A 533,738-nucleotide genomic window follows, 5' to 3' on the forward strand; every position below is an offset into this window, starting at 1 on the left:
TGCCTGCAGCCCACCCCAGCTCCCAAATGGGGCTGTGCCCACGCCGAACCCATTTAGGGGGCCCTTGGCTCATGGTTTAGGGGCTGTAGTGATGTCCATATGGATGAGGCTCCAGTGGCAGTGGAAAGAGCCCCAGGGGAGCCCAGGATGGAGAGCGGAGCCCACCGAGGCAGGGAGCGGGTCGGCGGGGAGCCAGCTGGATGCCCGGCCATCGAGCGAGCGCGCTCGGAAAACAGAGGCGGCGAAGCCAAAGAATGCGGAGAATTTTACGGGCTGATGCTTCCTGCTCCCGGCAGCTTCCAGCACTGCCTGGGTGCCGCGGGGCTGCCCCCGTGGCTGGCTGTGATGGTGGGACACGGGACGGGGCACCCGGCCCTATGGGGACACGGCTGCTCGGGGGGTCCCGGGGGCTCCTGCCCCAGCTCCAGGACCCTGCGTGGGCATTCCCAAACCCTGTGCAAGTCGTTCAGCCTCAATAAGCCCTGATCGCACATTTTTTTATTATTATTATTACCTCGAGGAGCAAACAGGAGCCGCGTCTTTTTGCCATTTTCACCTTTTTCTATCAATTTCTCCGCTTCCAACCCCCCATACCCGAGCGCTGCCTGCGCGGAGCCGCGGAGCTGAGCCCGGCCAACTCGTGCCAGCGATGTCCGGGGGCTGCAGTGCCCACGGGCGGCGCTAGGCGGAGCGGGACCGGGTCGAGCCGTGCCGGGCCGAGCCGTGCCGTGCCGGGCCAGCCCGCCGAGGGGGCCGGGCGGCGCCGCTTTATAAAGGCTGCGGGCGCGGGGCGGGGGAAGCGCGGCCGCTCGCAGCGCTCCGGGACCGGCCACCGGGGCCCTGCCCAGCCCCTGCGGGGCGGAACGGCACGGCTCGGCCCGGCACGGCTCGGCACGGCTCGGCACGGCATGGGCCGTCCCGCAGCCCCCTGAAGCCATGGAGCGGCGGGCGCTGTGCGCGGGGCTCTACTGGCTGCTGCTGCCGCTCGCCCTGCTCGCCGGTGAGTGCACGTGCGCCGCCCTCCGCGCTTCATATTTTTTTGGGGAGGGGGCTCCCCAGCTGATATGGGGTGCCCCGATAAAGGGGGAGCTCCGGGGGGGGTCCCTATCCAGGCTGGGTGCCGCGCGCGGGGGCTGCGCTGTGCCTGGATGTGCGCCCCCCCCCCCCCGAGGGGTGCATGGCTTATAGGGGGGGGCGGGTGGTGGTGCCCCCCCCCTTTGCCCCTCGTTTTAACGCCTCGTTTTAACCCCCTCCGGTGCGGTTCCCACGAGCAGCCCCCGGGGGAAGCGGGGCCGGGACGCTCCGGGGTTGGGTTGGGTTTTGGGGGGGGGGTGGGCAGCACGTAGGGGTCCCCTCGGAGCGGGGGGAGCCCAGCGGCAGCCCCGATCCCCTTCCCCATAACTTTTTTTCCCCCCCCCCTCGGGACTCCAAGAGCCGCGCTCGGTTGCGCGCAGCCCCGGGGGCGCGCCCGCTGCTGCCGGCCCAAGGGGGGGGGCGGAGGTTGGAGCGGCCTCCGCGGAGGGGCGAGGATGGAACCGGGCACCGGGGACCCCCCCCGTGTACCCCCCCCTCTTGTGCATCCCCTCGTGGGTTTGGCAAAAACCGGGACCTTTTGGCAGGGCGGGGGCCGGGTGCGCCACCGCCCCCCCCTAGGGCCGGGCAGGGGGCGCGCACCTCGGCTGCAGCCCCCGGCGGTGCGGAGCCGGGAGCCGCCTGGCTGCTGGCCTGGAAAATGCCCGTGTGCCGGCCCTCCCCCGGCAAAAATCGTCCCTTTGAACCTGGGAAGCGTCTTCGGGGCTCTCCGTTTACCTTCACGTAGGCGCAAAGGAAAAATAAAAACCTCGCCGGGCTCCGTAAACAGGATTGTGCCACGGCCTCCTGGTGCCCGTGCCACCCGGAGAGCTGCGAGGAGCTTTTTTGGGGGTGTCACCCTCTGCAGGGACCCCGGGATGAGTGTCCCACCGGGGTCACCTGCAGCCGTGCAGCTCCCGTCCCACCCCGGCTGCGTTTTGGGGAGCCCGGTGAGGGCGCACGGGGTCTCGCCGTCTCGGGGCGAGCCTCGCTGGCAGAGGAAGTCGGCGAGCGTTGAAAAAAGCTTCTGTATTTGCTCTCCCTCGCGAGTGACTCAGTGCATCGTGCAGGATGTGAGGAGGTTAATTATAACCCTGCCTGCAAACCGGGCTGGGAAGGTGGCCGGGCGCTGCTTGCACAAGGCCCTTCCAGCCGGGCGCATCCCCGGGGGGGTGACACGTGTCCTCCTGGGTGCCACCCCGGCGCCGATGGCCCTCGTGCCGTGCTTCTGCCCCGTGCTTGTCACCCTGCTCCCTCGTGGCACACCGCACCGGGGCCGACCAGCTCCTGCAGCCACCGGGGGCTTGGCACGCTCCGAAGGGGGTCTCGGTTAAATTTGGGGCCCCGCTCGGGCAGCGGCTGTCCTGGGAGGTGAAACCCGCCCTGCTCGAGGCGCGAGTGACTCAGCGGGCGCCGGGGAAGCGGCCGTGTCCCAACGGGTCCCATGCCGCAGGGGAAACTGAGGCACGGGGCTGGGGCCGCTGCCCCCCGGCTGGGAGGAGAGCCCGGAGGCTGCCCTGCCTCCGGCCCTGCTGCCTTCCTTCCCCTGCAATTAGGCTTTTCCCCAGCGTCCGGAGGATGTTTGCTGGCGGCTCCCAGCCAGCTCTGTGCGGGTGGAGGCGCCGGAGCCGGGCCCCCGCGGCACAGCTCGGGGCACCCCCCAGCTTCCCACGGCCCCCACCTCGCTCCCAGCTGTGCCTTGGGCTGGATCCTGCCCGGCGTGGGGACGCGATAAACCCCAGCTCCATCCTGCCTGGATGGGGTGCACGGAGTGGGTGGGTGGGGGGCACAGCCTGCTGCCCCCCCTTGCCGTTTATCCAGCTGGTGCTGCAGCGCTCACCGTGCTGGTGGGCCCTGAGGCACCTAGGGAGCACATCCCTGGGGGTGTCCCCCCAAAATTGGGGGGGCTGGGCTGGGGTGAGGCGAGGACACGGCCCCTCCTGCCCAGCTGAGCCCCCCCCCCATACCCAGCATGGGATTTTGGGGGTCCCAGCCAGCCCTGGTGCTGCAGGGAGCCGGTGCCCAGCTGGGCGCGTGGGCTGCAGCCAGCTGCCTCCTGTGGTCAGGTGCTTTTTTTAAATGAGGGGAAATAAAGGGAAGAGAGAAAAAAATAAAAATAAAATAAAAAAAACACACGCACAGGAAAAAAAAAATGCCACCGATGTCTCCAAGAGCAATAACTCCATTTCCTCCCAAGGGCAGGCCGGGGGCTGGGCTGCGCAGGGCTGGCGCGGAGCCTGTGCGGTGCCCGCGCTGCCCTGCGGCTGCGGGGTGCTTCGGGGGCTCCCGGGACCCCCCCCATGCAGCCCCCCGGGGAGCAGCACTGCGGGGCCTGCCGGTGTCCCAGATGGGCTGGGATTGCAGGGGGTTGGTGGTCCTGGGGAGCTGGGCATGGTGGGGTTAACCCATGGGGTCCTCACCGTCCCCCCACCCCAAAGCTCTTGGGATGCCCTAAAACATTTGGGATCCCCATGGGGGCTGGGGGTGTTGTTTTGGCTCCGGCATTGCCCTATGGCACATGGAAAATGTTACGGTGGCCCCACGACCCCCCCCCGTGCCACGGCAGCAGGGATTTGGGGGTCCCCATTTACAAGTGGGGTGCAACCATGAGAGCAGCGCAGGGGTCCTGGTGCTGAGCACGAGGCTCTGGGGCCCCCAGGACGGCTCCGTCCCCATCCCCTGCAGCCCTGGTGCTGCGAGACGTGTTTGGGGGGGATGAGGGCATGATTTTGGGGGCACCGTGCCTGTGTAGGGGGACAGCTGGCGCTGGGGGACCAGTGCAGCACCACAGCTGCCCGCTTAACCTCTCTGCTCTTGCTTCCTTCCGTGCAGATAAGGATTTGGGGCGGGAGGACCTGACTGTGTGTCCTGAGCCACCACCAGCAGCACTGTGGGGTCGTCAGGGCTGGCCCCATAACCCTGGTATGGGGCTGGCATCGGGCACCCACCCCGCTGGTGCTGCGCTCCCCGTGCCGCCGCGTCCCGGGGCAGCTCCCGCAGCATCCCTGGGGAGCGGGGCCGGCCTCGGCTGCGGTGCTGGCAGGACTGGGAGCTGCTTTCCACACAAACAGGATGCGGCGGGTGAAACGGCCGGGCTGGTCCCTCTTCCCGGAAAGAGGATCTGGGGTTAGGAGGGATGGGGCCAGGAACGGGAACGTGCCCACGGCCGGTTCTCACCGGGATGGGGCTGTTGCGCATGGGGAGCCGTGCGCCCGAGGGCGTCCCTGGTTCTGCAGCTGGTTTGCTGGGTGCTAGGTGACACCCTGGGGACACCGTCCTGACCCCGGGGGTATGGTGGGACCTGGCTGTGGGACACGGGGCTCAGTGGGGTCAGGGGAGCACAGCAGGGCACACAGGGAGGTCAGGAGCTTGGCTAATGAATCCTGAGTGGCCACGGGTCCCCGCAGAGAGCTGGTGGCTGCGTCGGTGCCGATCTGTGTGGCCGTAGTGCGTGGTGATGGGGGGGTCTCCATCACTGGGGGGGTCCGGGGAGCCCCCTCGCCATGAGGCTGGGGGCGTCTCCATCCCAGCTGCGCCCCTTCGACCCCTCCTGCTCTCCTCAGGTGCCTCCCTGCTGCTGAAACCCGCTGCTGCTGCAGCCCCCCCTATGGAGATCCCCTCCCTGGGGGTCCCCCAGGACCGATCCAGCCCGGGAGGGCCCCCAGGAGACCCCCAGGGGTGGCTGAAGGCCGGCGTGCATCGCACCCAGCTCCCCGGAGCTGGGATTTGTCTCCTCCTGGCACATTCCTGCCGTTAACGCTGCGAGTGCTCCCGGCTGCCAGCTCCAGCCACCGTGACGGATCAGCAGCGTGGGAGCAGGGCTGGCTGCTCCCGTGTCCCCCGGGGAAGGGGGGGGATGCTTGGGAAGAGAGGGCTGGGACCACGGAGCCAGCGTAACCCAGCTGGGGGGTGCTCAGCCAAGCCAGATCCTGCCCCGCAGAGCCAAAATCCGGTGGGCACTGGGTGCTGGGGAGCAGTGGGTGCCGTGCCCGGCTCCTCGCAGCGGGGAGGAGCAGGCTCGGTGCAGGAGCGGCCGTCCCGGTGCCGCGGGGCAGCTCGCCCTTGGCTCTCCCTGCTCTGCTCAACTGGTTTTTCCCCCCTCGCCGGCACTTTCCCCCGCACCGTCAGCACCGCAGGGAACCGGTTTCCTCCCCCGACGGAGCAGGACGGGGCTGGGAGCCACCCCGGTCCCATGGGAGCCACCCCGGCCACCCCATGGTGCCAGCTGGGTCCCGGCTGCTCCCCTGGCATTTGCTGGGTGCTTTTTTGTGCCAGCCCTTCCCGGTGCTGCAGGTGACCCCAAATCCCTGCCACCACCATGGCCAGCCCAGGAGGGATGTCCCAAGCCAGGGCTGGGATGGGATCTGGGGGTATTCCCCCCCTCAGGGTGGGCGCGCAGCGGGCGCAGCCCCGCTCGGGGTGGATCCCCGGCCCGGGGAGGGGGCTGCCTGCCCCCCACGTCAGCCCGAGCGGCAGCTCGCTCCCCGCCAGGCCAGCTCCTCTCGGCCCCATCGCCCGCTGGCGCGGGAAGAGGAATATTTGCTCCATGAGATCATGGCTTGCGAGACGCAGCGAGCAACCCTCGGCGTGCGGGGAGGTGACGCGCGCCGGGGTCACCGCCGAGAGGCGGCTGGTGGGATGCGGGGTTCCCCCCCTGGGCACGGAGACATGAGCCCACCCCGCACCCCAAAACCCTGCCCGGGGGCTGCTGGAGCCCCCTGGGATCTGGGGGGCTGGTGGAGACCCTGCGTCACCCCCAGACGGGGTGGTGGAGGAGGCTCCCGCACCGCTGCAGGATGCGCCGTCCCATTGAAACCTCGTAAACACAGGAAGGGCCGTGCCTGGCTCGCGGTGCGCAGCACGTCCCCTGGCACCCAGCCCGCCCCCCCTGGGGCTGGGGGCTGCTCGCTCTGCCCCCCCTGCGTCCCCAAGAGACCCTATACCCACAGCGGGGTCCCCCCCGGGGCTGCCCCAAAGCGGGGACACGTCCCTCGGGTTTGCAGGGGAGGGGACAGGGATGCCTTGGGATGCCCCCATAATGTCGTTCCTGGCCAACGGGGATTTGGGGGGGCATCCTACAGCCGCTGTTCCCATCACCATGGCCTCGTGGCAGCCCCTGTACCGGGATTGCTGCGTCCCCAGATCGGGGTGGAGCTGCCTCGGGGTGTCCCCAGCCTGCGCTCCCCATCCCTGGGGGTGGCAGCTCCGTGGGGCACTGGCTCAGGTGCGGGGTTGGGGCCGGCCCCGATCCCTCCCCAGCTCCTCCGATGGCTTCACGCCTGCAAGCAGGCTGTAATTTGGGTCTAAAAATAAGCCAGGGGGAAGGCGGAGAGCTGCTGGCGTGCCCGGAGCGGGGCCGGGCGCAGGTGAGAGGCTGTGGGTGGGGGTCCCAGCCCGGCCGTGCCACCTTTTTGGGGTGTCGGGGCGATGTCGCAGAGCATCCCAGGGATGCAGGGGGGGGGTCCTCGTGGGGTGGGGAGCCCCGGGTGCCGTCCCCGTGCCTCTAACCCTGCCCGTGCCTCTGTCCCCAGCCTGCCTGTTCCGCTTCAACGTCCTGTCCCTGGTGTACCTGCTCTACCTCCTGCTCCTGCCCTGGTTCCCGGGGCCCGCCGACCGCGCTGTCTCAGGTGAGGGCACCACGACCGGGGCTCGGGCAGGGGGTTTTGGGGCTATTTTTAAGGGGCAGGGAGGGGAGCTGCCCTCCAGCAGGTACCTGCCCTCATTCCTCTGTGGTTTCCTCCGGGCCAGGCGGCTCCGTGCGGCAGCCTCGTCCCGTTAATTATAGCCCGGTGCGGCTATTAATAGGCCTCCCGCTACGGAGTGGCCAATTTTGAGCCCTGGCCCTATTAACCAGAAACCTCAGGGCTGTGCCAGGCGGGCAGGGACGCACAGCACCCAGCCCTGAGCCCTGTTCCCAGGTGGAAACGAGGGGTGCGTCCCCCTCGGTGGGCGCAGGGGACGCCTCCCCCCCATGGCAGGCACCCGGAGGTGCTGTGCCTGTAGCCCTGCTGGCTCCCTGCCCTTCAGGCTGAAAGGTGGCCCTGGCTAAAAGCTCTGCCCTCTGAATATTTCATGGCTTTCCACGGCCTCCGAGCCCGGGAGCTGCTGAGCAGCAGCACGTTGGTTTATAGGAAAAAAACAAGCCAAGGGAGAGCTTGGCACGCGGCTGCGGGGTGGCCGTGGGCTGTGCGCTGCCCTTCCAGCGGCCAGGAAAAGCGCACGGGGTGGTGCCTGCTCCCCCTGCACGATGGGATGGGGATGGGATGGGATGGGATGGGATGGGTGCAGGAGCCCGGGGCGCGCCGCATCCCGGTGCCGGGGAAGCGCCTCGTGCCACTGGGGCAGCTGGGGCAAGGAGAGGGAGCGTGGCCCTGGGGTCCCAGCTCCCTGCATTGCCCCGTGCCTCAGTTTCTCCAGTATTTCAGCGGGCAGGATGCTCCTGGGGAGGCTGTGCGGGGTGCAGGGTGAGAGCTGGCATCGCTGGCACGGCGGCAGCGCGCCCTTCCCAGCTCCGGGGGTGCTTCCCGGGGACGCTGGGGGTGCTGGCAGCACCCGGGGTGGTGGGTGATGGGTGATGGAGCCCCCATGTCTCCCAGGTCACACCGGCCGCCTCCTCAAAGCTCTCCTGGGAACCAGCATCCTCTTCCTCCTCGCCCACTTCGTTTTCCAGATATGCCTCTACACGCTGCCCGCCCTGCTGGGGCCCAGCAGTGAGTACCCGTGGGTGCCGGGGGGGGGTTCCCGTGCCTCCCCCCGCCTGCTCCTGCCACCCTTGCACGGGAGCCCCCGGGGGGGTGACGGGGGGCAGGATCCCACCCTGCTGGGTGCTGAGGGGCTGCTGAGACCTGGTGGTGCTCTGGGTGCTGTGGGGCGGTCTCCTCGTGGGGGGCTGGTGCCAATCTCAACGCCTTTGTGGTTCCCTGCAGACAGCAGCTGGGAGGTCCTCGCCCAGCACATCGGGGTCACCAGGTAAGGGTTTCCCTGGTGCCAGGGGGACCGGTGACGTGGTCACTTCTAAGGGGGCCCCCCCTGACCCCTCCCCCGTGCCCATTTCTTCCCCCAGGCTGGACTTGGACGACCTCCCCAACTCGGTGCGCCTCGTGGCGCCCGACGTCGGCATCCTGCTGGTCTCGTCCCTCTGCCTCTGCCTGTGCCGCCGCCTCGTCCCCAAGGCCACCGCTGCCACCCGCTGCCGGCCACCGGAGTCCCCGGAGCCCCTTGAGCGGGTGAGCGTGACGCCAGTGAGCCCGGCACCATCCCTCCTGCCACGTCCTGCCAGCCAGTCCCTGGGGATACAGTCCCGTGGGACACGCTGGATGCTCCTGGGGACCCGGGTTTTGGGTTGGGGTTGCAGCCCGGGAGGGGACTTTTGGCTGTGAGTGGTGTCGGGGACGGACCTCAGCCATGCAGCGGGTCGTCCCCTGCGCCTCCCCCTCCCCGGGGCCGGGGTGACTCAGCGGCGGAGGAGTGCCCGTGTTTGCTCCCGCGTTACCATAGGGATCCCACAAACAGCCCGGCCCCACGGAGCTGCTTTACGTGGGGTGGCCGAGCCCCGGCTGCCCACGGGTGGGGACGGAGCCAGCGGGGTGCAGGGCTCAGGGGCAGAGCCGCTGGGTGCCGTGCCGGTGCCAGCGGGGCACCGGGGCGCCGTGCCCTGTGTGAGCAGCTCCGGTGTCACCCAGGCAGACAGCCCCGTGCCAGTGGCACCCCCAGCCCTGCTGGGACCCCACACCAGGGCTCAGCTCCATTTTTGGGGTGAATCCCACTGATTTAGGGCTGTCCGACCCCACTCCGGCCACGGCCACAGGGCCGGGCTGTAACCAGAGCCCGGGCAGCAGCGAATGCCTTTGCTGTGAGCGCGGGGCCAGCGCGGGAGGCAGCCTGGAAAAAAGCTCAGTGCTGGGAACCTGGGTGAGGGTGCCAAAAAAAACAGCCGTGTTTCAGAGGCGCTTTCCAAACAGCTAATGAGATAAACACGGCCAGGTGCAGAGCCGTGCGCCCGCGCTGCTCCGGGCAGGGCGCCCCACGCAGCGGGGAAACTGAGGCACGGCGAGCAGCGGGGTGAAATCAGAGGGGATCCAGGCTGAAATCAGAGGGAATCCGGGTCGGGCTGGGGCTCACGCCGTGTTTCCTCTCCTGGCAGGGGGGAGAGGAGGACGTGGAGCGGCACGGTGGCGTGGCCGACGGGGACACGCCGCTCAGCGCCCGGCTGCGGGTGACGGCGCACTGGCTGCTGTGGGCAGCCGGGAAGGGGCTGGCCATCCTGCTGCTGGCCTTGGCCGGTGGGTACGGGGCCTGGGGAGGGGGGCGCCCGATGGATTTGGGGGTGTCTCGGTGATTCTGCTCGGCTGGAGGACGGAGGCGCACGGGGGTGCTCGGCCGCGCACTGACCGCCCGCGGGGCGCTGCTCCCCAGGGATCACCCTGCCCTCCGCCTCCTCCAGTGTCTACTACCTGCTCTTCGTGGGGCTGTGCACGTGGTGGGCCTGCCACCTCCCGGCCAGCCGCAGGGCTTTCGACACCCTCTGCATCCTCGTCGGCGTCTACGCCGCCGTCCACCTCCTCTGCCTCTACGCCTACCAAGCGCCCTTCATCCAGGGGGTCTTCCCGCCCCCCACCATCTGGGCACGGTGAGTGGCACACGGGGTGTCCCCCCTGCGTGTCCCTGGCTGCGTGCCCACGTCCCCGGGGATGTTTCACAGCCAGCACGGCTCCTGCTTGGCACCCATCCCGCTCCTGGCTGCGGACGGTCCCCGGGGAGGGCGGCTGGAGGCTGCCCCGGTGCCGTGCCAGGGCTGCGCACGGGGACGGGGACGGCGCCGTCCCCAGGCAGGAGTTACCGCCCCCCACCTCGTCCCCGCAGGGTGTTTGGCTTCAAGGACATCATCCTGTACCGCAACGGCTCCCGGCCCAACGCCCTGGTGCTCAACACCGGCCACCCCTGGCCCGTCTACGCCAACCCCGGCATCCTGCTGCTGCTCTACTACACCGTGGCCACGCTGGTGAAGCTGCGCAGGCTGGACGCCAGGGTGAGGGGCTGCGCGTGGCCGTAAGCACCCTGCTGCTCCGGGCAGGGGGTTTCGGGGGGATATTTTGGGGGACGGGGCACGGTCCTGCTCCTGGATGCTGATTCTGGCTCCTTCCCCTCGCAGAGAGCGGCGGCGCCGGCGCAGCCGCCGGTGAGGGAGCTGGTGGAGCTGGAGAGCTGGCCCAAGGACCCCGATGGCGTGGCTGAGGACACCAAGGTGGGGCTGGGGAGGCGGTGAGGGCAGCACCCCGGTGTTCCTGGTGAGAGGGGGAGCCCCGCGTGGGCGCTCTGGGGGTGCCGCTGGGCGCTCAGCCCTCTCTGCCCCCCCCTCCCCAGCCCATGCTGTCCCCCAGCACCGGGAAGCCGGGCAGCGGCACGGAGAACTGCACCGTGCACGTCATGGGGGATGCGACGCCGCCGGGTAAGCCTGGCCCCAACGCCTCCCCCCTCCCTAAGCCTTGCCCTGCTCCCCCCTTGCCTGCAGAGGGGCTCGGGGGGTGGGGGGGGCTCACAGCTCCTGCTCCAGGCAGGAAGAGTCCGGCGGAGCGGCTGCCCCTGCAGACGCTGTGGCACGTCATCATGAAGCAGAGCTACGTCTGCGCACTCATTGCCATGATGGTAAGGGCATGGGGGGACACCCCAAGCTTTCACACCTCTCCGGGCAGCCCCGCATGCGAGCGTCCCCATCCTGCTTCACCCCTCCCAGGTGTGGAGCATCACCTACCACAGCTGGCTGACCTTCGTGCTGCTGCTCTGGTCCTGCCTCATCTGGATCGTGCGGAGCCGGCACCACTTCGCCATGCTGTGCTCGCCCTTCCTGCTGCTCTACGGCGTGGCGCTCTGCAGCCTGCAGTACGTCTGGGGCATGGACCTGGCCCCCGAGCTGCCCACCCGCATCGGCTTCATGAGCCTGGAGCAGCTGGGGCTGGTGCGCCCCAAATACCCCTGCCTGGACCTGGGGGCTAAGGTAAACCCCCCCTTTTCCATCCCCGTTCCCCTCCCCGTGGTGCCCTCCCGTCTCCTCCGCTCACCGCCTGTCCCCGCAGCTCCTGCTCACCCTCACCTTCTGGCTGCTGGTGCGGCAGTTCGTCAAGGAGAAGCTGCTAACGAGGACGTGCCCGGCCACCCCGCTGCTGGAGGTGACCGTTTCGGATACGGGTGAGGGGTCCCTCGGGGATGCTTTGCGCAGCAGGGGTGTCCCGTTTTCCCCCCCCCTAACCCCAAAGCTGAGCACCCCCGGGACGCAGTGGCCGTGCCTTGCAGAGCCCAGCCGGCAGCGGGACGTGCTGAAGGCGCTGGGTGCCCTGGTGAGGGATTTTTACGCCAAATACTGGATCTGTGTCTGCGCCGGGATGTTCATCGTGGTCAGCTTCGCCGGGCGCCTCGTGGTCTACAAGATCGTCTACATGTTCCTCTTCCTCCTCTGCCTCACCCTCTTCCAGGTCAGGGAGGGGGGACACGGGGATGCTGTCCCCAACCCCGGTGGCGCCGTGCTCACGTCCCTTGTCCCCCAGGTGTACTACAGCCTGTGGCGCAAGGTGCTGAAGGGCTTCTGGTGGCTGGTGGTGGCGTACACCATGCTGGTGCTCATCGCCGTCTACACCTTCCAGTTCGAGGACTTCCCCATGTACTGGAGGAACCTGACGGGTCTCACCAACCAGCAGTGAGTGCGCCCAGCCCGCTGCCGGCATCCAGGCACCGGGGCACGGCCAAAAGATGGGGAAACCGAGGCACGGGAGGGTTGGGTTGAACCCCCCAAACCCTTCCGAGGGGCTGCGGGGGGGGTGCACGGAGGTGTCCCCGAGCTGACCGGGTTGTCCCCTCCCTGGCCAGGCTGGGTGACCTGGGTCTGGAGCAGTTCAGCGTCTCCGAGCTCTTCTCCAGCACCCTCATCCCGGGTTTTTTCCTGCTGGCCTGCATCCTGCAGCTCCACTACTTCCACCGCCCCTTCATGCACATCACCGACCTGGAGCACGTCCCCGCTGCCGAGCCGCGGCCCCGACACATCCCCAGGTAGGGCCCCGCGCACCAGGGTGTCCCCCCCACCGTGTCCCCCGTGTCCCCAGTGCTGAGCCTTTGTACCCACAGACCCGAGGAGCTGCACGGGAGCCGCCTGCTGCGGGGCGCAGCCGTCGCCGAGAGCGCAGGGACCGAGGCGGGCGATTCCGACACCGCCTCGCAGGGTACGAGTGGGATTGGGGTGTCCTCAGGGACTGGGAGAGGGTATGGGGTGGGCTGGTGATCTCCAAGCCCAGGAGGGGCCAGGGGATGGGATGGGATGGGATGGGATGGGATGGGATGGGATGGGATGGGATGGGATGGGATGGGATGGGGATGGGATGGGGCATACTTGAGCCAAAGAGGATATGGGGATGGATTGGGGTGTCCTTGGGGCCAAGGGGGATATGGGGTTGGATTGGGGTATCCCCTGAGCCAAGGAGGATATGGGAATGGACCGGGGTGTCCTTGGAGCCAAGGGGGATATGGGGATGGATTGGGGTGTCCTTGGAGCCAAGGGGGATATGGGGTTGGATTGGGGCATCCCCTGAGTCAAGGAGAATATGGGAATGGACTGGGGTGTCCCTGAGACAAGGAAGATAAAGGGATGTGTTGGGGTGTCCCCCGAGCCAAGGAGGATATAGGAACGTGTTGGGGTGTCCTTGGAGCCAAGGGGGATATGGGGATGGATTGGGGTGTTCTCAGAATCCAGAAGGAGGATATAGGGATGTTTGGGGATGTCTTCGGAGCCAAGGGGGTTATAGGGATGTGTTGGGGTGTCCCCCGAGCCAAGGAGGGTATAGAGGTGTGTTGGGGTGTCCTTGGGGTCTAGGAGGGTACTGGGGTGGGTTTATGGCATCCTCCAAGCCATGAAGGGACCGGGTGGGCGCAGGGTCGTGTTGGGGCGTGCTCCCACCCAGGGATGGGTACGGGGGTGTCGGTGACTGTCCCCGTGTCCCCGCAGTGCCCACCAAGTGGGGGCTGGTGCTGGAGCGCCTGATCGTGCTGGGCTGGACCTTCTCGGACACGCTGACCCGCGGGCAGGTCTTCGTGGGGCGCCTGCTGGAGCTCCACGTCCTCAAGCTGGTGGCTCTCTACACCGTCTGGGTGGCTCTGCAGGAGGTAGGAGCACCGGGACCTGGGTTTTTGGGGAGCACCCCGGGGTGCTGACGGCACCTCCCTGCCCCAGGTGTCGCTGATGAACTTCTTGCTGGTGCTGCTGTGGGCTTTCGCCATGCCCTACTGCCGCTTTCGCCACATGGCCTCGTGCCTCTCCACCGTCTGGACCTGCATCATCATCGTCTGCAAGATGCTCTACCAGCTCAAAATCGTCGATCCCAGCGAGTACTCCAGCAACTGCACCCAGGTGCTGGGGCTCTGGAGGGTTCGGGGGGGTCCTTCCCGGCTCCCCAAGGTGGGTGCTGACCCCCTGTGTCCGCACCCTCGCAGCCCCACCTCAACGGCACCAACCTGAGCCCCGAGGAGCTGGGCAACTCCACGCTGTACCGCGGCCCCGTGGACCCCGCCAACTGGTTCGGCATCCGAAAAGGCTTCCCCAACCTGGGCTACATCCAGGTGGGTTGGGGCGGGGGGCGCAATAAGGGCAGGGTTTCCCCATCCCGAGCACGGCGGAGCTGAGCGCAACCTCGCCCCCCTCCCCAGAACCACCTCCTGGTGCTGCTGCTGCTGGTGTTCGAGGCCGTGGTGTACCGGCGCCAGGAGTATTACCGCAAGCAGCACCAGCTGGCGGCCCCCATCACCGAGACCGTCTTCGAGGACGTGTCCCGCGAGCACCTCGACCAGGGGCTGGGCAGCTGCGCCAAGTATTTCGTCAACTACTTCTACTACAAGTTCGGCTTGGAGGTGGGCGGCGGGGGCACGGGGCATGGGGTGGATGCGTTGGGGTGTGGGACGGGCACATGGGGTGCATGGGGGTACAGGATGGATGCATTGGGGTATGGGATGGATGCGTTGGGATATAGAATGGACACGTGGGGGTACAGGATGGATGTGTGGGGTGCGTGGGGGTACAGGATAAACATGGGGTGTGGGACAGGCATGGGATGGACGCATGGGGGTATGGGATGGGCACTTGGGGTGTATCAGGGTATGGGATGTGCACAGGATGGGTGCATCAGGGCACAGGATGGACACGTGGGGTATGGGATAGGTGCGTGGGGTGCATCAGGGTACAGGACAGACATTTGGAGTACGTGGGGGTATGGGACGGGCACATGGGGTGCACGGGGGTACGGGACGGATACGTGGGGGTACAGGATGGGCATGGGATGGATGCGTCAGGGCACGGGATGGACACGTGGGGTACGGGATGGATGTGTGGGGTGCATCAGGGTACAGGACAGATATGTGGGGTACGTGGTGGTATAGGATGGGCACGTGGGGCGCATGTGGGGTACGGGATGGACACGTGGGGTGCATGAGGGCACAGGATGTGCACAGGATGGACACGTGGAATATGGGATGGAGACGTGGGGCGCATGGGGGTACGGGACGGACACGCGGGGTACAGGACGGACACGTAGGGCTGAGCTGCCACCCTCCCGCCCTCCAGATCTGCTTCCTGATGACGGTGAACGTGATCGGGCAGCGGATGAACCTGATGGTGATCCTGCACGGCTGCTGGCTCGTCGTCATCCTGACGCGGCGGCGGCGCGCGGCCATTGCCCGCCTCTGGCCCAAATACTGCCTCTTCCTCGTGCTCTTCCTCCTCTACCAGTACCTGCTGTGCGTGGGCATGCCGCCCGCCCTCTGCGTGGGTAAGGGGCGTGCTGGGGGGGCCGGGGGATGGAATTTGGGGGTCTCGGGGGGGAGGGTGGTCACTCGGTACCCCCCCTCCCCTCTCCGCAGACTACCCGTGGCGCTGGAGCCGGTCGTTGCCCATCAACTCGGCGCTCATCAAGTGGCTCTACCTGCCCGACTTTTTCGTGGCCCCCAAATCCACCAACCTCATCAGTGAGTGCCCCCCCACCGGGGAGGGAGTCGGGGGGGGGGTCGGGAAGGGCTGTCTGACCCCGCCCACCGGTGGGAGGGGCTATAATTTGGGCGGGGCCTTGGGAGGTGCCACGCGCCTCTTGGATAACGCACGGGTCAATGGATACCCAACGGGGGAGGGGCTTGTAGCAATTTGGGGAGGGGCTTGGTTGAGGCCACGCCCGTTTTTTGGGATGGGAGGGGCTTTGCGTGACCACACCCATTTGTGGGAGGAGCCTGGTGAAAGCCACACCCCTCCAGGAGGAGGTGCTTGAGGTTGATTTTTGGACCCCCTTTTGGACGCGCAATGCGCCCAAATCCACATCCATGAAATGGGACCCCCCAAATTGGGGGGGGAGGAGCTTTCTGTGACTCTGCCCATTTATTTATCGAGGGGGCGTGGCCTCTGGAAGCCCCCCCCCACCCTCCTTTTGGCTGAGCCATGTGCCCCGCAGACGACTTCGTGCTGCTGCTGTGCGCGGCGCAGCAGTGGCGGGTGTTCGTGGCCGAGCGCACCGAGGAGTGGCTGCGGGCAGCCGGCGAGAACGCGGACAGGCTGGACCTGGGCAGGGACCCCCACAACCCCACGCCCAACTTCATCCACTGCCGGTGCGTGGGATGGGGGCCTCGAGGGCGGGGATGAGACCCGGTGGCACTGGGATGGGGACTGGGCTGGGACGGGACCCCTGCCACCAGGATGGTGCCACCAGGATGGTGCCACCAGGGTGGTGCCCCCACATCTGGGGTGGGAGCACCCCGAGGCTGTGGGGGGACCCTCTGGGGAGATCAAGTAGTCAAGGGCATGCTTGATCACGCATGGATTTTGGGATCCCCGTGGACTGGGACAAGGCACGTTGTACCCCAAGACTGGTCTGAGATGGGCACCAGGGTACCCAGGGGGTTTGGGACCCCATAACATGATCGGGACCTGCTGGTTTGGCTGGGGGTAGCACCCCAAGCTTTGGGACCCCATAACATGATCGGGACCTGCTGGTTTGGCTGGGGGTAGCACCCCAAGCTTTGGGACCCCATAACATGATCGGGACCTGCTGGTTTGGTTGGGGGTAGCACCCCAAGCTTTGGGACCCCATAAATATGATCGGGACCTGCTGGTTTGGTTGGGGGCAGCACCCCAAGCCCAGGCGGTGCCAATTTTGGTGCTGGGAGGAGACGGGGACCCTGCCCTGAGCGCCCCATCCTGCAGGTCGTACCTGGACATGGCGAAGGTGGTGGTCTTCCGCTACCTCTTCTGGTTCGTCCTGGTAGTGGTCTTCATCACCGGGGCCACCCGCATCAGCCTCTTCGGCCTCGGCTACCTGCTGGCCTGCTTCTACCTCCTGCTCTTCGGCACCGCCATGCTGCGCAAGCCGGCACGGGCGCGTCTGGTGCTCTGGGACTGCCTCATCCTCTACAACATCACCGTCATCATCTCCAAAAACATGCTGTCGGTGAGGGCACCGGCCCCCGGGGGTTGCTCCTGGGGTCACCAGGGGTGTCCCCAGGGGTCCAACCCCGTGCCGTGCCCCTTTTCCCGCAGCTCCTCTCCTGCGTCTTCGTGCAGCAGATGCAGAGCAACTTCTGCTGGGTGATCCAGCTCTTCAGCCTGGTCTGCACCGTCAAGGGCTACTACGACCGTGAGCACCGGCACGGGGGGGCGAGTTGGGGGCTGCCCTGCCCTGCCTTGATGGGGCTAGGGGGATTTTTTGGGGTGCTGCCTTACCTGCTTCCCCAAACTTCTGCCTGCTAGCCAAGGAGATGGGCAAGGACCAGGACTGCTCGCTGCCCGTGGAGGAGGCTGGCATCATCTGGGACAGCATCTGCTTCTTCTTCCTCCTGCTCCAGCGCCGCGTCTTCCTCAGCTACTACTTCTTGCACGTCATGCTGGACCTCCAAGCCTCTGCCCTGCAGGCTTCCAGGTGAGCCTGGGGGTTCCCGGGGGTCTCCAGGGGTGCCGGGTGCAGGTGTCCCCCCCTTCACCATCTCCATCCCCGCAGGGGCGTCGCGCTGTTCAAGGCCAGCATCCTGAAGAGCATGCGCTCCCACCGGCAGGCTGAGAAGAAGTCTCTGGCCCAGCTCAAACGGCAGTGAGTGGGTTTTGGGGGGGCACCCGGGAGCCCCCTGTGCCCCCCCCGAGCGCCCTGCAGCCCGGCATCGCGCTGGGGTCCCTGGGGGCTTTGGGGAGCTCTGGAGCAGCCTGTGCTGCGCCCCGCAGGATGGAGCGGATCCGAGCCAAGCAGGAGAAATACCACCAGGAGCGGCTGCCCGCCGGCGAGGGCCAGGATGAGGCCAGGCCAGGTGAGACCCTACAGGGGGCGTCCCAAGCCCCCAGCCCCTCCTGCCCCCCCCCCCGTAGGGGTGGCCTCGACCCATCGGCGACGTTTTGCCCCCCGCTTTCCTCGCTGAGCGGGGGGAGACCAGCGGAGCCTGGTGGAGCGCAGCGGTGAACACCCCCCATACACGCACAAACGCACCCCCTTACCCAAAAAACGTCCCCAGCGCCGGGACGGCTCCCTCCCCCCCCCCACCCAGCCCCGCTCAGCCCCCGCTGCCGTTCCACAGCGCCCGGTGGCCCGGCGGACCCTTCCCGGCAGAGGGAGCGGTGGTGGCGGCCGTGGTTAGACCACGCCACAGGTACTGCCCCGGCACGGGGCGCGGGCGGGCGCTGACACCGGCGGGGAGCGGCGGTGACGGTGCTTTCGGCGAGGTGACGCCCTGCATGCCCCCCCCCCAGACCCCCACGCTGGGCATTAACCGGGCCGTTCTCTGCTGCTGAGCACTAACGGGGGGCATGGATGTGGGGTGCCCGCAGGGCTCGGCGCTGGAGGGACCCCTCTTTGGGGACGTTGGTGTCCCCAGCGGGGAGCCTCGGGGGGGTGTCCGTGGCACTGAGCTGTGCCACGTGGAGGGGACGCGGTGATGGGGACACCCCGTGACCCCCCGTGCCGCCCCGATAGTGCTGCATTCGGGGGAATATTTCCTCTTCGAGTCGGACAGCGAGGAGGAGGAGGAGGCAGTGCCGGAGGAGCCGCGGCCGGGCAGGCAGAGCGCCTTCCAGGTGGGCATGGCAAGGGGCTGGGGGGGTCGGATGTGCCCGCTGGGTGCTGATGGCCCCCTCCCCAAATCAGCTCGCCTACCAGGCCTGGATGACCAACACCAGGACGGCGCTGCGGCAGCAGGAGCGGGAGCAGCAGGAGCTGCCGGGCGATGAGCTCGCTGCAGGTGCGGCTGGCGGACCCCAAAATGGGGCTGGGGGCCACAGGGGGGTACGGCTGGTGTTTGATCCTCAGGGTCCTGTAACAGGGCGGCGTCTCAACGGGGTTCCCAGTGGGTGTGTGTGGATTCTCTGATGTCTAAGATGGGGTTGGGCGCGAGCTGTGCATCCCCCTTGGTTTTTTAAAGTTGGATGGAGAGGGTGGGGGACAGGGTGATGAGCAGGAAAGCCACAAAAAGAGGTCACAAATAATGTCCCGTCCCTTTTCGTGGAGGGGCCCTGACCTGCTGCCTGCCTTGCAGGGGACAGCAGAGGAAGGGAGGAGGCGCTGGAGTCGCCTGGAGAGGCCGAAGGCCAGGAGGAGGAGGAGGAGGAGGAGGAGGAAGGATCTGGTAGGTGCTCAGCAGGGCCCTGCCAGCCCTGGTGGGGTGTCTCGGGGGGGTGCTGAGCGGGTGCGAAGCCGCGAGCCCCTCTCTCCTCGCCCCGGCAGAGCGGGGCAACGTGCTGCAGCGGGCGCTGAACACCCTGCGCTTCCTCTGGGTGCTGTGCCAGGCCATGGTGGACGGCCTGACCCAGTGGCTGGACGCCTGCACGCGGGAGCACGCCGACATGTCCACGGTGCTGCGGCTCGAGAGATACGTCCTGACGCGGCGCCTGGCCAAGGTGACCCCCCCGGGGAAGGGACAACGGGCACGGGAGGGGGGGGACGGTGGCACCGCGCCGGCGCTCACCCCGTGCCCGCCGCAGGGCGAGGACGTGCACCGAGGGGTCCTGGATGAGCTCTACCTGCTGCCCCCCGAGGAGCCCCCCGAGGAGCCGAGCCAGAGGGTGTCTGGGGGTGCGGACCCCCAAAACGGCGTCGCTTCCAGGCAGGTGCATAGATCCCCCGGGGGGTGCCCGCCCGGTGCCGTGGGGCTGGCGAGGGGCGCGCTCACCCAGCCCCGTGCCATCCCCAGCGGGCGCGACGGAGCCGAGCGTGGCCGAGGGGCTGAGCCCCCCCCTAGAAGCCAGGAGCAGGGGACGAGCTGGGGGTCGCAGGAGGACGTGGCTGGGTCTCGGGAGCTCCTGGCACTGCCGCAGAACCGGAGCCGGACGGCCAGCGAGCTGCTGCTGAGCAGGTATGGGGTGGACACGGGGACAGGGATGGGGACGCGGTGGGTCGGGGGCGCAGGCTCAGCCCCCGTGCCCCCCTCCCCCCCAGGCGGCTGTATTTCGTGGAGCTGGAGGAGTCGGAGCAATTCTACCAGTCCCACAACCGCTTCCTGAAGCTGCTGCTGGCCCTCTACCGCTGCGTGGCCGCCCACTCCGAGCTGCTCTGCTACTTCGTCATCATCCTCAACAACATGGTGACCGCCTCCGTCATCTCCCTCTTCCTCCCCATCCTCGTCTTCCTCTGGGCCATGCTCTCCATCCCCCGGCCCACCAAGCGCTTCTGGATGACCGCCATCATCTTCACCGAGGTGGGCAGGGGGTGGCCGGGGAAAGGGGGACAAGGACACGGCGGCACGACGACGACGACCCCGGATGCCACCCGGTGACCCCCCATGTCCCCGCAGGTGATGGTGGTGGTGAAATACCTCTTCCAATTCGGTTTCTTCCCCTGGAACGGCTACGCCATGCTGGTGCGCAACGAGGGCAAGCCCTTCTTCCCTCCCCGCATCCTGGGGCTGGAGAAAACCGACCGCTACATCAAGTACGACCTCGTCCAGCTCCTGGTGCTCTTCTTCCACCGCTCGCTGCTGCTGGTGAGCCCCAGGGCACCCGTTTCTGGACGGGCCCTCGCCGCGTTGGGCGCACCCCATGGTCCCAACGGGGTCTTGGAGGGCGTGCATGGGGCTGGGGGTGGCAGCAGCCACCCTGATCCCCGCCCTCCCCAGTGCTACGGGCTGTGGGACCACAAGGAGGACCCCTTCGCCAAGAAGAAGCCGGAGGCAGAGCGGGCAGAGGAGGAGGAGGAGGAGGAGGAGCGGCGGGAGGAAGCAGGACCCCCGGCGGTGGGCAAGGAGGGGACGGCGCCGCCGGCAGAGCCGGGGGCACCGGGCGCAGCCACGGGGCCGGAGGGCGATGCCGGGGGGCTGGAGGAGGGGGCTGGGGATGCGGCCACCCAGCTGCGCTTCAGGAGGAAGAGGAAGAGGAGCAAGGAGACGAAGGCTGCGCTGGAGGAAGGTGAGCGCCACGTCCCATCGCTGCGCTTCAGGGGGTGCTGAGTGCCCCGGCACAGGGCAAGGCTGGTGGCCCCCCAGGCAGGATGTGGCCCTGCAAGACCCCGAGGTCACTCGTGCTGCGTCTTGCCCACAGGGGATGGCGAGGAGGAGGAGGAGGAGGAGGAGGAGGAAGAAGAGGTGAAGCAGAGCCACTCTCAGAAGAAGCTGAAGGCGCTGGGGCTCCGGGTCAAGCTCTTCTTCCTCACCGTGTGGGTGCCCTGCGGTGCTGGTTGGGGTGGGGGCTGCGGCTCCCAGCCCCTCTGGTGACCCCCCCATCCCCTGTCCCCCCCCCCCCAGGGCGCAGAACACCTACCAGCCCGTGCGTGGCTTCTTCAGGGACATCCTGCACACCCGCTACCGGGCGGCCACCGACGTCTACGCGTTCATGTTCCTGGCCGACGTGGTCGACTTCATCATCATCATCTTCGGCTTCTGGGCCTTCGGGGTGAGCTGGGGGGGGGCTCTGCGTGGTGGCACCCGGCTGTGGGGTCAGGCCGGGCTCCGTCCTCACCTCGCCGCCGTCCCCAGAAACACTCGGCGGCCGCCGACATCACCTCCTCGCTGTCGGATGACCAAGTGCCCGAGGCTTTCCTGGTGATGCTGCTCATCCAGTTCACCACCATGGTGATCGACCGCGCGCTCTACCTCCGCAAAACGGTGCTGGGCAAGCTCATCTTCCAGGTCATCCTGGTCTTCAGCATCCACCTCTGGATGTTTTTCATCCTGCCAGCCGTCACCGAAAGGTACCGGTCCCACCGAGCAGCTCCCAGGGCGCTGCGTGCTCCTTGGGTGCTCCCTTCGTGTCCCCAGCCCCACGTGGTGGCCCCATATGGCCGGGGAAGGGCTGGGGTGGCCGGAGGGGTGACACCTCCCTCCCGCAGGTTGTTCAGCCTCAACACGGTGGCCCAGCTGTGGTACTTCGTCAAGTGCATCTACTTCTCGCTCTCAGCCTACCAGATCCGCTGCGGCTACCCCACGCGCATCCTGGGCAACTTCCTCACCAAGAAATACAACCACCTCAACCTCTTCCTCTTCCAGGGGTAGGGGACACGGGGTGGCACGGGGGGGGACACGTGGCTCCAGATGGGCGCACGGAGCCGTAGCAGCCCCCTGTCCCCATCAGGTTTCGCCTCGTGCCCTTCCTGGTGGAGCTGCGTGCCGTCATGGACTGGGTGTGGACGGACACCACGCTGTCCCTGTCCAACTGGATGTGCGTGGAAGACATCTACGCCAACATCTTCATCATCAAGTGCAGCCGCGAGACGGAGAAGGTAGGACCCCAACGCGCCCGTCCCCATCGGGGTGGCCCCGGCTGGGTGCCCCCCACTCATCCCCTTGGCACCCCCGCGCCGTGTCCCCGCAGAAATACCCGCAGCCCAAAGGGCAGAAGAAGAAGAAGATCGTCAAGTACGGCATGGGGGGGCTCATCATCCTCTTCCTGGTGGCCATCATCTGGTTCCCCCTGCTCTTCATGTCGCTGGTGCGCTCGGTGGTGGGCGTCGTCAACCACCCCATCGATGTCACCGTCACCCTCAAGCTGGGGGGGTACGAGGTGAGGACGGGGGCGGCCTCGGGGCTGGGGCTGGATGCCGGGGTCCCACACGTGTCCCCGCTGATGCCACGTGTCCCCACAGCCCCTGTTCACCATGAGCGCCCAGCAGCAGTCCATCCAGCCCTTCACCCCCCAGGACTACGAAGCGCTGACGAACCAATTTGAGAGGCAGCCGGTAAAAAAAACAAAAAAAAAAACAAAAAAAAAAACAAATCCCCTAAGCAACCCCCCTGAACCCTCCTGGTTTTGTCCCACCCGTGCCGAGCCGCGTGCCCCCGTCCCGTCTGCAGGTGGCCATGCAGTTCATCACGCTGTACGGCTACGAGGACATCGTCACGGCGCGCATCGAGGGCAGCTCGGGCTCGCTGTGGAGCATCAGCCCCCCCAGCCGGGAGCAGATGCGGCGGGAGCTGCAGAACGGCTCCTCGGACATCACCCTGCGCCTCACCTGGACCTTCCAGAGGTAACGCTGGGGTCACCGAGGGGGGGACCCAGCGGGTAGCCCCCCGAGTCTGAGCCTTTTCTGCCCACAGGGACCTGGGGAAGGGCGGCACGGTGGAGCACACCTTCGACAAGCACACCACCGACCTCCAGCCCGGTGCGCCCGAGCGCATGGAGCTGGCCCAGCTGCTGCAGGGCACCCGCGACGCCCCCGTGTGAGTGTCCCCGGGCACGGGGAGGGGGGGCTCAGGGATGGGGACGCCACCGCAGGTGGCCCCCTCCCCGCTTAATCCCCGCTTCCATTGCAGCCAAGTGCCCAAGCTCTTCCCCAAATACATCCGGGCACCCAACGGCCCCGAAGCCAACCCGGTCAAGCAGCTCCTTCCAGGTGCTTTTTTTTTTTTTCCCCTTTACGCACTGGTGGGGGGGGGTCTCAGCCACCACACCGTGCCCTGACCCCCCCCGTCCTCCCCACAGACGGAGAGGACAGCTACCTGGACGTGGAGGTGCAGCTGAAACGGGAGCGCGTGGGCTCGGGGCAGGGCAGCGACAGCTTTTTGGAGTGGTGGGTGGTGAGGCTGAAGGACGCCCCCCCTCGCGACGGCAACATCCTGCCCATGGTCATCTTCAACGACAAAGTCAGCCCCCCCAGCCTGGGCTTCCTGGCCGGCTACGGGTGCGTAAAAAGGGGGGGGCACAGAGGAGCTGGGGAGGTGGGCGAAGGGTGGCCGGGGTGCGCGGGGGCGGCGGGGGGGGGACGACACTGGTGGGATCCTCACCCCCGTCCCCTTGCAGGATCATGGGGCTGTACGTCTCCATCGTGCTGGTGATCGGGAAATTCGTGCGGGGTTTCTTCAGCGAGATCTCGCACTCCATCATGTTCGAGGAGCTGCCCTGCGTGGACCGCATCCTGAAGCTGTGCCAGGACATCTTCCTGGTGCGCGAGACGGGCGAGCTGGAGCTGGAGGAAGAGCTCTACGCCAAGCTCATCTTCCTCTACCGCTCCCCCGAGACCATGATCAAGTGGACGCGGGAGAAGGAGTAAAAAGGGGAAGGGGGGCTCCGGCCCCCTTCCCCGAGGACATCACCGCCAATGCCTTAACCAGCCCCGCGGGGGGCCGCATCCTGCCTGGGGGGGGGCACGGGATGGCGCGCTGGGCGAGCCCAGGCTCTTATTTTTAAAACGAGGAGCTTTTTGGTTTTTTTTTTTTGTTTTTTTTTGCCTTCCACGATGCTTTGAAGCCGGCTGACCGGCTGAGAGCACCTCGTGCCTTCCTTGGGGAGCAGGGGGGGGGCCTGGCCCCATGGGCACCCCGGTGTTTTTTTTTTTTTGGGGTGGGGGAGGTCCAGGAGCTGGTCCTGCACCCACAGGGCACCACAGCTGCTGGGGGGGGGCAGGAGCCGGCCCCTCCCTGCTCTCCCCCACCCCACAACCAGGTTGAACTCTAAAGCAATAGCCCCCATCCCCAGATCGGGGGGGGGCACAGGGCCACAAAGCCCCCCCAGTGGGGTGGATGGCACCCCCCCAACCGGACTGAAAACACTTGTGACTTTTTTTTTTTTTTTAATTCAAATGGTTTATTTATACAGATATCTAATAAAAACAAAGCTGAGGCCACCCCAGCTCACATGGGGGGGGGGGGGGCTTGGGGGGGGGTAGGAGCAGGGATGTGATGCCCAGGGGGTACCAGCACCCCCAAAATAGGCACCCAGGGGGTCTCCTTGCCCCCCTGCTGTTATAAAAACATTTAATTTGGGTGTAAAAACAGCATTTTGGGTGCCAGGTGTCACCATGGCTGGGCAAGGGGCTCCAGTACCCCCCCCCATGACCCCACAGGACCCCCAACCCCGGTGGCTCGGGGCTCTGCGCCCCCCCCAGCCCCATCAGCTCGTCCCGGGCTCCTCCTCGTCATCCTCCAGCAGGAATTCCTGGATCTGCTCCTTCATCCGTGCCCTGCGAGGGACCGACCCTATGTGGGGGCCCTGCAACCCCCCCGGAAAGGTGGGGAACCCCCTCCCCATCCATCCATCCCCTACCTGCAGCTCCTGTGCTGGGCTTCGGTGCGCACATAGGACGGCAGCGTGGCGGGGGGGCCCTGTGGGACAGCAGGACGATGGGGACAGGAGCCCTGTCCCCAATTTGCCCCGTCCCCAATGCGCCCCCCTGGGTCCGGGGGGGTCACCCCCGATGCCTCACCATTTCCTTGAAGGTGAGGCGGCAGCTGTAGCACAGCAGGGGGATGAAGGCAGCTCTGCTGTCAGCCCTGCGGGGAGAGGGGTGGTGAGCGGGGACGGTGGCCCCGGCACCAGCACCGTGTCCCCAGTGCCACCACCATGTCCCCAGTGCCACCACCGTGTCCCCAACCCCGGCACCATGCCCCCACAGCATCCCCAAACTCGCACTTACCCATCCCCTGTCTCCTCCGTCACCAGCGTGGGCTCCAGGGCCAGCTCCTCCTCTGCCAGAGAGCCACATGGGGACATGGTCACACACTCGGGGTGCACGGCCACCCCCCAAGTGTGTCCCCAAAAGCCCCTCACTCACCCCCATCGATGTCCAGGGCGCAGAGGCAGAGCAGGCAGCGCTGCAGCTCGCTGCTCGCCTCGGCGGGGGCTGCGCTCAGCTTCTCGCCTGTCCTGTGGCCATACAGAATGGGTGAGGGGGGGGCACCCTGCCTGTGTGTGTGTGTGTGTCCCCCACCCTAAGGTGCCGTACCTGTAGACGGTGCTGATGGTGGACGGGAAATCCGCCTGCAGCCCCAGGAGGAAGCTCTCCATCAGGCGGTGGATGCTGGTTTTCTCCCGGCGCTGGGCAAAGGGAACGGAGAGCGCACGGGTGGGATTTTGGGGATGGAGGGGGGGGATCCCACAAATCAGCCCCCTTCGCCTGCCCTATAATGCCCGGCTGGGGGTCTCAGCACCCTACCTTGGTGCTTAGGGGCGGCGTGATGACGGTGGGGACGCCGAAGAAGTGGTTGTAGAAGGCGATCTCCTTGGCCATGTACTCCCGCATGGGTCGCACCAGCGTCACGTCGCCGTGGCGGCTGTCCACGAAACCCTACAAGAAGGTGGGGGGGTGCCAAGGGGCTGCCACCAAGCCAGGGACCCCCCCAGGTGGCCGAGCAGCCCCCTGCGGGCTGTGCTCACCGTATCCACGGCGAGGAAAGCGCCGCGGCCCAGCGCCAGGTTGGTGAGGAGCTTGACGGCCACGCGGGTGCAGCTCTCGCCCGTCATCACCTTGGGGTAGCCCCGCGTGCGGGCAGTGTGCAGGATGAGGTGGCTCCTGGGGACACGGTGACACCGGCTCAGCCCCGCGGGTGCCACCAGCCCGTTAGGGCAGGAGGAAGCCCCCCTCCCCTCCCCTCCCTCACCGCAGCATCTGCAGCAGCTCCTCCTTGGCCGTCAGCGTCTCCGCCGCCTCGAAGAGCCGCAGCAGCTCTGCCGTGAGGGCGGCGGGGGGCAGGCGGGGGGCTGCCGGGTGCCCCCCGGGGCCGTGCTGGGTGCTGGACCCCCCAGATGAGGTGTCCCCGTCCCCGTCGGCCGCCTCCTGCCTCTGCTGCTGGATGAAGCCCTCCACGGCCTCCTTGTAGGAGGGACAGGGCTCGCCCGCCGCCCCCGCTCCTCGCCGCAGGACCGAGCCGGGCAGCTCCAAGGCCTGCGGGTAGGGATGGGGGGCGTTGGGTGGAGGCGGGCATGTCCCCCCCTCATTGTCCCCATTTTGTGTCCCCTCTGGTTCCCAGCATGTCCCTACCTGCTCCAGCGAGGCCAAGTAATAGGGGAAGCCGGTCTCCTGCAGCAGGGCCTCCATCCGGGCCAGGTTCTGCTCCCGCTGTGCCGGGCTCTGCCCGCACACCGCTCCCTCTGCGGGCACACCAGGCGCGGGTGGGCAACGGGGGCACCCCCACGGGGGGGCACAACCCCACAACGGGGACAGGGACAGGGATGGGACCGTGTCTTACCATCGATGTGGATGAGGCCAGGCACAAAGCGCAGCCTCTTGGCCGTCTCGCGGCTCAGCCCCTGGCACGGCAGTGGGGTCAGCGGGCTGCCCTGCGCCCCTGGCCCCCCACCCCAAGCCCCCCACCCCAAGCCCCCCACCCCGGCCCCGTTCTCACCTCCTGCACCTGCCGTAGCATGGCGCTGGATGCCGGCCCTCCCGACAGCGCCAGCAGCACCTGCGGGGACAAAAGGGACAGTCACCAGCCTGGGGGGGCCCCCCGTTGTGTCCCTCCCGTGTCCCCCCCCCGCCCCGTACCTTCTCGCCGGGGAAGATGACGCGGTTCTTGCCCAGCATGGCGCGGAACTTGTGCACGAAGTACTCGCGGAAACAGGTGCTGCGGGGACAGTGTGGCACGGCCCTGAGCACCCCTGTCCCCAAGCCCCAAAGTCCCCAGACCCTGTGTCCCCAAGCCCAATGTCCCCAAACCCCATATCTGTGAGCCCCGAAGTCCCCCAGACCCCATGTCTCCAAGCCTGATGTCCCCAAGCCTGATGACCCCCAGACCCAATGTCCCTGAGCCCTGATGTCCCCAGTCCCCATGTCTCCATACCCAGGTGTCCCCTGGTCCCCATGTCCCCAGACCCCATGTCTTCGAGCCCCATGTCCCTTAAGCCCTGATGTCCCCAGATCCCATGTCCCCCCGATCCCTGGTCCCCATGTCCCCAAGCCCAGTGTCCTCATACCCCGTGTCCCTGAGCCCTGATGACCCCAGACCCCATGTCCCTGGTCCCCATGTCTCCGAGCCCAAATGTCCCCTGGTCCCCATATCCCCAGACCCCACGTCCCCGGTCCTCATGTCCCCCGTCCCAATGACCCCAATCCCCAATGTCCCCAGCCCCCTGGTTCCCAGTCCAAGTGTCCCCTGTCCCTATGTCCCCGGTCCCCTCACCGGCAGAACCCATCCCCGACGCGGATGACGACGGCAGCAGTGTTCTCCCCACACTTCACACATGGCCGCGGCTGCCTGTGGGACACGGGGCTGGTACTGGGGGGGTACAGGGGGCAGCGACCCGGGCCCCTGGCACCAGGACCGGGAATGGGAACGGGACTGGGGCTGGGAACGGGGTGGGGACCGGGCCAGGGACTGGGAATGGGTATGGGATCGGGACTGGGACTGGGGTGGGGACTGGGACTGGGAACGGGACTGGGACTGGGAACAGGGTGGGGACTGGGACCGGGAATGGGTGTGGGATCGGGACCGGGACCGGGGTGGGGACTGGGACCGGGAACAGGGCAGGGACTGAGAATGGGAACGGGACTGGGAATAGGGACCGGGACCGGGAATAGGGACCGGGACCGGGAACAGGGCAGGGACTGGGAATGGGAATGGGACTGGGACTGGAAATGGGGTGGGGACCGGGACTGGGACCGGGACTGGGAATGGGTATGGGATTGGGACCGGGACCAGGACCGGGGTGGGGACTGGGACCGGGAACAGGGCAGGGACTGGGAACGGGACCGGGACCGGGAATAGGGACCGGGAACAGGGCAGGGACTGGGAATGGGGTGGGGACCAGGACTGGGACCGGGACTGGGAATGGGTATAGAATTGGGATTGGGACCGGGACTGGGACCAGGGTGGGGACTGGGACTAGGACTGGGACCGGGAACAGGGCAGGGACTGGGAACGGGACCGGGAATAGGGACCGGGACCAGGAACGGGACCGGGAACGGGACCGGGAACAGAACCAGGACTGGGAACAGGACAGGGACCGGGACCGGGTACGGGATCGGGGCCGGGAATGGAACCGAGAACGAGATCAGGACCGGGAACGGGACTGGGAACGGGAATGGGAACGGGATCAGGATCAGGACCAGGAACAGGGTGGGGACCGGGACCGGGTATGGGACAGGGACCAGGACCGGGAATGGGAACGGGATTGGGACCGGGACCGGGTACGGGACTGGGAACGGGTACGGGACAGGGATCGGGACCGGGACCGGGTATGGGTACGGGTATGGGTACGGGTATGGGTACGGGACCGGGTATGGGACCGGGACCGGTTCCGCAGCCGCCCCCGTCCCGCTGCCCCCCACCTGCACACCACAGCAGGACGGCGCCGAGCCGGTCCCAATCCCGGTCCCGCTCCCACGGCGCACTCCCCACACCCTCCATTCGCCTCACACATGGCTCCCCTCCCCTCCCCTCCCCTTCCTTTCCCCTTCCCTTTTCCCCTTCCCCTCCCTTCCCCTTCCCCTCCCGGCCCCTTCCCGTTGCTATGCGGTGACGTCACGCGGCCGCCATGTTCCGCAGCCTGCTGGTGGCGGCGGCGCAGCGGCCCCCGGCCCCCACCCCCCCTCCCGGCCCCCCCCGGGCTCCGCCGCCCCCGACCCCAAGCCCGACCCCAACCCCGGTGGCTCCGCTCCCCGGTGGTCCCGAGGCTCTGGAGGCTCAGTTCAGCTGCCCCATCTGCCTCGAGGTCTTCCACCGAGCCGTCGGCATCGCGGGATGCGGACACACGTGAGGAGGGGGGAACGGGGGTCGGGGGGGGGGTTGGGGGGGACCGGGGGGATTAGGGGGGACCGGGGGAATCGGGGGGTAATGGGGGGACTACCCATCCCCATCCCATATCCCCATCCCATCCCCATCCCATATCCCTATCCCCTCCCCATCCCATATCCCCATCCCATATCCCTATCCCCATCCCATATCCCCATCCCATATCCCATATCCCTATCCCATATCCCCATCCCATATCCCATATCCCCATCCCATATCCCTATCCCCTCCCCATCCCATATCCCTATCCCCATCCCATATCCCCATCCCATCCCCATCCCATATCCCCATCCCATATCCCCATCCCATATCCCCATCCCCTTCCCCATCCCCATCCCATATCCCCATCCCCATCCCATATCCCCATCCCATATCCCCATCCCCATCCCATCCCATCCCATTGTGCTGCTGTAGGGCAGGAGGGCTTGGGACACTGCGACAGGGATCTGGGGGCACCCAACGGGGATATGGGGTCACCCAACAGGGGTCTGGGGGCACCCATCACCGCAGCACACCCCTGACACCACCTCTGTGCCCTCCTCCAGCTGCTTTCTGGGCCACCCCGGCCACACATCGAGGACATGGCTTTGCTTGATGCCACATCCTGGTGTCACCCATCCTCCTCCTCAGTCCTTTTGGGGTTAGGGAGCTCAAGAAAGGGACCCCCCACTGCAATAACCCCCTAAACACACTGTGGGTGGCCCTAAATGTGTCCTCTGGAGCTCCTGGGATCCCAATCTGCCAGCCTGGGCAGTTCCTCCCCATGCAGCTACTCCTCGCTGGGTTTTGGGGTTCCCCGAGGCGTGTAGGAATCCTTGGGAGCCCCAAACCCGCCCTGCCCCAGTTCTGGGGTCTCACTCCCTGCTCACCCCATGCCCTCCAGGTTCTGCGGGGAGTGCCTGCAGCCCTGCCTCCAGGTGCCGTCCCCGCTCTGCCCGCTGTGCCGCACGCCGTTCGACCCCAAAAAGGTGGAGAAGGCATCGGGGGTGGAGAAGCAGCTCTCGTCCTACAAAGCTCCCTGCAGAGGCTGCAGCAAAAAGGTAACGCGGGCAGGGGGGCTCAGCACGGCCCCAAATTGCCCTGCAAGACCACGGGGAGAGGGCTGCTGCCCCCCGAGGTGAGCGGGGCTGTGATTTGTGGGGTTTTCCTGCACGCTGAGGTTTCCCTGCAGTGCAGGAGAGGCCGAGGATAAGGATTTGGGTTTTGCTCGGGGTACTGGGATCCCAGCAGCTGGGGCCGGCTGTAGGGCCGTGATTCACGGCGTGGCTCCGCGGGCTGGGTTTTTGCCCTTCTCTGCCTCCTCTGCTTGGGGGATTTTCCTGGAACTGCCTGGCTGGGGCCCAGAAACCTTTCCCTGGGGTGGTGCCGGAGCAGTTTGGGGTTGGCGCCTGTCAGCAGTTCCTCTTTTGGGAAGAACAGAGCTAACGCTGCAATAACGCATTTTTTTTTTGGTGTATGAACCCTGGGGACTCGTGCAGGGAGTGTGCGACCCCAAATCTTCCTGTCCTGCAAGCAAGGAGGGGCTGGGCAGCATTTCCACGCTGGTGGGGATCGTCCTCTGCAGAACAGAGTTGCTCTGATGTTGGTTGGCCAAAATGCAGCCAAAATGTGGCCAAAATGTGGCCAAAACGCTCTGGTTTGGGGGAGCGGAGGCTCTGGTGCTGTGCCTGGCAGGGGGAGGTGTTCCTATAACCCCTGAGAACGTTTCTTCTCTCCTATTTCTCCAGGTGACCCTGGCCAAAATGCGCTCTCACGTCTCGTCCTGCGCCAAGGTGCAGGAGCAGATGGCCAACTGCCCCAAATTCGTCCCCGTTGTCCCCACGTCCCAGCCCATCCCCAGGTACCATCGTAGGGAGGCGCAAACTGCACGGGCATTCCCCCCCATCCTCTCTAGAAACCCTAAAACCCAAGCGTGGGCTGGGGTGGGACTGGTCTGGCTTCTCCCATGGGCAAGGGGGACGCAGCAGGAGGGGAGCAGCATCGGGGGGGGCTGGGGGAGGTTGGATGGGGTCGATCCCGGCCCTTGGCAGGGCTCTGAGCTCGTCCTCGCTCCCCCCAGCAACATTCCCAACCGCTCCACCTTCGTGTGCCCGTACTGCGGGGCCCGCAACCTGGACCAGCAGGAGCTGGTGAAGCACTGCATGGAGAACCACCGCAACGACCCCAACAAAGTGGTGAGCGGGGCTGGGGAAAAAAGGGGTTGGGGGGGAAACCCCTGGGAATCCAAATCCACCGGGACAGATCCTGCCTCCTGCTGCTGGAGGGAAGGCACAGCCGGGTTTCAAGCTGGCTGAGTTGGTTTGAAATCTTTAAATCTTTTTTTTTTTGATGGGGTGAACCAGCTCTGGGGAGCTCGCAGCTCCGGGGTCGTGCTCCTATTCCTGCATTTAACCTAAAAGCAGCCTGGCCACGCACCCAAGGCTTTGTGCACGCGTTGTGCCCGCACCGAGAAACACCCCGGGGGGAATTGGAGGTGGCTCGGTGCCCACGGGTCACCCTTCTCCTGTCCCTGCCCTCCGCAGGTGTGCCCGGTGTGCTCGGCCATGCCCTGGGGGGACCCCAGCTACAAGAGCGCCAATTTCCTCCAGCACCTCCTCCACAGGCACAAGTTCTCCTACGACACCTTCGTGGTGAGTATGGCTGCGAGGAGGAGCAGCCGCCTTCCCCGCGTCCCACACACCTCCCCTAAAGCCCGGGAGAGCTCCCGGGTGCACAAGCTGCTCGCTAGCACACACAGACCCAAAAAAAAAACATCCCAGGAGGAGCAGAGAAATGTTCTCGCTCTCTCTAAAGATGTTTTTTTTTTTTCCATGTGCTCTGGTAAGCTCTTTCCCCAAGGAACTGTAACACAAAAGCCCTTTTCTTCGAGGCTTCACGTGGGGGGACACGAGGAAGAGGGGGGCAGGGGTCGCCCTCTGGGGGGTGCAGCCCCTCTGTGTGTGGTCGGGGTGCGACCCTGCAGCCTCGCGGGGCCCAGCGGGTGGTTTTCGTAGCCTCCTGGATTTCGTAGATAAGATTTCAGAAAAAGGAACCTCTGACTGTTTACAGAGAAGTATCCACAGCCCAGGAAGTGATTAATGCCGTGTAACCTGCCTGTGGCTCTGTGGAGAGCTCTGCCTTTGGCCCTGGTTTCTCAGACAGGCTCCTTTGATCCCTGTCCGAGAGCAGGGGCGATGTCAGGAGGTTTCACCCAGGCAGGAGAGGGACTGGGGCACAAATACGGGGTACCCCAAACAGCGTGGTGTTCCGGGACCTCGCAGCCCTGTCCTCCAGCCTGCAGCTCCTCACCAACCCTTATTTTTTTCAGGACTACAACATCGACGAGGAGGCGGCACTGCAGGCTGCTCTGGCTCTGTCTCTCTCCGAGAACTGAGGGCTGCCGCGGAGCTTCTCTTCGCTTCGGCCCCCTCCTCACGCCCCTTTTGCACACTCGACCTTCCCGCTGGGGCAGCACGGGGCTCGTGGCCCCCCGGGACCCACCACCTCTCTTCCCTCTTCTCTCCGGGCTGATCCCACCTCCGGGAAGAAGGTGGAGACCCCTCGGCCTCACGGCGGGGCGAGCGGAGACGTCGCTGCCGGGAGCAGAGAGGCGGCCGTGCCGAAGGGCTGGGATCCTTCCTCGTGTCCGTGCCCGGAGCATACGCACCTGTACCCAGAGCTATTTATCAGTAGATGCTTTTTGGCACCGTTCGTCTTCATGCTCTTTGTCGCAGTTCGATAGGCAGGTAAAAAAAAAAAAAAAACAAAAAAACGACACCAAACGAGGCGTTTCGTGCAGAAATGCCCCGGTTCTGAACCACGCCCGGCCACGGCCCTTTCTGAAAAGGAAGAAGACAGCACGGAGCGGTTTGGGTTTTTTTATAAACCCTGCAAGGCTATTTCTGGAGCCGTCGGTCTGTCCCGTCCCCCATGCCGCAGACAGGAGGGAGCTGCCTCATTTTCCTGCAGCCCGGAGCAAGACTCATGCCCTCGTGTGCCCCGTGAGAGCAGCGGGATCGGGGCTGTCCCGACGCCCAGGGGAGCTCCCCAAACTCCCACCCTCCTGGTTTTGTACCGCCTCTTGCCCTTGCGTTTTTCTATACGAACTGGCAGGCTGCCTTTTCCACGTTTTGTAGAGCGGGAGCAGGAGCTCTTTACTCTTTACGCTGCAATATCCGTCGCCGGGGACGAGAGTATTTTTATGGAACGTTATTAAGAAAGTCTATTTTTTAAGAAAAAAAAAAAAAAAAAGACTAAAAACGAAAACCAAACACGCTGTGGATTGGGAACCGGGTGGGAGGGAGGAGCTGGACCACGGCGAGCGTGCACATTTCCTCCTCCATCACCTCCGGGCTGTCCCCTTCTGCGCTCAGCTTCCCTGCTGGAGGTGTCAGCGCCTCGTCGCTCAGCCCCACGGCTCCTAGATGGGAAGAGGAGCGGGCAGCAGCGTGCTGGGAGCTGCCTGGTGGAGGACCAGCTCTCCTTTTTGGGTTCTCCGAGAGCTTCTTGCATGGCTGTGGTCCCCGAGCTGCTACCTCCTGGCTGGGCTCTGCGGGATCTCGCCGTGCTCGGCGGTTGGAGCAGCTTCTCCGAGCTGGCTCCTGGCACTGCTCCGGGCTCTGAGTGCTGGCGCAAGGCTGGGGGCTGGATTTCCTTCCTCTCTCTGTGCCCGCTGATCTCTCAGACGCTTGTAATTAAACATGAAACGCTGCTGGAGAGCCAGGACCAAGGGGTTCGTCCCGCTGGGCTCACACAAACTGCTGGGAATCGCCCGAGTTGGATTTTTTTTTCCTCCAAAATTGCAGCGCTGCTGGAAGCCGTGGCCACAGAGATGGAGCGTGGCAGGAAAGGATTTCACCCAGCAGCTTCCAGCCCCTGCAGCAGCAGCACAAACCCTTGCAGGCAGGGCTGCTCTGAGGGATGCGCCGTGGTGTCCCCGTGCCAAACGTGGCAGTCCCCGTGCGGTGCCCAGGCACCCTGCTGCCCTTTTGGGGTGGCACCGAGGGGACCGAGGCTCACGGGGACTTGCCCATAAGGCTGGGCAGTGCTCAGGAGGGCAGCAGCCCCCCACCCCGTGCGCTGAAGGGATGCTTCAGGGACCCCAAGGTGCCCGTTTGGGGCTGTGCCCCCGTGTCCTAAAGGTCAGGGTGCTGCTGCTGCTGTGCCCTGGGGCTGTGGGGTGCCCGTGCCGTTGGGGTACCCTGGGTTCTGCTGTCCCCATCCCTGCTCAAAGCATCCCTTTGTGGTTTATCCGAGTCCTGGCTCCCTCCAGCTCTGCTCTAGCAATACTGGCTTTTTCCTACAAGTAGTACCGAGTGTTTTGGGGTCCGTGGGGTCCCTTTGGGGCAGGCACGGACAGCGTCTGTTCCCCTGGCAGAGGGCAGGGAGGAACGGGGGCTTCCCTTCCCAGCACCTGCCCAGCCTGGGGGCTTCCCCTGCTCCCAGTGGGACGGAGCAGGGGGATCTGGAAGGGACCCAGCTGCATTTCCCCGTCCCCTTTTTTTGGCTGGGACTCTCAGGTTAGAGGGCTCTGGCCCGTGCCGCTCTGGAGGATCTGGGGCAGCACCGTGACCGCCTCCATCTCCCTCCTCCTCTTCCTTTTTGCCCCAAAAATGTCAGAGCAGGGGCAGCAGCGGCTGCTTTCCTAAAGCACTTTAAGGCCGTGCAGGCAGCTCCTGCCTCTCGCCCCCTTGGCATGGGGTCGGGTCCGGCCGTGCTCACAGTGCTCCCCCCGACTTTTTGCATCAGGATTAGGACTTTTACTGGGACACACCGTTTTGTTTTTTTTTTTTGAAGAAGAAAAATAATTGACGATGTATTTGTAGCAAGCCATTTTTCTCAATAAAGGCAGTTTCATCCACGGGTGCTCTGGGTGCGTGGGGCCGCTGGGACGGGGCTGGGGGTGCGCGCCACCGAGGTCCCTTCTGGGGGCTGCTCCCTCCGTTTTTATGGCCCCATCCCCTGCCTCATTAAGTGTTGCTGTTAATTACGGGGCTTGGCGATGCCATTACATGTCCCTACCGTGCTCGGTGCTGGCAGCGGGTCCTGGAGCAGGCAGGAGGTGACGTCCCCATTGCTGGCACCGTCCCCAAAGCCCCGCTGGGCGCAGGCCAGGGCAGTGCCGCGGGTGTCCCTGCTCTGGGTGTCCCGGGGGGGGGTCCTGGCTCTGCGCCCCCGCCAGCCAGCCGGGGTTCCCCAGGGCTGCAGCACGGCCCGGTGCCTCTGCCCAGTTGCTTCTTCCAACCCGGGCACCGGCTGCGTGCAGCCCTACAAGGGCTCACCCCATGCCCTGCTCGGGGCAGAGGTGTTGCTGCAACTCCTGGATGCAGGGGAGACCCCCCCCAGGTGAGCCCCGAGGGTCATTGGGGTGGCCAAGGAGGGAGCTGGACCCGGGGACTGCTCCCTGATGGGGGTGGGTTTGGGGTTTGAGCCACGCACTGGGTTTCCTGGGGGTGCTGGGGGTTAAACTGGGGTGAACTGGTCCTCGGAGAGGTGTTTGTGGGTGCCCACAAACCAAAGCTGTGCCCTAACCCAAGGGCAACACCCAGGGGGATGCTGTGGGCGGTGGGATCCCATCCAGGGATGTGTAGGGTGGCCGTGCCAGGGTGGGGGACGGGGCTGTCCCCACCACGGTCATCGTGCTGGTGGCCAAGGCCAGCCCTCGGGCAGCGGTTGGCGCCGGGGCTCCCCGGGGGGCTGCCCATGCTAATGAGCCCCGGGGGCCTCGTGGCACCTGCTGGCACCCGCGGGGACACGGCGGGGGACACGACGGGGACACCGAGCTCGCCTGCTGACCCGGCCATGCCCCGTTCCTTCCTGGTGAAGAAGAAGCCCCCCAGCACCCGCGGCCCCAACTACGGCCAGCTCCACGCCCGTGGTGAGGCTGCCCCGGGGACCCCAGATCCGAATTGGTGCCTTGGGGGGGGGGAATTCCCAGGGCTGGGGGTGTGGGACCCTCCCCGCCATCACATCCCACCCGCATGGGGGTCCCCGTGCTAATTTGGGGGGGACTGGAGGTGGTTGCAAGGTGCCACGGTGCCCCAGGGGATGCGCAGATTTTTGGTGCCTCCAGCCCCAGATGTGCTGGGGGGGGGGGGCTGTGGCATCCCCTTTCCCTTTTTGTTTTTTTTTTTTTGGGGGGAAGGACCATTTCTGCCCAGTTTTGCAGTACATGGGGGTGGGGGGTAACAACTAGGGGGGGACAACTTGGTGAGGACAAGCCCCAAGCCAAAGGCAACCCTGGGGGGGGATCTGGTGACCGGGACAGCCCCCCCTCCCCCATTTACCCCTCGCTTTCCCCCCCCAGAACCTGATGGCTCGTGCTCCTCCTGCTCCACACCCCCCCTGCCGGACCACGACCCCCTCCTCGCCCGCCTCTCCCTCCCGCCGCCCCCCTCCACCAAGAGCCCCCCGGACCCCGCAGGCACCCGCAGCCCGGGCACCCCCTTGAAGGACAACCAGACCCTCAACCGGCTGGGGGGGGCAGCCGAGCTGGGGGTCCCCAAGCCCTGCTGCCCCTTCCCGGCCCCCCCAAGGCGCTGGTTCAGCTGCGGGCGCTGCGCCAGGGCGTACGGCAGCCTGGGGGCCCTGAAGCTGCACATCCGCACCCACACCCTGCCCTGCGTCTGCAACCTCTGTGGCAAAGCCTTCTCCCGGCCCTGGCTGCTTCAGGGCCACCTCCGCACCCACACAGGTAAGGATGACCCCCCCCCGGTGCTCACTGCTTCATCCACCCCCCCTTTTTCCAGCCCCCTGCCTCAGTTTCCCCTTGCGCACAAAGCTCTCCAGTTGCGGGCACCCACCCAGCGTCCCCATGCAGCACCCTGGGGCTGCGCAGGGGGATTTGGGGTGGGATGGGGGTCCCTAAACACGTGTCCTTCCCCCCCCCCCAGGGGAGAAGCCCTACGCCTGTCCCCACTGCGGCCGTGCCTTCGCCGACCGCTCCAACCTCCGTGCCCACCTGGGGACCCATTCGGACACCAAGCGGTACCGGTGCCGTGCCTGCGCCAGGACCTTCTCCCGCATGGCACTGCTGGCACGGCACCAGGACGGGGGGTGCTGGGGGGCATCCTGAGCCCCCCCTAACCCCGGAGAGGGCCGTGGGCACTGTGCCGTGCCGTGCCACACCACGCCACACCAACACAATGCCCCAAGGAAGGACTGGAGAGCACCACGGATGTCTCCTACGGGTCACCAAAGCCGCCTTCAGCTCCCCAACGGCTCCACCGCGGCCCCCAGGGCTGGAGGAATCTCTTGGTTGTGCCCCCCCCCCCCCATGCTGTGGGCACCAGGGAGGGTTTTGGGGTTTCGTCTGCAGTCATTAAAAGCGGAGCTGGGTGCTGCGGGTGTGAGTTTCGAGGCTGTCCCTGATCGCTGCCCGGCTGGCATCGTGTCCCACCAGCACCACAGCACCCCCCAGGGACCCCAAAATTATGGGGACCACGGTGTCCCCATAAATGTGTCCCTGCCTGGCCTCGTGCCCCAAAGTCAGGGACTCGGTGGCTTTTTGGGGTGGGGTCTGTGCTGTGGAAGGGTGGGGGCCAAGCCCAGCAGCACCCCTTGGACAGTTTTTGGATGAAAGCCCTAAAAATGGGAGCAGGGAGGTTGTATTTTTCTGCTTGTGGATTTAACCCAAACATGGGGGCTCCATGTGCTCCGGGGTGCCCCTGGGGGGTGTCACCCCCAACCCCCTGTGCAGGAGGGGACTTCTGGCCTGGATGCTCATACAGTATTTTGGGGAGGGGGGGCAGGACACACTGCTGGCTTGTGCACCCCCCAGGGACCCCAAAATTGTCCCCAAGCATCCCCAGCAGGGAGCTAACTGGGCTCTGTGGGACCCCCCCACCCCATAGTGGTGGGGACAGCCCCGTCCCCCTGGTGGCTTGGGGCAGGGGAGGGGAGGAGGTGGGGGCATTTTTGGGGGGGTGCCAGCGGGAGGGAGCCGCGCATCCCCCCCTGTGCTATTTGTGGCCCAGCCTTGCTAAATCGGGCCCCCACCTGTCCCGGCGGCAGGGGAAAGAATCCCACACCCCAAAATAGCCGCGTGCCTTCCCCGTGCCCATGGAAAATGCTTAGACATCCCGGGGGGGGGCTGCTTGCACCCCGGGGTGGCCCCCGCCGCGCCTGCCAGCACCCATGGGTGCCAGCGGGGAGCCCCCGCTGTGGCAGCAAAGGGGTTCCCCAAATGCCCCCCGCTATGGGGAGGGGGGATACTGCCCCCTCTGTCCCCAGTGGGTTGTGGTTTTTATTTTTTTTTGGGGGGGGGACCCCACCAGAGCTGTCCCCACGGTGTCACCCACGTGCCAGGCCCGGGCCTGCTGTCACCTCCGGGCACGGGGACGTGCGGGATGTTTTCCACTGAGGCCCCGGGGACAAAAATACCCTACAGAGGGTGGGGGGACACCCGTGGGGCCCCGCTGGGGGATACTGGGGCCCCTGCTGCTTGCTGGCCCCATGGGGTGCGGCACTGGGAGCACTGGGAGTGCTGGAGGAGTACTGGCATGTTGAGGCACTGGGGTACTGGGAGTACTGGGGACTGTGGGGGTGCTGTAGGAACTGGGAGCACTGGGATACTGGGAGCACTGCGGGCCCTGAAAGCTCTGGGAGCACTGGTGTATTGGGTTTACTGGGAGTACTGGGGTGGTGCTGGGGTAAGTAGGAGCACTGGGGGCACTGGGAGCACTGGGACCACTGGGAGTGGTGGTGTATGGAGGTACTGGGCAATGGGGATACTGGGAGCACCTGGGGTAACACTGAAGAAGCGGGGTGTAGGAGCACAGGGAGCACAGAGCACACTGGGAGCACTGGGGACTGGTTGAACTGGGAGTACTGGGAGTGCAGCAAACTGGAAACACTGGTGGCACTGGGGTCAGGGCACTGGTGGCAACGGGGTATTGGGATAGAGCACTGGTGGCACTGGTGTATGGCACACTGGGAGCGCTGGGACAGTGTCACTGGGGGCACTGGGAGCACTGGGAAACGCTCACTGGTCGCACTGGTGCCACAGGCCGCACACACAGCCCCACCCCGCATGCGCGCCGCCCTCCCTCCCCTAAGATGGCGCCGCCCTCTCCCCGCGGCTTCACTCCGTCAGGGGGCGTGGCCTGGCGGCGAGGAGGCGGGGCTTCTCCGTGGTCCGATCGCTGCTATTGGCCGGCGGGGCCCGGCCGCTTCGACCTCAGCCAATGGCGAGCGGGGCTGCCACGCGCGAGCGGCGGTGGGCGGGGCGGTGCCGTGCCGGGCTCGGAGGCATGGCGGAGGAGCGGGGCATGGCGGTGGTCACCTGCACGGCGCCCGTCAACATCGCCGTCATCAAGTACTGTGAGTGCGGGGCGGGGGGGCCGTGCCGAGCCGGGCCGAGCCGTGTTGTGCCGTGCCAAGCCGTGCCGTGCTATATCAGGCTGTATAGCACGCTGTGCCAAGCCGTGCCATGCATTGCTGTGCTATATCAGGCTGTATAGCATGCTGTGCCAAGCTGTGCCAAGCTGTGCCAAGCTGTGCCAAGGCGTGCCAAGCCGTGCCAAGCCATGCCGAGCTGTGCCGAGCCGTGCCAAGCTGTGCCGTGCTATATCAGGCAGTATAGCACGCTGTGCCGAGCTGTGCCATGCTGTGCCGAGCCGTGCCAAGCCGTGCCAAGGCGTGCCAAGCCGTGCCGAGCCGTGCCGTGCTATATCAGGCTGTATAGCACGCTGTGCCAAGCCATGCCAAGCCGTGCCAAGTCGTGCCGAGCTGTGCCAAGCCGTGCCGTGCTATATCAGGCAATATAGCGCGCTGTGCCAAGCTGTGCCATGCTGTGCTGAGCCGTGCCGAGCCATGCCAAGCCGTGCTGAGCTGTGCCATGCTGTGCCAAGTGGTGCCATGCCGTGCCAAGCAGGGCTGAGTGGTGCCGTGGCATGCCAAGCCATACCGTGCCGTGCCGAGCTGTGCCGTGCCGTGCCGAGCAGTGCCACGCTGTGCAATGCCAAGCTGAACCGTGCCAAGCTGTGCCATGCTGTGCCAAGCTGTGCCATGCCATGCCATGCCATGCTGAACAGTGCCATGCAGTGCAATGCCATGCCATGCCATACCAAGCTGTGCCATACCAAGCCGTACCATGCCGTGCCAAGCTGTGCCACGCCGTGCCGCGCTGTGCCAAGCCGTGCCGTTCCCCACCATGCCACCTCCACCTCTCTTACAGGGGGCAAGCGCGACATGGAGCTGATCCTGCCCATCAACTCCTCGCTCAGCGTCACGCTGCACCAGGACCAGGTTGGTGCGGGGCCGTGTCCCCACCCCCAGCACCTGGGGGGGGGGCTGCTGACCCCAAACCCCCAGCAGCGGGGCTGGGTCGGCTCCCCCCGGCTCAGCCCCATCCCGTACAGCTGAGGACCACCACCACGGCCGCCGCCAGCCGGGATTTCACCGAGGACCGCCTGTGGCTGAACGGCGAGGAGGTGGACGCGGCGCAGCCCCGGCTGCAAGCCTGCCTGCGGGAGGGTGAGTTATTTGGGGAGGGGGGCACGGAGAGACGTCCCCGTGCTCCCCCTCATCCTCCTGACCCCATCCTTTTGCAGTCCGGCGCCTGGCTCGCAAACGCCGCGGTGACGATGAGCCGTCCCCCCTCAACCTCTCCTACAAAGTCCACGTCGCCTCCGAGAACAATTTCCCCACCGCCGCCGGGCTGGCGTCCTCGGCCGCCGGCTACGCTTGCTTGGGTGGGTGAGCGGGGACAACGCCGCCACCTCGTCCCCCTTTTACCGTGCCGGGGGATGGCGCGGCGTCCCCGCTGACCCCCCCCTGGGTGTCCCATCCTTGTCCCACGCAGTTTCGGCGCTGGCTCGGCTGTACGGCGTGGAGGGCGAGCTGTCGGAGGTGGCGCGGCGCGGTTCGGGCAGCGCGTGCCGCTCCATGCTGGGGGGCTTCGTGCAGTGGCACCGCGGCGAGCGGCCGGACGGCAGGGACAGCGTGGCGCAGCAGCTGGCCCCCGAGACGCACTGGCCGGAGCTGCGCGTCCTCATTTTGGTGGTGAGGGGGATATTTTGGGGACCGTAGAGGGCTGGCGGGGGGGTGCCCCCACCGTGGTGCGCCCGTGGTTCAAGGTCCCCGTCCCGGCGCAGGTCAGCGGGGAGAAGAAGGCGGTGGGCAGCACGGCGGGGATGCAGAGCAGCGTGGACACCAGCCCCTTGCTGAAGGTAGGGGATGGTGGAGCTCGCTGCAAGGTTTTGGGGTTTCGGGTGCCGTGAGGTCTGCGTGTCCCCGAGGTGACCGCGCTGTCCCCGTGTCCCCCCCCCGCAGTACCGCGCGGAGGCGGTGGTGCCGGAGCGGCTGTCCCGCATGGCTCGGCACATCCAGGAGCGGGATTTTGAGGGTTTTGGGGAGCTCACCATGCAGGACAGCAACCAGTTCCACGCCACCTGCCTCGACACCTTCCCCCCCATCTTCTACCTCAACGACATCTCGCGCGCCATCATCGCCCTGGCGCACCGCTACAACGCCCACCACGGCCGCACCAAGGTACCGGGGCGGGGGCGCACCCCAGGGGGGGCACGGCACGGCACGGTGGCTCTGACCCTGTCCCTACCGACCCCGAGGGTCCCATCCCGGCCACCGACGGTGTCCCCGTCCCCCTGGCAGGTCGCCTACACCTTCGACGCCGGCCCCAACGCCGTCATCTTCGCGCTGGAGGACACGGTGCCCGAATTCGTGGCCGTGCTGAGGCGCAGCTTCCCGCCCGCCTCCAACGGGGACCAGTAAGGGTGACCCCCCCTTTACTTTCCGGGATCGGGACTGGGCTGGGGGGTGACATTAAGCGCCCCCCCCCCCAGCCCTGGTGCTGACCCCCGGCCGTGCTGCAGGTTCCTGCGGGGGCTCCCGGTGGCCCCGGTGGCGCTGCCGGAGGAGCTGGTGGCCACCGTGGTGGCGGAGCCGGTGCCGGGAGCCGTGCGCTACGTCCTGCACACCCAGGTAGGGGCAGGATGGGGTGAAGTGGGGGGGCCAGGACCCCAACCCCATTATGGGGACCCCCCCCCCGGTGCCCTCCTCGTCCCCTGATGTCCCCCCGTTGTCCCCACAGCCTGGCCCCGGCCCCCAGCTCCTGCGGGACCCCGAGCGGCACCTCCTGGGCGCGGACGGGCTGCCCCGACGCACGGCATGAGCACCGGAGAGGGGGGGGGGACACCGGTGACACCCATGGGTGGGGGGCACCCCAATGGGGACTCCTGCAGTGGGGTGGGGGCGCACAGCCCCCTCCGGGACCTGATTTTGCCCCTTTTTAACCAAATAGAGCGTTGTCGGCTGCAGCCGTGTCCGTGTGCGGTGCTGGGGGGGGAGCGGGATGTGACCCCCCCTGGGACCCCAGGGACCCCAGTGGGGTCCTGGGGGGGGGACAAAAAGGGGCGTGGCCTATGGGAAAGGGGCGTGGTTTATCGGTAAGGGGTGGGGTTTATCAGGGAGGGGTGGGGTTTATCAGGGAGGGGTGGGGTTTATTGGGGTGGGGTGGGGTTTATTGGGGAGAGGAGGGGTTTATCGGTATGGGGTGGGGTTTATGGGGTGGGGGCGCGGTTTAGGGTCGGGGCTCGGTCCCATACGCAGCGCCGCTGCCCTTCCGCGTCCAAAACGGGCCGGGCTGAGCCGAATTGGGCCATGGGGCAGATTGAGTGGGCGATGTGGGCCAACGAGCAGGCGCTGGCGGCTGGGCTCAGTGAGTGCGGGGGGCTGCGGGGGTGGGTGGGGGGCTTTGGGGGGGGTGGGAGGCTTTGGGGGGGCTGTGGGGCACGGATCCACCACGCAGGGACCCCAGGGACCCCCGTGTTGTCCCCATAAGTGTGTCCCTGTGGTTTGTATCGGGTCGTGGCCCCCCCAGTTTTGGCCTGGTTTGGGCTGGGGATGGAGGAAGTGAGAGGCAGCGGGGACGCGGAAGCGCAGGGGGGGGGGGAGGGTGGCACCCATGGGGGTGTCACACGGGGAGGGTGGCACCCCTGGGGCACCGTGGCACCCCATGGGGCTCACCCCGCAGTGCCCAAAAAGCTGGGGTCGGGGGGGGGCTCGGGGTCCCCAAGCGCCGTCCCCCAGCCCCAATTGTGCCACCACCAAAGTGGAGGGGCTCCGAAATGTGCCCCCCAACCCCAACCCGCTCATCCCACAGCCCCCCCCAGACCCTAAATCCAGGGGGTCCCGCACACAGCATCACCCTGGCGTCCCACCCCATGGGTTCCTGAGCTGGGGGGGGGGCACACATATCCCCTTGTGGGCTGGGGGGGCCACCAGCGTCCCCACTGTCCCCCGGTGTCCCCGCAGTCATGCTGACCGGTGGCATCGTGGCGGTGGCGGGGCAGTTCAAGGGCTGGTACTTCGCCGTCTACGCCATGTATCCTTTTTTTTTTTTTGGGGGGGGGGCACAGTGGGGAGACCCCTGCCCCAATTCGGGACCAGGAGGGGGGACCACACAAATCCTCCCTGCCCAAATTTGGCCCCAAATCTCTCCATTCCTGCCCCGTTTCCCCCGGGGGCTGCACCTGGGGGGCTGATCCTGACCCACCAAGCACCATTTTTCCTTGACCCCCCCGCCCCCCCCCAGCGCTGCAGGCGTCTTCGTCTGCCTGCTCGAGTACCCCCGCAGCAAGCGCAAGAGGGGCTCCACCATGGAGCGCTGGTAAGTCACCCCCCCACCCCTTACAGCCACCCGGGGGGATTTTGGGGATCCCTTAGGGCTGGTGTGGGGGGGTCCCGTCCTTTCTGACCCCCCCAGCACCCCCCCGCAGCGGCCAGAAGTACATGACGGCGGTGGTGAAGGTGTTCGGACCCCTGACCAGGAATTACTACGTCCGAGCCGTCCTGCACGCTGCGTAAGTGGGGTGGGGTGGGGGGGTCGGGGTTGGGGTGCAGCCCCCCCTGAGCCCCCCCTTGAGCCCCCCCTGTGCCCCCAGGCTCGCCGTCCCCGCTGGCTTCCTCCTCTCCACCATCCTGGGCACCGTCTGCTTGGGCATCGCCAGCGGCATCTACCTGCTGGTGAGCGTGGGGCTGCTTCTGGGGGGGAATTTGGGGATTTTGGGATTTTTTGGGGGCTGGGGGGGCCCGGTTGGAGCAGAGGGGCTCCCAAAGACCCCCCCCAACCTTGTCTTTGCAGGCGGCGGTGCGCGGCGAGGAGTGGAGCCCCATCGAGCAGAAGCCCCGGGAGCGGCCGCGCGGGGGGGACACCATCAAGCAGCCCCCCAGCAACCCCCCGCCACGGCCCCCCGTCGATACACGCAGGAAGCAGCCGGCAGAAGAAGGGGGCCAGGTCAACCCCATCCCCGTGGAGGCCGAATAATGCCCCGGGGGGGGGCAGCTTCTGCTGCTTGTGGCCCCCTTTCCACCTCCACCCGCTTCCCTGCTGCGCCCTGGGGGCACCGTGGTGCCTGGAGGGGGTCCCCAAATCCCCGGGGGATTCTCAGGTCCTTGTGGCCCCCCCGGTGCTCCCCAAATCTCCAGGGGATGCTCAGGTCCTTGTAGCCCCCTGGGGGCTCCCCGTATCCCCATGGCAGCCCCAGCTCCCCCCCACCAGCCACGCAGCTCCGCTCGCTGCACCCGCTCCTGCCTTGGTTTCATTTTTAACGTTTTCAGCGCTTTTTTTGCAATAAAACAACCAAAAAGTCCCAGATCCTGCCTGCGTCTGGCTCCCTGGTGCTCTAGGTGTGAGCTTGGGGAGGGGGCTCAGTGCCCAAATCTTTGGCCCCAGCTGGGGGTTGGTGACAGCTTTTCCCCGGGGCGGGGGCGTGCATTGCAGTGGCACAGTGTGCCCCCAAAAAGCCCCCAGAGCCCTGTGGGACCTCCCCAACAGGGAAATTGGGGCCACAAGGGAGGTCTGGGGGTATCACGAGGGGGGGACAAGGGACACCGGTGTCCATCCTCTGCTTTGTGGGGACAAATCCTTCCTGGTTTTGGGCACCAGCGGCTGCTCCGGGGGGATCCCCAGCCCCCAGCACCCATGGGTGCCGCCAGGGCGCATGGGGTGGCCCCAGCAGGTGGCGCTGAGCCCATGGGTGCCCGGGGGCTGAGCCATGGGAAAGGAGTGGGTGGCGGGGTGCTGCGGGTGCCGGGGGGGGGACCCTGCAGTGCTGGGTGCTGTGGGGCTGAGAGATGCCCCAAAACCCAGCACCCATGGGGGCAGCTGGCGGTGGGGGCACCCGTGCACGTCCTACAACCCTGCACCAATAATTCTGCCCCCCCACCACCACGTCACCCCAGGTGGAGACGAAGCAAGCGGCGTGCCACGGAGGGTCAGGATTTATTTTTCTGCACGGTGCCGACGTTAAATAGCACACGGAGGGCTCAATAAATAGCTCTACGGGGGAATAAATAACCAGCGAGTGCCCGGGGAGCGCTCGCAGGGTCTGATGCTGGACCCCGGGGCCGCTGCCTTTATTTTTTTGGGGGGGAGGTCAGCAATAAATACGTTTTTTTTTTTAAAAAAAAGAAGCCCCCAGCAGGCGTCGGCGGCTCCTCGTCTCGGGGCAGGGCTCATAAATAACTCATAAATAAAAGGGTGGAGGTTTGGGGGTGCTCTAGAACAAGCACGGCGGGGGGAGCGGTGACACGGTCACGCTTTTGGGGGGACAGGGGGGCTCCACGGGAGCGGGGTCAGCGCCCGGTGCGGGGCAGGACGCACGTGCAGCCCACAGGCACCTTGATGTAGTCCACCTCGAAGGTGACGAGGCCGGGGCCGGAGGGGCGCGGGCAGGGTTTGCGGCGCAGCACCATCATGGTCTGGTGGATGGCCACCGAGTTGAGCGAGGTGGTCTCCCGGCCCGTCTTCACGTCCACGCAGCCGTCGCAGAGGCACTCGGCGAAGGCCAGCTTGCGGGGGTACCGGTTCTCATCCTCGTCGATGCTGCAAGCAGGGGCACCCTCAGCATCCCACCACGTTCCCCCGTAACCCCAGCACCGCACCGGTGCCCACTTCATGGTTGGATTTCCCCCTTTCCCACCCTGTTTTTCTGTTTTTATCCTCTCCGGGTACCCACCGGTAGCGCCACGGGGAGATGGAGCGCTCGTTGGGCTCGCTGCGGAGCCCGGCGCGGAGCTGCAGCGCGGGGCAGGCGCGCTCGCGGTGGTGCCGGCGACGTCTCCGGCGTCGGGCTTCGTCCTGCAGGCGTTCCAGCTGCGGCACCAGCTGCACCGGCACGTAGTGGTCCCAGCGCAGGCTGTGGCTGATGAAATGCGCGGGGGCTTCGCCGTCCTGCAGCTCGCCCGCGCTGTAGCAGTGCACGTGGGGAAGGTGCGGGTGGGCGCCGGGGCGCCGCAGGCAGCGGCACAGCGCCAGGGCGCTCAGCAGAGCCAGGGCTCCGAGCCAGCCCTGATGGAGAGATGGGGGTCAGGAGGTAAAACCATGCCCAGCACCCACCTGGTGGCACCCCAACCAGCCCACGGACCCCTCGCATCCTCTCCAAGGAAAGCTTTGGGGTGAGACTGGGTGCACTCCCCAGTCCCCCCCGAGCACCGGCACACACACACGAGTGCGCACACCACGCAAACAGCAGCCCATGCAGGCACAAGGCTGGCTGCACAATCCCAGCTCGCATCCATACCCCAAAATTGCCCTTCCATGTGCACAGCCACATGCAGAAGTACCGGCACCGAGATGTGCACGTGGATACACGCACACAAAAAAAAAACAGCTGAAGTGTGTTGGGGCACACCGAAACCCACAGCCCCTACACACACACACAGCTCCTGCCCCTCTCTGCACCCCCCTCAGCACACAAAAGACATTCTATACATATAAATATGTAAATATATATATATATAAATATGTACATGTGATATAAATATATGTCAGTACACACACATGCACATACGGTGGCACCAGCACTTGTGGCTCTCACACACAACATTTTTTATATATTATATATGTGTATTTATATAAAATGCATATGTATTATATGTATATGTGTGGCTCTCATACGCACACACGTCATTTGGCACATTATGCATGCACACACACACAATTATATATAATTTGATATATTATATGCGTATTTATATATACACACATCGATATCGTTATCCACACACTTATACGCACACGGAGCGGCACCAGCACGTGCAGCTCACACCGAGGCACCGGTGTGCACTTGCACATGCACACACACCCCCTTACACACACATTTACACATTTACACACACATTTACACACCCACACACTCAGCTGCTGCCAGCCCCTCTGTGCGCAGTGGCACACACGCATGTACCCGGTGCCACCCGTCCCCTCCACGCATCCAGCACCAGCTGCGCCCCAACGATCCCACAGTCACCCACCTGCCTACACGCCCCTGTGTGTGTGCAACACACGCACACACCCCCCCAGCTACCCCTCCACGCCCCCCCAGGTCCCTATGGATGAGCAGCACCTCCACGCACAGCAGCCACCAAGCCCCACGTGTGCACGGGGACACCCCCACGCGCACCCACGCACCTTCCTCTCCCCCTGGGTGGCCAAAGCCCAGCCTCGCACACCTCCCGTACCCCATGCGCTCCTCAAAGCGCCCCCCCCATGCCCCCTCCTGTGCCCCCCCAAGACCCCCTGGGGTTACCATGGGTGGGAGCGGGACGGGAGGCACCGAGGGCACCCTGCGAGCTGCAGCCGAGTGGCGCCGCCGCCGCCGCCTCCACCTTTATATAGGGCTCGGGCAGGTGATGTGCACACACCTGGAAACTCCAGCTCTGGCTGCCTTCCTCCTCCCCGCGGGCCGCCGCACTTCCTTCTCAGCCCGGCGTGTCCCAGCCCTGCTCCTGGGGGCCCGGAAATCGTTTGCCCCCAAAAAGGATGGATGGGGTTGGCGTGTTTTTTTTTTGGGGGGGGAATAAAGGGGTGCGCGGAGGTGTTGGGATTGGGGGGGGGAAAGGGGGTGAAGCTCGGTTTGGGTGCTTGATGGCGAGGTGCTGATGGGCACGTGGCAGCGTGGAGCATCACAGGGCACAGGGCACAGGAGGGTTGGGGTGGCTGTGGCCTGGCTGGGCACCCGGGGGCATCCAAATGGATGGTCCTTGGTCACTGCCCACCCCCCAAGACCCTCCTGGGACCCATGGGGAAGCAAAAGGCACCCTAATGATGGGACAGTCCCCGTGCCCCGTGCTGTCACAGCCCTGGCCCCATTGCGTAAGCCCGGCGGTGATATCACTGTCACGTTCCCGGGGCTGCCACAAACCCGGAGCAGAAATCCCGAATTGGGCAACCCTGGAAAAGGGCTGAAGGGCTGCGGCTCCCCGGGGCGCCCGGCAGAGAGGGCTCAGGCACGGCGGGGTCAGAAGAGGTGGCTCAGGGATGAGAGGAAGGTTTTCCCTGCCCCGTGGGGCTTTGTAGGGGCAGGCAGCAAGGGGAAGCCCCCCCGGGGTGCTGCAAGGAGCCCCTCGCACCCCATTTTGCTGCCGAAGCACGGGGAGCAGTTGGGGGTCCCTGCTCACCACCGAGGGGCTTCTATAACCATGTGTCCTGTTAGAGCAGCATTGCATGAGTCTAAAACCCTTTGGGGTGCAAAGGATGAGGGTCAGCCCCCAGCCCCTGTCCCCGCAGCACCCCAGGAAGCATCTTTATGCTGCTACACACAAGACCGAGCGCCCTGGCACCAGGCACCGCGGTTTTTGCTCCTGGAGATGGAATTTGCAGGCGTTCAGCAGCGATGTGCTGCAGTGCCACCAGCCCCGAGCAGGCAGGGATAAGGCACGCAGGGCCTCGGGGGGCAGCGTGACAGCAGGGACCCCAAAAGCCTCCCCCAAAGGGGCTGGATGAGGGGTACCCCCCTCCGCTGGGTGAAACCAGCACTGGGAGGGAACACAGGGTGGCGGCTCAGGAGGGATTTGGCTGAACAAGGTGGAAGCAGGGAGGGTGAACTGGAGGCCAGAAGGTCCCGTGGCACTTGGGGGGGGTAAAAAGGGCACTTGGGGGTTTACCTGGGGAATAAAAACCACAGAGGCTGGAGACAGGGATGGGGACAGGCCCCTTAAGGCAAGGGAGAGGGAGGAGAGGGGCACGCAGAGGACAGCGGAGAAAGGAAGAACTGGTTATCAAAATACTTTATTTCAGGGAATATCCCTCAAAAAAAAAAAGGGGGGGAGGGAAAAAAAAAAAAACAAACAACAGAAAAAGGACCCTCCTCGTTAGACAGACATCGCACAACAGCTTCAGGGCTCCTTTTAAATCAACTGCAACAATCCGCTGCTTAAAAGAAAAGACAGGTGGTTTTCCCAATCAGGCTTCAGTCAAGAATATATATATATTTTTGTTCCTGGTGGAGGAGGGCGGGGGACAAGGTGATGTTGCCAGTAGTTCACAGCAGTTTTCGGCTCTCTTGTTACACAGTATTATAGAACTGCATTGCTGAAGACACTCAACACACAGCAGGGCTAACTAGGAGAATACAACTCAAGGCTAGCAAAGAGGAGAGGGTGAAGAGAGAGAAAGAGAGAGAGATGAAGGAGTGAGAGCATCCAACAGGGCTGGAGTCCTCTGTGCATAATTTACATGGAAAAGGGGGGTGGAAGCCCCCGTCCTGGTGCCCGGCCCCACTGGGGAGCCGGGGCGCACGGTCTCAGCTGACAAACTTCGTGGGTCAGGTTTTCTTTTCTTTTTTTTTTGGGCGTTTTTTTTTTTTTTTTTTCCTTAAAAAGAATCGCGGCCAAAATAAGACAGAACTGCAAAATCCCAAAGTGGCCGCTTTTCCACTATTTATAAAAACATGAACAGTCACTAAGGGGGCACGGCCCACTATACTTTCCCGGGGATTTTGGCCCGCTTGCGAGCGATGGCATCTTCCACGGCCTTCAGCTGCTTCAGGAGCTCCTCCCGTCGCGACAGGGTGCTGGATTTGCCCGTCTTGGCACCCGTGGGGCCGGGCTCGGACGCTTTGCCCGGTACGCTCGTGACTTTGCTGGAGCTCTTGGACTGAGGAGAGAGCTGGCGCTTCCTGGCAGGGAGAGAAAGGCACAGGGCGGTGAGGAAGGCTGCAGGCAGGATGGGGACAAACCCCAGCAGGGAGCACGGCTCCAAGGAACAGGTTGGAGAGGAGAGGAGTCACTCTGGTAAACAATCTGAAGCAGGGGAAGCTCAGCTGCCCTGGGGGGATCCCTGAAATTTAAGCTCAGCTCCTCGGCCGCTGGGATGGGGTGTGCCAAACCCTGCAGGCAACACTGCCAAACCCCGACAGCAGCAGGCAGGAGAGGGGCAGAAGCAAGGATGCGGTCAGCCCCGAGTCTGGAAGGGCTGAGGTTCCTCTCCAGCACTTTAAAACAGGACCTCGGGGCCAGCAGAACGGGGCTGTGGTGGCTGGGGCCAGGCTTTGGTTTGGGAAGACACCGACACACAGGCACTGAGGCTCGCTCACGCCCCAGGCTGGGGAGAGGGGACGAGAGGAGTCCTGCGGGGGGACAGGACAGGGCTGAGCCCGTTTGCTCAGGCTGGTCCTCGGAGCTGACACCAGGGAAATGCAAAGCAGGCTACGAGGCCCGAGGAAGCTTTGGGTGAGCCGCAGGAGGTGCCCCACAACCCTCACACCACCGGGCTCGGAGCAGAGCGCAGCCCAACGCCCCTGGAGCCACACATCCAGTTCTGCACTGGGACCTTCCCAGCACCAGCAGCAGGTGCGGGCTGCCAAGAAATGGGCCGTGAGCTGGGCAGCCAGCACCAGAGGGGACGCGAGGCACGAGGCAAGCCCCTGTCACCACCCAGAGGCACCCAGGGGCCGCGTCTCAGCGTCAGCAGCACGCTGAGCAGCTCGGGGTACAAAGAAAAGGAACTGGGCACCTGAAGCACAGGGAGCTGGGCAGCAGGGGCTGCAGTTTCCCTCTCCCCAGCACCACACGCTCGCACCTAACCCACTTGGCTCCGCTTGCCGGAACCGACCTCAAGAAACCCCCCCCGGGCGCCGGTTCCTTCCCGAGCAGGAACAGCTCAGCGGTGGCTCCCGCGTGAACCCCTGAGCTCCTCTGGCTCCCGGCCAAGGAGCTTCGCGTCCTTCCTCTCCCCGTGCCTCCATGGCAACTGGAAACTCTCCGGTCAGAGTCTCAGAGCTGCCCCAAGAGGAGGAAGGGAACAGCTGGGAAAGCGGGGCAACGGGAAGCAGCACGAGCGCTTCTCCGGCACGTGTGGGTCACCAGAAGCGCTCACCTTCCCCGTGAGAGCCTCACCCCACCTGGGAAAGGCTGAAAGACAGCACAGGGCTCTGGTTTTCTCTGCAGGGCTGTTATTTTAGGGAGATGAGGGCCTCCAGTTTGGCTGTGCTGCCCCAGCCTTGTCGCTGAGACCCCCACGAGCGCAAGCGCGCACTGACCTGTCCGCCTGCGCGGGAGATGGTTTCGTGTTCTGGCCCCTCTGCCGCTCTTGTTTGGGTGAGGAGGCTCTCCCGGCTGCCTTCCTGTCACGAGAGCCTACAGGAAAATAAAAGGTGAGATGTTCTGTTTGTCACTGAGGTCATTACCTGCCCACCGTGCCACCTCGGCACGTGGGTGCCCCATTATCTGCGGGCAGCTGGTGCAGTTTGTGGCCACGAAGGTGCCCAAGGTGGCTCTGCAGCAGGCAGCTGCTGGTTTATCAGCTCAAGGAGCGCTGCGCGAGCACAGCTCTGCTGCTCCTAGAGCCAGCATCCCCCCCAAAGTGTGTTCAGCAGAGGCTGAAGGGAGCTGCCCCGTGTGGACTCGTGGGCCTCAGGGGTCCTGCTTGGCTGCAGCGGGTTCCCCAAGCACTGATATCCCGGAGCACGGGGAGGAGCTACACCTGGAAGCAGCCCGCATGCCCCCGGGGCTGTCCTGAGCCCTGAGCACTAGCCAAGCTGCACGCCCTGCTGCCAGGACAGCAATTCCCGGGGCTGCTGATCTCACTTTCATCACCGCTCCGGAGAGCAAAGGTGCTCAACGGCCCGGCTGTTTGTTGGGTCAGTGCTCTGCTCCCGACACCACGAGGCGGGCAGCGCTGCAGATTTGATCACAGCAGGGTTATAGCAGAGGGAAGTGAGACTCAGCACAGCCACCGACAGCTCCGCGCTGCGATTTTTGAGCCTGGTGCCTCCGCTCAGTCCCAATTCCATCACGCTCGCCACTGTGAGGTGAGGCCGAATTGCCTCACCGGGCTCGTGTCCCACTTACCACTGTTTACAAGTGTTTTATGGTGTACAGACAACAAATCACGTGTGTCATTACAGCTACATCCATAAAACCAGCACGGTTTGCTAGATCACCCCGTCCCTTTGTCTGCAGCTCAGCAGTCGGCGTGAACTAGGTCCCAGTGAACTTCCCCCTCGCCCCGTCCCTCTCCGCGCCGCAGCAGCTGAGAGCACGCGGGCTGTGAGCACTCAATTTTTTCTGGCGAGCGCCCAGAGTCAACAAGATACACCTACAGCTGAGACAACGGGGAAAACAACATCACGTGGCGATGCTGGCACGGGATGCCAAAAACAGAGGCACCTCTGGCCACCGACTTCCCCCCCACCCCCCTTGTTTTTCAGCAGTGGCTGGAGCATCACATTCAGGTCCCTCGCAGCTCGGTTTTCCAAGTGCTCGGAACTCCTGCCAAGGACTCGGAGGCAGAAGAACACTTGGAAAGCCTGCGTCTTTCTAATCACACAGGGCAGATCAGGTTGTGTCACACACAAGTGGGGAAATCGGCTCATTTCACAGGCTGGATGATCTAGCCAAGTACTGCACCCATCCCGGAGCCTTGGCAGCCCGTGCTCCCTTTCGAAGCACTGCCAGAAGCCTTATCAGGAGCATGCGATCCCGCAGTGATACCACCACGAGGTGAAGCCCCTGGGAAGGGAACAGCCTCATCCAGTGCCATGACAGGACACAGGGCAGCCTTCCTGGGAAGGATGGACGCGTACCTGAGGTGGAGGTGAGCGCGCCGTGCCTTCAAAGCGAGGGATTCTCCTTTTTTTTTAATTTTTTTTTTTGCAGTGGAGGTGCACAGACACGGCGGAGCCACGGCGCTGGCAAGGCACACCACAAGACAGCTCGGCACAGCCGGGCTCGGCCTGCCCAGGGCTGACCTCACCTCGCTTACTTCACAGCCAGCCCGCAGCGGCTCAGCGCCACCGCGGTGGTGCAGCACGGTGGCTAAGACGCCCGGGGATCTGGTGGCCATGGCTCGCTCCAAGGCTTTGCTCGCAGGGAAACCCCTCCAGCAAGGGGATTCCTGCAGCAGGGGCTTTTAGGAGATGTTTGCCACCCGATCTGGGGTGCCTCTGGTGGCAGGGCAGGAACCCTGCCGGGGCCAAAACCCTCCTCCGGCCGATGTCTCACCTCGGTCGGGTGACAGGTTCGCCCGTTTGGCTGCTGGAGAGCTCGGCCTGTCTTTGTCTGCTGGCTCGTATCTCTTCCTGCTTCCTTTGTCAGCTGCCTGAATGGAATGAAGCAGACAACGGAGGTGAGTGGCCATTTCCCTCCGGGGAGGAAAGCCAACAGATTATTTCCTGCGACGGCTGCCAGCGCTGCGCTGGCTCGCTGATGCAAACACAGCTCCTGTTCAACTCCTGCTGCGCTCCAGTCCCCGCCATCCCCAGCACCGTGCGATTCCCCTGCCACCATAAAATTCCCCTGCCACTGCACGGGAGCAGCAACAGCCTCTGGGGCCAACTCTGTGCTGTGTTTCGTGGCTATTTTTGTTACTGCCAGAAACGGGAGAAGAGCAGCGCTTTGGGGAGGCTTTTTTGGCAGCACCAAGGATGGCAAAGGGCAGTGAGGCTCGGGGAGCTGTGCCTTGGTCCAGCACCGATTGTGCCAGTCCCGAGTTTGGTATAATTGCCTGCTCCTCCCCGCAGAGCACGCTTCGCAGCCCCGATAAAGTTGCCTCACGTCACAGCACGGGGAAGTACGGAAAACTGCGGCCTCAGATTGCAACGGGAAAGAGACCATCAGGGAAAAAAGAAAAAAAAAAACCATTAAAACTATAAAACCAGGAACCCAGCCACGTGACGGGAGCCAACACCCTGCTGCGGCACAAAGCCCCACGAGGTCAAACTCTCGCCTGATCTGGATTGAGTCTGTGCTGCAGGCACCCCAGTGGGGCATCAGGCTCTGTTGGAAGTGGGGCGAGCACCAGGCGGGCTCCTTTTTGCCACTTTTACCTCTTACCGCAGTTAATGACCTGCCAGCAGCCGGCTCTGGAGGTGCCAGGGGGAGGCCAGCTCACTGGGAAGCGTGCTGGGAGCATGCTCTGGGTGGGCAAAGCCCCGCTGTGCCTTGGTCTGGCTGCCTGGGATGCAGCCTTGGAGAAAGCCGGGACCAGCCCTTGAAGCTGCAGCAGGAATGTGCCCCAGGGGAGCCGCCAACACAGTCCCAAGCTGAAGCCACCGCAGGGTGTGTGCTGCCAGACAGGTTCTGTGCCTCTCCAGCCCCAGCTGCAGCTACCCGCCCGAGCTCATCCCGACAGCACGGAGCCTGCAGCTCCCCTTCTGCCAGCCTGCAGCCCCACAGCACGGCCCCGTTCGCTCCACGGACCCCTGGGGTCCCTCCTCTCACCTTATTCAAGAGTGTCAGTTTGATCTCCTTGTGAGCGAAGCCTCCCTGCTGAGCCTGGGGGGCTGCGGGCTGCTGGGGCTGCAGGAGCTGCTGGGATTTGCTCCCCTGGGCGAGCTTGGCCGATTTCAGGAGCTGAGCAGAGGCGTCCCGTTTCCGCTTCTCCTCTTTAGCGCTGTCTTCTTTTTTTGATTTTCCTGTTGAAAGCAGAGCGCAGACACGTGGCTCGCCACCGATCCCTTTCGCCTGTCTGCAGGGCGAGCGGGTGCTGCCCCAAGCACTGGAAAAGCCCACACCAGCTGGCGTGGCCTCTGGCCCCAAGGTCAGGAGATCCAGGAAACCATAATTTCCGCAAAGAACACTTCACATAAAAGACAAGGAACAAAAGGCTCTTGCCGCCACCTCTGCTCCAGTCTAAAAGGGACAGAGAGGACTTACAGCCTGATACTGGAGTCATCCAGTTTTTTATTTATATATAAAGTGCCTATCACCATCACCTTGCAATGGTGAAAGAGAACAAAAATAAAGGAGCATCAGGCAAGACTCCTGGGCAGGAAAAGGCATTTTTACAGCCACATGGACAAAAGGATGAACGTGTGTTTGCCCCACAGCCTCCCTTTGCCATGGTCTCACCTGACTCTGCCAGACACTCGTGCCCTGCTGACTGATTTTCCTGGCACCCGCAGTATCATCCAGCAAGCTGCAGGCAGATCTCTGCTCCCTCCCTTTCCCCAGTACCCCGTAAAGATGAAAAAGCCAAACCAGGTACCTCTACCTTTCTTCTGCTGCGCCGGGGTTGGGGATCGGGAGCTGGCTGAGGACACGGGGCTGGCCAGGTCCGCGTACATGTCTTCGGAGTCAGCGCTGCGCACGGAGCTGCTGCTGGAGGAGGCACTAGAGACAGAAGAAACGCTGCTCACGCTCAGGGACCTGGAAAGAGCCAACAACCCGTTACAGTCGCAAACGCAACGAGAACCAGGCAGCGATGAGGCAGGCAGTTTGTCTTAACTCCCCCAGTGTACCCAAAGAGAGCGGCTGCGATGTCAGAAAGCTCCTAAGGCGGGCAACATCCAGGGGAAAGACAAAGGCTGTGTCTCCTGGGGCACAGCTAATATGAAAATCCTGAAGGAGTTAAAGCCTAGAAAGTCCTGTTTATTTATAAACAGGATTAAGGCAAAGCTCAGCAGGTCACTGTTCCCCCAGGTAAACAAAAAGTGAAAGCAGGGTGTGCGCTACCACGGACGTGTCAGCGTCATGGCTCAGGTCAAGGGTTTCCTGGCAGTGCTTTTGCTGCACGAGTTTATTCACAGACCTCGAGTCCTACAGCCCGAACCTCCTGCCCGGCTCCCCAGGGTACAGGAGAGCCCGGCTGCCTATTGGGAAGAGGCACACGCTGCCAGGAGTGGTAATGACAGGGAGGGAAGCCTCCGAGATGGCTATCTGCTAATGGATTCACAACCTTCAAACCATCAGACAGTCTAATTCATCTAAGAAAGGCTTTCTACTTCGGAGCACGCCAGACAAAAAAGCAGGGCTGTGCACAGGTGGATTTCCCTTCGGGGGCCCTGTCTCCCCTCCCCAAATCTTGCCCCAAATCCCAGCCAGCTGGGACGTGGCTTGCAGGGCTCCCAGCGCCGTGCAGGACCAGCTGTATCCTAACCGTGTGAATCTTCCCGCAGCCTCTCGAGCAGGTTCTGCAGGCCACACCGACTCCTGCAGCCCAGCTGGCAAGATCCAGGCTCGCTCGGTGAAAGCCGGGCTGTGCACAGCTGCAGGGGCTGCAGCAGCTGCAAGGCACACACCTGGAGCAAGCTGCTGCTTTGCTACCCACGGGCATCCGAAACAGGGCTAAATTTTGAGAGAAAGTCTCACTGAAAGCCACAGCGTGACTGGGTGAGCCAGAAACTCCTTTGGGAAAGCTCCTGTGGCAGCAAACCTGGTTTGGGTACAGGCTAATTCCTAAATTTCCTCCTCATCCACACGCCCAGCAGCTGGCACAGCCCGGTGCCACAGGAGCAGCCCCTGCAGCGAAGGTTTTCCCATCCTCTCCTCTCAAGCCCTGGTACAGCTGAGAGCTCTCCGAGCCTCTTGCATCACCTGCCTGATCTGAGGAAGGTGCCAAGCACGCGGTAAACAAGCTGGCATTTCTGTAAAATCACGCGGATATTGAACCTGGGAGTTTCACACGTGGGAATTAACAATGGTCGGAGCTAAAGCCTGTTTTATCCGCCGGCTTTAGGTGACAGGGCTGCTTCTAAATCCGTGCTTTACCACTGGGAAGCTTTGCGTTTCAAGGCTGCTTGGGAAGTTTTTGGGCATTCCGGGCGTATGAAGAGATGCAAAAAAAAATCTGCAGGAAGGACTTGAAAGGGGTTTACTTCACAACTCCTTCCTGGAGGGAATGAGCTGTTTACAAATCTCCCAGATTAACAGCCTTCTAACTACCCACTTGGGGCTAAATACAAAGGGAACTGGTCGTGCAACTTCACCAGCAAAGTAAAAATATCATTAGCTGGGCCTTTTAGGTCTCTTCTGACCTCCCTCTCCTGGCAGGCCGAGCACCTTCCCTAAGGACATTCGGTAACTGGAGGCTTAGAACAGCAAAACTCCCCAGCCCCAGACTGTTAATTGTAACTAAATTAATTTATGGGGTGTTGGTTCCCCCCCACAATGAGATAAAATGTTAAACTAAGACCTGGCCGTCAGGAGAAGGGGTTTGGCCATAATTTGGGTAAATGTGGACAGTTCAGCACCAATTATTTCCTTGGATAAGCCACAAGGCCCCTGTCAACACAGTAGTACCGCGATTTGGGACGAGGGATTCATAACCCCACACAAAGGGACAATCCTGGTCCATGTCCTAGTTACCTACAGCCGCTGACACCTGAAGCTGAGGGAGCTTTCACTGCGAGAACCCAAACAATTACAAGGGGTTCTCATCCAGCCCATGCTGCTCCAGCAGAGCTGACGGAGGAGCGAGGCTGTACCTGGACTTCCTGGACCCAGAAGCGGAGTGGGAGACTGAGGCAGACGACGATCTGGAATGAGATCTGGAGAGAGACCGAGACAAGGACCGAGATCGGGAGCTGGATCCGCTGTAGCTGCTGGCGCTGCCGCTGATGCTGCCGCTGATCGTCCGCCTGCAACACAGCAAACCACAGCCTCACCCCGCTGCGCTGGGCGGCCAAACGGGGCGAGAAGGAACCCTTTAGGGACAGTTCCACCCGTGTCCTGAACCCTCTGAAAGGAGGGTGCTCTGCAAATGTAATCGGTTCAGGTGGTGTTCCCAGCACTGCTTCCCCAATCTCTTTTCTGAGCTGCAGATGTTTTATGCAAGACTGAACAACGCTCATCAGAGCCAGACAAAGAGGGAGCTGAAGGCTCCTTAGTCCCCTAGTGATGCCAGGAGCAAACGGTTCCTACAAAGAATTGCTATTTTGGGACTACCTTGTATTTCAGGCTCTGTAAATAACCATATATGTTTTTTTGAGTAACACACCAGTGCTTGCAGATGGAGCTGTCTTGTCGTTTGTGTAGCAAGAACACAGGGCAGTGGAGGTGGTGTGGGTACATGCAAAAAAAATAATAAAAAAAACAAAAACCAAGGCTGGAATAAAAATATAAAGGAAAGTCACTTAAGGCATCCACCATGATTAGCTAGTTGAAGTGAAACAAGGTAGAACTGAAGGAGTTTCTATGGAGAAGAAATTCTAACTGCTCAGCCCCAGGCCTTTTCTTCAGCTACTGGGAAGAAAAAGGAGAGGTAATCCCATGCAAAATGAAGAATTGACTCCAGACGCTTCCAAAAAGCTGAACAGAAAATGGATTTACTGCCCCCTGCAAAACACACTGATAAAAAGTACCATGCAGTGCTCCATGAAAAGCAACGTATGCCCTACTGCAGGCACAAAACATCCTCAGGCTCCTCACGTGCTCATGATAAGGACACCTGCATTAAATTTGGGCTGCGTTTTACTTCGTGTCCCCCAAACTGCTGCTTCCACAGACTAGGCAAGCAGGCAGCACACCGCTATGTCAAATCCTGCAGCCTACGAAGGATGCACGAGGAGTTTCAGCTGCGTTTAGCTGACTCAGAGCCTCTCCAAGAACAGGCAACGCTACCTGCATCTTCTAAACACAGACTGGTGGCTTAAGCCCAATAACCACATTTGCATCCAGACAAGTGCTCCTTGTCTGCAAACTATCAGGAGACGCTCTCATTTCAAATGCAAAGGAACGAGAAAGAGACAACGGAAACAATTCGAGGACAGCCAGAACGAGTCTCTTGAAACGTTCAGACCAGTCGCACAGGATGAAGCCAGGAAGAGAAGCAGGGCAGGGGAGCCAGCAAGCTGCACGCCGGGCTCTGAGCACATCACAGAGCTCCTCGTCTCCTCCAGCTGCACTGCTGGAGGCCGATGAACCAGCTCCTGGACCACACAGGAGAAACAAACACCTCCTGCATCCTAGCACGTGTAAACAGGGCCCAAATCCTGACCCTCCAACACGTCTGATCTGTTCTCCAGGCCAAACACGTCTTTGCCTCCTTGCTGCTCAGCCTCCACAAGCAGCTGCTCCAAAATAAGCCTTTTTTTTTTTTCTTTTTTGCACTGCCTTTTGGTCCATTTAATGCATTCCACCTACTCCATCACCCAGCCCTTTAGAGACAGGAGCCGTTTGCTGTGGGGCAAGACGCTGTTGGTCACCCCAAACCTCCCCCTCTCTTCCCACTCCCTTCCTGCCCCAGGAAAATGACTTTAACATCACGAGTCCTTGGGACTGGTACTCCAGAGAGAAACCCAGGGCTTGCTCCATCTTCCAAAGCTCACTCCACCCCGCTGCTTTCTTACCTCCTGGGTGGAGTCCTCGTCTGACGTTCCTTCCTTCTTGCCTCTCTATTATCCCCTGGTTTGGCTGGCTCTGGTGCAGCTGTTGTAATTTTAGCGAGCGGCTGAGGGACTGGAAGGGCAGCTAGTTTCTTCACAGATTTTTCACTACAAAAAAAATCAAACATTTGCATGGGCACGATCAAATTCAGCAGATGACAGAAAAACAGGCATTGCCAAAAGCGGTAACACACACTCACACTTGGTGCTGACCCACCAGGTACAATTACTATAGCTACAGACACTTGAAAAGAAAGCTTCTGTCACAAACCACTCTGAAATAACACAGGTTCACCGAAAGGGATTTATTTCCACTATTCTAAACCAAGTCACTTCTCCAGGGACAAGTTCCTATAAAACAGCCAGTTTTGGGTAAGTTTCCTACTTGCAAATCAACTCATGAAGCAGACTGTGCAGAGCACTGTTGTTCCTAAGCCATTTGAGTCTGTACTTCTTTATCCAAAACGCATATACCTACTTAAAATCTGTCAATCAGGTCTCAAAATCAAACTGCACGTGGTTTATGCAAAAAATGCTCTCTCCCCTCACTCAGATTTGCAAGGTGCAAAGGAGCACACGTGTGGAGATGTCCCTTTGACCTGTCCCTGGCTTGCCTTACCCTGCAGGACAGCGGACGGGTGACCACTACGCAATGTTCTTGTGACTTTACACGGCACCCACCACGTGAGATGGGAATTACTGGGGAGCTGCTCACTTCTGGGCTCAGAGCACTCCAACCTCCAGTCTCCGGGCTGGTTACTGCTCAGCATTCCCTGCAGTGATGTCACACCTGCTATTAAGCGGGGAGGAGGCGGCTGTCTGCATACTAAAATAGAGACTGTTAATTCCGCCTCTCGTGTTGAAGAATATCTGGATCCATCCCCTGCAGAGCACGCGATTAAGTACACGCGATGTTACGTGGCTAAACCAAGCCCCGTGCCGGTGCAGGCTGCTGGCTGGAGCTGTGTGTTACCAAACCAGCACCGCAATGCACACTGCAAGGGTGTAAAAACATTGCTGCAGGCAGGGAGCGTGTCCTTAAAGGGTTGACCCCTCTGAGTTAAGAGGAAAAAAAAAAAAAAAAGCAGGTCAACAAGGTCCAAGAAGCCTGGCGAGGGCCATTGTCCCATATTCCAGAGAATTCAGGGGGATTCCCGTGGTGTAATTCATTTGCAGGTCACCTTAAAAACGGTGACATCACTACGGGGTTGTGACACCCTCCAACGGACCCATAACTTACCGTGCATTACAAGGGTTTGTGAAACAGCAACTTCAAGTATTTAAAAGAGCGGAGGCATAATCTGCTGAACAAACAGTCTCATGGCTACAACGCTGTTTTGATTTGTATCCAATATTAAGAGTAGAGGAGCCTGACCCACTTTGTTATTCTAAGGCTGTGCATTAACTAAAGCCAGGGTAGGTAAATGAATTAAACTGTCGCACAGCTCCTACGTAAGCGTATCTGCACACACACAAAGTGTAAATAGCAAATCGTGCGTGTATTTGAACACGCAGCTCTCCATACGCTTCCTAAGGATACTTGCACAGTTTAACTTGGTTTTAGTTAAGTGAGAGTGCCACTGTTTCATCAGCCACGCAAAGCTACACGCCACTCTACGGAGGTCACGTTTTGCATCTTCCGTTTCTTCCTTATACTCTCAGGCAGGTCAGAAGGGTCTGACTCAGGTCAGGAATTAGGCTGCCGTTTGGAGGCTTTTCTGGGCTGTGTTATCAGAACAGAAACAAAGCCTTACCCTTTACCAGCAGGTGGTAACAACTCCCCTTTAGCCTTCAGAAGCGGCTTGTGTGGAGATGGTGTTGGGGAAGGAGATGGTGAAGATGAGAAGGACCGTGACCTAGAAAGGAACGAGAGATCACTCAGCTCAGTATTTGGGGCTGCAGAAGGTTTTCGGTCTCCTCAGCAGTGCACTAAGCCCACAACTCCCTCCTTCGGCTGGTGACTGCATTTGAGGAACTAGTCCCAGTGAGCCTGAGCTTATCCTAGTTTCGTATCTGGACTCTGCTGAGAACAACAGGTTGTGTCACCAGGCTGGCGGTAGAAGCAGAAAACAAAAGGAAGAAAATACGGATGGCTGCAAGGAAGAGCCACCCTCAGATATTCCACACCAACACCTGGAGACTTTCTCCATATTCTTTCCTTGGGGGAAATACGTCTGAAGAATAGTCAGTAGGGTTTTTGACTTGCAAGTTCAGCATGATTTGCTTCAACTGAGGCTGGAGTGGGGTGGTTGGGGTAATGTCAGCCTTCTCCGCTAGAAAACCTAGGTGCATGTGTCTAGAACAATCCCCACCTGAGCCTCTCCTGGAAAAACCACCTCTCCAAATGAAGCCATGCACTCTCACCAGCTCTGAGATCCACTCTGGCTCTGTGCATTTCAACCCTTAAGAAGTGTCTCCCGTCTAGGGAGCCAGTTCTCCTACTATGCATATTCCAGACTTGGGAAACTGTCTGCAGGGGCAAGGAAGTGGCAGAGTTATAAACATGCCTGCGTTTAATCAGCATGGGACACAGGATTGTTACTTTGAAGTGTCAAGACTATCACAAGACAAAACTGCATGGACTGCTTTAATAAAGAAATGCGATTTGCCTCTTTAAACAGAAATCCCAGTGCTATAGACAAGAGATGCCAACAGCTTCTTCCAACCACCAAATGCAAATGATGGAAACGTTACGCTCAGTAACTGCTCCTTTAGCACAAGGATGGGAAACAGCCCAGCCACAGCAGCAGGGTACACGTGGGTGGGAGAGCTGGGGTGGCTGACATCTCCTTCATTCAGCGACCGAAACAACACCCTGCCTTGCAGTCTATCCTATTTAGCTCACACAGGAAAGAATTTCAAATATTTTCTCTTGAGAGCTGGCTATTTGCTTTTAAGTAGCACCAAAAGTAGGTGTTAGGAAGTGTTTGGGACACAGCGTACCGTTACCTGCACAGAGCCATTACCTGGACCTGCTGCCTGAGAAAGAGCTGTGTCGTGAGGAGCGGCTAGAGTAAGAGCTGTAAGACGATGATCTGGAACGAGATCGGGAGGAACCTGACCCCGAATAGCTGGACGACCGAGAAGAGGACCTGCAAAAGAAGTATTGAAGTTCAGTGCCTCTCAAAAAGTCCTGGGAGACCGAGGAACGCTCTTCCCAAATTCTCAGATGCTGCTCCGAAAGCTGCCCACCCTCTCCACAAAGGACTGCCAGGACTGCAGTCTTCCCTCAGTCCCCACCCCACCTTTTCTTTTAGAAATAATTCTGTTGCTGCTGGAGCCCTTTGTGTACTTGAACAGGCTTCCTTCCCTTTAGCTAATGACTTTCCATCCCTTTTTGAGACCTCCTTCCATACAATTTTATGGCTTTTCACTGGACAATCCTCCTGCTCAGCTGGGTCACACGTGTAGGAGAAAAGAGGGAAATGAAAGGTGCAGCGAGTCCAGTGAGAAAAGCTATCTGCTTCAGGAGGGCTTTGCTTTATAAGATCCGTATCTTCAATTCGCCGTGTTCCTCATTCCTCTCTGATACATTTTTTCCTCTTTGCAGGAGCTTCAAGTTCAAACGTTTACAGGAAATGGGTCCAGCTTATCACAGAATCATAGAACGATTTGGGTTGAAAGGGATCTTTAAGATCCAACCCCGTCAAGGACAGGGAAAACCTTCCACTAGACTAGGCTGCAACTCCATTCTCCTGGATTCGTGGCGCTTCCTTCTGAACAGTGGATTTTATCTCCCGTGCTCTGATTTCTGAGCCCCCCTGCAGCACTCTAGGGCTCCTGGCGAGCCTCCTTGACCCCAGTTCTCCCCCAGCAGCAGCACGCTCTTCCTGGAGCAGGCTCCCCTCCTCTCTCTAGCACTCCTGGAACGAAGACGCTCCAATTCCTACAGCTTCCACCTCCTTCTGCTCCTATAAAGCTCAGTTCTCATCTAGACGAGCTACGTGGACCTACATCTAAGTCTAATTTCCCTTAATAATTATTTTTCCAAGGACCTGCTCCACTTCTTACACCACCTGCTCACAAGAAAGAGGCACACCACGTTCCTGATGCCCTACAAGACCTGGATGTGACGTGTTCTTCACTATCACTCACCTTGAAGAGCCCGAAGCAGACGCCGACGAAGCGGAGGTTTTTCGGCGCCTGCGCGCGCGGCTGGGCGAGACGGAGAGGCCGAGCTTCTTTTTGGGGGACTTGGACCGGCGCCAGGGGTCCTTCCACTCATCCGCCCTCTTTGACTGCGCGGCGGTAATGGTGGTCGCCTCCTTCTCCTTCTTTGGTGGCTCAGGCTGGCGGCTGGAAAAGAAGAGAGGAGTTGAGATGCTGGGGTTGTTTTTTATGCCATAAGGCCAACAGGAACAGATGTCAGGAATTCACCCTGCATACTCGGACTCATTAAGGTCCACTGCGGGATATACAGCATCATTTGGGGCAGGTAAGTATTAGAACAGCTATTGTTCTATTGGTTAGAAGTGGAGCAACCTAAATCTGCCCCCCTGTGCATTGAAAATCCTGCACAGACGCAGGCTGAGGACAGCCTTGGGGCGTGCATCCGAAGCTCCATCCCAACGGAGCCAAGGTGCTGGAAAAAAGCAGCCGGCCCTAAGAGAAGAGCTTCAGCCTGAATCACTTTCCTCCAGCTCCCTTATCAGGGCACCACGTGGGGCTGTGTCACGAGCCTCACCCCGGCCAAGGCACGCCGAGCCATTTCGACCCACACGAAGGGGACACCTACCTCCCGGGGGCTGTTTTATCACCGCGTTATTTTATCATGGCTGGACACGTGCTCTCCTGCTCCTGATAACCATGTTTCTTCCTTCCCCTTCTCGGGGCTCAGGCTGTATTTAACCTGTTTCTTTAACCTTTTTTTTTTTTTTTTAAACCCATTCCTTTTATTCTCCGGGTTTCCACTGCCCCACAACCCTCCGAAAAAAAAAACCAACCAGCGCTAACTTTTCAGCATCCGCACGGGATAGTTCCTTAATGAGTTTCTTCAGGCCCGGGCTTTATCGCATCTCTTATCTACGGATGATTTAACGTGGGTTTTTTCCTCACCCTGACTCTAACCTGCATATGACTGGTCAATTACCTGCTCGTAACCTTCTTCGTCAGGTTTTAGGCAAAGTTTATGCTTGCTTAAAGGTTTATGAAGCCTATTGCGCTCATCAAATTACCCGTATAATTATGCCTTTATTCCTTTTCTCCAGCTAATGAACCCTCTCACTCGGAGGGTTTGGGGGAGGGACAGCACCTTCCAGCCCCGGGTTCAGCCAGTCCCACCCTATTAGTCACGGCACCGTGAAGCAACCACTCCCCACACGACTTCCTCTACCTTTCGAGATAAAAAAGCAACCTCCAAAGTTTTCTAATAATTCCACGGATTACGTTTCTTGCCGCAATTCGTTTTCAGCAGACGACGGGGTAATTAAAGCCCTTCATTAGCAGCCTCTTCTTCCCTTTGAAGGCTTCACCAGTCCCTAGGGAGCCTCACCACCTCCTGGTTTGGCGCTACCAAAAACTGCCTGAACTCAGTTCAACTCCTTCCACCTCTCACCCCCTGCCAAACCTGCACACGCACGGTGTCCTGCTTTTTCCCTGTCTTTCCTGATACAATTCCATCAATTTTACCATTTGTCCCACATTTATCTGCACATACAAAACGCTGGAGGGGAGAAACTCTTCTTTCATGCTCACTGGTCCCACACATCTCACTCCAGCCCCAGAAGATGCTTCTGAGGGTGACGTAGCAGCACACAAAATTGCTGACTGCCGACTAAGAGAGCCCCAAGCAGGCTTATGGCTCAGCATTATTCACCGGGATCTAGCGTTTAGCATCGTCACCCTTTCCAGAGCTGCTCCAACGCACGCCGTGTAACGCATCGCTTGCTGTGGGCTGGTCTCGTTGGCCAGGTTACATCTGCAGCTCCATCTGAGTACCTGATCACGGAGGAAGACCATGATTCCAAACACTGAGATAGACCTGACCTACTAATTAGACTCTGATAAGGCTGAATAGCCCTCGCCAGGGCTGAGAGGGGAAGATGAGGTACAGCCCCGTCACCTGGTGAGAAGCAGCAGGACAAACAGCAGCAGCAAGGAGGAGGAGAGCGCTGTGTGAGGATGCCTGCGAGTATCACTAGGCTGTGTCCCTCTCCGGTGTCCTCTCCTGGGGTTTTGGGAGATGCAGGGGGAATATTCTGCTGGCACAGAGGCAGCTCCCACCTCGAGGCATGGATAAGAATCCCGCAGCAGTTCTAGCTAGGAAAAACCTCCTACAGAATCTCTCTTTCTCTCAAAAAGAGCCCAAATCTGCCCATGTCCACAGCCTGGGTGCCGAGCCCCTGCTCAGACCCCACGTGGGAACAACTCGCGCTTAACTCTAAGGTTTGGAGCAAAGGCGACTCGGAGAGCAAACCTCATTACTCGCACCCATTACCTGGTTTGATGCAATTCTCTCCCGGTGAAGTCACTTTCTGGAGGAGAGCTTTTTTTCCCCGGGAAAACCACAACAGAAAGCCTCCTTTTCTGGATACGCTTTGCCTTTTGACTCAGCAGCAAACACGTCACCTTCCTACAGCCCCGAAAGCAAGGCGCTGCGCGTGTCAGGACATTCTCCAAGTCTTTCCCCAAGAGCTGCCCGCGTGCCCGGCATGCAGCATCACCAATAAACTTCTTCAACTTCACACAAGGGACCCGCATCCAATGCCATTTGGCTCGCCTCCTCCGGTGGAAGTCGGGAGGCAGAATTGAAAGCAAAGCTGAGCAGCTGCCAAGCTCCTCGCCATCTGCCTCCGAGTGATGTCCTGGTGACAGCCCAAACAGTCGGCGTTTCAATCACGTTCAGTGCTGCAGACCGACGGGGTGCACTCGTTGGGGTGAAAGCAGAGGCTGGGAACGGGGCTCACCGAGGAGAGGAGAGCAGGCAGGGAGGTGGCTCGAGCCCAGGGGGCTGCCCAGCATCACACCGAGCACCATCGCGGCTCCTGGTGCTGTGCTGCTGGGGGGCTTTGTGCACGGTTTGATCCCAGGGCAGGCTTCCTCCTCCTCCTCCTCGCTTTCACTCTTGCGACTGGGTCATTCCCACTTCCCGTCCTGTGCTGGATGTGGCACTGCTCAGAGCCAATTCACCTCCTTGGTTGAAGAGGGAGGAAAAATAAAAATCAAGAGCCGGTTTCCTGCTGGGTCAGCGAGTCCAAGTGGCCCACGGTGGGGACTGAACAGCTGCTGGAGCTGGCACAAGGCTAACAGGGGAGGGAAGAAGAGAAACCTTTACTGCTTTGGGGTGCTGAGCCATGAGGTCAGGTCCTGTGCTTTACGAGCTCAGCCTCAGACGAGCACACTCTGCAAACCTGCTGGCAAAGGAGCCGCATGAGACCACGGCACGCGTGCGAACCCAGGGCTCCTTTTTCACCCAATTCCAGCTTTCAGGACACGTAGGAAAATCTTTGAGAACGAACTCCCTAATTAGCTGCATGACATCAGGTTTAAGAGCTACAGAAGGAGTAAAATGGGCTGAGAGGATGGAGTGGTAGCAGCTCTGTTTCCTTGCAGCGCCCGGAGCAGCAGCACCGTGCGTCATCGGGGCACGAGCACGGTCCGCAGAGCGCAGCTATTTCCGACGCCCATTTTGACCTTAAAAGAGCTAAAAGCTTTATTTTCCAGAACGGAGACGTTAACGCAGAGTTGGCTGGGGCTCAACTACAGCAATCGAGCGGAGCGCTGGAGCCGAACGCCGCTTTGGCAGCGAGGAGGAGCAGCTCCCGACCGCCCCGTGCGCGGCGCGGCACCGAGGAGCCCGCCAGGAATTCGGAGGGGGAAGCGGAGCCGCGTGGCCGAGCCTTCCTCCTCCTGCTTTTATGCAAATGACGCCGAAGCCTTTCTAATCTCAGCCGGAAAATAGGCTTCCCAGGGAAAAGTGCTTCCTTCCTTCCCCCTCCCGGGGTGACGCCGCCACCCCGGGTAACGCAAACCTTATCGCTGACGTCGGCCTGGCTCCGGGGCTGCTGTTTTGGCCGGCAGCTCCGGCTCGATGTGCTCAGAGAGGAAAGTCCGGCCGTGCTCTCGAGCCCTTTCGTCTCTCGCAGGGAAGCGAGGGTTGTGGCACCGGCACAAGCTTTCCTTTGGTCTCGGTGGAATTTTCCAGAGGAAGTGAACTCGAGGAACGGTTGGAGGCACGGTGAGGGCTCTGTGATTGCTGCAGAATGAGCTCCAGCAGAGCACGTGCATGCGGGCAGATTTTCTGTCTCAGCACAATAAAGTCACTTATCCCCAGTGCCACGTGTCCGGAAAAATACAACAGCCCCCAAAATCACCTACAACAGGAAATCCTGACCCCTGAATCCAGTGTTCATGCCTACAGCACGGCCACTTGTCCTGGGGAGGTGTGAGCAAAGGTTTTGCTTCTCTCAAGGTGTTTCCATCTCAAGCAGGGTTATCAGTTGCTTAGGAAAAAAAAAAAAAAAAGAAAAAAAAAAGATTTCTTCAAAGCCTGATGGGGAGAGGCTTTGAAATTAAATAGTGGAGATACAATCTGGAGTATGAAATCATCACAGCGGGCAGATAAACCTATCTGGGATGCGATCTGCCCCGAGGGCTGAGCATTTGACGCCTCGAGAGCCTTCTCCCAGCGGAGGTGCCCGCATGCAGCGATTCTCCCGTCTGCTTTAATAAAACCCAGCGTGTGGGATCTCTCCGGCAGCTCCAACCCCCGAATGCCAACGAAAAACACATTCCTTGAGATCCACATCTGAGTCACTAGATGCCCTTCTTCATCTTGATGTAGGGTTACGAAACCCGGCTCCTTCTGCTGTGGCACAACCTCAGGAACCACGAAGACGAACGAAAACTCCAGGCGACAGCAACGCTCCGTGGAGACCTTCGACAAGCTTTGCTGCTTTGGTTTGTGGAACCTTTTTTATTATCGCCAGCTTCCCAAACGAGCCGGGAGAACAAATAAAAGCTGAGCTAACCAGGCTCCATCGCTCGGGCTGGAGGCTGCGCCGCAGAAAATGGGGATGTAAACAAGTTATTGCAATCCCTACCTGCACAGCATCACCTCGCAGGGGCTGCCGATCCCAAGGAGCACATGCAGCAGCACAGACACGTCCTGCAAGCGAGGAGGAGGAGGAGGGAAACCCTCGCAGCGCCGAGGAAGGCACGGCAGGGTGGCAGCGTGCAGAGCAGGAGCCCAGGTCCCGCTGCAGAGGACAAACCTCCCTCCAGCCTGGGAAACCCAACAGCCTGGGGCTGCTCGCTTTATTCTCTTACTTTGCTGCACCCCAAGAAGCCGCCCGGAGGCCCGGACAGCACTTCTGTGCCTGCTGACAAACGCCACCGTTTCCCTTCGGTAACTTCTCGGGGATTTTTGGACTTATTTGGAGAGTTCCTGGGATCCACGCCTGACCTGGAAGCAGGCAGAGCACACATCTCTCTGCCCAGTCTGCTTTTCCGCCTGTGGCAGGACAACAACTGTGAGCAAATAAAGGAGTTAAGAAGAAAGGAGCCAACATTTCTACCAGAAAACCTAAGGACCAAATCCACCAGCCGACCCACACCACATCCAGTCGGAGGAGATGCTGCTACGAAGCCCTCTGGAGACCTGCATCTGCCTGAACAACAGCGGATTTGTCCCAAATCTCTGCCAAAAGAGCTCAAAGAGCAGATCCAGTGGCTCTGATGGTGAGGGGGAAACCACCAGAAGCTATCGGGATAGGCGATAACGACCCCAGAACACCCAGAACTACAAATTCGTCCCTGAAACAAGTTCAGTCGGTTCGTGATCTCCCTCTCTCTCTCTCTCACACACTCATGAATCACTCCATTTGCATTCCCTTCTTTTTGCCACTCCTTTATCTAATCAGCCTCATTCTAACACTTTCTAACTTGCAAGCCCCGGGTAACCTGCGCTCATTGATTTGAGATTCCAGGTTCTCCTGCTCATTAAGGCGCTCACCCCGGGGACTAATAACGGCCTATTACAAAGGCAACGTGAACTAGCTTGAACAAGAAACCCAGGAGCTCTCCGAAAAGGGACCGCAGCCCTTCTGTCCCAGGGGCTGCAGCATTTGGTGGCATCTCAGGGGCTATCCCCACCTCGGGAGAAGCCGGGCAGAAGCAGAGGGCTCCTTGCTGGAAGGGTTTTCTGAAGGACTCGGGATCTGCTGCCCTTTCTGACATTGCTTTTAATTTGACAGCGTCCCTGCTTGCGAGGGTTATTTTTATTTTTGAATAGCTGCCTAAGTGCACTCCATCGACAGCCTCTAACCCAGCCGAGGCAGATTTCCTCCCGAAGGAGTCCAGGAGGCTCAGCAGGACGTGCTCCCAGGGGGATGCTGCTCCTTGCCCTGCAGCTTCACAGCTCCCCTCACCTCCTCTTCACCCTCTGGGATGTCTCTGAGCTCAACAGCCTCCTCCTCGCCCCACCTGGGACTGGCACACGGCAGATTTTGGACCCCGTATCACGCGCCCAGCCCAAGCTAGCCCACCTGGAGATGGCATTCAGGTCAGGCTGTAGGACAAACCTCCTCAAGAGCTGGACATCACCAAATTCTCACCTTAATTTGAATGAAGGCGCACTTTGTCAAGCTGCTTTTAAGCCCAGAGCACAGCACCCCACGCATGGAAAACCCAGTGCTTCTCAGAGGGGAGGAAGAAACCAAGATCTGTCTCAGCACCCTGGAGCACAGGATGCTCTCCTCTCCTTTTGCTTGGTCGACAACGACCTCGTGCTACCCACAGCAGGGCACGATCCTGCCGCCCCGGCCAGTGGGTCTGAATCCTCAGCACCCCTCGGTGCTTTGGCAACAAACCCAAGCCACACGACACCGAGTACGTTGCTTCATGCCCTGCTGAAACGCTCAGATTCACCGGGATGATGACGGGATAAAGCCCTGTGCAGCAACAGGAGGATTAAAGCTGTTATTTCTGCGGGCAGGGTCACAGCCCCAAGCCAGCAGCTCCCCAGATGCATCCAGCGCTTGGGTCAGAACACCCCGTACTGCCCCAAATCCCCTCCGACAAGGCGCTCCGTGCCAGCTCTCTGCCCCCAAAACGCTTTGCACAACAGCGAACGACAGCGGCGAGATAAAGAGGCAGAGCAGAAGTTTGGCACTCAGCAAAATCAGTCACAGCCCGGGGCACCAGAACTCGTTCTGGGGATGGGGAGCGCGGGGCCAGACAGCCGCCTTATCCCTCGGATCACAAGGTGTCCCGGCTTGTCTAAGGGTTCGATGCCTCGGGAGGGAGGAGGAGGAGGAGGAGGAGGAATGATTTTACTAGCGCTGCAATCTCGGGTTGTAAACTTCTTGGAGAGCTCGTCTTGGGAAAAAAAAATAAAACAACCCGCAAACAACAAAGCACAAAGCGGCAACTGCCTGCTCCTTGCACCAAAACCTGATCCTTTTGTGACAATCCCACTCAAAGCCCCACATCTGCAGCCTCTTCTCTTAAAGGACGGAATGAAAAACATTTGCCAGGCTTTGTGGTGTGTGTGTGTTGTTAAATCCCGATCCTCCCCACCTGAAGGAAACAGCCACGCACCAAGTCCTGTTCTCTGCTGTTCTCAGCCCTAACTCTGTTGTTTAGAGCTCCTACGCAGGCAGCCCGGTGATTAGGGCCGTGATTAGGGCCATGATTAGGGCCGTGCTCAGCTCTGTGATGCCTCCTGGTTGCAAAACCCCATGGAGCAGTGCTCCAGCAGGACAGGAAGCAGTCGGAGGAACACGAAGGGTGCTGGTGTGTGCCAGCCCCTGGCACCATAACGAGGGCACCTCGGGGGCTGAACCTGCCAAAAATTGGGATGCGGTGATTGGGGAAAGCACAGAGGCTATAAATAGAGCTGCAGGTGAGTGTTGTGCCACCGTGGTGCATCCTGCTACCTGGGGAACACAAAAACAATGGTAAATGTTTTACGCATTAAGCAAACTCGGGAACTGCTGGATGCCTGGGTGCCAGAAGTGAAGCTCTGCAGCCAGCCCCGGCAGGAAGGGGGCTGGAGGAAAGGTGAGGATGCTCCAGCACCTCGAGCACAGAGAGGTCTGCAGCCTGTCAGAAAGGTTGTGTGGGACAAAAGCACGCTGCCCAGGGAGCACTGACCCTGTAACTGTGATAAAAGCTTTGGGGGAATAGGGAAACACAAAGTGTGGGATGAGGGGATGTCTTCGCCAAGGGAAATGTCAGCTGAATTATCAGCTCCCTATTCAACATCCAGAAGTACAAGTGCTTCTCGCTGCCAGCTTTTGCAATGGCACAAAAGAAGCCAAAAGAAAGTCCTGCGTGTGCTCTGCCTCCCTCCTGGCTCTCTGCCTGGCCCTACAGGCACACCTGCTCCGGCCTTACAGCACAGGTCCTCGATGATCTGGGGAAGACCAGCAGAGTTAACGACTCAAGAAGCAAAGAGGCGTATCGAGGACTTGTTAAATTACCAAGACTTGTCTTCAGAAGGCTGTTCTGGAGAGACAAGAGGCACAAGTTCTTCCCCACAGCCCTCCCCGTGACCCAGGTGTCAGGGGGAAGGAGCAGCCCCAGCCCTGCGTGCGGCGATCCTGGGCACGGTGACGGCTTGTGACTGCCAGGCAGCTGACGTCGCTCTCCCCATCAGCATCATGCGGGTCTGGGCAGCGAAATCTCTTCCATCACCGACCCAATGAGAGCAGAAAGCCACAGTCAATGTGTAATTAAAGCGCACAAATTACGGCTGTAAGTGAAGATGGTAATTAAGTGTAGTTCCCCGTCTTACTGTAAGCATTGTGCCACGGTTACTGCACCGGAGCGCTCACGAGACACAGTCAAAGTGTTCTGAAACTGGGACTTCCTCTTGGAAAATAAGGGTCACCATCAAACACCGGTTTTCCCATGTAGGAATACAAACAAAAACCCTGTGTCAGATCCAAGACTAATCCCTTTTCCCACCTGAAACCACCCAGATCCACGTGGCATCTTGCTCCAGGCCTTCTGAGCCCTGCTCATCCTTAAACCAGGCTCTTCCTCGTGTTCCTATTTCCCACTCTCCTCCAAGCCCCGGGAAGCAAAACACATCATCCAGAAGGGAAAAAAAAAAGCATCATCCAGAAGGAAAAGCTCCAGAGTCCTGGGAAATGCCGACCCTACAGCTCCTCACCCCAACACACTTCTGTGCACACCATCAGAAGGCTCCACCTGCTTTTGGTTCCTAAGGTACCAACGTTGCTAATCAGCTTCCCAGATGTGTTTTAGCAGGGAATATGATTCTTTTCCTTGATTCTGAATCAAAAGGTGCTCAACATTAGGAATTCCCATAAGACAAGTTCCATATTCAGCTCTGGTATTTACACGATGCTTCACAACACGCCTCATGCACAGCCCATTAAGTCACTGTACTGGAGGAACCAACAAAGAAAACATGATGCGTTTTTGGAATTCCTAGGCTTTTCATCCTTTCACACAGGCCAGAACAAGGATTTTCAGAGAAACTGAACAAATTGAGGCAGTCAGAGGCAAGAAACCTAACTCCATACCCCAGTTCCACCCTAACAATGGGCAGAAATTGGTTTCAAGACAAAATCCGTTTACCTCTTCTAGTCCCATTTAGGAGTTTTATTTAATGAGACTCCAGATCCTTTTGTTATCCACAGACTCCCAAACCAGCCCTGGTTCCTGTCAAAGGGCATTTGTCAAGGCTGCAAAGAGTCAGCACCATCTGCAGGACTCCCAGCTGGGGCCTCGGCCAGCCTTCCACCATGCCCTAACCCCAAGGGATCGGGGACAGGCTGAACATCTCCGTCCCTCAGGGACTGACAGGGCCCTTTCAGCACCAGGTTACGCTCCCTGCTTCTTATCTGATGCTTTAGCTCCACTTAGTGGCCAGCAAGGCTCACGTAGAGCATCACCTTGCTCTCCAAACTACAGCTTGACTGAAGAGCTGCGGATAATTGGGGTCTTCTCCACGGATGTGCACGAACCTGGATCCGCAGCTCCATCAACACCAACCAAAATGAAGTCAGACCCGAAGCCAGCACTTACCTCGGTAGCAGCGGAGACCGGGGCTTTGGTTTTTCCTTCTCCTTGTCACGCTCCCTGTCCCTGTCCCGGTCTCGGTCTCTGTCCCGGTCCCTGTGCTGCCTGTCTTTTTCATCTCTCTTCACTCGCTCCCTCTCGCGTTCCCACTCTTCTTTCCTCCGCTGGCGCTCCTTGTCGCGCTCGCGCTCCCGTTCCCGTTCCCTCTCCCTCTGGCGCCGCTCCCGCTCCCGTTCCCTCTCCCTTTCTCGTTCCCTCTCGCGTTGTCGGTTTTCTCGTTCCCTTTCCCGTTCTCGCTCTCTTTCCTTTAAAAAGAGAAAAGGAGAAATCATTGCAGCATTGTGGTAACATCCAAAAGCGCAAGGTTTCAAAGTCACAGACTTAAAAGCAATCCCATATTCCCTCCCGCATTAGGGCACAGAGATAACCCCAGAGCTCGTTCCATCGCTGTTTCCTCAGCAGAGAGGAGCTGGGGAGGATCAAAGCACCACATCACATTCACCACAGTTATAATTTTCAAAGGCAACAACAGTCTCCAAGCCTAGTTTTGCTTCTTATGCCCGTTAAAGGAACGTGTTGATGTTTACACATATTTACCCAGAGTGTTCATCATGCTTATAACCAGCTAATTAATTTTACAAACAAGCAAGGTGACAATAATTGATATGCAGCAACGGTCAGGACAGGCTTCTGCAAACCAGCAAAGCCTTACAGCAAAAAGTCAGCCACCTTTTAGGGATGCTACTGAAGAGCTTACCAACGAGCAGGATTTATTCCTTCTGACACTGCTCTCAAGGCACAACAGCTTGCGTGAGGGCCAAAACAGAAGGGAAAGGGTTCCAAGCCCTATTTCCACGGAGCCCTGCACCTCACAGCAGTGCCTGACTGCACCTGGGATTTCGGCAGCCGGGTGCTTTCCTCGTCTGACTCAAAGCAACTCACGAGCAACTCCTCCAGCAGCAGGCAGACACACAGGAGCCTCCGCCTGTCCACGTCTAATCCCTTCCTAGGAACCACCGAGGAACCCGTTCTCCGCTCAGATCATTTCCTGGAGGCTCCCGCCCTCCCCCAAATTTCCGAGGAAGGCAGCACAACGGCCTCGTGTTCAGAGCAGCAGCCGGGGCACGTGTCACTCAAGGTTTAGCTACCTTTAGGATTTAGATTCAGCAGCTTGGACATAGGAGAAAAATCCTAATGAGCTGCACTGGAAACGGGAAGAGCACCTGGAAGAAAGCTGAAAGGGAAAGCGCGGAAGGGGTGTTATTACCTTACTTACTCTGTAGTTACGGTACGGGTCTGGGTCTGTGTACTGAACCCTGAAATTCTCATACTGCCCACCACGCCAGAACCGTTCTATGTCATAGTCATAATAGGGATCTGCATAGGGGTCAAGCCTACAAGGAAAAAGAGGGAAGGTTAGAAAGGGAAATCGACAAACGCTCCGTGTTCTAGGTCAGGCCTTAAGTCACTGCCCTGATAGGAAAACCCACGTTCGGGGGAATAGGACCATGGAAAGTGGTGCGTTCCCTACACAGCCCAAACAGACAGAAATGGTCTTTTTTTTAAATGAAACTTATCCGAGAAAAATCACAACCCTTTCTGGATAAACACAAAAAGGACTGACCAAACCCAGCCTTCAAATCAATGCGGTAAAAACGCAGAAACATCCATTGCTTTTTACCAGCTGCTTCCAACGCAACGGAACCCGTTTTGCCCCATTGATTTCGAGCTGCATTTTGTGGCCCTGCACACAGAGCTACCTCAGGCTCCCTCCCCACGGGAACAGCAGGAGCAGAACAGGGACAGCTCCTGCTCCTCTGCCACCAGAGGTGAGGGGCACGTCCCAGCGCTGGCTGGAAAGGAAACAAAAGTGCTGCTGAGCCTTCTGGTGCAAGAAGTTGGGCTTTGGGGACAGGCTTGGCCCCAAACCTGAGGTTGCTCCATGCACTGAAGGTACCTGCAGCTGATATTCTCCAGTGGAAAACAGGCTCCAGCCCCCAGCATGCACGCGACACACCCTAAGTGCACAACCCTAATTCCTCTTGGGGAGGAAGAAGGTCTAAAACCCACCCCCTAAATGTGCAACATGTCCTCCGTTTAACCCCTTCTCTTAGGGTTATTTGAGGTTTTTTAATTCACGGACCCGACAACACGCAATCCCTGCCAGCCACCTGGAGTGAAAATATCAGACCCGCTGTGAAGACGGGGAGGTGGGGACGGGGAACAAGAAACTTCCAGGGCCACAGAATGGCAGGGGCAGAACTGAGATCATAAAGCGAGCGCTCCCAGCTTGCAGATTATCTGCAACGAGGCTTGACTCGTGAGCATGGGAAATAAACGGCCTGCTTTTGCACCCTAAGTGCCAAATAGTCCAAACGAGGCCGAGATGGGAGAGCTGCCCAGCAAGTCAAGTGGCTACCCATATTCCTTTCGATGCTTTTAATGTTTCCACTTCGCTGTCTGAAGTGATAAGCCAAGGGGAAGCGTGCCAGGAACTGCGAACGCCTAATTCAGCCACAACCCCCTGATGCCAACCATGCAGCAATATAGACTCAGCGACATCAGGTGTTCAAAAAGAGAAAAAGTCTCGAGCTACACCAAAAAGGAAGCTTTTACTTTTCAACCCAGCTCAAATCCGAATCGCCCTACTCCCTTCCTCTGATGTTTGGGGACTTTCTGTTCGTTTAAACAAGCGCCCCTGCTGTGCTTTGTGACAATTACTGATAACTCGGTGCTTAAACCCTCAGGTGAGTAATTGGTGTCACCCCAAAATCAAATCCAGCCATCCTGTCAATACGCTGCCAGCCACACCTGACGGGGCAGCTGTCTGTGGCCTAGGAAGTTTTAAGAGGTGCAATGGAGAGAGGAAAGGGAACACTTTCGTACGGTTGCAACAGTACCGGAATCAAAGACCTGCTTACCCATAGTTAATGTTTTCTTTGATGTCCACCTCCCTATAGTTTTTCAAAAAAGAAAAAGGGATTTATGAACTATTCAGACATCTGCACAGGTCACAAGACAGTCCTGAAAGCATTTAATTAACATTCCAGCTCAACCACCAGTGCTTAGCTTGCTGCAAGGTGTCAACCCATGCGTAACGTGCATGAGAAAAATCACTATTTCTACAGTGTGCAGCAGTAACAGCTTTGTAACTTTTGCCTCTTTGCACAATTAATTTATTTTAATGCCACAGCCTGCTTATGCATAAAGATTCCTCAATTTTCAGAAATTCCACTTGTTTGCTTACTTCTGCTTAACACTGGCTACATGCAATATAACACTTTTTTCTGGACTGTATGAAAAAAAACAAAGCCCTAGACCTAAAAAGACAAATTGTTACGACTGTGAGGCAGTGGCATAAAACGAGCAGAAGGCTCACTGAAGATGCTGGTTTCCATACACAACTCTAAACCAGTTAATCCACGTGAGCACTGGTGATAACAAAGCCCCAGGTACAACTGAAAGCCTTCTCAGAGGAACAGAAGACCAAGGCAGAGTGATTTCTACACAGGTAAAGAACATCAGTATGGGGCAACTGCGTTGTTAGAGCTCGCAGAAGTGAGGAGATTGCTTCCTTTTTAAATCTGGGAGTGGAATTGCACTTGAGAGCAAATCAAAGCCTACTGAACAAAAAGCTTAACCTGCTCTTTTGCAGTTTTTTTTTTTTTTTCTCCTCAATTCTTTCACTCAAAAAGATGGAGCCAAGCCTTGCAGACGCTTTGCTGTGAGTGGAAATATTGCCCAAGTCTGTACGTGCAGGAGGAACAGGGGATGTGTGTGCAAGAGGGAAATGTGCATTTACCTAACTCCTGCAGAACTCAAGCCTCTCTTTTCCATCCCACTTCTTGGCTGGAGAACTACCACGTAAATCTCCCAGAGCTGCCTGATGCCTCCTTGCTCCCGTTTCAGGCCACCTGCCTGCTCTCAATCATGTCAGGAGGGTGGCTGAGGTCTCCACCATTTTATGTTTTACCTCCTCCACCCTACAACTTAAGTTTAGGACGCTTGATTTTGCCCAGGTGATGCCCTGGCAGCTAACAGCTTTGCTTTCTGACCAGTGTCTTACTGAACAGCTTATCTGGGACAGGTCAAGGTGTTTTTTAAGCCCAACTCCTGTGCCAATACCCTTGCAAATAAACATTCAGCCAGCTGCAACAGCTCTGCCCTGAAGCTCTTGGGCACTGAGCAACTTTGCAACCCCAACTTCAGCATTTGAAAACTCTCAGGGATTGGAATAAAAGCACGAAGAGGAAAAAAAAGTCTGGAGAATGTGCTGGTGTGAGGTAGGTACTATTCAAACAGTGTCCTTGAGGGGCCACTGTGCCAGTGATATTAAAGGTAGAAAGGTGTAAAGACTGCAAAGGGAAGAGAGTGTTTAAGTGGTGTGAGTGGAGGCAGCTCTGGTTTGTAATTGTGTGCAGACTGCTTAACAGGTGTTGTTTCCATTTTCTGAGCTGGGCATTCCTCTGATTTAGAGGCTCAAGTAACCTGAGGACTGCCACACTGCGCTGCACATCCCACCCGTTATCCCATGTAGCAAAAACAAAACTGGCTCTTACGCTGGATCCCTGACATCTCTGGTGATGCGGTAATTCCAGTCACGGAAAAACTCGTTCTCTTTGTCAAATTCACGCTCATCCTCTCCAATAGTCACAGTGAATCTCTTCTCCTCAAAGTCAGGCTCCTGTTCTTTTCTCATAGTAGCCTTTTTTAGTACCTGCCACAACACAGAAATGAAAGCACTGTTAAGAGAGGAGTTTTCAGAGGCACAGAAATGGACGCATTAAAAATGGGAGAAGCCTGCTCCAAATTCTTCTGCTCAGGTCTTATGAACACGCACGATAACAGAATGTTCTTGATGCAGGGAGTGTAATTCACTGTTCCGCCAGCTCAGAGCAGCAGCAGACAGGCACTAAGCTTCAAAGATGCAAACCCCACTGTAAGGATCAGACACACGGATCCCATAGGTGCAAGAAAAACGGGGGCTGAGGAAAGGGAACTTGGACCAGCCTCAGCTTTGTGGAGGGCTCGACTTCAACATCCCTGAACTATCCAAAAACCAGACCTGTGTGCCAGTTCTGTGCAATAACTGCTCCTTGCTGTTTATCACAGTAAGTTAAAAGGCAAAAGGAAGGCTCCTTAAAAAGAGGAAGACCCCACATGCTCCAAAAGGAAGCTCTGCTGGCAGTCCGTTTACCTCTTTAGCGTGCCGGAGTCCTCTCTCCCAGGCACTTTCTGTTGGAGGATCCGGAGGGGGTGGAGGTAAGATTTCATCCACGACTGGCCCTCCCTGTTAGAAGAGGAAGAAGACAGACATTCAACATCAGTCCTAAGCAAGCACACGCTTTTGTAAACACCCTGAAGTGCCTCTAGATACTTTGGAGATGCAGCAGCAGCAGGACAGAAGCTAGGACTTGCTTGGAAAATTATTCCCCTCTACTAGGGATTTCAAGATTACCTTTTAAAAATCACGTACCCAACAGATGTATTGAATTTTGCTCAAGTACCAGCCCAAACAAAGCCTTCAGCTCCTCCTCAGGAGCCAAAAGCTTCGCGCAGAAGCCAGGAATTCCCACAAGAGGGATCCATACCCAAGGGTTGGCCGGCATCAGCGGGTGAGGGCCGATAGGTGGTGCGCCGTTTGGGGAGAAGGGCTCAGGCTTGGAGATCAGGGAGTAGTTTCCTTTGTCATTCACCCCAGGGTGTATAAATCGACAGTTCATGCCCCACGTGCAATGACCTGTGGAAATACAGAGTTTGGTTAGATCCCCGTATGCCTGAACACTACAGCAAGAGTTTCTGCAGCCCCACAACCACGTAGAGCCCAAGGAATGACGCCGTTTCAGATCCCCGACCTCTCTTCTCTCTGAATTTGTTGTGAGTTATCCACTTGAATGTTCTTGCCACCCCCAACCTCTCCGAGAGGGCAGAGTCAAGAGATCCAGTCGCAAATGGATGAATGCACAAGAACCTTATTATGGCAGGGAGCAGGAGTGATGGATGCACACACACGCCATTAAGCAGACACAGTAATAAACCCGTGAGCTCTTCAGGTCGTGTTAAAGACAAACATTTTAAGTCAGAACTCCATCTTTTACAGAAAACAATGCCTCCAACCTGACAGCAAGGAAAACATCACAGCGCGTTCAGAATAAACAGCTCTCCGGTGAGGCACGAAGCACATCAAAGATTTCTCTCCAGCTGCCTCTGTGCTTGCCAGCACAACACAGGAAAGGAGACGCTGCTGAGGAGGGCAGCAGACAGAAACCTGAAGCTGCTCTGCTCGTTAGTTCAGTCACCAGCACGGCAACACTCGGGGGGGGCTCTGGCAGGAGACAAAGCTAATTCCTGATTTTAATTCAGCTCGTTTTAGAAACAAACCCTGTTTTTTAACCTGGCAATTCACTCTTCAAGCAAGAGACGTTCTGCAGATTTCACGGCAGACAGCCACACCGCAAAGGCATCGCTAACTCTCTGCTCTCTTGGGCAGTAACACATTGATTTCAGATGGAACGGAGCAGTTAACGCTGCCAAGACCCAAGGAGGAACCTCCCAGATCTCAGCTGGCAAGGCAGCACGTCAGAAACCCACGCTGCACCTGAGTAAGGAGCACTCAGTCCCTGGAAACGCTCCCCATCGGTCCCAGACGAACCACGAGCTGCTGCTCCCAATCAGAGGTGTAACACTGGCTGCTTTTGTGCTGTCAAAAATATAATAAGAGCACAAATCCCCTTGCACGGGAGCTCAGCGGCTGCCACGTCCTTTCTCAGTGACTGGCGAACGCCTGCCAGGAGAGGTCTGAGTGCTGGGGCTGTCAGACGCCTCCACCAACACCTCTCTCACCGAAATGTCAAGCTGGGGGCTCTGCTCCACGTGTCAGGGTGGCTGCACATCAAAAGCTGCCTCGCTGGAAGGCTTCCCAGCCAGTCACTCAAGCCATGGGACAGATGCAGCCACATGAGGGCTCCTCAGACACAGCAAGGATGAAAATCTTCCCTCCAGGTCGCACGTGGACGGCTTCCGAGCTCCCTGCTGGCACTGAGGCCTGCAGGGTGCACGCAGAAACGAGTGTCAACGTTATCTGAACTGATGCCAGCTCAACGAAATCCCGGGGCAGGAGATCCTGCAGCCTGACCTTTGACTCAGGCGAACGCCTTGGTGCCGTGTGTCACGCTGGGGATTGAGGAACAACCAGCTCACCTCGAGCAGGGACTTCCCTGTTCCATCCTCGCGCCAGCACGCTGGGTGTCTCAGCACAGGCAGAAAATTCAGTGCCGGAAGAGGTTCAGGAAGCCAGGTGAGTGCTATCTGATGGTCACAGCGCTGGAAACCCCCCGAGCAATTCCCTACGTTGCAAACGCTACTGACGCAAGGGATGAAGGCTCCACCCTGCTTCCCCACCCTCCTTTTAGTTTCCGATTTCAATAAATTGTTCGAGGATGATTGTAAATAAAACAAAGTAAATGAGTAAACATCCAGGGAGGTGGAGCTGGAGGAAGAACTGAGCTATAAGCAGCTCAAATAAGACAACTTTCTATAAAACCTGCTGTTTGTGCTAGAGAATTGCAAGGCATCTGTCACAGTCACACAAACTTCAGGGAACGTCTCATTAGGAAGAATCAAAACAAGTAAGAAATAGAATCGGTTGGATTTAAAAGTCTCAAATCCTTATTTAAGTCTCACGTGCAGTAAGAAATAGGTTATGTGACTTCCTGCCCCCATTTCTGCTTGGCAATCTAAATCCTATTTCAGAATCGTAGTACCTGACACAGCACAGCGCAACCTTTTGGCTTGAAAAAAGAAAATAATAATAAAAAAATAACTGGGGCCAGCACGATGCCACATTATTTCTTGCAGGGAAACTATTTCCTATGTCCAATTAAAAAAAAGTCATCAGCGAATGCCTTTTAATAACTGGGGAAGTAAGCTGGATGTAGAATTAAAAGAAACAATTACACTTTGGCAAGGCGTCAGCTTGCTAAGAAATAACAGGACTTGCCACGTTGGTTTTCCAGGGAATAACATCACAGAACCTCTTTAAGCAATGGCTGGTTATTAAATCAGCCTGAGCAGATTTATTCCACGCTGTTTTCCTTTATTTGCTTCTGCCGGGCTCACCGTACCTGGGCCTGAGTTTTTTTTTTTTGCATATTGGCTCTATGTAAATCCGGCATCTGGCCACCAAGGAACAGAAAGGTGATACCAAGGGTGCCTGGGGCAGGGATTATTGTGCGGACAGCAGCTTAGCAGCTGCAAAACCAAATGAAAAAAACCTCCAGCACCTTTGGTTTTGCTTCCAGCACCACAGCACGCCGTTACCTTTCATGAAGAACCGGCAGGTGGGACGTGGCCTCACTTTTCTGTCGCTGGGATCTTTAACTTCTCCCTCCTCCAGGTCGTCATCCTGGAACAGACAGACAGACAGGCTGACATTTCACCACACGGTCACACAGCAGTCGCTGAAAGCACACCCCGAGGCACAGCATAATGGAAATTCAGTAAAAAGCTGTGATAAACACCCCGAGCGTGCTGCTATGAACAGGAAAACGGATCAAATTCAGTGCTTCAACCAGCAGGCGTTACGAGCATCTCGGTGCCATGCACAGACCAAGGGGCATCATTTTCCCCAATCTGTGCTTCCAGGCTCAAAAATGGTGTGGTGGATTAAGATATTGACAGCCTGCAGCTGAGTAAGGCTGCCCGATGGCACGTGGAAGGCAGTCAGGGGCAGCTTCACACAAATGAGACGAATTTTGTTACCTTCCCTTCCTAGGGGTGTGCACACTGGCAGCTACAGCAGCTCAGCTGGGCGATGCTGCCGCCCTCCTGAGCCTTCAAACCGCACCGTGGCACCGCTGGTGAGCCCCAAACAATCCCTTCTCTTAATTAATTGAAAATACAGAGCCAAATTCCTGCATACGGGCACTTAATGCAACAAATTAGTACAGACAGGATGCACATATGCTAAATTCTGCTGTCACCGCAGTGAAACACGAAATGCTTCAAGGTTGAGCAGTAATAACCCCATGAGCTCTCCAGGAACAAAGTGGGATGTATTTCTTCCCTGAACCTACAAATTGGCCCTAACAAAACTCGGTGTTATCCCCGCACAACACGGAGCCAAATTCTGGAAGCTGGAGGCTTCTTCAGAGGTGAAGAACCACCGGGGATGAGCGTGGATGAACGGCCACGGGACAACTCAAGGGGAAAGAAGCTGGAAAGCACCAGCCTTTGCCTTTGTTCTCCAGGAAAAAAAGGAAAAAAAAGCCTTTGCTGCTTTTGTTAGGCCACACCTGAGAAGTCAAAAGAGCTAAAAAGAGGGAATGATGCACAGAAGCCCAAAGTGACCTGAGAGCTGTCAGAGGTGGCTGGCGTGCTCCCAAGGAAATTGGTGATTTCTCCTAAAAGGCAGCATGAAATAAGGGCTGGGGGTCTCCTTTTCACCCCCCAGAGGCCTTCCCACTGCACAGCCATCAGAACAACACCGTGGCCAGGAGAAGATTAAGAAAGTTGTGAACTTGGGTCAGTTTAACAGCTGGAAAAGAGGAAAAAAACCATTGTTTTCTCTAAAGGGTCTACGGAGAGCTGGGTTAACAGCCTCTTGTGGGGCAGCCCTTTTGGGGCGACACAAGGAGCACTCTCCTGAGCGAGAACTGATCTTACAGACACGTGGCTTCACATTAAAATCTGTATTTCTGTCCCCCCTCCAAAGACAGAAGTCTGGAAGCAGAAGAAAGCGCCGAGATTGAGGATTTTCCCCCAAAGCTGGGCTGGCATTCAGGGATGTGTGAATGGCATCAGCAGCTCGGCTCCTTTCACAAGGGCCGTGTGAAGGCTGCGCTAACAAAAGGGGAAGTATTTATTTCTGTGGGGTCTCCTTGGAATCAGGCAGCTGGGAACCCCTGTTATGAGTTAACGTATGAAAACCAGACCACGGATTCATCTCGGGCTTTGTAAGGAGAGCGCTCCTAAGAATGCCTCGGATTCGAAAGGAAAGCATTCATATTTTAATCAAGAAGCAGGCACAGAATCAGGACTCCGGGATTTTCTTTTTCCTGCTTGGACTCTCCCACAGCACGCAGAAATTCCTTCTAACTGAATCAGAAACACGCGACTTCCAGAGGCTTTCTGAAAATACCCTCACAAAACTGCCTGCAGAATGGGTACAGTGCAGAAAACCAACGTCACCTTTTAAGAAAAGCAACACAGAACTTGCCAAAGGACCATTAAAGTTAAAAAAAATAAATAAAACAACAGACAAACTTATTTTTTGGGGTCAAAGAACAGCTGATTACGGAGCAAATGGTTATCTTCTGGTCCTAAGGGAACCAGGTAACCACCCACCTGTGTGTGTGCCATGAAATATCACGCTGCCCCAGCCTGGTCTGCCTGCACGGGGGCATTTTTGGCAGGGGCAGGGAGGAGCAGAGCCAGCTGATGCTCTGGGCTGTCTCAGCGAGGGACCTACCAGCACCAGCCACTTCTCTGCGTGGTGCCCTACACTCCTGCTGTTTGGATTTAAGCACAGTGTTCACCACCAGGAAGCTACAGGAGGATTTCTACTCTCCTGCCAGTCGTTGTGTCCTGTTTGCAACAGGGACCTGGTGTTAGGCTACGTTAAATCCAGCTGCTGCACTGCAGAGCTCCTTACCCAAAGACAAACAGGGAAAAAGCACTTGATTTTTTTTTTTAAATAGCCTGACAGCTCGAATACGGAGCCACCCCACAGCTCCAGCCTCTCAAAGGAAGCTGCTGAGGCAGCTCGTGATCCCCTAACCCCTTGCTAAGCAATTTGCTGTCAGCATCATCCTGAAGTCCTCCGAGAGCCAGAGCAGAACAGTTTCTTAAAGCATTGGAGCTGCTCCATACCAGGCAGGAAAAAACTTGTTTGCAGCTGCTCCAACAACATGTGGCACAAAATTTTTTTGTAAGATGTGGCAATGGGTGCCCCAACCTCTGAGTTTAGGGCTTGGCACACAGCGTGGTCTTACCTCCAAGGAAAAAGCGTGTTAATTTGGGACCCAGCCAGCACGCTCAGGTGACAGAAGGAAAAAAGCACGGCATCCGAGAGGCAAATATTCAAACAAGGACAAGCCTTTGCCCCCCTCGGAGCAGCTCCTACTTACATCGATTTCACCGTCGTCAATCTCTCCGTCGTCTTCTTCTTTCTTCTTCTCCTTGACGGGATCCTGGCCGTCCTTCTCGTCGTCGCTTTTCCCGCTGGATTTCTTCTCGTCCTCGTGGGCGTCGTCTCCCTTCTCCTCTTCCTCGTCATCCTCACCAGCAGCTTTCTCACCATCCTCCTCGGCAGCAGCAGCGCTCGGCTCCTCGGGAACCTCCTCGTCATAGTCCAACTCGTGCTCGTCCAGCTCGCGGGTGACGGAGGACGCTTCATCCCCGAGGTCGTTGGTGCGCTCTTCCTCCTCCCCCTTGCGAGGCGGAGGGCTCTTCAGCTCCCCGCTCCGCTCGTTGTTCTCTGAGTCCTGAGACTTGGCTTCGCTCAAGCGATCCTCCTCATCCGAGTGGTTCTCCTCTTCGCCCTGACTCAGTCCCCGGGCTGTGTCTTCCTCCTCTCCCAGGACGCTGCCTCGGCCGCCCTCTCCATCGAGCTCCCTCTCCGACCCGCTCTCCTTCAGGGCTTCGTCATCGGAAAGCCGCTGGTCCTCCTCGCCGGGAGAGCAGGGGTTTCGCTCAGGGCTGTCGGAAACTTCCATCAGTACCCAATTGTCTGCAGAGGGTAAAAAAAAAACAAAAAAGAAAAACAAAACACTTGTTATGGGGAACAAGCTGGGAAACCGAGAAAGATTTCCCTTGATTCGCCTTGATTTTTGTCTCCTAAATAAAAAAACAGTTGAATCCATGAACACAGTTAATCTTACTACCTTCAAGAAGAAAACAGTATAAATTACTTAAAGAATTTATTCCAGACTAGATAAGAGACCCTTAACACACAGGGGTACAGCACGAGGCTGGGATTTCAGCTACAGGCTCTAGCAGGTGAGCCGCAGCAGCTCTCCCACCAAGCAATCCCCAGGAGTCCCACGCTGGTTTTCTCACCCCAGGCACACTCGGTGGTGGCATTTCTTTGCCACCAGGTTTCCAGACATTTTTATAACCATAAGCACACGGCGCTGCAGACAGCACAGGCTCTCCGGGAGGCAGGGACACCATTTACAAAGATTCTGGAAAAAAGAGCCTATTTTTTGTGAGTCTGTGATATACTTGCACTGGTTTTTACACTGCTCCCAGAACAGATACGAAAACGAGGATAGGATGCATTCATGAAAAATCCTGGACTTCTAATCAAGGTTAATTATTGCCAGCTAATCTCTACCTGCTTTATATAATAAGGAATCAGAACTTCTTCAAAGCAGCAGCAAACTTCTCCAACAGGTGCTTTTCCTGGGAGTCCAACAGGAACGTGTGCTTGGTATGAATACGGGTTAAAAATCTGACCTCTGCTTAGTGCAAGCATAATAAATGCAACGGACACGGACGAGATGTAAAGCAGGGAAAGCAAAAACAAAGCAGGACCCGTACATTTATTTCTTTTACTCCAGAACACATAAACTTATAGCAGGACTGTGCGACCCAGGAAGCAGCTGAGCCCCGTCTCCTCCTGGTAAGATTACAGCTCCACAGCTAGACAAAAGCTCACGGTGATGAAAACCCCTTGCCCCCTGGCTGTGGGCTGCTGCTGTAGCAAATCCTTAGCCCTACTAAGGAGACACGGCCCCAATTCCTTCCTCACCCCCTCAGCAATAACCAACAGTGCTCGGCTGCCTCAAAAACCAAACTGGGGTGGCCAGAAGAGAAAAGCTGGAGGCCAAGCAAGGCTTAGAGAAGCTAAAGAAAAGACCTGGGATTATGAACTGACAGGGTTTCTTCCCCTTACTGTGCATCACGTTTTATTTCAGCCACTCCCAGCTACAGCCTCCCCAAAAGCACGTTTACTGCTGGAGCAACAAAACCACGGCATCAGCTGCCGGGTTTTTACCCGCTATTTTTAGGATAAAAGCCACCATTCTCTGCTGTGCTCCTCTGGTTCAGCACAGGGGGGTCGCTCTTGCTATCACTTATGGCAAAAGACAGGCAGGCTGAAGGCACACCAAGGACTGTTGTATTTATGTCCTGGGCACTGTCATCGCTGCGATAACATCTCCTGCCTTCCCCACAGCGAGGACATTATCAGCTGGTATTTGCAGCAAGCTCCCCAGATGAAAGCCACGCCGGAAAATCCTGCTCCTCACACCTTGGGAGCTTTGCAGAGGGACTAGGAATGCGCCTCAAAAAAATAAAAGCACAGAAACTCTCCCCAGAGCAGTACAAGTATGTATAAATCTTAGTCCCCAGTATCTGAGCTCTCCAAGTTGTCAAAGCCTTACACAAATATCAGCCAGTTAATAAATGTGCCCACCGATGGAGCCCTGGGGAGCAGCAGGGTCACGCTGGGAGCTGCCTGCGAGCTCCTCCTGTTTCTCTGCACTCTGGAGCAAGTCGAGTTCTTCCTCAAAACCAAAGCTGTGCTTCTGCTGAAAAGTTAGAAACCCAAATTAAAAGACAGCGAGTGCCTCTGGGCACTTAAACGGGATGGAACCTGAAACAAATCCTTCCTGAGCGCAGAAAGGTCGCTGCCGAGCTCATCAACGCTTTGCACAAATTGGTGCTGGCTTCGAGAGCAATTTTATGACAGCAATTTTAATTGCCCAAGCGCCTGGGAAGTTACAACCTCGCGCATCACACGTGGAAGGTCAGCCCTGAGAGGCCAGCAGGACTGTAAAAAGCTGTCAAGCTGGGATGCGGCTCAGGAAATTTGTTTTCTGGTTTCTTCCAAACAAGCAGCACCAAAACAAAAGCTTTTAAGCAACCGAGATGCCTCCCTGCACTCGACACCGAGCCCCTCAGAGGGCTGGGAAAGAAAACAAATATGAATTTTTCACCCCCCAGCTGAGCACTCACCTCCACCGGCAGCTGTTACGGGCGTTATTGTAAGCAACTGATGCACGGAGGTTTTTTTATAATTTCCTATTCATTTCCATCAGCAGAAATGATAAGGAGCACAATCAGTGACAGCCGGTTGAAAAGAGCTCACAAAATCCAAGCAGCCTGCAAGATGCTCGATTTAACAGCCCCGCAGAGGGCTGAGCAGCTCCTCGCCAGGTCACTGCCAGGGGTGATAACGTGCCCACTGCCATTCCTCACCCTGTGCAGACCCCCAGGACTGCAAGCGAAGGTTTAGTACCACAGAAACTACCCTACCTGCATTAATTAAGTGATTAATTAAGAATATCTTATCCCTGACCTGATCGGTATTACTTGTAGCCTCTCATTCATAGAGAAAAAACATTTATCCCCAGTCTCTGGAATCCTGCAGGTTATTATTATTATTATTATTTTTTTTTTTTTTTTTTAAATTCATCTTTTCCTTTCCACTCTGCTTTAATGACACCTACAGATGAATATCAGGAAAATTTGACTATGTGGAAGTCTTTTAAACTGAGTAATTCTGACATAAATGGTAGAGCAAAAATCCATAACCTTCATAACTCACAAGTTTGGAATTTGTGTGTCTTAAAAATTTCTTGCTGTCTTCAAAACTGGCCACAGAAGCAAAAAAAAATAATTGTTAAGCTACAGGAAAGACTGTTTGACTTGTAGCTCAGGGGCTGGGTAACAAAGCAGGTGTATAACAACACTTCCCACTTGGCAGTGTTTTATCTCAGAGGAATCTTTAAAATCACAGGTAGTTCAGGCAAAGATGACTTCGGTCAAAACTGCTTTTATTGCAATACTGACTCCATCTGCTCAACTTTTAATGCTCCGCACGTCTGAAACAGACTAGTTCAGAACAGCCCACCCAAGCATTTTTCAAAGTTTGGAGAACCTTTGGCAGGCTTAAAAAGTTGGAACCGCCTTTCCACTGGGAGATTTTGGAAGGAGTGTAATGAGGGGGTGCACTTCTGGCCAAAATTGTGTCTTTTACCATCTCTAGAAGCACCCGTGGATGCCTCATTGAGTTGAAAACCCCTTAAAAGCAGCTCACATGATGTCTCAACAGAAAAATCGAGGACTTTGCAGCTGTCCCACGTGCAGTAAGCACACGCCAGCCTCCCAGCTGCCAGGTACGAGCTGGACAACGCTCACTGTCCCCACAAAAACCCCTCCGGTTGCTCCTAGGGGATCTTTGTGCCCCCACCCAGCTCCTGTCAGCTCGCAGTGGCCTGACCACAGCACCTATTTTTGGCAGAATTTCTGTTTCTTCTTGCTCTGTTTCCAACCAGAGCGAGTTAAAGCTCTGAGCCATGCCTTAAATTAAGCTGGCAAAGCTCAACTTTACACACCGCTGGCTGCCTCGCTGCTGGAGGCAGCATCCTGCGGGCACCGAAAGGCCCAACTTCCCTCTCACTCAGCACAGCACCTGTAAGATGCAGCTGGCAGCTGAGACGGGACCTGAAACCAATGACAGAAACTCCTGGGAAGCGTTCCTTTCATTCAGCACATTTCCCCCTTCGAGGTTCAGCCACAAAAAGCTTTTTCCCAACGAACACAGTGCAGGAGCCTACAGCTCAGGCGTTTCCAGAGGCACTGGGTACGCTACAGAAAACTGGATCTTGGCAGATCCATCAGCTTCAGTCTTTCAATATTATAAATCGCCAGGTGGATGGCAAGAACCAAGCTCAAACCCAACCTCCACAGCCCCCTGGGAGCTACCTCACAGCTCCCTGGGTGGCCACAGGACAGATCCCTCTGGGCAGGGGCCAAGGAAGGAGCAGCCTGATGCAAAATCAAAATATTTCCATTAATGAGACGCATGAAACCATTGGTTAATGCAGGGCAGAAAAGCTCTGGAGCAGGGGCTAGCTCTAGCCACAACTTTGAAGCTGCACAAGACACCCCAACGGCCTGGCAGCTGTCAGGAAAGCTTTTAATGCAGAAACCGAGCCGCCTTTAGTGGGAATTTAGGAGGATCGCTCGGTGACAGCCACCTGCAGCGAGCTGAGGTTTAAAGGTGAGCACAGAGAGCTCTGATCCAGAACGCTAACGCCAAGCCAAGCGGTGCCACTCTCTGCTTTGTCAGGCGGGCTCGGGGCTGGAACCCAAAGAGAAACGGAGCTGGAAGCAGCTGGAGTTTGTTTAGGGGTGGAACTGATTTTCCTACAGCTGGAGCACGCGGAGCTCTTCCTGCAGCTCCGTGCTAGGAAACGCTAATTGTGAGCGACCGGAGCCTCGGTCCCTTGATAAAAACCAAGTACAATTGCTCCTGCTTTTCTGTGGGATTTGGGAATAATCATAAAATCTAGCTCTCCTCGGAAAATTGGATCAGATGCCTTGCAGGCAGCTAATGGGATTAGATCTCGACCCTTTTCCTTAATCTGGACAAACCTTAGGAAGCAGAATTCACCCCCTGGAGGTGTTCCTACAGCCAAAGCAGCAGGCGTTGCAGGAGAGCTGAGTTACTGCCAGCAGCAAAGGGAGAAAACGTTACTGGGGGGGGGGGGCGAGAAGGGGGCTGTGAGAAGGAGCTGGCCCTGCTGGGATGCCTCACAGGGGGGATTTGAGCCCCTGCAGCAGCTTTGTGTTCCCCTGCGCCCACCACGAATCCTCCCCAAGGGGCTGCACCCCCTTTGTGGGACTGGGGAGGGGGGGGATCCGGGACCCTAACGCCTTACCTGGGGGGGGGCTCCTGCCAGGCTGGGCTGCGAGCGCTGCGCCCCGGGGCCGAGGCTCCTGCGGCTGTGCCTGCGGCCGGGGGACAGACAGACGGACACGGGGACACAGACGGACAGACGGACAGGGACAGATGGACACGGTCAGCGCCTCCTGCGGCCCCCCAACCCCCTTAGACCCCCCCCCCAACCCCCTTAAGGCCCCCCCAGCCCCCTCAGGGCCCCCCCCAACCCCTTTAGGATCCCCTAAGCCCCCTTAGGACCCCCCCAGCCCCCGCAGAGCCCCCCCAACCCCCTCAGCCCCCCCCCCCCCAGCCCCTTTAGGGCGCCCCCAACCCCCTTTAGGTCCCCCCCCATGCCCCCACCCCCTCACCCCAACCCCCCCCCACCCCCCTCCGGGCCCACCCCTCCCGAACCAGGACCGCCCCCCCCAAACCGGGCCCACCCCCCCCGACCCGGGGCCTCCCCCCTCACCCCCCCCACCCCTTCCCTTCCCCTCCCCCTCTCCTCACAGGCCGCCCCCTCCCCCCCGCCCACCCCCCGGCACTAGGCCGCAACCGGCGCCAGGGCGGGAGGCGCTGACCTGGGCGGGCCGGGCCGGGCCGGAGGGGCCGGGCAGAGCCGGGAGGAGCCGGGGGGAGCGGGGCCGGGGCCGGGGAGCTGAGGGAAGGAGGCGGCGGCGGCAGCGGGGGGGGGGCGGCGGCGGCGGCGGCGCGCTCGGGCCGGGGCCTCTACTCGCGGCGGCGCAGGGCGGCCATGGCGTGACGTCATCAAGACGCGCCGGGCCGCGCGCAAGGAGGGGGGGAGGGGAGGAGGGAAGCGGGAGAGAGGCCACGCCCCCATCCCGCTAGGCCACGCCCCCTTCAGGCTCTAACCACACCCCCTCATCGCCTGGCCACGCCCCCGTCTCGCTTGGCCACGCCCACTCACGCATGGCCACGCCCACTTATCGCACCGTCCCGCCCCGTCCCACCTGGCCACGCCCACCCCGCCCTGACCACGCCCCCTCCCCCGTATGGCCACGCCCCCTTTTAAAGGGGCACGCCCCTGGGGGTGCCCCAGTGAGCACGTGGGGGTTACTGGGAGCACTGGGATGGTGCCTGGGGGTGTGGGGAGGGGCAGTCTGGCAGGGGGCAAGGGCTGCAGGCTGGTGCCGCCTCCCCAATGTGGTCTCGCCCACCCAAACTGGTCCCACCCTGCCCCCAAACTGGTCCCACCCTCCCCAAACTGGTCCCACCCCACCCCCAAACTGGTCCCACCCCATTATTGCCATCAGTTATATAGGGTGAGTGGGGCTGGGGGGGCACTGCTGGGAGCTGGGGGGTGGAGGTGAGGGGCTACTGGGATGGGATGGGGGGCTACTGGGATGGGGGGCTACTGGGGTGGAAGCTACTGGGGATGGGATGGGGGGCTACTGGGGATGGGATGGGGGGCTACTGGGATGGGGATGGGGATGGGGGCTATGGGATTGGGTGTGGGCTATTGGGATGGGGGCTATGGGATGGGGGGCTACTGAGATGGGGGGCTACTGGGATGGAGGTGGGGGGCTACTGGGATGGAGGTGGGGGCTACTGGGATGGGATGGGGGCTATGGGATGGGGGCTATGGGATGGGGCTGGGGGGCTACTGGGATGGGGGGCTACTGGGATGGGGGGCTACTGGGGATGGGGCTGGGGGGCTACTGGGCTGGGGGGCTACTGGGCTGGGGGGCTACTGGGATGGGGGCTACTGGGATGGGGGCTATGGGATGGGGCTGGGGGGCTACTGGGATGGGGGGCTACTGGGGATGGGGCTGGGGGGCTACTGGGATGGGGGCTACTGGGATGGGGGCTACTGGGATGGGATGGGGGCTATGGGATGGGGGCTATGGGATGGGGCTGGGGGGCTACTGGGATGGGGGCTATGGGATGGGGGCTATGGGATGGGGCTGGGGGGCTACTGGGCTGGGGGCTACTGGGATGGGGGCTACTGGGATGGGGGCTACTGGGATGGGGGCTACTGGGATGGGCTGGGGGCTATGGGCTGGGGCTGGCTGTTGACCTCTCCCTGGAGCACAGGGGTTACCCTGGCCGGGTGGGTGCCCCTATATCCGTGCCCCCAGCCCCGGTGCCCCGTTGTATGGGGTCGGGGTGCGGCTGTGGCTGTGTCTCCACCTCCCCTTTGCCCCGGTGCTGACTCAGCCCCACGCGCCGCTTTGCGTAAGAGCCGCGCTGGCGGGGACGGGAACACGGAGCCAAAGGGCAGGCGCAACCCCTGCGGGGAAGGTGTGGGGCCGGAGATCCCAAACACCGCCCGGAGCTGAAACCCTTTTTCCTCCCCTCCGTACCCAGCGGGGCGCCGCGATGGATTACGCCAAATCCCTCAGCTTGCGCCTGGCCGCCCCCGTCTCCAAGTAAGCTGTGGGGTGGCACCGTCCCCGGGTCGGGGACACCTCGGTCCCTATGTGGATTTGGGGTGCTGGAGGGTGTCGGGGTCCCCCTGATGGTTTTGTCCCCCTCTCCCCAGATGCGTCTCCGCCAGCGCCTCGATGACCCAGCAGCTGCTGCTGAACCCGGCGCCGCGGCCCCGACCTTTTCGGGTTTGCAACTGGGACCGCAGCCTGCGCAAGGGCATCATGGCCCCGAGCCTCGCCGAGCTGCTGCGCCAGGTGAGCCGTCCGTCAGTCCGTCCATCCGTCCGTCCATCCATCCATCCATTTGGGGTCTGTCCCTCACCCTAACCCCCCCACCCCACCCCAAAACAGGCTCAGAGCGCCCTGCTGGCCCCCGGCCCCGTTGTGCTGGTGCTGGAGGAGGACGGCACGGCGGTGGAGACGGAGGCGTTTTTCCGCACCCTGGAGGAGGGCGCCGTGCTGATGGCGCTGGCCAAGGGGCAGACGTGGGCTGCCCCCAAGGTGAGCCCTATGGGGTGGAGAATTAGGAACCCCCCCAATTATCCCAGCTGCGTCCCCAAAACGGGATCCGTGGGGGTACCTCGGGTACCTTTGGGATCCACGGGGACCCGGCGCGATGCTGCGCCGCGAGGGTGCCTCGGATAGCTCGGGGGGGGACCCTTTGGGGACTCCCGACCCCGCTGTGCCCGTAGACCCCCGGCTACCAGCTGAGCCTTTCCCGCAAGCCCCCCCGGCGGATCGACGTCGCCTGCGTCACTTTTGACCTCTACAAAAGCAGCCCCCGGGACCTGGGCTGCCTCAACGTCAAAGCCACGCTCTACGGCACCTACAGCATGTCCTACGACCTGCGCTGCCGCGGCGCCAAGCGGCTCGTCAAGTGAGTGACCCCAAAAAGGGACCCCAAAAGGGACCCTAAAACACCAGGGGGTGCTCACCCAAATCCCCCCTTCCCCAGGGAAGCCCTGCGCTGGGTGCTCTTCGCCATGCAAGCCACCGGCCACGTGCTGCTGGGCACCTCCTGCTACATGGAGCAGCTCCTGGATGCCACCGAGGAGCCCAAGGAGGAGGAGAGGAACCCGGCGCTGCCCCGAGTCCTGCCCCGCAGCCTCCCCCCGCCGCCGCCATCCCCCAAAAAGACCCCGCAGTGAGGGCTGGGGTGTTTTGGGGGGTCCCTGGAGCTGTGCCGGGTGGATGCGGCCACGTCTCCGCGGTAGCTGTTACTCTGTAAATATATTTATTTAAGAAAATTTGGTGCTTCTCCAATTTTCGTTCTCTGCATCCTTTCCCCTCCCTGGCTGGAGGAATTGGGTTTTTTTTTTTTGGCTGCCCCCCCTGCTTGGCACAGGGCTGGGCCAGGCGGTGGTGCAAGAGGGCACTGGGGTGGGGATGCTGGTGCAAGAAGCCCCCCGGGGAGCTGCTGCTGTAGGATTGCCCCAGGCTGGGGTGCCAGGAGGGATCCTTGCATCACTCTTTTTTAGGGGAGAGGTGGCCTTTTACCCCCCTACAAGGCTGGGGGGCGCAGCTGGAGCCTCGTGCAGCCCCGTGCTGCCTCCTGGCCCCATGGGGACCCCAGATGCCCGGTGGCTCTGGAGCCACCCCCCTCAGCCACAGCACATTGGGGTGGTTTGGTGTAATTAGGGTTTAATTACAGGTAGTGGCTCAGCTGCTCGTGTCCCCAGCCCCTTGGCCAGGGGTGGCCCCAAACTGACTGCCCGGTGCCCCCCCAGCCCCTGGGGAACGGGGACGTGGCCACCTCCAGCTGGTGCCACCACAGCCACTGACCCCAAGCGCACCAGACCCCAAAACCACTCACCTGGGGCCCCCAGCCCAGTTTTGGGGCTCCGGCACAGGAACCCACAGCAGCTCCTCCCCTTCATTAAGCAGCTAATTAACCAGCTGCCCCTCCAAGGGTGGGGGCTGCACCCCGGGGCCCCCAGCCCTTCTCCCCCCCCCCAGGGAGGCGGCAGCGTGGCGGTGTTAGAGGGATTTATTTCTGTACACACGTATACACACAGCGCTCGCCTTCAGTGCTCTCCTGTCCCTGTAGTGTCTGCCCAGGGCAGAGCCCCCCCCCCCGCCCCCCCCTTGCCTCAATTTCCCTGCAGCACCGGGTGGAGGAGGGCGATGGGGCTGAGGTAGGGGGCTTTATAGGGCCGGGGGGTCCGGCCCCCCCTGCCCACACCCCGATGTCTTCAGGTCCTTGCGCCTTGGATGCGCGCAAACCCCTCCATCCGCTCATCCCCACATCAGAGGGATTCGGGGCGAGGTCTGGGGGCACCCAAGGCTACGTGGGGCCCCCCCTTAATCCTCCACCCCCCCCAAGGGTCCACACACCCCCTTTACCCCACCGCAGACCCCCCCATGCCATGGGCACGGTGCTGGGCACTGCGCCTCTATGGACACCCCTCGGTCCGCGGGGTCCCCTGGCACAGCAGGCGCCCCCCTGGCCGCTCCTTTTCCCACAGGACCCCCCCCCCAAAAAAAAAAAAAAGCTGGGGGGGGGCGGCACGCGACCCTACTTGACGTGCTCGGCCGCGTGGGACGAGCAGTAGTACTTCTTGTGCGCGATGAAGGTGGAGAGGCTGCTGAACTTGATGTTGCAGAGGCGACAGTACCTGTGGTTGCCGTTGGGCACGGGGCCGGCCCCCCCTTTTGCCGGGGGGGTCTGCACCCCCCTGTCCGTGTAGGCGGGGGGCGTGGGGGGCTGGCGGGGTGGGGGGCCCTCCCGCAGCGCCTCGGGGGCGGCGGGCGAAGCGGGGGGCCGGGGTGAGGCAGGGGGTCGGGGGCTGCCGTTGGAGGGGGGGTCCCGAACCTCCTTGCTGTTGAAGCTGTCCCGGCGGAGGCGAGGGGCGAGTGGGGGGCGAGGGGGCGAAGCGGCGGGGGGCTCGGGCGTCCTGCCGCCCCCGGGCGTCGGGGTTTCGGGGAGCCCGTGGCCGGCGGGCAGGGGTTTGGCCACGAAGAGCCCGTGGGCGTTACGGAAGTGCTCGATGAGGTCTCCCTTGACGGCCCCGTTGAGCGGGCAGTAGGGGCAGACGGAGAGGGGCACCTTGGCACCTTTGGGGTACCGCTGCAGCGAGTCCCCCCCCGACGCCCCGGGGTAGGCGGGCGGCAGAGCCAGCGCCTTGGGGGCACCCCCGGGGCTCCCCATTGGCGGTGCCACCTTGTCCCCATCACCGGTGCCGTCGTCGGGGCTGCGGCCACCCTTGAGCACGGCGGGCACGGCGCCCTTGATCTTCTGCAGGTGCTCCAGGGCGCCGGGCTGCAGCGGGGTGGCCGGGCACGAGTATTTCTTGTGGGCCAGGTAGCTGTCGAGGCTGTTGAAGCTGATTCGGCAAGCCGTGCACTCGTGGTAATCGGCCAGCGGCAGCAGCGGGGTCGCCGCCGGGGGCTCGCCTCGCCGCCGCGGCTTCTTGCTCAGGTCGATGGGGCCGTCGGCGTCGGGGCTGGAGCTGGGCGACGGGGCAGCAGCCCCCGGGGTTTTAGGGTCGGGAGCTGCCGGAGGGGCCGGTTCGGCCCCGTGGATCTCGTAGAGCTTGCGGCGTTTGCGGGTGCGGGGGGGTTGGGGTAGGAAGGGGACCTTGGTGAGGCCGGGGCGGCGCAGCGGCGGGTCGTGGCGCGAGGCGCAGTAGAAGCGCTTGTGCACCACGTAGGTCTCGTGGCGGCTGAAGCGGATGTTGCACGCCTCGCACAGCGTCTTGCTGGGGTCCTCGTCCCCCTCGTCCCCCCCCGTGCTGCCGGGGCTCTGGCTGTCCTCGCTGCACCGCCCCGACGCCGCCTCCGCCTCGGGGGACCCCGCTTTGCCCTCCTCCGGGGGGGCTGCTGGGGGTGGTGGCGGCGTGGCGGCGCGGCCCCCGTCCCCGTCTCCAGCGGGCGCCCCCTGCACCTCGCCCGACGCTGGGGCCAGCAGCGTCCCCGGGGGTGCCGCGGGACCCTTGGGTGCCCCGGGGGGGGGGGCTTTGAGCTTGCGTACGCCGGGGGGGCTGTCCTCGGCCAGGTGCCGGCTGGAGCAGTAGAGGCGCTTGTGCACGTAGTAGTTGTTGATGTTGTTGAAGGTGATTTCGCACTCGAAGCAGGTGGCCCCTTTGGGCACCGGCGTGCCAGGGAAGAGGGCGGGCGGCACGGCGCCGTGGCCCTGCTTCAGCCGGCTGTGCACCAGCTCCGACATCTTCGCCAGGATCTCCGATGCCTGCGGCACCACGGCGGCGGCGGCAGCCTCGTGGCCGAAGAGGTATTGGGGCAGGAAGACGGTGCCGCCCGCCGTGCCCGCTCCCGGCTCGCTGGGCACGGGGCTGGAGCCCGGCGTGGGGCTGGCGAGCTCCGACTTCACCTTCCCCGCGGGGAGGCTGCGGGGGGACGAGGCTCGGGAGCCGGCTTCTGGCTCCGAGCCGGGGCTGCCGGCCCCCTCCCCGCTTTTCGGCGCCTCCGCCTCGCTCAGCGGGCTGTCGGCGGGCTCCTCCTTGATGCGGACGGGCTCGCCGGAGGAAGAGGAGGAAGAGGAGGAGGAGGAGGAGGAGGATGGTCCTTCACCAGCGGGGGCTTTGGCCTCGCCGTTCTGCGCCTCGGAGGCCGGGGGCCCCGTTGCGGCGTCGGGGGGCGATGCGGGCTGCGGGGGGGCTTCGGGGCCGGGCAGGACGGCGGGCAGGGGGCCGTGCAGCACCACGTGCTGCGGCAGGGCTGGCAGCCCCTCGGGGAGGAAGGCTGGCAGGCTGCACTTCAGCACGGGCGGGTTGTTCGGCTGGCTCAGCCCTGCCAGGGGTGGGGAAAAAGGTGTTAAAAGAGCTGGTGGGGGCTCCGAGCATCCCACCCCGTGGCGACACAGCCCTTGGTGGGGGTGCTGGCATGCGTCCCCATCCCGTACTCACCGGGGGCGAGGGGTTTGGCGTTGGGCAGCGCCGGTGCCGGCGAGTACACCTCTCCCTTGGAGCCCGGCTGGCAAATCATGTGGTTGGTGACCAGGTGGCTGTAGAGGATGTCCCGCGTGGTGGAGATGAAGCCGCAGCTGTGGCACACGCCTGCGAGGGATGCAGGGGCATGGAGGGGACGTGGGGGCCCCGTCCCCGTCGCCGCCATCCCCCGGTGCCGCCGTCCCCAGGACCCGCAGGGGTTGGGTGGCCCCGTGAGGATGCCAGGTGGCCCCAACTCACCGTTGAGGGTGTCGGTGTGCACCTTGAGGTGCCGCTCGCAGTTGGCTTTGGTGGTGAAGGCGGACAGGCAGATCAGGCAGACAAACGGCCGCTCCCCTGCGGGACAGACGGGCGGACAGCTCAGCACCGAGGGACGGGGACCGCGGGGACACCCCCTGTGCCCCAACCAACACGCGGCAACCCCGCTCCGAATTTACGCTTTGCAAGCGAGCACCAGCTGCAGGGCGCTGCCCAAACCAGTGCCCCAAACTGGGGGGGTGACCCTCCTCTAACTGGTGACCGCGCAACCTCCCCGCCCCTCGGCGTCCCCGTGCCGTGCCGCACCGCTGTGGCTCCGCATGTGGATTTCCAAGGAGCTGGCGCTGGGGCAGCTCTTCTTGCACTGCGGGAAGGGGCAGACGCGCTCGTTGGGGTACGTCTCCTTGGGCTTCTCGTCCACGGCGGGCGAGCCCGAGCTCTGCCGGCTGGCGCAGTAATACATCAGGTGGGCTTGAAGGTTGCGCTCGCTCCGGTACCAGATCCCGCAGTCCTTGCACGGGAAGACGTCCTCTGCGGAGGGAAGGGACGGGCGGGAGGGGATGGAGCGAGCGCGGGGACGCTGCGCCCCGCTGGGCGGCCGGGGACCCCTCAACCAGCGTCGCCCCGAGCCCCCGCCATGCCCCCCAGCCCCGGGGACTCACTGTTGACCACGGCGGTGGCCAGGATGGCTGCCATGCCGGCCTGCTGGGGCAGCAGCTGGATGTCGGAGTGCAGTGGGGTTGTGTAGGGTGCGTCTCCAGGCTCGGTTTTCAGCGCCTGGCTGGGGATGGCCGGCGGCTCGGCCACCACGAAGGCGCACACGGGCTCGGCCTCCCGCACGGCGCGCGTGGTCCTGCACCACACGGCTTCATCTGGATATTGGGGGGGGGGGGGAGAAAAGGCGAGCGGTTAGCGGGACCCCCAGCCCCGGATCGTGGTGTCCCCAAAAGCAGCTCTGGCTGCGTTCCCCTGGCTGTGGCTAAGCCCCGGCTCGCCTGGAGGTGGCGGTGTCAGCCTGCGCCTGAGCCGCGCTGCCTGGCACAGCCCTGGTGCTGCCAAGGGTGCTCGTGCCCGGTCCTGCACCAACGCCTGCAGTACTGAACCGTGCACCGGTGCTGGCACCGAGTCCTGCAGCCGTGCTTGCACAACTGCTCGGATTTACTAGTGCACCAATTCTTGCACTGGCTGCGCCAATGTTTGCAGTAGTGCATGCATTGAGTCTTGTACCAATGCTTGCAGTACTGCTTGCGATGAGTATTGCACTGAACCTTGCACCAATGCTGGCACTGAGTCCTGCAGCAATGCTTGCACAACTGCTCGGACTTACTAGTGCACCAATTCTTGCACTGGCTGCACCAATGCTTGCACTGTGTCTTGCAGCAACTGCTCGCACTGGGTAGTGCACCAATACCTGCACCAACTGCAGCAATGCTGGCAGCAATGCATACATTGAGTCTTGCACCACTGCTTGCACTGAACATTGCACTGAATCTTGCACCAATGCTTGCACTGAGTCTTGCAGCAACGCTTGCACAACTGCTCGCACTGGATAGTGCACCACTACTTGCACTGACTGCACCAATGCTTGCAGCAATGAGTGCAGTGAGTCTTGCACCAATGCTTGCAGTACTGCTTGCACTAAATCTTGCACTAAATCTTGCACCACGCTTGCAGCAGGTCCTGCACCAATGCTTGCGTTAATCCCTGCACTAAATCTCGCACCAGTGCCTGCAGTATTCCTTGCACCGAGGTGCTCAACTGCCTGCAGAATTACTCGCACTGACTTGCAGCACTGCTGGCAGTGATTTTGCACCAACACTCGCACAGCTCTGCACCACCGCTGCCAGTAATGCCTGCGCTAAGGCTTGCAAGGTGCATGCACCGCTGCTACCAGTACTGCCTGCACTGCATCTTGCACCACCTCTCCTCACAGCACCCCTGGCTGTGCCCCCCCGGCAGGTACCCACCCTTCCTGAAGATGACGGCGTTGGCGTCGGGCTCTCCGGGCACGAGGGGCAGGCGGGACAGCCAGCAGCTCTCGTCCCCCAGCACCAGCGTCACGGGCGGGCTCTGCTGCGGGCAGGGAGAGACGTGGGTGAGCGTGGGGACAGCGTGGGGACACCGTGGGGACAGCAGGGCTGGGGGCACGGCAGCTCTGCCCATGCCAGCGCTGCGCCCGGCTTTGCCTTCCTACATCTCTAATGAATATTAATGCGTGAGGAAGGGGCGGGGGGGGGGGGGGTGGTGGTTGGAAATTAATCTGCCTGATCCTCCGATGGCTGCCGCGGTAACGATATGAAATCTAATTATTCGTCCCAATATTTCTAAACCCTCCAACTCAGGCTGACAGTCTCAGCCGGTTTGGGCCTTATCGCTGCGAGGAGCCGAGCGCTCGCAGCGCGATAAAGCGCACGCGCGCGCGCGCACACACACACAGGGGCTGGCACGCACGCGTGCACGCCGCGCTGGTGCACACGCAGCGCCCGCCCGCAGCTGCTGATGCTGCAGAAAGCGGCTCTGGAGAGCAGGGGGGGCACAGCATAGGGCCCCCCCCTGCGAGGTTTCAGCTGTTGCTTTGCAGATTTGCTCCGTGCGCGGAGGAGCCGCGGTGCCCCCGTGCAGGTGCTGCTCTCCACGGAGCCCTGCAGCACCCCAGGGTGCTCCCAGTCTCCCCGTTTCCCCTCTGTGGATGCAGGGTGGGCTGCCCGTCCCGGCCACGGCCCCCAGCCCTGAAAAACCTCCCTTGTTTTCCCTCGAACAAAGAGGTCAGTGTCTCCGCGCTGAACCGGCCCCGATAACCATCGGAAACCCTATCTGCGCCGCATCCGCCCGGGCCGGTGTTATCGGGGCAGCCCCACGCTGCCCACTGTCACCCCCCCTGCTCCATAGGGCCAGGTGGGCTCAGGGGACGTGGGACAAGCACCGAGCACTGCCCCCGTACTGCCAGAGGGTTTGGGCACCCTCCCGAGCGAGGGCATTTTGGGGAGCCCCATGGGACCTGCAGGCATCCTCCTCCTCCATCACCTCCACCCCGATCCCTACCAAGCCACGTTCCTGGCCAAAGATGCCCAGGAGCCACCCGATGTCCCCAAGTCCCCACTAAATCTCCATCTACGAGCTGGCATTTGGGGATTTGGGGACACCCCCTTCATGTCCCCCCCGCTCCTGCCTCCAGCAACAAAGGCGAAGGGACCCAAGGGCGACAGCCCCTATCAGGGACGGGGCTGCGATCCCTTCCTCGCTTCCCCCAAGCAGAGATAGGGAGGGAGGCGAGCGGTGGAGGAAAGCAGGGCTGGGAATCATCAGCCCGGCTCGATAAGGGAGCTGCTGAAATGGGAGCAAAAATATTTAGACAATAAATGAAGTATCAGAGAAAAGCCGCGCATATCTTTAAGAAATCAATCATCCTGTACCGGGTGTCTGGACACACGGCGCCAACCGGGAGATAGGGAGCCAAACTGGGCAGATAAGGGTTAATCAAGGATTTAATTCGGCAAAGATAAACGGGCCTGAGCTAAAAAAAAAATATATATAGAGAGAGAAAAGAGAGTGAGGGAGCGAGGAGGAGGAGGAGGTGGGGATGGAGCCAAGATGAGAGCCCCGCCTGCGAGGACCCTGCGCTGGAGCTGCCCTCGCACGGCTCCGGGGAGGGGGCAAAGGGGAAGGATGTGGCCGTGAGGGGCCCCAGGGCCCACAGCACACCCCTGCACACCCACACACACCCTCACACCGATTTTGGGTGAGCCCCAAATCACCCCCCCGAGCCTCATCTCCCCTGCACTGTGTTTTAACAGCCGTGGTGCAAAGGGGACGTGGGAGGGCAAGGGGACCATCCCCGGGTACCCAAAAGCAGCCGGGTGATTCCCATGGGGTCAGGGATCCCAGCGCAGGTGCAGGGAAAATCCCTCCCCAAAGATTCCTGTCCCCAAAGCGCTCACTGCTGTGGGTTTCCCCCTTTCCTCCCATCACTGCCCCTTACCGTCTCGCCGTGCCCTGGCGATGCCGGCTCGCTGTGGATGCTGCCCTGGAAGGGACCCCAGGAGAAGCCCTCGGGGAGGCTCCGTCGGGCTCGCACCCGCTGCTCCCCATCCTGCACCGCCAGCTCCAGCTCATCTGCGGAGAGAAACCCCACATCAGCCAGGCCCTGGCACCGAGGGCAGCCCTGACCCCATCCCGATCCCAATCCCCTTCCCAAATGGTGCCCAGGAGGCGTTAAGACCACGAAAGTTCCTTTCAGGCAGGTTTTGGGGAAAAACAAAGCAGGGCTGGAGTGCCCAACTGGCCGAAACCACGGCCCCAAAGCCGGGAGAGCCCCGAGGGCACCACTTGGGCCCCGCGTGCCCGCGCCGGGGGTCCGGGCTCGGTGCCGTGGCGGAGCGGAAGGAGCGCTTCCCATCCCCGCACCCAAAGTCGCAGCAGCTTCAGGCCTTAATGGCTTTGATGATCTGATAAGGCTCGGGTTTAATGGGTTAGATAACACGTTAATACACTATGAAGGCTGCTCTAAAATGTTTTAACCGTGCCTTTGTCTTTCGGAGCGCAGATAAGATGGCAGGTAACCAATACGCGGATGGGCGCGCGCTGGCTGCACCTCGCCACGCAGCGCCGCGGGACCCCAGGACAAAGAATGCTCCCCGAGGACAGCGAGACACCCACGGGTGCCACCAGCACTGCGGGGCTCCCAGGGCCGCTCTGGGGTCCCCCAAAAACCAGCCATGTGTCCCCGGGGACACTGGTGCCCAGCTCGTGCGCTCGGCCACGTCCTCCGAGGGCACCGCTGCATCGCGCGGGTCCTGTGGATGGGGAGGAGGCTGCGCTCGTTTGGAGGCAAATTGCTTTCAGGGCTGGGAACGCGGGGAGGATAAAACGATCCCATGGCTGCAGAGATTGGAATCTGATGCGTTTATTAGCCGGGCTGACATCTGGATCCTCTCTGCGCCGGGGTTATTTCAGGTGAGCCACCGGCAGCGCTGGGTGCTGAGCGTGGGGTGCAGGTGCCTGCGAGCGCCCAGCCCCGCGGTGTCACCTTGAGTCCCCTCCATCTGGGGGGTGGGCAAGGAAGCTCTGAGCACATCCGAGCACATCCCAGGGGTGCAGCTGATGCCCCTTGGGGGACAAAAAAACATGATCTGGCAGGGTTGGATGGGAGAAAAGGTCCGCAAAGTTGCCGAAGGTCCCAAAAGCTGAGGCATGCCGACGGGTACATCCCTCTCCACGACCCCACAGGGGCTGTTCCTCCCTGGCACCCTGCTGCACACCAATTTGCACTTCCAGCAAATTTGCACTTCCAGCACCTCGGCGCCCCTCCGGTGCTCCCCATGGGTTCTGCGTGGATTTAGCTCACCTCTGGCTTTTGCCTGGGTGTCCCTGGGGAACGGGTCCCTGTCCGAGCCCAACTGCCACCCCCCCACCCCCATTGCCCCCCCCCAATGCCCCCCTCCCCCCGTCTCAGTGCTAATCAGCGGCGTTTGGGTCAGGAGACCACGTCTCCGAGATAAGCGCGTTCGCCTGACACTTCCCATGTCAGAGCACTTCATCTTCTGTGTATCAATCCCCAGCAGAGAAAACACACAGGCGCTGATAAAGAGAAAACCGTTCCAGACGGGGGGACAAAAATAGAGCCGGCCCCGCCACCGGGCACGCCGCAGCGGGGCGCATCCGCCCCCGGCCCCCCAAAAATGCAGCACGGGGCTGGGCCAAAGCGGGGCTCCCGGTGGTGCTGAGCCCGGTGCTGGTGGCCGAGGGTCTCCGGATGGATTTGTGCCCGCACCCTGTGCACGATTTGGGATGCTGCTGGGAATGGCTGTGCCCCAGTTTGTGGGGACATAGGGTGACACGGGGGTGCCCAGCTGGGTTCATGTCCCCGTGCTCCTCACCAAGGTGGCCAACAACACCCGGAGTGAGGAGGAATAAAAAGGTCTTCCCCACATAAACACGCAGGGCACAGGGGAAATAACGGAACAAAAAGGGAAAACGGGTGGCCTTGGGGATGCCACCCAAGCCGAGCACACATGCAGCGTCCCCAAATGGGGACAGCCACCCACAGGTGGCCCCATCCACGCATGAAACCAGCCCCGACAGCCCCAAATTCAACCAAATCGCCCTGTCCTCAAAGCGCCGCAGCAGGGACCTGGGACGTGCCAGGGCCCAGGCGGTGCCACCCCATGGGGACGCTCGAGGTGACCGGCGCGTGGAGCCCGGCGGCCCCAGGGAGCAAAGTCCGGGTGCCCTGCGCTGCCCTCGCCACCGGCGCTCGGTGTCAGCACCCCGCGGGGTAAGAGAAGCGACCCCGTTATCTAATCTCGCCATCGGTTCCCGGCGAGGCGGTACCCCGCGGGCGGCCCCGCCGTTATCGCAGGAATTCTCATCTGCGAGATGATTAACCACGCCGGGCAGGGATGGGGCTGCTGGCTTCGAAAAGGAAAAGCAGCAAAAAGGAAGGAAGGAGGGGAAAAAAAATAACACCGAGGGGATTTTGGTCCCAATAGGGGCACCTGCTGGGCACAGCACGGGGTCCCCATGGCAAGGGGACAGCGGTGCCGCTTGGGGACAATCAATCCCCTGGGGCTGGCGCAAAAGTGGGGCTGGTCCCCTCGCCCTGGTGTTTGCCCAGGGGCCGGCAGCTCCTGCTCGCCCAGGCCCTGTGCCTTGCCTTATCTCCTCATCGAGAGATTTCAGAGAAATAGCCTGAGCTCTGCCGGGGAGCAAAGATTAATCCCGTTCCTCGCGCCGCTGCCGTCTATCGGCCGGTAAAATGAAAGAGAAAGCTCCTGGGGCACCCGGGGCAAGCTGGGGCTGGGGTCCCAGGGGGGTGAGGATGTGAGGTGCCACACGGCGGTGTCCCCATGGCCATGGCGTGGGCTGCACCAGCTTGCTTGCACAACCAAAACCACGGGCATCCTTGTGCCAAGGCGCATCCATGGCGCAAGGGCAGCAGGTGGGTGAGGACGCAGCGCCGGGACCCACGCTGGCTCCTGGGTGCTCAGGAGGTGCAAACGCACCCCCCCACGCACACGTGTGCGCACACACACGTCCGATTTTCCTCCAGGAGCGAGCAGGAGAGAAGGGCTGCGCCCATCCCAAAAGGCTCCCACGGCCCGGGGGGGACCTCCATCCCCTCGCCCCAAACGCATCGGCGATACTTGAACCAAACCCTAAAGAATCGGATCTGCCCCGGGCTGGGATCTCCGATGTGAGGACTCGGCAGTGTTTGCAGCTGCCTGGATACTATCTGGATAAATACAGCTATCAGGGAGTCATGAGACCGCTTCCCAGCACCGGCAGCACTACGCAGCAGGCCTATTAATACAGCGCCCCGGCCCCTGGGGGGCTGCCAGGCCTGGGGGCCCCCACCCCAAATGAGACACCCCCCAGTTCCATAAAAAACAGAGAATGGGGACAAAGGGGTCCCAAGCCAGCCCCTCTGCTGTCCTTAGGGTTGGGGACCCCCGGAGAGGAGGGTGAGTCCGTTCATCCATCAGTTGGTACCCGGCCTCCCAGGAGCATCCCAGCTGGGAAAATTGGGGGGGAAAAGAGAAACCCCCCGAGCCCCCAGCCCCGGCGCCGCACGCCCCCGGCTGCTGTTTTTCGATGGCTGGAAGGCGTCGGAAGGAATAAATCCTGACAACTCAACTAGCGCAATGATGTGATGGCACCGCGCCGATAAGATGGAGGGAGCCGATTGGGAAGAGTCTTAAGCCGCGAACACGCAGCATCTCCACTCTTCACCTCGGCTCACAAAGGGAAATCTCTCCAAAGGGGCTAAGGAGATTATCCCGGCTTTGCCGTCCCGGGTGCTCGAGTAATCAGGGCAGCCTTGGGAACAACAAAGGAGCGAGCGGGGCTTAAATTAGAGCAGGCGAGGACGGGCAGCTCGGGGTACCCGAGGGTGCTGATCCTGGGGGCACCGTGGGCCAGCCCCGAGCCACGGGGGGAGACCGAGCAGCCCCCCAGCTTTGGGGTCTGGTCCTCACGCACCTCCCTTCCCCCTGCCGCTGGGGTTGGGGGGGGATTTCTGCCCTTATCGCCCCGCACCATCGCTCGCCGCGTATTGATTTTTCGCCGCCCAACACCGGCGAGCCCTTATCGCGCCGAACCCTGACCCCGCTTAATGGAGGAGCTGTTACCTGCCCCCGCGGGTGCTTTACGGGACTGTTGGGGGGGGGGGGTGGTGGTGGTGAAGGAAGGGTGCTGAGCCCCGCTCGCCAGCTGGCCCGCAGCTGGCAGGCGCCGCGGCGGTGCCACGCGGTGCCCGGGTACCCCCCGCAGCCCGGGGCGCCCTGCCCCAGCAGGATGCGTCCCGATAAGGCTCCCCGAGACATTTGCCTTTGGGGTGTTGCTGCGTCCCGCAAACGCACGGGGAACTCGGGGACGAGGCTTCCCCATCCTTCAGGAAGGGGTGGCACGAGGGAGAGCTGGAGGAGAGGGATGGGGACGCAAAGGCAGAGCGGGGTCCCCCCCCTTTTCCTTTTTCCCCCCCCGCAGACAATAGCGGCTGCCCTGGCGTGAGATGCTATCGCGGCTCATTTCAGAGCTGAATGGGTGCCCTCCCAGCCAGGATATGATCGGCCCCACAGCCCCCCGGCTCTTTGTCACACTGAGCTGGGCTCTATGGGGGGGCAGAAATAATCAGAGGGACACAGAAAGCGCTCACGGAGGGCTGGGACGAGGGAAAGTTTTGGGGTGACCCCAGCGAGGGGTGGCAAGAGCCCTGGGCCAGGGTTTGGCACCTCTTGGGGCCCTCGTCCCCGCTCTGTCCCCACAACTGGGGCTACTGGAAACCCCCCGGTGCTGCCCAGACAGAGCAAATGGGAACAGGGGGGTGTTGAGGGGCAGGAAGGAAGCCCCTGGGAGATGGAAAAGGGGAGCAGAGGAACCCGGGCTGGTGGACGGGGCAGATCCACGCCCCTCCACCCAGTGGTGTCCCCAGACTGCCCTCAGCATCCCCCCCCCCAAACCGTCCTCAGCATCCCTCCTCCCTGCGGCATCCCCATCCCTGGCAGGGTGCTGCACCCCGCAGGTCCCCCTCCGTGTCCCCAAACCAGGACAAGCGTCCCCATCCCCTCTGGGACCATCCCCAGCCCTGCCACCAAATATCCCGCTGCCTTCGGTGCCGGCACGGGGCTTGGCTTTGCTTCCAGCAGGCACAGGCTGGGCAGGGGGGCTCCTCAGGACCCTAATTTCTCCCCTGCGCCCCCCTCTCTCCCCGGCAATCTACCACAACCCCGACTATCTGCCGCTCGGCCCGGCCGGGGATGATAAAGAGAAATAGCTGGAATAATTTTTCCCACCCACACATACCAGCGCGGAGGGGAAGGGGGAGCGCGGCGGGGCGCGGGGCTGTCCGTCAGGACGAGCCGTCCCCTCCTCGCCGTGCCCTGCTCGCCCCGATAATAAACCTTGAGGTTTGCACACAAGCTCCAGGCTGCGAGAGATTATTCAGACAGGAGTCACGGCGCAGATAAACACAACCGAACAAGAGAGGGAGGCGAACGGGAAAGGGGAGGGGGGGGGGGAGAGAAAGGAAAGGGGGAAAGAGGAAAAAAGTTTGCAGTTTTACTTAGATGCGGCGAAAAATAATAATAATAAAAATTCCCCCGCCCTGTGCTGGAGCTGGTACTGCACGTGGTGGGATTTGGGGTGCAGGGGGGGAGGCAGAGCTGAGCATTGCTTTGTAACGGACCCAAAATCGTTGTCGCAGCTTGGGGATGGTGAAATAAACCCCAAAAAAATGAGGCAGCAGCGGGATGCTGGGGCTCAGCCGTACCAAAACACCCACGGGGTCCCCGAGCGCTGGCACCGCGGAGAGGGCAGCGGGCACCGTACCTGGGCACCGTGGTGGCACGGGGGGGGGATGTGGGCAGGAGATAGATAAGGCCCCTTTGGTGCGGTGGCTGATCGCTATCGGCGGCGGCGTGCCAGGGAGGAGGCGGGGGCGGCTGCCCCGGGGTCGTGGTTTTTGGGGTGGGGGACACGCCGCCGGTGCCGTGAGGTTGAGGCTGTGCCGCTGTGGGGTCCCTCCCTTCCTGCAGCAAGAAGCTTCGTGCTACCTGGGCTGCCAGTGGGGATTCTCTGGTGTCTAGTATCGAGGTTGAGCTGCCCGGTGCTTGATCGTGGCTCTGCTCTCCCCGTGCCAGCGCCGGGTTTGCAGCATTTCACAGAGCATCTCGCTGTGCGCCTCCAGGACATTCAGCTGGGCTCGGGACAGGAGGGGACAGTCCCACGCCCCCAGCTCTCCCTGCTGGAGAGGAGCCGAGGCCGCAGGTGCTCCCAAAGTCCTCATCACGGGCCCAGCTCCAAGGCAAACAACGACGAGTGGGAGAGATGGAGAGCTGGGGCAGGGGAGAGCACCGATAACGGGATGGTTTGGGGGACGTCAGTGGGCGCCAAGTCCCCCCTCTGACCCCGCTCGCTGCTGGTGGGCACGGGCACCGGTGATCCCCTCCCAGCACCTCTTCAGAAAGTGTCCAAAAACGACACGAAGCCACCAAACCCGTGGCCGGGGAGCAGCCCCACTCGGGCACGGCCACCGAAACAGCCCCGCACATCTGTAAACGCTCCCAAGTTGAGGATTATAGATTATGGTATCAGCTATTTGCATATCAGAGCTGCGAGCAGCCAGCCCACCCTGGCGAACAAGGTCATTGCAAAGATAAAAAAAAAAAAAATACTCAAAAAAAATACTCCTCCTGCCCCGCGGGGCCAAGGAGACCCAGAGAGAGTCCCCACGCGGTGCTGCAGCGCGGAGGGACAGCGGCGAGGGGACAGGGGGGGACATGGGGACATCTCCAAGCTGCTGTGCCACCCTGGGGCCTCATGAACCCCTTGGAAAAATATCCCAAGCTGTTGAGCACCCGCAGGGCAGCGTGCCCACCGAGCACCCCATTACACGTGCCCGGAGGGCAGGGGGGTTGCAGACCCTAAGCACAAAACCCCCCGGCCCCCCGAGACCCCGCGGGGCGCGAACAAAGGCGCCTGGGAGCAGCCTCGCGCCCGCCCCCCCCCCACCCCCCGCCACATCTTCGCGGCTGCCATTGCTGACATACGGCGGATCCTGCCAGATAAAAAGAAAATTCAGGCTGCTCAGAGTTTCCCTTTTTGCCAGCTCCATCCCTGATAAGTGCAGAGCCTGCAGAGCGCCTGATAGACGGGCTATCGCGGCGGTTGGTGCGAAAGGAACACCCTATCGCTGCAGCATCGCCGGACCGCCATCAACTCCCAGCCACACAGAAATTAATACCACTCCAATTACCAGAATAGAGATGGGCTGGGAGAAGGCGATAATAAAATCTCTTTTACATAAAGAATGCAAATAACCCGCGCTGGTTGAGGGGGGAAGGGGGAGGCAGGGCCGGAGCGGAGGCTTCGCACCGAGCGCCGCTCGGTTTGGGGAGCCCGCGGCGAGGGGTCCGGCTGGGCAGCGCCCTCCTGAGCACCCCGCTACGACCCCACACGGTCCCACTTTTAGGAAACCCTGAGGTGGGAGAAGGGGATGGAGCTGGAGCTCGCTTTGGCCACACAGATGGGCTGGGAAGGTTTGCTTTTAGGAGAGGGAGAAGGTCCCCAGCGAGGCATCGCGCCCACGGGGATGGCAGCGCAGGAGCCCCGCGGTCACGGGGACAAAAGGCCGGGGAGCAGATAAAGAGGAGCTGGAGCCTCGCAGCTCCTTCCTGCCGGCCGTGCAGGAAGGGATGGGGATATCAGCGGGGACGGCGTGTGCTTCCCCTCGGCTGGCACGGGATGGGGAGTGGGGCCGGGCGCCCCATCGCTGTCCCCAACGCCGTGGGGATTTCGGCAGCTGCCGGCACACGTGCGCTGGCCGCCGGCCCTTCCCAGGGCTCTCCAACACCCAGCCTGCCTGGGTGCCCACGAGGACGCAGCGTGTCCCCCCCAGCCACCCCCATCACCGGGCTGGGATCAGCGGTGAAGGGCGATCGCTATCCAGCCCCGAGGTCACCCCTTCCCGTCATGTGCGGCGGGGAGGAAACGCGCCGCTGCCAAAACGGCCCCCGGGGCTGCCGAGGGGACACGGGGGCTGCGCAGCACCCGCAGCATGCCCGGGGCAGCCACCGGAGCCCAAAAGGTGGCACGTGCACCCGTCGGGCTCGCCGTGCTGCTGCCAGCCCCAACGGGCACGTGCCCGCAGCCCCACAATCTGCGGAGGAGCCCCGACCCTAAACCCATCGGCGCGGAGGTTTGGAGATAGCGGCGCGATAGGGCGCGGGGCACCCACACGGCTGGCCGGCCCCCGCGCGGAGATGCCAGCAGGGAGATAGTTGGCTCTATTCGCTGCTTGGGGTTTTGATAAGCATCACCAAACCACTCGAGCTTCACTCTTGTGGTTGCCAGGATGTGTGCGAAGTGGCCTCGGCAGCGCGTGGCGGGGCAGGACAGAGTCCTCCCCGCGCCGGGGCGCGCGATGTCCCCGCTGCCTCCAGCCCGGCTGCTCCTGGCGTGGTTTTTACAGACCCGAGGGATGTGGGAGAACATCACCACCACCTCCCGCATCTCCTGTCCCAGCAGGAGGCTCGGTGCTCGCAACGTGCCCAGGTCTCAGCCCCACGACCCTCCCTGGAGGGGAACACCCCAACGCCTCCAGCTGCTGCCCGCTCCCAGGACGCAGCACGGTGACCGGCTGGGGACTCACCTGGCCCATTCCAAGAGTTTGGCTCCTGTGGGTTTTCTCCAGGATCCGACTTCTCGGGCTCCTTCGGACTCTCCGGGACATCTTTCGACTCTGCCTCTGCAGCAGGAGAGGGGAGGCACAAGGTCACACATGGGGAACTTCAGAGGCTGCCGCGACGCACCGGGGTGAGGACGCACACGGGGCTCACACCCCAAAATCACCACACCATGGCCACAGCCAGGCCCACGTGGGGTCCCCACGGACAACCTGGGCCACCCAAAACCCCAGGTGCCCCCCATCCCACACCAAAAGGCGCCACCAAAACACCCTGCCAGCCCCGGGGGGCACCCGGCTCTGCCACCACCCCCTCGGCACCGAGCGCCCCGCGCCACCCGGACCGGGTTCGGTCCCGCTCCCGTCACGGCTCTATTTGTGGCGTACTCATAGCAACTTGATAACAATTATTTTCTCCATTAACTGCTGTTGGAGATGCAGCAGATAAGGCCTATCTGCATATGACAGTGTGGAAGATTAGCGCCCAAAGTACATGTTTGCCTTCGCGTCCCGGGCGGATAACCAGCGCGGAGCCCAATCGATAGGCGCCAGAGCGAACACCCAGGGGTGACGTCACCGGCATTGGAGATTATTAATACAGGTGATAAGCGGGATGATTAACATCAAATAAATCAATCACCGGGTATAAAAGTCCTATTATTTTTGGCTATAAATCAAAGTGCCTGGCATATTGATTTTTATCCATCTCGCTGAAAGCTTTAGTGGCCGTTATTGCTGCTCGGCGTTATCTCTGCTATCACCTCTTTATCAAGCCAGGCTAGTGCCAGGTGCAGCTCCGCGCCCGGGCTCCCAGCTCCCTCGCCCCCAGCCCCGCTCCCCCATCAGATAACGCTCCCCGTGCTGCCGAGCAAAGTTTGCCCCCGGCCACCCCTGCCCTCCTGCCCCGACCCCGGTCCCGTTGGGGCCCCGGCAGCCGCACTGACCCCGTGGCTTTTGGGGTTCGGGCGCTTCCCGGGAGCCTCGGCTCTTTCCCGGCCGGCTCCATTAGCCTTGCCCCGCCGCCGTTATCTCGCAGGGCGCTGCAAACATTAACTGATTAGGATTTGCCCCCACCTCCACAGGAAGGAACTTAAAGGATATCTGGGGACCGCGGCAGCCCGGCCCTGAAAACGCGGCCGCCCTGGGGTGGGGCGCGGAGCGGCGGCAGGCAGGCGGCGGCGGCGCGGGCAGGAAGCAGGCAGCAACGGCACCGCGGGGGCTCCGGCCCCAGCCCCACCAATGTCACATCGGATGCCAGCCTCGAGGGTCCCTCCGTGTCCCCACATCCCTCCCACGCAGCCATCCAGGGGGGTGAAAGGCGCTGGAACGGTTTTGGGGTGATGGTGCTTGGTGGTAGCCAGCAACCCAGCTCACCTTTGGCTTCCAGCAGCCCGATGTGTGACCCCCCCCAGCATGTTCCTGCCCCTGGGATGGCTGAGGTTGCTCCTGCCTGTCCCCAATTCCCCCTGCTGGGGTCCCCTCCGTGCCGGGGAAGGGCCACAGGAGCCCACCAAAGAGCATCCGTTCTCCTGGCCATCATCCCGGGACCACGCAGAGCACCAGGATGGAGCACCCAAAGCCCACCTGGGTCTTAATTACCCCCCTGCTAATGATGGGGCGGGGAATGCTTCATTAGCTAATTAACACCAAGCACCAGCAGCTGAGCCCACGCTGCGGGGAGCAAATGGAAAGCCCTGAGGTGCTGCTCACCTTCGCTGCTGGGGGGGCTGGAGGCGTCGTGCTCGGCAGAGCCCTCCTGATCCGAGGCAGCCCCTTCCCTCTCCGAGGGGCTCTTCTGCCCCGCCGGGGCGTCCTCGCCTTCCTCCATCGCTCCCAGGGAACCTGCGAAACACAGAGGGGTGGTCAGTGGGGGGCAGAGCCCTGGAGCCCCTCCCCAGGCAGGACCCTGCTCGCTTTGAGGGATGCTCACGGACAGGGACACCCTACAGCTCCGCACGGCACAGGAAGGGTGACCCCACACTGCCCAGCACATCACTGATGCCCCTTGTCCCCTTGCTAATGGGGTTTACGGAACCACTGCCTTGTTTTAGGGTGTCCCCAAGGGATGTTTGGTTCCCCCCCAGACATGGAGCTGGAGGAACGAGCCCCAGAAGCAAGTGGGGTCCCCGTTGCGCATCCCCGCACCGGGAAATGGGGAGCGCAGGGCGGGTGGGTGCGGGATGCGCCGCGGGTACCCCACAGCCCTCGGCACGCTGCCATTGCCATGGCAACTCAGCATCCCACGGGGCCGAAAAGAGGCAGGGAGGGAGGAAGGAGGCCGGCAGGCGGCTCGTGCCGGCACGAGGCGAGGCGAGCACCGGGCGGCCAAGCCCCCGGCATCGCCCCGACACCGACACCGGGGCAGGGGGAAGCGCGGCGGGCGGCTGCGCGCAGACCTCAGCCGCTCTCCGTGACTCCAGGCAGGGATATTTACACCGGGAGAACAAAGGGCCCATAATCTATACAAAGCAGACAACAATGAGCGTGAATAAAGAGGCTGCCGGAGAAGGGAAGGCAATTTATTCTAATTCTGCTAATTTCAGTTCCAGCACAATTAAAAAGACTCTGATAATATTCAGAAACAATCGCCGGCTAACAAATCGTTTCTCTCGCTGTAAATGAAACATTGTTAGGCTAATTTTTTCTTTCACGCCTTCGCGGCTCTCGGGCTCCTGATAAAGTTAACCCAACTCGTGCCTGCACTGCCGGGACGGGACGGGATGGGGACAGGGCCACGTGTGCCACTCGCCCCAGGGTACCCAACAGGGTGCCCCATGGCACCCGCCACCCTCCCCGAGAGGTGATGGGGTGGAAACTGATCCTATAAAACCTCGTTGGTGGGTAATGCACCGGCACAGGGTGCCCATGGGGATGGGGACACGGGGGGACAAGTGGCACCCGCGCCGGCCACGTGCACCCGGTCCCATGTCACCAAGGACGCGTCCCCACATCCAGCGCGCCCCTGCGAGCAGCCCTGCCCCAGCCCAACCATCCCCGGGGGAGTAAAGCACCACGGCCAGGCAGGTTAGAGGAAATACTGGCTATTTAAATAAAAAAAAAAAAAGGGAAAAAAAAAAAGGGAGAGAGGGAGAGCGAGCGGCGGAGCAGGGAGCAGAGCGTCATTTCTCCGGGATTGCTGGAAGCCCTGCGCAGTTATCACCGCACACAGCCTCCCTCGGCTTGCCTGATCTGTCTATTCTTCATTAAGCAAATACGCTGAAATGGAAATGAAAACATAATAGCTATTTGATTTTCGGCGAGATATTTTGCATATTGGTTCAGTGCTGATAGTGGAATTTCATCAACTCCCTTTTTTCATGCTTTAAAACTGAATTACTGAGGCTGGCTTTACAGAGAGGGGAAGAGCCAAAAAATGCTCTGGTCCAAGATACTCCGCTTGGCGATTAACTCTTCTTCCTCCTCCCTCCCTTCCTCTCTCTTTTTTTTTTTTCTGATAACAAGGAGGGATTTTTTTTTTTTTTAAATGACAGCAATTGGAAGAAGTGGCATTAACCACAGGCGACGCACCCAAGTCGCTCAGGTGCCAGTGGCGGGGTGGGCGCAGCGATGGGTGCCAGCACCTGGCCTGGTCCTGCTCCACCACCACTCCCCTCCCAGGATGGGGGCCAGGACCCCCATATCCCACCACCAAACCTGCACCCACGAGGCCACGTCCGGGCGCTGCGCCCCAAAATTGGTCCCCAGCAAAGCGGGGAGCAAGTGGCCGTGCGCCCCGGCGAGCGCGATGGCTCCGAGGGGCTTCTCCAGCATGGGGAAAATCACCATTGCCCAGGTAATGATTTGATCATTCCACTGCAATTAAGGTTCTCCCAGCACAGGAACAATAAACCTTTTCTCCATGCCTTGCACTTATCTGGTAAATTAAATAAAAGGGAAAAAAAAAAAAAAAAAAAAAAAAAAGGAGGGGGACTTTTCCAGGCTGCCAAGAGAGAGACCCTGGACGCTCCAAAAGCAGGCATGCAGACAAGAGCAAAGCGATAAGAGGCCTCGATAACAGATAGAAAATAGCAACAGATCCAGACTTTCCCACCAGCTCTGCGAGCGGGGAGGAGGAGGAGGAGGAAGAGGAGGAGGAGGAGTCCCGTGGAAGCAGGTCCCGGCCACCGCCCGCGCGCTGCCAGCGCTGCTGTGACCGCGCGCACGTGCGAGCTGGGGGCGACCCGCGCTCCCTTCTGCTTTTTTTTTTTTTTTTTCTCTTCTTTTTAATTTTATCAGCACGCATCAAAGTCCAGGAGCTTATTTTATTTATCTTCTTAAAATAAAACGGATCTGCCGCTGCCAAGCAGAACGACGGCGCTCGGGGAGCTGGGGACCGAAGGCTGACCACGTCCCCACGCCTCGCGGTGACCGCAGAGCCCTGGGCTGGGGGAGCACCACGGTGTCCCCTCGGTGTCCCCCCCGTGCCCATACACCCCAGGGACCTCCCCAGTGTCCCCAGCTCCCCGGTGTGAGCGCTTGGCACAGCAGGACCACGGGTGCAGCCACGGGGCGAGCTGCTGGAGAGCAGAGAGCCGCCCTGTTCTCCGTCTCCACAGCATCCTTCAAGCTCCTCCTCATCCCTACGCTGACCCCGAAGTCATCCTCAAATTAAAACCGAAACAAAAAATCCCCAATGGGCCAGCTGAGGCTCGCCACCAGGTCCAGGTGGGCCCAAAGCAGCGCTCCTGGTTTGCAAACCCTCCGGGACGCTCCCTGATCACGTCGCAAGCAGGGAGATGGGCTTGGATAGCACCTTTTTGGGGTGGCACAGCTGCCTCGAGATCCCAAAGCTCCCTCTTTACCCCCAAAACCAGCCCAAAATTCACAGACAAGAGCCAAAGGGCTGCACTGCCAGCAGGTGTGCCCTGGGAAACCGATCCTCAAAGAGGGGCACCTCCATTCCCGGCTATGGCATCGCCAACTGGAGGTGCCCAAACGGAGTTTCAGAGGTGCCCAAACCACACATCAGAGGTGCCCAAACCATATATTGTGGCTGTGACCCCCCTCCCAGCAACCCTCCCCCTAATTCTGCAGCAATTCGGCCAGGTCCGGCACAGCCCGGGGATTCCCCAGGGTCTCGTAGCAAGGTTGGGCTGCGGCCGCCCCGCAGCGAGCAACGCCCGGGGAGCAACCTGGGCTGCAGGGCGATCCAAAAACCGCCGCTATCTGATGGGCCAGCGGCCCGTGCTTCTCACCCAATTTTTTCCTGGTACTTATTAAGGTTTCTCTTCCAGCAGCCCCGATGTTCTGCGTGGCCTCGGGTGCCCCGGGCAGCACCGGAGCGGGGATGCCAAGAGCCCCAGCCGAGGGCAAACGAGGTTTTGGTGGCTGGGAAGTGACGCGAGTCCCCAAAGGTCACGCTATCCAGCGGGTTATTTTCGGCTCCCTTTGGCCGATCTTTCCCATCTCAACCTTACCAAAATTACAACCTATTCCGTGGGGAAGCCGGGGATGGAGGCAGCAGGAGGGACCTTCCCGCCCCGGGGACCCTGTTTTGGAGGAAAAACGAGCCTTGCTGAGCGCAGAGCAAAACTCTCCCCCTATCAGCCCCGGCGCAGGTTTGGAGCAGCATCCCCCCTCCGAGATATCAGCATTTTTAATATCAACCCCATGCACGGAGCTGATAATGTTGGGGCCAGCCCCAGCCGTACCTATCTCGAATTAGGAGCCCTTTTCTATCGCGCCCAGATAAACTCGCCCCGCGGCTCTTCTGTGTTAAAAGGGGAAGGAGAAGAAAAAGAGTCGGGGAGCTGCTAGGCGGAGGATTTGATAGTTTGGGATCATTTTTTAATTATAAATTATGATTTTTGCCTTAATTTACCTGGAGGGACGGATGCTGCAATGGCTCATGCCTGCGCCCCGGGGTCCGCGGGTGCCGGGTAGCGGCACCCCCATCCCGAGCATCCCTCCCCAAAAACGAGCAGCCCCCTTTTGTTGGGGGGGGGGGAAAGAAAAGCCAAGCGGAGAGGCAGAGCCTGAGAAAAACCAGCCCTGCTGATAGGGGAGAGATTGGTTTCAGCCGGAGCTGCTCCCCCTGCCAAGTCCACATCCTATCTGCGCGGGGTGCAGTTACTTAACATTCATCACCGGCTGAACTCTGTAACTTTATCAGCGCCCGAGCATGGCGCCATCGCCGGGCCCAGCCATTCCCGGCGCTCAGATAGGTCCGATAAACTGCTGATAGATTACAGGAGATTGTTTCACTTCAGGGGACGCGATTACTAATACTAATAGCGAGGGAGCCCGCATCATATCAAACAGCCGCCGAGGGGAGGGGAGGGGGGGGGGGGGGGAGCGGGCCGCGGGGGGCACGGGAAAATAATGAGAAAGAAAATCCAGGAACAATGACAATGAAGTGACTTTACGTTTCAGATGGGGCCGATAGCGCCCTGATAGATTTTAAGAGAGGAGAGCTTCTAATAGAGCCGTCCCCGGCCCCGGCGCATCAGATGGATAGGAGCAGATCGCTGCACGGAACGGGGACGCGGCTCAGCAGAGCCCTGCCTGGCTGCTGGAGGGGATTTGGGGGGGGAAAAAGTGGGGGTCCCTGCGTGGGGATGGGACCCCGGTGGCTTGGGTACAGCGGGGAAACTGAGGCAGCCCCCAGCAGGGCGCAGGAGGGGATGCGCAACCGAGGGGTGCCCGGCGCACACGGATGGGAGGGTGCAGCCATGGCAGCCCCACTGCTCCGGGGGGGGGCGAACAGGGAAGGATCCAAGAGGATCCTTGGGAAGGACCCCAAAGAATCCTTGGGAAGGACCCAAAAAATCAGGATCCGAGCGGGTGCACCCAAAGCAAGCTGCTCCTGCACCAGGTGCCTCGGCGCCTGGTGGCCAAAGGGACTTTTTCCGGGTGAAAAGCCTCAATTCCCAGATTTTTCCTCCAGCATAGGGTAACGCTGTTCCATGGGGAACAGGGACTTTTTCTGGGTGGAAAGCCTCAATTTCCATATTTTTCCTCCAGCATAGGGTAATGCTGTTCCATGGGCAGCCTGCACGGGGCCCCAGCAGGACGGGATGCTCGCCCGCCGGCACGGCCCCGAGGACACAAGGTGAGGGCGAGGCCAGAGGTCAGGCTCTGCGCTAATCCCGCGACAAATTACCCCAGAATTACCCCGGAGATCCTCACCGGAGCCGGCCCCCACCTCTGGCTGCTGCTCGTGGGAAGCGCTTTGGGTCGCCGACTGGCGGAGCTTCTACAGCCCCGTGAGCCCACCCCAAAACAAAAAGCACCAGCAATGGACACAATTTTGGACGGATTTTGCCCAGTTCTGAAGTTTCCGTGCACAACAGCACCCGGCGAGGATGCAGACAGAGGGACAGGGACACAGGCAGTGCTGGATCCATCAGGCAGTGATGCTCCAGCTGGGGCTCCCCGCTGGCTCCCAGTCCCCCCAGTGCACCCAGTGCACTGGTGCCGGGTCTGTGGCCACCAACACAGGGACGAGCAGGGATGGGGGGGCTCTGGGAGCAGAAAACACCCCTAGCAGGGCACGAGGCACTCTGTCTGCAAGCAGCAGGGCAGGCAGCCAGCACCGAGCCGCGGGACGAAGGTCACAGGAGCTGCTGGCCCCAAAAACCATCACCGGGGCTCCTGCATCCCGCTGGCAGCCCGTGCCCCGGTGGGTGCAGAGCCCCCCCACAGCCCCCCAGCTCCCGAGGGGCAGTGCTTTGTGCCCGGCTCCACCAATAACGGGGTTTGTGTCTGTGCAAACGCGCGCGCCTGGGCTGCCTTTTTTTTTTTTTTCTTTTTTTTTTTTTTTTTTTCCTGTTCTTGGCATTTTGGTGGAGCGAGATAAGAGTAAAAAACAACAGAGCTGCTCGGAGAGTGAAAAAGGGAGATAGATAACGCAGATACCGACTCCTACACAAAACAGTCCTGGCTTTATCGCTGCTTTTTATCACAGTGCCTCTAAAAAAAATAAAGAGAACAGCCCAACTGGAATGGGGCAGCACATTAAAAAATGAACTTTATACTGTTTGCTCTTTAGTTTTATATTTAGATGAAACAAACTTAGATCCTTGCGGTCGATACCTTTCCGAGCGCGAGGAACCAAAAAGTCTGGGAGCCCCATTTGCTCTGGCAGGGCTGACTGAAGAACCTCAAGGAAAATTTAGGAAAGCGCCCGAAACGGGTGATTTTCGGGGTCCTTCCTTGCCCTGCCTGCTCCCATCACCCAGCCCTGTTTGAGGCCACCGGGCACAACGGCTGGAGCCTCTGTAAGCTGGGATGGGACATTGGGAATGGTTTAATGAAGCACAGCTCGTGCCAGCAGGATGAGGCTGAGCCCAAAGCATCCCTGCAGGGCTGGGTGTCACCATCCTTGGGGCTGAGCCCGTCCTTTGCGCTCAGAGCCATGAGATGTGACTGGCACTCGCAGAAAAGAGCTTGGAGAGGCACCCTGGGGTGCAAAGCCAGCAGGCCTGAGGGTGCAAAATCAGGTTGAGAAATGCAAACACCTCCCTGAGCATCCTCATGAGTCCACGGGGGACAAGTAAGGGACAGGAGGAGGGTGCTGGGGTGGCACCGCCAGCACCAAGGTGGCACCACGAGCACCAAAGTGGCACCGCCACGTGCCACAACCCCACGGCATCACCACGGCTGGTGACACCAAACACCCCCAGGAGGTGCAGCAAAGCATGGCACGAGCAGGTCCCAGGTGGCCGAGGGTCTCCGTGCCACCGCGGGGACACAACCGCTTGTGGCTGCACCGAGTGGCCACGGTATTTTGGGAGCAGGAGGCACGGAGCGGCAGCAGGAGCAGTGGCAGCACCAGGAGGTGCACGGCCCCACGTGCTGCCAGCAAACCCAGCGCACACAAACCCACACAGCCTGGCCCCAATGCCCCAAAAATCCGCGGCACCCCTCTTTCTGGTCCGTCCCTGAGCAAGAGGGAAGGGAAAAAAAAAATAATAAAAATGGACTGGAGCTTTTTTCCCTCCCCTCGCACTCCCTTCCCTACCTTCTTTTTGAAAAACATAATTTATCTGTGTATTATCAAGAAATCCAGACACTTTAATCAGTGAGCTATGAAGTCAGTATTTCCATTCTTATCTAGCGGAGGAGTGGAAATGGAGAGCAGATAGGCAGCTCCGAGCCGGGCCGTGGTGGGGAATGTTAATGGGAGGAGCGGCAGAGCCATTGGCTACCGAGCCGCTGCTATCGCTGCCATTATCGGGGCGTTATCGAGGCAACCATCGCAGCGCAGTAATGGGGCCAGTTCAACTTTCCGCATTATCATAGGAGCTGCAAGTAGCACGAGGGGCCTCGCCTGGGAGACGGAGCAGCGCGCGAGCGGCCGAACTTCCCGGTGGAGAAGGAGAGGGGAAGGCACCCAAAGCGAAAAAAAAATTAAATAAAGCCCCAGGGCTGGGTGATGCTGTCCTATACAGGGCGCACGCCGCGTGCTGGTGGCACCAAATGTGCCACGGGGATGGCACCGCCGCTGTCCCCGTCCCACACGTCCCCAAAAACCCCGCTCGGAAGGCGAGGACAATGCGCCCACGTCTCATCAGCTGCGCACATCGCGGCGGCGCGTTTCCTCCTGAATGGGAGATGGCAAGAAAAAGATGTCGATGTGAGAAAGGGGAGATAAAGAATTATTTTGGAGGAAAAAAAGAAAAAAAAAAAGAAAAAAAAGCCGTGGAAGGCTCTTATCTGGAGTGACTCATAGGCACACACTCCTTAACCCTACTGCGGCCCAAGGTCAGCGGTTGCATTCCTTTCGGCGTTTCAGCCCTTCCAAAAAAACATGTTGCTACAGGAACAATGAGGAGCCTTCACCGCCGCGGCGATCGGAAGAGGGAACTTTATTACCCCCGAAACACTTGAACTTTTCTGATAAAAACACGAAGCAGGACATCGGCCTCGCCAAGCCGGAGCGTCCAAAAAAGCCCTGAGTCAGGCAGCAAAAAACGGTCATGGGACGGGGCACAGAAAAAAAATTAAAAAATAAAAAAAGAGCTTGGCCTTCTGCTTCCATCCGTGCTCCTCTCCGCGGGGAGGGAGGAAGCCTCCTCGTCCCCCTCCTTGGGATCAAACCCAAGGTCCTGGGTGCCCGCAGGATGCGCAGAGCTGGCCAGCAAGAGCTGCTGCTGGGTGCCGGGGGCATTTTTCACTTTTTCTTCCCAAATGCAGAAAGCCAGGAGGTTTCTCTGCTCCTGCCATCCCCCTGCAGTGCCCTGAGCCGTGCCTTTGGGCTTTCCCTTCTCACCACGTGGGCACGGGGGAAAATCCGGGCTGGTTTTATTCCACGGCACCACCAGAGCTTGTTTTCTGAGGCTGCAGTGGGAGCAGCAGCGGGCAGGGCAAGCATCCTCCTCCAAGCTCAGAAAGGGCGGATTTGACCCCAAATCCACCACCACCATGAAAAAGACGGCAGCTCCATCCCCAGGCTTCGCCAGCACCAGTTTGGGCACCTCAGGAGCATCGTCGCTGTCACGGATGGGGGTGGCACTGACCCCATGGATGGCGCAGGGCTGGGCGCACGGCTCCTGTGCGGGATGCCCCGGGGATGTCCCCATCCCCAGCAGGCACCAGAGGCAGGCAAGGGCACGGTGATTCCAGCTCCTGGTTGCCTTTGGGATGCCACCATCACACGGTGTCCCCGGGGCTGTCCCCACCTGCAGCACCCCCGGGGGAAAGCGCCGCTCCCTTCCCAGCCCCGAGCGCCGAGCTGGCCGCCTCGCAACTCGGCGAAAGGGGAAGCTGCAGCTTGCTCGGTGGCCTTGATTCACGGAGGGAAAACAGAAACCTTGCCCAACTGCACGAGTCCAAAGCCAGAGCCTTCAGCCCCAGCAGGGGCTCCCCGTGGCTCCCTGCAGCCCTTTGGGGACGTCCCCATTGGGGTGGAAGAGCAGCGGGCGCAAAGGGCAGCACCCATCCGTCTCCCCACATGCCCTCAAGCCGAGCCCATCCCGGCCAGGATGATTTTGGCAAACAGATTTTGCTGCGCTGCCACCCGGACAGCATCCCACGCGCAGCCAGACCCGCTGCTGGGGGCTTTTTGGGGAGAAACAACCCGGGGAGAAACCCCTTAACAAGGTCTGGAGATGGGCACGCGGCGAGGGGAGCGCACACGGGGCATCCCCTCCTTGGCACAGCCCGGAGCCTTCGCACCACAGGGATAAAATCGCTCAGGGGGACGCAGGGACGAGCCACCCCCTCTGCCCCCAGCCGTGGGGACAGCTCCTCTTCCACATCAGGGGTCCATCAGGACACACGTACCCAAACCCCTGGCAGATTGGTGACCCCACAGCGGCTCCGTGGGACCCCACAGCCCCTCCCCACCTTCCAGCATCACCCGCTTTTGGTTGAACCCCTCTACCCAGGGGCTCAAATGGGGGCTGTGGCCCTGCTGGATGTGTCCCACCCCCATCAGAGCATCGCCACCCCACCTTGGGGACCCCCCCACACGCCACGGGGACACCCCAAGGACCATGATGGGTCCTCCCCATCAGATTTGCATCCCAAGGAGCCGTCAGCAGCGGCTGCGGGGGCAGAGGTGCCACGGGGCTTGGCGGCCGTGCCAACACGGCTGGCACTGAGTCACGGCTGGCAAGCGCCTCCGAGGGGCTTGCACAAGAGGGGAGGGGCTGGCACGCAGGGTGGCAAGCACCCGTGGGAGCAGGACAGCCACGGGGGCCGGCCCCGGTCCCCCGGCATCGCAGAAAAGACCGGTTTTGGGAGGCCGCCCCTGTCCTCGGGTCCTCCCCGCAGACGAGGCGGGGAACCCTCCCCAGCCAGCGGAGCAGCCCAGGGGGGGAAAAAAATCCGCCACCCCAGCCAGCACAACGCCCACCCGTCCCGGAGCATCCCTCCCCGGCAGGCACCCATGGGGGAAAGCGAGGCACCACGGAGCGGCGGAGGATGGAAAAGTGCAGCAGCAGGGGAAAAAAAAATTAAAAATAAAAAAAATCTATGTAAAATAAATCAGAAAGCGGAGGGAGTTAGTCACCTGCACGCTAGCGAAAGGAAAGGAGCGCTCAGAGAGCAAACAGCAGGAGAAGAGGGCAGGAGGCGTGCCGGGAGGATCAAAAGGCACGGGGTTACCACGCCGGCACTAAAAATAGGCTCTGGGCCGGCTACTGGAAGCTTTACAAGAAATTCACTCCGGCTTTCCACAAGCACCCCGCTCCCGGGAAGGATGGCTCCCACGGCCCCGGCACGCAGCGCCCGCGGGCAGAGCTGAGCGAGGGAGGGAAATAAAAAAAAAAAAAGAAAAAAAACACACACATAAAAAAAACACAACCCAAAACACACCGCCACCCCGTCGAGGAGGAGGCAGGGTTCGAGCGGCGCAGATCTCGCCCGCTATCTGACACCATCTAATAGCAATTAAAAAAATATCCCCGCGCAAAAATGTGCCTGCGCTTTTTTTTTTTTTTTAAATAAAAAAAAAATAATAAAAAAAAAAACACAACACAGCACCCAACCACCGCCGTGTGCTCGCTGCGCCGAGCAGGACGGGGCGATAGCGATCGAAAAAGAAAGTCAGCCCTCGAACTAATGCAACATCTGTAGGTGATAAAAGGCACCGAGGAGAGCTCGGCTTCTACACCAGCACCAGCACGGGGGGGGGGTGAATAAAAACACACCCTGCGAAAGGAAAACACACAGGCAGCTGCCCCCCATCAGATAATTAGAGCGCCTGCATTAATCACATTTGCAGTGGAACAAATTGTTGGAGCCCTTTTGCCCCTTTTTTCAGGGTTTGTTGTTGTAGCGAATCCTGCTCCAGTCTGGTCGGGAGAGATAAGTGGCCCTTATCTTCCCTGGCAATCTTTATCAGGATGGAGATCGGGCCTCCGCGCTTATCGGGAGCTCAGATCTACCCTAGCTGAAAGCAGAATAGAAAGGGAAAAGAAAAAAAAATTAAAAAAAATTAAAAAAATATAAAACAACACAGGCGGGCTCCTGCAAACTGCTACAAAAACGCTCGCTCCCAGTTAATTTACGAAGTGGGGGATAAAAAAAATAAAATAAAATAAAATAACACAACACGTATGTATTAAAACCCCAGCAGCCGGCGAGAGGCACATCAGCAGCACGAGATCAATCTGCGGCTTATCAGTTCCCCCATCGGAGGAGCCGGCGCTGTGAGCGCACGCACACGCAGCTGCCAGGAGCCTCGCTCCCCAGCCCCGTGCCCGCGCTCCCCTGTTTGAAGTTAATAAATATAACGGGCTATCGGGGCGAGAGATCAGCTCCTGCTCTCTATCAGCCCCTCGCATCTATCTAGCAGCAGAACAAAAGGCAGAAGAAGAAAAAAAAATAAAAAAAAAAAAAACAAAATTAAAATAAAGCAGCAGCAGCAGCTGCAGGGAGGCTGCTGCGCTTTCGGCACCGCTGATGGAGAGGGGGGGCTGAGACGCCACCGCCCCCCCCCAGGCACGGTCTCCTGGGGCAGGTATCAGGTATTTGGGCCCCTGTAAAATGAAAAAGGTTTTGGCACCAGCTGAAAAGGCTGCGGGGAGCTGCCAGAGGTTGGCAGAGCCCTCCTGATGCCAGGGGGGATCCGGGGAGCACCCTGCATCCAGGAGGGGGGGCTCAGGACCCCCTCCCCAAAACACCCATCCCCCGGGGAAAGTCGCTGCGTCAGGAAGGTTTGGGCACAAAAAAGCTGAAGGAGAAGGTTAAAGCAGCTGGTTAAATATAGTCCAGGGGCTGATCTTTGTCTTATCGCTCTTGGCGATCGCCCGCTCTCCCTGCGATCTCCCCTCCGAGCCCTTTATCTGCGCTGCTCATCGGGCTTCAGAAAAAAAAAAAGAAAAAAAAAAAAGAAAAAAATATAATAATAAAAAAAAAAAAAGAGAGAGAGAGATGAAGACGGAGAGAGAACATAGCGTCACTGAGGAAAATAAAATAAGCAGATATGAATCTGGAGGAGGTTTTAATGCTCCAGCCGAGATGATAAAAAGGATAGACTTTGTGGAAACAGGTCCGGTCTGTACATTAGAGGAGTCTGGTTACCAGAGCCCTGATTCATGCATACTTTCCCTCCTCGGGAGAGAGCAGTCGGAGGCAGCCGAAACGCGCTCTCGCGGCGCTCCACGTCTCTAATGACTGTTTTCATGTTGACACATACAGGAAGGGTTCCAAGCTTTCAGCTTTTAATCAGTTTTGGCCATCGCTGGCGGCCTGAGATCAGCCTCCCACTTTTATCATTTCTTCACATCTCGGCAGAAAGCAGCCGGGGAAGGGAGAACCGAGCCGCCCGCGCCCCGCCAGCGCGCCCGCCGAGGCTGGGAGCCCCCCGGAGCCCTCCGGAGCCCCCCTCTCCGTGGGCTCCCTGTGGCCGTGGCACTTTGCCCACGGGCCAGCAGGATGCTATCGCCCCATCGCTGGTGTTACTGGGGCTACTGGAGAGCTTTCTCCCGTTTTTTTCCCCCCCCAGCTGGAGCTCGCGTGCTCCATCGCCACCAGGGATGGAGCCGCCCGGGCACGGGGAAGGAAACCCAAGGAAATCAGGTAAAAAAAAAAAGAATTATCCAAAAGGAAAAAAATTAAAAAAAAAATAATCAAGGAGGCAGCCGGGACTATTTTTAACTCTACCCGGGTAAAAGTCTAGCTGAGCTTTATCACCAGAACAATCACCCCAGGCAGGGAAACAGGTAGGTGCAACTCAGCCTTGCAATTATTTCAAGAGAAAGATAAAGCTGTATTATCACATGGTGGCCAGCCTTCCCTATCCTCGCATCTCGGCCTTATCGCCAGCTTCGATCGACTCAAGGGGAAAAAAAAAAAAAAAAAAAGAGAGAGAAAAGAAAACCAACAGAGAGGAAGGAGGGGGGTAAAAAAAAATAAAAGCAACCAACAGAGCCCGGCACCGAAAAAACTTCCAGCACTTTGCCCAATTTCTTGGAAAATTGCACATCGCGCCGGTGGGCACTGATAATAGGGTTTTTGGGGGGTCCCAAAGAGACACCCCCAGGATGCCAATCCCCCCCCAGCCCTAAGGAGCCTTTGGGTGCCGGGGGAGCCCCCACGGAGCTGGGGGAGCCCCATGGGGGACGGAACCCCCCCGTGGGCGGCCCCGGGGAGCCCCGGCCCCGCTGCAGCTGAGCGGCGGGCAGGGGAGATAAGATCCCAAATTTGAGGCTGTCCCGACAGAGAGATCTTTATCGGGCCGGGACTCGCGGAGCGGAATATTTGCGAGCTTTAATCGGGGGGGGGGGGGGGGGGGCCCATCGGGAACCGGGATCGGAGGAGCCACCGAGGTGGCGGGGAGGGGGAAATGGGAAAAAAGGGGAAAAAGGGGAAAAAAAGGGGGAAAAGGGGAAAAAAGGGGAAAAGGGGGAAAAAAGGGGAAAATGGGGAAAAAAAGGGGAAAATGGGGAAAAAAAGGGGAAAATGGGGAAAAAAAGGGGGAAAAGGGGAAAAAAAGGGGGAAAAGGGGAAAAAAAGGGGGAAAAGGGGAAAAAAAGGGGGAAAAGGGGAAAAAAAAGGGGGAAAAGGGGAAAAAGGGGAAAATGGGGGGGGGGCGGCGGGGACGAGCTGGGAATGGGGAAGGGGGACGGGGAACGGGGGGGGCACAACCGGGACCGGGGCTCCCGGGGGAGGACCGGGGCAGAAGGGAAGGAGCAAAGGGGGGTGGAAAAAGATAAATATAAATTAAAACCCGAGGTGAGGCAGCACCGGGGGGGGGCAAACCGGGACTCACGTTTGATCTGCCGGGGGTTGCTCTGTTTCCTCCTGGACATCGCTCGGCGGGGGGCGAGCCCGGCGCCCCGGCTGGCTGCTGGGCGGTGCTGGTGGAGGTGGGTGGGTGCCGGTGGTGGTGGTTTTTGGGGGCGGCAGCGGCAGCCCCCCCCCCACCCCCCGGGGCCGCTCGCATTTGCCCGCCCGCCCTCGCTGCCGGGGCCGGGCCGGGGCCGTGCGCGGCGGGAGCGGAGCCGCCGCCGCCGCGGGATTTTTCTCAATGGGGCGCGAGGCCGCCTCGAGCCCGCCCCAGCCCCCCGAAGGGGCGTGGCCAACCGCCTCCGAGGTTTCTGATTGGTTGGTGGCCGCTAAGCCACGCCCGGTTTTTCCCAGGAGGACACGCCCACCGGATGGCGTAGCCGGCGCGCGCGCGCGCTCGGCGCGTAAAGGGGCGGGGCGTGGGGCGCGGAGGGCGACCCCCACCCCCATAGGGGTCCCCTTTTTGGGATCCCCTTTTTGGGGTTTCTGCCCCCCCCGTAGGGTACCCAAGGTTCTGCTGTGAGGCCTCAGCCCCCTCCCCAGTTTGGGGTCCTGACCTCATTTTGGGGTCCTCGGAGCGTCCCGTAGGACCCCAGCGCCCCCAATTTGGGGTCCCAACATCTATTTTAGGGTCTTCAGAGTGTCCTGTGGGACACCAGCCCCCCAATTTGGGGTCCTGACCTCATTTTGGCATCCTCAAAGCACCCTCTGGGACCCCAGCCCCCCCAGTTTGGGGTCCCAACATCAATTTTAGGGTCCTCAGAGCATCCTGTGGGACCCCAGTGCCCCAATTTGGGGTCCCAACATCAATTTTAGGGTCCTCAGAGAGTCCTCTGGGACCCCAGCCCCCCAATTTGGGGTCCCAACATCAATTTTAGGGTCCTCAGAGCATCCTGTGAGACCCCAGTGCCCCCCATGGGATCCCAACCCCTCCCTGGTTGCCCATTTTGGGGTGCACCATGAATCCTGACCCCCTCCTTTGGGGTCTCCAGCTCCCCTTTGGAGCCACTGAACTCCCTGAGGGACCCCAAACCCACCTGGGACCCCCACCTCGGGGTGCACAGAGGGGCCCTAGCACCCAGGGGGCCCCATCCTGCCGTGCCCCGTCCCCCTCTGCATTGGGACCCTTGGGGCGCCTGCAGGGTGCTGCCCCCAAATTTCGGCACCCCGCTAGTTCCTTTCTGCCTCTCCCCCTGGCCCTTCAGATCCCACCATGCAACGCTGGGTGTGCTTTTTTTTTTTTCTTCCTTTTATTTTCTTTCTCATTTTTTTCCTCTATCATTTTTTTCCTCTATCATTTTTCCCCCTCTTTTTTTTTTTTTTTTTTTTAAAGGGTTTTTAATTAGCTTCCTGTTTCAATGGTGGGATAATGAGTTTTAAGCGGCACATGATTCCAGTAAAGAGGTCAAGCCGGCAATGAGGATGTCAAAAGAAATTAAGTTAGGAATTAAGAAGAGTTCCAGGGGTACGAGAGAAACTGGCGAGGGCGGGCGGTGCGGCGCAGGAGAAGGGTTTGCTTTGCGCCCGCTGTCAGCCCACCCCCAAAAGTCCCAGCAAGGCGTGTGGGGTGGTTTCACCTCATTTGGCCCCAAGCTGCAGACCTGGAGACCGCCAGAGCTCGGGGTTGGTGGCTCAGCTTCCAGCGCCTTGCTGCTCCCTGCCATGTGCGTAACGTCACCGAGTGCCCACAAATGTCCCTGCGGGGCCGTGGCACCGGGTGCTGCCCGTCCTCTGCTTCGGGTCTGCTCGGAGATGAACCCCTGGGGCATTGGGGGCTCCACTCCCCGAAGCCACCTTGGGGGTTTCCTTTGTTGTTTGGGGGTCAGGGCGCTGGGGGTGGCACCCTTGGGTGCGTCCCTGAGGCTTGGCACCAATATCGGGTAGCCGAGGGCGCTGGCTCGCACCGCATCCTGCTGGGGATACCCTTCAGTTCATGGGATTATCATGGGATCATAGAATATATGAGTGGGAAGGGATCCAAAAGGATCATTGAGTCCGACTCCTGGGTCCCCAAAGGACCACCAAAAATAAGAAAAATAATAAAAAAAAATCAGACCAGGTGTTACAGCGCACGCCAACAAACACACGGATCCGTGGGGGGCGAGTGGGCATAAATGGGGTTGGGCACCAAGTGGCTGCCTCTCACCCTACAACGAGCAGCCAAAAAACCCTCAAACCAGCCAAAAAGCCCTCAAACCCAACAAAAACCCCTCAAACTAGCCAAAAAAACCCTCAAACGTGCCAAAGGCTGCCTGCAGCACCAGCCCTGCCCCAGGGACGAACAGGTTGCAGTCCTCACCCTTGCGCATTCCTCGCCAGTGTCCTTTTAATTAGCTCCTTGGCACCCTCCCAAGCCCTCCGAGATCCCCCCCGAGGCCTGAGAATTTGCAGTCGCTTCAGAAACCATGGGGCTGACGGCCGGGTCTGTGCTGTGGGACCCTCCCCGAGCATCTCCCCACCCCATTACCCCGCCTGGGTCCCCATGGGTGCCCCTGCGTGGGTGCCACCCGCCGTGGCGCGGGGCCGGCTGCCGGTGACAGCACCACATCTCCTCGTGGGTGGCGTTTTTCTTCCTTCCCCCCCCCCTCCCTCCCTCCCCATCCCGTTGTGTTTGCAGAGAGATTGTTATAGGGTAACAGAATAAATAGCGTGTTTTCCCGAGGAGTGAATTACATGCCTGCAGAGCAGAGATAATGCGCCGGCAGCCGTTTCCCCCATTGTGCGCGAGGTGACATCTTTTTATGGAGCTGTGTACATTTGTATTAGTGCCAATTAATCTGGGGCGATATTATTAGAGACGCAGGGAGAGGATGTGTCGGCGGAGGAATGTAAATGGAAAAAGCTGAGGCGCTGCCTCGGCCATATTTTAGGGCCGAGGGGCGGGCGGCGGCGGCGCTGGGCACCCCGAGAGGTGCAGGGCACCCATGGGAGCTGTGCCGGTGGGTGGCACAGCAGGGCTCTGCCTGGGGCTGCGGGAACAGCTGCAAAAAGTCGTATTTTAGGCTTTTTATTTTTTGGCCTAAAAGGGAGGAATTGCATCCGGGGTGCCCCCGCAGGGCTGGGTGCCGGGCGGGCCCTGCCACCTACCGGTGCGCACCGCTGGCCCTGCTGCCACTCGTCACCTGCTGCCAGGTGGTGGCAGGGTGCAAAGAAATGGTGCCCCTTGCTCCTGGGGGGTCGTCAAAGCTCAGGGGAAATGTGCAGACAATCTTTCCCAACCCCATGCCCTGCTGGAAGCCCCAAATTCAAGGCTGGGGTTTGGGTTGGGCTCCATGATCCTTGGGGGTCCCTTCCAACTCAGGGTATTTTAGGGTTGTATCATCTCTTGGAGCTGTTTTTTTTTTTGTTTTTTTTTTTGTTTTTTTTTTTTGGTGGTGGTTTTTCTTATTTTTTTTTTTCCCTATTGGCTTCACCCCCAGGAAAATTCCCTTTGCAACCCCCCAAAGTTTCCCTGGGGGCCACATCTGCAGAGCTGGCACGAGGGGAGCACCGCGCCCCCATCCCGCTCGCTTCCACATTTTCAATTCGCACCCTTCAACTCCTGCAGGAGGCAATGGGTGCACATGTCCCTGGCAAGGGAGATGTGGGGGCCAGGATTTAAATGCTTGCTGTGCAAGGAACGGCCAGATTTGACTCAAGAGCAACAAAAAAATCTCCAGCCCCTGCTAGCAGCGTGACAACCATGGTGGATCCCGTTATCCGCCCGGCACGGCGGAGAGGCTTAAAGCACCTACAGCTCGGAAACTTGGATGCAGGGCTTAGAAGAAAAGGCAGCTGGGTTTGGGGGGGAGCTCTAAGAGCAAACAGCAGCTGGAAAAAAGCCACAGCAGCGAGGAGCAGCAGGGCTCATCCTTCCTCGCTGGCATCACGCTGGCGGGGGCCTCGCAATCCGCCAAGTGTCAACGGCGATGCGCACGGGTAAATGCAAGACTCAGCAAACTCCGGGGCTTTTGGAGCTGATGGAAGCTGGGGGGGATTTTTTTTTCCATCTCCCATCTTGGAAGGGAAAAGGAAGAATTAAATATTCCAGCTGTGGCTTTAGCAGCTCGGGGAGCTGCAGGGAGGATGCTGGGCTGGTGCTGGGGCTCGTGGCAGCGCGCAGGGGGAGCGGTGCCTGGGGTGGGCATTGCTCGGGGCACGCAGGAGGAAGGTCGGGGCTGCTTCCAAACAGCATCCCTGCACCCTGCCCGCCACAAACCTGTTGCTCCCGGTGGGATTTTATCCTCCAGGTGCCCTCGGTATGGAGCTGGGGGTGTGGGAGAGCTGCAGCAGCGAACCGGAGTGAAATATTCCTCTCCCCGCTAGGGCTGCAGCCCTGGTGAAATATAGGAGAGCGAAAACATAAAAGTCCCATTTCCAACTCCATAATATTTCCTGCCAAAACAAAGTAAAATGTGCTGCTTTAAATTTTCTGCAAAATTCTTCTGAGGTTATTTTTTTCCCTAAATTAAGCCATACTAATTATTTTCAGCCGCTTTATCTCCACTCTGCAACACACCAGGAGGGTGCAGGCGGCAAGCATTTTAAGCCTCCATAAACAAAAGAGTAGTTTGGAAAATAATTCTATCAATTAATCAAATTAATCCTGCAGTTTTCGTTACAAGCCCCAAGTGGCAAGGATTCTAGCCCGCGGTTATGAGCTATCTCTCATTGACAGCGTTTAAATGTTATGATTGCAACAGTAATTAAAGAATATAATATGCCCGGCTTTGTGTCAGCCTCCTACCTCCAGACCTCAGCGCGGCGCGGCAGAGGTCAGCTCGAGGACAAATTGGGGCTGACCAAGCTGGGGCCCCCCCTGGATAAGGCACCCGTGGGGCTGTGCCCACAGGAGGAAGGGAAATAAATGTTAGTAGGGTCTGCTGGCCACCCCGTGGATGTCCCCGTGGTGGGGACCGGGGTGTGAGGATGCTGGGGACGGGCACCGTGAGCTCCCTCACGTCCATGGGTGGTGGAAAATGGGAAGTTTTTTGTGCTGGGGGGGAATAAATGAAAGATGGAGAGGGCACCTGCAGCGTGGGCTGTGGGGAAGAGCTTGGAAATCCCCGCTGCGGCTCAGGGTCCTGCTGCAGAGCTGCTGGGAGGTGCACACTGCAAGTTGCATCTCTAAATTATTGCAATCTGGTGGCGGGGACACCAAGCCCTCCTGCAGCTGCTTCCCATGGGACACCAAAAAAATGTGCCAAGAATCCTCCTGCGGCACCATCAGCATCGTGGTCGGGGCAGGAAAGGGGCCAAGAACAGGGCTGGGGTCAGGCTGTGCCAGCACAGCCGGGGAGAAGGAGCCCACAAACGCCACACGAGACAGGGAAATTCTGTGAAAATATTGGAATATATTTGAAAAGATTAATCAGGTATGATTTTACAGTACCACCCCATATTTTCATCTCATACTTTATTTAACAATATTAAAGAGGCACTTTTAAAAGCACACATACAACATCATAAAACGGCGTTTCCTGCTCTCTCTCTGCTTCTCTGACAAAATATCAAAATAAAAACTTTTGACATAACACATTGCACCCAAGGTAAATTACCTACAATATTTTTATACAATACGAAGAATCGTAAAGGTACATATTAACAGAATAAAGCCTCTTTTTTTTTTTTCTTTTAATTTTTTTTTTAATTTTTTTCTTTTAAATCTGAAACAAAACAAAACAAAAAAAAAAATTGCAGGACAGACGCAAAGTACTCTGACTGTTCATATCACATCAGTGCATTACTTCACCTCCTTGACTTGGGAGTATTTCAATAGTATTTAGTTATCTTCCATGTCCTCGTTTGCACCTGAGATTACTTTCCGGTTCAGAAGTTCGGTTGTATAACGTGCTTGCCCAGCGTGACGTAACCCTCGCGACACTACGGAGTACCAGCATACAGGATTTTCCCTAACCTTTGATTTTCCTGCTTTGTTTTCTCTTCCAGGTAACGGCTACTTCCTAACGGTTCCCTTTTAGTTATTTTATTTCATTTTTATTTATTTATTTATTTTATTATTTTTTTTTCGATCAAGGAAGTCTGTATTCACATTACGAAATAAGAATAGCACCAGTAACTGCATAGTAAAAAGCGGATACCTATAATAGCCACTAACTCGATACAGTAAGATAGGTTTAGAAGTTATACCGTTGAGGGCACTCGGCCGGTACCGGTGCGGTGCGGTGAGTTGGCACAGTTTTGTCGTTGCGCAAAAAAAAACAAAAAAACAAAAAAACGACCCCACGTGAACAAAAACAACAACAAAAAAAGAACAAAACCCCCCGAAAAACCCTAAAACACAAGAGTTTGTCACAAGTGTCAAGGTGCAGTTTGCTAGCGGTGGCAGCTCTCCTCCGTGCACATCACCTACAGTGGTCAAAGGGCGGCGGCGGCGCTCGGGCAGCTCGCCGGCTGCTTCGGTATTCTCCTGACGACGTAGAAACAAATCCTTAGGGATGGCTGTCAGAATATGGGACACTTGATGCTTAATTTAATTTTTATTTTATTATTTTTTTTAATTGTATCATCTCTTAGGCCAGCTCCCAATTAAATGAATTGTACGGGATTATTTGTGCAAAATCTTCCAAAAAAAAAAAAAAAATTGGCTTTCTACAGTGTACTGCACCTTATGAATAAGACGTCTACGGAATGAAGTTCATCTCTTCAAGTACTCTGTACAAAGATAACACAGACACAGCCTCAAAAGGGTCTGAGATTTGCAAGTATCCTTATAACCTCAGCACTTCTGCAATAAAGCATTTGCTCTTGACGATTCAGTCTGCCCAAAGCGATTACAATTTCAGTTCATGAAAATCATCAGCAACATCAAAGTTCTAGCATTTGCATGATAAATCAGGTGAATTAAAGTAGATTAGTAGACACAAAGCAAACTATTTCACAGAGGCTGCAGTGCAAGTTCATTTAAGCTAGACAGAAAAAAATCATGCTACACAAACGAATTTAATGCTTTGATAATTTCTCCCCTCGCAAACCCCGTGAAAGCAGCTGCGGATCACCATAAGTCACTTCCATAAATTACTCTGAAGTCTCTCTCCTTAAAGGAATCTTAAAGCTGGTTAATTTCTGCCCGAAGAGTTGGCTGAGCAGGTTGTTTTGGGACTCGGCCGTGCGGTAGCTGGCCGAGCCGGCGGGCTTGGTGCCGCGCGCGGGGCGCGAGCCGTGCAAGGAGCCGCGCGGGGCCGGCGCCGTGCCCTTGGCCAGCACCTGGTGCAGGCTCTTCCCCAGAATGGCTTTCCTGCGCCGCACGTCCCCGTTGGCGTGCCGCAGCTCCCCTTTCTTCTGGTTGCAAGCGTCCAGGACCATCTTCTTCAGCTGGGTGCCCATCTTGGGCTTGGGGAGCAGCCTGTTGCCGTGAGCATCCCTCCTCCCCGGGGACAGGGCAGGAGTTTCGGCGATGCTCCAGTCGGCACGCTTCAGCTCGCCGCTGCTCTCGCTCCTGCCCGGACCCGGTGCTCGTCCTTTCTTCTTCTTCCCGTCTCCCTCCATGTTCTCCCGGGAGCCGGCGCTGCCCCGGTGGCTCAGGGATTTGTGCTCTTTCCTCCTCTTGGGGTGAAGCTTGGCGGTGTGGCCGGCAGAATCTCCTCGAGGCTGGTGGCCGGAGGATCTGCTTGGGTTGCCACCGTGGTCCCTGGTGCCGGCGCTGCTCTCCTTGGTGCCACCATCGGGCGCGGATTTGTCCTTTGCCACGCTGCCTTGCTGGCCCTCCTCGGGAGCAGCCTCACCACCAGGCTGGTTCCCCGTGGTTTTTTTCTGGGAGGCCGAATCTTTGGCAGCCCTGTTCAGTGCGGGTGATGCTGTCTTGTCCTTCAGGGGCAGGGGCTGGTGGGCAGCCTCCGGAGAAGTGGCTTTGGATGCGCCTTCCCAACAAGAGGCCTCGCTGGCGCTGGGGTTGCCCCATTGTGTCCTGTGGGTCTCCTTGGCTGGTGGAGCCTCTGCCCCTTGGGAAGGAAGCTCCGAGACCTTCTTGGCAAGCTGGAGAAATGGGATCCCATCCACGGCATCGGTGGCTGCATCAGGGTTTTCCAACCCCCCCGCTATGTATTCGTCTTTGTTGCTTGCGCTTGTTCTCTTATGGGCATCGGCGTAGCCGCGCTTCTCGGTGAGGTGTGGAGGAGACAGCTTTTGGTCTGTGGCTTGGCTGCACGCTAACCCAGCCAGGTCAAGGCTAAACCCGGGCGAGTCCAGGAAAGGAAGCGGTTTCCCATCAAACGCTCCTTTCTCCAGCTCCTCGATGGAGAGGGCAGCGATGTGGCCGAGCTCGGCACCGCCGGCCGCAGCTTGCGGCAAAGACGGAGAGAGGCAGGGTGGAGGCGGCAGGGTGTCGAACTGGGATTTCTCCATCTCCGCCAGGAGGTCGGAGAAGTCACCCACCAGGTCTTCGGTTTTCACGGGGGGTTGGGGTTGAGGTGCTGCCGGCTCCCTGGGTGCTCCAGGGAAGGGCTCAGAAGGAGGCTGGAGGCTGGGGCTCGCAGGATCCACCAGCTGCAGGTCACCAGCGTGGGCCAGGCGGTCTGTTGAGGTGCCGTGGGGAGCAACCTTCCTCTTCTTGCTCGGCGGCACGCCGTCCTCCCTCACCTTCTCCCTGCCCTCTTTGGAGGCAGCGCCGGGCCTCATGACCCCTCTGAATTTGAAGGTCCTGTTGCTGCCCGCAAGGTGCTTCTCCATGTGCCGGTCGTACTGCTCTTTCTTGGAGAAGGTGTAGTTGCACATGCTGCAGATGAAGGACTTCTTGATAACGTGCATGACGTCGGCGCAGAGCTCGCAGGCGTACAGCGTGGTGTGCTTGATCTCCTGCTCCTCCACTATCCCGTGCTCCTGGCTGAGGTGGTTTCGAAGCTCTTTGGTCTCCTGGTAGAACATGGGGCACTTGTGGCACAGGTAAATCTTCTGCAGGCTGTGCACCACCAAGTGCCGCTGCAGCTTGAAGGGCTTGGGAAACTGCTTGCCGCAGTGATGACAGTCCCTGGAAGGATCCTTGCAGTCGGGGTGCATGGGGACAGATTTCGGGGTGCCTTCGCTTTTTGCTGGGTGCTCCGGAGACGGACTGGCGGATGCTTTGGAGGAGCTGGGTGCAGGAGGCTTCACCTTGACGCTGCTGCTCTCCGAGGGCTCTTTCACCGCCTTGACCTCCTGCTCCGGAGGCAGCTCCCTGGGGCTCCTGCTCTCCCTGCTGGGCGTGTGCTTGCTGCTGGGCTCGGCGTGCCGGGAGGACCTGCTGGGCTTCCGACACATGATGGTGTTGAGGAATTGGGTGACGGCGTCGTTGTCCTCACCGAAGCAGGCCGGCAGGCCCATCACGGACTTCTGCGCTTGCCCCTTGCGAGCGAACTGGGTGGCATGCTCGCGGAGGTGCTCGTTGTACATCCAGACGTCGGAGATCTCCTTCAGGCACATCCCGCAGGCCCACAGCCCGGCCTTGTTCTTGGCGTGCTTCTCCTTCAGGTGGTCCCTCAGCTGCTCCCGTGAGCTGAACTTGCGCTGGACGCACATGTAGCAGGTGGGCGGCGGGGAGGGGTTGTGGGTGAGCTTGTGGAAATCCAGCTCGCCCAGCGTCAGGAACCACTGGAAGCAGACTTTGCACTTGTACTGCTTGTCCTTGGCCTTGATGGTGATGTCACCACGGTTTTTGCCCAGCTTCCCATCTTCTAGCTTACTTCTGCCGTGCTTGCTGTGCTGCCCCGGCTTTGGCTTGAAGCTTGAAGCGCCATCGTCCCCGCTACCGGGGAGCTCTTCGCAAGAACCGAAGAAGCACACGTCCCTCATTTTCAGCTTGGCATTCAGCATCTCGATGTCGATGGTGTGGAATTCGGGAGAGTCTGAATCTTCGCTGCTCTTGCCATTGTAGGGCTCCTCCGCCAGGTCGGGGGGCTCGGAGCTCGTTTCTCCAAGCGAGTGCTCGTTCTCCAGGCCCCCCGGAGCCTCAAACATCCCCTCGGTGGCCAGGCTCTCTCCCTCTTTCTCCAGCCCGGCCCAGATGCTCAAGCTGGGGCCGTTGTCCATGTGGCTGTTCTGGCACAAGAACGTTAGCACGTTGTCCTCCAGGTCAGTGACATCTCTCCCAGGGCTGGCCTTCTCTCCGTCCGAGCGCAGCGCCGTGCTGGCGGCTCCACCGGGACCTGCTTCCCCGCTCCTCGCCTTGCTGCCGTGACACATGTTCAGCATCAAGGCGTCGTCGATGGAGATGGTTTCGTACTCGCAGGGGTCCTCCCTGGTGACACAGAAGGAGCCGGTGTCGCTGAGGTCGGACGCCAGGCGGATGGAGAAGAGGTCGATGGCACCCGCCGGCCGCAGGCTCACTTCGGTGATGGGCTTGGGCTTTTTGCTGCGCTTCCCGTACACCCGCGTGCACTTCCTCCGGATGAGCTGCTCGTCCCGAGGGAACAGCTGGGAGAACGTGGGGTCGTCGTCAAACAAGCCCTGGAGGTCGGAGGTGGCCGCGTTGTCCCCGTGGTGCTCCCGGCTCGGGGTCAGCTCTGCCTTCGCCCAGCGCTTTGGCTCCGCGGGAGCGGGGCTGGCCGCCGGCGGGGGCTGCAGAGCTCCATGCGTGGGAGCCTTTTGGGGGGTTTCCAAATCATTTGTCTGCACATTTGGTACCCCTGGGGAAGGTGATGTGACACCCCCTGGGGCACTGCTCCATTTCCCAGTGCCGTTGCCTCCCGAACTGCCTCCTGTCTCAGCCTCCATCTCCTCTGTGCCATCACGGTGCTGCTCCTCGCCTACCTCACCCAGTCCCTCCTCCACTTGCTTCACGAACCCCCCAACCCACGCTCTGCAAGCCTGTGTGCTTTCTGCTTCACCTGGCTCTTCCCCCCCCTCGGGACAGGGAGCTGTGCCCGTTCCTGGCTCCTTGCTGACCTCCTCTGAAGGCACCACCCTGTCGCCCGGGTCCTCTGCGAGCTCGGCTGCGCACGGGGACTGCTTCGCTTTTGGAGGGGATGAGTTGGGTAAATTTTGTTCCTCTGTGGAAATGCACCCGCCCGGCTCACGCAGGCCCTCCGTGACAGCGGGCAGGCTGGGGCTGAGGGCAGCAGGGGCAGGACCTGAACTCTTCCCCAGCTCACAGGGACCATCGGGCTCATGTCTGCTGGGAAACGCCTTTGCTTTCCTCCGCCTCACTTTCCTGTTCAGCTTCTTCTCGGAATTGCCGTTTACCCCTCCGGGATCTTTGCTCTGGCTCCTCCTGCCCTTCTCCCCCTTCCTGCCCTGCCTCCCCGGGTCCTCTCCTGCCCCCGTCTCTGCGCGCTGCCCCTTGGCCTTCATCTCCCTGTGCGCAACACGCGTGCGGTGCAGCTCCTGGGACACCTCGAGGGATATCACGCTCAGGTCGCTGAGCACCCTGCTCACCACCTCCTGCATCTGCGCGCTGGGCTCCTTCTCCAGGCCCGTGCACATTTTCTTGGGCGCGTGCTCAGCAGCATTTGGCACCTGGGAGCCGCAGGTTTTCTCTCTGACAGCCTTCAGGCTCCTTCTGGGGACCTTCTGGGCTGCCCTCGATGTCTCGTCCACAGGAATCAAGGCGGACCTGGGAGTCCTGCCGGGCTTCACCTGGTGCTTGACAGCTTTGTGCCGGGTCAGGCCGGGCTTGGAGCGGAAGGAGGCTGAACAAATGTCGCAGGTGACCTGGAGCCCGTTGGGCTTCTTTTCTTTCTGCAGTTCGTTTTGGGAAGGGCTCGGGGTGCTGTGACTTGTGGTGCCCTCTCCTTGGCCCATGTTATTTAGCACGCAACTCGCAGCTTCTCCACTGTGCTCAGCCCTGTGGCTCGTGGGTTTCTCCCCTTTTAAACTCTTTTCTCCGATCTCTGTGGTTTTGGAAAGATCACCAGTTCTCACCTCTGCTGCCTCTGAAGGCTGGTGGCCATTTGATTCGGCAGGACCAAGATCTCCTGTCCTTTTAAGCCCTCTACAGACAGCAGCTGGCACCTGCTGAACAACAAAACCGTTGGACAAAGCCTCCGGTTCATTCCGATGCTTATTTCCATCATCGCAGCAGTTCTCAAGCTTTTTCTCCCGATTTAGGTTCACCTCTCTTTCTGTGAACACCAGATCTGTGGTGGGTTGCGTTGGGTAATTCTGGGTTTCCAGAGGAATGGAGTTAATGACCACGTCGGTGATGGTGCACGCTTGGTTTTCTCTAAAATGAGATCCTGGCAGCATGGCACCAGCACTTTCGGGTCCCTCTTTCCCACCCCGTTTGTGGCTGAAAGGCGAGCAGGGAGGCGAGCTGTCCTTCCTGCATGGCTCCTGGGCACCATCCACCTCCACGGCAGAGCCCACCAGGGCATCAGCGCGCAGAGGAGCGCAGGCTCTCGCCATCCCTTCTCTTTCAGGCTGCCCGTAGCTTCCCAAAACACTTTCGGGGGACTGGTGGTGACCGTCCCCACCTGCCTCTGTTGGCGTGGCCCCGCAGTGATGCAGCAGGGGAGGAAAAGCAGGGGTCCTGTTCCATGTCACTTGCTCTGATGGGCTCGGGGTGGGGTGGTGGGTGTGAGTGCCATCGGCCTCAGGAGGACATCTGGTCACAAGGAATGAGCTCGAGGCGTTCAGCGGGGACCTGCTGTATTTGTTCTCTTCCAAGAGCTGACTGCCGAAGCCGGGGGATTCTCCTCCCTCGGTCCCACCACTCTGCAAGTATTTGGGGTGAGGAAAACCCATCGGCGAGGGCAGGCTGGCCAGAGATTCACCTGCGTAATGACAGCCGTTGGGGGACTTTTTCTTACCATTTCCTTCTCTGGGAAGCTTCGCATTTACTTTTGTGTCCTGCAGCAATCGGGGATGTGTGTGGGGCTCGTTGGAGGGGCTGAGTGTGCTGGTGGGGCTGGCAGGGGCACTGCCCGTGCCCACGGAGCCTGCTGCCAGCTCGTCCCGGTCAGCTCCCCGGCACCACGCTCTGCGTTCAGCCTCGTTTGTTCCCAGCCCTGCTGATGTTGCACTGCCCAGCGTTTCTTTCTCCATAAAACCACAGCTTAAATGTGATTGCTCATGTGTTTTAAATGCCAAGGCCGCTTTGTTTTTATCTTTACGCTCCTGCTCTTCCACGAGCCGATCAGCTTTCTTTCCTTGCCCTGGCGGTGGGGTCACCGCTGCGTTTCTGAGTGGCGAGAGGTCATTTTGCTCTCGGGGAGCACCATCTGCACGGATATTAATGTCATTTGCCTCCTCGTCTTCATTTGCTAAGTGCTGCAGCTCCGCCACATTATTTTGCAGCTCCGGGCCAGCAAACGTGGATAGTTTTGCACTGTAGGAGCCCATGGCACTGAACGGCTCCAGCTGCCTGCAGGCACCGGGGAATGGCACAGCCTCTTTAGCTGGGGCAGCGACGCTTTCTGCATTGCCCACGACGGGGACGTCCCCTTCCCCTGGGGCAGGGCGATACGCCTGATTTTCACCATCACCACTCTCCTCTTTCTGCTCCTGCTGGCCCTTGCTGGCAGCAGGGGGGTGGCCGGGGGCCAGCAGCACGGGGAAGCAGGGCATCAACAGCTCCTCTTCGTTGCTCTTCACCGTCCGTGCCACGAAGAGCTGGAGCTGCTGCAGCGGGTTGGCGTCTTGGGAGGCTGATGTCCTCTGGGAGCTGCTCTCCTTGGGCAGGCTCAGCATGTGGAAGAGCAGAGCTTTGTGCTTGCTGGCTTTGTCGCCGTGCCCGGGAGCTGGCAAGGCTGCGGGGCTCTTCCTTTCCTCCGCTTCTTCCAGCAATGCAGACCCTCCGCCATCCCCCTTAAAGTCCAGGGCACTTTTCACCATCTGGGGTTCCTTGGACTTGCCAAAGGGTCTCTCTTCTGCATCTGGGACCTCTTTGATGTGAGGCGAAAAGGGGAGGTCCATGGCTGTGGCTGGACCCGGCTGGAAGCTGAGCTCAGGGTTATGGTTTGGAAGATGGGCATCGAACTTCTCCAGCTCCGTGGCATCACCGAAGCGCTCACCTGGTTTCCCTGGCACAGGGAAGCTCTCTGCACCCTGCTTGCACGGCAGGGACGGCAGGGTGTCCTTGTTGGCTTCGGTTGCCTCCCCCATCCTGGCGTTGGGGACAGCAGGAGGGCTTTTTGGAGGGGTGTCCGTGTAGATGGGCACCTCAGCCGTGTCCGGCGCGCATGGGTTGGGTGGGCTTTTGGAGGAAGGCTCATTCTCCATCCTTCTGGGGCCACTTCCCTCGGTGGCCACAGCTCCCTGCAGCTGCTCCCCGCTCTCTTTGGGGCAAAACCCATCCGAGGAGGGTGGCGTGCACATCCCGGCATCCAACGAGCCGAACGCCGCCGCGGGTCCGTGCCAGGGCTCCCTGCCTCCCTCGTAGCCACCACGGGCACCCGTGACCGCCGGCTTCTCGCCCCCCAGCCTTTCCCCAGCACAGACCTTGGTGGCCAGGAGGCTCGAGGTGCCCAGCTCATCTGCCATGAACAGCCCCTTCTGGTGGCCCTGGTCTGCAGGCAGGGGTGGGAAGGGCTCGGCTGCAGATCCCCGCAGGGGTGCAGCGTGATGCTCACCCTTTGGCAGGGCGGTGGGCGCCTCGCCGCTCAGCTTGCTGGTCTGCAGCTGGCTCTCCAGCTCTGTCACCAGCCGCTTGATCTCCAGCTCGTCGTCGGACATATTATTGATAAAAGCCACGTTGTAATCCGTCATCCTGTCCGGCAGTGGCAGAGGCAGTGGGGCAGGGGGCACGGCACCCTCCTCGGGGAATTTCTTGGTGAGTGGCTTGTCCACCGCCAGGCCGTGGAAGTGAGCCATGTCTTCTGGCAGCATCGGAGCCACCTCCTCCATCAGGGACCAGTCCTTCTCCGGCATGAACGGCGGGTATGGCTGCTCGAAGGGCAGCGTCTTGCTGGGGGCACTGCTGGGGCAGGCGAAGGCTGCCACGTAGCCGTCCTTGCCGGCGGACACGCTCTCGTACAGCGGTGAATCAAACTCAGTCACGGGAAGCTCTCCAAAAATCGAGGAGGAGTCAAAGCTGAGAGGGGAGGAGACCTTGGTCTGTGGGGTCTCTGCGTTGTAGGGGGAGATGCTGGCGTGCTTCTGCTCAAAGGAACCGGTGCCGATGTCCTCCCGGCACAGATACATCTCATCCATGTGCGAGGACCCCAGGGCCGGGGGCTTTGAGAAGAGGTTGGCATCGTAGTGAGCAGGAAGGGCTTTGGGATCGAAAAAGGCGCTGTCACTGCCCACGTACGGATCGGGAGCCTTGGCAGCCAGCATCATCCCCACCGCATCGCCCCCGAATGGGGCACCCGGTGTGGCAAAGCCCTTCCCACCATCAGCGACCCCGTGAGCCTTCCCGTACTTGCTGCCTGTTCCTGAGAAGGCAGCGGTGGCACCACTGGGGCTGGGCTCGCTCCTGGACGGAGCCATCAGCTCTTCTGCGTGGTACTTCACCGTGTCACCCGTGTAGGGGGCAAACTGCTGCCTCTGGCCGACCATCGCCAGCCCGGCCGAGTCCTGAGCCTCTGGGCTGCCTTCTCCTGCCTGGTTTGCTGCTCCTTTGGGCTCTTCTGCCTCCTTCTTATGGGGGAGCCTGATGGGGCTCCTGCCCGAGGTGGCCGTGCTGGGGAGCTGCCCCTCCTGGCTCGGTGGCAGTGGCTCCTCCTTTGCATCGTCCCCTGCAGAAGCATCGGGTGCAGTGCTTGGATGGGACCTGGGGCTTGCTAGCAAAGGTTTGGCTGAGCCAACCTGCCTGGTCCCCCGCGGGACGTCCTCCTTGCTTTTCTGGCTCTTCTTTGGGCTCCTGTCCTCGGGATGGCCCAGAGCAGCCCGTGGTGTCCGTGCCGGGCTGCCCGAGTGCCTCCTCCCCATCACGGCTGCCTTCTCCCCCACCAGGTCGGTGGGACCAGCCTCGGTGGCCACGCTCACATTGGGATTGCTGCCCGTGGATGACTGGCTGCTCCTCCTGCGGGCTCTCCCGGCACAATCCCCCTTCTTGGCAGCCTCCGGACTGGAGACCCTCCTGTGCCCCGGTGCCTCCCTTTTCTGACGGTCTCTCCTCCGGCTGTAGCTCCAGGCTGGGTCTTTCTCTTTGGCTCTCTCGCCTCTCCCCGGCCGTTTCTTGCTGAAGCTGTATTTGGCTCTCCCCATAAACGCTGCCCCTCGCTTCCTCCTCCCGCGGAGCCTGCTGCACGCTGCCCCTTCGTCCTCCGAGTCGGAGACGTAGTCGTACTCCTGGAGCCGGCCCTCCTGGCTGGGGGGCTCCAGCCTCTCGTGGTGCAGGGGGGGCTGCGCCTGCTTGCTGCTCTTCGCGTGCAGCTGGTGGAGCTTGTTCTTCTGCTGCACGATCTTGTGGATGAGCTCCTTGCTCCACGTCCCACTCCGGGGCTTCCTCTTCTTCCCTTCCTTCATGGAGAACCGAGGTGGCTTGGAGCTCTTGGTGGCAGCGCCCTGCCCGGCTTCATTTTTCATCTGAGGCTCCTGGCTGTGCTTTTTGGGCTGCTTTTGGCCGGAGGCTGACCTGGAGGACACCGGTGGGACGCTGTTCTTCCTGCCCACCCGCAGCCTGGCCGTCCTCTCCTCCGCTGCCGGCTCCGTCCGCTCAGCCTCGCGGGCCACCAGCCTCCGTGCCGCCCTCCCCTTGTGGCCGTGCTGCTTTCCTGCTCGTCTCTTCGCCCTCTCCCCCGCCGTGTGGCTGTCCTCATCACAGTAACCCTCCTTCTCCTCCGCCGCTGCGTGCCTGGGTTTGCTCTCCGAGGCCAGGGCTTCCTTCGCCTTGTGGGACGCCCCGCTGCCGGCGGCCTTCATGCCCGTCAGCTCCTCGTCGGCAAACACATCTATGAAGCTGCTGTCGATCTCTGGGTTGTCCGACTGGTAGCCCAGGCCGTTGAGGGCTTCGGTGATCAGGCTGTCCAGCTTGGCATCGTCAATATCCAGGTCGGAGGCGGTGAGAGGCAAGGAGCTGGCGGCGAGGCCGTTGAAGAGGCCACCCTTCAGAGCATCCTCCTTGCCGTCGCTCTTGCTTTCCCCATCCAGCAGAAACTCCTCACCCTTGTTCAGTGCCAGCAGATGCGCCTGGGGGTCTGGAGACAGCGGCAGGCTGGCCCCGCTGGTGGTAGGGGGCTTGGGGAGCTCGGGGGGCAGCCCTCGTCGCCCCTCGGTTACCCGAGGGGGTTCCTTGGCCTCGGCGTGGGGCGCGGGGTGGGATGCGCAGAACTGGCGGTGCTCCAGGAAGGAGGCCAGGTTGCTGTAGTTCTGGTCGCACTGCTTGCAGGTCAGCAGCACGTCCAGCTGGTCCAGGCTGGCACTGCTGAGCGAGCCGGCCAGCAGGTGATGGGATGCGTAGGGTGGCGGTGGCGGCGGCTCCCCGTCCAAGCCATCCAGGCAGCTTTTGGCCACCTCCGCGCCCGCTTTGTGGAAGGGGCTCTCCGGGGAGCACTTCAGGAGGTGGTCGTCCTTCAGGACGTCGGGAGGGAAGTGGAAGGGCTTGATGGAGTCCTGGGGGTGGTAGTGGAGCGAGCCCGAGGTCAGCACCTCGGAGGGGTGGAAGGTTTTGCCGCCCTCCTTGGGATGGCAGGGGTGGTGGAAGAAGGGCGAAGGGGCGAGCGCCGCGGATAGCTGGCCGTCTTCAAAGCTGGGGTTGAGCGGGCTGCTGGACACGGGGGACAGCGAGGAGCAGGTGCTGCCGCAGGTGGGGTTGGGGACAGGGGACGGCAGCGGGGACCCGCAGGGCGAAGCTGCCACCAAGGCTGACGGCGGCAGGACCAACGCTGAGCCCGACGAGCTCCTGGAGGGAGGAGGAGGTGGTCCCGCCTGGCCCATGCTGTAGAAGAGGGCTTTGCTTCTTGAGTCGCAAGCAGGAGAGGCTGGGTCCTTGCCATTTTCGAAGGAAAAAGCGCCCGTCAAGCCGGGGTCCCCACGCTGCGCCCCGAGGCTCTCCCCCGACAGGAGCTTTTTGCCGTGATACCCTGGGGAGCTGTTTAGGGGGGGCCCTTTGTGGGCTTTGCTGCCCGGCCACTCCGGCGTGCCGAGGGGGAAAGGGAGCTTCTGGCCGCTCATCTGCCTCGACAGCTCGATCCTGTTCTGGCCGGGCACCGCAGAAGCGAGGTGTATTTGCTGCCAAGGCATCCTGGCGTTTTTCTGCCTGTGCTGCCTCTGCTCGGGGCCAGGCTGGCACTCGAATGAGAACTGGCTTCCAACAGGGTTTGAATAAGGTGCTGAGTTCTGGTCCATGGGAGAAAATGCCTTGGCGGCGCCCTCCCAGGCTTGCACGAGCCGGGGGTGGGTGGGCGCCGTAGTGGGAACGCTTGTCTCGAAAGGCACAGGTCCTGCGCTCGCGCTGCCCGCGGGGGAGCTGCAATAGGCTTTGCTCTGAAAGTGCACTTGGGAGAGGGAGTTTGGTGGCATATTCCTTCTGAGAGGGCTGCCCGGGAGCAGCAGCCGCGGGCTGGGCACACTGTCTTTGGCTGAGGCTTGCCCCTTACCGACCGGCTTTGGCACACTAGGCGAGTGTAAACTAGACGGAAAAACAGCTTGGTTTTCTTGGAAAGTGCTTGGGTTTTGGTCGATAGCACCAGAGGACGAGAGAGCACCGCTGGGGTCGCCGGGGTGCTCGCTCCTGCCCTTGTAGCACGGCAGAGGGCCGCGGTGCGGGGCGGGCGGCGGGGCCAGCAGCGGGGTGGGCACGCCGTACAGCCGGCCCGGGGGGCATGCGCCCTCGAAGGAACCGATGCCCGGCGTCTCCTCCTGCCACTCTCGGGGGGACGCGTGGAAGCCGAAGGCGCCGTGAGCCGCCTGGCCGGCGGCGAGGGCCACGTCCAGGTACTCGGCATCGCCGCGGTACGGCTCCTTCCCCGAGTCGTGCAGCAGCTGGAAGGGGAACTGGAAGGGCAAAGCGCCCAGCGCGTGGCCGCCCGCCTTGCCGCCCTCGGGGAAAGAGCTGGGCTTGACCCCGTAGCTAGCACCTGCGAAGCTCTTCTCCGGAGAGGGCCACGAGCTCGCCCCGTTCGCCTGAAACTCTAAGTAATGTAGCTGCCCATTGGTGCCGGGGCTCTTGAGGGGGATGCCGGCGGGGGGCTGCCCTTTGGGGCCGTGGGGCGGGCGCGGGGGGCCGGCGGGTGGTGAGGTATAGTTGGCGGAGGTACGGCCGGCGGTGGCCTCGGGGAAGCAGCGGCCGAAGCTCAGCTCCTCCTCCTCGGGGACGCCGGGCACGTGGAAGCGGTAGCTGCCGGCCGCGGGAGCCCGGCTGGTTTCGGGCACTTTTGGGGGGGTCACTTTTTGCTGGGGGTAGGCGATGCCGATGGTGGGGCTGGGGCGGGCGCTGGCGATGCTGAGCCGATAGAGCTGGTGCTGGCCCCGCTCGCCCTTCCCCGCCCGGCGGCTGCGCTCGCGGGCTCTGCCCTTCCCCGGGGGGGACTGGGGGCTGCCCTTGATGCCTCCCCAGCCGCTCTCGCCCGCGAATTTGGGCTTGTTGTGGAGGGACTTGAAGTCGATCTTGCCCGCCTGCTGCGGCCGGATCACGGCTTCCCGCTGGCTGTGGGGCTCCTTGTCCTTGGTGGCGGGGAAGGGCGACGTCCCCTCGCCCCCACCGGGCGCCCTGCCATCCTTCTCGCCGCAGCCTTCGAAGCCAAAGTCCTTGTCCTGCTCTTTGGGGCCGGCCTCAGCGTCGCTGATGGTGTAAACATGCTGGGTCTCTCCGGTCATGGTAGCCGGGGAGGGGGGCTACGCAGCCCCTCTTGCCCGTCCTGCTGCCGGCTCCTGCCCGCCCGTCATGGCACGGTCCTGCGGGGCCGGGCACGGGGATGGGGATGGGGTTGTGTGGGGTCCTGGGTGGCCCCAGGGCTCTGCTGCATCCTTTCAGCCCAGACCTGGAGAAAGGAGGAGAAAAACGGCAGGGGGTGAGCAGTGCTGGGGGGCAGAGGGGGTGTGAGGTGTGGGGAGACTTTGGGACCCCTTCCCTTTGTGCCGTGATGGGGTAAAGCTTTCGGTGCTGGGGGAACATCACACCTTCACCGCGAGCTGCTGAGCCAGGCACTTTTTTCCTCCCCGGGAGGCTATTTCTGGGGACTTCTCAGCAGCATAAGCAGAAAAAAGATGACAGAAGAGCTCCACCTACGGATTACCGGGAAGGGCTGGCGGCTGGGCTGGGAGCCGTGTCCCCAGGGGGGCCCCCACGTCCCAAATCTGGCAGCCAAGGCCAGAGGGATGACGAGTGCCCTCTCGGCACCCCAAAAATCAACCCCGGACCCTCAGGGCTGGGCTCCAGCAGCGGTTCTGCTCTCTGCCCATCACCGTCTCCTGCTGGAGGATGGGGTTGTTTCCCAGCCATGCTCCCCACGGCCACAAATTATCCCTGCTCCGGATTTTAGGTGCTGTTAAGTAGCTGAGAGCGTTAGAAAATCAGTCGGGAATTTACCAGCTGGTTTTATAAGAGGGGATCTGTGGGCATTAGGCAGGAAGCAAATGTCAAGAGCAGCTTTTAAAAAGCCCCTAAATTTTAGCCCCGGACATGGGTTACATTAAGGAAAAAAAAAAAAAAAAGAAAAAAAGGAAAAAAAGGAAAGAAGGAAAAAGGCAACTCCCCTTTTTGAAGATTCTCTTTTTAAGGAAGCAAAGGGATTTTTTTCTTTTTCCCTACTAAAAACACCTCTTTAGGGTCCACAAGCCTCATGCTGCAGGGGTCGAAGCCGTGTTACCACCCTAAACTTGGGAGGGGGCGGCAGGCTGCAAATAGGGGCGAGCCGCAGCTCATTAGCGTTCTGCTGATTGCAGTTCTGTTAATTACCCAGCCCCGTTTCCACGCATGCCAGCTCTGCCTGGTGCTACACAGCCTCCCGTTCCTGCCCGGGGAAGATTGGGGCAGAAAACGAGGGTTTCTCCAAGAAAAAGCGAGCGATGTGCTCCTGCAGCTCGCGGTGCCCCAGCCCTGTCCGCGAGGATGCTGCAGGGAGGTGACAGCAGGCAAGGGGACGTTTTGGGGGACTCGGCGAAGCGAAACAAACCCCGGCGTGATGCGGGATATCGATCGCGCTGGCCAAAGCCAACAGAGCCCATCAGGACGTGGGGCTCGGGCTGGCAAAACAAGGTGCCACTTATGCGCTTCGAGCTGCAGCTGTAAAGCCCGTTTGCTGCTGCTGCTGCTGAAAATTTGCAAAGGCTCCTGGCCAAGATAACAAAACCAAGGCCAGGGCTCGCTCCCTTATCACAGTCGCGCTCTTTCAGCCGCATAAAGGAGCCATTTTTTCCCGAGGAAAGGCTCGTTTGTGTATCCGAAAAGCTGCGGCGTGGGCATGGCGAGGACTGGGGATCGCAGTTGTGATGGTGCCGAGCGCCAGGAGAAACAAACCCCGCGCTGGCAGAGGAGTTTGGAGGTGGGGAAGGTGGGGAAAGAGGAGCTGGTGGCACGCAGGAGCTGCTGGAGAGCCACGGGTGCCGTGGTGGTGGCAGAGCCTCGGCAGGGCATGGGGAGAGCTCACCCCATAGATGGTGCCCGGGATAAGGGCAAGGCGTAAATTAAGGTTTTGTGCCCCAAAACTGTGGCTGAAGCATCCGTGCAGCAGGGCTCGGGGAATCTGTCCCCACTGGTGGTGGCCCTGGTGTCCCACTGAGCGCACAAGACCAGCACTGGTCACGTTCCTCTGGCTGTTTCCTTTATATTTATATTTATATTTATATTTATATTTATATTTATATTTATATTTATATTTATATTTATATTTATATTTATATTTATATTTATATTTATTTATATTTAATTTACTCTCAGCCTGCTCCTCTGCCAGTCTCTCAGCTGGGCCCAGGCTCCTCTTTGGGTTTTAGATGTTTCAGCTCCTGGAAGAGGAGTTTGGAAGCGACAAGACGGGGGCAAAGGGAGTTTGCATATTCAAAATGACTAAATAAAAAGTGATATTTCTTAAAAGACACCTGGCTAGGGGGGAGTCTCCGCCTGCTGGTGTGTGGGCTGCCATGTGGGCTTTGGCTAAGTGTGGTGGGGATGTGGCCACCACGGCACGGAGCAGAGTCCATCCCACCACCCCTGCATCGTCCTGGTGGTTCGTGTCAGTGCCAATCCTGGTAGCTCCTTCCCTGGAGAAAAGAGCCATGGGTGCCACCAGCTCTGCTCTCAGCCAGGGACACCACGAGGGGACCACAGCGTGAGGACCGAGGTGGCCACCGCGTCCCCAGCAGCTCCCTTGGGGCTCACCTGCCCCTGCTCCAGGACACGGCGGCGAGGGAGCAAACGGTTGTGTGGAAACCCCCCCAAAAAAAGAAAAAAGGAAAAAAATAAAAACAGCAAAAAGCTGCTGAAACAAAGCAGGAGGAGAGGGCTGAAACCACAGCGCTGCCTCTGCAGAACCCCGCTGCGGCTCCAGCCTTGGGCCAGAGGGACAGGGAAGGAAAAAAATCTCGTGCCCTGCAGCGGGGTGGGAGGACGGAGCCGCTCGGGGGCTCTTGGGCAGCCCCGGGTTCAGCTCCGGGCTCGGCGTCTCCCCTGCGTGCCCTTGGGGAAGTCATTTAATCGCGGTGACTCAGCTCTCCATCTGCGCATCGCCCAGATAAAGGCTCCCCCTCGCCTATCTGCCTCTTGTATCGTCTGCTCAGATTATCGGGGCAGGAACTGTTCTTGCCATTTCGATGGACACTGCCCGGCACCGCCAAGCCCTGATAGGGCTGGGAGGTGCGTGGGGCTCGGCGCAAGGGGGTCCTGGTTAGGGTGGGGGGGGCCCGGTTGGGGTTCGCCCCCCCTGTGGGTAAGCAGCAAGCCCAGAATTTTGGGGGCTGCTACCTTGGGGGTATCGGGGCCAGAGGTGCTGTGCTTCCTGCAGCCACGGCTCCGAGCTGATGGAGATGGGTGTGGGAGCAGGTGGAAAGAGAAATTGCAAACCCAAATGGGAAAAAGGGAAAAAGGGAAAAGCCATGGGGCAGGGCGGGGGGCACAAAAAGAGCCCGTGTGTGTGCGTTTGCCCCATGTAGGGGCGTTCTAGTGCTGCATCAAGGGCACCCATCCCACCCGCACGGCTCAAGCAGCCACCTCTGACGGCGAGGCTTTTGCTGGGGCTTTGAAAAATCCCTTCCTCTTGTGAACTGGCCCCTTCTCAAAGCCGGGGCTGTTTAAACTTTCTGTCTCCTGTGGCCGGGCTGCAGTGGGGCCGCGTGGCCAGAAAAGCAGCTGGGGAGGTCACAGCCTCGGGGGCTGAGCCCCGGCATCACCACAAGCAGGGATTTGGGGGGGGTCGCGGCATCCCCCGAGCCCATCGGGGATGAGGAGCTGAGCTCCTGGCTCCCAAAAATAGCATCGGATCCTGCGCCGTCAGCTGGCCGTACCTTGGCACCCCTCCGCCGCTCCGCTACTGCCGGGACTCACTTCCACCTCCCATGAAATATGAATTTCTTGGCTGCAAAGGAAAGAGAGAACTATGTCAGGAATCCGTGTTTGGCTTGGCTGCCGGCACCGTGGCTCCGAGCGCCTGGGCTGGGCTCTGGCAGGCGGCTGTGGAAAGGAGGGGTTCCCTCCCCAAAAACGCCCTGCCACGGCCACACCGAGCTGGGTGCCCGCAGAGCGAGAAAACCAAAATGGGGATGGAAAACCAAAGGGTCTGCGTCCTCTTCTGCATCTCACCCCGTCCCCTGCATCCCACCCCATCCCCTGCATCCCACCCCATCTCCTACATCCCACCCCATCCCTCATCCCTGCTTGTCCCCAAGGAAGGAGGCTGGGGCTGGGGACCGGGGTCAGCACCACGCTGGGGAGCGAAGGAGAAGGTTTGGTGACAGATGTGCTTTAGCTGAGAAAGGCTGAGGGGTCCCGTGAGGAGAAGCCACGGGATGCTCACAGCATGGGGGGGCTGAGCACTGGTGCGGAGGCTTGAAAAGGACCTGGAGGGGCTGGAAGTGATGCTGGTGGACACACACACGGATGCTTTGGTCTGGCTCTGTCAGGGCGAGGAGCACCGCAAGAGGCCGTTTCCAGCAGATTTTTTTTTTTTTTTTCCGGCCAGATGAGGAGCTGGAAGGTTATTTCTAAAGTTAGCTTCTTGCTCACGATGGTCAAAAATTGATTTTCTGGATCCGAACAGCTTTGAATTTCCAAGCTGGTGAGAGTCCAGCTTTCAATCTGGATCCAGATTTCGTGGAGTCCTGCTCCTTCCTCGGGCTGCTCTCACACAGCCTCCTTCCAAACAAGCCGCGGGCACATCCCTGCGCCGAGCCGAGCAGCTGCCCGGGCACCCCGCGGGATGTGGGGGTGCTGCATGCCAGGGTCTCGGCACCGTGCCCAGGCTCCCTCCCAAATATCTGCGCTGCCTGAGCTGGAGGTGCTGGCAGGTCTGGAAAATGCCCCCCAGGGCACCTCGGAGGCGTCCCACGGATGGAGAGGGTGGTGGAACGAGAGGAGGCAGGGAAAAGGGCTCAGCCCTGGCTGGAGGTCACCCCAGCATGCTGGCAGAATAAGAAGGGATGGGTGGATCGAGGCAACCCAGCAAAGAAAATCCCATAACGCCCAACCCAGCGCCCACGGGAGCCTGGAGGTGCTGGGTGTGAACCAGCTGCAGCCCACCGGTCCCATCGCAAGGCTCAGCCAGCAGCTGCTGAGTCCTTCCCAAAGGCATCAAGAAGGCTGATGGCAAATAAATGGTTCGGGTCTGTTTTGGTATGGGCGAGCAGAGCCCTCCGAAGTGCCTGATTTCCTCAAGAATCCCACGGAGGAGGCACCCGAGCACCTCCTCTCGCCCTGCTCGCCAGCCCCCAGGACTGCGTGGGTTTAATCTCCTCCGGGGATCAGCAGAGGGGCTGGGACTGACAGCAGCATCTTTGTGGGCGCGGTAATAAAGAATGACTATTTTGACATTTATTTAAGAAATATTAATCTTTCATTTTCCTTCTAAATGCTCCTGTTTGCTAAGGAACTATCTGTTACCTAAGTGCTCCGATAAATCTTCTAAGGTAAAATTACATGTTAGATGCTGCCAGAAGGGTACATTTAAGAATGCTTCCCAAATTATCAGCTGCATTAATCTTAATTACTTCGGTAAAAGTAGAGTCTGGCATTAGGGTGAACTAAATTGAACGGGTGTTTGTTTGTCTTTATCATATCACATATTTGAGATCATTCAGGGCGAGCAGGAAGGGCGGAGAGCAACACCCTCCCACACGAGCACCTGTTAACGACAGTCGTTAGCAAGGTGATAATGGTCTCCACCAGGCACGGAGCGCTCTGCAGGAGGTCGGTACACACTCAGACCGACTGCCTGTTAAGGAATGCAGCGGTTCAGGTCAACGGATGCAGGGAGTGTCAGAGCCTGCTGCTGCCATCAACGGGAGGCAGAGATGCCGCGTGTGTGAGGTGTGAGCAGGTGGATGACCTGGTCCGCATGGTGGCGGAGCTCAAGGAGGAGGTGGAGAGGCTGAGGGCCATCAGGGAGTGTGAGCGGGAGATTGACTTCTGGAGCAACTCCCTGCAGGGCATCAAGGAGAGGTACCGGGGTGAGACACCCCAAACGGGGGTGGACCCCTTGCCCTGTCGCCGTCGGGCCGAGGGAGGGGATCTGGGAGCTGAGGAGGAGTGGAGACAGGTCCCTGTGCGACGTGGCAGGCGATGCCCTCCCCCTCCGGCCCCACCTTCCCAGGTGCCCTTACAAAACAGGTTTGAGGCCCTGGAGATTGAGAGACCGGTAGCTGAGGAAGAGATACAAAGTGTTCCCAGGAGGATGCCTAGGGCGAGGAGGTCGACTCCACGCATCAGAACTGCCTCCACCAAGAAAGAAAGAAGGGTGATTGTCGTGGGAGACTCTGTCCTTAGGGGGACAGAGGGCCCTATTTGTCGGCCTGACCCTACCCGTAGGGAAGTCTGCTGCCTCCCTGGGGCCAGGGTCAGGGACGTGTCCAGGAAGCTCCCCAACCTGGTGCGCCCCTCTGATTATTATCCGCTCCTGATAATCCAGGCGGGCACTGATGACATTGACAACAGAAGCCTGAAGGCTATCAAAAGAGACTTTAGGGGACTGGGACGGTTAGTGGACGGAGCAGGAGTGCAAGTAGTTTTTTCGTCCGTCCCTATGTTGACAGGGAGGGGTACGGAGAGGACAACGAAAGCCCACCTGTTAAACACGTGGCTCCGGGGCTGGTGCCTACGCAGAAATCTTGGGTTTTTCGACCATGGGGCAGTTTACTCAGCACCTGGTCTGGTGGCCGTAGACGGGTCCCTATCCTTTAGGGGAAAAAGGATCCTGGGCCAGGAGCTGGCGGGGCTCATTGATAGGGCTTTAAACTAGGTAAGAAGGGGGATGGGGCTGGAGCGAGGACTGTTGGGGCTGTACCAGGGGGAGCAGTGGCAAGGCCGGAGGATAAGGTAAAGGCCCAGCTGAAGTGCATCTACACCAATGCACGCAGCATGGGTAACAAACAGGAGGAGCTGGAAGCCATCGTGCAGCGGGCAGGCTACGACTTGGTTGCCATCACGGAAACGTGGTGGGACCAGTCTCATGACTGGAGTGCTGCGATGCCTGGCTATAGGCTCTTCAGAAGGGACAGGCAGCATGGAAGGGGTGGCGGTGTGGCTCTCTATATTAGAGAGTCTTTCGATGTTGTAGAACTCGAGGCTAGGAATGACAAGATCGAGTCCCTTTGGGTTAGGATCGGCAGGGACAACAAGGCTAGTGTCCTGGTCGGGGTCTGCTATAGACCGCCGAACCAGGATGAGGAGACGGATGAGGAGTTCTACAGGCAGCTGACAGAAGTTGAGAAATCGTCAGCGCTTGTACTCGTGGGGGACTTCAACTTCCCAGACATATCCTGGAAGCACAACACAGCCCAGAGGAAGCAGTCTAGGAGGTTTCTGGAGAAAGTGGAAGATAGCTTCCTGACGCAGCTGATTAGTGAACCTACCAGGGGTGGTGCCCTGCTAGACCTTCTCTTCACAAACAGAGAAGGACTGGTGGAGGATGTGATTGTCGGGAACAGTCTTGGGCAGAGTGACCACGAAATGGTGGAGTTCTCTATTCTTGGCGGGGCCAGGAAGGGAACCAGTAAAACCACTGTATTGGACTTTCGGAGGGCTGACTTTAGGCTGCTCAGGACACTGGTTGGTGGAGTCCCATGGGAGGCGGTTCTGAAGGGCAGAGGGGTTCAGGAAGGCTGGGTGCTATTCAAGAGGCAAATCCTAATGGCACAGGAGCGGTCTATCCCCATGTGCCCAAAGATGAGCCACCGGGGAAGACGACCAGCCTGGCTCAACAGAGAATTGTGGCTTGAGCTTAGGAGGAAAAAGAGGGTTTATAATCTTTGGAAAATTGGGCAGGCCACTAGGGAGGACTATAAGGATGTAGCGAGGCTGTGCAGGGACAAAATTAGGAAGGCCAAAGCTCATCTGGAGCTCAAGCTGGCTACTGCCGTTAAAGATAACAAAAAACGCTTTTATAAATACATCAACACAAAAAGGAGGACTAAGGAGAATCTCCATCCTTTACTGGATGCGGGGGGAAACTTAGTTACAAGAGATGAGGAAAAGGCGGAGGTGCTCAATGCCTTCTTTGCCTCAGTCTTTAGTGGTAAAACTGGTTGCTCTCTGGATACCCAGTACCCAGAACTGGTGGAAGGGGACGGGGAGCAGGATGTGGCCCTCACCATCCACGAAGAACTGGTTGGTGACCTGCTACGGCACTTGGATGTGCACAAGTCGATGGGGCCGGATGGGATCCACCCAAGGGTACTGAGAGAACTGGCAGAGGAGCTGGCCAAGCCCCTATCCATCATTTATCAGCAGTCCTGGCTATCGGGGGAGGTCCCAGCTGACTGGCGGCTAGCAAACGTGACGCCCATCTACAAGAAGGGCCGGAGGGCAGACCCGGGGAACTACAGGCCGGTCAGTTTGACCTCAGTACCAGGGAAGCTCATGGAGCAGATCCTCTTGGGAGTCATCATACGGCACTTGAAGGGCAAGCAGGCGATCAGGCCCAGTCAGCATGGGTTTATGGAAGGCAGATCCTGCTTGACGAACCTGATCTCCTTCTACGACAAAGTGACGCGCTGGGTGGACGAGGGAAAGGCTGTGGATGTGGTCTACCTTGACTTCAGCAAGGCTTTTGACACCGTTTCCCACAGCATTCTCCTCAAGAAACTGGCTGCTCTTGGCTTGGACTGGCGCACGCTTCGTTGGGTTAGAAACTGGCTGGATAGCCGGGCCCAGAGAGTTGTGGTAAATGGAGCCAAGTCCAGTTGGAGGCCAGTCACTAGTGGCGTCCCCCAGGGCTCGGTGCTGGGGCCGGTCCTCTTTAACATCTTCATCAATGATCTGGATGAGGGCATTGAGTGCACCCTCAGTAAGTTTGCAGATGACACCAAGCTAGGTGCGTGTGTCGATCTGCTCGAGGGTAGGAAGGCGCTGCAGGAGGATCTGGATAGGCTGCACCGATGGGCTGAGGTCAACTGTATGAAGTTTAACAAGGCCAAGTGCCGGGTCCTGCACCTGGGGCGCAATAACCCCAAGAAGAGCTACAGGCTGGGAGAGGAATGGCTGGAGAGCTGCCAGGCAGAGAAGGACCTGGGAGTGATGGTGGACAGTCGGCTGAATATGAGCCAGCAGTGTGCTCAGGTGGCCAAGAAGGCCAACGGCATCCTGGCTTGTATCAGAAACACTGTGACCAGCAGGGCTAGGGAGGTGATCGTCCCCCTGTACTCGGCTCTGGTGAGGCCGCACCTCGAGTACTGTGTTCAGTTCTGGGCCCCTCGCTACAAGAAGGACATCGAGGTGCTTGAGCGGGTCCAGAGAAGGGCGACGAAGCTGGTGAGGGGCCTGGAGAGCAAGTCCTATGAGGAGCGGCTGAAGGAGCTGGGCTTGTTCAGCCTAGAGAAAAGGAGGCTCAGGGGTGACCTTATCACTCTGTATAAGTATATTAAAGGAGGCTCTAGCGAGATGGGGGTTGGCCTGTTCTCCCATGTGCCTGGTGACAGGACGAGGGGGAATGGGCTAAAGTTGCGCCAGGGGAGTTTTAGGTTAGATGTTAGGAAGAATTTCTTTACTGAAAGGGTTGTTAGACATTGGAACAGGCTGCCCAGGGAGGTGGTTGAGTCACCATCCCTGGAAGTCTTCAAAAGACGTTTAGATGTAGAACTTAGGGATATGGTTTAGTGGGGACTGTTAGTGTTAGGTCAGAGGTTGGACTCGATGATCTTGAGGTCTCTTCCAACCTAGAGATTCTGTGATTCTGTGATTCTGTGATTCTGTGATTTAACAGGACGCAGATAAGAGGCGCGGGGCAGCGCGGGGCAGGGCAGCTGCCTGCTGAAACCGATGGCTCCGGGTGACAAAGAGCAGCCAGGAGGGGACCGCAGGAGCCCTGGGTCCCCGCCGCAGCAGGACCTGTCTGGGGCAGGGCAGAGGAGCAGGGAAAAAGAGATTTAATCCAAATTAACTCCTTAGGCACTGCTTGGAGTCGTTAAGGAAGAGCAGGAGGCTCAAAGCTGGCTGGTGCCCCGCCGAGCACGGAGAGCACCGGGTGGGTGCGGGGTTGTTTCTGCCTGAACCCACCTCGTTTGGATGAAGGAGGCGTGCCTGGATGGGACCAGGCTCTTGCTAAGTGCTTCGGGGCACAGACACGGAACTAAGCGTGGGATTAAGCGCTCTCCTTAGCCAGGGCCTTGGAGAGGTATCGGGTGCGGTGGCTGCGCAATCGCTGCATCTCCCCAGGTCTGCGTGACCCGGGCAGATCCGCTATCAGCACAGAGCGAGCTTGCATAAGCCAAAAGGGGCTGGGGAGGATTTTCCTCTCCCTTTTTTTTTTTTTTTTTTTTTATATTTTACAAGACCTTCTCCATCCACACCCCTGTGTAAACCATGACGAGCGCGCAGCTGCTTAAGGGGAGCCGGGGGAAGATGGTGAGAGGTGACGGCGTGCGCTCACGGAGGTGCTGGTGGGGGACCAGGTTTTGGGGAGCCCCGCTGCGACACCCAGGTGCCCCCAGCCCTCGTGGGACAGGGAATGAGGCCAATGTCACCAGGCAGGAGCTGGGCTATCGGCACGGCACGTCGGCTGCATCCCCCGTCCTGCTTTCCCGAGCTAGGGCCCCGCTCTGCACTTCCCGCCCAGCCTGTCGTGACCCAAAAAAAAAGGGGAAAAAAAAAGAAAAGAAAAAAAGAAAAGGCAATGACACCATTCCCAGGCCAATATCACGTTTCCTTCCTCCCGGCAGAGCCTGGGTCTGCTCCAAGCTGCCTTCCCCTCCGCTCCTGCTCACAGCCCTGGTCAAACAGGGACAGGAAACCCGAGAGCAGATGAGAACATCACCGTTATTTTCACCCAAGCCTCATTTATCTCTGTGTCCTTTTGGCATCCTTTTTGTCCCCTTCGCTCCACGGCACGTCTGCTGCAGTGGCTGTGCTGGGGCTTGGGGGGGCCATGGCCACGGTGCCAGTGTCACCCTGTGCCCCCTCCTGCCGTGCCCCAGCCTCTCTGCAGTGCCACCAAGGTCCCTCTTTGTGCTGGTCCCTTTATCATCAAAGGCACGCACCCGGGTGCACCCAATGAGCTAAAATCAAGCCCCCCAAAACTCTCCCAAACCCAGCCAAGCTGCCCTATATCCCTCGGCGTGTTCCTGCAGCACCAGCAGCGCCAGCTCTTCCAGCCCCTCGCCACCGGCATCGTCGCGCCTGAGCCGTGCTGGAGCCAGGTTTGCCGCGGGAGCGGGCGAGCTCCGGTGGAGCAGAGATCAGAATCTGCCCCGCGCTCATCCGGCCTGCTCTGCCTTTGCATAGGCACACACACATCCATTGCTCCGAGGGAAATTAATTGGCTCGTGGCAATTAACACAGCCACAGACTTCAGATGAGGTGGGTGCCGTCTCCGAGCTCCTGGTTCCGCCCTCGCTGGCTGCTGCAGCTCCTCAGGTGCTGGGAGTCCCCTTTCCACGGGCAAGTGGCTGGGGACAGCACTGGTCCCATCCTTCCCAAGTCTATTCTGCTGTCCTGTGCAGGACGGGTGACATCGGGTGGGTGACATTGGGTGGCAGTGGCCACCCCGGCCGTGTCCCCCCCAGCAGGGTCGCTCCCATCCAGCCCGAACTCGTTACCACAGGATCTGATAAGGAGGAGACTTCGGCTAGATTTGGGGAGCTTTTAAGCTGTCAACTTTCCTATAATTGTTAGCAATGTTTTAAATAAGCTCTCCTCTGAAATTTTTGCTTCCGAAAGACAAGATTAATGAGCATTTCCTTTGGGGGTTTATTGCGCTGTTAATTATTCTCTTCCAGAAATTTGGTTCAGAATATTATCAGCCTTTTTTTTTTTTTTTTTTTTTTCAATTAAAAGCGATAATAATTTGCCCCGTATAAAAGAAAAGCGGATTTTAAATATATACATGTGTATATATATATGTATATAACCCCTTCCTGATTAAGTCTAACAGCCGAGCAGTGAGCTGAGGGCGGCGGGGGCGCGCTGCAGTGCGCACCCGAGCCCTGCAGAGGGAAGCAGAAGCCGGCCGCAAATTGCAGCGGGGCCCCGGGGCTGCTCCGAGGAGCGGTGCTGAGACCCGGCCAGGGCCTGCGGTGCGATTCCGGTACGAATTCGGTGCGAATTCGGTGCGATTTGGGTGCGACTTCCAAGCACTGAGCTCGCCAGGAGGTGGCCGGTGGGAGGTGGGTGCCGGTGGGAGCGCGCAGGGGGGAGATGTCTGCGGAGCTGGTGCTTTGCAAACAGTGCTTGATGACCAAAAAGCCAGGATTTCACCCCAAAAAAAGCCTTTTTGCACTGGGAATGATGTGGGGCTCGCACCGGGAGGTTCCTGGAGATGGGACTGAGGTCTCCAAAGCGCAGCCTGGGCCGGGCACAAGCGTGTCGGCGGGTTCGCACGCTGCTCGCGCTCCCCAGCAGACATTCCTCGTGTGGCTCCCAAATGCAAAACATTCAGAAAATGCTCCGAATACAAATGCTTGCTTGGTGGGGGACGGATCCGATTACACCCAGGGCACAGGGGGGAGCAGGCCCACGCATGGCTTTGCTGGAAAACACCCTGCAGACTGAGCGAGAGCCCCAGACCACGTCCACTGCAAGGTTTGCTTTAACCCCAGGCTGTCCCTGCTGAAGTCGCGCAGAAAAATAGAAAGCGAACGAGGTGCTGAGCTAAACGCAAAGCTGGCTGGAGATGCCGCATCCTGGCAGGTATCTCACGGGGGTGGGCACCTCTGGCAGGCCCCCAGTGGGACACCCATGGGTGCGCTCCTATCCGCTCCCCTGGGGATGATGGAGACGTGTTTTGGAAGGCACCAGAGCGAAAGCCCTTCAGCTGTGGCTCTGAGCAGCATCGTGTACCCGTGCCCAGATACCCAGGTGAGGGGCACATCATGGATCAGGTGCGCTCAGAGACTTGGCAGGGCAGGGGCTGTGCTCCAGGAAAGGAGCAGGGCTGCACCGCCTTCTCCCCATGCTCCATCCCTCTGCCCACCCAGCACACAGGGACCTCAAAATGCCCCGCCACGCACGCTCCCCCTCCCCACGCCCCACGTGAGCTCACACCCACGCCTGCCCGTGCCACACCGCGGTGTCCCAGTGTCACTGGGGACAACCCCCAGCACGCTCCTTGCCTTACCCACGTGCCGGCGCCGTCCCTGCGCTCCTGCCAAGCCCTGAGCAGTTTTTTGCTGACCCGATAAGCCTGGAACAGAAAGCCCCACTGCATACCCAAAGCCTCCTGCTCGGGAAGCTGCTATCAGCACTGCCGGGAAAGGCGAAGCAGGGCTGTGGGGCAGGGCAGAGGCCGGTGCCTGTCCCCCCACCCCGATGCTGCCCCGTTGGATGCTCGCAGCCTCCCTCAGCTGCCCGGACCTGCAGCTGTGGCGCAGACCCCGAGACAAAACCCACGCGCGCAGCCGTCCCCATCCCCGTCCCCGCCAGCCTCCAGCGAGGGTTTTAACGCGGCTTCTGCCTGCCTGCTTAATTTACTGCCTCTTTACTCCTTTCCTCAACCGATGTCCTCTGGAAAAACCGAACGCGACCAGGTCCGCGCTGCCCAGCCCCTTGATTTATGTCTGCTCCAGAACATTTCCCCATTGTTCGGCCAACGGTGTGCGTCAGCGCCTTGCAATCCTCCGCGCGGCGAAGGAGAAGCAGATGGCTCCTGGCCTGGGGGAAGGGGAGCGCCTGCGCGAGGCAGCGGCGGCCAGGCAGCGGGGAGGGGGCTTTTTGGGGTGTCCCTCCCCAAATCCGGGTGGCTGGAGGTGCTGGGGGGGCCTCCAAGCTCCCACCTGCCCCAGGGGCTGGAGAAACGGCATCGGCGCAGGGAGCTGCACCTGATGGAGGGCACGAAGCAGGATGGGTGCCGTGGCAATTCCCTTGTCTTTTGGTGGAGAAAATCCATTTTGGCTTCCTCCACTGCTGTTGCTGAAAGACCAGCTCGCCATCACCTCCAGCATGTCGCATCTTACGTCTGCAGGACGGGAGCAAATCCACCTTCAGACAGGAGGATTCCCTCCCCTCTCGCATTTGGGGCTTTGCAGCAAACAGCCAGCACCAGAGGACGCAGCCCGGACGGAGACACCGGGGGGACGAAATGTGCTGACAGCAATTTTTGCAGCTCAGCGTGGTGGCAGCGCTGACGGTGCAAACGCCGCGTGCCACCAGCTGCCGAGGTCTGTGCCGGGCTCCCGGCACGATGCTGCCTTCACATCTGAGCTGCAAAACGCATCGGTGGAGCGGTGCCAGGCTTTCAGCCCGCAGCGGGGCACGGCTGAGATGCGAGTGCTGCGTTTTGGGGAGCTGCCTGGCACCCGCCGAGCCCCCTCCCATTTGCCTGCTCCGTCTCGCGGCGGACGCCGAGGCTGAGAAATGCCCTCTGTGTTCTCCCCGGGAGCAGAAAAGGCTCGGGGGCCAAAAAAAACGCGCGGAGCTATAAAAAGGCCGATGAACAGAGGCGCATTCATGGCGCACTTCAATCGGCTGCTTCGTAAAGATGCTGGGAACGCGCGGGCGCTTTACTGGAGCCGGCAGCCCCAGCTGGAGAGCGGCAGGACGGCAGCGCCCGGCGGCCTCTGCCTGCACCAGGGGCTGGGACGGGTTTGGGGAGGGTTTGGGGGCTGGCATTAAAGCCCTGATGCCTGCACGGAAGGCCCCAAGGCAGGCGCGCTCTGCCACGGTGCTTCGTGGGGTTTCCTCTCCCTTTTTTCCAGGTGAGACCAAGGTTTTGATGCGGTCCTCTCATGCCCACGTGTCTCCAAATCGGTGCCTGGCAGCGCAATGAAACCCCTGAGGATTTGCACATCCTGCGCCATAAAATGCCCAGGGTGGGCTGCTCGGACCAGGACTATTGCCATGAGCTCTGCACAAGCACAGAACTTCATGGAGAGAGCCACAAAAAGCATTCCGACAAAGCAAGGCACCCGCAGCCCCCCCGGGTGGCACATGGGGAGGGGGCACAGCACCAGAGGTCCTTGTGGCTCTCGTACCCTCGCCCAAACCTCAGGAAACAGATCCTGCCCTCTGACAAAGCCAAGGCATCGCGGGATGCTGCGGCGAGCCCACCGTCATCCAGGTGATAAATTTTGGTCCCAAAAGCTTTTGTAAAGTCCCTGTGCCCCCAGCGCAGCAGGAGAGGGCACAAAACACGAAATACCAAGGTGGGAAAACTTGCCGAGTCCCCATGCATTTCTTCTGCTATTTTTTTTTCCCCTTAATTTCCTTTTCTTTTTAAGCCGGCACCATCCGTGTGCAAGCGCGGCTGAATAATGCCAATATTCATCGGCGGGACAAGCCCAGGCTCTGTTTGCTTGGGAGGCAGGTTTGCTCCCGAGGCCCGCCGAGCGACAAAATCCCCTTCCTCACACTTGTGTATTTTTCTTTCATCAGCTGAGAAATTAGCGCGGGGGGTCGCGGAGGGCTGGGGGAAAGGCACGGCGCAAATATTTTCCTTTGGCTGGAGGTGAAAAAGCTGCGGGCACAGCGCCGTGCCGCGAGGGGGGACAGCGTCCCTCCTCGCCCTCAAAAGATGCAAAGTGAGGATGAGGATGGGGAATTTGCCTTCTGTTTTGGGGCATCACTTTCAGGCTGAGCAGGAAGATGCGTAAAGCACATGGGCGAAGGAAGAGCGGGTCTGAGGGAAGGATGCTGCTGCCCTTCCTGCAGAGAAAACACAGCTGCAGCTGCTCCGTGGGGTGAATCACCGTGTCGAGGTGATGCTGCAAATAAAAAGGAGCTGGAAAGCTCAGAAATAGCCCCAAAATAGGGCCTGAACCCCAGCACGGTGGCTCACTGCCCCCCACTAAAGCTCACGCACCCAGTGGGCACCTGCACGGCCTGCAGGGAGCTGAAAGGCGCTGGGAAGGAGACGGGGATGGCTCCGAGCATCCTGCGGGTTGGCCAGTCCTGCTGAGGAACTGGGAGGAACTGGGGGAACCGGGGTCAGCACCCTGAGCCCGGGGCATGTTGTGGTGTCAGGGACCCGGCTCCAAGCTTTCCAGCGTGTCTCAGCGCTCCCCTCGCCTTCAGCCTCCGGAGGATTAACGAAAAAGAACAAAAAGATCCCAACCCTCTGGGAGCCTGGAGAGAGGAAAAAATGCGTATTTTTGTGTCCTGGCTGGAAAACGGAATTCTTCCAAAGAGTGACAAGTTTTCACACACAAAAAACAAATAAATCTCACTTCTGAAAAAAGGGAAGAATCCCCCTCCTTGGGGGTTTTCTCCAGCTTTCCATCCGGGGAAGGGGCAGGGGCAGGGGCTGTGCCCCCCCCTCCCAGAGCCGCCTCAGCCCACGATCGCTTTCCTTCCCGGCACAGAGCACCCCAGACAATCCCTAATGCCACGGCCACCGGAAACTATTCGTTTCCCTCTGCTATTTAGCAACGAGCGACGCGGTGCTGCCGCAGCCTCAGCACGCCCCGCATAGCTGTGCAGTGAATTCACAGCCCGCCTGGATTTTTCCTTCACCTGGAGTTTCAATCCGGGGAGGGGGGGACCACGCAGGAGCCGCTCGCAGGAGGATCCGCGAGGGTTTTTGCGCATGCAACGGGACGAGGATGGGGCGCAAACACCCTCCATCCTCTCCTTTCCCTTGGGGACTTGTGCACCCTCCGAAAACCAGCGTGAATTTGGAGATGGATTTGTGAAAGCCACCACGGGGCCGCGGCGCAAAGAAGCGCACGCAGCGCTCGCCGCCGTGCTCTTTTTTTTTTTTTTCTTTTTCCTCCCTTTTTCCAACAAAACGGAGCGAGTAATAATTTTCGCACATGGTGCCGGGCGCGAGAGCTGCCGTAAAGTGGCTGTTTATTTCATTAGCGAGCCGCCGGCTGCTCTCGGCTTCAGGGAGAGGGGGTGTTGGAGCGGGGGCCCCCCGCGCCCCGTGGGGTATCGCTTTACCCCGCCGCTTCCTGCCCAGGTGAACCCACACAAACCCGCCTGTGTGATGGAAAACCCTTCGGCACCCCAGCCGCCTCTCCCCCGAAAACACAGCCCGCGATTCAGCTTCCCTCCCCCTGGCCTATCCAAGGCGCCCTCCTTTTAACACAGAAAGTGGCATTTATCTCGGGATTCCTCAAACCCGCAGTCCAAAAAGAAAAAAAAAAAAAAGAAGAATTAAATATCCGTCTGCGCGCCCGTCTGTGCGTCTGGCTCCACCCGCACCCAAACGGGGCTTTTCCAGGGGTTTGGGTGGCCCAGGATGGGAGCAGCCACAGCAAAGATGTGTTTTTAGCCTGGATTCCCCCAAAAGGGAGCGTGGGTGCAGGGGCTGGCTCGCGGGGTGGTGGCAGAGGTGTCACCAAAGGGAAACCAGCAGCGGCCAGCCACAGCCTGCCCCGTATGTAGTAGGGTAAAAAAACCCTCCTGCATGAGTGATCCTACAATAAAAAGCAGGGAGCGCCAAAAAAAAAGGGATTTATGGTGCTGAGTCCCCCAAAACTGAGCCGAGGCAAGGAGATGGAGGCACAGCAGGAGGACAACTCCCTCGCGCCCGCGTCCGTCCCAGCGTCCTGACACCCAGCCTCCTTCCGCTGGCCACCCTTTAATCTTCCTCGCCGCGGGTTTCTAAACTGGGAATTACAGGAGTCAACTAGAGCAGGACTTGTTTTTGTTTTTTTCTTTTAAAGCTCTTTCCCAAAAACACGCTACAAGGACAGCAAAACCCGCTGCCTGCCCCCGTGCCATCCACAACCACGGCGGGGGCCGCAGGGGGCGCGGAGGACTTTACCCGTGGTGCCAAACCCAGGGGAGCCGGGGGGTTGCTCGTCCCTTTTATCAGCTGCCAGGCTTCAGACGGGCAGATCCCAAAATCCCTGGAAGGCAGGGCTTGGCACGGGGGGGGGGAGCCCAGATGCTGCCTCTGCCCTGCTGCTGTAATTACGCCACCAAACTTAGAAAGCAGCGGAAGAGCCGCGTGTAGCGCTGCAATTAGGAGGCTGTTTAATTGCGGGGCGCTTGTGTATTGTTTCCCTCTCCGTGGCTGCAGCTGCCAACAACCAGCCCAGCACCAGCTCTGCAAACCCAGGCACCGGGGGGCTCCTCAGCTCGTGTCCCCGAGCACTGACACCGCGGAGCTGCATGGGGACGAGGGCTTGGCACCCCAAATCTGATCCGTCGCACGCGTACGGCACCAGCTGGTGCATCCATCCAGGGAAAAAGCCTCCAGAATTGTATATCTGCTGATGGAAGGTGCTTTCTTGGAGCAGCAAACATCCCTCTCTCTCCGGGACTCCCCTTCTCCTGCCCACGGCACGCTGCCTGTCCCCAGAAGCGGCGAGGAATGATTTCTCCCTGTCAGCCTGGAGATTAAAAGGGATCTCTGCGTGGGAACCGGCGGCGGCAATGGAGATGACACAGGAGAGCAGCTGATTTCTATCACGCTGCCCCTGCGCGCGCTGCGCATAAATCTGCTGCTTTTCATGGAAAAGCGTGAGTCGGAGCAGCTCCTCGCCACGCCGCTTATCTCCTCGCCGGGTGACTCAGCCCCGCAGCGCCAAGCTGGGCTCTTAGGCCTTGAAAGCGAGCAGTCACAATGACTGAACTCTCCCATTTCATTAATTTCATCCCAGAAGCAGCTGCGGCGATGCGAGTTTGGATGATGAGGAGCACCTGAGGATGCCTGCAGGCAGGGAGAAATCCCTGATTTTTCTCCATCCTGGTCCCAGCACTTTCCCCAAGAGCCAGCTTCTCCATTTGGGTCTTTTACCGGGCTTTGTGCGCAATTTTGGGCTCAACACCCATTTAAACTTTATTCTCCTCTCTGCCAGAGAATCCCTGGAAGCTGCTGCTGGCACCGGGCGTGCTGAGCTGCACCGACCTTACACCGACCTCTTCCAGCTTTAACGGGGCCGGGTGCCCTCCTCCTGCCCAGCCCCAGCTGCCCACGCAGCACCGCTCGCCCTGCGCCATCGCCTTGCTTTGCCTCCCCGTGGGCGCAGGGGCTTTGCCGGAGGAGCCGGCTGCATCTCCCTGCCCCGTGCTCCTGCTCCTCTTGTTTTCACAGCTGACGGCAGGGCTGGGAGGCTGCGCGTGGGGATGATGAGAGGAAGCTCGCCCGAGGGGCGGGCGGCAGCTGCGGCCACCGCTGCCTGCACCTGGGCTGCTCGGGGACCCGCCGCGATGGCGAGCATCACCGGGGCGGTGGCACGCGGCCAACCCGGCTGGATGGGCAAAATCTGGTTCCTCGAAGCCCGGCATCACCAGGTGATGGGTGCCCAGACCCAGCTGGGTCTTGCAAAGCGTTGAAGAAGCTGCTGCTGCTTGGCCCGAAGTGTCCCAAGGTGTCCCAACCACTCCGGGCACTTGGTGGGAGCTGGGGGAAAAGTCATGGCTGAGCCACATGGTGGGGAAAAGGTGAGAGAGCCCTTCCTTTAGCGAGCTGCCCTCTGCTCAATAATGTCCCAGGAAAAAGGAAACATATAGATACGAGCAGACCTTCTGGGAGTTCCCTCATCCCTGCTGTCGGATGCTTCCCACCAGGCTGCGGATAGCTCGGCCGCATCCAACGCATCCCGAGCATCCAGCCAGCATCCCCGCGCAACGACTGCCACCGGCGTGTCCCCCTCTGCAACAACAACAGGCGAAGAAAGAGCACTTTTGTTTCTTCCTCCTCTATTGACACAGCTGGAAGGGCTGGGGCCGGGACAGGGTTCCTCCTCCGCCCAAACGCTCGGCGCGTCGGCTTTGTGGCGCGTTGCAGTGGAAGAGAAACGTTCAGCTGCTCCCCACGGGCACCCCGTGGGCTCTCAGACCCAGGAAGGATTTGTCCTGGGAGGACGGCTGCGTGCAGCACACGAGCTGTGGATGTCGGTGCAAAAACCAAGCTGGAGGAGCCGCTGAACCCGCCCTGGGGCTTTGCACCTCGCCGTGCCGCGCTGGTGAGCCCGCAGCCAGCTGGCCCCTCGTGGTCCCATGCCACACTGCTTTTCCCATTAAGGCACGGCCCCTCTGCCTTCGCTTTCTGCAGAAAAATTCACCGTGCTGGCTTTTGATGATGTCTAACCCAAGTATTTCAGTGTCATTTCTTCGGAGCGCCCCGATCAGCGCTGTGATGGCATGTGGAGGAGATTCACCAATAAACCGCGGAGAGGAGCTGCGCATCCCCCAGGGAAGAAGCCCCCGGTGCTGCTGTGCTTGCTGGAGGCAGCGCAGCTCCTGCACCCACCTGGGGGAACGGAGCAGCCTCGAGCATCGCCTCCGAGCTGCGGGGATCGGGGATTTGGGCACTGGGACGGGGCCGGATCCGGCTGCCCAGTGGTTGCGTGTTTGGTGGGTTTGCTCCTCTTCGCCTCCGGCCTCCGAGACGAGAGACAAATGCAAAGCATTCCTTTATCTCCCTGCCTCTCCGGAATGACAGGCAAAGCAATAAAATGCATTTTTTTTTATAGAGCTGTAAATTTAATTTCCTTTTAAAGCATTTGCTTCCACTTAGAACTCGATGGAAATCCTGCGCTGCTGGCAGAGCTGCAGCTTCCCTGTCCTGCGATCGATGTATGGAAGCAGAAGGCTGCAGCTTTTGGATGAGCTTGAAAGTTTATGGAAGGGAAGATGGGCTGGGGGAAAGAGAAGAAAATTCTTGGGGCATTAAGGGCCCAGTTTCCATCTTCCTCGTGAACCTTTCTCAAGGGAAGAGCTTGAACTGCTCTGTGGTGGCCTCGGCAGCGCAATCAAAGCGGTTTCTGCCTGCAGCACAAAAGTTCAGGGCACGGCTTGCAAAGGGGAGAAAAATCACCATTTTCTGCCCTAAAACACCCACGGGGTAGTAGGATCAGTGCAAACCTAGGGGGAGCCCAGCAGGTCAAGGCGTCCAGCCGCCAGAAGCAGCACGGGCTGAGGCACGTGTCCAGCATCCTTATGCCATGGGGAAACCGGAGTGGATTTTCCCTGCTTAAAACCAAACAGCAAGGGAGGGGACGGCGCTGGGACAAGCACCCAGGGCACGGGGAGAGGAAGGTGAGCAGAGGTGTTATCCCACGGAGCAGAGCAGCAAGGAAAATGGGAAACCTCTGTGCTCCCAGCTGGATCCACGGCACTGCTTCGGACACGAGGGGTGAGGAGCAGGGTGCGTTTTGGGGGTGAAGTTGTGGACAGGTGCTGGCCACCCGGCCGGGAATCCAGGCAAATTGCCCAAGCCAAGCAGAAAGTTGGCTTCAGTTTTCCAGCGACCCAGACAAGCACAACCCTGCGAGCACCACGGCGCCGCCGTGCAGCAATTCAGGACTCAGGACGTGACCCATTTCCACCGCCCCGGGTCCCAGCGGCACGGCCAGACGCTGAAAACCACAGCCACGACTGGCAGCCGAGTGCCCGAACCCCACGGGCTCCTTGGAGCAGCAAATCTCCCGGAGCAGGGACGGGGCAGATTTGTGCCATGGGATGCTGCTCTTGTGAGCTCCTAACCCTGATGCTGCAAGGTTAGGATCCTTCGCAGCCCCAGCCCCGTGATGCGCAGCCGGGGCGATCTGTACAAAAGATGTCCCTGGTGCTGGAGGCTTCAAAACCCCAGAAGTTTAAAGCGCACCATGAAGCCCACTTCAAAGAGCTGCAGCTTCCTACTTGATAACATCAGGAGCCTGGATCAAAGGCTGCGTCCTAGGAAATCCAGCACGGGAAGGGAAAATAAAATTGCTTCCTCCAGAGCATTCCTCGCTGCTGAAAATAAGCTGCTGGTTTAGGAAAGTTAGACCGTCATGTTAAAATTATACATGATGTCAGAGCGCGCTTCTCGAATGGTTTTGTGGGGTATGGGGGTGGCTTGCCTGCGGGGTCAGGGGTCTCAGGATGCAGGTCACAGCCCACAGAAGCAGCTCTTCACTGCTGCCACGGAGCAAATCACACAAATCACTCCACAACCAGGGGATGGGCTTGTCCCTGAGAAGCCACCAGCAGGGCTGGTGCCCCGGCACTGGCTCCAGCTCAGGTTTTCCTCCTGGCTTTGGATGCCAGCACCAAGACACGGAGGAAAAGCAAACCACCTGATCCACAAAGCCAGCTCTGATCACACAGCATGGAAACAATGCCAATAAAACTCCTGGAAAAATCACCAAGACCCTGCAAGAGCACGCAAAAAAGCCTCGTGGCAGCAGATCCCCTTGCACCGGCAACCGCGTGTGGCAGCATTCGGGATGCTCAGCTGCACCCCGTGCCAAACGATGCTGCCGAGAGCACGGGGAATCACTGCTGGGACAAACCAGAGGGAGGTGTCCTACACGCACGTGCCCCTGATCATTTTTGAGAGCCCTCCTGCAAGCCTGTCCCCATCTCCATCCCAACGTGCCGGGATGCTTTTGGGAGGTCCCCATCCTGCGGGTGGGTGATGGCTCCCCACCTCCTCCTCCTCCTTCTCCTCCTTCTCCTGCCCCCAGCTCTGCATCCTGCCCTGCTCCAGCGCAGGGACAGCGGCCCCTTTCTCTGCCAGCCGCCTCCACGATGATTAGTGCCTTTCAGGAGCAGGCTGTTTTTTTATTTCTTTTTTTTTTCTTTCTTTTTTTTTTTTTTTTTTTTCGCTAGCCGGCCCCAGATGAATAGCTCTGGGCAGAAGCGAGCAGACAGCATCCCCTGTATTCCACGCTTCATATGAAAACCAGATGCCACGAGTATGGTTACAAATCAAAGCTGACAGGGGGACGAGAGGTTTACTTAGGAATTGAGAGAGGGCACGAAACCTTTCAAACGGGGCTACCGTTTGCCCCCCCCGGCACACAAACCCGTCACCGCACCGCCCCGTGCCGCGAGGGGCTCGACGCAGCCTGAGAAATGCCACCAAGCAGCCCCTCGGCCTCACCCTTGCTTCCCGTTGGACTTTATAAAAATGATAACCGGGGTAAGAAGCCGTTACCTGGGGAGCCCTTTTATTTTTGTTAGTTTTAACTTATCGCCGCCTGCATTTGGACAGCTGCTTCGGATTGCGCGAGGCGCGACCGAGCCGCGTGCGGGGCTGCGCCGGCAAAGCGGCGGGGAAAAACCTCTCCCAGCCAAGGTGGTGGCAGGATCCCGACGGGCACAGCGCCCTAATGAACCGTCAGCTCGCAGGGGGGGTGGCGCTGATGAAACAGCCGGGCTAACGTTTAGTGACAGCCGCGATTTCCTAATCCGCCCCAGAAATAAATGGGAGCCGCGTGGAAGAAAAGCGCGGAGTTCGCGCCCGGCCCTCGCCGGGGCACCAGCAATGAAACGAAACGTCAGGGTTTATAAATGAACCCTGGGGGTAATTCCCCACCGGGGTGTGGGAATATGCAGGGGGAGGCTGCTCGGGAAATGGCTTTGGATGCTGCAGGGTCGGGGTGCTGGAGATGCTGAAGGGGTGCTCTGCAGCCTGCCCGGCACGGCGCGCACCAGGGCGCACGGCACACACAGCCAAGGGAATTTTTGACACCGAGCAATACTGAAACGAGTTGCTGCTGGCCTTCAGGATCGATCCAGCCCCATTGTGAAGGTCTCCTGGCCTGGCCAGAAGGCTGATTGGAAATCTCTGTGCGCTGAACCCTTCGTGGTGCTGGTGCCACTCGTGCAGTCGGTGCCACCAGATTTCCCAGCCACAGACGAGGCCGCCCAGCAGACACGGGCGGCACGTCGGATTGCAAAACCCACCAGGACGCAGACCAGATCCGCACCACACGAGCCCTGCATCCATCCCCGGGACCTTGCTGTGAACCCAGGGTTGTGAAACCCTCCCTGGCCAACGTTCCCGTTGGGGAGCTCCGTTTGGAGGAAGGATTCCTCTCTCCTGGGAGCAGCGGCTCTGCCGAGCAACCTGGCCCAGCCTCCCGGCAGCCCCCGCTGCCGTCCCAAGCCCAGGAAACGTTTCAGCCCGGGTGGTTGAAGCGAGCACTGCGAGCAGTTGGCAGCGGAGATGGCTCGGCCTGGGGAAGTGCTCTGGGATGAGAAGTATGTGATAAATTAAGCTTACTACTATTCCCCGCGATCAGCCAGTCGCTGGCTTCCAGCGCGCCGCTGGCCAGCAACGTCTCACCGAGGGATTCTGGCCTCGCCCCGAGAGCCTGCGGTTGAATGAAAGCAGATATTTTGCACCGGCGTCCAGAGGCTGATGCAGGCTCTCTCAGTGACAGAGAATTCACCACGGCTTTCGTAATCTCTTCCAAAGTTAATTAGCCCCACTTCTAAAAGCTTTCCCGTTTGAATTGCCCAGCCTGCAGCCTCGGCAGCACAGACGGCTCAACGGGAGCCTCTGCCACCAGGTGCCTGCCATCCCTGCTGCTTTTTCCAGCCTGAAATCAAACCTCCCTGCTCTTCAACAAGCTTAGGAGATTCAATTCCTGGATTCTCCCTTCTTTTTTCATGCACTGAAGCTGTATTAAAGTTTGTCCCTAGGCCCTCTGCGGCATCGCACACTGCTCAGACTTGGGCTCACATCCCCGACCCGGCCACTTTGCTGTTGGAAATTTGCTTCTCCAGCCTCCACAGCACCTACAGGCTCCTGCAATATCCCCTGGTGCTCCTTCAAATCAGCAAACAAACACAAAAAGACCTCAAGAGCCCTCGCAGCCCACCCACCAGCACACCCTGCGCGCACGCGGTGCTCGGCGGTGCACACCCACAGCTCGCCCAGCCTGCAGCACCGCAGCCAGATTACAAACGCCTCAGAAATGATATCACAGGCAACTTGGCACAAAAACCTGCTGATTTTGTGCAAAACGCAGAGCAGCTGATCGTCACAGGCGGTGGGGCTGGCAGGAAGGGGGGGTGCAGATGGAATTAAACTGGGGAGCTGTGGCTGGGGGCACCCATCCCGGCACAGCTCAGCCACTCTCCAAAGCGCAGCTTCACCTGCTCCCACCCGCAGCTGGCTTCGAGGGAACAAGCTCACGTTTAACCCGGCCACTCGGGGTGATAGCCAGGGTGGGTTTTCATTAAAATCATCACCAGTCATCTGCACCAGTCATCTGCACAATCATTACCACCACCGCACCATCACCACGCTGTAATGTCACCAGCCAGGAGGAGCCGGGGTCGGATAAATGGCAATGAAATGCTTCTCGCCCTGGAGAGAGGCCACCAAAACACGCTCAGAAGGACTTTGCATGAAATAAACCCCCAGCCTGGGTGGAAATGCTACCGGGAAGCACGACATTTGCTGCACTGCTGGAGCTGGGGGAAATATTGTGGAGGAAAAATTACCCAAAAACACAGGTTGGAGCCACCGGAGATTAACGTCCAATGAAAAAAAGAGAGAGGCACAAAAAAGCCCAAACTTCCCATTTCAGGAACAATACTGGAGCAGTAAATATATATATTTTTTAATTTCTAAGTGGCCATCAGTCACCGTGACGACGCAGCAGGTCCTGCACACGCGGCCACCCCCCGGGCGGCCGTACAGCACCATGGTGCTGAGCGGCTTCTCCGGCAGCACGGGGGAACCCTGCTGGCTGTGACACCCTGCCACCAGCTCCCTCGCACGCCTCTGCACGCCGGCCAAGGCAAACACCATTGTGTCAGGAGCAGACAAGGGGCCGGTGCCAGCGAGGGCCGAACAGGCGGCTCTTTGTGCGCCCCGGCTGCCGGTTTAGCTCGGGGTTAGGGCAGCCGGAGCGTGCAGCTTTTTGCTCCGAGCCCTCGTTAATGGGTAGAGGAAATGAGCAGCGTTAGGCAGCGGGGCTGGGCTGCAGGGGAAGAGAATGAGGAGGAAGGCAATCCTGCGACACGGGGATCCAGAAGCAGCTCAGTGGGTCCTTGCACCCAGCCAGCGCATCCCCCGCACCCTGTCCCCTGTATTCCATCCCCTGCATCCCGTCCCCTGACACCCAGGGACACGGGGACCGTGCTGGGTAAGGACAGGGATGGTTCCCGATGTCCTCCCAGGCTGCACAAGGTGCACGAGTCCTTCTGGGCTCGTTTCATGAATGGACCGAAATGATTTCAGTTCGGTTCAGCCGCTGCAACCTCCTCCAGCAGCTCCTTCAGCTCTCCAAGCCCAGGCTGCCTCCTGGGCATTTCCTGGCCACTTTAAAAGGGTTTTGGAGAGAGAAGAGCGAGATGAGTCCTTGGCATCCTCATACCTCTCCGCTTTCAGGTTAGACACAGGGATTTTAGTGAAACCCTTGGCCCGGAGTGCCATCTCTCCCTGCCTGCGCTCGTGGAGCTGTGGGGACTCCCCGGTGGCTGCCGTGAGGTGCCCAAGTCCCCAGTTGAGTGTGAGCAGCTCCTCCTTGCAGCCCGGCCACTCACCCCATGCCCAGCACCCCAAATCTGGGCAGAGGGAATCTGATGGTGTCACAGGCACATGAAGCATCCCCTGTGCCACTGCCACGCTGCAAGGAACAGCCATCGCTCCCCGTGGCCCAGGAGCTTCACGGGCCCTTGCTTTGTTTTCAGCAGAGATAAAATGTCAACATTTTTAGGCACAGAGGGACGGCCGGAGAGCCTGACCTGTCAACATCCAGAATGGAAAACACGCTCGTCAAGTGCTCGGGATGAGGTTCTAATTACTCCCCACATACCAGCCTGCACAAATACAGCAGAGCCGTCCAAGAAAAGCACGCTTCAAGTACGGAGAGCTTTTCCCGGAGTTAAACGCGGTCTCCTTTTCCTTGGGAACCAGGTTTCCTCTCCTGCAGATAACGATCTGCTTCTGCTGGGGTTGCGGTGCTTTCTCCTGGCCCTACAAGGCGCTGGCTCCCAGGATGTTTCACCCTGGAGGAAAGGAGCAGCACCCTTGGAGGCGATGGGAGCGGTGATGCTGCAGGACACAAGCTGGGCAGGAGCGACTGAAGGGTGCTGAGGTGGTCCTGGGGGATTTGGGGACATCCAGCTGCACCGACCCCAAAGGATGCTGCTGGTATCTCAGCCGGCTCTTGTCGTGCCCTGCACCTTCCCAATGCGGGGTTCTGCACTCTTGGTGCAGTCCTGGAAAGGGGGATGTCTTTTTAAGGTGCTTGAAGAGGATGAGGAGGTTTTATAAAGTAATCCTCTGCCCCCAAAGCTCGCGTTGCTCCTCGTCCGAAGTGCCGGATTTCCTCCTGCACGACTTCACCTCCTGGGTGGCCTCGGAAAGAGGAACGGGGAAGAGACCTGAACCTTGTTTTGTGGCACAGGTCAAAGCTCTTCATCTTCAGCAGCAGCTTCCCAGCTCCCACGTGCCCACCAGGCATCGCACACGAACGGATGCATCCCTGGAGAAAGGCAAACCCGGCCACCAGCCCTGGGGTGGTGACCACGAGCAGCAGCAAGGCCGGGCTGTAGGGACAGGAGAACCTTCAGAAAGCAGGGACAACACCAGCTCTGGGCCAGCACTGCCTCAGTTTCCCCTCCAGCCTTTTCCTTGCCGTGGGCATTTCAGTTTTGACTTGCCAAGTGACCCCCAAGCAATGGGGTCTGAGCCAGGGTGGGTGCCGCTCCCCAAAACGCTCCCATCTGCCACCCTGCCACCTCCCCAGAACTTTGCAAGGAACTTTCTCAAAACCCCCCAGGGAAGGAGAGCAGAAGTGCAGCTCCGTGCATCCCTCGGGGCCGCCCCGTGGTGCTCGCTGGGCTGTTTGCAGCCCCACGTGGGGGCCCTGCCCTCTGCAATCCATTTACCGCTTGGCACCGCGCGCGGAGGGCTATTTTTAAAAGGTATGCAACTGTCCCAGAAACCCCACTTTGAAGTGTGCTTCAAGGCTTTGTTGTCGTGAAAAGAAAGGGCTTTTTTTTAAAACGTTTTGTAATTAAATGCAAACACGAGTGAGTTACTGGCCCGGGGCCGGCCAAGCAGGTCAGCTCTGCTCCAGCAGCTGGCTCTGGAAGCCGTCCACAGCTCGATGGACCTTCTCTCGGCACTGCACAATGCTGCGTTCGGCTGTCAGCTGGAAAAATTTGCTTCCTGGACACTGATAAGTACCAGGAGAGCACGGGGTTCATTCTCATTCTCTGCAGCCCGCTGCTGGTGCACGAAAACCGTTCCCAAAGCTGCCCGGGGTCAAGGCAGCCTCCAGCTGCTTGTGCCAACTGTGCCCCCCTGCTCCCAGCCTGCCTCCTCCTCCTTTTTCTCCATGAACCCCAATTTTGCAGCATCCCCACGCTGGGCTGATGGGGGCTGTGAAGCCAGGGTCAGGCTACGAGGAAAAATGAATGAATTCAGCACTGCTGGGAGAAGCGGGGGTCCCCCTGCGCTGCCTTCGCCGGGCGGTGATCCCAAGGTGTTCCTGTGCCCCGGGCTGCACGCCCGCTGTTATTGCAGCCTGGGTTTAACCCGGGCTGGGGCAGGAGGGTGCTAATTAAACACGACAGCTTGACAGGAAGGAGCGTTGGATAATTCCTGACGTCTGGGCAGCGCTGCCCAGCGCCGGGGAGGGGGCCGGCGCTTCCCCGTAATTAAAAAGCAGCAGATTCCCAACCGAAAATGGATGAGGCTCTTCTTTTCAAGGGACACCGATGCCTGCCTGCGGCTGCATTTTTCACATGCCTTCCTAAGGAGATCTCTATCGAGGCAGGGTGAGGAGGGGAGGTTTGAGGCCTGTGGTTTGCAAGCTGCTGTGCATCGCCCTGGGTGCCAGGAGCTGTCCCCGCGCGAGGGACACGGGACAACCCGCAGGCAAAGCCACAGGCTGGAGAAAGGTTTCAGAGCGCTGCCTGGAAAGCAGGTGGGCAGGCAGCAAGGGCTGCTGGCACGGGGGAGGACGGCCTTGCAAAGAGGCCAAAACGCAGAGCGAATACCTGCTGGCCTCCCTGCCAGAGCCCGGCACACGTGTGCTGCGCTCCCGGCCCCGCTCTGCGCCTGCCAGCCCAGCAGTGCTGGGAGCAGGTGCCCGTTAAATGTGTCCATAAATCAGACGGTGAGATTGCAAACCAAAAAAAAAAACACCAACAAAATCCACAGGAATAGCTCGGGGAAGCTCGGAGGCCCGTGAAGGCTGAGGGATGCTGCATCGCTGCGCTCCAGAGGGACACCACAGCTCTCGCACGCCTGCTGGGTTTTACCCCAGGAAACCCACACAGAGAGCTCCAATCCACCAAACCTGGGGTTGGAAATCACTTCTTCCAGCTCCTCTGGGGTGCGGAGAGCCCAGGACAGCAGTGGCTTTGGGATTCCTGGGGCTGGGATGCTTTTGGCCCTGGTGTCACACATCTCCTGGCTGTGCCACGACGTGGTGCTGAGGCTGCTCGCTGTAGGGGATCCAGCCAGCGAGCAGCAGGGATCTGTAGGGACGCAGACAAACCCCAAACAGCCTCCTGGAGCCTCCTGGGGTGCACAGCCGCCATCCCATGTCCTCGCCTGGCTGGAAGCAGCGGGAGCAGGCTTTGCTTGTGATAACAACAAGGCAAGAGCGGGGTGAGACTTCCCGGGAAGCTGCATCCATGCGAGTGGGCGTTCGGCCACCAGGAGCACGGCCAGCTGTCCCCTCCAGGAGCCCTCTGCCCCTCCACCCTGCTCCTTTCTGCTTTACAGAAGAGGCACGAGAGCATCGAGGTGCTGGTCCAGCAGCAACAGGGACGTGCTCATGGGGGGAGGATTCATTAATCACGAGTCCCTGGACGAAGAGCCACGGTGACAGACGAGCCGGCGGAGCGCGGCGCACAGAAGAAACCCGACCGTGGCGAGCCCACAGGGCTCCCTGCCCAAAATGTGCAGGAGAGGCCGATAACGAGGAGAAGTCCAGCTTCCAAGGCCGAGCAGACAGCAGTGCCGAAGGAGATAATGGTTTTCGACTCGGCAGGCAGGCAGACAGTCGATCCTTTTTAATAAAACTTTCGCGGTGAGGTAGCGCAAGTTTCTTGGCAAGCCACGACCACGCTCCCTGCAAGCCATTCCTTGGAAGCCCGGCCCTGAGTTCACTTTCCCCACGTGTAAACGAGGTCTAAAACCCCACTCGGTTTGCTGCTGCTCCTCCTTGGACGTTGTTATCTCTGGGTTCAGGGATTAAAAGCTGGCCTGGAGGTGAGGCTGTGCGCCGTGAATGCCCCGCAGTCAGGCAGCAGATACGCGCGGGGGCCGATTCCCAGCTACATTAAGGCCCCTTTATGCTCCTTGAGCCACGTAAAGAGGCCTCTAAGTGAGTGTAAATTAAATTTAAGTTACTTTTGCTTCCTTTTTAAGGCCCCTTTACAGTTCCAGCGTGGGGGAAAGGAGCCGGGGCGTGCTGGTGGGGGCGGGCGGGCTGCCCTCCAGGGGCGCAATGGGGACCATGGGGCACAGGGCAAAGGCACGGCGGGTCCTCAGGAGCCACATCACCAAATCCCACATCCACACATGGCCAAAACCCCCTTTGTGAGGGCGGAGAAGCTCCAGGTGTGAGTTCTGCACGTCCAGGAGGGTTTTTCCCTGACAGGTGAAGGTGTTTCCCCACGTGCCCTCACCAACCTGCGGCACAGGTGACTGCGCCCTGCTGGGGAGCACCTCCCTGCAGCGGCCCCGTTGGGGTGTCCTCAGAGCTCCCCCTCAGAAGGTGTTTGCTGGTGGTGCTCTGCAGCCAATTCTTGCTTTTTTTTCCCCAAAACATGACCATGCTTTCACGGTGCCCAAAGCAATTTCTCCCATTGTCATTTGCATGGCCACTGGCTGCGGGATCGGTGCCATAGGGCCCCGAACGGCACAGCCCAGGTGTGCTGAGACGCTGGTGCAGCAAAACGCACCCTCAGCCTCCTCTCCGGTGCACGAGGACCCCGCTCAAACCCATCCCCAACTCCCACAGCTGCACCAGGGGCTCTTTGCATTCCCCAGAGCCCCACTGAGGATGAGGACGAGCATCCTGGCTCCACCACAGAGTGTCCCAGCTCTCTCCGGGTGCCAGCATCTCTCCTCCAGCACCGGTCCCAACGGGCAGCCCCCTCCCCAAAGCTCCCGGGTGCCTCCTCCTCATCCTCCTCCTCTTCCTCCTCCTCGGCTGTGCACATTTCGGGCACGCGCCTCCATAAGGCGCTCGGCCCCGAAGGAGTTAACGGAGCAGAGCGCGCCTCGGATTCCTCCAGCGAACCCTCCCAAGTCCCCGTATAACCAGACTTGGCACTTGGAGAAAGCTCCACAAATCCAGAGGCTAAAACGCGCTGCCTTCCGTTCGTCAAGAGAAGGCAAGTCCCAGCTAATTGAGGAAACAGAGCCTCCCCCCCAGCCCCCTTCCAGCCTGCTTATTTATTTAGGGTCTTTTCTTTCTCTCTCTCTCTCTGTCTCTTTTTTTTTTTTTTAAAAAAAAGTTCTTTTTCGGCGCAAACATTAGGAAAAGAAAGTGCGAATTAATTTGGTGGGGCACGGCTGCGGATTTATGATGCTCCCCAGCTGGCGAGCGCCGTTAACCCCATCGGTGCCCGCTGCAGCCTGTGCCCAGGGGGGGCTGAGGGGGGGTCAGGGGGTTCCCTCCCTGCCACTGCCCCATTCGACCGCTCCCCACGCAGGGAAGAGGCAACGGGATTGGAAAAGCAAAGGAAAATTGTAGCAGGCGACCTTTTTATTAAAAAACCACTCATTTTTTCCCTTTCTCCCCGCATCTTGCTGCTGCTGCAGAAGGTTTCCCGAGCGTACAGTAGTTGTGTTTTTTTTTTTTTTCTTTCTTTCTTTCTTTTTTTTTTTTTAAACTCCCTCTAACTACTGCACACAATTCAAAGGAAATCTGGGAAACCAAATTCTCAGCTCTCCAAAGCAGCAAATGGAAAGTCGCTTAAAGGGACTGCTGCCTTAAAGCGGCCGCGGCGATTTTCCCCTCGGCCTCGAAGAAAAGGGGTTAACCCCCCCCCAATACCCCCCCCAGGAAAAAAAAATAAAGAAAAAGGAACTGGGACCTGGCTCGAGGCCAGCCCTAGGGACAGGCGAGGTGGGGGGGATTGGGGATTTTTGGGTAGGGGACAGTTTGCCCAGGGGGGGATGCCCGAGGGGGGCAGCTGCTCCCAGGGGGACCCCCCCAAGTCTTAAGACTGTGGCTCTGCAGGGAGAGGTTTTGGTGCTCTGAGCCCCCCCATAGAGGTGAACGACATGGGGAGAAGAGTTAAAAAGGGGAAAAAATGGGGGGGGAAAAAAAAAAAGGGAGAAAAAAATTAAAAAAGGGAGAAAAAAAAAGGGAAAAAAATAAGAAAGGGAGAAAAAAATTAAAAAGGGAGCAAAAAAAAAAAAAGGAGAAGGAGGGAAGGAAGGGCTGACATCAAAGGCAACTTCTCTGCTCAGCAGATGAGCAGATCCATCCTCACTTCATATTTTTTGCAGCTGAACTCGGGGCGGGGGGAGCGGGATTAACCCTTCGCCCGCCGGGCAGCCGCGGGGCCCCCGCCGGTGACAGGGACGGGCTGAGCCCTGGGCGCAGAGCGGGGCAGTGGCGAGGGGAACAGCCAGGCTTTTTTTTTTTTTTTTTTGCTTTTTTTTTTTCCTTTTTAAAGGTCCGGGATGACACGAATAGCCCGAATACTTTGCAGCGCGGCGGCATCATTTTTTAGCGCTGACAAGCCTTGGTTGAGTCATTGAATGAGCGAGAAACGGGGAGAAAAGTTGCATTCGGGGGACTCGGCGGGGCGAAACGCGGGACCCGCCGGCGAGGCGGACCAGGCAGGAGAACAAACCCTAGGAAATCACCGGGGCTGGGGTATTAAAAACCCAACGCTGACATGTGGCAAGCAGCACATTCGCCTTTCCCTCCCCGTCCTTCGCCCCGAACGAAAAATAATATTTATGTTCCATCGGGGAGCGAGCCCCCAAACGCCAAAAGGGTGTTCACTCACCTCATCATAAGCCAGCCGGAGGGGAGGGCTGCATTCTCCTCGGCTGGAAATTCAAAAAGTCGGGGAATTAAGAGCTGCCGTCTCAGCCCGTGCAGTTCCTCCGTAATCTGTGTATAAAAAGAGAAGTCTTCATTACTGACCACAGGCACGGAGCCGCGCTGCTCACGCCCCCTCCGAGCCGCACCAGCCAGTAGCGCACAGAAGTTGGGCTACGGGAGAAGGAGACGAGCCGAGCGGAGGCTCTAATGATTTATCTGCACCTCTGGTAGGGGAAAAAAAAAAAAAAAAAAGAGAGAGAAAAAAAATGAAAAGGGAAAAAAAAAAATAAAATAAAAAGGCTCCGCTCCGAATATGACACGGGAGGAAAAGTGACTCCGTAGTTTCGGGAGGGTGACAGACGCGAGGATGTGCCAAGTCCCTAAGGACAAGAAAATAAAAAAAAACCCCACACACCTCTCGAATCAGCCCTTTAGCCAGAGCCTTAATTAAAAAAGCTGCTCCAAAATATCAGATAATGGATTGCATTTTCAGGCCCCTCTGGAAAACCAGCTCATATGGCAATGTTTCTCAACTCCTGCCAGAGCAGGGAAAGCTGCCAGTTTTAGGTTACAATATCAAAGGCACACATCCTCCGCACCAGCAGCCTGCTCCCAGTTACACCCGAGTAAATCCAGAGCCACCCCGCTGCCCTCCCGGCGGCTGGGGCCGATTTGCGGCCGTCCCGGGGCGAGCAGGATCAGGCCCTGCCCGCCTGCGAGTTTGGCCCCTGCTCGTGTGAAAAGTTAAGAACCAAAAAAGCCAATTCCTGAGGGTGAGAGGCCGAGGGGAGCGGGCGTAAAGCCTGGAAGCCGGGCTGGGGTCGGCACCACTCTCCGTGGACTGCGTCCGCGTTGCGGCGATTATTTCCGCAGCGCCTCGAAGCGCAGAGAATCAGTTGTCATCCTCACCTCGGCCATCACGCGGAGTTTCAGCACAAACCCTCGCCTGGCCGGTGTCCAGGCAGCCCCCGGACGAGCCCGAGTTTATTTACAGCAACCTCCACGAGCAGCCTTTGAAAAGCCGGGCTGGCTCCTGCGGGTGGGAATAGCGTGGCTCCGGCAACTTTTGGACATCGTTTGCGATAAAGCGCGCACGGTTTTGAGTTACTCGTATTTAACATCTTTCTCTCGCTCTGGTTTTTCTCTTCCCCAGAAGCAAGCAAGCATTTTTCATCGTTGTAGTGAAATCTCGGCCGTGCCCTCGGACACCTTCCCGTCCACGCTGCCCGCACGAGGCTTTCGCTCCCGTTACGCCCCACGTCCCGCAGAAACCTGCTCTAGGGTAACGCGCACCGGTTTGGGCCAAAAGCTCTCCAAAGGCCTGCGCAATTTCAGCAAAGGCCTGTTTTGATAAAAACCAGAAGGAAGGGGCTGAAAAAGCTGCCTTTGCCCGGCTCGCCTCCAGCCTCTTGGCTCCAAATATGATGGGGGCGATGGGGACGGGCTCGTGCCACCATCGTGCCACCAGCCCGGCTCCCCCAGCGCCCCCAGGCTTCGGCACCACCTTGGCTATTGCCTTCAAAGGTAACCCTGTGCAAGGCTTTTTGTAGGTTTGGCTGATGTGATGCACCACTTTTGGGGGAAAAACCCTTAAAACAGCCCCTCTGTAGCCTCCATGCATCCATAGGATGCCAGATTCCAGGAAGAAGAGCACCACGACGCCAGCCTTTAACATCTATCTGGCGAGTGTCACCACGAAACACTGCACGGATGCGGTCCCCAGCACATCACCACATCCAGCAGGAGGGATGAAGGCAGAAAAAAAGCTCATTTTAGCACATGAGGTAAGTCCCGAGGAACTTCCCCAAAGCCAGCGGAGCTACTTGGGGCTGAAACCAGTCTAGCAGCGAGCTGGCTCCGGATCCGTGGCGGGGACTTTTTTAGGAGACTCATTCAGAGGCAAAACAATGAATTTTAAAATACATGCTGTATTCATAGATTTGTTTTGAATCCGCTAACATGAAACCACTTATATAATTGTCGCAGAGCAAACGTCTCATTATGCACCATAAAAGAAGACGTTCGTGTCCCCCTCCTCGCTAGGCTCTGTGCTTTTTGCTCTGGCCAAGATGTTTCTCGTGTAACATAAATCAAAGCCAGGTGCATCTTTCTACATGAAATAATTCCCTAATAAACGTTGCTGAAAATACAGATAGGGCTGGATCAAAATAAAACCCAGCCCATCGTTTGCAGGACTTGGACTTCACTTCTTGCCTAGGAGCCGTGATTTTCCCCCCAAGGTGGTGAGGACCCCAGCTTCTGTTACACAAAAGCAAATGATGTTTGCACGAATGATGGGGTGAAAAAAGGCTTTGGGCTGACCATAACATGCACCATGGATGCCTGATGTTGGTCTGAATCCGCAGCCCACGCTCACACAGATTTGGAGAGCACGGGCTGGCCGAGCAGTCCTGAGATGGCCCCGGGGCAGGTGCTGAGCACCAAAGCTCAGCACGGAGCCAGAGGCTGATTCACGGCTGGGAACGGCGCAGGCAGCACCACTCATCTTTGCCATTTGCTCGTTCTTTATTTCAGGCTTCTCAAAACCACAAGCCGAGCGACTACGGGCTCGAAGTCAGAGAGCAGGGTAAGGCAGATTGTGCCTGCGCCAAGGACATGGGGAGTGGCACCCCGGGTCCTGCTGCGAGGATTTGGGGGCGTTTTTGGACGGTGGCTCCAGACTGGGCAACACAGCCAGGTAGCAGCGAAGCCTTTGTGCAGGCTGATCAGTGAGATGAGCAGGTTAAATACCCAACAACTCTATTTATTTCAAGTCTGCAAGGGAGATTTTGAAGCCTTGGCACGCAGCAGTTACCGCCCTTGTTAAAAGCTTGTGGGGACACATCCCTGGGGGACAGAAGGAGCCCACGCCGTCCCCACCACAGCAGAGGGTGCAGGAGCCCTGCCAAGCCACGGGGAGCACCCGTGGGGTCCTGGCACCAGGTTTCACCTCTGCTGGGGAAGGGACGGAGCCTTTCCAAAGCCCCTTTACCTCCTGGGTGCTCCTCACCGGGTCCCCCCCATCACACACCCATCCACGCCTCGTATTTGCACCCTTACACGGAGAGAGGACAACCACCTCGGTCAGACGAAGGGACAGAGCCACGGAAAAGCAGCGGCCCCACAAAGCTGGCTGCTGAGCAGGAGAGCAGGGCCAGGAAGGCTGCTTTCATCTGCAGGGGGGCAGAGGGGGCGGCAAAAGCTGCGGCTGCTCCTCGTGTCACTGCTCCGCATGTCACTGCTCCGCGCCGATCACCGCCCCTTGCGCCCCGCCGTGCCCGAGCACGGATTCCTCAGGAACTCTTTTTCTTGCTCTCATCTCATCTTCCTCCTGTAAAGGCTTTGCTGAGTAGCTTGAAGGGAAACCATACCCCAAACCGCGGGCTGCTGGGGCATGGCCATGCCCCGATCCCACTCCTGCAGGGGGCTTCTTCCACCCACCCTGCAAGGGACTTGGGGTGGCACCAGGACGTGTGGCAGCACCCGCTGCTCGTCCCGCATCTGCACACTCACACAGGGCAAAGACTAATGAAAAAAAACCATCTAAGGTTATCGGTGATGCTCCTGGCTGCGCTCGTGTCCCACTCCAAAGGCCCCCAAAACCATCGCTGCTGTGGGTGAAAGCAGTGGGGTGTGGGAACCGGGCACGCGCGGGCTGTGCGTGGGGAAACTGAGGCATGGGGCAGAGCTGTGAGTGGCTTTTCTAGCTAGATTTTTGAGGAAAATAATAATAATAATAATAAAAACTATGATTACAGCGAGCATTTTTGATGGCAAACGGCAGGAGCGTGGGGCAGAGCCACGCAGAGCCCCGATGCCAAGCCGGTCGCAGCATCCCTCCCCAGCCCTTCGCAGACATTCAAGCTGGGAATCCTGCTAATGAAAGGAAAACAGAGAGACGCTGCGGAGCGGAGGCCCAGGGTGTGGTAACTCTAGAAGGCAGCGAGGAGGCATGAATGAAACCTTTCACTGGGGGCCAGGGAAGCCGGTGGCACACGGGCCGGAGGAATGCGAGCGCCCGGCGCACCGAGGCGCACGCCGCGGGACGGGGAGAGGCGGCCGGCGTTAATCAGCGGGATTAATTCGGGGCCGGGGCCACGGCGAGGAGCGGGATGCAGCTCGGGGAGGGGAGCGGGAGGCCTTGCTTCCCAAAGGCTGACAAGCTGTCCTTATTTTTTCCTGTAATTATGTCTCTGAGGGATCCCGAACGTTTACATTTTTGTGCGAGCTGTATGGTTTATTCACCGGCCCGCTTCGCGAAGGGCTCCGCTAATAAATGGGCGTATTGAGGCTCGCGCTTCTATACATTACGCTCCGTCCCCGCTCAGACAACCAGCCCATTTTACCCGGGCTATATCGTGAACAAATGATCCTCCTCCCGGCCCGAGCGTGCCCGCCGTGAATGGCCGCAGTGTGCGGGGCCGCTGCCTCCTGCCTCGCCCAGCACTTGCAGGGGGGAAAAAATCCCCCCGAAAGCAAAAGCAAACGGGGTACGAGGATCCCTCCACGCTCTCTGCCCTGGATTATTTCACCCCCCTCCAGCCCCTCTTCCCACTTCAAAAATAAATACATCTGTAGAAAGTGGAGGAAATTATTCCTTAATGCTCCTGCCCAGAAAGCCTCCGGCCTCGCTCCCCTCCGTCCTCCCCCCGCGGCCAGAACAAACCCTTTTCTCCTGCCTCTCGCTGGGGGATGTTCCTACAGGGAAATGTTTACCCTCCCACACGCTCAGCTGGCTCGAGATTCTTTATCTGGAACCTCTCGGGAAGCCTCTTCCCAGCCTGAGCAGGGGGAAAGCCCGAGCGAGCTTGGGAATGGCCATAAATTGCCCTTACAGGATCCATGGCACACAGGAGAGGAGTTTGAGTCTCCGTGCTCTCTGCTGTGCCATGCACCCATCTCCAAAAAAACACCTCGTGCACAGGGGGTTTTGGGGAGCAGGGCTCATCCCTGCGATGTGCCATCCCCTGGTCCACTTTTATTCCTTTTTCTTAGAGCCAACACCTCCTGAACTCCTTTTCCACCTTGCCCCGTGCATCCCCACCCCGGGCACGGAGACGCACCAGCACCAGCAGCACGAGGTGCAAAGCCCCAAACCAGAGCCAAGAGCTTCCCATGCCCCTCATCCCTCAAGGGGGATAAACCCTCAGGGGGATAAACCCTCGGAGGGGGGATGAAAGCATTTCTTGCAGACAGGAGCATCCCAGCAGCGCAGCTCGCAGCGCAGCCCCGCGCTCCGACCACAAATAGTACCCCTCTGTGCCTCCGGCTCGCCGCGCCACGGACACATAGATGGCATTATATTTAGCTGGCCCCAGATCTCGGGCATAATATTTTTTTTAGCAGCGGACTAAATATTTTTAACATATGCAAACACGCATGGCTGAGGCAGCTACAGAGCCGGGACGCTGAGGGCAGAACAATGTCACCTTTCTCCTGCCCGTCCCCGAGCCGACGGCTGGGCAGCCTAAAGGATGGGGGGCAAAGGAAAATGTGGGAGCGTTTGGGGGTGAATTTTGCAATGGCTCTGCAGGAGAAGGGGCCAAATTCCTCGGAGGTGGAGGAGCGGGGATGCACAGAGCTGCAGTCTGTGTCTCGGGCACGGGTGCCCGTGCAAACATACCTGCGTGCGCGCCAGGCTTGGCCGAGAGGAAACGTTCCCGGCTCTAAGCAAACAGAAAGGTGCCGGGTCAAACAAGTGGAGCAGAAAGTTCTGCTGTAGGTAAATAGGTCACTGTCAGCTCTCAGCACGGCCGGGGACGTGCCAGATGTCCCGGGCATGTACCCGAGCACTCCTACCCTCCTTGCAATGGGGAAACCGAGGCACGAGTCCCCCCCCAGGAGGTGTGTGCGTTTGGCTGCGAGGATGCTGTGCTGGTACCTACCCCAGCACGGTGCCCCAGCAGCCCCTGGCCACCCCTAAAAGTGCTGTGCTCCCCACAGCCGCCCCCGGGAGCTCAGGGAGACCCCAAGGAGGCAGCTGGTGGTGAAGTGGTTGCAGGAGCAGGGCGAGAACTCCCCATGGAGCTGTTACGTTGCACCACGAGCAGCAACTTTGGGCTGCACCATCCCTGCTTCACCAGCTCAGCCCAGCACAAATCCCCCATTTCCATTCCTTAACTCTTCTTTTTTTAATTTTATTTTATTTTTCACCATTGCTATGGCAGGATACCCCTGTGCTGAAGCAGAGCAGGAGCAGGGAAACTGAGGCGGGGAGCGGAACCGGCGGCTGGTGGCTGCTGTCCTGCCACCATGCCATCCCCATGCCATCATCTGCATTTCTGGCTCCTTATCTCAGCATCCCAGACATTCCTCCTTGCTGAGAAATGTGGCTGTGAGGTGCTCAGCTTGGCTGCACAGCATCGTTTTCTGGGGCCCAGATGTGGGCAGGATGCACGCCTGTTCCCGGCACCCTGCATCCTCCCCTCCCCTTGCCAACAGGCACGTTTGCTGCGCCAAAAAGTACCAAATTGTCCAAAAGTAGAGCCAGGATGTTCCCCATCGAAATACAAGAGCCAGGCTAAACAGGAGTGCGTGTGCATATTCCTGTCGTTCCTTCCACATCCCCAGACATTTGGCACAGCCTGCAGTGACCGAAGGCACCCACCCAGGGCAGTTCTGGGACCAGAATAGCAGTTTTTCAGCCCGGAACGGTGCTGGGAGCAAAGGGGGAACCCCAAGGCCTGCCCAGCTCGAAGTGCTGAGCTGGGGGGACGGCCAACAAGCAGCACAAGCCCCCAGCAGGGGACAGGGTTTGGCTGCTGGGTGACACCAGCTTTCTGCAGCTGGGAGCCGCACAGCCGACGTGAGGATTTTGCTACTTGGCTGTGCTGGCACGGCTGCGACGTGCGGACTGGGCTCAGAACTCGTAGGAACGTCTGCTTTAAAGCTTCCTTTTTAAGTCTAATAAAAACAACCAAAGCTCGCCTTGCCTTTTCTCCCGCTGAGCCAGAAAACTACATCCTTGTGCCCAGCGGGAGGAAACCCAGCAAAACCTGGCAGTGGACAGGAGCGAAACGTCCCCGCGCGGCAGCGGTGGCACCAGTTGCGCCGAAGGGGACCGCTGCGGGGTGGCACCGGGCTGGCACGTGTCCCGCCGCCCTGCCTCGCCCGCCGCCAGCTCTGCTGCTCTGCACGGCGGTCAGACTTTTATTTGGCTTGGAAATACGTGCCATGCCTGCTAGAAGCACGATGTTCCCTCGCAATTGCAAGCCGGGGGAGGCCAGTGCCAGCGCGGTGCCGGGGGAGCGGCGGTGGCGGCAGGGCGCACGGCGCATCCTCCCCTCCCCTGCACAAACACGGGCTGGATCCAGGCCTCGGCACCTCGCAGGTGTGAGACTCAAAGGCTCGATTTTCTGGCTGTTTAGATGCTGACGGATTGTGGTTGTGCCAAGATAGGCACAACCTGGAGGTGGCTGCGCTTTGCTCAAGGCTTTCCTGTACCCGCGGAGGAGAGCGGGGGCACCCGGCCAGCCCCACGCTCCCTGCTCCTGGGCCATGGCTTCACACATCACGAGGGGCTGCCGGGGTGCAGCATCCCATAGGATATGGGATTTTCTCCTCCAGCATTTCTGCTGCTGGCAGGACCCTGGCAAAGAGCAGGTGAGCAGTGCAGAAAGTACTTGGGTTGAAGCTGCGTGGTTTGCGTCCACAGGAGGAGGATTCACGCTTCCCGTGGCTTTAGCATTGCCTCGTGGCCATGGCACTCCTGGTGCACACCTCTGCTTTGGGGTGTCCTCAAGGAATAAGAGCTGGAAGGGATCCACGGGTACCACCATGTCCCAGCCGTGGCCACCTTCCCCCTGCCACCCCGACTCCTGCCACCACGGGGCCACCTGCCCAGAGGTGTCACCACGTCGGCTTCTCCCATTTCTTGCTCTTTCACAGACCAGCCTCAATGCTGGGACAGGGCTGAGTAATTTTCATTTTCCGTTTGCAACCCAGTTGCTGTTGGGTTTTCCAGTCTCACAGCCTCAAAGTGAAACTGGTGGGTGCCACCTGCGAGGGTGAGGGGAATCGCTGAGCCTGCCCACCAGCCCAGATGGAACTTAATCCTTTTTTTTTTCCATTTTTTTTCCATTCCAAATTCAATTCCTCCTAACCTCACTTGGACTTTCCCCTCACCCCTCCTTCTCCATCCCAGCTCCCTTTTGCAGACCCTCTTCAACGTCTTATTGTAGACGGCGCAGTTCTGCCTGTTTTTTGTACAAGAGTGTGAATAAAAAGAAGTTTTTCCCAGAGTTTCAAGCACCACAAGCATCAAGGACATCACACCCACAGGAGGAGGACACCCCGCGGGTGCTCCCCCTTTCCAGGCAGCTCCCCTGCACGGGAGCTGAGAGGACACCTCACAATCGCTGCCTAACGCCGGGGAATTGTTTAATTGTTTTCCCTCCAAATTACGAGAGAGGAAATGCAATATTTTTTTAGGACTTGCCTTTGCATAATGAGGCATGGCGCGGGGAGAACAATTTGGTATTTATGCGCAGCACAAACAGGCTCACTCCAAAACTTCGCAGCCCCAACCTGAGCCTGGCCACAGGTCAGGCATCGACCTGTCCCCAGCTGTCACCCTCGGGGCTGGCACATGCCCCCGAGGCTGCCCATTCCCCTTGGGGGTGACAGCTTTGACCCTGATCCATCGATTCAGGGCTCCTGAGAGGTTTCAAAACCAAGGAGAGCAAACCTAAGGCACACCAAGGCGAGGCTGCTGCAGCCCCACCAAAGCCACGTGGGCAGCTGAAGGTGGAGACCAGACCCATGTGCCCCCACACAAAACCAGACCCTAATTTTGGACCTTTCTCCCCAAAACCCGCCCGCGGAGGTGAGACCCTCCCGACACGTGTTTCTGAGGAGCAGCAGCAAAGGCCAGCTCCGCAGCTGGACCCGCTGTGATGTTCTCCCTCCCCCGGGGAAGCCAGGGCATGGAGTGTTATTTACTTTCGGATAAACACTGACACATCTCCTGGAGCAGAAGGCAGCTTTCAAAATACACAGCAAAAAGGGGGGAAAACGAGAACCCAGCTCCCCAACCTAAACTTTTAGGGGGAAAACGTGCTCAATGGAGTGGGCTGGAGGCCGTGCCCCTGATCTCATTCCTTCCTCCCTCAAATCCTGCTTCTTCTCGTCTCCATCTTCTGCTGTTTATTCCCTCCTGCTCCCCTGCAGCCTTTTCTGAGCAGCTGCCCTTTGCTAGTAAACAGCGCGCTGCCCCGGGGCCAGCTTTCCCAGCACTAAAAGCCCACTTATTTCTGTTTGTCTTGACAAAACAGTAGCAGATTTGTGCTATAAATCCCCATTAATGGAACAATCTATGTTGGCTCCTTCCCATTAGCACTTTCCAAAAGAGAAAACCCCTGTGTGCGTGCACATGCGTGTGAGTGTGCACACATCTCCCTCTCGCAGCCAGCAGCCGGGGCTTTAAACTCAAGATCCCCCCATTAAATGCCAAAATCCATAGGCAGAATCTAAATATTTCAAATCCCCGCAAATTTAAACACGCCTGTGCCTCGTTGCATCATTTTCTAGAAGGCTTCTTTCAAACAAAAGCGTGATGCTTAATCCGTGCACACGCTGATCACGGAAACGGGGAGCACAGGAGCATCTGTCCAAAACACTTGGATACCCCGTAGGTGTTGCACAGGCACAAATCAGCTTGTAGCATCGAGGTGAAGGGAGATAAACCCACAATGTGTGTAGGTTCTCGGTGCATTGCCAGATATCCGAAATATCCACTGAAAACCAGCAAAATGAATGAAGGGAGCTGGGTGAGCCCAGTGCCCTGACGCTCAGCCCCAGCCTTGCTCCACGCAGCACAACCCCACAGCCTGGTCTTCTCCAGGGCATCTTCCTTTTCCAGCAGGAGCAGCGGGTTTTGGGGAGCAGACCCTGCATTTGACAGCAGACTGCCTTCAATATGATCTGATCTGTGGATCCCCAGCATGACGCAGCGGGCACTGAGTGCACCTCAGCTCCATCCCACCAGTCCCAGCTTTAGGAAATCCATGAGCATTTGGGAAAGGGGAAGCCCATAAAGGGGTTTGGCTTGAGGGAGAGAGCTGAGCAGGGGGGGATCCCTTTGCTACAGCCCCCTGGTTTTTGAGCCGCCACTGCAGAGCAGATCTTCCAGCAGCCTCCCAGGGGATGCCGCAGCAGCATCCATCACTTGGGTACCCGCAGCCTGCCATGTCCTGCTCTCACTGACTTGGCCTTGTCGAGCTTAAACCTCTTGATGTGGGTAGAAAAAAAAAAAAAAAAACACATTAAAAACCTGGTGGTGAAGGGCTCCGGGTGAGCACGGAAGGGTGTGGAAGCAGGAGAAGCGGCACCAGCACTGCAGTGTCCGTGCCAGGATGGGACCAGCAGAGCCTCCTGCATCCATCCCCTCCTCTCCTCCCTCCTGCCCTGACTTCGGCTGTGCAGGGGCTGCCTGATGGGACTCATTCGGATGGGATTATCCTGATGGGATTATGATCTGGGGACTCATCCTGATGGGGTTCATCCTGATGGGGTCCATCCTGATGGGGACGCATCCTGATGGGGACGCATCCCGATGGGGTTATCCTTGCGGGGCGCATCCTGGCGGGATTTCTCCTGCTGTATGTTCGCATGTGGCAAACAGGTGGCGATGTTGTACTCCAGGATTTCAGTTTCCAGCCCCAAAAAGCCGGGCTGCCGGCACAAAGCCGCTCTCGGAGCCTCCCCGGCCGTGTCCCCCCAAGGGGGATGCCCTGGGGAAGGTGCCCCCTGCCTGGGTTGCTGCGCCTGGGAAGCACGGACCTAAAACATCACAAAGTTTGGAGCAGAGAGAAAAATCCCCGCAGCAGAGCAGGGATGTGCCCTGTGCAACGACTTCTGTGCGCTGCAGCCAGCACTGTGCCGGAGCACGGGGCTGCAGGGACTTTTGTGCACCAAAGGCATGGGCACAGTAGAGCAAAAAAAATCGAGTTCTGTTTTTTTTTTTTTGCACCCAGAGCCACCTGCACAGCCAGTGACAGCCACAGCCCTGCCAGCAACAGAGCCAATGTCCTGGTGTCCTGGTGTCCCCTGTGCCAGAGCTCGCCCCTGACACTCCTCAACCTGCAGAGGAAAAGGAGGTGGAAGCTCGTGGAGAAACTCTGAGCCTTGCCTTCATTGCGCCTCCAGGAGATGCCCCTGGTGTAGGATGTGCTGAGCAGGTCGGGGAGCAGTGCCAGGTTCCTGCAGATCCCTGGCATTTCTTCAGCAAAACCCTTTTGGCCACGGAGTCCTCGTCCTGATGGCAGATGATGGAGAGCAATGGGAGAAGGGGCTCCAGGTGGCACCGGGCTGAAGGGCTCCATCCTGTCCCCAAGCACCATCTGTGCACAAAGAGGCGAGTGTGCCGGGGAGGTGACAGCCCAAAATTCGGGGCGAGCCTCAGCGGGGGAGGCAGGAGGAGGGCTGGGAGCATGAGGCAGCATCCAGAAGCACAGCAAGGACCAGCAGGATGAAAACGGGTGGTGGTGTGCAGGGTAAGAAAAGGATTCCCAGGGCGAGGTGAGACGGGCTCTGTGCTGTGGGATGTGCTTAAAAGCAGATTTTAAAAAAATAAATAAAATAAATCTTTTCCTGGAGGAATTCTCTTCTGCTTTTCTGTGCGTTTTTAGTGCCTCTCGTGCAAGGATCTCCATGTTTTGATGGTACACCCCCAGCACACATCCCCAAGGGGCCATCTTGCAGAGAGGACACGAGTTATCTGAGGTCACAGCCAAACCAGGACACCTTGCAGGTCCCCTCCACCACCCCCAAATCCCATCCTCATCCTACCACAGTGACTGGTACCTCGGGAAAATCAAAGACACAGCCCGCGGGATGGCAAACGCCGACACTTTTCCTTGCAGAATCCAAGGCCAGCAGGTGGAAACGCTGCAGGTGGCAGCCCGGCCACCCTCCCTGTGCTGTCACACGGGGCAGAGCTAGAAGCTCTGGCTGCTGCAGCAGGAAAAGTCCCCCAAAGCCTCTAAATTATGGAACACACCTTGCCAGGAGAGCGGGGAATGGCCAGGTGGATGAGCTCCTGGGACCGCTCACCCAGCGCCTGCAGCAGGAAAGCTGCAGCTGAAACCCTCCCTGCGCCACCCAGACCTCGAGTTTCTGCACAAAACCCAGCACCGAGCACCGCCGGGATGAGGCCCTCCTTGCTCCTAGGCAATAATTCAGCAGCTGAATTATTTTCTAGCTGGCACGTGGTCAAGGTTCGAGGACCTGACCTGCAGTGGGGTGGCACAAACTGGTTGGGGGTTGCAGCCGCGGTCCAATACGCAGACAGGAACAGCTCAGGGCACTTGAACTGCCCGGTAACTAAGCTATTAAAAAAAAAAAAGCCCTAAGAACAGAAACACGTAAATCCCAGTTTCTTGCCCGTGTTATCTAGCAGCCAGAGCAATGCGCGTTATTCGAAACCGTCATAAATATTAGGGGATGTCTAATCTCCAAGGGCCAGCAGATTTGATGTGTGGATGCTGTCATCTAGGAACGAGCAGGGAGCAGCAGCCATGCACTACTGACTCACACGGCAGAGATGCTGGGAATCAGCTGCAGTTCCCCTGTTTTCATAATCTCACACATTTTATTTGCTTAAGGTTGTTGGTAACTGTTGCTTAGTAGTGGGCCACTGGCCCTTTAACACCTTTCTCCTCCAAGGACAGGCAGCCAAAGTGGCCGGCGGACAATTTGAGGGTGTTTAAGGGCCTTGGGATTGGGGGCAGCTCCTGCTAAGGGACTTTTGGGTCCCTGGGTGCCTCGGTCCCGAGCGCAACGCAGAGAAACCGCAGCGCAAATCACAGCAGCGGAACCGTTCCTGGCACGCCTGCTGGCTGCAGCACAACGCGAGACCCTGCCTTAAACAACACAAAATTTGGGGTGTATTCAGCAAATATCCCCCCGAGAGCACAGGGCAGCCCAGGGGGGCCGTGCACGAGCAGGTCCCAGCACCCAGGAGACCTCCCCAGGGGTCACCGGGGACTGTCCGCACCCAGGGTCCCTCCGTGGGACACCGGCTCACACCCATCAGGGCAGCACGAGGAAACCCTCCCTCACTTTTCTTCAATTTAATTAAAGCCACGATTGCAGCAGAAAATCTCAGCTTGCGCAATGTCCCCAGGTGCCGAGCTGGGCGCGAAGATGCTGTCCTGCAGCGTGGGGCCGGAGCTGCATTTCCCACGTGCAAGGGCAAATCCCGGTCGATTTTGGAGTGACCCTCATTAAGATTTTTTCCAGATAGAACTGGATCCAAGGAAGCACGACGCTTCGGATAGAAGATTAAAAAGTAATCGTGTCGCCGATCTCGCCGGAGGTCCCCGGGCCCCAAAGATTGGGTTCTGACATTATAATGCTGCGATAGCGGGGATAAACTCGAGGGATGTTATTTAAGGCGGCGTTATTAGAAACGCAGCGCATCGCAGGAATTCACAGAAACCCAGAAGCTGGGCATCTGCCTTCCTTGACAGCTCTCAGTGTCACAAGCCGGGATGTCCCTGCAACACTAAAAATTAAAACTATTTTGAGGCAGAAAACGCCAAATCTGGGGACCGACCTGGAGAGCGGCGGAGAATCCGTCCGTGCGCTACGCTCGCGGCAGCGGCCGGGTCGTGCGCTCGTCGCCGGCGTTACCCCAGCACGTCGCACGAGCTCATCATCGCCTCGAAGGGGTTAATCACATCTGGCGAGGAGCGAAAGCTCTTCTGCATATTTTTCTTTCGTTTACCATAAACACAAATGCATGCTTTCACGGTGCGCCTTTTTGTAAATTAAACAACATCGCCGAGTCATCAGCTCCAGCGTTGGAGTTGCCTGCGTAAGAACTGCTGGATGCAGCCTTAGGGCAACGGGGTAACTGAAACTCCTCTCTGCCCTAGGTTTCGGATTTATTCCACGAAAGCTGTTTTTACAGAAAAGGTAGGACCCGAGCCCGCGAGCCGCCGATGCTAACGTGCGCACGCTTTGAGAAAAAAAAAAGGATGAGAAAAGTTTCGCACAATTTCTCCGCCAAGCCCCGAAGCAGGAGGACAACATTAGTTAACGTTATTAAAATCGCCGACGTATTTTCAAAGAGGGGCTGCAGATCCCCAAAGGCAGCTGGGTTTCGGTGCTCCTTGTGGGATTTGGTGTCCCCAGGGGGCAGGATCTGCCCCTGCTCTGCCAGCTCTGTTGCCCGGCGCAGGGCTTGGGGCATCTCCAGCCCCACGGGGGCATCTCCGGCCCCACGGGGACATCTCCAGCCCTGAGATCCCGGCACCGGAGGAAACTTTCTGGCTGCAGAAGCAGAGCGAGTGTGCAACGCCGCCACTTCCAACCACTGCTGCCACCAAAAAAGCCCAAATCGTCCCCTTCACCCCACCCCCGGCATCTCCCCAATCCAGCGGCGACACAGAGAAACCAAAGGGATTTTCCAAGAGCGTTCCCTCACCTTTCCCTCGGAGTCAGGAGCTGCCCTTTGCTGTTTTTTCTAGGCTCTCTCTGCACTATCTCCAGTCTTCCCGCAGCTCCCCTGGAGCTGGAAATATCATCAGGCTCCGGCGAGGCGCAGAGCCGGAGCGAAGGAGCGCGACATCCAGGGGAGCGCAGCACAGCCCCGATCGCTGCCGTCGCCTCGCTGCGAGCCCCCGTCCACCTGCGCGGCCGTTCGTGCAGCCCAGCGCTCCGACACGGCGTGGAGCAGGCATGAATCCTTCGCTGGTGTCTGCTGATGACTTCACTTCATTAGCATGCTCCTGATAGTTCTCTCTGACTGTCTTTTACTGACTTTAAGGCTCTGCTAATCAAAATACTCTAGCGCTTAACTATTTCCTGGCTCCGGGGTTTCGAAAGACGAAGCCCCGCGGGGTAAGGAAAAGCCAAGGGGGGGGGAGGAAAAACTCCAACTGCTTCGTGCCCCAACCTCAGCCCCGCTCCCAGAGCGGTGTGCGCCGGGGAGGTTTGCAGCTAAAGGGCTGCGCTGTGCGCCCTGCGCGCACCCGCAGCGCTCCTCTGCCGCGCGGGACCTTTTAGCACAGGCGGATTCGGCGAGGAAAGAGCCCTTCCACTTTCGGGGACGAGATTTCCCCCCGCGGAGCCGGGATGGTTTTATTTAAAGGCAGCTCGGGCAGAGGGTGCACGGGGTGCATGAAGCCGTCGCGGTGTGTGTCCCCATGGGACGGGGTGGTGGCACCCAGGCAGGTCCCACGAGGTGCCACCCTCCGGCAGTGCCACCGCTGCATGCTGGAGTGCAGGGGGAGCAGAGCAAAGCTCATGTGGTGAGAAAAGCTGGGCAAGAGGAGAAATGAGCAGGGCGCAGACACACAAAGCAGCTTGGGCACATGGGGCAGTGCCGAGGCCGGTGCCCGGGGCTCCCAGGTGCCAGCCCAACGGTTTCACACCGTGGTTTGTTGCTGGTTTGGAGTCCATGTCAGGTTTTACTTGAACTATAGAAAAACGGGAGTGGATTTTGCAACAGCAGGATAGAAAAAAAAAAAAAAAAGAAAAGAGAGACTGGATAAGGCTGTGTGCAGCCTGCCCTGGGTGCCTGGTGGGTACCTGGCTGCACGTACTGGTTGTGCACCCCGTGATGATGGACAACGGAGTTTCCTTGTGTGTGCACACCGGTGCCCAGCAGCGTTTGCACACACACATCTGTGCCCATGCTCCCTCTGTGCACGCAAACACCCGTGCCCCTGCACACGTGGATGCTTCAGCCGTGCACACATGCACACCCGTGCTGGTGCGTGGCCGTGCACACGTGTGTGCGCGCACACGGGGTGGGAACGCCGGGTTTAACCACTTCGGTGCTTGCCCCGAGCACCTTGCCCATCCCCAGCTCTGCTCCCCAGAAAACGGGAATAAAACCCCCCACGCCTGCGCTCTCACCCAGTTAACGCCCCTTTGGTTATAACGAGCAAACCGGCCCCAAAAAGCTTTTACTAAAGGGCTGACGTGCGGCCGGGTAACCCAGCGAGGAGCCGCCGGCGCAGGAGCAGCTGTGGGGTCCGGCGGGCTGGGGCCTGATTCATACCCAGCAAAATGAGGTCAGGAGCGGATGAGTCTCTGAACGTTCATTTCTTCACACAGGAGGTGACCCACATTTTTTACCACTGATTCACGGCTCAGCTGCAGACACGGCTATCTTTAGCCCCGGAGAGAGACACGGAGAGGCCGCACACCACTGCCAGCCCCAGGCCCCTCCACAGAAGCCTTCTGGGGGCGATTATTTTTATGGTTATATACCTTCCCCTGCTTCCTACGGCTTCTCTTGGAGGAGAGCGAGACCAGCTCCAAGCGCGGGTTTTCTGCTCCAGCTACAAGGAGAAATCCTGCCCTGGCTCCAGGGAGAAGGGCGCATCGCCGTGTGCCATGAGCCAGGGAGCACCCAGCGGGTGCCCACCCCACACAACCTTTTTTTGGGACCTGGGTCCAGCCACAGAGGGTCAGGAAATGGGGAGAGGGGGGTTCCAGCACCCCCTTGCTGCTGGTGCCACGTGGGTCAACGGGACCAAGGAGCTGCCAGCACCCACCTTGCAGTTGTCCCTGAGATGAGGACCAGCAGCTGTCTGGTCAAACGCCCCCGGTCACCCCCCCAGAAGACGGGGGCTCTGTTTATGCTGATAAGGGCAGAGGATGCTAAACAAATCTGCTTGCTGCTCCAGCTGGTCCCAGCCAAGCTCCCAGGCACTTTCCCGTGCAAGGGAAGGAGCCCTTGCGGTTGTGGCCGCATCCAGCACCCAGAGCGCAGTTGCACAAACGATAACATTTTAGCAATGTTTATCCTTCTCCTCCAGGGCGGGATATATTTTTTTTTTATCTGTTTTCAGAGCCCTAGAGCACATGTTTACTTTTTTTGCGATGAGCAAAGTCTCCAGCGCTGGCGTGGGGGAGCCTCCAGCATGGGTGTGAGGGTAAGCCCGTGCTTAAAGGGCTGCGACTAAAAATGGCTTGGCTTTTTTTTTTTTCTTTTCTTTTTCTATTTTTTTTTAAGCCAGGCCACAACACAGCAAACATCAGGACAGCAATGCACACGGAGCCTTGCTCCCTGCACTCCCAACAATTCTTTTATGGATGTCAGGAGGCAGTGGCTTCAAAACCACAACCCCCAAGCGAAGGTGCTCCAACAGGAGGGAGCCCGGGCACGCATCCTGCTTGCACCTGTGGGGTAACCACAAGAAATTCAGCTCTTGCTCTGCTTGAGAGCTAGCGTGGATTAGCAGGGGAGGATTTTAGGCTCTTCCTGACTTGTTTTGTGTGTGGAAACAAGCTCCATAACCCCTAGCCCTGCCAGGTGGGGATGGTTGGTGCTCCCTGTCTGTCCCACGCTCCCTCTGCCCCTTCCCTCCCGTCTATACGGAGCATGACTCAACTGTTTCACAATGAGCATGAGTTGGGGAAAACCGGGAAAAAAAACACATCCCCAAACCAGCAGCATGTGCTCTCTTAAATAATAAACATATAAAAATGTTAATTAAATCATGCTTCTCAACGGAGAGCGGTGGGAAAATGCTTTCACACGCTGCCGAAAGCGACGCAGCCTGCTTCTCTGTGCCTTCCTCGCAGCCAAACGGATGCAAAGACCAAGCTGGATGCGGGGAGCACACTGTGCAGGGCTGTGAATTGAGGAAGGACGCACTTCTCTTCTTTAGGAAAGCATCTTCTGCTCCGAGGGAGGATGCCAAATGACTTCACGTGCCATGAACGTCGCTCTGAAGGAGGCTGCGGTAAACAGAGATATGAGGCCCAGATGTTCGATACTGGCCTCTGAGTCCGGGCGTCCACAGCCTCACGGTTGTGCTCATGAAGCTCGGGGAAGCTGCAGGCTCTGGGGCCTCTCTCCTGGGAGCATCAGCCCTCCAAAGGGGGCACGAGTGCAACCCCAGCCTTGCAATTTGCAAGCGCGACTGTGCTGCTTGAAGCACCAAGTGGCTTTCTGCTTCCCTCCGCTCCTCCCCTTGCTTGGACCCCTTTCTGCTTCCCCAGAGCTCTGTAACGATGCCACCAGCAGCAATTAAAGAGGGATTTCTGTGACAGGAACATTTCCGGAATGAATCCCAGCGGCAGCACAGCTCCCTAGGAGGGCTCTGAGCACAGCTGCAGGAGATTGCCACTCGGAGGGACTTTATTGCCTGGTCACTCCCGAGGCTCTCCCTCTTACAGCATTGCTCATGTTGCTGCAAGCTTCTTGGGAAGGTGTCAGCGTGGGGCATCCCCAGCTGTCCTGCTTGGTGCCAGGACAGGACCAAAACCCTGCACCTCCAGAACAACCCATAAGCATCAGCCGTGCTTCTCCTGGACACCACAATGGGTGAAAACCAAGCGTGGATGCTCGGTGCCCACCAAACTTTCCCACCCTGCGTAATCTTGACCAGGGAGGGGACAGGGAGGTGGGTGACAAGTGGCTCGGGGCCCCAGGGCGCTGCCTGTCTCCTTGCTGGCTCCCCCAGCAGCTCCGCCGACGCTGCAGTGCTGCAGGTGGCCGGGTGCCAGGGACACCCAGGGAGCGCACGGCCGCGGCTCGGCTATCAGTGGGGAGCTCCTCGCCAGCTGCTGCCTGGCACAGCATCTGCTCCGCTGCTGCTATTTAAAGCCTCAAGCATTCAGGGAAAAGAAAAAAAAAAAAGAGAGAAGGAAATCACAAGGGAGACAGAGGTAAGCAGCAGTGAGAGCGGTGCGCATGCCAGGGTGATGTGCGCCAGCGCTTTCCATGGGATGCTCCCAGCTGGTTCCCTGGGACTCTCTTAATGCCTCCTGGTCCCTTTGCAGTCCTGAAACTGGGAGCTCGAGCTCCCAGGGGGCTTCTGCAAATGTGACTGCATTCACCTTCCTGTGCTCTGCAGCCTTTGGAACCTGCTCGTAAAGCTGCTGGTAGGACAAGAGCTGAGCACGAGCCCGTGGATGGGCTCCAGCCTGCGCCAACGGTGATGAAAAGCCGGAGGAGAAAGGATGGGGTAGCTTCCTAGAAACCCAACAGCCACCGTACACATGGTTGCTGGAGAAGGGAGGAGGCATTCAGTGACCTCTGTGTTGTGGGGAGATGCTCCGGGACGGCATTGAAGTGGGATGAGCCAGACAAAAGCATCCCAACAATACTGCTCCGAGACCAGACGTGAAACCCGACCAAAAAGCTGGAAGTCACCCAGCAGGAATAATAAGGCATGTGCTGGAGCTCCCTGACTCCCAGCTGCTTGGAGAAACCCATCCTGGGCACCATCCCCAGAGCTTTTTCCTGCACCTTCTGCAGACAGACCCTCACCCCTCGACCCCAGCACCCAACGCTGGCCTTGCAGAGCCGGAGGAGCAAGCACCACAAAGGGATGGATCCAGCCCTCATTATTGTCCTGTCGCTGCCCCCAGCTTCTCCAAATGCCTCAAGGTGGCTGAGAAAGGGAAATGATTTAACAGGACCCAGGCAGCTGTCCCCATCCTGGGATGTGCACGTGTTTCAGCACCCCAGAACAATTCCCTGCATGTTGTCCTCACCCTTCGGGAGCTGGACAAACCTTCCTCCCTGACCCTTTTGCCAGGGTTTGGTGCCTCCTATCACTTCAGACAGTGGCAGCTGATGAAGGTTGGCAGGAAGAAGTTTTTTGATGGAGGAATGCTTGGAAAAGCTGCAAACTTGGAGACAGAGCCGAGGTTTTCACAGCCGGCCTCCAAGATGCATTTTCTTTGAAGAAAAGGGCTCGTGGTGCTGCAGGGACCGAGCTTTGTGATGCTCTGGAGCCCAGTCCAGCACCGACCCCATATGAGCTCTGTCCTGGTGTCACCAGAGCCAGTGTTGGAAGCGAGCACGAGCCAAGACACCAGCACCAGGGCGCTGGGAAAAGCCACCTCCTCTGCTCCTGCTCCCTGGCACCCACCGGGCTCTCCTCGGTGTCATTCCCACATCTCAGAGCATCACCATCTGATAGAGCCTGAAGAAGAGCCACCTCTAAGCATTTTCAAAAATCAAGAGCTGTGCTAGTCTTTGCCTTCCTCTTTTCTTTCCTTTTTTTTTCTTTTTTCATTCTTTTTTTTTTTTTTTTGGCAGCTTTTTAATGCCTCCTACCACTACAAACAAAGGAAATTGCATTAAAAGGCAGCGCGTTAAAATAGCTTTAAAGGCTTGACTCTCACTGACACCTAGAGCTCTCGCACGTTTTGCCAGAGCGTGAATCATGCCCAGATTATCGGCCAGCGTTGGCGATTTCCATTTTGCAGCCCAAAGAAGCTCAAACCTCCTGCTCTCTTTGCACAGGGCTTGGCACGACCTGCTCGGCTCCTGTCCCGCTGCTGGTATCATTTAATTTAAAATCCTTCGACCCTTGTGGTCCTCCAAAGCAATCGAGGCAAAGGTGGAGGGGGGTGGGCACAAAATTGGGGAAAAAAAGGCGTTTTTTGGGGCTGGCCCAAGACGTGAAATGGAAATCTTCCAGCACGGAGTGGAGAAATTGTGTCTTTCAGAAACACACGTGGTCGTGGACAGGGAGAGGGGTTTGTTTCTTGCTTTATTAACCTCAGAGCCAAAGGAAATTTGGTGAATTTTCTAGAAGTGGCATTTTGCTCCATTTTTAGGAGAATTCGGAGCAATTTAGTTCATCCATCCCTCCATACCTGACCCTAAAAAGCTGCTCCCCTCTGAGCACACCCGGACTTTTCAGCGCTCACCCACATCCACGCTTCCCAAGCAGACCCTCCCCACCATCCCGCCAGATGGGACAGACAAAGCCAGCCAAAAAGAAAGCCATTTCTGGGATATTTTGTAAAAGGTTGGTTTGTAATTTTCACTCCTTGACATATACAACAGGGGAAAAGTCGGTGCTAGGTCAGAATGGTTGATTTCTAATAAAAACGCCGTTATTGCCTGATTTTGGAAGGGAAATGAACACATTAAGCCTGGTCAGATGAGGTGTTTTCCCTTCCAGATCCCACCTAGGGTGGGAGGCAGGAGCACGGTGCCACCACGCAGGCAACGTCCCTGCCCCAGGCACCAGCCACAGGTGGGGCCAATTTTGCACCCCCTGCTCCTGTGAAACCTTCCCAACCCCTTCCCAAGCAAGAAGCACCGCTCAACAAGGAGCTGCAGACCTCAGTTTTCCAAGGCAGCAGTCAAATCCCAGGATGCTGCCCCGTTTTCCTTTATTTTTTCCAGGTGTAATGATCCCAACCATGCAGAGATAAGATGTGTGTGCCGCCCGAGCACCTGGCTGCTGCCGGATCGTCATCTCACTGGGGGCACTGCTGCTGCTGACCCCTTAGAAAACCCCTCCCTGGGCGCAGAGCAGCCCCTGGCATCCCCAGAAATCTCACCTGGGGAATAATTAATTGGAAAATCTTTGTCTGCTCAGACCCAAGCCTGCCCCACGTGTGGAGCAGCCCGGCGAAGACGCGGCGCAAACTCCGGGCACGCCGCCTGGAAAAGCAGCGCTGGATTTTTGTCTAAAATTTTTTTTTTTTTTTTTTTTTCAGGTGAAAACCTGCGAAAGCCGGGCTCGAAGGGCAGGTTACCTGCAGCGAGCACGCGGCGGTGGCCGGCTGCCAAACCGCTCCTTCGCAGCCTGCTCCTGCCGAACTTTCCAACAGCCCCGCGGCCCCGCAGCATCTCCTGCCCCGGCCGCTCTTCCCCATCCCACCTGCGCCAGCTCCCCCTTGCCCCGAGGGGCTCGGCGGCGAGTCGCGGCACGTGGGGCTTTGGAACGGTTCCGAGACGCTTGCCAAGCCCGAGAGAGAGCAACCCCAGCAAGGTCAGGGAGGAATTTTTAACTCGGCTGATTGCCGGGAGGCAAATCGGAGCCGGAGCGCACCTACGCAGGCAACGCGCAGGGATGAGACGGAGCACGCGGGAGCGGAGCATTAAAAGCTACAAAAAATGTGAGGGGATTAGCCCAGGTTATTATTATTATATATTTTTTTTTTTTTTAGGGAAATCACACGCTCTGCCAGGCTTTCTTGGAGTCCAACATTTTTGTACGGCGTCCAGCCTTGCCAGCCTCAAGCATGCAGAAGGCATGAGTCAGGGTTTGCAAGGCGAAGTGATACTGACTCAAAAATAATTAGACTGCAAAAAAAAAATTAAATACAGTTGCATCACTTGACTTCTTACCCTACTCTCCATCCCTTCAGCATGCTCTTGCAACACCTTTTGACGTTTCCGCTCACACCATTTTTATTTGAAACGGATGGGTGCTCGTCCCCAGCCTTGCCTCCTTGATAAATCCCTTCCCTTGGCTTCCTCGGCCCCCGCCTCGCGCTGCCCTCCCTTCCAAGAATAATGGAAAGAGGAGACGGAGGAACTTTCCAGCGCCGCATCCAGCTTTGCCCGCTGCCAGATTATCATCATGATATTGTATTAACGTGCAAATCATGATTGCTCGCAATAAAAAACATGAAAGGAACAGAACACATGCATGAGCGGGGAGCTGCGCCCGGCCAGCCCCGGGCAGGATCTGGCCCCGCAGCCGCAGCCCCGATCCCTGGGGTCGCTGCCCGGTGCCTCTGTTTGCTCACGGGGCTCTGAGAGCTGCCGGGGTTGGTTGGATTTGGGGGGATCAGGACTGAGTCACATCAAATTCTTGCTGGTTTGCTTTCAAAGGCACGGTAGTCTCCAAAATGATCCCCTTTAGCAAAGCAAGCAGAGTCTCAGGAGGCAGGATTTCCACCCCTAAGCTGTTCATTTAAAGTGCTTATAGGTTCAGCCCTCTGACTTCTAGGTTTCCGCATGAATAAAACCCTGAAAATGGCAAATGTTAAATAACCAGTTGCATTTATACAGGGCTTTCTATCCTCTGACAATCCCAAAGCTCCAGAGGTTGATGATACTTTATAAACTATTGACTGCACACACACGCGCGCGCGCGCGAATGCGCCGCCAACGTTATTAAAGGAACATTAAAGCTGCAAAAGCAAACATGCCGAAGTTAGGAAATTCCAGAATTGCCGTTTCCTGGGCAACCTCAGAAAGCCTTCTTTGTGCATTCGCATTTTGATACCTGCTCTCCCGGCCAGCCCCTGCCTGCCCCTGCAACAAGCCCGCTCCTGCCCGTGCTTGCCCCTTGTGCGCCCCGTGCCCAGCAGGAAGCCGGCGCTGTGACGGATGGGTCCTCGCCAAGGGACAAAGAAGATGCTGGGGGGGTTCTGCTGGGTTTGGGAGCTCTGCATCCTCACCAAGCTTGGGCAGGTGTGGATGCAACCGTGTTGCATCCCCCACCTCCAGCACCATCAAGACTTGAGCACAGGAGGTTGGAGACCAGGTCCTGGTGGAGTGGAAGGGCTGTTTTCAACCCATGTCCCTTCCATCCATCCTTTTCCAAATCTCTGCACCCAGCTTTCATCCTAAACACATCTGCATGGTGCCATCACGTGTAGGCTGGGTGAAGAACAGAGGGGATGAGATGGGCTGAATATTGGATAAAAGGGACAAGCCCCACCAGGACTGTTTGGCACAAACGCTGCTGAATCTGTCCCCGAGTTGCCCTTCTTCCACCCACATCACCACTGAACCTGCAGAGCTGCTACTGGGAAAGACTGGAGAAGCCAAAGAGAGAGGGAATTGCTTTAAGGACCCATGCAGGGCCTGGGAAAAGAACGGAGGCAAAGCATGGCTTGGGTGCACCCCGTGTGCATGTGTGTGTGCACAGAGCACCCGTGCGCCCTTGGTGGTGTGCAAGGGGCAGTGACGCACAGAGCGCCCGTTGTCTTCATCTCTGCAACTCGCAGCCTAAATTAGCTCCAGGAAAATCAAAACAAGGTAATGAAGAGCAGATTTGGCCCTTAGCACTTTTTGTATACAAAAAAAAATAAATAAGGTTTTGGAAACTAATTAAAGCCCCGTCCAACGCAATGCCGTTCCGCATCCAGACTGCCACGAATGTGCTGGCGAGTGCCGCTGCTTGGGGACGGGGAGGCAGCCCCAACATCTCCCACCAGCCTCCGGAGGCAGACACTGGATTTATGAGGTGTCAGGGAGAGGAGGGAAGGGTGCTCGTGAAGGATCGTCCCCTTCCCACGTGGGAAACACGCTGCTTTTTCAACCGGGCTGGAGCTGATGGGAAACCTGGATTTGTGCTCACGGGGAGCTGGCCTGGTGGGAACTGGTACATGATGCTGCTGATTAAAAAGCAAGGATGTATTGGGACTCTGGAGAATGGTTTCATGCATCTGCTGTGCAAAGATTACCAAATATTTACATTTATTACAAAAGGGAACAGCACCAGCATCGCTCCTGCAGGAGGGGTCGGAGTGGGCTGGAGCTGGGGGCCACCCCGGGGCACCTCTGGCTTTTCAGCCACCCCCACCCTCATTTGTGTTTCTCTTTTAAGCATAAAAGTGCTCATTTCCTGAAAAGCTCAGCAAAGCTATCCTCAAATGTGCCATGCTTTAAAAGCAGCAGAAAGTGAGGGAATAGGAAGTCAGGAAAATCACTGTGAAAGGGTCAAAATGAGGAGTCGCAGCCTTGGGGGCTGAGGAGAGCGGGTGCAGCCCCACGCAGGTGTTTCATAGGTGATCCCTGGGCTGGGTTTTGCCAAAACCAACATGTCTGGATGGAAGGGAACACATTTTCATGCCGCGACGTGGATTTTGTTACTAATTTCCCCATGTCTTGAGATCGGCCCAAATCACAGTGGAATTACAGGACAGGAACTTGGCAGTAGCCACGTGCCGGCATCCCCACGTAGCAGCTGAACAAAGCCCTTGCTGCAGCTTCTATCTCCAGACAATAACAGATAAAAATAATAAAATTGCAGGAAATTAAGAATACATAATGTTTGTCACCACTTCCACGCTACAGCTCTGATATGTATATATTTTTCCCAGCAGAACCAGACAAAAGCCATTTTCTCTGCCTGCTTACTCTTGGTCAACCTTTTGGATTTCAGACCTTCTTAGGAGGAAACGCAGTAAGCAATGACCTTTCTTGAAGCAAATAAACCCCATCTAACTTCTTCTTTTTCCCATTTGTCTTAATGTTCTGCGTACTCGTTGGGATGCAGAGTTATTCTCCCTTTTTTATTTTCTTTCCCCTTTTTTTTTCTTTTTGCCAGTGGCTCTGACAGAGCAGCCCTCACGGAGGAGGCTGAGTTTTCCATCATTTCTGGTAGCAAATTCTTTATGTTTCAGTTTGGTCTTTTGTGGCTTTGAAGCAGCAGCTCAAACTGCAGAAAGGGTACAGTTGGGCCAAGGAAATATGAAACATCGTAATATTTCTAATGTTAGAAGAATTTTTAAAAGGTTACATAGTGGAAAAACAAAATATGAAAAGCTTGTGGAAGGAAGGAGGTTCCTCGAATACTCCTGCCAGCCCCCCTGCTACTGCAAAAAAAGGGCAAAAGAAGGGGGAAAATGTCAAAAATGCCCCCTAAAAGCAAGTTGCACCAAACAGAAGGAAAAGCATTTTAAAGCCTGCAAAACAGAAAAGGATCCGAAGTGCCAAGGAGGTTTTTCTCAACGTTTTTCCCATAGCTGACCTATTCGAATAATCATTTTCACTCTCTCCTCCTGGCACAGCAGCCCAAAGCCGATGTGTTTATGTCACCAAAGCCGCCTATGTACTTTTAAAAACTATTTTAATGGAAATGGAGCAGTAATGGAAACATTTCGATTTCCTATTAGCTCTCCTAAAGCCCTTTTACTACGAAAACCTAAACTTTGGGCTTTGGCCGTGCTGACAGATGTCTCGCTTTAGCTCTGCGTGCTCTTGGTTTGCAGGGCTGGCCTCCCGGTGTCCCCCTTCTGATGTCCCCAAGGGCCACGGGGGGGCACGCTGGCAGGACCCCGAATGCTGCTGAAAAGGGGACAGCCCTTGGTGACACTTGTGGAGCAGTTGGAGAGGTGTCCTCTGCTCTGCTCGGGGGGATTTGTAGGGTTTATAAGCACTCCTCACGATGCTCAGCAAACGACAGCTCCCTGGGGCTCCTGCAAGCCTGGGCGCAAAAGGTGTTCCCTTTGGGTTTAGGGCACGGCATTTCAGGAAATATTTCATCTCTGCAGGCTGAAACAAAGCCAACGAGGAGCTGAGGCATCCCTGCTGCCTGTCAGCCCCGCCTGCCCCGAGGAAGAGGAGCTGGCAGCATCGGGCGACCCGCGCCAGCGCTTTTGGGCACGCGTTGTCCCTAAGGAGCTCTAATCAAAACCAGGCCCCCGGCTCGTTCCCTTCTCCTCCTGGCTTATCAAACCAGCAGGATGTTGCCACTCCGTTCTCGAGCCAAGAAAAGCTCCCTTTCTCTCTCTCTTTTTTTTTTTTTTTTTTTTTTTTTTTCAGCTGTTCTTTCGCTTGAAGAATGAGGTGGTTTATGAGGATTTTCTTCACAAGGGAAAAAATGCTTCAAAATATCAGACCGTGAAGGCAGAGAATAAGCTGATTTTTCAACACTTCAAAATTATGTCATAAAGGCCCAGAAAGAGGCTTTGGCTAATACATAAACACAGAATCCAATACAAGTTACAGAGTGATTAACTAAAACCAGCGTTTCCAGAGAAATAATATCTACACAAACAGCCACATGCTCGGCTAACTAAATGAGGAACAGCACTCGGGGCTCTGCCAAGTGGCCTTTTTGTTTTAATAAAGAAAAAAAAAAAGATTTGAGTGATTGTCTCTTTCATATAAAACGCAGAAACAACTGTTGCACCCTTCGTGCCCAGCCTGGAGAGGTTTTGCATTTTTGGGGTGAATCCTCGCCCCCCTGCCCTTTGCTTTTGCTTTGGGGTCTCTGCGCCTGCGAGCACGGGAGCAGAAGCGAGGATTCAGGCCCAGAGGCCAGCAGATGTGGTCCGACGGTAAGTGCTGCTAGGAGGAAGGGGAAGCTCCTCTTTACAAGCCCATTAATCATAAGTGTGGTCGCACTGGGAGGGCGCCAGGACGCGATGTTTGCTACCTGCTCCTGCAGCTGCAGGCAGCGCTGCAACAGCAGCTCCTGCTGCAGCGCACGCAGCGGTGGCCAAAGCTGCACCCTGCACAAGCCAACCCCTCCGAAAACGATGCTCCCCCCTCCTCTGAAAGTGATTTTCTCCCCCTGACAGGGGTGCAGCCACCCAAGGATGCTCGTGCCGGCTTCCAGCAGCATCTCCATGCACCACCGGCGACGGCGGCACCGCTCGATCCTTGTGGTTAAAAGTCAGGGGGGGAAATGCTTCTCCTAAGTGGAGGAGCAGCCCCTGGGTTGTGCAATCGCTTCAAATTCAGAGCAAAAGCTGGGCCCCGGAGGGAAGTTTCCTATGGAAAGATGTAAAGTGCAGCCCCTCCGCCCCCCCAGCCCGGCGAGGTGCCGTAAGCGGAGCCCGCCGGCCGCGGCGATGGCTTTAGCAGGGCACGTTCCTCCGGACAGCCTGTGCCTCCGGCCCCGAGTTGCCATGGAAAAGGGTGAATCTTTGAAATAAATAGTCTGTGCAGTGACGTCCCAGGTCGGGTTATAGGCTTGCATCATCTGATTTGCATGTTGTTCTCATTCCCCCTGCTTTTTTTTTTTCTTTAAGTGGAGACGAGCGCAAACCCCCCCGTGGCAAGGACCCGTCTACGGCTCGGCTGCACCGGCTGAGCTTTCAGTTAGAAAGTTTTCCTGGAACAAAAGCAAGGCAGAAATGGGAAAGGAAGGCAGGCGCACCAGATTAAAGGTTAGAAAATGCGCTTTTAGCTTCAGCAGCCCCCGAATCCACAACCTAAATCCTCGCCCAGGAGAACAGTTAAGCACGCAGCTGAAGGGAAGCAGACATTTGGGCTCTCTCTCATCCTGACCCATGTAAACGCATCCCACGGGGTCACTGCCCTGACTGCTTGGGCACGGGGGGGTCGTAGAGAGATTGGGGCAGATTTTGGATGGGGCTGGGCAGGGGAACAGTGACCACCAGCAGATTTGGGGCAGGGGCTGCCCAGGTGCAAAGCTCAGCACCTGGAAGCCATACCCCACCCCACGATGGGGGCAGCAAACCAACCATAAAGGAAATATTCCCAAACTCATCCAGAACGAAACGCATCCACTTTGCACGCCCATCACCCTCCGTAAGCCCCTCGCACGTCTCTTGCTCCCCTGTTTGCTTTCCTGCCCGGAGCTGGGGGTGCAAAACGGGGACGGGAGTAAGGAAGTGGTGGTGGACCAGGTGGGGGATTCACAGGCTGGAAACCATCCCCGGGAAAGCGTGCCCAGAGGCAGCAAGGGCTGCGTGTGAGAAGAGGCAGAAGCTTCCCTCGGAAGATGTTGAGAGGCAGGAAAGCTCCGGAGGAAACGCGCGCGCGCTGCCAGCAGCGCAGAGGTGTGGAAATACAAAGCAATTAAGACAAATGGCAACTGCGAAACAAGAGCCTGCTGGACAGCGAGAGGCTGCTTGCAACAAATAAATAAAACCAGAGCCTGATTGCAAAGACAGATATTCACGGGAGCCGCTGCTGCACCGAGACCTGGAGCGTTTCCGCAGGCAGCGAGCGCTCAGCGCGGCGCCGGACAGGGACGGGGGCTGGAAGCTGCATGGGGACGGCACGGGGACATCAGCGGTCACACAGGGACACTGTGGGGACAACAGCAGCCCCAGCCTTCCCGCTGTCCCCTTGCAAAGCTCTGTCCCTGCCCCGCATGGGCACCGGCACCCAGAGGGGCATCGTGGTGGAATATCCTACACGCAATCAGTCGCTGCTCTGGTTTAATTGACCGCCACCTTTAATTGCAGTACAGCAGGCTGCTGCCTCCACTTCCCCTTCTGGCGTAGATTTCGTCCCTCTTAAATTATCTGTGTGGGAACAGCTTATTAAAAAGTGCATAAGAGAAACTTGTTTAGGCCAGAAATAATTGGGTGCTATCCATTCTGCTCACGTCCTTCTGGCCATCTCGAAGCCTCAGCCCTGAGCTCCAGGAGATGTCCTGGATACCCAGAGCTGGAGAAAGCCCTTGGCCATGCTGGTCCCCAAGACCTGGCCCTTGCAGGAGGCAGCAGCTGGTCCCATACCAGCTCCCATCACAGCCCGAGCACCGAATAAGTGCCCTTTTTTCACGGAAAGAGGACCGGAGATAAAGCTCGCCATGAGAAGCGGTGCCAAAAACCGATTAAGCATCCAGGAGGGAGAGGCTTAGCCTAAGAAGCGTTATTTAGATGAGAAGAGGTACTGCAGCTGGATTAGGTTCAAAACGGACAGATTTGTTGGAGCAGCAAAATCTTGAAAGGCAAGATCTGCATAGGATAATAGAGTGTAAAAATGTAACGCACGCGAGCAAATTCCTAATAACTTCCTAGAGTCAGTCAAGGGAATTTTGGGATTACTTCTCGTTTTGGCAGAAGAATAAGCCCTAGGATAATGGCAGAAAGGCTTGGACGGTATAAGCCAAGCAAATGGGCTGGCTAAAGAGCCCCGTGCGAGATAGATGTGCCGATAAGCCGGGGTAGATATTATCTTTTCAGCACTAGCTCTGAGAAATCACTGTCTGTGCTCTTCACTTTCTAACAAACTTAATGGCTTCATGATGAACCGATGGCATTTCCCCTTCCATATGCTTTTGATATTACTTAATAAACCTAATTAGAAAGCAGCCATCCTACTGGAAAAATAACATTGCAGAGGGTTCCCTTTCCCTGGTTAGGAGCAGGCCCCGTTACATAACCGGAGAGCTTTGCTGTTCCATATTACCACAATTAGGTTAAATTCCACTATTCCTTTTTACAGCGCACAGCAAAGCTAATGAGGGGAATCACTTTGCAGGTAGGTAATAAAATGCCTGGCTGCCCCAGCTTGCAGGTAATGCCTTAAAAGATACAGGGGATTGCTAAAAAAAAGGATGTCCTGAGCCCAAATCTCTTCCTGCACGACCGAGGCATTAAAGCCACGTCCGTCCTGTGCGCAGGAAGGAGAAAAGGAGAAAAAAACCTCAGGATAATTTGTAAAGTGGTGAGCAACCCTACTCTGCAGGATGCTGAGACAAAACCTACCTGGATAAACTCTTCTGGGGTAATACAGAGGGGGTGGCAGCCAGGAGACCCCTGATGGTGACCCCAAATGGACGTTGGGGTGCGTTTTGGCTCCTACCTGCTGGTCCCCCCCGGCGGCGGGCACGTGCCCTTTCCAGACGATTGCAGCGGAAAGCAAAACCATCTGTACGGGTTTGCGGGAGGCTGACAACAACTAATCTACATTTCAGCCCTAATGCGAGGCACATTGCCGGCATCGGGGCGGGGGCTGCCTGCAGATGCCTCCTGCCACGCGGCGAGCCTGGTGCACAGCTTGCTGCTTCGCCTTCCCTCGCCTGGGGCCAAGGAAAGCTGATGGGATCTGGACCAACTCCATCGTCCTGGTCCAGCCCCATGGTGTCACTGGAGGGACAGGATCCCTCCGGGCAAACCCCAAAGCTGGCACTTTAATAGCTGATGTCCCTTGCTCCAGGTGGGCTGCATCCCCAAGGGGTGCACTCGCACCCATCCTTCGCACTGCCGTGTTCTGGTCCTTCCTCTTCCCTGCAGTGGCCTGGAAGCATCTCAGAGTTTTTTTTTTAAATTTTTATTTTTTAATTTATGGCACATTATCCGACGGGATGCACTTATTACTCACAACCGACCTCCTCGTGCAGATCGCAGTCGACGATAAAGCTGCTGGCGTGCTCAGCCATCCATTAAGGGTTTTGTTCTCTTGCAGAGCACTTTGTTTCAACAGACAAAAAGCTGGACCGGCTTTAGCAGCCCCTCCCTGATTTGGAGGAGATTGGGTTTCAGAGCCAATATCAATTTCAAGGCCTTTTTTTTTTTACAATGTGTAGGAACAGTCCCCAAACCTGCAGGGTCTGAAGTGCCCCAAACCAGCCAGGTTTTCCCTGCTGCAAGGGAATTCAGCCCACATGAGCTGTGGGATGCCTGGAAGGGGCTCGGGGCTACAAATGGGAGAAAAACCTCAAAAGGGAGCAAAGATGAGGTTGGTTTTCCGCCCTCAGCTGCTTTTTAAGGCTGAAGCTTTTCTTCCACCTTTTCTTTTGCACAACGAGTTTCCAGGCTTATCACCACCTTCCACGAAAACAGAGATGAGCTCACGAGAAACGTGATCACCTCGTGATGATTTCGGGAGCACGCAGCCGGTGGATTCCGTTTTGTCGCTGAGGATATTTTCTGTCTATGTTTCACGACTGAAAACCTCATCTCGACCGTGGAGCTTTATCTGTTTTTCCCATTGCCTGTTTCCACTGACGATCCTCAGCTCCTCCAGAAGCTCGGCAGCCAGGAACGCAGGCACCTTTTTAGGCAAAGCAGCTTTAAAATCTGAATTCCAGCGCTGAAATAACGGAGTAACAGACCTGGGGGGATGCCTGGATCGTACACGGGGCTGAGCAGGAATCATCTGGAAAAGGATGGGACGATTACGAAAGAGATGGCCTCTCACTGGTCGTTTTTAGCAACCAGATATAAAAGCGAGAAGGGCTGGAGGAGAGCTCAGGTGCATCAAAACAGGATGAGGGAGGATTTGGGACTATTTAGAGGGCTTGGACTTGTGTTCAAAGACCTTTCGAGAGCCATTAAGCAAAAGAGGCAGGAAAAGGGACTCGGACATTTATTATTTTGTCTAGTTCCTGGGTTAGCTGAAATGAAACGCCTGGGTTTATCTGGAAGCCTCGCAAGGTTTGGATCTCTGTGTACTTTATCTGTCACGTTTCCTTGAAGAGGTGAATTGCAAAATCTCCACCATTTCCCCCCGTTCGCGTAGGATGAGCTTCAGCTGCTGACTTCTCCCAGGGACTCAGCCCCGGCCACGTGGGCTTGCAGAAGCTGGGCCATGTGATGGCGAGAAGACCTTTGGTTTGTGCCCAAGGTGACCGAATCCAAAAAAAAACCCAGCTTTAAACACCGAGCTCAGCCTAGTGGGACCCAGCCCGACAGGGGAGTTTCGCCGCAGCTCTGTGACATCCATTAAGTGACATAACCTTTCGAGGAGTGCATACCAAGGACATTACCAGCCAAAATCCCTCTGCTTGAGCAGAACGGCAAACGAGCAGTGGAGATGATTTACGCCCGCCTGCAGTTCCCGTAGGGCTCAGTGCATTCCTTCGGGCACATCCACGGAGTATGGGCAAAGATTTTCCGCGCTCACTGCACAGCACCTGGGTGATCACGGGGGGATCCCTCGGTCCATCCCCATCCTTGGAATCACATCTGCCATGGATGAAGAGCTCACAGCCACGGCTCTGTTCTCTCGGGGTGACTCTTGCTCCCACCACGGCACCGTGACAGCCAGCAGAGCTGGGAGGAGGAGGATGGGGATGAAGGATAAATGCTCCTACGCACAGACGGGCGGCACCGTAATACCTGGCGACATCACAAGCCATCAAAAGCAGCCTTTCGCCCTGATTTTTCTGGCCCCAGCAATAACTGTGGTGTTGTTTTAACGCAACGTCGGGTGTTTCACCGGGGATTGCTGGCGTGCTCACACGAGGCTATGACGGGGAGGCAGGATGCACTAATATTTGCCAGTGAGACAGAAGAGAAGACAAGAGATAAAGAGCAGGATTACGCACGGCGCACTACATGTTCACACAATAACGAGCATTATTTCATCGCTCTTGGGACCGTCGTGCAAACTAATTAAATTGGTATTTCAGCATATTGAATTAATGACTCCACTGAGGGCAAGAAAGATCTTATCAGCAGGCGTTTTGAAACCTCATTTGCTTTCAAAAATGTGCCGGATTGGTAATAATCTCCACGGCGAAGTGGCAGAGTCAAGTAGGAGCACACGTTTTGTCAAGGTTGGCGCAGAGCAAGGCACGTCGGGCATGGGTACTGCTCTCCTCGTGGGTATTTCTCCCCTCTCTTTAGGTTATAGGAAGGGCTGCTGGCTGCAGGTTGGGGTATTTTGCCCAATTTGCCTCTCCTGAAGGCTCCCGTGCTGCTCCTCCAGCCACGTACGTCTCCCACACAATGCCCAGCTCAGGATGGGGGGACTCTGCTTTGGGGTCCTATTTACCTGTTCCATTTCCTAGGCTGGAGATATTTCCCATACGACTGCCATCACCTCCTGCATCACCTGCTAACACCAAACCCCACGGCGGGTAATTCTCACAGGCACATCCAGCTCCTGCCCAGGACCGGCACGGTTTTTACCCCCATGTCTCCCACAAGAAGGATGCGCGGGACTCGCTGCTGTGTGCTACGTCAAAATGAGGTTTTGTGTGTCTTAGGAATAAAAAAATGATGTGAAACTCCTTTTCTCCTGCTGGCAGCCTGGGTTGGACCCTGGGGTGGTGTAGCCCACCATAGGTGATGCCATGGGCTTCAGTGCCTCTGCTCAGACATCTCGCTGCCCCATCGCAGCCATAAAACCTTTCCCATGGTCCCAAAGTCAGTCTCAGGGCGAGAATCAGTGCAAAACCAACAAAGATACACAGAGCGTGAACCCGTGCCAAAAAGATAGATGGGAAAAACTCACGTTTCCAAGTGCCAGAGAAGACAATGAGACATAACAAACCTCTTTGTTTGGGAGAGGGTTTTCTTTAGGGAAGAGGGGAGAAGACTGGGAAGGGGATGGGGGGAATAGCAGTCCCTCTCACCCCCACTCCAACAGTTGAAGAATTACATCGAAGCCAACAATTTTTCCTATCCAACCATCACAGTTTGGTGCCAGAGAACTCCCCGTGCAGATAACCTCCCCCAGAAGGACACATCCTGCTCTCGCCAGCTTTCCATACATACACGAGATGAAGCCCTGCAAACACAGAGCTGAGCTGGCAGCGGGGACGTGCCGGGGGCTTCGTGCCCACGCAGACCACCTGCAGTGCCTGCACACAACGCACGGACGCTTTCCCAAACTGCCCCAATTGCACGGAGGCTCGGTGGAGCCCCAAACCCCAACTGGGGATGCGTAGCCCCATAATAAATAAGTTTTCATTTCTCGGCACACCATGGTGGGGTCAGAGATGCTGCACACACCTGCCAAGGTCTGGCTTGTTGGGGCTGGTGGACTTTGAGAACTTTTGGATGAACATATTAAACCTCATAAATGAAAGATGAAACATGCGGGTGCATTATAACATTACCTTAGTGCAGCCTTGCCCACGTACAATTTATTATAATAATAATTATATTATCCAGGCACTGCTATCAAACTGCCCTTGTCCCCACTGGAGGGAGGATGGGGACACCAACAGGGCTCGGGGACCCCACAAAGCAGCACCGCCCCCCAGTTCTGGTTTCTGATGTAGCTGCAGCAGCAGCTCACTTTGGGATGTGAGATGCCATGGAAGGGTCCGAGCAGGTCCCTCGGCCCCAAAATGCCACCGGGCTCTGCACGGGGCAGGGCAGCTCCCTCGGGATGCACTGAGCATCCTTCCCCGTCCCAACCCCAAAAGCTGCAGTCGTTGCCCTCCAGTGCTCCCTATTGACTTGCTCTTGTTTCGGCACCTCCTCCTGCTAGAAGCAGCTCTCAGGGCTCTAAAATAACCCGGCTGGAGCTGTACCATCCCCTTCCCCAGATGGATGGAGCAGGATCTGAAGGCGCATTGCTGTGCTGGGTCTCCTGGTGTCTGCTCCTCGCCCAAGCCCAATTAAGGCAGCGCCGCTGTTTGTCCGCCTGAACTCTGCGCTCCCCACATAGTGCTAGGAATTTCCTGCTTCCTGAGACAGCGGCGAATGCTCAACGCTGACCTCGGCGCGAGGTGCTGGGTTTTGTTCGCGTTTTGGGGAACGGATCCTTGGCTTCTGCAGGAGCCACCCCAGAGCGGTGCCCAGCCCAGTCCTCAGCCCAGTTCAGTGAACGTTTGGCTGGGGCTAAAGGAGAGCCAGGTCCCTTCTCCCTCCTGCCTGGTCAAACACAAGGTTTTGGGGCCAAAAATAAAAGATGTTTGTGATGCACCAGTGCTGGGATTGCTGGGGACAGGAAAGAAATTTCTTAATTTCTTCCAACCTAGAAATTCTGTGATTCTGTGAAATCCTTGTAGCGAGAGCACCCCGGGAGGGAAAACGTGAAGTTTTTCTGAAAAGCAGCAAATACTGCAGTGTTTGAGAGAGTTCCCGATTCAGCAGGATTTCACGGAGCTTCAGAACAAAGTCACTTTTTTTTTTTTTTAAAAAGAAATCTTTCTCCCTGTTGCTGCTCTGCTTCTAATTCTTAATTGAACGAGGCAGGTTCTTTCCTATTTCCAATAGGGCCGTGCAAAATTATGAGATCCATTAGCTTTGCAAAAAAAAAAAAAAAAAGCAAAAAAAAAAAAGCCTCCTCGAATGATTTTCAAGTTCTCCCTCAGACCACATGTGCTCTATGGCAGGGTAATTTTGTTTCGTGTAATTCACTTGCGCTAATTTCCTGTAATTCTTGCAAGATATATGACCATAGTTTTTGGTTATTTTCCACATATATTCAACGTTAATTTCCCTTGGAGCAATATTTACGTGCAGAACCTCCCCAGAGACACAAGGGAAGGTTTTTGTTTGCAGGAACAGTGGAAATGCCCGGTGGATCAGATCAGCAGCTCGCTCACTGCAGCGTTCAGCTGAGCTAGCAGAGGGCTCTTATCCCAAAACCCAAAGATGCTGCCTCTAACGCAGCCCCAGCTTTCCCCGGGGTCCTGAGGCTCTCCGAATTAGCCTCCTAATTAGCCTGGGTGACTTCATTTCAGTAAATTGCTCATAGCTGAAAAATGCTGTTGCTGGAAACCGCAAGCTGCTGGTGAGCAGGTTGGATGGGGAAGGCTTGCAGTTCGGTGGGGTGTTCGGGGTCTGAAGCGGGTGCAGCAGGGTTTCAACAAGCATCCAGCAAAGCAGAGGCACGCCCAGGCCTGGATGCATGGGCAGAAAACTCAAAACCTCACTTTTGGCCTCAAAATCTGAGCGAGCTCACGGTGGTAGAGCTTTCTTTCCCATCGCAGCCCCTTTCCCTTAACAGAGCTCCATTTTCAGGTCGACACAACACGCATACCTGCCCTTATTATTATTTTTTTTGGGTCCAGGTTCTAATCTAAAACCACCAGCCGGCCACAAAGCCCCCGTTATAATTTGCTTTCACCTCCAGGTGGAGCGTTTCGGTTGCTGTTGCAGGGATGAGCCCCGCTCTCCCTCGCCGGCTGCTGCGGGGCCCCAACTGGACACGGCACTGCAAAAAAAAAAACACCAAAAAACCACCACCCCATGCACAAACCCAAAGCACAAAAAATCACAGCCCTCTGAGTCACCGCTTTGCTGAGACACACGCATGGCAGCCAAGAGGTCTGCGCTCCCCCCGGGGTAAATGGATGAGCGAGGAGACCCACCACCACCATCCTGGGTGGTGGCAGCGAGAAAAATGGGCAAAAGATGGGATTTTTGGGGACGGCACGGCGCAGGGCACGCAGACGAGGGGCGCAGCACCTTCCTCACAGCATCAGCATCAGCTCCCGGCTCGACGGCAGCAGAAAGTTTCCTTTTTTTCCTTTTTTTTTTTTTTTTGCTGGAGCAAGCGTGCTGTTCCAGGGTGGATTTTCACGCTCCGAGAGGCAGAACTGGAAAGCCGGTCGCAAGCCAGGAAGGAAAAATTGCAAAACAGGAGTTTGGAGGAGGGGAGACCTGGATCAAAATCCACCCTCCTCACTTACAGGAAGGCAACTGGGAGAAAGCGCGGCGTGGAAATGAACTTCCCAAAATAAAGGGAATTTAATGCTAACCAAAACACCCAGCCACAGATGAACTTAATCATCCCGAAGTGAGCGCAGGTCATTAAATAAACAGCGCAAGTCGAGGCGTTGAGATGGGGAGCGCAGTCAGCCATCGGCTCTTCGGGAGGAAAAACAAACAGCGAGAATGGCGAGGCAAAAAGTTATCAGAAGCACCGAGACAAAGAGAAAAAAAAACAGATTTGAGGCTGTGCTGACACACACAAACAGGATATAAAGCCTGATGCTGCTGCACCTCCGGCTCTCCTTTATATCAGGCTGGCAGGAGCCCGCGTTTCTGGTGCAGATGACCCAGGGTTTGGCTCTCGCTAATGATTTTCACCTTCCTTCCTTTTGCTGTCACAAGAAAATCCGCACAGTGAGTGCGAATAACTCCGCAGCCTTTGCGTAAATCCATCCTGGAAAGAATTTGGGAGCATTTTCCCGATGAGATCCTCGTGCTCGTGATGGGACAGGGCTGTGCCTGGCAGCTCCTGAGAGCAGAGGTGTCCCTGCCACCCGTGGGATGCGAGGATCTGCCCGGCCCCGTGCTCTCCAGAGCTCCTGACCTAGAGCCACCAAGGAGGAGAAGGCTCCTGAGCTGCTTTGGGATGGAAATGGGATTTTGGGAGTCTGCTCTGCGCTCGGCAGATCCATTTTCCACCTCCTGGATGTGGACTTCACTGGTTTGAACGGGACACATTAAATGAGGTATCTGAGCCAACCTTCTCTGTTACACCTGCACCACTGAAACGTCTTTGTAATGACCAAGTGGGCGACCAGACGGGTGGTTTTCCTGATGGGAACAAGCAAGGGCCCCTCTGCACAGCCAAACGCGAGGGAATAAATCACCCTTCCCAAACTGCAAGTCTGCAGCACAGAGGTACCCGAACTGCAAACGCCAAAAATGAATAAATAAAAATCAGAGCTAGAAATCAGGGCTAAAATCACCCCCGAGGGTCCATGGGGATGCGCACCTGACTCCTTGACCCTTGGTGCCAGAGCAGCCTCTGCTGGGCCCTCCCAGCTTATACCGAGTCAAGGAATCAGCAGGCCACTGGATGCCTCACAAACCGATAAAGGCAGCTATGCTACACAGGAACCAAACCCAGCGCCTACAAATTTCCGCTCCCAAAAACATTTTGATGATTAGCTTTGATGAATGGGGCTGCCAGAGGATCATCATTCATCAGTATTAACGAACAACATCTTTTTCCACATTATTTCCAACTCCCGAGAAGCTGGAAAGTGAAACGTGTTTCTGGTTTACGATTTGCTTTTTACTCTGCTTGCCGTTTGCGCACTGGTTTGGTGTTTTTTGTACTTTTATTTTTCCCTGCAGGAGGGAATTGCCGTGAAGATCTGGGTCTGGAAACAAGGCACAACCTCGAGGCTGGAAACCAAAAAGCGCCGGGTCGCACACGCGCACACAGCCTCGATGGCCGAGATCTCTGCTGCTCGAGGGGTGCCCCAGCTCTGGCATCAGGTATAATAACTCCAGGTTGAAGCCATTACGGAGCCATTGGATGGTAAATCTTTCAGCCTAAGATACTCGAACCCAAGCTGAACAATACAAGAAAAAATCAGAGAGCGACCTGCATGGAGCAGGCTTGCTGCCTTGCGACCTGCAGAGGCTGCAATAGCTTTCTGCCACGAAGACACCCCATTCCCCAGCTCTTGGCTGATGAAGCTACGTGCTATAAACCACCATCATTTCATTTTACAGCTCAGTCCTTAATAAAAAGGTGGGGACTCAACTGTTCAGCCTCAACAAACCATAAGATGTCCAAGCAACGCAATACAGAATCTGTTTTAGAAAACGAGTTCGCCAGGAAAGTAAAGAAAGTGCGTCTGGTCCCGGGCACGAGAGAATCGCAGGGAAAATGTTCAGCAATTTATGGGGTGATTTATCCAAGAGGCAGAAATCAGAAGCTGTTTCCTTACCGCTGTCTGATGAGGTCCCCGCTCTGGTGCAGCCTAGGACAGATCCGGTGTCACGCCGTGCTGCCCGCCCCGATGCAGCCCTGGCCTGTCATCTGCTGCCGGACACCTGCAGGAGAGAAAGAAACCATTAAGAGATTTTTCCTTTAGCAAACTAAAAAAAAATTAAAAATTAAAAATTAAAAAAAAATAAATGGGGACAGCGCCTACAAAATATTAGAGCAGAAAGCTGAAAGGCCCAGCAAATATCCATTGTGACAGCGATGGATATTCCTCCAGCTGGGGAAATTCTGCAAATTGAGTCAGGGTCTTTTGTAGTGCCCCAAAACTTCGGTTCTTTCCCCAAAGAGCTTCCAGCTGTCCCAGTTGCCATCACCCCCAGGAGCAGCAGTCCCTCTAGGGCTGGGGAGATGGAGCGGTGGGGACCCGAGCTGCAGGAGCAGGGGAGGCTGCTCCTCTCCAGCTCCTCTCCATCACCACCTCCCCTGTGCTGAATTTCTGTGCCCAGGAGGAGAGAGGAGATGACAAAAAAGCTTAGGGAAGGGCAAAGCCCCTGCCCCTGCTTTCTGCTCTTCCCCTGTTCCTCTCCAAAGCTAAAACTGCGCAGTGCAGCCACCACTGAAGCACCTCTTGGGGCAGATGTGCCCTGTCCCCAGCCTCCCCCTGCCACCAGCGTGCTGGGCAATGGGCAAACAGCATCCCATGCCCTTGCCACAGCGGGGTCAGCTTCCCCCAAGCTGCAAAAAGCAAAGCTGCCTTCCCCTGCCAGCTCGGGGTACGTTTCCAGCCCACTGCGCTCGCTCCTTGTCACTACGAATAGGAAAAAATTCTCCAGTCATCCACGAACGGACTCCAGCAGCCCCTCCAGGGAATTCCTCGTGCTCGAGACAGCCCCGGAGAGCCATCGCTTGCCTCTTAATCCCCTACAAACATCCCTGGGCACGGTGAGCAGGTTTTCCCATGCCTGCTCCTTCTGCAGAGTTTCCACTCAGGTCAACGGGTCCATGAAGAAGAATGACAGCAGAGGCTTGGACATGCCATGGCCATGACGGGACGTGGCTGGGAGGGTTTTCCCCTGTCAACTACGTTATTCTCAACCCCTGGATGCTGCCCCATCCCAAAAACACCTCGCCAGAGCAGGGGAAGCCCCAGAGATGTGCTCCGCTGGCGGCTCACTGCTCATTTCCACCTCCACGCTGCTGCTGACCTCATGTTTGTGTTTATGCAGATAGAGATCCCAAGGGTAAGAAAAATGAAGCCAACCCCCTGCTCTTCCAGCAGATACGTGAAGACAGGCTCGTGGATGCTTCTGGGGCAATTTTCAGTGCAAACATAGAGCGAAAACCAGAGAAAACCTTCCCAAAAACCAGAGAAAACCTCCTCCTGCCAGGGCACCTCCACCTTTATTTTGGCTTTTGGTGCACTATTCTCCACCAAGGTCATGCACGCACCCTCCCAGGGTACATTCACCTGCAAAAACTGCTGGAAATAAACCAAACCCAAGGCACGGAGCACGCTGCAGAAAGTCACAAACCAGAGCGACTGTGAGAGACGGACACAACAATGAGTGGCTCTCCGTGCACGTGCTTTTTTTTGGCTAGGAAACACCAGAAAATGAGGCTTTCTGGATCTAAACGGCCTCGCTCTGCTTCAAGTGCTCTCCACTTTGAAAGCCTGTCCGCAGTTGTGTATATATTGCTCTATAAATATTTCGTTGGCTCAAGAAAAGGGGAGTCCCCAGCGCAATGCCTTCCTTTCGCCTTCCTCCTTCCTTGTCTCACGAGCTGCCTCGGGCTGACCCCAAGCCCTCAAACTGCTGCCAGCTCCCCGTGACAGCAGGGACAACGTCTAAAGGGATCACACTTTATAATTTCTAGAGCTGGGATCATCAGGATGCAGTTTTTTTTTTTTCTTTCTTTTTTTTTTTTTTTTCCCCCCGCAAAGAGGCTGGAAACAGAACTGTAAAAGATTTTTTCCCCCCCCTCTTCTAATCATCAGCTTGTTTGAGTAATGGGCAAAAAGCGTGATATCCAACCACCTCCTACCAAACCCAGCTCCAGCAGCTTTCCTGCTGCATAAAAAATGAGGCTCAGAAGGTGCAAGGAAGGAGAAATGGGGCAGCACCCTTCTCGGGCACCTCCAGCTTGCTGCAGGCACATGGACATGCCAGGTGAAATGCCCCTTTTCCCAGTGCATCCACAACTATTCACAGAGAGAAGAAGAAGAATTAGAAAATTAAGGTTTCATGCCGTTTGGGGCTGGTCAGGTGAGAGAGGCAGCAGCACAGCGAAAACCTGGGCAGCCAGGATGAGAAGCACAACCCTGAGGTTTCTCCTCCGAAAGCCTTTTGGTGACCACCACCCAGGTCCTGCTGGCACTGCTGGGGATCCCCAGCTTTGCAAAGGGACTTCACAGAAAGGTTTTGGCTCTCCCCTTTTCCTCTTTCCCTTGGGGACCTCGCTCTTCTTCCACGGTAATGTCACTTGTGCTCCTCCCAGCCTCCCTCCCGGGCTGGATCTGTCCCTTGGAAGGTCCAAGCCAGTGTGAAGGATCCTACCCAGCTCATCTGCAACCAGCCTCGAGACAACAACAAAAAAAAAAAAAAAAAAAAATGCAGGTCCTACGCAAAAGAAGGAAAGGGAAGGAGGAGAGGGAGAGAGAAAGCATGACGCCAGCAGTTTTCGTGGTATTTGGCAGGGCTGGGAGCAGCGATGGCAATAATTTGACCGTAGTCTCCTAAAAACTGCTTGTCACAGATTTTCCAAAGGCTGGAAAATACAGAGATATATATTTGTAAGTAACCACCAGCCCCAGTCAGCTCATCTTGACCAGCTACTCCACAATGACATTATTCCACAATGGCATAATCCTTAGAGAAAAACCACAGCATTCTTGGAGCCCAAACAGAAACTCGACACATGCAATACCTAATGCCAGAGTGTGCTTTATGCCCCGCTTTCCTATGAGTCATTTTCCATCCCGCTGTCTGTCGAAAATGCTTTTTGTTTATTTGTTAAAGATCCTCTCAGTGGCTTTATTGATGACAGAAGAAGGGAGAGAGCGGGGCAGAGATGGGGCATCCTAGGGACCTGCCACCGAACCTGGCCAAAATGAAGCCAGCCTCTTGGGACGGCCGCCGCAGCCAGATGCTGAAGGGACAGGGCTAGAAAGGTTTGTGTTTTTAAAAGAAAGTTTTAAAAATAAACCGGCCCCCCAAAAAAGTGAATCTGCTGCTCCATAATCCAAAGCAAAGGCTCAGCTCAGCCCTCGCCTGCGTTAGCATTCACGGGAGGCAGCTCAGCATCGGTCCCCGGGGCGCACAGCAGAAGGAAGGTAAACCACCCCCCATCTGTTTAATAAATACACTGAGATGTGCTGTTTGATCAATCTGCACAGCCTCTGCAGCTCAGGCATTGTTTTCCAATTTGTTTTCCAATTTAATCTTGGCAAGACCCGTTGAAATGCTAGGAAGGGAGCAGCATCTTGCGTGGATGCCGCAGGAGCTGAGGGATACGGGATGGAGCCAGGGCTGCCGTGAGCCTCCACCAAGCCAGGCAAAGGCAGGGTGGGTGTCATTGTGCCTACAGCTCCCATCTCCACTAGAAATTTGACCACTTAAACCCCTCCACATTGAGGTAGGGCACTTGGGTCTGCTGCCCCAGTCTGTCCTGGTGGTAAGGTTGCTTGATAAGCACGAGGCTGACCTTTCCTTCCCCTCCACCAGAGCTCCGAGGCTGTTTATAGACATCCTGCTGGATTTTTGTGCTGGGTTTCAGGACTTTCTAAAGGGAAACAAGCAGAAGGACGTGTAGGCAGGGGGCTTTCTGACAGAGTCCAGCTGTGGTTAGCCAGGGGCTATGGGCAGGCAGACATCCGAGCTCGCTCCGTTGCGCTCAAGCTACGCAAGACTGGCAGTCAGCAGCCCGCGGGTGGCGGGGCAGCCCGAATACCAGGGAGCAGCAAACAACGTGACCGCAGCCCGTCTGTGCTCCAAAACCACCCAAACAACGTCTGCACGGTCTGCAGGAGGCGAGATGAAGCGAGGGTTGTGATCCATGCCATGAACCAAAGGGCCCCGGCAGACGCGCGTGCCACCGCCGTGAAGGGGCGCTTTGTGCGGGGCTCTCCCCAGATGGTGGGACTCGCTTTTCCCCTTAAAACTAATAATCACCCGTCCGAAATGACAACATCAGGAACGCCCCGGCTTCCAATAGGGGTTCTGTCTTCCCCAGCTTCAGCCCAAGACAAAGAATAAACTTAAATATCTCTATTTATACACGGGCACCGGGAATGCACGGCGCAGCGAGGCAGCCGAGGCGGCTCCCCTGCCCTACCTGCGGTGCTGACAGCAGATCCCCAGTGCAAACGCTCCGTGTTTGCCTTACAGTCATTCTTAAACAACACGAGCAAAGGTCAAAACGGAGTTCCCGGAGCAGGGCACATTTGCTGTCCAGATGGTGACAAAATCTGAAGGCCTCTTCTGTGAGCGGAATGGGCAAGGAGACGCTCTGCAGCCCCAGTGTCGCTCTGACCCTGATGCTGTACAGAACACAGCTGCTCTTTCCCTTGGGTTTACGCACCAGAAACGTGGTTTCCTTTTCCATACAGTGCTTGGGCTCACATCACGTCAAGCCCAATGATGGTCAGGCTCCAGCCCCTATGGCTGGAGTGCCGTGACCGAGTCCTGGTGCGAAGCTGGGGTCGGGAGCCCTGCCCGCAGCACAAGGGGGCTCCTTTCCAGTGCTTGGCACAAACCCTGCACGGCCGAGAGTAGTCTCACAAAATAGTGGGGGAAGAAGGGAAAACAGACCCAAGGCTGAGATCTACATCGGTTTATCGATGGTTTTCAGGACGCTGGGATTAGCCTCTTGGTTTCTAACATGGACACATTAATTCGTTGTCTTCTTGTCTTTGAGCAGAAGGAGGCGAGGTGCTTTGGAGCAGGTTATCTTACCAATAGCTGCACACCCTTTAGCAAGATGCTTCAGCTGGGGATTCCTGGTGTAGCAGGGCTGAAGAGAGATAATAGGGCTGGTGATGAGGATCAGGGATCAGGGGAAGGCTACTGACTGCCATGGATTTTGCCATTTAGCACTGGAAATCCAGCCGTGCCCAACCCATACCTGGCACGACAGGGCAGTCAGCCAGCTTGGGGACTGTGCCCCAGGTCCCACATGGGGAAGACACACGTCACTGCTTCATCCAGACCTCAGCACAGAGCTCGACACCCCCGCAGAAAGCACAGTGCGAAATCTCAAAGGAAAAAGAAAAAGAAAACCAAAAAACCAACAGAGCCGTGGCCCTGAGACAAAGCGCTCGGTCCTGTGTCCTGGAAGCATTGCAGCAGACCGAGCACTGCAACCAGCCCCAGTTGTTTCTGTTTTGTTTTCTTGGCCTAATTTCTTGCAGGCTGTCAATAGCTGCATGTCCTCTGCAGAGCCAAGTATAAATCTAGTCAAGTCCTGACTTACCCGAGAGCAAAGAAATGGCCTTAGGATTTTTCTAGCCAGGAATGCGTGTGTTTATGTTGGCCCGAAAAGTGCAATCAATAGCCCTGGAACAACGGTGCCGTCCACCTGCCACCTCCTTTTTCTCTGTCCCATGGTGATCAAGCTTCCTACAACCAATTTTAACGGGTCCGTGCTACCAGGTGAGAACAAATGGCTCCGATGGCAGGAGAACTGATGCTCTTCGAGCAGCGACTTTTATATCTCACTCCAAAGGCTGAAGCTAATGCAATGTGAAAACTATTACTCAATCACAGAGGAAAGCTAATTCTCCGGGACAGTCTGAAACATGCAAATATAACAATGATCTTTGCCATTTGCAACACAATGGAAAATTGCTAATAAAAGTTCCTATTGTGTCGGGGATGTAATACTAACCGCATGGTATTTCTCTTTCCCTCCTCCCTCCCTTCCCCTTTTCAGCCAGGCAGCTAAAAATGGCTTCAAACTTCCCAGCTCGAATGCTCTCGAGGTCAAACAGTGAGGCTGAAGGATGAGAAGGAGAAGATCGGGGACCGGCTGCTGCACCGTGTGCTGCTTGCCCCGGGCTCTCGGTGGCTCTGCTCGCAGTGAGGATGGACTCACCCCAAGTGCAGGGGGCTGGAGCATCCCCCCCTAACCCCCGTTAATGCCACTCCGTGCTCCCAGCACCATGCTGTGGGGTCAGGGCTGTGAAGTCCAGCTGGCCTCCCCCGTCCCCAACATCTCCAAAATGCACCTTCCTGCCCACGCCACCGCTGAGCTTGCGCACCTGGACCCCATACAACATAATAGGGGCCCTTTCCCCATCCTCACGGGCAGGGAAAGCTGTGTGCACGTCCATATGCTGCACTGACCCCTGCCTACACCCTTGTCCCAGCCCTGGGGAAGGAAGCACAGGCAGGGATTTCAATCCGAGCCAGCGCTTTCACAGCTGGATGCCTACAGCCGGGCTCCTTGCCCCATCTTTTGGCACGGAGACAGACCCGATTGCTTTACCACCCACTCCAGCACCTGCAGCTCCATCAGCTCCCTCCTTACGCGGGGTCGGAGCTTGCAGGGATGCCAAAGGAGGGGCTGAAACCCCGACCCCAAGCTCCCTGCTTCTGAGCTTCCCCGCGGGCCCTTCCGACTCTGACTCACTTCCTTCCTCCCCAGGTTTTTCGGCTCATTCAAGGAGGCTGCAGCAGCAGGACGGGGGTCAAACGGGTGAACAGAGGCAAGCACAGCTCACGCCTCTGCCCTGCTTCCTCGCAGGGCGTTTGCCTCTTCCACTTCACACATTTCCCCGCAGCCCCCCCTTAATCTCGCCAACCTCCGTGCCCCAGAGCATCGGCACCTCCGTCCTGCCCCAGCCTCTCCCTGAGCCCTTCCACACGAGGGAAATTTGGGATCTAGGAGCAGAGCCCCAGATCTGCAGGAAATTTACCCGTTACAGGGCAAGCGGGGGCAATTAAAAGATTTCAGCTGAAACCAGTGGCTTCAGCGCTTCACCGAGGCAGCCAAAGGGCTTAATTTCTGTGTGTTCGTTAATAATCGCATTATTTACCGGACCCATGTGCTCCCCATTACCTTCCATATTCCGATATTGAAGGGACATCTGAGGCTGGTTAGCCTGTTTGTAACGGGTCCATCTTCAGCTTTTTGGTATTTCCTGGCTGGCACGGCACCAAATCAACACACACTACTCTTTCCATTTAAAAAGAGTCCCTCCGAGGAACCGCGTCAAGCAATTACCTCCTTCAGCAATTCCTAGCACACGAGCCACCCTGGGACTTTAATATAGATTTTTAGGGGAAAAAAAAAAATCAAAATACTAAACTCAAAACCGAAAAACAACAATAAAAATTAAAACTCCTTGACCCATGCTGTTGTCCACTGGTGAGCTCATGCATGAAAAACAGCTTGGGAACTGGGAACACTTCACACGAGGAGGTATTCCAGGGTTTAGCTCTGTCTGGAAGGGGGTATTGATTTTTAAGAGGATCTGAGAGCTGCCTGCAGATGTCAGCTGCACGTCTGCAAGCACAGGACGCGCTGCCAGCACCTGAATCTCTTCTGCTGCTTTCCCCCTGTAGCTTGCAGCTGTTGGAGGCTCAGGTGGAAGAAGCCACGCGAGGCAGCAGCATCCCTTCCTGGATGCTGAAGGCGCCTGCTCCAGCTGATTTAAGGGGCAGAGGTCAAAACCAAACCCCTTTTGCAGCTCTCTGTCCCATGCCTCGGGAGCATTACTGCTCCAAACCCCTGCTTACGGTAAGTTTCTTCTGCCCTGGGAATCTCAGCCTGGCTTCCACATCTGGTCTTCAAGGAGATGGAGTCTGGGGAGGGCTTCCAAGTTCAGGCAGAGCGAGTGACTCACCCGTGGCTTCAGCACGAGCTGGTGACCCATCCTCAGCCCCAGACAGGCTTCCCCCAGCCAGCACATGTGCTCCGTCCCCAGCTGCACCACCCCTGAAGCTGGTCCCACAGCCCAGTCCACCAAGCACCCTTCCATCACACCAGGAGGAAAAAACACCTCGAACGCCACACAGACGACTTCTGCAAACCACACCTGGGGACCAACAGGCTGATTTCTGCCCCGAACTCATGCCCACGCACCCGTGTGAAGAAGAGAAACGTTTCTGGGCAGTTCATGTGCCACAACCACAGCCCAAACTAGTAGCGTGTAGTGAGTCAGATCAAATCCTTCTCTAGGGCAGGCAACGATGGTCACAGCTGGGATCCAGCAGCTGACATGCGGGGTCTGAAGCTCTGTGAGAAGACCTGCTGTCCTGCAGCATTGAGGGATCAACCCACACAGGTTGGTTTTTGCAGGAAAGGGCACACCAGGAGGCTGGCAGAGCCTATGAGGAAGGCTCAGATGCCTTTACAAGCCGGGCAGAAGGGAGCTGCACCCCCAGGCGGGTGCGATGCGCATTTGGAGAGATGCTCCTGGAGACTGCACCTTCTTCCACCCCACCACGTTCTCCCAAGCTAAAAGCCACGAAAACCCTGATAACTTTGCCTCTGTCCTTCCGAGGAGCCACCCTCCTCATCAGGACCTTACCCACGGTGCAGGCTGTGATTGCCAGCAAGGATCCGGCACGGCGCGAGCCCCTTGGCCGCGGGCAGGGGGACCACCACCAGCTGCTGCAGCTCGTGACCACCTTCAAGGCTGCCAGATCCCGCCGGCACGGCTCGATAGGCAGATCTGCTGGCGTTTCTAACCTCTCCAAGGTTCACGGGTGGCCCAGAACATGACAAAATATTGAGCTGTTAGCAAAGCAAAGAGATTTGGGCTGCGGTTCCTGGGTAGGACTGCCAGATGTGTCACTTTTACTCAGAGCTGCGCGGGGTGGAATTGGCAGATCATCGCCGCTGGGGAAAAAGCTGGAGGGGAAGGAAAGGAAGTCAAACAATTTCCCAAGTCACCTGTTTTCTTTATGCCAGCGCTGCCAGCTTCAGACCAAAAAGTGCAGCCTGCAGATTTATCTTGCGTTAACCGGGGTCCCCCTTCCACTCCGTTCTTTCACCCGCTCCCTCTGCATCCCTTGACTTGAGCCACTCGTAGGCATTTCACACCTAATTATTTATTATCCTTAATGAACTCTCTCATGCATCCAAGCCCTTCTCCTCCTCTGTAGCTGGTTTTAATTGGGCAGCTCCGTCCTCTCGGCGGCGAGGAGTTGTGCAATCTTCTGCACACATCTGCCACCAGCCCTGCTCCATCTCTCCTGCTATTTGCTTTAATCCCCAAAAATGAGCGCTGGGGCCTTTCTCCAGCCCGGCTGTTCGGGGAGAAGTGTCAGCCACTGCAGAGGGAGAGAGACCTCTCCAAGATAAAAGTTCCAGGCCGAGGCTTAATCAACACGACGGCCTCATTAACAGCACAGCCCAGATAACGCAATCCTTGCAGCGCTGGCATTCCTCCGTGCTGAGCAGGCACATCATAAATCAGGGGGGAGATTGGGTGGGAAAGAAAAGCCCTGAGTTGTTCCCACATGCCCCGGTGGTGCAGCTTACTGCCCCAAAGGCCCCAAATTTCTGCTGGGGTGGAGCACGTCCTGCAGGCACCCCCGAGGGCCAAGGCACTGGTCCAGCTCCCACTGGTGGAGGCAGCAGCATCGCCTGGAGCTCTGCAGCAGAGATGCTACAACCAATTTGCCCTGAGTAAAATCAGCCCCCGAAATCCCCACGGCATCAGCCGTCCGCTTTGGAAAGCTGTGCTTAGAGCCTCAAACCTGATACGGGGTAAGGGGGATTTGGGCTCATTTTCCTCGCCTTCTAGGGGCTCTTTCAGCCTGTCTGCAAATGTAACCTGAGCTCCTGCCTGGCCATGGGAGGCAGATAAATAAACGAGGCTGTGCCGCCCACAGCCTGCCCCAAAACCACAGTGTCCTCGCCCCAAAGAAGCCATGCAGCAGTGCAGGCTCCCAGGAGCACAAAGTGCAGGCACTGGAAACGCTCCGCAAGCAGGCGGAACAACAGGGGATCAGTCCTCGGTCCTTCAGAGAGGAGCTCTGCCCGGCAGCTGCCTATGCCACAGGGGAAAAAACGATTCCACAATCTCTGTTTATTTTCCATCCCTCCTTTCGGGGTAGCCTGTGATGTGTGCTCGCCTTGTGTGCGCCCTCAGTCCTGGTACAGAGCCACGTCGGCCTCCGTGGATGGGCTAAAGCATCGTTAAGTAAACCCTGGTCTATAAGAGGAAGATTTCAGGGATGTTCTGGAGAATTCTCCTCATCCCAAAAAATGCTCACAGCCTCCTGATGCTGCCAGCGTCCACTGGGGGGTGAGGGATGGAGAAGAAGGCAGGGAGTTGTCTTCTCCTCGTAGCCCCCATCTGGAGATGGCACCAGGGGGCTTCATCTCAGGAGCGTCCCAGCAGAGGCTCAGGGCAGAGGGATGGAAGGAAAGGCCAAAAGCAATCCCCCAGCACAGCCAGTTTTCATTAAGACTGACTTCAGATTTGGCTTTCGTTCCCTCCTCATGTGCAGGCTGCTTTACATAAAAGGACGTTTTTCACCCCAGCAAAACATCATGGTTTAGATTTACATCGAGGCTTTGGGTTTGGGTCTGCTCTGCCTGCTGTGGGAGCTTACGGGTAACAAATTTTCCCCCGGGAGCTCCGGAGATGATGGAGACCTTTCCCAAAAAAGCCTCCTGCATGCTTCTGGGCATCTCACCTTGCACTTGGCAGCTGGGGGAAGGCGGCTGCATCTACCTGACACCAGGAAAAAATCCCTGCGGTTTGGATGCAGGGCAACAGGCGAGAATTTGGAAAGAGGAGGACACAAAGAGTCCCACAGACAAAAACCACTGACATCCAAACAGCCTCGCGTCGAATGCCTCGCTGCTGCTCTCATGTTCCCCCAGCACAAGGCTCTGTTGAGTCTCCTGAGCTGGCGGGAGGCAGGCGGTGGCTCAGGCAGCCCAGCCAACGCGGCTGCCTCGGCAGACCTCTTCCTTCACAGCCCTGTAATCAGAGCCAGGCCTGAGCAAATCCCCCGGATCCGAGGACTTCTAAACCTGCTGGGGGCAGGAAGAATCTAAACCCAAGCCCCCAGGTTTGTGAGACACCCCAAACTTCTCATGGGGCTCATGCACAGAGTGGATATGGATTTTTAAGGTGCTCGCAGTCTGAACCAAAATGACATTTCAAGGCCCAGACCCATCTCTTCGTTTCATTTTCCAGCTCCTCTTTCACTGGAGGAGCAGTCATCTCTCTCCTGCCTTGCGTGTAGTGATTTTTTCCATTTATCCCAGAGTAACAGCGCTTCTTCTTCAAGCGTGACCCCACGGGGTACCTTGCAGAGAACATCTTGGCAGCCTGTAAACCCAAACTCTTCCCCGCAGCTCCAGCTGTGTGCTTTGCAGCTCTGCCTGCTCGCAGGCAGACAGCGACCGAGGCAGATCTTCTGGAAACCCAGGCCTGACTGTCAGTGAGCTTCACCTCCATTTCCTCCGGGACTCTGGGACCTTCGTCATTCCAAAGCCCTTTTAAAATGTCATCACTTCAGGAGAGGCAGCCGGCGCTCCAGCCAAGGCGGGCCTGCTGGGTGATGGAGTGATGAGACGAAAGCTTTGAACTTTTAAACAGCCTGGAAAGCCAGGAGAAGCCAGAGCAGGAGCTTACATCACCCTATCTCGGAGACGAGCACGCACGGATTCTCCCCAGGCTCGTGCGTCGCAGCCACTGTCGGTCGGTTTCGGGAAGCCAGGATGATGAGGCTCTGAGTCACCGCGGCGAGATGCTCTCCTGGGAGGAAGGAGCAAGAGTTTCCTCGCAAGAAGCAGCATTTTTTTTTCCACCGTAAATCGTCTAAAGCACGGGGATGAGTCTGAAAGGTCACTGGGGCTTGGCACCGGTTTGGCACCGGGGCGCCAGATGGCTTTGATAGCAGAGCAGCCTGCTGCTGAGCCGTGCTCTGCCAACAGCCTCCACCTACAGCTGGACCTGCCTTCCTCACCTGCTCTAAGACACACAGAAGCCAATATCGGGCTCTTTCAGGGTTGGAAATCCCGGTCCTACCTCAGGGAAGGGGAGTTTTGTCTGCGTCTTTGCATGTTGCATGTCTTTGTTTTGTCTTTTCCCTTCAGCAAGGGAAGGATTGAAACTAAAGTCCCAGTTTGTGTTTTGAGAGGGGCTCTGGAGCGAGCAGTGAGCTCAACCTGTGTGTATTCTGCTCATCCTCAGTTATCCCAGAGCTTCTGAATTTGTGGCAATGGCCCTGAGCACAGACAGCACCTGCACTGAGCCCCCATGCAGAGCTCACATCAGTGGGGTTCCTGGTAAGGGTCACAGTTCCTTCCGTAGGAGAATAATTGCTGGTAATTGAAGTCCCTTTACAGGGGTTTGGAGGCAGAGCATCAGCATCAGAGGACATGCAGATAGGGAAGCCTTCATCTGGAAACCCGCAGGAGGTTTGCAGCACTCCGTGATGGTGCTCACACCGCCCTGGCAGCACGGTATCCGAGCGGAAAGCCCTCGAATGCTGGAGCTCTGAGCATCCCCAGGGTGGGAGACAAAACCCCAGGAAAGCAGCTGTGCACGGCTTTAGCCCAGCCAAGACTGACCTCTTCAGAAAGGCTAGTGCTACCACAGCCGGAGAGAAAGCACAGAGCAGAGAGGCTTCGGAAGAAGGGAGAGAAGAAAAGCAGGATGATGAGGACAACAAAAAAACCCTTGGTGCAATTATCTGGTGTTACTTCTATTATTAATTAAAAGACGTGGTAACAGCCAGATGATGCTGAGATTAAGGCTGTAATAATGTCTTTCCAAGGTTTCCAGTGTCTCTCCTAGCTCAGTACTTTGTCACTCCAAGTGGCTGAAAGCAGATGCCTAGGGAAGGGTTTAAGAACACAATAAGCATGCAGTGATTTTTCCCCCAAAATATTCTCCCAGCCTCAAAAAATATGTATATAAAAAAAAATCGCAGCTCAGAGATTTCCTGCGCTGAAGGAGGTGTTGTCTTTGTATTAAACTCGACCCAGGGGATTTCTCTTCTACAAACCTCCCCATTGTCCCCTGGCTAATAACAAAACAGGAGAAAGAAGCATTTCAAACTGTATCGATGATTAGGTGTCAGCCTGACACGCAGGGAAAGAAATCTAAATGAGTTCACCTGCGCCTAAAAGGGAGGTCAGAGAAAGCCCCGCGTCTGCCTTTGACAACAAACCCTCGGTTCATTAACAAAAGTTCTGCAGTAAAATCTGTCCCCTGACTTCATGGGACTGCGCTCCAACGTCCTTGGAAGGATTATTTCAACACTCCGGGCTGAATGAGTTGGTTCATTAAGCAGCAAAGGTTGACAAAAGCCACGAGGGATTTCTTCGCTGACCGTTGTTATTACTTCTACAAAATGTCTCCCTTGATTTTTCAACCAGCTGCGAGCGAGTTTTGTGCTTTTAAAGCAAACGAAGGGGGGACCCATCGGCACCCAGACACATCTGTGTGCAGGTGTTAACGGGCCTTCGGGGCTGAGCCTTCGGGTTGGAAAACGGCGTTTAAAGGCGCTGGGCGAGGAGGGGCAGCAGGGGAGATAACTCATTCCTCTTCTCACAGCTGGGAAGTGGCCGCTGCTGGCCGCTTCGCCCCTCCACCAGGCCACTTTTACAGGGGTTTTGCCATCTGCTCCGCCTTGTTCCCAGTGACACACAACCTGGGCGAACGCAGAATCTGGGGGGTGATGCAGGAAACGATGTCCCCCCTCGCACATCCCGCCCTGGCTGGCATCCAAGGAAGTTTAAGGAAGTTTCTTCGCCACTCAGTAATCGTTATGGAAAATTCATCGCTCCGAGATTTTTTTTTTGTTCCATACGTTGCCTCTCTTCGCCTGCCTTGGCACTGCTTTGTGGTATCTCCGCTGCGCATCTCGGCCAGGCGCTAGCAGAAATGTAAACTCCAGGCTGGTTGCAACATCTCCACGGCATCTGCCAAATACAAGCTTCTAATTTGAGGTAGGAAGCCGATTCTATCACGCGACGAACCCCCAGCTCGCTTTAGTACCCACCACATTTTTTTTCGGGGATCATGCTGAAATCGGGCAGAAAAGGATCTAGAAGAAAATGACACAGCCTTGCAGCCCTCGGCTGGCGGTTCACATAACCACCAGCATCACTCAAAATAACTGAGAGAAACACACAGACACGATCCTGCTCCTGCACACGGGGCAAACACAGCATAGGGAAAAAAAAAATCAAACACGGAATGAACGTTCGCATTTTGGCTTAATTTTTGATGATCCTAAAAGAAAGCGGCTTGCACGTGCACCACCTTTTGGCAATGGCTGCTAGGCAAGGCAGATGTTGGATTTTTATTTGTAAATGTTGTAATAGTCCTTTAACTAAGAACTCTGAGATGATCTGGTCTTCCCCAGCCTCAAGGTGGGACCAACTGCATATCCCAGCCTGAGGACTGCCTGAAGGACTGGATCCAGAGCTGGTGTTCCCAATTTCCCAGCTACTATTACGTGATCGTGCCAGAAATCCCTTATAACCTTGGGGTGGAAAAAGCTACCAGATCCAGCTTTGCTTTAGAGACATGGAAAAATGTATTTGTCTACAAGATATTTCCCTGTTTAGTTATGTGTAGACCCATGTTCACGGGCACCAATGATACCACCAGCTGTAAGAAATTTATTTTACAGAAAACAGCAGAATGGGAGTGACTGGAGGGGGATGGCTGCCCCAACTCTGGTGTCCACCCAAACCCTTTAAAACAACCCAGAAGCACGGAGGCCTTCAAGAACAATGAGGTGTGTGGGGAAGAGCACCTAACCAAAAAGAGTGATGGGAAGAAGATTTTGGGAAAAAAAAAAGGAGGAGAATGGCACCAAATCAACGCATTGGCAGGGCGGATGAAGGGAGGAAGAAGGAAAGAAGTTCTGCATCACACAAAACTGCCAAATCCTTGTTTCGGTGGCACAAATAAATACATTCGTCCATCTCCATGCCTTGCTCCCACACGGCGCCAGAGCAGCTAATTGCCATTTAAACCACTAGCAGAGCACCAAATTAGTGTCAGGGCCTCCTGCACCCTTGGGCCGCTGCCTTGTTTGTGTAGCCCACATCCCGGAGAGGAGGCCCTGCTCTTTGTTAATGAGGCATTTCAGCACCTCCTCGGCATCGTTACTGGTCTCTAATGAGGGCAAAGGTGTTTGTGGTATTTGACCACTCGCCTAATTAGTTTATAGCACAAATGCTCCCCGCCGAGCAGGAGATTTATGAGGCTGAGTTTGTCCCAGAGAGCAGTGCTGGGGGCTGCAAACTCCTCGTTTCTCAGAGCAGAGCTCACACCTACCTGCTGTCCCCTGCCCAAAAACCCAAACAGGGACCCGTTGGGCAGCATCAGCACCCCTAGCACACAGCTCATTGCCCCTGGCATTGCACAGTGGGCAAGGACAAAATCCTGTCCGTGCATTTGTGGGAACATGTTCTTACTGCTGGGTATGGGGTGATGACACCGTGCGTTGGCTCATGGATGGGGATGGAGACGATGCTCCCAGGTCTTCATTCCCCTCCCTGAACCATACACGGGGTTTGCCTCACTTCTGGTCCCAAGCACTGGTCCCAAGAGAGCATCCCTGGCACCACACGAGGTGGGAACAAACTCGATTCAACCTGTGCTTGCACAGCTCCTCCCCGCCCACGGCCAGCACTGACGGACACCGAGGCGAATTCCACATCCTGGATTTTGGTTGTTCCAGAGAGCACGCTGGGCTTTGTCCTTAATGAGAGAACAATTGTGGTGGAGCTTCAGAAACTGCTCACATTAAGCACTTCAGAAAAAGCATCAGAAATTCGGGGCTTTGACTGAATTGCGTCTGAAACCTTTGGGATTGGAAATCCCAAACGCAACTGCGGTACGGAGAGGAGCGCTACTATTTGTTGACAACCTCAAGAGATTGTACACACAAAAATGCCAAGTTGACTGGAAATTATTCCCCTCAAATTTTTCAGCTAAATAGAAAAATGTTACGAATGCATCTTGGATTGCTAAAAATGGTTTTTCCTCGCTTTCAAGCATTAGATTCTTTCGCGTACATTTTTTGAAGAAGATTTAGGAGGACGTCCAATGAAGAAGCGGTTTCATCCTCCCTAAGAATGCTTCTCTTGAAAACTCCCAAAACCTTAACATCTAAAAAATGTGCTCCAAATGAAGAAAAAGAAACAAGCCCAGCGTGCACATGCAATCAGCCTCAAACACATCCAAGTCTCCCGCGCGGGACGCCGAGAACATTTAATGCAAGACACGTTGGAGCTGCTCGGACGAGCCTGGTGACCCCGAGACTGTCCCAGGGCTGCACGGCTCCCCGAGGCACGAGCCCCACCACGCAGCCCCCTTCCAACCACCTCTTTTCTGTTTGGGAAGAGATGTTTGTTTGGTTTTGTGCGTGGCGGCAAGCAGCTTAATGCAAAGCAGGAGCAAACGAGCGGCGGGGCTTGCCAGACGCATAGCATCTTTCCTGCCCCTCGCCGGCGGCTGTGCTGATTCCCTTGGCATTTTTTTAATTTTTTTTTTTGTTCCTGCGAGTGTTTGGGCTGGGTTCATAAATCATTTCTGACAGTCCCAGTTGGTAACTTTGATGCCAGCCCATGCAGGAGACTGGAAGGCAGCATCACTGCTGCTAGGAAGAGGCTTAATTTGGCTGGGGTAGCAAGAGCCCCCCACCGACAGCCGGTTGCCTCCTTTCCTCTTGGTTTCCATTACTCTGATCCCAAAGGATATTTGTCATCAAAAGGGCCCATGGTGTCAACAACCCCCAGCTCCTCTCCAAAATTCCCATGGTACAGAAATAATCAATGTCAATACAGAAATAATCAATCCTAATCCTTCAGCCCCATTTTCCTTTGCTCCTGTATGGCCTCCATTTGTCCACAGCATCAGCTTACAGAGGCTGCGAAATAGCTGGAGGACAAGTGGAGAAATCACACTTGTAAGGCAAATTCCGTCTGCACAGGACCATAAATCAACCCTTAGACTCTTCTAGCTTTAAAATATGTAGAGCAGAGGGCCAAGACGCGGCTGACAAAGGAAGACTGAAAGGACTGAGGTTGGTTTTGCCAGAAGGAGAAGATGACAGCTGAAGAAAGATGCAACAGCGCTCTTCAGATATGCAAAAGGCTGTGGCAAAAAGGGAAGGAATAAAACATGCTCCACATCCACTGAGTGTAGGACAAGACGTGCTTGAAGATATACCTGTACAATGGGCACAACGGCCTCACATGCACAAGGACATGGGAAATATGCATGGAGAAATGTGACATCAAAACTACACGGCGTTACCCTGTTTTCAGTTTAGCCTACAAGGACAGCCCCTTCTTTCCGATCCCTGGTTCATCAAGTCTTAGGAGAAAGTCTACTCGAGTTGCTTAAATGGCAAGGGGTTCAGCATCCCTCTCCTACCGGGCTTTCAATTTAAAAAGCATTACACAGATGTAATTGGATTCAATTGCTACTACACATGCCATCTGGGGCAGCAGCCACCGAGTAATATTCAATATCAAAAAGATTGCGTTTGGCACAGCCCCTAATGAGGGCAGCTGCAGCAAGCCCCAGCCAAGAAACTGTCAAAAAATGACAATCAAAAATAATTATGTAAAAAGAAAAAAAAAAAAGAAAAAGCGTAATTGCCACAAAGACAAACGAGCGATACGTTTACCTCATGTGCCCACGGAGGCTGTGTGTGTTTTATACCGTCTGCTTTAAATCAGGAAGACAATAACCCATGGCAGGGGAGTGACGCAGAGCAGCTGCTGACAGAGGGGACCCAAAGGTGCAAATTCGACGTGTCCTTTGCCACCAAGGCTAAAAAGATGCCAAATACTGCCACAGCCCCACTGGCAGCTCCTCCTGATGAGACCCATCCCCTGCTTTAACCAGCGTGGGGAGGATCGCCAACACGCAGCGCTTGCTCGGGAGGAGGACTTTCTCCAAAAAGTCTGGAGTTGTCTGCACAAAACTGGCTGCACACCTGCTGCTGGCTCCTCTCCGTTTCCAGCTGCTAAATAATCGCTTAAGCTGTGGCTATGTTTATATCACACATTATCCTCCTTTTCTCTTGCCAGGTAAGCGCTTGCTGCAGCTTCCCAGGGAAGCTCTTCGATCCCTCGCACCGAGGAACGCGAGCCACGGCTCCTTGTCCAAGCACACTCCTTGTCCAAAGGAATGAGGCTGGGTGGAGGTGACAGCCTTCTTCCTAAAGTTTCAAAATAAAACATGCTAAAAATCTCGAACTAGAGTCCTTCACTAACTAAAGCAAATCTGAACCGAGCTCCAGGCTCACGGTGCCATTGCGCACATCCTCTCCAACCCCTGTTCCTGGAGAAACCACTGCAGAACCGTGGGTTGGATTTCTGTCTCCCATTGAGGCATTACCAGATGCCTGGGCTCTTTTGGTCACCGCTTGGATGCTGACCAGAAGTGGAAGACTCCATACAGGGCATCTCCGACCTCCTGAGCCGCCCGATGCTCCCTGCACCTTGGTGTTAATTCTTCTCCTCTGCCTCTCCTCGTGGTGCTCTCAAACCAGCTGAGCCCCCCTGTGTGATCAGACACGGGGGGAGTGGATAAAGCAACAGCTTCCCGTAGCCACGAGGCTATTATTCAGATAAATGATACAAAGGGATTTTAAAATTAGTCAATAAAAATGCAAACCAGGCACGATCTGGGTACAGCCTGCGTTCAGCCACAGGGCTCTCCATGAATGTTCTCTACAGCGGGGCCAAAAGTGCACGCAGGGTAATTTATGCACTGTTACGGCCTGAAACCTTGGCTACGTATTCATGTCATCGATTCGAAATCTGCAACCAAAACATCCTGCACCCCAGTGGGAATGCATAATTTAGAGGTAGGAGTCTCTGCTTGCTCTGCTACAGACACAACTTGCGCTGACCACAGGGAAAGTTGCAGGGCATTATGCAGAGGGAAGAAGAGACCCAGAAAATAAATTCAAACTCTCCCCTGCTTTGCAAGTCAGATTCTGGTTTTGTTTTCAATGGCTCGGAAGGTAAGCCTTCAGAATGGGTCCAAACCACAACACTCAGCTCCAAATCTGCACTTTCCCAAAGTTCAGGGGTGCGAGGAGCCAAGGCTTTGGTTTCTCTCAAGTTCAGGGTGGTGTGGATCGAAACACCATTTCTGGTCCATCTCTAGGAAGCGCCGTACCTGCTTGGGGTGAGCAGGGGAGGCCAGGAGGGGGATGCCAGCCTTCCTGACCCAACGAGCCATGCACCAAGACCTTCATGCAGACAAGAGGTGAGACAGGCACTGGGTACCCCAGGGGAACCCCAGGAGAGGCCCCCAGGGGGTCCAAGAGGTAAGAAGGTGACCTGGCACTTGGAACCCCTCCTCACCTTATTTTTCATTTACCACATCCCTGCTTTCTGCTGCTAAAACAGCAGCATCTCCAGGCCTCAGAGGGGTGTCGAGAAGGTAAATAACAAGAGAGGCTGAAGAGCCTGGATACTCGTGTGTGGCAGCAGCCGCAGCTCATCAGGCGAGGAGCTGAAGATGTTAGAACAAGTAGCACTCCACATACTTGATCTTTTTATTCCCCCTCGTTTCCATTTCCTTATAATGGCTCAAAAGCCACCGGACGATGATGTTTCCCATACTTTGTCTAAACTTAGCGAAGAAAAAAACACAAACATTCAAGAAACATCTACTGAGCTGTTTTACTAATTGGCAAATGAGGCGAAAAAACTCCACCATACTTTCTCCATATGTTCCTGAGCGCATCGAGTGTTTACGATACCAACCACAACGTTGCATTAACTGTGCTCCTCGCAGGATCGCTGCACATAGCTGGAAATCACGACCCTGTCCTCAGATGGGGAAAGGAGACAAAACAACAGTGATTTAAATAATAAGAAATTAATACCAGCATCTAGCACCAGTGCGCCTTTCCCCAACGCTTTACATCTCCCAAGTATTACACAAATTAAGGATTCCCACAAGCAACATGAATGTCACTCGATGCGCAGCTCCAGAAGGACCGCGGGCGATGCTGAAGCATGAGGAATGATTTTGCAAACCATTTGTCACCCCAGTCTGCCCACGTCCCCCCTGGGAAGGTGGGAGCTCACCAGGGACGAGACTCAACGCCCGTGCATATCAGGGCAGCCAGGAGCACCAGGGCCACGAGAGAATCATCCAAAGGGAGACAGAGCGGTGCCAACGCTCCTTCATGACAAAAGGGAACTCTAATCGCATCTGAAATAGGGTTTTTAACAGCTAAAGCCAGATCCATAAATAACCCGAGATTAGGGAGCGCAATTTATTTTGCTTTGTATAATAATATCCAGACCCGACCATGAGAAGGAAATTCTGCACCGCATTAGCATCCTGCGCAGGGCCAGCAGCGCTGGGCTCTGGCTGCGGCGCGAGGATGCGCAGAGAGGGTGCTCCTTGCAGAAACACCAGCCCGCTGCCCACACCGTGCTGGTAGCACCGCTCCAGCAGCATGCATCGTGCTGGGTGACGGTCACCATCGTGGCAAGGATGTGGGCTGAGCCCACAAACAGCCCTACACCAGCTACAGAGGCGATAACGAATGGGAAAACCGCCTGGAACCAACTTTATGTGAGCCTGGACATAGGAAAATGAGGGCACAGAAGGGTTTCCAAGCAAAAGCACACGTGCACTGACCCCTGCGGGGAGGTGGGTGCCCTGCCTGCTTGCACAGAGGGGCTCTGCCTCGTGTCAAGAGCACCCACGAGCAGAGCTTGCACTCGGCAACTCCGTGCCATCGGTGAGAGTTTCTTCACGTGGCTACGTCCAACACACTCCTTTTCAAGCACTCCAACAGTGGCTTTGTTTTCAAAGCTGCTGAACAGCCAAAATTTTCGTAGAAGTCGTTGTGGACTGTGGGCACTCACCGCCTCTGAAAATCAGGCCACTTATCTGCCAAACGCCCTGTTCAGCAAACACACGACAAGAACTCGAGCAGCTCCGCTGAGCAGAGGCGGCTTCGACGCACAGGCTGTGTTTTGGATCAGCCACACACAGATAACCCAAAGGATTTCTTCTCTCTCCACCAAGCTTTAGGATAGTCAGGCCCATGGGATCCAAAACACACCGTGAGCTGCTGCAACCTGATGGAGGAGGCTTGGCAGAAGGCGGGTTAAGCCCCGTGCTGGCCCATCTCGAAGCCTGCGATCACAGCGATGCTTATTTAATATTTCTGCTATGGTGGTACCCAGAAGCTCCAGCATGGAGCAGGATGTCGTCCTGCTCCGCTCTGCACAAACCAAATGCTTTAAAGGCAGCAAACCCTGCTCGGAGGTGCTGCAGGAGCTGCACCAGCAGCTTCCCAGGTGCTCCGCAAAGCCAGACAAAAGCCATAAAAACCGGGCTGTGGGGAAGAACCAGGAAAGGGGTGATGTGATAGAAGGAATTTCTCCATCTATAACCATCACGACTCCATACGGTTGTTTAAAATAAGGAATAGAGGCTGTTTTCTTTGTGGAAATCCTATGTTTATTATTAGTTATGCCTCTGAGTATAAATAAATATGTAATGGATTGCATATTGGTTAATTCCCTACATTGTGCGCTTAATTACTTCCTTGTTTGCTTTATACTTTCCACTCTGCTATATCCTCATATTTCAGCATAAGCTCATCCCTTCCACATTTGTTTATTGTGTCTACGTTTCCAGAAACTGAAAGGTCAAGAGAAAATATGATTTGTTATGGAACTTGCTAACACTAACACAGCTCCGACGTACAGTGCAGCTCCCTGCCCTGCCTTGGCACCGGCTTCCCCCGGGGAGGCAGCTCCTTGCTCAGACACCCACCAGCCTCAACGCCGGGCAAACCAGGTCGCTGACAGCAAGGAGGCAGCTTCCCTGAAAAGTCCTCCCCCTTTTTTTTTTTTTTTCTTTCCTGGTACAGGAGGCTTGTGTTCGAGGGCTCTGCTCTCCTCCCCAAAGAGGACATTCTCCGAACCCGCAGGCCAGAGGCTCCTCGGGCAGGGATGCAGCCAAAGCTGGTGGCCCCCTGCCAGCCAGCACCTCCTCACCCTGCTTTGCTGGGGCTACCACGGGCTGAGAAATGAGTCAGCAGCCCCGCTGGCACGGCTGAGGGCAATTCCCAGCAGGACCAGTGGGTTTGGGGACGTGGATGCCCTCATGCACAAGGCAGAGCTGAGATGCTGTGTGCTGCGGAGCGCACTGAGCACCACAAGGAGACCCCCAGGGACAGGGACAGGGACAGGGTCTCTCCGGACCCGTAGCAGCCACATGCTTTGCATGGTTTTGAATGGTGAAAGTGTCCTTTAGTGCTGGCAGCCTCTCCATCTGCTCGCCAAGCCCCAGCAGCATGAAGCCCCCACCCTGGCTGCGCAAACCTGCTCACAGCAACCTCTGCAACCCCCTGCATATGCCGCGATCTTCGTCTCCAAAAGGAGAGGGGAGGAAGCAGCAATTCGGACTGCGCACACCGCATGCCTTACTGCTGAAGTCTTCGCAGACACCTTGGGACTGCATGGGAACGGGTTGCCATTTGGGCTCGTTTTGGGGGCAAAGCACTGCTGCTGCTTCGCGGCAGAAGCAGGGGTGGGAAGCGCGTTCCCACTGAGAGCATATTTCGAAGGTGAATGCATGAGGGAAGTCGCTCTGAGTTCATTATTGGAAGTCCAGAGAAAGACACGCTTTTTCCAAGCGAATATTAGATCAAGCTGACGTTTGTGCGCAGCGTACAGATGCACCAGCTGCGGGCAGGGAGAAACATGTCCTGCAGGACACAACCGCACAAGAAGTGTGCTGGGGAGCGTGGCCACGTTCCCCCAAAGCATCCAGGACCAGGCAGACTCAGGATGGCACAGGGGGCCTCCTGATCCTCCAGGAACAAACTAGAGACAAGCATCACCTCTCCCACTGGGCTGTGATCCTTCCCCAAAATGTAGACCTCCCGTAGGCACCTCCTTGGACAAGAAGAAGGTGTTGCTGCTCTCAGCACCGTCAGGCAGTGCCATGTGCAATGTTTTCCTACCCCATCCCTGAGGATGAAGGCTGTCACCACCACCAGTGCCTGACTAGCACCGTTATTTATTTTTTTGCAGACCTGTCCTCAGACTGTAAAGCTGCCCAGAGTTTCCAATAGGCAACCGTCTGTTCGGATTCCCACCCCCGGTCCGGTTAGTCCTTGTGCTTCTCCAAAACCAGGGCCAATTTCTGGTAAGCAAGCAGAGGCTTAAAATTCCTAGCTCAACCTTATTAGAGGTAAGGAGAAAAAATATTCAGAGAGATGAAGTGAATTCCTGGCTAATTCCTCGGGAGACCCAATCAATGGAAGACTTCTCCTCTCTGTTTATTTTCTTCCCAGCCGAAATTCTGGTCCGTCGTCTTCCGATTCCAAAAACCTATTGCGCTCCACACCCAGGAGCCATGACATCAGAGGATATTTTAGGAAGACAAATTCGTCCCCAACCCAGGTTTGGTCTCGTTCCCTTTCCCTCACACAACCCCACAGCTCGCCGCCGAGTTAAGTCAAAGCTGGCTACTGGGTGCCAAACCTGGAGGTGAAGTGGGAATCTGAAAAAGAAGGAATTGTCTTTTCCAGTAATTTCCCTCAGAAGAAATAATATGCTTGGCTTGTCTCTGTGTTGATACAAGGGTGACTCATTAATCCAACAATGTGAGACTGTTTTAAGGTTAATGGCAGGCATCTAGAACTGGCACCGTGTCAGTTGGCAGCTCCCGAGCGCAGCTAAAAAATGCACTTTTATCACTGTAATATATCCGGAATGCAGCCGTACCTAAAGATTTCATTCTCAGACTCATTTTTTTAAGGGAAGGCTATTCTCAGAGTCCATTTGTTCCTGGCTCTGAGCTTTGCTTGAAGATTACTCTTTCAAACCACTTTTGCCCATTCTTTGTGCTTTTGGGGAACACCAGGGCTCGGTCGCACCTCTGCATTTCCTCGTTTTACCCCGGTTCGTTTGACCCCAACCTTTGGGGAAGATGTTGGACTTGGTCAGCTCACTGAGGAGACCACAAAACTTGCTCAGAGGGAGCAGGAGTTTTATAACTCTCCCAGCACCATCCCTCGGAGCATATCTGGGAGCAAGCTCTGCGAGAGGAAAGCCCCAAACGTCTCCAGCCCTTCACCTGGGAGCTGAAAAACGCCGCTCGCTCTCCCCACAGTTTACTAGTTTTGCAAGGAGACCTCCAACAAAAACAACAACCAACAGTGGAATTTCTGCTATGAAGGAAAAAAACAGAGGAGCTAAAATAAGTACTTCCACCCTTCCTACATCATAAAAAGGAGGAGAGAAAAAAAAAAAAAAAAAGGCAAGAATATTCTCCTCTTGCACGTCACCTCTGAATTTTCCTTTAACTTTTAAAAGATGTTTGCTTGGTTGGTTACAGCCATCCTGTGGACAAATGCCTACATCCTTACTCACAAACTGCTCCGGCAGAATTCCCAGGGAAAACAGCTGGCCAAGTCTTCAAACGCTTCATCCAGCCCTACCCACGCCAGGGCCATGCCGCGAGCTGCAAACTCAGCCCCCTCCGAGACAGCCAGGCTGCCATGACAAGAGAGGGGAATGGGGAAATTTGTTTTTCGGCATCAAAGGCTTCTGCTCCCTCCTAAGACGGGCGCTCGCGGGCTTTGATGCGCTCTCCTGCAGCACCGCGGCCGAGCAGAAGGGTGATCCAAGCTCCGCGCACCGAGCACCACAACGGCCACCCCGGGACCCCAGAGCCATCCAGGCTCGGATTTGCTTCCAGCAGTGGCGAAGAGCCATGGGAAGAGCATAAAAACCAGGAGCATAAAGTGATACTCCCCTATTATGGGCTATTATCAGCCTCCAGCTTTTTTTTTTTTTTGCGTGGCGGAGATGGACCGAGCCAGGTGCTTTGTCTTCGCAGTTATTAGTCCCGGGCTCGTGCTCCAGCCAAGGGCCATATGGGGCCGGCCTGATGGTTTTCTGCGAGGTTTCCAAGTCCCATAACCCCGCGTAGCTTTGAGGTGCAGCCTAACAGCGCTTGTGAAAGTGGCCCGATGAGCTTTGTATTAGGTTAAGCCTCATTACACATCTGCTTAGCGTTTGTGGGACCATGCCTCAAAGCTTAGGGTTGTTTTTTTTCCCGAAGATAATGATCCTTTTGCTGTAAGGTTCCCAGTGACAGCACAATACATCATCCTAACCGTGGGCAAAGCTCTCAAAATGCAAACCTGCTGCTGCAACCCTCGCAGAAACGCATGTAATATTTTAATCAGTCCTGTGATACCAGGCTCACACACCTATAAGCTGAACAGACAACTCCCAGAGATTCGGGATTAGAAAACACAGCTGCTGGAAGGCTTTGGAAAAAAAGTGGCCTCTGTTTATTAAGCACAGGGAAGTTACAAAATGTAAATAAGCCCAGCAAGATCTCTCTGCTTTCCATCTTAAGAGATCTCCTAGCTTTGACCATGGCATACTCCTGGACTTGTTGCATAGTGACATTCGTTCACAGGCTGCAAACCTTTATCCTCCTCTCCTGTACCCGCACCTGTTTTGCTGAATGCCCCATAAAAAGGTCACCAACAGCCCTGCCCCGCAGATCTCCACCCACTGACAGCCACCTGAGGACCCTGTTGCAAGGAAACGTCTGCTGCAGGCTGAGCACGACCTTCATTTCTAGGGGGATGCCACTGGGACGAACAGAGAGAGACACGTGCTCCCAGCTGGGCATCCTGAACCTGAAGATGTTCCATTCCTGAGCTTCCAGCACCCTCCTTCTTTCTCTTACATCTGCTCAACACCTAAAACAATGGTGCACAACCAGAACTCTTGGGCATATTTGAAATAATATAAAGCACTAACAACGCTGAGCTTGCTCCAAAGCGGCTAACAGCATCCTCATGAATAAAGAACCAACTCCGTGGGGCAGAACAGGACGACTCCAATAATACTTCCATCATAGTCTTCATCATGCAAGAGCAGCCCCTTTGCTCCTTCCCTATTCACCAATTGCCACGCCAAAGAAGCCTTCGCTGCAATAACCACAGCCTCACATGAACCGGTGCCAGCAGCCACCGCGTCACCGAGCTGCCACCAGTGCCACCAGTTTGCAAATCTCTGCCACAGTGGGGACCTGCCCTCGGCTGGGCACGATGGGTGCTGTTATTTGCTAAGTGCATCGTCCGTGCTGTAGGCAACAGCACTGAATTTCCTGGGCAGAGCCATACTGGTGTGCAAACACCTCACCCACATGCAAAGGGCACCCCGGGTGTGCTGTGATATTCCATTACAGCAATATTTTCTGCTCCAGAAGCCCCAGGCGCTGGTGCAGGCAGGAGCAGAGCGGGCTGACGGCAGCAGAGGGCAGTGGTAGATTCACACTGGCCAGGATGCAAACACAGGCACACGGTCCTAATAACTCGCCCCATGAACTGCAGGCGTGCACAGCCGCAGCTGAAGGGTTAAGCCTGGAAACCGAGGGGAGCAGGTGAAATTCAGGAGGGCGCAGAAACCATCAGTCACTGACTGCTTTGGCCCATATAGGTAGAGATTGCTGCTAGAGCTGCCTTTATCTCCGTGAAGGTGCATAGCCTGGGGTCAGCACTTTGCTCCAAGAGGAGAAAAAAATAATAATAAAAAGTTTGCTCAGCTGCGTTAATGAGAATTTTTTAATTCAGCTCCAACCACGGATCTGCTGGGGATGGAGAGGTGAGGGGGCCAGGCTGGGTGGAGGAGCCGGGGCAGCCCAGCACAACCTGGTCTGCTCCTGCAGCACACAAACGTTTCCCATTAACAGCCCTGCTCCTCTCACTCGTACGGGACTGAATTTTTACGGACTGAATTTTTACAGCTCTTCCAGCTCGCTTTATGAACGGCTTTTATTTTTACCGCGCCTTCTCCCCGGGCCGGAGAGCTCCGTGAAGAACAGCAGCAGCAGCAAAAAAAAAAAGGACAATTAAAGGCTTTTAACAGCTCCGCAAAGCCAGGCCACCGAGCATGCTAATCGCTAGCAGCTTTTCCTTGCTCCTCTCCCTGCGTTTTGCTGCACGTGAAGCCGCCGTGGTGTGCTTAGGGCACGGAGCTGACAGCATGAGCGAGAGGCGGGCCGAGGAGGACCAGCTGCTCCTGCCAGAGCACCGGGCTCCATCCAGCTCCGTCATCCCCATATTCCCCCAAACCCAAGGGGAAGAGCCCCCAAAATGCCAGATCCCAGCCTCGGCAGCCCCCCAGCCCCACGGGTCCCCCTCACGCCAGCCCCGACCCGGCTGTCCTCCAGCCCAGCTCCTCAGCGTGTCACCCTGACATTTCGCCGTTTCGGCTCCTAACCAGACATCTCGGCCTTGGCCTGTGGCACCCAGCGAACAGAGAAACAGCTGCGGAGAGCTTCAGGCCAGACAGCAAAGCCCTGTTCTCAAATTTGAAAGGTCGGGAACTAAATCCATCTCACCGCAGCTTCCCTTCCCATCTTCACCAACCCTTCCACTGCTGGTGTCTCCAGCGCGTTACCGGAGCCCTGCTGGGCACGATGCTGCTCGTGACAGACACCGGAGACCTGTCGGGGGGCATTAAGTCGAGTACCACACAGCCTCCGTCCTGCGAGTTCATTTCAGTGTGTGTGAAGGCTTTCCCTTTCACGATTTGGCCCCCTTCCTCGCTGGCCGCGTGCCTGTAGCTGGCAGTTCCAGCATCCCAGCAGATCCATAAATAATTCAACAGCTTGCTAAAAAAAGTGATCAATCATGTTTATGGTTCTGAAACATGTCGAAAACGTAGGCAGAGACCCAGAGTACCAGGAAGGAGTCAGGGGAAAGCAGAGGGGCTAGCAGAAGGCGAAGCATCGGAGGGGCCAACTGCAATAGGACTGAGCTGCTCAAAAAAAAAAAAAAAGGAGAAGAAGAAAAAAAAACAACACCCAACTTTTAATTAAATCTTCAACAAAATAATAAAAAAACTTTTCCTTTCCAGCTGAGAATAGTTCGGGGCCCTAAACAGCCGGGTGAGAAGTTCCAGCTCGAGCAAAGCTTTTACACAGCTTCCAGTAGCATATGCTTTAAAAATCACACAGGAGAAAAGCGTGCGTTTCCTTGGCTATTTGTGCCTATTTATTTCCCGGCTCGAGCAGCAAAGTATGCCACAGAGACAAATTTCAGCTATCCTTACGGCTACTGCTCCTCCACTGATATGCAAATACCAGCGTTCAGTCATGCTCTTTTGGAAGTTTATTAGGCCGTTTTCTACCCCGCTGTTATTTCAGTAACGCCACCCGAACCAGAAATCGTAATTCCGCGTCCTGCACCGCGCCGATACGAGTGTAAAATTAAAAGCCTGCCTTCTCGTACAGACATCTCCGGATCTTTCTGGCAGGGAGATTTTTTGACAACCGCCTGGGCTCCAGCCCATGCTGCTGAGTGCTGTTTTTCTTTTCAGTCTTCCTCCCTTGGCCGTTGTGCGAGATGTAGTGAAAAGAGACAGAGGCTTCAATTTTTTTATTTATTTACAGGCAAGCTATATGTAAAAGCAGGGGCTTACGTTAGCAGGGGAGCGTGCCAGCATTCCAGACCCTGCTTGTCATGCATGCTGGGGAGGTCCCCCCCCGGCGCTGCTAGCAGGACACTGCCCCCATTTTCCACAGGACCACACCAAAACTCTGGGGTTGAGGCAAACATTCATTTTCTCCCTTATTCAGCAAGAAAAACGGGACACGGAGGCGAGCTTACAGCTGAAATAGGCCTTCAGCTGCCCGTCCACCTGTGATGCTAACAGCAGGGTTTGGAGCAGGATAAATGGGTCAGGCGTTAGTGCCATATGCAGCATCTCCCATCAGGGATTAAATGGCATTAGAGGAGGATAAAGGCAACAAAGGAAATTGGGATGGAAAATATCCCTTTATTCCTGATCTGCCCAGTTGCAGGTGTGTTCACAGTGCAGCATCCCGCTCAGTTTGCAGCGGTTGAAGCAGAAGAATTCCTTCTGCTCTGCTGGGGACACTGTGTTAGACCTTAAGAAAACTCCTCCCATAGTAAAACATGACATTGAGCCCCCTGGGGTTCCTGATACAACCCCACTTCTCATCTAACCTACAAACCAGAGGTGGTTCCTGGTCCTTTTCTGTCCTGTCCTCATGGCACCGCGCTCCGTGTGGCTATGGATAGAGTAAGATAAGAAGAAGCTGAAAGACTGAGAACATCTTGAGGTCCTTATGTAAACTGTCCTCCTTCTGAAGCAAATAATCCTACCCCAAAGTCAAAATAGCAAGGAGAAGTGCAGCTGCTTGCTAACAACAGGACTGACTGATTCTCATGGAAGCAGGCAGACAGCTGAGGGACGAACGCTGTGGACATTTTGGCCTAAGGAAAGAGGTCCTGACACATCTCCTAGACATTGCAAAATGCTGAATTACTCACCCCATTGACACCGCTTGCTCCATGCCATTTATCTTTCCGTGAAGCACTAATATCCAGCTTTTTTCAAAGCCATGGATGGAGGGGACACCTGACAGCCTCCCACTGCCCAAGGTACCCAGCCTTATAGGAGACATTCAGGCACATGAAAAGGTTGGCACAAAGATGCCGTTGCCTCCCAGCACGCTGGTTTGCCACGGCCTCAAGCACCACCCTGCAGCACTCACCGTGCTGGATTTGTGGCCAGCCAGGACCACGTTGGTGCTCTGTGGCACCAACATGTGATATCAGGTCAGCTAAGATCCCACAGTTAGCTCACAGCACTAATAGAATTCAAGAAGTTTGATATATGTATATAGAAAACCTCAGCCTCTTTTATTAGCAGTAGAAGTGCAAAGGAGGAAAAATGATAAAGAGCAAATTGGGCGCGTGTTGGGCAGCCCCCTGCAGGCTGCATCACCATCTTCCTTATGTGCTTCAGATTGATGGCTTTTGGGGAACTACTTCACTGCCTGCAGAGTTTTCTTACACTGCCAGAAACAGGGGAATGGGGTTAGAGGTACCCTCAGTTCCTCTTGAACCCAGTCCTTCCTGGACTTCCATCAGCAGGGAGGCACAAAGCGCTGATCTGGCAGCGCATCCTCGGGCTGCGTCCTCCTCCCAGCCAGCAAGCAGGGGCCACATCTCTCCTGGGGACACCCGCGGGGACAACAGCACAAGATTGCACCAAGGTTACGTTGTGCAATGCTCAAGGAGCAGGACCGGCTTTATAGGACTGGCAAAAACAAATGAAAATAAAAAGAAAAGAAGAAAGGAGAGAAACAGCGGTGTGGGTGGAGACAGGGTGGCTGCACCCAGTGCCTTGCGCCCAGGAGTTGCACATCGGGTGAAGCAACCAAGGCACTTAGCAGGACGGGGTGTCAAACCCATCTGCAACACGTCTCCCGGGCTGTGAGGATGGGGCTGGCTGCAAGCCTGAGAGCAAAAAGCTGTTTCCAAGATGTAATTGCCTCTGGCACCTTCTGTGGGGCGGGTGGGTTTAGAGGGTGCCTGTAATTCAATTGCCTCCAAAGGATGAAAGAGACTCGTTTCCTTTTCCCAAAGAAATAAACATTAAAAAAAAAAAAAAAGAAAGAAAGAAAAAAGGGAGAAAAAAGGGGAAAAATGGGAAAAAGAAAAAACATCCAGGTAAGAGTTTCCTTTGGGAACAGAGTCCTCCAAAACGTAGGTGGTAGGACAAATAAGTTTCTGGAGAAGCTGTACTGAGAACTTGGCCACGGGGAGCTTCCATCCCAAACACGCCTTATTGCTGTTGGGCTAGGAGGCGAACTGCAAGTCCAAAGGAAAGCAAAAAAAAAAATAAAAAAATAAAAAAAAAATCAATGGAACTAAGCTTTAAAGACAGTAACATCCAAATGCTACTTGGACACTGGCAAGCACACGCTCCCTTTCAAACTTGAGGAGAAGCAAAAACAAACACACTGCTACTGGGAACGCGCTGGAGGTCCTGAGCAGGGGACAGGGAGAGGAAGCTCCTCGCCAGCACACACAAACACCCACAGAAGAGGAGGAAACACGAAGTACCCCGGGATGCTGACACTGGCCTCATGTCCCCACCAACCTGCCCGCTGCTGTTTCGGGGTGGAGGAATTGCCAGCCAGCAGCTGCCTGCCAGGAGGAGCAGCAGCACAACCCTAAAAAGCTCTGCAGCATCTTCATGGGGTCGGTTTCTCGCCACGTGCCTCGTGCATCTGCTCCCTACGTGGTGGCAAGCACCCAAGGAATAGCACATTTCAGGTATTGTTAAGCTACACTACACCTACCCATAGGGTAAGTGAGGGATTAGGGTAATTTAATGTTTTATGAAGGCAAGAAAAACTCAAAAAACAAAAACAAACAACAAAAAAAAACAACCAGGGACTTAAGGTACCAAAATTGCCACCCATTCCCCTACATGGGGTGAAAAAAGGTGAGTTGGGGGCTGCCCTCGAGGTGGCACACAGCTCCCCAAAAGGGTTTACGCTTCTTCATCCTCCGGCAGGGTTTGGTAGGAGGCTGAGTGCCTCTGCTGGATGCCTGCACGTCATTAAACACCTGGGAGTGCACCTCTGGCAGCTACCATCTAGCTACCATCGCACCAGCAATTAAACAGCTCGAGGTCGTTAGCAAGGCTCTGGCACAAAGGCAGCGGGGGGGCGGTGGGAGCGCGGTGGTCACCAGCGCCCTGCCCCTGCCAGCAGCCATTCCTCCCAGGCCCAATTTCATCTTTGGCTCTTCTCGGCATTTTTTGGGTTTGTTTTACGCAAGCATTGCAAAACTGCTCATAAAAATCACCGGGGCTTTGCAGGGTGCCTCGGGCAGGGCCTTTGTGGAGGCCCGCGAGCATCCCCGGACACACAGGGGTAGGCCGCACGGTGTCAACAGAGAAAGGGAAGGAAATAGTGGGGTTTGGGGATGCTTTGCTCCTATAGATGGGTTGGTTCCCAGCCTTTCCTTAAAGGAAAGGACTTCCTTTGCTTCTGTTGGCAGTGAGAGATGTGGAAAGCCAGCACTCCCTCTGCTGAGGGGAGTGAGGCGAAAGGAGGGAGCGTCAGGTCCTGCGAGCCAGGAGCACCGCAGATTTTTTAGGTCAGGTAAAGGTGTCCAGGAGGGTACTTCCAGGGGCACGGGGACGGCTGGAGGGCGGATTCAGAGGACAGAAAGGTAGAAAAAATTAAGAAACGGTCACTGAGTGTTGCCACATGCAGCATGTACCCTTGTGATGTGCTCAGCAGCATCCTCCCTGCCCAGCACCGCTCACATCAGCGCCAGCTCCCGCGTACGGGGCACGTTCCTCTTGAGGGGGGCACGGGCATGAAGCTGCCATGGTAAAACCCCAGGAGATGGCAGGGGACTGCCTGATCCGGCCTGCAATACAAACGACTTGCCAGAGAGCGGCAAAGAGGTTGTATTTCCTAAAAACATTCGCAGCCATCCTGGGAAGGGTAATTCCCATTTGTCAACTTGAGGCTTTCCTGGCAGTACCTTCGGATCTCTTGGCACCGCTTTGCGAGTTGGAGCAAACAGATGTGTACGGTCGCAGACCGAGCTCGTGCACGCACGTCAGGTGTGCGAGCTGATCAAAAGCCTCCCACCAAACGTCAGGACTGCATTTTGATGACAAATTAACTTTTGCCTAATTCTTCCGAGCGATCCGTTTCCCCAGAAATTATCACCCATTCATCAAAAGTTTGGGAACAAATTTGTCCGGGTTTCAGTCTGTAGCGTTTTGTTCTCTCCAGGAGGAAAAATCCCAGCTTTCCCTCGGGCAAACCCCGTTTCCTTTCAGCCCCAGCACAGCACGATCTGCGTATGCCATCAGTGAAACTGTGCTCTCTTGAGCTGGAGGAATCGTAACAAATGGAAGAGAATCAGCAGCAGAAAGCTAAAAACACTTCTTTTTTTTTTCAGCACCTCTTTTCCCTGAGCACTTCCACACAATTTATAGTATATATATGTATAAATAAATAAAAATATAGTGTATGTATGACCCTTATGGCAGTATATCCACCTTAGGAGCAGAGTGGAGCCCAGCCAAGCTGACTGCCCACCTGAGCTTCTGGACAAGACCTGGAGCTCCCCGTACCAACATGGGCAGCATCTCTCTGCCCACTCACACCCGTGCCCCCTCTGAAGGTGCTGAGCTGCAGGTTTCACCCCCAGCAGCACCTCAGCAATCAGCTCAGCCCCACACCACGGGCACGAAGTGATCTCAATTCGTGCTTTTCCCACCACGTCCAGCCCATTCGCACCAACGCCGCTGAATTTCTGCAAGGGTGGCTGCTACGGCATTTCCCTTACACTGCTGATGGGATGGAGCCCGAGTCAGATGTGGATGTTCAGAGGTGCCTGAAGAGCAAGGGTTTTGCATGGGTTTTGTCTGCTCGCAGGGGCTGGATGGGATGTAGCACTCGGATGCATCCTGCTGCCAACAGCAGCCACGCAGGATCCTGCGCAAAGCCCTTCTCCTTGCCGACTTTGCTGTTTTCGCCTCCTTACAACCCGGCCAGCAGCAGTTGTCTGTGGCGGGGGAGGAGGGTGTTGTGCAAAGCCTGCAGCCCCCGGGGAGCCTCCGAATTCCCTATCAGCAGCCAAGTCCTTTGGACAAGCTCCTCTGCACGCAAAGCTGCTGGGACAACCGAGGGCGTTTGTCAGCAGGATTTCCCTCACCGTAATTTAAGGCAGGCGTGTGCTCGGCGAGGCTGCAGCCTGCCTTCCTCCAACAAAAATCCCATCCCTGCTCTCTAACCGCTGGCTGCCTTGCTAACACCCAGGTACACCGTGGTTTAGGGGTGATAAAACAAACCCGAAACTGTCACCCTGCTGTCACCATCAGCTGCAGCACAGGGTCAGGGTGCGGGCTCGGTGGTGATTCTGGAGATGCCTTCATTTGCCCACAGGCTTTATCAGCACATTGGAGACCATGCTTGAATCTGTGCTGAACAAATATTGCAAAAAAAATGGGCTTAAAAATGTCATCTTGATGGCTTTCATCTCCATACCCTGGAAACCCCTCCAGTACTTCAGAAATATTGGGAAAGGTCCAATCCTCTGCGACACGCTCTTGGGTTGCGCATGTGTGTGACACGCTAGGGCTATTCCTCCTGCCCCATAACCCAACCCAATAGCTCTTTTACTCAAGTTATTTTGTTTTCTTAACTTAAAGAAATCAAAAAGTGTTAAGTTTTTGATCAGGCACCACCTGCATGCGAGCTGCATCACCTATACCTGCTCACTGTCAGCTCCAAGCACCTTCTGGAGCTCAGTTTCCCTTCCTATGTTTAACACCACCAAAGGAAAATGGGATTGTGCAAAACTAAAATGTAAAAAGCAACAGAAGCACTTCAGAAGTAGTAACAGACAGCCCCATCCCTTCACCCCAAAGCTAATATCCTCTACAGAGCTGTCTCCTGGGGGCTTCAGAGCCAGAGGGGCAAGAGTGAAAAATGAAAGAGCAAGACAGGTCTATAATTCAAACACGTAGTGTTGAACAGATCCGAACGGCTCTGAGAAGATACAAGTTTTTGCCTGATTAAGGGACTTAAGCATTTGGCCCACACTGCTTTTCTGAGCGAGAATACCAGAGGAATTGAGTCTTTAGGAAAGCTGGGCAGTTCCCCCCTTAAATCAGTTATCGCTGCAATCCACAAACAGCTGAGACATACGAGCCTTGTCACAACTGACATCCTAATGAGTCAACACATAATATAACAACAACAACAACAAAAAAAAGTTGGCTAAGTTTTACCAGGCCAGGTGATGGAAATGGTTTAGTCACTTTAAAAAAAAAAAAAAAAAGAGAGAAAAGAAAGGGAAAAGCCTTCTGATCAGCTACAAATCTGAACAGGCAGCATCGGACGTCCCTGCACCAAAAAGGAAGGCAAGGTTGGAAAAATGAGTCTGGAAGGCCCAGAGACCAAATGTATTGATAGGATAAATCGAGCTCGTGCTGCTAGGGGAGGAACACACCAATAGTCACTGTGGTTTTGGAGGCAGGGACTCGTCTAAACCAGAAGCAAAGGACCCTCTAGAAAGAGAGTTTCCCTTCCCTCTCCTTTCCTATCACTTAAAATACCAGAGACCAGATAACAACACGTAACTGCTGACCTGTAGGCTCCAGCTTTATAGCACTTCTTGTTGGTGCTATACAGCCTGGAAGGGTTTGCTTCTACTAAAAAGACCAGAGAGCCATCAAATGTTTAACGTGGGGTCTCAAAGGCAGCAGTCCTGGAAGGACCAGCACGTGGAAGATCCTCCTGTGATATCCAAAATATCCCTGTCTTTCCTCGGTGAGACCTGGGCAATCAGCTGTGCCCGCTGAACCACCACTCGAGTCCCTCCAGCCCCACATGTGCCCAGCAGCAGTGGGCACGGACCCGAGGGGCACTCAGAGCCATCACCCAGAAACCCAGCGCTGGGTCTTGGCTCTACCATGGGCTGTGTGTGCACTGGAAGGAGCACAAACTGGGAGACCTCGGCACAGAACCAGTATAGCACCAGGTATGTGAGCATCTGCAATGTAGGAGCACCCCTGGCTTTCAGCCAGACCTTTATCACAAACCCTACAGATAAATACGGTCGTGCACGCACCCGGTTGCAACCAGTAACTAGCGAGGGCAGGGCAGAGGGCCACCAGGCATTTTTCCAAGCAGTTGTACTGTTTGGATGGGAGGCAATCCGAAATTCCCCCCAGAGATTTGCAAGATTGCTCATAGGACTGCTGAGATTTATTGCGCACATACGACACAACTGGGATGCTTAAAAAGAAACATATTCTTTGTGTCATCAGCCAAAGAAGGTAGGAGGAAAATATCAATTATAGGAAGGGATTACATTCTGCTTTAATTCCAGTAAGAGTGAAAGCTGGGAACTGATGCACTTCATTTTTTCTTTATTCTTCACAAGCATAAGGCTTGGCAGGAGCACTCCCCGAGCTCAAGGCGAGGAGAGGCTGCTTGGGTACATCTGAGGCCTCTTGCAACTGCTGTCAGGGCAGGCTGCAGAGCTGAGCACAGCTCAGCACCCAGGGCAGTGAGTGCAAAAGCCTGGTTTCCTAATTTTTTTTTTTTAAACTCATCCCAATTATCAGCAGTCCAGAAAAACCCAGCCCAGGGAACAGGCTCTGCTCAGCGCCTGCCCCACAAACCTGCCTCTTTCCAAGCATCCTCACCAAACCCTCCTCCGAGTGGGGAAGTCTTTTCCAACCTGCCAGCTAGAAATCCATGGACTGATTCCCAGAATTTACGGGTACCTTTGCAACAGGGCCAGCTGCTTTGCAAGGTGCTAAGAGGTCGGTGTGAGCCCTCACACCTTGCCAGCACGCACATTGTGGTTCAGCTCCTACCGGGGCACCCTGCAGGAAGCAGACAGCACCGGTGGCCATTCGAGCGCAGGCCACCTCAAGACATCCCAGAACACAGCTTCCTCCGGCCTCTCCAGCAAGCTCCCAGAAGAGGAAACACCACAATTTGCTCTTTCTGACCTGTGCAAGATTCATTCCATGCAGACTCGGTAAGGTTTGCCATGAGCAGCCCCGAGTGTTGCAAGAAGCCACGGAAGAGGTGACGGCTTTGCTGGGAGAACCGGCACGTCCCGGCTGCTGCCGGCTGCGGCTGTCTAGCCAGCATCTCCTTCTCCCAGGCCTTGCTGTCTCACCCCCACGTATTTCAAATTCTTTTAAAGGTCTCGACTTCCCAGCCAGCTTTCTGAGATGCTGGGAATCTCCATCACTGAGTCAGGAAGTACCACAGATGGGTAATACCTCCAAAACCCAGACCCGACTCGCTCCTGGAGCATTCCTCCAGCATGAGCACGGCTTCTTCTCCGACCACAATCAAGAGGACAGAGAAAAAAAAAAAAAAGAGGACAGAGAAGCATTGAAAAAAAAAAGGGCACAGGGGCACGAAGCACCACGACCTGCAGTCACAGCATGGAGGCAGGAGCAGGCTCAGGAATCACCAGCCCCTGTCCCTTTGCCGAGCGCCTCCCCGTGCGCTCTGCCAGCGAGCTCCGAAGCGCGCGCACGGGGGACGGAGATCTGAGGAACGCAGCAACGGCTTGTTTGTGTTCCCGCCTGACTGCAGCTGGATGTTGCTCAGAGGCAAAGCTGATGGGGACTTGATTTATTTATTGGATGATGTACGCAGTTCTAAAATATGGCACCGCACCCGGAGCTCCGGAGAGCCTCTTTAAAGGCGGACATAAATCAAAAAAGCACGGCAGAAAGCACAAGGGCCACGCGGGCTCCTGCTGCACACCTTCTCCACCTGTCCCTGCTGCATGTGCACCAGCTCACGGGGGCTCACGGGGGCTGTGGCCACCCCCCTTTGCAAACCGCTGCTGCCTCGAGCTGCTGCACGGGCACAGCCCCGCGCCGCGGGACACTGGCCCCCCTCCTGCAGCGCTTGCACAAGCCCCAGTTCACACAGTGCCGTGCGTGAAACCCGCTCTGACTCATCCCTCACAGCAATTGCAAGCATCAAGGAAAACTGTAACCAATGTGCTTGGCCTTTTTTTTTTTTTAATATATTTTTATTTTTCTTCTAAGGATGATTTCCCACATTGGCTTTCGGCTCCTGCGTACGGTTCTGCCGAGGCTCACCCCACCACCTGCCTCAGACCAGGGAAAGGCACCTCGGAGGATCTGGGGCTGCCTTCTATTTACGCTTTGTGTCAACAAATCTTTTCATTTTTAATAACGTTGTCATCTCACCTATGTAAAATATGTATTAAAATTAAAACCCACAGAGTTTGGGTCTGTCGCTGTAGGTTAAGTAAACATCGCTTCAATTCACTCTTAGTCCTATGGCGAATGCTCAGATTTTTCACATTATTCAGCCAAACCATTTTTATTAAAAAAAAAAAAAAAGAATCTACAGCAGAATAATACAATTCATGCTCAGAATATGCAGCTAGGGTTTAAAGCCCAGAGGGGTGGCTTGGTGCTGGACATCTGCTGCTTAATTGTCAAGAGCTGGAAGTAACCCAAAGCCAAAGAAGCAAGCTTGTCCTAGAAGGCACAACACTATAAAACACCCACACAGCCAGATTGGGGGCTGACACAGGTGAAGGATGCTCTGGAAGAAAGAATTTGCCTCCCCAGTCTCTTTTACACCACCCACCTCTCCTCCCCATCCTGAAATCCTCACCTCCTCAGCGAGGTGGATCTGGGGACAGGATTATGGTGGCTTTACGTGGAAAGGGCATTAGGAAGTTTATAAGATTAAACACCTTCTGAGCACAACGCACACGTGACCAGGAACCTCTCCAAGGGAAAACTTTACTTCCAACTTCTCACCTACAACGGAGGGAGAGCCCCTTTGCTCCCGCCAAGGCTGAAATTTAAGACTAAGCATGGATTAAGCCACAGAAAGAAATTCTTTGTCTCTGCAAGGTTGAAATCTGTGCAAACCTACAGCGGTTCCACGGCGGCGTAAAAGCAAGCCTCGTCCATCATTTCCTCCCGGAGAAAGCCCAACAAAGCAAGTCAAGTCTTGCTTCCCATACATGAACTCTAAACATAATAAATATTATTAAATTCCATTAGACACTAAAAACTTGAAAGCCTTTCAGGGGGAGGGGGTAACTCCTGACACAGGGATGATTGATTTCCAGTGGAGTCAGGAATGTGACGCTTGCTCAACAGAAGTGAAGGACGTGCATTTAGGCTTTTGTCCCCAGCCAGGAACTGCAACGCACGTGGCTCTGTCCAGTGCGGTAACTGGTGATGATGGGACCCTCAGCAGCAAGGTAGATCCTGGCCAGCACCGCTCACAGCTAAGCCAACACCGCTGCAAGGTGATGGATGAGCCCCGGTGACTGCACATCTCCAAAACAGGGAGCAGAAAAAAAGAAAAAAAAACCTACAATGCATACTGATGCTAACATGCCAAAGTTACATAAATGCCTTGTGTAACTCCTGCGTTTGAGCTGAAAAACATCCCTGTGTGCACACAGAGGCAGGTTTTAAGTCGGTTTGGACATCCTGTAGTGCTTTCCCACCTGGATCCTCAGGCAGAGAGAGCTGCCAGCAAAGTCCAGGTTGGGCGGCGCGCAACGCGGTGTGCTTATCTCACTGCTCCTTGGCTGCTCCTCCCCAGGCGGCGCCGAAAGCTCGGATCCCTCTCGGAGGACGAAGCTAGTGAGGTGCCATAACTGAACATAACACCAGGACTCCCACACGCTCCCCGGAGGCCGGCCAAGCCCAGCCCTTCCACCCCGGCCACGTCCTCGCACCGCTTCCACGAGTCTAAGGTTTCTCAGAAGTGGCCCCAGATGCTTGGAAGCTGGGGACGGCTCAAACAGCTCACGTGGCCCTTCCAGCCTGGAAGGGCAGGAGAAACCAAGCTGGGGTTGGATAACAGCGACCTGCGAGCCTCCCACTCCGGCCGAGCTCGGGGAACGCAGCTGCGGGAAGCCACGCGGGGGTGAGCACCCCTTGCCCTGCTTTGCAGCCGAGAGCTGGGGAGGGAGATGCTAACGTGGAAAACCCGGCGGCGTGAGCTCCAAGATCCCAGTTCTGCGGCCAGAGGTGAAGAGCTGGGGACGAAGTCTCCAAGGTCTTGTTTTCTATTTGGCCAAGGATCTGTTGTGCGTGCTTGGCCAGCAAAGTGCTCTGTTGCAGGAATGGAGATAATGGGGATGGGAGATGCTGCATGCGTGCAAAGAGCTTGTTATTAGCACTGCTCACGTGCTGGCAGGCAGAAATGCGGGTCCTGCCCTGGGCAGGGCAGAGGGTAGCACATACATGGCCTGTTCTGCCTATTTTTTTTGGTCTGTAATCATCCTCTGCTGTCATTAGTGCTGTACGTTCAATAGGAGGCTTTCCTGATGTTTGGAGCCCAGCCACAGCCTCCTTCCTTGCTGCATACACGAGGTTTTCCCCGCTGTCCTCACTGCTCAGCGACCTGAGCTGCCTGTCCCGGGAGGGTGCAGCTTCTGGGGAAAAGTTCAGCTGGAAGTGGTTTGCAAGCTGAAGGCCCCAGAGAATTTGCAACCTTGGATGTTGGGGCAGAAACTGGAGGCAGCTCCAAAGGCTTCTGGAGAGATGTTTGCAGAGAAAAGGAGAAAGGATTGGGTGTGGAATCGAGCAAGAGCAGGCGGTAACAAGGGCCAGGTGGTGCTGAGGTGCAGGGCAGCATCCAGCAGGATGAGCCCCACTGCCCTGTGCAGTCAGGTGGCAGCTGGGGCTGAAGCTTCCTCCAAAACTCTCTATTTTCAGTCTTTTGCCAGAAAATGGAACGTGCAAAGAGATTTGTGAGACAAACACCTCTCAGGCACCCTAAGCTGTGGCACATCTGTTGGCACAGACAAAACCAAAAGGGTTAAAGGCACCGTGAGAACCACGCTGGGCTTGGTGGAAAACCCAAACATCACCAGCGCAGGAGGAGCAGGAAAGAGGAGGGGAACAGAATCCATCCAGAAAGAGGTTTTTTGCATTTTTTCCAGGAACAAGTCTACCTCACAACTCCCCTTAGCTCCTGTTTTCTAGGGACACGCAGACATGTTGTTCTTCAAAAGCGTTATCTAGGCCTTGACTAGGCTAATCCCAGCTAACGGCAGCATTTCAGCTACCACCTCCCTCAACGCGCAGTGATCTTTCTTTCTAGATTTCCTCTGCTGGCCCAGCAGCAGGTTGCTGTTAGCTTGTCCTGGGCTACGTCAGCGGAGGCTAAAAATAATTATCCTTAAAGGAAATCCAAACACTGCAATCTCCTCTTTCACTCACTACCTAATTAATAGTTTCCAGGTCACCCTGGCTTTCCGAGAACATCTGTTTGTTTTCACTTTGCTCAAGGAAAGTCAAAGCTGGCCTGAAAGGGGAATATGAAAACGTGTTTAATGTTTGCACAGCCTCCCCTCCACGGACGTATCTGGACGCGGGGGCTTCAAGCACAAAGGCGCATCCACAGAGGCAGAAAAATGTGCACACGTCCGTGGTTCAGACAGATATCAATCCCTGCAGTCACTGGGGTGTGTGGGCTACCTGCAGCCCTCTTCAGGAACAAAATTTGCAAAAATATGGGAACTAAATACAGTTGTGTAGAAAGAGACCCGTGAATTACCTTGAAGTCTTTGGTGGCATCATCTGAGAAAGGTGCACTCGGGGAGGTTTTTGGATTCTGCATGCATTAGACTTGGGCCAACACATGAGCACATCCACAACACAAAAGGTCTTTTTTTTTTTTTTTTTTTTTTTTTTCTTCTGAGTTATTCTTGCATATTTCCAGCCCCACATTCTTTGCAGGACAGGACGCTCTGCAGAAACACCACTGGAGCGCAGCACCCAGCTGGATCTGCACAAACCACCCAACGCCAGGAGATCCGTGCCCAGCAAGGGTACTGGGGGTGCGTGGCGAGGAGGAGACACCAGCATGGACAACAGATGTGCCATTGATGGAGATGGAAAATCATGCCAAGACAGACAACCTGCTCCAGACAGCCGAGGCTGTGGAAACCAGGGAAATGAGGGGAAGTCAACAGCAGGAGAGGAGCAGAGGAAAGCGCAGGGAGATGCAGCCTGCAGAGGGAGTCCCTAAATAAAAGCAATGGGTAAGGATGCGAATGGTGGCAGGGAGCGGGCTGGAAGATGACGGCGATACGACTGTTCTGGCGTCCCATCCATCCAGGGACAGAGCCCGGCACCAGGAGCTCCCCCGGAGTCTGTCATCGCCTTCAGCGCAGTCATCACTTCACAGCGCGGCCCCGAGGCAGCTCGCAGGCTGTAACACAACCAGCACAGCGCTGCGTTTCGCGTCCCAGCTCATCTCTGGCCGTGGCCAAGGACGAACATTCCTGCGAGCTGCCTGCCAGGAGGCAGCGCACTGGCTGGGCCGGGAGGCGCTGACAGAAATTAAGCAATCACTCATTATTCTTCGTTGTCAGAGTGCCGTCCCTCCCAAGAACACCAAGTTCTTGGGTGACAAGCACTGGAAGGGGCTTTAGTGGCTTCCCAAGTGACATCAGCTGTGCAAGAGCTGGCAGCGAGCAGACACAAGGCAGAGCTGTGCGTCCCACCGCACCTTGTGCTCTGGGTCACTTATGCCCTACGTGCCCGTGTCCTCCCCACATTTGGGTTTCAAACCAGCATCCCTGTCCGGTCGGTGACCAGCACCCACCTGGGCTTCATCATTCTCTGCAGGAACTTCTCCAAGCCACAGGACAAAACCAAGACATGAGGCCAGAGCCAAGCTGCATGGCTTTCTGCACAGCTGCCATAGTTGTTAACACTGGCCACCCCGTCCTCCCCTGCCCCAAAATTTCCCCTGTGCTGGGGCAGCCTCAAGAATACACCTGGGGTTGCAAGAATAATCCTGCTTAATTTCTGAGCTCACGGGATGTGATGGTGTTGCAAGGGTGCATCTCGGGAGTAATTACCAGGTTACCTTCCACAAGGCTGAATATCAGTTAGAATTATCTTTATACACTATTAAATGAACAGACAGTACAACCAGGACTTGCATTTCACCTCTTTTATCCTCGATTTTATGCTTTCACATCACTCTGCAGGCTCCCCAGCGCCTGACTCTGATGTTTCTGCCCTGGCTGCCCTGAACATGGGCGAAACGAGCAGAGCGCCACACGGAGCAGTGCCACGGCTGTTTGTTCTGCTTTCAGAGGAGCCACATTTAAGAGCCAAGCCCCACGCGCCCTCCTGTTTACCGTGGGCAGATGGAAAAACACACGGTGCCTGCAGATGCCCGGGCTGCGGGACAGCACGTGTGCTGGATGTGGTTTTCCACAATGGGTGGAACATCACGGCAGGGCAGCTCGGACTCATCTCCCACAGATTTTCTCAGGCACTGGCTCTTAACGTTAACCGAGCAACCCACCAACATCGCAAAACCTTCACTTGACAGTTTTCTCTGGCACGGGGGAGACCACGGCTGAGCCTTGTGCTTTCAATTCCAGACCAGCACAAACATTTCGCGTCAGTGTCATCGAGCAAGAGCCCTCGCGTCCTAACCACACTGCCCGCACCGCAGCAGGGATCCTCTTTGACCACGAGAAATACTTTATCTTGGAAAACAAGGCCATGTGGAGGCATTCGAGCAGCTTACGCTGCTGTCCTAATGTGCCATGTATTGCACAGCCTACAAAAGCACATCCTGATCTTCCTATACGCACTGCTGGCTTGCACCACGATTAAGGGCGATCTGGATCTGGCCACCTTGCATTTTAGAGCACCAGACCTGCATGCACTGGAGTCCAGAGCAAAGTTACCATTGACCTCAATCAGCTTAGGAGCAGATCTTGTCTGGGGACGACGGCTCTTGGGAACAGGCACAAGGGAACGAGCATCCGGGAGATGTCAGTGCCACTTCCCCAGATCAAAGCATTAATAAAATCCTAATTCATTCCCATGATGAGAAACTGCGGCAGAGAAAGCACCCATGATGTGGAGATTAGCACTGAGACTTGCAACCGGGCAAATAATAAATGCCATGATTCACTGGCTGATTCAAGGGGAGGGAGGAAGCTGTATTTTCCTTGGGATGATTATTCCCCCCCGCAGCCAAAGGAAAATAAAACAAAAATAATCCTTTAAGCTCAGGTTGCCCAAAACGCATGACAAATCCCTTCGTTTTGGTTTGGTGCTCTGGATAATTTTTCTCTTTTGCAAAAGAAGATTGAAACGCAGGCAAGTTACAAAATGAAATGTTACTTCAGAATGGAAGAACACCAATACCTACTTCTCAAAACATAGCTGCCCTTTACCAAAAGATCAGCTGCTAGTGCCAGTTCAGTAAACAGTTTCAGTCAATCCCCAAATTGCATTTCTCGGCAACTGAACTATTCATCCCGAAAAAGGTTGCCCAGATCTACTCAGATTCCAAAACCCAAAGCGCTCAGCTGCTTGAGCTAAGAGTAAAATCTCCATCGCCGCAACCAAGCTCATGACTTGGATCCTCTCTGAGCATTCCCAAGCCTCTGGGGAGAAAGATATATTTAAGAATAACTTCAACAAAAGTTATTTGTTGGTGTTTTAGGAGAAAAGCAAGGGATGTGATGGCAGTTTGCTTCCTCTCCAGGACAAAAAGGGTGTGGGAGATGGGAATTTCGCCAGGCACTTACACAGGTTGAAGGATCCTGGTACGATCACCGGTTCCAAAACCACACAACCCCGTTAACCAGCTGGAAATGTTTCTACATCACCCTCTGCCTCGCCAGCCCGTTCTGTGGGCTTTTGCAGTGGAAGGGAGCGAGGGATTTTGTTGCAGTGGCTTTATGGAAAAACATCTTGGCAGATAACAGTGGCAGAACCATAGTCCCAATTGAGTTGGGTTTGTTATGGTTTTATTTTATTTTTATAACAGTGTTAACAGCAAAATCCTTTCATCTTCTGGGAAAACAGCAAATGGTCTCTAATGGAAGGGCAGGACTATGACCTTGCCAATTAAAGTCCTCCAAAGCAGGCATCTCGGCACCCCACATGGTGAGGCTTTCGCTCTGTTCCCAGCATTGCTTCCGCCCCAGCAGAGTCCAAAACAAGAGCAAAAAGCACCCGAACTTCACAGATTGTACAGCAAACAAACATCCACACCTGGTAAAGACCTGCTTCTGCCTGGAGGCAGCTCTCAAAAGGTGGCACACGGACATCAGCAATATCAGCAACTGGTCTGGACCCTTCCTTAAGAACAACGTCAAAATATCAAGCACGACCCTGAGCTCACGCCACTGGAAGCTGGGCTTGATCTGAACAGATTCTGCAAGTTTTCTGTCGTTGTTTTAAATGAAAATACCACCCAGAAGAAACAGGAGAAAAACAAACAAACAAAGCCACCAGAACTACTCACCGAAAAATTAAGGTTTGAAAAATGAATGGTTCAGCTGGAGCTGTAAGAGATGACACCTATGGCTTAGGTCTCGTGTCTGACATGGAAATATGACTAAATGTGACTGTTTCAGGTATGAAAATTTGCACAGTGAAATTTAATATACATATACATGCTAATTAAACAAACCTAGGGCTGTGGCTTGCTTTACAAGCAACGTTTTGTCACCGAGGAGGGGTCCCCACAGCACTGCCCACGAGGCTCAGCCCTCCCTCTCCCCTTCACTCCACTTCTCCCTCCCCAAACTTTTTCCCCTCTCCATCGCTCGTATCAGCTTTCCCAACAAACTGAGAAAAGGGCCGAGCCCGGAACAAAAATAGCCATCACTTGACATCACATGCCCCAACGATGTGTCTTGGTAAGCGGGACAGATCCAGTCTCAGCTCCTGGCAGAGCTCCTCCTGGAAGAAGATGACCTCTCAGGCTAGGTCAGCATGGGATGGGAGTTCGCTTGCTCCTCAAAACAGAAACGTCAAAAAATACTTCGGGCCTTATTCTGTTCGCATTTACAACTGGCTGCGTGCTGGGGAAATCCAGCTGATTTCCTTGGAGTCGCTCACAGTTTACATCACCACGAGCACGAGAAGAGTCGGGCCATTTACTGTGCGTGCTTCACAGCGCTGGCTCGGAGCCAGAATGATCTGATCTCAATCTACATTTTCATTAGGCTTGTGGGTGGTTCAGAGAGAGGGTTTTATTGGGCTCAGAGACAATAGGGTGCAGCTGTGAAGTTTGCATCCGGATCTGAACTTGCAAAGAGTTCAAGTCCAGGTTTTTGGGTCAGATCCATCTCGAGCATTAATTTTCTAGATATCAAAATACCACCCTTGGGACTTGCAAAAGCAAGGCCAATTCTGGCTTACAACGGTGTAACAGCATTGCCCTCCACGGAGTCTGTCCTGATTTACACTAGAGGGAGATCAAAACTCATGCCAGGGCAGCAGGGAAGTTGTGCTTCACGCTCGCTGCCACGATTTCGGTGGACACAATAACATCTGTTTGCTCCAGCCCGGGGAAAATATACTAATGCGCTTCCCATCCATTGCTTAGCATTGCCAGAAGAACTCTGAGTGCATTCGGAGCTACTATTTTTGTTTTGGGAAGATGTGCACGACTCCTCTGCGCTCGCATCCAAATGGTCTTTTTCATCCTCCTCTCACTGGCAGCCGCTCGCGCTGCATCTGTGCCTGCGGGGTGACCCGTGTGAGTGTGCTGTGCTCAGAGCTGGGGGCTGGCACCCACGGCTTCCCTACCTGCTGTGCTCTGCTTCAGCTCCTCACAGGTTTAATCAAAGCCTCCCGGGACTCTGAGATCCCCCGCTTTACGGAGGTTTTGCAGAGGGTGTTGCAAAAGCGCCGTCTGCGGTGATTGAGCACGAGGAGCTCTTGTGCTCGCCGTGAGCTAAGCTGGACAGGGACCAACGAGCAAGGGATGGATGGACAGTAAGTGGCCGCCTCGCCAGTCAGGCTTTCAAAGGTTTAGGCACTGTAAGACACAGACAAAACTATTTTTTTTAAACCGTGGTAGGTACACGTCTGCATCTCCAAACACTGAGTGCTTTTGTAAACCAGTGATATAATATTTAAGCCTCTAATTTACCTTTCCTTTAGGGAATTTACCTTAGGAAACATCGCAGAAGTATTTGAGGAGGTCTCAGCAGAAACTCCTGACTCCATTCGGAAACCTTTTGCAAGTCTGAGGCCCTGGGTGCAATGCTGTGCATCGCCTCCTGCTCTTTTGGGAAGGGTTCCCAGCTAACAAGTCTGCATCACCTGGGACAACTTTGCTATTTGCCAACTGAAAAAATCTATTTTCAGTGACAGATTGTGTCCTCCTCTTAGCATCACACCTCAACAAATTGTTTGCTTCACATTCATACCCTTTAAGAACTCCAAACCCTTGGAGCATTCCGGTTTTGGTTTCCAAAGAGCCAAATGTTGGAAGAAAACTGCAGCTCAGAAACCTGCCCGCTGGTCAGTGCTGGAGGCAGAGCAATGAGAAGCAGCTGCAAAGCCTGCCCTGAAGCTACCAGAGATTGGTCTCACCTCAGGAAGCCATAAGCAAAACAAAAACTCTTCTCAGTGTACCAGCTTTAAAGGTCAGACTCTAGTGATGGTGCACATAACTTCGGTCAGTTCCAAAGGGGATGATTACACCGGGATTTTCACTCCAGGACATGTTACTGTTTTTCAGTGAATCCACCAAAAATACACCAAGTGCCTCTCACAAGCAGGACGAGGAGGTGCAGGATGGGGCTGCCACAGCGGGTCTCAGGTTGCCTGGCTTTCCAGGCCAGGAGATGCTGAGGGATGCTACAAATGGGCCCCCCACGCTGGATAAAAGAGCGCTCTGACCAAATACTTGCACAAAACCATTAATAATTGAGCACCGAAGCATCTGCTCTATTTGGGAGGAACCTCCCAGCAGAGGCTGCTGATGGTTATATTGCCTTTGGCACACGGTTGGATCAGTGACACCTTTTGGCACATGCCAGCCATGGTCTCCGTCTCGGTGACCCCCCCCCAGGACCTCCAGCATCGTGGCTGCCCTGGGGAATTTGGCCCGGTCCGGTCGAGCACATTTGGTTTAAAAGGTCAGGCTGAGATGGGCTCACACGCTCTTTATGTATGGAAACAGGAGGTGAGCGCAGCCATTAAACATGGCAAAAATACATCTTAGTAAGAGATTCTTGGACAGTCTCCTGGTCTCGAGGGTCTTCACCTTTGGCCAAGAGCAAAGAAAGGCTCGCTCCTGCTTACTCCATCTCAATCACTACCAGGGGCCCTTCTCCAGCTGCATAAAACTGATGCTGGTGGGAATTAACACGCACAGAAATTCCTGTGGATAGCCAGTCCATCCCCTCCTCACTACAGGGAAAACTTAGAAAAAGAAAAAAAAAAGAAAAAAAGGAGAAAAAAAAACATCAACATCAGCACACAGGTTCAGGAGGCGGGGAAGCAGCCACATCACTGCCCCTGCCACTGAGCCACCAAGTGACCAGAGACAAATCCCTGCCTGTACCTCCAACCCTGCTCAGCCTCAGCTCCTTGGTCCGGCTCTTCCCCTCTTGGCATGTCGCTGAAAACAGTGGCACCCTGGCTGAGATAAGGATTTTTTTCTGCTGCTTGATCAGCCCTGCTCAAACCAAGCATCAGGGAAACAGGACAACGTGCCAGACGAGAGGATGCACCTCGTATGTACCATGTAATGCCACTATGATTTGTAATCAGGTCACTTGGAAGCTGTGTGAGAGACAGCGATGTGCAGAAAATACTTGTCATTACCCTGACAAATTGGGAAAATATTTGTTTTCCAAATGGATTCCACTACTACAACAGAGCCATTAACATCTGATTTATTTTAGGTGAAGCTTGGGGGCAATGGTGGCACTGAGACTCCTAAAAGAAACTTTCACAGAGCCCAAGAACAGGAGAATTTAAAACATTTCTTCACAAATCTAACAACAAAACCAACAGCCCTCACCGCTACAAGATCTCACAGAGGCCAAGAGGCAGGGGGATTCAAAAAGATTTCATAAAGCAACAACATTGGGAGTTCTACCATGAAGTAATGAGAAAAAAAGTTTGGAAAAGCCATCCGGCCCCTCCTCTTAACAGCTTTGGGTAAAATTTAGCTCCCAAGGGTTGAACCCAACCCCTTCCTTCAGCAGGGAACCCCCTGCCGGTCCTTTTGGAGCACTTGGGTACCAGGTGGGAAGCCCCAGCTCCGCTGGATTGGCGCCTGCACACCTGAAGGGGACAGGAATCAGAGAAATAAAAGGAGAAAAGTCACCCGAGTGGAAAGAGCAGCAGCAAGCCGGGAGGAGTTTCTTCCCCCTTATTCCTCCCGAAGGAAGAGCAGCTGGCCCAGAGCGCAGGCAAATCGCTTTGCCCCCCCTGACCCTGGCAATCTCCCTCCCCTGTGCTCAAAACCCGAAATCCCACCGCAGGGCTGCGGTGCCAGCTGCGAGGAGCGGGGCAGGAAACGGAGCCGGCAGCTGCTGCAGCACAGCCCCAGGTAGGCAGAAAGGGAACAGCACCGAGCCAGAGCCCGGCCAACATCTGGCTTCACTTTGTAATTGCCGTCGGTGCCGCGAACGGGGCCGCAGAGCACCCACATCTTCCTCTGCATTTCTCTCTTCGGATCCTCGCTGCAGCTCCTTGCTTTCGGCCGTTGCCTTTTATTGGCTTTGCACTAAAAAGCGGTCTTTAATTAAGCAGTCATTTTGTCTCTAGCAACTGGGAGTGTTTCTGATTGTATCGCGTTTAAAACCAGACCCCTGAGCCCAGATGTATTTTTCTGACACAAAGCAGAAAGCTCTCCCCAGAACAGTTTCCTAAACCTTTAATGACTTTTCTTCATGTTATTGCTTTTTTTTTTTTTTAGCTTTAGGGGCCAATACGAGGTCTTTGACACAGGGCTTGAAGCTGCAGCCCTGTTTGCCCACAAGGAGAGGACAACAGCAATACCATGTTCCTGCCCGCTGCTTCACCAGCCCTGTCTTTTACCCAGGTGCTGTTAAAAAAAAACCCCAATATTTCACATCCAATTCAATCCCTGATTCTCCAAATAGCAGGGCACAAGCTCAAACCTTTTCAGTGTGTGGCTAAACACTCAGATCCATCCCGTAGGGTAACCACACAGGTTGCTCCTCCTCCCATCACTTGTGTTTTTTACTCTTAGGTCACCGGCTCCCCTCAAATCCTCAGGCTGACACCGAACCTTTTTGCAGGACGGCTAACAGGTGCAAAATTCGGGGATTTGACAGCCTGGCTTTTGGAAACCCTAGCTGGAAAAGCCATCAGCCTGCTGTGCTCGCCTCGAGGTGTTTCTCCGAGGAACGGCCACCAGAAGGTGCGGAGGCACCGCGGCCCCAGCAGCAGCTGCGCAGCGGAAGCCAGCCGCGCGCTGCAATTAAACAGACGACCTTTCACAGCCTTCGCTAATTGTCTGCAGGCAAAGGGAAGCACTGTCCAGTTAAGGAAGTTGGAAGGCTCCGGGAAAAGCTCAGGGAGTTCAGAAGGCTGCTGATGAGCGGATTATGTTACTGCTGGTTCTTAGACTTCCTTCCATAGGGACACTTACAGATATTGCAGCCTGCACGGAAAAGCCACGCGCTCGTCAGAGCGGCCAGCGTTTAGACCCTAGATCTAAAACTCAAAAAAAGGGATAGAAAGGCTGAGGCAAAGTCCCGTACAGCGTCACGGCGCAGGGGCTAATAAATCTACCTCGGAGTTTCCAGGAACCCAGTGCATCTCAGTTGCACATCGGTGCTTTTCTTTCCAATGCACATTGTCAACACAATGACATCAACCAGCGCATAATCCCCGGCCGTGCACCTCTTGTCCAGCTCGCCGTTTCACTTGACTCACCATAAACATGCAACTCCCACTCTTTCGACTTCCACTGTCATTAATCTTTCTGCTTGGGAAAGTTTCAGCTATCAGCCTGCCTGAACCTAAGGCGATGAAGTCATGAGCGCGGAGCCGTCGGGGGAACTGACTCATCCGCGTGAGACCAGCTCGCAGATCTCCGTGCACTCGCTCCTGGAGGGCCGTTTTAAAGCATTGGTGGCTCAAACATTTTGGGGACAATTTAGCACAGATGCATGGGGAAGGCTCAAGGATTGAGCGGTGCAGCAAGACTGAGCGTGGTGTGCATGAATGCGCAAACACCGAGCTCCACGTATGCAGCTCTCTGCCAACACGCCTTGGGATGAGAGGTGAAAAAGGGGAAAATAATAAAAAAAAAAAAGAAGCAGCCTCGTCTTCACGGCTCCCTGGGAAGGCTTAGCTTTGTCTCCTACTCACATGCTTCTGTGACAGTCTGAAGCTAAAGTTAGGAGGAAACCTAGACCGGAGGGGAGCTTCCAGAAGTGCTCTTTGGCAGAGCTGCCTGGGAGCAGATGCACGGTGAGGATGGTTTTATTTGGCAACTTGCTTGTAGGAATATATATCCATACATATATATATATTTTAATACCTTTGGCAAATAAAGGATCGTAAAAAGAAAAGTTGGTTGGCCTTCCTGGCTGGGCAAAGAACATACTTTAGGTTAAAAAAAGACTCTTGATTGAACAGAATGAAATGAGAAAAGGTTTTATCTGCCTCTGAACCTTCCATGTGTGTTGCTGATGCCACAAATCAGCGTCAGTAGGAGCATTTTACTTATGGAAAGCAGTTGATCAGCAAAACATAGGCGTGCCACACCTTTAGGAAAACATATTAGAAACTAATATCTTTTCAATCAGGTCCAAAAACACATATTTATTAATCTGCTCTCATGATCTGGAATGAATTTCATCCAGCATAAATCACCAGGCTGACATTAGAAATGAGGCAAAAGAGCAACCACATGTTTTGCTTTGGAGTTGTTCTCTTTTTCCCCTCTCCCCTTCCCCTTTAATTGCTTGATGCTAATTCCAAAACCTGCAGACATTGCCCTCCAGCTTCTTACTAGCCTTGGGATTGCACGAGCACCGTGACAATGTGAATTTCTTTCATACCGAGAAGAAGGAAACTGGCCTGATGCAGGTCTTCTCACAAGAACTAAGGCAACCTAATGTTGCTTTAAAATGAACATTTTTTTTACATGAAACAGTAAAAAGCCTATTTCAGTATGATAGATGCACAAAGTAAGTTACAGACTGTTCAAATAGTGCCACTTCTGTGTAAAACATTCATAAAGGTAATTGACCTGTCCCTTACATCGTGTAAATCACTTCAAAAGAGCTCCAGGAGTGCAGCGTTTGGCCAACGCAACGCGGTCCAAGAAAGAAAATTACCTTGCATGTGCAAAGGAAGTTTATGGACAAGAATTCCCCATGCACGTGGCTGTCTAGGATATTTCAGAGGGGCAGGGGAACCGAGGTGTGGTGGGGTACACCCAGCCAACCTGCGTTTTTTGGGGATGTGACACTTGGCCCCGAGGCTGCCGGCAGTGAGAGCTCACCGAATTGTTGCAGGAGCAGGACTGGTGCTGGCCCAAGGCACGAGGAGTTACTGGGAACCTGCCCACTGACACAACTGGGCTTCGCACCAGGCACTCCGCAGGTCTGGAAAGATACTTAGGAGATTCCTATTCTTAGGCATCCTGTGCTTTCTGGCATCCTGTGAGGGGCCTACCTGCATATATTTAATTTTTTGGAGCTATGCTACTTCAAGAACCTAGTCCTAAACACAGTTATTAATGATGAAGTTATTAGCGCAAAGATTACACCCTCACGATGTTTTGCACATGTTCCCACAATTTTAATTGAATCCTATTTTTATATGTGGGATTTCTCTCTCAAGAATAACCATAAGTGAAAAATTCATTTGCTAACTGAACAACACATCTGCACTCAACTAGGGTGGTATTGCAAACACTGAGAGGTTTTCACACCGACTAAAGCTTGCATGCAAATTACACCAAAATTCACCTTTCTGTCAGCATTTTTAAGGTGTTGCTGCACCCTTTTGGGCAACCCACACTTTGTCCATGGACATTCACGTAGCAGAGACAGGTGAAGCAGTGCTGTTTGTATTACTATTTCCCTACCATAAAATAAATTTGTGCAATGTTTTACAGCATGTAAAACACGCTACCTGAACCACAAAAATCTCTACCTTGGGGACCTTTAAATATTAAGAGCATGCTTAGGTACAGCTGCTGGCAAGTCAGAGAAGGGCAGAGGTGTAAAAATAAACCAGGTAGACACAAGTTCAACAAAAAGGAGAGAAGTCAAGAGAAAAAGTGCCTAGATAAGGGAGAAGTCTTAGGGCTTCGAGCTCCCTTTCGGACATTTGTGCATCAGAGACCAGAGGATCTCTGCCAGCCAGCTGAGTCCTATTTATTTGCAAGTTGTCAAATCCATGCAGCCAGAAAATAAAGTTGTTTTGGCATTTTGAGCCACATTTCACCAGAAAATTCCATGGAAAGATTAAGTTACATTAAAAAAAAAAAAAAAAAGTCTGTTTGTTCTTGACTTTATTTTTTTTTAATAGAAGCCATATTCAAGTGATAAGGACAAGCTGCATTTCAGTGCTTCCCCATCCTAGCTACCAGCATCACCACGACAAAAAAAATGACAGAACATCAGAAATGCTCAGTGAAGGGCAAATCGTTTACCAGTCGCTTCCTTGACCTTCATCCAAAGGCTGAGAAACCCTCTGAAATGGCCCTACCTTCCTCGGGTATCTACAAATCTTTAAGAACCCGACCTTTAAAATCGGAGGGTTCCTGCATTGTGCAAGTGGCTATGGGATTAGGCAGCTGATAGCTGGCTTACAACCTTCGTGCTTTAATGGTTGCAGGTGGGAGAGCTCTGTACAGCTCCTCGCAGCCTCTCCCTGTCCCATTAGCCATCCTTGGCCAAGAGCAGCTCCGAGATGCCTGCAGACCCAGGGGAGATGCTGAGCGCTCCCCAGCACCATCCCTGGAGCCTCACGAGCCTTGGCGTGGGGGGTACGGCATGTGTTAAAAGAAGACTTCAAGCCAGTTGCGATGCTTCATGCTTTAATACCTCTCCACCCAAGCCTCAAAACCACCACAAAAATGAGAAACAATTTCAAAAAGCAGTGAGAAACCGACCAAAAAGCGCAGCTGACCTGGAGCCTCCCTCCCCATGGCTCACCCCCCCAGGCATGCACATGAGTGGCCGACGAGCCGCGGCGCTGGGGCAGCGCAAAAAACTATTTTGTTCTCCACGGCCTGACTCATCGGGGGGGGAAAAAAAAGTCACAAGCCATCACCCGAGGCTTGCCCAGGTCTGATGCATTCGCTGAGCTGTCGGTCGGAACATTATACTCCGATAACACATGGCTGAGAGGAAGCCTCTGAAGTTTGCTGTCATTTTGGGAAAGCATCCTCCTCCTCCTCCTTCCTTCCCAGGAGGAGAGCCCCACCATGCGCCCGAGCTCCCAGTTGCTTTCCAGGCTCGCTGATGACCCTTGTGTTAGCAATATTTCAAAGAGCAGTGGGGTACGTCCACGTCCAGCAGCATCCTGATGGGAAGGGAGATCTGAGCTACTTCTGGAGCCAAGATGATGACATCTGCCTGGGCTTTCAACACCCAGCCCGGCATCTCTGCCTGCAGCTCAACAGCCCCACACCACCCACTGCATGCCCCGGGAACCTCAGCTTATGTCCACACGAGGCAGACATGCCCCATTGTCCCCTTTCAGCCACATCTCTTAATTTTATGCCTATTTATTTATATATGACAGATAACATTATAGGAAACCCAACCAAATAGCTAGAGAGAGGCTTGGTTGCCCAAGAATTACTGGCAATAGCCAGAATCCACATCCCATATGGGGCGTTTCTAACTGACTTCATAAAAATCCTAAAGACATTCCTGGGAACTGGTTCTATCCAGGGACAAACATGCATCCAGTGAACAGAACTGAGCCCAAGCTGTCATGCTAAACAGAAGGGGAGGGGGGGAAAAAGAAAGAAAAGAAAAAAAAGAAACCCTCTTCCCAAGTCAATAGCACTTAAAAAACAATTTAGAAGCTTCCCAGCCCTATGGATGTGAACTGAGCTGGCAAGTCTGGCAGCGCTCCGGTTCTCAGAACAAGCCACCACGAGGAGCACTGGTGTTGGGAATTTTGCCACCAAATAGAGGAAAAAAAAAGAAAAAAAACCAACACTTAAATCTTTGTCATCTTCCTGTCTGTTAGAATTGAGGTTCTGGTTGTTTGCATAAGCTCCTGGCGCAGACCCAGCTCTCGACAGTGTAAATACAGCCGCAGAACATGGGGCTTTTCAGAAGTTGTTTCTTCTGAACGTGTTAATGTGGCTTTTCAGGCAGTGCGAGATGGAGAAGGATCTTCAAGGAGCCCTGCGTTAGTCTGCTTGACATAAAACAGCACCACGCAGCAGCCAAGTTGTCTCGATTTCTGACTCCGACGTTCACCAGTCTCATTGGAAACCCGTTGCCTGACGCTGACAAGGGGAGCTGTTGAAATTAGAGAGGTTTGGGTCTTTCTAAGGAGGTTTGCAGAGACAGATTCCCAAAGCTCGCTCCAGAGGTTTGCTTGGCCCCTCTCCCAAACACTGCATGCGTCTAGGCTATCACCAAAATTCATTAGCATTTCCAAGGGAGATGGGTCTAGACCAAAGGATCGGATCCAAATATCCTTAAACTGGATACGAAATCCAAACCAAACAACTGAAGTTCAGCTTCACTTTCGCCCATCTCTCCTCTTACAGGAAGAGAAGAAACTCCACCTACCAACACCTCCAAAACTGGAAATACTTTAACATCGAAGTCTGCTGCTGCAGACATCAGCACATCCAAGCCAAAGCCCTTCAGAGATTGAACTTCAGAAGGAAATCGGCCACGTAGCTAGAGATCTGGGCAAGGACACGGGAGACTGAAGCCAGTTCCATACAGGTACCAGGGTTAACCTCTGTCAGTCTGCAAACAGTGCGTGCCCATATCAACCTCATTTTTGGAGCACAGATATTCTTATAAAGCAACTTTGGACTCCTCAACAGCCAGCGAGTGGAAAAACACGATTCAGATGTGCTCGAGACAGGCTACAGAACAAACTACGATTTGGAAACCCGACAACTTTTTGTCATATGGGCACATTCAGTTTTGGATCCGGAGCTGACAACTCTGGCTGATCCATAAATTGCATCCAAAGCTTGCGAGCACAATAGGTTGACACTTGTGTAAGCTCTCCATAATCCAAGTAGCAGATTCTTATCCAAGGCAAGCAATCTCCGAAGACTTGTCCGTCAATGCTTTTTAATGCTTCCTAATAAGCAAGCTTAGCAGTTTTGAAGCCATTAAGTTTGCAACGAAGGGATTTTTTCCCATTAATCCTGCCAAACGTTTCAGTTTGCAGAACAGGAGTTGAAATGGAGCAGCCAGGTTACACCTGCAGACAAGCAGCTGAGTAACAAGCTCGCATAATTCTCTTTCAACAGCACACACGTGTCTGCCTGAGGACTCTTTGATGAGCACGAGACGATTATTGTAAAGGCATCACGCTGGCAACACTTTATCAACCACCATCTCTTCTGGACACTCTTCAGTTTAATCATTACATAAACACAGGCGTTATATATATGATTTATTTTAGGTTTGGGCCAGACGCTGCAGAGCACAGAAGCAAAGCTCTGCCTGGTTTGCTCAGCGGAGCGATGTTGAAAGGTCAAAGAAAGGGAACCCGAAGCGTGTTTGCAGTGGTGCAGTCTCAGGTTTCTAACACGTCTTTCACCTGGAGCAATCGAGCCAAGCGTTTCCAGAGCTACACCCTGGAAACCTCCCTGGAGCTGTGCCTGCTGCTGTCGGTCACACCTACACCTCCATGAGGGTTGTGCAGCCACTTGTGTATTGGGGGGACCAGAAAGCTCTTGGGGCAGGGGGTGCTGTGCAAGGTGCTTTCCAAGTACAGCCCAGAGAGATGGTCCCTGACTCAGGATGTTTGCTAATGGGATGGTACAAGGGGATGGAGGACTCGAGGATGCTACGAAACGGGGCAGTTTGCTCAGCAGGGCCTGAAAACTGGCAATAGAGAGAGGGAAGATGAAACAGATTCGAAGATATTAGCAGAAAGTTTCGCCAAGGTTGAAAGGCAGCAACAAAGGGGGTAAAAAAAAAAGAGAGAGAGAAAGTTTCCAGAGGAGGAAGGGAAGCAGGTCTGAGAGAGGTTGGAGAAGCCCCCAGCTGCAGCAATGCTCAGGCTGGGCAGCGATCACTGTCCAAACCAGCCACTTCTGATCGTGTCAAGGTGATTTTCCAGGAACAGGGTGGGCTTGGTGCTGCAGGCATCAATTAAACAAAAATCACTGAGTAGTGCTGCTTTAAAGGACGAGAGGCTCAACAACTGCAAATTATCCTGCTACTTTTTGTGCAAAGAAAAACATTATTGAAGGTACAGAGCTCCTCCGTTCACGTACGTGCAGCAGAGATCAAGTTTATGTTTCTCTTGCAACTATTAATATAAGCAACTAAACCAGCAGAGGAATCCAGGATCCTCACAGCGTCTTAAAACCCCAGAAATATTTATGGTCAGCCATTGGGCCTCGATATCTGAAGGAGTATTTCAAAGAGCGACTGGAGAATGCTCTTTAAAAGATCTGCTTGCCTCCTGCTGGGAATTCAGTGCCTGAACCAGGAACAAATTTTAAAGTGATGTCATATTTCATAAAGAGCAATATGGCACAAATATTATGTTTGTACATAAAAATCCGAGTTTTAATTAAAAGAAAAACATATAGAGGTCTTATCAGGCTTTTTGGCAAGAAGTAATCAATACGTTCAGTATTATACAACTGAAAATTACTGGAGTTTTTTTTTTTTTTTTGACTTCATTTTTATCTACCCTGAGCCACATTTCACAGGCGGTTATTGGAAAGACCTTATTCTGCTTTTGCTTAAAGGAACAAGATGGATAATCCTCTTCACTACGTGCATTTTAATTGTGTCACTGTAAGTCAGTCCCCTCAAGGTCACCATCCCAAGTGCCCTTACAGAGATGAGCGTTACCTCTCAGCCTAAATCCAGCCCACCCCACGCAGAGCTTGGCTCCTTCCCCCGTTTTTGGCGTTGGCACGGTGCCTTCACTCGGCTGTGGTTTGTGCCGACTGCAATTCCAGCTAATTCCTCTTGGAGCCAAACTCAATGACTCAAGCATAGCGTGGTCCAACACATCAGCTCCTGCCTGGTTTTTGGTGGAAATCAAGCGACCTTTCCCCTTCTTTTCACATGGTTCCCACCCAAAAGTGTGAAATGACCTGCGCTCCTCCAAAGCACCAACTTGGGATCAGTCAGCTCAATTTACACCTTTATTTGTTCTGTTTGGGGAAAATCCTTTAAAAGCCTGTTGCAAAAACCCAATGCAGAGCCTGGGCATGGCTGAAAAAAAGACCCAAACTCTCAGATCTTTCCCTTTTTTGTCTTGCTGAGTGCCAGTGCTGCTCAGGGAGAGCATCGCATCGAGAAGGCGCATGCATTGCTGCCCTGTCCCATTGCTCAGCGTTCCTGTTATTGCCCAGAGGAGTTCAATCTTCATTATAACAATTCCCTGCAAAACCACCCTATTTTTGCTGTCCTGATTCACTCCAGCCATTCCAGTGACCTCCAAGAGCAGCTCCCCAAAGGATGGGAGGCCACACATTGCTTAGGGCCACGCGAGGCAGCAATCCCAGCCATAAAAACCAACCCTTCAAATCATCAAGAAACAGACCAGTCCCCAGTGCCCCTATCTTCCTCGTACACCCCGATAAACCAACCAGTGAGTCAAATAATATTCGAGCAGGGTTGAGGCACCCCACAGTCATTATTTATCTCACAGCAGGGCTTTCCGTGCCCTCCTGTGCCCCTCAGCAGGCATCTGCTGTCTGATCCCCCAGAGCAGGACAGAGTTTCAGAAGTCTGGAGATGACTCACGTCACACATATCAGTCCGGGCTTCTGGATTTTATTTTTATTGCAGCAAAATACTCAGCTTGCCCCGGAGCAAACCTATTAGTCACGCTCACTTCTGGGAACAGTTAGAGTCCAGAAGGGATCAAGAGTTATATGTGGTTTCCCTCTTTGATTTGATTATTATTCATCAGTGGTGAAATTCCTTCCTCTGCAGAATCCCTATCTGCCATGCAGCCCTTAGATGGAATATAGGTCACCTAATTTCACCCTTGAAGAAATAAACATTTACTGAGAAAAATCCCTTTCAGATTGCTGAGAATCTTTTTGGAACAGCAGAAGCAGTTGCTCCCTAACCCCCCAAACCCAGCTCTGTCTCATTGCAAGTCAGAAACGCTCGAGTTAAAGCACGCAGCCTCCATCCTTTCAGGGGAGAGATATCCAGGGAAAACAGAAACTATTCAAAACAGCAAGTCGCATTAGCATAGCAGTAGAACAAGACCCAGACGCTGATTAAGGGCTTTAGGAGGACCCTCGGGACTTTCTGCACGCACAAATTATTTGTTGTGCTTATTGCACCAGTGCTCTGCGATTCAACGAAGATAAAACTGTCTGCTATAACGTATAGGTACAGGGAAGACAGCAAATGGATCTCAGAGCAAACACGTGCGGTCCCTGGGATGCTCTGCGCTATGCACGGACAAATTACTTCAAGAGTGGCCAGCGCAAGGCAGCATCACCCCGAGCAGAGAGTTCCCAGTTCCCTTTCCAAGGCAGAGGAGACCTCTCGGCTCTGCTCCTCCACACGCAGAACAGGCATTTAAGCACTCGATGCAGCAAGAAGTCGATGCTTTTCTCATCCTTTCGTAGAACAACATGTCCTCGGGGAGAGGGGTGGGGTGTTCTTGTTAATAAGCAAAGTTAAAAGAAGATAAATTCAGCTCCAGCCCACTTCCAGCCATGGGTGCTTGTGGGGATCCTCCCTCTAAACTGCTCATCCCACAGGCTGCAATCATCTCTCCAAAGACCCTTGCCATTTCCTCTCCATCCAGGTGGGCAGTAAATCACCATCAGGAGGTCAGCAGTTCTCATTAACTGCTTCCCAGCAGAACGCGAGGCTAGGAACAGGACAGGATGTTTCGAGCAAACGCTGACAGGTTTTTGCAGATTCTTTTTTTTTTATGGGCGAAAAATTGCCTTTTAAGAAAAAGACCATTAAAAACATCGCTATTTTCTTAAATCGCTTTCCCTGGGATGTCAAGAATGTGAAAAGTTTTCACAGTTTTAGTTGGACCGCGAGTACCTTTGCATTAGAAATGTAAATAGCAACTTAATCTGAGCCAGATTTTTTCCCAAAGAGAGAGAATCCCTCAGCCTTCAGCCCATCCAGATTTTATCTGACTCACAGCTAATCCAGCTAACTTCTGAGCTACCAACAACAGCGAGACAAAAAAAAATCACCGTGGGAAAACAACAGCTTGTGTTAGAGCCTCATCACCCAGAGCCGCTGCCTCTCAGATGCAGCATCCTTTAGCAATGGGGATGGCATTTGTCACCTCAAACCGGCACGACCCAGCCTTTCTTGTCTTGGGAAGCTAGGAAACACGGCTTGTGAAATCGGGAGAATGTGATTAAGTCTCTTAGGAATTAAGGCGAGTTGCATCGTTGCTGCATCTGCATGCTCCTCGGCATCCCGCAAGCACCCCCAAAAACACCACTTGGAAATGCAGCCGAGCTCCCATTGCTCACTCCACATCAATCCATTCCCTACCAGCATTTTATTATCTCAGTTGTCTCCCAGTTCCCCAGGACCTACAAGCAAAAACCACAGCTGTCTCCAGTCTGGAGGCAGTGGAAGAACCCAGGGAGGCCCAGAGGCTTGCACAAAGTCTTGCACGCCGACCACTTGATTGATCCTGGTTCCTACCCAACCATGCAATCACCTGGACTACAAAATCAGCTGAACACGGCTAAAATGCTTCACCTGATCTGCAATCTTTATCAAGTTTGACCTACTGTGATGTTTTAAAGCACCCTGCTTCAGGTTGGAAGCCATCACGGCAAAGCACCCAAGCTTCACAAGCAGGACTGCCCTCAAAATTTGTCTCTTTTGCTCACAGGGATGTGCACAAAGGCACGTAATCAACCTGCAGATCCTTACATGCACAAATAATTGCACAAACAATTAAGAGCCTAATGCAATATCGACTTGTATAGGCAAATAAATGGATGCACATCCAAAAAACTCCAAATTTCGTCCTCAAAACCCACTCTGAGAATGACTGCTCAGCTTGTGAGAGCAGCGCGGAGCTGGATCCTTATTTTATGCTGTCGGACACAGGAAGAGGATTAAGGAGAAAAGTGCTGTAATGAATTCTGAGAGGAAAAGCCATGCATAATTTAGTGTCTCGATCTGCTTTAAAGCACTTCCAGAAGACTGCCTTTTGCTTTTCTTCTCTCAGATTGAACAATAGCTATATATCTGTGTGTGTATATAGAGCTAAAATCAGCTTATACTTTAGTATGGCAAATAGGTGTGTATTTCTAAAGAAAAACAACACAAATTGGGGACTTTTTTTTTTTTTAAAAAAAAAGAAAACAAATCCTTCAGCTAGACTTGCAAAGCATGCACACGCTTGCATTTCACAGCAAGGGTGAAGAGCACAAAGATCCTTTGATTCCGCAGCTCCCCCAAACACAAACACCCCCACAACCGCTGGGCAAGGCTCCAGCTGGAAACAGAGAAAACCCATTAAGACCAAACAAACAAACAAAACCCCAAAACACACACACACACACACAAAAATCCCCGCCAGAAAACTGCCAAAGCCATCCCAACTCCCCCTCACCGCCCGCTCCCTCCAGGAACAAGCTCGCAGATCCCGCGGGCCGATAGGAAGAGGGCCAAGCCCCGCTGAGCTCTCCCCCCAAAATATTTGGGAGAGGTAGGTGGGATGGGGGGCACGGACACGGCAGACCCTGGGGTGCTCATCCATGAGAGCACGGGGCTTGCCCCGACCTCCCAGTGCTCCCGAGCACGGAGGTTTCCAGCTGCCGAGTGGGTGGCAGGGCTTGGTGGTCCCCAGCCAAGCCACGGCGGACCCTCACCTTGAAGGTCAGTGCCCTCTTATTTCTCACCGCTCCATTCTTCCTTGCTTTCTTCTCGGGGTGACGGGATCCCATGGGATCCTCCGGGTTCTCAATCCCAGATTTCTCTCCGGGAACGCCGCAGCGATGCCGCTTGGCTTCCAGCTCTAGATCCCGAGGCAGCTCCTAGGCCACGTTCGCTCTTTATTACAGCATCCCCGTCGCCGGATCCCTGCTTTTTTTTTTGCCAGAGGAGGGCTGTGCAGCCAGCTGACGCAAGCGGTGGGCGATCCGGAAAGCAGCTGCAGCCCCTGGGATCGCTCCCATCCTGCCCACTCAGCCCTGCTGCAAAGTGTCCACGGTCACTGGCAGAACTGGGGACCTCCAGCTCCGGCCACAGGGAAGATGTGTCATTGCTGCGTGCTCCTCGGAGAGCCCAGCGGTGCTGACAGCCTCTCCTCTCCCCCACTTTTCCCCTACCCGAGCCCGTTGCAGCTCAGCCCATCCTGGGCTTCAGCATCTAGAGGAGCCGTGGCGCAGTCAGCGCCCGTGTCATTGCACAGACACCCCCCGGCACATAAACGCCTTCCTGTCTTGCAGAAAAAGCCCAGCACGTTCCCAAAGGCTGGAAAAGAAGACAGCAGCATGGACTGGTGCTGTCTGCATCCCCTTCTGCTGCTGGGAGGGCAGGAAAGAGCCTACACAGAGCCCATCGTGGCGTGGTGCTCCTCTGAGCTCCCCCAGCCTCATCACAAAAGAGGTGCCTTGGTCAAAGGGTTTGGAAGCCCACGGTGCTCACCACCCCCTGGGAAATTTCACCTTTTTCTCATCCCCAAAAGCCCAACTGAAACATTATCTTTGGAGGCAGCAGGTTCAGTACCACCAGGAGAAGGGACACCATTGCTAACCATGGGGAACCACATCCTGAGAGCAATTCCTCCCAGACCAAGAAGACAATAAGAGGGCATGATGGCGAGGGGAACCTCAAACTCATTTTGAGGTCAACCCCAGCCCCATTTCCCAATTCCTCTCCACGTTCCCTGGTCCCTTCCCCACACCTGGATGCTCACAGAGGGCTCTCGCACTCCTACCAGCAGCTCTGTCCACCCAGGCTTACAGCTTGCATTTACAAACAGCCTCCTGGGCAAACCAGGGAGAGCCCATGCTCCACGCCAGCCTCCAAACTCCACCAAAAATCAGAGAGATTCAACCTGATGGGAGCTCACTGCAGCCCTGCAAGCATTGCGACAGCTTCGGTGAACACACAAGACGAATGGATGCAGCGATTACTCCCACTAAACCTAAAAAAGGAAAGGTTGAGGAGGTTTTTTTTCCTCCTCCCTAAATTGCTCCATACATCAGTAACCACAAAGCAAACAATTGCCATCTGCAAGGAGAGCGTTCGCCTTGCAGGAAGGAGAGGGGGTGTGGAAAGTGCTCTCAGGAGAGGGCTCAGCTGCTGGAGAGGATGTTCCGATGAAAGACTTAAATCAGGGCTGGTTAAAAGGAGGCACACTTCTCCTCTCCCTTTTTTATTTTTGCACGCACTGGTATTTGTTACTGAGGACTTTGCAAGAGGGTAACGATGGGAACGAGGTGCGTGCCCCAAAGCCAAGAGCCATCAGCTGCGTTTTTGTAGGATGAAAAGCAGCACAGGAAGGGGGAATGACGTGCCCAGGGCCACACAGCACACCAGTGGCAGGCTGAAAACCGAGCCCGTAGCTCCAGTTTCCACCCTCTGTCTCTAATCAGAAGACAATTTTCCTTTCTGAGGCAATTTCCCATTCCATGCTTCTGTGCAGAGGCATGAAGCGAAGGAGAGCCCACAGACCAAGGAGGAGGAATCTTGTGTTTTCTTCTGATTCATTAACATGCAAGTCATTAACAGCTGAGCAATGCTAGATATCTGCTGGCAGCCCAGAAGAGACCAGAAAAAAACTCATTTTCACAAGAGCACAGAAGATTTGGATGCTCAGAGAAAAGCAAGAGTGATCTTCGCTGCATCATCACCTTGATTCTGCCTTTTCCTCCACCAGTTCAAATGAGGAGAATTCATTTCTAATTATTATTAATAACAGCAGGAAATGGGAAGCTGCAGGACGACCCCCAGACACACAGAATCTCCAAGTCAAAACCTGAGCTGCCCTTGTGTGAGTTAAAGCTTGAAAGCTTGACTAAAGGGATTTTTCCTTCTCACCTGAGCTGCAATCCTGCAAGGTGCTCAACCCTTGTCAGGCTCCCCTGGCGTCATCACCACATTGTGCACCGACAGCTGATGTCCACTAGGGAAAATGTATAAATCTACACTTTTTTTCAGTTTCAATCTATGTAAATATGAATAATTTGAAAACCTAGTCACTTTTCTATTCTCCCACCTACATACCATCCATTTTCCACTCAAAGAATTAGAGCATTTTCAAAAAATATTGAGTTATCCTCTAAAAAAAAAAAGAGGCATGCAAAGTAGGTGACTGGTACCTGTGGAAACATTTTTAACTCATGCCAGTGAAAAAATTCTCATCCAAACCAAATCCAAAAGCATCCCTAGGAGCGATGCACGAGGACAATTTATGCTACACACTGACCGATAGTCCCTGTATTATTTGTTTTTTGTCTAATAATGCTCACAATGTTAATGCTGTGTTCAGAAACTTGTATTTTACTTGCAGTGGCCCACTACAGATATAAAAAGAAACAATTTGTGGAGCAAGCTTCATTTACATTTTATACATATTATATATTACACAATATATACTTTTCTTCCTAATTCTTCCCTTTCTACACTGAACAATCTACCCCTAAAATCCTTTTGCGAGGAGCCTGTCCACAGCAGGAAGGAGCACAGAGTTTTTAGGCTATTTTTAAGCAAAGGCAGCTACTGAACTAAGCTCCTGACCTCACCCTTCTTCTCCTGCACCATTCCCAGCTAAGATCTATGGAAATGAAAGGACGCTGGCCCTTGCAGGAGGGGAAAAGCAAAAGCTGAGAGCTGCTGCACACAGATGCATCCCAGCCAGCAGAACCACACACTTCGGTCACCCCTGAGCAGCGTGCTTTTGGGATTGGGTTGGTTCCTGACATGCCATTGACCAGGCGCAGTTTTATGAACAAGGCGGAGATCAAAGGTTCATTTGTTCGAGTGCTGAGCCATTCACAACATCTGCTGGGCTGTTATTCCTCAGAAGTGCTTGGGAACCCTGCACAAATACATTAGCTGGAAGGAAAGAGCAGCAACATGTCTCCCTGCTTGGTTCTTCACAAGATGCATGTTTTTTTATAGCTCAAAACTACACATTTTTCTTTGGACACAGCTTGCTAGGATGAGCAGACAGTTCAGAAAAATGACCCACGCCCTGAAAATCTTTTATCGCCAGCATTTCGACTGAAGACAGACATTTTTTTGAGGTTAGAAAACCCATTTACTTTTGAGCTTGTAAACTTCTACCCCTCTCTGGGAATCCAGGAAATTAGAAAATACTCTAAGAAAGAGGTTTTCGGAGGAGCTTTATCCAGTCTAGAAACACAAAGAGGCTCCCCACACCGCACGGATTTGGGACACAGGCACTCCCCAGGCTCAGGATGCTCATAACATCGATGCCAGCTCCAGCCCAAGCCATCCCCAGCCTTTTGCTGCTGCATTTGAAAGAATAAAATAAAAAACCAGCCCCTGGCACTCTGTTCCCAGGCTGTTTTCATGTGCACTCACACACATCCAACAGCACACGAAGCCAAGCTGCAGCCTGAAAGCACTTCAGGGATGGGGCGCTCCCACGTGCAGCGTGGTATAAATGTCGGTATAACACAGCACTCGTGCAGGCTTCTAGATTTAAGCTTTACGAGGACATGCAAACAGCAGCAAAGTACCAGAGGTCTGCCTCATGAGCACCAGCTCTTACCCTGTTTGTTGCTGTCCTTACACCTATGTTGGTGTCCACGAGGCTCGGAGGATCCGCTCCGTGGCATTTTCTGAAGGACGGGTCTAGCACACTTGGAATTCGAGCCGTTAGCGCTTGCACACATGGCTGTAACCACAGAAGGTTCAGCTGCAGAACGCTTTACAAGAAGGCATGAGAAAAGACAGAGCCCTGCCTGTGCAAAGAATGAAGCGGAGGCGCAGGAAAGCGCAGCGCAATTTACCACGAGTGCCCTTTTTACCTTCAAACAAGGGTTCGTGTGTCCTACGGGCAAAAACCACTGTGACCACAAGTCTGCTCCGTTTGAATTATTGTGTGAAAAGGTCCTCTTACAAGCCGTGGAGGTCTGTCACGGGGTTAGAGCAGCAGACGTTTTATAGCCTCGCTGTTGTTCAGGCGGTTGACTTCATGGCAGAAAAGAGACTTCAGGATAACGTGCAAGAGGAAAGTTATTCTTGTATACCTTTTAGCCTATAAATATCGTCGACCCAAGCTGTGAGGTCCTTCTGCTGGCAAGTTTTCAAGATGCTATATGCAAAGAAACTGGATCCCCCTATCCACGATCAAATCCAGTCTGGTTGGGGAACTCGCTAAGACAAAACACGAGCCTGCTTCCAAATGTACTCAGCTCAACTTCAGGGCTCAGTTACTAGCTCGGTGGTGATGGGAGAATAAAGGACTTTAAAATAAAATGTAGGTGAGTGTATCAAGGTCATTGACAGGAGGAAAAGAAAACTGAAGAAATGAAGGACTAAAGACAGGAGGAGGAGGAAGTTCTCCTCAACCATGTAACAGAATCAAACAGCAAGTTCCTGGGAGGGTTTGTGGACACCTTCAGTACAAGCAAACCAAAAACTTTTAGAAGATTCCTACTGAAAAGCTTTTTTTTTTTTTAAAAAAAAAAAGAAAAAACAGAGATACACCAGTATTGACGAAAACACAGAAATTTCAAAGCAGCTACAAATCATGCACTTTTCTTTGCATAATGCAAGCTTATTGTACAATTAAGTAAAAAAAAAAATAAATTAATTTAGTATTTAAATTTCTGACAATATCAAAATTAAAAGTTGCCTCTTCTTTTAGTAACATCTTCGATAGACTCTGTTCCACATAAGTTTCCTCAAGTACGCTGTTACTCACCCCAGATAGGGCTTTTTATTTTTTATTTTTTTTTACGAGATGCAGAAACTTTTCAAGAAGAATCATTTTAACTTCTTTTTCCAGCTATTTACAGTCATCGTCCATTTATGAGCCAACATCTCAGAGGAGCTGGCTCGCAGGAACCAGGGCTTCACCTAGAATCTTCTTTACGAGGCTTATTTTGTGCTCAGTGGATGCATTCGACTTTATTAGAAGCGATAAATATCTGGTTAGGAACAGGACAGAGAGAAAAGGATGCAATCAGGAAAGGATGCAGCCCAACTGAGAGGAAAGAAAGCCGAAGTGACGGTGACCTAATGTTTTTATCACTTTCCAATCTGCATTCAAATCTTGTCCATTCTGAAAGAGACGGGTAAGGATTCTGTGCAAACGAGATAAATAAATTAATAAAAAGAAGGAAAGGATTACTTCTGTTAAGTCAGATTAAATTTCCGCACGGGAAGGCAGGGCAATGATGTCAGTGCACCTCCTGCTTTCCATCAACGAGACACACTGCGTGCGTATCACTAATTACAGGAGGACCCGGGGCAGCCGTATATCACGGAACTACATAGCACAGGAAGGTTAGAGAAAAGAAAGAAGCTCATTTCCTATTCAAATGCGAGGCATTATTGCAATCTTTCTGCATTCAAGTACCACTTTCCTAGTCCTCACAACCCCCGTGAAGTGGTGATGAATTATCAAATTTGTATTTTCCAGAGAAAAAAACTAAGCCAAAAAAGAGCTCTAAGCCAAAGGCTAAATCCCAACTAATCCCTAAGGCTTCCTGACAGGCCATCCCATGGAATTTGTTCTTCCAGAGCTGGATCCATGCTCAATTGTCAGATTCGGAGCACGTTTAACTTCCTTAAGGAAACACGTTTCTTCCTTCCCTCCACCCTTTGCTAATTATGGTTGGTCTCGATGCTTTGCGAGGCTGCATTAGGATGCTGAACTCTTTGAAGACCTCTATTGTGCAGCATTTGTTGCTAGCGTTTGTTTTCATGGAGCCTTTGCTGCCTCTGTACCAGAAGCATCTTCAGATTTACTTCAGGAACCAAGTGATGGGCTATTAAATTTGTTGAAGTGACTTGCCCTAATGCAGAGCACGAGCCCCGGGCTTGAGGCTGCGCTCCTAGCGAGGTGACTCACCATCGAAAGAATTTGGTTTCCTTCCAGGCTCTGGGAACTGGTAATGGTACACGGAGCTAATGGCTTAAAACCCAACCCACATCAATGCAGCCCAACGAGGCTGCCCTTCGGGGGGTTACGAGAAAGGAGCTGGAGAGCTTTTGGGCACCCCCAGGAAAGGGCCACCAGCCCTGGCACCTTCCTTGGCCACTCCTGGCTGCCAGGACGAGGAACCTCACAAGCTATAAGACCACCCAGGAGAACAGAAGGCATTTTGGCAAACAGGACACATGCACCATGGCCGTTCAGGAGCCAACTGGGCTCAGGAGGAAAGCAACATTTGAGTGTTTGCCACCAGGAGCCTCTCCTTGGGGGTGCTCCAGACAAGGACCACGCAGCCAAACCCAGCCACACCAACCCAGACACTGCTGAGCACATCTGGGAGCCCAGCTAGCAGGAGCAAAGCAGCTAAAAACAGCTGGATCAGGAAATTAAAAGGGGGAAAAAAGATCAAGCTGCCACACTGGAGCGCTCCGTCAGGCTCGGGAAGCTTGCAGAACACAACTAAAAATGCAAAAGGTTTTGTTTGCTGCGGTTCAGAGACAAAACACGCCTAGCCTTATCCAAAAGGATTGCTGCAAACCCAGAGCAGAGCCTGTGCCTTCCTAAGCAAACACAGAGGAGACCAAGAAAACAGAACCAGAGACAGTTCATCGCAGCATTAGCTTCTCACAATTAAATCCGCGTGTGTTTGTCCAGAGCGGCTCGCTGAAATTTAAGCAAATAGAGGCAAACCTCAAAGAACAGGAGAAATCTCACTGCATCCCCGAAGTATGCAGCAGCGGAGATGTTGCAAGGGTGCCAACTGGCAGGAAATGAGGAGGGAACACAGTATTCCTAAGAAACCTCCTCATTTTTCCCATTGATGATCTGAGCCAATCTAAAGGAGCAAGGGGAGGAGGGGGGGGGGGGAGCTCAAACCTTTCCCCTAAATCAGGGTAAGAGGGAAAGAAAACACTGTAATTTCAAAATGAGCAGACCACACAGTAAAGGAGAAATAAAAATAGTAACAGAGAAAGCGAGCTTATATTCCCTCAGTCTTTATTCCCCCGGTCTTTCCTCATTTAACCGTTTGTTCAAAGCTGACCGGAGGAGAAGCACCAAGCTCCACTTGACAGCAGTTTTCGGCTCGTGGCCTTTCCACGCTGGGGGAGCGAGGACAGCCAGGCTGCAATGAAAACTCACCTCCAGTCCAAAGCCCCGAGTTTTGGGATGAAGGAAACACAGATGGGTGGTCTGCTGCTTTGTGCAGAGGAGGAACCGCAGAGGTGTGCCAGAAATTGGTGACATTTTAGGTAAAAGTACACTGTCCTCCAAAGGAAGCAGGAGCAGGTGTAATTAGTTTTTTCCAAGGCTGCCCCGAGCCCTGAGACAGCTTTTTGGGTAAGCCACAGTCCCACTAGTGACAAAGCCCCGGCTGGCCAGCAGCCGAGCCTGCTGTCCTCTCACCAAGGCTTCTGCCCTCACGGGACTGTGTGGAAAAACATTTATTTGGCTATTGTTGGCCACGGGGAGAAGCGTGGGTAAGGAGGAATTCACTGGAGCTGCTGCACCAGAGGTATGGACCAAATCCCAAGGAGAGATCAAAGTCTTACAGGTGGCCTGGAGAAGACAACCAGGAGAAATGCCACAGCCTCAGCTGAAAGCTTTGAGAGGACTCCCCTGGAGGATGCAGTAAGGTGCTGGCTCACCAGAAAGGACAGAAATTTGTTCCAAAAAACCCCACCGAGAACAAGCTGCCCCAGCAAACCAACAGCAGCTCTGAAGGACAGCTTCCCTGGGAATAATAGGTGGAGGCAGCTAAAGCCAAAGCGACGAGGCAGCTCGTCCCTCAGCAGCCCGAGGGCTGGTTTGGATCCCCAGCAGCTCCGAGGTTTGGTGCTTTTGTCGGTTTTCCCCATCACCCACTGGAGGGGTCCCTCAAACTCATGGTGGATCTGGTGGGGAAGGGCTCTGCTGCAGCAGGGCAGAGCTGGGGGAGCTCAGAGAGCTCCGGGAAAGCACCAACCTCCCCCCCAGGGTGCCACAGAGAGCTCGGTCCGGAGATCTCCTTCTGCAAATCCCATTTCACAAGCAGATGTTGCTCAAAACCCCCGGGGCAGCCAAGTGACTCCGAGCACTTACGCTGGGGCAGCCTCTGGTCCAGGCTGCCTGCTCGGAGAAGGAGCTTGGAAAATAGCCTCAGGGCCAGGCCAAAGAGTTTCGCTGACACGAGAAGAGCTCCAGCAGCTTTCCCAGGGGAGCCTGAGCTCACCCAGCATGCCAGAGCCTCGCGCTGCTGCCACAGTAGGTGGTGGGGTCACCTCCTGCCACCTCCCCAGCTGCGTCCCTTCAGCAGATCCACGAACGCCCCTCACCAGCTGCACTGCTGACTCAGCTAGAGCAGCTGAACCCTCGCCAGAGGTGCTTCGAGCTCATTCACACCCCCTGCTTAGCTCGGGGAAGAGCAACCCACCAGGGACATCTCAAACACCAGCTGCCACTTGCGCACCAAGCTTCGGCCCCTGCGCCATTTAGCTGCCTGCCCTGGCACCACGGGCATCTTCCCCTGAATTCCTGGCACGTTTCTTCCATACCAAAAAAAATAAACTATTTTTTTTTTTTTTTCAGAACTGTCAAATATCCTTCAAAACAAATCCCTCCTGGGAGCTAACCAGGAGGCACTCACGTGGCAGCAACCCCTGCGACTCCGAGCGCGGCTGTCAGAGGCAGTCCCGGCACAGCTTGTCTGTTTGGTGCTACCAGCGCCAGCTTTGCAGCGGGGGGAATAAAAACAACAAAAACGCTTTGTATACAGAAGTGTTCCAGAGTCGGACGAACACGCACTGGCCCGCTTTCCTGAATCCCAGCCCTCGCTCTTGTCACCCTTCACGTGTGTTTATCCCTGCGGCCGCGGCACCGCGAGCCAGGCCCCGGGCTGGCGCGTGCCTCGGCAGCAGGGATCGCAGGACGGGGCTGTTACTGCTGCTGCTGTCAGGCACAGTAGGATTTTCATCTCCCAGAGGGAGTTGTCTTAGCAGTTAGCATTTTTATTTTTTTTTCCCCATTTTACTGTTTTATTGGAAATCAGCTGAAGCCAAAGCTCTGGCCGCGGCGCTAGCTCAAGCGCTCGGGCTGAGTGCTGGTGGGTGCCATGGGGAGCCCTTGGGGGGTTCTGCAGGGCCCCCAGCCCCATGGGGGCACACCTCTGAGATCCCCCAGGTGCCATACCCCTGCTGCAAGAGGGTGAGACAGCTGCATGGAGGCCCACCATGAAAAGAGCTATGCCATTGCAGCAAGGGATGCATCCTGCATGTACCTTCAGCAGTTAATTAAGCCAGCTCCACCAACAAGCACCACAGGAGCTGTGGCGATGGCTTTCTGCAGGACAAGATAAGCCATTGGATTCATCCCAGTCCCCCTGGAAAAGCTCATTTCTAGCTGCTCTGCAAGCCCTGGCTTTCCAGAAGTCCCACATCCCAATTCAGCCCCCAAAATCCTTGTTCTGATGCAGGGGATCCCGAAGGAGCCCCACACCTGGCTGCTCTGACACACGGGGTCCCAAAAGAGCCCCACACCTGGCTGCTCTCTCTTTGCTCGGCTGTCTCCAGCTGAGAACTGCCCCAAAATCCCCTCCAGCTCCCTTCAACTCAGCCAGGGGAGCTGGCACACGCTGAACCACCACCTCCTCCTGGTGTGCCACCGGGCAAACCCAACACAACGCTGCCCTTATCCAGGCTGGCACCAGCCCCACTCACACTGGGAAAACCCAGCCACGGGCACCGCTCGATCCCTTTTCTCTGGGGTCTGCTCGCCCTTTGGCAGAGCCCCCAGGCTGGCGGTTTTGGCCGCCTGCAGCATCCTTTGCTTAGCCGCAGGCAAACTGCAGCAGCTGAGAGCAGCAAAGGGAGGCACAGCGTGGTTTGATGGGGGGACACACTCAAAGAAACCTTTCTGCAGGAACACAGGCTGCTTGTAGACAAACAGATTTTAATGGACAGATCCCCTTTGCTTCTTGGTTTATGTTCACAGCTTGATTTGACCTCTGTGTACAGAAGTGGTCTGAAAGCTTCCCCAAGCCATTTATTTACACCTACAAACCACGACTTTCTCTTCCACTTAAAACACCGGAGCACTGCCAGCAGTGCCTTATTTTGCTGTTCCCCAAGACTGAAATGTTTGTTGGGTTTCGGGAACATTTGGGACTGGAAACACGGCCACCAGACAGAACCAAGGTGGGACCAGCCTTGAGGACGTGCCCTTCCTACAGCTGCATCCAAGCCAGGAAAAAAGGGAAGACCTGGAGCCTGCTGGAAGATGGTGCCATGCAGTGCTTTCTCCTACAATTTTGCCTTCTCCTCCTCACCCTGTAGCTCTCCTTCACCCCGTTTGCACTTTGCTCTGCTCGCACTCTGCTTCTTGTTCTGCGTAGGTGCCACACTCAGCATGACAGATCCCAGCTGTGGCCTCCAGGCACTTCCGCGACAGCATCGAATCACGTTTTTAATCACACCAAGCACATCTAAAAAGCTGTCACGGGAAGTTTTAGCACTCCATCTCCTAAGCCACTTTCCCCTCTGCTATCTAAGATATCCAGTACCGAATGGAGCTCCCGGAAAGCGTCTCACCGGGATGCAGGGTTGAAGATGAAAGTTTTCTTTTTAAGCATCTAACATCTGCACAGAATGCCCTTTTTGGCTAAAAACCTTACAGTTTATTCTCATCTCATAAGGGACTGAGATGTGGGGAAGGTCTGGAGGAAGCCGGACAGCCCGCACCAGAGGCAGAGCAGAACCAGAACCACCTCCCCAGCCCCCTTCATCACTTCTCCCCACCAGATCTCCTACCAAAAACTCGGGCAAATAACGAGGAATTTCTTACCACCCCTGCATCACACAAGCGCACCTCTTGCTTTGCTCACCTCTCTAACTTCATGGGATCACTTCGTACATAGCTTGGCTGCTTTCTGATCACGTTACCTGCAAGTATCCTCACTCTTCACATACCTTCATGCTATCCCTGTCACATCCAGCCTGTTACTGCAGCAGTTCTGACCGTGGCTCTGCTCAGGCTTTGCACCCACCTGCGAATACACCAGGATTAACCCACCGTATGGCCTGGGGTCCTCCCCGAGGGGAATATTTTGTCCCCCGCCTGCCTACGTGCCACGTCCCTGTGCCACCCTTCCCACGGGAGCTGCCGGATGAGCGAGGAGAGCCCAAGCCCCTGGTGTCACAGCACCCGTGTTCACATCACGCACCCAAACACGCTCACGCTGCCCCAAACCATCTCCTTTTGGTGCTCTCGTGCACACGAGGGTGACAGCTGTCGAGCTGGGCACGTGCACGCACACAACCCGGGGCTCACGGAGCAAGAAGCACGAGCACATTGCTGTGAAAAATTAGCCCTCGGAAATTCCTCGCTGCGGGGAATTCAGCTGGACACGGAGACCTTTCTCTGACATGAAATATTCAGCGCTCCCGCGGACAGGATGTGGTAAGACTCTCTTCCCCCTCTCCTCCTCGTCCGAGGAGCTGGCTGCAGATCCTGGCTTTCATTGCAACACCTTTATTCCCCCTGCGTCCTTTCCCAGACAGCGGCGCTCCCTGATGTCACTGCTCCGACCACGGGACGCTAATGCGATGGAACAGCTCCTAAAGGTCAAGGCAATTAGCTGATGCTCTCAAAACGTCTGGATTCCTTCAGGATCCCCCCTGCTCTCTCTCCCGCTGCAGCAAGGTTGGAATGAAGGAGAGGGGGGGCAGCCGAACGCCCGGCTCCAGGTGCAGCCCACCCCAAACCCTTCTCAGGCAGCTGAGCTCCCCTGCGGGCATCTGCTAAAGCCCCCCCATGAAAGCAGGAGCAATCAGGTGGTCATGACACATGGAACCGCTGTCAGGAAATTTCTCCACCGTGGTTTGAGGTTATGTATTTCAATATTATTTTCTTCAAGCTCCCTCTTCGTTTCTTGAAAATAATCAGTTTGCTCGGATTCTTGTGGTGAAAAGCTTCCAGTAAGTTCCAGCGTGGAATCCAGGCAGAGGGACAGATTATCTGCTTGCAGTAGGACACCTCACTTAGAGCAGCCTAATAACATAAAAATGATATATTTTAAGTCCTGCTCCCTCAATAATACCTTTTAATGTACTCAACTTATTTTAACATTATAAATAAAAGTGCTGGCACACACCGAGGTTTCTTTTGGAAGGGGGAGCGCCGCGCTCTCCAGCTCCTTAGCCTCTCCGAGGTTTGGTTGCCAACCTCAGAGCTGGAACTCCAAGTTACTTTAATAAGCAAAATATTCCATTTTCCATGTATTGTTGCTCTTCAGCATGGATCCAGTTCTTTGGGAGTGACGATGAGAAGCTGCAGATTTCTTCAGAGCAGAAGGCGAAGCTCATCAAAACCACACGGCAGCTCTGACTGTCGCCCGGGCAGCTGGCTCCGTGCTTCCCCAGGAGAAGGGGACCAGCTCCAGGGTGCTGTGCTGGTCTCTCATCTCCATCAGCTGCTGCTGAAGGGTTGGTCACTCCTTCCACACTAGTCTCCGTGCCACAGAAGCCAAAAGATAATCTCGAGCCCACATCCCTTTGCTGTTTGGAGTCCCAAAACTCTGGAAAACTGGAAACCCAAGCCCAAAACTTGGTGCTTTGAGCTCATCTTTTAACGTGGGAGGTTGGAAATAGCCCTGAAAAGATACTATCAGTGGTGTTTTCCAGAGCTTCGTGAACGAAACTTTCTCTACTTTTTGTTTTTAATAAATCTAGTGAAGATTGGAAGCTCCAGGGGATTTTTCCACAAGCACTAACACATCGCCTACATCCCCTTGGATGCAGGTCTGTTGCTGCAGGGATGGCTCACGCGGTGCTGACAGAGCTAAGCACCTCATTCCCCTGGAAAGAAGAGCTGAGAGCCTTCTGCTGGAGGGAAGGGAGAGAAAAAGAGGAAAAAAAAAAGAAAACTTGGCAACTTTGAGCCGATCGGGGAGAACGAGGCAGTATCACTAGCACCCGTATCCACAGATGGCCGAGAATACAAATACCTACTCATAGCATGGCCCCAGGTGGACCAGCAACTCACGATTGCCTTCAGGCCTTCTGGAAGCAGGTTGGCTCCCCGGATAAATCCTTCTGCTGCTTCCAATGACTTCATCACGAAGAAGGGTGGCCCATGGGCTTGCGGGGATTGCTGGCAGCCGCGCAGAGCCGCTCTCCAATATTCCCTGGCTCAACCATCTCCCCAAGCCCCATTATCTCCAGTCGTGCACAGAGCTCATCTCGCTGCTCCATGTAGATTCCCCAGGCACCGGCTTCCATACGATAGGTTTTTCTTTTGCCAAAAAACACTGAACAACATTGACCTCCACGTTCTGGCATCACCGCTTCTCATGGAACACGCGTCTACTTTCACATCCAACTAGGATAACTGAGGTTGTTTTTGTTGTAATTCTGATACAGCTGCATGAGTGAAGAGTCATAGACGGAGCTGTTATGGAGTAATTGACCTGGTCCGCTGCTCCCCAGAACGATGATCGCTAGCAGACCAGCTGAAGAGTGGGTGTGGAACTGGCGGAGCGAAACCAAGGGGTCCCCACCCCATCAACTTCTCCTTTCCCAAGGGCCCCGCGTTAATAAAACAGGGTGTGTCGGTATTACGCCAAGAAACCAGAGCGGGATGTCAGTTGCATAAAGCGGGCGAGCTGCTCCCGTCCTCGCAAGGGCTCGGGGTCTGATCCCAATGAGAGCAATGGAAAGATGCCCTGGGATGATGCTCTTCCAGCATCCACACAGCAACCCCATTTCAAATCAGCCCATTCAGGTGTGTCCACTCGTTCCTTACCTTATCATAATTCTTGTGGCCTTATGCTTTCCAACCAGGCTTAGTTACCCAAAGGTCCTACACCGATCAGACTCACAAAGCACACAGCATACCCACCAGCGAGGGAACTGAGTTCACGATCAGCATTCCTTGGTGGGACCATAATATAAAAGCCACTCATCATCTGTAGTGTCCACCCCTGGAGCTGAAAGCAGAGACTTTTGGAACGGGCTCAGTGCAGCCGTCTGAGCGGGTGCAGCTGCAAGCCCCTGTAAGCTTCCCAGCCGTGCCGGTGACGGCCAGCTGTGGGCTGCTCTGCTGAAAGCTGGGTCTGAGCAGAAGTCCAGCACTGTGGAGAAGGTAAGGTCCATCTCAAAAAACATTCGTGTTTTGAAATGTGGCTTCAATCCAGATCAGGGAAAAAAAACAACACACACACACACACACAAAAAAAACACAACCAAAAATCTTGAGCTTTCTGCAAAGATACAAAGTCTAGGGGAAAAAAAAAAAAAACTTCAAGTGAAAAGAAATATTTCACTTTACACTCCATGTATGCGTAGAGTTGGGTACTTTCTTTTCACTGATACTGAAATAAAGCGGGCATAGAACAAGGGTAGACCTGTGCGGTGCCAGGAGTTGGACTTGATGATCCTTATGGGTCCCTTCCAACTCAAGATATTTTATGATTTTATACCATTAGAAAAATACTGTATCATTTCATTTTCAAATGAAATGTAACATTTTCAAATCAAGATGTCTCTCCTCATTCTCAAGACCTTCTTTCCCCACAGAAAGCAGCAGATTCCACTTCCCAAATCACACTGAGGGTGCCTTACAACTGCAATATCTCAGCCAGCCCTCCAAGCTAACAAACACATCCTGATCCTATCAATCCTTGCGAGATTTCTGGAATGGTTTTTGTTTACAGAGGCAAGACCTACAGCAGGACACTCAAAATATTTCATATTCCGCTATGCTGCAGTGCCTTCTTGACTGGCACGTTCAAAAACATTTGGAATAGATATGACTGGGATCGCGAGCCTTGTCCTGTCTTGGGGAATCCGCACGCAAAGCCAGGAGTGATAAGAAAAGGAAGGAAGGATGGTGAAGAGAAGATATTCTCAAGAAAAGCACTGGCATTGTCCAGAAACAGGAAAGCCTCACTGTGGGAACTCTATCCTGTTTCATACGTGCATTTGAACTTAACACTTTGCTGAAATCTCTGTGCAGGAAGGCTGAGCTATACAGCAGCACAACTAACATCAAAGAGTAACTCCAAGTGCCCTAGGAAAAAATAAAAAAAAACACACCATCAAGCAGAAATGCTCTCAAGTTCTGCTCTTCATTCATTCCTGCAGGCAAAACCAAATATACTCTGGTCTCACAAGCATCTTGCCCAACAAAAGTGAGGGGAGAAGGATGCCGGTGGCTGTATTTCATCACAGGAGATTTACAATATTTCCTTCTGGAGGCCCTCGCCTACATCTGTGCTACACTTACCAGCCTAGGATCTCCCATGTGAGCGTACCCCCACAAAATTTTCATTTTCACGCTCAGTCCAACAACAAAAATTTGCAGTAGGGAGTGGTTGTCCTGTCAAAGCCATCAGCAGTACTCGTAGCATCTCCTTATCTCAAAAATAAAGGCAGGGGAAGCCAAAACCAAGCAGGGGAGATGTGGGGCTAGCTGGCTATCTACCAGCCAGATACACTGCAAGGAAAGGTGAGGAAAGTCAACAAGTCATGCTAGCACCTAGAAGTTACCTGTCTTACAAGTGTGTTGCTGTTGCTTTGATATAACATTGTGCTACACGTGCTAAGAAATGACCATTTGATGCTCATTAGTGCCTCAGAACCACGGACTCCCCAAATTATTCTGGATTCCTGGAGAGTCTGGAAGTCAAATTCATGTCAGCCCATTAAACAGAAAATATCAAAGCAACACAGCAAAACTCAATCTAGGTTCAGTTTGGCAGCAGGTTTGATGATGCTGGTTTAGTTACCCCACTTAGGAGGAAAGCAAGAACAGGGAAAGCCCAAAATAGATAGCTTTCTAAAAATTAAACCACTTGGGCACACACAGTTATTTGACTACACATCTTTTGTTATTTATCCCCCGCCTGCTGCATGGCCTTTACAGCCACCAGTAACACACCAATGTACATGTAGACACCCACACACGGTGCTTTTCAAAATTAACTGTTGGGAAAACATCTGCAGCCAGATTCCTATGCACGATCACACCACGCTCAAACTCCAAGCAGATGGACGGACCTCCAGAATAAGAAGGAGGCTGAAGATACGCATACACATAACGCACACCTAAACTAGGTATCCAGTTGCCCATGGTGATCTTGTATAATTCTTTTTGGAAGACTCACAAAAGAATAAACAGATCTTAGCTGGGTTGAAGTCAAGGACATCTTTTGGACGACAGCAAGTGGGATGCAACAGAGGACATTTGTGGCAAACAAAGGGGACAAAACCTAGAGTCTCAATCCTTCCTCCCCTCCAAAAGCTTCCAAGAACATCAATCCCAGATCAGGCTCAGAGGGCACAGACTTGTTGACCTTCAAGATCATAAAAACTGAACTTCTCTTTGGGTAAATTGGCTCAGGGTAAAACAAAATCTCCGAGTATTAAATTAATGGAGACTTGGGACAGCAGGTTGGAAGCCCTGACTTCACAAGCAATCAGCACCAGACTTTGAGGGAGAATTAAACCCTCCCCATCTCCTGCCCCGGCTTGGAGATGAACATCACCAGGGACTTCTTCCTTGGCTCAGGAGAAGAGTATGATAAGGAAAGATTTGCTCACGTGCACATTTTTGAGATCTCAGTGTGTTCAAACTTGGCTATACTTCGGCACTTAAATACGCTCCAGACCTGGATGGCTCAAAGGGACAGCATTGTTTGAAATCTCCAGACCTCCTGGAAATAAATGGAAAACTTTTCTACTTAGCATGCAAAAGGGTCAAGAGTGGAGCACGTGTGCAGTGCGTGAGTGTTGAGATGTACATTTAGGAAAATCGATTTGTGCATCGAAGTTGGAAGGGTCGGGGCCCGTCTAATCGCTGAGGGACCAGCTCCTCCACCCCCATCGCATAGCGGGGAGGGAAAACGGGGGGACTGCAATGTTCCACACGTGGTCCAGGAAAACCAAAGTCATCCAGTTGCCCTTTCCAATGCAAGATGATGGATGTGAAGTAATGCGTGAAGCCAGCACGGGATACGTCCCTCCTTGCAGCGAAGGGGAAAGGGGGAATTTGACTGACTCAGACGTTTGCTGTCTGCTCTGCCATCTGCTCCTGGAACAGCAGGATCGTACAGCGGCCATCGCACAGGGCTTGTGGAAAAGTTACAGCGTGGTGCCAATCCTCGCTGGCTGGAGTTTTTTGGGACTATATTTAGCCCTTTTGGAGAGAAAAGGGGGTGTTATTGGTTGTTACTAGTAGAAAAACATGTGATTCAATCAGTAATGGCATTCGGTTCCACTGGACCACAGCAGCATGTGATTCCTTGCAACATCCACAGCTCCCCGCTTCTAACTTCCCAAGCAATTTTTAGCCTTATTTTTCTTATTCGTTGCATGCTCCATAAAACACCGAGCAAAAAAAAAAAAAAAAAAAAAAAAGACTCGCTGCATACCGAAATTTAGATCCACCATGCCCCATGCAGATCAGAGCGGAACAGCTTGGGATTGGAAAATACGATCTGCTGCACAACAGGATTTAACCCATAAATCTATGATTTCACTGGCACAGCTGCTATTTTGTAACATCAGACCAGACATCAATAAGAAAAGAGTTTGCTGGCACCGCGAAGGCCTATCATGTGGCTCAGCTAATTAAAAACTGACCTAGTCCATGATCATTAAAATGTTGTAATCACATGCCTGCAAGAGATTAGATGTAGAAACAGACCTCCCCTTGCTCCCAGAGATCAGCAGCTGAGTAAGTCTAGCTGAAGGGCCTGATGCTCAACCCTTTTTCTGAAGGCACGGGCTTGGCTTTTCTCATAGACAAGGACCAAAAAGTTGAACGTTCCTTGCTTCCTCTCGCTCCAAGACCATGCTTTTACCAGACACGGAGTCAGTATCGCCTTCAGATCCTCTGCTCTCACAAAAAGAGGCCGCTTCCTATATCACCAAATGCTTCTTACTTGAACTGGATTGCAGCCAGGGTGCTAAGGCTAATATATCTTAAGCAGTGCTAGAAAGGTGATTTAGGTAGGGGCGATAGCATCAGCTATAGGAGGACAGATTCCAGCCTTGGCACTCAATCCCTGACAGGTACCTGAAGACAGAGAAATTGATTTTCAATTCTCTTGAAAACTTTGCACTCCTTCTTACATTAATCTCTGAAGTACGTACACTCAGCAGAATGGGAAAAGTTAATTAAGGGCAGATGAAAGATGATGGAAGCAGAAGAATGGATAAGAGGGGACAGATAAGAGACAGCAGGCTCCTCAGAGGATGGTGAGGAGTTGCACTGGGAACCCACTGGCTTATGGGATTCCTCGATCCCCCCAAATCCCTGAGTCTGTCCAGTGCTTGAAACCCTGGCTCACCGAAGAAATTCCTAAGGTAAAAATATCTTCTCCCCAAATTGCTCGGATATGCCAAAACATTACAGCCATACCTCCTGCACTGGCTTTTTGGGGGTCTCTGCCTGCATTCACATTGTGAAGAGGAGGAAACCCCCCCAAATCACGACAGTAAACAAAAAAAAAAATTGTGCTCAGACACAGAGGTAACAGTTTATTTACCTAATTGGCCAATAGCAAGAAATACAAAGATATTTATTGAATTTGTTAGATTTTTGATCATCATACTCTTAAATGTTAGGGTATTGGGTTGCTGTTTTCTGAGCCTCATTAAACTCACCTCTCAGGGGCAACCTGCAGAGCTCAGAATCACGCTGTGACCCTGCAAGGTACACAAGGCCCTCAGACAATCCAGCTCGCTGATTCAGTTTAACTGGGCATGTCATCGGTTGCACGTTCTGAGAAAGAACATTTAGTCAACTTGTCTCCTTGCTTTAGACCCCTTCCAATGATTTTAAAATTCATTCTGGGGAAACCGCTCCAAAATATTAAAACGCTAACCCTTCTTCATTTCTCTTGCCTCTGGATTCCTTCTTATTTTGCTATGTCCCTTATGAGATGAACTTAATAGAATGGAAGACAATATTTCAGGCAAAGGCATTCAGCCGATTTATATAATGGCAAGATATTTTTCCATGTGTTTTGTATGCCTCTTAACACTTCTGTTTGCTTTTTTTAACCACTGTTGTGTAGGGAGCCAAAGGCTACATTGAGCAACCACAAAGAAGTTTAAGTACTTCTTCCCGATTAACATAATAAACTTAGAACAGAAAAATTGTAGAAGCAGCTCCAATTATTCCCTCTACTGTGGCTTACTTGGCATTTGTCAGTAAAGAATTCATTTCTTATTAGCTCCTTTCAGCTTCCTCCTAGCACCCAAACAGCGCTCCCTTCCAATGCCACGTCGAAGCTGAAAAGGTGCCAACAACGAAACCACGTGGCCAAAAGGCTACTGCATCTCCCAGTCCTGCTGGCCTACTGCTGGAGGCAGCACCGAGGAGGAAATGGATGATCCACTTAGAAGGTAGTGTAAAAATTAAGCACAGTGCACTTATCCAGGACTTACTGGGTGGGAAAGAGGGAGTAAACACCAGGATAAGAGACTCTACACGTACTCAGTACTTTCACGTTATCTTAAGATAGTCCAAGTCTTTTCTTAAGAAGTTCTTTGGAAGTCCACATTCATAAATGTGAAGACTTGGACTACAGACCAGCATAGTCACCAGTAACACACTGCAAAAGCAGATGCACTAAAACTGTTTTGAATTTGTTCGTTCCCCTTAAATAAGGGCTCAAGGCCTTTCACATATTTCCATGGAATCAAAAAAAAAAAAAACAAACCCAACCACTAAAGACATTTAATTGGATAATGGGAAATCCAGGTTCAAATCACACCCAGGGCAGTCAGTCTGCAGAAAGCTAGAGCACACCAGGGCAAAGGGCAATGCTCAAAGATTTATGCAAAGAAGAGCACACAGGAAAGTAGGAACTGGGCATGCCTATGTTGTGTGACAAGTTCTAAAAATTGGTCTTAATGATGCTTTATCTTATGAGCTACAATACTGAAACATTATTGTCAATTTTAGCTAGAAACCCATTGTTTTCTTCACAAATCTTGATAATTCTTTCAAATTAACATCAACTCAGCTGAGGCAGATGATGCCTTCTGTGGCCTGGTTTATGAAAAAACTGTTTGACTTGGGATGTAACTTGTATGGCTCTTTCCTCTGTTACTGTACAATAGAGAATAACACTGTGGTACCTGCAGTTACCTGAAAGCAGTAGAAAAATCTCCATTGGTAAATATAATCGCCAGGACATCCAAACTGAGTTGTGGGGCTAGACCACTTCTAGGCATACAAATTAATATTGCATTCTTGTTTTGTTCTCTAAAGCCTGTTAAAAGCTGTAGTTCTCAGCTCAGTGCCAATGTGGAGTGACATTATTTCTTGGAGAGACGCACATATAGACTGGCACCAAGTCAATATTTACCCTGGATCACAAGCATTTTATGTCAGGATGTCAACATATCACTCACAGGCAGTTCACAAACCTCCCAGAGTGTCTACTGAAGGAAGTGTCAGCTCCACGCCAGGACACTTCTACCCCACCGTGTGCCAGTCACAAGTGGAAATATTGCATCTTGCAACTGGGAAACTGGTTAGGGTAATGTTTCCTACCTCATCCTTGGATTATTTCTACTCACGTCTCTCTGGACATAATCCATCTACTGCCTTGGCCATCCTTTCCTCTGTTAGCTCTATATGTAACCCACAGATCTTCTGCTCCCCACCCTCACGTACCCCAATTCCCTCTCCTAGAGGGGCAGCTTCCTCCTCTCTCTCTCTTCCAATATCAAAAGGAATTTTTGATTTCTTCGCTTGGCTGGCTACTCACACATCTTCAAAGCTTGCCAGAAAGCTCCTTTCAAACCTCACCCAAGCAAAGTGTTTTTTTTTCTCCTATTGCTCTTCTGTGCTATTTCCACGCTCTATGCAACGGACACATTGCAGAAAGCTACCTTACTGTTCTTGCACTCTTCTCCTTTCTTATTAAATGCAGTCCTTCCATCGTTCTTAAAGCAGAAAAGCACTTTAATAGAAAGACCAACTCCCAGGAGGCTGCTGGATTTACTGAGCATTGACAGGGCTCTTGGTGCTCTGCTAATACAGAAAAGAAAGAGGAGCTCCTTCTCTGAAACGCACATGATCTAAACTGGAGATGACAGGATTATGGCTGTGTTAAGCAGTGATCTGGCTCCGCACAACCCCCAGAAGATGACATGTTCCCAACCCTTACAGCACTTAGAGGCCAAATAGATGTACAGTATAAAACAAGCTCCAAAGGAAAGGTTTCTTGGAGAATGTTTTTTTTTTCCTTAGATATTTAGGCTCCGGTTCAGCGTGTTATTTCAGCATAAGACCAGCCTCGCTGGACGCACCGAAGTTCGCCCCATGCCTTAACCTAGGAATGTGCTTCAGATGCACTGCTGAACCATGACCTCCTGGATTACGTGGGGTCAGAAAACACGCTTACAGCAGGGGAGACTCTTGAATCAGACTGATAGAGCACGAACCAAGATCCAACCTCCCAGCTGTGTTGGGCGTTTATTTTCATTTTACTCTTTAACATCTCATCACTGAATGGTGTCATGCAAGAACTGCGTGCGTACATCCAAGAGGCTCGCTCTGAGAAGACCCAAATGTGCAAAACAAGCAACTGAATTTAAGAGCTGTTTTTACATGGAGGACAAGCAGCCAGATCTGGAAGCCTCATTCAGTCTGACTTGTAGGCATTAAGGAGCTCCAAAGCTGCTGTTACGTGACTGTGCCGAGATCTCCCTGTGTTCAGTCCCGCTTTCTGCAGTGCTGACCTCTGCATTTGGCTGACCATTAGGTACAGACCAAATCAGCATCACAGGCACCATGGAGATTGCATTCAATGAGATGCATCTCACCAAAAAACAAGAGAGTCAAGAAGATTTATGTATCCTTTTTTATATTTGCAGAATTTCTAACACCAGGAGCCATATACCAGTCCAGTGATATTTCTTAAGGCTTTTAATTCTAAATCCAGAACTATTGCATACCCCAGTTACACCACAGTGCAACAACCTCGACCACGCTCTTAAGGCAAAGGAAGTTCCCAAAAGCAGAGCAACAAATAGCACTGAGAGCTCCTGATCTAAATAAATTACCTGCTTTGAAAACCTCACCAAACATGAGAGAGGTTTGGTAAGGGGTCCAGTCCTTCAGTGCTCTAGATAACCATGTTATAAAGGCCTATTTACAAGTTTAGTGCAACCTCTATATTAAAATCAACACAAGTTTTGTCCCCCTGCATGTCTATTAAACAGCAATAAACCCACCCCTTACTAAAGGAGAAAAATCCTCTATTTCAGTCCACTTCCATTTGTTCCTAATACAAGTCACTGCTGCTTATTTTTAAGAACCTAGCCCCCTATTTGAGATTTTTAAATTTTCTTTTTAAAACCAAAAAGTTATATATATATATATGAGACTGAAGGAAGTACACCCAGAATCCATACCACTTCTGGGACCAAAAGGCAAGGAAAAAGCACCCAGAAATGCTGGAAAAGACTGGCACTTTCCCTGCTAAGTTGTTCTCATGTTTCTTTAGCTCTGCAAATAGCAATGCTGTTGCACAATACGCAAAATAGATGTGCTTAGAGACTTTTTATCTCAGAAAAGAATAAATGCGTTGCTTTCTGATAAGATCAAAAATCCACAGAATGGGAAAACTCTAGGAAGAAACTAAATGCTATAAAATCCTGGAAAATAATTAATAGATTTTTCTGTGCTTTCATAATAGCATTCACTGGGGTAACCATAAAAAGCGATTATTATGGTAATAAAAAAGGATGAATAATTTATTATAAATCACAGACAAACCATTCCCTTCCAGAATTCTAAGATGACTGCATGCATATGAAAATAATCTCTTAAATGTGCATGCTTGCTGTAACTGTTGGGACAGAAATCATCTGCCGTTCTCTATAGTTTTATCGGATTTCTTTTCTCTCTCCCAAAGTTTTCCTAGGGAATTCAATTAAAGTGGAAGCATAAAACTGATCATATTGGCACCCCACTGTATCTGCAAGATTTGTTAGCCTACTTCTTATCATTTATTTAGCACAGGGTTCTGTTTTGTTGTCTGGGGCTTTTTAAAACATGCAGAAAAGGTTGGGGGAACTTCACACTGAGACCCTCCCCTAACACCAGCATCTCCTTAAGAGATGAAACCGATACCCAGCACACATTTGCTTGTAAATCTCATCAGCAACAAGTGCTCAGAACCTCAGGCATCTTTTTATATGGACTCACCATCACAGCGACTGTAACCTGTGAAAATGCAGGGAATGAAGCAGTTCCTCTCCCCATCTCAGGTCCCAAGAGGGATGTGCAATACCCCTGTGGTTAGTAGTGCAGGGCAGATGTTCTTACAAAAGCCACCCTCTCTCCATATCTGCTACAGCAGTAGGCTCGACAGGAGCCCTGAATTATCACAACACAGGGATTACCACCAAGCACAAACAAGAGAAAAATAAGTGAAGCTCCTTCCAAAACAAACAGCCGTAATTCAGTGTTTGAGACCTAACAAATTACCTATTGAGAAAAGTAGAAGCTAAATCTTAATAAAGCGTAACTGCCTGGTTTGGATTTCACAGATGCTAAAAATGTTTGCAATCTGGAATTAAACTAGGCTAATCTGAACTGTAAATATGAACCATAATTTGGACTATATCTGTAACCCGCTGGTTCAATTCACAGCTCATTTTTCTAGAGTTCAACAAGCTACACATAAACCTTAGAGAAAGAAAAAGAATTTGGTTAGCGTCTAATGTAATCTATTAAGTCCTCACACACAGGCCATAATAAAATTCAATTTATTATAGTTTGTAAAATGTGATTCCCCCCCGTGATAATTAAAAAGATATTGTAATAAAAGTCTTTAGTCCTCATGTGCTCACATTTGTCAAGATGCGATTTTTATCGGAGCAGGATTATAAGGACACGGAATCGCTCTTACAGCCTTCACGTGCGGACGCAGCGGGCGGGGAGCTGGTTTTGGTGTTATATCAAAAGCAGGAAATTGAGAGCTCGGTGCCCTCTGCGTGCTGCTGGACCTCCTCGGGCCACCACGGACCATCCGTGCTCCAGGGGCACGAGCCCAGCCTCTCGGTGAGGACAGCAGGGCGTCATTCAGCGCCGCTGCTGCCACCTGGAGATCTCTGCACCCCTTCCAATGTACACAGGTCCTCGGGCTGAACAGCAGGATTAATGCCAGTGCTCTGCTTTGGATTCAACAGCAAGCTCAGAGCAGAGCCCCTGGTGTTTAAGCAATGGGCAGAGGGATTGGAGGCGCAGTATTGGCCCTTTCAACCTGCACAGTTGGGTTTATTCAGGATCTTCTTGCCCGGTTTCCAAAAGAAAGAGTCTCGTAGCTTCCTGCTTAACTGAAGAGATGTGCATGCCAAGTTATCTTTCCCTGACTCAAGCAGGAATAGAAGGAGAGTTTCCTTGCACACGTTTCCAAGCCTACCTTCATAGCCAGCACTCTGCCTGAGAAACCTCTCATCCTCTTGGCATCTTCCTGGGGCACAGCACCACTGCTCCCGGGGCTTTTTCCTGGCCCATTTTCCCGTTCTGACACATACAGACCCAGCCCAGCCAGGGCTCCAGCCCCACGCTCACGCTGGGAAAACCCTGCAAGCTATCCCATCAGCTCCATGAGGCTGCTGCTCTGCGGGGTGCTTTGTTGTGCCTGTTCTCTGAGCCTAAAAAGAGCTTCGTTGCTTTTCCCATGGAGCCAGTGTGGATTTCCCTTACCGTGAGAAGAGAAGCAACAGACCACAGATGGCGAGGCTCATGCTGGAAGCTGCATCCTCATAAATATAAGCAGGGGCTGATGCAAGGAGTAAAACAGGACTGAACGTGGGGAATGCCATCACTTGCAGCTCACTGCTTCCAGAAGGGTGGATGCTGCACCTCGCATGCAGCCCTGCTGAACAGAGCCTCGCTGCCAGGGGTGACAGCCCCAGCTTCACCTCTGCTGAGCATCCTGGAGCTGAACATCAAATCTCAGCCGTATGAGGAAGCTCAAGAGGAAGCAGACTGCAAGGATACAATGCCTTGTCTAAAACACACTCTTCCTAAAAATCAGGCAAAACCCCCAATTCTAGGAAGTGTCCAAATTTAACATGCTGTATTTAACATGCATTCCTCCACCTTGTGAGGGATTTAATAGATCCAGACATAACACATGACAAAAAAAACGAATGGCTCTATTCTCTCTTTCCACAGCACCAGCAAAATAGAAACCTTTTAGGAGATTATAACCCTAAGTCTTATCCCTAGATTAATTATTTCTAAATATGCTGAGAAAGCAATCACTGCCCTACCCAAGCAGATCCCAGGGCAGGTTTTCCTATACCAGCACTCTGCACATTGCTGCAGCCAACCTGCATGCCAAACCACGACACAGACTGCTCCATAAGTTTCTGTTCATATCTAACTATAGACAAAAATATAAAATCTCTATAGAAAGTATTTCAGTGCTCGAGGCAGGATACCTTTACTCAGACAAGTGACTGGAGAAGCAGAAGATGGATCAGAAGAACTGTTAACTATCTGGAAGAGCACCCAAGGAATCCAAATGACTGATTTATTTCCTTTTTACATAGCACCAGGCCAAGACTGAAAGGAAAATCATGCTAAGAGCTGCACAGGGGACAGCGTAAAGGTTCATCTAATTTGTGGAATCTACGGCAAACCAAGCACTGCAACTTCACTGTGCATTTAAAACAGCCCCGCTACGATCTCAAGCAATAATGAAAAAAACGTGTAATCCATCTATTAATGTTCAATCTTTCCCTTTGGCACTACTCTGAAATCATGTTCTACACCTTAATCTCCAGCTTCTCGCACATTAGCACCGTTGCTGCAATCTGGATGCAAATCAGCGGTATCTGTGCTAGCCATAGCAAGTGAGCCAGAAGAAAGCAGGTGAAACCTTCGGGCATTTCATCCCCCCTACTAGAGGGAATCAAGTCACTCCGTGCATTGTTATCAGATGAGAAAAACTTAAAGGAACACGGTTGCTTACATAGTTCAAATTATCACTGCTCTAAAGCCTCTGTGGCCATCACATCACACAAAATCAGGGAGAAATGAGCAGGGCAATGCATGGTGACAGGGGGGACGTCATTTCTCACCGACACTGCAATAAAACAGCTAGTTCAGAGCAGGATTTGTACCTCCGGCTCATCTCCGTGCTGCACACAAGAGGGCACTGTTCTGTAGGCTCAGGGGATGGAGGAGCACACACGTTCATCGTGCGCTGCAGATGAGATTTGTTGTGCTTGCGCCAAGCAATTAGACCTTCTCTGGAGAATTAGCTGCGGAGCTGGAAGCAGACCTGCCAATTAATTCAGCATCTTCAAACACCTGAAGTGATTTGCAGACACCTTTGCTGACCAGCAATACCCATTTCCCACCAAAAACACAAAAACTCAAGCCATTTATCTTACCACATTTATCACTGTTAACACTTTTTGGAGGTTTCAAGATCAGAGCCAACTCCACGAAGACACCAGCTCAGTGCTTATCAGCACGGAGATCACACATGGCACGAAGAGCTTCAAAAGCCCAAAAGGTCCAACCCGGGCTGGATAAGCAATGCAAACTTGGCTGCGTATTTGAGGCTGAATCAATCTCTAATTGAATCCAGGGGTAAAGCAACTGGCCAGAAATCAGTGTGACACCACAGGGCCTCAAACTTGTACATCAGGCAGAAAGGAGGTGTCAACACCCCGAGCATCTTGGTCTGCTATCAAGTGCTCGCAGAAGTGGAAGGGACAGAAGCAACTGCTGCAGTCAAAGAGGCGAAGCAGGGAGCAGGTGTAGGGGAGGATACAAAGCCCACAGAGCTGTAGTTCCTCCAGAATAAATGCTGCTGAATTCATTTCAGGAAAATCATTCCAGCTTTTGGCACAGCCCACGTGGGCCATGCTTTTGCCTTCGTCCCCAGGCTGCCACCCTTCTGTGAGCTGCTGCCTTTGTGACAGTCTCTGCCCTCCGAGTGCAGGAGCACAACATTTCCTACAGCCCTCCCTCCCCTGCAGCTCACCCAAGCCGAATTAAGAGGAAAGACATTTTTATTATTTAAACACAGGCATCCACCCGCCTCCTGTCAGGACCCAGTTTTAGGCTTCTTTATTTCTCCCACAGCCCGCTGACAGATGCTGCATTCCTCCCGCTGCCGTGAATCTCTGCAACAGGGGGAAAGGCAGAGGCAGACCGGGGCCTTGAAACATAAGCGAGGCAGGAAATTGCTATCTGATCATTTGGTATAAAAATAAATGCAAGTGCAGCTTCTCTGAAGATAATAACATTGTTCTCACTGAGGAACTGGGACCGATGCCTTCATATCCAATTACCTGCACCCCAGAGCATTTTATTACCCCCTTCCTCACATTATAGCTTTCTAAATCTTAGAGGTAAGAGGCCAAAAAGCCTATTTATCTAGTCATCGGGGCTATTTTTCTACAGATTTCCTCCTCGCTGTGTGCCAGAGGACAAAGAGCCCCTCGCCATACAGAGGGTGCTGGTGGAGTTGGATGCCCTGGCCGCATGCTGCTGGGCTGGCAGGCGCTGGGGAGCGCAGGGAGCCCAGCACATCCACATCCCCCCGTCCTATTTACCGAAGGGACTTCCCAGCAGAAGTGTTGTATAAAGCTTCTGGATTAGAGGCATCCTGCGAGTGCCAAGTCGATCGTCCAGTGGAGGCTGTTCTTCTATTAAGTAACCTGAAGACGTTCTCCGTCCAGCAGCGCTGCGAGTTACCAAGGACAAAGTGCATGCCTGGAACAAATCTTTTGTCCTTAGGTAGCCTCTGAACTTCCTGAACTCATCCGAGCCTACGAATCGGGAGTTCATCTCTACATGCCACACTGAGGGATATTCATGTCTCCCTTGCCAATGCTCTGTATTACTATGGAGTCATTATATCATCAACTGCGTTTCTGAAAGATGTTTCAAACATCTGGTTAGCTTTAAATGCACAAAACCACATGCACGCATCAGTATTTTTCACGTTAATCTGCTTCTCCCGTGGTTATGAGGGAACGCTCCAGCAGATGAACCTCGATGACTCCTGATTGATGATGGACGTTCTGTTTACATTTCAGCTGACAACACCAAGGTATTTCCTCTCCAGCTGCAGCCAAAAACAACAGCGGAGAAGAACGAGCACCACCAAACCCCCTAATCACGAGTCACGGAGCCTGAGCCCGCTGTCTCTGGGCCACATGAGCTCCAGGGGTAATAACATCACAGCAGCGAACACCCAGCATCCTTCATCCCTACTCCGGAGGGATGCGGATGGATAACGTTTTACCTATTGCTTAGAGGCACTTACCTCTGATCTGGAAACCATTTAAACCAATGGCAAAGATTAAACCAGAAAGCGAGGAATCTCCTGCTTACTCAATTCCGTTTTGCTTCTGTTATCACAGAACTTGACCACAGAGCAAGGTGGGCACCCTTCAGGCTGCCAAAAATGCACTGCAAGTTTAAGGGTCTCCAGGGAACATTGCTGGGATCAATTCCCCAGCTTCACCACAATATAGTTCTAATCTGGTGCTACACAAGAAGTCATCACAAATCCCTTATCTGACCTGGAAGTGTTTTTCCATGTTTTTGCTATAAAAGGTCTAAAATATTTGCTTTCTCCAAAGGAAGTGTTTCTTTCGGTAAATGAAATAATGGGCATTGGGGGAGTGGAGAAGGGGGAAGATTCGTTACCACTATGCCTCAGAAGCATCTCTTCTGATAAAAACTGAGAAATAAAATGGTACCTGCAATGTAGATGACTTGAGGATCAGACAGATGTGAAAGGAAGGAAAAATCCATCAACAGTTTCCCTTGCCTTGGAAGAAAGAAAAGCTTGCCTGTGCTTCAGAGCTCCTGGAGCAAGGTATGAAACTGCCACAGACTGCACAAAATTCATTTTGTAATGACAACTCAGCATACCTAATAACAAACTACTTTATTTGGCCAGTCTTTGATCTGGTTATTAATTACCTTGCTCTCTGACAAGAGAAAACCCCCAAGCCCTGTGGCTGGTACCACAATTAGCACCACCTGCTTCAGTCCTTTGGTGAAGGTACAAGAGAAGAGATGAGGCAGGCTGCACCGATGCCCCAGCCAACAAGGACACGGTCACATTTGCAAGTCAGTTTCCCCTTTCAGCATCAAGAAACACCAGCCCTTTCCACTGGAACACAGCAGTATTTTCTAAGCTTTATGAACAAATGCATTTGAGTCCTGCAGGGACCGTGATATCATCACACCAGCCATTACATTTCACCCAAGCACCGGCTGTGTAAAGCCCAGGAACTAAAGCCCTACAATTACAGCTTCATTTGGGTTCTGGCTAAAGCACCTGAGCATGCAGGCTTGATTTGACGAGCACCAGGAGACAGTAAATCCTCTGTGGTACTCATATTCAGAAACACGTGCTTTGTATCTAAGTCTGAATGTGTTGGTTTTAGCTTCCAGCTAGGATTTACATTATAACTTTTCCTTTTGTTTCCAAAGTTTTCTCCCACAAAATTATCCCAGTGCATAAGTACCAAATCGCTTCATCTTTTTTTCCACAAATTCAGTAGATTAAGAGCTCTTAAACGTCTCACTTTCCCCAGCTCTCAAATCATTTGCCTAGCTCTTTTCCAAATTGACTTTGTTTTTTAAAAGGGCTGTCAACAAATAAAGACCACCAAACCCACAGAGCTTGGTGGGAGAGCACAGGGCACCCCTGCACACACAACCCAGCGTCACTGCAGCCTCTGCTTTGCCAGCCTGGGACACGGGGAGCTCATTCAGTTACTGTCCTGTCCCCTTCACCAAGACATATTTCTGCAGCAGAGTCACAAGTGCCATAGGTGCCCCTTGGATGTAGAGTTACAACTGCATCAAAGCACATTTTATTTCCATGGCCTGGGTTTACCAAGCCTTCCAGACCGCGTGGCATTACTTCTTTGCTCACCACTGCACCCTTCCCAGCCAAAGCATGAGCTGTACAAAAGCTTTATCAGCAGTAATTTTATCTTTGACTTTAGGTTGCTGATGAGACGATGGAATAACAACGTGCCAAACTCCACAAAGCCCAGCTAGCAACCTCTCTTATTTCATAAGGGTTCCCTGATGATGACTTTTTTAATGTATCAGCCAATTCTTAATCCACTTGGTATGTGCGCTTGATGCTGTAAAAATGCTAATTGCTTTCTTCAGCTTCAAATCCAGCACTTCCAAAAAACTATCTAAATGTATTTCACCAACCTTTGTCAACCAAATCTTAAAAGAAAGGGACAAGTTCTGTTTGACAGTTGGCTTCCATTTATGATGTGTCCACCAAAACCCACATTTGTTTAAGGAACCACAACTGGAACAGTTTATTAGTGCTTTCTTCTCCTCTACAGGGAAACTCTCAGGAAAACAGAGCAACCAGTCAAGCAGTACTGGTTGAGTCAATTGGGAAGCCCAATCTAGGTAGAAAGGCAAGAGCTGCTTTTCCCCGTGCTTTGCAAGAAGAGAAGCAGAAAACCAGATAAAAGCATCAATCAGTGCAGGGCACTCGGAGCAGAGAATTTGGGAATCCCACGAGATAATCATCACTCAATACCATCTCTCCAGAAGCACAGCCATTAACTGGTAATTGCTTCAAGAACGCTCAAAACCGAAAGGTAAATAAAGTCTTCATGTTTCCCTAATGTTGGGCTGTTCCCTGCTCATTTATCCAGCAAATCCAGCTCTTAGTTGAAGTCATAACAATCTATAAACAGACCGTGATTCTTCCCCAAGTTTCTCCACCGTTTAGCTCTGATGAATAACTTGCACAGGCAAAGCCGAGCTGCTACGGACAGCAACGAGTTGCTCCGAGCCTGGACTACCAGTGCCACTCAATTCATCACCCAAGCCAGATGCTTTCATTTCTGTCCCAAACCGGACGATGAAAGGCGTAGATAAATTACAAGTCCTCCCAACTTGCTCGCCAGTTGCCCACCAAGCAGCTATAAACATTCGACAAGTCCCTTTGGTGAGTAATCGAAAGAGAATTTGCAAATGGCCGTGCGAGCGCTTCAGACGTGGATTCTCTTGTGAATATTTACTCGCGCAAGTATGCAACGTGATGTTGCTTTCCCACAAGTGTTCCTGCCAACGCAATTTTGCTCATCTCAAGCGGTTGGGGAATAAACAAAGAAGCGTGGTCAAAAATACCAGCAAAGCAGATCAGCGAGTTATAGATGGAAAAAAGTTCACGGAGAACGATCCTGACCGCGTGACGAGTGGCTCGGTGCCTACGCGCCGCGTTACTTGCCCAGCTCTTCTGCCTTCCCTCTGCACAGGAAGAGCACAAATTTGACTCCCTTTCTTCTCCCCTCTACGCTTTTGGAGCCAAACACGCGTTTTCCAAGTGGAAATGGTTAAATGTAACATATAGTAGTAAAAACCAATAAGAAAACATATGAAAACTATCACACAAATGGGTGAAGTACTTCGTGCAATTTAATTGTGTAGCCAGAACTCAGCAGTGCCTTGGTCTCTGCGGTCACCAGGGAATACCATAACTCTAAAGTGATGAAAAGAGTTTGACAATCAGTTTGACAAAAATGTATTGCAGTATTTCAGGCACTTCAAAAAGTGGGGGATGTCTCAGGTCACGCTTGGGGCTTTCCTCCTGCCACGCTGCATCTGCAACAAGCTGCAGCTGGAAGTCAGCGCAAGCCCTCTTCACAGGCACGGTACTGAAGGTTGCGACAGCGCAACTGAGATCAGCAGGGTCCTTTATCAAGCCCTAATCTCATGCTCCCCAAAAACATATATTGTTAATAAGATAAGGGCTCCATCTGAGACATTTCGCAAGACCTCCTTGTACCATCCAGTTCACCCAGAATACAATATCCAGTCCCTATTTCCATGAGTCCCATCACCTCTCTGGTTCCCATAAGCAGAAGCATCTTGGGGCAATTTAAAGATCTGGGACCTTTCTAAAGTGGTATTAAACGTGAAGAAATATCAGAAAAATCTTGCAACCTAAAGCACTTGTGGTGAAAGAAGAGGAGCACCTGGTGCAGGTGTTCAGGAGAAGAATTCACAGTGGACAGAATCAGTGCATTGAATCAATATTCCTGCCCAGAAAGAGACAAAGAAAAATCTATATTTTTCAGAATATAAAATAAAAACCTTCTAACTCATTAAAACTTTCAACAGAATAGCTTTCAAGCACACTTATTAAGAAGCACAGGCAGTTTTTTTGTTTGCTTTTCTTTAAAGCAGCCATGAGCCTTACTCTGTCCTATAAAGGAACAGCTATTAACTTCTGCATTGATATTGATCATTCAGCTTTCTTCTATCCTCCAAACATAGCAAATTTGTCCCAACAAATAGAACGCTTGGAAGAAAAATCTGAAGCTTTTAAAAAGACTTGAACATGGAAGTTTCATAAGCAAGCTTCTTCAGCAGCTGGTTCCTTTATGTCAGCATCAAGTCCGCCAGATAATTTCTTGATAGTGCAAACCCTAGCAGCAACCACACATTCCATTCACCCCACAGAAATTTGTAAAAACCTTCACGAAAGAGCGTTTTATTATTTTGTTTTAATCATTTCAGCACTAAAAAAAATAAATAAATCAGAAACAGTAAAAATGTTTAAGCAAACACGTGAAGCTTCAGGGACAGGGTTGGGATTTCCATTAACAGCATCCTCCAGAAGCACAAGTGGCTTTGCAACCGACCCATTTCATTTGAGCAGTGAGAACAGGGTTTGAAACTCCAGAGCAACCAAAAGCCAGGTAAGCTGCTCATCTGTTGGTGAAAAAATCAGAAGGTTTTTTCTTGCCCCTGCAGCGTGCAGACAACCAACAGCCTCTACATGCTCAGCTGGCCAAGGCACACTCAACCCATGCTCCTCACCCAAGGCCACCTTGAGTCATCTCATCCACAAGTTTCCAAACATCAGATGCATCACGCTAAAGTCTCAACACCCAAAGGCTCACGCGACAGCAAAAATTTTAGCTATTTCATTAAAATTAAAGGATAAATCCCAAGCCACTGGGACGGCAGAGAAATCCAGAGCACAGCTATCGATTTAACCCAGAACCTCTGTCAGAAGGCAAAGTGAAGTACCCCTCCGTTTATTTATTTATTGCAAATCTCGGGATTTGTAGCAACTGACTCATGATTTCTAAGTGTGCGGGGCTGGCGGAGCCGCAAATCCTTTTGACTCATAACCTCGGTGGGGGAATCCCCAACTGGCCTTCCCTCCCGCCCCGCAGCGCTGATGCAGAGGCAGCTTTTACCAGGTTTATAAACACGTCTGGGAGGGAACGTGCCTCCCCATTCATTATGGCCATCGGAGACTGCTCTGAAACGTATCTATGGCAAACAGAAAGCTATTGCACAATAAACAACGCCGAGTGTCCCGCTCAAATACAGCCAGCGTTTTGAAATCCTACAAAGAATGCTGAAAAGATAAATATTTATGGGGTTTGATGAACTGCAGCACTGCGCTAATGAAATCAAGACTTAAATGTGCTTGGACCGTCCTCTGCCCAAAAGGAGAGAGACCTCACTGTAAATATTACTATTCAAAAGGAACAATTTATAGGCTGCCTCAATAGCAGGGAGAGATCAAAGGCAGATAGGGGAACCTTTTAACAGAGCTGCAGCAAGAATTAGTGGAACAGCCACACTGACCCCTTCCTCCTCCTCACCGGTACCCTGCTACCAGCACCGACCTGCAGAATTGCACCTGGGCTGTGCTGACCCCAACATCACACTCATTTCAATTCCATCTCCCCGACCACAGGAGTCGAGCCAAGGAAGTTCTCCCGCATTTGGCGACAGGGGATCGATTCCTTCCTGAACCTGCGATGGTTCAAATCCACGGGATTGCTGCAACGCCTGGTTTTCAGTCTCAGGTTAAGGACGGGGCGGCCGGTAGCACTGGGAATTTGGTCTCACCAAGGCACCGAAAGGGCTTTGAGATTTTGCAGCACAAGAGTTACAACCGCAGAGCAGCGCCGAGGCACAGCTCGTTTCCAGCGAGCCCTTACTGCGAATTCACGGGCTGGACTCTTTTGCAGACATCCTGCTTTTCCCACCCTATAAAAAGCTCTTCCAGAAATTCCATATAAACGCCTTTCACATTGCATTATATTCCCCCAGCAAAAACAGCCGGATAAGAAATGCCTGCCTACGAGCGTTATGATCATGCTTTTAACACGTCTGAACTTCAAAGAGACCAAACAGCAAAAAGCTGCTCATCCCAGCAAATATTTGCTCCGGCTCCTACCTCCAAGTGTCTTTCAGGTGTCTGATAATCGAGTTATGCCATGAAAAATGTGCAAATTAAAGGATTCCCCAACCGTTCTTAGGTGGCTGATAAGCTTCTTAACCACTGACCTTCTAAACCCCTGAAATGATCAGCAAGTGAGATTAAAAAAAAGAAACAACATATGGTAGCACACCCGAACACAACGGTCTTAAAAGGAAATAAAAGCTCTCTGTAGACTCCACATCCTCTAACTCCATTCTGCGAACAGATAAAAGCCACATTGTAGTCAAGTCTCCACCTAAACAGCGAAAGCAAAAATCTAGGTCAGCGTCCTCTCCTAGGAACTGATATATTAATCAGTGGCGCTTCCAAAGGGGTTTTTGACTAATGCAGTGTTTTATATAGGAACTGGCAGCCACCACCTTTTGCAACTCAATACTCTCTCAAAGACTCCGAGAGCCAAAAGTTACACTCGGAAAGCACTTTTAAGCTGGTTGGAAAAACAAGGCTGGTTTCGCCTTTATTCAAAAGGAAAAAAAGAAAAGAAAAAAAGACGAAGAGAGAAGGAAGAAAGATTACGCCATGGGTTGGTAACAGCAGCTCCAACGCAGATTTCCCTACCCTGCTCTTCCAAAGGGAAAGGTGACCTCTGGAGGTCCTCGAGGTCCTGCAGTGAGCAGCAGCAGACCCAGGAGCACAGCCACCAGCCCAGGACCTGCGCCATAAGCTGCAACCGTCCTGAGTGCGATGGGAACTGTGCAAAAATGGGAACCAGCCACGGGAAGCTTGCTGGGGCACTGGATTTAAGCAGGACCATCTCTGCTGGCTGGAAACTCAGTTTCTCATCCCAGCTTTTCAGGACTAGGTCTCAGGACATGGTTCCTCTTGGCTGCAATGAAGGAACTTCAATTTTCCTGCCCAAACAGTCCACAGAGACGTCTATTAGTTTTAACATTATTTGGTGGAAAAGAATCCGAGGTCCGGCGTGAGCCATTCGCTGCCTCCAGAGATGCAGGGGGAGGCAAAGTGGTGGGAGGGGAGCCTTTGCTATCCAAAAAGAGAATGTTTTGTCTCCATTCCATTCAAAAGAGAAAAAAAAATTAAAAACTCATTCTGAAGTCTTGTTTTCATTCCTCCGTGAAACTAAACCACATTTCAAACTCCTGCATTTGTACGGAGCAGGAGTTTGCTCGCTGGCCATTGATAACTTCCACTCCATCATCAGCTCGTGCTGCCATGAGCCAGGGCACCAAGGTTTGTCCCCAGCACGTTGGAAGCCACCACAAGGGAGAAAAAGCAGGGACAGCCCAGCCCTCTAGTCAAAAGCACAGATTCTCTTATCCATCACGTCTGAGCCTTCCACCCCCCAAAACCTTTTGGTCTCAGAGGATGCAAGTTTTGACCCTGGTTGAGTTCCTACACACTCTGCAGCAACAGCAGCTGCATGATCTGGGGCAGAGAATGGCAAGAAACTGGGGGTTGAGGCAGCAGATTGTACATTGCCACCCAAAATAAGCAACATTACAGCATCTGGGCAGGCAGATTTGGTGCCAAGTTCTGAATTCCCAGGCCGGGCAGGACATGTGCCATCTGTGCCTCCATTTTCACTCCTATTTATGCAGTGGAAGCAACGTTCAGGGTTTTCCTTGTTGAGCACTTGCCTTGCCACATGCCACAGAGCAGCTAAATCGTGCTGCCTTCAGAGCAATGGGAGCCATCGGGGCTCTGCATAACCCCAGCTCCTGTTTGGTGAGGAACCCTCCTGGGACACCTGCACGGTGCTGAGAGGAGACACCAGGAAAGAGCTGCAGGCACGAGTTGAGTCCTGCATGTCCGATTGCAGCCATTTAAGGAAAAAAATAAAAATATAAAATCCATTTGGTTGCACTCTGTCTCCACACATGCCTGATATTGCTCCTGCTATCCAACACAGGTGCTGCTTTCTAGAGCTGCAGCTTCAGCCACAGGAGATGCAGCAGGGGGAGGACAAGACTGGGGGCCAGCCCATGGGGATGTATTCCTTCTCAGGAAGCATCCCTCCTGCCCCATTTTATTTTTAGGGCATTAGAGGAGGAGCTCCTTGCCACACTAGGCTACACTAAGGAAAATATCCAACACCCAAATAGCCACAGCCACTTCTGACCTGCTGTCACCCATGTGTATGGGCAGGAAAAAAGCCCTGATGGGGAACGTGCCTACCAAAAGCAGCAATGAAGCAGTTGCACCCAGCTTCCCGTCCTGGATTTTGCAAAGGGTTTTATTTTGTTTTTCTATTTGCATCAGTTTTATGTCCACGGTGCTGGTTTTATTACATGCGCCTCCCTCACTCTTCTGACCCAGTATCTCTTCCAGAGATTGCAATCTCACTGTATGAGCTATTTATCTAAAAAAACAAATAAGGAACATTTTCAGGCTGTGCCATTGCTTGGGAAAGATGTACTTTAAGTTAACAGCTTGAATTAATAAGCCAGTAAAACTTCAGATGACCTTCTTTGTTGTTCTTGGCACTAGAGGAAACATCAAGTCTTGCCTTTTCCTTTTCTTTGTTGTGAGCATGGCAGAAGACAGGTGAGCAGAGGGCTGCTTGCAGCATCATGTTTTATTTCAGTTGTGATCTCTAACAAAGAGAAGAAAAACCCCTTTCCTTCCCTAAAAAGGCTGCTCTCAGAGACAGGCTTTTACTGAACGATCAGCAGTATAATTATATTTTAACTGTGCTGTCCACAAAGGATCAGGGTACAAAGCACCCACCGCATCCTTTGCTGCAGGAAAGACTTGGCACAGAGCATCAGGGACAACCGAGGCACTATCAAAGTCACATTTCAAGAGGCTCCCAGTATTTTCTCCTAGCACAAAGCCATCCCCGAGGAGGGGGCACCCAACACCCCAGCTGTGTGTGCAGAGCCAGGCAACCAGGGCCTTACCCCAGCTCCCAGACACCTACACCGCAGAGATGCTATTGCACAAGCTTTTTTTATTGTTATTTTTTTTTAATTAATTTATTTTTCTCCTCCTCCTCTCGGTCAGCTCTCTGCAGACCCTGCCACTGGCTCGTGTAGGAACTCACAGACGAGCAAAGCTTTGGGATTTGGCTGGTTTTCCACCCTCCTTTTATTATGTGCTGGAAACGCTCACTTTCAAACAGAAAGGACGCTGATAACAGCACTTAATCCTCCCTATCTGGGAAGGAACACGCCAATTCTTATCCTTAGTTAGGCCACAAAGGTTAAGGCATCTGTTTAGGATGTTTATGTACACAGCCCGAGGAGGTTTTCTATTTATTTTTCTATACATGTTTGGTGGCAGAGCTCTCCACTTATTGCAGCTGCAACGAGACGACACTGCTGGGTAAAGGAAAGCAAGAGACTTTTAGACAAAAGCGAGGCAAACATCACAACCTACTCCAAAGAACATTAAATCCGAGGAAGTCTTCTCTCAAACAATTTCCAAGGGGTTTGGAGCAGCCCCAGAAGCTGCTTTTCATCCGCGGCTCACAATGATTTTACTAGAGAGAACAAAAAGCCTTTTTGTTCCCATTTTCCAGATGTGGAGAGCGAGGAAGAGAGAAAGCTGATGCAGAGCAGATCGCAGTTACAAAAAAAATAAAATACAGCAATGCAGAGGGGAGACAAACAAAACTCATCCTTTTCACAAGGAGCAGCAAGGGCTTGCACTTGTTTCGATATTGCGACATCAAGAAGTCAATTTTCAGGGGGAGAAGGTTGCTGCTCTCTCCAAGTGAGAGCAGAGCAGCAGAAGGTACCAAATAACCACGTAATTATTTAAAACTGCAAGGTGCAATTGTCCTCAATCAAGCGTACAGGAGTGCAAGGAGAGGGACAGAAGAGGATAATGATAACATCTAGCAATAAATAAATAAAAAAAGACCCTCAATACAGCCACCTGCCAGCATTTGGAAGCTATAAGAGGCTTGTAAGCAACCCCACACAGACGTACCTTTCGATGACACCGAGGAGCACTACACCAAGAGGGACGAGGTGTTGGGAAAAACACAGAGGAAAACAGAGAGCTACGTTGCTACCAGGGAACAGCCCTCTGAAACCACGGCAGTTTCTACACTCTGAGATTTCACAGACCCAGGGCTGAGGGGCTGGCACCAAACATCGCTCAGACAAGAGGGGAAGGAGCAGGATGAGCTTCCCATCCGAGGCAGCCGCGATCCCTCCTAACCCGGAGCGTGCAGCACAGTAGCACCACTGAACCGAGAGGGAGTTAACCCAAACCACAGCTCAGCCTCCCACCCACACGCACGCACACCAGGAAATCACAAACCATTAGCATCAAATTGAGGCGGTTTCGGGACACCGAGGGGAAAGACACCTCACTGACCTGCCGGGCTCCCGCTGCTGCTCCAGAAGCCAAGGAGAGAGCTGGAAGGTGCTGAGGGCTCCAGCCAGGTCCCCAAAAAGATGGCAAACTTCTCAAGGTCAGCACTAATCCAAGCACAGCACCTTGCAACCCCAAATCCTGGGTGCCAGGAGAGACCTTTGCAGCCTCCCAGGAGGAGGGAATTCACTGCACATCATCCCAGTCCCTCACTAGTCCTGGCGAGCTATGAAATGAGAAATCAAGAGGCAGCTCCAGCAGCTTCTGCCCTATTAAAGCCACCTGGCAGGGGGGAGGGTAGCCAGCACTCATCTCCAGCCTGGTGCCAGGTGGGGAAGCTGGGCTGGGCTCTCCCCATTTATCTCTTTCAGCTGCCCCTGTTTGCCCACCTGGGAGCTCCGGGCCACCTCTGCACACCAAGGGCAGTGCTAGGGTGAGGGCTGCTCTCATGCCTATGGGTGTCCCTGCCTAGAGTCATGCCAGGACCTGGTTTTCAGCCCTGCTCCCCATCTATCCATAATATAGGTGATGTCCTCCCCAGCACATCAGCTCTGGGAGCCCAAGCAACGTCAGAGCAGCTCCTGCAGCCCCTCACACGCAGCACAAGCACGGTGCTCTTGCAAATGCTTCTGCAAGCCTTGGCTAAGAGGAGCAGGGGTCTTCATCACACGCTGCAAGGAGCTACCCCAGTCCTTCCAGAGCACACACAGGAGGCTGTGCAACCATACACGGACCCCAACAACGACCAGGATGCAAGAAGCTCAGACCTACGCTTGGCTAATCAGTTGTGGGCCAGCAATACTGTGAGCAAACACACGATACAGACCCTAAAATGTGCTGAGCAACTGGCTGCAGCTGTGCTAAATCCTCCCCTTCCTCCTTCAGTCCATCCCTGTGCTAAAAGTGAGGCTGGACACACACCAGTGCCTGTTGACCCCACAACCCTTTTCCTATTGCACCCCATGGAGCTGGGCTCCCCCCAGCCAGGCATCAGCTCCCCTTGCCCAGCTCAAGTTTTTGGTATTTTTTATTTTTCTCCAAGTAGTAATTAAAACAAACAAAAACCTGATCATTAGTGAGTGAAGAGCTGCATCTGAAGCATTTCCCAGCAGGGGCAGGTGGGTGCTTTCGGACAAGCCCCACTGCCCACCTCCCAAACCAGCAGCTCCTGAAACTCCCTGGGTTTATCCCCCAGGCAGAGCACGGCCACGTGCTGTGAAGCTGCCTGATGCGGCCCCTCCAGCAGCTGTAACCACGCGTGCCCACCTGCACCTCGGTGCAAACTGCTCTGCTTCAACGAGCAATTTTGCTGCTCATCACTTGTAAAATCCCTTACGACCAGCAGCTGTGAGCGTGTGCTGCAGCTGAAGTGTGTCCTTCTCTGCCAAGCTACCCCATGGGGAACAGGCACGTTTCTCCTCTGCCTTCTTCCACTCAGTCTTCTTCGTTTTTGCCCATTTTTTGCTTGTATCTGAGTCCTCAGGAGTGAACGGGAGAGTGCTGCTCACTGAGCAGGGCTGCGAGGCTGAAGCTCAGGCCATGACAGCATGGGATGGAAGTTATCAAACACAGCTGCCTTAATCCTCTCCTAAAGGCAGCCTTGGAGTTTCTCAGAGCCTCCCTGAAATCCAGGAGGTGCCCTCACCAACGACCTATGGAGTTTGGGGGCAGCACCAGAGCCAGGAATGCTGCTCGGAGGAGTCCCTGCGGCTCCAACCGGGCTCCCTGTGCCTCACGGATGCTCCCGATCCTCTCCTGTCCAAGATTCCCCCTTTCACAGCCTCCTTTTTCTATCTTCCCCTCCTTTTTGTCCATTCCTTCCTTCTTCCAAAGGCAGCCCTTGATGCCACCAGTCCCCTTGCTGCGCTCACAGGTCCCTCACCCCTTGCTGCCACCCAGGACCCGCTCCCGCTGCTCCCCGCTCCCTGATAATTCATCAAGTCCCTGAATCACGCCAGTACCAGGATGCTTGACTGGAATCCCAACCTTTCCTGACAGAGACAGCCTCTGTAGCTGGGTCCTTACTTTTGAAACACACTTTCCTGTGACCCAGAGCAGGGCCAGGCCACCCCAACACCTCCCTGTGGGCACTCTGCATGGCCCCGTTTGGCTTTAATGCCTAATCCCATTGTGAGAAACCTTTGTTATGCTCTGCTCTTCCCAAACCTTGCACGTTTTGCTGACTTTGACGAGTTCGTGGACGTGTGGAAACTCAGAAGGACCCTGAGCAATCAGGCAGGAAAGTTTCTGGCAGGCAGGGACCCGCAGCTCTTCTCCAGCCTGGCATTTGCAGGCTGATTCTGGGATCTAGTTCCTATGGAGAAACCTTTCACCGCGCGGTAACGGTGTCAATTCTGCTTCTGGAAAAGCAAAAAAAAGGTTCAGAATTGCCAAGATTCCTCGTTCCCCAGCAAAATACGGCCAAGAGAAAGCCAGCTGTGACACCCCTACAAATATGCTCTATATGAATGCTGGAGGGTTGTATGGAAACTGGATAGCACACCTCTGGTATTTGCAGCGTATGCATTTTTTTCCGAGACCGAAGCCCATTTCAGGGGGTTATAAATCAGCCATAATAAAAATTATTTCTCAGCACAAAGCACTGCCCAGCAGTAAATTAAAGAACTTGTCTTTTAAAAATCATTTCGGGTCGTGCTTCCACAGGTTCCCCTCCTGAAGTTTTGTCCCCCACCTGCTTGGTGCTGCAGAGCGGGACCACGCTCCCGATTTCGAATGAAATCTTGCCAAAAATGGGCTCAGATTCAACTGCCTGGGCTTGACCCCCGGGAAAACAGCAAAGGGAATGCCTGCCCTTGGCAGGTCAGCTGTAATCACGCTGCTAAACCCTGCAGAGTGTTTGCATACCACCGAGATAGGTGTGCTGAGTAAATACTTAGGAAGAGCTATCTCTGCAAGCATTAATTGAATTTCCCAATCATTCCAGGCTCAGCCGTGGTGGAGAGCAGATTTTCAAAAACGCCCGGGGGATCTGGGAGCACAAACTACTGCGGGTTGGCGGAATCTGCATTTCTCACCCTGTTGGTGCCTTCAAATGACAGTTTTAGGAATCGGCACGGCTTTTTGTCCTCCTTTTCCCTGCTCAGAGATAGCAGCCGGGGTCCCCAGCCACCTTTCTTGCGAAGAAGAGGCCGGTTTTGCACTCCTGTAGGGGGGTTTGTAACACAGGAACTCTTTCTGCTTACAATTATACGAATTTCTAGGTTGCACGTCAGGCCATCCATTACATCTCCCATGCAGAGGGCAATCTTTGGGGCTACACTTTTGTTCCATGTGTTTTTTAAAAATTGTGCTTTTATGAGGATAAACCAACACTCAGCCCTGCACGTTAACTGTCGGAGAGGATTTCCTTCTCCATTCTCCTTCTGCCCACGTAGGCAGCGTTTTTGCAATGTCAATAGCCAGAGCTTGCAATCCCAACCCACTCCTGCCTCAGAAAGCAGCAGATGAAGGCTGCTGCGTGGTGAGTGCTGAAACAATCTCTAAATACAGATATAAATCCCATGGGAGAGAGGACACTGAACGGGGACAGGGGTGGTGGCCCAGAGCACGATGGCAGCGAAGCAGCTGAGCTGCAAACGAAGGGACCCCGCTGAGGCTGCGGGCATGGTGCAAGGTGTCACAGCAAAAAAACAAAGCAGAAATCTTGCACAAAGTGTGCAAAATGCCATGTAACATAAATTAATTAAATAATTAATTAATTAAACGGGACAGACAGCAACCACAGCTGCACACCAAGCCATCCATCCACTAACAGGGGACCCCAGCCAGCCTGGCAAGCACTAGCTAAGAATATTTTCCCTGCCTAGGTTTGCACGTGAGCCACGCCAGCCCTAAATCAGTGCATTCCAATTAAATTCCAATTAAAAGCCACCTAAAATAAGGAACTGCCATCCGCTTGATGGAAAGTGATAACAGGAGAGGTGCTGGGGCCAGGAGCCTGCAGGATGCTGCTCAGTCACCCTAAAGCGAGACGACGGCTGGAAGGATGGATGCTTCCAAAATCAGCCGTGCACGTGCCAGGCAGGTCCCCAGGCACGGCGCACTGGGGATTATTAGAAGTGCAGCCCTTGGCAGTGATCAGCAACGGGCAATTTTCAGCCAGAAACACCAGGAATCTGCAAATGTACCTACTTCATGAACCACGAGGACCTGCAAATTCCTCCTTTTCGTTTTGTTCACCATTTGTCTGCCCTGACATCGTTTTCTCTGCACCTTGCTTTCCTTTCATGGCACACGACGACTCTGTCCTCGGCTTTGTCACATCCTTCCCACCTCTCCAAAAACAGTCCGATTTTTTCTGCTTTAGGTTTATTTTTAGCCATTACAGTCCTTTCATCAAAGCAGAGGCAAAAAACATTTTAAAAGATATTTATCTTGATTTAGGGGCCCAACTCTGACCTCACATAGCATGGAATAAACCGGGAGTAAACTGCCTGAAGTCCAAGAGGTATCAAATGTGTGTAAAAGCAGCACCGTTCTCCCCAACAGGAGATGTTGCCATAAATTGTCCCGGTTTCAGTCTTAACCTTACCGAGAAGGAGCTAAGCCCATCACATGCCTGGAAGCCGATTCGGATTTGTAAAATCTGGCAAAACCGATGGAAATGCCATTTGCAGTCAACCAGCTAGCTCTGATTGTCTATTAGGAAAATCAGAGGGCACGGTTAAAAAATACAACGTGCTCCGCAGTACAGTATCATTTGCAGAAAATGCTTCAGACACGTGAAATATATCACAACGCTTGTGTTTCTGGTAGCTGAGCAGCTTTATCTTGCAGGGCGAGTGCCACACATGTGCGCTAATTGCTTGACAAGATGAATTCAATCTCTTCCAAGCAAATAGCGGGGAGTTTGCAGCATCCAACCCCCCCCGAAGTGGCCAGAAGGGATGGAAGGGAGCACGCATGAGCTTTGTGGCTGCTCCTTTGCCTGTCGCCCATCAGCAAGAAGAGCAAACACTCATTTTCAACACGCTGCCTCTTCCTCGTCGTGAGCTCCGAGCAATTTCCAAAGCGCCCCGGCTCCGAGAAGAGGAAAAGGAAAGGATGTGCTGCAGGCTCAGCCGCCGAGGAACTATCCGGACTGAGCAAGCAGCTGGTCCGAGAGGCACGAGACCACACGAGGCTGAGCAGAAGGAAATGACAGCACTAGGAGCTGTCATTTCTGCAGCTCGCGGGACCACACTCCACGGCATATGTGCGGGGTGCTGCCCTGCGCGAGGCACCCATCTGCAGCGCTATCGGCACCAGATGTGCAGCGCAGGCAGCTCGTAGGCTCACCCTCGGTTCAACAGCAGCAGCAGCTAGCACCTGAGGTGGGGTGGATTCGTGTGCGGAGCAAACATCTGCCAGCCTGCCAACGGGGGAGCCAAGAAGCGGCGGGGGAAAGGTTGAAATTCAAATAAAACTCAATCGCCAGCAAATGGGAAAGGTCAGACGGTGCCACTGCAGCGCTGTGTTTCATTTAGTTTTGGACGCGGTGCAAGGCGGTCTTTAAGGCAGGAACGTGATGCTGGTGTCATCGGATTTTTCTTACACCACACTTTTGCAACTGGCAGTGGAAATCGGGCCGGTCCAGGTCCCCTGCACGGGGAGCTGGTGCGTGGCGAGGCTGCTCAGCACATCCCCTCACAGGGCTGCACAGCACAGGCACGTTCTGCAGGCAGCTCCAGAGTAAACCACATTTCTAAATAAATACAAGCCTCTGAACAACAGAGGTTGGGAAAGCAGCTCCCGGAGAGCCACGCTCCTCATTTGGCTGCAGGAGCTGGGGAGCCCAGGAGAGGATGCTGCCCGTTAACCCCCAAACCCCTGCCCTGCCCATCCTCACCTCTGCAGCTGCAGGGACCCCCACCTTCAGGGACCCCCACCAAAGCCCAGGCGGTTCTCAGCTCGCACAGTCAGCAACTTTGGGGCTCTCGGAACTTTTAAGCAGTGCCCTAAGCTTCAGAGCCTTTTTTTTTCTAGGGGAAAACAGGCAAAATTCCCTTCTCTCTGGGATTTCTGGTCTCAAAAGAAGCAATCCCAGCACCTGCCTGAGGGGTCTTGTAAGGGTTTCCCTCGGATGAGCTGCAGAAAAAAATGAAAGGGAAGAACAAGAAGAGAAAACAGAGCTGGAGAAGGAGGAAAAAAGCCATTTTCAGTCCCCAGCAAAGGGGAATTTCACAAGGTTCAGTCTGCACCAAAGCTCTGCCACATCTACAGCCCAGCGCCTTGTCCCAGCCCTCCAGCCCATCACCAGTTTAAATGGCCAGGGCAAGCCCCACAGACACTCAGGGTACTCTACCCCGTTCCCTGCTGCTTTTCAGCTGAAATCCACTTTGCAGCATTATAAAATTCCCACACGGGTCCATCCTTCCCGCCCGGTGGCACGACGGAGCGGTGCTGCCCGTGGCCGTCAGCAGTGGCAGCAAGCAGATAAGGGGCGTGCTTGAGATGCAGGAGGCTTGGCGGGGTGCAGGCGGGGCAGTAATTGATGTGGATTTCTTCCAGCTCTGGAGTTGGCAAAGGTGAGAAAGCAGAACAAACAAACAAGCAGCAAAGAAAGGATCTCTGCGATCTTGGAATAAAATTAAGCCGGGGAAGATTTCAAATTTCGGTGCTTGCATCACCCCTTTCTCATCTGCCCTTGAACAAAGACAGATAGTGCAACACCTCTGAAATAAGAAAAAATATTTAAAGTGTGATAGAAGTGCTGCTAGCGTGGGGCAGTAGCACAAGATGTTTTATCTCACTCACCAGGACCGAGGGCTCATTAATCATGCTGCACTATTCTGCGCACCGTATCTTATCTGCGGCGTGCTCCCTGTGCTCTCTGTTACAGGACATTTGTGAGCAGGAGTGACAGCAGTAAAATATCGATTAATATGATTATATATTGAGGTTCGTCACTGAAATTGGTTTATTACTTACAACGACGTGAACACAGGCACTGCTCTGCCCCAGGAGGCAGCCACCTCCTGGGTGGGATCTGTCTGCAGAAGAGCATTTAGGATACGGAACAGAAAATCCTGCACCAAGGAGTAATTTAAGCCCTTAAGGGAGGTGGAGGACAATGGCACAAGCAGGAATTAAGACAGAAGAGCATAACATCCCTTCTCTCTTGGGACAATGCTTACAGATCTTTGGAGAGCATGACTGATAGAAGACCCTAATTCTTCATCAGAGGCAGAAGAAATGTCATTTGCATGCTTTATGGCTCCCAACCATCTATTATTGTGCTTTATGGTTGTTTTTTTTTTTCCTAACTGAATCTCTCAGCAGGTGTTTCCATTCTCCAACACGTTAACTGTTGTGTGCGCTTATGATTCTTAGTAGTCTATGGAAGGAGAAAACCCAAATTCCTATCTCCCATCCAAAAACACATCAACAAATCGTCCAGAACAGGGCTTCTGATCCAGCAGGAGAAGTCCAGCTGACACCAACCTCGTGTGACACAAAGCCTGAAAGGAAGGAGCGAGCCAACCTCGTTACTCCTGGCGCATAGACACGGCCACAAAAGGAGAGAAGGGGTGGCAATGAGCTGCACGGGGCTGAGGATCAGTCTGGGGGGGCTTTGGCAGGGAGGTGCCACGAGGTCTGCCAAGTTCTTGAGCATGGCTCTGGGAGGAGTTGAAGCTTTTTGCACCTGTGCTGGGGAGAGCCACCCGCTGCACCCATGGGTGCTGCACCCACGCCAGTCGTCACCTCTCCTATGGCACAGCAGAGCTCTCCGTGGATGACCCAGAGCATCTGAATAATGCAAAGCAGGGGTTCGTGGGCAGAGAAACGGCGTGTTGGTGAAGTAATGACCTTCAAAGAGGTGGAGACTTATGAGTTATGAACCTATCACTGCTCCCCCCACTGCCTCGCTCATGTATACACTTACGCAATGATTTATTTGCATCCTGCACGAAAACAAATGGATGTTTTACATATTTATATCATAAGATAAACCGATATTTAAACTGATCAAAGACAGCGGCAGATCTGGAGGCGATTACAGCAAGTGTTTTCTTAACTGAGGTCACGCTGCACTTGGTGCGGGCGAGGCTGCGGATCTGCTGAGCACATGTGAGCGCGCGAGGAAGGTCAGCAGATAGAGGCGCGCACGGAGCCCCGGCCTTCCAAGAGCGCTGACAGTTCAAGCAAAACTGAACCTGGCTCCCCGCATCAGGCCTCGGTAATTACAACAGTGGTCAAGGGGATGAATACCGTACTGCTTGCAAAATTAAAAATTGAGTCCTTATGGAGCTTAAAGCCCTTCGTCTCCAACGGGTGGCAGATCTGTCCAGCGGTTTCGGAGATCTCCTGGGGGATGCGCGGATTACTGGAGCCCCGGGACTATGATTTCATCAGTTCTCATCCCTCAGCTGAGCTGCGGTAACGGGCTGGACACGTCCTCTTGAGCTGCTGGAAGTGGAAAGAAACACCGTAGGCAGCAGGCGAGTGGTCTCCAGCCCGGCTGACAGGCGGTGACTTGTCAGCCCGCACCGCCGTGGTCGCCTGCAATCAGCCATGGAGCGTGATAGATTTGATGGGTGGAAAAAGTAATTGCCAGATTGCGAGGCACAATGGCTTCTTTCGGTCCCAGATAATGCTCCTGCGGTTTTTCCAGGTGCACATTCAAAATCCTCATAGCCAGGGCTCTGATTTGAAAAACTGCAAGCTGTCTGCGGCAGCAGAGACGGATTTAATCCTGCAGACCGAACCTGGCACGCCGCAGGCTGGCCTTGGAGGGATTTTCCTCTTCCACGTCTCAGGTTACGCACTGCTTAACCGCAGCGTTGGGCAGGTGCCCCCGTGGAAACGGGCAGAGGATAAAATGGATGTCACACTTCCACTTGCAAAGCCTTGCAAAGGCTGGGCAGAGGCTGCAAGACCCAGGGAGGACCGGCTTGCTGCACCCTGGTGTCTCGCCATCGGCGTGCCGGGGGCGCACAGCCCCTTGGAGAGGCTGGGATCCCGCTCCCGGAGACATCTGGGTCCCCGCTGGGCCGTGCTGCTGCTGGGAGGGGAACGCTTCTCCTTCTGTTAACGTGATGTGGAACTGGAAGCAGCGCAGTTATCTTCAACCCCCTTGTCAGCCATTTCCTCTGCCCTCTCTCCTTTCGGCACGGGGATCACGGCAGGGAGGGCAGCGCCTGCAGCTCGCGGTGTCTGCGCAGGGCACGTGGCGGTCCCCAGGCTGCAGCACCCAGGCGAGGACATCCCTAATGAAGATCTGTAATGAATCTTGGGGCACGAGAGGGTCCTTTGCCCTTCTGCTCGCTCCCTCCAGCAGCCTGAGCATCCCTCCCTCCGGCGTTGGTGGCTGCAATGAGAACACGCTCGCCGAGCCCCCAGAGAGCTGGTTATCAGCCTGTCTGAGGCGGGATGGGAAAATCAGCCACAGCTGGCTCCAAGGGGCGCGTGTAACCCCTGCTGCTGTGAGGTCTGGTTTAAAGCACAGAGCAAACAGCCTCGCTGCACATGGAAAAGTCCTCCAGACGCTGAGAGTTCAGCAACTGCAGGAATTTTTTGCAAGTGTTTCATTTTGGTACCTCTGAAGGTGACTGCAAGGCCATGGACTCGATGGCCGAACACCTCGGTGACACTCCTGGGTGGATGGAGCCAGGTGGCGAGCTAAGAGCCGTCTCCTTTTCCCTGCAGTCTCATCATCCCTGAAAAACGGTGAGGCCTGAGGATTTAACAGAAAAGCTTCAGACTTGTCTTTTCACTTCCTTTCAGCAGCATGAACAGGTTGGAACAATCTGTCTCGCTGCGCATAGGTCAGCGTGACTGCATGTTTGCAGTCTCTTCACCACAGAAAAGCAATTATTTGGTCTATAAAGGGATTCTGATACAAAATATGTGAAAGAGCGAAGACTTCCTGCAGCCAAATTCCTGCATAATGCAGAGAAGAGCAGACTTCAAACAGCATTTCTCAGGAAATCTCATGTTTCCCGCCACCTATGATCACCAAAAAGGGCTCCCTACGAGTCTTCTTGCAGCACAATCCCAGTGTTGGCTCTGTGCATGTCCGTCTGCACCCCTCTCTACCCTAAATCCTGTTCTTAGGGAAAAACCCACTCCAGGTGAATGCTCAGGTCAGGTTCATTGCTTGGCCATACCTTGACCTCTTTGCTGAGGCTTTTGGAAAAGGTGTGCGGTAGCACGGACAGTTTTGGTGGGGTTTGGTGAGGTGGACACCAGCCCTGTGTGACGTGGCTGGAAGCCAGCAGGCTCCGCTCCCCATCAGCCAGGGAAAGCCCCTCGCAGGCTCTATCCTTGTGTTCCCAAGACTTTTATCTCCAGACTACACAGGGACAGCCTGTGCATAACCGATCCTACAGAAATATGGCTTGGCTGCAGTGGAATGAGGGTGGAAATACACCAACGACCCAGTAACGAAGGGTTTTCAGCCACCCAGCCACCACGGTTCCCCTCTCGTGTGTTCTTGTTCAGCCTCCGTGCTCTTGGCAAGTCTGGTCCCGTCTTCCCATCTGCATCCCCCCCAAACCTCCGCAAAGCCCTCGGAAAAGGACAGATCTCATCCTTCTTATCTCAGCTTTGTAGACAACATTTATCTTCCCTGACAGAAATCAACTTGGTTTGCGAGCGAGGAGACAAATTAAAAGGCCGCGAGACCCAGGAGGGCCTGGAGTGTTGGAGCTCGAGCTTTTTTTTCGGGTGGAAGGCTCCGGGATCAGCATTTGTTTCCCGTTTGTCTCTTCGCATGCGGTGCACTGTGGCCCTTCAACGTGTCAGTGTTTGGGGTAAACGAAGCAGAGCCAACGTTCACGTGGAGCGCAGACCTTTTGGGGCACAACTGTGCCGTTTGTAGGACGGGGGCCACTCCGTCCCCACAGCCCCCCGCCCTCCCCGGGCGGCTGTGGCTGTCCTGCAGCCACGTTTCTGTTGGCTCCCGTGCCGGCTGGGCTGCGGTACAGGGATGAAATAATATTTGGACACGCTTAGTGTTAACAGCCAGGGCTCACTCGCAGTAGCGTTGCGTGCCGGCAGGTTGCGCAGGGTTTCAGGAAGATGAAAGGCCGTTTGGTTTGTCCTGCTTCATGGGTGGAGAAGGGTTTTGCAATCCAAAATTCGATCTGGTAAGCCAGGATAGGATCCTCTGCCATACAGTGCCCTGCTCAAATTGGGAAACGCCACTAAAATGGTGGGTCAGGTCCCTAAAGCCTCGCACCTGTTGAGCAAGAGGGGTTTTGGTGGAAACCCAAATTGCTGGGCTGTCAGAATTGGCCCCAAACTGACGAAAGAATGAAGGCATCCTGGGCATCTCAAGGTCCAGCACGTCTATCAGCTGGGACAATGCAATGGGTGCCAGGATTCAGACAGAGCTGAAATCCCCCCCTTCTGTGGAAGAAGTGTGGCAGCAGCTTCAGTGATGGCAAGTGAATCAAAGCAAATTCCTGCCCGAGACAGAGATCCTGGTTTTGTAGACTTGGCCCATTTCTTTAGGAAAAACTCTGTCCTCCCACACCCTGCACAGCCTGGATTCGGAGTAGAAAGGGAGTGAGCATCTGTCTATAATGACAAGAGACATCTGATGCGCTCCCTCTGCGCACTGGTGAGCAACTGTGCTTGCATCAAATACCTCGTCTTGGTTCACCCACGGTCTGCGCGGCTTCCTTCAGCATGAACGGACACAACACCCGGCTCAACAAACGAGCCCACTGCACGCTCAGCGCTGTGCCAGAGATCTCCAGCCAGGCAAAGCAGCCCAGGCTCAAAAAAACACAGTGTCCTGCCACGGAGAGGGTGTCTCCGCTGACCTTACTCTATCAAAGCTTCCAGGTTTTGTTTGCTTAAACTCTAAGTTCCTTCTTTTATGGTTCCCTGGAGCTGACAGACTCATCGCCGCCTGTGCTCCAGAAGTGACCCAGCACACCGAGATCAAATGGCCAGACAGACTCTGCGGATGCCAAGCCAGCAACGCACAAAACAGGTCCTGGGAGGTGGTGAAACCAATTCGCAAGGAAACAGCCGAGAAGGCGGCTCTGGTTGTAAAAAGCCCCCGGGGAGGTTTCTGAGCACGTTCCTTCAAGCCGAGCAGAGCCAGCTGAGCGGTGCAAGGAGCCCGGGGCTGGGTTTATCCCAGCAGCAGGTGCAGCGGCACGGCCCCGCCAGCCAGATCCGCCCGCACGGAGCGTGGAGAGGCAGCTGGAGCCTTGGCACGGGCGGCCCAGCAGCACCAACGTGCTCCTGCACGCGGCTGAGCTCAGCCTCCAAAGCCAGTCATCCGTGGGGCCTTTCGGCAAGGAGCTGCTCCCTGCCAAACGGAGCCATTTGCGCTTTTCCCTGCAATTAAATTAACATTTGCAGCACCGAACCGTGAGATCAGTTCTTTTTTTTTTTTCCTACTATGCCCATCACCGTGGTGCACCGGCTACATTTCGAGTGGCACAGCGTTTTGCTTGCAGGACAATTTGGCTGGTGGACTTTGGCAGCAGTTTTCCAAAGACTTGAAGAGGAGCAGGCACCAAACAGTCATAAATTGCAAGGGGAATTACGTGCACAAGTGCCTCAAGCTCCACGGAAAATCCCAGCTGCCTTTAGGAAGGGACTGATCTGAGACACTGCTCCGAGTTACCGCACGCATCCCGCTGAGCTCAGGTCCAGCAAAGCCCAAGGTCCAACCTCTGCGGAGACCTTCAAGGTCCTCAGAGATGTGGGTTTGTTCTCCACCACCCTTTGAAGGCTGCCATCACACATTTCACCTGCTGAAGCCGGGGTACAAAATTTTTCCCCGAGCAGCCTCTAGTTTTATGGCATTAAATTCACAGCTCGAGGGCTTGTCCTTTAAATTGTTTCCAAGAAGCCAACTCCGAGCAGTGGGAGTTCACCAACTCTGCAAATGAAGCTGCTGACGAAGTCAGGCTCGACTTCACTCCCGAAATTAGAAATGATTTCTTTGCAAGCGGTGACCTTAAACGACACGCACAGGGCAACGCGCTGAACCCGTCCCGGAGCCAAGACGAGGCTCCAGCTCTTCTGGTTTCCGTTCCTCTCCCCGATCCTGCCGTCCTTCTCGTGCTCGCTCCCTTATGCACTGGTGGAGCACGAAGCCAAGGGCTGACACCGCCAGCCCTGACAAGCTCCGTGCGCTCCCTTCCCACCCCACCTGCTCCTGCAGCGCCGGCCACATCCCAGCCCGGCCCCGACACTGTGAAAATCCTACAAGCCGACCCGAATTCGGCTCCTGTAGGGGCTTCCACGGGCACATCTGCACAGAAGGAATGAATTAGCTGCTTCCCTGAAATAACTGGTGCACAAGACAAAACAACCCGCTAGAAAAGGAGGCGGTTGCCACCCGCTATTGCACAAGCCCAGCTAAAAAGAGGAACCAGCTCCAAGGCAGAACAGGACGGAGGGAGGCTGACGAGGATGAGGGCTGGGGTGGAGGGGCAGGGATCCCCCAAAGAACCAGCGGTCTCCTCCCTCGACCTTGCCAAGGGGGAGAGAGCACTGCTACCTCCCAGCGGACAGCAAACTGGGGAGGTGACAGAGCTGGTCCTCGGTGCCAGCCCCGTCCCCGTGTGCCCCGCGTTAGCTGCTGGGGAGGGAGCTGAGATCGCAGCCTGGCCACATGCAGGCTGGGGACGCCTCGAACGCTCCTGGGAAGAGCAGCCCCGCTGTGCTGAACGCGGAGCTGCCATCAATTTTAGTGCTATTTTTCAGAAATTCCCACTGCTGATGGGAACGAAACCCACATCCTCTCATGGCAAGATCTCCGTCCATTAGAGCAGCAGGAAATGATGATGCACGCTTTTAAGGAACAGAGGCCCTGTTTACATAAAGGGCCAGGGTAGAACAGAGAGAACAGTCACCGCAGGGTTGGAAAAGAGGCTTTGGGGTGTGGGTTGGCCATTGAAGTGCTCAGGAATGGCAAAGCTGAGAGGGATACAGCTTCCCTTTAGGTAGGGAACACGCAGCGCTTCCCACTCACTGCTCTCTGATGCTTTTTAGGAGGCAAAGCTGTGGAGTGATGCTTTAGACCCGGTCCTGTTTCTTACAAAGGTCTCCACAAATGTCTGAGAGACAAAGCAAGAAGGATTTGAGTCTTCTCTACCAGTCTGAACCAAGAAAAAAGTAACACTGGGTAAAAATTATCCAAAAAATCTGTATTACAAAAAAATCATTCCCTGTTCACCAACCTCAACGGCACCACAAGCAACTTCCATCCCCATGCACCTCCCTCAATCCCTGCAGACAGACCCACCACTCCCTGCCCTGCCATCCCTTTCCCCAGGCCCCTGTAATTTCCACCCTAATCCCCATCCCATGGCACCCTCTTGCCAGGGCTGCTCTGCACCCTCCCCAGTGCCCAGGGGTGGATTTACCCAAGGTGGTAGCTCCAGGACACGCGTGGGTGCTGGGCCTCCCTCCCTCCTCCTCTGCAATCACTTCCCAAGCACTTGAAGAGCTCCAAAATCACACTGCAGGGGTCAGCCAGCAGGTCCAGATCCTGGAGGAGACCCCCCCCAATCTTATTCCAGCAGCGTGGATGAGGAATAGGAAATGCACTTCCCCCTCCCTGCCCCAAGAACTTAATGCCTGGAGCAAAAGAAGAAGAAAACTTTGGGCCAGTGAGGTCGTCAATACCCCTTGGCACCCAGCAGAGGATTCCCCAGCTCGGACCAAGCCCAATCCTTCAGCAAACCATTCCCAGCCTCGCAGAGACACAGGTCAGCCCCGTGCAAGGACACCCGAGGTGTGTGTGTGAAACTTTCCATCACCTGGGCTCTGAGCAAGGATGCCGAGGCTGGGAGCAGGGACTGTCTCACCGAGGCTGGGCAGGACTCTGCCTCACTTTTCCTTTTGAAGGGCTTTTCTCATGTTGTCTGAAACCTTGGTTTGTTTATCCATCTGGTTGTAATTCTGCTGAGGTTTGGGTGTTTTATAGTTAATGAGAAATTGTTTTCTGCACCCCGAGCTATTGCGAGTGGGAGAAAGGGTGGGGGCTCTTGGAAGCTATCGCCACGGACAGCTGAGCAAAGCCCATTGCCTGCGAGGCCACTGAAGTTTTGAGTCACGGCACTGGGGTCCTCCGAGGGGCCTTGAAGAAGCCTCTGCTCAGCCCAGATGCCATTTTCCTCCTCCTTTTGCTCCACCAGGCTTCCAGCAGGGAGCCTGCTCTCCCACGCAGACACGTGCCATCCGTCCCTCCCACCTGGCTGGGGATGCTCTCAGGTCGTGCATCACCAGTCCCCAAATCGCCCCGGGTTTGTTACAGACCCCAAAATGACTCAACACTGGACCTGCGCTACAGTGAAAGTGAAGAATTCCTTCATTTACTAGAATACGAAGATTAATAAAACCATTACTGTGCTTTAAGACGGGCTCATAGGAACTGAAACACATCCTCGGCAACCCACGCATCGCTTCGGCTCCCTTTGGCTTCTCCCTCTGGGTCTTACCCAGCAGAAAAGCTGCCTGGTAGCACACGCAGCTCTCACAAGAGTACTGGAGCTTACTCAAGGCCTTATCCTGGGTGTTGTATCAGCACAGCTTGTCCTTTTCTAACCATTTTCTCCTCCCCATGGGTCCCCTCCTGATTCAAATCTCCCTGCCTGTGGTTTCCTCTAGTTCATGAGCTCAGTGCTGCATCAAGATATCAGCTTCGAACTATTTGCTGAAGGATTAATTCCTCTCACTGCCTGGCTTTAGAAATGCTCGTGCCCCTTGGTCATGGCTAGACTGAGTCATTTTCTGGCCAGACACAGCAAAACTCTGCTGAATGGACAGGCGAAGCCTAAGGACCAGCTTGGTCCTTAATCTGACTACAAACAAATCATTCATCCGCTGTGAATGAAGTGTTCCCAGCAGAGAGAGGGGAAAAGGTCCAGACTTTATTGCACGGCCTTTATGCACTGAAAACTCTTTCCCAGCAACGCATGCACTTCTTATGGTTGTCCCCCTCGTGTTTTATACAGCCCTGTAAGACGGCAATGTCTTTGGCTCGCTGGTTGCTCAGGAGAGATGCTGAATACAGCAGCAACACAGGTTGTGTAACCTCAGGTTTGGGGTCCTGAGCCTAAGTGGCTTTGGAGAATTTTAATAAAACTGGCAAAATGCTGGAATATAACCCACTGGGAGCAAATCCCTGGGAGGTGCTCACCGCTGGAAGGGGCTGGGGAGGATGCTGGTGGGTCTGTAATCCTCCCTCAGCACCTTGTGCCACTGCCAAAGGCGGAGGAAGAGGGGACAGAGCAGGTGGCATCACCTTGCCACTCTTTGCTTTCATGAAAAATGTGTTGGTTTCAACCCTTGCCCAAACTGCGAGGAGTTTCAAATCCTCAGCATCTGCTCCCTTGCTGGTGAGGTCTCCCAAGACCTTCCTCCAAGAGCACTCTTGGCTCTCTCCTCCCCAGGGTCTGACTCCCACAGGACCCAGATTCACCAGTCCAGAAGGAACAGAAGGGAATACCAACAGACAAACACTGACCTGGCTTCATTTTGGCTGCCACCTCTTTTAAAACTAAATAGGGCATCTGGGTATAGCAGAGTTATCACAGGAACAGAGTTAAGTCATAAATAACAGCAAAAGCAGAAAGAAATTAAGACGTGTGGGCAAAGAAGAACAGGCGTGTTTACAGCTGAGATCTGGAAGGAGATAAGGAGATGAAGGCAGACGCTGCTCCAGATGGCAGGAGCAGCAGGGAAGAAATGCTGGCACACGCAGCCCTGGGGCTGCTTTAAGCTGAGCATGTGGTGACCTGCTGTCTAGTTCTTTTTGGGGGTGGATCGTTGGTTGGTTTTTTGGCCAGGACAAAAGCAGAACCCACAGCAATGCAGCAGCGAAGAAGCACTTTACCCCAAAAGTGGGAAGGAGACAAAGCCCAAGGCAAAACCCAAAGCCTCTTGAATTCTGCTGGCAAACACTCCCCTGGTTCTGCTTCACACCTTCGAGGCAGTACCGGTGGGTGGAAGCCAAGGTGGGCTCTAGATGTTTTGGAGATAGTTTTTCATGTTTTATTGTTTTCTGGGGGATCGAAACAAACCTTCCATTCCTTATGCCTCTGGGAGCTCAAGCAATACAGCAGGGTGCTGCTAGACCTCTGGAGCTAATTAAATCCAAGCACCGAGCCCCAGCAGCCGGAGCAGGCTTGCTGAGCTTCACTGATTATGTCAGCGCTGCCTAGGTATCTGCTCAGCAGGCTTTCTGGCTCACAGCACATCCTGCAAAACCCCCCGAGGGTCCGTCTCTGGGTATCCAGAAGCTCAGGGCAGAAAGGCAGTGGGTTTGTGGGTTTTCCATACCAGCAGTGCCTCGATGGCATGCCCAGGCTCCAAGCCCCACGGTGCTGTCACCATAAGGACAGGAGCAGGACACCGTCCCCAGCGCAGGGCGGGCAGGGATGGAAGGAGCTGAGCCAGGCAGATCGCAGCCACAACCCCGGGCTCGCAGCAGGGAGAGGGAAGGCTCCTGGGAGAGCACCGGGATGCTTTTAAGGAACTGGCCTCAGTGACTTGCCAAAGGGAGGTTTACATCAGAGCCTGGACTGCGCCCATCCTCCTCCAAGCCCTTTCCCAAGCGACTGCTCTGCCTTACGCAGAGCAGGGCCATGTGCAGAGCTCGAAGCTGTTCCACAAAGCGAATCCATGCCAAGTGTCCCAGTGCACCCCATTTGATCCGGCAGATCTCACCCACGTTTCCACTCACACCGAGCAAATGGTTTTCCAGATGGCACCACGGAGGGAGACAAACCCGGACACAGCGGAGGAGCCGCGTGAGGACTTGTGCACGTGAACGGGGGCAGCTACCAAGTCTGCAACCGAGAGCAAGCGGCTTGGAGAGGAAAAAAAAACAACAGAATTAATAAACCTCCTTTTGTTCTGCTGGGACCAGCTGAAGGAGGTTGATATAAAAACGCGCAGAGAACTGACACGGAGGGAGAAGGCTCGCTTGCCTGCCAGTTGTGTTGTTCAAATCCAGATCGCTCTGGGTAAGAAAACAAAACCCAAAGCCAAGACCAGCCCCGCGCGGAGCTCCACGCTCACATCCTCATTTGCATTTCCCCAAAAAAACGCTGCAGTGCAGCGCCTCAAGGCCTTGAGAGCTCACACCCACCCCTAGGAGCCACTGGTGGAGCCTAGGTGGCCCGGCTTGGCCACCGGCACCCGGCCTGGCCACCGGCACCTGGCGCCTCGAGTCTGCCCCGCGCCCTCGGGTGAGCGCGGCTCCCGCAGGGTGGAAACTCATCAGCATCCTCCGCGGCTCCCCGCTGATTGTTATTAATGATTTTTAATCTCACGCTAAAGAGGTGAGGCCGCCAGCGCCGCGGGTAACAGCTGTCTCTGATTAACTCCGCATCACGGAGTCGTTTTCGTTTGGAAGCCCACAGCCAACTATAAACTCCCTTTGGAAGGCCTTGGTGCCATTGTGTGAAAGGAAAAAAAAAAATAGTAGAAATCTCAAGAGGAGGTTAATTTATCATCTGCTTCTTGCTAACGTGTGTCCACAGGATGAACCCCTGTCACAAGACAGGGGAAAAACCAGCCTTTGTCAAAGCCAATCTGGAGATTTCCTCAATCCCCGAGGAAAACAAATATCTGCTAATCTCAGAGTCTCTGGGCCAGAGCTGAATATCCATTAGCCTGGGCTAAAGCCAAAACTTCAACTCTAGCCCTCCGCTTTTCCTTGTTTTTGTTTTTTCCTGTCTTTCAGTGAAGGGGCGAAGGCGGTGCCTGCACAGCACCAAACGTGAGCCTCGCCAGCCCGCCTCCCTGCGGCACGGCACCAGGGCACCGTGGTCGGTGGTGGTCCCCTCCTGGGGACCTCGTGACTCTGCCAGACCCCCCTGGGGACCTCCTGGCTCTGCTGGAGCTTGGGCACGGTGCCACCATCCCGACACGGCCACCGCTGCCACCTCCCCTCGCCTGGGATCCCAAGATCCTCGGATCCAGCCCCCTTGGCCCCGCTGTGCCAAGCTGCCCGGTTGCATGGGTAAAAACCTCTGTGGTTTGGGCCAAATTTGAACAAGGATCTTTAGAAGAGAGAAGGTGGTAATCGACCCCTCCAACACATCCTCCTTGGCCCTCTGAGAGCCAGGGAGAACTTCCAAAGAAGCGACTCCGCAGCAGAGCAGACCACACAGATGTAACCAGCTGGGAGAGAGGGCTGTGATTTCTTTTATGGCTTAGTTTTAACCTGCAGATGATAATTCTAGGAGGGGTGATAATTCATCTCCTTACACTTCCATCTGCCCAACCTTAAACAATATTCTCAGAGATAGAGAAAACACTCCCCTAGGTAAATCCTGGGTCTGTACACCTGCTTCCTACATCCCAGGACAGAGCCTTCTGCCACCAAGAAAAAAACCCCAAACCAAACGAACCAGAGATTTGCCTCTCCAAAGCTGTCACTTGTCCAGCTGACGCCAGACTCCAAGATGCTACCATGGCTCTGATATTTAAAACTCCATAAGGAGACAGTAAAGGGTGACATAACGTGCCAGGACCCCTCTTCTCTTCTCACACCCACGACAGAGCCAGCTGGTGAGCACATGTGCGTGTCGCCAGCCCCCGGTGAACAGCACCAAGCCAACCGTGCCGCCAATTTGGTGTTATTTTGTTAAAACCACAGGAGAGCTTCTTGTAACTCAGCGAGGGAGGACGGGCACCCACAACGGGGCTGCTGCTCCCGCTCTTGCTACTGCCACGAACCACAGAGCCCGAGGTGCGAAGCCCACAGCCAGCCCCAGCACCGTGAGACCAGGCTGATAAAACCTCATCCACTCATCGCGTTTGTCGGGGAACTGACTTTTTTTGCATGAAATTTCGGTTTGTTTTGAACACAGCGGTTGAATAAGCATTTTTGTGCGATTATCTGTAAAGAAAGGCTCAAGGTTTCCTTCAAAATGATTAAAGTCTGATTTTAAGGGGGTGAGAGGGCTGTACATGTTGAAGAGTACAGACCTGTACAAGCTTCAAGTCTGTTTTGGTCTTGCAGGCTAAAATTATTGGAGTTCAAATCACTACTATTTGTTGGAATAGCACCTGGGAGGAGGTTTAACTCCATGTATAAGCATAAGTAATTTACAAAAGGGAATTTTAGTAGTTCTGTTCTTCCAAGGAATATAACTCCTGTATTATTAACAGAATCTGGGATTACTAAAATGGTGACAGCAAATTAGAGTTTAATTCTGTTCTCACCATTTCCTGACTTCTGATGCTTTTCCTACCCTGGAGCATGAGATGTTGCAGAAGACTGGAGGGACGGATGGAGCAGAGGATGGGACAGGGACACAAGGCAGGGAACTTGCCTTCAGATGGCTTCCCTGCCACCACCAACTGATTCGCATTTTCCAGTTCTGCTTGTTCTCACTTTTTGGTCCGCACACGCTGGGAACAGAAACACTGGGAGTTCCCAGAGCCACAGCAAAGGGGCTTGGATTTTTTCCCCTCACCTCATAATTTGCATTTTTATTTTCTTTTTGCATTGCATTTTATAGAATTGTTTCTATCAAACAGCAAAGAAAACGTGGGCTGCTGATACATGGATATAGCCCTAGTGCGTAAGGAAAGCTGGACACTGAGGGGACCCAGCAAATTAACTCGTTCCTGTTTGAGCAGAAAGCTGGCACTGTTAGATGCATCATTGTTAAACACGAGGGGCCTAATGCAAAACAGCAGCAGGAGAAGAATTAACAGCCAGTTCCTCGCAAGTTTTCACTGGTGTTCCTGTTTGATCCTTAATTTATGGTAGGGCCAAGCCCTGCGAATTGCAACAACCACTTGTAAGGCACCAATTACTTGGCTCCCGAGATGCAATCAAACAAATGCTCATCTTCCATCTAGAACTACAGAGAGGTAGGAAATAAAAGAGATTCATCTGCTTACCTTGCTTTCTGAAACGCCCCTGCCTATCCCTGCGAACGCTCGCGTGCAGGTGATGTTTATTCTCTAGCAGGTGATTTCACAGGCTGGTGCACTTCCAAAAGTTTTCTCAGAGGGACGTGATAAAATCGCCTGATCTTGAACTACCGGGGGTTCAGAGTGCAGGGCTCCCTGCAGATCGCTCACTTGTGAACCAAACCTGTTCTCCAGGGGGAGAGCAAAACTGCCTGGTGAGGACGACTGGAATCAGCTTTTGTGTCAACGTGCTTTTTCTGGCCATAGCTCCGCCTCAGAGGTGAAAATAAAATAAATAAAAGCGGTTAAGAAACAATTGGAAACAGTTGATTTCTATTAAATTCTACGGGACTTTTCCTGAGCCATTGTTTTCAAGATGTGTCCCGTCTTACAAGATCAGACGCACAAACAGGTGCCCACACGAAACTCCTTTAATAAATCACACGTGCACGCGCTCGATTATCTACACGCGACTGGTTTTCATCTTTGTGCATTTGTCAAAACAAGAACGTTTTCCAGGGCAAATATCATTCCTTTTCGAAACGTCCCATCTGTGCATTGCTGCGGAGCACGGGAGAGGTTTGCTTTTCCCGGTTACCTCCCCAGACCCCGTGACAGCAGCCCGTAAACACCTGAAAGCCTGCTGCTGGCAGACTGATCCGAAGCTCCAGACAGCAAATCCACACCAGCATCACGTGTCCTCAGGGTATGAGGGCAAGTGAGAGAGGATGCAAACTTCATGCTCTTGTGGACGTGGCTAAGGAGTCTCTGAGTGATGCAGGGAACAGACCGGGAGGACTCTGTGTACGGCTGTGCAGGTGTTGAGCATTCCTCTGAAACCTCAGATTAAATTCATAAGGAAAACCTCTCTGCATAAGGCAGAAAGGTGCAGCCCCACCTGCCCCCGAGTTTCTGTGCCAAGGAACATTTTGCAGACTAAGATGTTATAGCTGGTCATTTTGGGCTTATGTCCCGTTTATCTAAAACCCCAAAGAAAACCATAAAACCTGGCGAAAATAAATCTATACTATAAAGCAGATGATATATTTAAAAATAAATAAAAAATCCATGCTGTCCTCATTCTAATCTACCCAGGATGTCAGATCTACCCGAGGCGCTTTGAGGCACACGTGTAGGAGCACTCTGGGTTAGGAAAACGTCTGCCAAAGAACCTGTCCAGCAAAAAAAAAACCCTTCAGCCTGATGTACCACGATCAGCAACGTAACTGTCCCCATGAGAAGCATAACTGGGCCACAGTGAGAACAGAGAAGGGATTCAGTGCTTGCTGTCTCAGTCTAAACTTGTCTATCTGTGCCAGAGGAAGCACATGGGTGCCGCTAGGACTAGGGCAAAATGTCCCCACATGGATGGGAACAGACCCAGAACACAGGAGCTGTCCCAACAGTCCCTGACAATCCTTTCAAAGTGGCGTTTTGCTCTAGACAAGTGATTTTCCTTAATTCCCCCTCCTGAGCCATTCTCAGCCCCCGGGCTGTAACAGGAAAACACGTTCCTCCACAAGCACTTGTGGGTTATTCCCAGTCTCACACCTTCTGCTTTATTTACTAAATCTGCTCACCCTCTCAGGGAAGTGAAAATCACCGCAGGCGCTTTGCTGCCGTCTGGAAAAGGATGTAGGGAAGAAAGGGAAGGATTTGCTCTGTGTCCAGCTAAGCATAAGGTCCCTGCATCCTCAGGAAATAACTGCTATTACCTAAATTTCCTAGGGAGGCAACAATGGGCTCTCCCAAGTCCTCCATCCCTCTCCTCCTCCTCCCACGTGCCACTTGCCTTTCTCCCTCGTGGACCTTTTGAGGCAGGGTGCCAGGACAGACCACAGCGGCAGCACGAGATGTTAAACGGGGTGGGCTCTCTGCCTTGTTTTCTGGCCTGAGGCCACTGAAGCAGCTGGAAAGGAGCAAGCTGTTTATTTACCACGATGACTCTGTTAAGGTAAGAAGAAAAAGCGAGGAGCCCAGCCAGGGAGCGAGACCCTCGGCTGTCACAGCCCTGAGCCCGGGGGGCTGGCAGCTGACGTGGGGGGGATCTGCTGCCAAGCACAGGCTTCGTGACAAAGGCTATAGGAAGCAAACGTACAGGGCAGTTAGGGTGCACTTTGGGAAAACAGAAAGCTCTGCTGGGGGGTACTGAGAGAGCAGCCAGGAAAAGCCAGGGCTAGAAGTGTAGGAGACTGGCAGGACAAAACTAAGTAGTATTCTGTAGTCAAAGACGTCTGTTCCTTTATTTTCTGTGCTTATAAAGATTATGAAAAACAAAATCCACTGAATGCTGTGGAGGACAGAGAGTTAGCCCAGGTTGCTGCTTGCTCTTGCTGTGTATTCACACAGTAACACACAAATCTTGGCACGAAGCATGGCTTGCCATGAAAACCTCTTGCCACAATGTCAGGGGTAGATGAGAAGCAGGGTCCCCACATCCAGTGTTTGGAGGGCATAAACAGAAACAACAGAAACTGCCACTTTCAAAGCTTCTTTTGCTCAAGAAGTGAAGGTTGAGCCCCGAGAGCTCAGCCCCAGAGTGAGCTGAACACGAGTTGGTTTCCATATTACCAAGGCTCTGAGAAACCTGGAGAAGAACTGGACAAAAGGCACGTACAACTCCTTTGTCCTGGTAAATGCAAGCAGTTACTAACAAGCTCTGCTGAAAGAAATGCCATTTAGCCTGCAGTGCGACTTCATCCAGGGACAAAATGAAAAAAAATGGCAAAATTGCTGCCAAGCCTGTATCTCCTGACACTACAATCCATTTTCCTTTCCATTCAGCACGCACATCGCTGTGTGGCATCTGCTCTGATCGCTTACTTTTTTACTGTGTAATCACCAATAATCATTTCTATGTGCTAGGACTATTAGGCACGGTTGTAAAATGATTTCCTACCCCTGTGAGACCATGCAATCGGATACCGTGTGTGCTAACCCATGAATTTTATCTACTTCAACATATACAGGGGCCCGAGGCCTCGAGGAAATTAACAATCCAAACAAATTCTGCTGAGGTTTAAAAGATGAATTATTTTAATAATACCGAACTTACATTAGGTTCTGGTTTGGAGACAGCTCTCTGTAAAATCAGGCAAAATGTTTCATACAAAGAGGGATTTGACTGAATTTCAGCTCAATTGTCACATGGTTTTCTGTCTCCTTTCCCTGCATTGCTGATTAACAAGATTATTTATGTCTAAGCACAAGTTTAGCCTCTTTTCCTCATCCAGCAGCTTGTTCTTTCCACAGAAAAAATGAAAGTTAGTGGCTTAAAAATATAGATAAAAAAAACAAACCGTTATCACAAGTGACTTTTGCTTCTGGCACTTCAAAAGCTGTTCCTTGTTTTGTTTGCTTTGCTTGCTTTCTTGCTTTTTTTGTCTCCCTCTTCTTAACAGAAGACTGCAAAGGTCAGACCCTACCATGATCTATATGCCTTCCGCAGCACTTGGCAGCCACAAGAAGCAGACAGTTCCTTAAGCGAGGTCGCAGTCCAGCCTCGGTGCAATCCATGGTGTAAACAAGGCAGGGGAGCCCTGACTCACAGCCTGAGTGCAAGGGAGCAGGCGTCGCTCCCACGCGGATCCCGGAGGCAGAGCAGCAGGGGAAGGTGCACAACGCCTGGTAAATAGCAAAGAAGTGAACCGAGCAAAGGGTGGGTGTCGGATCATGCATGCCACAAAGGTAAGGAGGAACTCGGCTCTCTCACACTTTTAGAGAAGAAACCAAATAAAATAGCGCACAGGCAAGAAATATATATAATAATAAATAATATATATATAGGTGACAACCCTCTCAAGCTCCTATAAGCCCTACCAGGTGGCTCGTGCTCCTCAGATGCCTGCCCTGACCACGCACGTGTGTGTTTGCCTGTGAGCAAGTGAGTGTGAGTCCAGCAACCAAATCTAGAGAGCAGCAGCTTGGAAAGGACAACACAGACAGCGCAGAAAGCTCTTCTCTGTTGCTGTTGGACAGATCTGGTGACCTTCATAATTGCCGTGATCTCGTGGAAGTCAGGCTGGGGGTGAAAGGCAGCGTTCGTGCAGGAACTACCCAGCAGCTAAAGCCCAGCCACAGTAACAGCAGCAAATCCCCTGGCTCAGGATTACTTTAGGAGTTTCCGAAGGTAAATACACCACAAAGCAACACCAGGGGAAGAAAGGGAAGGACTCCAGGTTGCAGGAAAAAGCACCACCATCCCATTGGTGTGAAGAAGTTGGTTTTCTCCCTAGCAATTCACTATCACCAACACAGTTACTTCATGGTTAAAAGCATGGGTCACAGTATTTGCCTGCAAACAGGGCCATGTCTCTTTCCCAGATACACGATGCAAGCTCCAGCTAACCCAGTAGAGGTTTGTTTTCAGCTGGCGGTGGTGCTGTGGGTGAAGCACGGCTCCAACCTGGCTCCCAAATGAGAGCAGACGGTCACTGCAGGGAGCCCGGCCACCCTGCCTTTCTCTTTTACCCAAAAGCACTTCCCCTCGCCACGGCTCCCAGACAAAGCTCCCAAAACTAAAAGAAACCAACTCCCCCTGCCCCAGGCTTTCTGCTTTGGTTTCAGTCTGGCAGTAGCTTGTTAGGTTCCTTCTAGGAAAAGAAAAAGCCACCAGTGGTAAATCCAGCTCCTTCCAGGCTCTCTGTGATGGAGCAGCAGCTGCCTACACGTGGTGGTCCTCCCTGCTGTGTCCTGAAGTTACCAGAAAACTCTCACACTGCTCCTAAAAGCTCTGTGAATATGAGGATGTTGGCATTTCTGCTCTGGATTATCAGAATTTCAGCTCTTCTTGGAGAAAAAATCTGTTTCAAAAGCCCCATGCTGCAAAGCATGACTGAGATGCAGTAGTGCACGTGTGATGCGCTCTGTGATGTGGACTCTGCCCTGAGCCCTGCCTGCACAGGGCAGGACGGGGAGATGTGCAGCATCTCTGAGATTCAGGCTTTAAATTATCCACATCTGTGATTCAGTTTTCCTACCTATCAGCCAAGCTAAGACCTATCTCCTTGGCAGAGAGGAGATCCCAAATTCGGACCCTCCATCACCATCTATTTTCTGATGACACTCAAACCTGAATAGAACCAACGACAGGACTTATACCCGAGGACACCAACGTCCACGTGGCTGTAAGGACCGCACCTTCGTGTGGCCAAGAGCCTCATGGGGTACATCTCAAATGCTGTAGAGGAGGAACAGGACAGAAGGGCTGGGAACCGTGCTGCATGTGAAGGGGTCGGTGCTTTCGGTGGTCCTCCCGCTGCACACTCACACTGGTGTGATGAGGCAGGGCAGGGGGAATTCCGTGCTTCGTGAAGGTGACGAAGGCAGACATCAGTCCCGTGAACTCTGGGAAGGACAAGTCTCCGCAGGACAGCTGTGCGTGTCTGATGTCCTGCCAAAGGCGTGTTGGCGTTCGCGATGGAAAAAGATCTTCAGCACTAGCTGAAATCCAAACTGCGGTGTTGATGAATTACAACAATATATATCTGCAAGACCCTGTTTTATTCATGTATAAACCAGGATCGTAGAACAAAGATAAAGGGAACTCAGCTGAATTCAGTCAGCTGTTTAACTGAGTGGCTGTTTGCATAGCTTGAAGTGGAAGCCTCATTTCTGGGAACACACGAAGCTAAATCAAAGGAAAAATTTGCAAGTGGATTGCAGGAAGCAACTCTATACTATTGAGAGAATGGACTAGATAAAACCTAGAAGGGCATGGATGACCTATTCATGATGAGAACAGACACAACAGCCATATAATGATGGTGTTGGACAAAGAAGTAGGTGATCTGCATTTAGTCTTTTGTCCAGCTGAAAACTGCACATGGTGAGATTGCTTCAAGCAGCTAAAGGACTGGGCTTAAAATACTGGGAGGAGTTGAATGACTTACTTAAGTTGGTCTTGGCTTCATCTCCCTACCATAAAAACAAGTGAATTTAAGACGCAGGATAAAAAGAGGTAGCAACAAGTGCAAAAGAAATAGAAAGTTTATGTACGTTAGCTGTTTATAGCAGGAGAATGAGTCAGTCTATCCCAGCAGTTTTCATTATGACCCAGATTAGGCCTTCAGTGAATCTCCACCTTGAAAATGGAAAAAGCCTCTGTATGTGATATATAAATAGAATTTTTCCAGACACATGAGGACAAGAGCTCAGACTAACTGGGCAGACATCACCCACAATGTAAAACTACTGTCAGGTTTTCTTATTATTATTATTACTTAGAAACTGACCTTATTTATGGCAAGTGTTAAGAAGTAGAATCGCGGTTGAAAGGGAAAAGTTGTGTATGTTTACATGCTGCTGGATTCTTTATTTCATACATTCCAACGTGGTGCAGATTGCTGGTTCCCCCTCTGGGATCTATAAGGCTGTACAAAAGGAGAGTTCATCTGTCACAGGGCAGACTCTGATGTAAATCCCCAAAGAATTAGTAACCCAGGCAAGGATGACAGCCAGGACACACTGAATCGATGGTGACTACACTATTCCGAATCCGGGCTTCTCCCACGGGGGCTTGCGTGGGCATTATGGACGATTGCCTTTTATCCCGAGCCTTGTGTCCCTTCCACAATCAGTACAGCTCCAGCCTGCTACTTCCACGTTCCTTTCGTCCTATGGCTGACTTGCCTAGAGGATTATTGCTTCCCTGGATCCAAGAAAACATCAGTGAGGGAAAGGGAAGACAGCTGCTAATGTACACCAAAAAGGAGCCAAGCGTGGAAATACTTCCTGCACTCTCAAGAACCCCCTCGGCTACAGCCTGCTTGCAAAGGGACTCATTACCTATAAAACTGAACTTCATTAAAGGCAGCTAAAGGAGCTCTGGGCTTTCCCTACAAAAATGCATTGGATTCCAGGGGTGTCTGTGATCCCTACCAAAGCCCAGCAGCTGTCCACAGCTGCTCTCTCCGTCAGCCATGCTTTGAGAAGGTCGTGCACAGATGAGTTGGAGTAGGGTTGGTGTGCTAGAAGAAGGCCTCTGCTAAACAGCACTGAGTAGCTGGAAGCAGATTTATGGAACTTGCCATAGGAACTGCAAATGGAAGGCAGCACTGCATGGCCTTGATACCTTCGATCAGTCTTCGGATGGGGGTGTTGATTCTTTAAATTTTTTTTTTTTTACTTCTTTGTTTTTAGTGCCCTGGCTCTGAGCAACTGCTGAAAAATTGTGAGGCCAAGAGTAAAAGAGAAAAAAACAAGTAGTAAAAAGCCTCACCAGAGCTGAAATCCATGACAAATGAATCAAACACAAAGTTGACCGTAGTAGCAGACAATAGTGTTCGCTCAGTGAAGGCTTCATAGAAACAGGAGACAGTGCTGCAATGGGAAACACAAGCATGGAGAAGAAAAGGGGAAACAGTAAATGAAAAGCAGAGGTGCACAAAGCAGTAAGGAGCCAGGAAGAGCAACAGAAGCACTCAGCAGAAAGTAACTGGGAAAAACTCACAGATTGGTGCAGAAAGCTTGGTGTTACTAATGGCAGCTGGAACTGGCAAAGATGAAAGTTATTATGGACTAACACCACGGTGAGTGAAAATGTGCAAAGAAATGTAATCAGCAGGCACTACTGCATGAACCGTATCATCCTGGGTAGAGAGAACAGCTCCTAAAAGTGCAGAATGAAGCAGAAAGTTACTGTCAACTTAATTTAGAAACAGGGAGGTTGGAAGTATTCGCCATTTGGTGAACAACAGAGCAAGGAAAAGAATCAACAGATTTGTTATACTCACAGGTTACTGCAAGAAAAAATACGCATACACAAAAAATTACAAGAATACATTAAAAAGGCACATTTTCCATTAGCTACAAAGAAGGATTTTTATAGAGATGTCTGATGCCAAATGTATTTCTGTGCTTGATGCATCAGCAGTGTTCTGGCAGGTGCCCCTAGAAAAATAAAGTGCATGTTTGTGGGTATTCAACACTCTCTTCGAGACACTTTCCTCAGCCTGTCACTTGGGTTGAGTTCAGCACCAGAGGTGTTTCACTGGAAAATACAACATATTTTTGTTGGTGTATCCAGGAGAGTTCCAAAGTCTACAGAGCTGATGCTTACATCTGGGGAAAATCTGCAGAAAAAGCATGACAGAAGCTCCAATTCACTTTGGAAAGAGCTGGAGCTGCTAGGCTGAAGCTAAATTCCAAGTACTGGAAATAACGAAAAGATATCAGGCAGAGCAGAGCTTGGCTAGAGGTACCCGGCTGCCACAACAGACGAGGAGGAGAATCAAGGATTTCCTGGAATGACAATGTGCAAACAATGCTGCCCTACTTCAGCTGCTCAAATTAGCAGCCTGAGAGCGCTACTGTACAAAAAGTTGTCCCAGGGAACAAAGGATGCTCATCCTTGCCTGAAAAGGCAAGGCTTCAGTCCTTCTGTGCTGAGAGATGCCTCCGGAGAGGGTATTGGCACAGTCCCTGTCACCAGTGCAGTCAAAACCAAGACCTGTGCATGCGTACCTTGGTGCCGTAGAACTAGCACGCCCAACGTGTGATGGAGATTTTGGCCACAGTAGGTTGTTATATGTTTAAAAACAGAAATCCCTCCTTGAGGCCAGGCCAAGAAGGACCGCAGAAGCACAAAGTATTTGATGTGATAGGGAAGAAAAAGCCAAACGAGAGGAAGTTTTCTGAATGGATAGGATTTGGGCAAAAGTCAGTGTTCATCAAAGCCAAGAGAAAAGGATGTTGCATTAATCGAGACATGATGAGATAACAACTTGGACAAGAGTTTGAGCTGTGAGGAAGAAAAGGTTGAACAGTTATGGCTGAAAACACTTAGTATAAAAACAGGAAAACAAAAAGATGTTTATTGGCCAGAAATAGAAGGAAAATCAATCCACCACCTGAGTTGTATCAGCTAAGACAAGTCCTCCCAGGAGACCTTCCTTCCCCTCCTACTTTGTGCAGCTTCCTCCTTCAGCTCTCCTTCCCTTCCCAGCTTTCTGTTATCATTTGGATGTGTATCTTTTCTTATGCAAAGGACTTGAACAAGGAAAACAGAGGGCTTGTAAATCCGCCTGCCCGAATGTGGCTTTTTGATGTCTGGAGTACAGAGACATGCTGCTGAAATTTATGGTTTCCAAGGAGGACTGAGAAATTTATGTTAGGAAAATGTGACTGTCATCTTAGTTTATCTCCCAGTTTTGTAATGGAAAACAGGCTTTCTACAAACACATACACACAAAGCCCAGCATGAAACTGTTTATGAACTGGAGCGCATTAACCAAGAACCATTCCATAAAGACTGGCAGTAATAATATTAATAATGCAATAAATCACACACCATCTCCAACGTCACCAACCACCTAGCAGAGGAGAAGGCACCCTGTGGAGAAGCAAAGCAGGAGCACCTCTTTCCTCTTCCATCCTTTGTTCTGCCTGTATCAATTCAAAGAATTTGGATCCTTCGGGCCAGCAGACTGACCACAAACACCCTGCAGTCCGTACAGAAGCTGTTGTACATTACACAGGCAGCAAATAAAAATGCAGAGCAACACCAGACTTACTGAGGACGCTTCAAAGCCTTAAAGTGACAGCTCCAAGAAAGCCAACCCCAGGCACGTGGATTACCTGAATATGTTCAGTCCATTGCACTGAAACAGGCAGATAACTAGAGCGACTCAAACAATTAGCTGGAAGGAGTTAAGCCCTGAAAACAGAAATGTCCTAATTTGTATATTAAAGAACAGACAAATTTGCATTCTTTCTAAATGAGTGTGCTTTTCAGTCCTTGGCAGTTCATTTGGAGTTTTGAATTTACGGCAGGAAACAATATAGATTATGCTTCAGACAGCCACAGTTTATTTCTTGAGACCATTTGCAAAGAAACCTAAAACTTGCATTAAGATAAAGAGCATCTAATTGATCTGGTACCGAATAATTTGAATTCAATGCTACCTCAATTTCTGAAGCTTACACCAAGCCATTTCAAAGTATTTAAACCATTCTGCAAGCATTTAGACAGGAAGCTTTTCTATACTCACCCTGGAGGAAGTGATGGCATTATTGATATATGTCCTGCACTATATTAAATGTGGCTGTGGAGTTATTTATGTGCTTTTCCTGACTTCTTTTGACACAGGAGTTGATTGCAGTGCTGTATGATTACGTCTGCATCTCTGAATCTTTCTTTCTCAGCTGGAAAGTCTCAAGTTCCAAGCTGGGATTCCCTCTCCACCCCCTTCTCATATACTTAACTCTCCTTCTGCTGGAAGTGTCTAGTAAACATCCACAAAAAACCTCTTAGGTTCCACAACAGCAGAGAGGGAGGAAGTGGGCAGGCTGCATTTTAAGAGAAAAAAACACATTTTCTTAGCTGCTCCCTGATTTTTGAACTGTGCACTGGAAGAAAACACTTTTAAATTATGGTCTTTTTAACTATGGACCCTTAGAAATCGATCCCAAAGGACTGGGTATTTCAAGTCTTCTTTATTTTTATTTTTTAATTGTTTTTGTCTTGAATACTCTTTCTTATGATCTTTATCAGCCCTCCTCTCCTCCCTCGGCTCCCAGACCACCTACAGACAGAAGCATTGTTCATTAGTAAGACATTTGCTGTCGGCTAAAAACAAGCATCTGTGTACTAGAACCTATCTCATTTCTGGTTTACGGGTTGCATCTAATCCAGCACAACCCTCATATGTTGGGAACTATGGAGCAGACAGGGGAATATGTGCTTCTCCAGCCATGGACACTTAGGCAGAATGAAATACCTGCCACTGGCACCTGATTTCTAAGCCAAAGGCTATCTACAAGACAGTCCTGTGACCTCTTGCAGCCAGGCATGCCTGCCACTACCCATTCCCTATCACCTTATTCAGGATTTTTGCAGATCAACAGAAAGATTAGAAACAGCACCCTGCAGCAGAGCTCAGATGGCCGAGAAGGCTTTGAGTGACCCTGGCGCAACATGCTAGTGCTTGGACGGATACTAAAAACCCTCTGGTGACTGGCTTGTGTGTTTTATTCTTGAGTTTAATTTTGAACAAATCACCAGATTTAGATTCAAAAAGGAGTGTTTTTGTTTGTTTGTTTTGTTTTTTCCCCAAAGACCTTGGCTATAAGCAGTTAGGCACCTCCCTCCTTTACTGACTGCATAGAGCAGTCCCATTGCTAAGACTATTTGGGTATCTCCTCACTGCAGGTTTCAGACACTGCAGGAAACCAGGCCATCAGCAAAGCCCTCAATCTTTTCCACTTTTAACTCGTACATTTTAATTTTCTGGCTTTTGAATTTAGGATATTTCAGACATCATTGGGCTGTGCTTTATAGCATGTGTGTGTTGGGAGAGAAGACAGGCAATGTCCTCAGAGGTTTCAGAGTCCAGAGAATGGGTTCAATGACTATGTCCTTTACTGTGGGGATATATTTTTGTGAGAATGGTCACGCTGCAGACTGTAGGAACCATGGGCATCCCCTGGGATAACCCTTGTACACTTATCACTGAGTCCAGGCTTCTGGAGATCAATGTGCACTCCCACTATCGGCATTAGGCATGCCACAGCATCGTGTGGCTGCGTTTGGTGATAGCCTACCTTCTCAGTGGCAGCCCATCAAGAACAGAAGATACCTAAAGATGAGGAATCCGCCTCTCTTGACAGTCTGTTCCAGTCATTAATCTTCTTTCGCACTTATTGTCAAACACTGTGCCACATTTCCCACCTGAATTCAACTGGCTCATGGTTCTTGCAATTCCCTCCCTGCCCAAACTGAAAAGCTCGTCACTAGTCAGTGTTTACTCCCCATGAGGAACACTCTCATTAAGAACTTCTAAATCTTACCCTCTATTTGCCCAAGTCTGTGCACTGATTAAAGCAGCAAAGATTTAGGGGACTCAAAGCCAAAAGTCTGCAACTGTGAGGGAGCTCAAATCCGAGCACACGCTTCTCCATCAGGTTCATTCCTGCAGAGCACAGAGAACTCCATACAGTGAATCTGATCAGAGAAAGGATGCAGGTAAAGACAAAATAAAAGCAAAACCACACACAGGAAACCTTTCTCAAAATACACAGCCACTTATTACCTATGAAGCTTTGTTAGGCCCAAGTGAGCCACATTTGCTGAAAGAAAGGAATCAGAATGGAAAAACGTGACAGTCTGTGCAAAGACATTCCCAGGGGTCAGTCTCATGCATGGAAATATTCCTACAAAAGTTGATTTTCTGACAGAAAAGATTAATGCCTTCCATCTTTTACAAAAGGGGAAAAAAAAAAAAGAAAAAAAAAAAGGAAAAATAAGATTTTCACAAAAACTAAGGAGCTACAAAAACTAAGGACTTTTGACACAGAAGAAATCTGCATCAAAATGAATGAGAATGTCAGAGGTGGAAAGTGGGGAGATGCACTCTTCTTTTTGCTGGATGTCTGAAATTCCGAGAAGAAAAGTGCTAGAGGAGCTCCAAGTTTCATTATAAAAGTCAGCTTAATGAAACACAAAAGAATTTCAGGCAGAGCCCAAAACTGATGGAATACCCTCAGATGCTTACAAGCTATTTAAAAACATAGTAAGGCATAGTAAGATGTTTAGAAACAAGGCAAAAGGCTTACACAAATTACAAAAATTAAAAGAGAAAAAAACAAAAGCAGAACTTGTAAGTCTCCTTCTACCCTCCACCCTGCCCCTGCCTACCTCCAAAGCTGCTGTTCCTGCGATAAAAGGAGGATTTTTGGTCAATACTGTATTTCAAAAAAATGAAGGACTTCTCTCTGTGGACCACCTCCCTGGGCTGCACGTTTAGCTGCTGAAAGACAACCTGGATGAATGGAAAGGGAGGAAGGGATTCAAACCAGATCAACAAACAGTTCGTTTCTCAGCTGTTCCTTGATTCCTCCCACCTCCTCTTTTATGAACATTTGGGCTTTTTTGTTTTTCTTCTGGTTTTGCTGAAGAGAGCTGGGAGCCCATTAGAGCAGGGGGATTAAGAGAGTTGAAGTAGGATTGAGTAATAAAATTGCTGTTAAATAACAGCAATTATGCAAGGCAGATGGCCCCAACGAGAGAGCACAGTTTCAAACGCGCAGGGACAGGAAGCAGAAGTAAACTCGCTCTGCTTTAGAAGCCTCGTTTGTGTCCGATTAAATCATCCCAGCCGCCGATCGCTAGAGAAGAGCTGCCCCAGGAGGGTTAGGACACGGGGCAGAGAGATGGAGGCATGCATTTGGGGAAAAAAAAGGCACTAAATGGCAAGTTTAGTTGATGTTTAGCCTAGGCTGGAAGTTTGAGCTGAGCTCTCTGTGCAGCCCACGGTACCACCTACTTGGTATTAACCTGAGTGCCTGCAAAGGAAGTTTTGACTTTGCTACCACTTGGGAACACCAGGGCAAAATCTGGTTATTAAACTGAAAATGTTAATAATTAATGGCAGTCACAATTTCCAATTGTGGCTTTTTTTTTTTTAACCTCTGAAATAAGGCAAGGAAGGGAGCTACTTCTCTGTGCACAAGGTAATGCCTACAACTGCTTTTTCTGTTAAATGCAGTACAGAATCCAGCAGCCTGAGGGTGTATGATTTATTATTTTTTAATTGAAGGTAGCTGGCCAACCTCCTCTGGTATGATCGACGTAGCAAAATGAATATTTTTCTTCTTGAGATTAAAAATAAATGCTGTAGAAGTGGGGGAAATAAAAAACATCAAAACAAAATGGAAAGAGGGGAGAGGGAACTTTTAGCCCTAAAGTAGTAAGAGGTGAGCCAACCCCTGGCAAACTCAAGCAACAAGATACCCAGATAGATATGAGTGTATACACACATATTTCACACATAGACACACACACACCCACACAAAGCCAGCTAAATACCCTTTTTTCATAGTCAAATGGTGTTGGCCAGCTCCCCATTTTTCCCTGCTTTACCAAGAAAGCCGATGGCAAATGTAATAAATAGTTTAGCAATTAAAAATTAAAATCATTTAAATATACATACAGGAGATTTATTTTCCCTGTGATAAAAACGTAAGAGTAAAGTCCCTTTTATTTCATTTGGCTTGCTTTAATTCTCAGATCCTGATTTAATGCACTGAACAGTTTGGCAAGCAAACCCCAGTGCATCTTGAACACAAATACCAAAGACTCCTTAAGGAAAGCAGAGAATCAGTGTGGACAACAGGGGGTTTTACTGTTTTCAAATTAAATACCATAAATATCCGCAGCGCAGTGAGGGACAATGAACAGAGTGTCCTTAGAGCTGGCATCACAGTGTAGGATGGAGAGATGTCAGGCTAAGTTAGCTTTCCATCCAGGTTTTTGTCAATCTGTTTCAGAACTGGATAAAGTTTCCATTAAATAGTATGAAAAATCTGGAAAAAAAAAATGTTTACTGGAAGATTATATAGCACACATTAACTCATGCTCAACCCAAGCTATTGGACAGAGATGAAACTGGATAGTTTGCTTACACATTCAAAACCACAGATTAACCTGAGGGACTAGCAGAAGCACAGAACTTTTCCCTGTCTGTTAGTTAAATGAAAATACTCATACTGATGAAAAAAAATCCTAAAAATGTCATTTTTTGCACCAAATATAAAATTTTATAAAGCTTAATTAAAGGACGTTTTTCCTTTGCCAAATATAAATTTTACAAGTTTTTAATAAAAAAAAAAAATTGAGAAAACTTTCAAAACTAGAATTCACTTAAGTTTAATAAAACGGCAAAAAGGCCAAGAAAGGAGACATACGCTCTTGAATGAAACTTCCCATGTGAAGCTGTAGATGTGGAAAAAAAAAGGTTTTCATCCAGTTTATCACACTACAGAAGACTCGATTAGAAGTCCCCCAGCCCCTTTTGAAGGAGGATGAGTGTTAACCCCTTGCCCTGTGTTTCCCATCATGTCCTGCCCACTTTGTCTTCATTCCAGCTCTGCACAACTCCTCACCACCCTTCCATGGGCTCCTGCCTCCACTTGCTGGGCAGTTAGTCATACTTTTATGGGGTATAACACAAGCTCTAAATACATCAAACCTTGTTTTAAAAACAAGGAAATTAAAAGAAATTAAGTATGTCAGTTCGTAGCAGCACATAAAAGAGCAATCTCAGTTTACCCCAAACACCACTCTAACTGATTGACTTTCTTATTCCTGGCTTCATTCAAGGAAATGAGGTTTGACTGTCGAGTACTCATCTAAATCAGCAGGGCTTACAGAAGTGCTCTGGGACTGCAGCGGGTGAAAGAAACCGTCTTACTTCGTATAATGGGAAACAGTTTTTGCTGAGTTATAGCTATGGCTCCAAATTTTTCAATGTCTAGGTAATTAGGAATTCAGAAGGAAAACTGATTACCAATAGAAGGTTGTGCAAAGTGAGATTCTACAGCAATTCTTCTTTCTTTAGATATTGGTTTCCTCACTGTATTTTCTAACATGAAACTCCAGAGCAGTTCTCTGAAGCCAATAATAAAGTACACAGCCACCAGAGCATACCAGACACATGCCAGGTTCTCCACGATGGAGACAAGCACTAGAACAACGTCTTGGCCAGCATTCTGTGCTTTGTAGGCAAACCATCAACACTGCAATGCCTAAAAATATGCCTAATGAAGGCATTACAGTTTATTTGGGTCACAGAAGGGTGCTCATTTTTATAGCTTTGTTTTTGCAAAGACAAAACATGTAAAATTAACATGGAATAAAAGAAAGAAAAAAAAAAGAAAAGAACCCACATCCTTACTTTTTTTAGACCACTTTCTAGTTCTACAACCCATCAAAACACAACACTTCGATTAATTTTTAGATCAGGACCACAGAAGTCCATAAAAAAAGTGGATGCTCCCTCTTTTACGTGGGATTCAAGTTGAACAGATCTGAAAGATGATTGCAGTGGTACTGTACTGCACATGCAGCCACAACCACACGCTGGGAATTTTAGTACATCAAGATAAATGATGAGGTACAGGTGAGAGTGAGCTTAATATGGAAAATAACCAATGGGACCACCAGGGTAACCAGAGGCTCTCTTCCCCCCAGAGGCTGCATGCCTAAGCACCATTACACTAAACAAAACCCATCAAAATAGCATTGTACAGGTCACAAGATGAATTAAACTACCCAGCTGATTGTACTCTAACCTTACAAGAAATGTCCTCCTGAAGACTTGTGGTCATGTGTTCACACTAGCTGCCTTTTGGACAAAAGTAGTATGAGGAGAGAAAAAAAAAAAAAAAAAGAAAATGGTTAAAAGCAGCAGAGGCTGTGAATAACAAAAGGAGACACAATGAGAACTCATTTCTAGCTGACCTACCAGAATGGTCAAACAGTCTTCATGGGCAGAACTACCTCCATGGCGACCCAGCACTGATTCAGGGAATGGAGAGCCAAGAAAAACCCTCACTGCTGCTGCAAGACTTTCGCTCTTTGTCTTAAATACTTTTAGGGTTTCTTATTGTTGGCGTGTTTTTGTTACACAGATCTCCGTATGAACATGCTCTTCACACTGGCACAGAACCTCAGATTTTTCATAGTTACAAGGATGTCCCAGAAAGGAATTCAGTCCTGAATTACTCTTCTTGGGAATGACTTATTTGTACATGACACAACCTGTGATGTCTAGAAAACACATAAAACATTCTTGAAAAGAAGTCATTTCCTCCCTGGACAAAGCCATAAATCCTCTGACAACATAAAATCTACAAAACCAGAACAGGGACAGGGATTACGCATAGGAATACCTGGCTCGGTGTTGAAGTCTCTTTTCTTTGAACTATGAACAGTGTGACACAGCTTAGACTACTGTAAACATTGACATAACCAAGAAAAACTCATGTCTCAAGGAACATGCGGTCTGAACATCTGAATGCACAGGAGGGCCTTAACGAGGTGCTCTCCTTACCTATTGATTTCAATTGATTTGTACACTCTCCATTCCACACTGGTGAAGATTTCCTTCTCCTGAAATCTACTGAGTGCTATTTCACTGCATGGCATGCATCTACAATCACTTTTTTTCGCAGAAGAGACTTGAGCATGCATCAGTCTAACGGCTAAAGGAAACCTCTCCTGAACTCAAGCTGTTCCTCATACGCTTGATCTTCTATGTGAGCTGAAAACGCAAAGAGAAGAAAATTCTCAATCACAACACAAAACAAAGACAAATATCCCTACAGCTTCTATTAAGTGTGTGTGTGGAAAGGCACTGTAGCCAATATGAGTGGAGCAAGAGAGTGGTATGGGGCAGCATGCAGCAGATTTGCCATCTCGATCCTTTCTCAATGTCATTTCCAAGTGATAAATTATTACTGAACAACCATGCTAAAATGTACAGGCCTTGCTTTATTTTTAGGCTTCCATTTGGATGCCAAACTCTTTAAACATCACCCAAGTCTGGGAAACACTATTAAAAAAGAAACTGAAGCGTAGCCAAATTCTTAGCCTGTCACAAACATTGTATTCAATAGCTGTGGTTCGGTTTGCATTGTACTTGTGCGTCAACAAATACCCTAGAGAAAAGTGTGAATTTACATAAAGTGCAGTACTTACCAGGGATAACATTCCCAGAAATTGGGTGTGCACAACCCTTCTTTTCAGAAAAATGTTACCCTGAATTCAATCATGTAGGATAGCTACATCCCATTCATTAATACATTAAATTATGAACCATATATTGACAATAACCATAAATCAACTCAGTTGAAAAAAACAAACACAAAACAACCCCTCCCCCAGTAAATTTCATACTTTTCTAAGGCATGCATGCATTATTACGATAATCAGGTTCTAGCAAACACGTATCCTTTCCGTGCTATCTTAGCAAATTTGAAAAGGCATTTTTTGTTGAAATCAGTATCACATTTCCCATAAGTTTCGATGGAGAGAGGCGTTCACCTTGCTGTTGCAGGTTGGATAACAAGACAGATATCACGAGTTTTGCAACCCAGCTTTTTATGGTTGAATTCCAAACTGAGGTATTGCCACAAATAGCTGGACAAAGATGACAGGAAGTACTAAAATGGAGAGAGCTCAAAAGAATTGTTCACATTTGTTTAAAAAAATGATTTCATAAATTCATCGTACAAAATAGGATTTGCAGACTCAAAAGCTTAACTATCACATTTTCCTTGTACTGGAAATTCAGATAATAACATTATCTACGATTGATATCTTCCTTACAGACTTAATCTTACTTCTCGGTTGACAGCAGGGCTTGCCAGATAGCATCTGTCTTCAAATACTTCAGAACTACACTGTTACACCACAGTCCGGTCAAACTGTACTCGTTCCTAAAGTAGAGAGCAACTTAGAGCTGCACTATTCATAAATACACATTTATTTTTCATTAGAAATGCATAATTACAGCATTTAAAAGCATTTTCCCCTAGAAAAGTAGTTAAGCAACAGTACAAACAAAATTGTTAGTCTTCTGCAAATACATTTTTCATTACACTGAACAGAAAACAACAGCAAATTGCTAATACTTGCAGTTATGGGATTTTTCTTTCTTTTTTTTTTAAATATTTTCCATTTTTGTTATAAACACCATAGCAAATAAAAAAGCTGTTTAAACAGTGAAAAATATTTGAGCTCTTGATCTTCTATATGTGGTAAAGCAAGTATTGCAAAGCAGCAATACACTTCCTAAGATATTTGCAGACATTCAAATGGCGTATTTCACAGAAGAAATGACAGGATGAAACATTTAGTCTCACTGTTTCGTAATTAGTTCTCTTTCCAAAATTATCTTTTTTTTTTCCTCTTTAAATATACCTAAGAGCAGGCCGTGTAATTTTTCTGAAGGGCACGTTCTCAACAGCTGCAGTGATGTAGCTCCAATTGCAGTAAATGGGTCTGACTTATTCCAGGTGAGCACGAACAGATCATCAGAAACCTGTGACTTGCAGGAGATGTACGAGGTGTGACCAGTAGTCTACCAGGCATTTCCATTTTCCCGTTGCTGCATGAGGACTACAGCTCTTAACTTCCCGCTGGGGTTCACTGGCATCTCGGTTCACACAGCTTGTCGCAATTTTCTTATTGAATTTGGATTGCTCCATGTTCTATCTGCATTTCTGGTTGGATTGCTGACTGAAGGGTATCGGTGCCCTGCAAAAGGAAACACGAGATCAGGAAATCAATATCAAAATATTTTTCACTGACGCAGCCAAAGGAACATGAATGGATTATACTAATACAAAGTTTCTGTATGTACCAGTACAAAATCAGCATGAGTAGCAACTCTGTGCCAGAGTTGAAGTGGGAACGTGCTTCAAAAGGCATCAGAATGACCAGAAGAACAGAATGGCTTCGTACAAAGACTAAGGAGACCAATGTCTTTCAGGCTGAAAAAAAGAGGGCTGAAATAATGAAATCATTAGGACCTATAAAATCACGAGTTGCACGGAGAGAGCAAATAGAAAAAGTTATTTAAAATTCTCTTCTCGGAAAGGAACCACCTCTTAAAAGAAACAAAAAGAAAGCTGTTTCTTGCCCAACAGGTGCTGATGCCACGGACGGTCTTCTCCCAGTACACCCCACGTGCTGGCAGCTCAGGGGCTACAAGCTGGAGCTGAACAGTGCCAGGGAAGAAAAGTCCATCCAGGGCACTCACAGAAAGGCCTGAAGGAAGTCCCTGAGTGACAAAACCGTGGTAGGGAAGGACAGTACAATTATCTGTTTGCCCCATACTTGTAATTTTCCCTGCTGGTGGAGGACACGGTCTAACAAACTGCTGACCTTACCCCTGCAGTCACTCCTGCTCTGTGTGAAATGAGAATACTGCTACCAAACTGACTTTTTTCCTCAAAATTCTTCCTAGAGGCCTCAGATTCTACTCGCTTTCCAAGCAAAAGCAGTCCTCATGGAAGAATTTAAAGACAATGAAACAGCTTGAAGAGGAAGTCTCATTAAGGATGAAATCGCCATGTACTTTGAAAGTATAATCCCGTAGCAAACTGTATTTTTAACCAAGTTAGTCGGAGTACAAAAAAATGGATTATCGAGCACGTCCCTCCTGTACAGCTATAAAATGAAGAGCATTTAAGAACAGCTGTATTGGCTTGGATAAAGTCCATCACACCCAATAATCCTTCCCCTGATAGCAGCCAATACCACGAGCATAGATAAACTACAAGAAAAGGGCAAGCACTTAATGATATTTTCCTGCACACTCCCACAGATTCCAGAGATCTGCCCTTGATGGATTTTCCCTCCATAAATTCACCTAATCGATGCTTTATATAACGTCCTGGATACAGAAGTGTTTCTGGGGAGATATTTTTTTTTTTTTACAAATAAGTCTTGCCCGAAGCCCTGCTTTATGCTCTCAGCCTAGTATTGAAACCTGATGAACCACCAAAAAAACAGGGATGGAAACTCAGATGGATTTCCTATCCTTTAGCTTTTATTATACCATCACTACTTATTTATTCAAACAAAAACGTTGGAGGTTCGAAGTTGTAAAGCACTGCTTCTAAACTAAGATTTTGTTGTGAAATTTTTGCCCCTTCTTTTTCCTTTGTTGCCAGTAATTGCACCGCACAAGATTTTTTCTCATTTAACTTTATAGGTAATTTGGCATTTATTTACACACCCAATAAATTAGTAATTCTGATTGCTAAATTTGTTAGCAGGTAAGTTTCAAAGTGGCCATCAAAGTTTTCTTTCCTATTAGAAGGAAACTTTACTGAAGTAAAATAATTCCCAAATAATAGTCATAACAGCAATACTGAATATTTATCCAAAGTTCAGGCCAGAAGTAGAAGACAGCCCAAAGAGATTAGAAGAACAATTGAGGTTTGGAGTTGTGCTTTTTCCAAAGCTAATGAAATCTAACACCAATATATGAAATTTGAGCACAGAATTAATCCAAATATTCTCTGCTGTCATCACATTTTGTACTTCTAAATTCGGCAAGTTGGTATAAGCAAGTATACTACTGAGACACAAAACCAAGCTAAATCTAAGTCTTGAAAAATAAATCTGGTCTCAAACTATGTCTCTGTATATGCATTTGCAATTGTATGCCTGCAAAAAAATGTTGTTATATTTGTAGCTTGTGTTTATATATGCGCTTTAAGGGCACGAAGGGACTTTTGGAATACCAGCTATTAATAATTCTGTCCACAGTTAATTTGCAAATGCAAAAATCATGCTTCATATACTAAATTGAAGTGTGCATTACTATCTGCTTCAGCTGAAGTCAGAGAAGGGATTCATTTCAAATAGCCTCACTTTTACCTTCAGGCAGAGCTTTCAAGAAAAAGAGGTGAGAAAACTGGCGTCTTGTTTTCAGACATTCAATAAAATTCATATTTGTGGTGTTTCAAGCATGGAATTTGCATAGGGCATGGCATCCAACTAAAGCAGATAATTAACTCCTCTTTACAAAGGATGAATTGATAAATAGATTCAAAATCACTGAGAACATCTCAGTACCTTGGCAAAGAAGCATATGAAAACAGATAAAATCGTTTCTACAACCTGAGAGATCCATTTAAGACTTTTGCCTTCTGATAAAAGATCTTTCTAAAATGATGTACGACTATTTCAGCCAAAAACCCTACTGGGTTATTCATATAGCTCAGGGTAAAGCAAATACCAAGCTGGTTTCTCCAATTCATTAACAGACCCTTGGTTTTCAGTTTGTGTAAACTGAGGAAATATTTATGGTAAACTTATTTTTAGTCTGTTTTTCCTTTCATACTCTTCTTATTTCACATTCCTTTTCTGTTTCTCTCCAGCTTTGTATAAATCTGTGGTTAACCACGGTTTTAAAACCTAACACGGTGCAAAGTGTCTCTGAAGAGAAAAGTAGCTCCTTTGGTGGCTGCCAGCTGTGTGGGAGACGGATGCTGATGTTTACAACCCTAACCTCCTGCCCATCAGAGGTGGGAGGCGAGGAGGGAGGACAGGCACAGACCCAGTCCGTGAACATTAAATTTGAGAATTTCCAAGGCCTGGGGTGAGGATAGCAGCATGTCAGGAGAGAAACACCTTGCTAGCTGATGCCTGTGTGCATTATTAATTGTGTGGGACCAGCAATGGATTTGGTACTTGAGGACTTGAGCAAATTAGGCACAACCCCTGCAGCAACACTCTGGCTGTGTGGTAACACAACTGACTATGAATAAATTACTGAGGAGGCTTGAGGACACTGGTAACAGAGACAAACCTAGGTAAGGGGGAAAAGTGACTGTTAAGGACTCACCTACACGAGGAGATTAGCGTATCACATGCTCACGTGCCAGGCAGCCTACTCCTTTTTGGCAGGCAGCATCATTTTTCTGAAGAACACTTTCTAGCATCCATGTAGGGAGTCAGCATGGACTGGGGCAACTCAGCAATATGCAAGCAGCAGCATCTTTTGTTTGAGGGTGTAATTTGCTACTAGAATAGCTAATGTGCTCTAACTTCATACACCAAACTGACCTGTGGATTACCCTTCTCGTGGAAGAAGCACTCGGCACCTTAGTTTTGTGCACAGAAACTTTGGGCACGATTCCCTTGATTTCTTTTGCATTTTTTTTTTTCCTTGAGAGACTGAATATCCAAAAGTTTGCATCCAGATCAGAATTCTCTACAGAACTGGGAATGTATCAGACAAAAATCCACTCTAAAATTGTTGAGGATAGCATTATATGCTGGCTAGCAGGCAGAAGTATTTTTCAAAACCACTAGGCATTCTCTAGAAAAGGAGCCCACTGCAGTTGGGCTCATGGAAGAATGTGTAACCATCTTCAGAAAAACTTCAGACAACTGTTTTAAGTCAGCATTCTCGTACTGTCACCAGACATGGCTTCAAGCTGATAGGAAGCTTTTTCTAGGCTCTGATACATGACGGTTCAAACTGATTTTTTTTTTTTTTTTTAAATACACCTCCTCCACCTTAAGTGAGACAATCAAGTGTTCACTTACAATTGCAAACATTGCAGCTCCTGTGGGAAATCCAGGCTGTGGATCAAAATAGCTGGAAAACTGCTGTCAGAAAGGGAATAACATTTTTAAAAGAAACCTCAGTCTGAAAAATACTTTTTGGAGAGATTCCGAGTAAGTTTTTCTCCATGTGCTGTAAACATGGTTCCCAGCCTTCAAGGGTGCAGAAAAACAACGATGGCCAAAATAACTATTATCTTAGGGGCACTGAGCAAAAACATTGAAGCAGGAATAGTCAAAGACCATTTCATACCTTTAGGAAAATTCTGTCTATTATACATTATTATTTTATTTTCTACGGTTTGGAAATAAGATCATAAACTCATTTGACACCATTCACGCCTTTAAGAAAATGATGTTTCTTACTGCAAAAGATTTTACATTTTTAGTTTGGAAACAGGATCACAAACTTATTTGGACTGCAGCATTTGTGAATAGGTATATAGCTCATCTGCCAGACATTTCAACCAAAGTAAATACTTTGAATGATAAATATATAGATATATATAGTATATACATACACATACACACTCATACATACTTGACTAGTTGCAGAGTGGTCTGTCACTGGTGTGAGCTGCACATACTGGACTTGGATATCGCTGCCTTGGAGTGGGGATCCATCAACACCTCCTGACGCAGGCTCCGCAGATGCAACCGCTATCAGCTGAGCGCCCTGCAACACCTGCGAGCAAAGCAGTGGAGAAAGCAGCTTGTAAACAGCCACGATCAGAAAGGCGTTATGAAACATCTAACTTAAAACAGATGCAAAATCAAAGACAACTAAAGAGAAACACAAGGAAACTTGTCTATCAGTAAGAGTTACTTTAAAGCACATGGGTTTCCCAGAAGGACGTGGGACACACACAGAAAGATTCTCATACAAGATGCTCGCTGCACTTTGCCTTACGAGACCTGGATTCTTGCAGCTCTTTACTGGAAGGATTAACAAGCACCGCACCCAGAAATGTTGAACTCTCAGATGATCCCTAGCACGAAACAGTCTGTATTCTACACGTACCAGCACTAGCAAAGAAATAAATCATCCTGGAGGCCTACGCTAAATATGTCAATTTTAATATTAATATATATTTTTTAAACACTAGAGTAATATCATTTATTACCACATACAGAATGAGACAATTTTAACAACTAATAACAATTAGCGCGCTAATCCCCCAGGCTAATTGCTATTATTCTCTGGCAGCACCCAATTCCCCTGCTTTTATTGTGAGTCCTACCTAAGGCAAAACATGACTTGTAGACTTAAAAAGCCCTGTGTGGGGGGGGGGGAAAGGAAGCACTGCTTTTACTACATGATGTTGTAGTTAGGAAAACTGGTCTGCTTGTTCTCATCAGCCTCAGATGGACACGGGCAGCACCATGGGCTCAGGACCTTCGGTGCTCTGGTTCCTCGTATGAGCAGGCGGTGGGAAGGCAGCAAAGCTTTGCAGGCAGTGAGCAGGAAGGTGGTTTTGAAACTTTTCTGCTTGGTTTTACAATGATAGAAAGCAAGGGGGAAAAAAAAAAGGCACATCTGGCTTCATTTTTATCGTCCTTGCACCTTCAGGTTATCAAGATCAAAGGGTGGAAGGCAGGTTTGTTGGGGGAAAAAAGAGCTTCTTGCTCAGTTTTGCTTGCTTAGGCACGTGCTGCCTCCTTGCCTGGAAATGCCGTGCTCCTACGGCTGGGAAACATTTCAAAAGATTTCTCAAATCATTTTGGGCTATTTTTATGGCGAACTGCTCACATCTAGGAACTCTGGCTTTCAAAAGGCTTTACAGTTACTGCCCTCGTGATAAATGACGCCTTCGTAGGTGTTGAAAAAGATAACTGATGAAGGATTAACAATTCTGTTAATGATTATTGCAAATACGAAGTGGGATAGACCGAGCAGGTTGCACTAAGTGTGTGATAATGTCAATAGCACACAACCATCTTCCTGAATAATATTTTTACTGTTACATAAATACAGACATGGAGCCAAGATACTTACTCTCACAGCCAAACGCATTCAACTTTTGACAATTTATTACGGCAGTGTTTATATTCCTATCGCACATGAAGGTGTAGATGTATGAATTACTGCTAATTAGCGCTCGTGGTCTCTGTGAGCTCATGTGCTCTCCACATCTGCATTTGGACTGGTCAGGACTGAAAGTCCCCTATGACCTCCAGCAAGCAAAGAACAGTTGATTCATCTAAAACCACTTGCTTAAAAACGTTATTGTTATTAGACTAATTTTAATTTATTCCTAAAAATGCAAATCAGAATGAAACTCATGTATGTAAACAACATTAAGTCCCAAAACTTATTTTGAAAATCCAGCTGAAATACACAAATTCAGTTTCCATATGCTGTGAACAGTGTATTTTTTTTAACTAAGGTATTCAAACCACAGCAATAAAAAGATGTCTTTCAAACGAAGGGAAGAGAACAAAGAACAAAAATAACATACTTAACAAAAGTTTTTCTTAAAAGTATGATTTCTCAGCTGATCGGAGGGTGGGTGGCCATGAAGGAGTGGGCAGACCAGAACTTCTCCTGGGAGTGTGGGAGGCAGAAAGAGGTGACCTCTATAAACGACCTTTGGGGTGTTGTCAGCATTTTATAGGGATCTTGGGTGTTCTGAGATAGAACAGCATCAAGCTGCAGAAGGATGCTACGTTTTGTTTTCACAGGAGTAAGCAAAATTCTCTTGTCCTACAGTGTTTACTTTGGAACTCCACGGTACGTGTTGTCAGAACCACATCACGGTCTGTCCCATTGAACAGGTTTAAAATGTGTTTTATCTCATTAATTTCTGAAGCACAAACCTCAGAAAGGCTATGAGCAACTGAACCAGCCCATGATTCTTGTATACAAACCGTTTTACAACAGTGAGGGGTAAAACTTATAACCAGCTTCTGCACTTTTTATGCTCTGCACTTTTTAAAAGACCTCACTTTTATAGTATAAAATCTGACTGTATTCAAGAGTAGAGCAGGGATAGACACACGCACTGTGCTTGCCTTCCAGTTGTATAGCTTGAGAAAAACATGTTGATAAATTAGAGAAAGGACAAAAAACAATTTGTGGCTATTCAGTATTCAAGAATGGGAGGCAAGTGGGCATGTAAGACAGACTCATTGCCACTAATATTATGCCAAACTGATTTGGGTTGGCAAACCAGGTGATGGGATCTGCGTCAGATGTTGCACTATGTTTATCCTCCACCAAATGTCTTCTTCATTTATTTATTTTTTCCTACAGCTACAAAACATCCGGCTGTGGAACCGGATCTTGGTTTTTAGGGAGCAATGAAAAAAGAAGCACGATGACAGCGCAATGCATGTTGTGAAGAAGAGAGAACAAACTCCATCCAAAGAGCTTTTTACTGCTGGATTCACATAAAGTAATCAACTGTGGAAGACACACCAAGCAGTGCGGTTACTTTGGGGTTTAGAGAAAGTCATTCTTCTACCAGCATATTAGTTACAGAAAGAAAGCACGATAGGATGCTTGGATGCCAGCAAAAGAACATTTTTTCAAAAATGAGAACCATTTTGCTTCTTCAGGCTGCTCTTTGTTTATTTGTCATGCCCAGTCTATTTCTTCTATGTTTAAAATCACTTCCAAAAAAATAAAAAATAATCAGTCTGGACTTTGAAAATTAAAAGCAGAAATATCCAATGCTGAAAAAGCCTTCTTCATGTTCTCCGCCTCACACATGCTAACATTAATAGTTGTCTTATGTTTCCTTAAATACCACCTAGCTTGTGTTTGTGGCATAACCTGCACAGCTCCTGAAAATCAGATACAAGTGGATGAGAGCAGAAGGGAAAAACTGTCATCTTGATCAATCCTCTTTTATTATATTTTTTTTTGGTAAGAGATTTGGAAATAAAGCTGGGTCTGTGATCACGATGGCACAGCACCTTGTGTTTAATCTGCTGAGCCAAAGAGGGATCAAACCAAGCTGAGGCTCAGCCTGCACATTTGATCCCTCTCCATGTGGCTGAGCACCTCTGTGTCAAACGTGACACGGTGACCTACAGCACGCTAAAGATACCACTTCACTAATCACGTTGTATTCATAAGATAACACAATTTACAAAGAATCCCGAGTGTATTCAGACAGGAAAATCCAACTGAACTGACATTAGAGACAACAATAAATTACATTTTCTCTAGGCGCTACTGGCAATTAAGATAAATTTATGATATTTCTCTCTGAACTTCAACATAAGCTAGAAGTTTATTTTGCTGCAGAACTAAGACTGAAGTCACACTTCCTAGTTCCCACACACAGAAGTATTGAGAAATGTTTTGTCCGGAAAAAGCCCAGCTCTGCTTGCATTTGTAAAACATCCTTCTTTCACAGTATGCAAAGTGCTTTATAAAAACAGATATCCCCATTTCTTTAACATAAAATGGTCCAAGAGGAAGAAAATTCTCTCAAAATCACACGTTGACAGGCAGAGAGACAAACAAATGTGAAAAAGTACAGAGTCCACAGAGAGGTTTCACGTGGATCCAAACAAACTCCTCTAATCTGCAAGCCCATGCTTACCCAGATAAAAACAGGATTTAACTTCAGCCCTATAACTCTGGTCAGCCTCATTTAATAGTTTTCTGTTTGCAAATGCCACAGATTTTATATGAAACTATAGCAAGGCTGCAAAAATTAAAGACATAAATGGATCAACAGCTGTGTGTAACAGCATGAGGGGAGGAGCAGAGAACAGAGCCTTTAGCAAAAGGGGCAGGTGCAAGTATATGGCTTTTCTTTGGCTGCTCATTCGGCTCCCAGACCAATACTTTGTAATTAACTTTAATTCCTACCTGCTCTTGACCTTAAAATAAAGGAATTGTGCCACGACAATTAGCAATCTGCCCTGAAGATGAACTTCTCGTCCCAACTCCACTGGGCTTCCCTAACATCCTGCCTCCCTGCTCCAAAGCAGGTAACAGAATACAGCTAAACTGAGAAATAATAAACTTCACTTCCAACAGAAGCCATTAATTCACGCTCTGAAACACACAGAACAAGAAGCTTGATGGCAGCCCTCCCTTTCCCATAGGCACAAAAGCAGTGCCTGACATCCAGTTTCCCTCAAGCTAACTTGAGCAGGTGAGAGCTCAATCAACGGTAAGTCCTTACAATTAAGGAGCCTTTTTCCATAAAAAAAATATATTATTTTTTTTAAAGTAATTCAGGAGAATTTCAGGAGAAAGGATGTGTTTGGTAATTTGTCCGACCTGATCTTCACAACCCTTTGTACCCCAAGCCTTGCTTCCTAAAAGCTTGCCATGCTCCCTGGTGAAGCCAACCTGCCCAAATTACAAGCACGGAAGAGCCCCTTCCCTCACTATATCCACCAGCTTTCAGAGTAAGCAAATGTTCCCTAACACCTTCAGAAAGAAATGCAAGTGCATTTCTGTTAGTTTTGATTTTAAATGGCCCTAAAAATGCCAGAAGGAAAAGTCTTTTGCTCAGATGTTCAAAATGAAGTGTGAACTCCTGGCATCGCTAGCGCCTAACAGAACCGCAGTCTCTTTGACCACAAATTTATTTTCCTTCAAGTTCTACGGCTGTCGATAACACAGAAGAGCTGACAGGTTCGATAAAATGAGCTAAGGGACAGACAGATCCCTCCCATGCACTCAGTGCATGCCGTGCCCACACACGTTACCTGTCCCTCCTTACAGCAATTTGAACTCCCACCTATCCAACTGTGCTCCCACTGATCTGAACCTCTGTGTTGTTTTTTCCTTCCCCCCTCTATTTTTTTTTCTATCATTCTCTTTTCAAAGCCTTGATGGTGAGGAACATGCGAGACACTGAGCCTGGAGGTCCCAGCTTTCTATTTTTGGTTCCCTTTTCAGCGAGTTGCTTGCCATATAAAACGTGGTAATAATAAAATTAGTAGTAATAATGAAAACCAGCTAGTTTCTCTGCTCTCCTCCTTTCCATTTTTGCCCATAACTAATAGTTCCATTCAACATTCAACTGCCAGGGCAGGAAATAATATTACTACTAATAAAAAAAGATTAAAATATAATAGGTTTTCCTTCAGTTTCTTCCAAAATCTTTCAAGCATAGTTTCCAACCATGGTTTAATTCATATCACATCCTCTCCTGATTTTAGTTATCATTGACAATTATTCTTCTAGATACCCAAAACCTTTAAATTCATTCTCTAGACCCCAACCTGCAAAACCAGAAAGTAATCGGTTTGGGATAGCTGACGTTTGTTTACAAAAATGAAAAATAAAAAGACATTCCTCAGGCTGGTCCTTGCCAGACTGAGCCTGCTAAAACACATTCTTGCTACTGTTGTCGTGTGCTTTTTTATTAATTTAGGCAAGCACATATGTTTGCCTACCTATAAAAATCTCAAAAACAAGACTCGCTGGGATTTTGGTGTCTTTTTGCCATAGTTTCTTTCCATTGCTGCTTCAGGAATGCAATAAAAGTGGTCATTTCTTTAAAAAATGAGACTTTTGAGTCACTGAAAGGGTGGTTGTTTATAGAAGGTTCACATCTGAAAATCCCGTAACATTTACAGACAGCAAGCACCATTTCAGCAAACCTTGAACAAAAGAAAAGAGTTGTGCATAGGAAAAAGGAAGGCCTTTGATGGCATTTGCTAGCTAAAACATTGATAAAAGGACAGTTTGGGCATAAAAGTGTATGGATAGCAATGGTTTTAGATGATTCCTAGAAAACAGAAAAATAAAAACCTGTCTATCATCTTCTTACACTGTCATCATTGATACCATGTGAATATATTCAAAGAGCAAGCACAGCTCCTTTCTCCAAATGCTAGGAAGCTCTGCTGATTAATATGTTCACTTAACTAAGATTCTTTTAAAGAATCTGATTCTTTTAAAGATTTCTTTCTGGAGCCTTAAGGCTAAGAACATCCACTGTATAGAGTGCCAATAAAGCATTTCTTTAGTAGGTTTACAGGTTTATAGATGTGTTTACCTGGGGCAACTGGGCTCTATTTAGCTGCAGGACATATATCTTTGTTATCAGAAAATCAGTGAGCTCCTTGAAAACATCAGAGGTTTGGTCTAATCAAAGGCTCAGTCACCTTGGCATTTACTAAGGACTCCGGAACAGATGATGCAGAACGCCAAAACACTGGAGCTGATGGAATAAAAGCTTGGTTCCTTTCACAAAGGCTTTTTTTTTTCGGCTCTGGTGAGGCCGCACCTCGAGTACTGTGTTCAGTTCTGGGCCCCTCGCTACAAGAAGGACATCGAGGTGCTTGAGCGGGTCCAGAGAAGGGCGACGAAGCTGGTGAGGGGCCTGGAGAGCAAGTCCTATGAGGAGCGGCTGAAGGAGCTGGGCTTGTTCAGCCTAGAGAAAAGGAGGCTCAGGGGTGACCTTATCACTCTGTATAAGTATATTAAAGGAGGCTCTAGCGAGATGGGGGTTGGCCTGTTCTCCCATGTGCCTGGTGACAGGACGAGGGGGAATGGGCTAAAGTTGCGCCAGGGGAGTTTTAGGTTAGATGTTAGGAAGAATTTCTTTACTGAAAGGGTTGTTAGACATTGGAACAGGCTGCCCAGGGAGGTGGTTGAGTCACCATCCCTGGAAGTCTTCAAAAGACGTTTAGATGTAGAACTTAGGGATATGGTTTAGTGGGGACTGTTAGTGTTAGGTCAGAGGTTGGACTCGATGATCTTGAGGTCTCTTCCAACCTAGAGATTCTGTGATTTTTTGGTTCCTAATTCCACTTGATGAGTCAGAGAAAGACCCAACACTAGGAAACAAATCCAGTATGGAAGATACTACAGTCTAATGGAAATTTGGTAATCCGTCTCTTTAGGCTATTGGTTCAATTTAACCGAGGTCAACTGTATCAAAAGGCTCTTACCTGACAGTGGCTGATGATGTTATTTTGGTGATTTTACCGTCCAGTTCCAGTAAAATGAGCTTTAATGTATTAACACAACAAAAAGGAGTGGCAGCACGAGAAGGGATGACCTAACCTGTTGTCAAAGAAGCACTCATCCCCACATTAAGATCAAGCAGTATTACCCAAAAACCATAGCTACATTTGCACTGCATTTGCCTATCCCACACACACAGAAAATCAGAATGTGTATGGTCTGATAATGTATTATCTTCCCAGAACAATAAATTCCCGTTGAACTTTTAATCCTTCAGAACACGGAGTTGACAATCTGGACCCAAGGATCGCTACATCCTGCTGCATACTTTCCGTTCTATATTTAAAATTAAACAGTATTTTGATAGAATTATAAGACAGTTTTAGGACTAAGTTTTATCTTCCAAACTTTAAAAAAATATATATTAACAGCAATAAAAGGCTGGAAGTTCCTCTTCCAAGAAGATAAGGAAGACAGATGGCCCCCAGTGTCTCAGAGAATAGCTGCAGCTTTTCTCTTTCAGTAACTAGCGATGAGAAGCACACAGAGGTATAAGTCAGTGCAGGGAAAACGCAAACCTTCCTTTAGATCATTTACTGGCAACCCCTTCTTAAGGGGAAGCCTCTAAATATGTGGCCTCTAGCCTTCTTCAGGTGTATTCTTACTTGTGGTGTATGTCTGACTTTGAAGTACTGAGATAATAATAAGGCGAAGGAGAAGGCCAAAATATATACCACTGATGTTTTCTGTAAATCATTACGTATTTTAATTTCTTATTTTTCAAGCCAAACTTACTCTAATTATCATTTTGCTATTAGCAGCCTCACCACAAGAAAAGAAAGCCTCTGGGCTGCCATGTGCACTCCAATACTGTTCCATATCCAGCCACCAGAGAGCTTCCAGAAATTCACAGAATTCACAGAAATTCAATTTACTGTCACAGAGGGCTGATTCACTGTCTAGTTTGTCTTACATAGCTTAAACTAAAGATTTTTACATAAAGCAATCTCCACAAAAAGCACAACTGCTTTTCAGGCTACATCTCATTTAGAGGACACCCCATCTTCTAAATCCTAAATGCTTCAATTAACTGAATACCTTGTAGCATCTTACAAACTGCCCCATCTTCTATGTCTTCCCTATATTCCTTGCAGGGAAAGATCTGGGAGGTGAAAGAATATATTGCATCCTAGCAAGCAGGCCACCGAACCTCCAACATTATCACTTCTGCAGTATTTGTTCTTAGCAAAGCACATTACTTTGCATCTGGCTTTATTAAAAGGCAGCTTGAGTCAATCATATCTGGTAATCTAGGTCAGAGTGCAAAGATGACCTGTTACTTTCATTACTTAGCATTTAATTACACTGCCATTACATATCGCTAATTATTAATTTTCTTTTAGGCCTTTCATTAAAATACTGAATAGCATTAATCAAAGATATTTGTGCGAAAACACTAGAAAATACAAATTGGAAGGTTTAAAATTACTTTTGCAACGTATCAACTAAATTATTTTGAATAAATTTAACCCTGACTACAACCGCTTGCGATAGAGCTACATTTTCAAATGATCACGAAGAATTACGCTGTCAGTCAAGCTCACAGAAACAAATAAAGTCTATTTTAAATGAAATAATGCTAATTTACATGAAGTATGCTAACATGGTTTAATTCTTTACCATGCTCTAAATTCTAAACACTTTCTTGCAACTGGGAATATTTATTGAACTAAAAACACACCCATCATAATCTCTGTGCCCAGATGGGCTACATCACGAGATCAAAGTGACTGATGCCAAATAATCACAGATTGGGCTACATCGAGAAGAAAAAAAAAAAAATACAAGTTCTGATAGAGCCAGTGGTAATGAAGTGATGACTAAAGTCAGAGTCCCTGAATCAAGCATCCTGTTTGCATTTTCCACCCCCCAAAACCAAATTGCCCCAGTTACCTGTCCTCAGCCACTGCAGTGTGTATGATAAGGGTTTTGCAGAAAATTACACTGCAAGAACTTCAGTTAAAGTAATACACTCACTTTAACATCCCTAACTATTTCTTTTAAAATAAAAGCATGTTTGATCTAATGTAACTGGAAACGATATAAAAAGGATTCGCTGCTCTTAAAGATTGCGATAGCATTCTGAAGGTAAAGATCTAGTTCGTAAAGCTCAACTCTGAGTCATTCTTTACCCCAACAACCACCTGTACCTAAATTTGCTATTTATTTCTTACATAAAATGTGCCAATACAAAAATAAATCCAGCATATATAAAAGTCTAACATACAACCGCTCAGAGAGAGAGAGGAACACTCCCTGCTGTGTATTTCTAAGTGTGCTGAATTGAACCATGCAAAATGTGACCTTAAATCTGTCAAAACTTCATTAACTAACACCCCTGCAGAGCCATATAACCGAAAAGCACCTCCTTTAAATTCCCCAAACTAAAAGCCATGAAAACTGAAACTGATTTCAGCTCTACCAAGTGTGGAGAAATGAGGAGAATAATTCCAGCCTACATTTTTATCAGTGGCATTATTTCCTTGCGTAACAAATAATAAACCATCTCATCTGCTTGTACTTTGAGCACATAGTACAGCACAGCTTTACCCAGTAATGTCTACTCTGAGATTCCCTTAATGTGCCTGTGCAAATCCTGGAGAAATGCACGAACACAAACTGCAGCTATTGTGGTTAGTTAAACAAACTTGACAGAAATCTCCGTCTTTTTGGTTAAAGTGGTTGGATTAGGCTAGGTAGGTGATGGCAAGCTGCAGCTCTGATAAGCGCAGACGGCTGGGATGCACAGAACTAGATCAAGTTTTCGAAGGGAAAAATGTGCAAGAAGTCCATCATCTTTATTAATATTCCCTGTGCAACTTTCTCTCTCTGTAATAATTTACCATAATTTACAAATAAATAATCTGGAGCCTTTGGAAAGTGTTCACATATAATTTGTTATATAAACTGGGGAAGCATAAGGGGCAGGAAAAAAAAACAACAAACAATAAAAATAGTTAGTTCATGTTGTCTTTTTTTTTCCCCCAAAAAAACTGAACACCTGCTCTCACCAGCACACTCCAAAGCGTGGTCCAACTCCTGTAAGTGATCTGCATACAGACTCTCCACAGACTAACAGCTCCTCTGAGAAGTGGGTGGTAATGAAGAAAAAAGGTAATCAGTGTAATTAAAGCTTTATCTTTGAACTATTACGCTGGTTGAAAGGGATGCAAATTTAATTACTATGAAATAAAAGCCTAAATCAAGCTTTGTATCATGCGATCTAAGTACGAGATTGTATGAAGTCTTATGTAAGTAGTTCAAGTTTACACCAGCTTTTTTTTTTTTTTTTAATTCATTGAACAATCAATTCCAAAGGTAAAATGACAATACCATACCCGCCAGCATCAGAAAATGGATACCAAAGCAAAGAAACAGGTATAGTCTCAAATGCTTTGGGATCACATCTCACTAACATCAAGTGGGGTCCTTCTGTTCATTTTGTGTAGAGCTAAACCCAGGCCCCATAAAATGATGTAAAATAAACCAAACCAAACCAGAGACTTCCACTGGAAATACACTTCAAAACTAGCACATGTGTAAAACTTGATTATAATTAATTGGCAGTTCAGCTGCAGATGTAATTTCAGTAAAAACTGCCTGGATACGGAAAGAAGAGTTACCTCATCTCAATGCACTGTATCGAATTGAAGAGTTTGTAAGGAAATCTGTGTTGTACGTGACTCATCCTTTGTATGAAGATGCTCTCAGGAAATCACCCACCGAGGGAAGCTTCTCAAAACAACCCTGTGGTTAACTAGCAGCGCTCTTCAGATGGTGAACTTCCCAAACTGCAATGCACAACCTTATTTCAGCTGTTATAAAAAGACATTTTTGTGTATATTTACCTGCTGGAGTTCCCTCAAGCACAAAGTCTGGGCATTTCTTGCTCACCTTCTCCTCTAAAGGTGAGGCTCTGGTTGCTCAGTCTCTTTCCTGGATCTCTTTTTAGGTTAATCAGCATTTTCCTTTATTCAAGCTACACACGTGCATATGGAAATGGGACTGCCAGATTATCAACCCACCAAGAATTATTTCCTACATCTCAACCACCTTTTGGCAAAAAAAGAGAAAAGGCAGAAATACATAACCAAGCATTTCTGCTCAGCTCAGCCTTCTATGTTCTGCTACAGCTTGCACAATCTTTTGAGTTAATTCATCCTAAGAATGGTAAAAATTATTCAAATCTATACAATTGCGACATTTTGCAATGAAATGACTTACTATCAGTAGTAAGTACATTCAAATCGATGGAACTACTTCCAAAAATAAGATTTTTCAAGAGCAGACAATTATGTGTCCCTACAATAATTCACTATTTTGAGAATAGTAAAGAAGCTTTTGGCGTAATTTTTTTTTTTCCAATAGAATGTTATTTTTGGGCTTTAGTCAACATACAACTGAGTGCTATTAAGAAACGGTTGGACAGTTCAGAGAAAAATACTACAGTGTCAAAGAAATCTTACTAAGCTGTAGCTGCCGAGTGCAAAAGCTCAAGAAAAGTCAGACGGGGGTGACCCAGACTCCCTCCGACTGACCGGCACTGATAAAGGTTATTCAAGTGAATAATAAATGGTGACTCACACAGCATCTGGCCGGTGGGAAATTTTTTGTTGTGACATAACCTAGCCAAGAGGGAGAGGATAACTTAGTCCTCCAGGGCTGTCTTCCTTTACATTCTTGTGTGACAAGTCCCCGCTAGCCTGTAAACGTAAATATGGCTTTAAATGTCACCCCGCTGGTCTCGTCCGCCAGCCCCAAATTCCTGCTGGGATTAGTTATGCTTAAAACAGAAGGTCAAGATAAATGCTGAAGTACTTAGCTTTAAGACAAACGTATACCACGAAATTCTGCTAAAGTCTTCAGCCAGCTTCAGCAGAAATAACATCCAATCCTTTCATAAATAACTTCAGACCAGAATTTGGGCTCTCGGTGCTGCTGAGAAGGTACATCCCCACCAATGAGACCAGTAGTAAATATGCCACTTAAAAATAACACGACCGGATCGCTGAGGATCTACCAGAATCACAGACATCTGTTATTTTGCTTGAAAACGTCTAAAACAATTTATCGGTTTCCACTCGGAACAGGGACTTTGCTTTGATTCCAGAAAGAAAAGACATTTGGGGGGGAACTGCAAATGTTTACATCATAACTGGCAGCGACTTTTTTTTTTATATTTTTTGGTAAGTACTAGCAAAATAACATCTGAAAGTTTGGCTTTTGTTGCTCGGGTAACAAAACACTGCTCCTACCATACAGTGCAGCTCCTATGAAGTCGGAGAACTGCGGATGGGGGAAAAAAAAGCACATGTGACAATGGCACAAAGCCTTTTATCCTCGGAGGAACAGAAGAGCTATAGTATTGCAGCGTTCAGCAAAAAGTCCTAAGGAGAAGAAAATGAATGTGCTACCTCCTACACTTTAATTACGAAATGATGTAATCAGCTCCATTTGTATCAATCAGAATCAGAGGCGCACAATGGCTTCGGAGGAGAAAAAGGGCAGGAGTGGCCGCGGGAGGAGTTAACTGTAACCCTGCCTGAGCCATAAATCAGGACTTGGAGACAGGTATAAGCAAGTAGCTGTCAATTAAAGAACGCTCAAGTAAGAAAGTGGCACTCGTGGGAATTGCCGGAATTACATTAATAAGTTTCTCACAGAAGAAACAACGCCGCAGCTATAACGAGCCCCTCGATGAGCCCGGGACGGAAGGGAAGACGTTTCCCATTTGCATAGGCAAGAAGGGGAGATGGAACTTGAAAGTCTCGTGGCCTTGGGTTTTGCTTTTTCACCCCAATCTCAAGGAATGCCAGAGCTGTAGGACACAACTACCAGGAGTTCTGCTCGTGTTCTAGCAGGGTGTAAATGTGCACGGGCACTGCAGAGCCCAGAGCCATGGGTTAGGGACACGGACACTGTGAGAGAGAAATGGATATGCAGGTCATAAAATTGCAATTACTTTCTTAGCAAGTGTCAAGTGTCTTAGTTAGTAACACGTGTGTACTTACGTGCTCATCAGCTTATGTTTTGAATTAAAGTCACATCAGGTTGGCTGTTAAAGGCAGCTGCTCGCCCCGACGGCTCAGCGCGAGGAGGAGGAGGGAGGGAGGCAGGCTGTGCTGCCGCGCTTGACAGAAGACCTCAATTTCTATCCCACAGCCTCAAAGATAAGTGCTCTATGCAAACGTGCTGCAGTCAAATCATTTCCATGCACGACACCCTTCCAGTTATTTAAAAAAGAAAAGGATGACCAAGAATGAATACATTCAAATACAAGGCCTTAATCTACCCATGTACACAGGAAGATTAAAAAGAAAATCTTTTTGAAAGTCCCCAAACTGTAATACAGAAACGTTAAGCTTGTAAAAGTGGATTCTTGCAAGCTCCCAATTTCTCTTCTGCCACAGAAACGGATGAGATTAAGCTACTTCTCCACACCCAGAATTTAGGCTACAAACAAACAGGGGGTGGTTATTTTAGAATAAAAACCATACAAAACACCTGGACTTCTCGCAATACCCGTGCAGAAGATTACAGGATAATGGTAAGACGAGAATTAACATACCCAACTGGAGCTCTAATCTTGGCTTTTATCTAACCGTAAAGCTCACGTAAAGAGAATCCAAAATAACAGGAACTCCATCTACATCACTGAAATTATTAGCACTGAAAAAGACAGCGTCACGGTAAACAGCTCGGTTTGTTCCAAGGAAGACCAAAAGTAAAAGCAGATGTAATATGTATGGTATAAGCTCTGTATCATGTTTCATTCCCCCCCCCTCCAAAAAAAAAAAAAAAGTTTCATGTCAGAAATATTTTCAGACAATAGCTCTCAAACAAAAACAATTAGGAAAAGATGATTGATTCCTTTTATTAAGCTGGGACGTTCTTTCTTATAAGCACTGTCATTTTTAAAACTCCAATCTTTTTTGACAAATCTAATAATATGTTCGAGGAACACAAATCGCCCTCCTCTGATTTCAATCACAGCTCACAGATAAGACATCAGCTCTACGGACTCCACGGGAAGCCTTATCATTTCTGCTCAGCTCGTCCATCAGAAGCGCCCTGCTCAGCCAGGCAGCTTCACGTGTGCTTTCCCTTCAGCCGGAGCACTAAGTGGACAAATGTTTATAATACCCTGGAGAAGAGCCTGGGAACTGGTGCTTCTTTCACACCAGCCTTCGCAAGGCTGGAAACATGTTTTTTCTAATTGAAAGTCATAAAATGAAAATGAATCCTAACGGAGTGGCAGTTTGTTTGAGTAAGCTGCGTACTACATGTTACGGTAATGCAGATGAGACTTTCTCAATTTTGCAAATGAATTCTTGGTTCCTGAATTAATTTCCTCCTTTATTTATTTTGCTCAAGTTGGAGCCAGTAACCTGACATTTAAGAATTATACAAATTCTTTAAAATGTGAATTGCCAGCTACATTCCAGGTTGAGAACACAAGGGAAATCCTTTTTTTTTTTTTTTTTTCCTGATAGTGATTTTCAAAATTCATTTTTTTGCTTGCATGTATTAGCCCTCGGCATGAAGTTCTGCAAAGCTGGGAAAGCATTTTCAGAGGAACTAATGCTACAGATGATAACCAAGACTCAGCCGTTTAAATTCTGAACAAAGAAGAATAAAAAGGGGTTGTTTATCCACTTCACTTCCTGCACTGCTTAGAAAACTATATCAAGTCATTCTAAACACATTAGGTAACACACACACACTGTTCTGCTATAAATCATTAAAATCGCTTTGTTTGGGGGGAGGAAAACAATTGGCACAGTAGTTGAGTGCCTGTTTTCCCTTGTGAGTTAAACTTCAACCATATGTCTACTGTCAGGGCAATTTTACCCTTCACGAACACCAGGCCCGGGACTTCTCCAAGGTTTTGTGCTCTTATCTGTGTCCGCTGTCATTTCTTTGCCCATTCTTTCCCGTTTTTTGCGTTCGTTTTCCACTCCAGCGCAACCCGTGGCAGGTGATTACCGCGGGATGTAATTACAGCAGCCGCCCGTCGGTATCACAGCCCCCAAATCCTTCCCCGCTTCGCTGTAGGGCCGAGGGTTTCACCCAGGTGGAGCTTCCAGACATTAATGGCCTGTGGCTGAACTTGAATCGGGGTCTCGCACACGGCAACGAATTTTGCTACCAGCTGAGCCTCCAGGCCAGCCAAAGGTCTCTTCTGTCTGAAGGGATATCCAGAGAGCATTTGCATACATGTTCAATTTTCCGATCATCGTTGGGATTTTTATTTTTATTTTTTTAATACATTTTTGAGCATCTCTCAATTAGATTTTTTCTATTTTTTGGTGAGAAAAGGGAGAGGAAGATGGAGTGTGAATTTGAAGCAGACTTCAATGAAAGCTCTGGACCCAAAGCTATTGTTTTCTTAGAGTACACATCTGGTTTTCCCCAGCATTCTGCCAGTTCTGTAACTCCCTTTAATACCCAGCTGGGATAATGTAAAACTAGCATATAACCTAAAATAAATGCTAGAAGCACATTTTTTCGTTCGGTAATACTTGTATGCATTAAGTTCAACTTGCCTAGCGTTCTGCCCGCATACCGAAAAGTTTGTCTCAATGAAGGGGGAAGAGGGAGGGGAAAATCGCGCCCCGACCCAGGCACTGTGCGTGTGGCCACGCAACTGGAAACGACAACGAAAGCTCACCAGAGCGGCATAAAATCTTGCTTTTAAAAGGTTAAAATTACTTCTTTTTTTACAATCGAAAGGCGAGGTTTTAAAGCACAGCCATTTAAAATGCGGTTTGCTCATAACATCAGAAAGAAATTATCAAAGAGTCTAGCACTAGCATGCTGCAGGAATGTTCCCCGGGCTGTTGACAATCTTCTCCCTGACCAGCTTGAAACTTTCTTCTTTCTAGTCCATGGGAAGTAAAACGTCTGGTTAGAAATTTTTTTTATTCTTAGGAAACCAAGCATTCTGCCGCGCATGGAGGAAATTGCTGAACAAAGAGTGCTGAACCTACAGACCACTCTTTTATATAAAAGCATCTTCTTTTGGCGACTTTGATGGCCAAAACATAAATCAAAAGGCAGGCAGCAATAAAAGTGACAGCCTGATAACGTTCTCCTGAAGGCTGCTATTTAGGTAAGCATGAAGCAGGTACTGCAGCGAGCTCAGTTTGAAAGCAATTGGTAAAATGGAACTAAAGGAGCTTAAAGAAGTGTACGTAAAAGTTATTCGTTCCCCCAGTCCATTAATGCATGAATTATTTTGATTTAGACTCTCAGATTTTTATTCACACAATAACTTCACATCCTACAGCCTAAGTCTGACTCTGTATGGCTGGCTGTTCTTATGGAAATGAATAAAGGGCTTAAAATGAATTCAGCATTTTAGAAAAAAAACATTTGGACTTGATCAAATCTGGTCCTGATACAAATTACAGTACTTACAAACCAGATCTGCAGTCCTCACGTGGTTTCGGAGACTGTCTTGGGAACATGAAACGCCAAGATGCTATTAATACAAAGATTCCATATAGCATGCACTCTAAAAAGCATTATTTTCATGTCTCATACAGAGCAAGCTTTTTTTTTTTCTGAAAAAATCAACGTTAGGCAAACAGACCCAGACCATTAAGGCAGCCATCCTGAATGACCCCGCTGCCGTGTACCAGGCTGGGGGACTGCCGGTACTCACTGAGCTCCAAGCACAGGCTCGGGCCCTAAAAGCACGGCTCGTAAGGGAATTTTGGAAATATTTCCTCTTACATTTGTAATTCCTTCCCAACAACCGATACGTACTTGGGAACCTATTTTCTTCCTAGGCACCAGCATTTTGCTTTAGAAAAATCCTTGCACCTCGCTGCAATCACAACAAAGTGCGAGGACTCCAAGTGGCGTACCACAAAAGTTGTCTCGTGACCTCCATTACATTCATGTTTCATGCTTGGAGTTGCTTTTATGGGGGACGGGAGGAAATAGGGGTTAAGGAGAAGGGGGTAGCAAGTGCTACTTAAGTACTTGCCACAGCAAGAAGATAAAAGCTTAGGAAAGAATAAAGGGGTAAAACAGAACCTCCAAGTGGGCAGAGTATTTATAGCTTACAAGCGATTCCCTCTGGTGCTTGACTTATTTATTTACCTACCGATGTGCCTACTGCATTTTCCCACATGTACAATTCAGAAACTAGATCACACAAAACACAAAGAAACCCGTTATATAGGAAAAATAAGCCACAGAAGAGATAAGCAATGAAATGGCACTGGGAAAGATTCGGTTAAAAATGTCTTCTCCTTTCATCCACAGTCAGCTCAAGAAAAATCTTTAGTAATTATCCATCTTAGCATTTGAGATAAATAATTAACTATTACACGTTACAGAATGTGAGAAGCCAGTGTTATAAAACAGCAATAATAATAATAATAAGGTTAATAATTCGATTTTCAAATTTCAGTATTGGCAGCCAGGATCTAACAGGCACATGGCGAACAGCTAAACTTTAACAGTTCAGAGAGTCTATGCTTTGTGAAGAATGTAATCTTCAAAACACAGGCAAATGAACATTTCTAGCCATGTTCATAACAATGACAGCCTCCTATATATGACCAACCAGGGATTTCATTTAATTGCCCGAGTGTGCAGACAGACAGCTGGAAATAATGAGAAGAAGATGGCTCTGAAGCCGAACGCACGAGCTACGCGTGGCGAACGCACAGCACCTTGCGCCAGCAGGTTTGCCACGTGCAGATCACACTCAGCATCTTCCCCCTGCTAACACAGAGAAGAAAACTTCTGCATCACCCAGGGGTGAGCCTCTGCCTGCAGTCCCCAGATTTTTTTATTAGGGCTCAATGATACAGAGTTTTGTTTCTCTGCACAGCTGGGGAGCAGCCCTGAGCGGAACGGTGAATTCGGCTGTAGTTTCTGCCTCTAAAAACCAGACAAATCTCACTTGCCCTTTCAGCCTGCAGCTTATCTGCAGAGTTTTCAGCTCTTCTGCCCTTCTGAAGCTCTGTGCATCTCCAGAAGAGCCGTGGCAAACATGAGCACTCTTCTGGCTAATGACCTCCTGGATTGCTGGCCACGGGTCCACGCCAGACTTTTGCTAAATACTGTACGAATGCCAAAATGTCAAGAGGTAGCTCAAGGAAAAAAAGCAACAGCTTTTTTGGTGAGATACCCACAAATAACACTTACAAAAGAAATACTATAATTTGAACCTTTGACAACCTCTGGTATTTCTTTACTAGGTTCAAAATGTGTTGCAGTGCTGATTTCTGCCATTGTAAAAATGCTCTGCCTTTGTGAACCAAGCCGCTGGTGACATTTGCTGTGGTCTTTTCCGAGAGCCCCGCAGCCAGTCCTACCCCATCCCGGGTGCTTTTCACAAAGAGCTCCTTTGAGAGCACGAGCAAGCTCTGCTCAGATTGATGCACGTCTTCGAACCATTGCAGATCTCATTACATAAAACACAGCTCCAGTTGCTGACATTCATAAATGAATTTCTAGTGCATTAGGGCACAGGAAAACAGTTACATTACACAGTTCCCTTTGGGCTTTTCAGGGTGTGTAACGAGCAAGGGGGTGAGACAGCAGCCACCTACCGAAACAGAGCAGCTCTGTCGCTTTTCTCATGCAATATACGGTGCTGTCCTGAACAAATCCACAACTGAGGTCGCACACCCCTTTCTATTTCTCAACAAGAAGCAAAACTATAAATTAGAACCCTTATTAACATTACCACTGCCACAGGTTACTTCTTCAAGACAGGTAACAAGTGCTAATCTTCATGAAGGCAAAGGTTAAATTAAAAAAAAAAAAAACAACAGTTAACATTTCAAAAAACGTATGAAATTTCTTAACTTGTTAATTACAAGGAAATCAGGAGTACTTGGACGCTGCAAACAACAAAATAGCTCTGTACTGAAAAGGGATAACATGAAAATTATTTAGTGTGGACACAGGTACAATAATGGCCCAAAATGAATCTGAAAATGTTCATTCATATGCAGGGAATGTGTATCTCAGCCTTCATACACATTTCAGCTATCTATCTATCTAAAGAATCTGAAGTAAGGATGCAAAGAGACACAAATTCCATTAAAGAGATTAAAAGAAAGTTCAAAGCGACCCAATCTATTTGATTCTCAACAGACTACCTTCGGGATAAAAATTATGGTGGAATATTGATGACAGTCAATAAAAAATAATAAAAAATCCAGCTGCTAAGCACTGGTGTTACTCTAGTTATATAAAACATGGTAAAAATGTATTACTGTATACTAAGATAAATATAGGGCACAGTGGATAAGATTTATATCTTGAAAAATAGCCGAAAAATTGGTAGACATGTTGATGAAATATTAGATTCCAAGATAATTCAGCAGCAGATAGATCTGCAATTATTTTTTGGTGCCAGATTCATTAAAAACTTAGAGGGGTGAGGGAAGTTCTGCATTGAGAAACAATTTGAAATAGTTAAAATCTGAGAAATTACCCTCATTTCTACACGAGTTATAAAGTACATCAGCAACTGATGTACTTAAAAGCAGCAAGAACTTCTCCTCAGACACACAGCTTGAAACACTTGACCAGGAGCTGGTGGTGCAGTTAAAGCAATGCTATCTTTCAAAACCTTCCATAGGAATATTTTAGATAGATAAAATTCAACATACATCATATTCATCACTAGAGAGGGAAAAAAGGAAAAGCAAACATTAGCTTTATTGTTTTTACTGGGGCTGGAAATTAGATTTTGGATTGAAAGGAAAGGACAAACAGTATTGGGGTCTTATGTCTAAATCTCTTTGCTCGTTGGTGGATAACCGTGAAGGGTCCCGCCAAGGAAAATAACGAGCCCGACCCAACAAACCAAAGGGTGAGAGAGGCTTCAGTCTGCGTGATATTAAGGACACAAATCATGTTAAATTACGTGCTAATAAAGAGGCAGCTCCGAGCTTCACAGACCACAAATTTCTCAGGCTGATCCAGCGCTCTCGATGCTTCTGGCGCCGATCCTGCCCTGTGCTCATGCTGAAGCACCGGCAGGTTTTGGCCACCGAGCGAGCACAGCCAGGTTCGCACCCACACAAACCCCGGGTCCTCCATTCCCCATCCAGGCACCCCATCTGAGCAGCTCCCTCGAGCATTTTTCTTTTGCAGACCTGGACTCGTAAAGCCCAAGCAGCCCGAGCACACGCACAAATGTGACTGCAGCTGGGCACATCCCCCTTGATCCCCCAAGTCTTCTGCTGCTCGCATCGCTTTGCCAAAGCCCGTCCCTTCCCCAGATGGGTTTGCCAGCGGCAGCAAACCTCCAGAGCCCGACAAGGCTCCTGCTGCTCCTGAGGACACAGAATTTGTGTGAGAGGCAGAATTTACCTCTGCAACCGCCTGCTTAGCCAGAAAAGGCATTTTTTGACTTAATTTAGCACGCCTGCCATGCAGACCAGGACGGAGAAGAGCAAGAGAAAGAAAAGCTTGTTCTGTTTTTTTAGAGAGCGTAATAAAACCTTCAGCAAATTGATTTACAAAACATGCCAGGCTACTTGGAAAGCCAAACCAGTTTTAATATCGTGATGATTGAGTGTATTTAAAAGGCAAATGAAAGGGAAGAAGAGTTTGCTTCAATATGTAATTAGATAAAATCTATCTGAGACCACAAAAGTACAAAAGCAAATGAGTAATAAGCTGCTAATCTCTCAGACATTTCCAAGATTTTACTCACTCAATGGTAACAGAAGTGAATGGTCCCAAAATCTCTTTAATAGGATATAGTTACTATTGGTCAACTATGACTAACACTGCTAAAAGCATCGGATTAATGATTTTTTGGAATTAGACAAATTTTCCTGCCTTTAAAAGTTATGCTTTAAATTTCTTTAAAAGCAGCGTTGTCTATTTTTATAAAAAGCCAAGAACCTAAAAGGGAGAATTTTTATTTAATACCTACGTCGCTGTTACTTTCTTGATTTACGGGGCGGCACCGTTACCAAAAAATGCATTTGAAAAACTTCAGGATTTTGAAATATCTGGCTAATGGGTGAATAATTGCCGAGGAAGTCGATGACCTAAGTCCCTGGTATCCCAGGTAAATAGGAACTGCCCAGATACACAATGTTCCCAGCAGAGAGGCCAGGACTATGGAAACTGGCTCCGGACAAGCTGCGTGTTTTCGGGAACGCGATGCAGAGGAAGGACCGGTGGAAGGACTCCTATGGGACGGGCTGAACTGAGGGAACGTTTAAAGCCTATGAAAGATTTATTATATAACAAAACCACCTGATTTTTTTCTGTGTAGAACGCACCGCGTTTCCAATTTAAAGAGATACCTAAAGGGTGTTAGCTTCTCTTCGGAAATATTGAGAGGGCTGTCAGCAGAGTCAAGATTTTTGCAGCAAGCTGGGAAAGCCTTGCAGACACAAGACTGAGAAAATACCAAGCAAAGAAAATGACAGATCCGTATAAAAGCCTTGACCAATTACTCTGAAGGACAGACTACCGAGCCCAATTCCTAAAATTGCTTAGAGAAGAAGTGAAGAGAGAACAAGTCACTTTTCCCCCCATAAACGGGAAAAACCTTCAAATTTAGGTACTTATCCTAAACACTCCTGTTTTACAGGGCATCCCCAGCTACAGTATCAGGTTTTGCCAACATTTATCTTTGCAAGTGAAAAAAAAATATGTTTTTCTTCCCTGCATTAGCAAGAAACCCAACACTTCACCACATCAGCTCTCCCAGTGGCCAAGCACTGCGGGCAACCCAGGGGCAGGCAGCACCCAGGGAGCCCCCAAAAGCCCCCCAAGCTGGGCACCCGGGGGCTGGCTCAGCACAGACCCCTGGGGACCCAAAGCCAAAACTCCAGGTGTGTCCCTGGTCCTCTCACCTTGTTTCCAGAGCAGCAAACAAAGCCCTCTTGCCCAGTATCTAACTAAATGCTGCCAAGGATTTTTATTTTATTTTATTTTTTATTTTTTTTACAAACTTTGTAATTTATTGCTCTGTGTTGTTTTATTGTAATCGTAACCTTTTTCATTAGCTTGTAAATTAACGACGTGAAAAAAAAAAAAAAAAAAAAAAAAAAAAGAATAAAAAGCAAGGATGAAGAAGATATTCCAAAGTTGTCATGGATATTTCTGTAATGAGAATGTTTTGAAAGTATTTATTTTAGCCAAAAACAAATTGCTCTATGTTCCCCTGCCTCTTTTACATGCAGATGTAGGCAACTGCTAGATGAATGGAACATTCTGCAGCTACCTAACGAGAAACAAATATTTCTAGTGCAGTTACGAAAATTAAACCCAAACTCATTAGAAGACACAAATAGCTGACTTCAGGCTATTCCTGCTAGGGTTTGGTCAACATTTTCAGCTGGGATGCAAAGAATCTGTGGAGTACTTCTACAGCCTTTGGACTTCAGCTGGCCACAAACAAGTTTTTCTCATGGAGGAGTGGATTTACTGTACAGGGACGTGTGCCTTAGCTGGAATCTTCATTTAGGAATTTGCACATCAAAAAATACTACATGAAAAATAATAGCTTGTGCAGACTGTAAAGCAAGCCCACAGAAATCATGGAGTGCCAAATTTGCCATCACCAGGGCAAATTTAAATTCTGCCCTCATGGGTGGGCATCCTATTAAATAAACGAGGAGCCTCCTTTGATGAAGATTTTGCATTCCTGCTCCTCAAGCATGCTGAACCTACAGCCCATTGCTGGTGTGCAGCCTGCCAGGACAGTTCTGTATTAACGGAGAAAATCCTAAAAAGGGCACTTCCTAGCCTATCAGTCCTTGTTTCTAATTTTTGTGGCACACTGAAGGCAAGAGGGGCTCTGAATGAGGTAGCAAAAATGAGACATGGGATAAATAGCAGGGGAGTTCCGGTGACATTGTTAGCAACTGATAAAATTTCCCCTTTTCTTTCTTTTACAAAATAGGGGACAATCTTGAAATAGATTGACGTGCTGTTTTACATCACGTGTTGTGTTACGTAGAGCACGATGCAATGCAAATACTTTTACAAAACATTCAACAATGGCTGTGGGTAAAAATATCACAACAAAAATAGTAAAGACACACATAGTATAATGTTAAAAAATAGCCCGGCTGTTTTCATTGGATTTTATCCTCTTCTAGGCTCTCCTAAAAATCCCAACCGTCATAAACCAGCCATTGTATTTCAGACAACCATGTATTTTGCTGAGCATTGTTGTTTACTACATTACACACATCTGTGCGTGCGTGTGTGTGAATAATTTAAAATAAACAAGCGACTTTGTCAGCTAAATGAAAAGTCGCCCGAAACGACTGCGTTTGCAACATAGCAAAGGAGAATCTGAAACATAAGAGGGAAATCAAATGCATCCCAAAGGCTTTGGAACAGAACTGCCCCAACCGTGTCAAGGCCTTCTGTGCACCCAGAAGCACACGACGTGAACACGGAGAAGCCCACGGTGAGCTCTGCCACGTGTCTGAGCACTCTGAGCTTACACGTGAGTGTGCAAAGCTGTGACCTTCCCTCAACCAGCTCAGACTGACACGGGCACGGGACCGAGGACTTCAAAAGAGCTTTCCCTACGTCGTTCTGCGCATAGCAAAATGCATTTTTGCTAATTGCCCGCAGAAGAACTGGAGGGGTTTTCTGTTATTAGTCATCAGCTCCTCTGCAAAGGAGGAGGGCTCAGATGTGATCTGAAGCACAGTAGAAAGGAACCAAGCCATTTTCTTCCAAAAGCAGGAAAGCTGCTTTGGCTTCTTCCCCAGTAAAAGCAGGACAAAATCTATCATGAATAAGAGCAAAGGCTCAAAAATGCAAACAAGAAATCCAGAATTTGTAAGTTCTTATCTTTGTTCCCTATTTTAGGTGATCTTGGGCAAATAATTGCTTCCATCTCCTTGCCTGTACAATAAAGTTGTTACTACTTCCTCATGGAGACTTTTGGAGAATTGGCTGACATAAAGGCTCGAAAGATGTAAAACAAGGGCACGAGCTGCTACCAGCAGCTACAGACATCTGGCAGCAACTCCACTGTCAGAACTGCACTTAAAAACAGATTTAAAATGGGGAAAAAATCCCTTTCTCTCCTGGAAGTAGCTAACCAATTCATGTATGCCCCCGAATTTCCTCTGTGAGTTGTTTTTCTCCAGTTTTATAGGATCCTATGAATCCGTGCTACATCTGAGATTTGTCTGTGGCTATGTACTTAGCCATTGTTGGAAATATTCATATAATTACTGCCTGGGATTTCAGGTTTGCCATTAACCACGCTGCTGATTTGTATGGCAGTAGTCAAAATTCTACTGCTACATACAGTGTAGCAGTAGAATTTGGGTGCACACAAATTTGGGTGTTTTTGTACTGTAACTGATTGCCATTAAAGAGACATAGCAAAGAATTGTATGTGAAAGGGTAACATGCAAAGGAAATGTCCTCACTAATTCATGCACTTCTGAAATTATAACATTAGGACCCTGTAACACTGCACGCTACCTGCAGGCAGTCCCTCGAGATTTCTTCCTGACGCCTGCTGAAATGCTGAAGGTGGAGTAACATCAAGTAACATTAACAAGATGCACTGCAACGACGGCTGAAATGCAACATCTATGACTTTTAAATCACACACCACTGAGCAAAAACAGTTTTGCTTTAAACCTGATAATATCTCATAGACTATTTCCAAACTGATTTGTTAGTCCTACTTCATTCAGCAGAAGGCAATTCCGATGTGCTAATTATGAATATTTGCACAGCACTTAGCTCGAAACTGTACTGAAAAAAGAAACCAACACAAAATCTGTGCAGACAGAAAAACAAAAAGCTGACACACATGCACATACACACATAACAAAAGGATTTTCTACTATTTCTGATGCTCTTACATCCATTATACTTGCTGAATATTTTGTGGTACATTACTGTCTGCACAGTGGTACCTTCAAAAGCTTGCTTCTAGGAAATTTTTTTCTAGGAAGTTTCTAAAAAGCACAGAACTTTTACCTTAATGTAATTAAGCCCAAGGAAAGAGCCCACGATTTTGAAAACAAAAGATCGGTTTTGTTTGTGGAATCTTTGCTTAATTTAGCATATTTTGTGGTCTGAAACTTAATTTTCTCTCCTCACTGCTCTGCTTACAACACCTGGTCTGTACAAATTCTTCTTTTCATTGTCTTTATTTTGTTTAGCCTTTTCTCTCATTTTCCCATAGTTTGAGAGTCTTCATGCCTTTTTCCACAACAACTCTCCGAGAGCAAATATGTCAAGGTTTATAAAGCATTAGCTCTAGCCAACACCCAGTTCATATGTGTTTTATGGCACTGTGTAGAAAATATTTTGTAAGAAAAAAAAAATGGGAGTTTTATCTCCTGCTTGATTTCGTTCTTTGATATTATTTTCCTTGTTATAGGTGACTTGCAAGAATAGCAAATAGAAGGGCAAAACTCCAGCAAAAGATGTTCTTTTCGTGACAACAAAACCCTCTTCTCTCCCTCGGCTCTCCCAGCCCCGGGAGCACTGCTTAGCACGGCTCCAACCTATGAAAAATTAGTAACAAATGCTTACGTTTGTCAGAGTGAAAATATTTCCAATACTCCGTGTTTTACAGGATAAACGTATATATATGCATACTTAGATGTATTTCACTAGCTTGCCCAATTAGGGAAAGTGGTTCAATATGCTCTTAATTTCTCAAAAAAAAAAAAAAAAGTTTTATATATATATTTTTTAAGTCCTCCTGTTGTCAGCCATGCAGATTTTTGCCAATTTGAACCAATTTCTGCCTCTTTGCAAACCCCCCGGGGCACTTCACACACATTTCATTTCTGGACGCCGAATGCTGAGCGAACTTGAAGGGATTTCAGGGCGTATTTGGGATCGCTTAAACTTTGAACTGATAAGGCAGAGCGAAGGCAGCAGCCTGGAGCGTGAGTACTGCGGGATTTTGTCAATGCCATGGAAAACAAGACAAGGTAATCCACCTTTAAGCACACCTAACTTCAGATTTGCATTGCTTGACGTGCCGTACAATAGTTTCAGGGAAAACCACCGCAGCAGTATGTACGTACCTCGGTAATACATCACCCCGAGCTGACATATCGCACAGTGACAAGCAGTAACCAGATCCTGGATTCGGCTACTAACAACTACTGAGCCTCCAAAGTACAAAATATTAAGAGATTACAGTAACGAAATTTTTGTAGCTGGAGCTGAAAATTCCAAGGGCTGATCCAGCTCCTGTCAAATCAGTGGCAAAATTCCCAATTGCTTGAAATGGAGTAGCATGAAACAAAAGCATGAAGAGCAAGATAACTGATATTCACAGATCAATTTACTCTGAAAAGCAGTTTGGCTGAGAATACGAGTATCAGACGCACGAGTTGGGCCACTTGAGACGAGCTGGGGAAAGCCACAACGTCCTCCCCAGCAGTTGCGGGAGCGTGATGCAAGCCCCAAAATTACCAGGCAACAAAGGAATTTGTGTCCTGCCCGAGTCCAGGGAACCCATGCTGCAAGTGCATAACTAAATGCTTCTGCTTTGCTATCTGCACCCCCTGATCGTCTGTCTTCAGAGAACATTAGGAGAGCTGCAGCCCCGGATGAGTTAAGGCAAAATATGTACATGCGTGCATGCACACAAAAGCTTGGATCTGTTTTTTTAACTGCAGAGTGACACATCCCGCAAACACTGGGTTTACATCAAGTGTTTTGTTGCTGTCCCATTGCCTACAGAGACTAAGCAAACCGAGTGGCACTTCAGGTCGGCTGGAATTAGTCAGTCATGGCTCAAAAATGCCTTCTCTTCCTGTGCAGAGCACGCTGTCCTGTGTTTGGAAATATAAACACTTACAAGTATCTATAACAGGACATAGAACAAAAAAAAAAAAAAAGTGGATAAACTACATTAAATCCCTCAGCAGACATTCTCATTCATATTTCAAATAGCTTTTATTAAATTCAATCTAATTAGACTCAAAAGTGAATCGAGATATATGAATTAAATCCACTTGAATTCTGTAAAATACTGCCCACACGTAGGCTTATTACAGTTTAAAATAATCCACCAAACATCTAACTTTGGGTTAATTTAGATAAGCTTTTAGAAGTATCTTGTAGCGAGAAGCCATGCACGAAGGTTCTCCCTAAAGGATGAGTTCAGTAGAATTATCAAAGCTATTCTCATACACAAATCCACAGTTTTGGGATTCTGCTTGTAAAACATAATATAAAAATGAATCTATTCACATTTTTAACACAGACTGAAACACCACCATCACCTGCTACAGCCACATCTTTACTGCTGGCAACGTTTACTAAATACTTGGTACAGGCACCCCCGAACGTAACATCCACCCAAGCAATCTTCATTAAATGTAATGAATCTCACACTTGCCCTGTTATTGTTCAGTCTTCCAAGCCAGCAAAGGAGTGCCAACATTTGTAAAAATTACATGGGAAAGTTTTGTGTGTTTTTTTTTTTTTCTCCCCTGTAATAAATGTGACCTTCCAGAGCATCATCACAAATATGACTGCAATCAAGGTCCACAGCAGGCATTTTTCTCTCTAATGCCATCGCATTTCCCTCTTAATTAGAGAGCTGTATTTGTTGTATAGAGTAAACCCGTGTCCACTGGCTGTAATCTTTTACTTTTGCTCTGTCCCCCTCGGAGACTGCCACAGAGAAGGCCTCCCTCACATCGCCAGCCTTTTGTAATAACGCCTGGACCATGCTGTGCTTTGATACTTTGGAAGCCGGCCAGTTCCAGCTGTAACTCTATTAGTCCTGTATATTACCTCCATCCAAACAAATCTCTCGGGGTATTCCCCTCGCTCCGGGAGGCGAATGTTCCTGGAATGTGGAAACCGATGCCAAAAAAAAGCCCAGGTCTGGAGTTAAAACCAGCACTGTCCATTTTATGAGAAAGAGATTGACTGTGCCCCCGAGACAGCAGCGTGGGTGACACACGGAACCGCAGGGGACCTACTGCTTTCTTCCTCCATCCTTCACACCTCCAAAATGTGAGGTTCAATAAAAGAGGGAAGGGAAAGTCCTGAGGCTGAGTCCTGGAGTGTCACTAAACCACAAGTACGCAGCCCACTGCTCTATAAATCATCCGATGTCAGGGGTGCACAAATCGTTAACGCTATGGCGATGCGCAGTAACGCAGAATTAGCATGCGGATCTCCAACATCTTTAATTGATACCATCTAAGGCACAACGCAGCCTTCCAAGTGTTAAAAGCAGAGGGAGCCAAGAGCACTTATGTCTCACGTTTTCCATTTATCAGCTTACATTCTCTTTTGAAACGCCGCCAAAACAAAATCTAAAAAACCTCTGGCTACCTAAAAACCTCCTACAGTGAATATCCTAACATAACCATCAAGTACGTCTACACATTTTCAACAGTCTGAGAAATTACTGAAAATCTAATTAATAGAGTCATTAAATGTTTAAGCTTTCCTTTTCTCTGAGGAAGTTGATGCCTGTCCCTAATGAAGAATTATTTTCTAGGAGATTCCTGGGCTCTGCTTCTGGTTACAAACACTTGTAGCTAATGGCAGCAAGAAATAATTACACAAAAAAATGTTCAAAAGAAAGGCTTCGTTTAAATACATTATGGTCTCATGTCAACATGTTTTGTTACACAAAAACTGGAACAAAACCGACCTGGGTTTTCAATGCATCGGTGTACACAAACACCGACTGAAGTCACGCAGGGAAAACACACAGGTTTTGTGTAGGTTGTGTACTGCTGATACCCGTACTCACTTTGACAGCCGTGTCTTAGGGATTTTCATTCACTAAAAGGCAAAGGCAAGACCCCAAAGCACAGGGCTGAGCCGCAGCTCTCATTTATCTTCCTCTCTCTGAAGCTGTAAGATCACTCGCCTTCCTAGGCACAATCTCAATACTAGTGGTAACTTTCACCTTTTAAAAGAAACTTTTAATGTCATTGTCAATATTTTTTTACAAGGAAAACATTAACATAATTTTTAAATATTCAAGGAATACGAGTGCAAAAGCAATCAGAAACATTCCTTGTCCACTATGCAGAAAACCACAGGACAGACAAAGCACAATTGCCTGCTGAGATCGTTGCTGGAAGAGGAGATTTGTCCTGCTCTTGCTGTCCTGGGCCTCTTTTGGCCAAGTTTCACCTTTGCCAGACTTGCAAGTGATGTACAGTTGTTTTCTGAGACTTTACTAGGGTGTTTCTCGGAACTAATAAACACCAAACCCATTTTCTTGACTCATTATGGCTTAAATTTTATTTTCCACTAATTCTGGTAGGGATGGGTTTCCATAAGGGATTAATTCCCTGTGCTACCTAGGCTCTCCAAGATTTCTGTTTCTGTTTTAGCATGCAATAAAGGAATATTTTTGCTTGCAAGGCACACTGTCATTAGAAGAGAAGCTACAAATTACGCTGTCTATTGCAGTTGGTATCATTCCACTTTGAATGGCAGATTATTACCAATAGATACTTCTGGAAGTTGCAAAGCAGAACATTTTTTCCTATAGGATTTTTTTTTTTAATGCATACAAAATAAAGCATTCCCATTTATTTTAGTCCTTTGTTATCCTGCTTTTCAAAAGAACCACTTCGTGGAAAAGATGGAAGTTATTACAATTTCTTTTTTTGTTAAATTTTCAAGAACACAAGGTTAAAGTTGAAAGATGCCACTGCTATTGTTGGCTAGCTGTTTGTGAGTTGTCTGAAACAATATATGGAGAAATTGTTCTATAAAAATGGCCTTTCATTTGGATAACTGTAATACAGACTTGTTTGGCAAGTGCTTTCACGGGAAAAAAAATATGATTTTTTCCATAAAAAGACACAGACTGAAAACAGAGATAAGAGTATCCATGTCTATGTGTAAAAAATACATATTGTAAAAACAGAAAAACAAAAAAATGCCACTAAAGTCCCTTTAGTTCCTCTGTAGCCCTCCTTAACAATAAGTACCTTTGAGGAGGTGCTTCGCTTCTTCAAAGCCTGAACCCAGTGACTTTGGTGACTCTGGATACGGTCCAAAGCTCATCTTTTCATTTAATGCCAAGTTTGGAACTGTCGCTTCAGTACAGCAGACAGACACAAAATAAAAAAAAAACTTTAGCAGTTCTCTAGCACCCTGCTACTGTTATTTTGCCCTTTTAAATCCAGCTGCAATAAATCTCCAAGCCCCTACAGACATTAGTTAATTGGACCTTAAAATTTGGACACAAAATCACTGCTTGTTTGGATCGGTTTTCTTTGTGTTACTGCAGTGATGTTTCAGGCAAACGGTGATTTAATTGGTAAGTAAATTTATTTGAGCTGAAATTGTATCACGTTGAAAACAAAAATTTAAAAGGGAAAGGGGCTTCAGCCAAAGGGAATCTTTAACTCCCCAAATTTTACCTGTTTGTGAGGGCTAGCGTTCCCATCAAATGGAAACCCTCTCCAATTCCCTCAAGGACTGATGGACTAAGGATGACGAGGAATGACAAGTGTTATTCTTAAGGATGTGAGGATAGCTTAAAGATAGGGTCTGAACTCTCTTAGCCTCCCCTTCTCCCAGCTGTAAATCCATAATATTGCACGCAAAGGCAGTGATTTTTTTTTTCTTTAAGCAGGCTCAGTATTTTCAGCTAGTAACACATCCTACTCTGAAAGCATTCGGTCACAGTTGTGTACCGATACACGATGCATAGCAAGACTTCATGTTCAGTTGTAAATCAAATAACTGAATTTTGTTTCAACTTTATTTCACATAAACTATGTTAGGCAAATCTTGTCTATGCTTCTATTCCTGTCCTAACAGAGTACAGGAATAATTACAGACACAATTAGAACTTAAGACTCCTTACTCTGAATTCTCTGTCCTCAGTTATTAGCTCGTACATCACCTGTACATAATTGCACACATTACCATCCACGCATAATTGAAAATGAGTTGATAACCTATTTTTATCTGCAGAGATAAACAACACTTCCAAAAATAATTCTCTTCATTCCCCTGAAGCCTAGCAGCTACGGAAATATACAACATCCAAAACAAGCATCTCCACATTGAAAAGAATTACTTTTTAAATTTTTGTTATGTATTTGAATATAGGAGGAGGAAAGTTCATAGTCTGAGCTCTCTTTTGGTTAAAATCTACCCCTGCTCTGCAAGTGCAAGTTTGGCTACTATGGGTTTGCTCACAAGCTTGTTATTGTCTGCCTGAGGTCTGTGATAAAACAGTATAAAATGAAGACCTGAGCACAAAGGTCCTAAGCACAGCTGATAAATTAAGCTGTGGTATACAAGGTTACTACCCAAATCTACAGAGACCTCGAGCGTCTGCTCCAAACCGTACAGCTTCACCTTTGGTGTCCTGCCTGAGGCAGCTGGACGTTGAATGCTTCTTGCCTGAGAGCATTTAATACAACTTACAAAGAGGGAACTATCTAGGCAGATGTATCCAATTCCCCTCAAGTGATTTAACAAAATTTAATTTGTCATGAGTGTTTTGAATGATTCCCCCCCCCAAACCTCCAGGAAAAAAAAAAAAAAAAAAAGGAAAGAAAGAAAAATACCAGAAATACCAGAAATCCAGAACTTACACACAAGTTAATAGCAACAGACCATATCTACAAACAACTTAGAAGGGGGAAAACAGTCCTCAGTTCAGCTGATGTCATATTTACTAGTGGAAAAAAAAAGAGCATGTTACAGTAATTCATAATACTTTCAATCAAAATGTACTGTTTACAGAACATATTTCTTTTCAAGTGTATCTAAATAAAAGTATAAAGACAACTTCTGTTGAGAATGGTAGCTAGTCAGAATATTTGCAAAAGGGTAAATCTGTAGCCACGAAGTCCTTATCATCCTAATATTAAGAAAAACACTCTGGGATTTTAAAATAATTTTCCAGGATCTATTTATTTTTAATTTAAACTCAAAGAGATGGATGGCACAGAGCAGAAACTTCTGCAAGACAGTCCAAACCAACTTAGCAATACTTTAAGAGAAGCACAGCAGCAGGTGAAATTCATCCCAACAAGTGTGAATTAACGCCACCCAGGCTTACAAGTTAACTATGTTCATTCAGGGAAAAGAAATGCAGATGAACAGAGGTTGTAATGCCAAACTAAACAGATGTGGAAGGCGTGGGAAAGGAGGAAATCACAAATATTATGCCATTTTTCAAAATGGTGTTTAGTGCACTGCCTTTATGTATGTGTTCAATTTTAGCTTCCCCATCTTAGCAACAAAACAAGAGAATAATAAAGAAAGTGGCCCAGTGAAAAATAATAAAATACACCATAGACCTAACGGCTCTTTCATGCGGAAGAGAGGTTGGAAAGTTTACAATCCCCAATAAGACAAATGGGCACGACAGGCTGCATTTGCTGCACTCTGGCACTGACCAAAAAAGCTCACCTTACATTTTAGTGACTTAGTTCAGCATCGTAAGACACTTTTGCTTTTTTGCAGCACTTTAATTAGCTTCCAAAAGCAACCTGACAGTTCTGCCAGCTCTTGTAGCAGGCTTGTTTTATGTACCCAATACCATCAGCTCCAGTTATCAAAGATTAACTTGGACCCTGCAGAGCCGAGAGATGCTGCTGGAGCCTGCTCATTATAAAGGAACCGCTGCTGTAACGCCTGAGCACAGCAGGGCGAGCTTTGGATAAAGAGCACGAAACTACTAAAGGGAAAAAAAGTAGTTTGGATAAAAAAAAAGAATATTCTTTACATAAAGCCACACTTGAAATTCATATAAAAGGTTTCTGTTATAACATTTAACTTTTGATTTTGTTCATTGCTTTTGCAAATTAAGAAAAATTCCAAACTGAATTTGAGCCACAGATTTATATATATTTTTTTTTTAATTAAAGACTTCATCAGAGAATTCAAAGCCATGTTTAAGTGCTGTAATTGAAAGTTAAATTCATATGCGACAAGTACATTGGAACGCACTAAAGAGTGTTGCATATCTTTAGCAAAAGAATGCATGCTGACAGCTGAAATAGCTAAAAACAATATTTGTTAATTTTGGTCGATATCAAAACTTTTTAAAAAAGCAGTATTATAAATTTCAGAGTCTGTCAGATGAATGCGCAGAACCCCTAACAAGAAAATGGGAAAACTAAAAGGCAGTTACTGGACAGTAGAAAAGTATGTAAATTCTTACCAATTTCATGCTCCCCACTATCTCAGGGCGTGATGCACAATCTAAACTAAGTGTCAGGAAGAATTCCTCACTCTAAAATGGCTCATCTATAACATTCCTCCTGAAACGTGAGCACTCTCCTTACAGCAATTCACTATCTGCTAGCTAAAATTTTCAAGATGCTCATTCCAAATACATATTTTTTTAGTACTTTGCTGAACGGACTTAAACATTGTCAACAGAAATAAAGCAGACACAGCTGGAAATGCAGTTTGGACAAAGAAAACAAACACATGAAATACTCGAGCTTTTAGCATGCAAAATTCTTAATTCAATCAGTCTCTACTTGCCAGGCAGGTATAAGACAAAATGCTGTTTTATAATGTCTGTCTAAAACTGATAAAAACTAGAAAACTTTCATCTGAAGTTAAAAGAAACAAAAACCCTCACTCTTCCAATATACAGTATGTATTTTTACACTAACATCTAAATAATGCTTTTTCAAAACTCTGTAACTTCGCATCCTACAAACACCAATAATCAGACTAAAACCACCAAGACAGTCCATGGAAAAAAAAATCCCCATCTATCAGTAAAATCTGCAGAAAGTGATTAAAAAATCTGTTGCTTTTTTTTTCTTTTTATCCATCTGTTTCATATCAGTATCTTTTTCAAAATCCTATAGCCTAGACATATGACTAAGACCAGCAGTAGTAAATTAGAGTATATTTAATGTAAGCTCATATATTTTACTAAACAGACAAATCCTACCTCCACCCATATAGGTTTCATTTTATTTTTTTTTTTTTTTACAAGGTAATAATAAATAGGAAAATACTAACAGAGAGTATATATTCAGCAGGGTATTTTTGCATTATTTCCTTTAATCCATTATCTTGTGGACAGTTTTTGGAGCATTCTTCAAAATAAAAAATGTACGTTATTAATGTAGAATGTTGCCCAGGGAAAATATTACATAAGGGAGCAGAAAAATAGTCAGCATACATTTTTGCAGGTGTTTTCTACTATTCCTTAACCAAAAAAAAAAAAAAAAAAGAACATCCAATCTGTTCTTCTCTTTGTCAGGAACATGTTAAGCTTTGCAGCGATCAGCATTAGGGAGGATATAACCAGGTGTTCCCCTTCTGCATTTAGGCAGGTGGCTCTAGGATATTCTTCCCAGAATAATGGACAGCTAATACAGAAAATTAAATTAAAAAAAAAAATCACTTACAAATTATGGACTAAACCCCAGTGATATCTTTTGCCAGGATACTTTTGGAACAGAAAGTGCTTCCCTGCGATTGAGATCTATAAGCCACAGGGCACTTTATGTGTCTGATGCACCCTCGGGGCCATGCCTGGTGGCACGGCTCCACGTGTACCACGCTGCTGTGGAGAGGCAGGGAGCACTCATCAGGGCAGTTTTGTCATCATCAAAACCCCCCAGGAATGCCAGCTTCTGAAGGAGGGGGCTTGGAATACGCACACCTACAATTTATCTCAAGTTAACCTAATTACTGCAAGGCGAGGTCTGTCTCTGCAGGAATGGTGCAGGTGCTGTAAAAAGCAGCGACATTTGTTCTTCAGTTCTTGGAGTTGCAAAAAAAAGAGCAATTCTACCCCAATTAACTGAACGCAGCCTTACACATGTTGAACTAGACGAGCTTTTCAGCAATACAGATGCTCTGTGCCCTAGCGTATTCTAGTAGCTGACAGAGAGGCTAACCTTAATTAAGAGATTACTTTAGGAATTGCTAAATGACTTTTCAGCACCCTGCTTTTTCAGACACCTGAGCCTTGCCAAGAGCAGTCACTTAAAGGCCTTCTGGGTCATAAATGAGCACAGCAGCTCTAGAGCTGCACACCTCAGCCAGGAGGCTCACACTACTTTTTTGCTGCTTTTTTGCGTTTTTTTTACCCCCTTCTGGAAAAGCTCAACACAAGCAGCCAGGCTGACTGTGAACACGTACAGGGCAACATGCAAACCGACCTTCCAACAGCACCAAAAGAGCTCCACCCCATCAGCAGGGAATAATGTGCCAATAAAAAATATGATCTGCTTCTTTGTCTGCTACGGATCTTCACAAAGGGCTTGGTCATTAGTGACCTTAAATCACTGGCATGAAATAATATGCTTATTAACTAATTAATCCAATCTTCTGGGTTCCTGATCTTTTGGCATTTTGCTTCTGTAGCTAGCACAGATGACACAGCTGCTATAAAGATTCTGTTCATTGTTAGGCTTTTTTCCTCATGTAAATATTATATAGTTTTTTGTTTTTTGTTTTTTTTAATGATCCCTCACATGTTTAATAAGACTTGCAATAACCGAGCCCTTCTTCATTGCCACTCAAGTCAAAAGGACGCATGTGCACTGTTCGTATTTTGCTCCTGCAGAACATCTTGGAACTTTGGCAGTTCTCAATGTGCAGAGGAGCTCCTGCTTTCTCAGATGTGCTGGGGAAAAAAAGAGAAGGTGAAAACATCTGAATATTTCTTGATCTGTACAGCTACATGTTCTGAATTGTGGACTTTTACTGGAAGAGGCACCAAGCAAAGCTGCTGAGGGCTGCTAGCGGAGTTGGAGCAGTTGCTGTCACTGAGCTGCTCTCATGTTTTACGATCCAGCTCGGCGTTACAACTGTTACTAAGATCCAAGGCCAACACAATCCCCAGAGGCAGAACGCATTGGAAGTGTAGCTGCTATCCAAACGTCTCCCTTGGGGTGAACTTCTCTGGGCCTTGAAAAATAACTGAGGAGAAACTCTAAGGCCCATGCAATGCTCTAAACGTTATCAGAAGACAATCGCCAATGAAGAGGCAGATACCGACAAACCCATTATAACTGCTGGTAGTAACAAATGATGCTGACACTGGAATTGATTGGGAACTGATCCCAAAGATGCTGAGATTTCAGGGCTTTCAGTAACTTTGGTCAACCAGGTTTATACAGCAATGATAAAAAATGATTCTGTAAACTTGCTGCAAATTCTTTGCTGCTCTCCTCTGCCATACCATCGTTGTACAGTCAAGGATGTCTGCGTCGTACGTCACTGGTGCTCTTGAATTGGCAAGGAAGGGATAAAAGCATGGGAGAAAGCAGCTGGGTTTTGCAGTGTTGTATACATCGGTTTCCTGACACAATCCTTTGCTGCTATCTTTCTGGAACCCTGCTTATGTTTAATGAGAGGAAGAGGACTACACAGCTGGAAGGAAGCAAATCGGCTTCTTGAGCTCCTTGATCTCACTGAATAATGTTCCCTTGCCTCATGTTAACTCTGAAGAACAGCATGAAGGTGACCCACCCTACAGTTCCTAGGCTCCCTGAAGTCTTTTTGGGAAGTCGTGAAAATTTGGGTTTGAAGTCAGTGTCAGAACTTGTTCAAGAGACCTATGCTAGTGTAGCATCTCGTTGTTGCAGGTTTGGCAAATGAAATATCTGTGGACAGAGGTCTTGCTGCAGTACAAGGCTCTCTCCAGAAGAATAAAGGTACTCACCACCCTTACCTATCACTTGGCCTTTCCATGCTCAAGGCAGTACTTGGAAACCACGAGACAGTAATTTTGCCCCACTTTAAAAGGACCTTAGAGGTTGGCAGTGACAATTGCAGACCTAATTTCCTTGTCCTAGTGGGTAAAAGCACCTGAAGTGACGTAAACAGCAGAAAAATCTCAATGCATTACATCTTCATAGGAGAGGTAAAAAGAAATAGATGTTGCCCGTTAAGCCCCTGGCATGCGGCGCAGGCAATGACAGAGCTGACACCAAATACAACCCCCCTGTTTGGCGATACGAGGTACATGAACGACCACAGAGGAATAGACATACAGATGGATTTTTATGACATTAAGAACAACATGTTTTACAAGGGAAAGTAAAAACAAAACTGCTGTGCAAAAGCAAAGGCCAAATTAAGGAGGTATTTTGGTTTCAGGCCTGGGCACAGAAGAAGAGGGGCCAAATACTTTTTCTGAAATTAAAAGAAGGCTTTCTTCCTTTTCTAGAACCATGAACTACATTCTTTTCCATGTAAATTAAGTCCAAAATTTACAAGAAAAACATTCAGAAAATGAAATACAAATTTGCTAAAATAAATCATCTAGAATTATTTGTAGTAAGAATTTCTGCATAGGAAGTTACTCATTTATAAAAAGTGACTCTTCTAGAACCCTAAGAAATTTATTTTTAATACATATTTTTCAAAAAAAAACATACCTGGTACACCTGGCATGCAACCAAGTCTGTAAGAGCGTCAAATCAAGGGGCCCAACAGAGAGACAGAGGCACAAGGATGGGAGCTGGAATGTGCCTGGGTCTTATGAACTTCCTAACCCCAGCGTGGATGTCTAAGGTTTGCTGGCTTTGTTTCGTCTATCTCACCGGATGCTTTCCTTGGCACCAATACAGGTGAGTTTTTTTGCAGTCAACCAGACCGGTCTTCAACTATAAAATTTTGAACACTTGTGTTGATGTTAAAGAGAAGAGCTCTGACTGAAGCTTTGGCTGGGTTATTAAATTCTATATCTTAAGAACCTAATAAAAGACAAAAATAGCCTTATAAATATTTATAATTTATTCTTATTACATTTTATTTATTACTGCAGAAAGTAGGAACCATGGAAAATTGCACTGAAGTCATCAAGCTCAGCATATTATATGTGAAGGGCCATTTTTTACATTCTGGAAACCGATAAACAGAAAGAATTCTAAGTAAATCTTTTAAAGCTCCTAATCCAAGACAAACATGATGATTATGATTGCAGAAAGCTCCTGCAGGGCATTTGTAGGGTACTCTTAATAGTTTCATGTGGTAGAAATAACCCATCTCGATAGGACAGCAGCTGTAGTTAAGAGCTCGAGCACATCTGGTTATTTTACACATCCAAAAAATGGCTTCTTGTTCAGACATGCAATGACCACTAAAAAAAAAAAAAGCAAAACAAAGTATTTTCCCTGTAAAAATGTTTTCACGCTGGAACTCTGAGCTGTACCGTTGCTTTTTACAGTGGAAGTAATGGTTTTCATTGGCTCACGCTGCTACTACACCCCGCAGAATTACGGGGCTTGCTGCGCCTCCTCCTGTGCCAGCAGCTCCGGGGAGGATTCAAAGCTGCTGCGAGCTGCATTTACTGCAAGGACTCTAACCAACAAGTGAAACGTCAGATCTGCAATATCAGGATGTTTGTCACTATTTGTAATACAAAACTAAACTTAAATACATGCAAGAAGGTTATTTGCCACTTGGTCTTAAGCCCCACAGAGAAAACCAACTTCCTCGAAATTCACAGTGGAATTTGAATCATGGCCAAATTTTGCCCTCCGATGCCTGCTTTCATGGTAACTGGTTTAGGTTCCTCTTTCTGAGCAAGAAATAGAAACTCAGATCATGATGCTGTTTAGTAAATTTTGATTTCAGTCAGGAGATTCTTTCATTTTCTATAACCTGGAGCTCTTTGCTACAGGCACCATTATCCCGTCCAGATTAAGCTGATTTTGAAGCTGCTGAAATAAACCAGAAGTGGCCAGCAAATGAAACAACAATGAGAAAGCAACAAGCTTAGACTTCTCTCCTCTGACTTCTATGCACTTAACCTGAGTTATACTCTGCATACTTGAAGAAGGAAGAGGCTTTTTTTGTGAATCACCTTCGTTCTGAACTTTTTGGTCTTAGCCTCCTCATAACCTTGAAAACCAATAATGATAAAATTCCAGAAATACTACAGAGACCACAAGGGCACTTAACTAAGTGTACTGTTACAGATATGACATTTAGAATCAGGCCTGGAGTTGGCTGGACAGATTCTCTAATATAATAAAAATAGCCTTTTCTTTCCCACATTTTACTATCTGTCTTTGTTTATTCAACCATTCAGCAAACCCAGCTGGATCACAGACATTGTCATCAAAGAAACATTCTAGGTCAGCCAGAAGTGGATGCCAATTGTCTAAAAATAAATAAAGGCTTTGTCACTGGAGTATAATTTTAAGGCCCTTGTAATGAATAATGGAGAAGTAAATCTTTCCAAGGAAGTGGGATACACTGATTTCAAGCAGAAAGATTTCAGAGTTAATCTGAAATTCACAGTTTTTATGCATTCCAGATAACCTAATTTTATTTTACTTCAATAAAAACGGTACGTAGAAGACCTTATTAAGAGGTTTGGTATTGGTTTTAAATACTTAAACAGCTGCAGAATACCTTAGAAGAGAGATGAGACTAGCAATTACCTACCACATAGACAGGAAAACAAACACTGCGGTGCACCAGTTTTCAAAGGGTCACGACACAGCAGCACTGGGATAGATTTTACACTTTCTAGCTTTTCAAAGATGCTCTAACAACTACTTCAGCCCTGTAAGCATAGTAATTTACTTGAAAGCAAGTACTTCTCATCTAAAAATAAATTTCTCTACAAATTGTTTTCAAAGCTAGCTCCTCTCTGGAGAAATACAAAAGTTTTCCAGCTTCCATTTATCTACGTCCAATCAGCAGAGACAAGATTTTGTCTCGAATGTCTATTGATGAAGATAGACACTGCTAAGGGATGTGGAAACTCACTGTAAAACTAGAATTTTTGCTCTATTTGTTGTCTTCATTAATTCCTCCTACATAAAGCATTTTCCAACCAAGCATTTTCAGCTCAAGATGCCTTAAGGGGCAGGGGTGCTGAGAAGATACATTTGAGGTTTGCTTCCACCCCGTGGAATTGTGACAGTGCTTTTTGTATTGGGCAGCTTGAGATGTCAAACAAAATTACTGTAAACATGAGAGCAACACACTACAGGTATGTACTCACTCTTCCTTGGATCAGACCAAGCTGGCTTTGGATAATCTCAAGTTACCTTTTCACTACTGCATTAACCCACTGGAGAATCCTGAAGAGTTAAAAAGCGGTGCTGGACACATCGAGAACTAATCAAAAATGCACTCAAAAAGAAGTGGCATTCAGATGAACAATTTCCAGATTATTGTTAACTCAATCTGTCAATTCACCAAAGTTAGAAATACCAAGAAAGCCTATAGGCTTGAGGTTGGGTGCTGCAGTGTCAGGATCACTTACAAAGAATTAGAAATGTTGCCGTTTCAATTTTTATTTTTATTAGAAATGAATGGGTTTGCCTCCAAATCTTTCAGCTTGTTAGAATCAATTCCATCTGGCAAAATTAATACAAGTTTTACTACGAACACAATATAAGATGATAATTTATAAGGCTGCAATTTTAAAATCATTAAGCCAGATTCTAGACATGAATTCTAGATTCTCTTTGTTATCTCCCTTTCTCACACAACAAAGGGAGAACAGGAAGGTAAACTTTCCAAGTCCATCAACGAAAAAAGAGTGCAGGTTAATGTGAACCCTTGCCCTGTGATGGAACTGACTGCATGTTGTATGAATCCCCATTCTGTATGCAAAATCTTTGGACTGGTTCATTTATTATGTCAATAAAACCCTACACATTCAACTTTATAATGCAGAAATGTCACTTTTTTTTGCAAACTGTTAGTGGCTATACTCACTCCTTCATACTACCAGTGACGGTACATTTTCTAAAGTTATACTTAGCAATAGCAGGCACAGGATTTGAGGAGTAGTTTTGGCTTTCAGTTCAGCACTCAATAGATTATATGACATTAAGGGATGGACTAGATCCCCAAGAACCATAAATCCAAGTCCTAAAACAACAAAGTATGTCAATATTTCTTTTAGGAATGAGAGTCACTAAATTGATCTCCACCGAGATGTTTTTCTCTTGTTCGGTATTTTGAAATCATCAAGATAAAATGTCCAAAGAATGACACAGGAACTGAGCAAGATTCAAGTGAATATAATCCACTGCTTCTTATAAAACCAGGGAATTACTGAACACATTGCAATACTTTTGGCATTGCCTCTGTGAGATATAAGTTCTCTTACGGTTCTGACATCTGATATTGCTGTAACATGCATTAGAAATGATGTTACATCTCTTCAGGAGGAAATCCAACCAATTTCTAACTTTCCAAACGTTGCAGAAATTGTTCATAATCTAATGCAAACTATCCTGGACAAATCTTTTTTTTTTTTTTCCCCCCTAATTGGTTGGAACTCTACTGTTCCTTAAAATAAGCTTCCTAACAAAATACCTCTTTACAGTGCTCTAATTCTGCAAGTGTTACTACAACTCAAAGTTTCTTACATTTCTGAAAGTGTTCATGATAAAAATAGTCTGGAGAAAAAAAAAAATTAAACGGGGGAAAAAAAAAGAAAAAAAAAAAAAGGTTTTGCACGTTTTTCTCATCAGGTTGGATCCTAGTTTTCTATTTAAGCTATTCCAAGAAAGAAATGATTCACACTCCCCAAGTTTAAATGCTGAGAAATTTATGGTATCTTCCATCCTCACCCTGCCTGATCCAAAGAGCCTGCAAGCAATGGGAATTAAAAGCCACAGCAATGACAAGAACGTGAAACCAATGCTTCCCAGCCTCTCTGGGAGAACACGTCGGATACTTGTGACCACAAACTCGCCTTTGTTTACTCTGTTGTGAAATACTTCATATTCTGATCAGTTCTGTGGTTGCAAGAGGCTTAATGAATACAATCTGCTTTAGCGATAATACACAGACTGCTGTGAAGACAATTCCCTGTAAACATTGATATATAAACAACACCATAAAGATATAAAAGATAAAGGCTGTCTGAAGCTACTCTAAGAACAATATCATAGTATTGACACAAAACAAGTGAAAATATTTATCAACAGACCTATCCCTTCAGAAGGAAGAAATGAAAGCAGTAAGGACTCGGCAATCATCATTTTCTCCTGCCGATGAGATCCAACCAGGCAGCACTCAAAGGGAAAGGTGACAAGATCATGCAGGTTGTTCTGCACAGCTGCTATGTCCCTTAAATTAACAGAGCAGCTGAAGAGGAAAATGTAAGGATCTGGATCAACCTGGCATTATGTGTGCGGCAGCCGGACTTCCACTGCCTTGCTGCTGGCCTGGGGAGCTCAGCAACGTAGAAACACATTAAAAGATTTAAAGAACAACTTTAACACAACACACAATAGTTACAGCCAATCTTGTGTTTAGCAGTTAAACATTGTTCTGTTAGTGTAACGTGCCAATGCTTGAACCTAATGGGCTCTCTTAAAACACTGGTGTTGCTCACGTAATGGGGCTTGCTCACTTGTTCCTTGCCTTGACATTCATAGTTTCATCCTCCAGCACTCGCCTATTTGAAATATTTTCTGGCAAAATCACTTTTTTTCCTCCCAGGAATGGTGCATCTATCTTCTGCTACTGTATACTGTGCCTGCGTGGGTCGGCTCTCACGCACGAGCACCAAGCATGCTCATGAGACATCCCTGCTGCTTGCAACTGCTCCTTCCCATCGCAGGCCCAGTGTCATTTTCATGAGACAAAAACAAAAATATTATTAATGCATTAGTCTCCTATCCTTCAGTCCAATGCTGACATCACTTTCTGTACAGTGCAGGCATTCTTGTTTTCATTATTCCCTTGAACAAAATGTCAAGAGGTGACATTCAATGCTTCATCACTGCTATTCTGCAACTTTACAGTATCTCGCACAGCTCAGGGTGCAAGGTTTTTTTCATTGATCTGAGGCTACTTTAAACTTTCTAGTGCTCTCTGAAGATTTGTTTTAATCCTCAGACAGCCATAATGCATCTTTTTTAATACTTGTTTTTGAGCAGAAGAAGTGAAACCCCAAGTTTGCTACCTCTAAATAAAATCTCTAGTCACTAAAAGGCCTACTGAATTCACACGCTGACACTGGAGATAAGTTGCCTCAAGCCTTCTGCTGTAATTAATAGCTTTTACTGCTTTCTGCAAGATCCCATCCTCTGTGGTAGCTCTGGCAACTACAGGCCACATTGTGTCTGAATCTGGACGGGGGTTTGTTTGTGTAGAGTTGTTTTTGATCAGGTTGACATGTACTAAATTTAACTCTGGTCTTTGTTCCACTGTGCTTTTGGCTAAAACTCCAGAAATAATGTCTGCAAACAAAATGTCTAAGAGTTTTCTGCTTCATTGGCTAATCATATATCTGCAGTCAAAAAAATAATCTTTGTATTCTAGTGGGATATCACCCATTTGCTCTATTTGGCAATACCAGTTAGTGGCTGATGGTCAGCTGGCCTCTCAGAGACAACTCATGAAAACTTTTCACATGGCTGTATTAAGGCCAAAACCTCCTCCTCTGTCTGACGGTACCAGTGCATAATTTATTTAGCAACTGCTACCTACTGGTTCCTGGCCTTCAGTCCCAATTACACAGAGGTAGAAGAAGTGCACAAAGGCTTAGGTCAGCTCTGTACTGTCACAGTCCTGGGGCTCCCTATGGTGTTTTTTTTTCTTTTTTTTTTTTTTCTTGTGTTTTTGTTGTTGTTGCCTTTGTTTGTTTTGGTGTGGAGGGGCTAGGGAAAGATTTTCAATCAAGTCTGTAAGTCATTTTTACCCATCAGCATTCACAGCCTGCTGGTTCAGACTATTTCTTACGTAGGAACCTCCTGCTTCGGACTCAAAGCCTTGCTGTTAACATGACCTTTTCTCCACACCCCTTGTTCTTCTCTAATCGTGTGACCCTGCAGGATCTGACACACTACGTTACAATTTCTTTCTCTCTTTTTAAACTCAGCTGTGTGTTGCCTCTTCTGCAATCCACTCCTCTAAACACCCAGATGCAGCCCCCCGCTCCCACACTCACTAGGCCAGCACCTGCCCAGCCCAAGCCATGCTGCGAGCCCAAAGCCCACAGGAACTCCTTTGTGGCTTCTCCTCACCCTTGTGCCCCAGCTCACCCGGCCTCCAGACATCCTCCTCTCATCCTCCCAGTCCTCCCCCAGTGCAGGAGCTGACCTCCACCCCGAACATCTCCTCAGCTTCAAGCACACGCCATCTTCGGCCTACTCCGCGGGGCCCTCTCCTCCACACGAGCTCTGGTGTCCATGAGTCAGTCAGTCCAACTCCGGCATATTATTTATCTCCTTTCCTCCCTGCTGAGGACATATCCAAATATAGTGACAGTGCTGCTGAGACTCAGAAGAGATTTTTCTAGCACATGAATGCAGCCGACACTGCTGCAATGACCGTGCGCCCAGTCAGTAAATTCTTCTGGCAGGCCAAATTGCCCCCCTGGGCTGTCCGTTGGCCATCACTGCTATCAAAATCACGCTGTAATTTTCAACAGAGCATCTCCAGCACTGAGCTGAACTCAGATGATAATCTGAGAAAACCGTCACTTTTAAAAAGATTAAAATCCATATAAAAATGGAATTTTGCTTTTTATGGGCCCTCGTTACAGGCCTCCCATCTTTGTGAGGAGGCAGAGCTGCTGGATGAAACAAAACAAAATGTTTAACACACACAGAGCTGGGCTCCAGCTCTATGATCCATGTGCTTCGTGGCTTCAGGTCTCTCCTCCTGTGGTGTTTTGTATTCCACACCACGCCTGCAGCACCAGACCCGTGCAGTTTCTGCTACAAACTGAGCGCCTTGCTTTGATGGACAAATTCTACCGCTTTGAAAAGCATTTTGCTGCTGAGTTTTTTTTCCATCAGATTACAATCGCGATCTCATCTCTTATCATGCTAAATCACACTAACAATAAAAAACCTTCAAAATTGAAAAAATGGCTCTTGAAAGTTTGATTAGTCACAGGATTTTCTATGATTTCAACCTCTTTTACTACATTCTGCCTATGAAGGTAAAAATAAATCTCTCCCCTATATTTCAGATCTTCCTGGAATGCAGCACTGCTCTAATTTCTTCAATCCAATTTCACAGTTACATTTTTTTTCCCTTTCAGTTGAAAGAAAATTGCTAAGTGCATCAAGTGTGTCAAAACCAGCTTCTGCTGCCCAACTGCATTCCTTTTTGTTGTACTCAGTCCATTCGGGCTTAAACGTTCCTGAACACCTAGCACATTTCAGCTCCAATGCATGTTGGTTTAAATCCTCCATTCTCCCACTGAGGATATCCTCCGTTTCCTTTTTATGCCTGGTACAACATGGAATTCAATGATCCCATGAGACTTCTGAAAGACTGTATGTGTTCATTTCTGTGTTTTGATATATATATATATTTATTTGTTTTATGTTCTGTTCCAAGTTGGCAGCCCAAAATAACAGCATACGGTTGATAACCCTCTACAAATATCTTGCCTCGAAAACTCAGCTCGTAAAGGAGCTGTCCCTAATGCCATACCGTGCTGGTCAAGGAACATTTCAGTTCTGCTGTCTGAAATTAAGCATAATCATTAACTCTAAATCCATCACCTTTTTTTTTTTTTTTTCTGAGATATGTACAACTGGATCACATTTTAAGGTTTATTTTTTTTACACATTGCACAGTGATATAAAGCTATAGGATTTGATATGCAAGAGCACGATAGTGGTCTGTTACTTGGAAAGAGCAATGATCTGGCACAATTAAGTTTGTTTTAGAATATAAATATTTTAGAACTCCCACATTGCTATCAGGAAAGGCTGTGCAGGAAGGATTGACTATATAACATGGGACTGACTTGTAATGAATAAAGATGGTATCAACAAGGACTGATTCAACAGAGACGATGGTAACACAAAAATAACAAACCACCAAGCAGGAAATGAAAACAAAAAAGTGATGCTCCCTTATGTTTTCTGATCTCAATTACCACTCGCTCTCAAATGTTGTAATTTTTACATGAAGTCATAACTTGAGATCACATTTATGGTGTTGTGCCAGAACCTTTGTGTTCCTGCCCACATTGGGATAAAAGAGCCGAAAGCCTGGCAGAGAGCAAGCTGCTGAAATTATACCTGGCAGTCACGAAGGAACCCGAGGGACTGAGTTGCCCAAATCACTCTGAATTTGAGAAAGGCTGCTAGGCTTTTGAAACCAGTTGAACAAAAGTGGCACGAGCATACTTCAAAGGCGCTAGTGCAGTATATTCATGAAGTTTCAGCAAAAAGCACAACCAAGAAGGAATGTCAGGCCAGGAAGGAGCCAGAAAAGCAGCCTTTGATGGGGCTATGAGAACCGAGACCAGGGGAAACCAAAGCAAAGCCAAAATAAGAAGATCCTAAAGGAGCCAAACTTTTCCTGGAGCAACTGAAGAAAAAAGATGCCAAAGACTATCCTGAGGGAGAAACAAGTCCCTGATTAGACATATGGAGACATATGGGGAGTAGAGAAAGTCTACTTTTTGACCTAAAAGAAACAGTTCAAAAAGGCTTCAAAGAACGGCACATAAATGATGTTTTTATTTAAGCTAATTCTTAAGATGTTGCCACATAATCCTGAGAATAGAAGATCCATGCTGTTTTTCGTAGAAAATAAACCTCCAGAATCAAAATAATTCTAAAGCAACTTCAAATTTCCAGCTAAGATGCAATTAATGTTCCAATATAAGAGAAGTCTGTGCAAAACTGCAAGTCAAGAGCCGGTTTCTGTCAAGCTTCTGCCCTCAAAAACAAAGCTTCCTTGCTTCCTATCAAAATACGAAATACATGCTTTCAAAATAGAAAAATAAGGTTTGTGCTACTTTTAGTGGACATGTAATACAACCTTATTTCTAAAAAAAAAAAAAAAAAGATCTGAGACCTCCCTTCTGTCTGCATTTTTCCTCCCCTTTAAAGTAGCTTTGTCAAAACAAGTCTCTTAGCTACAAAACTTCAATCTTTGCATTATCCGTAACAATCACAGATAGGAAGTAAACAGCGTAAGGTTCAAGTAACTTTCTCTCAGAGTGCATCACCTGCTCAGTGCTTCTAAGGGACACAGAACTGTGCTCTGCATGGTCATAGCTGAGAAGTCATCTTTATTTCTTTTTAAAATTCATCTCCCATGGCACTTGCAGCACAGCTACATAGGCTACATGCTTGGGAAGACAGATTTATATGCGTTTATTCTTCATTTCACAGGCAGAGGGACCACATATGTTATTAAATCTAACAGACAACTTCAAAAAGTCAAGATCTTGCGCTTACAGAGCTGGGCACAAATCATTCCTTCTGCTAAGACGCTATCCACAACAATACAGATAGTGTCACTTGAACCATAAAATGTAACGGCCCATAAAACTAAATACATCAGAGGCACACAGAAGACAGCTACCATTATTATTACTATCATTGTGAAAGTTCACACTTTTTAAAAAGATTATTCTAAAACAGAATGGATTATCTTTTTTTTTAAACAATACAAAATAATTGTGACTTTCATTTTTCCCCTTTGATATATTTTGGTTTAAGTATTGAAAAATTAAATCATTTTTGTGCATATGTATATGTTTTCACCCCCATATATTCAACACGTTTACTTATTATTCTGCAGCTTTTCTCAGTGAAGCGAAAACAGAAAAAACTTTCTGAATCGGGAAAGCGAGGAAGTCAGGGGACTTTTTAGCTTTCAGTTTTTGCACTCTGTCAGGTTGAAAAAAGCGAGGTTTTTTATTTCATTCAAACATTTTGCACCAATTTCTGCTCTAATAATAATTACAGTAAAAATGCAAACAGATGACAAATCAATTTATCATCTTCATAAAATGTTTTACTTGAAATGGAAAATGCAATTCTCAACAAATCCAACATTTGGAATTAATATACCATTTGTATGAATTTAGAAAAATTTCAAAATAAATGTCAGTTGTTGTACTGACATCAAGATCTGACTTTAATAAAAAACAAACCAATTAATTGCAATGGCTGAAGTTTGGGACATAAGTTCTTTTCTTGATCAGTACTGTTTGCAAATGCTTGGAATAACAGCTGCTGGATGCCATGTGTCATTACAGAATTTCATCAGGGGAAAACCACCGACTTGTTAGTTGCATTTTCCTGGTCTGAGGAAAACAAATTTAAGGAGACATTATTCACTTTCAAGGGATAATTTAAATAGCATTGATTTTTTTTTTTAAGGAAATATACTTTCGGCTTTTACAGTTATGCATTACTCTCAATTAAAAGGTTTTTCATTACAGGAAATTCTTAGGACAGAAAAATACTGATTTGTCTGAAAATTTAAAGTAATTAAGGAGAGAAACAATGAGGTAGGTCAAAAGCTTTCTCAGTCGGTATTGACATTTGAGAAGCTCAATTCCACTGTTATAATTTCACAATTTTTATAGACTTTAGATAGAGGCTGAAAGGAAAGACTCTTCTACTTAATATTTCAGGCTGGGAAAAGTTATAAAATGAGCAATAAATGAACCTATAAAACAATCTGTCCTAGTCTGATGTAATAGAACTGGAAATAAGATTAAAACTGGGTTAATAAGCATGGAATGTCCTTAATTCACTCTTGAAGATGCTGGCTTCCAACACAGCACAGAAGTCATCAGCCTTCACCAAAGCTAATGAACCTTTAATTTACTTATTGTTCACTATAGCGTGATTGCACACTGAAAGTGCTACAGGAAACAAGGACTGATACCCAGGCATTAGTGCTGCTACTGCTGACAACAAGATCAAGAGCTGTAACATCGTCCCTTTGGTCAACTTACTCTGCAACATTCCACAAATTTTTTTTGTTCCTCTGACTCCTAGATTCGCCGCAAGTTTCCATCACAACTTTCTAGAAAAACAAGGGATACTGAATTGTTGTACAGAGCAGAAGGAATTTACAATTCAGTGATACTTACTGCAGCTTCTAGCAGTGTAGCAAGCTATTAAATGTGCTGCTCTACTATAAAAACATATGTCCAGAGAAAAAGAGGGGCCAATTCTGAATTCAGATGTTCTGATTTTATAATGGCGTCATTCCTTTTTTGTTAACAGTCTGTCTCGATCTAAACTATCATCGGTGGCCAAAACTCTGCTCTGGTAAAGGTCAGTGACAGATTTTTTTTAAAATCAAGTTTGACAGCAGCCTCAAAATATATTCCACTACACTCCCGTAATAGTGAAAAGTACTCTACTCAACACATGGAAAACTACAGCATGCGTGTATCATCAATAAAAAAAACTCCAGAAAGTCACACGGTACATCAAGACCTGTATTCTTCAAAGCTAATGATGTAAATTAAGCTTTCCCAAAGGAAAGGAGAATTTCTAATGAAGACATTTGCAGCTGATGTACCTAGTGAATGCTTTTACATAATCGTATTTTCTAAAAGAACAGATCAAAGTGTCCCTGAACAGTTTTACCTACCCATTTCTGGTTCAATCATTCAGAATCCTGAATTTCCTCAACTACTGCTAATCTACTCCAACAGCATACACAGACCCAGATGAAGGCCATAGTAATTTGGAGAATCTATGGAAGAAGGATCTGTTCCTCAGGTTTTGGGCTTCATTAACTTCATGAGTGATTTTTTTTATTGTTAAGAGTCCAGTGTTGAACTTATTGGACACCAAATAATAGTAAAACTCTTAGCATCACTTGGAAAAGAATTCAGCCAGTGCAAATGTTCCTGACAGTTCCATTCCCATTATTCAGGATTAAGTCATATTTCGTTTAACTCGGAACAGATGATTCACTGATCACTCCTTTCCCCATGTTTCTGATAGAATCTCTGAGGTATCACCACTGACAACAAAAAATACACACCAAAAGCTAAAATTATTTGGTATTTTCCTATACACCTTTGAAGATCAATGTCCTGTTCCCAGGTACTGCACAGATACACAGACAGAACAGATATTTTATTTTTTTTAGGAAACCTGCAGTCTGGTTTCACACCAAAATGCAAACAACTCATATGTGGGTGAGACATACAAAGAGGGAACTTTGTTGACAAAAACTTTATCTTTGCTAATGAGTTTTGGCATATTTCTGTTTGCAACTCCTTTCTATCTCCATACAAGCCCTTTTACCAATCAATACGGTCTCTTTTGTATATTGAGCTATTATAAAATACATTAACCTTGAAGGAGAACACAATCCCACCACCAAAGCCAACAACAGAAGTCACTGTGCTGTTGGTGAAACAATCTCATTCATTTTTCAGAGCATGGTCTCTGGTTTGGTGTTTCTTACAGCCCCTTCTGCTCTCTACGTGCACCCCTCCTTTGCTCACGCATCCAGCACAGCAGATATCCTACCCTTGACACACACGCTACAGTCTTCCTACTGCTATTCATGCAAAATGCTTTAATACCTGCCTTTTTGTTAATAAATTTCCCCAAAATTGCACAACACACCTGGAAATTAAAAGTACCGACTCGTATCTTTTTCACTGCTGGTTGTTTCCTCTCCTTACCTACTGGCACCATCGACATTTTGCCTCTGTCTGAGCCTGATGCATTAAAGCAACTTATACAACCCTCATTTTCTTGACCATTGAAACCAAGGAACTGACAGTTTTGGAGTCAACACCACAGTACCAGCTCTGCAGCAAAACCCAGGTTGTGTTTTATTTCCAGGACTAAGTGAGATGGGCTGGATTTGAAGACAGCACCTCCTTCTGCGTTACTGCTGCGGGACAGATACCTCATTTCAGTGTCATTACCAGCCACTTGTAACAAACCAGTAAGTAAAAAATCACACTAACATGATAAATAACTTGATTATAACGCTTGCTGCTGGTGAACTCTGCAATGCTTGTAGGGTTTAACACAAATATTTAGCACCATTCCAGAAGTATGGAATGATATGTTTCAAAACAGTTGTAATAATAATAATAAATGAAGCAATATATAAAACAGACTCACTCATAGCCTGGTCCTGGTTGGAGCCCAGGGTTTCTATCAAAGGAAAAGAGTATCTGTGCATGAAGCACAACTACTGCTTTTTGCTTCCAGACCAGTCAGGAACTGATAGCTCTAGATGAGTAATTGATGGAGCCTGTATACAACAATTAATCCCAGCAGACTGGATCAAATAAAATCAATCAAGTTTATAATTTAAAGTACTTATTCCAGAAAGAAGACTTCTGTTCACAGAACACGAAAGAAACGTCTAAAGCATGCTGCTGTGGATGATTTTCCAAATACACTTTCCAAATGTTACTCTCAGTAACACAGAAAGATTTTCAATACACTAAATATATTTCAGATAATTAAAATAGCATCTGAGCTCAGAACTGAAAGCTGTGCTGCTGATGCGGGATTTCAGTCTCTAGAATAAGCCACAAATTGGTCATTTTGTAGTTTTTTAATGTCAGAATCTGCATGAAACGAACATTAACTGTTAAAAATATCCAACTGCAGAACTAAATGGTTTGTTCTAAGTCAGCATACAAATCACAAAGGGATGCTCTCTGATCATCCTTCTTCAATTAGGTATTTCCTCAGCTGCTTGAAAAAATTTTAAGAATTTAAGAACTCTGAAAAAGTGGACTGAAAATATATTGGAACTATGGAAAGGATTAAAACCAAACAGCAGACATGCAAAGTCTATCAGCTGGTGAAATCTCACTGCTTAACATTATCTTGCAAAAGCGCTGGAAAGTCCATGTAAGCCACACAGGTTTTTGTCTAAAAGATAAGCTTGTTCTTCATTTGCAAACAAGTCACTGTGGTTTAATTTTAAAAAGGGATAGCTGTTGTGGCCATACCCTTCAAAAAAGTAAACGTTTTAAAAGAGAGAAGATGAAACAGGGAAGCTGTTTCACTTTTTCACACATTTCAATTGGTCACAAAAAATTTAGTAAGTCATGACCACCATTTGTGAAACACCAAAAAAAATCCCACACATCATTTAACATAGGCAGACAATACAGAAATCTGGAGACAGGTCTAAATCATCAAGATTTACTGTTGTACTTAATGCGGTGCAAAGTTTAACTGTGTTTTAATGGCCTGAACTCTATACCTGCCATTTAGCAAGCTGACAACACATACACATGCACGCAAGTATTTTGTTTTTCATCGGGATGAAATGAGATCTCTCCGTGCCGAGCAGATAAGCAATCAGCAGGGTCAGCCAGCAGCAAGCAAGTAGTTGCTATCCAGCTAAGGATATATAAAATATATGATGTCAACCCATCACAGGCACTGACAATCCAATTGTACCGTTCATCCCCCAAATTTTTCTTGGGCTGAAGTCTGGAACGTGGGACAGTGATTTCTGAAAACACACATGATGCTAGGGGCATCCCTACTACTTCAAATAACTGAGCAGGGAACTATTACAACATGCAAAGCGATGGGATAAGGACCTATTTGCAGCATAAAGACGGGGCTCATATCACATGATGAGAAAAATCATAAATGAAGAGCATTAAAAAATAAACAAAACAAAAAAGAAATGATTTCTGTAGATTAGCACAGCAAGATAGCTTTGTGATGACTGCTATTCTACAAGCAGAGATTTTTATTACCAAAATCTCTAATAAGAGACAGCTTAGACCTATGCCTTCTATGAAGGTAGAGAAAATTATTTTTCCTTATATTTAAAAGATTATCACTTCATATCTCATCTCTTCTTATTAAGTTTACAGCAATATTAAAACAAGATTTGGGTGAATAAAGAACATAATATACTCCAAAATAGAGAACATATTCTTTGGAGCATTATAAATGCTCCTGTCTGCTTGAATGGAATTTTAATGGAACAACCCACCCTCTTAGGAGAAAAATAAAAAAAAGATGACAGAAAATATTATCCTTTTCCAAAACCTTCATTAAACAGCCTTGCTTTACAACCACCAGATCACTCTATGGACTCTCGTTCAGGGACGGTATCAAAGTACCTATAAGTGATCCACAAATCATCTTTATTAATTTTTCCACCAACCAGAACACTTACACAAAAAGAAACAAATAATTTGGAAAAAAAAAAAAAAAGTAATATTTTTCAGTATTAAAACAAGCTGGTTTTAACACATTCCTGCACACTTTACTACTTTTGATCAGTAAGCCAAAGAAAAGCAACTAAGTTTGTGATGTGAGAAAGGTAGGAGTGCAAGACTCGATAGGTCATTAAGATATTGTATTGGGAGCTGGGACTTCTGAACAGAAGACGAAAATAGTTGTGTGACATAATGTCTAAATCTCGAGAAGCGCAAGGGAAAAGCTCTATGTTTAAAACACAGACATTATATTCTGCTCTTAGAGCCAACTATCTGCTGGAATTTACTATTTGCTCCCAAAACAAATCTTTACCTGCGTCACTGAAATGAAGCATGAAAGCAGGGTCAAATTTGAATCTTCTATTATTAATGGAAAGCCATTTCCTTCATGTTGCACTTTGCCAAAAGCTGAACTGACTAAAAAAAATGCCATAAATACATTAGAGATTTTGCTGCTCAAGATTTTGTTTACTTTGCCTTGAACAGAAGATTTTTATTTTTTTTTCAGCATATGAAGGTAGGCTGGGTCCCAAAGTAGAAAAGACGAAAAAAAGCAAGGCAAAGCACTGTGTGGTGCTGAAGTGTAGTAATTACTGATCATCAAAACATGGGAAAACATCTTAAATAAGCTGACTTGAAAGGTTCTTTACCCGAGTTGCATCCTTCTGCTGCTTTGGCTTTGCACGGCCAGCCTCCTACTTTCTGATTAGGGAGGCTCACTTTGTAATAAGACTTTTTGTTGCAGCTTGCCTAAATTACACTTGTAGATTAAAGCAGAAGGAAATGGTTAGATTTGAAATGAGAAATAGCAATTTGAAATGTTTACATTCGTCCTACGTACGCAGTTGAATTAGTTCAGAGCAGCCCAGCGCTGCATCATGCGGAAGAAATTTCTCAGTCTGCTGGACTAGGCCCACACTCCTTAAATCTGACAGGACAACCTCGAGGCAAGATTTGAAGTTTACATTTAGACTTTATCTCGTTCATAATTCAACTGGTAAAACAAGAAGGGTTTTCGAAATCTCAGGCAAGTATTGTGGTACCCAGGGAGCATTAGTGGACTTCAGAGGAGACCCCGAGCAGAGGGCAGGCCTGCCCAAGGTTTCCTGAGCTCACATCTTAAAAGAGATGCTGAGCAGCAGAATGACAACAATTAATGACCTTTAACAGACTGCAGCACATGAATAGCTGCACACCAAACCCGAAGTGCACTGTAACAGCAGCTTAATACGTGGTTTATCTCCAAAGTAGCAATTCCTTTCTTCCATTCCCGATAAACTTGGTTAAGCCTGTTCCTTTCTTCCATGTTTCCTTCCTTTTCAACATGTAAAATCTACTTGGATATGTACTGGCACAACAAAGTACTATTTCCACTATTACATTTAGAGGAAAATGTCACCACACACAGATCAGTTTGTTCATGCACTAAGGGGACTGACGTGCAATAGCTACTGCTTGTGTCATCCCACACGTGTGCAGTGAGCTTATCTTTTATGATTACTTCATCAGCACATAATAACTGCTTTAAAGTCAAGGGAAGAAAATGCAAATATATGTTAATTTTCCAAAAAATCATCAGATCAATCCCAATCCAATGTGAATAAAAAAAAAAAAAACAAAGTTAAGCCAGCATTCAGGATCAGCAACCACCCAATGAAAAATTATTTTCCATAGCTGGGGATATCATAATGGTAAATAAATTCATCTAAGTAGTTGTTATTAATAGTATTAATTTAGCTGGGAAATGGTGCCACTCCTCCCATGCAAAACTCCAATGAAACAAAACCAAAACCAAACAGAGCAGTTGTATATTTTCTGCCCATCATCACAGAGATTCATCTTGTCTTGTCTGCTCTCCCACTGGCTTAATGTAAACTTGAATAACAAATGGAAAACAGGCAAAGACTCTAGAAGTCCTTGCTAAGCACTCTGAAAGCACTCTGAAAAGGAGGGAATATTTATCCATCATGATGAATGAAATCGGGTTCAATTTCACGAATACCAAACTGCTCCAGGGACTGCCAATGTATAGCCGTTACATCTTGGAACAGAAAAACGTAGTAATGAACATGTCTTAGAGTGGAAAATGGAACACCTGACTGCCATCAGGGCTTCAAAGATGACTACATTTGAGAATGGGCCATGCTGCTGGAAAAACAGTTTTTCCTCTTGACCCAGTTCAGGATAGTGTTCTGGGGATGCATCAGGCCAGCACGAACATCGCCGGCTTTCTCTGTAAAATAAAGCAGTACCTTCTGGCACAAAAAAGCGCAGACAAAACCAAATACAGCCAGTTTACTAATGAAACTTGTGACCCAATAAAGTCAGCAGGGATGTGATACTGCTGACTCTCTGGTATAAAAGATATTTTTTTACTGCCTTCCCAGCAGAACGCATAATTAAGCAGTAAGAAGTTGGGGACAGAACAACGGGAAGAAAAAGAACTTAAATCTCAGCAAGGTGAAGGAGACAACAAAATTATAGCAGCGACTAGTTACCCTTTTTGTACACTGCTTAAAATTTGCCAGGGTTGCCCTCCTACCCCCTTTTAAAAAATATTTGTATAGGAAAGGAGCTACAAAGCAACTTTAAGCAGTAAAAGTCACGAGAATTGCTATATGTGGGCAGGTTAATGCAGTGAAACTCCTACTGAAGTGAAAAAAAGAAAAAAGATTTTCTGCCTTTTCTTTACTTTGAATCTATGAATAATAAAAAAAATAGCAATCACTTTTTTGTAACAGAACATCACGGATCTTTACAGAGAAAAATAAAATACTTTACACGTTTTGACATTTAAAACCAGAAGAATAAAAACTGAAGCAACTTTCCAGTCATTGTGGCTTTCAGTATCTGCTACAGCTTTCTGCAACGTCTGAAGAACTTAGCCGTTCAATAACTCATTTCTGAAATTCCACATAATTATCCAGGAGAGAAATACAATTATACACAACGAGTAAGCACACGTGCTCATCGTGTTTGAAAAAGTACACTCACTGCCAGGCTCTCCAAGGCAGCTGAAAGGCAGAAGGATCGTTTAACGCAGTGACACAGACATGGACAGAAATGGTCCCCTCCTCACTGGATTAGAGTTTAAGTCTTACCAAAACAGAATCCCTGGATTTACAACACAAGTGGTTTTCAAAAATGGTACCTCATCTATAGAGCAAGGCCTCATTGACTTTCAATGAGCTTCTAAATCACTCAGCATTTTCTCTGAAAGTGGATAAATTATGTTAGGTAGTAAAACATACTTGGCGTTTTCAGTGAAAGATCAGAATTATTTTTGCATTCTCCAACTACAGAGAGTGTATTTTTTTCCATTAATGTATCCTAAGTAGCAGATCCCCTTCTGCACTTTAGTTCATAGTCTCTTATATTTTCTTGACTGCTGTTATGGAACTGCGTTTTCCCCAATATCATCTCCTATTATTGAGTAAAGAAATTCATTGTTCTGTTGTCAAATATAACAACGTGCAGTGAGCTACTTGTAACAGAACCACGATGACAAGGACCATGGAAGATCAGCTGCTATGCCACTGGACAGCATCATACCCTGGTTTACAATTACAAAAGAGGTGCAAACCTTCTACAAATGCATGTTAAATTCTATAAATTCAATACCTAAAATTCTCATAAAGTTTTTTTTTTCAAGTTTATTTTTTTTTAATCCATACAGATCTGTAAATCTTAATATACTTAACTGTTTTAAGATTATTTTTCTTGATTTTCATGTCCTAAAATAAATGTTTAACTGAAGTACTACCTTCTCTAGAAGACTAAGTTTTCAGAACTTAGAAGTCTGTAAGTCTGGCATGTATTTTGGTTTATCTGCTAGCAAGAAAAGAATTTAAAGTGGAGAAGAGCTCTTCTGTAGGCTGCCAAAGGAGTGTATGTGCAACAAAGGACAATCCTCGTGAAGAAAAAAAAAAAAAAAAAAGGAAACATTGCAATTAAAATGCTCTTGCTAAAGTTTAAGTAATCTTACTTTATCCATAAGTACATAGTGCTTCTACATCAAATTTGCATAAAGCACTTTTTTTTTTCCCATTTTGTTTCAAAATCATTCTGTTCATTTTTGCTCCTAAAAATACAGCCGACCTGCAAGACTTCAGTACAACCTATTAGCAAAGAGTCACTTAGAAATAACCAGTTACTTTTTCAAAACCATACAGGCAGTGTCTGAGTTCCAGCTGCACTATATTGGGTCTTTAATTTTGTTGTTTTTCTTCTAACAATCCTGTTTGTTTCTCTGTGCATATTATTCAAAGCAGATGTGCTGAAACAGGACAAAGCTTTTTCAATCTACTACTACAGCTGGTGCAGAACGTAAGGTCTTCTTCCTCTCCCTCCTTCGCACACAAGCACACACGCGTGCACACACAGCCCCTATGTCAGCAATGCATGCAGAAAGACTCACACTGTGAATGTGTCTCTGTCCCCATGGTACGACAGTTTACAAGGTTGATGTCGGAGCAGCACATTCCCTGCACTTCAAATTTCCTCCTCATTTCTTAGTTTTTGCTGAGAAGGTAGCTGACAATCATCTTAATACTACTGCCCTCTACTGCTTAAAAATTAGGGCCAGGAAAAAACACTCCTACATTATAATCATTCTTGACCAAAGAATCCCAATAACAATTTTTAGGATTTTTAAATCCAGAACTTTTTAATTAGATCCATTATATGAGAATTGAGAACTGTGAAATACGGTTCTTTTCTTTGTTTCAGATAATATGGTATTATTGAAGTTGGTAATATTGATAGAATGTGCAGTATCTATTTCCAAAGGCAATCAGAATGCATATTCAGAAAATACTTTAGACGGTTTCTCTCTCAATGAAATAACATCTGCAAAACGCATAGAAGTGAGCAGAAGCCGAGTTAATATTTCAACACATTTTTGTTTGTATAACTGAAAATCACGCTCAAGTTACGGACTAAATTGGACATTAAAAAACCATGGTGCCCTCGCTAAAAGCCAAGTGTGAGCATCTCAGTAATTGTCAGGGAGGTCAAAAGAGGCTTAACGTAAGCTCATGAGTTATTTCTTCTACAAACAAACCTATTCTCATTTTAGTTTGATCTGATCGCAAGTAACGGTCCCTGGATTTTACGTGGAATTATTAGAATGAGCAGGGTTTCTTCTGAACATTTGGAACCATTTCTCTCTTTTCCATCGCTCAAAGATTTAACAGCTTGCCCTTCGCTTCAGACTACAGCAGAGTACAGAAGTAGGACAGATGTTTCAAACATAGGTGGTGAGGTCATATCTCCTCCTGCGCTGTATTACAGGGTGTGCTGCGTGTATTGAAACCAGATCTGAACAAGACATCAGATTCATTCTCCTCCTGAGGACATTAAAGACAAGCCTTCGCCGATCTGTTTCTCATACCCGTGTATATCCTAACTTTTAAGGCCCAACAGCAGCTAGCTGCTACTTTGCAGCACTGGAGTCTGCTGTATTTTCTCCATCACAATGGCAATTTTGCAAGAATCTCTTTTCTGATCGTGGATTCACGAACTCTCTTAACAATCATCACGCATATATTGAGGATGCTTTTCTAAAGCTTACTTGGTGAGCCACCTCCACAGCCCTGCACCTGAACTCTCCCAGATCTCAGAACTGCCCCAAAGCCCCCAGCAGCAAGGTCAGGGCCAAAGTTCAGTAGGAGATAACGTACGAATGCCTCATTGAGCAGCAGAAAAATGTGTTAGTGTTATTAAGGTGACCCCCTCGCTCTCTAGGTATACGTAACTCAACAGTTGTGGATCCATCTCAGTGTACCACTGATGACAAATTTATCTAGAAGAGACTGTGTCTACAACTATCTAAGATGTCAAGTTTCTTTTTGAAAATGGTAATGAATCAAGAAGCAATTCTACGTGTTTATTTCATACACACAGGAGGAAGAATGAGAGTACAAAAGCAATTTACATTTGCTAGCTTTTTGCTGCTAAACCCTACGTACTGTTTGTTCTGGATCCCCTCATTATTCTAACTTACCTACAGATACTGATACTTGAGATTAAGTGAACTAATGCTGCTACTCTTATTAATTATTTGTTCATTGAGCAGAACAAATTATCAGCTCTCCAGTAATATATATGATCTTATTTTAGATTTTAAAGTGCATTAAATTTTTAATTTAAAAACTAAGGCTATTAGTTGAAGATCATTTGCCTGGTGTCATTTTAATTAATTTCTACAATGGAGAAACACTGGCTGTGCAGATGTAAAAAAAAAAAAAGAGTGTCTAAAACATGATATCAAGGACTGTCAAACTGCTGAAGTCAGCCTCTTCTACCCCTCTACACCCCAATAGATTTCCAAACCGTGTGGCACCATGTCAGCACAGCTTCTGCAGGATGCACACTCAGCACCTCCTGGGATGTGGGACATGGAAGTTGACAAAAGAAGAAAATGATGAAGTTCGGGAAAAAGGAGGCCAGGTGATCAGAGGAAAGAGAGAGACACATCAGAAAACTTCTCCTAATTCACAGGTATAAAATGCCAAGCCCACAGAAATCCCCACTGGTCAAAGGCTTCAAGTGTTAGTTAATACGAAGTCTAATTATTTTTGCAGTTTGGTATTTTTATTAAACGTGCATTGAAATATGAAGCTTTCAGCTAATAGAACACATGTGTAGGTAGAGAGTTTTTCTTTTTGGCATGATTTCATTAGTTCCATGAACAATGATGCCAGAAAAACAAGATCTAAATTCAGTGCAACTACCAGGACGGACGATTCAGAGTGGGGTTGGGGGGAGAAAAAGAAATCAACAACTGCAACACTCTGCAGAGAAGCTACCATTTACTGCCAGCATCACAAGGCGTAAAACGTATCTATCACCTTGAAGGGTTTACTGATAACATTTCACAGCCAATTTATGCCATTTTTTACTTTTGTTCTTATGAAGTTATCAGCTCCATGCGTTGCAGCCCCGGCTTCTTGTAAACCTTTAAGTTGTGGTTCAGAGCAAAAACCTGCATCAAGAGGCAGACCTAAACCTCGTCTGAACAGGCAGAATATTTGAAGGCTGGGAAGTGTATGATAATACATGGGAAACAGAAGAATAAGATGAATTTTCAAAGGGAACATTATGAAGCCAAGCTGAGACCTCGTACTATTAATAAGTACATATTGGTCAGCTAAGAATATTTGATAGCTGACTAAGGTCTCAAATGTGACACATTACTCACTTTCCCTATTATCAATATTTTTTGGTGTCCCCTGGCAGAGTGCACTGGATTTCCTAACGAGGAAAAAAAAGACCGTCTCCTGAAAAGTAATGGACAGGTGGGAAAACCACAGAAGTCCTTTTGATCACAGGTCATGTACAGATGACTGCAAGCTACCGGATTGTTTGACTTCCATTACCACCAAACCGTATCATATGACAGGTTTTTGTGCTCTTATCCCACTGCGAGTGCCAAGGAAAATGTATTAGTTTCAACTTCCATTCTTAAACCACAAACAGAATTTAGTTTAACTCATTTTCCTTTGCACTTTTTTTATGAGCTAATAGCTCAAAAAAAGGTCGCTCGGCACAGATCAGCTGATCAGCAGAAGCCAGTTGAGCCACGGAGCTCCCCTCTACCCCCTGGCATAAGGCGCACGCAGCTGCTGCAAGGAATCATGTGAGTGCTACTCATCCACTTCACTGCAAAACAGCCCCACAGGGCTCCAACTGCTGCTGAAGGTTTCAATGTCTAGCAAAGAAAGGAGATAAAATCCCCTAAATAGTTGCTTGCTCCTATTTTTTTTTTTTTTGGTCCACTGGAAAAGCGTTAAGCAGTGAGTGCTTTTGGAGATGCTTAAAGGTTGCTGTGGATTAGTGCAGATGCCAGCTGAAGCGTGACAACGCCAGGCTGCCAAGTCCCACGGGACAGCAGGTACTCTTCTGCACTAAAATGCAGCTGAGAGCATGAAGAAAAAAATAAAAGGTTCCTTGGAAAAGCTGGATGCTAAACTTCACTTCCTACATACACAGCCACAACCACTTAGTACCAAATTATCTCTATCGTATACACGGTATGTAATAGCACTGATGCCTTCATACAGATAACCTACTGATGTTGATTTCAACAGAAATCAATTAAATCCTGCTTTTCTTCCCTATCTTGTGTATACTGTCACACACTTCAGTGAACAATGTACCCATATAGATATACCCACACGTGCACACACATTTACAACCAAGCACTTTCAGAACACCGTTTTTCCAGTGCAGCTTTATTTTCCAGGTACTAATGCAACTTGGTCAGATGATCACCAAAACCCACAATTTATGCGCATTTGGATTTTGTAAGCTTTTTTAACTTCGTAACTATTTTAGCACGAGACACAGCCTGATGTTATTGTTGTATGAGAGGACTCACAGGTCCCTGCCTAGCAAGGGGGATTTCCAGGAAAACATTTATCATCCAAGCATTTCTCTCAAAAACAGCCTGGATTTGCAACAGTTTTCTAGACTACAGTATTTGTTTTTATGTGAGAGATGCAATTTGTGGCATACTTGTTATGAATATGTATTATTTAATACACCAAATACAAATTAATCCATACATGTCATTGTCAGAGATATACACCATCACCCAATATTAATTTTCTAAGACAACATAATTTTGATAGCAATATTTTCCTCATAAGGAAAAGTGAAGATTAAGTTCTAAAACAAAGGTTCTGATATGTCTCCAAAAAATCACCTTTCTTAGTCTCACTTCTGCAAATGTATTCTGGATTAAATTCTCAGTAACAAGGATTTGAAGTGCAGGGTTTTTTTTAATCTTGATTTTTTAAAATACAGATTAGATTGCTTCCCCATATAAAACACTGTATGCGGTCAAAAGTTTAGAGTACCAATAACTTTTCAAGGCCTTAGAGTTCAAGAACCTTTGTGGTCTAAGCCTTTTCAATTCAGTGCAGTACTCAAGTTCTAGCCATATGTCTCACAGCTTATTATTATTCAACACGAACAAGAAGAAACATAACAAAATTTTTCAAGTGGCCTGGCTAGAAAGCTTCCTACCAGAATATTCTTGTGCTGTGGGTATTGTAATAATTCAGCATTTAGTAAAGCATGTCTGAGATCAGATGTTAACAATTTTGCCAACACCTGACATGGAAATTCTGCTAATTTAAACATTTACTGACTCATCACTCAAAGCAAAAACTTTTTTCTTACCTCATGTATGCCTAAGCACCTAATAAAGCCATCTTATCAAAAAGAACAAAAGCAGATGTGAAAGATCAGTTTCTCCCAAGACAGTCATATAATGAAAAAATAGCTGCTTAAAACTCAGCAATAAATGTTCTTAGGTTTGCACAGACTGCAGTCCACATCTGGCCACAGTGACAGTTGATAACACGGAAAAGAACATACTGTACGTAATATAATCAATCCCGTTAGTAAACATACGAGTGAAGAGGCCAAAGAAAGTATAAAACACAGGGATAAATTATATTGCAGGAGGAATGATATAAGTTTGGTCAAATAGTTTTAGTCCACAGACAAAATACTAAGTTTGTTGTCTCATTTTGCAAGTTTTTATTTAAACAAAGGCCAGAACAGATTTTGTTCTCTGAAACAGACACCAGTAATGCCAAATCATTCCAATTGCAACAACAATTATAAAGTAAAATGCTGCTTAAAACTCAGCTCTGTTCCTACCTGCCCGTCTTGACCAACATGAACTTGATGTATCTGTAGGTTTCCCTGTAAAATAAGAGCATTGACAATAAATACAAGTTGGGAATTCAGAAAGTTCTCTATCCTGAAAAAGGCCTGTTTCTCATCTCATTATTAAACAACTTCAATATTAAGGAAATCTATTAATTTAGGAAATTCTTCTGAGGGCTATTTTGGCAATTCAGCTACACTTCAATGCTCGGCACTTTAACCACAGAGGATAAACAGACTTTTAAAAAAGCAAGGAGGTTTTTCAGCACCCGCATGTTTTCATTTTTGAAAGATAGTGTGTAATGTACAGCACTTTCATGCAAAGTCTGATCGTATGGCCTTTGAGGTAAGATTTTCATTTTTACTTATATAAAACTAAAAATGTAAGTGAAAGCCTCACTAAACTAGAATTAGCAGCGTAATATTTATTTGTATGGAGTGCTAGTCACTGCCTATGCTAACATGTTTTTGATATCGAGTTTTGATAAAGGCAAATATAGTTCTACTACAGGAATCACATCTACTACAAAAAAAAATCTGAATCATGTACTTTAAATGCAACTGTAGCTACAAAATCTAAAAATGAAAGCAGTTTCATTACAAACTGAGTTTTTATTCATATGCTCAGAGATGCCTTTTTAAAAGCACACAGATTAAGAAAAAACAGTTACTCTAACACCAAGACTTGCAGTGAAATACAACATTCCAGGAAAGAATTTTAGTTCTTTGATTTGCATATTTTCTACATTTTCTTTTACTGGCAACACATCGTCCTTTTTGAAGCTGTGTACATTGCAATAAATTCAAAACCAGATGTCTTCATCTGTCACAGACAAATGTAGTGCTTAAAATTCTTACATACAGGAAACTCCCAACCAATGGACGCTGGTGTTTAAACCTCAGGATCATTTACAACTAGTAGCTGATGAATCCGATTTTTTTTTCCAGGGGCTTTTAAAACTGCTTCAACTTCATTATAGCACACTATGCATTCCCAAAACATTCTGACCCTTCCTTTCTTCTGTAGGTCTGACAAGCTCTGTCAAGACTACTGCCTTTAGCTGTAATATTTATATAATATTTATTATATTTACTCTGCAGTACCTCCCCCTGTGTCATCAGTATTCCTCCTCACCATAAGTGGTTTTACGAGATGTTATTTAGGGTACTTTGGAAATGGATTAAACTAACCCACAAGCAGATATGCTTAATGTTGAGTTAAAAAAAACTCTACAGGGAAATCATACAGAGTAAATATTGTGGTCTGTATTTATGCTTAACTTTATTTTGCTATTCCTTTTTCATATAAACAAACTCTAAGAGCAAAAGACATCTGACAGAAGCCTTTGCCATTAGGAGTCTCTTTACATTCCTAAATAACCAACAAGACCCTCAACTCAGGTAAATTGAGATGGCTTCAGTTGTTCTGCCTGAGTGGGAAAAAAAAGTTGAAATTGGGGGGTTCAGTATTGGATTTATCCATTTCTATTTTCCTGTACTATTTTTATGGAAAAAAAAAAATATGAAGTGCAAATAGTGCAGTGCCAGATTACTTGATCCATAATGAAAGTAAATTCACTTCAATCCAGAATTTATCTTAATAGATGTAGTTACCTTAATAGATGTAGCAAACAGATTTATCTTAAAAGATGTAGTTTGACTGTAACACACTTACAGTTTTCCTGTAACACTCTGGAAGTACTAAAGGAAAAAAGGTCAAGGGGAAATAAAAAAGACAAATAGCATATTGCATTTACTGCTGGGGCACGCATTTTATCCTGGCTCCAGCTCACTTCTACCCTCACAGTCCCTGTAGCGTGCTGCAAGAGTTCCCAGAGGTGCAGTTTTAGAACTGGGACCCTACATCCAGGCCACTGCCTGCTCCATAGGTACCCAAGTTTTTGGCTCACCTCACTGTCCTGCGTGATCTGGACTTGCTCGCCTTGAGGAACTTGGGCTATGTGGAGATGTCCCTGCGGGATCCACAACAAAAAAAAGACACCAGGAAGCATCAGAAGAAAACCAAAACTAGAGGAAGAAACTAATAACTTGGATTCAATACAGCTTAACGTATTCTCAGTTGTAGATGGAAGCAAAATACTTACTAAATGAAAAACATTAAAAATTGCTTTCAAAAAGTGTAACAACATTTCACCATATTTTCATGCAAAGTATAACTGAAATGAGTTTTGAAGAGAAAATTGTTCATTTTCATGTAGGAGGAAAAGGAAATGGACACAATAAATAACAGTTATGTAATTAAATAACATTTCTCTACAAAAGAAGCATCTGCAATTTTTGACTGATACACAAAATATAGGACTAACTTGCTTGGGTAGATTAGCTCTCCTAAACCTGTGTGTTCAAAACAAGAAACCCATTTAAAGAACTTAGAAACTCAGTTCTCAAAACAGATGTGACAAAACTACTCACAAATAGTTACTCTTAGAAGGTATCTGTAAGTATCCATAACTCTATAAATTCACAAAGTTATGGTGAGGTACAGTTCCATGCTAACAACCATCTCCCAGGCTGTTATAAATTGGCACGAAGTTATTAATTTGAATGCAGTTCCACTGGCTTATATTAGCTGAGAATCTGCCCTAACGGTTTTAATAAGGTTAATGCTTTGTGTTGCTGGCCATACCCGCCACTTCAGAAAGGTATCGTGCCTATCATTTGATCAAAACATGGATAAGAAAGTGGAAGGAATTCCTCATGCACCCTGACCAGCCTTGAGAAGTCATTGCTACTATGATGTACCTGAAGGGAGATTGGATTCTAAATAACCTCCTTCAGGGTTTATAAGGCTTTGTGTTCGTTTTAATATGCTTGCATGAGACAGAGATTAAAGATAATCATTTGGAATTCTGTCAAAAGCTCTTCTTATTTTATAACGCAAGAACAATTGCATGTGATTTTCAAAGAAACACAGATCCCTCTATTTCAAACAGTTTCATTTCCTTTGGAAGGAAACTGTCTATTTATAGGGAGAAAAAACATACTGAAAGTATCACTCTGACAATAGAGACTGTATATAAAATTAGAGCACAGCCCAGTCCATGTTGAGATTAGAATCACTTTCCCTCCTTAACATCAAGCTCTCAGGGCTCCCAGGAAAAAAACACTGAACATCTAAAAGATCCATTTATAGTATTTTCAAATAAGTGATTTTTTTTTTTTTGTCTGGGGAAAGGGGGGAAGAAGGTGACTTTCTTCACCTTTGTAACACGCAGCATTCCAAAAAACAACTGCTCACTCATCTTTTGCAGATACATTGCTGGCCTTCAAGGACAGTGTGCTTAGTTTGTCCATGAATTCCAAAAATCTTTCTGAATTGTAACTCTTGAAGTTTCTAGATATTCAGCAAATCCTTGGCATTCAATTCAACAGTGTAGATGACTACTCCCCTACTAATTGCTCAGACTGACCTATACACATCATTCCCTTGAATTGAAAAAGCAGTACCACTTTCTTATGCTTCAGAGACATCCCCATATTTAAGACAAATGATGACAACACTTAGGCCATAGGTTGCAGTGGATAAAGAGTCTTTGATAAAGAGTCTTGTGGTCAACAAATATCAATATTATAACTTTCACTTATATATTCGTATCTGAATGGATACACATGTAAAGGGCTCAGCTAACAGATGTTCAAAAATGCTTTAAAATGCAGTTATTTTTAAAAATGAAAATAAATGAATCTGACTCTATGAATCAAATGTGGTTTTGTTTTGAAAGTCACTGTCAGAACTACTTCTTACATTTAAATTGTACATTTTGTAGGTCTGCTATTATTATAGTAACTGTGCAAGCAAATGGCCAAGTAGAGACTTGACTACTTAATACTAGTCAGAGTAATCAACGTGCGTTTATCTGTAACAATTTTGTGAGCAAATCCTGCACTGAGATTTTTGCCAAAAAAAAATCTTTAAAAGTTGTGGGTTTTTTTATAAGCCTTCAATGTTTATTTTCTGAAAATCATGCTTAAGAACTGACGATAGGTCCTTTCTTAAAAATAAAATAAATAAATTTCAACTGAAGCAAAGTCTGCAGTAACACAGATTGTTTAAAAAGAATAATGTAGAAAAGGTTGAGTACATACTACTTGGACTTGTCCATCTTCTCCTATTTGGTGGATCTGGACCTGCTGAGCATTGGCTAGTGCATAATGTAGTGCCTGGGGCTGGTTCTGTTGGATCTCATTAGAGGCTGAAACTGCACTCTGCGAACCCTCTGAAAGAGACAAAAATGCAGCTCTATTAGATTTGCAGATCTCATGCCAGCGGCCATGCAACAATGCATACTTAAAAACCGTGGAAAACAAACGCAGTCAGTAAGCAGATGCAGCTCATTTTTATACCTTAATATTCTTTATGCATGGTCACTGCTCACCCACAGATTTGCTACAAGTTCCAGTGGAGTCCCAAAGGTTATTTTGTCTCCAAGAAAGCAAACATCTAAAAGCTATCTTTTGAATCTAGATTAAGGGTTCTGCAAATGTAAAAGTAGTATCACAGGAAAAACACACACATTTCGTAGGCAGTTTAACACTTTCTTATGTGCACCTGTGTAGCTGAGAAATATTACTGCTTACATCACTATAATACCGTGATCTACTACTACTAAAAAAAAAAAAAGTGCAAAAATCACCCTCTAAATCATCTCACAGCTGACTCCCACAAAGTCAAATTCTATGATAATGTCTCAGTTTTCAAAATCCCTGATCTTTTTCACGTTGACACACACAGACTTTTTCTCCCTCTCCAAATACTGAGGACAGAACATGAGATGTCCCAGACAGAGAGAAGCCTCAGCACAATTAACAAAAAAAAAAAAAAAAAAAAAAAAAAGCAGGTCAATTTCTGGACGTGGATGAAAACTGGAAATTAAAGGGTTCTGAAAGTGCTCCTAGTGCAAATGTATGCAGAGGATAAAACCAAAGGACCTGACCACTTTCTTCTGGTCACTGTGTCACTCACCAGGAAAATCATCGCATGATTTCAAGAGGAAAACAACTTGCATCAGAAGTTGACATACTGCATATTTACTTACAGGCTTTCTGGCTTTAGGGAAAAGAGCATCATAAATATAAGAGGTAAAATGCAAGTAAAAAGAACTAAAATTGTTTTCTAATATACAACCAAACTTTTTTTTTTTTTTTTTTGAAACCTGGAGTTTTTATGCATATGGTCAACGATATTGAGACTAATAATGTCTGTACTAAGAGGTTGAACTGGAAAACGAGGGAGAAGAGGCTGATTGTGTGGAATCCACCACCAGCAGGTGACCACTGCGGGATACCCCTTTTCCTTTTAAGAGTCAGGAAAGGCAGCGGAGCTTACAGAACAATGACACTTCGGCAGCATGTGACAAGTTCAAGTACACACTGCTGGGAAAATCCTTGAAACATCCTAGTATCATGCAGATTAGTAAAATTCAGCATGAGTCCCAGTTTTGTTGTTTGTTTTTAATCTGAGACAACTGGGAGAACAGGACGGTCCTAACAGTCTTTTAGAGTAAGGAATATGAAGCAAGGCTTTTTACATACAGTATTTCTGTAATCAGTTTAATGGTTTTCTTTTGCTATGCTACGAAAATATATCATATGAAATCTTTGAAGTGCTACATTTGTTTTACAATTTTTCGAGAGTATTTATTGCTCTGACCATGACTTATGCTGCATGGTAACATAAAACACATTAAGATCTAACACGCAGTAGCATTCAATACTACAGGGCTTTCAAACTGTCCAAGTACAGGAAACGGTAATGAAAATATTTAAGAAACAGTGTCACTCTACTTCCATTGTAGATAATTTTCTTACAAGATGTTATGTATTGTTTAAATAAAGACTACAAGGCCCTCATCCTGCTCAGAGATGATTGATGGCTGACGTGGTTTTTGTTTTGTTTTTTTTTAAATGTGATGGATGGTTACTGAACCAACACACCAGGTTCTGGTTTTCATAAATTTTTAATACCTCTACTTAATACCCTAAGATTTATTCTGGAAACAGAATGTTACTTTCAAAAGACTGAGCTTTATCCAATCATACAAATATTTTACTGGAAATGTTCTTTAATAAAATTATCCATTTGTGTTTTTTTTTCATCATGTCTGCAAATGTTTGTGGAAAAACACAATTCTGAGTTTAAGTCTGACCATGGGAATTGGACACTAATTCAATACCACTGAGCTAGTATTTACTTATTTGTTGAAAAGTTGAGTTGCCTAACAATTCAACTAAACAGCTGTAATTATGTCAACAATCTGCAAATATGTAACTACAACCAGAGCACTAATGCACCAACTCAGTAAAACATAACAAGTCCATGTTTTTGCTATCTATTTAATACCTTACATTTGACTAGTAGGTAACTCCAAAAAAATACATCATTTCTTAAATATAGCCCAGTCGGTTACTGTACAATCCTGGTATTTCCTGCACTGTTGTACGGTATTGCTGTGAAGAATTCAGGACTGGATTAACAAATCACGACTGGTACAAAAGTCCTGGCTGCGGTATGAAAAACTGCAGTGGCAGCCAAAGAAAAATGTGATTTGTTCAAATTCTGATACTAGATCATTCTGCAAGTTTCCTTATGCAATTAATGCTTAGTTTTTATTTCATAAAATAGCATTTTGCGAGGATCCTAAATGGCTAAGAATGCCCACTGTAACTCATCTTGCTTCTCACAGGCTACTGCTAGTCCGTACAGCTGTGATTTTGTCTTCTCAGTCTCTAAGTAACTCAACAGCTGAGCTGCAATTCACCATCTGGTCAAACCATGGTGTCCAAATACATCATCCTTCATTTCGATGTGTGTGTGTATATACATAACTTCATATATTGGAGTGTATGTATAGATACGCATATACATCACTAACCACAAAAGTGGACTTGGGACACAAGGCAGGTTAGATACTTGCTTCACTTCCAGATTTAATAACTTTTTTCACAGTACTTTTCCTGTAGGCTCAGCTAGCACTACACAAACTGCAATGCTGTACTTCTGAGCACACGCTAAGATGCATTTATAATTAGTATTCATTTTCTAATCGGGAAAGTGATGCAATGAAGTGAAATCAAAGAAATAAGCACCATCAGGGAAAGCATATATATATTTACATATGTATTATATGCACATATTGAAATGCATTTTAAACTTTATTTAAAAACCATCTTTTGCTTCGCAGATGCCAGAAATTATTAAGCTGTTCCGAACTGGGAAGAGAGGATATGCACCGAATGCAGTCATACTGTACGTCTTACCTAACCAACTAGGGTTACCTACAAATAGTTTTCCAGTTTGACTTCAGTGCAACAGCCACAGTCTTCCCTTCCTCCTACCCCCCCATTTTTTTTTTCTTTTTAGGAATAAAGAAGAGGATTGAGCAGTGTCTAAAAACACATCTTTTATATTTGTTTTTCTCTAAATATCTGACCAGACAAAAGTAATATTTATCCATTTTTAAACAATCTCCATTAAAAATAAACACAAACATGAATAGCACACAGCTTGAATAGAGGATACGTCAACAGTTATAAATCACTCTCATGTAAACTATCTGGCTTCACATTTACAACTTTGATACATTAGAGAATCCCTGGCACTCAGAAACTGCACAGCTGAACTCTTGCTGTGAAGTCTTCCATTGCACTACTCAGGGGTACTTTGACATCAGCCGAACGGGGTATATAGTGCCAAGACCGTGCTCCTGACCTGGGGCATCCCCAAAGCACCCTCCGTGAGAGGGAAGAGCTTTGGGAGCTACCCAGACAACAGAAAATGCTGCACTGACCACTCCACAGGTGGCTAAGTTGCGATACAGGAGAAAAAGAGAAAAAAGTAACTGCTGAAATATTCCTTCCTCAGAAACTGAAATTGGACTTTTCACATTTTCCATTTATTTACTGCGTCTGCTTGTGAGTCAAAGAAAATTTAGCCTCAGTAAGTCTGTCTTGTCAGACAAACGCTCAGGAGTTGGCAAAATCACCCTCCGTAAAAGTTACTCGTCACATTTTTCAAAGCTAATCTTTCTCAAACATTTCAGAACAAGATTAGATTTGTCAAACAAATGTAATTTGTAACTGTTTTAAGAGTATGTGTTTAACTTTCAGCTCAGATCAATTTTAAAAATTCCTCACTTCAAAGACAAAACCTTTGGCATTTTATAATTCCTTCCTATTCTCGTTATGCTTCGTATTTATCAGTTGAGCATCTGGCTTCTCATTTTGGAAGGAAACGTAGGAGGTACGGATTCTGCAGCAGACAGGATTCAAGTTTAGTCTCCTTTCTCACGTCCTGTTACTCAAACTGGGTTTACTACAGGCCTCTCAGCTCCATGCTTCTGCGTACAACCTACCTTGTGTTTTCTCACTTGCTTGGTATCATTTCCTAACAAGGAAAGGTTAAAGGGTAGATAGAAGCAGTCTTCAAAAACACGAAGTAGGATAAAGCCCCACTACTGAGCAATTCGCAGAAATAAATCTGTATCCTGTAAGCCATTATCTCAGCCTGACTCAGGAGTGCTCCAGCACTCCAATTTTGCAGAGCAGCGTTGAAGATTTGGCTGCAATACCCATTTTTGCGTGTGACATCTTGGCAGAGCTGAGCCCTTCAGCCCAAATCTACATGTAAATCCCAAAGTCATAGACCTAATTAATAATTCCAACATGGAAAATTGCGATAACAGCTTTAACAATCTTAAGAGAAATTAAAAGAAAGGGAGAGATGGCACTCTTCAATTAATCCTCCTCTCAAAAAACTCATTTCCTACTCCCTTCCCTCCGCAGACTGCTAACATTTTTACAAAGAATATCTAGCTAAATTATCATGGCAGCCATGGGTACAACTCCTATCAGGAAAAATGAGGGACAAAAGCACACATTAAAGACTAACACGTTGGCTCTGAGAGGAGCAATTCACTGCAGTTAATACCTCAAGTCCAACAAAAAGCAACAGCTTTGAATGGAAAAGACAGGAAAAAAACAGGAAACAAATTCTGCCTTAACTTAACTGTCTGCTACAACAACTTTATGCAACCCATAAATCTTGTGGCTACTGTAAATCTGCATAGTCAATTAAATGTAGAACAATCTTAATGGATGTCTTTGAGGATGAAGGACAGAAGAGGCATTCATTCATCTTTTCCCACCAGCTTCCTTAGACATGCTTTTTGTCTGCAGATCACTTCCTCTTCAGCTCTTAACACTCGAACAGTATCACAGAAGTACAGTGCTAAAACCTCGTCAGGTCTATGTAAGGATGATGTGCTCAGCCTCTTGCTTTCCATGGCATTTCCACAGCTAATTTTTCCTTATGATAAACAGAAGAGGGAGGAAATCTGTTATCATTTTTAACTGCACAATGCAAATCAAAGCCACACGCTACATAAGACTTTTACGCACAACGAGCATAAAAAGCCTCAAAGTTTTGACGTGTCCAACAAGTGCAGAAGAAGAGCAACCCTTTTTAGATGTAAACATTTCAGAATTATTTATTGTGTGTGCAATAACTCAATGCTTATAAGAACCACAAAATCACAGAACAGATGAGGTTGTTAAGGACCCCTGGAGGTCACCTAGTCCAACCCCCCTGTTCATGTTCAGCCAGCACAGGTTGCTTGGGACCGTGACCAGATGCAGATGGAGTCTCTGCAACCTCTCTGGGCAACCTGTTCCCGTGTTCAACCAACCTTAAAATTCCTCAGAGCCAGAGAAGCAGAAGTCAGGTTGCAGAAGGGGAGTCTCAGACTGTTGTTTTTTTTTCTTTTAATTGCTTCTGAAGAGCAGTTCTGTAAAATCAAGTCCCCTAACTCACAGGAGAAGTCCAGCAGAGCAGTGACCATGCTGATCTGACACTATTTCAAGAACACAAATACTATTTAAAATGATACGTAGAGATGTTCAACAAATTTTTGCTGCCAAACAGAAAAGTACGAAGCTATTCTAGACTTTTAGCACAGCAACATTTAAGGAAATATTCTGATACACACCGAGTTGGACTCGATGATCCTTGTGGGTCCCTTCCAACTCAGGATATTCTATTATTCTATGATTCTACATAGGAGAACATTACAACATTTGAAGAAAGTGCCAATAACTTCCTGCTGATTTAAACATGCATTTTTACAGTAAAGTATAATAGAAAGCTACCTTGAAAAAATGCTGAAAAAATATTACTTCAAGCCAAATAACTGGCTTGGGTTGGAGTCTTTTCTGGTCCACCTTTCGGTCCCAACTTTAACACAAGCTACAATATATTACAAGTTCATAATCAGAAAAACACTACCAAACTAAGGAAAAGGTTCATGCAGGGAATGTGGTGTTCATTTATCCACACTCAGGCCCTCAAAATTATATTTAAACATCCCAATGATGTTTTCAGAACAGCTCAAATGAATGGCAGACACCACAATACTGTGAACTTACTCAGGGCATCTGTTGATGGCAACAGAGCATCTTTTAAAAAAGTGCTTTGTAAAGGCTATGGGAAAATCTTCTAGAGTATGCCCTAAACCTTCCCTGGGAAATTATCATCATTTTGTAAATCAGAGGGCTTAAGTACTCCTACAAATAGGTGAGGTTTATCATATTTAATCTGGGGGCACAATGTGTTCTTTAGAGCCCATGAAGATGTTACACCAGAATCTGTGCTGCACATCCGCGCATCCTTTGCAGCCTTGCATCTTTTTGTGTAAACACAACACAGGAATCATTCACAATAATTTATTTGTTCAACTTTAAGTGCTACCTTTTCAGAGAGCTGCTGTATTTTGCCAAACAGATGAACAACCAAAATGCCTGTTCGGTACGTACCGACTCGGTGGACCCAACCACGGGTATTCTGCTGGAGGGTGCAGCACCCAGGAGCTGACCTTAACAGCTCCAACTAACAATAGTGGGAAAGACAGATTCTCAAGTAGCTGAATTCCAGACCATTCAAGGCTCACCTTAACTTGCCCCCTGAAACAAACGCTACCATAAAAACTGTCTGGGTTCATATGTAACACTTTAAAAAGCCATATTTGACAGCTATGTTGTCATAACTGTGAAATACAGACCTCCTTTACTTCAGAGCTGTGAAATATTACTTCTCTTTCCTGCTAGCTGGCAGCAGGAATTCTGCTATATCCACTATACAGTGGATATAATAAAGAACAGATGCCTGTGAATTATGATGCTGTAATTCCATCGAGGGCTTCCAGAGATGTCAAACCACAAAGGCAAAGTCTGAGAGGTTCACGAAGTTACCTGAACAGAGCAGTGGAATTACAGCCCTGTCATGCAGAAGTTACCTCCTCAGACAGTGTGTGAACCCCTGTGGTTGCCTTTTATCTTTTCCTCTTTTCCCTCATTCAGCCCTTAATCCCAACCCTCCTCCTTTTCCTCATACTTCTTTCTTCAGGTGAAATTCCTTTCCCACCTGATTTTGGAATGCTAATTTTTAAAGGACCGCCCGGTTCGGAGAAGTGGGCTGTTTTTCTACTTTTTCACAGTGGGTGTGAAAGCAGTGGTGAATTCAGCTAACATCTTTATAGCCTCCCAGAAAACGACGCCAACGACATTCTGAGTAAGAGCAATATTTTAAACAAAATTAACAAAAAACTCTGAATCCATGGAACATTTTCATGTACCATTACCAAAGGCAGCTGTTAATGCTATTGCCAGTACTCTACTTTTGGCTGCACAGCTTATGTGTATATATATATATGTAGTCCTGCAAATGACATGTCAAGATGCCTTAGCTGACCTTCATCAGATTTAGGACCAAAGACATCTTCCTAAGGACCTGCAGTCACTAATGTGCTATCGTGGGGACGGGGGAGCTGAGATGGGTGAGTGAGAGGCCCAGGTGGCAGAAAACCTGGGTGCACAACCCAAAACACCACGGTGACTTTTGCAGAACCACCTCCTGCGTGTCTGTACCATGCTGCTCCTGCCCGCTCAGACAGCACGGGTATCTGTACCCATGACAATTTATTCACAAATTGGGTTTGTGAAACTGCGACCAGCCTACAATGAAAACAATTGCAGTTTTCAGCTTAGCAAAAAAAACAAAAACAAAAAACACCACCTTACAGTCTTCTAACGTCAAGAACTCACTGAGCCTGATTCTGTGTTTTACATCTCTATAACGGTCTCCCCAAATCTCCAAACCAGGAGATTAAAGACAGGAGATTAAAGATCAACATTTTTTAATAATAAATCTCAACAAAAGTCAATGGGTACAGCCTAATGAGCTCAGGCCTATAATATCAACTTACTACTGCATTTTTATTCTAAAGAGACTGAAAATAAAAATCCCATCAACATATATAGCTTATGGTTATCATTAGGTTGATTAGTTGTTTTAATTTGAGGATTTTGGATATGATTCCCAGTTCCAGCACATAAAATTTTCCATTGAAAGCAGATTTTGGCATTCTTTGCATGAGATACAGTGGTTAGTGTTAACATGCAACCAAAAATTTTATGCAGGCAAATAAACTTACTTCCTTTTCTTTGGGCTCACTTCCAAAACCCTGTTTTTAATATATGATGTACAAATGTCCCATAACACTGCTTTATATTAAAAGCATGAGCCAGAAATGTCCTATGAGAACACTTCTTAGGTCAGTATTTTTCATTTGTTATTATTATTCATGCCTACGCACCTATGTGGAAATACAGAATCAGCTACAACATATTTAATTTCTTCAGAGGAAAATACTTTATGAACAAAATTTAGCACGTCCTACTAAATAGTGTTAGCACACCGAGGAAGATTTATTCACTTGACTCCACTTATGAACATCAGTTGCAGATAAATATTTTGACCTTCTACCCAAAGATTAACATGGTAAGATATATATACGATGCTGCACTTTGTGAATTCTTTCAGTTAGCACGTGGGGAGGGACAGTCCCAACCACACTGCTGAAGCCAGGAGCTCAGAGTATGTACAAATCAACAAAGCTAAAATCTCACGCACACCAGAATATACCACACTTTAATTTCTGACAAATCGCTATTTTACTACTGTTTTAGTGTCAGTCTCCCTTCTCCCTCTTCTCTTTATGAGCAAAGACAAACCTCTGACTTCCCTTCTTGGATCAACAGTGCACCTCAGCCAGGAGAGTGACTGCAATTTGTAGGTGAAACAGTATCGTAGGTTCATGCTGCAAGGGACCAACCATGGTACAAGCCCCAGGAGGCTATCAAAGATTCTGAATGTACCAGAAGGTGGCTGGCTTGCACTGAAGCCCACAGTGATTTAACTATGAGTGGCTGGCTTCAATTAGAAAATGAATACTGCAGTCACTGCTTGAGGAGCACTGCAGACATATGTTCATACTGTAATGGAGAGGCCTTCTTGCCAATGATAAATGGTACTTCAAAAAACATATGCAATAATACAAAATTCATTGAAAAAAAAAAACGAATTGAAAGTGTGGGTTTCTCCATGTATATTCTTTACATAAAAATACTTGAATTTGCGGGCAAAATATGCACCTGTTGTAACTATAGCTTAAGATAAAAATTGTTGCAAGGTCTATTAAAAAACAAATGGCATTATTACTACAAGTTTCCATGTCTCTGGAAACTTTTTATTTTTTTTATTTTTTTTTTACCTGAACCACCATAAGATGATGACGAAGGTGTTCGCCTGGAGAAGCTTTTCACGGCAAGACTCTGGCCTCGCTGCTTCCGCCTCCAGGCTGTTCGGCATTTGGAGTCTATGCTTTGCTTGATTCGATACCAGTCGGATTCTGTGATTCCAAATTTATAAAATAGATGACCTATAATTAGAGAGAAACACAAAGGGATGGAAACTAGCACAGATTTGTATGTATTATTATGTATTTTCAGGAAAACGCATGGATGACACACACTGTCATACACACAAGGTAAAGAAAATAACAGAGCAGCTCTGCCTAAAGAAATACAATGACATTAAGAAATATGCCCTAGGTACATGTGTATAGTGGAGAGATTTCAACAGCTATTCACAACATTAATAATCATACATGTGTACACAATTGTGTATTTAGAAGTGTCACCACCACGAAACTTCCCAATCTACTCTATCCGAGGAAACTACACTTTTATATTTCAGGTAAGCAACACTGAAACAGAAGGATCCAGCCCTCCTAAACCAAAACTGGATAAAGTTTTATTGATTGCTGATAGTGCCCATGATATTTATGCACAAGTACGACGCCACATAGAGCTTCACGTAAAACAAGCTCTTAAAGCTCAGTGCGAGATTCATCAGAATCCAACAAAAACACAGCACAAAATTCAAATCTTCTGAAAATGTTGCTACTACTCTTCAGTCATGTAAAGAGCCACATTCGGCACTTTCCAGCAGTTAGTGCTAAGTTGCCAAACTGTTATAAAAAATAATGTTGACTTGTGAGTTGAACTGCTTGAGTATTTTGAAATGAAGCTCATGCAGATCGAGTCCCGCTGCCAACTCAAACCCGGTTCATTAGTGTCTGCAACCTCTGCAATCGAAGTGGAAGCCTAATTGTACAAGAAATGGAGGAAAGCTACGTTTTTGGGTCCAAAAAATACTCACTTCAACATCTGGACAAATGGTTTAAAATTGAGAAGGAAATATGTCGTACATCGATAGCTTTTTCAAAGCACTCCTCGTACTGCTAGAGACTTTTACCGTTTTATTGTAAGCCTTACAGTGGTTTCTATTTTGCTTAAAGCATTTCGAGTTGAGGACATTTGCCTGTATTAAGAGAAATTTGTGATTCTCACAACTACAGAAAAAAACACTCAAAAAAATTAAATCCAAAGGTTCAAACTGTGAAGTAAACTAGAACTATCCAAACATTCAACAGTCTTTACAGTTCCATTACTTTTAAGCTTTCCGGATTTAGACCTGCGATAAAGCAGTTAAAAATCAATCCAAAGCTGTAATATTTGTTTTTACTCAATGTGGCTGTGCTTGAAGGACCCCTTAAGATTCTTGTATTCCTTTTGGTATCAAATGTTTTCCATGCGCTGCAAAATAAAACCATCTTCTCAACCTACTGGGTTTGCAAATTTACTCTCAAAGAGGATCCTGAAGTACTTGAGTGAAGCAGTTAAATGCATGCTTAAGCTGTCGTATAGCCCTCTGAATGGGATACAGGCTGTTCACGTAGGACAACAGATTTGAAGCTTAGGGCAGCAGAATGCCAGGTTTCCACTAACTAGGAGCTCTGCACTTTAACCGAGTCCTCAGAATCGGAAATTCACAGGTAACGGATCTAACATAGGCAAGAGGAATGCTGCATCTCTCAATCATTTTTCAATCACCTATTTTTTCATGCTCTGAGTTATTTCGCTAGAGATTTGTTCCAAGAGCAATTAGAACATAGAGGAGGAAAGCACTGGCATCAAAAAGCCGATTCAAAAACTCTTTTAAAAGCCCAGGATTCCTCACTGGCAAGTGACGGCAGGCACGTTATTTAGAGATTGCTTTACAACCCCTGCATTATGTCTCCAAAAGGAGGGTGGGAGTAGGGAAGGAGGAAAACCGACCGAAATTATCATCTGCTGCTGTGCAACAGTTTCCTTTCCATGGGTGTCAGCAAAAGGAAAGCACATACTGTACTGTAAATACTGCGACCACATTTCTCCGAGTGCAATCTATTACTAATATGCACTACACAGAGAAATGGGTTTATAAATCTTTGCAGTAATGTCCAATAAAAATAGTTGTGTTTTAACTCTTTCTATGATTGCAGCTGTCAGTACATACGAAGTACTTGCGGAGTCCTACATAACCACAGAGCATATGACTGTGTTATTTTGAACAAGTGTCCATATTTTATTCATAAATACATTTTAATGGCTTTCATCTTGCAGGCTGCTGTTAGAAAAGTGACTGAATTGACTGCAGGTCCAAGAAAACTCTCACAGTAAAGCAGCCTAGCAAGGAATTTTAACTATTACAGTGTAATCCAGGGGATATTCCAGGGGATGTCACTTAATTCAAACAGAAATTAATAGCGGTATAAATTATTTAGGACATGACAGCCTCATGTGCAGTGAGCTCCTCATACTAGGAGACCCAAGGCCTGTAGGACAAGAGCTCGAGAAAGATGATGGGTGCCAGGCGAGACATAAAATGGTCCAAAAATTGCTCTATAGATGGAAGACAAGAAAAGGCAGTCTACTTATTGACCACAAAAGCTGTAATTTAATTATCGTGGGCAGAGAGACCACCACCTTCATGGAGAGACTGCAGAGGGGATAATAGACAACAAGCTAAATGGGGCAGAGTCAGAGAAGTCAGTTTTGGACTAAAGAGAGCCAAGGCATCAGGCACAGACTGTCAAAGCCAGGCTATTTCTTTTCCCTTATTCATGAAATTCCTACTTAGCTGTTCCTGGGGTCACAGGCGTAAAACTGGTACAGACGATGGGGCTGCTGTCTGCACAGACCTTCCCCAAAATGCATGCTCCGTCACAGCAACTGCATGTGCAAATCAGGCATGAAAAATTAGCACTTAAACACAACGATAGTTGACACAGAGGTTAAATGAATTTCAGATGTCGAGATCTATCTAGCCGATACTGTAATCTAAAGCGTTACTCTATTAACGGGTTTTTAGTGGCTGCATTTCACAACAGTCCACTGAGAGCTGATGGAAAACCTCATGCTATTGACAGCGGGGTGTTTTGGAAGTACATCCACGTCCTGAGAACAAACTTCACCATACCATTAGAAATATGAGTTACCTACGGTAGAGAGATCCATCCCAAAAACATGTGCAAACAATATTTGCAAACGTAAGGGTGCTGACTTTCTGTTTTCTACCCATAACTGATCACATGCACGAGAGCTTTTAGCTCGGGGGCTCGTTCTGAGTCTGTCAAATGCCAAAAAAGAAGTCTAAAAGGCAGGAATAAAGCAAGATACTGCCAAGGAGACTTTTAACTTGGGGAAGTCCTTATTGGAAAAGACAGCAGTGCTTCAGTGAGGAGAGATGTGACTTTTTCAGAACATTTACTAGTCAAAAGCAGCATGAAGCGTCGTAATTTGTGAGCAGCACAGTATCCGTGAGCCACATAACAACCCTGATAAAAACACATTAAAATACGTTCAGCAATATAATCCAGCACTTTGGCAAAAAGACAAAGGTGCTTGGGAAGACAGATGCACATATACAAGAGTGAAGCAAAGGATTTAGATCACCTAAGGATGGCTGGCTGTGTTTTTAGAGACCTTTTTATTTAAGACAATGGCTGGTTGCTGGTCACATCCAAAACAAAGGATGTGCTTGTTTTTAAATACTCAGTGTCCAAACCTTGCTTTCTTTGGGAACCTCTCTTCCTGAAAAAAGAAAGAAAGAAAAAAAAAAAGCTTTCTATGAAAACACACCAGAGACTTAAAATAGTTCGGTTATTTAATAGATTGCAAGAGCTTGAGCAACTTCTATGAGCAACATAAATACCAGCAGCAGCTTGGGAGACAAAAAGGTCTGCACGAGGAATTCACAGAGACACGGAGCATCCAAAATGCACAGAGGAAATCGCTTTGGATTGCAAGAACCAATACTCAATCTTACTGAGCAAAACCTGAGGAGGAAAGCACGTGTGCATCAGGAAAATTACATAAATCAGCGTTAAAAGTAGCAGGTGCATTGTGCTAAATGTAGACCCTAGATTAGAAACACAGCACTAGTTCTGGCTACGTTTTTGCTGCAGTTCATATAAAGCTAAAAGAAACAATGACACTAAGTTCTAGAATGCTCCTTGTGCACCACAGAATAAATCTTTCTGTGGTTCATAGAAAAACAAGCTGGGAAAGACAGTGAAGACGAGCTAGTGTAAACACAGAGATCATCAGCAATGATGTTTGAAATGACCGTGCCTCCCCAAACTTTGGGGCAGCTAATGTACAAAATGTTTGTTTCTCAATTTTATTTTTTTTTTTTTTTTAAGAGAAAAGAACGGGACTAATTAAGGAAAAAGTGAAAACAATGTTCCTGAGAAAGTAATCCTCTCTTTCTTAAAGGTCAAAAGTCAGGCTGCAGACAAAGCAATCCGCAGAAACCATTAACTTGTAAAGAAATTTAATTAAGAACAAATTGAGGAGGAAGAGAAGGCATTTGTAATATCAAAACCAGACAAGAAATATTCTATCTTGATACCGCACTCAATATCAGCCTGCTAAAAAACAAACTTCAGTTAACAGCTTGCATTTAGATATTGCCGTGTCCCACTGCTTCCCAATCTCCGGGAAAAACATTTTTTTAGGAAAATTAAAAGGTAAATCATTCTATTCCTGGACTTGGCAGAATTCTCTTTGCTGCCCTTTGTACTGAGGTGGCAGAGATTCTTCCTCGTCTATTGATACGTTTTGAAAGAATAGGGCAAGTGTTACCCACAAGGGTTACCCCTGGAGAACCTACAAAATTTGTAAAATACAGACTTCTACATTAATGTGCAATCCAAACAGACTTTGTTAACCGTTCTTTCCACTTTCAACTTCAACATTATTTTTAAAGTCTACAGAAAAAGCAAGAGGGTGTCACATTCAAAATTCAAATTCAAGTGATTAAACTGATAAAGGGAATCATTTTTTTAATTGGCAAGAATAAGATGGATATCGTGAATAATAAGGGCTTCGGATTTTGCCTGCACTTAATCATGAAAAGGGGCGATTATTTGGGGTTTTGGCTAATAAAACACATTTTTTCACATAAGGCTCATACATTTGGAGTTCTTTTTATTAAACAAATAGCGTATGACAATGAAATCTGCTATACTAAATACTTGAACAGCAGAGAAAAAATTAAGCACCTCTGAAGTTCCTTCTTGCGCCTTCGGGCTTCAATTCCTCAAATATAATTATGGTCATGCATTGGCCATATTGAAACAATTTTAAACGAGTAATTGTTTACTCCTCTGACAGCTGGGAGGAGGCAGGGGGCCGTACGATCCCCACGGCTGGGAGGTGGCTCCCCTCCGAAACCCAAAAGTGCTTGGGGATGGGTAAAGGGATGCAGAGGGCAGCACCATCCTTGTTCATGGAAAACTGGTCATGCTTCACCTGGTGGATGGAAGAATTTCGGCAGCTTTTCCAGTGCCATGTGCTTGGTGACCACCAGTCAGGTCTCCAGATGAGCCCTTTGCTCTGTTCCCTGTTTCCACTGTTCTCAGCCACAGGCTAAATGACATCCAAAAAGAGATGGGGGTGTCAGTAAAAAAAAAAAAAAAAAAAAGGGGGAGAGGGAGGAGGGAAAAACAATTCAGCTACCAAACAGTGCCTGTTTTCCATTTCACTTCTCCAGTTCCTTTAACTATTAAATTCAAACCTTTCAAAGAGCTCTAAGTATGTAGACTATCTGCCACTACAGCATGCACCCTTTACAATACAAATTATATCCACGGGTTACACACGAGAAGTCTCAAATACAACTGAAATCCTATTCTACTACACACAGCTAAGGAAGGGTTTAGTAAACCTTCATTACCAACCACTATAATTTAAACAGTCAAATATTGAAATATAACTGCTAGGTGCTGGTAAAATCTGAGCTTTTTAAAGAAAATTCCAATCGTCAGCTTTTAAGGAGAACATGCCCCGTTTTCCTAGGTGCAGAAGATATGCTTTAAGAGGATTTGTGTAAATAAGATCCTGTGCAAAGTGGATTATTCTACCGTACAGTTCAACTAAGTTAAAATAATATACACACCTCAAAATTGCATGTTAATCAAATCCCTTTCCACCTGGACAACAGAAACTCAACTCTATACCAGAGATCATAGGAGGAGTCTCATCTTCAGTAACTTCAGGACAAAATGTGTTAAGTGCTAATCTTACAACAAATACCCACAAATGTTTACCTACGGTAAGAAAATTAGATCTGTCATGGCAAGAAAGTAAGGAAATTCCTAAATACCATTAAGGATATAATTTAAAGAGCAGGCATGTACAAGGTAAACACTCCAGATGTAAAAAGTCTCGGTGAAGTCACTGGTTTGCAATGTAAGCCTGTGATTATACAATTTAGGGAGTAAGGACTAACATTAGGGACACCGAAATATACGGTCTTCGGAGGAGCGTATTGCTCAGCATAATTCTGCTGGCTTCCAGATGCCATCGTGATGTGGGGTTATATAAATATATATGTCAGCCCATTAAGGAACCAGATTCAAAGTATTGTATTTCCGTAGCTTTTACGAGATAACTGGAATAGAAGCAGAACTACACTACAAAGCTCTGTAAACTGAACTGACACCAGCCTTACAGCGTCCCCTTCCCACTCCCCAAAACCACAGTAACAGAGGTCTTACAATTACCCAAAATGTATCGGACCAAATTCTTCAAGCAATGGGTTCAGGTGCCTTTTAGGATATTTATATATATATATAAATATATATATATATATATTATTTTTTTTTCTAGTGTAAGTGGAAGCAGTATGTTTTAGTTATTTCAGGAAAACTTACGAGTTTTTGATAATAAAAAATGAGCTTTTCTCATCTCAGCTGCTAAAACAAAGCCAAGTTCAAATTCAGTATCTGGCAGGTAGGAACACATTCTGCAGTGAAAAGGGTGCATTTTAATGTACCACCATTAGAGAAAGAGAGAGGAATTGTTAAACTACAATCAGCAACTATTTATAAAACACTAATTACGGTGTTTAGACAATCTACTGATTACAATTCTGTGCAGCTAGGACACTAAACCATTTGGAGGAACAGGCAAGAAAGTTTTCAGAAATAATGTCAAATTAGTCTGTCACATTTGAAGAAACATTTCAGAAATCAACTTGTTTAAATAACCACCAAACAGTGTAAGAGGTGTTTGTACATAGAGGCTGGTGTCTCAAATAACACATTAAAGTGAAAGTGGACTGTTCCCTGCCTCGATCATTATAACTTTGCTCCATCAATCTGTCGCTGCATATCCGACAACTTGTTGGATGCAGACAGAGCTGAAACCACATTTAATTTTTCCATTTGTCTCAAGCATACCAGTTTAAAGGCCTTCTGCAGACAAGACACGTTTTACAAGTGCTTGCTACAGGTCTTTTTGCTTCAGTAAAATACACTGGCTTCAACATATAGATTGGTGCTGGGCGGGTTTTGTTTGCTTTTCTTTTTAATCAGTACAACCCAAAAGGCATGAGATTTCTTCCTCTGTTCTTACTCTGTAAAAATGCAGATAGAATATCTTATTTTAAGAAAATTTAGGGCATTTTGAAACCTGAATCTAACATGAGAAAAGGCAGCACCCTTTCCATGCTAACATGCAGCTCTGGCTCATATTTTAACGCACTGTGTTCCTCTAAAGAGCTAATAACTAATTTAAGCCTGAATGCTATCTACTAATATCCAATTATCAAAATAGTTAATTTTAATTTATTAAAAGTTAATTTGTCAGAATATTTCACTAATATTTGTTTAGAAAATTTAGCTGAGTATTTGTGTTTTTTTTTTTTTTTTTTTTTTTTTTTACAAATTCCAGAACAAGTGAAAATATAAAATTAAAAACTGTTTTAAATGCCCTTTGCTCTACAAATTACAAAGAACCATCCAAGTCTATATTCCCTATCAGAAGTTTCAGGAACAAAAATATGTATTTTTTTAAGCATTTAACATCTCCAAATTCCACCAATTCCTTTGCCAAAGCAGAAGAGGTCCTACAATTGGACACCTTTCCACCTTCCTGCAAAATCAACCGGTCTATTTCTATGTATTTTACCAACTGCAGAACCTGTCTTACTTTGACTCTCCAAAACAAGCCTGACTCTTTGCCATAAGCATGCAAATAATGCCATCTAGTGGAGCATCAAACTTACCACTCTGGCATGAGGCGGCAGCATTTTTATCCATGCCTGTGTATGTTTGCTCAATCTCTGACTCCCCTGCAGCAGCGCCAAGTGCTACAAAAGGTTAGCAGAGCTGCAGAAGCAGAGATCTGCTGTGAAATGGAAGGGAGCGAATTAGTCGCTGCAGGAACTGAGCATTTTTGATGTTCCTGGTTGCATGCTGGATCACACTGCATGCGATTTCCAAGCAGTGTTACAGCGGTGGCCATGAGGCATTCCCATAGGGATTTTCTGATTACGTTTCTCTGCTGGTGACAGCATATTAACAGCTGTATATACGTAACCATTTCATAACTAGTGCAATTATCGAGGATATGAAATGCTTATAACTCCTTAAACGAATTAACAAACTCCTTAAGAAAATAATTCTGGACCAAATCAGAGGGTTTATACTCTGAGAATAGAAAAATCTTTACGTTATCTACTACAGACTCGCTACAGCTCACAAGTTGCATGGAAGGTACTCCCGTGTGATAATAGATACATGACACTCACTTCTATTTTTCTTTTCTCATTTTTAAAAGGAAACACGTTTCTTGCTCCGAAAAAGATTTTGCAAATCCAAAGACAGAGCAAATAAAACAAAATACCTTGAAAAAAAGACAGAAGATCTATGTTTCATTTCCTCCCAAAATATATATATATTCATGCAACATTTGGGTCCCAGTATGAAACTGAAATCACATACTTCATATATCTATAGCTGTACAGCTAAAAATTGCAATGGCAGCATTCCATACAGACTACACAAGCATTTTCATCTGCAATGGCTTTTCATAACGATTAGGACCTTAAAGACGCCAACACTTGTTCAATTACCCTGCCACTAACAATCTCCTTCCAAATAAAAAGCCTCATGCGCTCACGATGACTATTACCTTCCTTCCGCATGTTAAAAATGCACATATGGGATACCGTGCTTTGGAGACTTCAAAAAGAATTTACCTTCTAGTTTTGCACGTTCAAAATCTCAGAGCATTCATTTATGATCAGACTGAGCGAGCAAAGATCTTACTTTTTCTTTTACTTGCTCCTGGGGAGAACCACTCCTGTAAGGTTTATCAGCCACCATTTGGCTTTGGAAGGGAACGTACCCAGGTAAATGATGTGTTTATTGCCAAGGGATCAACTTACTGCTCGAAATCAAAGGCTGATGCTGAAAACAAATGGAATCACCCAATTTGAAGCAATAATGCTTCGTAGAAATAAATGTTTCTGATGTTAAGGAGCCACTGCCAACAATCACACGTCGGGTCATTTTTGATATCCACACAGCGTTAAGGAGAAATTGATGAAACAGCTGTTTATCTTTTACACAGCAGCACAGGATAATCTGACAGAACCCAGGGCAAAACCCAGGGAAAAAGGAGGGTTGTTGCTTTAAAATCCCCCTTCCCGAGACATCCCGTTACATAAGCCCTCGCCGCAGTGCCTCAGGATCCCATCTGGATGGCAAACGCCACCACACGTGCCGCCAAGAAAAACTCACTTATGAATCAACAACGAAAATTTCTCCCCTTCCGAAGGAGCTTGTGGGTTTGGAAAGGGCTGGCACCACAGAAACCTGAACGCTGCGGGAATTTATTTACATTTTACTTGCAGGCGGATCGAGGCATCTCCCCACTTCACTTTTTAACCCTTATGCAATGAAGAAAAGAAAGTTCAAAGCAGGGAAGGAAAAGCTATGCAACTTTCTGGCGTTCCGTTTACGAGCCTTTGTGAAATCACAGCTCCCCTTGAACGCGGCAATGAGCTTTCCAGACGAATGTACATTATTCTTGCACCGATCAATCCGCGTTTGGTGGCTGAGCTGCTTTTCCTCTCAAAATGTCAGGGATCAAATACTTTCTTAGACTCTTCATGTCTTCTAAAACCACACCATAAAAATTCACTGTTGTCATTTATAGGCCTTCAATAGTAAAGCAACTATTTCTTGTCCGGAGCTAACTGAGAGTTCATTAGGGCATTTTAATTTACGCAGGGACTGAGCCTGAGTGGTAGCGGGTAACCACCAGCCTCCAGTACAGACGGGGACACCAAAGAAACTCCGCATCCTTCTGAATCAGACCCGAAGGGACACCACCACTGCACGCTGCAGAAACTGTCCTGCAGACAGCTGTAACCCTGGAGGAGTTCCAGCGTGGAGAAATTAGTCCAAAGCTAACAGTGATTAGTACGGCTGCGATGCGAAGACTCTTCCTTCTCACTTGTAGCTTCATAGCTGGGATGGATCCACAGAGGTGGTGAGGAAGATCCCTGGACATCACACTCAATGCTAATTACAAATGGTCCAACGTCATAAGCCTTGCTGACATCAGGGTTTGAGGATTTTTATTACGAATCTACAACAGCTTTTGAAATCCACATAAACTCCCTTGATTTTCATTATGAAAAGCACAGCTCTCATTTGACTAAATTACCATATTTGTAGGGAGAACTTTCGCAGTGGGCACATCTTTTTACTAATTACACGGTTTGGCCCTTTTTACAGTACACCCTCCTGAAGCAACGTTTAATATGACTGAGGAAAGTTTTTATGTTCGTAGACCGCTCCGAATGTTTTTAGCTGCCTCTCAAGCAGTGAGGAGCAGGGCACTTCAGCACGTACTTGAAACGAGTCTGGCCAAAGTGGAAAAGCATTGACAGGATGGAACAATCGTGCTTCGGCCATAAAGAGATGGTCCAAGTGACCTAATGTGTTAGTTTTCTTCTTTCTCTAGAGCCTATGAACTCACAAATGCTTGACAGCACATCACGCACAATCAAGTTCTCTGCAGTCACAGTTGCAACTGACAGACCAAGCAGCTGCTTACGTTCAAGAATGGAAAATTAAATTCATTGTTTTTACAATGCAAGAACAAGAGAAGTGTGAGAGGGGGATAGGAAACACCCTGCCAACAATTTCTTTCTTTTTCCCCAAAATCGCCACCTTTACTTCAGTTTATTAAAAAGTAACTGGCCAGGAAAGTAATCGAAATCTACATAAGTACCCAGGAAAGAAGAAAACAACAGCCAGCTTTAAATTATAGCGCTTACATAAAGTCAGTAAGCAAGTGCCAGCATTGATGCCATTTATGAGAACTGCGGTGCCGAGATAAACTCAATGGGTTCTCATATTATCTTCTTGCCTAGCCTCAAAAGAGGTTATCACTTCCCTCCATGTGGCAGCATTTAATTGATTCACAAAGCAGCAGCTATTTGGAACTGAAGCCAGACTTTTGCAGCTCTCAGGAAGACAATGCGTTTGCAAAAAGCGTCACTGCTGCATCAAGGCTTCTCCTAAGGGTTCTGTACAAAAAAAAATAATGCTTTTTGGATATAAGAAAAGCATAACAGAACTGTTTCCTTTCACTTCTTCTCAATTAGAGATGTGCTGAGCTCTCAGACTCTGCTTCTCGCTCTCTGCTTGAGGTATGAGATGGTTCAACACCTCTGCAAACTCCTCCTCCCTTCCTAAGTTCTCACCATAACACAGCCACCACTACCACACAATTCTGAACGAGCCATGAGACAGCTTTTCCAAAATGTCAGATGGATGTTGTCCACTTGGTGAGGATCAGAGTAGAGGTTTTGCATAGTGCTTAGCTCAGGAGAACCTGCTTCAGCTTCCCCATTTGCCGCAGGCATGATGCTGCAGATTTGGGCAAATCCTTGTTTGCATATATTCAACCCTTTGAACTGTAAGATGAAGTTTGTCCTACCTCTAAGCCATGATCTGGCAGTTGAGAAATGCACTATAGCATCTAATAACACCACAGTCCTCAAAGGAACAGGCTGAAGCGAATTTATATTTCCAGACTGCTGCAGCCCACGGTATTTATTACTAGGAGAAGAAAATGTTGGCAAAAAGTATTTCCAGGGACCACAGGATTAGCTCATCCATGTGGATACAAACCACACAACTTCTCTTCAGAATACTATAACTTGGAAGATTAATGTGCTCTATAATGAAGAAACAGAGGCACGGGTTAAACAGAAAACATCAGCAATCCTCAGCAAATTACTAGCTTGAGTACTACCACTAACCCGCTCCTCTTACCCCCAACCTCCAGGGAATTCAGAGCATGACAGATTCTCGAGTGAGCTGCTCTGTCAAAGGAGATCGATTGGAAGTACAATTAGCTACGTGGTCACAACCATCCAAGTTAAAAAAAAAAAAATCATCAGTTTCTGGTGCTGATAAAATATTAGAGATAGGATAAAATGCCAATTTTTAGAAGTTTGAAGTTTTCTTGAAGTTCTCCAGCTGCCTCCTGACGGAATTCAAGATCTAGCAGTGTCAACGACTGCTGATAACCAAGGCTTGTGGCTATCTCTGTCGCAGTGACACGCAACAGCGTTTTAAGCCACTGTATATATACACTATATATTCTGGCAGGTAGCGACTAGTACAATGTTCAGAAGTCAGACATGTGAAGCCAGAATTATAAACAAGTAATGAAAGGAAGACAGAGAGCAAAATAAGTATTATAGAGATTACGAAGGACTAAGGGGGGGATAAAAGAATGGGCATAATTTAGGAAAAAAATTAAAAATGCCTTTTGCATTGCTGTAAGTGGAAAAATTAAAAAAAGAAAATGCTAAAGACATTTTGTACTTATAGTATACACTTTCAGTAACTGCAATGTTTATTTATATAAAACATCCTATATAATGACAAGAGTCTGCAGTATCTCATAAAACAGATCAACTGGTGAGAAATATTAGAGCTAACAGCTTGTCTGTGAGTTGCAATTTATTACCTTTCCTCCAACACTTAAAAGCATGAGGATGTTTATGGAAGATGGAACAGAAGTGTGGTAGATTTGTTCTTTACCCTGCACTGTTATTAAGATCAAAATCTTCATTATAAGCAAATGAGAAGCTGAAACAGTAGTGAATTCCTGTGATGAGGGGATTTTACATGACAAGTTACAAGTTGCTTAAACTGACCCAACGTGCATTATGTTTGGGTTATGGGCATGGATATATATATACAAATATACATACGCTGATTTAAGCAGCATACTCCACACAATCAAGCAGGACTCAAATGTGTTTCCTATTAAACAAACGTGGGTGGTCTGCCTCTCCATCTTAAGCAGTGTTGTGTCAATGACTTTCGTAAAGCAACACAGTGCTTAACTCTATTTGAACAGCTTTCTGAAGAGGACGGAGCTGTATTTCATTCTTCTGTCAAAGTGTATTAACATCTCTTTCAGCTAGTAAAATAGAGATGGTACCGTCCTTACTGGAAGCAATATTACAATACAACAGAAATAACAAGCTTCCGTTACCAATTTCTTTATATTCTGTGATTTTAAATGCATTCGAAAAAATGTTAGTTGTGCCACATGAAACAGAACATGCATCATTTACTTTGTAATTAAAAATAAGACTTTGTCATGAGATATTTTCAGATAATACTTTTGTCCTATGCTATTTAAATAACGGGGGTTTATTCTGGATGAAATAAATGTTAACTCATGAACTGAAGTCTGCAAAAATTCACTCTACAAAGTAGTCCTGGAAGCAGACAGGAAAATTCAGCAGAATAGTACTAACTTGGCTATAACCCTACTCATACATCTTTCCGTCCTTTACCACAGTGCCCTCTCCTTTTGGGTACTAGTCTTTTTATTTTTTTCCCATAAAAAAAAAAAAAAACATGTCCCTATCATGAGAGTTATTTCAATATTCCTAAATACTTCCCTGAGCAACAGAGCATATGGAGCCAACAGAGGATCTCTGGTGCCCAATAACACAACAGAACCATGGGCACAGCTTTCCCTAACTGATTACTGAACGTATATCTCTTTCCCCCACCCAACTACTCATTTTGCATTTAATTTCTAGATACCGAGTTTCTCTCCTCTCGTCGAATTTGGCCAAAACTGACAGATATGTTAAAAAATGATGAGGGAGAGCCTGCAAAATAAATAAATGCAGATGCAAGAGGCCTTCACAGAAATGATGCACGAACAGCAAAGTTACACAGGGAATAACTAACATCATTTTATTTTCATTTTATTATTTATATTTTAAAAAATAAGGACGGGTGATTGTTTTTTTTTCAGACTCATTTGTGGAGATTGCTATAAAATCTCAAAAGGGCTAAACCTGTATTTTCTGCTATACAATGAAAAAAAAACGCTGATGTTCTTATATTTCACCAGAAAATGTCTACATTTTTAGTAGGGCTAAAATAATGAGCTACTTAATGACATATAGTGTGTTTAAGTCATTTTGGTTTCTTGCCTAAAAACTTTCAATACCACTACCACCCCACAAGCAAATTTATACCACAAATGAAAACTTCTACTTCAAAAGATAAACTTTCATCTCTCCTGCGGTAAACCCTACGCAGTACATCAAGGATTTTTCATAAACATACTTCTCTTCATTCTCTTAGCTTGTGAATATTATTCAAAATATTTTCTATTAAATATAGATTTGGGTTGGTGTTTTCCTTCTAGAAAAAGAAAAGAACAAATACCTTCCCACTGACAAACTTAAAGAAACCTGAAACAAAAGAAAAAAATCCTTTACATTGGTTTGTGCTTTGCTAGCTATGATTGGCAAAGGCAAGGCTGATGACATTAGATTCTTATTTCAGCTTATAATTAAATTGCTACTTTGATGCAACTTAAGCTAAATTTATTTAAGTTTAAAATAATGCAAAGTATGACTGCTCAGTGCAAAAGGAAACCACATTGTTAGGACAACAACATAATTTAGTTCCCATTCTAGTGCTGCACTTGGTTTTTGGTACAATTTATGGAGGAATGATCACCAATAAAAACCAGATGGTCCGGGGACTGATAAAGCAAAGCGGACACAACATGGCAGGGCTCCTCTCGCTACCTCTCTGACAAATGTTAAAGGATAAAATCGTGGCACAGAGTTCTGCCACTGAACTGAGCACCTCCTTGACAGTCACGAGGCATCCACTTGCATGGCAGCAAATTCCTAACAGGGCTTCTGCAACCAAGTGTTATTTTAACTTAATTAGTTGGAGTGGTAACATAATACACATACGTTACTACAGCCTGGTCTTCTGCTGCAGGTATGTAACGACAAAAACTGGCCTAATGCAGCAGACTGCATGGCTTACTACCTGTTAGTAGTGTCCCTGAGATAGTCAGCAAACCACCAGAAATGAAAACAGGTCAATAGGACTATTTCTTCAGCTCAGTTCAGTGTAAAGAAAGCAGAGCAGTATCATCATCAAATATTCTTCCATGTAGCTATCAAACGCATTGCCCTAACAGAAGCACAAAAACAAAGCATCAGATTCTTCAAACACCAATCAAAATAAGCTCTCTGGCTATGTTCTTAAGCCTTAATTGGCATTTCAAATTGGCAATTGCATACAAAACACTTCAGTATAACAAATTATTCCCTCTCTACTAATCCACTGGTGACCTACATAAGATGTGACTATAAAGAGCAAGATTTACTGCCATATAAAAATCTAGTTCAAGTAGTAACGTTGGTCATTTTTAGACACTCTCAATTCTACGCTAACATTTCAAGTTCTGTTTCCTCTACACAGCACGCATAATAAAGGTTTCACACAAGCTGAAGATTTGTGTCAGATACTTGGATGTCTGGGAGGCCTTAGCTTACCTCCTGTGCTGTGAAATATTTACACCATAACACAGGGAAGGGACTTGGCTGTCCTCATTAATGTATTCACTGAGTAATCCCCTACATCAGAGCGAGATGCACACATCCAGATTCTTCTTCACTCCTAACTAGGGGCTATGCCTACCATATTCTATATGCAAAACACATTTAATTCCTTTCAAATTGCCAAAAATTGCATCTGCAATGTAAGTAATATCTGTTCATTACTGCATAATAGCTTTAATAAGCAAAAAACTCAAGCACGCTGGAACTACATTAGCACTGTGTGCTATCAACATGCACTATCAATTAGCACTGTGTGCTAATGTTGTTATGAATCCGCAGACTATGATACTTAATCTCTCCTTTAGAAGAGACTGCAAATTTCCTCCATCTCAACGTCAGCAAGTGTTCTGAAATAATACATAGAAATTAAAAGAAACTGAGATGCAGGACCATATTATTTTGAATACTCGAGCAATATTTAAAAATAATATAATTGTGTGTTTGTTTTTTTTTTCTTTTAAGACCTGTTCCATTTTAGCCAAAGTCATATTTGTCAGCTAGATTATTTGCTACACTTGGTGTGCTTGCAGCTGGTAGTTGCAAATAAATCTGAATTCAGATTTCAAGATCGAGGAATGTCTGGCCCACACCAAGCTAAAATAAAGCAGTCCATTAGGACTCCTTCATAAATAAAAGCTAAAAAAACATCTGTTTGGCAACAGCGACAACAATACATGTCCCATTCTCACAAATCGTAGCGTAACTGCAAGTGGCCAAGTTTGTCTTACCTATGCAGAATAAAGTCAGAAGTTTCAGTATTATACTCACAGCGAATTCCGTAAATCATGAGAGGATCAAGCTGCTTCTTCCCATGCTTCCCCTGGCCCGAAAGGTTGGAGATGGCCTGGATTTCCCGATGGAAGAGGTAATCGAGCAACGTCAGTGCCATCTTCTCGGCTGTGCGGCAGTTCGTGCTGATGTGCAGCATGTCAGCAGGGGTGATGGGGCAGCGGACCCGCATCTCAGGATTATTTTCATCTCCGAGCCATGTCCCGTTGGGGTAATCCTCTAGAAACAGAGATTGTGGAAATTCTAATTGTGGCACAGAATGAAACAGTCAAGTTCAAGTCAACATTTTTTAAGTTATCATGAACTCTTTCGATTTTCTTCATAGTCAGCACAAGCTTCTTTCAAATCTACAACGACTGATAGGCTCACAAGATTAGCTGTGGGTAAAAAGTTATTTTCAAATCCACATCAACAGTGACCAAAAGCAATTGCCGTTAACATTCTGGCCTACAGAAGGAACTGGTGCAATTAGCCCCAATGTCTAACTCGCTCTCAGATATCTTTTTAAAGTGTCTCATATTAGAAGCTAGCAGCTAAAGGAGCACGTTGTATTCACAATGTTCTCATTCTTTAACAAGTTAGTCATCTCCTAAATCTGAAGATTACCGTAACCCATAACATTCTCAAAGTATAGCTAATTTCAACAAGCTCGAAGCTTTGAACCACATTTCTCCCCAAAAGTATCAGATAGAAGTCAGCTTAACCGAGATTAGAAATTAAAGACGTTACAATCAATGGCGTGCAGTAACTTTTTTGATCACTTACAAAAAGAGTATTTTAAGCTAAAGCAATCATTCAAAACACAGCCAGAGATCCCAATCACAATTTTGTTTTTCATTTAAATTTACTGGCCAGTAGTCTATATTATTTCCAAAACACACAGCTTACCATGGAACAGTCCCAGCGTAAAGATAATGAATCAATCACTAGTCATCTCCCAAGTGCATCTTTCCTTCTAGTCAACGATGAGATCATTAGCAGCACAATATATTTAATTTTTACTCACTGCCAGAACTACACTTCTCTCTGGGTGTACACACATACACACTTATCTATATATATCTCTCCAGAAGATTTTTGAGTTTGCCCCAGTGACTCAGTTTGGGGCGGGGGGGGAATCTATTTATTTCCTGAGAAATAAACTTACTAATTTTTGGTGGCAATGCCAAAAGTTAGTGGATTCAAGACTAACCAGGAACTAGAACAGAGCTCATAAAGATAATCCATCACTAATGGAGTGCAGGATGCAACACACAACACAGGATGATACGCTTATTCCAAATAAAAGCAGAATTTTCCATACAAATCTTGACAATGCTAATAGGAACTGGGAAGAACAACATCCAGGATGCTATTTCAGTGTTCACTGACACAGACCATTTGGATTTGATTTCTACGTTTGCTCTTTGTGGAGTAAAACACAAAACTTCCCAACTTCGGAGTCACTCAGTCCTTCCACACCAGAGCTTTATAGAATTTTCTTGCCATTTCACTACCTTTAGAATGGTAAAAATGTGAAAAGAAAAAAAAACCACACACACACACATTCAATTCCATGACTAACCTCTCACAAAATGGCTTTAAAGTGGAGTTTTGGGGTATATATGTCTCAAGTTCCCATTTTCCATAACCTTTCTAGCCACATAGAAGCGACACAATTCCAACAGATGAGCTCTTTCCATACTGAACAGGACTCCCAAGTAATCAGCATCTTGGTTTCCAAGAGCATGGAAAAGTTAAGCAGCCTACATTTTACTAGACTACAAGCCAAAAATATGCAGTAACAGATAACGTAAAAGCAACTCAAACACGAGGAACACTTTTTCAACATGACCTTCAGGTGGGGTCATACCACATGTCAGATGCAAGTTTATTGCAATGAATAATGACAGCATGAAGCAAATGTTGGATTATGCAATACCAACATAGCATTGAAAATAACATTGTCAACTACAATAATGTGTAAGAAAAAACATTTATCACTGATACATGTAGCAGCTAGTCCCTCAAACTTTTTTGTTGTTGAAATCAGGACTTAATGCTGTTCTGAATAGATTTTTATACATTTGTACTTTTATATATACGTGTGCGTATATGTATATAAAAACCTTGTGCCACCCTTTTTATTCTCATCTATGTGATAGGGCACACTAGTGGTTTTCTGTTCACAGTACCAGGTGCCATCTAAAAAAAAAGGTGGTTCCCATTAATTACGATTTGTTTTGAATGCCACTGTCTGGCCTCACCACAAGTCTGGTTAACATTATCAGGGAAAATAACATTCTGTTCCTGAAGACAAATTGACCGTTTGATAAAAATTTGGACAGAGCTGACAAGCAAAGATGTCACTGGTTAGAAGTGAAAGTTTTTCCAAAAAAAAATAATCTGGGAAGCCTGCATAAAAGATTATACTTGCCATCAAAATCTTATTACCTTACCAATTCACACACTTCCTATTAGATATAAGCTAGTAATACTTATGGAACATTTTTATCTGCTATTGTGTTTAATGAATGCTATCAACCTACATGAACCAAAGATTTTGCTAAATAAATCAGTGGGGTTTTATTGTTTTGTTGTGTTTTTTACTGGCGCCAAGTTCAGAACATACTGTTTTTACCACATGCAACCATCCTTTTTTTTTTTTGCTAGCAGCCTGGAAAAAAAGACACTATCTTGGTATTCTGACCTATGAACCCAAGCTCCATGTGAAATTCTCTCCTGTATTTCAGTCCTGCTTCAAAAGCCTCACCTGAAAGCTCCCTTTTGTGTCTATATCCTGAAGCAGAAATACAAGTAATCTTTAAAAAAGAAAAAAAAAAACAGCTTGTGTGAAATTACCAGCGGTCTTTACACATATCTAGTCAATTTTTACTCCAATTCTTTAATTCATTACAAACTAAACCAGTTTGAATGCAATGTTAATTCATTTCCCTATGTTAGAGTGCAGTCTAGTTCTAAATGAAATTCTTCCTGTCAAACTGACCTGTGAAACAATAGCAAAATGCTGATGGTAAAGACATGATTCAGAAGAGCATGGTAACCTAACAAAAGATTCTGACTACTACGTGTATGCACACAGTCTTCTCCCCACCTCTCTCCTTCATATACATTTTAGGTGACATATAAAAATACGTAAGTAACCATCACCCAAGCCTTAAAAGCTGAGATTCAGACTGCTTTACAATCTTTTTTTCCTAGGGAACTTGCATGTAAAGTTAAACTTTGTTCTGCTTTCTCACTGCAGCTACCTGAGGGCACAAAAGCTAAAATACTCCTTACCACATAAGATTATTTTATTCATACTGAGCTGCCAATACATCTGGCACTTTGCATACAGCAAATACGATGATATTGACACCAAAAATAATGGTGAGAAGAAGAAGTACAGAGACAGTTATGAAGGAGGCAGAACTGCAATGTCATTTGAAGTTTCTAGCACTCAAACCTCCTTTTATGTCTACTATCACGATTCTTTACGTGAATTATCAGGCATTATATATAGTATCTAGATAGAACCTAGACAAGTCAGGTTATTTAGTACATGCGTTGTAATAGTCAGATGCTAAGTGAGGACTCCACAAGGCACTGTACAACCACACACAGCAGTACAGCTGCTTCTACTCTTTAGAGACTACCGAGAGACAAATAACATATGAAGGGCTGGGGAGGAAGAATACAATCAAAGAATACACTTTTCTGAAAAATCATCACATGTTCATCTGCACACCAGTGTAAACACACCCCTTTTTGTTTTGCCCTGCAGGATTTTTCTTTCATTTATTTTCCTAATGGCCTCATTATCCCACTTAATCTCTGGAAAGGAGCTACACTTTGTGCCTATGTGCTTGGAGGAAAGGTACCTCCCTGCATTTCTGTATGTCACATATTGTACCATCCGAGAAGTGGCTCTTGATCATTTCTACTTCAAGTGTTAAAAGTCCTGATGTTTCTATCTGATTTGCTCTCTGTTCTCAGAAACTCATTTCAATGACAGACAATCTAAGTTTCTAACTCCTTTTCACTGTTTTTCCAAGATCTGAAAATTTGCCTTTATCTCCATTCTGCCAAATCCAGACTAGTTTGCTTTTCAATGCCATTTTCAAATTATTTTTTTTTACCGTATTAAGTCCATTTCTTTTATCTCACAAAACAGCTGACCATTCCTGTAGTTTCAGCAAGCACTTGCGAGGAGATGAGAGGGAGGAGGCTGGTGCTGCTACGCAAAGAAGCACCATTACGGAAACAGTACAATGGAGCTTTAAGGTTAATATCAAAAACCCTATATCCAAAGAACAATAGCCAGACAAGAGTTACTGTGGATTTCAGGCTTGCTTTTGATGCATGTGTGTGTTTTCCCACGTCAGGAGGTGGCAGACCTTTCACTGTTGCTCACGCCTTTCCACTGGGACACATTTCCCTAGTCCGACACAGGAGCACCAGCAGTAAGACAAGAAGCAAAGCTAGGCTCCCTCCACTCACTAGGTGTTGTCAATCATTCCTTTAAAACAAAGAAAGACAAAATAAAACACCTGCCCACATAAATATTTGAATTAACACGTTCCATTCTTCGGTGTAGCTGTGTTTATTTGACTAGCAAGGCTGGGTGCAAGCCTCGCATCTGCAGCAGAGAAAAAATGACTCTGCTGCGGTAGAAAGGCAGAAAAATGATTTAACCTCAAAACAAAAATAAATCCCTGTTTCTAGAGAAATTAAGTAATATTTTGGCTGATGTGCAGGAGATTCAGCATCTTTTTAAATAAACTTTTGTCAATTAGACTGAGTCATTTGCCCCTGCAAGAGTTCATGGGGTAGTGATTAACGGAGAGAACACGGCACACGGACTTTATTAACTAACAACCATTAAATAGTTAAAAGCAGGTTTAAGCAACAGAATGACAATCTTGCTATATGGTAACATCCAAAGCTGGCTCTGTGACTTACAGCTTGTATTAAAAAAAAGGTAAAAGAGCTAACTTTAAGGCTATGTTCACTAAAATCTCAGCACAAAGATCGGCTGAGACACCAGTCGAGAGAAAAATAGGAGATAAACTTACTGTATAGTTCATGGAAGGCCAGAGAATTTATTTAACAAGTAGAAAGTAAGGACTATGTGATCACCTGTCCTTTAAAATGACCAGCTAAAAAAATGCGATAAAATTGAGGAAATTAAAACCCATGGATTTAGAATTTGCTTTTTAAACGCCTAGAGAAAGTGTTTCATGTCAGCAAATCACATCTAATTTAGTTTCTTCACATTGTTCATTGCCTCTTTGCTATATTTAACTTCACAGAGGGGACCAGAGTGTTAATGGCAAACATCACCAAGAGAGACACCTGAAAGAAACCACAATTCATGTGGTTGCTCCCAACAATCCTAAATATCAACACAAACCAATTTCTGTATTTTTCTTCGGCTTTAAAAAGTCACTGAAGTTCTGGAGGTCTGATCAGTGTATTCACATCAGCAATATACAATATTGTTTTATGGTGTTAAAGGTTTGCTCTGAAAACTCATTCACGTTGTCTGTATCTGGTCATAAGGAGCCCAGCAGGAAGAGCAGAAGTGCTGCAAGTGATACTATAAAACACAGGATTTGACCTTAACAGTGAACTGAAAATCCTGTAGGCAGGTAAGTCTTGGCCACTTAGAAGTAGCTGTTTGGAATCACACTTGGAAATTTGTGAGCTCTATTTAATACTACTATTGTAAAATAACTGTTCCACATGCAAAGTTGAAGAGACAGATTGTGACCAAGCCATTTTCTTTGGAAAAAAAATATTCATCCTTTAATTAACACACTGTGTAGAGCAGTTTTCCCTTCTCCAAAAATATGTTTACATTCTACTTCTGACTTTTGGATAGTCTTGAAATGCACTAAGAAGAATGTCAAGAAAGCAGATATGATACAAAACTATCACATATGGTGCCAAACATCTTATGTCCGTTTACCACGTGCAAAGTTCACTGAACCGAATGCTAAATGAATGGATCTTGCTGTTTTATTTATATCAGTTAAAAAACAGCTTTCAAGGAGCTCTTAAGAGCTTTTTACATACTTGGACAGCATATTGCACATACTAAGGACAGTATGTTTCTTTCTTAGTAATTTCAAAGCCTTGGCTTTAGCTTAGACATTTCAAATAAGATTTGCTTTTAAGGCAGCACAGTAATGCTGAATGGGGCATTCTTATGCTACAAAGATGAGAGGTCCTACTTTCTTTCATATTAAAAATAGGACAGTAACTCTATTGTCAAAGGAACAGATTTAAAAGGCTAACATAATGCGAATTGATGTTTCAGCAACAGATGCTCCACTTGCCTGTACAGTAGGTCACAGACCAGATATTTTAAATGTTACCATATTCCAAATATGTAAAAAAAAAAAAAATACTATTATACTATTCCGTATATCTTGAAATCCCTTATATCTTGAAAGCAATATATAGCACTAACCAAAATAATGTTCTCATCCTAACTCCTAGAAATAGGTGTGCAAGCATAGAATAATCAGTGCCTTCAGATAACTGATATTATCAGAATTATTTAACGTTTGAGCTTTGTTCCTAGACTGACGCAGCTGTTTAAGTTACCATTTTTCTCCACATAAACTGCATAAAAATACAAAAAATTATAATTTCTGTTTATACCGGTATTCTAATGGGAAATTTTGAAGAGCAAGTTCTTGCAATGTTTGCCAAAATAAAATTCAAAGCATTCAGAGGAAACAGAAAACCATCCAACCACCACAAAACTAATTTATTGAAAAAATTAGTAAATACTTTTAGACATTATCCATTCTTTGCTTTCTGCTGTTTGCACACATTTAGTAAAATAGTAAAACTATTTAGCACAAACTCAAGACCTATCAGAAAGAGCTCTTCACAAACTGCTAAGTGTGATCCTTTATGTGTGAATACCATACAGTTCAAATGAGAAATCACAAGTAAGCAATGACCACACTTCGACTGCTTCCTATAAATCCAAGTGCACAATACTCTTAAATGACAAACAATTGTTGTGGAAGGTGTTATATAAGTACAAAAAAAATAAAAATAAAAATAAAAAAAAGGAACAACTTAACCCTGAAATTTTATAATCCCAAAATAAGGCAGGAGAAATGAGGAGATTACAGAGAGGTGCATGGGTCACATTCAGATGGTAGGCACCAACAAATGAGAGGTAACAGCACAGTGATGTCTTACCCATTGCTAAGCTTTCTGTAAATACCATGGGGAAAAGGCAATGTTGTGAATAACTACTGTGGACAGTAATGCATATATAGCTATAATGAGCTCCTCCTAAAGAAGAGAAGTGAAGAAAACACAAAGTCTTTGCAAGAACATGGGATGCAAGATGATGTCAGGGTTAAAATGACAAGTTTGGAAAATCATTTTAGTAACAGCTTTCTGACTATAAGGCCAGAGAGGAGGCCGCACAGTACGTAACTAGAACCTTGGAAAAGCAACTGTTATTTCCATCTCAGATGTTACCTATTAAAAGGACATGAAAGGTTCCATTTAAGTGTTGATCATTTGAAAAATCTACTCACCGTTCTTTACAAAGCTTACTTGCTCATAGTCAATCTTGCTTTTCTTCACCTAATGTTAACAGTCTGCAGTTAAAAACTTCAGACAAACATATTTGAGAATGTCAGAATATTTTTTAACAGATTTGTGGTGAGTATGAAGTGCACATGGCTGCCAGGTTATAGCTTAGTCAACTGAAAACCAACCCTTGACAGGATTACTGCCACATACCAGTACTAGAAAATTTATTAAAATCAGAAAATAATATAGGTACTTAATATCAGAGGTTTAAAACTTCTGTAATTTAAAACTACTGTGGATCTAACGTTCTTCTTGGTATTAGTTTCTGTGGTAGAAGACAAAAATCCAGAAGAACGCAAAAGTATTGGAACCAAAGTTTTCATGAAGAGAGACGACACATGAGGCCTTACTTATCACGTAATCACCAGTACTGATACCTTCAAGAAACAAAGACCTAAAGAATCAATTCACAACATAAGTTCTGTGAAAGAACATGAAATATCAGCTGTAGCATTTTAGGTTGGTGAAATCCAATCCAGAGTCTCTACAGACCTATATAAATGTACAAGAATTCTAGAAAGCACAGAAAAATAGCCTCTCTCAAAATAACTAACACTTTGACCTTTTTCTTCTATTCACTACCCTCAATATGTAGGAAGTACAACATCTGAAAACCGACAAGGCAAATAGGAAAATAGGGTCACCTCGTCATTAAGTCCTATGACAAACTCCCACCCAAGCATTCAAAAAAAAAAAAGTCAACATGTTTAGAGTATAAAACTTAATGGCTCTCCCACTACAAACCGTCATCAATGAACCTAATGAAATGACTTCCTCTATTTTCACTTTTCATAATTCATAGTAAATTGGAGGGTGCCTATGGCCTAAATGACACAATTCGGCCTGCCTGAGAAGCATCACTTCCATTCCAATCAGAGGAAAACAGATGGATAAACTATTTAACACACACAACTAAATGATTATAAACACAAATGGACAAACGCGTTTGTTTTGTTTTGTTTTTTTTTTAAAAAAACTTTTCCTTAAGATCTACAGCAGCTGATTACCAAAACAGCACACGCAGAGACACAAAGCCCAAATGATGATGTTTTAAAAATGTTCTTCATTAATCAGTCACTCATTGTTTTTAAGCCTAATTAGAAAACTCTAGATACAAAGAGCACAACTTTGTTTAAACTGGGAATAAGCTGTATCAAAAACTACAGGGAAAACATTCATGTCAAAATTCACTGCACTTTCAAGAAGAGCAAAAAAACACATCCATCAGTTGCTGACAGTTCCTTGAAACAAATCTTAGTGATACATGTTTGTTTCTTATTCCATTAAACGCGAAAGATATATCCATGCTGGGAACAAAAAGTTAGGACAATGAACAAGAAAACTTCCCTAAAGTTTTAAACACAGGTTTCCTCCAGATTGAAGAAAAACCCTACAGTACCTCAGGAAACACAGAATGAAAATGAGTGTTTTTGCTAATTACATTATTTTCACCTATGAAGTCTTTTCAGAAAGTCAACCTCTGTCCAAGTTGTTAGAAGATACTTGCACGGTAAAGTATTTTGTTTAGAAGTTTGATGTGTCATGCTATAACTCATATTTGGTTTTATTTTTTCCCCCAGAAAACATTTATTTATCTATTCATGTATTTAGAAAACGGTTATTACACAAATGACTCCTAAAAAACATGGGAACAACACCAAGAATTGGGCCCCATGCTTCTGTATTAACTGGTTATATTGCCTTTCTATTCCTGAAAAAATAAGATCTTCTGAACTACCATACAGAATTAAATGCTTTTTGAAAACAGCCAGCAGAGAGCAAATGATGCATGTATATAAATCTATTAACTAAATTCAGAAAATATCCAGAGGTTAATGCCACGTTCAAGGTCAGCTAAAGACAGCTATAGGTATGGCTTCGTTTTGCTTTCTAGACACAAGACAACAGGTGGGATTCGTACTGAGAAAAGGGCTGAAGTATGCCGTTCTCATCCCCTTGTATTTTAGGACCAATTGAGATTCCTTTGTGCAACCCAAAGGCATTCAGAATTCTTTCCCAGACAGCTAAAGCAAACTGATGGGTGCTGTAACTTTTACCTTTTACTGCTGAAGAAAACAAGTCTGCACAACAGACCTATTATTCTTCATCACTTCCTTTATTAATAATTTAATTTGTGACATATTGCAGGCTACTTTGCTTAGCATTCCTTCTGTGCAAGCGGTCCTCTCTCATCTTCGTGAGGGCAAGAAGAGGTAAGTGTGGGGGATTACTAATCTGATTTCTCAAAGCATTCATCAATCTCGGAGAGATTTCTAATGGATGACTGTTCTAAAGGTCTGAAGAAAAATCAGATCTGAAGACTTTAATGGATTAGCTGTTTCTGCAAAATTTACATATACAACAATTGTATAAAACGCTAACATCACATTTGTCTGTGCAAATCTGTGCCAAACAACCAAGTCAAAAAGGGCATTATAAAACAAATACTCTCCTAATGTTAGAAACTTTGCTCCTGACATAGCTGACGCAGAGCTGTATGAAATATTAACAGACTCCACAAAGAGTTTATTTTCATATAAGAGTCCTGCTATTCCGGGCACAATGGTACCAAGAACACTCAGTTTCCACTTGGGATGTTAATTTGCTGAATAAAATTATGTTAATATTCCTCAAATTTTCCTGATTTTAAATCTAAGTCAACACAGGCAGTGTAAAGTCTGATTATCCACCATGAAAGTTTCAAAGTACTTTCCGTCTCTAGAAGCATACGGTTTTCTACCTCACACAGCTTTAAAGCTACAGAAAGAAACCTTAAAGAACAGTTCTGCTATAAATACTGAGCTATACGTATGCTTTATAGTGTTACAAATACAGAATATTTCGATGTTGGTGTAAGTATCAGATTTCTCTCAGAAATCCATCAGATTTCATTAAAATTCCACAAAGTACATTTCCAAGAAAACAAAAATCTTGATAAATAAATACTTCAATTTCCATTAAAATAGTACAGGATAATAATTTGTATTACCTTGAGCAGTATCTGCACCATAATAATTTCATCATTTATATTTGTGCTATTCATCCTATCAGTCATTTTTTTAAAGCAGCAAAAAATAAAAAATTTGAAAGCCTGCTTATTCATCCTTCTCTTTGCCTCTTCCATAGAAATATATAATGTGCTTTACTGGTCCCATTACTGGCACTCAAGCACAGAAAGCAACAGCTACTTCCAAAGATCTCAGTGAGCATGTCTTGCATTCAGCCACCTCCTATAACCAGAGTGTTCTGAATTTACATTCCACAAACTAGGGAACAATGCAAGGAATACAGTTAGATAAATTAGACAAAACAGAGAGGGTCAAAGAGCCAAAAATATTACTAGAAACATCTTCTGACTGCTCAATACAACCAATACAACTCACACCTTCCCCATACTGGTTTCACCAATTTGGGAGACAATAGGTAACTAGACCCCAGCTTGTAAAAATGAACATTTTAGGATTCCCCAGTTATCAGACATTGATCGAAACTTGAGCAGAGAAGTTCCAACTATTCCCTAATCCTACAAAGCAGATAATTTAGACTAAATCCTTGTAGAAAGCATAGAATAAATTTCCTCATGTGATATGTTCAAATTTATTGTAAAACAATTTATCGTAAATTATCTTCATCTAAAATTCAGAGTCTCTTATCCCATCTTATTTGTGATTGAAATATACCAAGTAACATTCATTTTGGTATTTCCAACCACGTATATTGAAATATCTTTATAAGGCTAACTTAAAATTAATCGATTTCACTAAATGTGATTTCTGTGTCCAAAGTCCTACAGTAGAAGTTTCAGAAAAAATGGACACTACACACTATCCTGTTGAGTGTTCATATGAATATCCTTATAAAAATTGTTTACAGTTGCTAAAATAACTGCTTTACATTAATAAGATTTAGAAGAGCGGACTTAATTAGAGAAAAGAGTCTTAATTAAAAGTGTTTAAGATACAAAGCTATACTGCTATAGCGAGGCAAACTTTTTTAAATTTTACAAGTGATTTTAATTAACTATTCTGCCTGTAAAGGTGGTATAAATATATATATATATTAATTCAGTTTATTAATCAGTCCTAACTGATCTTGTTGTACTGCCTACCCATGCAAGGTTGGACTTGCGATGCAATCTCTGAAGCTCCCAGTTAAATCTTAGTTCATTCCCCATCACATTGGCTTTGCTCAAGTAGCCTTGTACTTAGATAAGCATACCTTCAGAGTTCAGCGTAATAAGGGTCACATTGTTCCCGATACTTTGGCTTCCTAATTGTCCACTGTTGGAAACTGAGTCACTGGCCTCAGAGCCACTCTCTCCATCTTCGTTGTGACTGTCGTCATGCCCTGGGACTTTCACCACTATCGTGTTCTGCCTACGTCCAGGAACAGCACTATGGAAAAAAAAAAAATAAAAAAGTATGTAACTTTGGAAAACATAACACTTGATCAGGAAAAAAAAAAAAAAAAACATTATAAGGGAATTAAAAACACTATCTGACAAAATTAAAAGCATTATAAAAGAGTACTCCTTTAGCAAGCCTTCTCCTGTTTATACCTATGGGCTATCAAGCAAAATAAAACTGAAGGAAAATAACAGAAAAGTTTTAGGTGCACCATCAATAGAAATTGATGCAAATTGTCCCAGTCCCATGTGCAAAAGTTATTTCAATAGTTAGTAGAAACATATTATTTAAGAAAATTGTCTAACCAGGATCTCCAGTTCCACTTAATTGAAAATTTCCTTTAGATAGTACAAAATTTAACAAGCCTCACTGGGCTCCTGTGTATTCTTTATTCAGTTGGTTAAAAAAAGAATATTGGCACATCCTCAAGTGATTATGCGTCCATGTAAAAAAATATGTAGCTATAGGCACTCTTTCAGTTGTCAGCTCTTAACTAACACTGAACTAATCCCAGATCCTCCAAAAATGTTCTCTGCACATCAACAGTGAAGCATTGCTGTGTACCTTTACTGCTGATATGGGGTTTCCCCAGGCAGCACTGTCAGCAGGACGCATTCAATTAGTACCTGAATTTATTCTATTTCCACCACCACCATTACTTAAAACATTCTTCACTTTCCCTTGGAGTTGCTGCAGACTACTACTCATCTGTCAAAGGAGGGAGTGAAGGGGGAGGATTCCCATAACTCCTCCCTGCAAGGAGCAGTAGAGGGAAATGCGGTTATTTAGCCTAGAGAAAAGGAGGCATGGAGGGCACCTTATCACTCTCTACAACCACCTCATCCACAACACTTGGCAGTGCTAGGTTAAGGGTTGGACTTGATGATCTTGGAGGTCTTTTCCAAGTTACGATACTAACTTGCTAAGGATGTCCAGAGAATCTGTTGCTCTGCTCAATGGCTCTTCCTGCCCGACCATCTTGGCTACGATTGAATTCTGCCGGTCGTTGTTCAGTATTACTGTGGTCTGGGGGACAACACTACAAGACAAAAATCAGAGAGGAAAATGGAATGTGAAGGAGAAAACCTTTTAAATAATACATTAACACAGTCTTATTGTTCACACAGCCTACTTAAAGAACAAGGTTTAGAGGCAGTCTCTGTTTTTCTCCCAGCATCGTGGTTATGTATCAAATGCAAAAGCTGGTAATCCATCGCATTTGACATCTGTATCACTTTAAGTACTCATAATTCTTTCGGAGGACGGACAGCTTCAATGGAATTATATAAAAGTCCATGACCCCTGGAAAAGCGATAAAGAATTCATCAACTCGAGATACACAGGAGGAAGGCTGCAAACCACAGCTTCAAAGAGCCACCAAATTCTTTTGAAAAGTCTGAAAGTGAGCATTTTTAGATATACTACAGCCAACTTACACAGTAATGCAGCATTTTTAGTGGGATAATTCCTAGAAAAAAATGGGAAAGTATTTATTGCATGATCAGATAACGAGCTTAGTGTAAAAGCAGTATTGTTTGCCAGGGCTGAGGGCTTTGGGGGCTTGGAAGGGAGGGTGGTACTGCGGGTATCAGAGCAGAACATGAACAGACTAACTTGAAATAATAACAAGACTAAATATTTCTTGTGTGCATTTCACATACAAAAAAAAAATCTAAAACAACAGAAAAGCAGTTAGTGTGTGAAGCAGGGAGAAACCAAAATGCCTTCCCTATCACAGGTGATGACAATGCAAAATAAAATAACCAGAGAAGTGCTGTACGCAGAAAGTGCACTAAGTCTACAATATATGTATTAAAAAAAAGTAAATACCAAGTAAATTATTGTCTTCATCATGCAGTTTACCTACCATTTAATTTGGTTTCAGGGATTACCACCATTATTCCCACACCACTACTCTAAGTAAGACATCATTTTGATATTTAAGACTGTTTTTACTGTGGTCACGGTAAACTTACAGAGAGAAAGAACATAGAAGAAAAATTTGCATTTTAGTGACAGAGGCAGCTTTCTTCTTTCTCTTTGCTTCACATGGTAAATATTCCGCTAGTGTTTTTGCTGGTCCAACATCTCAAACACAACCAATGGGCATTTATTTTTCTTAACTGTATTCCTTGGCTAATTGTCAAAACGCAAATACGAAAGACAAATTGAACAAATCTGATGACAGCAACTCTGTTTATTTCAGCTGCAACAGAGCGCCTGCTTGCATGAATATTCATGGGTCTACATAGGACTAAGAGCTACAATATCCAACACTACGGACCTACAGAAAAGAAACTGTCATAAGAGCTAACAATTAATGGATCTCAACTTTGGCTCAGCTAAAATGGCTAACCATGGTTTTTATGGATACAAAAAGTCCAAGGGCCTTAATGCTCTGCTCCCCTCTTCCAGAAATTCTATCTGTTGCTAGTAACAAATGGGATTCCTTACGGAGTGCCAATGATCTGTTGGCCTGCAAACCTCGTGAAGCTCTGGAAGATGTTTGTCTAATCATGGACAAGTACAGAGTGTACTATAGCTTTTCATGTGTATGTGAAGTTCAAATTCTTAAGCAACAAATTGGTTGTTTTTTGGTTTTTGGGTTTTTTTTTGGTTTATTTTAGTTGCTATCTGCAGTGTAAGGGCTTATGATGCTTTACTAGTCACCTTTCAACATGAATTCTTATTAAGAGAAAATATGTACGTTACTAGAGACGGAATTCTCCTACTTAAAAAAAGGCAACTTCTGTTTTCCCAGTATCAGCACCAAACATTTGAAGAAAGAAACACACCAAATACTTGATAATATGCCGATACGTGGCAGTGTTGGCAGTTCCCCCAGTCTAGCAGCAATCTGTGTTTTCGTCACATTTCCCAAATCGCCCAAATAGCTTTAAGTTTTTACAGGCCAGTTTAAAATGTTCAAAAATTTTATACTTCCTTTTAGACATTGTTCTTTATCACCATCTTTCTCCCGATCATTTCTGAGTGCCTTTTTAAAATGTCACTCACCAAAGCTCATTTTTAATGAGCGCCCTGAATAATTAATTGCAGCTGCAGAAATAAATTCAATAAAATTCCATTTACAAACTCCCTCGGCTTTTGCTCATGTTAAGTTTATATTTGGGGAAAAAAAAGTCTTAGCACTTAAAATTGACATAAAAATAAGAAAAAGGTGTTTTTCTTGTTGTTGTTGTTTTTAAATAGCGTTCATTTTTTTAAGACAATCTGGAGAGTTAAGCCAGATGGCATATAGCTAATTTAGACTAATTTAGAATGAGGAAATACTTTACTATAAGCCACCAGCACGGATTTACACGCTCTTCAATGCATCAATGTATGTTTCAAGATTGCTTACTTAAATTCATAACCTTTTTTTGTTTTAGGGGTAAATTTGAAGAGAAAAACATCCATGAAAACCTCGGCTCCCCTCTAAGCATTAACCTTTCCTAGTTAGTAGAATAGATTGAGAGCACAAACCCACCACCACAGTTGTTTGGGGAGGAGCCACTAACAAAACATACCATTTTACTGACACTTATTTTCCTGGCTAAACAGCACAAAGGCAAAAACAGACACCACAAACACAAGGAAAAATCTCTGTAACAGGACACAGCAACTGCCAACTTGTCCATCAATTGTTTTACATTTGGAAATGAACAGAAACGAACAAGTTGTAAGGATTCAGAGAATCCATAAACCAGTTTGGAGAGAAAACTGAGTCACACAAAGCACAGTGGTAGAGAATAGCTAAAATAAACATCCATTTGGAGATGTTCAACACAGCACAATGCATCTACAAGCTCTAACTAATCTTTCTCGGGGATTAACCTGAGTAGGAACTCTACATCTGGTTTCAAAATAACTGAATGAAGTTTCTTGTCTATTACCAGGAATCGTTAGGGGGTGGATAAAACATCTCCTGTGCTCTGTATCTACTAACACACAGGCTCTAGTAAAAAAAAAAAAACAACAACAACAAAAAAAAAATCGATTCCATTTTGATCCCAAAGGAGAATTAATTTATGTTTAATGCTTAATTCTGAAAAATGATGCTTCCTCCAGGAGCGTGCACAAGGAGGATGCAGCAGCCTTTTTGTTCAGATCCTAAGCGTTAACCAAGGAACCGTCTTTCTGGTCCCTGTTCTGCACACAACAAGAAGGGCCACAGGAGCTGCTGACCAGTTCTGGCAATGAGGCATCACCAGGCCAAAATTTTGCAGAGCTGATGCTGTGAAACTTGAGCAGCTACTCCTCTGGAAGAAAAAGAAAGTAACAGTTGGGACCAGTATAAAAAGGGGGCCATTATGCTTGCAAAAAGGAGAATTTCACAGTACTCCTTAGACTCCAGTTTCTACACAGGCAAAATGAATATCCACAAGATTCCCTGCAGATATGGGAATGTGCTTCCCAGTAATTTTCCTGTTAGGTTTTCTATTCTCTGTTTTCAGATTTGTTTATTTTAAAGAGACAGCAACAAGAAATCTGCTGAACGTACACGGCTTTAAACAAGGAGTTCTATGTTAAGTCAAAACCCTGGGCCAACCTTAAACAATCCGGTAGAGGAAATCATTAAAACTTATTACAGCTTAATGTATCCTCATATTGGATTACTCTAATTTATTTTTTCAGAGCCCATACTGCAGATAAATCAACTATAATCATTACTTATGTACTAAAACACAGATAACAAAAATCATGGAGAAGGGGGAGGACAGCTTCTGATACTCAACCCAATCCCAAATGAAGCAATTCTTTCTATCAGTGCTGCCAGTACTATATTCATGAAGATGATGGAAAGAAAATATTAAAAGGGGTCACAGGGAGTGCTTCAGAAACCCAGTGTTGTTGCATAGGCTTCAGTAGTTTCCATTTATGTTCACATATTCCTTTCCCCATAAGCATTAGAACTTGGAGAGGCTGTTCTTGGACACAACTGAGTAAAAAATTTAAAAGGCATGATACTTGTAGATAGATTTATATTTGGGGATTTATTTTTTTAAATGCCATTAAATAATCTGTTCAATTACTGGAGAAAATATTCCTAAAAGAATATATATGCCAGATAAGGATTTTCAAGTGTGTATATTTAACCTCTGGCTTTTCTTTTTTTTTTCTTTTTTTCTTTTTTTTAATATAAAAGAACTTTCAATCTTTTGTATAAGAGCATTCCTGCCAAAGGTAATTCTCAATATGGAAAAAACGTGTGAGTCAGATATGATCATTAGTCTTAACTCTTGGCATTTTTATTGCCAATAACCCATCAATCACATAGAGCGCAGCCAATGACATAAAAGAACTTGCAGCAGTACCAAGATGACGATCTGCTCCTCTTCCCAGACGAGGCTCTCACTTAGCAGGAGAGAAAAATAAAACAGAAGGAACTCATTGGCATTTCTGTGTTCCACAAGGTACAAGATAAAAAGGGCTTCTCCAAATGGATGTGAATGAGTTTCGGAAAAACAGACTGAATTTCTCAGATGAGAAGTTACTGTTCTTGTATCTCTGCACACACTACTACAGCCAGTTAACAGAGTATTTATAGCAGTCCTCAGGCAGTTCAAGAAACGAAAAAGAAGAGCCCTCTGCTCAGACCATTTCTGTGTCTCCTTTGAGTATGTGAACATCTGCAAACAGGTAAAGATGACCTTGGAGACAGAGCTCAGCTCACGGACATTCAACCAGCCACATCCACCTGAACTGCTCTTTCCTGTCTGTCCGTATAGAAATGCTCTGCAGGCACTCCAACACCCACACCGTGTGTGCTGCGTATCTGTAAGGCAAGGCTCACGAGGGTATAATTCTCACCTTCCTCTGGCGTATATATTAAAAGGAGATGCAGAAGGAAAGGAGATTAGGCAGAAGGTGGAGTTACTGCTGGCCAACTGCTTGTTCCAAACGCAGCCTCAAGGAAAGCAAGTCTGGGAAAGAGACCTTGAACACTAATATTTTCCATTTTACGGCTGGAGACTGCCCTGTTCTGTTTGTTTGTTTTTTCTGTCTTACTAACACTTGTGTTCATCAAGAACACCCACCCTGGATCTTTTCATCACCATTAGGAAGATAACGCTACAATGGTCCTTCCTCTTCCACCTGCTGCCTTTGCCTTCTGCAGATACTGTTACGACTCTCTACCCAAATAGGAATGAGAAAACTGACTTATTAATTTACAGTATAGTATACATGAAAAAAGGGAAAGAAAAAAAAAACACACAAAGCAGCAAAGCATACACAAAATTACGCTAATTACGCTGGATTTACACCAAAAAAAAAAAAAAAAAAGGAAAGGAATGCAGCTCCTAATGTCCTAGAAGAGAGCCAACAACTAAATCATTCACCAAGCTGAAGAACAGTAAGATACCTGCTATAGGATAGAGCAAACCATGGGGGCACTTGAACAGTTAAAGTTTTAATGTCCCTAAACCATCCAGTCACCTAGCCATAGCCAACTCCCAGAAAAGCAGCAGCATTATCCATCATTTTCAGTAACAGCCCAGTCGTCCAAAATTATCTTTGGATTCTATGCATCTGGAATATCACATAAGAGCAGACATTATAAAGATAGCATTAATGATTAGGTCCCATACAAACACAAGCCAAAGTACACCAACCATCACAGGAGAGAGATTTGTGTATCTGAAAACCGAGAAGGCTGTAATCAATTTATAATAAAGACAAAGCAAATGCAGCATTCACTAAAACATACTGTTAACATTTTAAGATTTAACACAATGAATTTCCTGCTCAAACATACGATTTAGATGTTTTCCAAGTTACAAAACACGTCTCTGCAGAGCTTATGGTACTCAACCCTACCTACAGAGACAGCCTCTGAATTGGCTGACAGGCTGAAAGATGAATTACTGGCTTTAAGACCAATTTCATCGACCAATTTAAAAAGCTGTTAAAATGTGTTGTGGATTATTCTGCTCTGAGAAAAGCCACGCTTGTATGACCAACTGTCATCATTCATAAACGCAAACATCCATTCCCACAGGCTCACCAGCTAACCAACAGCCAGGCAGTGCTACAAGAGACCCGAAGAACCTACCTGCCACTTCCAAGCCCTGCTTGGTACTTTGCAGGTGTCGTACAATCTGTATGCACATAGAAGCAACTCACACTTTTTTTAAACCAATTTCTCTTATTCTGAACAAAGACTGTAAAAATTAAATGCACAGTGAAAGATCTTTGAAGGATCTTTGGACTAAGCAGATACAGAAAAGCAGCAAAAACCAGTGCAGTCAGGCCATCTTGCAACCAGCATAGATGGGACTGAAAAATCCTATCACCAGAAATGGCATTAGTTTTCTACTTTTAAACACGGACTGGAAAAGGACGGGTCATGACTTTTAATTAACAGGTTCATACGAGGCTCTTCAGAGATAAATGTACTCAAAAACATAAGAGCAAAGATTTTTTCTTCAGATAATTTAGAAGGAAATTTACAGCTGTTACCCTTCTTTGAGCCTTTATGTCCTGAACCACAGCTAGATTATGCAACCTGCTGGGGATTGTATTAAACGTGAAACAAAACAGGGTGATCTCTAAGCAAAGAAGCAGTCGTATTCGGTAACAAAGTCTGTGAGCCATATTGACTGATCTTCAGCAGAGTCACTGTGAAAGAAATGATTTACTGCAGCCGTAGTATTAAAACAGAATTTACTATCTGGTTAGAAACCACGGCATGAAACTAACGCAAAGACTGACCTGACAGTCCACACAGAAGCAAGAGAAAGCAATGAAACGGCAGAAAAACTCAGAGCTTTTAGCTCTGTGTTAGATATATGCTTAGTGGGATTTATAGACGTCACTAGGCAGGCCAGGCTTTTTGCTATCTGCACACTTCAACACAAATACCTTCATGAATTTGGCCCAAGATCAAGATTAATTCCAGGAATCTCTAAACCAAAGCAAAGCGCACTGACTAAATACAAGAATTTCTTCAGTAACCTTCCATGCCCAATTAGGAGTAGAAAGGCTGGCAAAAGATAACAAGGATATGTCAATAATTTATCACAGTTCATTAAAAACGTGCAGAACGTGAGACTTGTGAAAAAAATGATGAGATTTATGAAAAGGAGATTGTGGTGGCTTAATACTTTAGGAAAAGTTTACTTTTACTTAGTAAACACACACCTAGTCTGTGATGCTGCCTGTACTAGGTGTGTTCCAAACAGAGAGCAAAAAGCACGTTTTTTCTGCAATTTCAAATGCGCAAATACTGAAAGTGAAATAAGAACGAATCTAACACACATCTTATAACCAACACGTCAAGCGGCTCTATTCCTATATTCCTACAGGCAGAAAAGAGGAAAAAAATAACTCATCCATATATATATATTATAGAAAACACCTGCAATGCCAACACAAAGTGCAGCTGAATAAGGATGTGTCAGCAAGGTTCTCTGTGTAGAAGGGCAAGAAAGGAAACCCCCGAGGAGTCAAAAACCTGCCCATCCACTGAGAGTGCCAGCATGTGCAATCAAAATAATTTAGACCAATTTGTTAATTAAGCTCTGTTAAGTACCCTTCTATAAACTTTTATAAACTACAAACAATTGTGCAGATGTTATGGTCCAAAATCAAACTCCAACTATGCTGGTATGACCTGTTATACAGATGGCTTCATTTACATTTCTTTTTCCAAGTTGTCTTACAATTTCTAATATCTGCATTAGAATAATCGCACTAAATGGGCAATTTCAGTCTTCAGCATCATGATTGTGCTGTTTGGCTTCACATTTAAATCATATATTATTTTTTTTCCCTCTTTGGTAGAGACTGCTGCATTAAACAACAGCAAAGACAGGGGAGAGAAAAAGCAAGGGCCAAGCAGAGCAAAGCTCACCGCATTCAGAGGTTAAGTTCAGAAAAAAAGTTTGCAATATATCTTTTTGAACAAAAGACATTAAGAAGGCCCAATGAACACTGCATATTCAATGATGTAAAACCGTGAGGGACTGCATTGCTATTTTCACTTCTGCAACAAAGGATTTAAACCAACACCGCTGTTTCCAATGTCAGAGGCCACTCAGCATAAGCCTGATTCATGTGGCTCGAGAAGTTTGGGGGTGAGGGCAACAGTGTTATAAACTGCCTTTCAAGAGAGCAGTTACAGTGAGTGAAGCCTCAACAGTCATCAGACAAACTGAAAAAAAATATATTAGGTTCCTGCAAACAGAACTAAAACACAAAGAGATGGTTCAAAAATAATTTTTAGTGTATATTTCTGTTTTTCTTGCTTTCTGTAATTACCCCACTAGTTATATCCACTTGCTACTACACACATTTTTATAGACAGGCCAAGGATGCTGCTACTCTGCGAGCTGGTACTGAATCTTCAAATTCCATATACACTAGATGGCTTCAAAGAAACACCACTCTTTACTTTTTATAAATAATACAACTTTTTAAAGATATTAGGAGCAGATTTCCTGTCTCAAACTCCACCCTTAACTATGGAACAAAGAGACTGAGCTAAAGATATGCAAAAATGTACAGTTCCCCAGAAAGGAAAAATTCTGTTTGGAAAGACATTCAGATTCCAAACTGTTTTTTACGTTTGGAAACCTATCAGTTAAATAACATCTGCTGCCAAGTAAGGCAGATGGAAGACTGGCTCCTCGCCACCTCACCAACCTCACCGAGACCTTGCGAGATGTACGGCTGTTTCATCCTGCTGAGGCTCTGAATCCATCTACAGCTCTTTTCCACCTTGCTTAAAGCAAAACCAGGGACTCTCCAAAAAACACTGTGGGTTATTCCTCTTAAAACTATACTGATGTATCATTTTCCGTAAGTAAGAAGACGGGTGGTTTTTGCCAGCTTTTTAAAATAGCACTACCGGTCCATTAATCTGGTGTGAACAGGGATGCAAAGTACTTTGAATCACATCTTGGAAATGAAATTTGTCCTTCCAAAGGAGGAAGGAAATTCGCCCCCTGCGATCACAGATTGATGAGGTGCTCCCTTCTTTATTTGTTCTTTTCGTTCTACTCTTGGAAGCAAATATCCCAAGTTACAGCAAAAGTTTCAAGGGAGAGTGCTCCTAGCACTGGATTTTTGAACCCTAAGCACCTCCAGACACTAACGTGAAAAATATTTCAACTCTCAAAACTGGAGTCCACGTGAATATATAAGGCTTTTCTGCCCCCTTCTGTTTGTTACGTTTGATATATTACTTTGTAAAATGTATAGTATGTAACGTATGCTCCCATAATCCGGTGTGCTGTGTCAAATGCATTAAAATTTACAGAGCTTCACTAAATAAAATCCTAATAATCTTTTTCACCCATTTTACAGCAGTCATGGAGTAAAGACTATTCCCGTTCATTAAAAACAATAATTCTTTGCAAATGTTTATTTAAGAAAAAGGAGCAGCGTGAGCCATACGAAGGCATTTGTCCTGAAGCAAACTGCAACTGATGTACTCTCTGCCTTTATTTCTTCAATGCAATAGCTGGCTGTGTTCACAGAACCGTAGAATTAAGGTAAATGTTCTGCTCTCTGCAGCAGTTATCTAATATGACCTTATGGGATTTGGCAACAGTGTAGGTCAGCCTACCTTTTAATACTTCTATAATTGGTTTTAAATGTTCTTAGATGTTAATTACACTAGTAAATGTCCCCCCTAATCCATATAAATAACTCAAAGCCTTTTTGATCTCCATGTATGCCTCCCTTTTTCATTCTCAGATACTTTTACAATTAAAGGGTGCTGATTTCTAAAATGTCTTGACACGAGGGGCAAATTCCCTGTGCATTCAGCACTCTCATTTCTTAGCTTGCTCTTAAGAATAGTGATATATTGCACCACGAGGGGCTCCATGCAACTCATTTTCTGTTTTTGCGCCATAAATTTTACTGAAGTCTGGGATGCAGAACGAAGTTGCTGTATATTAGCTAAGTGGGAATAAATGCTTACCCACATGTGGCTCAGAACACACAAATTATTTCAGATGTTTCAAAACTCCCCTGTTTAAAGGATTTCACATCTGTCACGTGCTAAGAGCAACAACCAAGAAGTTTAAGACATGATAACACTGCAAATTGTCAAATACTAAGCTTCCCAACACATCTGCAAGATCGAAACCCTTGTCTAAAACAAGAAGAATGTTTATTACCTAAATTTATCACCTTTATTTTGTGTGTATTGATGAAAATCTTAGCTATCGTTGTATTTTTTTAATAATTCAAAATCATACCCTTAGTTTTGTTTTGTTTTAACCTCATAGGCATATTTTAATCACCACCATAATTTCAGAAAATCCGCATACTTTGCATCTATTTCTCACACAAAAATTATCAGTCGCTACTTGCTAAGCTATCATCTGAATCGCTGGACCATTACAAACAACATTTCAACAGAAACCATTAGGTTAAGAACATATGGACTGGGAAAAACAAATCAACACAGTTCAAATCTTGGTCACTTCAAAAAGTTTTTATAGATTAGGTCTATATCCATGAATTATTGAACTCTCCAAAACACAGCTGAAATGTTACTATTAAATTGTTATTTTAATTCTATAACTGACCTTGTATTCTCAACCTAAAGGCTATCTGAAAGTTATATACTGTTTCTGAACTTATCAAATCCCACCAACAAATTACTAAACACTTGGCTCCTCAGTATCTTAGTGCAACAATAATGGAATGTGAAATTCCAATGAGAACACTGCTGTACAAACTTCTTAAATACAAGACACCACTTCTCCCTAGTCCTGCATGAATTTTAACTCCCAATAGTGGAGGGATTAAATGTAAGATACACTGAAACCAATGATACATGGAATTTGGAGCACTTGTTAACGGCCTGTAACAAAACTCCAGACAGGCTCAACCAACAGACGAGCTTAATTTCCAAATAGCTAAGTCTCTAGCACACGCATCCAAAACAAGAATGATGATTGTTTGCAGCACTGCTGCTGTAGATCGTACCAGATAAAGCAAATAGCAATAAAAATCAGAGTCATGAGAGTCCTAAAACTATTTTTAATAAAATCATGTAGTGGTCCTAACTACAACAAATTACCAAAGTTCACTGGATTTGTAGCGAGTACTTGTACCTGAAATGCAGGTTTCAATGCAGGTAAAAAGATGTCAATCAGTATTATTACAACTGAGGAACAGAATCAATCTAAAGATGATAAGAAGGATGATGATCTCTCATTTTGAGAAGTTAGGAGACTTTGGAAAGCATTATAGTATTTTGCAGGGAATCAAACATTTAAGTATTTTGTTCAAACTGCAGAAGAAGAAACTAACACTATGGATGCAGCTCTGGATAAAAAGATGTCAGGAAAGATGGGCTGCCATCTAATTGCAGAATTCCATTATTTGATTAGTTCGGTTTTATCTTCCAAACTGATTTTAAGAGAGAACTGCGGTTTTCAGATAAACATGTCTACTATACCTCCAGCAGTTAAGTGGGGTTTTCAGCCATTCTTTTACAAATTTCAAGCCACAATTCTTCCAGGCTAAAATACAGCTAAGCATTGGCTGGCATTGTAAGGAAGCAGTAGCTAATTTTCATCTTTTAAGAAAAACATAGAGATTGCATTTCATGCATTCAGCTTGAAAACATGTGTGTGTTTATATACACCCAAACACCCGTGTAAGCAACCCCTCTATCACCTGGCTTTGCAGTGAGAGATTTAAAATAATAATAATAATAATAGGTTGCAGAACTGAAAACAAAAGCCACAAAAGGCAGGAAAATAACAGCACTTTGAGCCAGTCAATGCAATTATGAATGGCAGTTCAAGTTCTAACTCCCTTAGTCAAACTTCAACTTAGTCTAAAATGCTATTTTTAAGCTTATTTTGCTTATATTTGTGTGCAATCTTAAAAAAAAAAAATCAAGATTCTAAACAAAATCTTAAAGAATAAATATGCTCTAAAGTCTTGATTTAAAAAAAAAAAAAATATATGATTTTTAGATATAGTTATTGTTAACTTTGTTCCCTAACCGGGAGTGCGCCTGAGATGACCATGGTGACAACAGGTCCCAGACAATCCCAGACAATTCCCCACAACCAGGCAGGACCCGCACAAAAGCCGTTCAACGCGAGGGCAGCACGCTCATCCCCAGCTCTTGATGACACAATCCCATTAATTATAAACAGAACCCTCACTGGCTGAAGCTCCAGATATGACACTCCAGCCGTTAATTTAAAACAAGTTTGTTTGCACACAGTACCATTGACTGACAACAGAAAGTGGCAGGGAAAGTTTGGTAATTTATTGATACCGCAGGGTCCAGTCCAAAACAATGACAGAAGTTCATCTGTGTTTTTGTCAGCCACTCCCAGACTTCAAGGCCTGAGCTGAAGACTCCGCTGGAAAGCGCTCGAACACAAGATATTCCGAAGGATAAGTAAACACTGCTTGCTTACAGAAAGTGACAGGAATTTCTGAAGACCTGATGAACTCCAGAACGTTTCCAGAGAGCCTCCTAACACATTCTGATTACCACCCCAAATAACTGACTGTTTTCAAGACATTATCAATAACAACTGTTTGTTTTTTTTTAAAACCTGGCTTAATTTTACTTTTTTTTTTTTTCTTTTTTTTTTTTTCAGGCTGACTGTTGAGCTGTCTTGGGGGCTGAATAAGCTACCAGACAAATATTTTTCCAGGCCTAAGTTCAGTGCATGAGATCAGGCTCACGGCAGGCAGAATAATGTACCTGCAACTTGAAAAATAAACCATCTGCCATACATCTTGCAGGGTACTATAGCCCTCAATACAAGCTTTGTTTCAAGCCGTGGTAACCTTAAAAAAATCCTTCCTGCAAATTGAGTATCTTCAGACTTGAAGCAAGCATACTTGCACTAAGAGAGAGTTAGCTTCTAAATTTAATTGAAGGTATTAACAATCCAAGAGGTTTATAATGCTAAATCTATTTATCAATGAGTTTAAAAGGGAGTGAAATAATATCCATGAATTAAATTCAGAGAGTAGCTTACATTGCCTTATGAGTTGTAGAATCAACCAAAGAAAATGTGGAAAAGAGGTTAACTACGTATCCCAGAGCCTCAACAGCCACCATTTAATAAAGGAACTTCAGAATGACTATTCCTGTTAAAAGCCAGGAGTAGCACAGTTTTACCATAAGGATTTTTATTCATTTTAACAAAATGCAACAAAAATGAAAAAGCTCTTCAACACCTGACAGCATGAAATTAGATTGGTTAAGAGGGTTGCAATTCCTAGGAAAAAAAAAATATATATATATATATGCACAAGAAAAATTCCAGGCATTTGTTTTTTATACCTATACTTGGAATAGATTATTTTTCCCTTTTCCCCTAAAGGCTCTATGCAGGGGGCAACAATATTTTTGGGAAATTCAAAACAAATGTCATACTGTAATTTTTCTCCCTACTCCCACGCTGCTTTACAACTTCATTGAAAATCATCTCACTTTTCAGTTTTGTATTACTCACCTGCAGAACCACTTGTAAACAACGATACACCAGAAATACAAATCTGGAACTGCAAGCAGAGTGGATGAACAAACCCCATTCATCAAACCTTACTACGCCCTGTTGATTAATCTTAATCATAAAGCAAAGACGTTAACAAACTACATCTACAAAAATTAAGCAAGTTCTTACATCCCATCTGGTACACAACTGCATCAAAAGCCTTCTCCTGTAAAAGAGATGTAAAAACCTTGGTTTGCACCTTAAGACAAAAAAAAGACAAATGCTATTTTCCAGAAGCAGCTGACTTAAACTACCAACACTGCATTTAAGTGCAGTGAGGTCTATCCGAACCAGCTTTATTTTAAGAAAGCGTCCAACCCATTAACAAGTCGTGCCCAAGGATACCGTATCAGGCCCTTGCACAAATATTGAGTGCATTAAACTCTGCAATTCCATTTAACTCTCCAGTTCCCATTAAAGACAAAAATATATGAAATTCTATCTCTATGCTTAGTGATCGGTATCCTTAATCGGTCAGCCACAAATGCATGTAGTAAAGAACCAGATGTATGTGGTCTGTATTTCAACTTTACCATAACAAAGGTTCAAAGAAAACATTGGAACTAAAGAAACTATTTACATACGAATTTCCATATTTCATCAGAAACATTTTTAGCTTGAAGAAAATACCAATTTAAAATTTAAATCCTCTCCAAAATCAATACATTTCTAAAACTGTTACTCTCAATTATATAACGATAAAAAAAAACCTTAAAAGCACAGTAGAATTGCACAATGTAACATTTGCAGAAAATATCCAGAAAAACAAATGATGGAAGGTTCTGTGAAACCAAAACAAATTCCTGTGTTATCTAAAGCAATCAACCTGAACCATTTATACTTGGGCTTACCCATGCAGAAAAATGATTAATGGAAAGATGCTGACAAAAATAACAGTTTCTGGACTGAAGTCTTTCAGATGAAATATTTTCTTTAAAATGCGGATAAAAGATTTTAGCTGCACTGTCACACGCTGCGTTCATCAACTTATAAATCTCGGGACCTGGGCACATGCTCCGTTTCAGACTTATCATTCGGGGCTGCCATTCTGACAACAGGCAGCCGGCACCGCACCAGCTGTGCTATCGAAGAAGCTTTCGGCAGCTACTGGAATTTCTGACCATGGCGATACCTCATAACGAAAAGTAATTAGATATTTTTAATAGCTGTATTGCCAGGAAATGTTGCAGACGGAGGACAAGAGATAATCACTTCCTGGACGGGGAAGCGGGGCTGTACGAATGTTTCACGAAGCTGGAAAAGCTGGGATCACTGGGACAAGGTACTTACTCCCCGCACCGACTCATTAACTTACGTTGCTACTGTTCTTGGCTCTTTTCAAGCTCCAAGTTTAACACGACTCCGTGCAACCTAAGGATTTGTGTTTTGAAACCTTCTGATGGTCTTTCTAAATAACCGTGGAGAAACTAGGCTTATTTAGTTCTGCTCTTCATGTAATAACTCACGGAAATACAGCACATCACATCTCCAATTCCGCACGACTTTCTTTAAAATGTTTTCTCCTGTTAGTTTTTGCTGTAGCTTAAGCTTCTTTCTAGGAGATCTAAAAATTATCCTGCTGTTCCTGAGTATCCCAACTGTTCACAGAAATTACTCTTTACAGAGGCCCATATATCCTTTACTTTCCTGCATACCTGCACTGCAAGTAGCTGGAATATAACGAAGTACCGTAACTGCAGATCAGCATCAACAACAGGAATGAAAGAACTGAGCACGGTCCAGCATAAGTACACCTTCATGGACACAAAAAGTCAAGAGCAATAGACAGTACTCTAATTTCTGAATACAGCATTTCATAATTTTCCAAGAAACATCAACAAACCTTCAAAGTACACATACCCAGAAAAGGATGCTGGAAGATTTCCACACAAATCATGTCTCGCGTGCGTAATAGACAGAAAGCAGAGTAAGACTAAAATGTACTGCACTTCTGTCCTGGGAGCTAAAAACATGGGGTGTTTCCAGATTTATTGCAAGTCTCCTTGAACACTTCTGCTTCATTTCCCTAACAAGAGTTTTTAAAACTTGGAAACAATAGCTTGGCACCAAAAAAAGGTACAAGTTATCCCTGTAAGTCAACATATTAAGCTTTCTAGAAAAGCCCATTTATCATTCAACGCAAGTCTGACAACCATTACCAAAGTTACACTGCTGCCTCCATAACATAACTGGATGGTCAGATGATACTTTATCGACTCCAGCTCATCAGCAGCCAATATATAACAGCACCACACACATTTTAAGACCCCACATCATAGTCACAGTGCTCAGATGTGAATTTACCTGTTGCACTGCAACTACACAATTCCCCCACAAGGTGAGCCAGAAAAAAGCCCCTCTGTCTGAGTTGTCCTGGTTTTCATCACTTGATGACCTGCACATACTTCAAACTGACAAGCCTTAGGAAATTCATTGAATTTTAAAAGCACAAATACAACAGAGCAATCAAACTGCGTGAATTTATAATGCACAGTCCACGTGCTTTACTGTGTGCACTGCTGTGATACACATTTTGATCGTAGTAAATCTGCACTAAATTAATGCAAGCAACTAAAATACCAGAAAAAAAAAATCACTCTAGAGTGGAAGGAAAGAGATCACGAATCTAAAGGTATTTCTTGAAAAAAGGTCTGTACTGGCATCTGCTTTACCTGTCTTAAGTACCTACAGCATTTTTGTTGGTATTATTGTGGCAGAAAAAGGAGATGGGGGTTGATGAATCTCATTCAGATGCAGAATCTATTATCCAAAACACTAACTGTGGCTGGCAGCCCTCCACTGCCATCTGCAATGGAAGGGGAAGAGGAAACAACACGGAGTTGATACAACATAACAGTCCACATAGGTTGTGAATCAGAAACAATGAACAAGCCATGGAGGCTTTTATGAATGAATGAGAGGCAGGAAATTCAGTGAAACATTCCATCCCTGTGAAATTGAAGTGTTATTAACGCCAAAAAGACCTGCAAGTTAAACACATACACCCCTGTTTTCTTTTGAGTCACATACGCCATAGACTGCTACAAGAACAAAAAGCTCAGTGAAAATGCTTGTGTAATATTTCAGTTACTTGCTCTATGAGCCAAACAGTTATTATAGGTACTTAATCTCTTTTGATATGGAACTTAGCTGTAATTGACCTTTTTCACATATCATAGGGAAACTCCAAAAGCATGAGGTAATGTAGACATGGGACCTGTTTAAAGAAAAATTAAATAAAAGAAGGGAAAAGGAAAATATCCAATGATCAAAATGATCATGGACAGCATACGAAAAAAGGCCAATAAAGGAATTCTGGAGTACCAACACTGTATGTGGACATCTAAAAAGGAAATTTCTTTTGAAAAAGTATGAAAAACGTGAAGTGCTCCTAACTAGGCAGGTGTCTGTTACAGCAAAACAAGCGGACTTCAAATCTACACTGAAAATAAGAGATATTTGAACTTTTAAAAAGAGATCAAGAACCACATTGAGTTCTTTATCCTTTTAGATTTCTCAATACTGATTTGGTACATTTCTGAAAACTAGACTCTGTTCATCACAAGTAATCACTTTCGGTTGTGGGGTAACAGGTAGTCTGCATTATACAACAGGTACAACTGCATGAATAAAGTGTTCCCTCTGAATGTAAAATCTCCAAATTTGAACTTCTTGTGGTTGCAAGATTGTACTTCATCCTGTTTTGTAAATGCAAGAACTGCAAGGTATTGTAAAATGTGAGTATGAGCTGAGATAAATTCTTTTAGAATACCTATTCTAAAAACAGCAATACTAGAACTAAAAATAAGTATATACATACACGCAGCAGTTAAGTGTATAGTGGTATAACAGAAAAAGGATAGTGTTTGTGGTTTGTTTTCTTACCTCACATGGATGCAACTCAACATAAAGGAACTACTTTTTTTTTTTTTTTAAGAGATTTGGGTAGTGCACCTGGAACAGTGCACTGCATATCAAAAACATATACAAATTATTTTTCAGCTGTTAACAAAGTTCAGAGTGAGTGATGAAATATCAGAAGATCGAAAAACAGACTGACAAAAAGCATATTAAGTTCATGTATCTTGACTAGAATGGTATGATGTGAAAGTTGTCTATGAATATTACGCAGTCGTAATGGAAAATAAAAAAGTCATTATTTAAAGAAGTATTAAGTTTTTCCTAGCTGTAGAAATATGAATGATGGAAAAGTCGGAACACAAAAAAAGTCTCTTGATCATCATATTCCTCTGGCTGGAATAATACCCATGGTAAAACGATAGGCACATCAGTATTTAAGATATTTAGAACCATATTAGGCAACTCATAAAGGTACTCCAGGTCAAACCTTCCCTTTCATCACAGTGGATTAGATTATTTAACAGATTTTCCATCTCCTACTTCTAACCCCAAAATAAACATAAGTGCTATTCTACCAGGAGTCTTTAGAAAATAAGCACATATAATACTCTGCTGTATTTCTGTCTGATAAAAGTAAAATGAGAAGCAATCAGAATGATGAACTCACCAATTCAAAACAACCACATAAATAAAAGTAAAGCAAGTCTACAAAACCCATCTAAAACAGATGATGTGACTTTTCCAGAGATGGATGAATCTGTCTAGTTTAATTCAAAACTAAATGTGGAAATAGTTGCAAACTGTCCGTGGACCGGTGCGACATGATCAGTCTTATTCTAAGTAGAAGTAACATCATGAAACTGGTACAAAAATTACCTCTGAGAAAATAATTCTACATTCATAAGCAGCACACCAAGTTCCTGACAGCTATAAAGAAAGCTGCAGAGCCTGACGCCAGGGAAAAGGATTTAGGTTATTTTAAAAAGCACATTGATGAGTAATCTATTCTTTTCTTACCATCGTACTTTATTGCAGGTCTGAGTAGCGCCAAGAGGAGAACCTGCCACCATGGGGACTTGGATGGGGCTGTGCTGTTTGTTCATGACAAGATCCAACTTCTCTTCCAGTGATTTACAGGTAGCCTCTAGTGCCAGCAACTTTGCCTCAATGCTATCCAGTCGCAGGCATATTGTCTGATTAATGGAATACAGGAACGACTAGAAAGGGGAGAATGCAAGAGAAACTGCTTTTAAAGACTTACACGTTTATCTTCAGCAACATACACATAAGGAAGCTCCAGATAAATGTGACTGGAAAACAATTCTAAAAGGAACTAGCAATGTGCCTAGTGACTAAATTCAGCCACATACAGAACCGATGACATTCAGGAGCATTTTAATATTCTCATAGTCTTTCAGATCTTTATTTAGAAGCCAAAAGCACCCAAGCCAAACACATTTTCACCTAAGCACTTTGTTACTATGATTCCGTACACCACAAAATCATTTTAAATCACATGCCAAAGCTTTTCATTCAATATATTTAAAAACAAAAGTATATAAATCAATGAAAGCATCCTTCTGGATAAAATTAAATAAGAATTTCTTTCCTTGTCCAAACAGATACATTTGGATAATTACAGTGGAATTGTATCAACACAAATCACTTCAGGGACAATAAATGCCACTCACTTCAGTTTTCTCCTGAACAGCAAATCAAGAAAAGCAAATAAACAAACTTTGTTTTCCTAAGCAATTTTATTTAAAAGAAAGCATATTCCACTTGGTTCCCCTTGGGGAAAAAACAGGCTATTAAAGGGTAATGGTACACACACACTCCTCTGCAAACAGCAACTGTGCCATCTTGTGGCCCTCAACTACAATTTACACCCCATCGAGCTGCTTTGCAGTGCTGCTTCCCCCCTGCTGTCTTAATACAGAGCTTCAGTTTCTATGGCAGAATTTCTAGACAAAATTACATACTGCTTAATGTGCATGGCAGTAAAATACAACTCAAATGCCTATGCTCCAAGACAAAAACATTACTAAAACACAAGAGAGAGCAGCATGGGAAGTTCTGCAAGTACAGAAGAGCCTGAACCAAATACAGCTCAACTCTTACGGGAACATTGTTAGCTTAAAATAATAATTTTAAACATGCTGAAAGTATCTGCATATTGTAATAAAAATATATTCAATTTATTTAAAATATACTTATCACAATACCTGGGTATTGTCATACAATATATCAAATTTATTCTTAAGGGCTGAGTTTATTCACTTCATCAAAGCAGATGGAGCGATGTTTGAGCTACTAGAATTATTTCTGATTAAATTTTATATTGCATATGAAATTTTTGGTAATGATTTTATACCAGGAGATTAGCCAACTATGCAGATTTTAAAATTTATGCAGAAAATAAACACACAAACATTTACAGGGATACATTTCCAGTACTATGCATAAGCATTAGTTCATTTGATATAATTTCCCCAAGAAAGCTAATTTAATTGGTATTATGAATAAAAACAGAAAAGGGTATTATTGTAACCTTAATAGAGGGATCCTGGCAGTTAATTTCTATCCGCTGACGTTTCAGAGTAGGCTCTACGTCATCGTCTGTCACTTCATGATTCTCCAACACAACTGCAAAGAAAAATAAGCATTGCCATAGCTTTTAATACAAGAGGCAAGACTTGGATTAAAAATATATTAAATGGACAAATCAAACAATATGAAAGGGGTTTAGTTAACATACTGTATATTTCTAATTTTTTTTTTTTTTTATGTTTTCTCTTAAATATATACAATAACTTACTTCTGGCTTCTGAACCCTCACACTCTGGAAAACTGTAAGCAGTTCTAATTCTGCATGAACGCAGGATTTCTCCCACAGAATCATAGAATCATTTAAGTTAGAAAAGACTTCTAAGATCATCTGGTCCAAGCTTTACCCTAGCACTGCCAAGTCCACCACTAAACCATTAATTTCTCTCCAGTAGCGATTAACTAAACCCTGAAAATTTTCCAAAATAAGTACTTGGATATGCAGAGCTATTGATCCCAAACGCTTTTAATCTAGAGGTAAACACTCTGAAGAAACAATAACAGAAGTGTTCTGAACTTAGAACTGGAAAACCTCGCTGGTGAAAAGAAGACGTAGAGCCCTGAACAGTGTCACAGTCAGAGCATTACCTGAAATGAGCCTGGGTTCAAGACCTTTTATGAAATCGAGCAAAGGAAAGCTTGTTTAAGGTTGACCACGCTACAGGTGATAATCCTTGGATGCCCACCAAGTTATGGACTAGGCTGGGACAGGTAATTCTCACCTTCTCCTCCATCTCTTTGGGTACATTTCTGAAAGAACTTTTCTGTTCTGCATCAGAAAAGTATTTTTAAATGTGTTTGTGTTTTCTGTACCTGCAGTTACTGTTCTTTCTGTCAACACTTACTCACTTATACATGACAGCATTGGATTAACGCCTGCAGTTGATTTCAACATGTTTTCCCTTAGCAGATCAAATTCTAAGTAAAGGAAATCACCATGTTTGCTTTCAGAAGTGTTTTTCAAATTTACTGTCATTTTGCTATAAATCCAAAGAATTTTAACAATGTTTGAGAGCAGATATTTTACAAGTAAAACAATGATTCATAATAGACGGGTGATAGTTTTTATTTGAGGAAAAGTCTCAAACATGGATTTGGTCTGAAATTAAAAAAAAATACGGTTTGGCATATAGAGTTTTGGCAGTAGTCTACCTTTGAAGAAAAAAAAAACTAAGTCTTTAAAAGAAAAGTAAAAAAAATAAAAATTAACTTGATCCAAAGGGTACTAGAAATACGTAAGTGAAGATGTCCAAATTCAGTAGGAAGTCTTAACAAGTGGCTCTCGAAGTAAATATTGCAGCAGCACTTTATATTTTTTTAAAAAGCATCTCAGCAGTGATTTCCACCTTGTAAATGGGTAATACTAAACATTATCTTTCTCATGCCATCACTCCCACCTCTACTGTACCTGGGTTATCTGGAGTCAGGTCTTCAACAGCAATCTGAACAACATCTGCCAAGTCCTGTTCTGACATCATTCAGAAGCAGGCTGCGATGTCCCGTCACACACCACCGCAGGCCCCCAAATAAGTGATTTTACGAGACATGCAATCCTGAAAAACAGCAGCAAGAGGAGCGTTAAGACCTGACATAGCCATTTGGCATTTATTTTTTCATCTTTCCTCTACAAAAGGAGAGAGAATTCTGAAGGGAAATGAGCAACATAGAGAACGGATCATACAATGGTGTGACTGCTACTTTAATACGGGCATCACCCATCTCCATAAACTTTCTACATTATAAGTAGGCTGAGAGCACGAGTTTTCCTTTCGCATTCACCTTGCTGCACTTTCCCAGTGGACAAGGAGACCAGGTAGTATCAGAGACTGGGCAGCTCATCAGTGTAAAACACAAAAGAAAACATTTTCTTTTAAAATGATTTTCAAAAAAATTAAATGTCTACAAGAACATTCAAAAATTGCAGGGTTTTAATTTGCAAATTATTCCTTAGCTCTGGGGAGTGATCAGAACTAAGCGTTGACGTTGCAATAGCACATGAAGTTCCCAGACCTCACTGGCTACCGCAGTCTGTACAGATGCATATGAACACAAAGTCCTACCATGAGGAAATTTTAATGGGCACCTAAAATTCAGGGAGAACAGGAAGCTTCTTTGCAGCTAGACTTGAAACAAAACTTCTTTTTTTGGGTACTGAACCCGCCTGTTTTTTCCACAATTCAATTCTGATGAAAGCATTTTCAGAATACGGCCCTGATTTCTCAGCCCTGCTCCCCTGGAACCCTCTGTCAAGGTTATTTATTAGTGTTTTAAGAGAAACCTTCACCCTGTAAAATTGAATTAAAATCACTGGAACCATTTGTACCTCTGCTTTCCCACAGTCATAAAAGGATGGACAACGAATACAAGGAGATCAATCCTTTTTTTCCTTTCTAACCTGAAGCAAAAAAACCACTAGCACAATAATTTAAGGTTGACCAGTGGAAATGGTAACTCATCCCTTAACATCGACGCTGAATCACCTCCAGCTATGCATAAAGATTTTCCTCTTTCCCTCTTCCACTCGAGCACAAGAAAGCCATTAAGCCAGACAGGTGGAGCACGAACTTTGGAAGAGGGGGACAGGAGGTGGAGAAGGGGCTGCGTGTTGGAAGAGCCCAGCTCCGGAGGACTCCCCACGCATCGCAGTTGTTTACTCCAAACCCCAGCGCTGCCAACACTGAGTCATCTGAAATTGGGATCGTGGTGAAAAGCTGTCGGGGCCGCGCAGAGCGTGGCAGCCCGCCCGAGAAAGCTGGCAAGGCGTGCGTGCACATGGATGCCATTTTGGCAAATCGCATTTGCCATTTCTGAGAAATCCTGGTAGGCGGCCAGCCCTAACATAATAAAACAGCTGTGCTGGAGTTACTGTTTCATAATGGCACACACTGCAAGGAACGCTGCCCTGCCCTCCATGTGAAGAGGGCCACCACTCCAAACAATAAAAATGGACAAAGTAGAACAAAACCCAACTTTTAACGCTTTGTCTATTTACACCATGCTAGGCTTCCCTGATGCTTCACGCGTTGCTTTTTAACCAGCTTTATTCACAATCACACCACTACCTAATAAGTCATTCCAAAGGATTTTTGATTTTCTTTAAATCCATTCGAATACATATTTAGCCTCTCATTCTATAAAGTAGAGAAACAAATTAAACCTTTCTGCAACCCAAAAACTAATAATTTCATACTTGTGACCTCTGTTCTCCATCTCTTATGGGTTGTTGTCTGACAGTATTCAACCATGGATCAGAAAATAAGTCCTGAAAGGTTCCATCTTCAAACAACAGCACACCAACCAAAGTGGGACTAGGAAGAGAGCTATTACACATACACAGCAACGATTCTTCGTAACAACAGTATTTATTTCCATTTCAACAGATTTTATTACAATTTCAGGAAACCATACACTGCAATGAGCCAACATTGGGACAGAACACAGTTCTGCAGTCACTCCAGGCTGAACACAATATCCTTCTGCTGTCACCAGAGTCAGTGAGCTCCTGGATCCAAATATGAGGAGAAAAGAGGTATTTGTTGTTAATGCTAGATGGGAGGGTCCTGAAAGCAATGCCCAAGTGAGCTCTGCTGGGTACTGCGACCACAGCAGCTACAACTTGAAAACGTTCCTCCGAAAACTTCAGAATTTCAATTCAAAACAGAAAATGTCAGCAGTGGGCTATTCTGATAAAATTTAACAGCATTAAAGTTAGAGTTAGAATTATATTAATACCTTTAAAATGTCTCAGTCAACAAATTCAGAATAACAACTTCTCCAATACATTTTCCACATATTTTACTCAGTGAAGTATTTACCAACATTTCCTGAAGCAAAACACTTCCTTTCTCAAAATTTGTCTTTTGTGTTTTTTTTTCCTTTATTTTTTTTAACCCCCTCCTCTTTCATTCTCGCGGCTGCAACCCCAGTTCCCGTTAATTCTACACTAAATGCCTGTACATTGGCATTGAGAACCCAGTGCTGAAATACTACCTGGACCAAATACTAAGGTATAAGAAAAATAAATGCAAACAAAGCCAGGAAGCTCGGGATAAACCCAAGAGGAATGGCCAAACTCCACAAACGAAATGCCCTCACTTTGTCCCCCCAGGCAGCTTGGGGAGCTGGATGACCGGAGCAGTATTTTGTAGTCTGTTGCCATCACCTGGAGGAGAGGTACGGGAAGAGGACGGAAAATATCTCATTAATCCGGTCGTTACAGGAGACCTTGGCCAGCCAAACTCAAATTGGCCAGCAGAAACCTTGGCCAGCACAAATTCAAGCCCAGGTTGGAGGTGGCTCTCCTAATCTGGGGATGTGCCCCGTTTCCAAAAGCCTGGAGCGGTGCCGCAGCCTCCTGCTGCACTACAGCACTCGGGCACCCTCATACCTTGAGCTGTGTGTGATACAGCTGGGGTAGGTCAGGTAAAGTGCTCCAAATATCTCCGTGAGTGCTCTTACTCGGAACTGATAGACCCAAGACAGATTTAAGATAGCCTCTGTTTAATTAAGGAAATATTTGTAAGCAGCCAAATGAAATTCAGGGCACCTGGATTCTAGATGAGTTTATCCACGTGCAAGTTTAATGCAATTTAATTAATCCGTTTTAAAACATTCATTTAGAGTAATTCTTCCGAGCATTCCCTTGTAAACAAACCTATTTGCTGGAGTACCTGATGGCTTTACAAAATCGTAGGGCACCAGTCCATGGTGTATCATCAAAATCAGCCAGTGACTTGTTAACATACGAAAACGTGCACCAAGCAGAAATCTTCTCCCTCATACTCACTACTGAGGGCAAACACTGCATTTAAAGCTAACAAACATTATTTCTCCAAAGCCCTGCTCTGCACAGTGTTTACCTGAACTCCTCTTATTTGAGCAGATAATTAGTGCCTGCCTGGTATTTCTCAGTGTTAGTGATAAATGAAGAAAATTCTATCTTACTTGGCAGGTGGGGAATAACCTAATAAAAAGCGATAATTTAATAGCACGTAGGGTCAAATGCAGGAGCTCCCAGCCTCCTTTACACCCCGGTTCTCTGAAGCTACAGGCTGTCAAAATATCAAGTCAAAAACTATTTTCAACAACAACAACAACAAAAAAACACATTTTACACTTCTTTACTACCACTAAAAACTATGCAGGCGAACTCTAACCAGTCTTAGCTTCTGTTTAGCTTTTGTCCTTAAAAGGGAAGTAAAAACAGTGTTTTATGTAAATTTTAGAGTAAAACTATGCCACAAGCACGGCAGGTTAACAGCTTAAAATTGAGTGTAATATACGTGCATATTTGGTTCAGCCAGAGATCGGAGAAATTCGGCCCTCCCGAGACATGACAAAGTCATCCCCTACCTAGAAAAGCAAGGACAGGGGCTGTAACAATCTGCAGGTAGATACCTAAAATAAGCATCAATAACAACTACGCTATGCTGATGGGCTCCAAGATCAGCTTAAAACAGAGAAAGCAACATACAGAGGGGAAGAGCTGCTTCAGAAACAAAGGATCTTGAAATTTCTTTGGAGTGCAAAATCTCGCAGGGAGGCAGAAATTCTCGAACATTGTTGTGAACACCTCGTAATTATCATTTGCTGTATGTATATATGCACCTGTATACATCGTTCCACCTGGTACAAGGCACTGGTTTGCCTGGATGTCTGTTTCTAACTGCTGATGCGCTGCCCTTGGCCACAACCCCAGCACGACCCAAGCAGAACACAGCCAGCACAATGCTGTGTGCTCAGCCCCACTCGGCACGATCCAGCTCAAAAAACCCAGCAGTGGCTGTGTGGTCACAGCCACCAGAAATTCGAGCACAAGCCCTCCGTGGACCTTGTACAAACACCACACTGGCACAGCTTTGATGGAATCATTCCCAAAGGAGCTCGGAAGGATGTGTTAACACCTATCGCAAGTGCACTTTCAGGTGCTTCGACACGTAAAGAAGCCTGAATCCAATTTTACCGACATACGATCCCATTGAACTTAGCGAGCCTGCCCATATGGGCTGGATATACTTAAGTGCTTGCAGATTCGGGGCCCTAAAGCAGAGGTCAGTTTCCTGCATCACTGTGAAATTACTCAGGATATTGGTCGTTAATGCAAGGCACGACTTGTACGGCTCGAAACCCAGCGAGCATGAAACGAGAGCCACTCAAACAGCGCAGGCAGTATGCAGAACCAGATGTCCCATGTTTTATTGCTTGCGCCCAGAGATGGAGAATCTTTATTGATAACATCCCTCCAGAAACAAACACTTTGGTTTAAAGACCAGGCTTCTAGAGCCCTTTTCCTATGACCTACATAAACGTCTCTCCCGGTCCCAAAGAGCTTCTACCCGTGAGTGGAGGGGGGTGAGACAGGCAGCCCAGGTGTCCTTTTGTCTGTACCCATTTGTGATTAGAAGCTTCCCCTCCAATAACCTCTTCATGCATCTGTCTTTCTGCAATACTTCAGGCTGACTTTGGGAATGCCAAACAAGTGCCTAACACAACCTGAACTATTTGGGGCAGATCTCAGCTCTCTACGACAACTACAACACTGATTTTGCTTCTGTGCCACAGCAAAATCCAAACATCGTGCAGATGTTAGGCATGGATGTGGTTTTGGTGAGATTACCAGCATGCCTTGAATGCCTGCAGAGTGCTCTCCGACTAATGAAGGCAGCTCCAAAGCACACCTGAACTCCTCCCGACCCGTGCCCGTCCAGCCATGGACCTTCTGACAACAAAACCAGCCTGAGAAAGACAGCCCAAGTTTGGTCCTGTAAATTTGCTGTTCTGAAGTACCACTCGGCAGTCCTAGAAACTGGCAGTTTAATAATTTCGAAGGGCCTTTATTGAGAAGTGACTATGAGCTGGGGAAGGGGGTGGGAAATGAGGACTTCCTCTGGAAAGATGACGTTCCAGAAGTCACTGGTAACAAACATCACCAGCTACGATGTGAATGAGCCTAGCACTCATTCAGAGCAGGCAGCACCCTTTTCTCTTGCACCATACTCATTTCCACAAGCAGCAGGGCAGAGCAAACAAGCTTCACCCAAAGCTACTTGAAAATCTGCAGAGGCAGCCGAGAAGCTCGCTGAGAAAAGCCACGGGGTCCTCTTCCAGTCCAAGGAATCCAGCTTGAAGGATGGGTACAAGCAGTACAAATGCCTGTTTTATAGAACAAACGAACGCAGTCTTGGTCAGGTGAGTCTCCTCCGCAGCACAGGGATCTGTGTGATGTTCATGAAACTTGTGTTCTTGCACGAAGGACCAAGGGACCACGTTATCCCCCAGCAAAGACCCAGAGACTGAAGCAAAGTTCATCACCAAATCTTTCACCATAAACTTGCTCAAGAGACGATTTTGGAAAACACAATTTCTATCAATTTTGAATTTCATTACTTCAAGAAAAAAAGTGCACTGATAACATAACGTTTTGAAACTTCATCGGCAAAGACAAAAATCATTTTGAGAAACTTTAATTTTTTTCCTCATATGAAGTGGAAGCCAAAAAGCTAAAGTTCTTTAAGACTACACGACACATTTATAGGTGCTTCCCAGCTAATGCTACTGTGTGTTTGTCTAGTATTTGAGATACTTCCTGTATAACTACTGGTTCAACTCAAAATGATTTTTTTTTTCCTAAAAATACATAAATGGACAGACTAACAGATCTAGATAGCAGCCACTGACACGTACAGACCATTGAGGGATGCCCCCAGATCTTTACTCTGCAGGTTTGGGTTTGATTCCTGCAGACTAAACCCTGCGGACCATCCCTAACAACAGCTAGAGAAGTACATCGAGTGCAAAGAAGGAACACACCATCAAACAGGGCTAAAAAGGACATTCTTCCACTCCTAAGAGTAACTATAACTATACTTTGAGGCTGAGAACAAATCAGCCCAACCAGCTCACGTATCTGAAGAAGCTAAGCTTGCCTAATTCACCAGAAGATGGAGAAAAATATGCTGTGTGCATTATCCCAATAAAACGTATTGCCTGCTGTTTGCTGGTTTAAAATTCAAATTCTCTCAAATGCCAGGAAATAGCAGTGAAACTTCACTCTGGAGGTTCCTAATGCCTAGAACTATAAGGAATACACCCCAAAGATCAAAAAGAGGACCTACAGCTGCAGTGACAGCCCGTAGGTCTATAAATACTTACATACTTGTAAGAGTAGCAATCAAATGGTAAACTAACAACATTAAAAAAAAAATGACTTAAAAAAAATGTATAGCCTTGTAAAGCAACCCAGTGAAGAAAAATAAAGCAATTACTATCTGTTGAGCAAACAGCCCCAAAGAGGCATAGCTGGGCTTTTAACAAGGGAATATAATCACACGCACAAGACGACTGATCTCGATCTCTGGTCTTCAAAAACTGAAGATTTTTTCCTGTTATTTAGGAATCGAAGCACATTGCCATGCTCCAGCCAAAAGCTTAAAGCATTATTTGTTATCAAGGAACAGCAAGGAGCTTATTGAGGAATATTTCAACAGAACATATGGTAATTTAATATTTGCATCCCCTTTGGAAAGCAGAAAATAAGTAACATAACAAAAGGGTTGCAACTAAAAATAACAATTTTTAAAAGCTATCAGATGCTGCCGGAAGAGAGGAGGAGGTGAAAAAAATGACAATATTACAACACTTGCTAAAATTTGCTGAACAAAATGACAGTTTCTGAATATTGACCACCTACATGGTGACTTACACCTGACAAAAAGCATTTGCGTGTGTTTCTAAGACAATTTCATTAACTATTTCAGTAGTAAGGAGCAATCCCTGAAGTTTACCTCCTGCTTCATACCTTAATTCTCTCTATTCTACTGCAATTGTTTGCCTAGATTTTTTTCCACATATCTGTCAACCTGTGTTATTTTAAACTGATTTCCATTTTGCAATGCAAAGTATACAGCTGAGATCGAAGGATGGGAAACAGATTTTAAGGAAATTAGCACAGCTTTCAATTTATACTTCTGAAAGCCCCCTTTTTCCATTATGTTCTCCAATTATTTCCGTATCACGAAGTCATTTTTTCTCATTAAAAATAATTCTCTGTTCCCAAGCAAACAGCTTAACAAACAGCATCTCAGCATATTAAATTTTAAACGACCACTGGAATAATAAGGCTTATTTCATTCGATGGAATTACCAGCGTTATTTTCAAGAAACCTTGGAGAATATTATTTGCTCTAAATAGTTAAAGACATCGGTAAAGTCAGAGTGTTTCAAACTGAAATCACAGCAGTAGGCAGATCAAACTAGGCACTGGCTGACACTCATCTTCTCCAGTTTAACAACATCCATGCTTGTCCAGCATAAAGAATCAGAGAGTTCTGTACTTAAAGCCATGTAAAAGATCGCTGAGAGGCTTTAGGTAGCGCACAAATGGCTTTTATGTTCCTGGAAGCAGACAGGCTGCAGAAGTGACCTGTCGTTGCCTAGATAAAACAAAAGCAACAGCAACCAAGCCCTGCCCCTTGGCCGGCAGCCTGGTGCTCGAGCCACGCACAAGCCTCGAGGAACACATTTGCAGCTCCCGCATCGTGGCCACATCACGTTCCTGACAGCACGCTACGCCAGCACGGCTCGCTGAAAAGCCCCACTGGTGGAATCCAAACCCAAAGAGGTCACTGAGGGAATCATCCCGTCCCCTGCTGCTCTGCAAAGGAACAGCGCTGCTGAGGTCACTTCCATCTGGCTGACCCGCTCCGCATCCAAGGCTGCTGCCGCCCTCCTGCCAAGAGGCTGGGCGCACATCTGCTGGCAGATCTGCGTGGTGGAGCACAGATGCTAAGCCACAATTCTCTCCTCTCATTGCCACATCCACTCAGTGTTGTAGAACCAGCTCTTTAGAGAGGGAAAATGAACGTGGAGCAGGCTGTGGGAACAAGACACGCACCTGGCCCTGACCCCATCCCACATACTGTGAGATACCCAGCTTGGCGCTGCCTTTTCGCAGGCAGAGACGCTTAAAACTGGAAGATTACAGGATTATTAAGGGATTAGAAAGTTCCCCTTTCCCTTTGCAAAGTTACTTCGCTGTAGCTTTTGAAGGTTTTGCCCTGGAGAGCTATTCAGCCTGAGCACAGGAGATGCCCAGGACAGCCCTGCACCGACACACGGGCTTGCCAGGACCCTGAAAAGCACCCCAAAGATTTCACTTCAGTCTGCAGATCTTTGACGTCTGGCTCAAGCTCAGAGAAAACTTGTGCACGAATACTTCATTCTTCTGTATTCGTCTTATCTCAAGCAGAAACTTGATAACAAAAGGGAATAAATAACATTTCCTATTTTTTCCTACCACGTGCGCTACTGGTCTATATACTTGAAAAAAAATCTGGTCTAGCACTTCTGGTGGAAGAAGCCGATGCTTTTACAGGCTCCTACTATCAAAAAGCACCATGGCCAACAAAAGATCTACAACAAAACAGGTAACCTGCTCACTCAGAAGTCTAGCAGATTTCCCTTCTGCAACCACTTAAAAAAGGAAACATCCAAGCTCCCAAAACAGACCTTAGCACTGCTTTAAAACACAGTGATAACGCTATCACATTTTCAAATTCTTACCAAAAATATTTATGAAAATAATGTGAAGAGCATCATGTAAGTAGAAAAACACAGGTCTTCTTCTGAAATACTTTCATCACTACGGTCTCACCTTGTTTTGCCATTCCCCCTCCCTCCTCCGGAGGAAAAGGTAATTTCAGCATTAAACGTGCAAGAGTATCTATCAGTGGGCTCTTAGAGCTAAGGTGACACACGTAGCAGACGTGTTTATAAGGAGCAGGGAAGCAAGTGGTGGTTTTCTTTACAGTTTCTATGAATTCACACCATGGGAAAGCAGATGTGCATTTTTTTTTTCAGCATGAGATAAGGATGCTCAAATTTTCAGAGGAAACCTTGACCATAACTTATTTTTCCCTTAAGTAGTTTGGGTTTCTTCCCTTTAAGTCAAGTTTTTTTTACACACAGGAACCGAGATAAAGGAGTTTTGTCCAACATACATCATCATTAATTATTTTATTTGAAGTCCCAAATGCAAAGGATTTTATCAAGTTAATCTTTTTGTGCATGCCCGCTTACTGTCTTCTCATGCAGTCTAACAAGCGGCGAGCAGAACTAAGCACTTAACAGTAGCTTTGAAAAAAGCTAGAACTGCAAGGAAACAAGTGTTTGACGTGACTTTTAAAGACATTTTATTATTTTTATTTTTACTTGAAGAAAAGAGTATGATTTAGCTTTTAATGAATATGTAAAAACCAGAAAACAAATAAAATTACTTCAGTAGATAACGACTATCAGGTTCCAAACTAGAGGAAATCAAATCTGTGGGAAAAAAATTTATTGGCAAGGTTTGGCATACACAGGCATTTTGTCGTTCTAATCATTTGATTCACATTGTCTCCTCCTACAAGTAGCTCCTGCTGTTCTGCTCAACTCACAGAAACAGTTTCTGTAGATCTCTAGGGCAAGAGCTTCTGTGCACAAAGAAATGCCCATCTCCTCCTTCTAAAATGAATGTAATCAGAGAGCTTTTAATTTGCTTGCTAAGGAGCATCATAGGGATTTCAATGGAAGCCATTCTTCAGTGAAAGATACGAGTGAAACATACAAGTTCTAAAAAAATAAAGGACGTGCATTCTTCCTGCACAAACGATGCTTTACAAGTTCAGGGCAAAGCTGAAGACCAGAGATGAGGTGAAACCCTTGCAAATGTGAGCGTGTTACTGTAATTAACGTGAGTCTGAATCCCCCAGCTGAGGACCACTCTGCAAACTCAGGGTAAACCTGAAGTAGCTCTCCCCGCTACAAGGAGGTGCGAGCTCATCTTTCCTCACCTCATCTGTAGAAAACCACGTAAAACGTGTATGTTGTCCTGTGCTAAAAACAGCCCAGGCAGGAAACACAAGGCCTCCTGCAGCTCTCTCAGCAGAGCACGTGCTGACGGAGCCCTGTCAGCTATGAACGTTGGCAGTCGGCGCTCGCCGCGTTCCTGCTGTACTCCCAACGCACCCCACTACTCGTTTAAGCCTTAAAACCCGTTCTATAACCACACGATTAATACATGGCTTAATAATTAAGGCTCTAAAGCCAGTTTCTGTTATGATAAAAAAAATATAAGCTAAAAACAAAGATAGAAGTTACAAAATATTTTCATCCTCTAAAGCAGATGGAATATTAACGCTTCCAGAATCCAAACACCATCTTTCGCTCTGTTTGATAAATTAGCTAGACGTTCTTCCTAACATCTTCTCATGCATTACTGAAAACTGAACTGCTGCCAAGAAGCCATTTAATGTATGGAGCAAGGCTCTTCCAGCTCCAGGATCACGTACTCGTTATTCTGGTCAATTTTTACGGCCAACCATTTCACAGGTACACTAATATTTCCTAACCTAGTAAATCCACTGCTTCAAGAGGCACCATTACAATGTTATTAAGACAGGTTTTTTTATGTTTGTTTATTTTAAAATCTTGTTCTAAGCACTCAAAATCCTACAAACACATTTTATCTTTGCTTCTTGACAGGCTGAAGCCAAAAGGGTACTGCAGCTCAAGTAACCTCACGCAAAAGGCAAAAATATATATATATTTATCATTTTACCATAAATTACCCCATTATCATTTTACTGCAATTGAGAGCTGCTCCAGCTGAAGCACTCAGTTGCTAAAGCCCTTCCACACTTGTTTCCTTTTGGAAAAAAAAATTCTTCCCTCGAGAACTCTAAAAATAAACTGATAGTGAAATATACCCACAGCAGGATAAAATTACTATATTTGGTAGCGTGCACAATTTCCCACGGTACGGGGAATTTAAAAAAATAAATAAATAAACGAAAAGAAGAACCACTTGAAGACAGGGAGGGATGAGAGCTGTGATGGGGGCTGCTCTACCACACCTAGCACCATCAGGGCAGAAAACCCCAGCCCGGGCAGGACCGTGACAAACCCTTTCCTCTGACAGGGGCAGGGCACGGCAGCCCCTGCAGCAGCCCCCCCTGAGGGGAAAACAGAGGCAGGGGCTGGGGCTGCCCCTTCCCTCCCCCGTCCCCCTGAGGGCCGGGGGCGCACCCCGGGGTGGGGAGAGGCCTCGGCCGGGCCCCCCGGGGAGAAGCAGCCGGAGGAGGGCCCGCGGAGCCCCAGCACGGAGCCGGGACCGTCCCGCTGCCCGGCTGAGGAGGAGGAGGAGGCCGCGGCCTCCCCCACACGCCCCCCCCGGAGCCTCGGCCCCTCCCCGGAGCCGCCGCCCCGCGGGCCGGGTGCTGGCTTGGCCCCGTGAGGAGGCGGCGGAGGGGAGCCGGAGCCCCTCGGGCCCGCCGGGAGGCCCCCCGGGAGCTCGGCCCCAGCCGGCCGGCGGCGGGGCGCCGCGGTTACCGTGTGCGGGGCCCAATTCTCGTGGTGTTTGTCGGGCGGCTGCGATAATGGCGTCCTTCCTCGCGAGACGGCTCCGGCTCCGCAGCGCGCAGGCTCCGAGGCGCCGAGCCCGCTCGGCCCCCGCCCGCCCCGGCCGCCCGCGCCTGCGTGCCGACCGACGGGGCTCGCAGCCGCCCCTCCGCCGCCGAGCCCGCCGCGCCGGACTACAAGTCCCAGGGGGCTCAGCGGCCGCTCCTCGCTGCCGGCCCCGCCGGGCAGGCTGGGAGCTGTAGTACGCGCGGCTGCGGCGGGGCGTGCTGGGAATTGGAGTCCGCAAAGCGGCAGGCCCGCAAGGCACTTGGGCACGCTTCACACGCCTTTTTTGCACCTTACACGTAGCTTACTCACGCTTTACCCACTAGTTACTCGGTCCTTACAAGTTGCTCGCACCTTACTCACACTTTACCCACTCGTTACTCAGACCTTACATGTTGCTTGCACCTTATGCACTCCTTACACACTCCTTACTTGCACTTTACCTACTCATTACTCAGTCTTTACATGTTGCTCACACCTTACTCACACTTTACCCACTCATTACTCAGTCTTTACATGTTGTTTGCACCTTACTCACACTTTACCCACTCTTTACTCAGTCTTTATGTGTTGCTCACACCTTACTTGCACCTTACTCGCACTTTAACCATTCATTACTCAGACCTTACATTTCTCACACCTTACACACTCCTTACTCACAGTTTACCCATTTGTTACTCAGATCTTGCATGTTACTCACTCCTTACTCACACCTTACTCCTTGCTCACACCTTGCACCTTACACGCACCTTACACACTTCACATCTCACACTCCTCACACACCGCATGACCCTCATGCCCCTCACACCTCACACACCATATACCCCTCACGCACCTCACACACCTCACGCTCCATATACCCCTCATGCTCCTCACACCCCTAACACACCTCACATACCTCTCACACCGTATACCCCTCACACCCCTAATACACCTCACACACCATATACCCCTCACGCCCCTCACGCCCCTCACACACATACACCACACACAATGCCCTCCTTTTCTCCCCAGTGTCCTGCTCCCCAGACACACGCCCGGCCCTGACACAGCCCCGAGGGCTCCCCAAAACCTCCTGCTCTGACTGCGACACCACCTCTGGTGCAGGCTCTGCCAGGATGTCTGACAGCACAGCAAAATAAACGTTTTGTGTGGCGGTGCCCCCAGCCCACGGTCACATACTGCTGGGCACAGCGCTGCAAATCCTTCTCTGGCGGTGTCTCAGGGCTGTTGCAAACTCCAGTGTCACCTCTCTGCTTTATTATGTGTTTCCAGGCCTGCCAAGCAAAGTAGCTGCAGCATTTGGCTGGTGCAATTGTCAGCAAGCAGCTTAAATACGTATCTGCGCCTCAAGAGCCTCCCTCAGGGAGCTGTTCATGCACTGACACACTGCCTTTCCCTACGCCTTTCGCTGGTCCTTCCACTAAATCCCTCCCTGCTTAAACAGATCCTGAGCAGATGATGGGATGATCTGAATGTGAGCTGTCACATTAGGGAGAAAAATGTCACCACGCTCAGAACACTGCTGAGGAATTTGGAAGTGGGAATTTGCTAAATTAGCTCGGCAGTCTGATTTTTCTGTTGCCTCATTCCTGCATTTGCTATGAGAACAGAATGACTGGGCAAAGGTGGAAAACCTTCTGTTAACCTTATGGAAATGACAAAAATATGCAAAAAGCATGAAAGCAAGCACGGAGGAGGAATGCAAGGAGCTCTTAAAGAAGATAAAAAATAGATTACTATTTCCTAATATACCACAGAGATGCCCAAACAAGACCATCACTAGATGTCATTTTTCAGCCTCTGCATGACCAGCAGTGACTTTCAGACTTTCACATTAAAACGTTCCTCATTGAGAAGCTTAATTCAGCTCTGCAGTGTCACGGTATGCGATTGAATCCATTCTGGTTCTGCAGTAACTGGCTGTGCCAACATCTACAGACCTACAGTTTGGAGTTGATGCCGTAGCTGTTGGGTTATTGAGCTGAAGTGCTGTTCTTGAGCATTGTAGATTTATTGTGTTTAAACTCAAGTTGTCCACTGCAGGACTTTTTTACATGTGTAAACGGTGCAAGCCACAAAAGCACTGGTTTCTCAAGTGCTTCAGACCCCAGGGAACAAGCAATTCCTTCTGCTCATCTGTCCAGGAGCTATGGGGAAAATCAGAGAACAGAACATCTTTGAAGCAGGGAAATTTATCCTGACACAGGCATGTGCCCTGTGCCTTTCTTAGAAAGACATAGGAGAAACTGCTTAAATTGGTGCTTCCGGTATTAAAGAATTATCACAAGCCTAAAAATTAAGAATTGGTACTTTAAGGAAAACCCTTGCCTCTGCTTCCAGATTTGCAAATGTTCAACTGAGTCCATAAATTTATTTAGTGTGTTCTCCTCTTTCACAAGCAGATTAGGAAGTTCAAAGGTTAAACTACTTTTAAAGTGACTTTTCACATAGAATTATTTCATGCTTTGCTGCACAGATTTGCCCTGTAGCACATTTGGCAAACTCAAGCAATTTCCAGGTCCCAGCTAGAAAAACAACTGTAGAAATGTCAGTGAACGATCTCTGCTGTGGAAGTTTGATAGTAAAAGCTTTTGCCATCATAATCTGAATCCAGCATAAAAACTATCCTGTTTCCTCATCAATACGTTCCCTTCCAGAAATTATTAACTTACATTCTGCTAAGGATGTATAGCTCCTCTCTGTATAGCCAGAGAGCTCGGCTAAAGTAACACAAAACAGAAAAACTTTCATTGTCATAAACCAATTATGCTATTCACCTGTAGTCATCGAAGTAACTGTAGGAAATTCTGGCAGGATCCAGCTGACATCTATATCTTGAATCACAACATAATAAAAATGAAACAGCAATTTAGCACTAAGACAGGATACAGCACTACCTCCTGCTGGTGAATCAGGCTGTTCTGATCATTGCAGCGATCTCAAATTCCTTTACTTCTTGTAAGCATTTTGTGTTTTTTTTCCCTCTTTACCAAAGATAGTGCTTTAGATTTTTTCCTCTCATTTCTTCCACAGCAGGGAGAGTTCCCTTTTAAAATGTTAAATTACACCAATAAATCATGACGAGACACTGCTATCACAGCCTTGCTCCCCTTGAGATTCCCACAGACAGGTATGACGAGCTCTTCACACAGCAAAATGTACAACAGAAACACTGATAAACAGCAGAATAAAGAGGATCTTCCTGCTTACAACCTAAGAGTGGAGACCTACTCTGTGCTTAAATTGGAAGGGCCAAGCTTGGCTTTTAGTCTTTAATTTAGTTTTTAATTTACTGTACCAACACATGAACACCTTACCTAGGGATAACCAAGAACTTCCCATGCTTCACAAAAGCTCCTGAGCTTTCAGAAATGTGCTCACCTGAGCATTTGTGCAATAATGGATTGAAATTCAGTGTAGGACCCCTTTAGTGAATGAGGGCTTCACATTGCCATGGGATAAAAGATTGCTCCTGAGCAAGCACCAGGAAGAGCCTGTATATGCTCTAAGTCATGTTCTGATTTAAACCATGTTATCTTCTTCAGCTGCCCGTGTCAAATCTACTCTTATATTCCCTTCCCCTTATAAAAACGAGTAAGAACTTTGGGAAGTAATATATCTTTTTTTTTTTTTTTTTTTTTTTTTTTTTAATAATGGAAGAAAATACATACTGTTTACTCGTCCCAAATGAAGTAAGAAGGTATTTCTTTATTGTTTTACTTCCTCACCTTTTTCATGCTCATTTTTCAGCCTCTCTCCCTCTTGCATGTTGTATACGTGCTAAATTTTATCTGTCACATTATGAAGAATCATTTGGTTCCAGGAAATATCTAGCTTATTTTACCTTTGTATCAGCATTCATTTACTATTGTTTCCTAAGGAACTTGCTGTTTTCACATGTTTTTGTGTGGATCAAAATAAGATTAGTATCTCATTCATTGGTTTCCTTTTTTTTTTTTTTTTTTCCATGGCTAGAAGAAAAAACTTACCATAGCATCAAAGGTAAAAAATTAACACACTGTGCACACAATTTTGCAGCTGCATCAGCAGTAGGAAAACAAAGGTTGCCAAACAAAGCGTTTGTTTAAACAAGTGACAGGCATTCATAATTATACTCACTGCTGAGCATGAGAATATAGAAACAAAGGCATGAAGAACACAGAAGATGTGATCAGGACATAGAAGTAACTCCAGAGCATTTGCCATAGGAACTTTGTAAGAATAACTTTCCTTTCCACAGATAAATATACTATGCTATCCTTGATCACATACTATGCTATTACATATATAAAAATACAAAATAAAACTCCCTTCAAAATTCCCTGTTTATTCAGTTTCTGGTTGAGTTAATTTATTACTTTTCTTTATCCTAACTTTCATAGCCGGAGAGGGATGGAAATAATGTCCTTGTGAACACAGCATGCGCTGTCTTGTGACATGGTGGTACTTAAAGTGGTGGAATGAATATAGAAAAATTTGTATACTTTTTTTTTTTAAAAAAAACTAATGCTATCTGTAAACTTGCTGTAGCATCTCTCAATTATAAATTGATAGGAAATCTCTGCTGTTGAAACCTGTTATCAGTCTTCTTCATGAGAGTACACCCTTCCTCGTCACTGGTTCTTCAGATATCACATCCATTTTCAATTCTCTCAGAATTAGTCTTTAATTTTATTTATTTATTACAGAAAGCAGGTGAGGATTATGTGTGTGTTACTCCTGAATCTACTTCTTCTAGCTCTATCACTTATGGCAAGACACAGACATTTTCTGTTCTGACTCTTATCTCTCTTTGTTTCTGCTGAGTAAACTACATTTCACTCCCTGAAGATACTCCTAATTTTCGTGAGTGAGGATAGAAGAAAAGGCTTCTTCTTTCTCGAATCAGGGAGAAAAACATTGTTCCTCATTTGGTTACCCAGTTGGTCAAAGTTCACAGTCGTGTAAGGTCATCTGTGCCAGACTGAGAAATAAGATGAGAAGGGCCAGGCATGATCTCAATGTTCTCTTATTTATTTACATACTGTTCCATCTCCCTGTATACATCATGGAAAAAAAAAAAAAAATGATAGGAGGCTATTCCCCTTCTCAGAAATCTGTCATCCTAACAAGCTCTGTGTTCGTACTTTGCCCATCTGTGATCTTCCCAGGATCATGCTCACAGCTGTTTCTGCTGCCCTTTTACCTCTGTTACATGGCTGATATCTTTGCCCAGTATTTGCTTGTTTGCTAGCTTTGTTCAGGTTTGCTGCAGCCCATGTTTACTTGGTCAGGTACCATTATCACCATCAGTCTTTTTGAACCCACTGAGATTATCTCCTAGTCCCAGACCCACATTTGTTTAAAATTATTTGCAATGTAGCTTGTTTTTCAGGTGTTAAAGGTAAAACAAATTAAGTGTAAATCTTTATCAGGGGTGGGAGTCTCATCAGCAAGTTTTATATAACAGCACATTTGCTGACATGCAGGGCAGTGGGGTTGCCTTTCAGAGCAGTCCCAACGAGCCAGATGGGCTCAGGAGTTGTAACAGAGACAAATGCAAAATCCTGCATTTGGGCTGGTGTATTCCTATGCCTCAGCACAATCTAGGGACTGAGAAGCTCTGGAGAGAAGCACTGTGGATCCTGTCAGCCAGGCTGAGCATGCATCAGCATTGCACCTCGTGGTGCTGAAGATTAACAGCTCAGAGGGTTGTGTTAGAAAGAGCATGGCCAGCACATCAAGACAAGTGACCATTCCCCCTCTCCTAAGCACTTGTGAGAACACATGTGGAATGCTCTGTCCATTTTGGGGTTCCTGTTGCAAGAGAGAGAACAAAAAGCTGGAGAGAGCAGAGGTGGTTAGGGGGCCAGAGGGATCAATCACATCAACAAAAGTTCTAGCAAGTTCTGGACGTGAAAGAAAAGCTCTCCTTAGGCTGAAGTAATATGTAACCCATGGGACGCGTGTGCCAATCCACAGAGAAACGAGTGTTAAAGCCCACAGAGAAACGATCTGACTGCTCACAGCTACCCCACGTGATATTTTTAGCCACTGCAAAGGTTTCCCACGGACACCTCACAGCTTCCCACTCTTTGATTGATCATCCTGTCAGCTGTTATAAAACAACAACTACATGAGGAAAATGTTAATTATGAAATCACTTTGTAGCTTTCTAACTATAGTAAAATTGTAAGCCTATTTTTTTCCCTGGTATTTTGGGGTTTGGCTTGCCAATGTTGCAAGTAAGGCAATATTAGCACAGGAACACCCTTGCAAGCATAATGCCAGGAGAAACAGATTTCTTCAGAAACTATGGCTGAAATGTTCTATGGATCAGGAAATGAAGAGATTTTTTCCTCTGTCTTCTCTGAAGTCTGAATTCCAAATGGTGCAGAGACAGCACGCTGGGCATAAAGATAAAATATATTGTAATATGGACTTCTGTGAAAGGGGAACTAAGTGCCACGTGGCCAAGAAGCAAAGCCAAAATCTGGAATTGAAAGATGGAAAGAAGAGCAGAACATCTCAGGAGTAACAGCTTCCCTTCACATTGTTAATGTGCTCACATCTGTTTATACTCTGAGCTGTCTAGGCTTTGCACTTCAGCAAGGAGAACACGTTTCTCCCCGCACTTAACTTCCATAATCCTTGTCCTAAAAGCAACAAGTTTTTGCTCCCTGCTGGTTCTGAACTGAGCTTGGGGCTTCACAGAAACAGCTGTAAATAATAAAGTACATAAAGTGCATCAGCCACTTTTCTTTCAGGAAAGAAAGCTGTTGATTCAGAGTGATTTGAATAGTTCTTCAGTGGAATCAAAATGTTGATAAGGCTGCGCAGAATTAAATGAATACAGAATGTACATACTGGCAACCCTCGAGTAAACATCAGAAAGAAAACAAATATTGATCTTCTCTGTCCAGTCTGAAGGCCCTTACAGTAAAGTCAGACAGGTAGTGACAGCAAGAAATTTCTCAATTTTCACTTCTCCAATTTCTGTGAAAACTAAGTATGTACATTTCCATTGTATCCAGTTACACTCCAGGTATGTGATTATCCACAATTATGAGAAAACCAGAAGGCTGATTTTGCACTTTTTTTTTGCAGGCAGAACCCTTGGCTAACAATGGCTTGCTCTTAAGACACCCTGAAGCAGGCAGCTGAAGTAATAAACAACCATTAAGAAAGACTCTCCTACATAGTTGGTGTTGGAGTAGTAACTAACACAGACAAGCCTGCCACTTTAGGATACTAAAGAGGATTCCCTAAGCCTAAGCCTGAGCCTTGCACTTAGCCACTCTGAAGTAAGTGATGACAGATACACATGTATTTAATGAAAATATCAATGAGCAAATAAGTTTCTAATTCAAAATACCAGTATTTGTTATGTAAAAGCACCTATTGAAAAATTATTTACATGTCATTGTATGGATTAAGAAAGGCCTGATTTTTGATGTCAGAATGTCAACAGTCTCTTTTTTTCATTTCTGCTTGCTCTGTCCCTGATAGCTTCTGCAGCTTTCACAATATGCATTCCAGTGTGCTTAACGGAAGAAAATGACCACATGAATTTTACAAATACTTACGTAAGAATTATTAAAGGCCTTACAAAACGTGAGGCTGAGGTTGCCAATTATAAGTCTTAATGGCCTTGATGAGGCTCACCAGGAGCCTCCACCACACTCCCACCCATGGCCCAGGAGCCTGTTTAAGCTCAGGCTCAGCCCTTTCAGCTTTGTTGCTGGGGTACTTTGTCTTCAGGCTTGCCTTTGGCCCTGTCTCCAAGAAGGACTTCGGCCCCCTGTTGTTGCTTACATTTGGCCCTGTCTCCTTTTGCTCCTGTCCAGGCTCTCAGGTTGGACCTTGGACCTGCTGCTTGCTGCGTTTGGGACTGCTGATGGACACTGAGCTGTGCCCAGCTCTGCCTGCTGTGGTCAGCCCCTATGGGATGGCACCAAGCTGGTGAGGGCAGTGACTGTGCTGTGGTCACTCTTAGCTCAGAAGGCTGGCCCTTGTTCCCTGGTGTGCCCAGGCACCCTTTTCTGATGTTTTTCCATCTTAATCCTATGGGGCCTACAATAATCTGTAACACCGCAAAGAAGTCCATGGAAAATTAGTTACTTGGTCTGCAGTTAGGGCAGAAAGGCCAATCTGGTGACAGAAATATCCCAAAGAAAGTGGGAGTAATTTAAATACAGCACTAAAGAGCTACAGAGATCAAAGATCTAAAAGAGATACAGAGTTAAAATGAGTGGGTAACGATGGCTCCTTGGGTCTGTTCCTGCTTCTAGCCTCTAAGAAATGATCCTTCTTATGGGACACCTTATAGTTCAGGAGTTTCTTCACCTTGATGGTGCAATAGGAGCTGAAATGCTTTTCTGCGGGAGGCTGCTCTACCTGTTCTGCTGGAGGAGGCTTTGTATCTACGAGATTTCTGCAAATTCCTCAGCTTGAGCGGTCATCACTCCTCAGAATCACAGCTGTCAATGATAGCAACTGTTAGCTATCAGCATTCAAAAGAAGTACGGGTGAAGTGATAAGAAATCTCTCCTTGCATACAAAAGAGTGGGTTTTGTGACCCTTTGGTATTCTTGGAGCTACATGAGAGAAAGCCTGGAAAGTGCACAGATAATTACCAACTAGCCCAGCCTCCAACTAAATTAGAGCCAATGGAAAAGGCCACTCCAGGGAGAAGTTGAAAATTAACTGTTTAGTTAGCTCCCTCTCTCCAACCAGAAAAGGGTGCTCTCATTTTTTTTTTTATAAATAGGCCTGGAGATCCCTTGAAGCTGCATGTCCACAGCATTTTTTTCCTCTGTGTTGATAGGTTGCTAGACTCCAGAACACTCCTCTGGCTGTTTGATTAGCCAAAGTTTTCAAGTGCCAAGGTGATAATAATGAATAACGTGAAGACAAATACTCTGGTGCATTTATACAAGCAGCTGAAAACTCTCTGGAGTCCGCCAGCACGACTCTGCAGCTTGGCTACCTGCACTCATAAAGACAGGAATGATGCGTGTAAGTATTTCATTTTATTACCTGTATAAGAGAGATTCAGAGGTACAAAGATAAATGTAATTGCTGCTCTTCTGTCAGGTAACTAAAAAGGGAAATTTGGGAATGTGACTGAGAGATTAAAGGAAAAAAAATGAACAGAAGGAGAGAAACTAGAGATAGAAATACCTTACTTTTTTAAATAGACTTTAAAACAATTTTGTCATGCAAGGTTTTGACTGGCTCCAATGAAATCTGTAATTATACAGACTCTGGGTGACTTTGATAGACACTACAATGTTCAATTTTGAAAATAAGGCCCTACAGAAGTACAAACCACAAAGCCCTTGAAATTTGGTGTCTAGGAGATCCACAATGAATGACTTACTGAGGTGCAATATGTGCATAAACTAAGATGTCAAAGGCTTAGTTATTTAAAAAGCTGATTAACTTATCTTCAGATATGACTTGTGAGGCCAGCCAGAGATTACACGTCTACTCAATCGTGTGGAGATAATGGCAGCTGGAGCAATAGTACAGAGTAACGTTTTACATCTAAGAAGTCCCTTTGTAACCACTATTTTTCCTCTGCAAAAATATTTAGCTTACTTTTTTCAAAGAATAGCCATATTCCTCCTTGAAAACTGCAGTGTGATTCTCCTCTATTTAAATTATCAAACAATAAAACTTGTATTTACTTAATGAGAAAACAGCTGATTTTATCTTATGTAGCAGCTATAATGCAAAGCAGTATAGAGACTGGCACAAGGCTTTGTTTCTCCTGAAAGTTACAAGAAATTTTCAATAACTGTCAGCATTTAACAGCTCTACGCTTGTAAGGACATTTGGGAAGGTGACACCACAATACTCTCTGCCACTAAGTGACCAGCATTTCAGAAATACTGATAGATCAGCTGCCTAGTACACTGCACTGCGTATACATTCCCAGACATGGAAGCTGTATGTAAGATATAGCATGCCAGTTTCTCTGTCGCTCATGAGAAATAATTCAGAGCAGTTTTTATAATTATAGAACATATACAATATCTGAGTTCTCAGTCTAAATTTTCCCTTTTTTGCTCCTCAGAACAGAAAAATACATGTTTTATTCTGAAAATATAATACAGAATGGGTATTCAGTCAAGTAACATAATATAGCATTGTCACCTTCATTAAAAAAGTACCTTTAAAATCTGTAGATGCCCAGTTCTAGAAGCAAGATTAGCATTAGATTTTGTTGCTAGTGAAGCATCCACAAGAAAGTACCATTAACATGTTCTTAATGCAAAACTTAAATCACTTATGCAACCATGACAGTATTTTTTCCTTTTCTGACCTGTTTAGAGTACTTTCTTAGTAATACAATAACAAAGGCTTCTTAAAGTTTCTCCGTTATCAGTGTTTTCCACTTACAAGCATGTTTAGAAACTTGTTTTTCATTAATAATGAAAAATGAAGACATTCATCTAGTCAAAGAAACAACTGTATGTACAGCCACTTACACAAGAATGTACACATATGAGAACATGTCCTAATAGTCGCAAGCATGTCTGTATCACTCCTTTATCTGGAATTATCAGCAAACTCTTTCAATGTTTGAGATTCAATAGCTAAAACCAACACCTGTGCCTAAAAGTGTAATGTTTGGGCTCATCCCGTACTGCTTATCACGTGCAGTGATATGAATTACTGCTTCAGAGAAATCCAGAGAATCTACTACAAATATGGTTAAAAAGATTTCTCATTATTCTGCATCCTGACTTTGTTATTTATTCATCTTTATATTTGAAGTCATAAATTAAGACTGCAAGTCCAATGGCTTCCAATTGCAGAAGCCATACAGAAAATATAAATCCAGACCCTTCATTAAAACAGTAATGAAACCTAAAAATCAGCAGCACAGAATTCCTATGCAGAGTTCCTCACTTTCCTACCTGTTCGGTATTAATATACCACAAAACCTTAAGGCCTATAGAATTTAAAACTTCAAAACTTAATTACCGTTAGTGTGACATTTCTCTTTAATTGGTAAAAGTATTATTCTAGGAAAATTATTTGAAATCCTTCAGTGAAGTAAGAAGGCAAAGTGGAGAAGGGCTGAGATCTGTCTTGCCATGTGATGGAGAAACTCATTATTTTGGGGGTTATCCATGGTCCATCAGTCCCCAATAAGGGGCTAAATGATGCCGTGTTTTTTTCCTGTGAATACTGGTCTGTTGGGAACTGCACTGAGAAATCAAAACTCAATTTGTGCTACCAAACATTCCAGGAAGAGCTCATACAAGGCTGTTCGATCACAAGACCACTACTGATTAAATTAACTACAAATGCTAACTGTTTTTACTCACATTCCTCTTCAGTTTAAGACAGATGCTATTGATTACTTAAATCTTTCTCTATTCCATGACATTCATGCAGGAAATGCCAAAACAAACCGATTCAGAAAAACACCATCTTTAGAATGGTTGGTTTCAGCTGCCAGTGAATAGACGCTCGCTCTGAATAAGCCAGCCTGTGGGTTCCTCCATCTGGTGGCTAGACCCCGTGCATAACATGCACTGAAAGCAAAAAGCACATTCAATTACATTCAGCTCTGCACAGATGACAGCATAAACAGCCCGCTCAGCAGCAAAGACTTGGAAAAAATGGTCCACGTTCTGAAGCCTGGTAAAACTAGGCTACTGAGCTCTTAAAGTCTTTGTTATGTAGTTCATCATTTTCACTACCATTTTCTGAATTTATCTTTTATCTTCCCCCCTACCCTTCCCACTCACAGGAAAAAGCTGGGTGGTGATAGCTCAGACTTCTGCTATGACAACAAATAATACATAAAACAATGCAAAGACTGATACTTCCCCGTGCCTCTTCTGGATTCCCATTGTGACCCCACGAGTAAAACACTATTTTTCTGCTATTCACTGGGAAAGAACTGTAGAAGCAATTCTGAGATCGAAGGATATATGTAACAGTTTCTCATGATGTGGAATACTATGTGGATGCCTGTAGTAAGCTCTGTGATACCTGCTAATGATAGATGGAAGTAGTAGTTTCAGACACCTTTTAACAAAATAGACAAGGAGTTGCTGGAAATGTTCTCCGTAAGGATTTTAAGGCTATGGAGTACACCCTCATTGTAATAATTATTGCCAGAGCAGAACTGAGAGGCTTTTTTCTTTCCTATCCTTTGAGAAGAAGGTACAAGAAAAGCAGAATCCTTCCATTCATTTTTAAATGCCCACGTACAGCAGCAACACATGATCCAGGTGTGCCATCTCCAGGACTGCACGTCCAATTGCAGTAACCAGACACGAATTGTCCACGAGGTACCTTCTAAGCCTGTGTGCATAATTTTAGCAAATGTTTTTATACGGAAAAGATAAAGCCCCTATTTGCTTTACCTTGCCAACTGAAATTACCTTCTTCTTATCTGGACTTAGCCTCAGCCACTGCCTTCTCATCCAGGCTCCTATCTCAGCCAAACATTCTGGAAGCAGAGAAAAGCTCAGCATTTCACAATCTGCTGCTGCTTTCCTGTTGAGCTTAGAGTACTCTGTCAGTTGCATCCGCTTGATAAAAAGCATTGGACTGTTTATCAATAAACTGGCCTACATCACAGTCCAACTCTGACATCAATTCAGCAGAACTTTCAACACCTTGTCATGATGAACCACAGCCAACCACGGCTGTTATCATCCAAAATCTTGATTCATACTAAAAAGCCTCAAAGAAATCAACCTATCTTGGATTTCCTCTGTAATATTCAATCCAAGTGGCTGAAGCAAAGCCATGGTCCTTTAAAGTTTATATGGTTCTTTACTGAGTTTCAGTAATGTTTGTTTTTATTTTTCTAATTCAGAATGTGTTGCTATGGAAAGCACGGCTGCTCGATTTAGGACAAAAACACATTTCCTTCAAGTGGGTGCGGTTTCCCAACTGCCCCCACAGTCCTGCCCTCCCTGTTCTACTTCAGAGCAGGGTGAAGCTTGTTTGAAAGCCCCTATATGAACAAAGTGCTTCATTCAACAGCTCTTTTTTTTTTTTTTCTCTTCCCCTTTTTTCCTTTTTAAAGATGAAAACCTTAAAGAATAAAACCCACTAACGCTGAGTCACTTTATCCCTCATTCTTGACAGCTACCTGAATTAGTTTTCGTACTCTTTCTTCTAATTTTATATCCCATATGCGACAACTCTCTCCTCCCCACAATACTTGAGGGAATTTCAAATAACTGTACGCTATTTTGGCTTTGCCAAACTAGATTTAGTAAACCATCAAAAAATGCTTTGTTTCTTTAAATCAAGTTCACAGTAGTGTAAATTGGCAGTAATTCCTTTCATTTAACTGAACTTATTCTGGATTTTTACCACAGAGCTGTCACCTTCAAGATGCCTTCTTGGAAATCATGTTATAAATTATAACAATCCAGTAATATACACAACCTCTATTTTAATCTGGATATTTACTCCCACTCTGAAACTTCTGATACTTGCATCAATGCTAAGTGAACTTTCTAATGATTACTCAAAAAAAAAAAAAAAAAAAAAAAAGAAAATCTGTTGAAGTATCTATAGCAGCAAATAATTACAGAAAACATTTCAAAGCACAGAGCCATCCAAACAGTGCCATTGTATCTGCCTCAACTGGGAAAGGTAGGAAAAAAGAATAATGCAAATATAAGAAGCCTTCAAATACTGTAAAATTAAATGGAACATCGCTGTGTCTGGCTTGAAAGGTTAAAAAATCTGTTTGTAATAGACCTCTCTTCATGGGTGACTTGCATCTTGGTCATTTTTGTTATATTACAGTATGCAGTATTTACTGTAACTGTTCTGACACTACACGTAACAAAGGTAAATAAGAGACTAGACATTTCCTCAATGAGCTGATGATACATGAGGCACACTTGAAGTACAAACTGCATGCTATCTTAATTCTCACATCGCATTTAAATTTGCCCATTTAAAACAGACCTATTAGATAAGATTTTTATTTTGCTTTCCACAGTGCTTCTATATCACTTTAACTCATCTCGTAGGCTAATTGACAGATTTCTGGTTGTGGGGTTCCTCTTATGCAGACAGCATGCTCAGTTCAGGAACAAGAGAGGGCATAGATGAAGCCTCTCATGTGGTCCAGAAACAATAATTTTGGAACACATAAGAACAAAAGAAACATTGCAATTCTGGCTGCTGTTGTTCTCTAGCTTGCTGCATGACAGCCATGCCTGTCTGGCATAAAACACCTCCTGTCATTGGGACGCTGCCAAGGAAAAGTTCTCTTTCTGAAATAGTCTAGAAAAGATGATTTTGGCCATTCTTCCTGAGCGCTGGGAACACGGTTTAGGGCTTATGTTTCTTTTTGCACCTAGTTATTGCTTTTGTCTGTAGTTTCCAAAACAAATAACACCTCACTGCCACTGAGCTTGTTTTTTGAAGGGTTTTCTTCAACGCCCTAGAGATATATATTTTTTTTATTAAATGCTCAGGCTTTACTGAAATTTATACTCAGAAGTAGCATGTGCATGTAAACTGGATGCAGCTTTTGTGGATGATTCAGAAGGGAAACAAAAGTGTTGTGGGGCAAAGTTATTTCTTCTTAGTTTTGCAGCTGAACAGCCAATTGTTTCTTGCACGCCTATGCTATGAGAGTTTTCCTTTGGCTGTGTTGTTCAACCCACAAGAACTGACTCACTCTGCTCAGCTTAGTAGCTCTATACTATTTTTTTATATTTTCAAAACCTTGCAGGATCAAATCCTCAAAAAGCTTGACAAAGTTTGGTAATCTTAAAGACACTGTATAAAGCAGACTAGAGCAGTTTTAGGCTTATGTTTAATTGTTTTTCCCATACATAAAAGTGATAGTTACACAAAAATCAGGTTATGGTATCTGCAACAATAAGCATCTATACTGATATAGAGTATAAATAAATTAGTTAATATGTTAGACATGACTTTTAAGTGGCCCAAGAATGCTAACTGTGATTCAAGGACACGTCACAGAAGAATGGAATGTGAAGAAATGACAAGCTTGTTCTGTTAACAGATAAGAATAAAGGCGCATCTCTTGTTTATACCCAGTATTAAAATTTCTGAAGCTTTTACAGTGTTCCCTGCTGCAGTGAAGTGTGAAGCTCATGTGGGCTGTCCTCACAACCAGAAGCTACCTGCTGCTCATAAGCAGCTTCAGCAACGAACGCATCTGACCTGTGCTGAATACAAGGGCATAAGCATAAAACTACTGAGCTGTGATTAAGCCTGAATGAATAATGACCTTTAGGAGCAGCAACTGTTTTCAATTTTATCAAGTACCTATCTCTTCTTTTTAAGTTGTAGGAAGAAGCTGTGTGTGGATGGTAATAAGCTTAGCCATCCTGAAAAGCATTGACAGACAAATGAAGAATTCACTGTGTTTGCAACTGAATACTAAAAAAAAAAAAAATACTGCGCTTAACAGAAAGCGTACCTAGATGTGGGTGGAAGTAAAATGAGCTTCAAACCCAGATTCAAAAAATCTGAATACTTGTATATGATCACATTGCTTGTCTTTATTCATATCCTGATGACAGGTCGTGTGATCACGTAGCCATTCAAAGCAAATTGCTTGCCAGATTTTGACCTCTTTTTACTCAGTTCAGGGGTGTTTTATAAATACTGTAGTGTGGATGCAATGGAGGCTTCTTACACAGTATTGCAATCTCCAAAAGGTAAATAAGATTTGCAAAATGTTTTTAATAGACTAACAAGTAACTATGATTCAAAGCAAGTGGTAAGATGTTGAGTTGAGCATTCTGCTCCTGCCTGCCCAATGGACCCAGCCAAAATCGTAACACTTACGTCATCTCTGTGCAATCACAAATGCTATCAGCTTTCTGTGGACTTCTCTTGTTTGCTTTGTGTGCCCACTGGTAGCTGTAATACAGAAAAGGTGCATGAATTAACCAAGCTTTTAACTAACATTTTATCTAAGGCCTGCCTCAGGCAGTTTCATACAAATGCTAGACGAATTGGCCCTTCTTACAATCCTTCTAACAGGTGTATTTTGACTTTTAGCTTTTGGGGTGGATAGAGGTAGGTGAAGTGGCCGTAATGTTAACTTTTCAATGCATGATGTGGGGTGGCACCGCAGGGCTCCATCTCTGTGGGAGAGGGATCAGGCTGGAGGCCTTCCTGCCTTCAGCTGGGAGAAACCGAAGCCTGCAACTGGTGCAAAACTAACTAAATAAGGCTATTTGCTAATATCCTAAGGCATGTAGGCAAGCCCTCGCAGTTTTTACCTCAGAGGAAATACATGTTTTGGATGAGTCACACACATGGCTTGGCTTGACCATATGGCTAACATGCACCCACAGGGAACCACAGTGTCTTCTCTAGCACTACCCCAAGACAAAACTCGTCTAAAACCCGAGTATTAAAAAAGTCCCGGCCCTGCAGATGCCGCTTTCCCCGCTTGGCTTCGCCTCAGGGGCAGCGGGTGGCGCTCAGGGCGCCATGGCGGCGGGCGGGGCGCGGGGCCGTGCCGGAAGGGGCCGCTCCGTGCCGGGCAGGGCGGTGGCGGCGATCGGCGGGGTGCCGAGCGGTTCTTTACGGTTTCGAGTGGTTTTTGTGTGGTGCCGAGCGATGCTGCCGCTGCTACGCCGAGCCCTGGGGGCCGCCGCTTCGTGGCGGGGGACGCGACGGTGCAGCTTGGGTGCCTGCTGCTCCTACCGCCTGCGGAACGCCCGTGAGTGAGTGCCGCCGCCCTCCCTCATGGGGGGCACGGGCGCCCCTTACTCCCTCGCCTGAGGAGAGCTGGGCTCAACCCCGAACCCTTCGCTGTCCCTGCCCGGTTCCTTGCCCCTCTCCGTGCCGCCCCTGCCCTCCCGCAGCCCCGCTGAGGGCTCCCCGGGCGGGCGGGCAGCGCCCGTTCTCCCCTCCCGGCCGTCCCCGTCAGCCGCCCCTGGGCTCCTCAGGGTTTCGCCTCGCTTTGTCTTCGCTTCCTGCGCTGAAGCATCAGGAAATGGCAGTGATGGTGACAAGAGGCGGCTGTGGTGCTCTGGGAGGATATTTTGGTCCCCCGCCGCTGCCTTACCTGCGTGCAGTGACCTTGTGCAGGCCGATAAAGTTTGCCACTTGTTGAAGGAGCCAGTGAGTGGTTTGATAAAAAGTTCAGTGTAAGGTAACTTTTTCACCTTGTGAAGGGCCATAAAGCGGCTGTGTTGAAGCAGCCAGTAGCGCAGTGCTTTAGAGCCATGATATTTTGGGGTCGGAGGATGGATAAGGCACAAAAACCTCTGTGGGTCATCGGTGTCTGGGGGCTGCAGGTGAACAAGTGCTTCCCAAATCCACACAGCTCTCGGTTGTGTTTTTAAGCTGAATAAAGTCCCAAGGAAACCACCTAAATGCATCTGCCCTGCTCGTGAAAGCTTGAAAAGCCCAAGCTGACCCCAAAACTGGTAGTTTAGCATTTTCCTGGTGTCGAGATCAGCTTTAGATCCTGACTGCGTAAGAAGCTCTTACTCAATATTGCTGCACTGCACCCTCAGCACTTCTGTAACCCCTGAGCACGGGTATGTAGGCGAGGGACTGGCACCTTCACAGGAGTATTTCTGCGTTGTAGGAGTCATCCTGGCTGGTGCCCTCTGACGTAGGTTAATGGCAGTGGTGTGTGAAGAAAGCTGAAGCAGTGTGGTGAGGCTCTGGCAAAGGTATAAAGCAGAAGCTATCTTAAAGCCCTTTTGCAATAAGAGGAGAACAATTTTGTGACAAATAAAGGGGACAACTTATTTGAAGACCATTTTGCAAATGAAAAAGGTGTCACCACAGATACTAAGATCTAAGTTGAACTAAGGCACTTCCCTGTGTAGTTCTGAGTCACACAACTGGCATGTTTTTCTTTCCTTATTTTTTTTTTTTCTTTTTTAACTTTCATGTGCATCAGCTAACTTGAATTAATCCCTTGGAGCCAATATGCCAAACCACCTTTTCTTGCCAAAAATTCTGAAGTGTTTAGTCTTAAATTCTGGAATCATGCATTAGAGTCTGACTTGACTCTCTTCATTATCTTCCAGTGCATCCACTTTGGCAGAGTCCACTTTCAATTCCTGGGGGCAGTCGACAGTCTCCTATCAACATCCAGTGGAGAGATAGCGTTTATGACCCCTTTCTGAAGCCTCTGAAAATCAGCTATGACCCAACGACGTGTCTTCACATCTGGAACAACGGGTATTCGTTCCTGGTTGAGTTTGATGATTCTACTGATAGATCAAGTAAGCAAAACTCAGATCTATTTAATGTGTTGTTAATGCTTTGAGTGGAGAAATCTTTGCATGCTGTAAAGCCTTGGGTTCAATAACAACATCACAAATGTTGAAAATGGTAGAAAGCTTTAGCTAAACACAGGTTTACAGAGATGGAAACTGTAATACAGAAGTTCTGTGTCTAACTTTTACTGTGTGTTTATTACCATGGCTGTTGTGCACAGATCCTGTTGTAGGGTGAAATTTATTCTTTCTACACAAGCCCTAATGCCCAGCCTTTTGATAAGGTCTTGTAATAACACAGCTTTGCTTACATGAGTCAATCTTCAGTCATATATGTGTGTATCTACTTAATTTTAAATGAGGTTCCATCATTCAGCTTTATTAAAGTAATCTGCCACTTATCTCTTTTGCAATGTTAACAGATATACTTAATGCATGTGAAATAACTAGTAGCAAAATGACTTTCACTTGGAAAGCATACATCCTTATCTCAATAAGCTTTTGTAGGTTTAAATAATACTGAGCTGTGACCACAGGGAGCAGGTGCAAGTGTTCCTGTTGCTATAGTCTAAGCATAAGTCCGTGCATGTAAAATCCAATTATGCATTCCAGCAATTTGTTTTGAATAAGCAGTCTGACCTGAGCAGCTAATTTCTTTTTAATGCTTGGTAGAATTAAGTGATTTAAAATCAAGATATTGTTACCAAATTCCAGTTTACCGGCAGATTGTTCCTTTTGAAACTTGTTTACTGAAGTATGTTACTATTATACATTAAGAGGCTATTTTGTAACAGTAGGTGAAGTGGTAGCAGTTGGTCAGGGATATTGAGAAACACACGATTCATGTCAATTATTCAGCTCCTCTTGGAGGGAAGAATTGTGGGACACTGGGCAAAACTGAACCTGTTTGACTAGAGGTGTTTATGTTTAAGATGATGACTGCTTACCATGAGAGATTCTAAAACTTCTTACGGGATTTTGCAGTGTTCTGGGGAAGGATGCTTTCAGTGTGCTAATGGACAATGCTGTGTCCCTAATGTCAGTATTTTTGGTTGATATTTGGGTAGAGGCTGATAAAACAATGCAGCAAAAGCAGTAGTGGTAGAATGCATGGACCTTTCAGGGACTTGTGAAAAGTGTTCTTGTTTTTATCTTTTTTATTGATTTTTATTTATTGCACCCAGGAAATATTCTCACCCTTGTTCACTTGAGGGCTATGATAAGTAATGAAGAAGCCATCTGTTTTTACAATGTAAACTTCAAGTGCATTAGTCAGAGGAGAGATTAAGATGGAGATGCACTAACAAGCTCATCAGTGATTTTTGCTTACTCATTTCAGCTCTGTTTTGCTCTTAATTTAAGTCTTTCACTTTATACAGCCATACCCTGCTATCTGTTTATGCATTCCTGAAAAGTGTAATGGTTGGCAGTTGAGTGGATAACAAAGTCATTTTTCTCTGCAAGAATTGAAGTACTAGAGGGGAGTTGCCAGCAGGAGATTAAGAAATGTGCAATATTTAAATACACAGGAACAGTATTTGTGACAAAAAATGCAAGCATAAGAGTATTGAGACTGTCAATTAGAGGGGGACCTTTTAGAGGCTGAGTATTCAGAGTGCATCACAGCTCTGAAAGATCTTTTCTGCTTTATTCTCCACGACTAAACACTTGAGGTAAATCTTTATGTGAGCATTCTTGCTGCCTCTTTCTGGATGGCTGCCTTTTCATCGTCATCATCATCTTCCTCAAATGAATTAAAGCCAATGAAGGGTGATGATGGCTGATGATGGTATTGAGCAAATCAGTGATAGAGTTCCAAAGTGACAGAAGCAACAGGTTATGGGGTGTTGCTGTATAAATGGCCTGTTTTCCAACTGCCTGCCTCTCTCTCTGCCACCTTTCTCTTTACTATTGCTATTTCTCATTTTTCTTTCTGCCAGCTTCTGTCTAACAATAATAGAAATCTAGAGAAGGAAGTTTATGAATGAACAAACAAGAAAAAAGCAACAAAATTGAAACAGAAGATGAAAGTGTGCATCCAGGATAGACAAAAAATGCCCAACTCCTCAGATGAGGCAAAACAAGGCTTTGGCAAAAGATGAAGGTAGTGCTACAAGGGGGTGTTTGCTTTTGAGCAGAACGGGATGAAAAAGAGGGTGTGGAGAAGGTATGTACAGAATGTGGTCCTGTCTGTATGCATGAATGGCTTCCTCTGCAAAGAAACAAGCAGCTGATGTGATTCTTTCCTCTTACTATTAGTTTTTTTGTTTGTTTTTTAAATCTTCTATTTTACCTTAATCTTATCAAAACTGTGGTAAATTGAGAGGAAATGGAAGGTGAAAATGCTGATAAAGGGATTGTAAGTTCCTGTTTCTTTCTTGTCACTTTCTACTGCCTGCTATAAGAACTTGATTTTCTATATATGTGTGCCTGTGCCTACCTTGTGAGCAAACATTCAGGTGAATGTGATTATTCACACGAACATATGCACAGATGCAAACACACAAGTGACTAATCAGGAATTGATAGTGTTAGAGCACAGAAGCCTTAATTCTGCCTTGGAGCTGTGGGCGTCATCTCCATCCCACCACTGAAAGTTACCTTACTCCATTGTGATTTTTTTTAGTGATGGTCAGTTTTGTATTTCTGTTTAGAGCTCAGGAGCAGTGGATGAGATTTAATTAAATGTTGATACGCATGACTTGTTTGCATTACATGTGTAACTATCTAGTTAGAATTTCAAAACTGCTGGCATTAAAAAAAAAAAGGGGGGGGGGAGGGGGAAGCCTTTTAATGCCTCTCATTTTTTTCTCCTTAGCGTTAAACTGATTAACTTCTTTCCTGAAGTAGTGTTGGGATTATGTACTTCATACAGTAGTTTGCTATTAAATTGAAGCATGTTGTACAGTTAAGTAAAAATCAGCAAACTGTTCTTTACAGCTACGTATTTGTTATTAGTCCTTTGGAAGTAGTTACAGTCTCTAATCTACCAGATGCTCTGATGTAATAATTATCAGGAAGACTTTGCTGGATATTCCTGGTTCAAATAGGAGGAAATGAGTGGGGGGGAAAAAAAAGGACACAGAAAAAACAGGCATAGTTTTTGTTTTTGTTTTTGTTTTCATTGATGTATTTACAAAATCATGAGGTTTTCAGCAAGATAACTGCTTCAAATTCTTTTTTCTTTGAGCAAATTTATTTGAAGGGGGACTTTAATGTGCTACTTGTCTGGACAATTCTAAATCATATTTATTAGTGTATGTCTTGTTTTGTTTTCTAGTAATCGTGGGAGGTCCCTTGGAAAACCAATACAGGCTAAAGCAGTTCCACTTCCACTGGGGAGCTATAAACGAGTGGGGTTCGGAGCACACAGTTGACAGTAAATTTTACCCAGCAGAGGTATGATGAAAAATCTTAACGCGGATACCAGAGTCTACATCTCAGGCTGTCTGTAACTATTGTGCTTTTTCAAAAGCTCTGTGTCTGTAAGGAATTGCAGCTTACTCTTAAGGATAAAGCCTGGTAGGTGCTACAGCTCATCTACCTCTGTGTTAGTAAGCTCATATTGACTTAATTTTCTGGAGGAGAACTCGGGCTTAAAGTAAACATGAGCCCCGTGACTGAAAGTTTCAATGTTTTCTTCTCCCTGAATGCCCACAGTGGTAGCTGTGGGACAAGCCAATAGCAGGCAGCAAAGCATAATTGCTATTCAAGCTCTGTCAGGATGGATTGGCACAAATTGCTTGCCTTTCCTCCTTTTAAAGGGGAAAAGGATCACAGAGCAGGCTTCTTCACAGTCAGGACAGGTATTTGTTCTTGCTTAATGAGCTCCCAGGTCCCAGCTGATGTGGTGCAGATCTGGTGGACAGCAAGTGCTGAGGTAAAATGCACAAACTCGCATCTTGTGTTGTTTGTTTGTTATTTAAGTGCTTTACATCTGAACTGCAATAAGCTAAGAATTCATGTGAAGTGTAGGATCTCTTCTTGACAGTACGGTGAATGTGCTGCATGTCACCTGATGTCTAGTGGATGTCCAAAACTTTCAATCCTTGCTGCATTAAAACCACTTTTCTTATTATTACTGAACATGGTTTTATGCTTTCTAAACATTTATTATTACTTAAGGTGGTTTATTATTAATAAAGGTTTATTATTACTACAGGAAGGCGTCCCTGCCTGTGGCAGGGTGGTTGGAATTAGATGACCTTTAAGGTCCCTTCCAACCTGTACCATTCTATGATAACTTGCAGCACACTTCAGCACAGCTGGGATTTTTAATAAAATCTCAGAAACCTTCTTTCAGTTATTAGATAATACAGCAGGAGAGCTGGGTATGTCAGGAGCCTGGAGCACTATGGAGTTTGACAGTTTAAATTCTGAACTGGCAAGACGGAACAGATCACATCATAAGAGTAGGAAGGAAGAAGAGAATCAATGAAGGAAAGAGTTTCCAGCAGGTATATCTAAGGAAGGTTTCCTGTTGTAAATCTGATACATGCCAGAGCTCTGAGAGCATGAGGAGTATCACAAGTACCTGTAAGAAAAAAAAAAATTTTTTAAAAAATATATATAGTCATCAAAAAAGAAGGGCAGTACCATTATTTTCTAAAAACACTTTGGTCTTCATTTTTGTGCTCCCTGATTTCTGTAGTAGCTGACTACAATGTTGCAAATTGCCCAGGACCGAATGTAGCAAAGATCAAAAATCAAATTTCTTGCTACCATTGCCGTGCAGTCTGCATGTGCTGATTTCTCATTCATTTGTATTTCAGCTGCATTTGGTACACTGGAATGCTGTTGTATACCCATCTTTTGAAGAAGCTGTGATGGAAGGCAATGGCTTAGCTGTTATTGGAGTGTTTTTAAAGGTAATTTCACTTTGTATAATAAGCTGCAATGATACCTTCTTAGTTTTAATTTGTTAAAGCACAGTTAGTAAAATATACCTCTAGATGGCTTTTTTGATTGTCTCAAAGTTCTGATTAAGGCAGATGTGTAGAATGTAATGCATATTCATCTTTTGTAGCTAGGAGCACATCATGAAGGGCTGCAGACCTTGGTTGATGCCTTGCCAGCAGTGAAACACAAAGTAAGTGTTTTCAAGTATTCCACCATTTATCATTCAACACAGTTAATGGTTATTCAACCTAGATGATAGTTTAGGCATAACAAAATGCTAGTAAATGCTTTAAGTGTCAGCAAGGGGGCTGATTGGTGTGTAGGGTAAGTTATTGAATATACTGGAGAAAAATGCTATTTTTAAAGGATGAGATTGTATACTTCAAGCTTTCCAAACATATTGGTTTAAGAAATGGTGCTCTTGAGATTGTATCCCCTTAGAAGAGCATGTACATGTTTAATATGCTCCTCATTGAAGCTGTCTTTCTTCTTCTGTGAAAACAGATACCATTTTTTCTATTTTCTTTATTTTATTTTATTTTAGAATGAACTTTCTGTGTTGTGTAAAGTGGTAGTTTGTTTCTTATGTAATTAAGACTTTCTGATTTTTGTCTGGTCTTTGAGGAGATAATATATTGTCTGCTAGTAAAACTTAAACTGTAAAATTTTCTGCTAAGGCAACGTGATTTTATCTTCATAGCTCAGTTCTGACTTCTGCCAGGAGAGGGAGTGCTGTGTCTCTCTGATCTCGTACACAAGCAGTTCGTGTTCCTCCAGGTGTTGATTCCATTTTGAAAGTACACAGAAAAAAGACGTGTCAGAAATATTTCTGGCTTGCAAGCACACTCAGTTGAAGTTGCTGTGCCATTATTTATTGCAGTGAGGATTGTTTTTACTGCCATAAATATTTGTTTTAATTCAGATATAGTGGAAACCCAGCTGAATGACAAACAAGTTGGGTCAGTGCAAAAAGAGACTTACAAAAATCAGTAAATATACATCCATTATGGAAAATATAGTATTTTATAGCATCTGGATTTGAAGTAAACTCAGGATAAGGTATTTAAAAATAATAATAATATCAAATGTTAGTTTTATTGAGCTGCATGTGGGCTTCTCTGAAAGGATTCTTGTTTCCAAAGGATGTTGGTGACCCAACAATTCATCAACACTTGTTTTAAAATGTTTGAATGCCCCTTTTGCCTTGCCAGCCTCATCACTTGACTTAAGCACCAAGCCTTAGAAAATATCATCCTGGTCTGGTGGAGGAGGAAGGACAGTTGATAACTGCTCTGTCTTCACGCCTTCCTTTCTCACATGATGAATGAGAATTCCCACCCAGAATCTCTTATCCAACTTCCTATTTTAAAAAAATTCTTTACTGCAGTATTTCTTATTCTCAGTGGGGAACTGATAAAGCCTATCTCAGGATAAACAGGATCTTCCTTCCCTGCATTGCCGTTATATCCAGGAAATACCCCAGGAGTAAAATATTTGTGTAGGAAATCATGGGTTCTGAAGCTCCTATAGCCTGACTGTATCTCACTTGTGGGAGCACACAGTCTTAGAGACATGAATAATGGATGTGGTTTAAATAGAATTTTTGTCCTTTTCCTCTCCCTTCTGCCTAAAATAATTTAGTGGAAAAACAAAACCAGTATTGTTTGTGATCTTTTAAGCATATATTCCCTGAATTTATTCCCTCGTTCATTCTTTTTTTTGTTCATGTTTGCATCTACCTCTCACAAAGATGCAGTCTGTTGCTTCTTTACACATCTTTTTTTCTTCTGTGCTGAATTCCTAGTGGCTTGTGTGGAGAACAGAAATATTTAAATGTTTACTCACTCGCTGCCTCTGCCTCAAACCCAGCTTAATAACTTGTTACAAGATTTAGGTTTTAAATTACTGTTATATGTAGATTATTACTAATATTCACAACACATAATTTTGCACATGTGACACGTACAGTATTTAATCTTATTGTTATGATCTTTAAATCTTCTGTCCTTTTTCTTTTCTCAATTTGCAAATTTTAAAAGTAAGTTCTTTCTGGGATTTAGGACACTGTTATTGAGTTTGATGTCTTTGACCCCTCCTGTTTGATACCTTCGTGCCCTGATTATTGGACCTATGCGGGCTCTTTGACTACTCCTCCACTTACTGAATCAGTCACGTGGATAATTAAGAAGAAGCCAATAGAGGTCGACGAAAATCAGGTAAATCTCTTTCTAACATTTAATGCCACTCCTGTTTAACTGTCTGCTGCCACAGATGCACAGAAGTAGCTGCTTCCCAATACTAGTAACTTAGTGTATACACAGAGATCAGCAGCTGCTTCACCCCAGTATTTGTGTCCGGGGGGGTATCCTGACCTTAACAACAGATACTGAAAGACTTAAGACCTCAGCAGTAAGCAGTTTAAGATGCTTTTCCAGGTTTCCAAACAGTTGTAGCCTGATCTCTGATGAACAATGCCTTGTACTGGAAACCATGCCTTAAACTTATAACATTATTTACTAGAAAAATGTGTGATTTTGCTCTCTTTACCACAGTGCAGTCATTTTTGTGGTAGGTAGGGAAGAGAAAGGGCAAATTTTGTGAAGTTCTGACCTCCGCTCTCTTATGCATATTCCTGATAGTGTGGCATTCACATAGAAGTCTTGCAGAGCCTGCAAGGGCTAATTCTCTGTTCTTCCCGTGGGCAGGCTCTGAAGCTACCAAAGGGTGGCAGCTCTGAGTCATTCACATGCCATTCTGACAGCCAAAGATAGAATTCCCATTAGGTTTTTTCCTTTGCCTTTTTGTAGGCATGTTTACTTGGTAGTTGCCTGTAATGTCCTTGATTTATTTATTTTTAAATATATTTATTAAACTTCCTTTTAAAACAAAGATTTCAGCAAATGCTAATTCACAGAAGTTAGTTCAAATGGAGGAGCTGATGATCAGTAGTCTGTTCTGACACCAGCCCTAAATTGTTATCATATGCCCTCTTGTTTTTAATTTTAGTACTTTGTTGTACAATGTGATCTTATTCCTTGGCATGAAATAGATGTAGAGATGAGTAAAAAATGGTCAGAAGGAGGACAACTGTATTTGTTATTGGCAGTTTTCAGGACTTTTTTGTCTGTTCAAAGAAGTGGAATAAATAGAAAGGCCTTACAGCATGGAACAAATCTTGGCGATGGCTGCAAATAAGTAAAAAAGAGCTATGATCCTATCTACTTTTTTTTTTGTTATGGTTTGAGGCACTGAAAGAAAGTTTCCTCTGCACTGTCCCTGTGTTTTCTATTTTTATTCTTTTTTTTTCTTTTTTTTTTTTTTTTTTTTGAGACTTTGGTTAATAATGAAATGCAAGTGGAATCACAGGAGGCGAAATACTTTTTTTTAATAGAACTTCTGCATGCAGCTGCACCATCTGGGAAGTAATATCTTAACCCTGAAGAATAAGCATGTATGTGATCTTAATGCTTTAGTATATATAAAGGAACAGGATGGCAAGAACTGAGGATTGTAAGACAGCACGGAGAACTGAATGCATAACTTTTTTTTCCAATTCAAACTTTTACTCATTTTCTTGCCTCTTCTTCACTCATTCTTTTATGGCGTAGAAAGATGTATAGTTGACTTAATGTTGTATTGCCTTTGTGAGCATTAAAAATCTGATCTGCTGCACACTTTAATCCCCAGTTCTCAACCACTATTGAGAACAACAGCTACGCAGGTTGTTGCTTGTTGAGATTGTCTCTTTTCTGGGTGTCAACATACGCAACAGAACTCCAGGAAGGGTGCAAATTAAGAAGTTGGGAGAGATTTAATTAAAGATAGCATAAGTTCCAATGTTCAAATGGGAATTGCTTCTATCTAAGACCTAACACATTTGAAATCAAGTTTGCCTAAAGATGGCAGGTGATCCACAGCTCCTCTTCTGCATTGATAAGGATGATGACATAATCTTTACCAGCAGATGACAAAGAAGTCCCAGAAGGGCATGCTAAAGTTTCTCAGAACGGGAATATAATAGTACCTCTGATAATTTCCAAGCAGGAAACAAGACTGTGTGTTGTCATGTACTCCAAAAATTCTACCATTAGCAAAGTCACAAAATTGGCCATTTCTCATTCTCAGCTGGAGGCGTTTCGGATGCTGCTCTTTACTTCAGATGGTGAAGAAGAAAAGAGGATGGTAGACAACTTTCGCCCTCTTCAGCCATTAATGAATCGAACTGTTCGTTCATCCTTCCAAAGCAGCCATGTCTTGAATATGGAAGCACAGCACTCGGACCATGCCCAGCAGATCAGACCGTAGCTGGCCCATGAAATGCCAGTCCAGACTGCAGTAACTGGGTTTTACTTTACTTTGTAATTATTTTTTTCCTTTTTTTGCAGCGTGGGTATGCCATACAGTTTCACACTTGGCTAGTTTCAGTTCTGCTAAGTGCCTTTTTTTTCTTTAGGTAAATGATAGAAACTCTTAACAAACTTACTCACTTGAAAGCAGGGATCAATGAGGAACTATTTTGAAAGTTAAAGGGGAAAAAAAAGGCAGGAGATCTTCTTCCTCTTTCTGTCTTCTGAATTGTTCTGTCTTTTCAAAAGCTCCTTCAGTGACTTGCATGAATTAATAGTCCCAACTAAAAACACTTTAACAAGCAGATAGTGTGAAGAAGTGAGAAGTCTATTAATCCTGATAAAGCTCCTTTGTGGAACTGCTTCAGAGTTTTGGGAAGAGAACTATCATCTCTAGTCACATATACAGAGATGTTTCGTCTTTTTCCTTTTTTTTTTTTTTTTCAAAACAACAAAAAGACTTGGTGCTCAGAATGACAAGAGGAGAAGGAAAAAACTGGCTTACAGAATCTAGCCTGTTCCTGTTACATTGACTGTAAGACCTGTGTTTGATATGGATGATACAGACTGCCTGCTCTATCTGTACCCCAAGCCAGATGCCTTTTTCCAAAACCTTGTAACAAATGGAGAAGCTTTTGATTTTTGCAGCTTTTACTTTTCCATGGTGATAATGTGCCAGGAGAAGAGATCAGGAGAAAAGAATCTGCTGGTATCTCAAGACTGGCAAGAGCAGCGAATTAGGTGAAAATGTCCTATGGAACCCAGGAAATTGATCACATCAGGGGAAAACAAAATTGGATGGGTACCAGCTGATCCCCTGCCCCCTCTCAGTTGGATTTGGGGGAAAATTTTAGTTTTGAAACCTAATTCAGTGCTAGGAGAGCATGGACAAAATGTGGCATTCAAATACCTGAAAGATTTTCTTCAGCAACTTGTAGAGCACTAGTGCACTCTTTCCACAGTTCTGTCTTAAGTTTCTCTTAAGAGATAGATACCTGCCTTCATGACAACTGGGGACCAGGTTATATTACAGCACCTTATGATAACAAAGTTAAGTGATGGCTGAAACTTACTTGTGGACCACACAAATTGTTGCGTAAGTTGCCAGTTGTGGAGCCTTATGCTAAAGTTCTGGCCCAATTGCCACAAACTTTGTCTACCTCTGAAGTATACTGCTAGCCATAATTTTCTTTAGTGCACCTTTCTCAGTGGCTTCTTATGCTTTACTGTATTTAACAGTGTGCCTGTGCATGAACTTGTGTACAAAATGTACAGTCTCATTTTCTGATGAGGAACACTTCTGTCTGTAAACTCATGATACAATCTTAATTGGTCCGCTTCTGTCATTAAGCAGTCACTGGTTGCTGGTGTCACTCAGTACGAACAATGCCAGGACGCTAGCTTGTCAATGATAAATTCAGAACTTCGAAATCAATGCTTTCCAATTCCAAGTGTTCACTTTAAAAGCACTTTAACACTTTTCAGTGTGACCCTAATGATTTTCAAGCTTTTGAATCTTCTTGTTTAACCCATTAAGTTCCTGCCTTTGCTTCCTTAATAGCTCTACCTCAGGCGTTTGCTGGATTGCAACAGTTGTGCCTTTCTCCTGGGCAATATAAAGTGTGCCCACTTAACTTTAGGGTGACTACAGAGTAAAGACAAGAAAATCTCTCTCCATTCCCTGTGTAATAGTGTGTAAATACATATATCTTCACTGCATGGTATATTTAAAATGGCAGGACGTATCTTTAGTTTCATCACCTTTTCCAAACCCTTACAGCTTAGTTGAACTATACCATGTATGTCTTCGGCATCATCAACCAGATCTCTTACTGTGTTTCTGGTGCACAGAACCATGTCAGTAATGGTTTTTCCAGAGAATGACAGGTTCTAAAAACAGTTTTAGAAGAGACATCTGCAGATGTGAAATTAGGAAGAGAATTCTTTTACTTTCTGCCTGAGTGTACTCAGGATCTAGTCATTGGTAAACTGGAGGTTTTCTTTCAGTGCCGTTCAAATGTGTTGTGTTTTTTTTTTTTCTGAGCAGGACCCCTTGGAAAAATGGCAGTGATCGAGAACTGGCTGCCTTGCAAATTATCTTGTATGTTTTTGAGATTTTTGTTTCCCATTATTAGCAGTTAAGATGGCTTTGTTGTTTTTTTTTCCTAACCTTTATATCTAAAAATGCAGGTGACTCAACAGCACTAAGCTAGATATACGTAGCCTGCAACAACCAAAATCTTTAGAACTGCTGCCTTATAAATACTGAGGTGGATACAGTAAAGGGAACTGAAATAAGCTCAGTGAGATCAGTGAGAAACCTACTATTTGCTTTACTGGTGGAGGAAAACCGTTGGGATTATAAAGGGAACAACCTGGCCTAATTTGGATCAGTTTGAACTACCAGCTAAAAACATACATGAAAATCTACCGTGCTTAAAGTTGCAAGTTAAGACAGCATCTCTGAATTAGTACATAAACTCCCTTATGAGGAATTCTTTTCTTGTGGTTATTAGCTTAAGTCCTTAAAAACAGTCAGACCCTCCCTATCACAAGGGAATGGCTCTTTTTAAAAAAACTTCATGCAATTGCTCAAAGTTTTGTAGTTGCCTTGGTAATTTTCACAAAGTTTTTGATCTGATCTGCTGAGCTTGTTTCACTAGCTAACACAGCTTTGCTGGCCAGTATGTCAATGCAAAATGCACATTTTGTTCTTAGGGAACTACCGTGGATAAATGTTTAATTTTCAGATGTTTTGTTATGCTGTAGCATGCTCATATTCAACTAAGTTCTTACTGGCCATGTTTGCTCCATTGAAGGAAATTTCCTTCCTATTTGGGTAAATCTCTTTAGCATGTTAACCACCATGCTGATGTCTGAGATGTTGTTGAATACTCTGTTGTCAATGATCTAAGATAGAAAATTCTCGTAGAAGTTTACTTATTTTGTTAAAGTATTGTCATGGAAGTTTTGTTAGCTAATAGGTGTATTATCTAGTCATACAGTTAACTTATACTCCATATATTTATATAAAATCACATCTAAATATTCTGACATAAAATGAATCAACTTCAGTTTCAGCACTGAGTTTTGAATATGTGTGGAAATGAGGTCAGCATAGAAAAATTTAACTGGACTGTGTTACAAAAATAAGTTTTACAGGGATTTTCTGTTACAGTTACTGGGCTGCTTAATGAATAGGTCTTGCATTGACATGTTAGTGGTTTAGAATCTCCAGTACAGATGGACAGTATCACTGCTGCAGTGCAGATTCTTGTTGAAATTAGCAGACCAGTAATGAAAAGAGGTTTCCTTCATCTTTTTTGTTTGTTTTTTTAGTTGTTTTTCTTCTGTTCGTATTTTTTTCCTAAACTTTTATGTTACAATGACTGTATTGCCCTTGTGAATGCTAACTTCAAGGAGAATGCATGCATGTGTATACAAAATTGTAGATGGGATATAACTCTTTTGCCTTATTCTTCCAGTCACATATAGGGAAAAACAATTTGGTTGAATCAGTGGATGTTAGCTAATATTTGTAGTGACTTTGCACAACTGAGTTAAACTGTTGACAGGTGTCTGCGTAGGAATCTTCATGCTCTCCTGTTAGATAGTACAATAGAGAAGGGTCAAAACAGACAATTGTATTTGTCATTGCAATAGTAATCGCTTCTGTTACTTAATACTGTACTGGGAGACATTCCTGTGACAATAAGTATTATGAATTAAAGACTGTAGAGGAAATCATTTTGAGGAGGGCTTGTTGAAATGCGAGTAGAAGGCTTTTGAGCATAGATCTGTGTTGGTCAAACCTCCTTTCAGTATTTAAGTACTGCTCCTAATAGAAATCTTGTTCTTAGCAACTTCATAGATGGAATGATTTTAATTGGCATTGGATAGTTGATCCACATTCCTACATTCAAGAACTTTTGCACCAGTGCACTTCAGGTACAAACCAACACGTACGTGCAAGCAGTCTTTTGTTGTCTTCTGTTCTGGATGGCTTGCATCAGTATTCTTACTGCAAGTCTGACAGGAGTGTATCTTTTGGCTATGAAAGCTTAGAAATTAAGGTTGCTTTGATCTCACAAAAGTTTGCTGGGTTTTAATGTACTGGAATTGCACGCTGCATACTTTTGAAGGAGGGTCCCTTGGTCTGTTCAACTTCATAGTCAATAGTGTTTGTTTTAAAATTTGAATGCCTTAATTTTGAATGTCTTAACTTGTACGTGTTGGCACATCTCTACTTTTTCTTTCCTTTGTGTATCTAGTTTTCATGGCAGTTATTACATTGTATATTTTAATGTACGTAATCTACCTAATCATAATTGACTAAAATAATTGTCTTTGTGGCCAATATATGTAATGGGGAATGCTTTTTATTCTCCTAGGATACAGGCCTTTCTTTTCAGTTTTTACTTGATGGAAAGAAACTTGTAGCTGCTGTGTTTTTAAACTGTTAAATTAGTGTGCAACTATGCAATAAAGAAACAGAGAAACCTGTGTCTCTATTTCATTGTGTAACTAAGCTCTCCAAGCTAGAAAGTAGATTTTCTGTCAAGAAAATAATATAATTCATCCTTCAGAATGAGCCAGTTCATTATGAGCGGAGTCTAATCAGATGTCAGACATGGTGATACTTCAGTCTGTGACAGCCTGCTGAACCGTATTGTAGTTGCAATGAAAGAACAATGACCTCTGTGTTGCAGCTGCACTGAGGGAAGGATATCTAATTGTTTGTTACATTCAGCTAGATGCAACATGCTGTCTAAAATGGGATTGCAACTTTCTAAGCTCTTTACTAAGCTACCTTGTTTGATGTTTAGTATTAAACTTGACCTAAAGAAACTGTCGGTGAATTTTCTTTCTCTGTTGTGTAATTAGTGTTGATAAAACCGAGTGGTCTGATGTGTGGTATAACTCAGAGTTTCACATTTAGTGTTTTTTGTAGTGCTTCTACCATTAGATTTAAGAATGTTCTTGAATAACCTTTAAAAAAATTAAAATGAATTTTACTAGTGATAATTGACTAATCGGGTAAAACAAGTATTCATTTACCTGACTCACAGCTAGCCAGGCTTAGGGTCTAGGTGTCATACAGATATGTTATGCTAAGCTGAATTTATTCAAATAAGTTTCCACTTCTGATAGAAGAGTTAGGAGGCTGTGTTCCTGGTTAAGGAATTCAACCCTAAAAATAGTTGCAGACAATACTTCTATGTAAGGACTCCAAAACTGTGGTAGGCAAGCCATTTCAGTAGGAAGAAAGATTGGCACAGGTTAAGAGTAATGCCAACTCCACTAATACTATTTAAGGGTTCAAAAAGCTAACACCACTTCTTTACCTGTCAAAAAAAAAAAAAAAAAAAAGCTTAGATGCTCTTGCAGTAGCATAGCTTGAGCAATTGGTTAAAGAAATAGCTTATTTGGTTCCAGTAGGCTGTCTTATTTTGATCAAGGCAGGTCTCCTGATAAATGGTTAACAACATGCACATTAATTCTAACAAATGACCAATTTACTTCTGGTGTTGGTAGTTATTTGCCTTTCTGACAAACAATTTTTACTGACTTTCTTTTTGATGTGACAGACCTGAAAAGCCTGAGTATTAGCATATGGAGAACTGATTGTATAATCAAATCGTCTTCTAAGATTGTGCAGGATGACTTGAGGGCCTGAAGAGATTTAATGTTTGCAGTTAGAACTGATAATACTACTACTTAGCACTTGTGAAGCGCTTTGAAGATGTAAAGCACTATCTGAACACACCCTAACACCGCAACTGCGATGGAGAAACAGTTGCAGAATTAACTCTGGTTAATATGCAGTAGAGCCAGGTATGTGTTGACTTCAAATGTGGCGGTTCAGTGGCAGTTGTGTTACTACTCCGCTGCTTCTTGATCCAGGGATTTCTAAATAGAAATGATGTCAAAACTGAGCCTGAAGTCTGCAAATTCTTGGCTGCCAGGCTGTTAATAAATTCCTGTTTTGGAA

At 49.7% G+C, this 533,738-nt stretch overlaps 13 protein-coding genes and 1 long non-coding RNA gene across 39 annotated transcripts; 7 read left to right on the forward strand and 7 right to left on the reverse strand.

Moving 5' to 3' along the window:
- Window positions 1-776: 776 nt before the first annotated feature.
- Window positions 777-24,113, forward strand: PIEZO1 (piezo type mechanosensitive ion channel component 1 (Er blood group)). 2 transcript variants are annotated; one of them, XM_038185350.2, is made up of 51 exons: window positions 777-1,000; window positions 6,603-6,698; window positions 7,668-7,781; window positions 7,998-8,040; window positions 8,135-8,297; window positions 9,215-9,353; window positions 9,487-9,700; window positions 9,934-10,099; window positions 10,223-10,315; window positions 10,435-10,519; window positions 10,625-10,716; window positions 10,805-11,065; window positions 11,145-11,256; window positions 11,362-11,540; window positions 11,613-11,761; window positions 11,932-12,111; window positions 12,187-12,281; window positions 13,061-13,218; window positions 13,286-13,462; window positions 13,546-13,671; window positions 13,759-13,959; window positions 14,669-14,873; window positions 14,965-15,069; window positions 15,543-15,696; window positions 16,292-16,535; window positions 16,625-16,721; window positions 16,835-17,003; window positions 17,082-17,171; window positions 17,300-17,382; window positions 17,647-17,718; window positions 18,042-18,142; window positions 18,213-18,306; window positions 18,601-18,690; window positions 18,789-18,961; window positions 19,046-19,167; window positions 19,255-19,416; window positions 19,500-19,758; window positions 19,855-20,043; window positions 20,176-20,464; window positions 20,597-20,711; window positions 20,800-20,947; window positions 21,031-21,245; window positions 21,384-21,542; window positions 21,626-21,773; window positions 21,866-22,054; window positions 22,137-22,229; window positions 22,345-22,517; window positions 22,588-22,710; window positions 22,804-22,883; window positions 22,973-23,171; window positions 23,291-24,113. In XM_038185350.2, exons 1-51 carry the CDS (start codon window positions 937-939, stop codon window positions 23,538-23,540), a joined length of 7,497 nt encoding a protein of 2,498 aa, XP_038041278.2. In that variant the 5' UTR covers window positions 777-936; the 3' UTR covers window positions 23,541-24,113. The 2 variants fall into 2 exon arrangements, with proteins under 2 accessions (XP_038041278.2, XP_071900146.1); XM_072044045.1 differs by lacking the exon at window positions 17,647-17,718.
- On the reverse strand, window positions 24,065-28,682 carry CTU2 (cytosolic thiouridylase subunit 2). Its single transcript, XM_072044046.1, has 15 exons — window positions 28,533-28,682; window positions 27,385-27,459; window positions 26,751-26,829; window positions 26,611-26,670; window positions 26,455-26,515; window positions 26,247-26,356; window positions 25,867-26,150; window positions 25,643-25,778; window positions 25,422-25,553; window positions 25,212-25,303; window positions 25,041-25,132; window positions 24,903-24,954; window positions 24,693-24,759; window positions 24,533-24,591; window positions 24,065-24,449 (listed from the first exon to the last, which is right to left on the reverse strand). Exons 1-15 carry the CDS (start codon window positions 28,622-28,624, stop codon window positions 24,380-24,382), a joined length of 1,461 nt encoding a protein of 486 aa, XP_071900147.1. The 5' UTR covers window positions 28,625-28,682; the 3' UTR covers window positions 24,065-24,379.
- Window positions 28,683-28,723: 41 nt separating this feature from the next.
- On the forward strand, window positions 28,724-34,834 carry RNF166 (ring finger protein 166). Its single transcript, XM_072044047.1, has 6 exons — window positions 28,724-28,956; window positions 29,879-30,035; window positions 30,723-30,835; window positions 31,055-31,169; window positions 31,518-31,625; window positions 32,303-34,834. The coding sequence occupies exons 1-6, from the start codon at window positions 28,739-28,741 to the stop codon at window positions 32,366-32,368; spliced, it is 777 nt and encodes a 258-aa protein (XP_071900148.1). The 5' UTR covers window positions 28,724-28,738; the 3' UTR covers window positions 32,369-34,834.
- Window positions 34,835-35,082: 248 nt separating this feature from the next.
- On the forward strand, window positions 35,083-37,322 carry SNAI3 (snail family transcriptional repressor 3). The gene is made up of 3 exons (XM_038185354.2): window positions 35,083-35,851; window positions 36,281-36,667; window positions 36,867-37,322. Exons 1-3 carry the CDS (start codon window positions 35,527-35,529, stop codon window positions 37,046-37,048), a joined length of 894 nt encoding a protein of 297 aa, XP_038041282.1. The 5' UTR covers window positions 35,083-35,526; the 3' UTR covers window positions 37,049-37,322.
- Window positions 37,323-39,212: 1,890 nt separating this feature from the next.
- MVD (mevalonate diphosphate decarboxylase) lies at window positions 39,213-42,251 on the forward strand. Its single transcript, XM_038185353.2, has 10 exons — window positions 39,213-39,294; window positions 40,151-40,221; window positions 40,335-40,449; window positions 40,527-40,667; window positions 40,778-40,977; window positions 41,070-41,144; window positions 41,248-41,466; window positions 41,587-41,702; window positions 41,808-41,916; window positions 42,026-42,251. The coding sequence occupies exons 1-10, from the start codon at window positions 39,225-39,227 to the stop codon at window positions 42,104-42,106; spliced, it is 1,197 nt and encodes a 398-aa protein (XP_038041281.2). The 5' UTR covers window positions 39,213-39,224; the 3' UTR covers window positions 42,107-42,251.
- A 213-nt stretch (window positions 42,252-42,464) lies between these two features.
- On the forward strand, window positions 42,465-44,590 carry CYBA (cytochrome b-245 alpha chain). The gene is made up of 6 exons (XM_038185358.2): window positions 42,465-42,652; window positions 43,249-43,318; window positions 43,529-43,603; window positions 43,713-43,796; window positions 43,878-43,959; window positions 44,078-44,590. Exons 1-6 carry the CDS (start codon window positions 42,595-42,597, stop codon window positions 44,258-44,260), a joined length of 552 nt encoding a protein of 183 aa, XP_038041286.1. The 5' UTR covers window positions 42,465-42,594; the 3' UTR covers window positions 44,261-44,590.
- Window positions 44,591-45,198: 608 nt separating this feature from the next.
- Window positions 45,199-47,656, reverse strand: IL17C (interleukin 17C). The gene is made up of 3 exons (XM_027465808.3): window positions 47,523-47,656; window positions 45,954-46,285; window positions 45,199-45,820 (listed from the first exon to the last, which is right to left on the reverse strand). The coding sequence occupies exons 1-3, from the start codon at window positions 47,523-47,525 to the stop codon at window positions 45,571-45,573; spliced, it is 585 nt and encodes a 194-aa protein (XP_027321609.3). The 5' UTR covers window positions 47,526-47,656; the 3' UTR covers window positions 45,199-45,570.
- A 1,328-nt stretch (window positions 47,657-48,984) lies between these two features.
- ZC3H18 (zinc finger CCCH-type containing 18) lies at window positions 48,985-90,643 on the reverse strand. 9 transcript variants are annotated; one of them, XM_072043655.1, is made up of 20 exons: window positions 90,561-90,643; window positions 89,981-90,050; window positions 84,437-85,038; window positions 81,630-81,714; window positions 78,902-79,050; window positions 78,508-78,600; window positions 77,870-78,027; window positions 76,232-76,264; window positions 74,587-74,704; window positions 73,317-73,615; window positions 63,414-63,614; window positions 62,285-62,410; window positions 61,073-61,174; window positions 59,283-59,426; window positions 57,420-57,572; window positions 55,202-55,362; window positions 54,436-54,629; window positions 53,218-53,314; window positions 51,255-51,351; window positions 48,985-49,892 (listed from the first exon to the last, which is right to left on the reverse strand). In XM_072043655.1, the coding sequence occupies exons 3-20, from the start codon at window positions 85,022-85,024 to the stop codon at window positions 49,694-49,696; spliced, it is 2,997 nt and encodes a 998-aa protein (XP_071899756.1). In that variant the 5' UTR covers window positions 85,025-85,038; window positions 89,981-90,050; window positions 90,561-90,643; the 3' UTR covers window positions 48,985-49,693. The 9 variants fall into 9 exon arrangements, with proteins under 9 accessions (XP_071899756.1, XP_071899755.1, XP_071899750.1 ...); XM_072043654.1 differs by having other exon boundaries at window positions 74,578-74,704; XM_072043649.1 differs by lacking the exons at window positions 89,981-90,050; window positions 90,561-90,643.
- Window positions 90,644-91,273: 630 nt separating this feature from the next.
- On the forward strand, window positions 91,274-93,616 carry CIDEC (cell death inducing DFFA like effector c). 3 transcript variants are annotated; one of them, XM_027465806.3, is made up of 6 exons: window positions 91,274-91,306; window positions 92,308-92,369; window positions 92,483-92,624; window positions 92,721-92,870; window positions 93,062-93,246; window positions 93,325-93,616. In XM_027465806.3, exons 2-6 carry the CDS (start codon window positions 92,320-92,322, stop codon window positions 93,515-93,517), a joined length of 720 nt encoding a protein of 239 aa, XP_027321607.3. In that variant the 5' UTR covers window positions 91,274-91,306; window positions 92,308-92,319; the 3' UTR covers window positions 93,518-93,616. The 3 variants fall into 3 exon arrangements, with proteins under 3 accessions (XP_027321607.3, XP_027321608.3, XP_071899760.1); XM_027465807.3 differs by lacking the exon at window positions 91,274-91,306 and adding an exon at window positions 91,975-92,175; XM_072043659.1 differs by lacking the exon at window positions 91,274-91,306 and having other exon boundaries at window positions 92,182-92,369.
- A 722-nt stretch (window positions 93,617-94,338) lies between these two features.
- Window positions 94,339-126,132, reverse strand: ZFPM1 (zinc finger protein, FOG family member 1). 3 transcript variants are annotated; one of them, XM_072043657.1, is made up of 10 exons: window positions 125,872-126,132; window positions 111,921-112,052; window positions 110,178-110,273; window positions 101,511-101,644; window positions 99,499-99,601; window positions 98,194-98,403; window positions 97,838-98,062; window positions 97,514-97,609; window positions 97,232-97,381; window positions 94,339-97,115 (listed from the first exon to the last, which is right to left on the reverse strand). In XM_072043657.1, exons 1-10 carry the CDS (start codon window positions 125,909-125,911, stop codon window positions 94,885-94,887), a joined length of 3,417 nt encoding a protein of 1,138 aa, XP_071899758.1. In that variant the 5' UTR covers window positions 125,912-126,132; the 3' UTR covers window positions 94,339-94,884. The 3 variants fall into 3 exon arrangements, with proteins under 3 accessions (XP_071899758.1, XP_071899757.1, XP_071899759.1); XM_072043656.1 differs by having other exon boundaries at window positions 99,499-99,604; XM_072043658.1 differs by lacking the exons at window positions 111,921-112,052; window positions 125,872-126,132 and adding an exon at window positions 111,585-111,778 and having other exon boundaries at window positions 99,499-99,604.
- A 5,069-nt stretch (window positions 126,133-131,201) lies between these two features.
- On the reverse strand, window positions 131,202-351,389 carry ZNF469 (zinc finger protein 469). 5 transcript variants are annotated; one of them, XM_072043895.1, is made up of 7 exons: window positions 351,374-351,389; window positions 349,869-349,992; window positions 347,224-349,143; window positions 216,386-216,491; window positions 177,868-177,974; window positions 149,121-149,191; window positions 131,202-145,663 (listed from the first exon to the last, which is right to left on the reverse strand). In XM_072043895.1, the coding sequence occupies exon 7, from the start codon at window positions 145,497-145,499 to the stop codon at window positions 132,906-132,908; it is 12,594 nt and encodes a 4,197-aa protein (XP_071899996.1). In that variant the 5' UTR covers window positions 145,500-145,663; window positions 149,121-149,191; window positions 177,868-177,974; window positions 216,386-216,491; window positions 347,224-349,143; window positions 349,869-349,992; window positions 351,374-351,389; the 3' UTR covers window positions 131,202-132,905. The 5 variants fall into 5 exon arrangements, with proteins under 5 accessions (XP_071899996.1, XP_071899997.1, XP_038041550.2 ...); XM_072043896.1 differs by lacking the exons at window positions 349,869-349,992; window positions 351,374-351,389 and having other exon boundaries at window positions 347,224-349,145; XM_038185622.2 differs by lacking the exons at window positions 347,224-349,143; window positions 349,869-349,992; window positions 351,374-351,389 and adding an exon at window positions 277,550-277,752.
- A 4,090-nt stretch (window positions 351,390-355,479) lies between these two features.
- Window positions 355,480-500,397, reverse strand: BANP (BTG3 associated nuclear protein). 8 transcript variants are annotated; one of them, XM_027465797.3, is made up of 14 exons: window positions 500,215-500,396; window positions 488,255-488,399; window positions 486,791-486,885; window positions 485,257-485,456; window positions 466,800-466,919; window positions 465,693-465,868; window positions 453,843-454,082; window positions 437,185-437,352; window positions 427,670-427,800; window positions 425,473-425,535; window positions 423,554-423,598; window positions 360,640-360,783; window positions 360,081-360,143; window positions 355,480-356,270 (listed from the first exon to the last, which is right to left on the reverse strand). In XM_027465797.3, exons 2-14 carry the CDS (start codon window positions 488,322-488,324, stop codon window positions 356,199-356,201), a joined length of 1,587 nt encoding a protein of 528 aa, XP_027321598.3. In that variant the 5' UTR covers window positions 488,325-488,399; window positions 500,215-500,396; the 3' UTR covers window positions 355,480-356,198. The 8 variants fall into 8 exon arrangements, with proteins under 8 accessions (XP_027321598.3, XP_071899999.1, XP_027321596.3 ...); XM_072043898.1 differs by having other exon boundaries at window positions 360,081-360,140; window positions 425,473-425,544; window positions 500,215-500,395; XM_027465795.3 differs by having other exon boundaries at window positions 425,473-425,544; window positions 500,215-500,395.
- Window positions 500,398-509,036: 8,639 nt separating this feature from the next.
- On the forward strand, window positions 509,037-532,249 carry CA5A (carbonic anhydrase 5A). Of its 2 annotated transcripts, none has more exons than XM_005009438.6 (7): window positions 509,037-509,289; window positions 518,310-518,507; window positions 521,782-521,900; window positions 523,274-523,369; window positions 523,528-523,590; window positions 525,461-525,616; window positions 527,526-532,249. In XM_005009438.6, exons 1-7 carry the CDS (start codon window positions 509,169-509,171, stop codon window positions 527,703-527,705), a joined length of 933 nt encoding a protein of 310 aa, XP_005009495.3. In that variant the 5' UTR covers window positions 509,037-509,168; the 3' UTR covers window positions 527,706-532,249. The 2 variants fall into 2 exon arrangements, with proteins under 2 accessions (XP_005009495.3, XP_027321603.2); XM_027465802.3 differs by lacking the exon at window positions 509,037-509,289 and adding an exon at window positions 516,619-516,982.
- On the reverse strand, window positions 514,975-516,678 carry LOC140003528 (uncharacterized). The gene is made up of 3 exons (XR_011812353.1): window positions 516,537-516,678; window positions 516,097-516,171; window positions 514,975-515,471 (listed from the first exon to the last, which is right to left on the reverse strand). It is a non-coding gene; the product is annotated as an uncharacterized lncRNA (long non-coding RNA).
- Window positions 532,250-533,738: the final 1,489 nt, after the last annotated feature.

This window comes from Anas platyrhynchos, chromosome 12, assembly GCF_047663525.1.
Source record: "Anas platyrhynchos isolate ZD024472 breed Pekin duck chromosome 12, IASCAAS_PekinDuck_T2T, whole genome shotgun sequence".
NCBI classification, from domain to species: domain Eukaryota; kingdom Metazoa; phylum Chordata; class Aves; order Anseriformes; family Anatidae; genus Anas; species Anas platyrhynchos.

Excerpts from the sequence above, each read along its gene's own strand:
- PIEZO1 (XM_038185350.2), top strand. The coding sequence starts at position 937 with ATGGAGCGGCGGGCGCTGTGCGCGGGGCTCTACTGGCTGCTGCTGCCG. Across the intron at positions 13,463-13,545 it reads ACTCCAGCAACTGCACCCAG|CCCCACCTCAACGGCACCAA; the intron begins GTGCTGGGGCTC and ends GCACCCTCGCAG. Across the intron at positions 17,383-17,646 it reads CCAGGATGAGGCCAGGCCAG|CGCCCGGTGGCCCGGCGGAC; the intron begins GTGAGACCCTAC and ends GCCGTTCCACAG.
- CTU2 (XM_072044046.1), bottom strand. The coding sequence starts at position 28,624 with ATGTGTGAGGCGAATGGAGGGTGTGGGGAGTGCGCCGTGGGAGCGGGA. Across the intron at positions 26,151-26,246 it reads ACTTGGCCTCGCTGGAGCAG|GCCTTGGAGCTGCCCGGCTC; the intron begins GTAGGGACATGC and ends CCCTACCCGCAG. Across the intron at positions 25,554-25,642 it reads CTTTCCTCGCCGTGGATACG|GGTTTCGTGGACAGCCGCCA; the intron begins GTGAGCACAGCC and ends ACCTTCTTGTAG.
- RNF166 (XM_072044047.1), top strand. The coding sequence starts at position 28,739 with ATGTTCCGCAGCCTGCTGGTGGCGGCGGCGCAGCGGCCCCCGGCCCCC. Across the intron at positions 28,957-29,878 it reads ATCGCGGGATGCGGACACAC|GTTCTGCGGGGAGTGCCTGC; the intron begins GTGAGGAGGGGG and ends CATGCCCTCCAG. Across the intron at positions 31,170-31,517 it reads GCAACGACCCCAACAAAGTG|GTGTGCCCGGTGTGCTCGGC; the intron begins GTGAGCGGGGCT and ends TGCCCTCCGCAG.
- SNAI3 (XM_038185354.2), top strand. The coding sequence starts at position 35,527 with ATGCTGTGGGCGGTGGGATCCCATCCAGGGATGTGTAGGGTGGCCGTG. Across the intron at positions 35,852-36,280 it reads CGGCCAGCTCCACGCCCGTG|AACCTGATGGCTCGTGCTCC; the intron begins GTGAGGCTGCCC and ends TTCCCCCCCCAG. Across the intron at positions 36,668-36,866 it reads CCACCTCCGCACCCACACAG|GGGAGAAGCCCTACGCCTGT; the intron begins GTAAGGATGACC and ends CCCCCCCCCCAG.
- MVD (XM_038185353.2), top strand. The coding sequence starts at position 39,225 with ATGGCGGAGGAGCGGGGCATGGCGGTGGTCACCTGCACGGCGCCCGTC. Across the intron at positions 40,222-40,334 it reads TCACGCTGCACCAGGACCAG|CTGAGGACCACCACCACGGC; the intron begins GTTGGTGCGGGG and ends CATCCCGTACAG. Across the intron at positions 41,703-41,807 it reads CCCGCCTCCAACGGGGACCA|GTTCCTGCGGGGGCTCCCGG; the intron begins GTAAGGGTGACC and ends GCCGTGCTGCAG.
- CYBA (XM_038185358.2), top strand. The coding sequence starts at position 42,595 with ATGGGGCAGATTGAGTGGGCGATGTGGGCCAACGAGCAGGCGCTGGCG. Across the intron at positions 43,797-43,877 it reads CGAGCCGTCCTGCACGCTGC|GCTCGCCGTCCCCGCTGGCT; the intron begins GTAAGTGGGGTG and ends CTGTGCCCCCAG. Across the intron at positions 43,960-44,077 it reads CCAGCGGCATCTACCTGCTG|GCGGCGGTGCGCGGCGAGGA; the intron begins GTGAGCGTGGGG and ends TTGTCTTTGCAG.
- IL17C (XM_027465808.3), bottom strand. Across the intron at positions 45,821-45,953 it reads ATCTCCCCGTGGCGCTACCG|CATCGACGAGGATGAGAACC; the intron begins GTGGGTACCCGG and ends CCCTGCTTGCAG.
- ZC3H18 (XM_072043654.1), bottom strand. The coding sequence starts at position 85,024 with ATGGAAGTTTCCGACAGCCCTGAGCGAAACCCCTGCTCTCCCGGCGAG. Across the intron at positions 81,715-84,436 it reads TTGACGACGGTGAAATCGAT|GATGACGACCTGGAGGAGGG; the intron begins GTAAGTAGGAGC and ends TGTCTGTTCCAG. Across the intron at positions 57,573-59,282 it reads ACGAGGACTCCACCCAGGAG|GCGGACGATCAGCGGCAGCA; the intron begins GTAAGAAAGCAG and ends GCTGTGTTGCAG.
- CIDEC (XM_027465806.3), top strand. The coding sequence starts at position 92,320 with ATGGATTACGCCAAATCCCTCAGCTTGCGCCTGGCCGCCCCCGTCTCC. Across the intron at positions 92,370-92,482 it reads CTGGCCGCCCCCGTCTCCAA|ATGCGTCTCCGCCAGCGCCT; the intron begins GTAAGCTGTGGG and ends CCCTCTCCCCAG. Across the intron at positions 92,625-92,720 it reads TCGCCGAGCTGCTGCGCCAG|GCTCAGAGCGCCCTGCTGGC; the intron begins GTGAGCCGTCCG and ends ACCCCAAAACAG.
- ZFPM1 (XM_072043656.1), bottom strand. The coding sequence starts at position 125,911 with ATGTCCAGGAGGAAACAGAGCAACCCCCGGCAGATCAAAC. Across the intron at positions 97,382-97,513 it reads GCACACCGACACCCTCAACG|GCGTGTGCCACAGCTGCGGC; the intron begins GTGAGTTGGGGC and ends CATCCCTCGCAG. Across the intron at positions 97,116-97,231 it reads CGCCAAACCCCTCGCCCCCG|GGCTGAGCCAGCCGAACAAC; the intron begins GTGAGTACGGGA and ends CACCCCTGGCAG.
- ZNF469 (XM_072043895.1), bottom strand. The coding sequence starts at position 145,499 with ATGACCGGAGAGACCCAGCATGTTTACACCATCAGCGACGCTGAGGCC.
- BANP (XM_027465795.3), bottom strand. The coding sequence starts at position 488,324 with ATGATGTCAGAACAGGACTTGGCAGATGTTGTTCAGATTGCTGTTGAA. Across the intron at positions 465,869-466,799 it reads TCTCTGGACATCCTTAGCAA|TGCTGTTCCTGGACGTAGGC; the intron begins GTTAGTATCGTA and ends TTTTTTCCATAG. Across the intron at positions 437,353-453,842 it reads CATGATTTACGGAATTCGCT|GTCATCTATTTTATAAATTT; the intron begins GTGAGTATAATA and ends CTCTAATTATAG.
- CA5A (XM_027465802.3), top strand. The coding sequence starts at position 516,694 with ATGCCGCTTTCCCCGCTTGGCTTCGCCTCAGGGGCAGCGGGTGGCGCT. Across the intron at positions 521,901-523,273 it reads GTAAATTTTACCCAGCAGAG|CTGCATTTGGTACACTGGAA; the intron begins GTATGATGAAAA and ends TTTGTATTTCAG. Across the intron at positions 523,370-523,527 it reads TTATTGGAGTGTTTTTAAAG|CTAGGAGCACATCATGAAGG; the intron begins GTAATTTCACTT and ends CATCTTTTGTAG.